The 406,545-nt window shown below is 36.4% G+C and overlaps 28 protein-coding genes, 2 long non-coding RNA genes and 2 other non-coding genes across 58 annotated transcripts; 15 read left to right on the top strand and 17 right to left on the bottom strand.

Moving 5' to 3' along the window:
- Positions 1 to 43,533: 43,533 nt before the first annotated feature.
- Positions 43,534 to 174,370, bottom strand: LOC122573587. Its single transcript, XR_006318784.1, has 5 exons — positions 174,126 to 174,370; positions 172,615 to 172,951; positions 172,236 to 172,327; positions 43,985 to 44,213; positions 43,534 to 43,846 (listed from the first exon to the last, which is right to left on the bottom strand). It is a non-coding gene; the product is annotated as an uncharacterized LOC122573587 (long non-coding RNA).
- Positions 58,886 to 170,349, top strand: LOC122573576 (storkhead-box protein 2). 5 transcript variants are annotated; one of them, XM_043740127.1, is made up of 9 exons: positions 58,886 to 59,872; positions 66,172 to 66,276; positions 115,075 to 115,332; positions 130,260 to 130,455; positions 161,694 to 162,149; positions 164,871 to 165,077; positions 165,624 to 165,808; positions 165,992 to 166,465; positions 166,994 to 170,349. In XM_043740127.1, exons 3-9 carry the CDS (start codon positions 115,132 to 115,134, stop codon positions 168,233 to 168,235), a joined length of 2,961 nt encoding a protein of 986 aa, XP_043596062.1. In that variant the 5' UTR covers positions 58,886 to 59,872; positions 66,172 to 66,276; positions 115,075 to 115,131; the 3' UTR covers positions 168,236 to 170,349. The 5 variants fall into 5 exon arrangements, with proteins under 5 accessions (XP_043596062.1, XP_043596065.1, XP_043596061.1 ...); XM_043740130.1 differs by lacking the exon at positions 66,172 to 66,276 and having other exon boundaries at positions 165,645 to 165,808; XM_043740126.1 differs by lacking the exon at positions 66,172 to 66,276.
- On the top strand, positions 69,448 to 69,549 carry LOC122573995. Its single transcript, XR_006318856.1, has one exon. It is a non-coding gene; the product is annotated as a U6 spliceosomal RNA (small nuclear RNA).
- Positions 174,371 to 176,192: 1,822 nt separating the features above from the next.
- Positions 176,193 to 177,624, bottom strand: LOC122573313. The gene is made up of 3 exons (XR_006318704.1): positions 177,514 to 177,624; positions 176,847 to 177,208; positions 176,193 to 176,771 (listed from the first exon to the last, which is right to left on the bottom strand). It is a non-coding gene; the product is annotated as an uncharacterized LOC122573313 (long non-coding RNA).
- A 232-nt stretch (positions 177,625 to 177,856) lies between these two features.
- LOC122573321 (follistatin-related protein 5-like) lies at positions 177,857 to 224,751 on the top strand. Of its 2 annotated transcripts, XM_043739497.1 has the most exons (17): positions 177,857 to 178,311; positions 211,029 to 211,115; positions 216,966 to 217,101; positions 218,989 to 219,228; positions 219,725 to 219,909; positions 219,990 to 220,124; positions 220,211 to 220,343; positions 220,517 to 220,677; positions 220,839 to 220,962; positions 221,031 to 221,324; positions 221,675 to 221,796; positions 222,029 to 222,166; positions 222,255 to 222,470; positions 222,554 to 222,704; positions 222,795 to 222,995; positions 223,076 to 223,222; positions 223,290 to 224,751. In XM_043739497.1, exons 2-17 carry the CDS (start codon positions 211,029 to 211,031, stop codon positions 223,517 to 223,519), a joined length of 2,700 nt encoding a protein of 899 aa, XP_043595432.1. In that variant the 5' UTR covers positions 177,857 to 178,311; the 3' UTR covers positions 223,520 to 224,751. The 2 variants fall into 2 exon arrangements, with proteins under 2 accessions (XP_043595432.1, XP_043595433.1); XM_043739498.1 differs by lacking the exons at positions 177,857 to 178,311; positions 211,029 to 211,115 and adding an exon at positions 212,119 to 212,249.
- Positions 184,262 to 194,023, bottom strand: LOC122573323 (acyl-CoA Delta-9 desaturase-like). Its single transcript, XM_043739501.1, has 6 exons — positions 193,933 to 194,023; positions 186,595 to 186,809; positions 185,941 to 186,071; positions 185,649 to 185,854; positions 185,079 to 185,261; positions 184,262 to 184,957 (listed from the first exon to the last, which is right to left on the bottom strand). The coding sequence occupies exons 2-6, from the start codon at positions 186,806 to 186,808 to the stop codon at positions 184,693 to 184,695; spliced, it is 999 nt and encodes a 332-aa protein (XP_043595436.1). The 5' UTR covers position 186,809; positions 193,933 to 194,023; the 3' UTR covers positions 184,262 to 184,692.
- On the bottom strand, positions 197,520 to 200,387 carry LOC122573322. Its single transcript, XM_043739499.1, has 3 exons — positions 200,325 to 200,387; positions 198,637 to 199,037; positions 197,520 to 198,096 (listed from the first exon to the last, which is right to left on the bottom strand). Exons 1-3 carry the CDS (start codon positions 200,385 to 200,387, stop codon positions 197,520 to 197,522), a joined length of 1,041 nt encoding a protein of 346 aa, XP_043595434.1.
- Positions 216,330 to 231,667, bottom strand: LOC122573319. 6 transcript variants are annotated; one of them, XR_006318708.1, is made up of 16 exons: positions 231,445 to 231,666; positions 231,117 to 231,334; positions 230,405 to 230,639; positions 230,111 to 230,313; positions 229,716 to 229,996; positions 229,367 to 229,637; positions 228,551 to 229,278; positions 228,026 to 228,298; positions 227,146 to 227,403; positions 226,258 to 226,566; positions 225,940 to 226,157; positions 225,747 to 225,863; positions 225,546 to 225,664; positions 225,193 to 225,466; positions 222,241 to 222,325; positions 221,598 to 221,785 (listed from the first exon to the last, which is right to left on the bottom strand). XR_006318708.1 is itself a non-coding variant. In XM_043739496.1 (15 exons), the coding sequence occupies exons 3-15, from the start codon at positions 230,611 to 230,613 to the stop codon at positions 225,294 to 225,296; spliced, it is 3,099 nt and encodes a 1,032-aa protein (XP_043595431.1). In that variant the 5' UTR covers positions 230,614 to 230,639; positions 231,117 to 231,334; positions 231,445 to 231,667; the 3' UTR covers positions 224,531 to 225,293. The 6 variants fall into 6 exon arrangements, 3 of the variants coding, with proteins under 3 accessions (XP_043595431.1, XP_043595429.1, XP_043595430.1); XR_006318707.1 differs by lacking the exons at positions 221,598 to 221,785; positions 222,241 to 222,325 and adding an exon at positions 216,330 to 217,095; XR_006318709.1 differs by lacking the exon at positions 222,241 to 222,325.
- A 332-nt stretch (positions 231,668 to 231,999) lies between these two features.
- On the top strand, positions 232,000 to 237,193 carry LOC122573479 (type II inositol 1,4,5-trisphosphate 5-phosphatase). Its single transcript, XM_043739877.1, has 19 exons — positions 232,000 to 232,203; positions 232,444 to 232,579; positions 232,674 to 232,854; positions 232,972 to 233,106; positions 233,192 to 233,307; positions 233,386 to 233,528; positions 233,601 to 233,774; positions 233,882 to 234,044; positions 234,127 to 234,305; positions 234,385 to 234,606; positions 234,683 to 234,818; positions 234,896 to 235,075; positions 235,136 to 235,232; positions 235,302 to 235,439; positions 235,510 to 235,607; positions 235,880 to 236,057; positions 236,171 to 236,298; positions 236,377 to 236,488; positions 236,558 to 237,193. The coding sequence occupies exons 2-19, from the start codon at positions 232,514 to 232,516 to the stop codon at positions 236,722 to 236,724; spliced, it is 2,613 nt and encodes an 870-aa protein (XP_043595812.1). The 5' UTR covers positions 232,000 to 232,203; positions 232,444 to 232,513; the 3' UTR covers positions 236,725 to 237,193.
- Positions 237,194 to 237,660: 467 nt separating this feature from the next.
- On the bottom strand, positions 237,661 to 240,447 carry LOC122573477 (importin subunit alpha). 2 transcript variants are annotated; one of them, XM_043739876.1, is made up of 9 exons: positions 240,288 to 240,443; positions 240,040 to 240,107; positions 239,822 to 239,923; positions 239,354 to 239,664; positions 239,018 to 239,273; positions 238,811 to 238,949; positions 238,360 to 238,718; positions 237,944 to 238,276; positions 237,661 to 237,862 (listed from the first exon to the last, which is right to left on the bottom strand). In XM_043739876.1, the coding sequence occupies exons 3-9, from the start codon at positions 239,885 to 239,887 to the stop codon at positions 237,767 to 237,769; spliced, it is 1,560 nt and encodes a 519-aa protein (XP_043595811.1). In that variant the 5' UTR covers positions 239,888 to 239,923; positions 240,040 to 240,107; positions 240,288 to 240,443; the 3' UTR covers positions 237,661 to 237,766. The 2 variants fall into 2 exon arrangements, with proteins under 2 accessions (XP_043595811.1, XP_043595810.1); XM_043739875.1 differs by lacking the exon at positions 240,040 to 240,107 and having other exon boundaries at positions 240,288 to 240,447.
- Positions 240,448 to 241,233: 786 nt separating this feature from the next.
- LOC122573402 (vesicle transport protein SFT2B) lies at positions 241,234 to 242,790 on the bottom strand. Its single transcript, XM_043739704.1, has 4 exons — positions 242,415 to 242,790; positions 241,989 to 242,158; positions 241,570 to 241,687; positions 241,234 to 241,481 (listed from the first exon to the last, which is right to left on the bottom strand). Exons 1-4 carry the CDS (start codon positions 242,481 to 242,483, stop codon positions 241,353 to 241,355), a joined length of 486 nt encoding a protein of 161 aa, XP_043595639.1. The 5' UTR covers positions 242,484 to 242,790; the 3' UTR covers positions 241,234 to 241,352.
- A 426-nt stretch (positions 242,791 to 243,216) lies between these two features.
- Positions 243,217 to 248,145, bottom strand: LOC122573398 (nuclear factor NF-kappa-B p110 subunit). The gene is made up of 18 exons (XM_043739699.1): positions 247,866 to 248,145; positions 247,588 to 247,725; positions 247,364 to 247,509; positions 247,080 to 247,246; positions 246,809 to 246,947; positions 246,548 to 246,689; positions 246,364 to 246,468; positions 246,159 to 246,270; positions 245,946 to 246,073; positions 245,490 to 245,693; positions 245,351 to 245,418; positions 245,018 to 245,263; positions 244,768 to 244,891; positions 244,276 to 244,520; positions 244,033 to 244,188; positions 243,827 to 243,943; positions 243,463 to 243,717; positions 243,217 to 243,391 (listed from the first exon to the last, which is right to left on the bottom strand). Exons 1-18 carry the CDS (start codon positions 247,933 to 247,935, stop codon positions 243,287 to 243,289), a joined length of 2,667 nt encoding a protein of 888 aa, XP_043595634.1. The 5' UTR covers positions 247,936 to 248,145; the 3' UTR covers positions 243,217 to 243,286.
- Positions 248,146 to 248,504: 359 nt separating this feature from the next.
- Positions 248,505 to 252,499, top strand: LOC122573401 (lambda-crystallin homolog). Its single transcript, XM_043739703.1, has 6 exons — positions 248,505 to 248,659; positions 250,371 to 250,558; positions 251,193 to 251,401; positions 251,512 to 251,669; positions 251,740 to 251,882; positions 252,191 to 252,499. The coding sequence occupies exons 1-6, from the start codon at positions 248,622 to 248,624 to the stop codon at positions 252,406 to 252,408; spliced, it is 954 nt and encodes a 317-aa protein (XP_043595638.1). The 5' UTR covers positions 248,505 to 248,621; the 3' UTR covers positions 252,409 to 252,499.
- A 132-nt stretch (positions 252,500 to 252,631) lies between these two features.
- Positions 252,632 to 255,559, top strand: LOC122573399 (serine/threonine-protein kinase pelle). 3 transcript variants are annotated; one of them, XM_043739702.1, is made up of 5 exons: positions 252,632 to 252,944; positions 253,365 to 253,534; positions 253,646 to 254,272; positions 254,351 to 254,790; positions 254,889 to 255,559. In XM_043739702.1, the coding sequence occupies exons 2-5, from the start codon at positions 253,402 to 253,404 to the stop codon at positions 255,228 to 255,230; spliced, it is 1,542 nt and encodes a 513-aa protein (XP_043595637.1). In that variant the 5' UTR covers positions 252,632 to 252,944; positions 253,365 to 253,401; the 3' UTR covers positions 255,231 to 255,559. The 3 variants fall into 3 exon arrangements, with proteins under 3 accessions (XP_043595637.1, XP_043595636.1, XP_043595635.1); XM_043739701.1 differs by having other exon boundaries at positions 253,316 to 253,534; XM_043739700.1 differs by having other exon boundaries at positions 252,633 to 252,944; positions 253,015 to 253,534; positions 254,889 to 255,558.
- A 797-nt stretch (positions 255,560 to 256,356) lies between these two features.
- Positions 256,357 to 278,203, bottom strand: LOC122573324 (scavenger receptor class B member 1-like). 4 transcript variants are annotated; one of them, XM_043739504.1, is made up of 11 exons: positions 278,049 to 278,203; positions 271,351 to 271,449; positions 265,596 to 265,687; positions 265,286 to 265,446; positions 265,042 to 265,186; positions 263,797 to 263,997; positions 259,393 to 259,553; positions 259,019 to 259,305; positions 258,397 to 258,515; positions 257,816 to 257,941; positions 256,357 to 257,298 (listed from the first exon to the last, which is right to left on the bottom strand). In XM_043739504.1, exons 2-11 carry the CDS (start codon positions 271,382 to 271,384, stop codon positions 257,038 to 257,040), a joined length of 1,587 nt encoding a protein of 528 aa, XP_043595439.1. In that variant the 5' UTR covers positions 271,385 to 271,449; positions 278,049 to 278,203; the 3' UTR covers positions 256,357 to 257,037. The 4 variants fall into 4 exon arrangements, with proteins under 4 accessions (XP_043595439.1, XP_043595437.1, XP_043595438.1 ...); XM_043739502.1 differs by lacking the exon at positions 278,049 to 278,203 and adding an exon at positions 274,643 to 274,985; XM_043739503.1 differs by lacking the exon at positions 278,049 to 278,203 and adding an exon at positions 274,730 to 274,985.
- A 3,442-nt stretch (positions 278,204 to 281,645) lies between these two features.
- LOC122573437 (HEAT repeat-containing protein 5B) lies at positions 281,646 to 292,451 on the top strand. 3 transcript variants are annotated; one of them, XM_043739791.1, is made up of 35 exons: positions 281,646 to 281,949; positions 282,160 to 282,328; positions 282,458 to 282,669; positions 282,749 to 282,896; positions 282,960 to 283,070; positions 283,142 to 283,325; positions 283,399 to 283,559; positions 283,639 to 283,888; positions 283,981 to 284,124; positions 284,200 to 284,450; positions 284,538 to 284,649; positions 284,741 to 284,993; positions 285,090 to 285,199; positions 285,279 to 285,442; positions 285,655 to 285,687; positions 286,006 to 286,080; positions 286,153 to 286,428; positions 286,513 to 286,794; positions 286,928 to 287,117; positions 287,193 to 287,362; positions 287,451 to 287,772; positions 287,861 to 288,127; positions 288,204 to 288,385; positions 288,461 to 288,706; positions 288,767 to 288,986; positions 289,069 to 289,335; positions 289,412 to 289,574; positions 289,642 to 289,757; positions 289,826 to 290,110; positions 290,173 to 290,409; positions 290,492 to 290,643; positions 290,714 to 290,927; positions 291,036 to 291,050; positions 291,171 to 291,316; positions 291,415 to 292,451. In XM_043739791.1, exons 2-35 carry the CDS (start codon positions 282,197 to 282,199, stop codon positions 291,589 to 291,591), a joined length of 6,267 nt encoding a protein of 2,088 aa, XP_043595726.1. In that variant the 5' UTR covers positions 281,646 to 281,949; positions 282,160 to 282,196; the 3' UTR covers positions 291,592 to 292,451. The 3 variants fall into 3 exon arrangements, with proteins under 3 accessions (XP_043595726.1, XP_043595729.1, XP_043595727.1); XM_043739794.1 differs by lacking the exon at positions 285,655 to 285,687 and having other exon boundaries at positions 281,647 to 281,949; positions 291,415 to 292,450; XM_043739792.1 differs by lacking the exon at positions 291,036 to 291,050 and having other exon boundaries at positions 281,647 to 281,949; positions 291,415 to 292,449.
- A 1,236-nt stretch (positions 292,452 to 293,687) lies between these two features.
- Positions 293,688 to 296,524, top strand: LOC122573285 (prostaglandin reductase 1-like). The gene is made up of 4 exons (XM_043739400.1): positions 293,688 to 294,001; positions 295,324 to 295,618; positions 295,752 to 296,028; positions 296,106 to 296,524. Exons 1-4 carry the CDS (start codon positions 293,896 to 293,898, stop codon positions 296,445 to 296,447), a joined length of 1,020 nt encoding a protein of 339 aa, XP_043595335.1. The 5' UTR covers positions 293,688 to 293,895; the 3' UTR covers positions 296,448 to 296,524.
- A 69-nt stretch (positions 296,525 to 296,593) lies between these two features.
- Positions 296,594 to 337,125, bottom strand: LOC122573282. The gene is made up of 5 exons (XM_043739397.1): positions 337,052 to 337,125; positions 320,662 to 321,623; positions 316,208 to 316,417; positions 314,580 to 314,860; positions 296,594 to 298,376 (listed from the first exon to the last, which is right to left on the bottom strand). Exons 2-5 carry the CDS (start codon positions 321,536 to 321,538, stop codon positions 298,134 to 298,136), a joined length of 1,611 nt encoding a protein of 536 aa, XP_043595332.1. The 5' UTR covers positions 321,539 to 321,623; positions 337,052 to 337,125; the 3' UTR covers positions 296,594 to 298,133.
- A 12,563-nt stretch (positions 337,126 to 349,688) lies between these two features.
- On the bottom strand, positions 349,689 to 354,995 carry LOC122573287. The gene is made up of 8 exons (XM_043739404.1): positions 354,538 to 354,995; positions 353,979 to 354,411; positions 353,740 to 353,880; positions 352,721 to 353,409; positions 352,050 to 352,431; positions 351,810 to 351,975; positions 351,625 to 351,733; positions 349,689 to 351,538 (listed from the first exon to the last, which is right to left on the bottom strand). Exons 1-8 carry the CDS (start codon positions 354,632 to 354,634, stop codon positions 351,462 to 351,464), a joined length of 2,094 nt encoding a protein of 697 aa, XP_043595339.1. The 5' UTR covers positions 354,635 to 354,995; the 3' UTR covers positions 349,689 to 351,461.
- A 174-nt stretch (positions 354,996 to 355,169) lies between these two features.
- LOC122573283 (transmembrane protein 115) lies at positions 355,170 to 358,905 on the top strand. Of its 2 annotated transcripts, XM_043739398.1 has the most exons (5): positions 355,170 to 355,747; positions 355,976 to 356,231; positions 356,309 to 356,485; positions 356,623 to 356,785; positions 358,482 to 358,905. In XM_043739398.1, the coding sequence occupies exons 1-5, from the start codon at positions 355,297 to 355,299 to the stop codon at positions 358,530 to 358,532; spliced, it is 1,098 nt and encodes a 365-aa protein (XP_043595333.1). In that variant the 5' UTR covers positions 355,170 to 355,296; the 3' UTR covers positions 358,533 to 358,905. The 2 variants fall into 2 exon arrangements, with proteins under 2 accessions (XP_043595333.1, XP_043595334.1); XM_043739399.1 differs by having other exon boundaries at positions 356,623 to 358,905.
- Positions 358,906 to 359,189: 284 nt separating this feature from the next.
- Positions 359,190 to 361,713, bottom strand: LOC122573281 (E3 ubiquitin-protein ligase Hakai). 2 transcript variants are annotated; one of them, XM_043739395.1, is made up of 6 exons: positions 361,450 to 361,713; positions 361,348 to 361,374; positions 361,021 to 361,124; positions 360,581 to 360,892; positions 360,159 to 360,347; positions 359,190 to 360,080 (listed from the first exon to the last, which is right to left on the bottom strand). In XM_043739395.1, exons 3-6 carry the CDS (start codon positions 361,120 to 361,122, stop codon positions 359,397 to 359,399), a joined length of 1,287 nt encoding a protein of 428 aa, XP_043595330.1. In that variant the 5' UTR covers positions 361,123 to 361,124; positions 361,348 to 361,374; positions 361,450 to 361,713; the 3' UTR covers positions 359,190 to 359,396. The 2 variants fall into 2 exon arrangements, with proteins under 2 accessions (XP_043595330.1, XP_043595331.1); XM_043739396.1 differs by lacking the exon at positions 361,348 to 361,374.
- Positions 361,714 to 361,837: 124 nt separating this feature from the next.
- On the top strand, positions 361,838 to 366,410 carry LOC122573280 (choline transporter-like 1). The gene is made up of 12 exons (XM_043739394.1): positions 361,838 to 362,081; positions 362,222 to 362,367; positions 362,452 to 362,843; positions 362,913 to 363,002; positions 363,093 to 363,232; positions 363,311 to 363,497; positions 363,574 to 363,705; positions 363,780 to 363,924; positions 364,009 to 364,149; positions 364,227 to 364,386; positions 364,475 to 364,696; positions 364,773 to 366,410. The coding sequence occupies exons 1-12, from the start codon at positions 361,968 to 361,970 to the stop codon at positions 364,923 to 364,925; spliced, it is 2,022 nt and encodes a 673-aa protein (XP_043595329.1). The 5' UTR covers positions 361,838 to 361,967; the 3' UTR covers positions 364,926 to 366,410.
- A 303-nt stretch (positions 366,411 to 366,713) lies between these two features.
- On the bottom strand, positions 366,714 to 368,413 carry LOC122573286 (ribosome biogenesis protein BRX1 homolog). Of its 2 annotated transcripts, XM_043739402.1 has the most exons (5): positions 368,118 to 368,413; positions 367,723 to 367,999; positions 367,263 to 367,618; positions 366,873 to 367,171; positions 366,714 to 366,836 (listed from the first exon to the last, which is right to left on the bottom strand). In XM_043739402.1, exons 1-4 carry the CDS (start codon positions 368,229 to 368,231, stop codon positions 366,899 to 366,901), a joined length of 1,020 nt encoding a protein of 339 aa, XP_043595337.1. In that variant the 5' UTR covers positions 368,232 to 368,413; the 3' UTR covers positions 366,714 to 366,836; positions 366,873 to 366,898. The 2 variants fall into 2 exon arrangements, with proteins under 2 accessions (XP_043595337.1, XP_043595336.1); XM_043739401.1 differs by having other exon boundaries at positions 366,714 to 367,171.
- Positions 368,414 to 368,620: 207 nt separating this feature from the next.
- On the top strand, positions 368,621 to 370,877 carry LOC122573885 (prenylcysteine oxidase-like). The gene is made up of 7 exons (XM_043740826.1): positions 368,621 to 368,835; positions 369,019 to 369,225; positions 369,302 to 369,443; positions 369,537 to 369,840; positions 369,913 to 370,036; positions 370,098 to 370,447; positions 370,525 to 370,877. Exons 1-7 carry the CDS (start codon positions 368,736 to 368,738, stop codon positions 370,777 to 370,779), a joined length of 1,482 nt encoding a protein of 493 aa, XP_043596761.1. The 5' UTR covers positions 368,621 to 368,735; the 3' UTR covers positions 370,780 to 370,877.
- Positions 370,878 to 371,038: 161 nt separating this feature from the next.
- LOC122573889 (solute carrier family 35 member E2A-like) lies at positions 371,039 to 373,000 on the top strand. The gene is made up of 5 exons (XM_043740833.1): positions 371,039 to 371,643; positions 371,759 to 372,010; positions 372,148 to 372,334; positions 372,442 to 372,645; positions 372,730 to 373,000. Exons 1-5 carry the CDS (start codon positions 371,382 to 371,384, stop codon positions 372,920 to 372,922), a joined length of 1,098 nt encoding a protein of 365 aa, XP_043596768.1. The 5' UTR covers positions 371,039 to 371,381; the 3' UTR covers positions 372,923 to 373,000.
- A 1,276-nt stretch (positions 373,001 to 374,276) lies between these two features.
- On the bottom strand, positions 374,277 to 375,109 carry LOC122573891 (piggyBac transposable element-derived protein 4-like). The gene is made up of 2 exons (XM_043740835.1): positions 374,912 to 375,109; positions 374,277 to 374,831 (listed from the first exon to the last, which is right to left on the bottom strand). Exons 1-2 carry the CDS (start codon positions 374,990 to 374,992, stop codon positions 374,562 to 374,564), a joined length of 351 nt encoding a protein of 116 aa, XP_043596770.1. The 5' UTR covers positions 374,993 to 375,109; the 3' UTR covers positions 374,277 to 374,561.
- Positions 375,110 to 375,201: 92 nt separating this feature from the next.
- LOC122573887 (cystathionine gamma-lyase) lies at positions 375,202 to 378,011 on the bottom strand. 5 transcript variants are annotated; one of them, XM_043740828.1, is made up of 8 exons: positions 377,892 to 378,011; positions 377,301 to 377,435; positions 376,738 to 377,025; positions 376,502 to 376,636; positions 376,300 to 376,435; positions 376,066 to 376,218; positions 375,751 to 375,916; positions 375,202 to 375,676 (listed from the first exon to the last, which is right to left on the bottom strand). In XM_043740828.1, exons 2-8 carry the CDS (start codon positions 377,433 to 377,435, stop codon positions 375,532 to 375,534), a joined length of 1,158 nt encoding a protein of 385 aa, XP_043596763.1. In that variant the 5' UTR covers positions 377,892 to 378,011; the 3' UTR covers positions 375,202 to 375,531. The 5 variants fall into 5 exon arrangements, with proteins under 5 accessions (XP_043596763.1, XP_043596766.1, XP_043596764.1 ...); XM_043740831.1 differs by having other exon boundaries at positions 377,301 to 377,425; positions 377,892 to 377,926; XM_043740829.1 differs by having other exon boundaries at positions 377,823 to 377,906.
- Positions 378,012 to 378,691: 680 nt separating this feature from the next.
- On the top strand, positions 378,692 to 382,026 carry LOC122573890 (transmembrane protein 59-like). Its single transcript, XM_043740834.1, has 4 exons — positions 378,692 to 378,956; positions 379,043 to 379,157; positions 379,388 to 379,671; positions 379,951 to 382,026. The coding sequence occupies exons 1-4, from the start codon at positions 378,816 to 378,818 to the stop codon at positions 380,278 to 380,280; spliced, it is 870 nt and encodes a 289-aa protein (XP_043596769.1). The 5' UTR covers positions 378,692 to 378,815; the 3' UTR covers positions 380,281 to 382,026.
- On the bottom strand, positions 381,937 to 386,943 carry LOC122573883. Its single transcript, XM_043740823.1, has 5 exons — positions 383,632 to 386,943; positions 383,322 to 383,532; positions 383,142 to 383,251; positions 382,702 to 383,076; positions 381,937 to 382,620 (listed from the first exon to the last, which is right to left on the bottom strand). The coding sequence occupies exons 1-5, from the start codon at positions 384,766 to 384,768 to the stop codon at positions 382,474 to 382,476; spliced, it is 1,980 nt and encodes a 659-aa protein (XP_043596758.1). The 5' UTR covers positions 384,769 to 386,943; the 3' UTR covers positions 381,937 to 382,473.
- Positions 386,944 to 387,907: 964 nt separating this feature from the next.
- On the bottom strand, positions 387,908 to 392,502 carry LOC122573882 (uncharacterized protein PF11_0213-like). Its single transcript, XM_043740822.1, has 8 exons — positions 390,802 to 392,502; positions 390,641 to 390,731; positions 389,262 to 390,304; positions 388,967 to 389,180; positions 388,737 to 388,898; positions 388,370 to 388,658; positions 388,113 to 388,308; positions 387,908 to 388,035 (listed from the first exon to the last, which is right to left on the bottom strand). Exons 1-8 carry the CDS (start codon positions 392,143 to 392,145, stop codon positions 387,967 to 387,969), a joined length of 3,408 nt encoding a protein of 1,135 aa, XP_043596757.1. The 5' UTR covers positions 392,146 to 392,502; the 3' UTR covers positions 387,908 to 387,966.
- Positions 392,503 to 393,497: 995 nt separating this feature from the next.
- On the top strand, positions 393,498 to 401,257 carry LOC122573884 (lamin Dm0-like). Of its 2 annotated transcripts, XM_043740825.1 has the most exons (9): positions 393,499 to 394,109; positions 396,946 to 397,258; positions 397,364 to 397,656; positions 397,786 to 397,980; positions 398,099 to 398,327; positions 398,422 to 398,643; positions 398,725 to 398,829; positions 399,373 to 399,431; positions 400,451 to 401,257. In XM_043740825.1, the coding sequence occupies exons 1-8, from the start codon at positions 393,706 to 393,708 to the stop codon at positions 399,394 to 399,396; spliced, it is 1,785 nt and encodes a 594-aa protein (XP_043596760.1). In that variant the 5' UTR covers positions 393,499 to 393,705; the 3' UTR covers positions 399,397 to 399,431; positions 400,451 to 401,257. The 2 variants fall into 2 exon arrangements, with proteins under 2 accessions (XP_043596759.1, XP_043596760.1); XM_043740824.1 differs by lacking the exon at positions 399,373 to 399,431 and having other exon boundaries at positions 393,498 to 394,109.
- Positions 401,258 to 402,030: 773 nt separating this feature from the next.
- Trnav-uac lies at positions 402,031 to 402,103 on the top strand. The gene has a single exon. It is a non-coding gene; the product is annotated as a tRNA-Val (tRNA).
- The last annotated feature ends 4,442 nt before the right edge of the window (positions 402,104 to 406,545 follow it).

Here is a 406,545-nt window from a genome sequence, read left to right as displayed (position 1 = left end):
TAATCTTTGTGCTTCATACGGAAACGCTCAACCAGAAAACCTTTCATATGGAACGACATATCGTCGTCGGTTTGTTGAAAGACTAACATATATAAAGTAACACTTCATACAACATTCTCTTCGTATTTTTCCCTGTCGATATTATACCTCTGTAACTTGCCCGAAAAAGCTAGAAATATCCTACAAAGATAAAGAATCGATGGATTTGTGAAGCGAAATCGATGATCTACACCGCAAGAACATCTCAAACATTTCTTCTCTTCGTCTCTTAATAGCTAGTCTCCTTTCAGACGAAGGTTTGCGTTTATGTAACGTGTTCCATTCGTGGTGAAGTCACGAGGGCGGTAAAGGGTGATAAAGAGACGACCGTTCGTTAAGCAATGTTCGAGGGCAAGTGCGCAACCATATTTACGCGGCCATATTTATTTGGTTCGTAAAAGTTTCTTTACGAGGCAAGGCGCTTTACGACGGCCAACGCGCGACATTCCTTTCTTGGCTGTCTTGTACTCGAAATCGACGATTTCGTTGAAGGTCTCAGAACGTATCATTCGCATAAATTCTTCGCAAAAATCGTCACCTATGCTTTGCTGTATTTTCCTATGGTAGACTAACTCCTATGCTGCAGTTCGTAGAACAGGTCGTCTTTGAGATCGTTTTCGGCCGTGCAACATTTTTATTTCGCCTTTATTTTCGTCGAGACTCGTAAAAGAATTTCGCGATGATCGTTCGGGCGAAAGAATTCTCGTAAAATCGTTTGGCCTGTCAAAGGTTAGCGGTAACGATCGATTTTCGGTAATGATTAAGTGTCGTACTTATACTGCGATTCTTTTTAGCTTAAAATTGTAAATTATTATCCCGAAGCAATAAAGTAATACAGATATACGTATAACCTGAAACACGAATTAATTTATAAGTTTCATTGATTTTCAGCCATACTTTGTAATACTTTAATGCGGGTTTTTAATTAAAACTCAGATATATCCGAACTTTTTTATATGTTTCAAAATAATGCCTTTATTAAGGTTCTGAACTGAACGTATCAATTAAATTTTTTATTACTACGAACCTGTTTTCCAAAAGGACTTGGAGACTAATATGAACAATAACTGAGGAACTACAAAGTAAAATTAGGTATTTACCTCGCAATCATTCTTTTGGAAGTACGATACGCATATTAAATTCCATTGTTATGTTTAAACTAATGTCGTCTTTCCACCATTTCAGGTCGTTAACTAATTTATTTTTAACTCGGAAACGTTTGTTAAATTTTTGTATCGTTAACTATTTCCTTCATTCCAAGGGATAATCGGTAACGCGATCAGGATCGTACAAATTATGAAACTCCTACGATACGTACATTTGTCAGTTGATAAAAGAAGTTGAAAAGAAAGTTCCTAAAAATCTAAACAACGCTGAGGTATAGTGAATAATCACCAAAGAACAATATATATAAATTAACGCGATTAAAATAATTAGATGGAAAAAAGTACTTGTCTTATTTTCTATTAGTTGTTGACTTAAGAAAGTTCAAGGTTGAGATTTTTCTTCACCAGAATCCACGGAGTGAGGTATTCGCCGAATCGGCGTTCCAGGATGGGCCGGTTGCGTCTCGGGTAGTCAGACAAGTTTTAAAAATACTTTACCAAACCTGTGCCGTCCTGTCGGAGACTTTTTGCATGATTTGGCGCTGGTTACCGATTCACACTGGCGAATCTCGACTCACTCCCTGCGTTCGACTAGGTGTAACGAACTTTGCTTTAACAAACTACATCGCTAATGCGCGACCAGTTTCAGGTATAATTTAAGCAAACAAATTACAGTTATTTCAATTTTTTGTTATATTTGTACATCGGAATAAAGAAAGTACTAATAATTAAAAATTGAAATATTTCCATAGCTTTATTGCATAAGGAATGTTAGCTTTTTAACGTTATACTTTTTTTATCTTGTTATAGCTCATAATATTTTAAAGGCAGTCACTGAAAAATAATTTGTAATTATTTTGAGCAAAATGCAGAAAAATCTACTTTGCTCGAAATCGGCTTTACAAGTCAAGAACTTTGCTTACTCAAAATAATAATTTTTGCTGATTCGTCAATGGCTGGTGTTTTTAATTGTTTTGTAAATCGTTCAATTTATTAAAACCTTTCCTTTTAATGAAAGTCTTCGCTCTCCATATTATTCTTCTTCATTTTTACATAAAAAAACTGATAAAAGTAAATCATTGAACACAAGTTTTCCAAGCGACGATTTTTTCTTTTTTAACAAGGTTGTAAATCAGATGAACAGCATGATCTGAATTAGATAATGATATTCAAGGCTACCATCCAAGTGACATAATGCCATGAAATCATAGAAACACGTAATAACAAGACATTCTCAAAGGATTAAAAATAAACTAGATCTTGGTATCTAAGTTGAAGGACAGCATCTTTAGATCTATGATTCCAGTAATCTATAAAGATTCTTCACTCACCATTATTCCGTAAATACGATAAAACAATTATAAAACAGCCATCGAGCAGAAACTTTTCACAGAAAGAAAAATATTGTCTCATAAAAAATATGCAGCGGACGATATACGGGCTATTTTTCTCAACGTTTTGAAATCGATTCAACAAAGCTTTCGACGAAGTGAAAAGAGTGCATTTTAAACGCGAAACACGCGTTCGCCGGAAAGGGCGCCAGCTACATTTCAATCCCCGAATATATTAATACGAAACTACAAAGTTCTCCCTGTGACCCTGCTAGATGCGTTGTTCGCGGTTCTCTGGTATGCGGACAACGTGTCGCGCAGTCTTTTCTCATTCGTTCGCGCGAGCCGCCGATAGTACGACATCCAGCGATTCAAGAAACTATTTGAATCTAACATAGAATTTAAGAATATACAAGGTGTTCCAAGGAGTTATAGTCAAATTTCAAAAATGTGGATGCAGGATGACAAATGTATTCGAACACTAAATACCTTTTATGAATATATCATTAAATATTTTGTAAACTTGTTATAGATTTTTAAATTCGTTTCAAATTTCACCAGTATAATTATGACTAAATATTTAGCAATATAATAAACAATTGACAGTTCAAATGTCTTGGTAATCCTGCAAAGTGTATGGTTGCAGGGAATATCTTGTAACTTCTGTATACATCTTCAGATCTGAAAGTTCATATTTTATCAACGTAATCATAATAATCGTGTTTTATTATATTTCTAGTGAAATTTTTAAACGTTCTACGTGACGCGCAAAATATATTCGTAAATGTTTTCTACGATAAACGTTTGAATATTTGCATGAGCCTTATATATTTGTATGCCGACGTGGTGAACTTCTGCACCACGGCTCGTCGTCATGAAGAGAACGCGCCATCGTTCAACCTTGCCCCCTTTGACGTCTCGCCGACTCGAAAAGGAGGAACGCCAGCTTCGCCGCCCCCATCCCACCCGCCGTGTTATTATTTAACGCAACTTACATAAGTAATAAGTTAGCCGCGTGGACGTCTCCTCCTTCTTCGAGAAGGAAAGTCGATCGTAGGTGGTCATGGAGGACCTGTGGTTTAGCAAATCATCCGAAGAAAAAGAAGTAGAATGCATAAATGGTGATTCGAGAGAGACGGAATGAAAATCATGGTGAGATAATTCAAGAGTTTCAGAATTTGAATTTAATCACATATTTTAATTTTTGAACGTACCATTTTTTTAGGTTCATAGATAACTAAATTATAAATTTAATCGGTGAAAAATATAAGGAATTTTCTATATAATGACAAATAAGCGCAAAGTGCTACTTAATAAAAGATAGCAGTTGACTGACTTACAACGCTATGATTCACAGCTCTTCGACCGAGGAGCTTACTGGCACAACGAACTACGAAAAGAACAGTATTTTCTTTATATTCAGAAAATGAAGAAACATTTCATAATAATTCAATTATTCGACGACCGATTGAGAAACTACACTCGGCACATGTATGTGCATAAATTTACCACAGATGTATAGACTCCCTTTTAGAAAACTTTTCAGTTATGGAGGAATTTGACGTAAGAGGTGATATTTTATTCTTGCATAAAATGTTGCGGTATGAACAGAACGAAGTGAAAATGCACTTTGTCTTGACTTTATATATGGATTTTGCATTGAGGCTACCTAAGACAGCCGTGGCGTTCGAGTGGGCGGTGGTATACGGTGTTAGGACAGGCTATTTGTTCAAATAAATCGATGGAAACTGGAGGGAAACAGGAATTTCGTGACGATAGTTGAAAAGAGGTGTGTAAAATGTCGCCGGCAGGAAGTGTAATAGCTAACGATTTAAGAACAAACACTGTAAATAGGGAGTGAGACTTCAAATATTTTAGCAAAAATATTTTAGAAAAATGGAAAAATGCTAGGTAAGCCGGATACTACATGCAATAAAAACACTAACTCACCGCGACTCTGTCACAATATATATTTCACTGATCGTTAAACACGTTATACAACGTTAAAGAAACATTTCTCGCTTACTCGGCGGACAAGCCGAGAAACTTCGTTGTTGTCCAAAAATCGCCAGCAACAAAACCTCTCTCGGAGCAAAGTCGCGCGCACGAGTCGGCTACACGATGGCCAGCAGACACAGCCGCAAAAGTTGTTCGCCAGAATGGCGGCGGTGTCTGGCGGGTCCGCGAGGCGACACTCTTTATTTTCGCTGTCGCGATACCATGCACGAAAACACGGGAACGAGGTCCGATAAAAGAGGGCCGCGGAATTTCGCGGCAAGTGACAAATTAGCTTGCCACGCGGCTTCGTAGCAGAACGTAGCAACATATTTATAGAGCGTCTGGCCGCTAATGGTAATCCAGGTGTTTCCTCGGCGACTCCATTTTCGTCCAGCCGTTTATCTACCTAGCGGCCCACGGGATCGCCAGTTGATCTTTTCTTTTCTCCTTTCTTTTTCTTTTCTCTATCGTTGCGTTCCCTTATCCCTTCCACCAAACTGTCTCGTTCTCTCGAACAAGTTGAATAAATACAAGCGTGGACATTACCAGATAATGGCGTGATTGTTAACCGCAATTCATTTCACTACCTACGTTATACGGCGCGCCGCGTGACGTCCAGACGCGGCGTGGATTTATCGCTATCTAAACGCTCTTTGGAAAGAACGTGCCACGATGTTCCGCGTTAATCCGCTTCGAGCACGCTCGCCATTTACTCGGTAACCGCGTGTACACGAGCTTCTTCATTCTACGGGCTTGTTAGCCGCCGACTAAGGTTAAAATGAGCGCGAATAATTGAAACGTCTCAGCTCCTGCTCCCGTTTTCAACAAATGTCCCATGTGTGTTTTAGAGATAGCACGTGGGGAAACTAATTGTGCAATTTGTTCCTGTTTCCGGAACGATACGCGTGATCGTATATTTATTCTTTCCACGAGGATATATCGATGTTCGTTTTTTCATAATTAAGCAACTCTCTGAAAAGATACTAACAATGCAGATAACAACAGCAGAGACAGGTATTGACAGTGAACACTCCGATAATTCGCAATTCCGCACATGTAGCTCGATGAAATAAAATAAGAAACAGGGATTTTTCTGTATTTGTGCACGGCGCTCAAGTCGAGCGAATGGTGTCCAGACATGGCCGGGTTCACCGAACTCGATGCTCAGAAATGGTCCTTGGCATGTTCGGGAAGCGACTCGAAAAGGGTGCTTGCTCGTTCACAGTGTGAGTCATCGCGGGAATTAACACGGGAGGAGTGAGGTCCACGAGCGTAATTCAGCGGTGAATGTGTCGCTAGTCTTATGAGTGCACGAACGCGTCGTGCCACGGTGCGTAATATCATGTAGGTGGCATTAAAATGGGTGAAGGTGGCCCCAGGGTATAATGGCTGCTGGTACAACGATACCCTGCGACGCAACAAGTGTTAACCCACGCGCTCCACCACATGAAACGATACGTTGACACAGGTACGGTCGGATGAGTAAAACAACGTTTATATTAGGCTACAGTTATATCAAATGCGTGGTATTTCTTACGAGTATGTTAATCCTGTTGCGTTCTTCGAGTTATTTTTGTTCTGGCTAACCAATGTTGTCTATTGTAAACGCGATTTCGTGTAAAAATGGTTATGACAGACCAGTTGGATGTTCTTCTCGAAAGAAACATAATAGACGTGCCTATGTGTCTCTGCTGTTTCGTGTGGAGCTTAAGAAAATAAAATGCATAAATGATAAATGGATGAAAGTCTGTGTTGGTCGATCTGCATGGAGAACACGCGCTGGCATCTCACCTTGAAGCTGTTTCTCGGATTTCTACGCGCTGCCAAGGTGATTTCGACGAGCTCCTGTTCTCCTTTACCTTCCGGATGGTTTGCGATCGGGGACCACAGCGTGAGAAACCCAAACGACAACGCGGCTTCTCCGACGTTTTAGATTTAGACGGCTGGGATGTTGGATTTTCTGCTCTTCTGCACTTTCTCGAGTTTCTTCCTCTTTCTATCGCTTTTCTTTTATATTCAAAATGTTAAGCTAAAATACTTGAAAGACTGATCTATAATCAACAAAGTAAGTATAATTTATTCTTACAATAATTAATTTATCATCCATTTATATCTTGTAACTACTTGACTGTTTCTCCCAAATAAAAATGATTCTATTGTCCTACGATGCTATTGGCAATTCAGGAACGTTTGTGACGTATTTGAAGGTTGACGATTAATTTATGCTTTAAGTAATTGACGGGTTGGAAAGATCAACGACAAAGATCAGACAAACCCGGGTCCCGGATAATTATATACAAACTTTCTTCGTTGCTTGCATTTTATACGATCGTAACCTATTGCATAACGCTATTTACTTAATTTTCTGCTTATTTTCTATCAACTTTCAAATTCATCAAACATCTAATTCAAATTGAGCAATGCTGTCGGCGATTGCAATTTTCATAGCGAGGAGGGAAACGAACCCTCATCATGGTAATTGCCGTCATCGCTTAGTCTTCAAATCGAGGTTACACAGTCGCCTGATGTCGGCAATTAAATAATTTCCGTGCGTTACACGGATAATTTCTCGCAGGAATCCAACGTCAGATCATTGGAGAAGTCACTTCGTTTTCGCGGGCCCGAGAGAATTAATGGCTTGCCCCACCCTGTTCCTGGATGTCGTAGCCTGTATCATTTTCGCGACCCGCAGACTTTCACTCGAGACACCGTGAGGTTCCTTTTGTTATGAGACCGCGTGCCTCTTGTCGCACCTCGCTCGATTCCCACGTATTTTTCTGACGACTACGCATCGTTTGAAAGTGATCCCTTGTGGCCCTTTTCACTTTGGTTACTTTCACGTTTTCGTGGTATGCTTCAAGCACTAAAAATCACTGCAAACTGATGATTTCTTACAATCAATAAAATTTAATTGAAGCGATAAAATTTCCTACTTTAATTACTTTCATATTTCTATGGCACGTTTCGAGCGCTAAAGATCGTTTTCACGATCAATCGATAACATGTAATTAAATAAAATACAAAATTTAATTAGATTTAATTAAAAGGAACGGGTTTTGGAAGGAAACTAGAAAAGTATAGTTCCCTGTGGCATTTCCTAAATTGATTACTTTACTTGTAGTGTGCGCCAAGCATTGGAAATTTCTATAAATTTCTTATCATTTTTTATAGTTGGTACAATTTCATCGAAAGAAAGAAATTTTAGAACGAATTACATAGTTTTCAAAGTAAAGGATTACGTTAAGATTATAGAGTTACGTTTCTCTCCCTCTTTTTATTATTATATTGTATTCAAACATCTAGTAGAGCAGAAGATTGCAATAAAAAAGTACTTTGTCATAAGCTATTTCTATTCACCAATAACAGAAAAAATTATAAAACAAATGTCTTCTTAAAATGATATATAACTATTTCTATGGTCAGGGAAAAGCAGAAGAGGCCGACTAATTAAAATTATTTCTTAATTAAGGATCGTTGCTAGCGTTAGAGGTATTCCAGCAGCGTTAAACGTACAAAAACGGCATTTCGAGAGATTAGAAGGTGCAGTCACGTTGTGGTCGCCCTTCGAAGCGAAAATAGCGTCGGAGCAGCCGTCTAAACCGGTAAAATTAACCGCAACAGGTGTAATTTATACTGGTAAATTGCTGTCTCTATGTACTCGCTATCGCGTACACGCGTATAATTACACAGGCACGTTTGTGTGAAGTGTTCGTTCGTCTGCAAAAGCGCTTTCAACACGTGCATCCCGGCGATGGATCTTTAACGCGGCCGCTTCCGCCCGATTAACATTTTAATATCTTATTTATAACTTGACCATTGATCTTTGGCGAATGAAACGGAGAAAGATGGGAGGAGTGGAATAAAAACGAGCAAGAATTTAGGTTTCATTTCAAAGTCATTAACGTTCGGGTAACTCAATATTTGAATTAAGCAGCTTACTTATCTGTAAGTACCAAAGTGTAATTAAGGAAAATTGAAGTAATATTCATAAATAAACGTACAAGGTTGAACTACGTTTCACCACTTTTACTCAAATTATTCCAAGTCTGATATTGGAGTAAACCACGAAGTCGCAGGCTATCGTGTTACGATCAAACGTACGATATTTTTCATTACATTTTAATAAAATTCTGAGGCATATATTCTAGGAATAAATGTGAAAATCCTGCGTGTGATACTAACTTCATGTCTAGGAACTAGGAACTGTATAAAATTTCGAATGTTCACGATCCAATCTCAAATAAGAATACTTTCAACGTTCGAAGAAAAACTGTAACGAAATTGAAACAACAAATCACACATATTAAGACATTCGCTGCTATTTAGATATGTATATGTATATGTACACTTGTGTATGTATATACCTTATTGTACCTCTCACCTATGTTTTCTTTTTCGGTAAACCTGAGAAATTTCTTAACAATAGAAATTCCACGATTGAGTTAAAAACAGTTCGAAGGACATAGAGGGGTCAATTACCTCACCAAATCCAATTAAACACAATTAAATGCAATTAAATACAATTAAATGCAATTAAATAGAAAAACACCATCTAAATTCGTCATCTACAACTATGGATCGACTCGACCAACGTCAAATACGTCCAACATAATCGAACCTCGGGCAAAACAGCGAAGTAGGACATGCAATCCCCCGCACAATGGGGTCGCCGAAGATGCGGTCGTTGCATTTCCGTTTCGCGGTGAACAGCAAAAGGCGAGTACAATTCACGGGACGCGGGCTGATGTTGTATGTCATCGCGCATCGCTGTCGTTGTCGTCGCATGAGAGACCGGCATTGTTTCATTAAAAGAACGTTGCAATTCACGACGATGGATAAAGACTGGTGGGGGATTCTGGTCGAGGTCTGCCAGAGAGGATCTTCGCAGCCTCTTCTGCTTTCGCAACGACCGATTCTTCCTCTCGCGACGTCCGCCCACCTCGATCTCTCGATCGTGACCTTATATACGAGCTCGAAACTTGCGGACGTCGTAGACGCTGTCCCGAATAGATCGTGGCCACGAACCGTGAGGAACAAAGAGAGAAAGAGAGGAGACTATCACGGAAAGTCAAGTTCAAGGAGAACCTCCGGTTACTCTCTCGATTACATATCAGCCGGAGATCTGGCCGGTTCCCATGAAACTGACGAGAGAAAGGCGCGAAATTGTGTTGTTGTCGATGGAATAGTTTTTCAACGGCGAACTTTTGTTTGTTTGATCGATCATCGTAATTAACAGAACATCTACACCGATATATTATGGCAAAGGATAGTATATGTCGAAGAATCAATTCGTGGCAAATAGATATACACTTTTGTAGCTTTAGTCATGAATATCATATCGAATGAATGATCATATTCGAAAATTACAGGAGAAGAATGTGAGATACAATGGCTACAAAGAATATATGTACACCATCTTACTTATACACTAATTAATTAAGTCCAAGTGTATTGAGTTTCATGTCATTTGGCAATACCTGGGTATGGCTATAAAGATTCAATATATTGCTCTGGTACCCAATGAGAAAAATGCTTCATTGGAAAATAAGAATATAGGTCAACACTTTTTCCAGCCATTATATAATATACTCATAAAATTCATAAAATGTTGCTACAAATTATCCATATTAAATACAATTTAATCCGAGGCTTAAATATCGAATGTACAAAAATGCGGTGTCAAAGACAATTTAACCTTAATATCAAATATAAGTTTGCTGAACACGCAGGATATCATCAAACCATGCCAACTTTCGACCATATTGTAAATTTCAACGCGCGAATCTCGAGTGTTACGATAACCATATATAAAATCAAAAAACATTAAGTAACGTTACGCAACCATGGCGCGTCCCGTCACGCAATATTTGCATACCAATCGTACTTCCTCCTTGATCGTTCTGTTTGCTATGACATAACGCTCTCTCCTTCTCGCGTTTTCTCGTGTACGCACCAAGCCGTCGAGAAAATTCTACGTGCTCGTCGATGCATCGTAAAAAAAAAAAGAAATATTATAGCGCAACCGATCATTCCTCAACTTTTTTAATCATTACAACATATTGTGAATTATTTTTTCAAATATTCCGCATTAATGTTATTCTATTCTCCTTTCACTTGGTTTAACGTTTCTTTAAGCCTTATTGCAGTTTCTCTTACTCGTCGATCTAATTTATAAAATTAAATTCTTGAATTCGTAATTCGTAAATTTTTTGCGGTATTTAAATTGGAGAATACGAGCTGCCATTAAACGAACGCAAATTATAAGTAATGAAGGTAATGAATTAGGTAATTGAACTTTTATTATACGGATCTGCTTATCTTTTGATAGCTTCATATAAATTTCGTTTTTCTGCACTCGTTCTTTACGTAATCGGTCGACAAATATTATTGCGAATGCCCGATTTCCTCGTCCGGTTCGTCTCCGTTTCGCCAGGAGATTTCTCAGATAAAAAAATGTAATTACACGGTGTCGATATTGGTTTCCTGGTGCTCGCCTCTTCGCCCGTTGCTTTTTTCAGGAAAGGGACGCCTTATAACTCCACGGTTATATCTAACCGCACCGTTAAATTGTCTATTAACGCGTTACGCGCCGCGTGGATCATCGTCGACCCCGTTCACAGGAAGATGCGTTACACGATACCCTAAGAATGAAATGAGAAAGAGTGGAGATCGGTTATTTTTTAATTTTTTACATTTCGTGTAGATTTTCTATATTAATCGTGTTGAGGAGTTTCGTATATAAATTATAATTAAACTATGAACATCTATGCAAATTCAGATTCGTATGAATATAATTAAAGAAACAGAGTCTAACTAGAGGTATGTTTCAGTATATAAATACTATAACAATTAATATATACAATTAATATAAATTCTACAAATTGTTGAGAAACTTTTAGTCCATGAAACTTCTCTTACTTTAATCATTCTGAAAATTTAGTAACGTGGGTCAACGATAATCACCATGGCCGTCAATATGTTAAATAACGCGAAACATTAACAATATCCTCAACATTTTTCAAACGTTTAGCTTTTTTGTTCAATTTAGCGCACTTTCTCAGACATCTATTTATGGATCGAAGTAGGACAGTAGGTATTTTATTCTAAAAACTGTAGGGTCTCCGGTATAGTGCTGTAAAGCTCGTCTTCGATATTCATGACTGAAGCACCGATGCGTCGTATTATGATGTCGAAATGTTAAATAAAGTGGGACGCTTAACCATGTCGAAAAATTACGACGCGAGACGAAACGATTACACGAAGAGAATTGCGAACGTCGCTTATTTGCATACAGCCGCTTAGATGAAATATCCCCTGCCGGAGGACATAAAAACCGAAGAAAAATTAATGACGCTTTTCGCGGCGAGCTTCGATAAAGACAGGACTGGCCTTACGTAAAATTAGCGCAAACGCCGTAGGTGGGTAGCTAAAGAAAACGTGCAGAGCGAAAAATTGTGAAATTTAAGCCGCTGCTTCATAACTTAATCCAATGATAATTCTTTTACGATCCAGGCAAACACGCAATTACATGAATTTTTATTTGGAATTTCGTCCGCCTTCGCAGCTATAAAAGATGCTATATACAAATAAAGATTACGTTTTAAAGTTGCAGCGTTGGAACATTTATTAGTGGAGAAATTCGTTGCAATCGACAGGCGACTAAAATTCTCAAGCCATCAGAAACTGTAAGCTCAAAAATTGCTAAAGACGCCAGGAGTTACCAAAGCGTTAAAATTACCGAGATTCAAAGATAGATTAGTTTGGTGGATCGCTCAGTTTCTAAGATTGTCAAAGTCCCAAGATCGATAAGATGCGAAATTAATAGAACGGAAAGTCTGCGTTCTCGAGATCTTAGGGTTGTTGGAGTGACAAGATCATGGAGATTCGCTAAGAAGTCGCTGCTGAAGTTGATAATTGAGACGTCTTAATATAAATACATCTATCTTATAATCGTGAACATAAGAATATCTATATCGAGTTGCTTGGATCAAAAACAATATTTATTGAATCTACTAAGTTTTCGAATAATCGATATTGGATCTGCCAGTTTTGAAAAGTTTATCATTTTATTTCAGGTGGCTACAGCTGGATCCTATTGATCAATGATGTTTAAGTACAGTCATAAAGTGATACATATTTATTATTTGATCATTTTTCCAGTGTACAATTTAACGCAAGGTATACGGATAATTTTTAGAAATGAAAATGATCGTTCGTTTCTTAATCGCGTAGTAGTTTCAACAATCGATTCAAGGCCACTCAAGTGATTCAACGATGAAATTATATTTGAACCGCGTTACGCGTAGCTCACCACAGGTGCAATGATATTTAATTTTAGCACGGTAGGCGTTATCCTTGACTAGCTATGCCAGTTGAAAGGTGTGTCTACACAGGTTTCGCGCCCGATCGCTAAACGTATTGCACACATTCCAGCGTGCCTCATTAAATCATTTGACAAGAATAATGGAAGATGTCCCGGCGGGTAAGATGGAGAAATTTATGCAATACTATCCTTGTACACGATGATACCACGTTAAATCACTCGACAAATTCATCAATGAAAAATACAGGTAGAAATGAAGTATCATTGAATCTAATCGTTAACACGCTATTATATCAAGTAGGTGAAATTTATCTACAATTTATTAAACCTGGAAAAGGAAATCGCGAAGCTGATGTGGTTGGTAAGCTATTAAGAAAATTTTTGTTTCGCATCTGAGTAGATTCTTTCATTCGAGAAGTCATTCACTCCTTCGATTACATCACCAATCGCTTTTCAGCGTTCAGCTGTTTGAAGATCCCTGAAAAGATTGAAACAGGTGGCGGCTGAAAGGCGCAATTTGTAGAGAAAACGACAAATCATTCGGCAGATTCGAAGCCAGGTCTATTAATTATTCCAACAACACCAATAATAGATAGTAATTTAGTGCTATCGAAGACTGACAGACGATAATCTTGGTTTTAACTTTTACACTCATCATCGTGTCGCTACACGCTGTAGCGTCGAATTTATTTTCTTCGAACACGAAGACAAATTCACTTACCAAGACCTATAGCCCAAACCTAATACAGCAGAGCTCTCCGTCTTCAAAGCTCCATTATCTGAATATCCGAAATTTATTTATGTGGATTCATCGTCAACGTGATTAAATTACGCGAGCGCGGGACACGGCTTATCGCGGCGGCATCGCGATTTCTACAATGACCGGCACCCTTGTATTAGGAAAGCTGGTCGAGCGTCGATCTTTTCTGTTTTACGCGTACCTCGCAAGCAAGAAAGACGAAAGCAGGGTAACAACGCGACGTGAACGTAACTTGTCTGTTGTAAACGGTGCATTAGTGAAAGTGGCGCGGCCGATTACACCGATAACACGGCAAGAACCGACGTATCCGATGCTTTATTGGTGCGATTCCTTTACCGATACTTTCCTCCTGTTCTCCGGTGACCTTCCACCGGCCATACTTCTTTTCTCCACAGACTTCACGTTCCATCGTCGATCACACGTGTTCTCGCGTGGGAGACGCGTGAGCCATTGTTTCGTCGCGTTTCGATGAAACCAATGGTACCAAGCCAACGGTACGGAGATAGGGTGCTGTCTGACCGATTGAAATCAACTTGTGGATTGATCTATGGTGGTTCAAATTGGATTGATCTTTTGAATGGTACGACGGATCATAAAAGCATTCAAACACTTGCCACAGAATATTTGTTATTCAAGTTAATAATTATGAACTCTTGCGAAAGTACTTGAGACGTTGCCGGCTGTCCCAGTTCTTTCCGGCCAAACGTTGTCGATGTATTCTATAGGCCAAGATAAGGAAAAAATGTCATATAGACATATGTCATTGGAAGCATTGTTAAATGGTTATAACAAATGAGCGGGTATGAATAGATCAGGAATATTTGCATCTAGTAGTAGTCAGTAGAGATATTATAATACTTACCATTCCAACTTCAACGACTAATAAATGAGAACTTCAACAAGTAACAAACGAGAACTTCAACAAGTAACAAACGAGAACTTCAAAGAGTAATAAATTCAATTGTTCATGTCTTGACAGCAGTGGTGAACATTCTGAAGTGGAGTTATCGTTGGTGTTGTAGAAATATTATGACACCTTCTGACTACTACTAGATGTAAATTTCCTGATCTATTCATTTGCACCCCGTAGTAACGTTCGTTATCTCTCAATTTCGTATGTCGAAATTTTTGTTACAACTTCTTAACAATGCTCCCAATGACAATGACGTTAACATGGCATTTTTTCTTATCTTGATCTATACAATATAATCACAACGTCTTGTCAGAAAAGCTAGGACACTCTGTATGTTTTAAAATAACTTTTAGAAGCACTATAGAGATGACGCCATTCACGTCTACTATGAATCTCCTTTTAAGAATTTGTGTTTGATTTATTTCTTCAGATTTGAAATATGCTATATTTTATTAAGTATATATCATTCCAATTATATTATACATAATGGAACCTATTATATTTTATCATATACAGCCGTTATCGCTATATCATCGTATGAATCGTTAAAAGAAAACTTTGTATCGGGAAAGATAATGGATTCGTTGTACGAAACTCGGTCAAAACCTGAGCAGCTTACGACAAAAGGAAAATGGCCAGTGTGCGCGATTCGTTAGAAGAAGCGGAGGCAAACGACGCTACGCGGTGAAAGTAATTACGTAAATACAGCGGGGGCAGCCTCGCTGTCGACCACGGAAATCGAAAAATGCGTGTTAATCAACGTCAGCCTTGTTCGCTCGACTCGCCGAACTACATTCATTGTCGACTGGCTGAGTATCGACGAAATCCATGTATTGCAAATACAATATGAACACGAAGAGCTTTCGACGGAAAATCAACCGACTTCACCTTGTTTCCAGTTCGTGGCGAGTTGCCTATTAGCAACGCCAGACCTTTCACCGCAGACGCGTGCACGAGTACGAGCACATGGTCGATCGTTTTTCTCTTTCGCATGAAATTGTTACATCGCGTCGTTTATCTGGGTCTCAGGCGGTTGCCGGTTTCACCGCCTTGGAAAGGTCGCATCGTTGCACGATAAGCCAAACAGCCGTGGTAATTGCTCGTTCATAGGGAGAAAGAGAGAAGGGAAAGAGAGAGAAATTGAACATAGCCTCGATCAAGGGAAGTTTTCGCGACGAGACGAATTTTAAAGTCGACTCGAGCTTAGAAAGCGCCGCTCTCAACGTGGAACGCGTCCGATCGGCGCGAGCTGGACGTTAATAATTCGTCGACGACTTTCGCGCTCGACAGTAGAAGAGTTACACTCGGCAGAGACCACGCGGTTTGCTTTCTGCGAATTTCACGGTTATTCGTTCGCCGCGTTGAGAAATTCTCGCATCGTAGCGATTAATAGATGTCGAACGTCTGTAGAGATGAATTCAGGCTCTTGGTTTCGTCTGTAGTAAAGATTCGTAGAAAGGTATTACACGTAGTACAGCTCGTAATTATTCAAACGATACACCTTTGATATTTTATTTTACTTTTAGAATATTAGGTTGTCCGAAAAGTTTCTTTCGTTTTATGAGGAAATAATGGACGTACAACGTTTTTTGTTTTATATTATTTTGTCGAAGTACGTACGATCCATTTTGTTCTGTTGGGATAAACACCGTGACATTTCACAGACTTGGTTTCACCTTTGTGTGAAGGTGCACTGTTGTAAAAAACACGTTTGCGAAAGAAAGACACTTCCCGGACAACCTAATCCAAATTAAATAGGGATTTCTTACTATTTTAAATACATATGGTTCTTTATGAGAAGAACGAACGTTGTTTTGATTGTATTATTACCTATACTTGCTCGAGTAGGTAAGTACGAGTGATAGTGTGCATCAAGTTGTGCTCTAATTGACAGAATAAAGTAACATGTCTGTTTTAATATGGAATTTAAATGCTACAATATTTCTGATGCTTTATAAAGATTTGAATAACTTTATGAGGATTTTCTCTTGAAAGTTCAAGTAAAGATTAATTTTCTTCGATTAAAGATTTCGTATTTCCAACCCCGTCGATCATATATCTCGCTTTTGAGTGATTCTTTACATCGGCTAATCGTTGCAGGTTGATTTCTAAGAAGCGCAGGACAATTCTTGGAAGAGAAAGTAACACTTTCAGCCACGCAGATACACCCACAACAACATAAATCTACCGATCATCTGTAACGCATTTATATGCAGCATACGAAAAATCTAGCAGTCAAAACTGATTTGTATTAACCAGTAAACGTGTCAATGGATTGATCGATCAATCGACGGTCAGACTTAGAATGCGTTCTCGAATATTATCTGGAGATAGTCAGTCTGTTGTGACTTTCGTGCTAGACCTCATCTAGAGAATACGTTTCACCATTTAGTCGTTATATCACTTTGTCGCTTTCGAGTAGCCCTTACGATACTAATTCATCGCTGTCGCAATGGCGGAGCATCGCGAGAAAGGATCGACCAGCATCTACTCGCGACTTTCTGCGCAGCAGAAACACGCTGTTCATTGAATACGAAGCGCGATTCTTGCTAAGAAAGTTCCACTAAACGTCACTTCCGGAATAATTCCTCAGAAAGTTATTGTCGACGTTCTCGAATGCTATTACATCTTGCGAATTGCTTCATTATGAATCGTGGTTCATTTCCAGTGTAGCAATTTGAGATGAGGAAGATTCATCGACATCGTAAAATTAGTTGAATCGTTAACTCCAGCGAAATAAATAATCTAGTTTGTACAACTGGACAGAATTGTAAATTAGTCAAGAATATACACCCTATAGGGACATAATATGAAGTCTAACGTTGTAGCTTGATTCAATAATCCATTTAATAAATTTTGTTCCTTTTTGAAATAATTCACATAAATATACTGCGGATGTTTATGCAATTTCATGCATTTTTATGAGTGACACTAAAGAAATAGAATTTACGTAAAGATTTGCTTCGCTCGTTAAGATAACAAGTGTCTTATTTTGGACATTTTATGTATTTTTGTATATTACGTGAAAAACCAAGCTCTATGAAAATTCCAAATTTATGTCTTCAATAAGACCATCATAAACCTATCAAACATATCTGCGGCCTAAAGTTGCAAAGATAGCTGAACGATTACATCGCGGATTACACAAGACAAAGTGTGGAAAGTCAGTTGGCCTAGGTACGAAAAAAGAAACGTACTCTCGTGACACTGGTATCCATTCCGGAAGACAGGCTGGCCAGGTCGCGTCCGAGATTAATCGCCGGCATTAGCGGGATTTATCGGACGTGCATCGTTTACTTCGCGGCCTGTACGGCACTCGCGGTGTATCGTCTCGTTACTCAAAACGACGTTTCGACCGTTTCCACGGTTCTTGGCTCGCGATGAAATCCGGCCCATTCTTCGGCCACACGAAATCTCACGGTCTCGGACGTCTCTTGATGTGACATCCCGATGAACCCTCGCGCCACATGGGAACGCCGCCGTGGAAATTTCATGTCGCGCGTTCTATAGTACGGCGAAACCTACAGGCCGATTCAAAAATGTATTTTGTATGATTCGAAGCTTCGTGGGGATTTAAGAACGAGCAACAGATCGAAGCTGAAATGAACAGAGTTCCTAATGAGTATTAAAGAGCTCTAACATTGTTTTCTTCGAGATCGGAGACTTCTTAATGAAAATGGTAATGCCAACGTGGATTGAATGCTTCGATGATGGTCTTAAGAATTAAGGTATTTTTTGAAGAAACTTAGAAGAAGAAGAAAGTTATTGGAAAGAAAGATTCTTGGATTGTATTACCTACTTCCATTATTGAATGTATAGAATTGGAAAAATATTGGAAAATTGTTTTCCTATGTATTTATGTATTTATTTAAAAGCCAGTATTCGTTATGATACTAACGACCATGATATTTATGTGTATTACATAATTAATAAATGACACAGAGTTATATAATATGTCAATTTGTTTTAAAAAAAGTTTCTTAAAGAAAAGAACTGAACTGGATTGTAACAATTTCTGTTATGTCATATCAAAGAAGTCTGAAATCGGATGCGTATACTAACAAACAATTCCTTTACGAAATACATAAAAATCCATTGTTCCACGTTGCTGTTATTAAATGGTATAATTATAAGCCACATTTATATAACCATTTATTATATGTTCATACATTGCAAATATTATCAAGAATTTTCATGATATTCCTCAAAATGTAACATCAAAGGACGAATTCATTACATGTTCTACACCAACGGTCAAAGAAGAAATCGGCAGGTACGCAAAAAAATACAAGGAAAGAACGGCAATACATCCAAACCTGATAAAGCGAGAAAAACTCTCATAAAAAGAAGACCAAAGAGAAAACATCCCACCGGCCTCACTAAAAAAATAAAATAGACAAACTCGAAGATGGTATCTCGCTGAGGGTAGCCATCCACATGTTATTTAGCAATAAAGCTAGAAAAATTTACCAAATGTCCAGCTGGACAAATTGTAAAGTACAAATTAAATAATAAAAAAAAATTACATGTCCTGGTATTGTTCATTATTACGTCGGAAATTTGTATAAAGAACATATACGCGAGACCTCTGATACTTTCTTTGAGCATTAGCTGTGTGACTTATAAGAGATAAGCGTCAATGAACTCCTTCTGCTTACTTAATTGCAGATGCAATCTTCCTTGGGATTAGCAGGTTGCTTTTGTATCGTTCTGTAGAAACGCATGCATCTAGTACGTATATCCTGTCCCGTATACAAGTAGAATTTCATTAAACGTATCCTGACTCTGGTTGAATGCTACATTGTTTTGAAGATGCCCCCTTACATTCTGAATTAAACGAAGAACTCGTGACTCAGTCTGAGAAAGAACAGATTTATCTACGTGCCGGAGAATGCACCACTCACTGTGCGACTGCGGCAATCTCGCCATCATCCCCCATTCACGATTTCCCTCGATAAGAACATTCACAAGCGCGTGTACGCGTGTACCGGGTCGTTCAAGAATCCTGTCCCGCGATACGTGCACATCACACAAACTTTAAAAGAAACGATACGTAAATGTACTTGCTGTTGGTATATACAGCTGCAAAGCATTGTCATTTTTGTTTCATGCACCAGTTTGAGACGAATCGAAAGGTACGATCAAGATTTAGGAATCAGAAGTTTGAACGTTTGAAAATGCGAATGCTTGAAAATTTGAGAAATATTTTGAGAATGTATTTAAATTTGAGAATTTGAGAATTCAAAGTTCGAAAGTTTGGAAAGTTAAAATTTTGAACCCTTAGGGATTGAAATTATCAAGAGTCTGAAAATTAAAAGTTTGAGAATATTTCAATTTTTTATTTGAAAATTGATGTGTATAAAAATTTGAAAATTTAGGTGTTTGAAAGTTCACACGTTTAGATTATACAAAATTTGTAAATTTCAAATTATCAAGATTCGAAGAATTGAAAGTATTAAAGCATAGGAATTCATGAACTTGAAAGTTGAAAAATTAGAAAATTGGAATTTTGTAAGCTTGGAAATTTAGATTATTAACATTTTACTTTTAGTTCGAAGATTTCAAATATTTAGACATTTAAGACATATTTCGTCATGCCTCTGGCTTAATTTCCAATCGACTTCGCTCCACTTAATTTTCCATGGGAAAACTAGTTTCGCACGGTTCTAAATATTCGAACCACCTTGGATTCCAGATCCAAGATCCATGCCAACGAACAGCTCGAACGACTTTTAATCTCTTTACGCATCAACGCGAGGGAGGAAGATTTCACGGTTCGTAAGGGCGGAACTTCGGCTCACCGTCCATTTCCTGCGACGAATTAATGAACTACGTTTCGCACGAAGCCACAGACCGAGGTGTAAAGTTTTAGGTAATCCGTAGTCTGAGCATTTGCGTGAAAAGCAGGTAAACGAACCACCTGTAGAACATAGAGACTGGATAAGGTAGCGACAAGTCGCTGTCGTTCCTTCGTAATAAGGGTTGTAATAATACATGGTACGTTGAATATGCAGCTTCCGGCCTGTCTATTTCTCACACAGAATATTATCTATAATTTTCGATTAAAGATTAAGAAGAAGACCGACACTCCACTGTCTGAAAAGATCAATTTTAAACATTTCTATCAGATCAAATAATGAGAAAAATCCTAAGCTATTATGGAACAGACTATACAGAATATTCTTTCAAATGTTCATGCAAATATATGCACTTTGCGAAGCTGAACCTGAGGTCGGAACTAGTCTCGAGAAATATGTCAAAGAATTTGTTCGGAATTTAGTTGGCCGTCCGTTTCTCTGGGAAACCTTTCCTGGGTTTTCCTAGAGAAACATGTAATTCGGAATTTCCTAACGAGAGGAATGGGCCTGTCCGTGCCATAAACGGACGACCAACTAAATTCCGAACAGAATTTCTAATAAATTTCTCGCGAATTCATCATCTCTATAATTTCGTCGAGGGTTTTAATTTTGATAAATCCATTTAATACGATATCGTACGCACCGCGTCTCTACGGAATTTCAAAAAGTTAAAAGGAAAAATCAATTTGTTGAAACTGACAGAATAGTGTAACCGTAACCCATTAATTATCCTACGAGTAATCGGTTGGAGTCAAGGTCGTTCGGGTTGCGACGTGAGCTTGCTTCCGGTGCAGTGGTATAGAGAAAGCGGTGACGACGAATTAATTTGACAAGCAACGTATAATTGCGAAAATAATGTTGATTTATGGCTAGCTGGTAGAAAAAACCCGCTCTTCCGAAGCTGATCGCCTTTCTCTCTTCTCGTTCAACGACTGTATGCTAATGATATCAAGCGTGAAAAAGCAACCGTTAATGACGCTAAACGCGGCTCTTGATTTATCAGACGATAATTGGAATCGGCTTTACTACCTGGCTAGAATTCACCTTCGTCCTATTAAACAGTACGAAGGATTCTGAGGCCAAAGAATCCTTCGCCAATCTCGGCCTTTTCAACTATCTTGCAATTAGATAAAAGGATGCATAGAAAGCGGTGTGGAACGCGGATATATCGCGACAAACACACGATTATTAATTTCTGCCACAGCGTGCATTTCTGACCTACTGCCGATTAAAAACCGTGGCGAACCACTGAAATGGAATTTCTCGAGCGAACCAACTCCGGTGTCTCTCCTTTTTTCCTTAAGATGTTATCGCGAATATTTCCACTACTTTTATTGCTTGTTGCAAGATATATGTCTTCCGCGATCTTTAGTGGCGCGATCGTGAACTGATTAATCGTTTTTCAACATTCTTCCAAGTGATATTCGTTTTAGCGAATATCAAGCTCGGGGAGAGTCTATTGCCTAACGTATAGAATGTTTCCTGGTGACTTTTTTATATCGGTACATCGTTTCCATTAGCAGTAAATACAGGATAGATCTAAGTGGAACTCGTGTTTAGTTGGAGGTGAAAAAATGTTAAGTGGTGTCGGTGAATCTATTTTCTAACGTCACCTTTTTCTAGTATAAGTGAAAGGGTATAATTATAAAATTTAAATGCACCTTCTCTTAAGTGGCACTGATTAAGATAGTCGTTTGGAAAAGGAGCGTTTAATTACGAAATTCGTACTGCAATGATTTTATTCTTCGTAATCGTCATAGTTACGTATAATATTACAGGATATCATGGGACGATTCGATTGATTTTTAAAAATCGATATGTAGTAATAAAACTGACGTTTTTATTTGCCGAACCTTGTGGAAGTTTTATGTTACTTGACAAGCCCTTCATCTTCAGGTTCTTCCATTCTTGACTTATAAAGTCAGATTAACCGACCGATCAGATAGAAGGATTTAATTTCTGATTTTAATGCAATTTGATTTAATTCTGACTTTAATGCGAGCAATGATATTTTCAAATTATAAATAAATTATATATATTTAAAGAGTAAATGTATCTAGTAATATATATGCAATGTATTAATGCTATGCATATTAATTCACAGTAAGTACTGCCTTCAATTATTACTTCGTCATTAATATATTTTTTATTCTAATATAACATTATTCGCACTGAATCAAACGCTCGGAAACTTATGAACAGTAGAATACACACACACATCGTAAAATAACGAACAAACAAAGAGATATATATATAACAATACATATGTATATATCTGCATTGCAAAAAGAAGAGACAAAGAAAAAAGTACGCAAAACTGTAAACATACAAACACGTATCCTTGCTAAAAAGAAATCAAGAAAATCCAAAAAAGAACATTTTAAGCTAAATCTTCATCTCGTTGGTTTCCATATCGTTTCAATCTTCGCAACCACCAATCAATCGATCCACGGGGGCAACATCTCGCGTAAACGAAGATCCCAAAGATAAGGAAAACACGGTGATCAGAGTTCGAGACGCGTGATTTCAGTTGCGTGAACGTAATTACAAGCAACCTTGGCATTGGTATCTTTCCTCCTCGTTCTCCGGCCTCTCTTCCTCCTTCTGTGTGAACGGGTTCCATTCATTTACGTGGCCGGCGTTCGTCGAGCGTTACGAAGCCGTACGTTCGCCGCAGCGCGTGTTAAACCTCGCGTAAAGATCCCAGACCAGCCGCTGAGATTCCATGGGGACGGAAGAGGAAGGCGGAGACGACGGGACGATGCCCCGGGAGCACGGTTGACAAAGTCACTTTACGAGCGCCGCTTTTACGACGTGCTTTAGCGACCTCCGCGTTCGAGACAACTTCCAGTTCCACCTTGAACTTCCTGCATGGGGTAACCGGCTCGTTCGTATCGTCGCGACGATCGTCTCGTTCAACAACCACCGACGTTTTCGTTACGCGATCGCAATTGCGTGGGAACGATCGTGATCGTTTCGACGGAACGACTGTGTTTTCGTTCGATAAAAAATTCGAGTACCGAGCCTGAATTCGCTTTCATTTCCGCAGATTTGAACTTCGAACGTGGATCGATGTCGTAATAGATCGTAGCACAGCAGTACATATATTATACAAGGTAGGATAAATAAAATATTACAAGCTGTTTTCTCAAAAATTAACGAAGATATCGATTTCATTTTTTCTTTCTTTCTTGGAAACCATTTTTTGATGGATTTTTAGAGGGAAACAGCGGGGCCTTCTGGATTTTTCAAACGAAAAGGGGTATTAATTGTTCGTTATTCGGATAGCTTTTATCAAACTGAATAATATGTTTGAACCATTTTTTTTCATTCCTTTGTATTATATATTATTCAAAATTACTATCAAGGAATAAAATATAATACTTATAGCAATAGTAAAATGTATGATATACAAAAACGTATAACAAATATAAAAAGTCGTTGAAATCTTCAAAAAGTGAAGCATTATAAACCTATAACATTTTTGATCTAATATTAGATTTCAAGTTTTTGTGAATTATGTATTACTTATTTTGATCACTTCGCTATACCGGCTCCAACGTTAAAAGAATCAATGTTAATGTGGAAAGTAATAGTGTGTTGTATAACTCGATCGAGATAATTCTATTAGCGATAATTCCTCTGTATAATTTCTACGAGTTAACATTTCCTTAAAGATTGGAGAAGGTGTTTCTGGAGGGCGAATTATAAGAATCATTCGCGATCTATCAAAAAATGTATTTTTAACGTACTTCAAAAACACAGCAGTAAGGCGTAGAGATGGTTATAAAAAGGGAATACCAGATACGTCGAGTAACATGTTACGCGCAATTTCATTAGAAAGACGTCCAATCAATTATTCGTAACGATATTAAATTACCGAAAGTGCAACAAGTTTATGACAAATCGTGTTACATTCACGAGCATCTGTTCTTACCACGATTTCACCTTTCAGACTATCCATTCTACACAACTATATTCGCCTGTGACTTGTCCCATCCGATCGAATATATTCATCTACTATTAACTTAATGTTCCATGTCCATGTACTATTTGACAGAGATACGATACTCACCACGATTCATTATATAACTAACGTTGATCCATAAGGGCACTGTAGAAAGGAAAAAACGAGATATATTCGTTCGATGGTTTCTCAAACTCGGGCCTGATTAATTGATACACGCAGGTTCGCGCAGAATCTGACGGAACGCTTCGAATTGTTCGGCTCAAAGGTTAATAAGATTATATTTGCAAATAACTGTGACTACGTTTTGCGAGCGAAGCTGTTGATGATTAATCGTATCCTCGCTGGTGTCTGCGATCCACGATGACTGAATGATATATTCCCGCTGACGTTTCACTCTATTCTGATCCTTATGATATTCGAACGCGTCTTTGACGTTGACTCTTTCCTTTCTTCCTGCTATCGTGCTTTTTTTCACTTCGAGTGAAGGTAGATACGCTACAGTTGTCTATACTCCACATGTTGCCGATGAGGCTAATATTTCATCGATAATCATACCTCCGGACGAGAAGAAAGTCTCGATTTTTACTACCGTCGATTGTTTTAAAATTCTCGAAAGGGAAATGCGTAAATGTACCGCAAGACGATTGGCTTTTTTTCCTCTTTCTTTCATGATCATTCTCATCCTGCTTATTAAGAAAAATGTCTGAACAGTGTATAGGCGTTTCGTGACGGTGAAACTTCGCCGTTTCGTTGTTTAGAAAATGATTCCAACTGCGAGGAAACATTGGCTCTGTAGCGATTATATTAACGGAAAGTCGTTGGTCGATCGTTTGGAAAGCCCACTCGACTGTGTGAAAATAATGCCACGTTGCGCCGATGTTATTGTACGGCTATTGATGTTGGTCGTGTCTTCGACATTCAATTATTAGGAAAATTAGTTTCATTGTGTGTAAGTGTTAACTGTCGCTTCTTGACAACTATATTGATGGAATGCCACCGTTTGATCAGTTTTAGAAAGTTGCTGCTATGGAAAGGGTAGCTATTTGATTGAACAGGAAAATTTTCCAATTATTTAACAATAACAATAAAGACGGTGGGAATAAATTATTGTCCTTTTCACAGACGAATTTATGAAAACTGAAAGAATATTGTTTTCTTACTATTTTTTTTAAGATAAATGACCATCCTTTTCTAGATCGTGTTTTATCAATTATTGATAATAGAGACATGCATCTCTTATGTGTTCACAAAGAAGACATAGTGTAATTAACCTACTATTAAAGAAAAGAGGTGAAACAGTTTTCAAATTGCTTTTCATAGTTATTTCTAGATCGACGATCTTTTAAATATATCACTTCTCTATTAAACTTAATTAGCAATTAACTTTCACAAATTCTTCCATTTTAATGATCTTGATTCGATTTTATATAGAAGAAGGTCGCATTAAATCCTGAGTTTATAAATTATTAAGATGTTATACCTTCCCAGCGTCGTTCCATATTATCTGATACGAATTGCATGATTAAATTCAACTTACCTTCATGTATCCCATGTATCCCATTTCTCAAGGTGTCGCGCATTCTCGTGTGCAAGGAAACGGATGCAAAAAGCAGTCACGAACGCACACGCTCATAGATATGCAATACGAAAGAGAAAGTGGTCGTCTAACAATAAGTGGCACCATTCAGGCAAATTAGTCTGGTCGAATAATAGACTAATGTGCCAGTTCTTTTCGCGTTCAAACAGCTAATTATCGTTGGCACGCAGGAAGGTCGTGCCATTTTACATACTCGGTCATTGCCATAATATTCGGTTCGCCTTTTCACGCGTTGAGAAAGTGTAAAAGCGCGACTTACAGGATAATAGAGTACGCGCGAATGTAAAAGCAAACGGTAAATTCACAAGAGGCATTCAATTCAAGAAGCATTCGCAGAGGAATTCGGGAACATCGTCGTCTCCATTCTGACAGAAACAACAGTAGTGCTCTGTGATAAATAGGTTCATACAACGAAATAATGAATCGAGTAATTTATGCTTAGTTTTCATTATGAGACACGACGATTATGACAGCCATTTTTTTAACGTTAACTAAGTTTGAATTGATAATCAATTTTTTCTTTTCATATTTACAAGATGAAGAAGAATTTCATAATATAGTTCAACCATTCGATTGGAAAATACGCTGAGCATTTATACAGCTTACATTTATCTTTCAAAGTTCCCTTTTTAGAAAGCTCCTCAATTTATAAATTATAAAATCGTATAAACGTACGTATAGAAAGTTTGGTAGTAAAGTTTTAATATGAATGACTAGACTGACTATTCTTTATTTTGTTGGTTCGTAGATTACGTGTTGTACGAGTTACTGACATGTATCAAAGATATTCAGAAACCTTGAGCGAAGACCTTGTACTCGAAAAATATAATGTTACGCAACGAGAAAAATATGGAACACGACAACACGACGATTATGAAGGGCAGTTTTATGTCAGACAAAGATGATTTCACAGAAAATCGTTTCTAAATCGATCCTGTCTGGATTGACGGGTATTCAAATGCTCGATCTCACAATCGACAGTAAGAAACATTTGAATATTCTAATACAGGCACAAGGATACTCTTTATCGTCGTTTAATAGATCCGCATACTCTTTGAATAACATAAACGCACTCGACAATCTAGGAAAGGAAGAAGAATGAGAAATTAAGGACAAGTATGTCGCGCAAATGGATTGTGTTTATGCAAATTTATGTCGTTGTGAATACAACTAAAGAGATGAATTCTAAGTAGAGATTTGTTTCAGTCATTAAATTTTATAACAAGCATGTACTACATTTTGTATATTTTGTAATCAAACGAGGAGATATTATATCAATATAGGGTGTCTACATTTTTATTAAAGAGTTATAGTCATAATAATAATAATAATACCATAACTTTGTTATTGTTTCCTAGCTTTTCCTGTACCATATTTTTATTATTACTTTTTTAATAAAGCTTGAAACGACCTAATATTTTTATATAATATCGTTTGTATAATAAATATCTTCAATACTAGATTTGTTTATATAACAAACTGCTTAATTATATCCATAGAACATACTGACCAAGTTTGTTTATCAAATTCTAAGATATCCTGTACATCTCCGCATATTAGTGTGCGCACTTTTCATCTTCGAACTTGTAAAATATAAATACATAAACTTCTCTTTGTTGGACCCAGCAATCTTACGTAAACCCATAAACGGCGTTCGCAAAAAGCGTCAGAAGCAGCTTCGAGAAACGACACGATTTCCCAAACAGTGACCGAGATTATGGAGGGATAGCATCCATAAATTACGGTCGAAGACGATGCAACAAGAAGAAATAATTTGAGTACGAACAGTTTTTCAACGACGATACCAGGAGTCAAGGTGTTGCGCCACGCCACGTCGTAAGAAAATCGTCACGATGCATCCATCGACTGGGAGAGAGATCGGTAGAGACAGGCAAAAAGTTGCCTGTTACGTTAACAGACAAGTCGAGCTGGGGATAGGTTTTTTTCATGCGTGTAATTATCGGATACGATCGATGGATTGTAGAAGATATCGTGCGTCGCAACATGCGCCAACGGCATCAACAGCTATACAAACCGGAAGTAGATGACTCCTATGTTAACGAATTGTATTGGAACACTTAATGAAAGTAAGATAAATCTAACAAATGACTTATTAAAATCTTTGGAGTTATTACTTTATTTGAAATCTTGAAATATAAGGGACCTACATATTGTAGGTGATAATATAAAAATCCCATTAATTGTAAATAATACAATGAAATTGCTTTTCTTATTATTATAAATTCATCAATGATGAATTTTGATATTTGTATTCTCAGATTTCTCATTGTACCTGTCGTTCCTTAGCCTTTCGCGTTTCATAAATGATTTCAGACTCCTGTGAATTTTTGCTCAATAAAATATCTTTGAGAATCATGACACGGTGAACCGGAACTGCAACGTCAACGAGGTCCCGTCACGTTAATTACCAACAGTTGAACCAAAATCGAACCACGTATTTAGGATTGGAGATCGCGCGAAAGCGATGCAGCGGCTAATTGGATTTTACTAATTAGCTTTCACCTTTGTACAATTAAGCCAGCTTTTTCAACTCGTGAAGACGGAAGTCGAGTACTGTTTCTCCGTCGCGTTGAACCCGCGAACAGCGGTGGCGACGCTCGCCTCGATCTTCTCTAGCACGAGGCGATCGTTCGCGTGCGACTCGTTCGACGAGCGATTAGGCCAGCCGACTCCCGGGATTTCTACGGGGTTCAACGGCTCGTATTGTTCGTCTCTTGATTGGCGAACACACGAAGGCCGACGAGACGTTTTGCCTGCATTGCTGGTGAAAGTGGAATTAGGGAATCAGCGAGGAAATTCGAAAGATTCGTGCCACGAAACAGGAGACTTTTAAATGTCAACTTTTTTTAGAACATGTTAATATCTCGAACAGAAAGGGTTATATAAAGGGAAAAAAAAGGAACAAAAAGATAAAAGATAGGGAAGATTACGGCCGTTGATTACTGAGAAAATTAAATCGGATGACCCGAAGCGCGTCGTAAAAGTCGGAGTGGAATTGCTTGCATGACTGCAATAAATGCGGTGCGTGAACACGAACAACGCCGAGGGACAACTTCAGCGAAACCTTCAACCCGGTCGTTCCATTCTCGTCGGGAATGTATTGGATCGTTTACAGAAGAAACGATTTTTTTATCGAGATGAATAGGTAGTGGAAGAGCGCGGAGCGATTAAACCTACCCTTAAGGTGCGTAATCTAACCGCGAGTTCGAGTTGCCTTAATTTATGCTCGTCGCTTAAATTGCCAATCTCGAACGCCCTTCGCCTTCGTAATTCATAAACGATAAATAATCACGATTATCTGTACAATAGGTGGTCTAGATTTACTTAACGCATTGGCTGCTACTAAAATATGGCTACCGCTCATATTTTTGGAGCCAGAAAAATATTTGTTTTAAATAACAATTGTTACGTCCGGTGACGCTTTGTTTGAGACGTTCACCAGCTGCGCACATAGAATTATGCTGGTCGCAATATTCCTAAAGAACGGTTATAAAACAAGGCTTTTTAATTTACCGTTAAGTCCGGGAAGTGGCATAAAACATCTTCGATTCAAGGGGTTCCTTATGGTTATTGCTCCATCAGGTGAAAATTGGGCAAACGTGGGTTTTCTCATGTTTCCCGGGATTCCACCCGCAAGCGATCAGTAGTGGGGCGATCACGAGCGAACAAGAGTTTTCCTTTGCGACAGTATCGTCACCGGAGTTTACTGGATCTACGACTACAGATCAGTCAACATCTCTAGACTGGTTCATCATCTTTAGAACAGTCAACATCTCTTTATCGGCTTTACATCCTTAGATCATTCACCTACTTAATTTATGCCTTACGCAGCAGCGTAACTATCTTTTCTACAAAGTTGTTGGGAATATACACTATCTTTGAACTGTTAATCAAGCGTTATACTAATTAAACCACCTCTATTATCCTAATCGAAATAGGGGATCGATCAGTTCGTGACGTCGATCATCTAATCGTAACGGGGATTTACGACTTCCGTTGACGCGCCACCTCGCAATCGCGTCTCTCCGCGACTGGTCGAAAAGACAATAGCGTTATTTTAATATAGTGTTCACTGTCTTGTTCCTCTTCTGAAATCTTTATATCGAAATTCATAGATATAAAGACGCAACAGATACGCTAACAATATTACTTGGAATTAGGATCTAATATATTAATATGTATAATAATGTCTAATATATAACAAATATGTACAATAATTCAATCGGTGCAACAGATATTCCAGTAACAGCGAAAATGTCAATCGTAAATTATAGAATGAAACATAAGTTAAATCTTATTGGTTATTTCCTACGTTGTTAAAAAGTAATGACAGAGGAATTCTTTTCCAGTCATTTAATAGTCTCGTTAATCGTCACGATCATGTGCTGCTTCTAATAGCCGACAACTAACTATTTCTCGATTTGCATCGCATTAGCGGCGCATACAAAGAAGTATTGTCAGGTGTTACGTCAGGTAACAACGTGACGAGAACGATAATTAAACCGACCGCTTCCTTCTACGGGAAATCGGTGCTCGTTACGCGTGCGGTGTATCCGACGTGCAAATTGTCCATTTTCTGACGACGTTAAAAACAGAAGTGTCGATTAACACGATTGAATTCTAAAACCGTCACGATTAAAATGAAACTGAATGGCATTGACGTATATATGGAATTTGTAACGACGAATGGGAATGGAGTAAAGGCGAAAACCTGTGCATTGCAGAGATTCCATGGTCCTCCAGGGAAAACCGGAAGAGTCTCTGTCACGTGGAAACTGTATCCAAGAATGATATTCCAAGAATAACAAATATTCAATACCAATACTCCTTCGCCATGATACGTATGTAAGATAAATTCCACGAAGTTTAAGATGCGTAGAATTTCAAATAGAAAACTAAAAATCCGTCATACGATACGACAAGAACCTCAATTTTTTAATAACAGAATATCCTTAAACGTAAGATAGAGAGATGTAAAAAGAAATGTTAAAATAAGAAGAATCACAGATATGACAATTCTGATATTCTTAAATGTTTTTAAAATCCACAAAAAAATCTAAACTCCAGGCACAAATTTTTGACTAGATTTCTTTTTCAAAATATACTATCGGCCGATGTTCCATGCGAGATAGATAGTTTTGCGAGGCACGAGCACTGGCACGGCCGCGTTCCTCGATCCTGTGCACACGCCCTTCCCGTATTTTTTCCGACTCTCCGCTGACGTATACGCGGCTGGAACCCGACGTCCTCGGTGGAATGCATTTCAGGTACCAGCGGCGTTGTACCAAGAATTGGGCCCGTCGCCCTCTGTGGAATGCGGCGCTGGTTAATGTCGTTTTGCGATTATGCTCTAGCATATTTTCCACCAGACAAGTACTATTCCTCGTTTAGAAGATGGTATCTGAGACGACGACACAGAGTCGAGAGGAATACTTTTCTCCTTCACCCATTACGATAATACGCAATGCTATACGATCTTGTTTGTATAGTTCTCAATCACCGAATTAGCATCATTCAAAATTTCCGATATTATTCTTCTGATAAAATTGAAGAACCCGTGCAAATTGTAATAATCAACTATATTAATCACTAAGGCGATATGTCCACAAGAAAGTAATTTAATTAGTTGTGGTTGTCTTTTCTTTGCCTTCATTGCTGGTCGTGTGACTGACTGTAGATGCGAATCTTTTGAGCAATACACGTGTCTATTTTTACGATTGCGTTGGACCTATGAGAAATAACCAATCAGATCAACATTCCTTGCAAGTGCCTTCTTCTGAACGACGAACAGTACATGCCTGCTCGTATAGGCCCCCGTGGCATCCCACACGTGTGTAACTTCATCGCCGCGCCGCCGTCGCCAGGCTCTTCGGCCGCTACGCAGATCGTGCATCCAGATACGAAATGGCATACGTGCCCGGTTGCCCGTTTCCACACAGGCGGATCTCCAGTTTCGCTGCTGGTCGACGCTAACGTCGAACCTGCAAACCGTGAACTCGTCTGCCTCCTCTTTGCACGCTGTTTCACGCTCGCTGGAATCTTCTTCGAGATCAAACGATGCGTTGGTGGCTCGATGGACTTCTTTCCAGATTTTTATCCGATTACTTCTTTTTGCTGGGCAAGAGATAAACGATATAGAGCGTGGTTCGATGGTTGAATCTTGTTTTCCTCAGTGTGAATTTTAGTTTCCTTTTGAGAATATTAGTGGGAATTGAAATATAGGGCAGAGAGTGTATAAATAGGGAAACGTTTGTTCATAAATTGAAATAATTGTATTGTTACTTTATTTCTAAAATGAAGATACTAAAACTTTATTAATGTCTTTTTCTGTAATGTATATAATAAGAGTTTTTCATATTCTTATATATACAAATATTTATAAATATTTTTAACGTATAAGGTTGGATGTATGTAATTCATAGCAAATATCTTGTCTTTTAGTACCGCCCACTTAATGAGTAGTGTTAACCCCATTAATAACTAGTTAGTTGTTCGAGAAACGACATTTTGTATGCACCGATCTAACAACATGTGACTTGTAAAATACCTCTAACGATATTAATCTAATTACACAATAGGGTAGTCATTTAAATGACACCAATTCCATTGAACCTAAACTTTTTCAAGTACCCAAGGTTTTCAACTAATTACCTTTTCGTCAAAGCGGGAATCGTAATGGAACCACGGTAAAACACGCCTGCAGGTACTGGTTACCGATCTGAATTAACAGGCGGCTGTACCTACTTCTTATGATGTACGCAGGAATCTCGATTAACTGATACATAACGATGCTGTCTCGATTGACGTTCAGTCGGCTCACGTATAACAATCGGAATCCCGCTGGCAAATAAATGAGCTCGCTGAAACGGGAGGAATTTCAAAGCGGCGACCTCGCATCAGGAAAAGAGAGTCTCGAAGCTAACCAATAAGTCACGTCAAAATAGAAAAAGAAAGGAAGAAAGAAAGAAGAAGTTGCATAAAATCTTTCATGGTTTTTGCCGCGTGAAACGTTTAACAAGGAAGAAATCCGCTTATAAATTAAACAGCTTGGTTGGCAATTTGGTTTGCACAATCCAACGGCGGTGCAGCCGTTTCTTCGAGGTGTCGAAGCGGCTGTAAGTTCCGTAAGGTAGCTCTTTTTGCCCGGATGTAATAGCGTACGGCTCGTTGGCTCGCGTAGATCGGTCAATCGGGGTCTAACAGTTGGGCATTTCTTTGCCAGCGTCTTTGCAGCAATTGAGATAGAATCTCGTTTTCTTAGCCTCCTCTCCGTACTTTTAGCCAGCAACTACGGTTAAGTCATAGTCCGGCATGTGCACAACGGCCATTCATACAGTCGATTTCATTGACCATTTAAATGCCAGCAGAGAACATACATGTTGGTGCTAGGTTGTCCAGAAAGTGTCTTTCTTTCACAAACGTGTTTTTTACAACAATATACTTTCATATAAACGTGAAACCAAGTCTGTGAAATGTCACGGTGTTTATGTCAACAGAACAAAATGGATCGTACGTAATTCGACAAAATAATATAAAACAAAAAACATTGGACGTCTACTATTTCCTCATAAAACGAAAGAAACTTTTCGGACAACCTAATACTTGTATGTTCGAACCTTGGAACAGAAATCTCAAACGTTATGGAAAATTTTAGATTTTAAACTTTCACGATGTTTACTGGATGATGTATTCGTGGGTCTTCCGGCTCCTATTGTTCTTTTTTAGCGTAGTTTTCAAGTTTCAAGTTTCAAGTAATTTTTCAAGTTTCCCAATCTATCCTAAAGAATTAAAATGGAATGATCACGAAATTAGAAGAAATAATATTTTAATATTTAATTTAATATCAATGTTTCAATATTTTTCTCTTTCGTCGAGCGATATTTTTAGTTATAAGGAAAGTGGAGAAAATGAAATAACAGGACTCTTGGAATTATAACAGGAATTTTCATAACATGACTCGCGTTACTATAACTGACAACCTATCGAATTTAAAAACTGCTCCGTAAAAAGTGCGAGACGTGGCTCCTCCCCTTCTTCCTCCGTAGTCTCCAAATACAATAAACGATTCACGTATCATCGACGATTTTATTCAACTCTAATCACGAAGATATGCGGCTGACTATCACGAAAGCGACGAAGAATGACAGAGGATCGCGCGCTAACGATATCGACCAATCGATAAAGGTAGAAGCGTCGAGCTTTCGTCCAGGTGACAGCGGCGGTTTGCGGAGCACGGCCCGTTTAACTGAGAAAATAATAAACGAGGGGAAAGTCCGGGCAAGTTATCCCTCGCACGATTATGTCCTGACTTACGTTCTGACTCCCACGTTATGTAGCGGTGAGGATTCGCCTCGGCCGTAATTTACGGCCGTTTGACATTATCCCGTGGCCCTTGCAGGCGTGACCCGTGTGTTCACCGTCGGCTACACTGTCACCGTGCCAACGACGTCCGTTAGATCGGCCTAGGGACCCTAGCCTGGGTGGGAAGATCGAGCGAATGCTTGGCAAACCTTCCAACTATCCGTTCAAACCGAACTTACCTGCTTTCGGTAGAGAACGATCGAGACGCGACTGCTGGTAGACTGGTTTGACTGTGGGAATATTCGCTGCTTTTGTCTCAGCTTGGTAGCATGAGATGTTTATGAAAGCGTACTTGCAACTTGGAGTTTCCATGAGAATCTTTGAGCGAGTCGATAGCACTGTCGGGTGTCTGAGTAATATGGACTTCTTAGAAGATAAATTGGTCACGTGGCACCTTTTATAAAGTTCTAGGTTCTATTCAATTCAGGTTCATAAGTACCTGATAACTCAATGTCTTAGAAGATATATATTACTTATCTCCATGAATTTTGTAGTTACAGAGTTTGCAGCGGTAAGAAGGCGACCCTTGTATCTATATCGTATTTATTGGGAAAATATAGGTTTCACATTAAAAAAAAAAAAAAAAAAAAGACGAGGTTTATTGTAAACTTGTGCCCCTTTCGCGTAAATGGATCATCCGTTCGTAAACTCATTACCTCTTACGATAATCGAACCTTTTTGCATCATTCTCAGAGCATTCGATTTTTGATTCGGCAAGCAATCGTCAAAAGTCAAAAGAATGTTCGTTTACATTTCAATTTTACTAAAGTGAGGGAAGAGCGAGCATTCGCTTGCCTGATCTAAATGCGCCTTTAGGAATATTCAGCGTGACATAACACAACGAGTTTCTTCACCGTGAAAATACGTGATTCCTCCAACAATACAGAGCGAACGAAGAGGACAGACGAGAGGAAACCGCGCGACTCAGCCCCAGGTCACGCAGGATAGCCAGAAGAGGTTCCTGTCGCCGGAGTGCGATGCCCTCTGACGATAAAATACACATTCGTCTGTCGCTGGTCCCTCGGCGATTAACAACGAAACTCTCTCGCGCGTAATTAAGACGTAACTCGCGAGCACTGCGTTGGCCAGGAAATACGTAATCTTAGGTGTTCCTTTTATGTCTCCTCTTTTTCTCTTTTTCTTTTTTTCACAATGTAAACGTAACGACTTCTCGAAACGACGAAACGATAAGGTCGGATTATATCACTACTCGAACTCTCACTTTTACGCGAACACGCGATTTTCGTAATCGCATTTTGAAAATGGGACCTCTGTGCCGCGTTTCACTGTATCGTACCGAAAACGTAATGATCGTTCTGGCTAATATATCCGGCGTAATTGAACGATAAAATATCGCTGGACTCTCGTTTGCGATAGTAGAATCGCGCCATCGTACGAAAAATTTATTTATTTACTCGATCGAATTCGAGATGAAGCAATTCTCGGGACAATTATTAAACGTGCCTTGGATCGAACTCGGATCGAGGTGTGTTGTAAAATCCTGCGATACGTTTGATTTATATTTACTGCGGCGGAAAGGTGCGTTCCACGGCATAGAGAGAAAAAAGTAGATACATATGTAACAGACGGCTGCTCCATATAAATTTATATCCGACAGGCCGTTGCGTAAGAGGGAACTTTAATTCTCGATAACCGAAGATTGCAGATGTGAAGTCACGAACGTGCAAGTTACGATTAATATCGACATGCTACGACAGTTTATCCAACTTCTAAACGTTTCTCAGTCAAAATTTACAAACTAACAAACTATGGAAAGGTCTTGATATAAGAAAAATAGGACAAGTTTAACCGATTTCGCAAGCTTTTCGAGTAAGTCTACAGAAGTTATGGAAAAATTTTGATGTGGCAAAAGTAAAGCAAATGCGTATTCACCCCGCGTCTAAAAAAAATCGTAACTCTAGAAATACGAAAACGTCTCAATGTGCAAAAAGAAGAGATGCCAACGTATTCCATCTCTAAAGGTACCATTTCCAGATTTCATAAAATTTATAACGCAAAGAACCTTACAGAACTCCCATTATGGAAAATAAAATGGAAGAGGCGCTCGTTTATGGACTTGTTGCAACAGTTTCCATACAAAACTTACAAGGTAGAGAAACGTATAAACGTCTGGACGTTGGAATATATAAATATAATAATATAAATAGTTTGATCCCCAACGCAGCGCGATGAAATTCAAATTAGAAAGTCCTCCTCTTGTTTCCGCATCGTCGATAGAAAACAGTGACGGACATTTACTCGTGCAAACTTCCCTGGCACCGGCAAAACGTCAAGAATCCCTGTTGGAAGAAGAAAAAGGACATGAAGGCACGAAGAGATGCAGCGAGGTCGGGTCCACACCGGCCGGGAAGCGGAAAGCAAACGTCTGCCCGACATTTCTCCGGCACGGGCGTCTCACTGTCAATGTAGGTGACCTCGTCTCTTAATTAACATGGCTTCACTCGACGTAAGAGCGAGTTTAACTAACTTTTACATCGACGCCGCTCGTTCGGCGAGATAGCTTCATTAGCGCCGCTTCATCCGCGTGCACTTTAGAAAGTGGCTGATGAACGTGCAATATGTTGTGGAATCGCTTACATTGAGCTTTCCTGCATGAACAGGAAAATCTGATCGGAAGACCAACGCCTCCTGCCAGGGCTACTCCTGCAGAGAAGTGCTTCGCTCGAGGCTGATAGAAAAACGGCCTATTGCCGAGGTGATTTTACAGAGGACGATAATAGGACATACGATACTGACGATTGTGGCAGAGTATTCTGATCTAGCTGTATATACATTCTCATTCAGAAGTATTAGAACGCCTGTAAATTCTCTATACTACACGTGATAACTCATCTGATGTTTAAGACTGTCAGAGGAATAATTAGGTGGAATTTTATATTTGTGTAAACGAATAATTCAAAATATACGCAGTAAAATATTGTGATAACCATTCGTGATCTTAGGGGGAAATATTAATAATTAATTCGTCGATCATACAACTTTTTCGATCTATAGCACGTTAAAAGAATTTGAGACAAATTAATAGCTTAAAGTTAAATCTGATTTGTAGGATTGTTTGTAACATATATGACAATAGAATACCTAATGTAGAAGATACGAATATTACATAATGTCACAGAAGTGTAAACATACTTCTGAATGATGGTTTATATCATTTAGAATATCTATGAGAAATAAACCTGTGCAAAATTAATGGTACAAGTTTCTTTACATAAACTTTTACAAAAAATTTCGCTTAATTTTAGCAACGATTTTTAACCATTTAATTTATCTGTTGATTTAATTTACCTAAACATGTTTCATTACACGAATGAAAAATAATAGCCAACGGAGTAAAATCAATAAATTTCTATCGGAAATGAAATCCAATTATCGTGTGCAGAGTAGAAAATTGAATTTTAAGATGTTAAAGCCTAACTGAACCAAAATGACGCTAAAATCACCTGCTGATTTTTAAAGTATATCACATTTTCTATCAAATCGGCGATATCGTTTAACGATTGTTTCGACGTACATTATATTGGAAAAATGGAGAAGGCAGAGAAGCAAACAATTTCTCGGATTCCCTCGAAAGCTTCGATAGATCCTGCTGTCGAAGCGAAATTGCAATCGATCGTTTGGCGAAGAAGGCGCTCACGCTCGAGTTCATTTTTCCCGTTTGGAAATGCTCACGCGGAGAGTCCGCTACGCAGATGGGTATACACGACGACCTTATTCGGCTTATTTGGCATGGACAGACGCAGGTGCTGCAGGAAATCGACGGGAAAGGGGTCGACCGGAAAGAGAAACTGTGAGCTAATCACATCGAGAAAAGGGGCCCCGGTCGAGAGCCGTATACGCTCGTTAAACAATTATAGGTGTTTCAATGGTACTTAAGATTTACTCTACCACTTTAGCTTCAAACGTCGTATTGTTGCAAACGTTTCTTCCAAAAATGCGTTAATCTCTGTCGACGATTAATATTTTCATGTGTTCCTGCAAGATTCTTCTATTTCAATGAAACAAAGTTTAGATTTCTACGTTTAAGATGAAAAAGCTTAAGTATTTTTTCGAAAATTAATAATCGATACCTTTTTCTTCCGTTGTCTTGAAATATTTTATTATGCTTTATAAAATAATTGTATACTTAATTTTTATGAGAAATGAGTTTTTCTGTTAATAAACTAATTCTGGTAGTTGACTCTATTCAGGTTTTATTCTATGAAAGTGACGAATAATTTATAGTTGGAGTTTTAATCACGGTATCATTAACTTAAAAATCAATACATCAGTTTCACAATTTTCAGATAACGATTTATGGCTTTGGACGTTAAATGAATAAATCGTGCATCGATAAAAAGTTCTTCGCATGTAAAACGTAATTCTCTACGTTTCATGATATTTGGATGTTCGTAACGTCCAATTAGCCTTCCACAAATTATCGCGGTCTGTAATTAAGAGAAATCTTTGCATAATGAAGCGACTTTCTTATAGATATAGATGGTGTACGTTGGTTAAATCGGCTACGTTTTCGACAATGAGTTTCAGCTTTTGTTTCCTTCGTTTCATCGCCGTACATTCGTACATTTGGTTTCCATTTATGGAGCTCCTGATTTGTTAAGTACACGCGTGGCTTATCGTCACGCGTCGTCTACTCCTTTGTGTTCCATTCCTGTATCCTGGTAGATTCAAGGTCTTACATGCCATGACGATCGGTGCATTGCTTTTGTGGAAACGATAGAACAACCGTACTGTAAGTGGTACGCGTTGATTTGTTTGTAAAAGTGATCTTTCAATACTTTTGGAACAATGTACATCTGATTAGAAAGTACTCGCGTTTCCCAGAATTTCACAAGTAGCTCCACGATCGAATATCTTCCTGAAAACATACTTTCCAAACAAACAGGGTAATTGCTTCAAAAGCCTTGAGAAACCGAAGCAGGAAGCCATTCCATTCTAATCAAGGACGTACTCGAATCACTTTTAACCTGATGTTTTAATTCGATATGTATCTAATTGTTTAATAGAGATTTTGTGTTTTACTGAGGAAATGATGACGCTATACTTTTGTGTTACTACTAAAATTTTGATTATAGTTTATCACGGTTTTGCACTTTTAAATGAATTTAAAAAACACTACGGAACATCCAAAGCAACTGTAAAAATGCACATTAGTATTTGCGTTACGTACAATAGATATTTTACGGTATTTTTACTTTCAAATACTGATCATTAGACTGTGAATTTTTGCGATATCTGTGGGAAATTTGAAGGTGCGACAATAACAGGACTAACGTAATACACAAATACATATAAAAAAAGGCAAACTATAGTACTCGTTATAATATTTAATTAGTAAAAAAATTGCCTACTCAAGTCCCAGTTTTTTAATTATTGGATCAGTGCAAAAATTCATGCCCGATTTCAATGGATGTCGCCAAATTATTTGTCTGCAAGTCACGTCTGTTGTTGCATATACAAATTTCATAGCGGATGAAAAAGTTTCGGATACGTGCAACAGTGGAAACTGCTGTAAAAAATATTCAGGACGTTTACCAAGATGATGCACCAGTTCTTCGTACAGTGAAGAAGAATAGTTTGCAAAATTCGGGCAATTTCCAACTAAATGACAAGCCACGCTCTGACCGGTCTTCTTTGATAGTTGACAACGTTATGTTTAATTCGTTGCAAAATGGTCATCGAATTTCAACTGAAGGAGTTTCAGAGAAACTTTTTTTATTGTACGAAGAGCTAGCTGGTGCACGGTCTTGGTAAACGTCCTGAATGTGTCTTACAACAGTTCCCACCCATTACATCAGTTCTCATTCTTAAAGAATGACATGACGCAAATGAACCCTTTCTCCGTTCATTTTCGAAATCTTTTCCACAATGTAGAAACTGTCAGAACACAGATGCCTGCTGAAAGTTGAAGTAACAATTGAATTTTGCTATGAAATTTGCACATGCAACAACAGATGTGGTTTGCAGAGAAATAATTTAGTGACACACATTAGATTCGGACACGAATCTTTGCAGTGACCCAATATATGCACAAAAGTCTGAATTTGCATGAACAGCCACGGTCTACCAATCACGTATCCTGATATTAAAATTAGCAAACTTTCCAAAAGTTGATCAATTTATCTTCTGTGTGTCACAATTATTAATCTTCGTATCATGGATGACGCATTGATCTAAATTTACCTATATATGCATATGATACCATGAGAGTTTTTTCATTCTGTTTTTCAACAACTCGAGCTATCCTGTTGCTCGATCCATATGCAAACACATGGAAATCGTGTCAAGAGCACGACATAGAAAAAGAACAAATGTCGATAGCTTGATGACGCTATAGTTAATCTTTTTGCAAAATTCGCGCAATATTCATCCTACATACACGAAGCAATTACGTTTCACGACGATCGCGTCAGCAATTTTCTGGGAGCTTCGAACCGTGGACTTGTGATCGTATCACGTTAATTATCTCGATCCATCGTCCACTATCAAATCCGTGAAGAACCATAAATTCGAGAATCTTCGTCGTCTTCCTTCTAGGTAGAAAATCCTGTTACGTAACTCAACTTGTCTGTACGGGCAAAGAACCAGGATGTCAAACGACGGTAATCACGGAACAAAATAACAGCCACGCCACGAAAATTCCAGCTTTTATAATCGCACGAGAAAACGATCACCGGTGGCATAGCAATTACAGAAGTCTCGTATAAAATTAATATCTCGACCGGAAATGGATCGTATTTCTACAATAATGTTGCATAAACGCTTTTACGAATTGATCTGAATGCCACACGTTTTTTCAACATTTGTTAAAAATCCTCCGATGCAATGCGAGCTGGGAAATGAGAGAACATTGACAAAGTAGCATGTAACTTCCGTCAGACGAACAGTCAGTCTCTAACGCGTGAAAGTGGCTATTAACCTTATAATATTAACACTTGTACTCGTATTAACCTTGTGCCGCACATACTAAATTATCGTTTTTCTTTAAACTCTCTTCAAACGTTCCATTTTCGTCTGCGTTTTATTCTCCACGAACACTTTCATAGAGATTCAACATGGCACGTGGCCGATTCGCACGAGGGACTATTAAACTGCGCTACGGTTTACCTTTTAGCGAAAACGGTTCGCTCTACATTACATATGCATATGTTATAGTGTATGTGTATTACACATACCCAGATATATTACGTATACATATTATAGCGAATATCTTAAAACTTAGCACAGCATAGTCTAACTTAGTTTAACTTTCGGTTGTATTTCCGGCTCAAGTCGTTACAATTAAAACACGAACTACCTTGAATTGCTAGATGCACGACTACCATATGAAAATCGAGCTCTGCTCGCGACATACCTATTACTTGATCTTAAATCTCATTGTCAACGATACTCGTGCGCCGTTTCTTTTCCAGCTGTACGGTGGAACGAGTTAGAAGATAGCGAAACACAACATAGCATGACATTACAGCCTAGGTACACGTGGAACGTAGAAGAAAACACTTGTTCCCCATTGTTCGCCGATGGCACCTCGCTGAGGTAAGATCACCTACCGTCTCCCTCTACTTTCCTTCCGCCTATCTTTTACCTTACAACCTTACTAGGAGCCATCGAAGGTCGACGTAAAGCGACGCTGGCGCTTCGTTCGTGGAATGCAAAAGAACGAGCGATTCTGCTCGCTCAGCCGTTTTGTCATTGGTCAAAATAGAACGGATGAAAAACGCGTGAATGAGGGGAAAGAAAAGACGGAAGCAGCCTGTCCGCTTTTGAAAACAACGACAGCCAGAATAGATTTGTTCTTAGGTTCGTGTCTGTTTGTACGCAGGCGGCCTGTTGTTTGTCCGGAACGCGCGGCCATTCAAAGAAAGCGAAGATTATGAATCTTAAGTAGTGGTGTGGTTTCTCGCAAAAAGGTGACGCCGTTGTTTTCCTTCATTTCTCCGTTCCTTTTTCCAAGTTAGGGATAGTTACGACTGGGATAACGTGTTGACTTAAAATGTGCGAAACGTCTACCAGCGAGATAACTTGGTATAACATTTGTCTATGAGTTTAGTAGCGCCCATAGCTGCTGCTGCTTTTCTCTGCACGTTAACCGTGACGATAATAGAGACAAAACTGGTTCGTACATAGGTTGCCTCGTTTTTCGAAACCGATGCTTGCGAAGTTAATTATAGACCAATAATCCTGGTCGATTTAAAAACTGCCTCGTGTGTAAGTTTACCACTGCATAGCGGGCCGCTCGTAACAGAAATAGCACGATGTTTTCAACGACAATGATCGCTTACATGTCTCGGATGGAAATCGGAGAAAAATGTTTCCGCTCTGGTCCATTCGCTACATAATTTATTCGTTATCTGCCACGAACGCAACCACGGATCGATCGTGCTCATGCGTGCAACGGACAGAGAGATAATGGGTAAAAACGACGACTAACAAATTCCAGGCAATAAGCCGGATAATTTAAGGCCGGAACCTTTTCGACCGGTTTCTCTATCTCTCGCTCTCTCTCCCTCTTTTCTCTTTCTCTCTCTCTCTCTCTCTCTCTCTGCTTTAATACGGCCAAACGTAGAACCGAAAAAGAACCCACCAGTAACGCTCGATGTCGTTGAGTGATTCTTTCATTTTCCAGCGAATTGACACCTCGGTAACGTTGTTGGCGTATGGATACAACGAGTCGAAAGTTTCCTAAGCGGACGTTAAAGTATGACGAGAGTAACCGAACGCGACGTTTCGCGATTTATACGCGGCCGTTGATAATAATCGATCGCCAAAAATGGAGTCGTTTGCGTAAATATCGGCAGCGTTCTTACGCTCCAGGCCGGCCAATTAGCTGATCGACCGCCACGCGTCCGTTTTTTCACGCTGTTTCGTCACACTTCACCGTCCACCGTCGATAACGGCCTTTAATTCGCATCAATAGCAATTCCTGCGAAAAATGAAAACCAGTTTCCAGCTAGCATATCCGTTACGCTAAATCGCGTTTTAAAAGAATCGTTACACCGAATCATCTTCCCAACTAATCGATAAAAACGACATGTTAATTGCACGTGCGCTATTGTCCACAGGCATTCGAAGACTTGGTGCAATTCGGTCAAAAGATTAATATCCTTGTCATCCGTGTTTTTATGAATGTAATTGAACAGATGGTATCCTAGAGGAAAAATTATTTCATTTATTCGATATCATAGAGACTACTCTACGACATTTTATGTACATTTGCTTATTACTATACATTCTATGTATTTTTCTAACTTAATTGCTTTACAATACATTTGCTATATGTTTTTGCTAGATATTAATTTGCAAGTGCCTAAATACTTATGTATGATCGTGTATACGAGGAATATGATAATAAAAAAATAAAACTATGTCATTTATAAAACGTAGAACTCGTGCTGTACCATTTTTCGCTTAACGGTTCGAGCGATCACGCTTTTTGCCGCTTTTAACACATTACTTTGAAGTGGTACATGATGTTGCGAGTTTCTTTGAACTTTGCGTGTGGCGTGTGGATGGCGTTGAATGCGATTCGTTGTACGCTTGTTGGACAACTGTAAAAACAGTGGATTCGAGAGCGATAGATACGAAATGAAATGCGAAAGATAATCGATAAAGCTGTTAAGTAAGTTTACAGTTCTGCAGAACGGTTAATGCGCGTCTTAATAACTGTTATTTAAACCAAGGCCTACCTTTTTGTCCTCTGGTTAAGGTGTCGTTAAAACAGTCACGAATACTGGCGGCGGTACTGTCACAAAAGCTCCGTACGAATATCCATGATTCGAGTCGAAGGTTCATTCCAGAGGTCGCGGACCTTAACGGTCACCCGCCTTTTTGGGAACGATTCTTCTTACCGCATATCGCTGTTTGATTGCCACTCTATTCCCATTTTCCATTTTCTACATTTACTATCCTGCATTGCTGGGAAAAGTATGAAGAATGTTCTTTGATCTGTAAGTCGGTCGTAAATCAATAGCAAAGTAACTTCGAATTGTGTGAGAAAAATGTAAATGAAAAAATTTTAATATTTATACCTGTACAGGTTGACTGATAGGAAGAGGAGTGGTTGAATAAATCAATAAAGGCATAACTATAATTAAAATACAACCATAAGTATAACATATATGTGTACGCTGATCTGGACCCTTATTCTCAGTGTTACAATACAATAAAATCGATAGAGAGCACGTTCATATATTTATAGCAAAAGGAGATTACCAAAAGTAAGTTGCAGCTCTAGCGAAAGACTACAAGGGACATAAATAGAAACCTATTTATTAGTTCCTTTGTTCCTAGACCAAAACATAATTTATATTCAAGGGCACAATAATATGGGCCCCTCCTTATTTAGAATATTTTTGTTTCGCTAAATTCTATTTTTTTTCGTAATTGCGGTTTCCAGGTCACGGATATACATAAGTAAAGATGTAGAATTTTTCTTCAAGTAATTACTTCTACAATACCTATACATGTAAATAGGTATTAGATCATTCGATAATTTCATGCCAATTTAGAAGTACACATTTCCAATAATAATTGGAATCCGATAATTTCTGCACTCCAGCCTCCCATAATTCTGTCGATTATTCATACGTTCTATCAGGATGTTTTTTAGGGGCATTCAAGGGACTAAATTTCCGTTTTGAGGAGGAATTCAGGTAGCTCTTTTTTTTTGATAGTAGATACGTTGCGCTATGTTTCGACGTTTCGTGCACGTTTCTATCGATTTGAACAAAATTTCAATTTGAATATTTCCTCGTCTACTCGTTTCTGGAAACTTTCCAGAGGAAAAGGAAGGACACTTGCGAGGAAACCGACGAGATCTCGCTCTTACGTTAGGCATGGCCCCGCGGAATAATTACAGCGTTACTAATCGTAGAGAGGATCCTGGGCGTCGCGCAACGGCCGCTCGACTTTCTTCTTACGGGCGAAATTGTTGTGACGTTCGAGCGACGGCCGATATTAATTTTAAACGTCAATCCGCGCATCATCCATAAATGGAGTGTCGTGATTCAGCCGGTCTGGTTTCGAGCCAACGCACGCAGAGAACTTGACCTGCTCGTCTTTCCGTCACAACTTCTTTCCTTGTATCCAATGGACTTTCTCGCCAGAGCGATCGCCTAACGTTTTTTTACCCGTTGCTGCTCGGCTCTGCTCGAAAATTAACGAAAGCGTGGAAATCGTTACAACGATCGTAGCTAATGACCGCCTGCCACGGACGTCATTATTGTTGTACCGATCTCGCCGAACCGTCCTCACCGAACGGTTCGGTCGAGAAGAGATCGAGGATGATTGAGAATCGCTTGACATCGGCTCTAACGCGGAATTATATACTCGAGGTCGTTGTTAAGAAATCGTTAGAAACGTTTAGGAACCGTTAAGATTCGCTACGAACCAATCCGACCCTGCTATGTTTCTTGGCTCAGTTTCGGGCCATTAGAAGTTTCTTTAGGTGTTTTCTTAGAACATTAAAAATCCTTCTGTTTGTCGAGGACTGCAACAGGATTAAGGCAAATTATGATATATCCACTATTCGTAAGTGTTAGAACAAAGAATGATAATTGATCCGACCGATCGATTGAGATCCAAATTATCAAGGGAGAAAAAGAATCGAGCCAAATCTTGTATTTATGCAGAACAACGATCTAAGAATTTGTAAAAGTTATTTGTAAGACGTAGAAGAGAGCAGATAGAATTTGCAGTTATCTATGCTACTTCCTTATGGTAAATGAATCCATGAATATACATTCTTTATTTTTCAAATATTTAATATTATTTATATACCTAGATAACGAATTTGGAAACTTCCTACAACATGGAATTGATCGATGTAACCACTGAGAAGTTCACATACCAGGAAAAACAATGTGCAATTAAGTATTTACCCCTGATATTGGATACGTTTTTATAGTAAGAGCAGAATTAAGGAACGAACAGGTATTCTTCTTGACAAGTGCAATATATATTTTCTCAATAAAAAATCAAAGCTAGGGATCTTTGCAAATTGCACGTTCTATGAACCGTGTAAGATTCTCTTCCCACGAAATCGTCATGGTATCAAGGACTCATTAATTCCGTCAGACGTAACAGCGACACTGTTACTCGATTATTCAGTAGAACTGTTACAGCAACCCGAGTCGTATATTACGTAAATGTCCGCCGCTTTCAACCGAACTCGTGGCACTGAGTTCACGGTTAATCCTAAAAAAATGGACAAGAAATCGCAACACCGGAATGCAACGTTTGATTTACACTCTTTATCGCGTCTAACGGGCGCTGTGTGCATCCACTATGCAACTGGTCACGTTATTAACAACAATTAATTACCTGTTTAACACGGCGATTGCAACGTTCAGCTTCTTCTTTTCTTGATTTTCTGTACGTGTGCGTGCACAGAGAATATTCAATCGCGTTGAATTTGCATACGAGTCCGTTTCATTTCTAGAATGAAACGGGTTAGTCGTTTGTAAAACGGTGTTTTGTTGTTTCTACGCATACTTGTTCCGGTGGAAACGAGTTTAAATGTCTTTCGAAGAAACTAACGTTTACGTCATATTCGCTTTGTGCAAACTTCCTCAAAATATATACGTAGACGGTATTTTTAGAGATTTTAGAGAAATGTTTAGAAGAGGTAACACATTTCACAGGAATTTTTCTGTTCCCTAACTCGCACGTTCCCACAATCGATAGATGGTTAAACGTTTAGAATTATAAGCACAATGTTACTTTCGTCGAAATGAAATTATAGATACTTTTCATTTCATTCATGAACTGCTTTACCTATTTCTTAATATCAAAATATTTGTACGAATTGCTTGCTTATCATATAAGGCAAACGCAACTAACATAATTTGTTAAGCTTCATATTCTTTCTCGGTCGAAATGAATTGGCATTTTTGTATGTAACATCTCCAAGGAAAAAGTTGTGCTGCAAAATATCTTGATAGTACAGGTAGAAAATTCTGCTCATGAATAAAGGCGTACAATGTGAATACATAACTAATAAATCAGGAATTCAGTCTGCCATTCGATGCCCTATCCTTAACGTATAAACTTCACCAAGCAAAAGTAAAAACCAAAGCGTGGTAGGAAATATAATGAATAGACTGGCGTCTCACGAACCACCCTATCACCCGTACACATCTGCACATCCATCAGTCGTTATCTTGGCGCGTAAAATTCGCATGTGTCAAAAATCGCTACGTCAACGAAAATTCCCATCGTCATTCGAAAGTTCAGCACAATCGCTGTAGCTATACCAACGTATACAAATATAGTCGTCTCTTCCATTACACCGGAGCACTATCGACCTCTGATAATAAATCGTACGCGCACAGTGTTATCTCCGTGGTGTAATTGCCGACACTGCCCTTGAATTAAATTTCAAAAAATTCACCATTTGCGAGTTCTCCCTTTACGGGCTCGACGGAATCAGATAAATGGAATTTTGGTGTACTCGAGATGCAAGGAAATTCACGAGGCGATTGAAACCACGGCCGAAAACTGAACGCGCAGAAAAAGCGAGAAACGAGGTGGGAAGCTCGCTCGAGCGTGGAGACACGAGCCTGGGGCCAAGTCAACGCACTCCGATCGAATGAACGCAACGTGTGCTGACCGGATCTATGCACACACGTTGCGTGTATCAAACAATCCGTCGGTTGCGCAAGATACGACGATCGATTCAGAACTCTGCGTCTAATACGCTCGCTTACGTTGACAAGTTATTGTGAAATCCGCGCGCGTTCGCACGAGGCTCGCGCGCCTTTCCACTCGCCGCACTCCTTTTCATTGTTAATTGATCGAGCCTCTCCTCTTAGCGTTCGCTTCTTGTCGCTTTGCTAACGCTGAAGCCGTGCCAGTTTGACGTTTAACAAATGTCCGTTGAACGTGGTGATAATCGTAATGGAAAATAGGATTCTCCCTACGGAAGCAGTATCCCATTCTCCGCGTGAAAGTTTCCTACTGTGCCTTATTTGATTTTCAGACTTTTGAGGCTCTACTTTTAAATAATGGTGTATACGTATTACACTGTCGACATCAGCGTACCGGAACCTTCTTCTGCGGTTTCGAACAGCTGCCAACACATCGACGCTGGTCCATTTACCTCAATTTAATTAAGGAAACTTGCAAACGAGTCGCTGCATCTACAAGACGTTTTCATTTTCACGGAAACGCTGTGATACCGTTCGTGAAGGAGATTAGCCGCTTCGCTGGGTTACTAGGTCGAGAATAATTTTAGTCGTGTTTTTTACTGCGTCAAAACTTCCGAAATATTCTTTCCCTTGAAAAACCGTGAAACGAGAACCGAAAAATACTTCGGTTTAATATAAGAGAACTCTGTATGTAATGTTGATGCGATTTTAATGCGGCGTTATTTGAAACTTAATTATATTCCCAATAATGATATCGTACACTTAGGCGTGCTGCGTCATTAGTAACATGGATCTGTGAGATCGCAAAACGCCACTTCAAATTTCCTGCCCGATACAAATATTTACGCGAGCGTAATTTTATACACATGAAGAATAAAATATCCGCGATGATAGTGAATTTTTTGCATTCGTTCGCTGAAATGCAAAACTTTTGTTAGCGCTACGAATATTTCGCGTTGGAATAATTTCCACTAACAAAATGCGGTACGCAGCAATCTGTATTTCAGCCTTTCCTGTTTATTAGCTTGCTTTAACCACTGCGAAATGGAGTTGTTCGCGAGTAAACAATTAAATCAAAGAGACAGCGCTTATGTTAATGTTTAACGCTTTCTCCAAAAACGATAAAACATTTTCAAGCAGTTTCATATCTATCTCTATTCTATCGATCGAACATCGTTTAGAGACATTTCACAAGGAAATTTGAACAAAGCCATCACGTCGCGTCGTCTCGCGATACATAGTCGCTAGAAGTAAGAACTACACGAGGCACGAGAGACATAGATGCATATAGGCCTCGTTTCGTGCGATCGCTCGACCTCTGTGCATAAGTCGGTGATAAGTGGCCGACTGTATCAAGATAGAAAGCAATCTGGCCACGAGCGTCGCCGGTCTGTCCCAGATGAAATGGAAAAAATATCCTATTAGGAAAGCGCAGGAGGCTGCCGTTCAAATACGCCGCAGTTTGCGCAAGAGACTCGGGTTAAGTTAACAGAGGCAACGGTATCTCGTTTGACCCCATAACAACGCCGGCCACTTTACGTATCCGTGTATTAGGAGCGCGTTTGAAGATTCCATCGATGCCATTGGAACGCAAATGCTCGAGGAATGACGCTGTGATCGGGCAGGGGTAACACGTACTCCACGAGACGATCGTGCAGGCGTTTGCAGGATGGCATTGTCTCGCGGTTAGCGAGTATACGATCGAGACACGTACGAATTAAAAGGCAAACAAAAATTATCCACGTTCTTATATAAATATCTTGCGATACATTGTTATATATTAGGTTGACCGAAAAGTTTCTTTCGTTTTGCAAGGAAATAATAGACACACAATATTTTTTGTTTTATATTAGTTTATTGAATTATGCACGAACATAATAATAGAAATAGGACGGAATGGATCATACCTAATTCAATAAAATAATATAAAACAAAAATTGTTGTTCATCTATTATCACCTTATTAAACGAAAGAAACTTTTCGGACAACCTAATAGATACGTTGAGCTAATTAAACGACGATCTTTTTTACGGTTCTCAATGACGGTTGGAATTTGGTGTCTTTAAATCAAAGTTGTAATTCCGATCGATTAACTCGGGAATAATTTACAGAAAGTTCTTTTTAACTTACCAGGAACGCTTTAAACAAAGGAACTCTTTGGTTTTAGAACTTCGATTCCATAATTTCTACCATGTTAGTTAGTGTCATTTTCTAAATTCATTTGGCAAGACGCACGTCAAAGAACACAACGATTCGATTATTTAGAATAATTCAAGACGTCCAGTATCTGTTAGTGCCACGAAACTCATTATCAAGAAGAGAAAGTGATAAATACTCGAAGGCGCCATAAATTTGACCTTCTTCGGTACTGCGTCATAAGCCAGATGGATCAACCGTTTTGCGACTGCGACGCAAGAAACTGGCGTTCACTTCTTTAACTCTGACGAAAGCCTTGAAGAGGTATATATCTTATCGAAGCTTTCTCTGCTCTAATTATTAACACGTATATCCTACAAAAATTTGCAGATATCTGCATAAGCAATTATTCTATTTTGTTACATTATCAAAGTCTGGCCCTGAAATCGCTTCTTCGTTACTCCGATTTTATTAAGAACCGAACCTACGTATATTCCCTCAAGGCGTGCAAATCAATGCACGTAGTAACGTCAACCGAATATCCAACGACGTCCCATCCGTGATATCCTAACATGACTGATACAACCAGAGGAAATAGTAAAATAATTGATAAATCGGTAGGCGAAGAAATACAGTTTACCTGTATGTACACACTCGTGTATAGGGTGGAAATAATGGTTTTAGCAACCGGTGATTAATGTTACGATGGCAAAAGCCGGAGGAGGAATTAGCGCGTCTGAATGTGACGAGCGGATAAATTTCCATTTTCAACGTTGCGTCGCGAGCTTGCACGCTAGTTTAATTATCGACGCAAACGCACGAAGAGAGGAGACGACAGCTTTCTTAACCAGATGGTAATACAAGGTCTCGCCGTAGCCCCTACAGCTCCCCTGCAAGGCTAACTGGAATATTTGCATAATTATTATAATAATACAGCATCGCGTTTAATAAACCATTTACCGATGGAAGAGGAAGAGGGGAGGGGCGTTCGATCATGCGTAGGGAAATAAGGGGGAGATCATTTAGAGAGGCGAGGATAAAATCACTTGGCACTTCGTAGGCAACGATATCGGCTATGTTTAACGAAACCGAAGCAGCTAAAACACTCGCTCTAGGCAGGAATATTAAAATAATTATTAGACGAGAAGCGCGAGGGAAGTAGCTGTATCTCGACAAGTTGGTAACGAACGCGATTGAAGTGTAATTCGCGTATGAAAGGATGCGTCAAATGTATATTTATCGCCACGTATATAATGATTGGATAGTGCGTAAGATGTTATCATCGCAGGTTGATTATAATTATTCGAATATAGATTTTCATTAAAGAATGCACGTACTGTGAATATGGAATTCCCAGACGTGAGTACATACAGTGGCGAATGAAAGAATGTTTGAAAGATAAATAGTACGAAGGAGTGTTATAATTCAAAAACAGTTATAATTGATAATAGTAATAAATTCCGATAAGTAAAAAACTGTTTATGAAATTTCCGAAACAAAAGCTACCAATATTTAAACACGCAAGCAAGTACTGATTTTTAACCTTCTGCTAGTGTATGTAATTTTAATTAAGTGCGAATAACCTTGCAGTTAATTGCGATCTGATAAGCTGCACTTTTATCGGAATAACAAAAATAGACATCTATTATTTAACTTCAGCACGTTAACTTCAGCATACGAATACCGTAACAACGGTTACAGGAACGTTAGTCAGAGGCACGAGGATGTATACTAGTGTTTTCCCACTGTCCTACACAGGCATAACAACGTTACGCGTTCCCGGCGTTTATGCTAATTTTTTCCGACAAGCCTGGCTATTTCAGAAGAAAACAGGGCCGCATACGTAATATAGTCGTGTATAACGTCGGCTTGGTCGAGACGAAGAAATGAGATTTTCCATGTTTACGGGGCATTCCACGTGGAATTTCCTGTAAAGTCGCGTTAAAGGAGTTTGGAAAAGGTTCCCCGCAGAATTATACGTCGTTTCACTCGAATATGGTCTTGTTTTCACGTCCCTTTTTCTGGAATCCACCGCATGACAATCGACATCGCGAAAACAGTCACACAGGAAAAAGTGTACGCCACGTGTTCCTGGTGATTTCTATTTTGACGTAGGATCGAAACAGGAGGCGAGAGAGTTGCAATTAAACGGCAAATGAAACGAGCGCGGGTGTTCCAATATGGCGAACAAGGGAAACTGTGTGAAATCGTGATCGCGGGAATTTAAATCGATACGCATCAGACAGTAAGAGCGCGGTTTCTAGGTTTTCTCGATTCTCTTTTATTTTAATTCATGGACATTGTTACATAGCGGGTTGATGAAGTATCGTGTAAATATAATTTTTGTTTGCTAATTGATTTCGTTAATACAATTCTTTAGTAATTGAATATTGCTCTGCAATTGACGTAGAAAAAATTAAAGTCTTTTTTAACGTAATATTATACCAAGATTTTTGGTGAGTTAAATGTTTCAATTTTTTCAAACTGCTTTAAAAATATATTTACATCTTGCTGTCAGCATGAATTTTCTAGCAACTTTAACCAATAGCCGGCGTCATTTTGGTAAAAAATTTTAAGTTCGTAAACTTTACGTAAAGGGTCAACATACGCGTGACACCAACGTGACCTCACTGGGCACTAGCATTTGGCTTGATAATACGTTCCTGCCACCGGATGTGCAAATGTTAACACTTTGACTGCCACGCCGAAATCACATGTTTCGCTCAGGACGTCACGGGAGTATTTTTATTATTCAAAGCATATAATGGCAAAATAATAATAAATTGATGATGCAAGACAACATTCTTTCCCAATGGACCGTTTATCTTATTAGTAATCACGGCTGACCACCGTGGCGCCTTGGTAACAGTTAATAGCGACATATTATAACAAGGCTTCGTTTATTTCAACAAATCATTCGCATTCGAAATTTCATCGTAAGCAAAACGTCCAGAATATATTGTTGAAACGTGTAGTAGATATTAGTAAACAGTATTTGCTCATTCTATATATAATGACAAGGTATGTGCACACTTCTAACTTCAATTATATGATTATAAAGCAGCATTTACGATTATTTTCTGAGGTGTGTTTATAATAATATTCGTAGGTTATCCTTCAAAGATATGGATGCAAACACAGTGCACCGTTAGATGCAAGATTTGTTCTTATTTTTTTTTTTATTCTAATAAAGATGTTTAATTGTTCAATGGGGCACTTTTTATTTCAAAGTATCTTCTATTTGTCGATTATATTCAAAATGCCCAAATTGTCAATTTTCATACAATTTTTTACAATTGTAAGAAGTTCAAGCGCTCCAGACACCAATGACCACCGTGGTGTCACAGGAGAAACTGTGGCCGGTCATATATGACTAACGTGACAGTCAAAGTGTTAATGATAATTGTATCGTTATGTGAATACCAATAATTTTGTGACAAAGTACGTCTGTAGGTTCTTTGACTTTGATGGTTCGCGATTGATTAATAACGTTGGATAAATAAGTTGATAGGCATAATATGGGGAATAGTGGAGCACTGCGCCCCATTTTTCACGTGTTTTTGAAACAATGTTTAATTATAGCGTATAATGTATTATTTACCGGAGTCAGTCGTATCGCAACAGATTCCTCAAATATTTGAAAGCGGCTCGCCGTTCGCGTTTCCCTGTCGAGGTATCGTCGATTAATAGGGCGCTCGTGTTTGTTCAGCTGTCGCCATCGCCTCCCAAATTTTTCAACGGCAAACAAACGATCTGTATGGGCCGATATCACAAGGCGAGGAAAATTTGTTGACGTTCCATGGCAGTGTTTACAGAATCCGTGGAAAGGCTTCTGCGGAGAAACTCCGAGAACAAACAGTCCGAATAAGAGATCTATACGCGTGTCGAGGAAAAATACGGTTATGATACGTTCTCCATTGATTATTATTCTTTGTGATCTTTTGTGAATCGTACAATGCTCCAATGATTCACGGCAATGATTTAAATGGTCTAAGCTTAAAAATATTTGAATAACATTGGCTGAGTACCAAAAGGTTGAAGATTCCAGAGATCGATAATTCGAAGGTCGAAGATCAAGGACTGAAGCTTGGAAAGAAGACTTAAAATTGAAAAATCTAAGGATCTAATATCTAAATTTAACGTCCTAAGCGTTGAAGGATGGAAAGGACGAAATGTTAGAGGTACAAAGATAAAAAGTTCCAAATTATCGTAACTTGAAGTTTCCAAAGGCCACAAAGTGAAAAAAATCAAAGATCTGGTACTTCTGGAATCTAAAGATCCGAAAAAGGAGATCCAAAATGTTCAACCTTGGTAATATAACAAACTTGTTGCCGCATCAAACCATCGATCTTTCCGCTAAGCCTTTAAGTACCATACACGTAACAGAAGATCGCAATGTTATAAATGTGTGTTAAGCCGATCGACGGCAATACCGCGAAACTGTATCCTTCTCGTTTTACCTGTGCAATTATCCTCAGCATCGTTTCCGGTTTACAGCGCATTACGATTCGTCTGTAGGCAGGAAGTCGAGTGGTTCACATATTAATCTCGGCGAATTAAAATGCACGACGCGCACGCAGCTTCTGTTTTAGTGGCGCAATGAAACGCATTGAGTCACGCTCGCGTGCCAGCCAAACGGCAGAAAATACCGTGCGGTTTTAAACGCTGCTCAAAGTTTTCTGGCGGTCAGCGATTTTCATCGCATAATCGACTGATACCTATGGTAAACAAAGCTATTCTGAAAAAGTTCGAGAAACCAGTTTCCTAGATAACGTAAGAACACTGAACCATTGCTCAGATAAAGTTCATCAAAATCAAAGGGGACTACGTTAAAAAATAACAGTAATTCAAATTCCAACCAAACATACAGAGGATTCATAAATATTGAAACAAATTAACGATTTCCCTGGACTCTGTTTGAATATTATTATTATTAAAAGCTTTACTGTACTTCCACTGTTAAATCATACATTTTTCAATCTGCCATGTATTAATAACCATCCGCTATCCAATTTCATATATTGATATATAAAAAACTATAAATCAACTGTTACACGTTAGTACGAATTAAACGGAATCGTCGTTTCATGACACAGACAAAATTCAAATTTTACTAAAATCGTAATCAAAGTCGACAAACTTTCATCGCGATAGAAGGCGCCAGATACCGTTGCGGTGGTGTCTAGAAGAATGTCCTTGCGCCGCTATCGGTCCGAGAAGTGCCTCGAAATGTAACCGTTGAAAACACGACAGGGCCGATTAAATCGCGAGAGAGGTAAGAAGCAAGAGAGCAAACTTCTCCGAGCTACGTGGACACCGACGTTGGATAGAGCCGGTGGTGTGGCGATTCGCGGACGGACACGGTCGCTCGCGGATTCGTAGCGGGCCAAAGCAGGAACACGGGTTCGAAACAGGTTCTGGCGACGGCAGAAACCGTAGATCCCCGAGATGTCATTGAGGCAAATGGTAGGCGACCGGCTACGGCCGAGATTTCACTGTAAATGTCAAGCGTCGGCACATAAAACGTCCCGGCGATTTGAAGGAAAGTCGTTCGTGGCACAGGCGGAGGCTCGCTGTGTGCTTTTTTCGCGTTTTGTTTTAACTCTGTGTCGCCTTCCGACTCGTGTTTAGACACGAGACTCGGTAACCGGCAAATATTCGACGAGTCGTGAGATTGCCAACGACGCAAGACATTTTCGATCTTTACACCCGATAAATGTAAGAAAACAAGTGCAACTTTGTGGCGATAACCCAAGCAACCAAGAGCGACTCGATATCGGCAAAAGTGGAAAAGTTATAAATTCCTCCGACCACGCTGGGATCATTTTGTTCTACTCTGAAAGATCTCCTTTTCTGTCTTGTCCTTTCTTCTCGTATCTTTCTCTCTTCTTTCTTCTTTCTTGGATCGAACCTCTTTTTCCGTCTGCACCGACTGCTCCACCCATTTTCCTTGTCACTCCCATTCGTCCTCCTCGTCCTCTTCGTCCTGTAGCTTTCTCTCTCTTGGCGAATACCTTCGCCAGACGGTAATGCCTTGAATGAAGTACGGTTACTCCACGCTCTAGTGTTTGGTATTTTATCAGTGACATTATTATTCCCGCGTCGGCGACGCTAGTTCGAATTTATAGACCGGCAGAAATGTCTCCGTTGTTTCGCAATCGCTGTATTTTCGCGTCGTAGCACGAGGGACCACGTTCCACCGAGCCTCGTCGTTCGACTTCAAGCGTACACTGCTGCTCATAAGTACACGAACACTAAGAGTCCATTTCAATGGTGTCTTTCCTTTTTAATTTACTGTAGTTACAAAAGGTATTTGCCATTGTATTTGTTATAGTATTTAATCATAATGATTAATTCCACCTCAGTATATTAAATTTTACATTATTTAATAATGCTTTCGTATAATTACAAAAATCTGATATTATGAAAATGAAATGTATTTAAAACCTGATAAAGGAATTCTTCGTTAGAAAATAAGGGTATGTAACCATTGTATGTTTATAAAAATATGAATTTGCGTGAACATTCGCGGTCTAGTTCTACGTCAGATCTAATGAAGCATAAAATCATGCTGAATCTTTCCAACTGTATTTCTCCAACTAAACTCGATTCCATCAAAAATAAACAAATGACTGTATTCGATCGCTTCGCGGGGAGACGCTTTCACAGCATAACGCGCCAACGAGAGTCGTAAATTCTCGTTACGATACGATGACCGACGTCACGAATCAGCCAATCCCCTATTTCGATTAAGATAATAGGGGTGGTTGAATAATTATAACATTGATTTAACAGCTTAAATATACCCGCTATTTCCAACAACTTTCCCTCGAAGAATATAAGATGTAGAATGACTAACAAGTTGAGATGTATTCTGTTGCTATCCCTTCTGTTGAAAGGTTGCTAGCAAGTAAGGTGTTTTCTGTGAAGGCGATATTTACACGGAACTAATGATGACTTGCCCGCCCTTCATCAACAGTCGCTGGCAGGTGCAAGTGGCCGTTGAATATTGTACATGAGAAAATCCGCTTTTCCCATTTTTTCCCTTAATGAGTAATAATAATAATAATAAGTAATAATGATCGTTTCGACTTGGATGATGTTTGTAACAATTAAGGGCCTTTGACAGAAAGGTAAAGTATTGAATTTTATGGAGGGTCGTTAGTATTATTACTAATGTGAGTTAATATGTTTGTACAGGTGATAGCCATCTTGATCAAGGGGTGGATTATGGTTTATGGAAAGGTCACAGGACGAGACAGGTCGCATACTATTGAGCTAGTATGTACGTCAAGTACGATATATATAATGGGTAGGAGCACGAACACACTCGAGGGACCAGGTTTCGCAAAGGTGCTACGCCTTGAATTTCGGAGGACAGCTTTGATTTAACGACGTTCATCAGGCTGAACGTTACGAGGGTTCTTCTCCCCTTGTCAAAACCGTTCCCCTCGTAGAAATCTCACCCACACAACTAACACTCGCATATACATAGAGAAAAATCGTCGGTTTACGGGGTCTAACCGTGCGTTCGGCTCGCGCTGCTCGGTGCAGCTGTTTGCGAGCTTTTTATATTCCACTTTCCATCTCGACGGCAGGAAGATTCTTTCGAGACTCATTTACAGGTTTTTTTACAGGTTTACTACTTAAAGTTTAAATCTTGAAACGGGGATTGGTTACACTGATATCCATTATTAAAATTCTTCGCCATCGACAATGATTATCGGTAACAAAAATAAAATTCAGATCACTTATACTAGTCAGTGGTAACCAAAATTAAATTTCCCTCGTCGATAATGATCAGCGAAAATCGAAAAACGTTTAATCATTTATAAAGGTTATTCGTAACTAAAATTTTTTAATTACAGATATCAGCTCTTATATCATAACTTTTAAGATTTATCTTACAATAGTTATGATATCTGGATTAATCCGAACCAGAATGGCTGAAAAATAATCTTATTGGTGTAGCATGGCGGGGAACTCTTAGGCAGAACGTTCGTTTTATCTCCACGGAGATCCAACGCCTTATTTCTTCAAAACAGATAATACTAAAAGGGAACGTTCCAAATTCTAGTGCTTCCTACCTAATTACAAGAATCGGGGGTCATATCTAAACGATTGTGCAATTGTATCAGTAAAAAAACCCGACATTTATCTATTCGGTTGTAACTCAATCGTGGCCCCAGCCAACGGTTATAAACAACGAACTGGAAGAAAAAATCGTCGATAACTGTGGAACATGTTCGAAGGGGTCCAACGAATCTACCGGACACGACGCGAAACGCTTTTCCAGGCTGAGCGCCCGTGCCATCGGCGAGAGCCCAGAGCGTTCCCCTCGTCTCAAAACGCAATCGTTTTTGCTGCCGGTCCGGTTCTCCTCTGGCACCGACCTACCGGAACGCGTGGAACTCGCCCAACATCCATCGAGGACCGGCTACGAAGTGCTGGAATATCAGCGATTCTCGGTGTGCCCGTGAGCAACCTAGAACTCACGACTCACGACTCACGGCGACCAACGGAATGAATCGAGATGAGGAGGGGGGATGTTCGAAGCGCGGTTGTTGGGGTAGCTGTAGGGAGGTTCCTCGAGGGTAGGGGGAGGGAGGCTGTCCACGACAAGAGAAGGTGGAGAAGGCGAAAAACTGGGGCGAGGAGTCGAGGGGAGGCACGAGTACGTTGCACGAGCCGTGTATTCCCACTCTTGGACCAACGATGTGAAAAGGAGTGGGGGAAGGAGCCGGAGAACAGCGGCGGAGAGCAAGCGTGGAACTAGCGTAGAGTCTGCGCTAGCTCCGACTTTTCAGTGCCGTCGCCAGTGGCAGAGCCAGTTTCTCGTAGCATCGGTGAGCCGGCGGCATCGAGGCGCCCCTTCAGTATGAAGCCGACGACCGTGCCAGCTGCAGCTGCTGCACCTGTCGTCCCGTCTACCGCGACAACTACGCTCGTCATACGCTCGGGTGATCTGCTCGCCGGACGCTCCTGATCGTGGATCCATACAACCGCTCAACACCGATACTACATGGATACCGTGCTCCAGGCTCCGATTTCGTTCATCGAGAAGGTCTGAGCGGAAGAGATACGTCGCGCGGCCGACACACAAGTATACATACCGTGCCTCTGGATAAGCCGTTCCCGTGGATCGTTCAGTGGAATAATACAGAGGAGGTAGGAGGATCGATCCGAGCGATTCCTCGACAAAGATCCTCGGGACGCCGCGAAAGAGGATCTCGTGAAATCTCCCGTCTGCCTTTATTTCTCTAGCCCTGTTCCTCTTCGTATTTTCTCCTTCGCCTTTAATACGGCCGGTTCTTCCTGGACGTGATCGGACGGCGATCGGCTCCTCCAGTGTTTCTTATTCCCTTACCCTTCGCTGGGTAAGCCATTTCTTTCTTCGTCGTTATCATCGTCGTTATCATCGTCGTTGTTGTCGACGTTGCTCCAGTTCATCCTCCTCCACCTCCTCTTTACGTTCACTTCGTCGCGTCTTCTATAATATATAGCGGCGCGACGAGGTCGACCGGTCGCGAAGAAACTGTGATACGTAACGCGGTGAAGAAAGAGGAGACGCGTGCGGGACTCCATATAATAAAAGTGAAAACTCGTTCCTCCGGTGTCGTGGTTCGGCTACTCGAACGAGAATTCGTGGAGCCTGTATCCCATCACCCCTTCGTTTGGATATTTCGGACTACTGCAAGGAACTCGTGGTTGGAACTCGAAGGACCGTGTGGCATCGAACCAACCGCTCGTCGTTGGATCGAACGGGCAACCAGCGTGTGCATCAGTGGCGAGGTGAGTCCTTCGAACGATAAATTCCAGCACCCTGGCACGAGGGTCAAGAGCGGTCAGACCTCTCGCGCGTCGCGACGTGTGTAGACTGGTTTTCGAGTTCTAGGACTCTCTGTCTCTTTCTCTTCTTCTTGGTCTCGCATCTTCCTTTCCCTTCGTCGTTCTCTGTCTCGCGCATTGTCGTCATATCGTTTCCCTTTCTCCCGTCCTGTCTTTTTCTCTCTGTCCATCGAACATACCGGTGATAAATCTTCGCGAACTCGCCGACCGTTGACTGAGCAAATTACCACCGTGATCCTTCATCTTCCTATTACCACGCACACGCTACGTCGAAGGGTGATTGTTCTGACGGCGCGACCGTGGGACCATGGGGTTGCGTCGACGTGATCAGCTCGTGGAAAGTGAACGTACGTCGCGGACGGTCCACGACCGTGAAACGAGCTCCGCTCCGAAATTGGGATGGTGAAATTAGCCAGGATCAACAATGGCGATCGGTCGATTATCCCGTTCGACGCAGCTGAGCAAATAACTGGGCTAAAATGCGTGTCCCGTATCGTCTTCTCTCCCTGCGCTTTTACTCTTTTTGCAAAAACAGGCTTTAATTATTTTCATACCTCGTCGCTCCCTGATTAACTTTCTCGATAATTCGACAACTTTCTCGGAAGTATACGACCGTTGAAATATACGATCGATCCGTTTCGAATGGGAATTTCAGCTGGACGAAAATTTCAAAGCAGCTGTTAGAGGATCCTCGGATACGACATTGATACGATAAAGTGGAAAACGTGCTCGTCGTTGGATCGATAGTAATAAGTCATACTAGGTACATTACGAAGCAGAGAAAATTACCGGCATGATCTTTCATCTTCCCATTATCGTTCGGGTAGCACGGTCAGGATCACGCTGATCCCTGTCCCGCGAGCAGCTCCGATTCAATCGACTTGAGGGACTAGTCAACATTACCGGAATCTCCGTGCTATGTCCTATGATCAACAGAGACACATAACGAGACCTTCAGTCATTCAGAGGATCGTATTAAGCCGGACGATTATGTTAATTCCCGTGATCTTAATCTCTGAGAAGATACTGAACTTTCTTAGGTGACGAGCGCGTGACACGCAAACGAGCTTAATACGACTTGCTTCAAGATATCAGAAGATCTAGAGAATCGAAATCTTCTTAGTTACGATGTAGACAGTCAGAATGTTATGTAATAAATGTATTTGTAAGTTCGAAGCTTCAGCACTATGACGTCACTCGGACTATGTGAGTGTTAATTGTTACTATATAATTATTATTAGTAAACTTTCAATAGCCCTGTAGATTTGCAAAAATTTACCGAATCCTGTAACATGGAAAAAAAATATTTTGAATTATTCAACTTTTCTATAAACGCGACAAATTTGGAATTTCCGTAAAAATATTTCAAGGATGGACATCCAGAGCGGTTTAGTAATATTTTTACTAAAAAATAAGAAGACTGCCAGAAGAAATACTGTAATATATATATACATAGTTGCACTAATTAAACGGCAACGTTCATACAAAGATCAATCGAAATTTTCTATGAAGGTTAACGTTATCGATAAATTACATAGAAATCGGACTATCGAAGGTTCGCATAAAATTTACACCACATTTGTCAACGATTACACGTTCGACTTAACGATTCCCCGAGTGACCTACATAAACGTTCTCGGAACCGGTGGATTCCACCTGAATTCTCTGTGCGTCGCGTCGTGTCCGAGCAAGAGTAGAAAAGTTTCCTCCAGGCGAAACTCAACACCTTCACCGTCCCATCAATGACGAGAATAACGAATCATTTTGCTCGTTCACGTTCTCGTTTACCGATTGTTCAAACAGACCGTTTCGACGCAGGTCGATGACCTCCTTACACGAATCCCAGGGTTCTTACGACCTCGACCTCGAGGTATAACCGCGGAATAATTCCACGATGAGATAGTTAAAAGAGTGGACGCAACGTGACGGAAGATCTCGAGGCCAGAGGTGAGATCGCCTCTCGTTTCGAGACTCTTGAATCTGCATCGTTCGTCAGATATCCAGCTCGATTACTCGAACGAAGGTTAACCCTTTCCATCGACGCTTCTTCCGTTTCATTTAAACCGTAAACCAGGAACTGTTCGGCTATTAGCAAACGTGTATTGCATTGAACGAGACAATGTAAAAAAAATCACACGATAAAAGAGCCAGGATTTCCATAGAAAAGTTCTGTTTCCACGTTGATGAGAGAGATCGAAGTTGCGTTCCCCGCGGAATTCTTCGTTTTGAACCTATGTACATTGTTTCATGTTGGCAGACGTCATAACAGTAATTAAACGTAATCTAGCTTCGGAGAGCCGCGCTGGGAACGAAGAAAATAGGGGACGTTATTAAGTTCGAATTCGCGCAGACAATAATCAAGCTGGATTGCGTCCCTTCTTAGAGGAAAGTGGCCTAATCCACTTTTCGTCTATTCAATTATGCCAGATTACCATGGGAGATTCTTCTGCGTTCCGCTAACGCGAAACTTCATTAAACTTTATCTTGGGACGTCAACAATTTCTCGCTATATCTTTTTCCAGATCCCTATATTTTCTAATAGCAAATACTCGACAAGAATGTTAGCTTTTACATTAAAGAGTTCCAGTTTGCAAATTATTTCTATTAGTCTCCATGTGTCACAGCATTTAGTTTATACAGTAAGCGAGATTAGGTTTGAATCGGGATTAGATTAGGTGAGACTTGGCTTAAGGTTTAAATTCAATTATATTTAGATTTGAATTCAGCTTAAATTTCTCTGATTCTGCTCGTCGAATACTTATAATTTGAATAGATAATGATTTTTAATTAAACAAAACAATATATGATAATTGTAAAAATTTTTTCTAGGAAAAAGCAGGAATTAGTTAAAAAATTTGCATGTTAAAGCAGCCTAAAACTCATTACAAATGTTTTCCAATTATCGATAACAAGTTTAGCAAGGAGTCTTTAAATTTTCAAGAAAATGTCGGTATACAATAAAGCAAAGGGGCTAAAGATAATAACTTCGACAGACGGAGAGTTGATGAAGCTAATCGAGAAGTCGTTTGCTTCACGAGGCAAGTTCGCGAAGAGACGATGGCTTAATGTTTCACTGATCGAACAACTCAGGAAGAACGTGGCCGTTTTCATCCGGCAACACGGAGCACCAAACACTGTCTATACTGTAATCTTGGCCTAATCGGCGATTCATCCAACAGGCGGAAGAGGAATGCAAATGATAGATCACGTCGGGAGTGACGTAACGTTTGTCCAGGTTTGCGCAACGCCACCGTTTCACGGTCAAAACGTGCGACACGTAGCTGAAACCAGCTGGTCGAACTCACGGCTAAGAAGACGATTTATGGTCCTCGGTGCAGGGAAAGCAGAAATATTATCGTTTAGAATACATTAACCTTGCGAAAATGAGATTTATGTATTCACGATTTGATCGAAGGATTTGCGGGATCGCGTACTATGCACGCGAATACATGAGATCTGGGTCGAGATATTATTGAATTCTATTATCACGTTCGTCTTTGTATCACTTGAAACGTTGATTGTGTATCTACAATACTACTTGAAGTAGTGTGTTAGTGAAAAGACTACTACTCTCGAAATAAGCGAAACATTTCGACCATAATCTTAACATATTTATAAATTCATTATTAAATCGTATTAAATCGTGTCATACATTCAAAAACTTCGTCGATAAACAAGAATCACTTTTTCAAAATACCTCATTCTTTAAAATTATCAGCACATATTGCAAGCCACTGTAAAACATTGTTTGTCGTACTTTGCAAAAATCATCTCTGCTATGTACAGACAAGACTTTATCTGCCTTGTCAAATTAAAAGGTAAAATTCCTAAGTTATACTTATACACGCAACCTTGATCTTTCATGCAAAACCATTGCGTCACACATAACTATGTGAATGACATCATTAAACAAAAACATTATTAAACATCATTAATCATTAATCTGAAAATACACAGTTCTATCCAGTAGATATAACAACGAACGTTTTACTTCGAATGTTTTCTACGTTTTACATTTAAATTTCTATATCTGAAGTGTATCCTGAAGGCATGAACATCCTCGATTTAGATACCACGCGTGCTAACAACGTGCTAAAAAACGCAAAGACTATACTTTCTAATCTTAAACGTGTCACGCCAAACTACTATACAAATTCCATATAAATCTTCAAACAAATGCCGCTACCGTCGAAGACACGATAATTAACGACAATTCGAGCCGGCGTTCTTCGTGCCACGCCACGTAATATTTGCATCCAAAGAGGCTAGTTGTTTCATTGTACAAGTGAGCCGCCGTTCTTTCTCCAGGCACCGATCGTTAGCAATAGATGAAACGTCGTAAAAAATTAGCGTTGTTCAAGCGACTGCGCTGTTCGCTGGTAGCGAGGAAAATTACGGTTTACGCCGAGAGCACGCCGTTTATGCTTTTTACGCTTTGGACGCGGATCGCCGTTTAGGCGCTGTTTACAACGATCCTTAGGGCGATCCGCGAAGAGTACGCTAGGCTACTTGTAATTCAGCGGCTGGATCGGCTGAAAGTAAGTTAGTCCAGGGTTACCGGTTCCCGTGGTACCCGTTGTCGTTCAGTCGACACGACAAAAACCGCGTGAACTCGGGCGTGAACGCGAGATCTGTCTGCGAACCTGTCGCGAACTCTAACGTTCCGTTCGGATAGGCCTTCCTCGTTCATCGACGTCGCTTCTTTCGCGCTTACGAAGCTGCACCGTGCGGTTTTCCCACTTTTTACCAATGATAACGAGTAATGGGTAAATTGAGGGAGAATTGTTAGAAAATGATGGAATTTTTTGATTAAAATAAAAGTGATTGAATTTCAACATGATGTCTGTGTTGTTTCTATAGCCAAAATTTGGATACTAGACGATAGTAGACGAATAAATAGATACAAGTACTACTGATAGTACTTAACAAGTATGTACCATCGATACTATTGGTGGAAAGTAATTTCTGTTTCACGTATATTTTTGACAAAAACGTAGCGCGTTGTCTTTTTATTTCAAATATATTCCTGTCTAAAATATTGTCTGTTTTTTGAATGTCCATTGCATGTTTGCGAATATTTCAATTAGTGTCATGATATATTTCTTCGATTCGTAAACTCCTTACGACATGGAGCTATTTATTACATTGCGGATGCTCTGTTCCGTATGAAAAGATTTATTCTACATATAAAAAGCGAGCACCGAAATATCCTGGAAATTTCCAGGAAAACTTCAATACGCGATATCTTAGAGACCAAAATGCAATCAAATTATAATCACAAAACTAGATTAATTTGATTACTAGAAGAAATGTTGCCAATGAAAGCAACAGACAGAGAGTTTCTTTGATTATTTTTCCGCGCTATGGATCACCAAAAAATGTATCGTTTTTCTCTCTATAAAAACAGGCAAAAAGAAGACGTCATTGAAATCAACGCGTAACGAAGTTCTTGCCCATTCCCATGGGCAAGCGAGTAGAACGTAAAACCAGGGAAAAGCTTGAAATCGCGGGGAATTGGTTGGGTCGCGCCGGTGAAAGAGACTTTAATGCCCGCTAACAAGAAAGTCAGCGGCACGAAGGTCGTGGTAAAACGAGGGACGAATTTTAAGGGTTCGAGAAGAGAAAGGCAGAATGGAAGATCGGCGATGTTAGAGAACAATAAACGCAAAGTAACGCGGCAATATCGCCGGCAATTAATTCAATTACACAGTGAAAGGAAGTTCAATGCCGACTAACAAGGCTCTTCGCGGACGTCACTGTCGCGGCGTACGATCCTGTCTGCATGCATGGGTTTCTTTCTCTTTCCTTTACGATTCGCCGTTTCCATATTCCTCGGCTATGAATGGGACACGCGATAAATCTGTCAGGAAAAAGCGAGTTGCCAAGAAAACCGCGTGGCATCCGCGTCTGACCTGGATTCGACCAAATGTTACTTCTTGCCAGATTAAAACCTCTATGCACATATTTCGATTTCATCCGATATTCGATGCATAGGTGAATTAATCTTTTCATTCCTACGATTAGGTTACGCGTCATCAATTTAATCCTGCAATCGCCGTAAGCATAAGTGCTACCTTTCTGGTTTCGTTCTTTCTCCAAACGTGATTAACAGCTGTTCTGTAGAAGAAAGCGCGTTTCGTGTGGCTCGATTGGCTTTGTTATTCCACTGTCATCACAAAAGAACATATAAATTTTATTTCGACTTTTTATTATTACATGAGGATTCTTTATTATTATTTCAGATTCATGGAAAATTTGCTACAAGTTTCCAACACGTACAAAATAAGTCCGTATTGCACCTAACTTGGCAGCAACTTGTCTCCAAAATTGGAATCTAACATACGAAGGTAATAATCGAAGCCAAGGCTGTTCAGGTTCTGCGAACTGCATGATTTCTGCACGAATAACCCAGTCGTTTCGCAATAGGATTTCAGACAAATGAAGATAAATATAGTAACTATTGATGAAGCGACGCATGCAACGACCTTGCTGAACAAATGCTACGATCACCGGTACAATCACACGTCATGTCACTCTTCTATTCATCCTTTGATTCGATTTCCCATACGATTCGCACCGTGCGTTATCTGCAATCACCACGTTCCAGCGTTTCAACGTATCCAACGGACAAATGAAGAATAATTACCACGTAGATAAGTTTAGAAGGAACGACAGCGTTAATTTTTATCGATATACGCGGGTCGGTAATCGATGAAGTAAGGGGGATAATTGATAGAATTCGTGGAGGGGACAAACGATCGCGTCGATTACCCGGGGATAAGTTATTTTCTCCGACGACGACGTTGGTCTCTCGATCGATCCGCGGGATGGCCGTTAATAAATCGTCACGGCGATAAAAAGACATTGCGAATGGTGCATTTCCAGCCCGCGGGGCAGCTGTCGCCGCAATTACTTCTAATCGGTTTAGAAAATCCCGCGTGCCGAAACATAGCGACGACGTCCAATTAAGGAACATCCTCGACGATCGATCGCGATCGCCGAGTTCTTTCCGCACTCGGCCACTCGACCGCGCGTTGCTGATTCGGCCCTTGATTTCACCACGCGCTCGATAACGAGCATTGCCAGCGAACCTATTAAATCTCTATGGTATCACTACGTTATGCTGCCTTTTGCTATTTGCTACAGCTTCCTGTAAATTGGATTGTGTAAACTGTCTTTTTTTTTGTAAATGAAGCGGAAATAGATATAGGAAAATTTGGAAGAGTCTGATCATTTAACGAGAATCACTCAAACCTTTCGATATTTTTCGTCGTTAGGAACGAGAGGCACGAATGAATTCTGATGGCAGAGATTATTCATTTCTAACGTTATACGCATACTATGGCGCTGGTAAATTACAGGATTTTTTGTATTTTATTTCGCTTCTACTATAAACGCTATCTACTATAAGCAGCGTATCATTAGTCAGACATTTTCGTGTATTAAATTTAGATTATTCAAGCAATGTACATCAACTTTTCAAATGATTCGAATAATTATGAGCGGTAGTGCAAGTGGTTCTAATTCAATGATCAAAGACCGTATGACGAGGAAGATAAACGTGCTTTAATTACTTGTTATATAATTTCCAGATAAAATAACAAATGAAAAACAACATTTCTAACAAAGATTGAAGAAGCATACTAAATTCTGCGCAAACTTCAACATAGTAAACTATCTTATTACGTGCTACAGAAAAATATTAATGCAATCGATTGATAAATTAATTCATAAATTCGTTTATTTTACTTTTACCCAGCCATAAAGTAGAAAAATGTACTTATCCCTTCGAGAAACTCGTCGAGTTTCCGGTAAACGTGAGCAATAACCAACCCAACCTCGTGGACATTAATAAATCGGTCATTTTCTTTACTTTTTGGGCGGGACACGCTACACACGATTTCTACTCGCATGTAATTTCCAAGCGATTGCACTATTTGCAGACAGAAAGCTGCTGTCAATTACTCTTCCTGTAACATCAATAATCACGGTGTCTTGGAAGTGATTCAGGGGAGCAGCTAGAGGAACATTTGTCAATCAGGGAGCACGAAAAGAACCGTTTCTGATAGTTTCGAAATGTAAACTCTAAAACTGGACCGACGTCGTCGATCCTAATTTGCTTCTTGCTCCAATAATAAATGAATAATGAACTCGAGTGAAAAAAAGATCCATCCGTTGCCTGCTTCTTACTTATTCTAACGGATGTGATCTGTCGTGGTGCTCGAGGATTTCAGTTTAATCTAAATTACCAGCAAAGTTACGATTAATTATACGCGCGAGAAAAACGAATACCAGATACGAATTGTCTTTTATCGTCCACGAATGCCAATTTTACTGCTGAACCATCGAGAAACGGAAGGCAGTCAGAAGCGTTGAACGCTAAGCTATCCGCGACGACGAATTCAATGTATCGTCACCGCGAAAGGATCGACATTGTTCGACAAAACTACCGAAAGAATATTACAAGGGACCGATAGAAAGCTACGTATCTCGATTCCGTCGCGTTTCATTTCTCCAACAAGCTAATATATGCCACGTCCATTTTAACGCGTATAATTACGATTGCAGCAAAAAAGCCAAGTAGCCATTGGATCGTTAATAAGAGGCAACTTCGCGCCAGGAAAAGTTCCTAACGGGCGTGTCAACCATACCGACACCATGGGCGAGTTGCCTGGTCGAGATAACTAGCCGTCCTCGATAGTCGATTAATAAAGAAATTATACGACGTAAACAGTGATCAACGGTGCTTGCGTGCCCCGTGACGACTTGCAGAAGATTTCCAGTTGCTTTTCTAGAACCGCATTAACTATAGCGGAAGCTCGCGCGAACGCAATTACTTCTAATCGTTTTAGAAAATCCACGATGTCGCTGGTTGATCCAGTCGAGACCAGACGCGAGTTGTGTGACTAAGCCGTCCTTCTGGTTTCTGTACGCCGGCTTTTCAAACCTCGTCCAGGTTTCCCCGACGCGTCTGCTTTAACCGTATCTGGCCGATAATGCCTCTTACCCGGTTGTGCATACAAGTCGCGAAGGAAGAGAGGAACGTAGCCGAGAAGCACGTTGATCGTTCCTCTTCCTGCAGCCGGTCTTGTTTTTCCCGCGGAATCGAGCGTAGGAGAAATTACCCGGTCGTCGGCTCGAAAAGCCGACCGACGATCGTTCTCCCATTAGCCTCGTTACGTTCGAGAATGGGTCGAGGAACTCTCTCCCTCTTCTCTCTTGTGTAAGAACGTACGTGGCTTGTCGCGTCTCTTCATCCTGTTCGACCGCCTCGATCGATCGCCACACAACCATATGATAACGACCGGTGACGAGATGGTTTCTAGGTGACGTCGTAGGTGGACTGGACAACATGAAAGTTGCGTTGCGCCTGATGGAGGATTCGATAGTGGTTTTCGAAACGAGACAATGATTGGAGATGAAAGGAAAGGAGACGGAATATCGTTGCTGATAATGGATCAAGAGATACCTATAGTGTTCTTACTTAATAGACGCGTTTTCACCTTGGTACTTATTTGCTTCGATAGTGGGAACGTTTTAAAATTAGAACTATATAGGCAAGATTAGCGTGATCCTCGTATAAGGATAACACGCAAAATCCTGAAACGTTCCATTTTTTCTTTGTACTTCTGAAGGATTTGTCAGTGGGTAATATCAATGTATAGCTTGTTCAAATAAACCAAGTATCTCGTACTTGATCCTTGGTGATATTGGTATTTTGGTGATGATGGTATTTCTTTATTCGTCAAATTTGCAGGTTTTAAAAAACACTTTAGAAGTGAAATATTCCAAAAGGAATTTTATCGAGTAGCTGCCAAGTTTCATTCCAGCAATGCTCTGGTATCGTGAAACTCTTGAGATCTATCACGTTGGCAGATAAAAGTTTGTTTGCCCATAACTATGCGTTGGCGTGGAACTTTCGTGGAACAGTTGTACAGAGGTACGGAGCAATCTCTGTATCCCACCGGGACAAGAAACGAATTCTACGAGTTGGCAAACCCGGCTAGTTTTCTACTAGCTTGACGAGTTCATTGAACGTCATGCTTTCAAATCCAATTGTTCCAAAAACGACCCCAAAGTTTCCTCCAACTATGATCAGCATCGAGCCAGACGGAAAATTGCTCGCCTTCGGGCGAACAAAAGTTTTTCAAGCAACTTCTCTCCTCGAGGACAATGACCGATCTTATTCGGAGCAAACACGAGTACTTCGTTGAAAAAAGTTTGCCAGAGAAGTTTCCAACTAACGAGTGCACGAGATAGTTAAACGATCTATCAAGTTAGTTTCATCTATGTAGAATTTTCTAAAGACATAAAGAATTATTGAATTTTATTGACTTTTATTATCAGATTCGTCTTTGTTGAAACGTTAATTGTGTATATGTTAATTTATCGATAAAAAGGACGCTGTATTTGTCAGAAACAAAAGATTTTAGTCGAAATCTTAACACCATCATCTAACCGATTAAGTTAGACCGTATATGCACGTATGTTGTGACTAAAGTTAATGAAATTTGGGGATCGTAATATTTCAACGATTAAATTAACTTTTATACTATCACGACACATTTTATCATAGCACTAAACAAAGTTTGATAAAGTATGATTTTGCTAAGGATCTTCAAAAAGTAGGAGAGTCTCTAATCTCATTCCTTAGAAGAAATAGTTAAAAGTTTAATCGGAGAAGTTTGAAACTCATCAGAGCACACGGGATGGCTGTACAATTTGTAAAGTTAGCTTCGCCGATAGACGATCTTTTCGAAAGAAAAGTAAAGTGAAAGAGCAAAGAATCACACGTTTATCGAGATGCGTATCTATACGAGATTCGTTATTTATCGTTGGTACCGTAAGCACCTTCACCTCGGTGCGGTAACGAATTTTTCCGCTATAGATCGGCAGTGTTGCTGATATTTAGTTAGCCTGGTACACGTGGAAATTGGCGGCGAAAAATGATCGACTACGTGATTCGATGGATTTGAAAGTTTCAATTAAAAGCGGCCCGGATATGAGTGGCGGGCACCGTTTCTCAAGTTTCACTGGGATCGATCACGTATTTCATTAGAATTTACGTACTCTGGAACATGCCAGGGCGGCTCGTTACCTTCGAAATCGTTGCCTTGCAGCTTTTCGATTCGCCTATACACGCTTCGTACGATTTAATGGCTTAATCGTCCTCCATTTTTCGCTTCGATAAACACTTCGATCCTGCGTAGTAATAGCCGCAACGACTTGCTAAATAAGATATCAAGATACGGAGATTTGAACATTTACAAGATTTGCCACTCAGAGATTGGAAGATTTGAACAATTGATAGATTTGAACGTTTAAATATTTGAGAATTGAGATATATTTAAGTATTTGAAGAGTTGAAAATTGAAAGATTTGAAGTTCGGAAATTTGGATAGTGGAAAACTACAAAATTTGAAAATTTGGATACTCGGAGGTAAATATTAAAAGATTTAAGCGATCGAAAGTTTAAATACTCGAAAGTTTGAGCTTTCTAGAATTTTTATATTCGCAAATTCAAGTAACCCAAGAATTAAAAAAATTTGGAAATTTGAAAATATATTCTTTTTCAACTTCGCGCTTCGTCGAAACTTGATTTTCTACGTATGTAAATTTCAACAATCTATCAATGTGTCAATTCTAAATGCAACACGCCAGACCTTGAAAATCACATATCAGGTGGGTAGTAATCAGTTCAAAAGTACAATGCTTAGTTCGTAGGGGGCTCGTAACAAAGTTGTAAATCAGCGGTTCGCTAACTTTCTCGAGACGTCGTTACTATCGATCATGCGTACAGCTGGATGGAGCTGTTCGCGTGCCATTTCGCAAGGGGCCACGTTCGTTCTATTCTTAATGTCCGCGTGACTCCGTATATGGAAAGTGCGTGAAACGCACAGCATTTCATATAACGAGGCGCACGTCAGAAACGGAGAAACGAATTTTCGCGCGTTTTCACAATTTGACTGTGTATCGTCTTTAACCCCGAAACGTGCAATTAGCCTCGCTAAATAAAAAGGAAAACGGTCGATCTCGCGACTCGTTTCTCACGCCGTTCGCGAGACCAGACCGCCATCGGTAAATTGTTGGCTCGCGCTGTTCGCCAAACGTCCATTAATCAGAAGCAATAACGCCGCGACGTCGGTGCATCCTGTTTTTACGGTTATTGAAAGTTATTACCTTGTGCAGACTGTTTCGGAATTATAGGCTAACAGAACTGGATGAGAGGAGTCGAAAGCTAGCAAAAAATTCTCGATAAACTTGTGTCCATAAACTAATGTTACATGGAATATTCAAGTTTCCACTTTGCGTGAATGTACATTAGTTCTCTTTTCACATTATTTACCTTATAGAAACGCGACTTTGTTGAAAATAATTCTCCAATGCATTCATAAGCTGTTTCAAGAAAGATTATTTTCTATCTACTTCTTTGGAATATCCTATGAACGAATTAAAAAATTAGCAAGAAACAAGTCATGTTAGTAGTGAAACGTAGAAAGAGAACTTATATACATTCCACGTTCTACTTTACATTCGGTATTTACCTGAACATTAACATACATTCGTGTAAAGTGGAAAACCGAAAAGTGTCCGAATAATTATTCTGTTATTTCTTTTTTTCTTGACATCACGTAATATTTTTTAAACATCGTATTCTACAGTAATGTCTAGTTAAAAATCAGCCTCTTCATACCGTGTCACAGAATTCCACTTTCCATCTCGTTCGACTTAACCGACTTAATCTCGGATAAACGAGGACCTCAGAACGACCAAATTTCAAGGCGAATTTTCAAGAGACCGCGAACCGGACTCAAGCCGACCTCACCAACAAAGCTGACACGTGAAAGGCGATTTTCGCCTGGAATCGCTCAGTAGCGTTCGAAGAGTCCGTTAAACCCGTTTCCGTGCAAAAGGAAGCCATCGCGTGGCACGCGTTCGCGGGAAGCTTTCAGGACGTCGACACGCAGGCAAATCGACTACCCGCTTCCTTTACTTTCTATGAGAACCGCGCTTAACCGGTAAATTATGCGCCGTTGCGGCAAGAAATCGCCACGCGAACCGTTTCCGAACGATCACGCCCGATCGAACGCTATCTAGTTCCTAAACTCGTGATTTCCCACCGAACGAGTCGGCAACAAGAAATTTACCCGTTTCATCGGATGTAAAACGCGTTTACTTTCTTCTCTCGGTGGATACTTTTCATCGTGGCCATGGAATAAACGGATGAGAAAGGATGATTTACGTAATTCCACGGGCACATTTCCATCGAACGATCGACCAGTGGGGAAACGACTGTTACAGCCGAGTCGTAAATTTGCCAGCTCGATCTCTCGATTGTCGCGTTAACCTCCTAGCGGTTATTTATACGTAATTCCTGGCGATTTACAGCGACCTCCGTTTGCGTCCATCGCGATCGCGCCGGAAGTCGAGGATACGCGACCCTTGACAGGCCAATGTGAACGTGCACGCGCGCCTTCCTGTCGCGCGTGAAACGCAAACCGCTGCGATCGACGCGGATCGCAAACGCGAAACGAAAACTCTTGCGAAATAAACGTCCACGTGACTTTTCTATCCCGAGCGGTTACAAATAGTACCGGTGACTTTCTACGCAAATCGCGTCTTAAGAAGCGTCACAAATCATACGCTGCATCCCCGACCGATAGTCTCGCAGGCAGTTTCACGAGATTTACGTTTGCTATTTTTCTCATTCGACTAGGCGAATCTCCTGTAACTCATTCGTGTCCTCGATTAATAGTAGTTGTCGACCGAAATCTCCAGATACTTACAAACATACATACCTGCATCGTAGAAATCTTTCTGTTTGTGGATTCATGATGTTTGCGGATTATCTTAATCCTTTGCACTGGATCGTTTGTTTATTCAAACCTAGTACTTTATAATATTCTAGGCTTTCATACTTTCTGAAAAAGTTCTTTGATACTAGAAACTCTCTACTACTGTTACGTTCGGTGACTCTCTACGAGGCGTCTACCAGCTGTGTACATAGAATTAAACAGGTCGCAATAATCCTAAAGTACGGTCATAAAACGAGGTTTTTTGATTTACCGTTAAGGTCGGCGTCAAACATCTTCGATTCAAGAAGTTCCTTATGGTTGTTGTTCCATTACGTAAAAATTTGGGAAACGTGGGTGTTTCCCGGCATTCCACCCGCAAGCGATCAGTGGTGGGGCGATCACGAGCGAACAAGAATTTTCCTTTGCGACAGCATTATCACCGGACTTTACTGGAACTACGACTACAGATCAGTCGACATCTCTATACCTTCAATCATTCACCTACTTCTCTTATACCTTACGCAACAGCGTAACTATCTTCTCTACAAAGTTGTTGGAAATATATATTATAACCTGTTAATACTAATGCAACCATCCCTATTATCCTAATCGAAATAGGGGATCGATCTGTTCGTGGTGACGATTATTCTAATCGTAACGGGAATTTACGACTTTCGTTGACGCACTTCCTCGCGATCGCGTCTCTCCGCACCTGGTCGAATAAACAACTACGTTATCTCCATAGTACATTATCATCAACCATCTGTTAACTCGAATGTTCCGAAGATTTTCAAGAGAAATGAATGTTCGGAGGAAAGAAACTCAAGGGTAAAATACCACTGAAGTCACCAACGATCCAACTCACCTATAAAGGTGTTATTATCTTCCGAACTTTCTCCAGTTTCGTGCTTTCCGTCAATAACGAATTTCCATTTGCGAAAGAAAAAGAAGAAAATCCAGCCAATATATGGTAATAATAAAAATTGCTTCCCGTAAATTTGAAGAGTGGCTTTCGCTTCGAACGCACAATTTGCTGAAATCAGTCCGTTGAAATTGATCTTGGTCGTGCACACGGAACCATATTCCTTTGCCAGTTCGTCCAACGAAGCTCGCCGTATTTACAAAAATCGACGTCCGCTCCGAAAAGAAAGTTTCGTTCCGTTGGTTTCCGATGCGACTTCCTGTGTAGTCGCGATTTCTAACTTCGCGCAGCACCTCCAGCTCGGGAAGCCGGTTTTCCGATGAAAAGTAAGAGCGTTTCACGGTAAGAGACGTGGATGAGATTCACAGTGTTGGCCCTCGTGATTTGTTTTGACGTGTAACGCGTGTGAAACACCCACGTTCCGCCAGAGTTTCGTGGCGGTCTCTCGAATTTCATGCTTTCTCCGTGGCAAAACGGAATTCGAGATCTTGTGCCGGCCGAGGCGCGTGAATAGGCCATCCGAAGACCTGCGCCGCTTTTTTTCAACTGTTCGTACCTCGTCACTCTTCGGGTCAGTGGCGAACAATTGGCCTTCGTGAAAGCCTGACAACGTGTCAGTAAGTCACGCCTTTCAGTTGAAAACAAGGGATGAAGAGTAAGGGTTGGCTGACGTACTGGCAGAAGAAGATTCAAGCTTCGTATGTGTCGTAGAAAGCTGAAAGGATGATTAAACAAAGGAGTGCAGGTCTGATTAGTTGTTTCTGACAGAGCTTTTACAGTCAGAAAGACAGACGCGCGTATTGGCGAAATGCTTTTAGCATTTAGTAAGCTCATTGACGAAAGTGTTGTATAGAATCTGGGATAAAAATAGTTGTATAGGTAATGCACTAGTTTTATTTATTATACTGTACTCTTACAGTAGATAGATCATTTATCGAATAATTGAAATTAACGTTTACATTTTCGTGTAGTAAAAGCGTCGTAATTTGTCGTATCATTTGAATCGATTTGTAACAAGCCATATTCGACAAAATCTTATCGATATTTTCTCTTTTCGACTACCTGTTCATTTATTTTTGTCTTCGACCGCATACAAATACTGTAAATAAAATAATTTTAGAATGACGCTAACGTATAATACTTCTCTTGTCCCTGTGCAGTCCCGTTAATCATCTTTCTAGTTCTGCACGGCACTTATTGTTAGTTAGAAGAGATCAATCATTTAAGGTGTAAGAATCGAACGTTTTGACTGATCAATAGATTGACAGATTACTTTGGAGGATAATGTGAAGCTTTAGGAGTACAAAATGATTGTTTAATTTTTGTCTGTGTTACAGGACTCATTGTCAGCAAGAGAAAACGATAAAGTCTCGAAAGTGTCATAAATTAGATTCTAAGTACTTTGTACTGTGTCATGGGTCAAGTTTTTGCCACTACGACATAGAGAAATGGTATTCTTTGTAAGAATCGCCGGCTCCGAAGAACATTCAGACAATATACGTGCAACAGATGTACCACGGTGTGTACACCTTTCATAATGTTTAATTTTTTAATTTTCTGGCATTTCTCTTTCGGAAAGATTCAAACGTGAAAGTCGTCGGATTACTCTTTGAAGCTTATAAATGACGAAATAATTCAAAGGTCTAACGTCGTCATCGTCATATTATTATTAAAACGTTACTAACTGATTAAGCAAACATTGCATTTATTTCCGACGAAACTCGTGCTAATTTTAATACATTAGATAATTTTTTTACATCAGAAAAATGTATTTCTATCGTCAATAATTGTCAAGACAATTTTCCATATATATCTGCAGAAATATTCAGTCGTGAAAAGGTTAAAGCTGTATATTTCACATGCCCTATCCGTTGATCCCAAGTATTATTTGCGAAGTATCACATTCAAGCGATTATTCCACGATAAAATCCTGAAGAAATGGTTAAAGTTCCTTCCTCTGCCATCGGCCGTTTCAGAAAACTCGTGACTAAGGGGCATTACTAGATAAGCATCACTTAATCAGTTCGTGCCCCGGGGCAACGAATAAAAAGCGAAGCAATAATATCAGGAACGAGAACCATATCCCAGGACGCAGCTCTTTTCAGCAGTGACGTCATGGCGCATTGCGGCTTTTCTGCTTGACATGGTTGCGTATCGGAACTAGTTTTTCCATCGTTGCAGTGCCTAGCGCTAGTTAACTCGGCATAACCGAGAGAAGGTGAAAGAGCAAGCGTGCGTTCGCAAAGGTCAAAAGTATAACTCGTGACACGCGAAATGCTCATATTAACCACTGTAATAAAAATGTTCGTGCCGAATCTGGCAATAATTAGCAGTAATAAAGCCCGCAGATCGACTGCAATGCCTGCTCATTTTGCGAACCAGAACAAGCGGAAGTTGGCTAACCACAGCGAAATATATCGCCTGGCGATAAGTTCAAAATAATTTCGTAATTGTCGTTTGCATTGTACAAGGATTTCGAAAAAGAAACATGTCAAATTTGCTTATCCTTTTGATCTTTGTTGAAGCGAACAGTTCTGAGAAGGCATATTGATGTACGGTGTCATGTGGAGATTTAACTGCACGTGGTAAGAATATGTGCTGCGTATGTGAAACCTGTAAGAGTGTAATGTGCTTGTGAGCGAGAGAGTTTTTTTACGACAGGTCAGAAAATACAAGTCATTCTAACCTGGTACAGAAGTGTAATTGAAACATATTATCACATATTTAACTCAAGTGTTTCGTTCATTAGCCGAACACGCGATTCTTACACAGAGATAGATTTAAAGCATAATTTAACTACGATTGCCGATTCGGAATATTTGAATAATAATATTGAAAAATAGAAGCGATTCCGAATTTTCCACTGTCATAAGATGAAGGATGCTTTGAAATTGTCTTATTTAAAAAATATAGGGAAAGAAGTAGAAATTGCTATTCTATGTTTAGCTGTTTAATGGAATAGAAAATCCTCGATTAAATTATATTATATTTTCATCGTTCACATTAAACGGTAAACCGCGGTCATAATGATCGCACCGTAATTAGTGATTCGTCGAAAAATCAACAGTATCTAATCACATGCAAATAGTAGCTGACATTATCGTGCATATGATCTAATCTTTGAATTGGATTTCATCAAAACTTCGTTTGAATAAATTTTACACTGCTTCTTATGTAGGTCGAAAAATATAACACCTCGCGTACCCTGTTCACCTTCTCGAACTATGCCAAACTATCTGCGATCCGACACACCACGCCCTTCTTAAATAAAGATATCTAAACTTTTTCGAATTCCAACGCGAGATTTACTCACAAACCATTACCCTATCTCGACACTCCATCTCGATGCTAAATAACTCGGCGAAAGATTAAAACATTCTGTCCTTCGTTGTTCGATCACACCGGTATCAATTGTACAATCACTCGTACATTGTACAATCGACCAGCCATAAATACGAATAATATGTAGGTATCTCGTTAATCGTGTCAAAACCATAAACTAGAATTTTTCTAAACTTTATTTATTGAAACAATTCATATCCTGTCCTTGTTGACCAAATCGACTTGCCGGAACCTGAACTTCTATTACGATGTTTAAATGTAATTTAACATCTTCTTCAAGTAGTCTTCAAGTAGCGTGATATTTGTATCTTATCGATAAACTAACGGTCGCAATAGACAATTATAAATAATACAAGTATAGATAAATATACAGTGGCTACGAAATGAGGCAGTTCTTCGTTAGCTTTTACAAAAAATCAAATTCTTTATAGTTATCACATTTTCAAAAAATTAATTCTTTATAGTTATATGCGAGTACTGCTAAACAAAATTTAATATAATATTTTACAAAATTTAATATATTTCTATATAACTAATTAATATGTAAATGTGATAATAAATACAGTGCCAATAGTTTCCGCTAACTGTTCACTTACTTTTGAAGTTCTACCGTAATTCTTGATAAGCACTGTGCCATTCTCAACAAAAAGCATCCATAATTCAATAAATTCACCGTCAGGAATCGGACGATTTTCTCAAACAGCAGCGCACGGAAGGCTTGGAAACCGGTCGACAAAAACAGCGTCGGCCATTGACTACCGGTAATCCTTGACGATCCTTTCTCGTCCTGTGCATCGAATAAGCTCCGTAAGGTAATTCACGCGGCTTGCTTGCACGCGACACAGGATATCCTTGAAGCCTGCTAACGGTGCTGCTGGGATCGGCCCGCGTCTGCTCGCGATGCCACAGGAACCTCGACTGAATTTTCCCATAGACCGCTCATCGCTCGTGTGCACACACGACTAGATAATGCCGAAGCTCGCGAGCTTGTCAACGGCATGCTCGTCGTGCACGTGTACACCTGACCAGGCCGATCATTCGAGGTAACGGAGCCTGGTTTCGATGGCATTGCGGTTTCACGGAACAAGATTTTCACCGGTCGTGTGTTGCTTCTAACCACGCGATACTTTCGTTCGAATTTGGCTCTTTACGCTTGCTAAGTCTTTGTACTTGGAATACTAGTACAAGGCTGGTACAATTTTGGTGTCATGAGTCATGAGTCTTATAAGTATATCAAGTTTAGAGAATTATTAGGTTGTCCTAAAAGTTTCTTTCGCTTTAGAAGAAAATAATGGATGCGCAACATTTTTTGTTTTAATGCAAACGAAACGTGTCCTACGACAGCTAGAGGACAATAGAAGATAAAGACCACAACATTTGACAGATTAGGTTTCACGTTTGTATCAACATAGCCTGATAAAGCAGCTGCGTACAAATAGCAAAAGACATTTTTAGGACAACCTAATACTAGATGCGATCGTCTGATTCGAATGTGACCCACTGTAATTCCTTTTTGCAGCTGCGTGTTTAAAGTTACGTACAGCTTTTAAGCTTATTAGCGATTACATTAAGAAATTGTAATCGTTAAGTTTTCGTGCTCTAAGTATTGGTTATTCTGATACGATTACTGTGATATCACGACTCACGAGTCTTCTGAAGTGATTTGATTGGCAGAATGATTTGGTTTTTAGGTAGCTGTGTTTTTTGACTGTTCTAAATTTTAAAAGATATAACAAAGCATCGAATTATTCATAAATTGTCTCGTTCGCGATCATATTCGTGAAACAGAGTTCCTTGCAACGTTTACGAAATAGCACTATTCGTTGAGTATCCACTTTCGAATTTCGCTTGGGTCATTAACGATTCGATCAAAGTCTCTGACTCTAGTGAAATATCGTAATCTCTTGTAATCCATTGCAAAATTAATAGCGAGTTATCAAATTATTGTACGAATAGCAATCCCATAGTTCTGTTCTAACGTGCGTGGTAAAGAGACAAAAACCACAACGAATTATCCGTTATTGTATCAGGCAGGAAAAAACACGCAACCTTAGCGGTAAAGTAATTTTCATTAGAGACATCATCGATGTTATCCGTCAAGCTACAAAGGAGCCCGTAACATTTACAAACAATCGCATGCAGGATAATTAATGAGCAAGGTGTACCAAAGGTTTTCAAAGCCTCAAGGCCGGCGTTTCTATTTATACCATGGACTTCCGGATGCGAGACGCAACCACGTGGAAAGCAATATATGTTTAGGTGTACACAGTGTATTTATAGAGGAAAGCTTCGAAATGCTTTCTCGACGTATCTTGTCGTTTATTTTCGTACGAGAACGTCCCTGCCGCCACGATGGAACGTGGAATACGTAAATGTTTGCATTCCAAAAGCCCAGCAAACTTTGGCTGTGAGATATCTACGACGTACAACGTATTAACATTTCCAATGATCGAATTATAAATTCCGGCTCGAGCTAAAATCCGACGCAGGATGATTTAGAACGTGGATGGCCGTTCTAAGCCGGTGCGATAAACGAATCGATTAAAAATGCATCGTAAAGTTTCGCAGCGGGCAATATGCGTTCGCAGGGAGGAAATCCCTGGTGTACATGTTGCTGAACGCGTGCAGTGTATGCACGAGTCCCTTGCAATATGAAAGGGTCCCTTTAAGCCTTGGAGATTCATAGCGTGGAATCAAATGTAGACGCAGACGCGCAGAGCAAAGCGTACGCTCTGGCAGGGCCGCGATCCCATACGATTCGTGCCGTTACTCTCATTTTTCTTCCCACACACGTGCCGTTGTTACCATACTCGCAGTTCATTTGGTTGTCCTGCTCGTGGGGAGCTTTGTATACTTCTATAGAGAAACGAAAGGGTTAGCGGAACTGCGCGTTTCTGCAACGTTTGCACGTTTGCCTATAGGCGAATGATATTCCCAATTGCAAGGAAAATTTATTATCGGTATTATTTATCTTATTGCAATGATCTAGTGTACTCTTTGATTTTTAACGTTTCATACGTATTCTATTTGTTTTATAATTTATATTATTATATAAGTTATTAAGTAAATTTGATTTGATCATATTTGCGACGTTCGCATAGTGTTTTATTAATCTTTATGTTGTGTAATTAATTCCGTTAACTCTTTAAGACAGACTTTATCGTGTAATGTACCACCGTACGATTACATAATATCGAAAAGTATCGCAGGAGATTCGTTTCCGACATTTTCAACCGATAGTCAAAGCGAATGAATAAACAGCGATTAAATAAGCGGCATTCTTCGACAGCAGTCGAACGTTGCAGCGTAAATGTTAAAGACACGCGTTTAATAGCGTTTAGTTGAAAAGAGAAATCGCGGATTATTCTTTTAATATCGTATTTAAAGTCATCATTTTTAATGATACAAGTACAGTCTTAGTACGATATAAGGAAATAGGCTATTCAAACAAGACCAAGAAACGAGATATCGAAATAACGAACCATAAAGGAGCCGCTATATCCGCGAGAAAAAAGAACGGTTAATAAAATTGACACACGTCAAGCGAGGATCATCGCACGCGATTGAAGTCGTTGTTCTCGTCTTCTTTCGATCCTGGCTCTCGTCTCCGGTATCGTGCAATTAAGTAATTATATCGCGTATTCCTTGTCGTGGGAACGCAGCCACACACTTGTATCAAAAAGTCATTACGATTTTCGCTTTAGATAGGCGGCACAAAGTAGCTTCCACACGTGGATGCTCTATTATTTCCTGTTCGGTCATCGATTTCACGAAACATCGTGTTTGCAATTTGCAACGCAACCTATCCATTACGAACTCTCGAAACGCGAATTTCCAACGATTCATTGCCTCCCCCTGAATATATCCGGAGACTCGGATCGCGAGCCGATGTTTATTCGAGCTATCCGTTTTCGCGTATGAAAACCGGCTCGTCGTAAGAGTCACGCTCGAACCGATCACAATGAGAGAATTCTCGGACGGTCGAGTCACAGAGAGGCGACGCGTCGCTTTTTTCTGGTTAAGACGGGATTTCCTATAAACGTCAGATGCACCTACAATACAGATACAATGGAGAAGCATATCTCCGTTTTCCTATAAGCGAGTTTTATACGTTTCGTACGCGTCGGACGATCGACCGCCTGCTGCAATAGCAATCTACACGCGAACGATCAATTTCTGTCGTGTTTGAAAAGTTTCAACAAGATCTCCTTTTCCTTGCGAAGCGAATGAAAGCTTGGAATACGTTGCAAATTAACCTATTCTACAAAAGTATTTTCAGATATCTATATCTCTCTTATCTATAATGAATAGGTTTTTAGTCAGATCCTACATTTCATTGTCGTAGTGTCAAATTCTTATAGTCGTATAAGAATGCTACTAAATAATACGAGATTTAATGTACCTGGACCTAATCAACTGGTATGTAAATGCTATAATAAATACAATGGTATGCAAATACTTTTCGTAGCCACTGTATATGATAGTAGCGACAAAGATTAGAGTTTCAGTTCACTCTAAACACATATTTCACTTTCTCTGTACGTAACTCTCTCTTTTGGTAGACAACAATATACTAAATAATGAATACATAAAGAAACGAACGCGTTATGCTCGTACAAACCGTTCAGAAGTCACATAGATCAACTGTGTACATTACAAAGCAGAAAAAAATCATGTTGCAGATATTACTTTTTAATCTTATCTGTGAATTTGCTATTATTTGTCATCGCCTCGTGACAAATGAACTCGTGGAAATAATTTGTTTTTTTATGGATTGAACGTTACTCGTGTACTTACGTAATAAAATTGAGAAATTGCTTAAAAGTGAAGTTGACCGGAGAAATTGATTAAAAGTGACTCAGTCGGACCATTTTACGTTTATGAGAAATCTCATCCGCACATGGATGCTGCGTTCAGCTGACAGCAGAGAACGTATACGTTTAAATGTTCGTGTCTGACGCTTACAGGAAATCCTGCCTTTGCTCAAGGAATATTTCCTACCGTTTCATCGCGAGTTTCCTTTTCCTTCACGCAACGACAGCCTCCCATATAAACTTAATCGCGAGAACTGTTCGTTACGGGCGGCCATTACAGACTCTCAATGGCGAGAGACAAACGTCACTTTGTTTCCCTCATGTCGTTCCTCTCGTGCGTGTACGTATACGCATACCTCGTTGCCATTGTGTCCATTAAAGGATCCAGTTCGTGATTTCATCTGGATCTCCGAAAGCCAACCGGCTTTCCAACTATTGCTTAATCAATTTCCAACTAGTAGCTTCTGGATTGTAATCGGTAGTAGAGAAGAGAGTTGATAGTGGTGGGGTATGAATACTCCATTACCAAGTACATTGCTCTGATTGAAACTAGTCAGCGAGTTAACGAGGACCAGGTACTAAGAAGCTCGTCCTGTTCAAGATAAGTCGTCGATTAAAACTTTGGTATAGTGACTGCACGTCACTTGGAAACGCTGTAACTCTCGGACGACGAAGAATAGACCAATTCTTATTATCCAGACATTTCACGTTTATTGCATTTTAAGTTACGTTCATGTGTTATTGCTTGATATTTTTATTATTTATGGACTAACGGAACCTAGAAAGTGATTTTTGCCACCAACTAAATATCATAATGAGTGGATTGTCTGGGATATTTCATATATTTTTTATACCATATATAATTTATATTTCTCATAAATGCGTAAGTAAATATACGCTAGATTAGTTATCATTGTACCGAACTATATAAAATATTGCATTTCCTATGTAAATTTAGTTATCATATAGGGACAAAACAGCTTGTCTTTGCTTTGTTACTCTAAAGTAAAATATTCGACGTTGATGACAACAACGAGCGAATTAGGTCTGCCTGTACCGTAGGATTAACTTCAGGAATAAAACGAAGAGAGGACAAGAAACAAGCATAAAGAAACCGTCCACTGTCTAACTTCCGGGGAAATTCCTAACAACGTCACTTCTGGTTGTGGTTTCGTGTCCAATCTCGTTTACCGTGAAATTAATCGAATAAACCTCGTGCCCCTAAACGAAGCGGCATTCTGAATAGAAAATTTAATTCCCTCCTCTGCAATGCGTCTTTCATAACCTTTCCAACACGATGCGGGTGCATTATTCGTTCAAATACTGGCATGGATCCAACTGGAGAACGCGCAACATTTATACTCTAAATAGTTGCTTTCCATGTTCATCGGTGAAACGTTTGGAAAGGGACGTAGAACGTTGACAGGCAGGCGCAAGGCGTTTTTTCTCCGTGATCGTTTCAACGAGCTGACGTGCCAATTTCGATGATCGAAAGCGGATCTGTTTCAGAGGCCGAACCATGGCCCCGAATTCGATGGAATCCAGTTCAGGACTGGTTTCATACCAAGTGCCGTGGTATCCGCGCGTTGCACCGTGCCATCGGTTTACCACGCGAATCTCGGTCGCATGCAAATTGCATTTCATAACTTGTTACCCGTGCCGTGTTCACTAAGAGTTTATCGGCCTGATCTTCGCCTCGAAAACCATGCTCTTCCTCCTGTATTTTTCCGCCAAGATCGATCTGTCCGCTGTATACACCTTGCGACTCCGATCAATTGTCTCTTCACATTGGAATACTTGTTCTTTAACATTCCTCTTTTCTTCCTTTCTTTTTCCTTTTACTCTTCTTCAAAGATTTGTTAAAGACTATATAAAAGTGAAAAATATTGGACTTGAAATTATCGAAAATTTTTTAAGTATGGGGTCGTTCAGAAAGCTTTTGTGGAATTTGAACCACATTAGTTTGTATGTGCATCTTTTCATTACGTGGATGTTTACCAGTCACTGGGTAGCTTCCACGAATACATCTTTCTGAAGTAGTTTGCGCAAATCACATTTCTTGAGGTAAAAACAACTTTCTAAATTGCAGAATAAATGATAGGTGGGCGATGTTTATTGGTAAATGAAATATATGGAGTTGAATATCTCCATATATTAATAAATAAAATCTATATTTCTTACTCTTGTTCTTCGATATACGATCTGATCGTTGCAGCCAATTGTGTAACACTAGTTTCACAAATAGCTCTTTTCTAATCTCGTCGAATGTACAGAAAATTAACATCGATTATAAAAAATGTTATGAATCTTCTCGAAGAAAATATAGTATTATTCGTTGCTTTCAAGAAGAATCTTCAATCTTGAAAGAAAATTTGATTGATCGTCAAACAAAGGAAGAATTAAGTGGCTGATCCCTTCGAAGATAATTCGCTGTTTGTTTTAGCACAACCATTAAATTACCATTCACCTGCACATCTCGTAATTAGAATCTAACTTCTGCATCGTCACACTCGGAGGGCCGAGTGAACTTACAACCAGCGAAAGATATTTGAATGATAATACGCCGCGGAGACGTTCAGTTGCATCCGGTTCCCTCAATTATTGCCGCAGCTGACCCGCATACCATTAATTAGGTCGGTGGATCGTGCAAGATCAAAGATCTGGCTGGAGGAGTTTCATCGTGAATCTATAGGCCGTGTACTGCCTGTGTTCCCTTCTCGCTTCTTATCTCTCGCGAAACTCTGTACTCTCACGATTGTCCTAGGCTTCACCTTTGCCCTCTCGTCTCGCCGCGAACGATACCGTTGAAAATCGATTAATCGGCGAATCGATTTTTCACGCAACACCACCACGACCGATCGGCTACAGCAAGAAACAATAAACAACAGAATCTGATGCTTCGGAACCATTGAAAAAGAAACCGCGTTGGCAATTGGTTGCGCCTAGCAAGGTGACGGAACGTTCATAAAACTGCACAATATCCAGCGTCCCACTGAGAATTGTTCCTTCTTCGAAGATCTTTGTTCCAAGAAAACGCCTTAAATCTTGGTTCGCCAAGTAGTAAGCAACTGTCCCAACCATAATTCAGCTCCGACCGAATGAAACGCGGCTCCTATTGATGCGCTCGGAGGACCATGAGAATCCAAGGTCACCGGAAAACGAAACTCCTTCGGAAAGAACGAGGATCGCACGCAACAAATCTTGACCCAAAGGAACCGACCATTAGCCACTAAAAATAGACGCGCCTGAAAACCTACGATTCTTTCCGACAAATCGCTGTTACCAGGAACCCTAGCCAAACCGAACCTATCCTAACTTCTGTAAATTAAAGCAGATATATGTAGAAGAAGACCGACGAAGCTCGTGAGAATCGAGGTTAGGCCGGTAAGTAGCCACGGGTGTACGTGAGTTGGCTCGATCCAACTCCTCTATGTATGTGCCACGATCTTATGGAAACAAGTCCAACCGATGTGGTTTCGAGCGGTGAGAATCTAGCCAAGAAAGATCTTGGGCTATGTTAGGTTGGGTTAGCATAGGGCGCGACCACCGCACTCTCATGCCACCCAAGACTCTCCGTGCTCTGTCGGGTCGCACCAGGTAGAACCTGAATCTCGAAGGTTCTCAACCGGCTCTCTCCTGCGTCTCGTCTCTCGTCAAACAACCTGATCTCTCTCGCGTGAGGCTCGCCAAGAGATGTTCTTTCTTTCGTTCTGTTAACCGACAAGGGAGCCGCGGAACGGCCCAGGTGAATGGAAAGCAAGTTTCGGCTACCATTTTCGAAGGAGCCGAGTTGCTCCGGAAAGAGGATGACCGATGAAAAGAGCACGGTTCTTTTTGTCAATGGAAATGAATGATAGTTTTCTATGTGCGTAACGTTGTTTCTGTACTGTTGTTCGTATCGTGTTATGAAAATATTCTCTATTTCGTAGCTATTTACGAGTTAAAAATTCTATAGAATTCGAAATTAGAATATTATATGGTAGAGCACGTTCGAATTCCAACAAATCGGAGTTCCGTATTGTAATTCTCGCGCAGCAGTAATAATTTTATTCCGGGACTATTCTCCAGCTCTTTAACAAGGGAAAAGAATAGATCTGGCAAGAACAAGGGAGAGGAGCATAATACTTCTCACCTGCTCTCGCTACTTCTATTCATTGTGTTTAAAAATAGGTTTAGATTTTGCTAACAATGAGCTCGAGTCAGCCACGGTCAATAGCGAGGAATAATGGATCGCTTGAATTTAGGAGAAACAACTCCGTAGAAATTAAAGTTTGCTACTAATTTTAATACGCAGATTACGTACAATTGACTAATAAGACAATGACACGATCGTAATTCACGTAAATTCTCTGGACGCTTCGATGATCGTTACGCGGCATTACGTGTTCGTGAGCAGGCAGCAAAAAATGTATATAGAAAAGGCCATTCTATCTTATCGTTCGTGGGTTGGTGGGCAAGGAAATTTGTCGTGCAGCGGTGCCGAATTTTTATGGGGCGGTAAGTTTTCGTTAAGTGGAACGCCGTCCGATTTTATTTGGTGATTCGGTTGCCGCCACACCTCGGCTCGCTTGCGCCGAGGCGAAAAAGAAACACTGCAGCAAAAAGAAGGATAATTAACGGCGGCTGTGCAATTCCTTGCCAAAAATGGCCGCGTGGTGTAACGCGTCCGCGGGTTACATAAAACGACCACGTGCCATAAAAGGAGCGTGTCAATTTGAATGGGAAGGATTCACGGGGAGGGGCGGGGAACGTTGCAAAGTCGAGAATGTATTACATTTTCAGCAACGTAATAATAAAGCAATACCGTAACTACGTAGCCGATGCGCAAACACAAGCGAAATAGGTGTAGAGAGCCAAAAGAAAGGTGTGAACGCGCCTCAAAGCCAGATACAGAAATTAAAGTGCGCGAAGTTTACCAGTTCACGGTCGTTGCGCGCTACGATTCGTTGCGACGATGATTTATTAAACCTCGTGTGCCTAGTGTACCCTGCTAAACGACCACGTTTCTTGCAGTGTTGCAAAATAGACGAAGATTAGAATGATACAGCTGGATTTATATCTACCTGTGTGGCATTCCTCCCTTCTTCGTCTATTTACGGCGTAATAAAGAGACGAGTAGTAACGCGGAAAGAACGCTTTGATCATTTCTAACTGAATTTTAGCTTGCCTATGTGACAAATGTTACGGCTAAATACCATAGATAGTTTGTTGTTTTATGTACAACACCTTAGTAATGAATAAACTCTGCTACTAGAGTTGGATAAATGAAAAATATTAAAAATTTCGACTGGTCCTAATTCAATACTATTTTTTAATCACGGCGAATGCAATTTGAATAAAAACATAATTTGAATGTAATTTAGGTTATAAAGCGTAGTATTTAAACTTAAGTAGAGTATACACGACACGTTAAAAGAATATTAAATTCAGCGTGCCTATTAAATTCTTCCAGCTCGACCACAGTCGCATTCGTATCAAAGATTAAACGTAAGCGCGTTCTGCCTGATCGTTCTGAGAATATTTTAATGTTCAACCTACCGAAGAGTCCTACATAATCATCGAGTGAAGAGAACTAACGACCGCTACCTTCATCGTAGTTCCAAGTGATTAATGAGTTCCCCTAATTTTTATCTCGGCTGTTCAGTTTCGTTCATCGACGACAACCATATTCGGCGCCACGTATAGCGTCTGTCTCTGATTGGACTTTCAATATCATCCCGTTACGAACGAGATTTCACGTTTCATTAGGATACTCCATGGAAGAATCACGGCGAACGTATCGCTGCAATTAACGAAACGGGATCAAAGGATGCGCCGCTTTCAACCTCGACCCCTGACTTCCTATCGTGCAGATCGACCTTGCGCTTATTAGACCGATTCACCGAGCGGCATTTAATTAAAACTCAGAGCAAAACAAACATCGATAATCGTAAGACAGGAATGACTATCGTGGACTCTTATTCTCGAAACTACCGTTCGTTATACGCCCATTCTTGCGAGTTATGCTCTAGTAGTTGGCTCGAGAACCAGCCTCGTCATCTAACTGCCATAACCGCAAGCGCTGCAAACCCAGTGACAAATCCCTCAGACATGTGGAAGAATAGGTCAACTACTCGTAAGGCGATCTGAATTTTCAACATTCAGCTACCGTGTCATACAAATGAAATTATTCGCTGTATGCGACATGGAATTACGTTAGAATTTAAATATTTCGTTATATTTAACATTTTCTAAACGAACCCTTCTTAGTGTGCCTTTTTAAATGGAAACATTGGAATATCTGGCAAACCATTGGAGATACGAATTAAAACGTTTAAGTAACTAGAGGATCGTTGAAGATGTGAAAATATCAATCGTCCTGACTCCGTAATATTTCGCAGTCCAAACAGTGTTTAATATTTGATTTCAATTACTTCGTAGACAATAAGTTATGTTGATATGACTTGTCTAACGTTATTTAATAGTGAAACATTTTATACCACTAAGTAACTCTACATGACGCACCGTAGAAAAAAATACTATTGTATTTGTATAATAAATAATATCGTAAAACATTCCATTGGAAATATGAATATAATTTTGAAATTTGCCCAATAATTTCATCCTTTACAATTCATATACGATTTACGCCATACGAAACAACTCGCGCAATATCAATTTCCGCATATCTCTGATATCCTAGATATTTCCGCATTTCTCAACTAAAACAAAAGATACTTACTTAAATACCTAAATTGTAGAAAATACTATTCGGAGGATACTATTAAACACGTAACGCAACGTAGAAAGGTTTGATTGTAAGTTAATTTCCAATTGAGCGGCTCGCTAGGAGAGAAGGTTTGCCTTTTGCTCGACTGGTACTTTCCTTCCTGCATTTAGGCACGCGTCGTCCGGCAGCTGGACACACCAGCATGTTACACGGTCGCGTGTCCACCGAGACGGATAGAAAGTATACGTCTCGCCGCGGAAACGAACCTCGAAGACTACCTGCCACGACATTGTCGAGAACAATGCAGCCCGGCCTCGGACAATGTGGTCTGATGTTAAAGGAAATATACCCGGTTGCGCCGCGCTTGCAGTGTCGCTTTTCACTGAATTTCGTCCGAGAAATTTAAGCGTGCCCTTTGGGTATTAATGGCAGAAGGCTGTGAATGAAGTTCAGGTCACGCGACCGCTCTTTTGTTCGAGTAATCCGACGGTTTGTGACAGACCATTATCAGTGATTCTATGGAAGGTGAGATCGTTCTTTACACCGCTGGAGATTTATTTCTGAAGCTATTGTCTCACAAATTCTACGAAGAATAGAATTATTCGTTACTCTGTGGATAGATCTATCCACCTGAGATCTAATTATAATTTCTTATTATAATATAATCCTGTTAACGGTATAATCAGGGACTGAATATCTTGGATATCTCAATTATGAAACTAAGTAAAAGTTAAGTTTAGGGAGTTGAGAAATAGAGTTTTATGAATATAATGAAGTCAAAGTTAAATTAGTTTATACTTGTTATCGTATAGTTTTCGTCTTACTAGAAACTTGCCAGAAATAACAGAGGCCTTCCATCTCTTAGAAATAATGGAGAATACAATACTTCGCTATAATTTTCCAGGGTTAAAGTAAATTTCTATGGACGATCTGAACAAATTTCCAACGACCAAAATTTTCGTCGATTAATATTCTTTCTACCGTGCTCAAGTCTATATGACCTGATCGTAATTACCTTTACAGATTAATGTAACTTTCTTGTATTGAACTTTATTGAAAACAATAATTTTTCGTCTTATGAATGTATCATTAGATTCGTTGAAAAGATATGCGATCATAATTTACGCGAATAATAGGACAGTTGACTCGATGTTCAACGAAAATTGTCCTAACACTTAACGTTGTAACACTAAATTTCAACCGAGGCTAAGCGCATCGCATCCCAAGGGAGGATCGAATAGTTTCCAAGTATCCTTCCCTTTGCTCCACCTTAGAAGGATTCCTTCTACTACAAGGCTTTCCTTGATCGGCTTATATGGCATAAATGTTCGACGCCAGCATGAAACATCCGGATATACTTGTGCGCTGCTTTTAAAACGCATCGTCTCGGAAACACGTGGCTTTGATGTTACGACGTAAAAAGCTGTTGGGAGCTTCTTTGACTCCGGTGCCCGTGAGTAGCACAATGATTGACACTAAGAGGTGACTGTCTGAACGATGCGCTCGACAGCTCGACGCACGTGTTTTCTCTTCGCGCGATATATGTTCATCGCTTTTACCTGTTCTTACGCTCGTATTTTGTTTAATCATCGAACGTTTCTCACGAAACAAACGGAGATTCTCTCGTTCTCACCAGAAACAAATTTTCCAACCAACTTTCCACCTATGTCTTCTCACGATATTTCTTCTCTCTGTTTCTTTTATTTCATTGATATCGATCTTTCATTCCCCTCGATTGGTTTAAACACTTAAGAAGACGAGATGCGGCGGTGGCGTGCAAAAACTTTCACGAATTCAATTCGCAGCCAACAGCTTCCTGCTTTCTCGATAACGACCCTAATCCTCGGGATAAAGACGGCATTGTTCGTTCGACGTCGGCCGCTTTAATTGTTATTTAATTAGTCATTGTTACGGACGGCCGAACCAACGGATTCACGCTATCGAGATCAAGGCGTTCGACCTCGGTTGAGCCTTGCAGATTACCCTCGCATCCATATCGATTTTATCCTCATGTACGAATCGATCGATCGCGAGTTGAATCAATTGTTTACTCGTACTACTTTTGTCTTGTTCGCGATACCTTCTCATCCTTTCATTAGGACAATTTCAATCTCCATGAAGAGATTATTTTGCAGTATATTTGCGATATATTTTCATCGCTGTTTTCTGTTATTCGTTCCAAGACATTATTATCTATCGATTAGATAATATTCTAGTTTTCGATTTTACTTTTCAATTTATGCGCCGAATTCGAATAAAAAATTACTTCCAATCATCGTCGCGGTCGTTATTACCGTAAATCGAGGGAAACCAATCATCGGTTAACAGGAACTAACCAGAGTCTATAAATTGAAACTTGTCTTGCCAGTGGTTCAAGGATAGTCGCCAGAGAAGAAGAAATGTTCTTCCGGGAAGAGGTGGTCGGAAAGACGCGCCGCTTGGAAGAGAATCCCGAAGGTGGATACGCGTGCGTGGATATTGCACCACCGCCGGGCTTGGATGCGGCTGATCATAGGATATCTAATAGTCGTGAGAAGTTGAGCAAAAAAGACGAACGAGGAAGATGCTTTCCTTCGGGCTCCGCGTACACACAAGCCATCACGCGAGCCCGTAGGAAGATCGCGAGCTACGAAACGGAACGTTACCAGGCAAGGCATTGAAATAAAGGGATAACGGTAGCTGGCCTATTACATTGCCACGTCTCTGTTTAATGTTCCGACGTTGACTCGTGCATAGAATTCGCATGGAAAACGAACTTCCAACGAAAGACGTCGTTGATGGAAAAAGGTGCTTCGTTGCGACTGTTAATTACTTTCTCTGGTTCGTGATAAGAAAACACAATTGCTTGGTTTATGATGTATTGTCTGACAGTTATGGTCTTCTATTATATAGCCGGGCTTATTATTATTCTTCCGACAATAAGCGTGGCGAAGAAAAAACACGTGGAACGTTCATTTGTTTGAACTCTTTTAAGGATTATTTTAATAGCGTTACGAAGGCGATATGGATCAAACTGTAGAGAGTACGTCAAGTTCTAAATACATCTAATTGTCACTTTTATTAACCATTCTATTGTATTCTTCGTCAAAGCTTACGCTCATTGTATTCGTGTCGTGTAAATTCTCTCAAGACGTGCATCCCTCTATGATTATACCAGCTGAAGCAACTATCGGAATGCCCGATAAATCTTCTCAACAGACCTGAAAAAATGGCACGGCAAATAGGAAAAGGGCACGACCGATACCGCTTCGCATTTTTCCATCAGATTTTTTCAATAACCCGTGGCATCCGACTACTTACAACGAGTCTTCGTGGTAAATGCGACTCGTGTTTGTGGTAATTGGACCATAATCCCTGTCGTTGGTATTCTTCTTGTGCGGCCTGTCGATGTTCGCCATAATCATGAAAAACATCGTATAACAGAAATACCGTGCTCGATCGTTCGACCAGCGAAAAGGAATCTCTAGCATTCTGCGACTTTTACCAAGTCAGAGAAAGGGAAAAAAGACAGGAAAAGAATGCCGCGAAAGAAATTTATACCGAGATATCTGGCACTTGATGCAAGGCTATCGCAGTATCGAAGGTGAACTCGTCTCGCCTTTGGGCATCGATCTCGGGAAGAACCGAGCTTCCCTCTCGTATCTCCTCTTTCGTCTCCGCGCGAGCATTATCCAACGATCGACCACACCCGAACCCTCCAGCGAAATCCGTCGTGGAATCGCAAACGCGTACATCTTCCTCCGGAATTCCTCTTTCGGCCTGGCATCGCCACCTTCCTCTTTCCATTCCCCCTCGACGTTCGCTGGCCCTAAGATCATCGAACACAAGCCGATCCTCGTTTCCGTGCGCTTTATTTCAAGCTGTGTCCATGAGAAGCCGCCTTCTTCGTCTCGAGATTTGCTTGCCGGAAACTCTTGTCGACAAAATTTACTTCGTGAGAAAAGTCGGCCCTTGCTCGTACGCGAAGAAGACTCGTAATAATTAAGTGCTGATAATGTACTAGATTAAAACATCAATTTCAGCGAAAGTAGTTTTATCCTTCAGTCAGTTACAAATTTGTCGAAGTACAAAATCGCGTATATACAACGTCAACTATGAAAGATGTAGAAATGAAGAAACAAATTTCTTACGTATTTGAAAGACGGGTATTTAAATAATACAAAAGATTCATAGCTACATTGGAAAAATTCCTGTAAGCAGAATGGCGAAGTCTATCAATAGGCAAAATCTCAACTAAATGAAAAATGCAAAGATCTTGCGTTCTTCTTGCAAACTGCAACGTCGAATGTATAAATAAGGAAATATAAATTCAATTTAAAAATAAATCTCTTGTAAGCACCATAAACATAAAACAGCTTTCAAATCTTCGTTTCGAGCAATAATTACGACTTAAATTAAGTCGTATTCGGTATAAGGACTTTCCCTGTTTATATGCCACAGTATCTCTGCGATCCTTCGAAAGTCAACCTGCTTGTTCCGAATATTCCGTACAAGTCAAATTCCCAGAAGCGACACGCGTCGTCGTGCTTCGATCCTCGAGAGCTTTCTCTCGCGGGCGTCTATTCGGAAGCGTCGTGCAGCAAAAACGCGCACGATTGCCGCGTAAAACGATTATCGATCCCCTAAAGGACAATTCAACCGTTCCACCCGCTTAGGGACGAGCCGCGTAGACGAATGGATACAGAGAGAGGGAGTAGAGAGAGAGTACGAAGCTGTCGGACAAAAAGCCGTTTCATGGCGAAAAATCCGTGAAGCGGCGCACTCTGGAGTCGGCGGCGCCTATAACTGGCCGGCAGAAGCCGAGGGAAAAGAGAGCTCGTTATCTTTTCTTTGAACGGCTGCGCTAAACAGCGCCTCTACATAATTGAATGGCTGAGGCTATTCAGGACCAAGGATCGGATCATTGGTGAACACTGACCGTGCTTTTTGTCCCGTTTTCTGCCCCGGAGACTGCGCTCGAAGAGAGAATCTTTCCCTGGTGGCAACGAAACGTATCGCCACGACGTATCGCCAAGAGGAAATATTTATATAATACCGCGTCTGTATACTCGCTTGATTTGACGTGGGTGGATCTGCCGAATGGATATGTTGAATTTGTAAACATTTGACAAGCAGTCGACTGTTTCGACCGACGAACGAATCGATCCATGTCACTGGACGAGGAAACACTTTGGAGTTACATCGAAACAAGTTTAATTCTTCGGCTGTTCTATTTGCTTAACTTGATAAATTTGTAATAAATGATAACAATATTGCTACATACACTTTACAGTGCTCTAATCGCATTAGCGATTTCGTTTGCAACTTGTGGAATTGTGTCGTGTGATATATGCCTATAATGAATATTGTAAAATAAATTGTTATTATTATAGATGAATAATAATTGTAGAAGAAGATCAACACCGTGCGTGCAGAAATATTCCAACGACAAAATCGTGCTCGGTTTTGAAGAATTAATTTGAGAATGAAAGAAACATCCACGCTGAAGAGACCGATGAAAAACAAACGGTAGGAAAGCAAAATAAATACCGTGGACTTGGAGCGATTAACGCCCGCCGTGTAATATTCATCGGCGAGATTTCTACTAGTTGACTCTCGTCTGACGTGCGGTTGGCCTCTCCTGTAACCTTATAACCGTGCCAGCAGCGTGTACACGCACAGACAGGAAACTGGCAAGGAAACTGGCCAACTAGACGACGAAGAACGATAAAGATTAGCTGGGAACAGGCTGTGTGTACCAGGGATCAGGAGAAAAGATCCGGTGAAAACAGCCTGCGATCTCCGTCGCCCTCCATCGTGATCGATCTCTGCAGAGTCCAAAATTGAGAGCGATCGTCCCGAAATCATCAACCTTACAAGTATCAGAGTGCTGAAAATGAACGATTCGTAGCTTTGGTCAACTTACACATAAGGCTCGTGGCTATATCACTGATGTTGAATGAAACTAAGGCATTTAAACCAAAGAGTAAATAACTCTAACATTCAGGAAACTGCAATATAATTGGAAATGTAAAACACGTTTAGTCTGGTAGAGGATTATTGCTGTTAGTCGAGTATGAAATATTTTCTTCTCGAACAAACATTTGGTAAAGCTTTCTCTTCCTTAGTGGATTCTATGTTATTTCAGCTCGCAAACTTTGTAGCACGTGTTGAAGAAACAATTCTTCAAAGTCCAACTTATATTACTCGCACCCTCGTTCGAAAAGTGTTGACCTTAGGGAAAGCCCGCAGATGGAGCGTTCGAGTTACAGTACCGAACATAACTCCTATTCAGACACTTTGTAAGTCACAAATAAAATTTTCTCCTTTTCTAACTGTTCAACTTTTACGGGACAAGCGTGACAAACGTCATGCGGGACATCGATCATACTGACTAATGGCCGAAACCGACTGTGTTGTCTAAAGCCGATTCACGGTTATCGTTCACGGTGTTCGCGTTCGTTTCTCGCGTCCGAAAATTTCCAGTTCGTTGTTCCGTTGCTTTTCTTGTTGAAATCCGCTGTCTCGAACGATTGACCTTTACGAGCCCGTTTCTCCTAAATCGAAATATGAAAACGAGGCAGCCGACGTAAGCGTGGAATGCGGTCAACCAATACCATCGCTCGAAAATGCAATCACATTATATCATCCAGGAAGATAGCCGATATTTTAGAGAAACTTCACCAATCTCTACGGAATGGATCATAAAATTTTATCCACGTCATTTTTTTCTTCTTATGACATCATTATCATCTTCTTATGAAAGGCGCAGTCCTTCGATCCATCAGCTATATTTTTTCGCTCCTTCAACGTCTTGAAAGTACCTTTCCATTAAAATTTTATGTTCAATTATGAATCAAGTATGCTTAGAATCCTAAAATATAACGTACGCGAAGATGGCACCCCGCTGGGGGTAACCATCCACATGCTATTCAATCATATGTTATAACATTTTACCTAATGTCCCACTGGACAAATTGTAAAATTAAAAATAAAAGATATAATAAAAAAAAAAATATAACGTCAAATTCAGAAACGCATTTGGTAAAGAATTTAGAACCATCGTTTAATCCCTCTATGTTCCCACGGTGCTATTTCATTTATTAAGATGCTGTCCTGAACCAAGTATAATTAGAAGAATGATAATATATAACGTATATATAATTGATGATGTGTAAAGATATAACTTGCATAGAGTTCTATATATGCATTTATGCTCTAGTAAATGCAAAAAAGTTGTACAGTTACAATGCTTAACGTATATGTATATTATTAGAACGGTGTTGAAGTATTTAAAATAGCAATAACATATAAGAATAGCATAATTCAGCTCATGAAAGGTTAACGAAGACGGGTTGAAGGTAAGAGAAGAGTATATAAAAAAATAATTCAGCGAGTCATCCGGACGCTGGTCTTTGTCCAGTGAGTGAAAGAGACCGGTTCAACCGCCGGAGAAAGGCTTCTTGTCTGTCCTTGCGCGTGCAAAGAACGAACGGAAAGAAAAAACCAAAAAGCAAGAGTGATTTTAACCGAGAAACTTGCGTGTTCCGTGTCTATCAAGGTCTCCGGCGAGTTCGTTCGTTACTTTGAGTCCTATGGAACGATATTCTGATGCTAACTCGATATAACCGTCTCGGGAATCGAATCTCTAATCAAGAAGACGAAGTAGTAAGACCAAACGAACGATAAACGAACAATGGGAATTCTTTAAATAGAATTTATGCCAGCATCCATCGGATGTTAGAACTAGATCGTTCAACGCGTTTAACTAACCTCGTATTCCTTCCTATTGACCGTATTGGTAATGTAATTACAGGTCAATTTACGTTCAGCCGGTGTTACGTTTCGTAAAGCAACTTTTTCCCCTCAAGCTACACCGATTCGTCTCACTTGCCGTACCATGGAACACGTATCGCTTTCTCGCAGAATTTTAAACAGTAAATTCTCTGCGGCCGAGAATTGCTATCGCGCCGTGACGAAAACACTTGGACTCGATCGAGCGTCGCTGCCAACCACGGACTCGCTCCACGATATTTTCGAAATCGATTTTTATCAAGATTCAACATTGAAAAGATATTACGGCTTTCGAGAGTTTTAAATATATTTGTAGCAACATCGAGCAGGTAGCTCTCGGCAGGAATACAGGAAACAGTTAAACGACACCGCTACTCTATTACATCTACTGTCTATCACCGAGACACCCTTTCAATTTCTCAATATTCTTGCTCCTATTTTCTTGTACGAAACTACAATGTCGAATTTATTTCGTCTTTTAACACTAGAACTACATTTGCATTTGAGACGTAGCCATCTCTACCAAAGCCAGTCAAAATGATTGATCTTTAAAAAATACGTAATAGTATAAATATTATATTAATTGATCTATTATTATCTTATAAAAGGTACCAAAAGGAACATAAAAAATATATAATAACAACTTTAATAATAACAATAAGTACAATAATGAGGAATATTCAGTACCAAAATCTTTGGTAACAAGAATATTAAAATAAATTTCCATTGGTATATATAAGAAGTATAATATAATAAGATAACCCCGATCTTCGTAATACCGGAAAACTTCAAATTCTTCTCTTTCGCCTCGTAATTGCGATTCATACGCTCTTGACGATACGCGACTAGGCGAACACACGATCCTAGCGAGTGCTGATAGTCCAGAACCACGTTGGCAATTGACTACGTGTTTAATAACGAACGCGGAGCACGCGCTTCGATCGAGGTCCGATTATTTTCTGCGGGCTCGCGGAGAGAGAGAGAGAGAGAGAGAGAGAGAGAGAGAGAGACTCGCTCTATAAATTTCGTACGCGAGGACAATCCACGATAAATCATTTTCCAGCGGCAGCGAACAACTAACGGTAATTGGTCTAGTCGATGCATAAGCACTACCTGGTTCGGAAGGTAGTGATATTAATGATCGCGAGCCGACGTGTATAACAAAGACCCGTTGTTCGTTTTGTGGTATCGCGAGGATAGTCGGTGCGGGTACACCCGGCCCGTTTCCCTCCCACGAACACTTTCTTCCGTGAAAAGTATCCGCACAGAGAAGAAAATACCTTTCTGCCTTCGCTCTTACGTGACGTTATTACGATCCTGAGGAAACAATGCTGTGTGTGCACGAATGTGTGCGGTCGATAGGCTTCGATTTTCTCGATGAAGGATAAATTTAATAATTACGGCTACTAATTTCAACCGGCAATCCATCCACGCGATTAATTATCTTCGTTGGCGGTGGTCGCATAATTTCGTGACTAGCATTCGAAGGGAATATACAAGCACCGTAACGTCGAATATCTTGCAAAATGTAAAAGCGTTAAAATATCTTAAGCAAATCCTCCTTTACGGACCCATGTTTTCATTTATAAACCTTGTGAGATGTAAAAATGCCAAAAGAGTCGACATAAATCTTGCCCGGTATTTACCGTATTCGCAATTGCGTCCGTTGCGAAATATAAACATTCCGCAAGATTTTAAATCTATCTTTCTCGGACCTGTACGTTTGTATAGGTACATTACCTACAGATCCTACGAAACGTAAGAGTTAAATTAATCTTCCTCGTACTTCTACGTCTCTATATCTACATCTACAGCGATGATCATCTATGAACAGCCGAAACTACTAACAACTACTTACAGACATCCAATATGCTAACAAGCAGAGATAAACTAATGTTGGGATACGAATTCACGGTAAAGAGTCAAGGGAAAATTGTAGTAATAAAATATGATCCGAGAGAGGCAGGTCTAGAAGCGGTATGGAAACGTCGAATGAATTGCGAATCGACCGGGCAAATGTATCTCGGGTCCGGTTACGATAATCAAGTAAATGATTTAACGAGCGCGCACCTATTCGCGAACCGCAGGATATTAATGATCGTGGACCGTGGAGAGGAACTCGTCTCGCTGTTCCCTTTACAGCCTGGAGAACATACGCGGCCAGCAGCCAGATTGTTTTCCTCCTACAGCCGTCACTTTCCTCTCGTACGTAGCAGGTCGCCGCGAAAAAATCCCGCTTTCAAGACTTCAGCTCGTGTTCCCCACCTTCGTACTGCGACAACCTGGCATCGGGAATGATAATTCGCTTCTACGAATGCCTCTGTAAATGTTACATGCCTCTTCTAGTGCGTGAATGTAGAAGATAAAGTGGCGAGATGGGTTATATAATGAAAGACAAGCATATTCTGTGCTATGAATGATGGAACAGTTCAGTGTTTTAGGATTAAGATCGATCGGTCGTGCAAGTATAGTTAAACAAGACTGGATGCGTTCTAAACTCGTGAAATGGAGTTGAGAAAGGAAAACAGAAGCATATCGTGGTGTGCGCATCGAGAGTGGGTCTCTTAATGGATCCCCAAGTGGTAGTGAAATCAAATTTCGAGAAACCAACGAGGTCGTGCTGCTTTCAGGCAATAATTATCTCTAGACAAGTTATTTGCATACCTCGCAGTTCGGATCAACTTCCGCGGATGCGTCGAGTCATAAATTGAACCATATACCGTAACAAATCTATCGGTGAAACCTGCTCGTGTTTAAAATAGATTCTTATGTAAATTTCACCTAAGAGAGACATTAACGATCTCGATACGTCCTCTATTCATCCAACTATCAATTTTTCACCGGTAGAATATCTTTTACGCCTCCGCTCGATCTTCACGATTCAACGCATTTTCCACGGTACGGTCGTTTATAGACGAACCTGTCGACGCCGATCTGCATATTTTTTCAACCACATGACGTCAACAGCAGATACGTATCTACGCAAGTGTTCCGTCGTTTTTCTACGGGGTTCAGATGGTTAGCGACAATTAAATCTGTATAGCTCTGCGAACGAAGCCTTGTCGCGAATATTTATCGTATAATTACGATCTGCGTGTTCATTTTCCTCTTCGATAACGTCAAACACGTGATCTAATTTACGCAACTACGATACGAGGAAAATCATGGTGTCACGGTGTCAAGTATTCCTTGTAACGCGCTATCGTCTCGTGTTTGCACAGCCTTTTAACGGTTCGTCGATTCGTATCCATCTTAATCCGCGTTCTAGAACATCGTATATTTTTCGAAAGGCGAAAACGTATCGCGAAACCGAACAGCCATCGAGTAATTACTTGGCACACGATTCTCTGATGGTAATCGAACCCATTGATCATTCTCCTACACGATCTCTAAATCACGTTTGTACGTATACACGTCAGTTTCTGGACAAGTTCCCGGGGTCGGTGGAAAGTGAAAATGGCTGACTCCCGTTTCCAAGCGATGGCATGTCATAGTCATAGGACCATGACGGGTACGACACATCGATAATGATCCACGCGACTATAATTAGCCCCGGTGGCTGCGCGGATCGTCGATTAATCGCTTGGCGAAGAAAACTGAGGAGGAAACGCATGGTTGTGGATGATGCCGCCGCGTAATGATCTTCGTGCACGCGCTCGATCCGCGCTCCCGCAATTAATAATGCCACTCGGATCGGTGTTCGTTCACGATCCTTCGACGTTTTAAAAAATTTCCCGCTGATGAACTCTGACCTCGACGCGCCGAGCTTTCTTATTCCCCCACAACCACGTGACACTTATTATTTCGCCGTGTGTACGATAATCAGCTAACGATTCTTTTAATCATACTTTTAAAGAATCTCTCGTTTCCGCGTTCAAACTACCGGTTTCCTGGAAGCCTCGCGGGAAAAATCATTAAGTCACCGTCATTGTCCAGGATGCTAACTGTTTTTACGACGCTTGTAAATTTCCATCCTGGAGACACTTTCGTGCAATCGAGTTTCCATTGGATACACTTTCATCCAAGGTTTAATTTGTCTGCGGGCGTCGCGACTAATCTGTCCGTGTCATTCGAGATTTCTACTACAGCCATTCTCCTATCTGTCTTCGATATTTACTAACGCGTCGTGTTAAAGTGCATGAGAAGTTCGTAATTGTTTCGAGACCGGAGTATTTTCACGAGACTGTTCCCTGAGGGCTGACGTCCCTGCAAGTTTAATTTGTATTTTGGTAAAATGATGGATGGTTGATGGATGGCGTGGTTCTGGGATACCCATTTTTTACTTAATCCGATAGTGTATCCTTTAGACAGCTTATTATATAATTCACCTCTTTAGTAGGACAATTCCCTTGACTGCAATCTGATAATTGATCGATAATTCAACTTCATACAGATGACCCATACGTTGTTGTCGACCATTAGAAGGCGGTATAGTGAGGCTCGATGTTGTTATGTACCGTGAGCAAATATACACGATGCCAACTTCTAGTAAACATAAGAAAATACTAATCTTCCTAAATGTACAATTCATTGCTACATAGAATAATACAACTACTGATACACGCGGTAAAATCGTATGAACTACCATCAGCCACAGAGCAACTAATGATTCAAGAGTGAAAGATGTTTCTGCTTCCTGTGGTGTGTCTTTTATACATTTTCTTCTCTAATTACCCTGCTGATTAGTTAGTCAGGAAACAACCTTTGCCATATCATCTTTAAAGATCGATGATTCAAAAACTGTTTAGCTCAATAATATACATATGTCTTAATAATGTGTATCTCACTATATATGTCACTATATATCAACCCAATCCAAACGTACGACAAAGGACGACTGAATTTTTGATATCAAATTGAAGCTAGTTGAGACGATAACAGGCGAGAATAACAAAAATCTGAAATCGAAATATTCGATTCTAACGGAAAATTATTAAAATAATTCGAAGTCGAAGTTATGGAGCCCAGTGTACGTTGCACCATCGTCGTCAAGAATCACTCGTTCAACTCGTTATGTCCGATGCAATTTATCCTGCCGGCTAGTGTTACTCTCCTGACAACCGGTAGTCACACTCGACTGCAGTTGACATCCTTTGCCTGGATACCGAGAGGCGACTGCTTCATATTCCTCGATTTACGTTTGTTCGTTAGCGACTCGTAGAACCTGATCTCCGGCACGATGACATTTTCTACCCTGGAAGCGGCCATATAAAACCGCCTCGTTGGAACGGCATCGTCGAGAGTCCGAGTTTCCTTCGCGCACCATTTACCTCGCTAACGACACGCGACCCGCGCGAATTCCTTCGTTTTCTAATCGGTCCTTTCCTCTCCATACACGATCCTCGATCTCGCGTCTCGTACACGTAACTGAATTTCGAAATTGCCTCGCTTCGTAACGCTGACAACGTCGTGTTCTTTACCTGAGACAACCACGGAAAGTTTAGTTTTGTAGAAAACTCTTTCGCGTACACAGTATCGATAGAAGCTAATTTCATGGTGGTACCCAGGTAATTAGTGCTTAACATCGTAGCGTGTATTAACGGCAATTTATAATACGCCACGGCAGTACCGCTACGTTTGCCTATCGCCGATCGAGACCCAGTTCCATAAGTCGACGCCATTAACAACCAAATTCATCCTGCTAAACGCGATCTTCGTAATTTTCACGCTGAACAGTGCTAACCTATTATTATAGCTACTGGTTATTGAATTAGGCTCGCTGTAAATTTCCATTTTTCACTCTTTTGAAAGAATTAAGCGGAAGAATTGTGAGCGTTTATTGATTACTGTGCTACTATTTATACGTACACACGTACATCAGATAATTTATATTTCCACCTTTATCTTCGTTAAAGCTTCATGCATATTCTTATATGTTAACCACGTGACCTATGAATACTAATTTTTCACGATCTTCGTCAAACATCTCAGATCACAACAACTGTGTTTGGTTGAATCAGCAATAATAGCGCGATATTGAAATTAAAGTATCTCCTAAAGTAATAGCTCATTAATGTAAATAGAGTAATACTTTCTTTATAAATAATAATGAGTGGCATCGAACATTGTACTATAGTAAAAAAAAATGTATGTTTTCATTTAAAACAACAGACTTGACATGCTCTCCGTACATCCATTTACAATAAGGTAGCTACTAATACTGAACTTTGAACTTTGGTCTGCGATATTTTAACCGAAGATAATAATAATTTGATTGTTTACATTTTTAATAAATAATAATCTGAGCAACCAGAGATAATAACACGTCTGCTTAGATACGATCGTTTTTTGACAAATAAAACTGAGATTCGCTGGGATGGTGAAGCTCGTCCCAGGCCAACCGAACCTTTCCCTCTATCGTTATTTCAATAATGTTCATGTACGGTGCAATTTATACTGTTTGAGCCGCATTATCCTCGCGGTGACCCATGCGCTAACGGCCTCGACGCAATTGACATCCTTTAGTTGAGAATGCATCAGCTCCTCACGGCGTCATCCTCGTCATCCGCCGTTTTACCGTTGCTTGTCATTATGGAGATACGAAGCCTCGGTTATCCCTCGTGACCCTGCTCGCTAGTTGCTTTTCTGTATTTTCCCCTTCTTTTATTTTTTCACACGACGCCCAACAGATTTGACGCGAATGACTCTATGGAAATCGTCTCGAGCGATCCTTGAAAAGTTCTCTGGATTTATCATGGACGATGCTTGTCTACGAAATGTGCTACGATCCTCGAATTTTGTTACTCCTCAGTCTCGTTTTATTATCGTCTCGACCGAGCAAAAGTTTCTTAATGTTTTAAGAAAATCTTTGAGATACGAGAGAAATCATGAATATCGGTAATTTTTTAAAGAAATATTTTAAGGATGGAAAAATACAATGTGATCGAAAGTGAACCAAAGAGCGCAGTAGAATTATACTTTGCGCGCGAAATAAACGCCAACTATATGTATAGAAAGATAATGAATTTCAAATACATACTGTGATATTTGTGCGATATTGAATAATGGAGCATGATGTGGATAGTATAACATCTGAAAAGTCATAGTGGAAGTGTAAATGAAAAATCAAGAGTATACTGTTAAAAATTTGCGGCTATATCATCTTCATTACTTCATAAGGTGGATATTGCATAAGGTGCAAAATAGTTGAATTGATAAAGACAGTAATTGGTATCGACTTTTTACTGACAGCTTTTTATACTCCTGTTGCAAGTGAGTTTCATAACAAGCTAGATAGTCTAGCGATATTCTAATCACATATTCGATTACATGAAACGCACGTTTCAAGCGCTTTTTTTTGTACTCATAAGAATTACATAATATATATACTGTCATTTCAGGTGAGTATCAAAGTCGCCTTTACGCTACTTAGCAACTTAATAAACCAAAACGTTTACACATAGAATTAGTCTTATTAGCTTCTACCTTATAAGCATATACTTATTTTCGACCTAATTGTGTTTTTCTAACGCTAAAATAATATCTTCAAAGCTCGTAAACTTGCTACGAATGCTTCTCCGTTCCAAATTTCGTGTTAAATATCTCCTTAAAACATAAGAAATCTTTCTTATTTGCTAAAGTATGAACAAAATCAAGATACAAAGATTCGCAAAAGAGTCAAAAAATCCAAAATTCGTTGCATTCTAATACGAAAGAAAATAACGTAATAATCCATTAATCTTAATTGTACGACCGTTTTCCAAAACGCATTGCATGATTGTCGCGTAAAAAATCGCGAAATTAACTCAACTCATTAGCGAAGCAGTGCGAACACGTTCGAACGAGTGATTTGCGCTAATCGTTGGCGAGACCGTGCAAATTACGGACAATTTGAGGCTTTCCGTTAGCATATCGTGGCCATGTGTACATAAATCTTGATACGAGACGCTCGTTGGCCGTCTACTGAAATACGGTTAAAAGCGGAAATCAAGTATCCGCGGAATCGATAGACGATTTAAATGATAATCTATCCCGGCAGGAATACTCGAGTTTTATAATTATTGACTTCACGAGCTTTAATAGGCTGCTGGTCAGCTTTCCCATGTGGATATACTATATCGTTAACAAGGACCCAACAGCGGTGGCACTGTTGCGCGCAAAAGCGTTAAGGATAAATAAAACAACAAATGAAATGAAAGTAAATGCATAATGCATGTAGTAAGAGTAACGATAACTCCGTGCTCTATTTCACGTACGAGGACGATCATTTTAACAGACAATCAGAAGCAATTTCGCAAGAACGAAATTATGCTGGACATTTACAACGTCCGCGGGAAACACACTTGATACTGGCAATTTTAGTATCTACGTGTTCCACTGCAAATACAGCTTAACGATTCGAAAGATCGCCGAGGCAATTAAAATGAAACGAGGAAGGTACCTAAAGTATAAAAGTGACGCAAAAACGGTAACGGTAGGCATTTTTCGCGTTTATAATGTGTATTATATAAAAGATTATACAAAACATGCTCATCGTATCACGTAGCTTTGTTATAATAGGTTGATATTGAAATAGAATTTAGACCTGCATTTAATTAAAAAGTTCCTGTGAGTACCGCATCGATAGCGCAGACAGGTGCAAATTAGTCCGTGAGGAGGCGCGTAATAAATAGGAATTCCTACGCATTCTCTCGCGGCGATACTAAACGACGCCGATAGGTGCAAAATTATTTTCATACGCGAGTGCGAAACACGTAGTTTGTTGTTTGGTTTATTCCATCCGGATATCTCACATACATCAAATGCCCGTTAAGAAATAAAATAAGAGGATCTAGAAGTTAATACGAATTAATTACCACTTCTGCGAATACACGCAATTAGACTTTTATTAATCTTATACTAACGGAAAATCATATCATTTGCAATTATGAAATATTTTTTCCATTCGCTTGCTACGATGCATTCTTCACATCCTTTGTATCAAAGATAAAAGATGCCTATCGTATCTCAAAAGAAACACAGTATTCACGTAAGAAAGGAAGAACTTCGTCAGAAAATTTGTCTATCGTTTTCCACCTTCAAAATTGATAAAAAGTAAGAAACTTCAAACAATCGTAAACTCTGTAACTACGAACCAATCCTAATCTAAAGATCCTGATCAAACCACTGGACAACCGAATCACGCAAATCGTAAACTCTAAAACATCAAGATAAAGCTCTGAACTTTCGCTATATCCATTAAAACAAAATAAAACCTCTTTAACAGAAAACACAGCAACCTCGTAGATTCCAGCGTGGAACGTTGCCATAGAATGGTACACCTGCCCGTCGCATTGTCAGCGAGTAAAGAAAGAGAAGCGGAGCGTAGGATCGAAGACTGGGAGATCGAAGTACCGGAGGTTGTCCATAAGGAAACGGAGAACGAGGCGGCTGAGCCGCGTGTGTTCTCCAGGACTCCTCTTCTCCTTCTCTCACCGACCGCGACTATGGTATACGAGCGTAATGGACGAATGGGCAGCTGCTGGCAAGGATTTAACGCGCGGACCTGGGTGGTCCCGGATAGATACGTACTCACGAGAGTTATACGTGCTCGCGGCGCTACGTATTCATAACCTTATCCACGCTCCGCAGAAAATAATACCGCGCGCCATTCATTATGTATACGTTTGCGAGCCGCGCCGCGGCATGTGTCCGCGCGGCTTGTGCATCCGAGCGGAGACCGCATGCGGCGAAAACTTTTCCCGCGAGCCGTCCCGTCGAAAGGGAGCGCGCGTACTTCGTGTCTTCGACCCCCGTTGACGGGACAACGCGACGATCACGATCCAGTTGCCTCGCCGGAATCGATGAATGCCAGATAGACGCGATCCAACGTTCTCCTCGATTTAATAAATTACGAACGTGTGGAGTGCGCGGGTATACGCGAGAAGGAGGAAATGTAGCCGGTTGCAGAAGTCTGTTTACGTTCACTCAATTTATTCGTCTGTGTTGTCGAGGAATCTTTTACGCTTGCTTGTGTTGAGTATTTTTGTTATTTTATAGCGGTAAAGCGAAGTGCCGAATGAAAAGCATTTTAATGATGTGATGGTAAAATTTGTTCGAAAAATGTAATTGTTATTATGATTATATAATAACACGTAAATATAGTTTGAAAAATAATATATGTGAAATATGTCATATATATACATGTACATAAAGATACGCATGCGTCAAAATTAGCTTTAGCCATACAGGTCATAAAATTGTTTGGACTCGATTTTGGCAGAAATGACGAAGCTTTTAATTTTATGGGTGCTAAGAATATTTCTTGTTATTAATCCTTATGGAGAACTTACAAAATGCCTGTTACTATGATTATATACAGACAGAGCAAGTACACGCTTTTGAGATATATTATTTCCTCCTCTTTGTTGGAAAATCGTCGATCTGAATAAAGTTTTGTCTCCATTTATGCGCAATTACAGAACATGGTTGATAAGCAGCATTTACTTTTGTCCATGTAATAATACGTTTTTCCCCTGCATAGCGCGAAGAAATCTTCACAGTGAAGTAGAAAGAGTATAATAACTTGCTTACAATGACCCTCTGTTCGCAGGTCTTTGCACCGATCTGGAATCTTTCCCATGACTCGAGAAAAAAAGATTCATTTCATCTAAAACAATAAAAAGTCACGCTATCTCGTAGGCTTCTTCTATGAAGAAATCATCCCGCTACTTTCACGGTTTCACAAATATCATCGATATTTTATTACACGCGATTTGATTTATCTTTCACTCTGCTCCTTTGTTCGTTTCTCTGTTCTTGCGTTCCTTCGATCGTACGTCATCTGTTTCTTCGGGCCGACGCGCGACGTTGTATATCTGGTATATTTGTCAAGTATCGCTGCAGGGTGAATTCAAACATAATTATACACCGCACTGGTCATCGTTATATAATTACACCGTGGTAGATACGAATATAAAACCGTGCGTTCAACAGTTGGCTCGTTATCTGCATGTATCGAGGCTGCACGAGCCGCAACTCTTTTCCGTGATTCAGCGGTAGGTGGATACATCGTCTGTTCGCCGTGTGTGCTTATAGTCGAAAGACAGAACGACCAAGACTTCCACTTCATTGTTGCCCTTGCTGGTGCTTACAATGAAGTCACGTTGAATCGTTGAATGCAACATAAACCGTCGCTTTGCTGTATCGTGCTGCTTGATTTAATAAATCACGAAAGCGCCGCGTTTAATACGCGCATCTCTTCCATCAATAACGTAGATACGTAGCAAACCCTCGGGGATCGTTCTTTCGGGATGGAACATTGTTCGTAGAACTCATCCCTCCTATGACTTTAGAGGATCGTAAATTCGAAAATTACACGCCTCGTTCAGTTTAGCAACGGAGCCAGAAACGGAGGGTAGGCTCCTCAATTATATGGCGGATAATCGAAAGGGAAACGGAACAGGTATGAATAATCGTATAACTGTTGGAATCTGAGCGTGAAATGCTACGACGAAGTTTAGCTTCTAGGTCGTCACGATGTTTATTAGACGACATACTTGTGGTTCTTCAGGCTAAGATCGTACTTTCGATGATATACCAGTGGCATCGGTGATAGCGATGGAAAATCCATTACGACTCAAAGTCCAAGAGCCCGTTGTTCCTTGACAGAAGTTGGATCTCCAACGAAAGAACCCCTGTACGTAATTTTTAAGAATTTTCTATACTCTCGGTAGTTTAATAGGGAAAGGATTGCTGCAGCTGAACGATTACGCTTTCTCTAGATTCTGAATTTCAAAGAACGAGAATGAGTAATTTATTTGGGCACATATGATGAATAAGTCAGCGACTTGATCATCTGATACAACCATCCAATCGACCAACGTTAAAAATATTCTTCAACGTTCGATCACTCGAGTAGTAGTTTCTCTTTTCTTATACATATTTTCGATAATCGACATTCGCTTTTAATCGTGTTCGGTGGTAAATCAGATTGGTCATGGTGCTCACGGAATGTACGAAGTAACCTTCGGCAAAAATTACAGCGCGACTGCATCTGCCGGCGCGTCAACTTGCTTTTAATTACCTAATTTCTCTTTAGGGACGTCTGCCTTTATTTGGCCTATCATTAGGGGCGACGATGCTCGTTCGATCGTACCCGTTATACGGTTTACGAGGAATGGTCCGACGATGTGCTTTCTAGACACTCGACGAAGCTCGTTCCGTTCGCTGGAAGAGCCGGTGCTACATCAAAAGGTCCGTGGCAACGGTTAATATATGCAAGCCTCTTCTACTCGCCTCGCGTCTGCATTCTACGTATATACCCGATTCGACACCGTACCAACAGATGGATGAATAACGACAGAGTGGCAAATTGATGTTACAACGGATCGAAAGCGCGCTGGGTGATTTATTCGCTCGTAAAAATGGTACCTGTGCAAATATTCCGTGGTAGCCATCGTTCTCGGCGATTCTACCTTCTCGCCGATGAGCAGAGAAGGGGGAACACTGAAATCCTGACAAATATTTATGTACGCGAACGGCCACGTATTTATCGACAAGTTAAAAAGTATTATAGTTGAGCACGATTCTCTCTAGGCACGATTCAACTTCTCAGTCTTGCTATAGCTCGCGCTATTATTCATCTTTCATAAACACCGGTGTGTGTACGCGCTCGTGTGTGCACCGATATGTCCATATACAGGTCCGTGCAAGGCTAAACAGATTTTCTTACGGGCAATGGCATGCTCATCCGCGTCTAGCGTCGACTAATTGTGAAATGAAACGACGAGACTATGATAAACTCGCGGTCTTCTTGCCTACCTCCTGGGAAAACAGTCTTAACTCGACTGTTATTTTAAGCTTTCTCAACCAACGTTTTACATTTTCCATTTGGAAATCACTGGCAAACACTTTCCAGCAGTAGTCCGTTTCGAATATTTCGAATTGATTTGCTTGTATAAGATATTCTGCGCGACCTTGAGCGGCAATTATGAACAACAACTACTACTAAAACACCGTGACTGTGCTTCGTGTCGTGGCGTTACAGGTGCGTATTAAAAAGACACGGAGGATTGCGTTGATGTGCTGGCAATTAAGGGTGTAATTATCGTGTTCAATTTTGAACGTGTAACAGGCAAGAAAGAAATTGCAGCGGGCTTATCGGACCAGCGATCAATCCTCGCCTTTCTCAAGCCACGATAGTCTTCACTGTGGAAGATGAACCGTGCGACCTACTTTTTCATTCTACCATGGAACACTAGAAGCAATCCACCCACAATATTCGAATGTAGAGCCTGCGAGATCTTGATCGTCATTGTAGGTCAAGAATCGCGGAATCTGTTCGTTCAGATGTGAGGACGTTGCACGAGTGGAACGAGGAAGACAAACGACAAGAAAGTGGTTTTTTGGACATTAGTTTTTCGAGAAGAAAAAAATAAAATAAAGAAGATATAAGTAGAAAAGAATAAAAGAAATAAACAAGAAAGGGGCACGTGAATATCGACAAGCAAAGATATTGGGTAAATTCCGTTGGAATCGTTTCACAGAATGAAGCAATCAGTTTCTTTGATAAGACGAGACATCCTTTGGAAAAGACACATAACTGACGCAAGGAATGCATTTAAATGGCTCCATTGTGAGCAAAGTCCTGTGTATGGAATGGGACTCCGCTGGAACGGTTCTATCCCCGGTCCTATCTAACTTTGGGAAAGTGAGGGTAATCGATGAAAAATTATGTCGATAAAGTTGTTAAAGGACGATGTAAAGGACAATCATATTTGAATCTGCCTTCCCTTAGGATATGGTTCATTCTTTGTAACTTCCATACATTTCGATTTTTGAAAATTTTTGAAAATTGTATATACGTCGTATTTTTTTATATTGCAAACGAATCAGAAATCTATAAAATCATTCTAGTTTGCGTTCGATCGAATTCAGAGATAAGTTAATAAAACGGTCCAGATCTGAATGAAAAATAAAGCGTCTGTCGAATGACTTTCTCTCGACACGCGCGCCAATGAACGAAATTGGTACGAGCTGAAAAGGATCATTGAACGATCTTGGAATCAATCTATCGACATATCTGGATGACCAGTTTCGGGAAACGCGCGGTTAACAACAGAGCCGGCATAACTGATGGCGACTTAATGAGATTCGTCACAATGCAAAGACACGCTGATGACTCATACTGCAGGAAGTCTACCCCGAGCGAAGCGAGACCGGATGTCTTCCGTTCTTTAAATTGGCACGAGGTGAAACGAAGTCAGTGACACTGCCGGTGACAGAACAATCTTAACCGTTTCAAATTTTCAGGTTTCTACATATTTAAATATTCAAACGTGCAAACTTCCAAACTTTTGAATTTTCAAATATTGGAATATTCCAATTTTTATATTTTTAGATGCTTTGAAGATATTCAAATATTCGAAATGTCAAAAATTTAGAAATCTCCGAGTTATCGAATCTTAATATTCGAACTTCACAAATCTAACACCAAACTTCGATCGAAAACTGCAAATATTCTATTCAGAAGATTGTTTCAGAAATAGAAACCTGCTAGTCTTTAGAGATTCGTTGGACTTTCGAAGCCGAATGATAATTTATACACCTTTTAAGCTGTGAATGACAACTGTTCACGATCAACTTTCGCCGACGCGGTTAATTTGTCTCATAAGACAAATTTACTCGGTCATACTTCCCAAGATTCATTGATGAATCACTCCGAGACAAATTAATTTTCTCTGCCGCGTCATTGCGACCTTCACTCGCAGACTTAGTATATAAATTCATCGCGATTTTATCGAACGTACATATCTTGTTTAACGTTACCTTGTAAATATGGTTGATTTTATTTCCTGTCTTATCCTTATCCATAAAAAGCATGAACGTATTACGCGATTCAAGAAAGTGCATGTGTCGGTGAGTCACGCCAGAGGAAGTTCTCTTTTTTTTCTCCCTTTCCGTTTTCCTGATTTTTAGTCGAGTACGATCTAGGCAAACTAGCACAAGGTGAAACGAAGGAAATTAAGCGACCATACGAACAAAAAGCATTAACGGAACAATTTTACCTGGTACGGATCGCGTGTCTATGCGCCATTTTATATCTACATTTCTAGTATTCAATCGCCGCAATACAGGAGAAGTTTCGCCTGTTCTCAAGATCGGCACGATAATAAAATATGATGAACGGTCTGCTAATTGAATACTGAGAAAGTTACATTATTGTTCCATTAACAACACCGATCTATTCTCTCTATGTTCCTCGACTCGTTCCACGTTTTACAGAAAATTCTCCATTTGATATGTAATGAGATATAAAAGATGTCTCACGGAGCTGTAATTCTTTACAAAACGACCAATAAAATCTCCGCAATTTCCTCTTTACGACTATTACTTCTCCTGAGAATATTTAATTTTCTGATTCGTAATAACATTTAACAAAATCCAATTTACGTCTAATTTCACTTTACTCTCTATGGAATGACGAGTTAGAAAATATTTCTACTAACGAAAATATGCAAATATTAAAACATCAAATATCTTGGTTGTTATTTGTCAACGCGAAGAAAGTATTCAAAGACTGTCGACGTTTCCCTCGTTGTTCCCATATTTCAGCGAGGGACGTCAAAAAGTTTATAGGACCAATGAATTTCGTCTGACCCCAGGGGACAAGGGACCAAAGAGAGAAAAATATTCGCGGACGAATTTCATGGTCGGTGCAATTTCTTCAGGGTAGCGCAAACTGCAACACTATATTAGAGGAATTGTCTGGATCGGCTGCGCCTTGGAGCGTTGCCAAAGGCGCGAGATTACTTCGTTGATTCCTTCCGGGCCCCACAATTCGATGCGGCCGTAATTGCCAGGCTTCCGTGCCAAATTTACGACCGTTCTGTTTTACCAAAAAGATCTAGACGTTTTAGAGCGTGTATCTTGGCACGTTGTACAGCGATATAATATTCATCCATCCTGCTATCAGTGATAGCTGCAAAAGCCATTTTTTCTTCGCTCTGTACCATTATCGAATCTAGATCGCGAAGTGGATTTTTCCACTCTGCTATAAAGCAGAGACAAGTTTTAGAATAGAATAATACAATAAACTTTATCTCCAGATGGCCAACCAACTTAAAAAGATTATAAAGTGGCGAGTAAAATTATGACGAACTCGATTTAATTTACGAAATAAAAATGTGCAAACTTATATTTCTCCAGTGCCTCGAGTTAAGATAGATTCGGGAAAAGATCACGCCACATTTTTATATGAAATATTTTCGATAGAAAACGAAAATGTACCGAGAAAAAGAATTCTTCGTCTTCTACTACATTTTGCTCATAATGAAATTTCCAAAAAGGAAGCATCCACGAGAAAACAATTTCTTCCGACGGTGTTTCACGTCAGAGCCTTCGCGTTGATGCAATCATGTCCCCTTCGCACATAATTCTTCTCCGAAACGGCTCTTCCCTCTGTAGCACCCCTTTTTGCAACCTCTAGTCCTAGCGACCACGTGGATTTTTGCGGATGAGATTCATTCAGCTTGCTGATGACCAAAGGGACTGGGCGTAAATCAATTAGGAGGCCGGCGTGGTAGTTGTTGATACAATAAAGAGAAACGTGACGTTGCTTTATAGCCAGCAGGAAACGAGGCGAAGGGCGAATCGAACGTGTCGAGATGAAAATGAACGTTTCATCTGTTACATTTCATCGAGTTTCTTCGCTAATTATCCTACTTAATTCTTTCCAGTTTTCTGGGTTGAAACTCTTCTGTCATTTAAAAATCTTGCAAATTCGAAGAAAATGCGAAAGAATCATTGTTGGCACGTATGTCCAAATTTTTGTTTCAATTTGGTAATGGTATCAGTTTTTCTGCCTGTTGAGATAAAACTGAGGTTGAAATACGAACCGTTCGGACGCCACAGTGATCAACTCCGTAAATTGGAAAGTACAGATAAACGATGCCACAAATATTATTCTTTTAAATTCCAACAGGAATTTACTGTCAGTTGCGCCATTCACTTGTAATTAGCGAAATTATAAAAGCAAATTATCTGTTTCTTGAAAATTGAACATCGCATATATTGCCTAACATAACGAAATTAAGAAATTTATAAAAAAAATAAGGTTAATCAACTTGACTTTTGTGAGGCACATATGTACAGATTCGAAGAATAAACATCCTTCCACCGTGTCAAAGATTTTCTACAGAGAAATTAAATACACATATATATATACACACACCTATACGATTATTCCAAAAGTTTACGATCGTGCTAATGGAAGGAAACCTTAAACATATTGAGAAACGCAGCAGCTCGAAACCTTTTACAAATCGATTCGCGCGTTAAGTATTATCCAGCTGCGTTTAATTACTTTTAAGAGGTACTAATTGCCGAACGTCGATTCGAGGTGAACGCGCAGCTGCAGAATTCCTCGAAGCAGCCTCGTGGAATAATGCAACTAATGCAAGGTGCTGCTTCAACGTCCCATCCACCCGTGTAGCTTGATAGTATGCGCAGCACTCGAGTTTGCGCGAAAGTTTCACAAACGAGGATAACGGTACCGCGAACTCCACAAGTGTTATCGTTCCTCTACGTAATCGTAGATAAGAATTATCAGAGGAAAGCTTGTATACACAAACTAATTCAACGCTTGCCTACCTGTCGGTTGAAAGTAAACGAATAAAAACCATTAAGAAAGAAAGAAAACACTCTTACGAGTTCATCAAACTTCTTCGTTCGCGGATTTACGATCGAGAGATAGTGGCAAAAAGTAAATCGATCTTCGATCTAATTCAAACTCTAACTTATGTCTTTTTCTCTCGACGCGAAATTACTACATCAGAAGTACGTTAACGGGTTCGTTTCCTGTTTTTCAGATTCCGTGATGCCACCACCGCCGAGTCTTTGGAATCGTTAAGAACGGGCCTCGAAAAATGGGCTCGATCTTGGGAGACGGGACGAGCCCCGGAGGCTCGGGACCCTCCCGATGCCTCTTGCTTTTACAAAGGTCCCTGGCGATTCAGCTGACTAGGGGTCCGCCTCCTCAGGTTCTGAACGCCAGCCCACGGGAGAGTCCCAAGGAGCATCCAGCCGACGAGATGTGGATGTACGATAAAGGTTACAATTTGTTTCAGGTGAGTCGACGTACACGCCGCATTATCCTGAATTATCTGTGTACTTCTCTATGCGTGTTATAGCCCGCGGAACGCATTCCTCTCGGCAGAGTTAGCCTTCCAACATTTTTCCATGTAACGATCTGTTACAACCGTACCGTGTGGCTACCGACTGTCCGTCCATTATACTCAACATACTTTTCTTTTATTCAGAAGCGAACAAAACTAGTTACATGCTTTATGCCTCGTCGAAGAGGCTAGCTATTCCGTATAATCTGGCTCGATGATGGCGACATTTCGTTACGCTATTATAAATCCTCGTACGAACCCTCTTTTTGTTCCTTTCGCCCGAGGTACGAATCGAATACAAACATCATGAGACGTGACGGTCGAAATTGTTTTTGGGAAACGGCCAGATTAGACGTTAATGACGTATATGATACACGTGTACGTATAATAAAACGATACGGTATATCTCTTCCGAACTGCTGAGCCGTTTTTACAACTCAGCGTTTCCGAAGCGAAGATTGGCGTTGATTGGATGCACCGTTACGCCGGAATGAGACAATATGAATTACGAGCAATTTTGCGAGGCAACTTTAACGGCAGGGGAGGATGAGACGAGGCAACGAGTTAAGTGGCGGATGTTCTATGGTCTTGTCGACTCTTCGATATCTGTCGTAATCCTTGTCCACGAGGCTTCTTCTACCCTGTCGGTTACGAATTTACGCGACACGCAGCGAACGTGACAAAGCCGCTCAAACACCACAAACACCTAGATTCCATGCAAACGTGTTTCATCCATGGGTCTCTATCTGCTCATAAACAAGTTCCAGAACGGCTGATCGCTAATTTAACCGAATCAACGCTTATTCGTGAAGACAGGTCGTTTATTGACCACACCTAGATTTCTTTTCTCTTCGGGAGAGAACGATCTGTTCAATGGTTGCTCATCGAAGCTTACGCTGCCAGGCAGAGGAAATCAAATTGGGATCCGCCTTTCGACAAGGAAGAGCACCTCTTCAGTTTCAATGAGCACTGGCCGGGGGTGGAGCACTCTCCGGGGGAACGTTAACCACGGCTGCTCCTTCTCGCAACGCAGGAAATACGATGATAATAGTTTAGCTAGCAGGGCTCACTGATTCGTTCGATCTACGACGATGCCACCTTCGTGCCAGCATCCTCAGCAACCTTTGACTTTTCCTTTAACTTTATACCTGCACCTCGCTGAAGCTTGACTTTACAATCTCTGTCTGGGTCTGTTTTAACACCTGTCCTCGCACATAAATTCAGTAGTCGGATTGCGAAGCATCTTTTTGGACGCGTAGTGTGTGCAACACAGATATAGCGAGGTTATAAATTTAACAAATGAATTCTTCCCATCTCCGCAAATTTGATGCCGCAAAGGTGTTAATCTTGAAGAGAAATCTTAAAGGACCTTAAGACGACGGGGAAGACAAGAAACTTCTATTAGAAAGTCAAAGTTTTGAGTATTGAATGGAGGAGGCGAGGGACTTTGTAAAAGTTTATGAGAGTTTAAAAGGTTTCATGCCCTTTTTACGAGATCAGAGTCAAAGTCGTTGACTACTTTGGAGGCTGTATTAAAGATCAAAGAAGACGACGAATCTCCAAGGTCTTTCTTCTTTGAAAGGACGTGAAAACGTCAAATTGATAAATTGGTGCCAGACAGATGCTTTCGTCACGCTTAGCAAGCAAAGGCAGTCGGGGAAGAATCGATCGTTGAAGGGCAAACGATAATAGCACGAGCCACCCTCTTCTTGTTTTGCATATCGTCACACGATCACATCCCATGAATGCTTACTTCCCTTGCGCTTACGACCTTTTTTAGGCTTCGAGCCAGAAAATATCGTACGAATAAGTATGCATATACGTACTACTTGTATTATATCTTGTAATTTTTGTTGAGGTTGACTGATAGAGGAACGAGTAGATGAATTTGTAATAGAAAAATATATTGAGATAAGTATAAATATAGTATATGCTGATCCAGATCCTCACTCTTACAGTGTTACAATACAATAGGAAGAAAGAATGATAGGGAGCACGTTGATATATTTATAGCAAAGGACATTAACAAAAAGTTAACCTTGGTGTGTAGCTCTAGCTGAAGGCTACAAGAAACAGCAATAGAAATCTACCTATAGCTCTTTTGTTTCTAGATCTTGTAATCCAAAACAAAACTTATATTCAAAGGCACAATAATATGGACCTCTCTTTATTTTGAATTTTTTCACTAAATTCTATTCTCTTCATAACAGCGGTCTCTCCAGGTCACGGATATAGAAAAGAAAAGGTGTAGAGTTTTTCTTCAAGTAATTACTTCAACAATTTTAATAATTTTTATCTTCATTGTTGCTCGAGTCACATGTTTTGATTTGTCTCAAGTCGCATTCTCCGCGATTATTTACGAGCCTGTTACGTCATTTTTATCTAGCAGAACGGTTTATTGGTCATTTTGTACTCGGTAAATAACAAAACGTAAATGATTCGAGTAGATCGGTTCGATCGTTAAGAAAGGGTGTGAAACGATCTCTTGTTCGCTTGATAAGGAATCATAATCTTACGGTGAATTGGATCAACGCACTATAATTGTCAGACTAATTAGAGCCGCGGCAGAAACTGCTGCATTTACAGCCGGCGTTGTCGTTTCACAATACGGAGACCAGCTTATTTATTGCCACCGTTAATTATTGTTCGCCGGGACTGACTTCGAGAGAGATATTATCGATGTTGCACGGAACTATCGAGTTGGTACTGCTGCTACAGATTCCATCTCGTTTAAGTCTGCCTTATGTTCGACGTTCTCTTTAGAATATTATACGGTGCTACGATCCTCGATGAACGCTGGTATAGATAAATATCAATCGAATCTCATTGTACTTGTGGTCGTAAATTGCACTTAATTGCAGGGACTTAAACTCTGGGACAATTAACAGGTAATTGTTCGATCGAGTGGTCGCTGTCGCTCTTCACTTAGAATGAATTCGCCTATTATTGAGACATTAAATTAAAATCGTTTAGACCGTTCGAAATCAAGGACGTATTGTAATTAGTAATATCTGTGAAATGATCGGATATAAAATTAAACCTGTCCCGCGGAGTGAAAGCGCGACACGCTAACGGTAACTGACACGGTGCAGTGTTGATTTTGCTATAGTCCAACGAGAGCTACTTGAAAAGAATGATTATTCGAGAAAACATAGAGAAAATTGAGTTCTCAGTTCGAAGATCCCGTGTATCCGGATATTATAAATAAACGAGCTTTCGCGTATCAAAGGAAAATGTTTCGAATCTGTTATTATAAGGTTGGAACGCTGTTCCATCCATCGCGAAATAACCATATTGTATAGCGACGGAAAAGTCAGATACTTGAGCGTTTCACGACTATAATCTATAGATTACACAAGGGGTGAGCAGTTTACTTAGGGTCGCCGTAATCAAGCCAACTTCGCCGATCGATATCAAGGCAAACTTTATTTTGTGCCTCTGGAAAACATCGTTCTCCACGAAATAACCGATATTTAGGTAGATCAGTAATTCTTTCGTATTAAAGAAATCGCTTTATCATTCTTTGTGCGACGAGAATATTGTCGTAACACGTTAGAAACGTTAGAAACACACGAGAAACAACATTTTTAGAAACAATGTCGTGCGGATTGTAAACAACTTGAATCTCGAGTGCATAAACAACGTATGTACTCGATTACACACCGGAGGAAGGAGTGAAACCATAGTTCGTTTTATTGCGGATATTATGCCAGGAACACACATATTTGCGATACATTTTCCTTTTGAACGTGAAACACGATCTTAGAACAGACACCACTACACGACAGCAACGGTAACATACATCTCGAGCTGGATGTACCGAGGAATCGTGTTACCCCTGGTGCCGCCGTAAGCGGAAATGGATTGTAAATAGGAGTAAAACCGCCGGATTAATATAAATATCACGACGCAGAAGATCTAGGAAGTATACATCCTGGAAAAATTTTCCTCTAGATAATCGGATGAGATATGGCCTTTAGATAAATATAGAAGCTTCGATTAAATTTATGATTCCCATCAAAAGTGTGATTAACATAATTTATCGTTTTATAACAAATTTTAACAACGTTAATTCATTGACGGTATGAAATACAAAATGCATATAACGTTCAACATTTTATAGAAAGTAATTCTGAACAGTTCGCCAAAGGATCGATCCAGGCTCATGCCTTTTATCAATTTGTTACGTCGCAATAAGAGTAAAACGCAATATGCACATCGTTTCATTATTTATGAGCGATCTTATCTTCGTAATTTCTAATAAAAGAATTTGCAAGAATTAACAATTTATTTTTCATTATATCGTTGTGTCCACCTGACACCAGGAAATCAATTAAACTGAGATAATTTAGAAAAATGTAGGTTAATACATTTAAGAATTCAGGAAGTTGAATATCTTCATGAATCTTCTGCTAAAAGCATTAACGAGGCACTCGTTGTCGATTTATGCAAATTTATATTAATAATGGCACGCTTTCTCCACGAAAATATCGAGCTAACGTTATTTGGCGATAAAAGCCCGGATATTTAAACAGCGTCAAGCCGATGTTGTTTATGTATTCGCATAGTAACCGGTTAACGGTAACTCGGTCAAATTAAGCTGATCTTAGATTGGAGTAACGCTGAAATCTTGACGCATGATAGATGTTCGGTGCTATCACTGATACCGGCTAGAAACAAGATAATATACATAAGCATTGCGCAATAGTACCGCATGCCGTATTATACATGCAAGACGCGCGTAGATCACATTCCATATGTGCCTTGCATCTGAAATACGTAATTCCGCCTATAACGGATGCTACGTAGACGATTCCAGAGAAACTTCCAAACTAAGCATCCAAACAGTCATGAAAATTATTCCATTAACAGCCCATATAGGGAAGTCTCAAATTCGAAATTGGCAGTCACTCTGTACGAGTGAAGGTATATGTATTCGCGATCTGAGTTGGCAGTACACGAAGAAATTGGATTCTTCGAAGTGTTGCGACAGGTGGGCCTTGATGGTTGAATTACTCCTATGAAAGGCATTTTCGCAATTACTCTCGCGCTGTGATGGCCAGCATGTTCATCCTTCTATATTTGGAACGTACCGAATCTTCAACGTGCAAAACTTTCAGATTCTTAATTTCGGATTCGGGTATTTGAAATTTGAAATTCTCAATTCCTCGGTTTTAACAATTCTAGCTATCGAAAAATTTAGAAAAATTTTGAGTACGTTTCCAGTACGATACAATCGTGCGTCACGTCAAAGATATTTCGCGATAGAAATATTCAGAGGAAAGAAACTGAAAAGTGAAATTTCCCCTATTTACCTGATGGCAGTTAAAACCAAAGATTAGAATAACATTACGATAGAACCCATACATCGGTTACGAATAATAATCACCGACATACTACCCTTCCGTGATACAAGAACAAACCCGAATGCATCACAACCGCTAAAATCATTGAAACTGTACGATCCACCTGATCGCGAGTAAAACGATAAGATGATAATTTCCTCAGGAACAGATCTCGTTAGACCGCCAACAGTTCCTGCTCAATCTTGGAAATAGTATTCTTGGTAACTGGTAGAGCAAGTATCGCCGGTTGAAACGCGTGTATGACTGGCCATGTTGGAGCTTGAGCATGGGCGCACGCGCACGTGCACGTTGCATCTCGCCGGAAAGGGTTTCAATGGCGGGTAAGTCGTAAAGATGCAATACACACGCGGCCGAGTTCCTCGTTTCCGCACGAGCATTCGCCCGACGCAAAACGCCGTGAAATATGCATAAAGATAAGCGACGCCCTCTTCAAGCCGTAGGAACTCCTTTGGTCGCTTACGCTGCATTACCGCCGAGCTGAGGCCAGCTCGCAGCCCTACGGCGATTTAGGATCCGTTCATACTGATACGTCGTGAATCCCGTACCCTCTCTTCCGTCCTAGTGTCAGTTTGAGCAATAATGCCTCTCTCCGCTGGCGAACAATACAATGGGCAGCATATATCTGAGCGAGCTTTGCGCAAGCTGTGTCAGAAGAACCAAACGAAGAAGAAGAAGGAACACGATGGTTCCATAGATTTCGATGTGCAGAGATCGCCTGTTTAATTCGTTTCGAAAAAGTATAGCGCGAATATCGCAAGAGAAATGTGTCAGACAGTCGAAAATAACGAACACGTACGTTTTCTAAATTCCGTAACGGATTTCAAAGAAATGCAAATTGCTGTGTTCCTTCCGAATTACCGTTATTACGTCTGGTATATATGTATTGCTTGAGAGACCAGCACTAACGCAGCCAGTCGGCGTAGACGTCGAGCATACGGGTACATCCACGAGGATTTTGGTTCCGGAGGCCGCGTAGAACGAGACCGGCCCACGTTTGAACGAACTGATTTGCATAAATACCGAGCAACAATGTGCATGGACCATAAAAAGGACATTTTCGAACCAAGTCTATTTAAGTGGCAGTTCTGTTTACGCGACGATGCGTAGTTTGTAATTAGGATTTTATTTCCTTCCTAGATCCGGTACATCTTTGTTGGCAAAAGATATATGGTGGACGATATTTACCTTACCTCTATTTCCTCCGTAGATCCGAGTTGAGTTTCGCTACGAGGCTGTACGAATAGCAGCGATCTGTCCTTAAATGACCGTTATTACGATACATTGATCACGTTACCTTGAGGATGGTCGATGCAGCAATCGAGCGGACACTTTCCATCCGCATGGCGATTTCTGCCACGAGCACCGCCGCAAAAACACCGTGCTTTGTGCCGGCCTTCTCCGCCCATAACCGCAGTGTAACCAAGGATACCGGTTTGTTATATTCACCTTTTTACAATCTCAACAGCCGAGACTTCGATATTTGATTACAAACATTTTCTATCGACTGGAATGATCGTCAAAATATTTGGATCGCGGTACGCGTGTTTTCAATATTTCTGACTGTGAGATTTTTAAATCGACAGATTGATCTTTGACTTCTCTACGAGAGCAGCTGCAGTGAAAAATAATCGAGGAGGAAGCTATATCGCACGGAAAATCGTTCCGTTTTATTGCATTTCACTTCGCTTCAGTTTTTTTCTTTTTTTTTTTTTTTTGAGTACTCTCGATTAACCGCGAAGACCGACGTTTTTAACTCGGCACAAGAAAGCAAAATAAACCGGGTAAACAGACGGGACCGTTTAAGAGAACTTTCAAATGTTCCCTCGGCCGGTAACGCGCGTCTGTCTCCTTCTATCGTCGATGGAACACAGCCGCAGGATTAAAAAGTAGCGGGTAATTGCCAGCAAATTTCTTCATCAAACATACAATTTCCAAGTGCATTAATCAAATCGCGCGACTGCAACGCGCTTCTTAATATGCCGTTCAGGCTTCTAGCTTCCGATCGAGTACGCTCAACGAGTCACACGTACATCCACTTCGTCTAATCCGACCGTTACACGTACAACGATAAACGATCAACAGAACCAAGGGCAAGAAACGAAAATGAAGAAATGATAGATGGGAGAGAAGGCGCTTATGCAGCTACCATTGCCTCAAAGATATTAATTAAGAAAAAAGAACCATTCTCGATACACCCTTGAACAACGTTCAAGTACCACATTGACTATGATACGTCTAGGTTTGCTCGATGATTAAGATTACACGCCCGTGCCGGCGCAATGCATCACTCCATCGGACGATTTATTCAAAAGTTGAAACGTGACTATTCCATAACAGTCATACAGAAAAAAATTCTACGAAGTTGTTTATTTCGATAATACAAGGGTACGATTGGACGTTTTTCCAAATATGATATCAAAACGATCCTTGGCTTACTTCGTCGTCTCGATCGTCGCCTATGTCGTTGACTTCGTAAATCAGCATGTCGTGCAGCCGTGCACCGTGAACAGACGCGGAGACTTTTATCCGCAGCGCGAGAACTCGTTTATCCGCAGGATGCCCATTCACCTCGCAGGCGCGTCTTCCTTTATTTGTTTGCCAATTTAATTGCAAAAAAATGAACGAGACCTATCCCCTGTTTTCCCTTCGTCCGCCTCGCGGCGTGCTCCCTTCCCGTTCCCTGGCATCTGGCCCCCCAGCCCCAGTTTCAAGTTTACGATGACATAGAACGACGACATTGCCGGCAACCCTGGCTCACCATTGGCGTCCATCAAGAAATATTTCCCGATGATGCGCTATTATATCGTAAATCCACGTGAGAAATTAACATACTCGCTACCAGCATCGTATTAATATTTTCGCCTGATACTTTTTCAATAAGTTCAGATTAAACCGTGTACAATTTCTAACCGATGATATAAGCAAAATAGTGTTCCTTGCTGTAAACCTATGTGTTAAAAACAGCAAGGAACTCTTACTTGATTCTCATAGTACAAGTCAAGTGAAGTATAAAATGTTCGAAAAATTATAAACGGCGCTGTACGTGTAACGTTTCAAAGTTAATTTGGGTTAATCTTAAATATCTACGAAATAAATCAACATGAATAGATTTGTTCAATTAAAAAGAAATACACCTCGGACATTTATTATTTACAGATGGAGAATTTAATACACGTTTAGAGTGATTAATATCTATTTATGAAAAGGGAATGATTAAATATGATTAAACGATAGAAATAATAGATATGAAGATTTAAGTTAAGCGTTTGTCAGAGTTTGTCGATAAATGGACAACACAGTCGACGAAAGTCGACGCCTATGTAGTAGCCGGATACGTAGTTATACCCAGTTAAACCCTTCGCTCTGCATTGCGTCCGCGCAAACGCGCACGCTGCACTCGCGGTATTAGCATATAAATTATGTTATCGTGATTTATGTTCGCGGGCCGCGTGCCCACACAGGCACTGTGGGGCTACTGATTAAAATTCGACGGCAACCAGATCCGAAGGCCTATCAAGCGATTGCGAGCCGACAAAATGCTTCGATCTTCCGTCGATATCGACTTTCCATATTTCAATGGAAAGACAGGCTCTCCTTGATCGAATCAAACGGGGAAAAAATGTTTCCAACGCACTACCTTTATGAAATTTTATGTAAATTGATTTTTCATCAATATTTAAATGTAAATCTCGGTTTCCAATGACTTTGCATAATTTCAAACGTACCATGAATGAAGTGTACATTTTTACTTTTCTTACATAGTTAGATCTGTTTAAAACACTGTATGTTCTTGATTTCGCTTATTTTTCAACTTAATCGTATCTTTCCATCGTTGAAAGACTTGGTAAATTTCGATGTAACTTTGAGTGCATTCTAGTTTCAATCTGATGTTTGTGTTACACCACTGAAAAAGGGTAAAAGTGGAACACAAACTCGACCATAAAATTCGATGATCGTAATAGGGATAAACCTACTTTCTTCCAGCTCTGCCGTCCATCACCATTACCCTCGATTACCGAAATCACACGAACCGTTGTTAATTTTCCATTTTCTCCTATTCATCCTTTTGACCTTCTATCATCTATCTTCTTTGAAGCTCTCCGTCATTCTACTAACAATCTATTGGTTGTAGGTTTCGGTAGTTTCGATCGTTTAATCCGAGGTCGACTTCCTCGAAACATTTGTTTCTTCGACTCGTCGCGAGTTCTTATTCGGCCTCGCGTAGCCGAGCCTCTAAAAGGATAAGCATGCTCGCGAGAGCATGGCTAGCATATTGCATAATAATTAGTGGGCAGCCAACGACCGTATACCCTGTAGAGTGAATTGCCGCAAGTTCATTGTCGGCAAAGAAATAGCAATATAAACGTAACGTGCACCAGGAACAGCGAGCCGATTAGCAACGCTATTACAAGAGTTCTCTCAGTTCCTCCTCTCTCCCGCTTATCCCTTTATTTCTTTCTCTCTTCTCTATGCACTGTGCACAGATAATTCTCATATAACGTGTCAGTCAGTGTTTAAAAAAATGTCATGTTAGAAAAATCACATTCCGTCAAACTCATATTACATACAGAGAACTTCATATAAAATCAGAATTATTAAAGTTATTAAAATTAAAAAATACACACAAAAAATCACCTTTAATCATAATTACGAGACTGCGGGTATTTATGTAGTTAAATGCACATTTTTGTAAGCATTATGAAAGAACTGGTATCTGAGTAGAAATTTGTTTTATCTACGAAATATTATAGCGAATCTATTTTGAGTATTTTACATATTTTGCACATTATATATCAACACTCTCTACATTTTCGTACCTTTAACTTTCCCAACAATGTATTTCGTTGATATTTCTTTCATGGTATAGGTATCACATTATACAATGGTTAGCAGTATTTTCAAGCATACCGCGGTTCCCTTTCATAGCTCTTTTCATTCTTCCTGGTGTTATCGTAAGTAATGGTCGCTCAAGAAGAAGAACGATCAAGTTTATGTACTGTTTACACGGTCTTCGACCGCTTTCTTCATGCATCGTTCCCAGACGCACGTTTTTCCATCGCGGTGAATTTATGCGACGCAAATACTGCCCTTGAAAATTCCTTTCCGCATTCTGTGCGCATAGAACGATTTGTCGGAAGAATCTTGTAATTATATTGCACCAATTAATTGTTAAAAGCGATTTCAAAGTGCCTTGGTACTTGCTTTATGGTAATATTTTTTATTTAAACTTTTATTGGAAGGAATTTGGCTATTCCCGTGATATTAAAGAATTTTGTAACGAATTTTGTAGCACCCAAATTAATGCGAAACATTCCCAATGATGGTGATAATGAAATTCGCGTATGTTTGTATCTGTTGGAATATTGAAGAATGAAAATAACAAACTTAAAACTGAGAAACCGCTTTCTTTCTTGTACGCAATGGACCAAGAAGACTGAAGTTGCAAGCCGTAGGAAGAGGTCTCGTTTCGAGAAAAAGATTTCGTGGAAGAAACGATCTCGTGAAATCGATGTGGTCGACGTTATGCGTCCGCGTGAGATACGAATCAACGACCGTCGACAAAAGAAAGTTTGACGTAATCGAGGGAGTTTCACCTGCCGAAACACAAAAGCGATCAAACGATAGCAATTCCCCGAGATTGGTCAAAATTGCATCGAAGAATTGCGAGATCCGTCGACATCCTTGAGGGCGCCTTGACACGAATAAATCTGTTAAATCACCGCGTTAAGTAACGTCTTAATAAAAGCTGAAATGTTACTACCTACGATTCTCTCACGCGGCTTGTATTGCCATTATGTCCATATACCTTTCAATTTAATTCTTTTTACGACAAGTTTTATACTTCGGTCGTTGGTAATCTTACTGTTAAATGATTAATATCCAAATGATTATTTCTTTACTCAATCGTAACTTTAACTATTTAAACTTGTAAACAATGACTTGCAATAAACATCACCTCATAGTTTGCTGTTATTACAATTATTCCTTAAATGGACCATTATCTCGTCTTATACTAGCGGAAAATCATCCAAAAGAATTCACAGATAATGCGTAACTATTTTCACCGATCGGAAATCGAACGGAGCTGTTATTGGCCAATCTTTACTTCCGAACGACGGAACCTTCCTGCTGCGACGAATTATATGTAGTAAATCGAATCGAGAACAGCACGAAACTCTCTCGTTTTGTGGCTGTGCAGTCGAGCAATGCGAAATTCCCATCGCGGGGATCGTACTGCGCATTTCGAATTGGGACGATCAGAGTACTAAGGAACTCGAGTATGCTTTAAGGGATGTTATAAAGGATAACTACTTTCCTGTTTACGTGTGTATACTTGAAAAGTATTCTCGTTGCGTTTTGAGACTCGCTCGCAAGAATATCTTTCGTTTCCGCAATTCGAGCACCGATATCTTGCTGAAAGTTTCTAGAGCTTGACATCCACCGAATTATTTATTCCAATTTCCATTTTAATAATGCAAATGCAGAAGAAGTTTTTAATTAATTAAGTCTTCATACAAGATGGATTTTTTCTGTTTGAAATTCTAATGAAAATTAAAGAAATTAATTGTACAAAATGTCTTCGTTATAAGCTAGAATTTCGATAGTAACGACCATAATCGTATACCATCATATATCGTCGATAATATTCAAACAATGGACATAAATTAAGAAAGTTAAAATACGTATTTATATCTTTTATATTTGATAATCTAATAATATAATATATAATATAACATTGTAGGATCTTTACTACAATTAGTTTATTTACAATAAATGGATTAAACAGATGTTGGTTAAACAGGAAACGATGATTGTTTAACGTGAACTAATCGCAATAACGTATTATAATTAAGACAACTAGATAATTTGTAACTCTCGTCACCACGGATCCAACGCTCTCTCTCACGCGAACCACACTAGCAACACTATCGACAACGGTAGCAACACTATCTCTACAACGCGACTCGCACTCCCTGACTTCTCGATTCGTATTATCTGGTTTCTCAAGTAACACTGACTGTTAATTTGTCTTTGTCCCTTAGCAACCCCTTGTCTTTTGTCTTAGCCTCACGTCTTTTGTCTTAGCCCCACCACGCACATGTTCCGCAACCGCTTGTTTATAATTCGCCCGATATCTCTTAGGCCTTTCGTCCACGATACTACAATATATAATATATAATATAGTATAATATAGTATAATAAATATAGTATAGTATAATAATATAATTAGATTATTAAACGTCTTTACGGTATCGCAGATATAGTTCAATAATTCAGCCAATTTTATAACTCAACATTACCAAAGTATCGAGCACACTGGATTATTAGAATTCTACGATAGCTTAATTTTTGAAAGTATCAGCCATTTCATTCAGAAATATCTTATTTTCGACGCACGGAGAATGGTTTTTAGTCCGAATTGGATATCGTTAGCGAAAAGTCACGCTCCGAGAGCACAAGTGCCATTACGGTCGATACACGGTCGGATTATTCGCGACGTTTCGGGGAGAAGCTCGTTGAACGCTTTCAATCGGGGCTCCAAGTGAAAAATGTCCTGTCAGGTGCAGCGAGTCAGACCCTATCGAAGGTCCTCCAACATAGAAGCTGCGTTGAATGCGCAAAACGAAAACGGGAATACAAAAAAATTGCACGGCACTAAATTGGTAGTGAGATCGTTGGCATCGGATATAGTGAAAAGTATAATTAAAAATGACTGGCTTTAAAGAACAAGAAACCGAAAGACCAGATTTAAATCGACGATCGCGTAAGGTAAGTTGAATATATAGGATAACACTTTTTCATATAATCCTTCCTTTTTGGAGAAAATCGAATATTAAATACGTACTTATAATAAAACTCAGCCAGTTTCTGACTTGACAGAATTGGCGATCGATAGGAGTTATTAGTTATAAATTATCCTATAAATGAAAATAAGTCGAATATTGACAATAAAGTCTTTTCGTTTGAAACCTCGTCTTCAAGAAAATCAAGTTTGAAGATTTATTGACATATTCAAACATCATTTTAAGGCATGTGCATTGTACTGCGAAGTTAATCAAGGATATGTGTTTGCACAATAAATATATTTCATACTCAAGCAAGCTGTCTTTAGTTTCTACGACTTCCCGTAGTTATAAATTTCTCAAACATAATAAAAATTAAAAATTCGAATTATAGCTTCATGCACGGTATGACAGTCCTGCAATTAAACTAGTTGCAAATAGAATTTGAGCAAGGTTACAACGCGAGAAAGTACACTAAAATCAAAAGAAGCGCGTGATTAATGCCGAAGAAAGTAAGTAGAGAGAGGAAGTAGCAATGGATAAGCGACGAGAAAAATATCGCAATTTGCGATAACCACGAGAAACGTATTCTTGCGATATATTAAGTCGTGAACAGAGCAATAACCGTGGTCACGAAACGAAAACAGCTATGTTTCCTTATCTCAACCTTTCTGAAGAAAGAAACGAATCTTTTAACAACGATCCTCTCTTACCTCTAAACGAGTCTTTCTAATCTCGGCATAATACATTGCATAAGAAAAGACTTAACTTTCTAACTCATTATATAAACATAAACGCGTGCAACATTATGCTCATTCAACGTGACTAATTACCGATTTATCATTTATTTACTTGCACTTACTATTACTATCTATTATCATTATTTAAGAAAAGTCGTAGTCGTAGAAAACTTTCGTTCCAAACATCTAACTATCATCCTTTGGAACATCTTGACGACAAGAGCAACATAAAAGCTGCATGATTTACGGATCACGTGTGACTCCTCCTTCCATCTCGAATAGAGAGACGAACATCATGAAATGAACAAAAGCATAATGCGTTGTATTCCATCCGCACAAAGGCCGCAATGAATCATAGTAACTCGTGAATCGACCAATCGATTCGTCCACTTCTCTCTAATTTCATGGTTTATCGTGAAGCACAGAGGGAGGACAAAGTTCATTGATCACGTAGCGAGACAGAGAAGGAAAAGAAGGAAAAGGGCAATCGTCGATGAAAATCCTGCGGGGCCATTCGTTTATGAGTACGTACTGTCTGGCTTATTCAACCCCCATCATGGCTTACGCCTATATATACGGACCGTAACTACATGGGGAACCGGGGAAAACTACGAGGGTGGCACAGTTTCGGAGTTTGTGAGAAGGGTGAACGCCAGCCAGCCCCGTGGCACTAAACACTTAACTGCCCGATCGTATTTTACAGGATGAATCCTAAGATTCTATCTTTCGTACGACTACCATCTCGGTAATGGAGAATTCACCTTTATGGCACTGTAGTCGACAATTTGGCGAAATTTACATTTGCGCACCATCTGTTACGCAACGTCAAAGAGAATTATGATTATCAGATTGCCGATAGATTTATTTTATTTTTATTTTATATTATAGATTGTAGATTTATTTTTATATTATTTTTATATTAGAATTATTTTTCTGAACACGGCTAAAGAAATGAAATACACATGTGATTGTGATTCAAATTGTTTCAGAGCTTTTTGGAGGCGAACTCCAAATGCTGGTGGAACGCAGCCTTGGTGGACGCAACCCGACAACTCAGGTACAAGGGTCACGTGTCACCTGGGGTGCTGATGGTCGGTGGACCACCCTGTGCCCTCGAGGTCTTGAGGGCAGCCTGGGCTCGGAATGTCCTACGACCGCCGGCCGATCACGCGATAACTTGCCTTGGTAAGTACTTTCTCAAGCTTCTAACCACGATTACCCTCAACTTTTACGTACTCCTTCGTCCATTTCAAACCAAGTTGTTACGTACAACGACCGAGACCTGTTCTAATCGTACCGATTAATTACAGAACGATTTATTTCGAATGCTAATGAAACTTGAATCGGACGCATCAGCGACATGCGTCGATTATATCGCTGATCGAGAGAACGTCCGATGCCCATAGCTGGAATGGACGCGCGTACACCGTTGCAAATAAACAGAACTGCTTTGCCACGCGGTTGTATCTCGTGTCGTTAGCGGAAGCGGATGATAATGCAAATTGGATGTGGCGTTAACGTTTGGTTGTGCATCGCGCTAGTATACGTTTAAATCGAGGAGAGCAACGTATCTCACCGGCTTTATCTTTACGCAACTATGGTTCTTGCATTATCGGCACCGCTTTACCGCGTTCCTTTGTGCAAGTATTCGAGTTCCAAGGAAGTCAAGCGGCGTATTCCATGCTCTTACGCGCTACCATGTGCTACCTAAGTATCGTTCGCTGTTGTCGTTCCGTGTGTCTCTAAATGCCTCTACGAAATTCATTTCCAGCAGCGGCAAATAGGAACGCGAACGATATCGACGATAGCATGCGATGTTTTTCTGTTTTTTTCTTCTCGTGTACCTTTTTCACCAGCACGTTATTCATCGACGTGCCCTCAATCTTCTTTTTTCATTCCACGCCACCACTATTGCCATTTTTGCGCATCGTGTTCCTCTATCTATATACACCTACGCACCACTACCTCGCATACCAAACGTATGCTAATGCGTGTAAGTTCCAAGGTACATTGGCGTAACAGCGCAATTAATAACGCCGTGACTACAACGTTCGGTTGCAGAGGTAGCTGGATCACCTGCATGGTTTGTTGGATTTTCGAGTCGATCACATTTTACTGGTCCCGTCGTAGCTATCTCCACAGCTACGATCGGAATAATTCCGATACAAACGAGACATTGCTCCCTTATGCCGTGTCCTCGTTGAAGCAACAATGCTTGTCGTCGTTGCTGCATATTCTAAACAAAGCGCCCAACGAACGTATAAACTCGTAGAAACATTTTACTGCAGCAACGTAATCGAAAGAATTCACGCGTCCATCATCACGTAGAAATACCACGACACGAAATTTCCACTCGAAAAACTTCGACCTGGAACTTGATTACATAATGCGGCAGTTGCATAACGTGTAGCAGACAGTTATCGAAACATCCGTAAAATACACTTTTGGCATTTCACCATAAAACTCGAGAGCCAATCGTAACGCTAACGCAACGAGTCACGATGTCAGCCGATTCCTCGCATTATCCAACACCACGGTTGGCTAAAATTTCCGCTTTATCAGGAGGATTTTGTCAGCCGCCGCGCCGGCTGATAAACGCGTTCAAACACACAGCAGGATACATGCGCCTATGCGACTCGCTGCTCCGGCGGTGTCTCCTTGTAAAAAGCAAACGATAGCCTGCTACGTTCTACGTCGTTTATCTGCTTGGATTATAGAGCATCCGTGGTATCTAGGAGCCGCTTTCCTTATATGCTCGCTTTTCTTCTTCCTTCCCCTCCTTTTTCGCGTGTCTCTTTTCTATTGCCTCGGTATCTCCTTCTTCATTTTCCTTATTTTTTCCTTCTTCCTTTCCCGCAGGCCGGCTCTCATATGCCTTAGACACTTGGATACACCTACACTCGGCTATCTCGCGTATCGGTTTTATGCTAATGTATATGCATTCCAACATGCCCGGACACAGTCATATAATTAATGATACCTTGTTCTCGCGGTTACTTTTTTCTACAAACGGATTTAGAAAACTTACATTGTTCACGGCCTCGTTCGTTACCGCGTTCCCGCGACGAATATTTACGAATACCAACGACCCGGAGCTTTAACGCGAGATACACCCTTAATGGGGTTATTAACAAATGTTGTTAATTTTGTATTGAACGTGGTAATTGATCTAGATAGCTAGAGAAACAATTAACATACGATGGAAAATTATGGAAGCTGTTTGCAGCAGTTTTAGAAAATAATTGCGAATTGATAATTATACGTAGACATAACTGTACAGTGTTTTCTATAAATTTAGTTGAAAGAATTTTGAGACAACTCAAATGGTCCAAAATTTAAATCTGCTTTATGAAATCGTTTGTATTGTAGGAAATGATCAAGTAACGCCATATAAAACATAGCAGTATATCAGAAAAGAATTATATAAATATCAAAATTAACTGAAACAGTAATCGTGAAATAGAATGAGTATAAACGAAAGAAACATTTAACGTTTATTACATACATAATTGTTGATGCTGAGCATACGTGATCTTCACAATCTAAAGTTTCAAACGAAGTTCGATGATTTCCAAATGAATTAACAGGTTCTACTTCGCTTTTCTGTAAGTGCCCGGACAACGGCGTAATGTAGATCGTTCGGTTATACTCGTGCTAAAACCGAAATTGATCACGTGTCGCAGCTCAAAATCAACCCTGCCATGTAATAAAATGCTACCCTTCAACGAGTATCGACACGAAATCTACCTTGATCTCCCATATAAATATCTTCTACTATGCTCGGAGCGTCTTTGTAAAATCAGTGAAAACTTAACACCGTGAAATCTCGACTCTCTAAGAGTATTACGCAAGCAAGAATAGCCGCGAATCTTCGAATGGTTTTCGACGAGTTTATCGAAAAAAGTAATCTGAAAAAAGGGGACTGTTGAGCAAGGCGGCTTTATCGTCGATCATTAAAGAGGCACCGATGGTAATGTAAATGAATCGTGGCGTAAAGTTCTTCGCCTTTCTCGCCGAGAAGATCCGTGCCAACGGCAGCAGGAGTGCTTAAATCGCGAAGTTGCCTTATCTCGAGTACCTTATCTTTACGCGGCTACGGTTCTCGCTTTATCGATACCAGTTTACCCGCGTAGCGTTTAGATGAGTTTGCCCTTACAACCAGAGACACGCGACGCGTTTGCACGAGCGTGCAAACAGCAACAGCAGTCTTTCATTTATTAACAACGATCGTTCCAAACACGAGCGACAGAAAATCGTTCGTTCATATTCCAGTTTAACGATTGTGACATACCGATGATCCTATGTTTCCACTTCTAAACTACAGGGTGTCGTTCATACACCGTGCACCGGTCATTTTCTTCGTCGTCTAACGTTTCTTTCCTCTTTCCTATCGCCTCGTTTGCATACGTTCTGCTCCAAATTCAACATTCCTATTTACGTCGCAGGCGCGCGTATCTCGGCGACTAGCACGCGCTGACACCTATGTGATTTCGTTCCTCGTCATTTTTTTCCCTCTTTACCATCGTCTTTGCGTTCCTTAGCTTCTTTTCTCTCTTTCTCTTCTTCGAACCACCGTGCTTCCCTTCCCACCCTGTCGGCATTCTTTTTACTCTCTTTCCACTTTTTTACACATCGTCCGCTCGTATCTACACACGCCTACGCGTGACTATCTCGCATACCAGGCTTATGCTAATGCACGCGCATATCAACGCTCACTGGCGTAGGAGCTCGTTTAATATTATCCCCGCGTCGTGTGACCTTATTTTTACGAGGTTGTTGCACGAAATTACGACGCTACGCTTCCTTCTTCTGCCGTCTACTCTTCCAAGCTCGTTGGAAATTTTTCTTCTTCCTAACTCGGGAACTGAGAGAATTCGTTTGGAAGGTCGCCAACGGCGCAACCGAGCCGATCTTCCGGACGATCAAGCGCGTATCTGGAGGGCACTGGTCGTTCGTGTCAGAAATTTGAGAGGGAAGGGGCCTCGAGGATGCGGCTGTATGTAAAAGACACAACAATTCCCTTCGACTCGTTGCAACATTCTCCATTCTCTTCTCGCGTATAAGTTGAAATGGACGAGAAATATCATGTTAATGTCCCGATAAATTCCCGATTTCTCCGTAGTTGCGAGCAACGCACACGTTCGTGCGTGAACATAACGCGCGAGGTGAAGCGAGTTTCACGCCGGCAACATAATTGGTCTGTCGTCTACCTCGTGGACGCCGGACGGCTTATCCGATCTCTCTATTTCCCTTCTTTCATCGTTTCGTTGGCTGTGTGTCATGAGAATGGCAAGTGAGATCCATAAAAGCGGCTGTAGTCCCATGCCTTCTCTGCTCGATCCCTATCGATTTCGCGAAGCTACCTCAAAACGTACGCATCAAGGATACGCATTACGCGCCGATGCTAACTACGAAGATTCCTCCCTCGACGCGATAGTAAAACGAGATCCGTAATTTGCGACTTCTAAGCTCGTTATAGAAATTGCGTTTTATAGAAATGAGGACACTGGTCGTTGCTCGTGGTTAAGATTTATCTTGCCGAACTATCTTTGCACGAAGTGAATGTACCGTTCGTATCTTCCGAAGGGATGATTCAGTGCATTTTCTATGGGAACCGACTAATGGAAGGCGATATCTATCCATCGAAATTTCCAGATTTAATTCAGTACTAGATAGTGTAAGAATGTAATATAAGAATCGAATAGAAAATTTGAAACTTTGAAACATATAGTACAATCTTCCTCGCATCCTACAAGCTTTTCCGTGCATTAAAAGTTACCTTCTTTCCGTCGTAATATTTTCATCCGCACAAAGGATGATATGAAACTTGTAAATTTTATCTAAGTGAATTTATTTTAACCGAATGAAGTATTGTATCGTATATCTTTTATAATATAAAACTACGTTTTATGTGATTTCCTTATAAGCAGAAAAACTGAGAATGGCCAAACAACAGCCATACGCTCATGGCAGAAATATCCGTAACTTCCACGGGAAGGAGTTAAGATTGCATCGCTTTTATGTTACTCTGTACATGATAACCACGCGAAGTTTACAGATTTAATCGATTAAGGGGTAGCACAAGCATAGTAATATTACAAATTTAAAATTCATAATGGAGATCTTCATGAACAATTACAAGTAAATGATCCTTACATCATGCTACTATGTTATGTACCATACAATTCTTTCAGTGTCCCTACAAGCTCCTCCATAAATTGAGAGTTAAGATAGCTACTTCATACAGTATTTACATAAAACGTACAGATTTCATGGAATACCAGGTAGTACAAGAATAACACAAAAGAATAGTAAATTCGTAATTCGTACTTGATGCGCAATTATAAATGCACGATCCTTGCATTATACCACATATTATCCCAATATACAGGGATACCGTACAATTCTTTCGTCGTTGCTACAACCGTTTCCCACGAATTTAAAATTAAGATCGGATCGCTTTTGTGTAACTCCGTACATGGTGCATTCACGCGAAATTTGCATCTTAAATAAAGAAGAAACCTCTCTGCGAGTTAGCCATCGATTCGGTTCGTTCAACCAGACACGCGAGCCAACCTAGCACAAGGCTAACTTCTTCCCTGGCACGTAACTTTACAAGTTGCGCTGCCTCCGCAAAAGATCATTCAAAGATCATTCAATCATAAGAGCGTCAACATTATCCGACTTGTTCATTGCGACTCACACCGATAACCGGCCGATAAATATCCCCGTGTCGCCTGATCAGGACCAAGTTGTACGAACCTGTCCTGTTAAAGCCATACGAGAACAAGACAATTGTAGCCCACGTGCCAGCCTGTGCATCAACCCTCCTATCATTTTCTAGTCAGAGAAAGGGACGTCGTTGGGTCATGCCAGCTATAGAAACGCTATCCTCGTCCCTTCCCTCTGTTTCCGCCACTTCGTCGCGCCCCTAAATGAAATCTATACGCCGGACACGGCAGCACCGGGTGTCGATAAATCAGGCTCTACGAGTCCATGCGCGGTTGCCTGCATTCCGGGGCAATTGATTAAGCCGCCATGCAGTATCGGATAAATGTACCCGACAAGCGGTGCGTTTCCGTACATAATTTTCTAACGAACGATATATCGGCCGTTTAGGTGGCCTACCGATAATCCGACTTTGAAGCGACGACACATTAGAAGGAACGCGAGCTATTAAAGGTCGCCAGCGAATAGCCATTATTCATTGATAAGGCGTGGAAAGATCGCCGCTTGATTTACGAGGACGTTTCACTTCGTTGAACTACTTCGACCGCCAATTAGGACATCTACATTGATCGAGCCTGGTACATGCTTACTTTTATGTAACACTTTTACATAATCTACGGTGTCTAGGTTTCTTCTTTCTTCTTCGTTCCTCGTTTTTTATTCACGTAATTCGACGAAGATCCGTCTCAACGAAACCTATCGCGTTCTTGGGAATCTAATTCCTGGTGTTCCATTATCGACACCAAACAAACATGGGTATCGTGGCTCAGTAACCGATGCGCTGTATCAGCGTTACAGACAGCCATCCGTATCCGTATGTATAGGACGACGCAACGATCGCCGACTTGTGAAAGTCGTAATTTTAATAATTCGTCGTTATCTTTAGATAGAAAGACTGAAAGGAAGCAAAAGAATGTCTCGATAAGGTTGATCGAGTTAAGTCGGAAAGACCATGAGAACCGAGATCGGTGAATCGATCGAGATTAACCTATTATCTGCGCATGTCTTTCCGTTCCTTTTTTCTTCCTTGCGGCGTAAACGATCGCGATCAAGGTTGTTATTTCGATATCGAAACGATCAATTATCACTTTTATCGGGTGAAAAGCGTGGCGGGCTGTAATGGACGGTTGCAACACAGTTTTCATTCCACGCGTATCTCACTCATACGTGTATGCGACAATGAAACACGGCGCGACAGACGCACTTGTACTTTCACGCCCGGCGACCTGGCTGCAGGTATCCCACTGCTTCCGGAAAGACCAACGTTGGGGAAAACGTCTAATTCGCTATAAATTTATCTCGGTATGCCGGGTATTAGCATACACGACGCTTGTTGGACAACCTGGAAAGAAGGTCTCCGTTATCGTGAATAACAATAAGCGGCAGAGCACGACTTGGAAAGTGGTTTATGAGTTGTTCCCCGCGATATCCCGCAGATCGCACTCGCAGGATCGCCGAGGCGATTCGCTTCGCTTCACCACACGCCAGAATTGGCGCATTCCTCCCCGAGATATATCGATAGCCACACGCTTCTTGCTACAGCGGCGCATGCATTATGCCGATAGATACTTGTTTCGAGGTCCCGGCCACGTGGATCGTTCAAATGAGAATTCCAGATGCTAATGCGGACAAGTTAATACCTCGGCTAGATAAGGGGGCTCGTTAGAACAGAGATAATTCATATGTCGTGCCGGAAAGAACAACCGTCGCCGTTGGTTACGCTGTGTACGCACGCTTCGTTTTCGATTCGAATTAACAGACACGTCGATACAATGTACAATTACGTCGGACCGGCAAATGGAGAGAAAAATACGATCGGAAATCGTCTGAGTGATGTCGATCGTTTGATCGATTCTGGAAATCCAAGTGTATCATCTTAGCTTTGCGCAATTGAGAATGTTCGTGAGGGTAATTGCTGTAGGTCTTTATATTTCGATGAAAGAATTTTAAATATAGAGAAACCAGAAATCTTGGGAAATTAACCATCGTAAATGCTTAGAAGGATACTTCGAAAATTTCCAGGTATAAAATACCTGGATGAAGTAGAGTAGGAAATACTTCGAAGAAGTAAAGTTGAAGACTATCTCCTCAGATCGTATCAATTCGTTGTTATAAACGCGTGAAATAGACATTTTTTAAATTGCACTCTAAACAAACTTCCTCTTACATACTTCATATCTTCCGACAGTTTTAAATCACATCCAATAATGGAGCAAGTACTAGTCGCTTTATCTCAACCCTAATATCATCTCGTCGAAATTCTTGATGCGTCTAACGCGAAATATGAGATACATGTCGGCTGAGATCACAGTCCCTTATCCCTTATGCGTATGTAATTACGTATCGACCCAACTATGATCGGCTACGATCGTTCTACTGCCCCAGAAAACTGATTCTCTCTATTATGACCATTCGCGATTCGTTAGTAAATTTTACACTAAAGTCATAACTTTCCAAAAATATTTTAATATTAATCATCTAAGAAAATCCTCGCTATATATTCCACATTAAAGCTCCAAACATATTTATATGTTTCTGATATATCTGAAATATATGTATAGATATGATAAAATAAGCTGCGTCAGATATCTCGAGTATCCAATTGCTCAAAAACTGTGAAAATTTTCGTTGCCTACACAAGAATTAACAGCAGATTAACGCTCTCTACCAATGTAATTTCTAAACGCAAGGCTCAACTTACTCCCAACGCACGCAACGATCACATAACGATCCTATAAAGGCGTAATTCCTCGTCAATAAACGTACATAAAACCTGTTAAACACTTTGCACGCGAGCAACGTGTTCTCAAAATTTAAAGCCGATACGAAAGTGTATCGCGTTCCAGTGTTAGGCCTGGGGAGCGATTAATCGATTACATCTCGAAAACAGCTTGAACAAATAAATAAACCGTAGGAAAACGTTTTGCGTGCAACGTGGCCGTGTTTGATGCACATTCTCGAGCGCATTAGACGCGCATACGTCAACGTTGCATGAACGTGCGTTCGAACACGAACCGTTCACAATGCCGACAAGTTATGCGTACTACAGGCCGTGGATCACTCGCGATCAGCGTGTATCAAATCGTTTCTAGCCGCGTATTTATTTGTTCTGCCACTCTCGAGCGCAGCCCCGTGGGACGTTCATGTAAATTGCCATTAGTACGAGCAACGGTTGCTCACCCATAAGACTTCGGACTCGTTCGTATCCACGCAGCTAGATAGAGAGTGGAAACAGGTCCCACGGTTCCCCTCTGTTTGATTCTTCCGCCGGCAGCGGCGGTACACGAATAAAATAACAGAGAGTCACAAGTAGCTATCTATTTGCCGCGGTGTAAATGTTTATGGGCCCATCAGGCTGGCCCATGGCGTTTTCGAGTGACAACTTCCTGTCGAGTGGCAGCTGCTTTCTCACCATCTCCTAAGAGTGACAATTGAACTGATGACGGTGGGATGGAAACGCGTACACCACTGTCGTCTTACTATCAGCTTTCCTCCGTGGATCGTCTTTACGATAATGCCCGTTACCGATCATTACGATAATGGATTGTAACGTTACTGACATATCTTGCGCTCTATCCGCGCATCGATGTCTCCGCTTATATATTTACGCTATATACACTGTCTATAAAAGCTTCGTTTGGTAGGAACGTGGTTACAGTTACAAAGAAATAGGGTGAACGGTCATTTTCGTGAAATAATTTCATTTACTCTTCGTTTAACATCTATCATATTTTTTGTAGGCATAATTATATCAAAAGCAAAGATATTGTATTAAAGGATTTTTTTTTATCTGTTTGCACGTACAAATCTTTAATGCACTATGTGTTCGTTTCGAATCTGTCGACTCTCAACGGTACTTGAAAAAGTAGCTCCACAACTGTGGACGCGTCTGTATGTAATTATAATCACAAGACGGTTATTCGTATCATTTACCACGGTGAAACTTGAATTTACTTTACCGCGGTTTCCGTGCAATCTTCGTTGCATCAACAACAATAAGCGTAGCAACCGCTCGCCCGATGGAGAGATCAGAAGTTGAGGACGAGCCTAGCATAGTTCCGCGTAATAAACTCGCAATTAAATGATCATTCAAGACCGGTAGCAAGACATTTCGTCTTTGCAGCGTAACGAATTCACCTGCCTTAAATCAACATCGATTTTACCATTGATGCGAGACGCTGAGAGGTATGTGCAATTTGTAGTTGCAAGGAGGCTGCACCGAGCAACAGATAATTGCGTCGGCTAATAAATTAATCCCAGATCTCCTTAGGGCACGCCCACCACAGGCGTATAGTATCGTCTAATAGTCTAATAAGTACCTTGCGCCGTTGCGATTGATCGGCTTGGGTCAAGGTGTCAGTGTTCGAGTAAAAACCACGCTCGGCGACTGATCAGCTCGACGACGTGAGAAAATGCGAACTTTAATTGTATCGCCCTAATTGTATCGATATTAATTAAACGACTGCCGCGTGCTTTCAATAACAGAGATTCCAGGGACCTGTTACAGACCAACGAGTTTTCTATTCTCTCGCTCTAATAATATCAAGCAAATTAATTCGATCTAATTGCTCGAGCCGATGCGTTACGACTCACGTAATTTATTAAACGTAATAGTCAGGCTTCTTTGGTTCGACAAGAAAACCGAAGCCATCGCGAAGATAGAAAAACGGCGCGTTCTTTATATAAAATTTTATTTTCATCGACGACGATTTATATGCGCTGTGCGACTCGTCTCGCGAAACGAGTCTCGCCGCTTATACACGTTCAAGTTACACGGCTCGCAACGAAGGGTAACTTTTATTGCCACAATCTAATTTAAGGACCAGCCGAGTTTCTCACCCCGCAATTTGGATTAATAACAAATGTAAATCAGCACTCCCTTCCACCGTCCCTTTTAAACACGCTTGCCAGAGCCTGGCATTCTTTCACACGTTGTTTGTCCGCCAGCGATGACGCCAGTTGCGGCCGTAACTTTATTCGATTATTCTCGACGAGGGGTTAATGCTTTTATCGCAGCGGACGACGCGTTCCAGAAACAAACGTATCTTTTATACGATTTATTCACTTGCCTTTTTGTCCACGGTGGCGACTTTGAAAAAGCGACGCGAACAAACGACGAGTTTTGTATATTTTAAGCGTGTCGAGAATGCATGAAACTCATAGTTCATGGCCTGTTCTTTCAAACAACGCTATACATAAAGGAGCTATGTACGAACAACGACTTATTTGTTTGTCAGCCGCGATATTTATTTCCCTGTTGGAATACATCGGAGATACTATACACGTAGGTATATTCGTTCGCCTACTCTATCGCTAGATCCGAATATAGCTCGGCTAGAACGAAGATGACACCTAATCAACCGAGTTCAGGATCAAACGACATGAAATACAATCCCCTATTCGACATAAATCGCAATCAACGTTCTTCGAACGTCGCGAAACTCGCCCCTCAGACGCGATTTAAAGTTACCACGAGTCAAGGTACGCGCATAGGAGAATCGCCGAGCAAGAGATCTACCTCGATTCACGACGCTTGAAAATCCGGATTCGAGAGAATCTTGAGGATCTAAGATCGATCGGATCCGATCTTCGATGCGCGGAGAAAACGGCTGGGAAATTACAGTGCAGAGGAGCGGTGGTTCGGACAAGAAAATGGAAGATCGTAGCATTCTATCTGCGAAAGGGAAACTCTTGCTTCTCGTGGAATATCATGTGACGTTGGACAAAACTCAGTTCCAATGAATTATCTATCGTGCTCTTCCAACCATGGTGTTGCGGCGCGATGTCGCAGTAAAAACTTGTTTCTTACCGCCGAAAAAAAGGTACAAAAGGAGAAATGACTCTTCGACGATCGGAAGGAGAAACCACGATACCGGATCTTTATATCAGACGTGCCAGAGACCAAATGTACGATGAAAAACGATCGAGAAAAGACGAAGAGTTTCGTCGAATGGCGAGAAGAGCACGCGCTCAATTATTTCCCTCCTTGCTGAGTTTTCACCTGATTGTTTATCGTTCGAGTCGTAACAGATTCGTAATAAATGGGCCTTTTACTTTTACCGCTTTGGACCAATAAATAGCAACGGGCTGGACAGAAATCTGGGCACGTCGTCGCCGGAGCGCGCTTAATAAGAAGAGAAGGATAAGGTCTCGTTTGTCTAGAGGAACATGATGCAAAGAGTGCTGGTTTATCTCGTACGAGTATAACAACGTCCGTTTACTTTCGAGAACCACGTTGACTGTTATCGCTGCATCTTAACGAGAATCGGCAATCTTCACAGAGTGTCGTGCATAGACGGCCTTGCGCACTTCGCGTACCACCGTACTGGGTGTCTGGGAATTTCCTGCGTTTTAGATGAATTCTAGAAAACCTGTCCGACATTTTCTGTTCGTAAGATCAAGATCGACGTTAATCTAAGATGCAAATCCTTTGAAATATTTAATATATTTCTTTTCTTTTCTCGAATAAGCATATCATGTCTCCTGTACAAAACGTTTTGAAATATCACGAGACACACTGTGTATATTTTCTGCTTTACTTTAAACATTATCTATACATCTCATCAGGCCATTAATGAAATTCTAAAATATTTCATACATCGCGCGTAATACGCAATATTCGTAAAAGGATTGTGTCAGTGATCAAATACTTTCGTGAGCCAATGCATGCAATGTGTTTCCTCCGTATCGATACCTTTATCACGAAGTTATAGATTTTCTAAATCTACTATTAACTCGAAAAATATCACGATGATATTCGTTCGTGTTCGACGCTGCTGTTCGATTATTTTTATAAGACTATTTAAAATTATAATTTATGCAAACATTCGATAAATGTTGTAAATGTTTCGAAGGCATAATCGACTGCCAGTTTAACATGAATTATAGTAGAAAGCCGAACGATGTTTCGAACCGAGCAAACGAAACGAACCACTTCATTCTACGTCAGAAACGACACCCAGTATACGGGATAGCGGACTAACAGTACGTAAACGTTTGTGTATTTAAACGAAATACAGTGGATGAAAAGCGTAGGAAGATCTATGCACCGATTCAGGTTTCCAGTGGATTCGTAATTGGAGAGAGTGAAAGTGCACTTTCAAAAGGTACGACCCGATATTCATACAAATTTTCCAAAACAGTACCCTCGTTAACAGTGCCTTGATTGTCGGCAATCACGTCCACGTATCGAGCGAGCACTGCTGAACGAACAGGAACAATACGAGTTATACGAATCCCACCTATATACTCTGGCGAAAACACAGCTTTCCACCCAAGTCAAGTCGAACCAATTACTCGTGACGCAACTTCTGGGATCTCCTTGGTCATCTGTTAAAACTGTTCGATTCGAGCATGCTATTTTTACAGACTCTTTTCGGAACGGACACTGTACTCGATGAGTTTCAACGAGCGAAACGTTTTCAGCAAAATGCTGTATCAGAATGTAGGTTAATATAGATAGTTGCAAAAATTGAAAGACGAACGTCACGTTAGAACGCCAAGCGAATCTGTCATGCGTAGCAAGAAGCGAAACATTTTTATAGCAACAACACGGAAAAACAATTTTAAGGATGTCGGTAGATTGTAGACAAGTAACTTGTATAAATATAATAATAAATTCCGTTGTTTTTGCTTAAAATCGAACATAGACTGATGGAATATTTCCAAGGATCGTCGAATTCGAAAGACACGAACAAAGAATCCGCGAGCACGTATAGTTCACAAAGGAATTTCGCTGAGGCAGATATTAAGGGTTGGCACGTTAAAGTACCGTGGCCTGTTCCAGCAGGAAACATATTTCTCGTTCGAGGAGGTATACGTACGCGAGGAGAAAGACGCGTAGCCGGAACGATCCAGTTCCCATGGATACTCGAACCTGTATACACATAGGCAGCAGAATTCTGCACGACTTTGCGCCGCAATGGATATTTGTTATTCATAAGCCTGCCAGTATAACTTCTGGCCGGCTTCTCGTTTGCCGATACTGACCTGCACCACCCGAGGCGTTACTCGCGTACTTCCCATTTAGATCGTGAATTCGCGATTCGTATCTTCGTCGTACCGTCGTGCGACGAGTTTCTAAATTTGACGCGTCACGCGCGCGCTTGAAACGTTAGTTAGCCTCGTTATTGGCGAAAAAGAAGCAACAAAGAAATTGGGAGAAAGAGAACGTTGGCGATATAAATGGCTTGAAATGGTGTGGCATCCTTTTTGCGTGATTTTGCGCCGAAACACGTGCGCGATTCGCGCGAATGTAGGCTAACAGTTTGGCGTAATTCCAGCGCGAAAATTGTCGAGAACGCGTTTAATTTTCGTCCTCGTGATTCGCATCGAATAGCGTTTTCATGTGACTGGACGGATTAATTGCGTCCCTTTTGGAACGCTTTTGTAGTTGCTCCGTCACTGGGATTGCGAATCCAACCAACAGGATCGAGTATCGCGATTCATCGTTGACCTGGTGGAAATTTGATTGAACCTCGTTTCACCGATTCGGTCTCCACAATCAAAACGTTGCGCTACTCCTGGTCTACGTAGAATGGAGTTTTCGATGAATACGCGGATTCCAACGGGATTAAATCTGAGCAAAGCAAATGTTTCAATCGAAACGTATACATATACTATATATACGGGGTGTCTCGTTTAATTGAAAACGATAGAATATCTCGCAAGAGGCTATAGTTATGAAGAAAATGTTTTAACAAAAGTTGTTTGATTCGAAGCAGGGCACTATATAGTGGAAATTACTCTTTTTTTCAGATCAAATAGCGGGAGAGATTCTCAAGTGTATTTCTTTAAACGGAATTATATGTTTTTTTACTACGTTACTCGACGAAGTTATCTTGAAAATTTCTCCCACTACCCGATCCGCAAAATGACTTTAATTCCTCGTGAGACGTTCTACCGTTCTTAGTTAAACAAAGCACCCCCTATACGAGGGAAACTTTTGGGCAACATTTTAATCTTGACCGTCAATCACGCTTGTAAAACAATATTCCGTTTCTCTAATGTATTTCATTGTTCCGTAAGAGTACAATACGTTTTCGAGCTGGCATCTCAACAGTTACTTGTCACCAACCCATGAAACAATGTCCGATCGCGTATAAAGATTTAATCGCGAATTCACAATTGCCTTCGACTCGTCTTCGTGCCATCGATTCGTGGCTGCTCATAGATCACCGGCAAATCTGCTTCGTGCATCTTTCACATCTTTGCTCGTCTTCGTGGGATTTTATCATTTTAAACGCCTGTACGATATTGTCGATAAAATATCTGCATTTCACTCGTAGCCCCCGATATACGATAATTTAACAATTTCTCCTCGCATTGCGTTACGTTGCTTTCATCGCTCCGACTACGCGTATCAAACCGCGATCTATCGTAATTTAATCAAATTGCAGATCGAAGTAATAAAATCCTTCGTTCATTATGATATTAACGTATATTAAGTATAGCGCAATGACGGTAGAACAGTGTTATTGATGATGAGTTTTCTGAAAAAAGAGGCCAAGAGGACATACAATGAATCGTGTAAATTGCATTGAACATTTCAATCCTAGTTTTTTAAATATTGACTATATTTCAATCGATAATAAGAAAATATTTTAAGTTACATTCAAAATCAAAAAGGACCATATAAAATAGAATTTTAAAGCATTTTTAACTTTTGAATATTAAAATTATTTGTATAACGGTTCTAAAAGAACTTTGTTCTTTTCGTATCCGGAAAATCAAACAAAATATCGTTCAACAGTCCAACTATTTGGCTAGAAAATATTCCTATATGTTTACTATAGATCCTTGCAACCGTCTTTTTCAGAAAACCTCTCAATTGCAAATAGAACAATCGTCCTCCTTATTTCTAGCGCAATTTATGCTACAGTCTCATAACATATTTTCTCTCTGAAATCTTACTTCCAAGAGTCTCTCGATGTTGTTTCGAGATATCTTCTCGTTTTGCTATATTCACTTTCCTTAGGAATACATTTACTCTTACCGACTCATAGTTCAAACTCGTATTTCGAGCAGTTGAATAACACCCACGTGAAAATGCGAGAAGAAATTCTGAAAAAGCTTGCGCAATTTTGTCAGCTATTCGTTGCTTTTGACTTTTACCACATTCATGACGCAAGATCATGCAATGTACAGTATACGTAGCATTAGGAACCTCACCTAATCTGGACGCGACAATGGACAATAAAATTCTTTCTACAATATCTTTCGTTTGTTCCGATATACGAAATTAGAGAGAAAATTGGAAAGTTAAGACGTCGATAGAAACTTTCGTCGATCGAACTTCAAATCGAGGAAAACTTAAGCGATACTTCGCAAGGTCGCGAATAAACTTTCCTTACACCAGTGGCGAACACCTGTTTGCATAGTTGCGTCCTTGAATGTCTGAAGATCGGACAGAAGTATTCTTGGCGGCACTCGTAGTGCACAGAAGGCAGCTCCAAGTGGATTTCCATGTCTTGCTTTCACCGGTGCGATGTCCTTTAAATCGAGTGGCTTGTTTCAAAGTAAGAAGGGAACGAGCAAAAGAGAAATAGAGAAAGAGGGAGAAAATAAGAATATCACGCGTCACGACAAAAAGTATTTTTAACGTTGTTACGCGAAGCACACGTTCGTGCGGTTTCGTAATTGCGAAATCACACATAAAATTCGCGCTTCCAACAAATCCGGTCTAAATTCCCGCAAGAAATTCAAAAGTATCTTTCGCAAGTGCCTCGTAAAAACGTCGCACGAGACGTCGCAGCCGTGTCATAAATTAACACGAACCGCCAATCCGTTTTTTGCAACCCGTGAACTGGATTTAAAAAACTGAAATTCTAAGAACGGAGCGGCTGAAAATCGACCGGTATACGTGTCACTGAGGATATACGGTAAACGTTGATATTTCATGGTTTTTAGTGATTTTAATGCTCCTGCGTGGGAGATATTAGCATTTTTTTAGAATTCAGCAAAATACGTAAATCTATCGATACAAAGGTTGTTTCGACAAAATACGAAAGTAGAATATAAAGTCACGGAAGGTTTCACGGATACACACGGCTTGGCGCCTTGTTACGAAACATAATCACTGGTCTGCCGATTTACGAAACCACGGAAACAACTGTAAACAATTCCGAGTATTGACACCGATAACGTTGGTCCTATCCCTCCTACCTAAACGAAATACCACGACGTGGATAATTCTATAAGTGGCGACCACGACAAGAAGCACAATTACTTCGAGCGTGCGCTAACCTGTCGGTAGAGGTGAGAGGCGTGGCAAAAGGTTGGTAAAACGGGTCGTTCGGCATCACACGGACCAGTAAGACACATTAATGTTGTATGTAGGCTAATGTCAAGAAAGCATGACAAGCCGCGCGAATGTGCGCGATGTGATTGATGACGCGCATCATCGCCCACTCTATAATGTCCAATTTACTACGTGAGACCAATTCACGGCTAGAATTGCTTGTTAAGGTGTAATAATCCAGTGGTTCGATCTCGCGCAATTTTCATTTACCCGGCACGTCGCGATTGTTATTCCATTAAACCACTAATATATATTTGATACAGAGAAAGCTTGCAAAAATTCTGCCGGGGCTGAAATTACCCTTTAAAACAGCTAACGAGACAACCTTCTTCCTTCTTTTTTTTTTTTTTTTTTTTAATCGACGCTTTCTACTTGTTCTAGCGTAATAACGGTGACACGAACGATCATCGCGTGGTTGACTCGTTGCACGACAAGAGTATGAGCGGCCCGTCAAACGTCGGACAGAAACTTGAACCTGCCCCGACAACGTCGATTTCACTTTCCGCGATCGGACGATTGCATTCTATATAATGGGAAAAATTATTTCTCCCTTGGGACGCCATCAGTTTCTAGTTAATGGTCGTCGCGACGCGAACAAGGGTCAATAATTTCAGTGTAACTTCGCAAGTTGCGACGTTTAAATATCATTAAATATGTACGAGAAATGTTCCGTTCGACGGCCTGTCGATGCTCGTTAATACGAGTAAATTGCATAAATCGATTGCAACACACACACGAGCTGGATCTCCTCTCGCGTGCCATACTCGCTACATGGAAATCGAGAAGCTCTTAAATTTCCTTGATATTTCACGTGTCCGTGGTGCGAACGTACGTATAGAACGTGGAGCGATTTTCTAATTAAAGCGCGTGTCTACGCGATTCGATCATTCACGCTGGCGCCGTTTAACGTGTTCGTAACAAAGTTGGGAAAACGCAGGTTACACGGGCGAAGATATATCGTCAGCATGCGTTTACACACGAAATACGAAGCCGGTTATTAATATCGCCCACGATTCTGTCGTTACTTGCGCTATCCTTGATGCATTAACGGCAATAACCGGAGCATAAATTTAACAACTATCGGCGAACATGTTTCGCGAAGTTCGCAGGAAACACTACGGCTCGCGATTGCAAATGAGAAATTCAGCGCGTCTGGCCTGAAAATACCGGGTCTACGTATAACGTCCCTAACTCCGAATGCACATAATTTACCTTATATAATGTACGGAGCGTGTTTGACCTTTTCCATCGTAATTTACGGAAATACTTTAAGAAACATTTCCCTACCGAACGATAATCTGTGACGTGGAAAGTGAAAATCATTCGCCATGTCTCACGAGGACCTACTTGTCCGAATTTGATAAATTATCACGAGTATCGTGCATTGTACGCTGTTGTTTCTCTGCCAGACAACTATCGTTTCACAAACTTTCTTCTATGAAACGAATATATTGAAAACAATGACGATAAGAAATATCGCAGTTGTCCCGAGAAGAATCAAAGTTAAAATCGCGATATATTTTTGCGATACACATTTTATGGAACAAGCCACATTGCAGATAGATAAACCGCTATTTTCCATCAGCCACTAATGTCTCTCTTCACTTTGACACGTCGTAAAAGACATTTGATGTGGATATGACGAAACAGGTCCAGCAATGGAAAAACCGAAGAAAATCGCTCGATAACGATAAGAATTTCAATTTACTTACATATTATTTACTGGTGTCGAACGTATCCCGTAATGGTATACGGAAATCGATCGCAACGTTCCCATCCTGTTACCAGACAGCTCGAACTCGTTCTATAAATCATACAATAGTCGAGCCACGTATTCTATCGCTTGCTGTTTGCAAACTTACGAAAACAGTCGAACTATCGTTCGATTAATAATTGCAGAGCAGATAGAGCTACGGCGCGAGGCAAACGTTGCAAACGTCGAATCGCCGGATAATTCCGAATTCAATAACTCAAAGCTGACGCGCGCGGTTAAAGTGTAACGCGCTAAAAACGGCAACGATCCTTTCGAGATTGCACAACTGGTTGCCTAAGAAACAATAGCAGGCGAAGCAATAAAACCATCTTAATGACGGGCAACTCGCTCAAGAATCGTGCCGTATGGTACGATTCGATGTTTCATCGTGGCGAAAAAGCTGGATAATTATCGCTAGAATCGCGTTACCCAGTGAATTTATTGGTATTTATCTCGAAGGTAAAACGAGAGACGAATCCCTTGGTGTCGGCTTCCCATTATCGAAAATGAGCGATTGCGATTGGTTAACCACCGATAGATTAACAAAGAAACTAAACTTGTTCATTTTTTTTTTTTTTCAATATTTACATATATCGAAGGGAAATTGAAATTCTGGTATTTTCTTCATATGTCACAAAAATGGATGAGATTGCGTATAATTGCTTCCGTGATAACACAAGCACAGTATTTCGTGTTTCTTTTTTTTATAAAGACTATACTATAATAATTGAAATACACTTCGAGCATCTTTATCGTTGACTGATTTATTAATTACTTATTATTAATTGATATAATTCATTTATTAATTGTAGTTGTAATATTAACGACTCTAGATGGTGCAACGTTTACAGTGATTGATGAACATTACATGTACAAATCGAGATCAAGAATCAATAAGAAATGTATTACTATGTACAGATATATACGTATGTACTTACATCGTTAAAGAATAGTTTATTCGAGTATGACGGTACCACGATAGAACCAGGTGCTATTCCAGATTGGTTAACCATCGCTCGTCGTCGTTTTATTTTCAAAATGGGTAGTCGCTTAGCATCTTTCACGGAGATTAAATACCTTCTTCTGTTTTATACTACAAATATCGAAAATATCGGGAAATGATCTGAAGATAGGAATTTAGTTCCTGACCATTTATCGTGCAAAGTTGGAAAAGAAAGTCCGCCGAGAACACAGCGCAGAAGCAAGTGGAATACTCCCTCTATACGATCTTATTTGTAGATATGAAACTCTCGATCAATCTTACGACTACATTAGATATATCAGAAATAACCTATCAACCCTGTATCCCTCGCAGTAATTAAAAAGAAAAGCTTAAAGATACGAAAACATCAATTCATTCCAGGGATTGAAGAGAAGCAATACGAGAATATCAAACAGAAAATTGTAGAAAGAAAGAAAATATTACAAGAGCGTATCAAAAATCTAAATAACGAACGATAAGTCATAAGAAGGAGAGACGTTGCAAAATGGAATCGGACGAAAGTGCCAACTATGAAACATTGATATACGACAAAAAAAGGGAACTTATTTTTAAGCAACATATATGTGTAACGTGTGTTAACTGATTCACTTGGTGTTCTCTCTTCTTCGGGTGAAATTCCTGTCTGGAATATTTTCTGGGCCATTAAACTCGCTGGAAGAATGTGTTGAATATTCACAAGCGAACGAAGAAGGTATCTCGTCACTGTTAATAAACGTATTTGGCGAACGGGCGAAGACGCCATTTCCAGCAACGGACTACATCAGATATACATAGGAACCGGCGGCTACGCCCTTATCGGAAAGAGCTAATGGTACCGGTACACGCGGCGCGACCTCAGACGGCGGAATCCAGGCTAGCAGTCGATTCTCATGGCCTCTCTCGTATCTTCGTTCCGGTCGACGAAAAATCGCGAACATTGAGAGATTCGTTTTAATTAAATGACGGCTGCTCTCTACCTTCCTATCCGAGTTGCACTCACTCTATAATTTTCAACCAAGAACATATACTATTTCTTAACGAAAATTATATATCTTTCGAGAGCTTTGATTTCTTTTAGCTAAAAAGTATCTTTCCTGTACCTTTTTAATTCATAACTAGGAACTTAGAAAATTGATAATACCATATATTCGGCAGCTTAGCCAAATTGCCGTGATATAGTATGAAAGGGCAAATATCAGCGTTAGCTTTCTCGATGCGTGATCTCCGTGTGTATCGGCGAGAAATCGATCTCTTTTTTCCCCGACCTAACCCATTATTCTTCCGTGTGAAAAGATTAGAACGGGAACGATTACTAGGAGAAAAACTGGATAGAACTTTTAACAAATAAGAACTCGTTAGCTCTCGACTATAGGCAAATTACCGCCATCACTCTGAAAGATCTTTCGAAACACTTTCAATCTCTCGTAGCTGATTTATGCGGGCAATGGATCGAGTTCAACGAACGAAAAAAGAAACAGCCACTCTGTGAAATTCTAATTTCTCCGTTTGATATCGAAAGAGAGAGGACGTCGCGCCAAACGATCTAAACTGCGAAGAACTCTTTGTCGACGCCTGGAGATACGTTAAACACGTACGAATAGTCTGAAGCCTGAACCAGAGTGGGACTTTACGAGGCCTTAACCGACGATCATTAGGAACGCGAAGATCGTCCTCGCCGTGCGCCAACCACATTGTCGCGACCCGGATCCGATCGCAGAATTCTCGAGGAAGATCACGACTCCCATCACGACTCCCATCACTCCTCGTGACTGTCGTTACTCAAAGGTTACCTACCTACGATACTGGCCTGCAACCCATTTGCATCGGGTTCCAACGATGTCGGTCAGTAGTTCCTTCCGAATGTTCCATCAGCACGTGCAGCATTCGAGGCTGAGCCCTGGTTACGCGAATATGTAGACTGTTTCGAATAGTTTAAATATTTCTCTACTCGTGTGACATAAAAGGTACGGGTTAAGATGGTTAGATTTTCACGAGTAGAAGAAAATCTATGTCTCTGTAAAAAATGATTAACAAGGAATAAAATAGCGTATTGTCAGACGTAGATCGTTTCAAAATTATTCTTAAATTGGCGAATTACAAATCGCAAATAACTGATAGCTTGACTCAGACATCCTATTATCTCAAATAACTCTACTTTACGCTAATTGGAATGTCACTGTACTCATATGAGCCTGTTGCAATTCATACGACCCTTGATGGAAGATATATTCGACGTTTCAACGATTAAAATTTATTGAATAGAAATTGCGAGAGTTTCCTTTAAGGAATATACACTTATCTTTTAAATTGTATAATATAATACGCAAGGTTTTGCTGTACCGTTAACAAGGAATTTGAGCCAAATGGTTTTGCAATTGATCCAAGAAGCGTAGAAAAATGATTAACTAACGGTATCGGTGACGAAGTGGTGATTATAATCTCGTGGCACGATTTGATGAACTATTTACTACATAAGAGGCACGTAGTGGTGAATAAATAACAGGAAATACGTACGGACATTGGGTATAGGATTTCATAAAAGCCCGCAGGGCAAGCTGCGTGTATCCCCATTGTGTCCTGTGTTGCGACTCAGCCTCACGGTGAAAGCTGACGAATTCACGGAAAGCCAAGATTTGCATGAAATTTACAACGACAGGCCTTTTTGTCTCGCGGCCTCTTCCATCGCGCGATTTTATTCTTCAAAGGTCGTGGGTACCTCGATATGTTTCGCTCGAGATATCATCTTTCGTGACTGTCCATGGAGGAAGAGGCGAAACTCGGTGCGGGCACAAAGACGCATAGACTCGACCAACTTCATGAGAAGTGCCAATCATCTTTACAGAACCGGCTACGATGAACGAGCCATTGTTCTCGAATCAATATCTATTTACGCGGGACTACTTGTGTGTATACGCACCTCTGGTGGCGGACGAATTTTAAAAGCCACGAGGAAATCACCGTAGAACATCCCGATTGTTATTACAAGATTTCGATAGTCCTATGTGTCCACGAAGCTTTTCGTTCGAATATGCATAATCAATCACGAAAGTATTCGAGCATTTGCCAACAACTTTTACGAATATGTTACGCACGTACGTTACACGAAACATTTTGAAGTTTCATTAACGCTGCAATGACACCCAACTATCAAGATCATATTGGCAAGATTTTTAATGATTCTGAAACTGTATATCAAAAATGTTTTATATGTATAATATGAACAGTAAAAGATTTATGTGGTAAATGTACGAATACTTTTTCAGCCATTGTACATTTTCTAACGCTACTCCAGCAGCTGGCTTCCTTCGCATAATTTTCAATAAGCTATCGCTGTTTCCGGCTCGATACGATACCAAACGATTAAGTCGAGCAACCGTTTCATACAACACGTTTATTACACGAGCCGGACAAACACGTGCTTCTATCGACGATTGACTTGTGCCTTAACGTTACGCAATATATTTGCATTCCGCTGCTCGGATAACAAAACGGTCGGCTGTTAACTCGGTAGTGTATCGATTGCCGACAGTAATACATAAATCCGATAGCAATGAACGAGCAACCTGGCCAGCATCTGACCAAAGTGCCAGCAACCACACCTTTCCCAAGAGAAATATAAAGATTCCTTTTGAGAAGGAATACAGATTTGAATCCAACGTTAATTTTTCGTCTCTCTTTACTTTCTCTGATCTCACCCCATTTCAACAAATCGTATTTTACCGGTATCCATAATTGGTAAGATAAAGTTTATCAGACAATAATTTTCACTTTTATGGTAATTTGGAAAATGCTCATCGCGAGGTATTAGGATAGAAATGGTAAAATGTTAAATTAGGGACAAGAAAGGCAGAGGTTTACCATCGTCGCGATATCTTTGATCAAGTTTATGGCTAATTGCGCTTGTTATAGGTACTCTAAACACGGAACTATTCCCTGGTCAGACTACCGTACACCATAAAGACACTATTTGCTCGCGACTAAGAAGTGAAAGGTAAAGCGTTTTCCTAATGAATACAGCAGACTGCCGACCACGCACATACGCGTCTAATATAATCTATCAACCTCGGTGGTAAAACTCATTACTACGCAGCCGTAACCGGGGAGAACGCGACATTCGATGCGTTCCTCGCCGAGAACATCAATTTGCTTACGAGTCTCTCTCCGTATATGGTAAAACGTGCAATAGAGACGACACACACAGGTCAATGACGAAATTAAGAAAATCGAAATTTAGAAAATACATTACGACGTGTATCGAAGAGGAAAAATTAGACAAAGGGAGAAAGATGGGAAAAGAAAGGAAAAACGGAACCAATAGCATCCTTCGTGTTTCCAGTGAAATTTGAGAAGCAAATTACAAGACAGGATAGCAAAAATTAAAAATGCAAATGAAAGAAAGATAGATGGTCGACAAAAGGGAAACAGAGAAGGGAACGAAGAGAATCGTATGGGTCTGGATCAATGAGAGTCCAAATTCGGAAGGTAGATGACGAAGAATTTATAAATAAAAAATAGATGAAAGAAAACTGCTCGCTAAAGCGAAGAGAACACGTAACGAATACCGTTCTCCGGATTTGAATCAAAAAGAGTCGAAATTCGAAAGGCAAATCACGACGGACATCAAAGAGAAAAAAAATAGATAAAAGAAAGAAGGAGAAAGAAAGCAGGTCTCCAGGTGGATAGAGAAGGGGGACGAATAGCAATCTATAGATTTGCATAGAACAGCGTCGCCGGCTGGTAGAGGATAGGCGGAGGACTCAAAGGTCGTCTTGTTACGAGGTGATTCCTTGCAAGTGGTCTTTGCCATTTCCCATGGGCAGACCCATAAAGCGGCGGAGGTCGGCCAACCGACACGATGGATCACGGCGATAAGGATATATGCATCGTGTTCTGCACCGTGTACCAGTACACCGGAAGTGATCCGACCGTGTGTCTCGAAGTTCGAAATGCGCGCTCGTTCGCGTCCAGCATCCTTCTTGCACCCCTCCGGGGTGTCTCTTTTCTGCCTACATGATACCTCAACGATATTCGCGTGGGCGAATCGACCGAATACCAAGTCTGCCTCTTACTTCGTGCGCTATCTACGTGGGCCGTTTGGATATTATAATAAAGGCCTCGCGGAATGATAGAAAGGTACAAGGGAAGCTGGTAATAATAGCAGCTCGCGGAACTCGCCTGGTTGGCAGGTGTTCATCCATATTTACCGAAAGGCCGCCTCGAAGATTCAACTTTATCGTTACGACAAAATGGTAAACTGTATTTTATAATACGTTACATAGACAGATGCCGATAATTTCTGGAAAATTATGAGATCCTGGATTGTTGTGTGTGCAAACGTATCGAAACTCGATGATAGAAGTTTTCCACGAAGGTAGGATTTTTTATGAAAAAGGACAGTATTTATTAAAGAGGCAATTCCTGACAAATTGACGTAGAATTTTACAGCTTCGATCCTTAACATTTTAAACGTTAATACTTTAGAGTATTGTTATCGTTTGTCTCATTTGCATTTACTACGTTTTGTCTAAATGCGATAGCTAGGTGATTTTTCTAGGAGAACGTTATGTTTTATTGCAAATTAAAGCGTAAGATGCTCACAATTATTCAAAGCTACAAAAAATTCGTTTTACACATTTTTACAGTTACTGTCTCTTTACTTGAATAGTGTAAGCGTCAAAAGCGTTCAATTAAACCATACCACGCCATTCACATGCAAAGATTACCCGTCTTAGCGTGAGATGCTTGTATTAGATTGTCCGAAAAGTCTCTTTCTTTTACAAACACGTCTTTTGCAACGACGCATCTTTATACAAACATGAAACCTAATCTGTCGAACGTTGTAATCTTTATCTTGATAGAACAAAATGGATCATACGTAATTCGATAAAATAAAATAAAACGGATAATGTTGTGTATCCATTATTTCCTTATAAAACGAAAGAAACTTTTCCGACGACCCAATATTACAATACATCGAAGAAACGTACTTCTAAACGATTTTCAACTGTCCTATTTGCATCTGAGTTAATCTCTTGCCTTATGATTTGTTTGACTGCATTTGTTAAACTTTGCTGTTACGATACCGTATCTAATACAGAACGCTACATGCAACCTAGCTGCAAATAGTTTTAATTTCTTAATTGGAAACGAAATGTATGACTCGATAATGTAAGACGAGAAGTTAACGGTGATCCTTTTGAAATAAAAGAAAAGATCGTTCGTGATCTTCTCTAATTGAGTTAAACGTATATCTTCCAAGACAGTTTTTGTTGCGTCACAAACGAAACGTACCGCTTTTCCACGGTTCCCGTGTCTCTTGCTCTCGTCTTTTCTCATTCTTGACCGTAGCCTGTGTGTAATCCTAACGCAGACACAGAGGCGAGAAGCACGAGGCTACTTGCCTGCATTAGATACCTAGTCCGATATGTATGTAGTGGAAAGCATTCAAAACGCGCCCGGGACAAGATTCTCACGAGGAACACGATGTTCCACGCCCCAGAAACTGACGTATCGAGTTCCACGATCCAACTAGCCTCTCCCTGACTCTTGCCTGTCTGCGCCCCTCGTTCCGTCTTCGTCGACAGCCCCACGAAAATTGTGCAACCGAAACGTTTCTCGGTTTCTTCGTGATCCCCGTTGTTGGCAGCTTACGGGTGTAACGACGCGGGGTATTATCCTGCCACTTTTTCCGACCGTGCTCTCGCGCCGGATAAGATCTCGTAAACGAGATCGAAACTGGCCTCTCCCACGCAGACATTATGCCGTCTTAGTTGGGCCATTTACTGCCCATACACCTTGTGTATACATGCTTCCACATGCGAAACAGTCAACGGTCGCGAATAAATTTCAAGCCCCGGAGACTCGCGTGGGGGACCTCATACGCGTCCACCTCGGCCATTCAGAATGAAAAAATTGAAATAAAATTTGCTATCCGTACTTTACACCAGAGACTTTATAACTTTCTTCGGCGCTGATATCAGCGAATAAAACATTTGCGGAGCTTATCGCTGCGATTCCATCGAACCATATACCATGGAAAATGTCTCAACGATTTTTCATCTCGCGAGAAACTACATTGTTATCGATAAATTGAATTATGCTAACGCTACGAGGGAGGCGTACGAAATTACATTATCACCGACACTCTCTCTCTTTCTCTCTCTCTCTCTCTCTCTCTCTCTCTCTCTCTCTCGAAATTTCTAGAGAGATCGTGTATACGAATGATTTCATTCGTTCAATTTCATTCGCGTGTCTGGTAACACGAGAGACGATAAATAACGTCAATGTAACCGAAGCCCACTTATTTCTATACGCTGTTCTAATGTCTTTTGGCGAGGGCGTTGGGTAGTAAGCTGTCGTTTCTGCGAAAGAACCACGAAAACCGGACGAGTTTCGAACCTGTAAAGGTCTCGCACCTGTCTGTAAACCGTTCTCAGCTCTCCCCATCCGTTCTCGACTCGTCGTCGTCGGCGGCTCGTTCCTTAAAAGGAACGCGTGGGTGGGCTACCTCCTTGCATAATTACGTGCGTGCAACTCCCTCCTCGTGGGCCGTGGAGAAATTCCAGGCAAGTGGGCAACTGGACCTCGTGCGACGACCGTTTCCAACTTTTCCATTGAAATAACCACGTGATGAATATTCCATGAGAAAGTCGCGAAAGAATCGCAATCATCGTCGATCGGACTTCTCTAGCGCCATACGCAACAGTGATTTCTCGATGGCGTATTCCAACCATCAGTTCTCGGTTTTATCTCGCGTTCGACACGGATGCCGGTAGAAATTGAAAATCTGATATTACCCGATACATTACAAAGACAACTCTCCAATGCAAACTGGTTTCTCGCGATAATATCCAAAGAGGACGGACAGCTGGCGATACTCGTCAAGGAACAAACGAGAAAACTCGCGGTAGCGCATGAAGTACAACGAGATCTCACCGGTAATTTCTATACGAAGATTGTCCGGCCTATTTACAACAACCCTTTAACAAGAGCGTACCAGATAACAGACGCTTTCTGGCATAGTTGAACACGCAATTACAGCTCCGTTTCTTCCTGCCTATCCGCGAACAGGGACTCAAAAGCAACTAGGGGACTAGAACAGCGAGCGTCATCGAGCGGTGCACGGAAATGGCAGTGATCCGTGATCGCGACCTGTTCCAGAGGGTAGATTCATTGTACGCCCAGGATTTAGTGGAATTAAAAAATACGAAAGATAAAACCTTGAGAAAATTACATGCCACGCGATTTCACGCGATAAACGTTGGATACGGACCATTTATGTACAGAACGATTTTCTTATCTTAGATGGTACGTAGGAGCTTGGAATAACTATACAATTGCTTGTTGGACATTGAAAAAGCCATTCGGAGTATTTTCATCCAACGAATTAGCTAAAAGTATTATTTTCGTTAACGTTTTAATTATTCGCAAGGTAATTGCTAAAGGATAAGTCTTTTACTATATTTTGTTTAAAATCTCATCAGGTTATTGTTGAGGTATAAAAAAGAATACTTAAGAGAAATAAATATCAGAGGTACCGTCGTTAAGAGGGTGCATGTGTGTATATAGAATAAAAATTAAACTTTTCTTCTTAAACGCTGATACTCGCGAAATTGCTTCGTGCAACGTTCATCGAATATTTTTCAATGTGGAAGCGGGCGATCGATATCTGTCAAGGGTCAACGCAATATCGCGTACAGAAGGCCGAGCTACCCTTCGAAATTGGCATATGGCACGCGGCGATGAGGGAAATATGTATATTAAAATGCATTACGAAGACCCATGGTGGTCCAAAGTGACGGCGAACGAATAAAAGTATTCAACTCAGTTTTATTGTGTCACAGGGTCCATCGTGCGGTGTATACAAATCAGAGATGAGGATTAACTTTCAAACAGGCGAATTCGCGTACCATCTGTTTCGTTCGTCGGTCTACCGACGTAACAAACCAGCAGCTACAATATATCGCTGAACTCGATATTTTTTAATTGTACAATATTCCAATAAAGTATAATCGTCGGACAAAATTGAACACGCTAACAGAAGAGCTTTCCACGTATTAATTTAAAAATATATGTTTGAATGACTAGGAACATTGCACGCCTATCGAAGCACATCTCTCATGTACGATTCGCAACTTTTAATCGTCCATCCATTATCCTCGGATGCCTACCTGACTCAATCTCATAAATTATCTAGCTTCCAGGTAACAACGGAATTAACTGTAATATTTCACACTATTATAGGCAATTTAGCTGATATTTAACTTTTAAACCTGATCTTATTGATTTAGCTAGCTCGTTTGCTTGAATTACCTCAGAACGTCATCAACTCTGCTTGATGTCTAGTCTGCGATCTAAATACATAAAAAATCCAAAATAGAGTACTCGTTATAGTTTTTGATGGATAAAAAGAGGTCTTATTTACTTAAAAGCGTGAGAGCTTTTATTCTGTTTGAATAAAAACTAATTCTAATTCTGCCGCTGCGACCATAAAAATATACAAATATTTGCATAAAAATCCGTAGTCTATCGATGGCTAGCGCAATCTGAACTGTTAAATTAGACGTTGTATGTCAAAAATCAGCGCACAGTAGAAAGAAAAAGAACAGGAGGATTAAATGTGACAATCTCCCTACGTGTTCGGAAAAATTTCACATGGTGCAAAGGTGATACGGTTACTCATACATTGCAACACAACGTCTCTGATGACAAGCTGTTTCCTACACGTTGTGCTCTTGACAGCATTGAATATTCTTGGCACGAGCGTGCGGATACCACTGGAATTTCGGAGTCCTTCAGAGTCGCGAGCTTAGAATAATCCATAGTCTTTTCGTGGGCGTGGACCAAAATGTATGAGAACAGGAGGCCCTCAGGGGCTTGAAAGTCACCTTAAAACGTGACCGGAAGAACAAAGGCTTCAATTTCGCCACGAACGTCTCTCTCTTTTTCTCTCAATCTCCTTACGGCGTCGAAAATTTTCAGTTTCCATTTAGCCTTAATTACCTTTCCTGTGTATCGCATTTATGGTACGCCGTTTGACTGACGTTTAAAACGCTAATTAAGTATTGTTAGCCCGGAGCAGATTTGTTCTGGCATACTAGTTTTCTCCGCTCCTAGAAATTGACCGTTTTAGTTCTGACTCTCTGTGATCTTGCACGTGAGAATGCATCTGGTCGGTGTGGCGTTTCACGAAAATCGAGACTACGAACCGAGATACGCGTGTATACAACGTTTCTGTTGTTTAGTGCCTAATTTAGAAATTACAGATGTTGCACCGTCAACGATATTATAAATAGATGGAAAAGCCGTTTATCACGAATGGGAAAGTGTACCGTGGTATTATCGGTATCTGCTCGCCCGGTTATGACTGCGATTTAACGAAAATTGTTCTCTTTCTCTCTTTCTCCGCGTATCGAAAGGTTGAGATACATTCGCATGACCAGTCACGGAACGTTATATTACGTCGTTAAGCATTCAATAAACGTATATTAATAATACAACCGATAAATCTACGTTTACCCGTGTTACTGTACGAATGACCGAATCGATACCGATAAACTGCGATTTACCAACTATCCGTGCGGTCGTTTAAATTTTCCGCTTTCACGAAAGCATGGCTACGCGCTCATCGCGCCATGCTATGCACGACAAATTCACGAGAATATTCCGTAAGTGGATTTATAGGCGTACGTCGCTCGCATGCGAATGCACCCGCAGATCTGCCGCGATGTACTTGTCACGAACTTAATACAGCCGCCCCTGTCTGCTGGAAATGAAATTCGATATGTTTCGCCTTGTTAAACCTTCGTCCCATGAATACGTGAATTCAGTGGTAGAATTATCTTGGGATTATATGGAATAATCTGGCGCGAAGAGCCAGCTGAATTTCGTCGACCTCCGAACAGTATCGGGAATAGAATCGAAAGATATTTGAAATCGAAGCGTACTATACGTAATATCGAGACTGTGGATTTTTGCGAATTTATGGAAAACTTAAAAGTGTAGAAACGTTTAAATATCACGTTGAACGAGCAGAAAGTTACATACGTTTCTTAATGAAACACTTTGTAACTGGTACGCGCATGGAAACTCGAACCGTCTCGGTTGAAACTAGAAAGGCAGTTACCTGAATGTTGCTAGTTCTTAGCAGACAACCTGACTGTTACGATTTCATTCTGTCCAGCGAATATACATGGAGAATTTTAATGAACGCGAGAACTTTAAAAATCCGATAGCCACATCTCCTGACGTCTGATCTTATCGTTCGTACTTCCACGAAGCTCTACATCCGCCGCTTGTTTCGCCTTGTAATCAACCCTGATCTCCCTTAGTAGGCGACAACTGTTAAACTTGGGGAATGCAAAAGTATGCGACAGTATATATTAATAAACATAAATTTGCAAATACCGTGGAAGTACTTAAAGTTTAAAAGTATTTAAACGTCAAGGACAGAGAATTAACATTTTCAAAAATAAACTATGCTTCTTAACTATTTAACTATTGGCCGAAATACCGTAACAAAGTATAATTATTTTTTAATAAAGGAAAGAGAAATAATCGACGATTAAATCAATTTCAAAATAATCAGAATCACGGATAAAATTCATTTCACATCATGCGCAACGACCTGACGTGTAATTGGCATTTTCCTTCCTGTGCAGGCGACATCGACGATTGCCTGGTTGCCCCAGTGGCTCAAGGACAATTCACACCTCTACCGGAAGCTCTTTGTTGGGCCATTTTGGAGTTGACTTCTCAGAGGCAAGCTGCCACGCTCGACACGCTCAGGTCCGCCCTTAGGAACGCATTTCCGGCGATGCAGAGACCGAGCCGCGAATTAGTTTACGACGCCCTCGCGAAACTCATGCAAGAACGAAAAATTTATCACACGTCACAAGGTTACTTTGTCGTTACGCCCGAGACCAGGAGGCTGAGGCGCGATTCCAGCAACTCTAGGAGATGTTCCAGAGAGGTGAGCGGATCGAGAGGTCAGGGTAGCATGCTCATGTCCAACGACGAAGCTATGGCGCTCGTACACGGTGAGATGCTAACCCTGAGGGACGGCGACGTGACGCATCAAGCTGTGCAGACGAATCTCGCAGACGTTATTTGCGGAGGTAAGAAATCCCTGAGCTCACAGAAGGTTCTCTTACTTTTCTATTAGATTTCTTCGCGAAACTTCGTCGACAAGAAAGATTGCAAATCGTGTGGAATTTGTTTTTCAATTTCTTTTATAATACACAAAGGCTAAAGAACGCAAGGTACTACTAATATTACTAATTGCAAGAGAATTATTGTTGGTGCATATGAAATTTCAAATGAAATAGATTTACGTAAACTGCACGTAGTTTATTCGAAATATTGTACATGTATTTAATGAAAAGTAATATCCACGTGATTCGATGCGCTTTCCCAAAGACTAACACAGTTACGTTATTCGATTTTCATTATCAGTCCTCGAATTGAAGAACTCTTGAATTGAAGTTTTTTCTTCATTTATAGCTTCATTTAAAATAATTTTGTATATTAAAACATCATCCGGGTCGAGTAGAGGATGTCTTTAACCTTCCCCAAATGCTATGTCTTCGGTAACTTTCATCTTATTTCTTGCAAGTTCTTTAAGTTCGTATAAAGAAACTTAAATATTCTGATTATTCACGGTGGTCGATAGAAAAATCTCAATAATTCTTTGCGTATCCTTTTTGCGATAATCATACGTAATATTTAGCAATTTTCTTCTTCAACCTGATTCATAATTATTGACAATGGGAAAACACGTATTTAATGACTGACATCTGTTCATCGTTCGTTTAAAGTTTGGCGAAACGTTTCATAAAAATTGCTACATTGAATTCAAAATTTAGAGGACCTTTACACATACGCATCGACTTTTAATGAAACGTACGTATGTACGAGCGAAAATATTTAACAAAATCGCGCGTTTTCGTGTAAAAGATTAGCCAGGAAACAAAGCCTCTCGCGTCGCGAAGGAACTTAATCGCGGAAAGACTGGTCGATCGTGGCAAACTCGTTCGGCACGTGTTCGGGGATCGTTCCGAGTGTCCAGGAGTAGTATTCGTTGGCTCGGCTTGCACCGGCAGATCTTTTTCTCTAAACTCGATGGACGAGTCCAGTGCGTTTATGTTGTCGTCGTCCTTGGCAGCCACGCAGTCCCGCAGCGGAAGACGTTGCATTCCTACGCCGGATCGGATCGAAAAATTGTCGCGATTCGATTTAAATTGCGCCACCCTTATCTTGGTATTTAGAGTGGCTGTCGTCTCGGTGGCGAATTTATACCTAGTGGTACGCTTTGAAATTAGAAATTCAAATGGAAACGCATATTACCAGAGAACTATATAAAAAAAAGTCTTCTTTATCGAGTATCGTGCGTGCTCTCTCGCTATGGTCAACGCGATTTCAGCATTGTACGATAATACTCTTTCCATATATTGCCCTGTACTATCAGCGTTTCTCCATTGCCATCCGGTAATAGCTAAAATATCGCGTGCAGCGATGTTACATTGTTACCCGCGCCATTGATCGCCGCCAGACACCATGAATCCTTGCATGCGATCGTATTTGCTAGCTTGAAAGCACGCTTACGTTTCGTCCACGTCCAAGTCTCGCAGTTGTAGTTGTGATCGTCGTTGTTGCTGGTCGTGGTCGTGGTCGGTCAAAGTTTTGGAGCCGCGCAAACTGGAATTTTCTGGCGCATTGACACGGAAACACCTTCAGCACCTTGCATGTTTCGCCTCTTACATACATCAGCACGTGTATGGAGGACGTACACGCGAGCATCGGTACACACAACAAGAAGAGAATAGCGTCCGTGCCAAGTCGACGATCCCTGGAAAGCGTTTAGCACAGCCGATATATTAGCTATTGGTCACGACAATGTCTACCGTTACACACGCTGTCGAGATCACGTGGGGGGGGGGGGGGGCCACGTATATAATCTTCCTACTTTTCTCTGACTCGTTTCTCGAGTGATTCTCACGCTGCTAACCCACACTCGGTCGTCGCCACCGCCTCTGGCTGTGTACCACGATGAAAATCAGGGACGAGGGTGTTCCACTTTTTGAGAACGCGATTCGAGATTCGCGGCTTCGAGCTCAAACAGTGCTTGGAATGGAAGCCTTCAACGTCATTTGGAAATCGAACGATCAAATTTCTTTGTTTTTTTTTTTTTTTTTTTTATTAATTACAATGGATTTTCACCCGGAATAAGTAATCGATATTTGATGATTGTAATGTTGATTCAATTGATGTTTGATTGGTATAGAACAGTTGCATGGGATGTAATAACTTCAATCGTTTGTGATTTATATAAAAGAATTGTTATATCGAGTACGATATAGTAGATAAGAATAAAGAAATTGTACGAAGAGTATCAAATACTAAATAGATTATAAGCTGTTCTTCCTTTATCTGATTTATGACGACAAAAAGCGATAAGGTCGGTGAGTGCAGTTACTGAGAATTTAAACAATTCTAAGCGATACGATTGTTGAATATATATGTAATATCGTAAATCCTTGGGGTAAATAAGACGATCGATTCTGGAAACTCGAGTTCATTTGGGGGAATAAATTAAATTATATACAATAACAATTAATAACAAATCTACTAAAAATTTTATCTAGAAAATTAAGAATCGATTTTCTAAGTCCTAAATTACCGTTCTTCTCTTGTGATCTAATCTATTCAGTAAAATGACTGCCGGTAAAACAAAGCAAAAGTAAAAATGTCGGTTGGCGGATAGTTTGAATACTATAGAATTTACATATAAATATATGTAAAAGAAGACACGGAAAATATGTAACTGTTGGTGTTTACAGGTAACCCCAACGACAAGGTTCTGTTCGCAAGATGTCGATCGATGCCGGGTCGCCTCGAGAGGCGACATTCTCTGCGACTTTGGGGATCCGCCAGACGTTTACCCAGAAGCGGAAGTTCACGGTCTTTGCCGCGAAGGCCAGAAAGAAGCGATACTTCGTCGAGCGCGGAATATGCGAGCACCGACAGCGCACCCCATAGTCCAACCAGTGAGTCGAATCGGGGAAGGGATTGTTTTGGTGATGGATGATCATTTAATCGAAACGTATTGGCTTTCCACTTGAGGCTATTACTTCGATCTGGATCACGTTCTTTATAAAAGAAAGCATCTCGTTTCGAATTTTATACACGGAGAATTTTCCTCCTTGCTATATTTCACGAAACAAGATATAAAAAAATATGTTGGAAGATACAAGTACCGAAAGCTCATCGCACTAGCACAAACATTCAGCGTTATAGCTTTTACTTAAAAAATATTATCATTCGAACGCTGAATAATTTTTACTTTCAACGAAATCAACTACCCAACCACGCTTTGCAGCTCTTCCATCTATCTCTGAAAACCTTAAGACGAAATAGAACGAAAATCCTGACTGAAGAGCATCTGCAGTTCCCCAAGTTCCTAAACCCGCGAACCACAGCTGAGCATCGACCAAAGAACGAAGCTTCTTAGTCACCTTTAGCTGGCAAGCCCTTCCTCGATCCCCGATCTTTCATTATGAAATGCAACATCGGTTCCTCTCTTTTTCCTCAAGGTTTTTCCGGTATTTTTTCAGAGAAAATAGGTCTACTCTCGAGGCTATTCCGACGAAGTACACGAAGAAAGGGTGCACCGTTAATGGGCACGTTCAGTGCTCAGTATCCTCCTACCGAGTGGTTTAATCCACGTGTCGTTCATCTACACAGCGTAGCCACGCAAACGAGAGCCGCTAGCCCTTCGGTGAGTTTTAAATCGGGACGATGCTCTCTACTAACGAAAAAAGAAAAAAAGAAAATGAAAGAAAGAAAGCATCCATGTTTTTGCTCTCGACAGACGGAAATTGAACGCGAACGTCGAGAATATATCGCGCGAGAACTCGAGTGGAGCGAGCCGGTCAGCTTAACAACGGAGTAACGTTTTCAGATGATGGAGGGTCTAGCTCAGTCACAGGCCAGTTTCCAAGTATGGGATGATTCGAGCTCGGTGCGATCCGCCACGCTGCCCAGGCGACATCGACGCCAAGCCAGCGGTGATTCCTCTAGTTTATTGGCGAACTCGACGCCCAGAAGTTCCAGACGACATCGATCACCGTGTTCGACAATGCCCAGATCAAAGTGCTCTAGTTTAAGCAGATGTACGTCCAGAGCTTCTGTCCTGCCGCCAAGTACCAATCAGGAACCGTATCAGAGTCGTAATCAAACGCAAAATGGTAAAAATTCGGCGAACTCGTCGCCTAGTAGAAGCGGAGGAAGTTCCGGATCAGTTAGAACTACGAATGCTAGCCCCGCGAAAACGGCCACGCTGGGCAGATCCAGCACGAGACAATCTAATTCTAGACGTCCCAGTCACGATTCCACTGGTAGTGGTACCAAATCAAACGGATCGCCTCAACATAAGGTAATAAGTAGCTTCGATTTAGACACGTGGTGATCGTGCTTTATCTACGGAATCTGTACTTATCGTTATCCTTGGCTCTACGTATCGATACAGTTTAATTCCTGGATTTCCAAAATTTCTATTTTATGTGTATTTGAAAATCTGTTTAGTATTGCACAAGTTAAAATCATATTTTATATAACAGCCTAGATCATTTACGAAATTTCACTTGCGAATTTTTTCGAAATGACTTCTTATTTGCTCTGAGAAAGTTTTTAAACGTTCGACTTAAAAGCTTAGATTCGTAGACTGCGATGAGTTCTAGGACTTTCTCAGATTTCTAGAAAGTTTAAAATAGAAAAAAAAAAAAAAGAAATGACGCGGACATAGATGGCTTTACCTACAGAAATGTAGATACACATACATATAATAATATACGTGATTGTTTGATAAACGTTCAAAGTTATAAACGTATGACTATAAATTTCAAATTCATAAACTCTCAAACACAGATTAAACGAAAGATCGAATAGCACGTTATCTTTGCAGGTTCTACAAAAGACATCATCCGGTCACTCGTCCCACTCCAGTGGAAAGTCAATTTCGAGCGGTAAACTCTCATCGTCGCCGTTGAAAACATCCACGTTACCAGCAAAATCCTCGCCGCTCAAAGTGGTGCAACAAGGATCTTTGACCCCGCTTCAAGAGGCACAAAATTCGATAACTCTACAGGTGTCGACGAATTTAAGTCCGGTCAGTCCATCGCAGGAACAACGTACGATACAGAATAGCGTGACGCTAGCCTCGAATGCGACCAGTACGACAACCATCTCCGGGTCCCCTGGCACAAAGATCTACGTGCAACAGAACAACTCGCCCATGAGATCCGTCATCACGTTTGAAAATGGCACGGTGAAGACCAAAGTGGCTGACAAGGAAACGATGGACTGCAAGGAGAAACAGGATCGGGAATTGATCGGTGAGAAACTCTATAAGACCAAGATAGACGAGGAGAAGCTATTCAAGTCGAAGCTCGACGAAGAGAAGTTGAACAAGTCGAAGCTGGACGAAGAGAAGTTGATCAAGTCGAAGCTCGACGAAGAGAAATTGAACAAGTCGAGCAAGCTCGAACGTCCATCCTCCCTTTACGCTTCCAAAGAGTCGAAACCGAGCCATCTCTTGTCAGAGTCCGATAAAGAGAACAAGCCGAAAGCCGACGAGGAAATGCCTAACAAATTGAAACTGACGAATCGTTTAAACAACAGCCAAGCTCATTTAATAGACGGATCGACCAATAACATAGACAAGAATTCTTTGGTCAACGAGCATCCTCCATCTGCGTTAACCAGCATGAAGAATACCAACGATGCCATGAACAATTCAAGGAAATTGAGTTTATCGTTATCGAAGGATGCTTTAAGCTATAGGAACCTTCTTCGTCCGGATTCGAAAAGCAACATTGCGTCGAATCCACCATCGCCTACCAAGTCGTTCGATGGCTTCGGCGGATCCTTTAACAACGTCTACATAGAGAATCTGGAAAGCTCGAAGCAGCAAAAAGCGCCGCAAGGTTCGGAACCGAATTTGGAGAAAACGGTCAGTCGAGGTGATCTTTGTTCGTATCCAAGCCTAAGCGACATGCAGGTTCAATTCACCAGCCTAGCAGCGCAAAAGATTCTCAAAGGTTGCCCGATTAACAGCGTGGACACGTTGGTTGAAGTCAACATGGCAGCTGCGGAGAAGCCGAACAACTGCGACGTTACCGTTCACACCGACTTTGGTCTCGTTTAAAGTTTTCTTCTTCGTCGATCATCAGGAAACCGGGCGTGGGTTTTTCACACGTTTTTCGTACAGTGAAAGGTTGAACTTTAGCACGATGAACTTCTCGGTATCTCGTATGCTTGCGTCGTGGTAGAAATGTTAAATAGCAAACGGAAGAACGCTGTACTGCTTAAGCATATAGAGAGAGCATTGTAACAGTTACCAATAAATAAACGTTTGTTATGTTCATCAAATATAGTATATGTATCGTACGATCGCACGTTATCTCTTTCCCCGACAGTTTTCACGATCTGATTATAATATTCACGTTAAACGAATCCCATGCGATTCTCATTGAACATTGTGCTTCCACTTGATCATCTATATGCTTACGCGGCTGAACGTTCTATTATATTGTGTAAAATAAAAGCCAGCCATTCCATAGAGAATATTCGTTAGCTTATTTCTAGTTGCTCAGAGCTCAACACTCAACCAATCCGGCGAATTCTATTAATTATCAAGCGTTGATTTAATACCACTTAATTTTATCCGCGTGATATTTAAGTTACAAAGCGATATTTGAATGCTGCTTGCATTGTCGTTTCACCTTATCCATCGTTATTGGCCACTCTCGTTTGAAAATATCGCATTTTTCGAATTATCACACCTTTCATAAAGATGTTTATTAAGAAAACAAACAAGTAAATATTCCTTTGTTAAAAATTATTTTCCATTGTTGCTCTTATATTCAGCTTAAAAATTATTCAGAAAACAATGCATTGCGCGCATCAAATTTCATCGTGCCTCCATTGCCCTTTCATATTCTTTTCTTTTTTGATTCTTGGTTTAGTTTCATATATTACGCAAAATGAACTATAAACGGGTACCACAGCGTCGTAACGTTAGCAGTTTTGCATCGCTTTACCGAGCTAAAGCGATTTGCTAAAGCAATACTTCACGTACGATAGCCTGACAATTTGCCTTACTCGAACGGAAGAAAAAAAAAAGATAATATTTTATGCAAATTCCAAATACTGCCAATTTCGTAGCGTCGATTTAGGATAGCGATCAATCTCGAGTCTTCGTGGAAGGTGTAAAAAAAAAAAAAGAAAGAACCGGTAACGTAACGTGCACCATTCGTTCATCTCGAATTAGTTGTCACAATGAACGAGCGTCTATATGCGTTAGACGATATTTTATTTCGGTTAATATGCCAAAGTAGAGAGGAAGCGTAGTGCAGTCAACTTTTTGTAGAGTTTAGAACATAGTTATTGACTACACGAACTATAATCAACGGCTATAATTAAAAAGTTACGGCTATAGATCGTCGCTACAATTATCATATTCATAATGAAATTCAATTAGAATGGGTCAAATTTTTTCAAAAGGAAATTCTCACGGATAACAGCTATACGTATAAATTTAATATCTAAATTATGCCCTTTATATATATATATATATATACCTCTGATAAAACTGCAGTGAAATAATTGGAAAGAATATTTCAATCGGAATCGTCGTTTATAAGAGAAGAGAAAAATGTAAATTTAGATTGAAGTTTGCAGATGTGTAAAACGTTTATACCGAATGAAATAATCGTGACGCGAGAGACAAAAGTCAACTGCCTACAATATCACGAAATTCTAGTGATATTACACGTATAACGAAAAGGAGGTGCATTATTTCCCCATTGAGAAAATAAGCGGTACCATTTTATTCATTAGAGCAATGGTAAATCTAAGTGCCAAAACCGTTAATAGTACTTAAAATCGCCTTAAAACACTTGCAGCGCGACCTCATGACGTGATATGACAACGAAGTCGCGATGTAAACGAGTTGTCCGTGTAACGTTCGAATTACATTATTCATCTTAAAAACGTCAAACACGTAGTCGTAAGATGGTAAACGAAACTGGGCCCTCATGAATGGCCCCTGCTTTGTACATTTCGTACGTTGTATTACCGATTAACCGATGGTAATTTCGATAAACCTCTGAGTCTTCCAGTTTTTGTGGAAAATGGAACGACAGCGACCGTGTTACGTCCTTATTTCTTATCAAAACTAACTTGTAGAGTACTTGTGTAATCTTGTTCTTAATAATTATAACAACGAAAGCGTATGATAATAAAGAAAATAAAAAAATACATACTCCTGTTATTTTTTCAAGCCGACAGTTAACAGATTAATAGATTTAATATAATTAATGCATTAATAGCTATTGATCTTTCTTTTATGATCTCTGATATAAAAATCAAGTCATCGAAAAGTAAACATTAAGAATGCACGAGAAAATAGAAATGTAAATGAAAACTAAATGATATACCGAATACAGCGCAAAATGGATTGAAAGATTTGGCTACATAGATTTGATTATGTTATATACGCAATAATCCTTACACAAAGCTATAGAACTGCTAACACTAGATGTTTTTTAAATCTTAGTAGTAAAGGCGAGAGCACTCATAAACCGATATACTTTTTCTCATTTTAGTACTTGATGCTGTTTCCAACATCTCCAATTTAATAGAGAACAACAGCTGGTTTAAACGATACGATTTTTTGATCGATTCGGTAATTCTTCTAAATCAGTAACAGCCGAGAGCAGTGTCCACACATTTTTGTATCTTCGCCGCACGTTCAACTCTTAAAACATATAAATTAATGGATTCAATAAAGCGTGTAATAAATGTTACTATAATAGCTCATTCATAACAACGACAAATCGTTCACTTATCGATTCAACTGTTCGTTTGCTAGTAGCACATACATACATTTCATAAATGTATTTATCGTGAAATTACCGATTTGGTCACTTTCTAGCTAATCTATCTTTTACAATATCCAATATCTTCTGTTGATTCTTATTCTACGACGGTCGGTAATACCAAAACATAATGAAAAATGTGTTTACATCCATCTTGTATGGCAAATAAAGTATAAGCATATGCTGTAAAATTATCGAATCAGTCAAAAACCGTATCATCTAAACGAGTTATAAACTGATAATGCTGGTAATGACAGGAATTAAAACTAAGTGCCATCATTGACTAATCGTTGATCATAGATGTATATACATACTTTACCTATCACAATATATTCTACCGTACCAACCACCAACCTTACCATTTTAATGTCATTCCCGACATTACCGATTTAGTGTAGAATAGAATTATTGACCTCGTCTATAATACCATTGACGAAGAATTCTATATATTCGTATACGGTATACTGTAGACTCATCTGTGATAATATTAAAATTTTAGACAGCATTTATAATTGTCATATGTAATTGAAACTAAATTCTAATAAGAAGTTAGCAACAAACTACGCCTAATAATATATATAAATTATAGATAAGATAAATTATACATATCCTTGTATAACATAAAAATCAACGATTCTTTAAATTGTTTAAGATATTACCATAAGAGAGTTATAACAAAGTCAAACGAGATCCAATCAAGGAGATACAGGACCTCTCTATAAAATAGTGAACTATTATTCAGATAGGTAATTTTAACATTAACATATGTCTTACTCAGAATAATACTGATGTATCTCCAATCTTATCATAAACGAAACCATATTACATGTTGAAGACAATTTTAAAGTATCGATATAACAAGGAAATATCTCCATTTATACTACTTTAATTATTTAATTAGGTCAATAATTTTAAAAAAGATGATATAGTTTTGCGTTGAATATTCGGCAATATTCAATATTTCACAAAAGCTTGTTTTTCAATATCAATACTGAATATATTTCGATTCTACTAAGCTTATATTAATATCAGACATCAGACATAAAATTAGTATTACTAGAGAACGCGATATGAACAACAGAATCCCATCCTAAGCTGATAAAACACAAAGAGGAAATGTTACTACTCACGGGTATAACAAATACCCGTGACCACTATGCTGGTTGAAAGAATCTACGTAATGCAACCAGACGGCGGTCTCGATTCAGACCCTTTACCCTAAGACATGATTGATTAACCAGAGGAACAAAAATGCATGCAACTTACGATTAGATGCGGAGAACGTTGTTATCAATGTTGGTGTGGCCCAAAAGAAACCGTCATCAAACTTTATCGTAGATGTGGAGGTTGTGAAAAGTCTTTAGTAAAAAAGAACGAGACTCTATTAAATTCGTTTTAGTGATAACAAACATTAAAATTGTAATAACGATAAAAATTGTAATTCTAATCTAAAAGCTTGAATCTAACTAAAAATGCAGATTCTAATGATTTCTAAAATATACTAAACGTTCTTATTTTACAGCTTAATATTGAGATTTTAAAATTACATCAAGGTTTTATTACAATAAAAAAAATAAAGATTTAAAGCTTCCATAATTATCTTTTTTCATCAGATCGCAGAGGGTAAAATAAATTAAAAACTTACCATTTTTGAGTTATGTAGAGGATGGATCCTTTTGAGAGAGGTTTTGAGTTTCTGAGAGAACGAATACTTAAAAAGCTATATATTATGAATTATTTAAAAAAAAATTATTTTAAAAAAAATTATTTAGAAAAATAAAAGACTACTATTAACGCGGCCATTTGAATTATAATCGACGAACAAACATTGACTGTAATTTCGCGAATGAATTGTATTTTTCATACAATATACTGTAGATACAATTAACTGTGACCCTAATTGTATTTACAATACAATTAATTAGAGCTAATGTGTAAACGCTGACTCCACTGATCGCATCGCGCACGATCACAAACAGTCTCTGAAATAAAAATAAAGCCATATTAGTAGGAAATTCTACCAAATGTCCAAATTGGACAAATTGTGAATGTAAAGAATTAAATAATAATAAAATAAAAAAAAATATTAGTAGGAAAGCAGAGGCAAGCACGAAATCAAGTAAAAAAAATAAAATCAAATAAAATATATTGTTCTTACATTCATTTAAGAAAATACAGCTAAATGTGCCAATTAATTATTAGTCACTTTTCATTAATATAAAATATAATGTATAAAATTTATTTTTTATTCAATTCATTGTTTAAGGATTCTAAAATATTTCTTACTTATATTTAATATAAGTAGAAATAGAAAATATATATAGTATATATATAGAAATAGAAAATATAATAGTAGAAGTAGAAAATATTTCTACTTCCGAATATTTATAAATATTTTCAAGAATTCAATTGTGAATATTTAGTATGAAAATTCAAAACATACCTGCTATTAATAAATTTTGTCACGTTTGATAAATACCTGATAATGCTTGCAATGAAAAAAGGTTATGAAATAAAATTCTACAACACTTCACAAATATTGGATCTAACATTAAGATCGAAACTTGTCCATAGTCATCTATCATTGCAACTCTTTGGTAAAAATAATAAATATTATTAACAAAAATTAGAAATAGCAAAATATACGTATGTATATCTTAAATATGAAAGAATGATTTCTTTATTCTTCTCTATTTTCACTTTGGTATTCTTAAAATGAAACTACTTATCACTTAATTGTAGTATATGCGAGTTAATTACACAATATCAGTTTTATATTATTACATACTGATTACTATGAAATAGTACACACATTCATAAATTACAAATATAGTTACAAAAAGTTGCTATAAATTCACATATATAGGTTTGCCTCTATCATAATAACTCAACATTACCAAATCTGCATTGAAAATATTTTTATTCCTTTAGTTATTCACGTAATCATATTATCATAATCATTATAATCACAAATCTATACTAAACAAAATTAATGATAATAAGATAAAGCTCCATGAAGTAATAATATCCATCCTGTGTCACAAATTCGTAATACAAGGATGATTCGATCAATCAGAAAACAAAAATGATAAACTATTAAATAAACATATAATAAGTAATTAAATAAAGCTGATGAAAGTTTATAAATATACTTACAAAGCGGTTAACGACGCATGTTAGATGAGGTTAAACATCTCAACTACTGTTTACAACGACGCACTAATACTGCACGCCAAACGTACGCGCGGGAATTGTTGGGGAAGTGGTACGAGCTTGTACGAAATACACACACATGTATTTTTCTATATATATGTGCACACAAATTTAATTTGATATGACCAATAAGAAAGAAGCAAATTGATCTCGAAAAAACTATGTGATTTTACTTATTTTCAATTTTATACAAATATTAAATGAAATATATAGTAAATGTTTAAATAAACACGTTGTAACTAAATGAAGTTGATAGAATAATATAAATGTTTACAAAATTCCAAATCATCGAATTGACTCAATTTTTTAACATTCTGCTTACATACGTGGTTATTATAATTATATTTTCGATTATATCAATTTTTTTATTTCTATTTTAATTACTACGAAAAATAAACGAATTCACACCATAATTTTTTTTCTTTCGTAACATCACTACATTTAAGTATAGCAGATGTAATGTTCCACTTTAATTAAATAAAACAACGTAAGTGCTTAAATTAATAATAATTGATATTGTCTTCCAAATATTAGTACCTCTAAATATTACTGTAAGTATTAGAGAACTAATATAATATTAATTTTAATATTAGGAATATATTACTATTTGAAAAACGATATTAAGATAAGAACTATTTTAATACAGTCCGGTTTAGATCATTCAAAATTATTTACGAAGTCCTTTGATAATCTAGACTGGACTGACATACCTCTCGGAGACGTCATGGGAAATCGTGTGATATCTCGGGAACATCACAGGATGCGTGTGTTTTAGTTTTATTTAATTATAAGATAGATACATATGTTAAGTTCATTGTGAGTCCATTGCGCACAATGGTACGCTTATTTAATTTGGAACAAAACATAAAAATCTCTTCTGTCTTGCCCCATGCGTTTATCACATAAGTCGATCTTACGATTTATCGGTTCGCAATCGCTCAATTCCTTCGAATTATTACGTGGCGTACTCGTTCGTGCGTATTTCGGATACGCACGGATCAGCGTGCACTTGACAACCTCTTGTATTCATAAATCGCTCGAAGGATCCCCTTATCTAGATGACTGCTCAATGACTACTTGCGGTTTGCATCGAGTCGCGGGAGTTCTCGTCACGACCATGGTGCTTACAGAGTCCAATTGAGGATCCTACCCGATTGGTGCTTCGGTACTCGGACAGGGTTAAGACCAGTAATTTGATGTCCTTCGTAATCCTGTTCAGTAGTTCATCCCACCGGGAGTGAACCCCACTTGTTCAGTCTAGGACTAATGCTTCGTAATCCTATTTGGTGGTTCCTCCTATCGGAAGTTCCACTTGTTTAGTTGGAGTGTGTCATACTTCTATGTGTACACGAAGGCAAAATCAAAATTTTGCCATATTTAATAGATACCTGAAAATTTTTAATGCTTGCTCTTCTTTACATTATCTCAATCCTTGACTAATCTATCGCAGTATCATCAGTCAGCAGCTCCGACGGTGGATCGTGTAAGTTTCGAATGACGAGACAAGAATCGTGTGATGGTCAATCCTGGAGTCTCCCGTTGAAACTTTGAGGTCTCTTGTGATACCGAATGCTGTCAGCGAATTATTGTACAATGTTTTTATAACGTAGCGTGGGAGATAGATGTTGCGTAATGTATGCGTCCTTTTAAGTTTTAGGTTTAAGTATTAGTTTTGACTCTCAGCTTAAAAGCCTACAACGTGCAATGCGTGCGTCATAGCTTTAATTAATCATACAATAGATATTCGTTAATAAATTATTAGCGCCAGTTGTAGGACACCGTGAGATATTACAGGGACATCGTGGGGTACCTGTGTTATATAGTTTAATTTCTTAAATTTTGTTCTAAATTAAGGTCTTTGATATGAAAAGCAAGTATGACCACGTCCTAGTGTACATTAGGTTGATATCTATCTAATATCTATTTTTAGTTTAGTTTTACATTTAAATAGGTTTTAGTTCTAAGATCTAAATTACGTTAATTTTAAACCTGATTGTTTGACGGCGTGAGGCAACGGCGAAGTTACTCTTTGTTTTAAGTATAAATTTTAACCTTAGTCTTAAATCTTACTTTCAAATCTTTACTTTTAAGTTGCTTTGTTAGTTTTAAGTATAGTTTTAGTATATTTATGAAGATTGAAGTACTTGATCGATACCTTTATCCACACAAGCAAGTTGTTGATGATTCTTTTGCTCTTTTCGTTTGTGCGCAATTTATCTATTTGAGTTATCCATAAATTGTGTTGCGAGTTTCTTAGATAGAAGTATGTAGAAGTGTAAAACTCCATACTTCGTTTACAATTCTATTTGTAATTTCATAGAAAACTTTACTCTTAATTCAAATCACTATACTATATCGAATTGCTAACGACGCATGTAACACAAAAATAGTAGAGGGTACGAGTGAGACCTACGAAAAGCATTGCATATCACATTTATTTTGTTCTTAGCACAGAGATATAGAGATAGAGTATGCGAGTCATACGTTACCGTGTAAGTGGGTGCGATATGGGAATAGAAAAAGAACGCTGCGCAGAGACCCTTTCTGTTCTTGTTTAATCAAATATGTACACTGACGCCAGTCGTTGTTCTAGGTTCGGTGCAGATGAGAAAAAGAAAGAATAAGAAATAAAATTCTTCTGTTTCACAAAAGAAAGGTACGTACATATGCATTTTTTTGTTCTTCCAACCCGCTGTCACTGCGGCAATTTGCCGTAAATCACTCTTGTCCGCTCGATATCGTTGCTATCATATGTCTTTCTTCGTTTTCCTATTAAGAACAACAATGGTAGATATAACAGATCGCAAAGGGATTGCGCGGTAAAATGCCGCTCATCTGCACGGAGACTTAGTCAATGATGTCACGTATATTCTGTTCTTTGTCAATGCTTTAGCCACAGACGGTTAGCACCCTCGCAATTTGTTTTGATCGATCGGTATTTCAGTACATGCGACACAGAGTCCCGTAAGATGCCAGGTTGATTTTGTGCCTCATCTGTAATGCTACTGCTAATAGAAGAACCAAATCTGAAATACCGATAGTAGCAAAGTTTATCAATATACAAAAATAAAACATATAGTTAGATAAAAATACATAATATAACCTTATATTCAAATTTTAAATTATATTATTGTTCACAATCGATTAAGTGCACTTGCTTCTTTTAGTCCATTCCAAACATCTATTAAATATATATATATATATATAGTTCCTAAATTAAAATAGCCTTAGTTCTATGACAAATTTTCCCTTTGTTATTCTTAACTTGGCAAATTGAGTAAAGTAACGGGATCTACTTTATTTCATTCAAACTTTAATAAATTGTACTTACAATTATCCCGGTAAAACCAAGAAAGTTCAAATTCATTGACCGTAGAACCGTTTAACTTTATCCCATCGACAAATCCCGTAAGAAAGCTTGCACGTGAGATTCTTTCGGCGGCTGGAGCACTTTCGCACAAAAGTAATGGCTATACAATAAGAATCGAACGCATTAGTTAATCCCGTTCCCGCTTTCCTTCCTAATTGCTTAAATTGCCGGAAAAGTTTAAGCGAAGCTGAGGCCACGCAAGCGCACTGAAGCGCGCACGCTGCGCCACTACCACTCTGTTAGGTAAGGTTAGATTAGATTCTACATCGTTTTCCAACCCTCTCCTCATGTTCAGTACACCCCAAGCTATCACTGCGGTCGGTAGGTTTCACCTGTATAATCACATCGACGAATGCACGCGCACACATTCACACACGCGCACGTTCGTGTATTTGTTTATACGCTTGCACGATCGCGTATTCGTTTTGTTGAACATCGATCTACGCGTCAATGCGATCATCTAGGTTATCAATTAGATCGGTGGTGGGTAACTAAATGAAAAGATGAAACCATAACTTTTGAATACAGTTTGAACGATTCGAATTTTGTCCAAACCGCTGTCAAAAAATTCCGGAATTTCTTTGATATACGATCGTCTTTTTCATAAATCGAGAAACGTATTATTAGACCAATGCGAAAATGCCTAAGAAACTTTGGTTGGACTAAACAAACTCGCATAGTGTTGTCGCGGCGGTGGTTGTGAAAGTGGCCGTGAAGATTGTTACTATAAAGCAGTCTCGACGGAACTAATCACACAGGGTGAGTAAAATAATTTGTAGTTCACAAGATTAATGTTTACTCTCGAACTATCTAAAACTTTTTCGTGTGGGAGCACGAGGATACTAAACTCGTGCTCCCTTAATGCAACTGATTTAAAGGTCTATGACTCAAGTACTTCGGAAGTTTCGCACAAACTAGCTCCCATAATAAATTTTTACTTAAATCAAGCTATACACCGGTTTTTTAAGGATTATACAGTCCTTTAATTTAGCGGAAGGTTCGCGTACAATTCACCGTAGGCTTGTACCTACACGTGAAACTATCGTCACGATTGTATCAAGTCCACCGTGTAATCATGTTTCAATCATGCATCAGCTAACTCAACAACAACATTGCGAGCACAACAGGGAAACCTTGAGCAAATACGAAACGAAAACTTGTCGGTTTAAATGTAACTGTGCACTGGTGGTTATAAATGTCGTAAAAGAAAAATAAACCGACAACTTTCGTTCACAGTACAGCCGTACCTATTAGTAGACCACGTAATCAAAAAATGCGTAAATGAAAGCACGAACGTCAGAAACGTGGTAGTGACCAGAAAAACCATGTGAAGAAGAGAAATGTAGGGTAGTGGAAAATAAAATGAGATATCATGGTCCAGGATGAATTGATATAGAATAATTCCTCAATCCTGGCTGCGAGTACCTGGCCGCGTGGAATGAACACGTAGAGGCAGCTGCATATCTGTAATCACGCAAGTGTGAGTGACATCTACGAATATCTGAGCATGACGCGCAGGCGCCTCCACCTGTAGATACGCGAGGCTAAATACTAGATTTATCCGTCGGTGGAACAGACCGCTCGACGGAGTATGCGGATCAATAGAATTATCTTTTTTTTCCTTTTCTCGCAAAAGAACGGATCCTTTTACCCTGCACTTTTTACCATTTGGTCCCAACGTTCGGGGTCACGGAATCATACAGCGCACCGTCGTACGTTGTAGCTTGCAGAGAACTAACTAACGACGAGAAGATCGATAAAATTACGTATCTCATTGAAAGAGTTCGCATTCGTGTCGCTCCTACTCTTTTCTTTTACTCGCCATAAGGAAACTCGATCCCTCGATCGTAGACATCGTGGAATTGTTCTTCTTTGAACGACTCATCCTTTTGCTTTCTACTACTTCAACGATACACATCAAGGGAGAAGTATCTTGGAGGTAGAGAGATGCTTCTTCACGATTTTCATTTGTGTCGAATGAAAGAAAGGAATACACGATCTCTTGGCGTATCGAAGTATGTGACGAAAAAATGAAGCAACTCGCTATATATGATATATTTCTGGATTTTGACAAACGATCTTTAAGAAAATAGACTTTGCAAGCTAGGACTGTGGCTTAAAAGGCAATTTAAGTCTCTTTCGAGAAATATTTTTTTAAATTAAAATTGTTCACCTTTCGCTAGAACGAAAATTAATTTGGATACGGAAGAAAATATAGGCAAAATACGTGGTATCATCGTCGTTTAGTTGTTCTTACGATAGAGGCTTGTTTAATCAAAACCGCTGATGTTTTTATTTATTCAACTCCATACAATATATGCCTGTGTATCGAGTAGCTATACACTAAGAGAGAAATAATCGATCTGCTGCAAAACTGTTGATAGTTGCCACAAAATGTTCTCTTGTAAATAAACAAATAGTCGAGCGTTTTATTTTCAAGGCATATAAAGGATGAAAAATCCGAGTGATCTCGTTAAACAATTTCACAGGGTCTAGCTTGGGCGACAGTTACAACTACAATACTGTTCGTTTCACCCTCGCATTTCCCTCGTATTATCTCGTGCTCATTGCTGTCGTGGCCGTTTTCATTGTTCTTATTATTGTTTCCCATGCACTACGACGATCCCTCCATTAATATCACGGCCACCGCCAACTCCCACCCACATCCCCCAACGTCATTAACATTAGCATTTTTATGATTATTAAGGTCCATAAGCATTATTATTTTCGCCGGTGGTTTCTGGAGACGGGAAAACACGAGCGGAACGCATCACAGTATTCCGTTATGAATTGCATTACCTTTTCAAAACAGCCATGCATTATACATACGTACGCAGGAGCCACATGCAAAACGATAATGCCACCCCCGTGGTCCAGCTGTGCCGGTCCTGGACGCGTGAAATGTGCAACACGGAATAGAAGAAAATAGGGAAACGCGATGGAATAGACGTCTGTCGGCCGTACAATGGTCGCCGTCGGGTCAAAAGTTCAGAACTTTTGTCATGTAACTACATATGTAGCTGAACTAGGAGTCGTATTGATCTCGAGCGAGAGCTGGACGAACAAAGTTCTTGGAGATTTAACGAGAGGCTCTTGGCGATGAGCTGCTTTCCAAACAATACTTCGTATGCGCTACTAGGAAGTCCGAACGAGCGCGCTTATGCTCGAAAGTAACTCCGTGCACCGCACACCACCGGTTCGCACATCGCATCGCTCGCCAACTTGCAACCTCTCCTCTTTCCTTCCCTTTCTTCCTCTTTTTTTCTTTTTTTTTTTTTTCGAGCCGAGTCGGCTTTGAGTCGCCACTGCTCTCTACGCCATTATCACCGGCTTTTTGGTCGCCTTCGGAGCTCGATCCACATAATGCCTACGCTTTTACCTCTCTTTACGACCTACGAAACGAGCCGGAAATGTCACAGCCGCGGTTTGTCGTTCCCTTCTATTCTGGTTGCGCTTTAGCGCACGGTGTAATGTCTCCTTTGATCGTCTCTCGGTGGATCTCGTGTTCTTCCTTCCCTTTTGCTAGATTAAACCTCGAACTGTTGCTTCGAAAGTCGATCATTTACCGTGATGATGCTTTTCCTTCTTTGATTCCATCGCAATATTCTATTTCCATGATGCAGTTTCAAGGGGCAAGCGTGTATTTTACGGATAACAGTTGGTCTTTCACCTCTGTTTTACCTCGTATATATGGGATCAGTAAGTAATAATGAAACCTGGACAGCTGCTGGTAAACTTTATTGGTGTATAAGTGTAATTAGAATTTTAGTAAATGTGAGCATGAAATTGAGCGATCTAGTGTAATACTACTATATAATACTACGTAATTATACCCGTAAATATACGTAAATTATACCCGTGCGTATAAATTCTTTTTTTAAAGACATATTTCGAAATAAGACCCGCTAATGCATAACTTGGGCACACGCTATCGCCTAATAACTAGTCTGATGTATCACCGTCAAGGCGTTAAGCTGTGCAAGACTGTGACCATATTTATAGTTATTGTAAGCCCGTACCGCGCTGCACAATCATAATTCTCTTCTAATTAAATCGTTAATTCCGCTGCAACGCGCTTCTTTTCAGTGACTCAAATTTTCTTGGCAGTAGGTAATTCAAGAATAATTAGTAGCATATATGAAGGAAGCTTACAAATTAGAAACGTGTATGCATATGGTCAAGAAAAGAACAGTGAAACAAAGTAAATCTGATTTTTCCAGTCGTATCGGATCAACGAACGACCTTTGTCTGTACATATATGCGATTCAAATTTATTCCATCGCCTCGAGGCGACGGTAAAAGACACATCAGAGGCGCGCACAGACAGAATGTGTCTTATCGATCCGTTCTATTGCGATGGTCATAACAAATTCATAGAGGAAAATACTCGACGATGCCGAGGGAATGGCAGAAATACACGGCGCATAGTGTGAGGACGCAGACACTGATTTCATCTCTTATCGTTAATCAATACACGAGAGACTTACCGGAGAAACGTAGAAAAGTGATTCTCCGCGAAATCGTTTCCGACTAAGGTATAACCATAATTGAAGGTAATCAGAATCAATAAATATCATATCCGAATAGGATCGTAAAAAAAACGTTAATTTTCCATGACATCCTTGTTTGAATATAAATACCCTTAGCTCGATATGAGAGCAATGATTCATCCCTCTGTTTGAGCTACTTTGCATTTTAATTTAGACGACAAATTTTACCTAACGAATTATTGCGTGATTTTTTAGAAATACATTTTTAGTTCTCTGAAATATAACATTCATCGATTACCATTTTCCATTTTTAGCGCATTCTTCTTCCAAAACGATGATACTGCGTAGCTAATAAAAAACTAGTCTCTACGCTGTTATTATCGGCTACCTATCATCCGAGAATAACTGTCGAAGATAAAAATACTATAGGCCAGTAGCCGTACATACGGTGAAACAATGTCCTGTCCAGCTATAAATATGAAAAGTCGCTATAACTGCGCTGCCTTCGTGTCATACTTATGGAAACTCGTAGTGTATTTTTGCCCGACTTTACGATAGCCTGTAGTTTCGTGCAATGTTTTCTTTCTTTCTTTTTTTCCTTTCCTCTCTGTCTGCCTAAAAATAAATGGGGGTGGTACCAACGGTAATCTAGAACATAGATGAACAATATCGTAGAACGAACACGTGGAGAGCAGAAATGCCGCCGGTATTTATAAAGCGTGTAATCTATGCGCGATATCTATCGCGTAGCTAATACAAATCTGCGAAATATTACACGATTACAAACACGACCGGTTACGTGTTTTCTCAGTACGGCGAGCAGCCAGCATGTAATTACTACATCGTTAAAGCTTCAGTAACCGTTGTTGCGCCGATAATTAATTTCCGCCGTTTCGTTGAATAATTCGCGCGATATGCAAGCGCCGCGTGTCGGAACGCGACGAGTGAAAGTGGCTGCCGCGCGTACGCAAAATACGCGCGACCATCATTACCGAACACGGACCAATAATGATCATCTGATGAAAATTTACACGAGCCTCATGCATACCGAACGCGGAACGTGCCGAAATTATCTGAAATCGTTTCGTTTTCGACGATTGCATGCTCGTTAATTAACATTGGTTTAGGCTCGATTAGAAGCGTTTTGCCTCCGATTAATCGATATTAAAGTCTATTTATTGCCGAGAAATTGACGCTTATTCCTTGATAATTACGTTTCTACGAAAGAAGTTACATTTTAAGGGACAAAGAGATGGACAACACAGAGTACCAACCGGAAATAACCGTGCTGTATATAGGTGTACGCCCGAATACATAGGCTAAACACGGTTCATTACTGCAGCATTCATTACGTACCTTCCGAAACGACGACCCTTCGTTGATGCTTTCACCGTTAAAGCAAGGTAGAACAAGGTCGCTTTTCTACAACTCTTACAGACTCCTTGAATAAATGAACAACGCGATGCGTAACAAGCCCCGCTATCGTATTTTCGAAAATGCTCTTGAAACGTTACTTTTCACGTTCAGAAATATAGTAGTACATGGTATCGAATAAATAATTTTCACGTCCTATATAACACTGTGGCAGAATTTGGAGCTTGCAAACGGTGAACCGTGTTTAAAGTTTGTTGTCAGCTCAGCGCTGACGGTTGTGTATGCTACAACGGGAAATTCGTAAAGTTCCTTGGTAAAGTAAGCCTTATTTCGTTTCATTTGCAAATGCTATTTGCATTTCGAGACGAACTTCCGTGAAGGTATTCTGTTCGTTTTCGTTTCATTCGTTGTACTCTGTAGCACGCTACAGTATATAGTATACCATCGTAAATATTCAATATCCTCGCTAATTAACGCGAATCTATCTCGATTACGTTCTACGACCAACAAACGAATGTTTTTTCAGCGCCATTTAATATTTGAACAGATTGTCCGATTTTGCTGTGATCGGTTTCGTTATAAAAACACTTGCGGTGGCTTTAATTCGAGAGAAACATAAGTACGGTAGATACACGTAGAGGAAACTATTTGCTTCTACATAAACATCGGCCTAGCATTATACGCGTACGTGTTCACCCATATACCTGACCTGGTCTGATACGCGATGCGAAAACGCGCTAAATAAACCTGGAATGATAACAGCAAAAGGATTCGCGTGACGTCCGAAGCATATAAATCCCTCTACAAATACGAAAATATACAAAAGCATTTAAATAAAAAGAACATTTCCATCCCACATTTTTGCTTTATAAAAATAATATTTGGTATTCGAGGCTGCTGTTTTTTCTTCTGCAGTCATATAAAAAAAATTAATATGTATAGTAAATGGACGCGATATAGTGAGATCGCAAAATCGGTCAGTAAAATATATAACACAATTGAAATACGTAATTTGAAGGACATAGGCAATTACCCAGAGTTTCGTCCAGGATTATACTATGTCGACTCAGGATCAGTTCGAATTTTACAAAATTCTGACTTCTATCAATTTTATGACTTATCATTGTACTGTCAGAAATTTCAGAAAGCTGATGTACGTAAGTGCCAGCGTGCATACAAAATGCACATAACCCTAGCTGCAATTAGATCAACTAGTGACCTTATTTTAACGCTTCGTTTTACGACCTGGCTATATCGCTCCCGATACGAAATCCTCTCAGTGTCTCCGATGTCCCCAAAGGCTGTCCGTTCCATCGCCCTTCTTCAGTGTCGTTCGATCGACCAGCTCTTTCTTCGGTGTTTTTAAATTGTACGCCAAGCCTAAGCGCGCCATCAGCTCTATAAAACCGGTGGTAGGATTCAGGCCATATGCGCCCAGTTCCGCAGCCTTGTAATCCCACGGGAAAGAATGATGGTAATTATGCCAACCTTCACCCAGCGCGAAGAAAGAAACGGTTGGATTTTCCGTTGGCTTGACCCTCCTGCAGCCGAGTAGAAACGAGGTTAAATCGCGTTTGAAAAACGACTCCGTCGTCGTTCGCAAGTTTTAATTAACTTGGCCCCGTGATCAGGTAGCGCGGCGTGAGTCGCGCCAAAACTTGCCTGTTATACGGTCGATTTCCCCACATGTGGGCGAAACTGTTCACGATAAAAGTGGCGTGCAACGACCAGACGTAGCGAATGAGCATCGCATGAACACTTATGAACCACGTTTCGCTCCACGCGAACACCGGCAACAATATCGGCAGTACGAAGCACAGCGAAACCATGATGACCTCGTAATACCTGCAATGAGATAGCAAAATGCCCAAATGGCCGCGTTTCACGGTTTGACTAGTCGCGACGAAATGTAATTCACGTTGTTTTAACGCAAACGAGATCTTGGAAGCTTCCATGGCTCGGCCTCCAGTAACGTGAACACATATTCGCCGGCTCTCATTTGCGAGTTACGTGTCTTTTCAGTGGAATATTTCGATGCTTTGATACGGTGTAGCTTTATCAAAATTCCTAAGGAACGCGAAGCTAATCATGAGCTCGTAAAGGGACCAGGAAATTCATGAATCCATTAGAACAGGACTGATATCTTTGAATTACCACTGTAAACATGAAGATGAGCGAACACGTTCCGACAGCCGTACGTGTAGGCAAACTAGCTTAGAGGAAATATCTTACTTGTCGAAGAATTTTATTACAGGATCCGCAGTGATGTCGCTCATATCGATTTTACTGCCGTATTCTTTCACGGCTGGATGCCTTTTAACCATCAGCCAGCCGATATGAGAGAAGAAAAATCCACGGGTCGCGTCGTGTGGGTCTGCATTTGTTTCTGTGTATCTGTGATGCGTCCTGTGATCTCGTATCCATTTATAAAAATGCGTCTAATCGAACAAGAAACATCTATGAAATTATTGCTCGAGACACTTCCTCGAGCGTGAACACAGAAAGTTAGAAGAGATTAACCTACCTGACCAGCCATGCAATATAAGTAAGCAAGAAATATTCGCAGAGGAATCTTGGCGGAATAACTTTTATGCGCCCACAGGCGATGAGCTCCTGCCGTTATTCCCAAACCAGCCACGACACCGTACGCAAAACCTTCAGGATGATGTAAGATAAAAAGCATGAAAAATTCGTCGCAAGTCGATGATACGTTAACGTCTATGTTACGATCCTTGAATATTTATATCTCAGTTTCGTTTTCGTTTCAGCCAATAGGGCTTTTGATATTTAAAAGGTATATACGTCTAACATGAAATCGAAATGGAGAGTCACGCATATCGATACTTAATTTCTTAATTGATCTTCCATTTAATAAATTTCTTAACTTCTTACTTTCTTCAAGCTTAAAAGATTTTCTAGGGGATAAAGGAATATTTGGGCGAGAAGAGCGCAGGATGCTTAAATATCAAGCTTGCAGATTGAAAGAAAAGGATAGAATCGAGAGAAAAATGGGATAAAAATCGATTTTCCAGCAAACTCAAATATTTGATGCGTCAATAAATGGTTTGTTTGAAATTCTGAATGGATAAAAATAAAAGAGGTAGAATGAAGGAAATTTGAAAAAGGAGAAAAGCGAATTTCCGGTACGAAGTAGAAACGAGTCACGATATGTACTTACTCCAAATCCACGTCCAAAGCTTGGCATCTCGATAACCGCTCACGAAACCGTAAACGGCGAGGAAATGAAGCACAATGATACCAATCACATTTCGCCATATTATCCGTTGGCTGGCCGAGGTTCGTACTGGCAGTGGAAGCGGTTCCACGTCCTTCTCCATCGTCTGATTCGCCTCCTTCTTTTCTTCGTACCATGTTACCGTGGTGGTACACATTCTTGGAACGAGATGCTACTCGATTTTCGCTCCTAATTTGAAAATTGATAGATACGCGTGCTAAAACGCCGATAGAAATGATCCTCTCCCCGGTCTCCGATCAAATTTTACGACCAGCCTTCGTGTAAAATTTCTGTTCGTTAAATATATTACCGATACTCTAATTATCTTACTATGGCCGCATTAATTAATTAACGTGATTAACCATTAAGCCAGCGATATGACTATAAATTACACGTACAATATAAAGGCAGTAATTGCATCCACTTTGGTTACATCATCGATTCTCGCTTCTCTGCATAAAGGATAGAAACATGCATTGCTATATAGCTGTACATATGCTACTAAGCTTCACGGGCGCGTAACCCGTTCGATAGGCATAATTTGTCAGATATAAGGAAGTTAACCATCTCTTTTACGAGGCATTTTGCATTCGCAGTGGAAGAAAGTGCAAGGTCTGGGACGAATCGCGCGAGCCGACGCTGCTTCATAGACTTATATAAATTTTGTAGAAATACACTCGCGAGCCTGTGAAATAAATCACGACTGAAGTTTTCAAGAAGCGATAAGCACTCTTAATAATCTCCGTTTAATTGAACGCTCGTTTAATGCCAGAACTAAAATAAACTCCGAAGTCGTTCCAGGAGCCATTTTTCATTCACGGCAATTGCTGTTCGCTAAACAATCGAATCGAATTGCTGCGTAAACGAGATAAAATAAATAATGTTTTCTACGTTACAATTGGCTCTGTCTATTAGATTACTCGCGAAATTTGTACGATTTGTTCCGGGACGAATATCGTAAGTAACTGAATCGATCTGAAATGGCGTGGAAAGATCTTGAATAGCGCTGGCGATTTTATATATAAATGCTGTCGCCCGTACACCAAGAAAGTATCTGTTAATCTCTGGTAATCTTTATTACCACTTGCACGACAGAAGCTAGTATTTCCAGACGGCGAACAAATCAACCGCTTATCGTTACAATTACGAGTAGATTTTCAACGATTTTACAACACGATCCAATTATTTACAGAGAATGTTTATTTTCAGGATTGTGATTTCTTGAGTTGTGAAACAAATTTCTTTTTTTCTTTTTATAAATTACTAGAGAAATTTTACAACTTAAGTCAACGAGATCTTTTGCGTATGAAATAGTTCTTTTCTTTGAACATAGTGTGTAAGATACAAATAAAAAAGCCACGTCTTCGTCTCAGCTATAAATCCCCATCCACTTGAAAAACAATCAATTCCATATTTTTATATTCCATATTCGTTTGTTTCAAGTTTAAATTGCAAACTAATTGGCACTGTCACTCAAAGTGAAAGAAAGAACGAGCATTTAGTGACGTTGCACGAATTTTACGTCGAGCACCCGGATTCAATCAAAAGTTTAATGCATTCTAAAACAATTTCGTACAACCTGAATTATTCCAGAGTGAAATTAGAAGACAAAGAGAGCGGTGACAAGATTCTCAAGATTCTTTATCATTTCTATTATCACCTCTATTATCGCTTTAAAATGAAATTGCCTCGTGAGGGCGGGAATTTTATTAACCGTTTTTGTTGTTGGAACGTGGTCGAAACGCATTTGGGCAAATGTCCGGCTTTATATTAATAATTCAATAACACCGATGACACATATACGATTCTGTGTCCGCTGCATGTGATCGGAGCATAAAGCTACATGGCGGACATCTGCGACTTCCGGGAGCACGCTGCGCGGAAAAGATATTCAACGATATATGGAAAGTTTCCTGTTCCTTAACCGATACGTATGTTCGTAACAGTTTGACGTCGAACCAGTTACGATTCCAGGCATTCTATACCATCGTCCTATAGATTTATAGATTATGGAAGGTCTGTCGACCCTCCTTAGTTAAAATCTAGCATTTCTTCGATCTTGGTTATCTAGCATTTGGCATATTTGTGGTTCTTTGCGGGTTTCAATCGCGTTTTTGTTAGTACGCCGCGCTTTGTTCCAACGTTTTATCGACATTCCGCTTCATTTCTTCAGAGCAAAGCGGAAAACTTTATTTCCCTTGAATCGCGTTTTAAAGCCATTTTATGGTGATACGTAAGTGTAAACGATTTTATGAGAAATTTTCTGCCGGATTTTTATCGAAGTCCGTTATTACGTTCTTTTGATAAATCAGTTACACAAGGACGAACGAATTACATAGATCTTTGCGTACTGTATATCGATCACTGTATATTGTGACATAAACAGACATTTTACATTTATCTCTACCTTAAATATATGTCTGTCGACCGATCGAAATGATTGCCGATGTTTCATCATTTTTTCGTGTTTTTCGTACTTTTCAATGCATTTCTGACATACATACACACACACACACAATTGCGATTAATTCGGTTGGTCTTAATGTACATTTCACAAATCTGTATGCAACAAAATTCATATATTCAACCTGCTAATCACTTTGGTCATTAAATGATTACGCGTGTTACTCCACATGGTGTTCTATTCCAATCCAGCATCTTTCGAAATTCGGGGAACCGTGATTTACGGTACGCCGCGCATAGCGAGCATCAAACCGAGCCTGCCCCGCTTTCGCTCGTAAAATTGCGTCTTTCGACATCGACGGCAATTTCCTTTTCGTTTTCTATGCCAGTTCATAAAAATCGGTGCGTCGATCCGTGGTCGTGTACCCATGTAACGACGACCACGTATGATGGACCGTCGAACGACACTATCGTCGAAACTGACACGAGTGCACGTTCGTTGAAATTATCGTCCGTTTTCGCGTTGTTCGTTCACGATGCAACGAAACCCTGCCTGTAGCAACGATGTCACCCATGATAACGTCCCTGACAAATTCAATTGAATTTTCAACGTTAATGCGAGGGAGGTCGCGAACAGGTTTAAAATTGATATTGTTGCGGAAATAGAATATTGCAACACTTAGGCCTTTTTATTAACTTTTAGAAGGAATTGGATATATTCTTGCACGTATCATTTTCATGCCAATTTATAGAAGATTCAACAAAATTAAAATTCTCGTCAAAAATCCTGAGAATCTACTTTGAAAACTGAAAGTCTAAATATATTTAAAATCCTAAAGTTTACCAGGTCACCCTTTAATCAAGATCTTTTATAATTAAAGAATTAAAAGTTGATGAAGACGAATCAATTTTAGTTAGGATGATTATAGTTTTTGCTAGTGTAACAATTTTTATAGGTAACGAATATGGAACGAAATGACATATTTAAAAATAGGCCATTTATGAATAAAGAAATGATCATGGACAAGTCGTTGGGAATCGGGCGACGAGATAATTTTAAGTTAACCTTTCGAGGCGAATTTATTTTTTGCGCTATTTAGTTGATGAAACAAATGCCTGCGTGATTCCCATTTCCTAATTGTTATATCAAAAGTTATAAAGACCGTGAATGTTTATACAAATTTCAATTGTTCTGAACACGATTAAAATGGAAATTAAGCGGATATTTATTTTACTCGTTAAATTTCAGATCGCTACGCGTCTAATATTTTTATTGTATTTCTATATATTGTTTGCGTTACGTATATTTTTGCATCTTTTAACTTTATGGGTAGTAAATAAATGCATAAACATCAGCAGTCTAAATAGAATAAATTAGCAACTTCCTAACAGTTATCTCGGGACGTCTTGTCCCGTTAGTCTCGAAATGCTTAGACTCTAAATCCACTCATTCGATTAACGTTTCGCAAACAAATTATTGCAAAAGTTTATCTAATCGAGAACGTCCTGTCGAAATATCGTACTGTCGAAATCTCTCGAGTTTTTGCATTCTCTTCCAATCGCTTCGCTTCATATCCCGACTTCCGGTATCAACGTAGCACGAACACGCGGTGATACCACCGTGACTATTCGCAGATATTAAATCCATGCTCGATTGCCTCAAGCCAGTGGATAACACTACGCTACAACGCTACGGGTAACGCTTTGTAATTATCTTCATCTGTTAATGATGCCTTTGCGATTTGTGTAACCAGCAGGGTTATAATGGGAGTAACAGAGGAAATTGCAGCTTGAGAAACGCGCCACGAATTTCCGGGGACGTTCGTTCGTTAGCGAAGAAGAAGAATCGGAGGAACGGCGTGGATGAGCGCGAAAGTAAGTTTCCGGAGAACGCGTTTAACGTTTGTTAATGTCTTGCGTCTTTTTACGAGCAGGGTTGAAGAGTTGATAATGAGTGAAAGCTACAAATTGGTGACGGCGAATCTATTTGTCTTTCTTACACGGCTGAATCCGAAATTGCGATCCAACTAGACGTTATTCGTCACGTAAAAGTACATCAAAGTATAAGATAACATTTTTTCATACAACGCTTTGTTTTCGGAAAAATCAAATATGAAAATTGAGCGGATAATGACATAGTATGCTATAACTCACAAAAATATATCATATATGATGTATACATATGTCGCAGACCAATTATACCTAATGAAATCACGAAGTTGTGGACTTCGTAACGACAGGTTTCATTAGAACCGGTTCATTTTTTCCAACAGTAATTTAAGACTGCATTTTCTCAAAAAGAAAACGCGCTATGAAAAAGTGTTATTCTACATTTTAACTTATTTTTACGCGAAAAGTTACGTCCTTCTCCGATTACTCTGTATCATCCATTCTTCTCATTTCTCTATTCGGAAGTAAGAATCGCTTTCTCGCTGGGAAAATGTTTGACAATCCATTAAATCGATCGAGTCATAAAGAAATGGCGTTATTAGTCACACCGTCTAAGCTAAGTACTTTAAAAGAAACGAATGCTTGGGCAAGCGTTACAAGTCATTTGACCGGCATAACGCGTGTAATTTCGACTATGCACGTTAAGTAAGAGATACTTTCGATTTTTCTATATATCTACATTCCCTGACCATCACTCAAAACTTTCGATATTTTTCATATTTCTAATAATATTGAGGGACGTGAGCAAACCTTAGTAGCAAAGACTATTATTTATTAAAGTGAAACATAGTGGATTATCTCGCTACATTCTATGCAATAAGAGCAATAAACCATTAAAATACATAGATCGAGTTTAGAGTGGATGAAAGATTGGTACCCGAAAGCGTGATAGTGCTGAAAGATTTGTGCAGGATATTGCGTTCTATTGTAGCTGGAATATTTGTCGCCCCGCAGGAAATGGATTCTCCGAATAAAAGATAACGCGCTGTATGCGCGCAAATACAAAAATGAAACCATAGCGCAGCGAAAATTTCATTTCCTAGTATTCTACTCATGGAACGCGATGAAGGAAGTTACAATAGAAACTACCCAATCCATTAATGAAATTGATTGAATTTTATCGATTTTCTCTAAAGTACCTGTATAGATGGTAATTAATCGAGGTTAAATTACTGTAAAAACTTTCCATCCCATGTTGCATGTTGCTGCCAAAACGAGCTTCCCCGTTTTCGCATGCGGCGTTCTAGTGGTAACGAAACAACGTGGTATAAACTCTGGGTTTGTAAACGCTTCCGTTCGAGTTATAATCTTTCAAAGTTCCAGCATCACGGAAAATGTTCGTAGTGGCTTGTTCCAGGGTAGATACAAGCTTCGTAACATCGCTTCGTCTCCTATATTGCTGAACGCTCCGAACATTCGAAAATTCTCTGGCTGCTTCGGATCGTTTGACAAACATCCACAATATGCTGGCGCGGATATAGTAAATTAATAACCGATATTCCATAAATCTAATGTTTGAGATATTCTCAAAGCAACTGGTCCGCTAATGCAGTGTTTAATAACTCGTACTATGGATTTCAACGACGAAAAATATTATTTATGCACGTATAGGCAAAAACACATAATTGCAAACGCGTTGATTGTAGAAGTAAAGAGAATACAAATTTAGGATTAAATACCTCATTAGGGAATTGCTTGCATAACCATCAGCAATTCTGTACGATCATTATAGAACCGATCAAAATACATACACAAATATACATATTGCTTCGGTATCGCGTACCGACTTTGATGAGCAAATTAGGATTCTAACTGGTTTGTCGGAGTACAGACTCGTCTATGTACCTAACTACCTGGAATACCAAGCAACCGTATCTATAAAACGAGATTGATGTCTCGTACTGTCATTATCAGTTGACCGAATTATCATGATTTTAAATGCAATGGAATTGTTTTCTATTTCCAAGCGTTTCAACTTACTTCGTTTATCCGGGCTAGCGGTTCTTGTTTCAAGCTGTTTCGTGACACGAAATTTCGCCATTTCATTCATAGTATTGTATACCCTGCTAAAGCAATATTGAATGATTCAGTACATACTTGTGTCACGGATACGTACAATGGTCTAATTTACTTGATATTTATTCATCAATGGTCATCAACGTTTAAACTAGCGGCTAGCTAATCCTTTAATAGCGCATCATTTATCAAATGTTAATGACTGTACACTAGCTTATCAAACACTCGGTCGAAACCACTGTATTAGCTGTTACGAATTATCAAGCTATACACACGTGTTCTTCGTTAAATATATCGCAATGGAGCATCATCTATCGATTATCGATAATTGCCAAAGACGTTACCCTGTTTTCAACGCGCCGAACACGGCATACCTTATAGCACGGGTGGTTTAAACGTAACGATTACACGTAACGGCACCACATGGTTAAATAATCGTTTCAAAGGAAGATCCACAAAGTTATTACATCTATCTATCACGCGTATATTTACATGCTGACTGTACGCACGTATATCCTTGATTTGTCGCAATTAGTTCACTCTGCGAGAAACTCTCGAAATGAGTATTCTCGATATTCGATCCTCTTCCTACTTTTTTTATTCCCTGTTTTGCCTCCTAGTCTAATTGCGTGTCAATCGTAGCGGCTAATTGCTAGCGCTGGAAAACCGGGTAGCTGACGTTATTCTGGCTCGTAATCAGAGAGGAACATTTTCGTGGAACGGCGAAGTCTCGACAGTCTCGTCTGCTGGCTAAACGACGGTAGCCGTCCAACTCATCGTACACACCGGTGTGCTTAAGTATCAGTAATCGATACATCTTGTCTGCGCCGATGTCACCGCGAACACCGGAGACCGGAGTAACATCGAGGACCGTCAAGCTACTCGGTGTACCTCGGGGTTCTCTCTACTCACCCACCGTGTCGGCCGACTACCAGCCACTTAGAAAGCCAGTTAAACACCACAGCACTAGCACTACCGGTGCGACGCGTGTCATCGAACTTGTCGATAACGTTTCACAGCGATTCCCTTGGTGGCCAGCCGTTTATAAAGTGCCCCCTAATCTCCTGACGTGTTCGTTCATTGTTAGATGCCTGTCCAACTATCAATGCCTCTCGAGCTGCTTGGAGGGGAGAGTGCCAACTATACCCGATAATCCATAGTTTCTGAGACGCGTGGTGGTAGGCCCCGTCTGGAAAACAGGGAGGAAAACGAGTCACTCCGGCCGTTTCAACTCCTACTCCTTCTTCCCCCTCGATCTCCTGTAATCTCGTTCCCCCGTGTCTTCCACATCCTGCTGCGCACAGGGGGTTATGTATCGTCGTATACACGGTATATATACGTATACTGGCTCGCGTCTAGACGAGCGTCTACGCGAAACACACGTACCGACGTTTCGTATTTTTCCTGTTATGGCGAAGCCATTTCGCATCTCGCTTATCTTCGCCGAACTATTGCCCTCGTATACGCGCCCCTCTTTTTGGATTCCCCGCTATTTATCTAAACGTCGGCGTGGTCGCGGGTGGAAGGAGCTGTCTGCATTTCCGACTATGATCGAACGAGATTTTGTCGAGATTGTCGGAGTCAAATTCAAGAGACACGCGCCGCAGGAAGTGTATTAATCTTTCAGCTGCATTTTGTTGCCTCCGGAGATTTATCCCTCGGAAGTTCTCAGTGTCTATCATCTTCAAATTTGACAAGCTAACATCTTTCATTCAAAAGCTGGTGGAAGTTTGATTTTGGAAATTCGTCTGGAGAATTCTTTTAATATACATAGCTGAAATCTAATTTTATAGAAGAACACACATATGGAGCATCCTCGTTTTCTTTCTTTTTAAAGGGATATATTTGCGAAATCGTGTTTTGGTGTCTAGAAGCGTTTCACGGTAATCGACCTAATATGTTACCGTTGAATTCTCCCCAGAACTGGGTTCTATTGGACTTTGGAGTTTTCCAGATCGATCCATCTTGCATCTGCTTTTACTTCGCGATAAATTGAAGGTGAATGTACGAGAAAATCGGGCAAATTCGAAAATCCGGGTAAAATCCACTCTTGGAGGGAATTCAAGAGTAACGTATCACGTCGAGCGTGGTGAACACCGAATGTACAGAGCTTTTGCTGAAACGTGTTTCTTTTTTTTCTCAGCATTTGTTTCACGGGTATCAATACTGCTATAAGAATAACGTATAAAGAAATAAATATTTGTATTCCGCTATATTCATACATTATCGAAACTTTCACGAAATATACCTAGTCTTATACATTTCGACCCTTGTACTTTATTTAACTTTCAACTATGAATCAATATCTTACTTTCTAAATTCGTGTTTCTTATAAAATTCTAAATCGACCAATCAGGAAAACGTCGATTCATCGTTGAATAATTCATCATTTCTCGTTGAATGAAATGCAATACTCGAGATTGTTACGGCAAATATAGTAGTTGTCTTAGACTTCGGTGTTTGATAATTCTGGGTATTTGTTTAAGGATTACACAATCTCTCCGATATTCCGAGCTTCCATCCTAGGAAGATTCTCCAATACACTTAACCTTGCATTAGAGTTCGTGGAATTATGCTTTCGAATTGAAGTCTGGCATTGTCAAAGAATGTTGCGCTATACATAGAAATTCGTTAGTGCCGTGTAATAGCCATTCAGTAGCATGCATACAAGGTGCCAGTCACTTTTATGATTTATTGCGATCGCATTTTGAGGGACTCGTGAACGTAAAAATGCACACTTTCACTCGCCGGCTGTTTTTTATCGCGTTCGAGTGTATTACGAGATCATTTTGATCTTATATTACTGTGCCATAGACGCATACTCTTTCAGTAAAAGATCATCGTTCTTTCGACACCACACGAGCGACAAAGGATTTTTAATTTTACAATGTCACAAACTCCATATTTAGGATATAACGTTAAAAAATATTTCAAAATTGCATAAATCGTCGGTGTCTGAAAGTCGATTAAGTTGATAACGTATGTTGGAAGATTTTATCCATTTCAACCAAGTAACAGGAGCTCGTATTTGCGTAGAATTATAAAATGCTCAATATGTACATTTAAATTAAGCGTGACAACAAATAGTGCACTCAGTGAGCTAAGACTCATGTAAAACGTGGCGAACTCTTTATCGAGAAACGTGGGATATTCTAAGGAATTTTTTAGATGCAATCACGCGCATCGCTGCACACAATTGCGGCACGTAGGAAAGAAAGCGAGGTTACGAAACACAATCATATCCTACAATTAATTTTGAATGTGGCAACTTTGAAATTGTTTGGTTTTTGCTTTTCGTACAGTCATTAAGGTTTCCAGGCTCCCTTTTACATAAAAAAAGTGCGTCGTCATTAGCCTCGTAAACTTTCACCGCAACTAAACCGCTTCTTCGTCATATGGCAGCTAATGAATACTACTCGTAAAATAAAATTGTACGCCCACTCGTTTATTTCTTAGACAGCAATCACGTATTTAGATTTAACGTTTGACAAACATCGCCGTGCAATTTCAACGGATTGATAATATGTACACATATATATCAAAAGATGCGAAAACGTTGAAAAAGTGCTTCCTACGTATTGAGTCCTCTTAGAAATTGTCCAAATAGAGCAGTGGTTTCTCAACAAAAATTTACGAACCGTTGAAAAGAAGCGTTCGCCCTATTTTCACAAACCCGTTCCTGGATTCCGCGTGCCTCACGATCGAAGATTTTTCGCCCTCTCCAGATTCGAATCTTTGCATAATGCCACCGATGATAAAATACTCCCCTGCCTGCAAATCGAAATCCCGGCGTGGCCGTATACGTACGTAGGTATATATACACATACGTGTACGCGGCGATCTTCTTCGCTGGTATAGGAGAGAGGGTGTCTGTAATCAAAATGCAAAACTCTTCGGCTTTCAATTGCATGGAATATCGGAATATCCGGGGCGCGAAGTGGATATCGAGTTACCCCGGACACGGTGAAAAACTGCACGTCCCGGTGCATGAAATTCCTCCGAAGACGGCTCGGTTCGCTTTGCAATTTACAATCGCCCGGCCTCGGGACCAGATTATCCTACGTTCCATGCACATCGATGATACACAAAGGGAGAAACGTACGCGGATGAAGAGAATTCTTTCTTGCTTCCCATCCTTGCGTCTATTCCTGTGAACGGAATAAGTAATTCGAGAAAGTCGAGGAAAACACACCCTCGACCCTCGACCCTCGACCAAGTCACCGACGATTCGACTGCACTCGTACAGACCGCTCCCCCAAACCTCATCTGGCCCATAAAATTTCACCCGGCAATTTGGGAAATAGTCCAATCGCGAGGGATGAATGAATCATAAAACACGATAGGACACGTTCCCTGTGATTACCTCGGGAAAGATTTGGCTGGAACAATGGTAAAACTTGAAGCTCGTCTCGCGGACGTAACGCCTCTGGATCTTCTAGGACGACTTCACGATTTCGGCTTCCTATGCAAATTCTCTGTGACTCGTAGACGTCGTTCGTTCATGGTAGACAGTAAACGGCCGTCTGCTGACAGGGATTGGGACAAACGGAGGGCATAGTGTAAACGCAGACAGGTGGACACACCGTGGGGCAGATACACGGTGACGGTGACGGTGGGCAAACCTTCTTCGTTTCCGCGGGCGGCATTACGTCTGGACGATTTTTTCTCATCTCTTTCATCAAGGCCAATAGTTTCTGTACATTAGCCATTCTGAGCATTAAATCGAATTTGTCGCGTTTGCGTTTTCTCGCCTTTTTCGTCTGCGTCGCCACTCCCACTAATTTGTCCATGAGATCTTTGCATCGACAGATCAAATTGTCAGGATGAAGGGGCGGGATGATCGTCAAGCTGCCCCAACAAAAGGATTCCAGATCCATGGTATTTAATTCCCGGAATTGATATCGGTAATGGTTGTCGGTTTCCTCGCGTGCGTAGAATGCTGTTTGTATGCTCGCAGGGGAGTGTACTTCGGTTATGATGCATTTGCCCAAGTAACTGATGCGTATGTAGAGCTCGATGGTGGCGTCGGTTGCTTGTAAATCCTCATCCAGCAGAACGAACGTGCCGCGTGTCGACCTGGACGATTAACATAATTTTGTTCTGTTTTTACTTTTTTCTTAATTCAACCGCACAAAAAAGCGGATTCACAAGCACCTGTCAGACGTCTCAACAAGCGTTTCTGCATACTTAGAGAACGACGAAACATTAGGTATCTCTTAATTCGTGTCTCGTTAATTCATGTATTATACTCGAGAAGAAATTGTAGCGCAGGAAATTTCACTAAAACCAGTTTAACGTTTACACCACTTGTACGTTTATCTTAACGAGTAAAACGTTTCGAACTAATCCGAACGAGATAACAAGGTTAACAAAGACCAAACAGACACGCGAGATTACTATCTCCTTTTTTCAGCAGGGAAGAAAGATTTTGCCCGATACGATTCAAACGGTTTTCGATACAAACAAACCGGCTGCTGTTCAAACCAATTCAGTATTACTTGGTATAGCAGTTTTTTAAATTACATTAGCCCGGCCGACGTAACATTTACCGTCCGGTAATCCGTTTTGCCGGCGAATTTGCATAAACGCCAGGTCCGCGTATTTAAATGCGTTTACCTTGATATAGGTTCCCGCTCCAATGCGGCAGAAAAATAACCCTCCAGCTCCTTCCGTTCGCAGAGGTCCTTGATAATACCGTTAAACAGATCGTCCATCCTGACGAGGGCGAATCCGAAATTCCGTCGTGGCTCCAGCTCGAAATACTTGGACACTCCTTTGTACACATACAGCTGCAGATCTACTCCGGACATTTTCTCCTCGAACGTAGTTTCCGGCACGGAGAACAGCACGGATCTGCCGCCGTAAAATTGTTCGTTCTCGTAATTAGAGCCACGATACGAACGATAGTCTCGTCGATTCGGCGATAACGTTGTCCATTCGTCATCCAGCATTCGAAACATTATGACGGTCTTCTTCATAAGCGCAGAGTCGAACACGTCGGACCATGGCATGTACAGCTGTTCAATCGTGTCAATATAACGGAATTTAGTGGACGCTGTGCCAAAAATATAGGTTACGTGGATTGGTTTCGTCGAGTAATTTTTACATCGATGGAGATACGTTGTTTTATTGTAAATATGTCATGTTGGTGAAATATTTATTTGTGAAAAGGTTTTGCAGCTTTTTTTACAAGTGACTTCGCGCAGTGAAGCACACATCTTGGTCATTCCATGCTCTAAAAATACAGATTTTAAAAGAGGAAGAGGAAACGGTGGTATGATACTTTTTAATACTATATGACGTATCCTTACGCTCTTACGTGACTGCTAGCCCATATACTCGCCATTACGTGACCGGCACAGAACGTGTTAGATTTAAAAATTTCAGGAAGATTGCGATGTCGGTTAACCTTATGTACAAGAAGCTAAGCAACCACATTTATATGCGGTTATAGAATTTTACTATAAAAGCTCTTACATCTTCGATCATCCAAATCGTTAAAATCGTATTTTTGGTCGTTATTATGTAAAAGCTTGCAATTTTATAAACAAAAAAGAATATGAAAAAAGATGTGGTAATACATATCAATCAATAAGTTACTTCCCCACTCTCTAACTCGTGTTCTAAAAGAGACATATAATTGCCACTAAGTGATAGATGCAACACCGTTGTCGATGTATAGTAAGCGTCAACTCGATTGTATCAATCAATCTAATATTACCTTGTGTTAAACATAGAATGTCGTCTAACAAACTCGTCCAAGTTCGAGATATCTGCCGTTGTACCATCCTCGGACAAAATTCTGTTACGTAAAAATGGAGACAATAGGAATATTTCCTTTACAATCCACGCCTATCGCTATGACTTTTATGTTCGAGTGAAAAAACATATAGATGGGAATCGTTTCAACACGAATGACGAAGTAGAGGATGCAACATCACAATCTTCTCGAAATATGGGACACAAATTCTTTGAAAACGTAATTTATGAGTTAATTTCCCGTTACGAAAGACGTTTCCGAATGCATAAAGCCGCTATTTTCCTTAGTTAAAATGTTCTATCTGGTATTTTTTCACTTTACAATTACGAAATAATGACTAAAGATGGCATACAAAGATAAAAACACTTCGGTTTTCTCGGCTCAACTATGGTCAGAAGTAATAACTGAACGTAAATATACGTTAACAATGAGAAATATTTTTCTATTCGTTCATATCCTTCTTAAAGGGACGGAGTAACTTACCGATTGACTACGTAGCTACATAAACGTCGCGATGATATACAACTTATCTATAATTACTCACATTTTTCACAGCTACCTCCAACAGCATAATTCGCGAGTCGTGCATTACGATCAGGGACGACATGGTATAATGTATTATACGTGTTGCCCGTTTTACGCTTCCTTCAACGAGTTCGCGTGAACTTCTCTCGGGCAGTTTGATTTATCGTCGATAAAGCGTCAAGAGCGTAGGGAAGATTCTGAAATTTTTGCTTGTTACAAACTATTTCTTTATGTGCTTCGCGGAGTTTGAGGTTGGAGCGTGTCGCGCTTTCCAATTCTGCGACATCGCTACCCTCCTCCTCCTTCGCCGTTTCCACCGAGATATTGGTGCTTCTTTCGAGAAATAAATTTTATCCAGTAGCGACTGTCCGCTAACTTCATTTCCCTGTTCTCCCAGAACAATATACCGAACAAAGTTCCGCTGCAACCTAGTCTAATCGCGTTCGGATACACATAAATGGTTAACAGACAGCTTCAAGGAACTTTTATCGGACATGGGATCCGACGAGATATCGACCGAAGGATAAATGGATTTTGCCAAAGGATCCGATCGGGGGACTTTGAAATTCACTTCATCGATCTTTCAATCTCTGCTATCTGGTTTTTCGTCTTTATCCTTCGTTCCATTCGCTTCCCCTGCTCGCGTTAGGTTAAACGAACGTAAATTTATGGTATTATCGATAATGTCTGGATGGAAACAACGGCTCCATGTCGATCTCTCGCCGACCGTACCGCTTTTTGTGCCCGTTGCATCCGTGAGTTGTTTGCAGCACACTGAAAGTACTCGAGAAACAAATCCCGGTCTCTGGTTCGGTAGGTGGGAACGCCATTAAAAATATTTGGTCGAAGGATGCGGAACATCAGGGCGTGGCGTGGCAGAAAACAAAACAACGGGAACAACAATGGGGGGGAGGGGAAGAGCACGAGGTAGAAGGAAGGGGCACCGCTCGAGGGCGGAGAAATCGTATTAACGACGGAAATAGATAGCGAACAGCCGAGGTAAAAATCGGCGAAACACGAGCAATTTATAGATACAGCGAATGCGCGAAAACACGGACGCAATTTATTGGCCATGTCGGGAACGATCTTACCCTAAGAGTAATATCGTAAATCGCACATCAGTTCAGTCGTTCGGACTACATTCGACGTGGGGAAAAAAATGTCGTAATCACGCCCTTCCAACGAAGAAAGTCTAGTAAGCCGAAACGCAATAAGCGTGGCGGCACGACGCGGATGAATATGACGTAACACGCGTGAAAAGAAAAAGCTAAATGTCGTTTAGCGCGTCCTTTTTACCGTTAATCCGTCCGCGATGCAACGAGGCGCATCGCAGAGAAAAATTTCACAGCGTTTCGTAACATTTTCGCATCGGCTTTTCAAAGAACTGTTTGTTACTATGACACAAAAGAAGAGAAATTAACAATTGTTAGAATATTAACGCTATTCTTACACAAAAATAAGAATGACGTGCCGCGTGTATCTCCTTTTTCCTTTAAAAAAACATTCCCTCTTTTGCCTGACTTTATCCCATCGTAGTTACATTTTTACGTTTCATTTAAAATATCCACTCACCCTTTTCCGATAAAAATAATGCACGCCGATAAGGAATTCAACCGGCACCCTTCATCTGATCGATTAAATAGATCCACTAATACCCGGAAAAAAGCGAAAAGTTCAACTTGTGAGTGACGCTATCTGACGCTTTTAATCGAGCTACCATAAATCGCTCTTTCAGCGGGCCGCCGTTTTCGCGATCGCTAATGGTGGCCGACGATAGGTCGAGGAGCGAAATATAAATTGCTGACACGGTTAATTCAGCCTTGACGCGGCGATTGCGAAATAAAACGCGTTCCCTCGGTCTGATTGAATTTGAATTGAATAGGAGCGTCCTGATTACGTAAATTCGAGGTGCACGGTACTCAGAGATAAGACCTATTTAACGTTGATTCTTTGAGAACTGGAACACCCAAAGCATGTGAAAGAACGTGATTAAACGACGAATTGAATTAATTACAGAACACGGATCGTCGAATCGTCGAACTTTACCTTAGTTTCGACAGCACCGGCGATGAAAGGATCAACCAGCCCGTTGCAAACCTTCCGCGCGATAGTCAAGCTTAACGATTATACCGTGGTATTCGCGTGCTAATCGTCTCATGTCGACATTTCGGCAGATTGCACCCGCAAATCATACCGTGCAACATCGCGATGCAAGTATGAGGCGGCTGCTGCTGATCATTCGGTCGAACTAGCTACGTCAGTGGGCATTTGGAACGAACGGGCACTATTGAAACGGACAAATTGCTCAAATTTCAGTGGCACGGCAAGAAGCTTTCGAGAGGCAATGGACAGGATCATACGATTAATATATAGAAATATTAATATGTGGAAATTTATATTTCTGATATTTTTTCGGCGCATCGTATATGCATAAGGTGCTTTCGAATTGATATTTTACGAAGCTGATACGTGAAGCAATAAATAAAAGTTATTCCTGAATAAATCGATGCTGGAAATCATTGAGTACATCTAGTTTTTGGTACACATACATGTATTATGTTTATAACACAGTTGCTCGCACGCAGCTTTGCCTGCACGGTATTTGTTTTTATAGCAATTTATGCTTATTACCCCCTGTTTGAACATCATTTAGGATTTGAATATCGAAAAATGCTTAAACACGGGTTTGTTTATTTTTAATGACAAGTTTATTTCCTGTATAATATATAATCCCAAATCCCCAGCTGTTGGATATACGGTTATTTTTTCAGAAAACAACTTACCCCTTTTTCATTCCTATAAGGGTTCAACTTCGAAAAACGTTCACATACGTGCTTGTTTATTTTTAATAAGGATTTTTTTACCGAATCCCAAATCTCCAGCTTCAGTGAACATAAAAGTAGTTACAGTTATCATTCGAGAAAAGAACATATATGTACCCCTTTTATCATATATGTGCATCATATATGAACAATATATACAATCATACATGTGTCTAATACAGATTAAGTTTCGAAAAATGCTCACACGCGTATTTGCCCATTTTTAATGAGAAGTTCACATGCTGAACTTTACGTTACCAATTTTAGCAACTCGTGGAATATGACATTCTTTTAAAAAAATTTTACCTCATTTCTACTCCGTTGGGATTAGTATTTCCAAAATTCTTATCACATGCCTACGTCGTATAAGCAGTGTGCTGTCCAAATTTTACGTTTCTAGATACAACGGTTTGAGTTGGGCGTTGATCAATGAATCAGTCATGTGACATATATTATAATGTGTTTTATACAATATTCTGGTTATTAAATACTAAAACTGCATGTCGTAAGAATACTATAACTTTAATAAGAGTAGAAATGAAGCATTAAATAAAGATTTCAACTTGATTCACTATTCAATTCACAAGCGAACTTTGTTTCGATTGAATACTACTAATTGATTTGCTGGAATCATGCAGTGAGAATGCCTCATGCAGGGGCTCCATTGATGCATAGCTCCATTTCAGTTTTGATTCATAAATGCATTTCAAGTGCTTCAATATTGGCACTCTGCGCCTTTTTTTCTTCTCACAAATAAAAAACGTTTCAATGGATATCGACTTTAATTCTTCGCAGTGAAAGAAAACTATGGACCTGCTGAGCATCTTGACAAAAGATCAATTGTCACACTGCTTTGAAAAATGGGAAACGCATATACAACATGAAGATATAGGAATGGAGAGTACTTTGAGAAGAAGCACAAAGACTATTTTTATCACACCAGTCCAATTTAATACTAGAACAACCAGCTTTTATCGTATACTGAAATATATTACAGATATAATTTAGATAGATATATTACAGATAATTATAGTTGAGATAGTATGAAGAAAGTACATTGACTATATATAATCAAGTTCTGATCTCAAAATTCTATAGTCATTAATTTTTCCTTTAAATCGTATATGTTATTAATATATAAAAAAAGCGTGGCACACCACCTGTCTAACAAACTTAGTAGTTCTAATATTAACAGCCAAAATAGTATCTATAATATACAATAAAACTTTCTCTTGATATATCTCTACAAAATCCTCCAAAGCCCAGTTCTAAATAATCTCCCAATCGAATCAAACGTACCATTGATTGTTCGAAGTTCGAATACCTTTATTGCTCTCGATCCTATGCGTATTCCGAAGCATTTTCTAGTGAAAGAATGAAATGTCAGAACACTCGTCATCCCGGCCGTCATTTCCGATCGACCAGGACTAGAGCGATTGCAAATTCGACTGGTGCTTGACCTATCTTCGGCAATTAATGCAGTCCAAATATTCGGCAGTCGGTGCTTTCATAGGCTTATGGACTCGTGAATAATGGTAATCGCGGTCGCGTAATGCGATAACAGAGAAATTCCGCCGATGTTTCTTAAACGACGCCAAATTCCAAGCTGCTTCCGGCTTAATGAGCGGCACTCGAGCAACAGCTGCTGCTGCTTCAAAATATTTGCGCTCACGAGTTTCACCGTTGCAGACTGTATCGATATATTCACATAGTCCAACGACGCACTTCAATTATGGTAACTACAAGTTTTGCACGTTCAGACATTCGATGTTTCGTTCAAAATTAATACAACTTAAAAGTGCACCCAAATAGCTAGCATACATGGTACGTAGTATAGCTCTCGTGCACGATAATTACGAGAAATATATCGTAATGTGCTAACACGGAGGCTTAGAAGGATGATAATAGTTTATACGTATATAGCGATATTCGTTTAACCCTACTTTCAATCGTTGCCCTTTCTAAAATAGTAGGTTAATGAGAAAGTAATGTGAATATAGAAATTACTTAACTTACTAACGTTTCTCTTTATATTTCTTCTATTTAAAGAAAATGCCATATTTGAAGAATAAGAGATTTTTAAACTCAGAAAAGGATCGAGAGTTTTTTAGGTACGGAACATCCTTCTTATAAAGCGATTTTATCGTAAAGCGTCACGTATAAACTATTTGAATGGTTTTTTTTAGTATAATCAAAAATCTACATTATTTTACTTCCAACCAAAACCTAGTATTTCAGTTAGAACAAAAATCGAACCATGTTTATTCACAGCATCGATGTAATAAATAAAAAACGAAGAGTGAAACGCGCTGTCGTAAATAATTGATAAGCAAATATCGAGTAAATCGCTTAAAAAACGCTGGCCAAGTTAATCCCGTAGAACATCGATCGAGGGAGTCGCAGGTGTACGAGAGATCGAGCAACAACGGACCAACGTCCACAGTCCATGGAATATTTTTTCGGACGCGATTAATAGAAGGACCCGTTGGCCGAGCAGCAATTTAAAACCACAAGAATAAAGCTCAGTTGGCCTCACTGCTCGTAGCTACAGTCTAGGCAGAAATAAACAGTGCAGCCTGCCTTGTGTATTCAAATAACACATAACTGCTTTTTATGTTTGGGTCCCTAGTAAAACGTTAAATTGTTCTGCCAAGTGGAACTTCAATGGAAGAGAACTGTGTTTGTTCGTACTCGTTATCGAAGACAGACATGCAATGAATCAAATTGAACCTATTGTAACGTTTCCCAACCTTTTTTCAGAGTCCGCTTTCCCAGCCATAAAGGAAACATCTTTTGCCCCTTAACGTTCCATTAAATTTGACAAAATCTACTTGAGATATTTTTCTATTAGTGCGTTGAAAATACTCAATTAAAAATGTTAAACTACAACGAACATCAAGAAAACACTTCACGGCCCCCAAGGAATCTATCTTTTCTTTTCAACACTTATTGCGACGATATTAAAACGATTGTATTAATAAACTGCCAGACAATGTATCGTAGGACAATATAGCTGGATTCTTAGGACGATATTGAAGACAGAAACTGAGGCAAAACCCCGCATCGTCCCATTATCTCCACACGCAATAAACCATTCCAGCCAGCTCCTCCGTCTCCGGTCGTCGGGCTTCTCCACCCCTTAGCATTTCCTCTTCTACATTCGTCTCTTGAAAAAATATCAACCGTTCTCTCGCTACACTCTGACTTCTACCGTCCACAGTTTCTCTTTCTTCGAATAATTACAGAGCCATGCAATTCGTCTTCCCGTGGCCGAGCTTTTTTAAACGGGACAAAGATACGGGATGTAAATTAGAGACACCGTGAGCTTTCGTGATTAAGCCGCTGCGCCGCGCAAGGATGGAAAAGGATACTTCGATCTACGAAGGCGAAGCAACTCTGTGAAAACGAAGAAGAACGTGAGAACTTCGTTCGAGTACGTATTGGTGACGCATTTGAATCCGTTTCTCATTGACGAGGAGATATGCTTCATCGGAAAGAATCCTACAAATGATTATTCGTATTCAATTCATGGTTCATCTTGACGAACGAATCTAACCTAGTTTCTTCGTTCTCTAATTTAGTAAGGACGAAAAATCAATTATACAGGTTTCGGAATTCATTCCTAGTTTATCGTGCCGTGTTCTCGCGTTGGAATTTCAAACTTCTTGGTATCTGCCTGATGTGTTTTTATTCGCGAAAACTTCACTTTTCCCTATGGTCTGATGTTATTCCTTTTCGTTTTTAAAGAATTGCTGGTTGCTCCTGCAGTTACTATTGCTTCTGCCGTCATTGCGTTACTTTTTTAACGTTTTAACCGTTCTTCGTGTCCTTGTGTTGCTACTTCTTCGTTAATCCAACTTGTTATTACAGTATCTTTTATAATGTCCTTCTTTTTATTGCAAGAATTCCATTTCTTAGTTTCACACTTTTCTATGGTTCTTCTGTTGTTACGATTTCCTTTAGAATTTCAAACCCTTGCTTTTGTAAATATAGAAGATTCCTTTAAATTACAATTTCATCGCGATGAAGTGAACTTCAATAAAAATATTTACTGGGTGGGGAACTATAGGAGATGATAGATTATTTTCCATCATTGATCGCAGACGGATACGGACCATGGAACTAGTTGCAATCAGAAGAGAATCCTTAGAAATGTGGACACAATAGCCAACTATACATGGTGAATGTTGGAATCGATTTTGGAGAAAGTGACTATCTACTGACCAGTAGTGACCACTGATTGACCACAGAATGGATGTTGTCCATGGCCAGTAGTTGCGATGAAGGAGTAGTAGTGATAGTACTAGTAGTAGAGGAGGAAGCTCCAGGCACTCATAGAAATTGAAGGCACAAGAATTATTTAGAAGCCCGTGTGAAAAATGTGCTTTTACTCATCCATTCTTCCGTGAACTCCCGACGAGTGACGCTTAACCTGGAATGCACCACCACCCTGCCATCGTCTAATGTTTCACTGTATCTTCGAATTTGAGTCGATTATTCTTTAATGAGGTACACGAGGACATGTACAGCTGTAAAATTATCGATTTCAAATCTTGATTCTCACACATACAATGATGGTTGCAAATGCTGCATTACTTGCTCCCTTACGTTAAATTAATGTTATCTATTCGTTCAGTACTCTTACATAATTGTATTATTATATATAATAGTATTATTAATGAAATTCTTCAACCATCAGACACACGTTATCACAATTGTAATGAATTCGTTTACATGATAATAGCAAATATGGTGATAAAGGAAATGGAACTTTACAAACAAATTTTTCAAGCTATATAAGTCATCTGAGTACGGTGTTTGACGTAAAGTTGTAAAATTATAAAGGAGAAGTTCATTTGCCAATAGCCAATATAAAGTGAAACGGTTAAACCTATTACTCTCAATACCAAGGAAACAATAAATTAATAAATACTGTACAAACATTACAATGACTGATAAAGTCACAAATCAAAATTTATATTACGTTGAATCGATAAAAAGACAAAGTTCCTTAGATAATGCTTCAAGACCTTATTTAAGACTACTACATAAAGCACACTTTAGTTGTGGTTGGCTCCTTATCGAGAAAAGTAGGATGCTGTATACGACCCCGGGGAACCGTGCCTCAATCGGTATCTCTACTTGCTACTTTAATTCGAACTTGGCCATATCATAAAAGCTAATGTTGGTACATCGATTCATCCTACTAATTTTCTCACCAAAATCAATCCCCATCAAGCGTTCAATTAGGAAATAAAAATACGGGGGAGGTGGGGGAGGGGAGGAGGAGGGAGAGGGGGAGGGAGAGAGGAGGTGGGGAGGTAAAATTCGGTAGCGTAAGCAAGCCTGGAACTTTTTCAATTGCGTTTCAATTTCCCCGCGGTAAAACGGAGTTTAAGGTTGGAGGGGGTTTATAAAACTCGTCGGAAATCAGAATGCTAAACGGACCGAAAAGGACTTACTTAAGCGATTCGAAAGCGAGGATTCGCCGTGGCTTTAAAGATAAGACCCCGGAACATCGAAACGATCCGACCCTCGTCGTTCCGGCGCGTAACTTTGAAAATCGTCCCGACGTGAAAGAACCGCGACACGGAGTGGGAAACGCGAAAGCAACGCGCGTGCAACTCTCGAAGCCCGCCGGAATCGATCGAGCTCGTTCTTATTCGTTAGAATGGCTTCTGCTCTTACCCGTCTAGAGAAAGTAATAAGAATCTCCGCTGAGGAGGATCGACGCGAGGATTTACAGCGAGCCAATCGTTTGCCCGTATAAACGTTTTTCAAATATACTGCCGAACAGGGAACGTGCTGGGCCTCCTCTTGGCCAATAACAATATATACTTCCGCCTTTATCAAAGCTATTTGTCTTCGAATTGAAAAGCCGGGAATGAATTCAGAAAGGGCGGAGAACCTATGCCGGGAGCGATCCCGAACGACAACGGAACGATCTCTCTTTTCTGGCCAGCGTCGAGACGCTCGATTTACGACTTCTGGCTGTGAGACGTCGCCGGATTTATCTTCCGCTTCACGCGCGCGGATTAAACAGGCTAAATAAAGCATCCCGTATACCAGGGAATACGGTTAAGGAAAATTCATTTTTCACCTGAAACGTTATATGGCGCGTACGTGAGAAAAATTTAGTATCTAACCGCGAAAGGCTCAATCTTCACATCCTCCAACCACCGAGGATCGCAATTCGTCTTGGGGACACATTAGCTCGTGATACATCCGAATAAATAGTTTCTGATCGATTCCGTTAGAATGAAATTTCATTTTAATCATCGGGCTCGAAGCGGTTTTAATTCGTTTTAATCGATAAACGTGATACGTTTCGAGTGGTAGACTGTAGGAAAAAAGATAAAAGATAATCGAACGATGGAACGATTCGAGGAGTTCGCAAAGATAATTGAGTTAAATTATCGAGGTGAAGGATCGAAGAGAGTAGGTGGAAATGTTAAAATCATTTGCCTATTTTCTCTTAAAGGCTGCTAAATATTAAATCTGAAAAATAAGTTAGCGAAAAGAATTGTTCATTTAATACCAACTCGTTTTACTCTCATTAGCGAATTGAAATACTACTCGTGTAAACGATTTCTTCAAACGCTTAAGACGTTCCGTTTAAAGTGAACGTATCCTTATACGTACCTTTATACGTGTCTTCTATAATTTTATATACGTATTCAATGTTTCCTCAATGATTATACCGTACGATACTAATAATCCGCGCAACATATTTCGCTGAAAATGTTCTTGACTTTTCGACGACGGATCAAGCGATCGGAGGAGAAAACAGTTTCCGACAAAAAATCGCATACTCGCCCCGAAGCAGCCTTTTGCTTCGAATGAAGCCGACTAGTTCAAAGCAAAAACAGGTAGCGGCACTTTTAATTAATACACCCGATACTCGGCTGACGTCTTCATTTTCCGTGCGTGATATTTGCCTTGCAAACGGTAAGCAGGTCACGCGAATGCGAACAGTTCGCGAATCGCCTTTGCGTTAAGTCGATTAGAAACGTGTACGGGTATGTATGTTCTCCTTTGCCATAACCGTGTCACCAGTTTATCGAATATATGCCGCGGTGGCAATTCATCCGCAAACGACTCGTTTCAGTTTCAGCCAATATTTCAACGTCCCTCGTGTAAAGGACACTCTAAAACGTTCCCAAGGTTGCAATAGTCTCGACGCTCGTTCCCGCAATTTATGAAAACGACGTTCAACCGAAAAAAAAAGATCGAGCAGAAGAGGACGAAACGAACGATTAAATATCGCACGAACAATTAAGTTTCAACAAAGGAAATGGAAGGGCGGAAAAGATCTCGATGGTAGATTGTTGGTTGGCAAGGAAGCGTTTAAATTCTAGGACACGCTTCGTCCCGAGAATCGTAAGGGATTCTAATCAAAGAGGATCTTGTTCGCCAGCTAATTGAAAATCAGCCACCGCAGACTAGATAAACATTTATTACGCAAACCTCTGACCGCCGAATAAATTCAACGAATCCTCGATCGTTACTGCGTTTTACAAACAGACTGACACGCAGAGTTGACCGATGATTTATCGCGGAGATAAAGTGGATTAAATTAATAAACGTAAACGCGAATCTCCCCTTCCTACAGTCAATAAATAATAAACCTTTCACTTCCTGGCTGCAGCTATTAAATCGTATAATACAAACTTGCCAACGAACGAAACGCCCGCGTTTGTTGGTCGTTGCAATATGTCGCCACGTAAATGTTGCGATTCTTATATCACTGTATCTACACCTCTATACATATAGAGAATCGTTTAAACTAGTTTCGCTCGATAAACGTTGGTACTATAATTCAGATTGATCGACTTCATCGTTGCAACGAGAATCGTGAAAAAAGCGACATTTCTATTAACGCATACGCGCGTTTGTTCCAGATGAGACGGAAATTTGAAATCGCAGCCCTTTACTTCCTCTTGCTGTCGATCACCTCCACTTACGTCGTCTCTGTCGCCGGTTACAAGGTGAGTATCGAAGCCTCTGTGCGTTACGTGTATATCGTTTAACATAATTATCGTGACCTCGACGTTCGGCACGAAATCGCTTACCCGGGGAAAGAATAGCATGGAAACGACGGAATCACGTAAAATCGTTCCGTTTCACGCTAAGCCGTCAGCCAGGATAGCCTAGCTATTCGTCTGCCACGAAAACGCACAATATTCTACCGAGCAGATTTATGGTTCAACCTCGTGCACCCTTCGAAATTCTTTTTCCCGCATCGTCGCCTTTTTGCTCTTCGCAGTGCACGAAGTTATCGACGTTGAAGGCGAGAGCTGAACGCAGGTAGACAGGACGAAGAAGCAAGAAATTACCAACAGCTCGAATACTCGAAGGAATAAAAAGCGAGTGGGTTCGTTTCGTGAAATTCGACCAACAACGGAATAACGGTGATTCATCGTTTCCTCCGTTTAATCCTACGTTTAGTTGGCCCCTCGCAAAGGAAAAAAATGAATCGAGGAGATCTCTGGAAAATGTGCCCATAAGTTTATGGTAAATATACATACGTATATACATTTCGTTCGTTGAAACATCTACTAAAACGAGACATAAGTCTCAAATATTATTAGAAAATTATTAAAACATCTAAGAACTATTATCTCGTTTAAAATCTTACATTAACATAGATAACACGTTATAGAATTTTAAGTTCTTTATAAGATCATTAAATACTTGAATTCTTGTTAAATTCTTATTTATTTTGTAAGTATAAAAAGAACAAAGTTAGGAAACTAAAACTAAAATTTCTCACGCAATTTATCTTATTCGCCATTTTATCTTATGCAGCCTTTTTCTACGAATCTCCTCGATTGTTGTAAAGGAAAATATTGATATAAAGTATATTTAGCCTATACCTCTTACACGTGTCCTTCCGACTGTTCCGACTGTACCGAATGTGGTCAATTACAATGGGATTCTACTGCAGAACTTCCACAAAGGATAGGCAAAGAATCGTCAGGACATTGTCAAAGGTATCCCGCGACCCAATGCACCAGCGCATTTCAGCATTATTCACCTGACGACCCACTCTTCGAGCAAGAAATGGCATAACCGGTTCCTTCCAATAGATTCTAGCGCACAGTGACCTATTTACAGTAACGGTAATAATCGATCAAACTCAAATATGATTCACTAAAATAGCGTGCATTCTCTATGGCAGCAAGTTATTTGGAATAATGACCCGAAAGTCAAAATAAACGCGACATATGAAACGCGTGTTGATATCAATCGTTACTAATTTGAAATTATTTATGCTTATATATATCAATGAAAACTGTGGTTACATTCATGTAATATATACACTAGGTCATAATAATTTTCGGAAATATACGGTTTTATCGTTGTCGTTTAGATAAATTTAGAAGGAGTAAATTTACCTCTCAGAGACATACAGAATTAACAAGATACTTTTAGACAATCTTTTAAACATTTTACTTCCACTTAATTTTCACATTTTCCTAAAGTTAATAAAATACGCTCGTACATAGCTGATGTAACGTAAAATTGAATGTTAAAGATATTCGATTATGTAGAATCTAGGATTGCCAAATTACTGAGCTCAATTCAAATCCCACTAAAATGGTGCAATCCAAATGGGATATCATTCAATTCCAATCCTGGGCTACTTAATATGTAATATCGAAATCCTTCATAAACTGTATCAAGACAGATTACCTTAAAATAAGACCTCGAATCGAGCAATTTCGAAATTGAAGAATTCATCATGAATTATCTCGGAACGAGAGACGTATACTATGTAGAAACGATATAGCGCGGTCGTAAATTAAAGCTGGGGTTAAATTAGGGAGGATTAAAACGCCTATTGATGTAATCACAGGATAGTACGCGTTTTGTAGATGGAATTTAATTCTTCGTCTGCGAAAGTTATTTGCAAATTAATATTCTACTCTGCTCATGTTCCTATTTTAAACCTATACTGTAATTGTGGTATTAGTAAAAATTAATTTATATTTGTTAAAAAAAGCTTTTGCAGAAGATAGAAAGAAACAGTTCCAAGTTAACATTGCACAATACTGAATGAAACTCAAAATCTCTCCAAAAATATCTCCAATTACATGCTTCGTCACTCGAAACTGTAATTCCCCATAAATTTCGCAACCATGCTATATCGTTTTCACAATATTTTAAATCCCTCTAAAATCGTAAAACCGCAAATCGACCTTGGGACCGAAGAATTCCCAGAGAATCTCGAAGTTAAGAAGATGATTACAGACTATCTTAAAGTCCAAAGATCCGTCATGAGATCAAAGTATATCGGCTCATCTTACAGTATCATGAGATGGACCCTCTAAACCATCTCATGATTGGAGGCCAGGTATTGTTTGGGTTTAGGAACCTTGAATTCGGAATGACCGAAACACAACCCTGGGGGTAGATTAAGATGAATCTCTCGACCACTAGATAGTCCATGACAAGTTCTTAACCCTGAGGCAGTCCAAGAAAGGTTCTTTCAACACCGAGATTGTCCTTGGCAGTCCCCTCAAGCCTGAGATACTTTCTGGCAAATCTCTCGACTCTGGATTCGCCACGAAGCACTCGATCTTAAAGCGATCTGTGGTAGGTCTCTCAACTCTAAATTTATCCAATTCGAATCCTTTGACTCTGAGATAATCTCGGTGTTATCAATTCATATCGCGTTACATCATCAAATCCATGCATTAGAATGACATACGTTGTCCTTCTTCTTTCATCGTCAGAATAGAACAGCGGGATAGCAGAATAGAATTTCTTTGCTATTTTTGATTCCCTGGAGAATCTAGTCCAAGTTGTATCACATAGCCCGTTTCTCAAGTTCTCTCCTTCTATCGGAACCTACGGAATCACAGCATGGACATCTGACTTGCCGTCATTGCTGCACGAGCGGCTGTGCTGACCATTCCGCTAATGTTGACCGGAAGTGTTTGTTCTGATGCATGTGCACTAGTATGCTGGACACCACTTGTCTCATGGATCGTGTACCGTTGTAGTCCAACATAATTGTTGGCGTGCCAGAATTTACCCAACGCATAGGTGGTTGGATCGGTGCCGGCATTTGTCCCGTGTACGTCCTCCAACATGCGAGGATAATTCGCTTCACGGCCTGAAGCGGATTTGATTGCACGACACCCATGATAAATGTAAATGCAAACAACGTCTGACAACTGAATTCGAGCGCTGCAAACTGGCTAATTTCCATAGCTGGTTGTTCTTCTGATTTCGATCCTAACGATCTTCTCAGACAACTTTCGCTCGACTGCGTTCCATCCGCAAATAATTTTCTCCCACTGCTATTACTCGTGGTTCGTCCGAGTGATATAGTATTATCAATTAATTATCGTCCTCGTTCAAAAAATGTCAAGCCCACGGTAAACACGAAACGTTCGTACGCGACATTTCATTATCTCGGGCGAAAATAATGGCACGGTAATTTCGTATAAGGAGCGTACTTACGAGCGTTTTTCGTGGCAAGGAACATTCTGCTGTTACTTCTAATACCCGAACTAGTTCCCTCCAACTTACCTCTTAATGAACGTCCAAACGTGTACCTGTAACACCTTTTCGTTACATTCGCTTCAAGTTCGCCTCTTATACCGATTACTTCTTTGACAAAGAGCTGAAAATTTCCTCCAACGAACGTTCGAACGAAATGGAAGGGTCCTCCACTTTCGCGCGATAAAATTGCACCGATTTTCACGAACGTGGAACGTATTGTTAAAATCCCGATACGCCGTCGGCTGCACTGTAATCAATGGCATCGACCACGCTGACAGCGTTAATCGATAATCCAAAATAACACGCGTTAATACGGCAAGTCGTGGAACCAACGAAATAGCTGGTCGTAATTGGATCGGACACAGTGTCGGACGTATCTACCGAACGTGTGAATGTATCCTTGCCTCGAGCGAAATCGTAATTTTTCCAAAACGAATTGGCTGTTTGAGTTCAAGTGATCGATTTGATAAAACTTCGTAGGAAAGTGTATGAAATACGGCTCGAAAGCTGAATGGTACGAGAAACCGAAATCAGAAATAGCTAGTCAGATCTCTAATTTGTGTGATAAATAAAATGTACTAAGAGGCACATCACTCGATGAACTCAAGTAGTGGTACAGGATTTATTAGATGTCGTTACAACCAAGATCTTTCTTCGGTGGTTTGTTTTTAGATAATTACATTGTGAAAGTCTAACTTTCTGCGGTTAGACGCGCTTAATATTATCTAGCATACAATCGATCAGACGTCGTGTAAAAAATGTTTCAAATATTAATTCTTAATAGGTAAAATAGAACGTATAGTTGAATAAAATTTAGCCATTTAATCGATCTTTACGTTGTCGTTAACGGACACGATCTTTTTGTATCATGATCGATATCGAAATGGTCACAATATCGCACGAGTTACATTATCTGTATTTTTCTCACGATGAAGATAAAATATTAAAATTGAAAAAAAAATTGAAAATATAAAATCTGCGAGCCGGTGGCACGAGGAAGAGACGAGTATGTTTAGAAAATATGTTTAATGAAAAAAGCAACGGATCCAACGTCAACCACAAGAATGAGAGAAGCTGCTTGAAGTTTAATGATTCTTAAAGACGAGTTCTCAGACTATCTAAATTAATTCTTAAAGTTCCCTTCCAAAAAGTTATTCTCCCTAGCGGCCGGTAATTTCAGGGAGTAATTGAAAACACCCGTTCCGTGAATGAACAATTTTAGGCGACGCTAATGGAGATACGGAATGCCGCGGTGTCCTCGTAAATTTCCTCGTGAAATAACGCGGTCGCGAGAATGAATGAATCCTAAAACTACTCATATATTTCGATGTCGTTCTGATATTTCAGCTTCGTATATTAACCCCTTGCTGAACTTCCGAGTATCCGGCGAGCTTGACCGATCGCTTTGAGATCTCCGCCAACCAATTCCTGTTTTCTTTTTTGTCTTTCTCTGAACGATGCGACAACCAACCAAACTATATCCTATGGCGTTCCGCTGTATGAAAAATCGAACAGATAGAAACCTGGATGCTCGATCCCTCCTTCCAACGTGTTTGTCTCTCGATATTGATACTTTATCATCTTTCATTCCAGGCAAGAATTTAACGTCGGATGAACGTCAAAGACCGAGGATCTCTTTATTTTTCGTCGAAATAATCATGGATGGAAGTAATACAGATCAGAAACAAAAGGATTTCATCGTGTCTCGAAACAATTTATTTGTTTTCTTTTTCTTTTCTTCTTATTTTCAATCAATTAAATAAAAGGCACAATTAACAAGAATAAGAAATAAAAGTCTTCTGGTAGCAAAGAACGAAGCAATCTCCTTTACGAAACATCTTCCCAGCGGTTTTTTTTAACAAGATTAATTTTCGTAGCGGATGATGTATTGTATCAACAACGACTCGAGCACAAAAGAAATTACTTGGTAACAAAGTTTACTAATAACGATTCGTTCCATCTCTTCTCGCCGAGTTCGACTTTTTAATAAAAATGGAAAGTAATAGCGGCTCGTGGCAAGTCGGTCCGGCCTGGTCAAACTCGAACGAAATTCCGTATGTTCTTAGAAAAAGCATGATACCGTGACACAATGCACATGTATGTATACTAGCCAGCTGCATCATCGACAATGGATAAAGTGCTTTGCTCTAATTTTCGTTAACGATGCACTTTTTCCAAACTCGATCGTGCCTAATCTGAACTGTCGATCGTGCCTTCCATCGATTCGCCCTGCCAACCGTACACCAGCCTGTTTCTTGACCCTCTCGCGTCTTTAACCCAGTTTTCTCTGCGGTTCTTACGTATGCATTTTTCATTCCTTTCAGCACTCAAGGCGACACCGAGACTTTACTGTGGCCGAGAGCTACGATGCGTCATCCTCCAACAGTGACAGCCTTTCGATGACGATACCACCATCGATCGATCGGTCCTCGCTTCCTGAAGAATCATATCTTCCTGAAAGTAAGAAACGAAGGTTAATCTAATAGGTCGAAATTTCCACGTGAAACTTTATTCCGCTTTTTGTTCGTTAATATCCGTTTCGTTCGCTGTGTCTTATAAGAGGAAAAAAGAAGATCTATTAAAAAATGTTGTACGTCACGGATTCAGTAAAAAGGCAGCAAAGATACGTGTACAAAGTAGAGCCTTTGCAAAATTAACGTACAGCCGTCGTTTCTTCTTCCACGCGAGAGAAACGAAAATTGAAAAGCCAACAAACTGGCCGGCATGCCGGAAGAAATTAATGAACGCGTTTACACACAGCGTGCATTTGATACAGCTGACAAGAATAAAAAAAGAAAAAAAGCGAAAAAGAAGCTGGTCATTCCCGTCATCTGTACTGTGAACGCTTTATTCGTGGTTACGAAATTTCTAAAGCAAACTTTCGCGTTATTCTTTCGTCGGCGCAACTGCTTTTCCCGCGAGTCTCGTTCAACATTTCTTAATTAAGTGATTATTCCGATGAATGTATAATTTTCAGCGCACAATGACGCTATTCGAAGACCAGATTCTCGCGTTCTCGCCCTCGAACGGTAGTCGTTTAAAATGGAAAACGAAGAAGCGTCGTCGGCAACGGAAACGAGGCCCATTTGTTTATGCTGTTTTAACCAAACGTCGTCCGTCATTCGAGAAAAGGGATTTATAAGTACTGTATTTTCACGATAAAGAACACCACAAAGAACACCGCGCTGATGATAGTCAGCGCACCGAAAATTTGAACGCCTATCAAGACCTTCGTGGTCATTCTCTTTTCCTGTTACTTCCGTTATCTTGACTCTTCCTCGAAAGATCTCTCTTTTAGTTTTTCGTTCTTTCAAACTAAACGATACGCCGCGAGAATCGCGTAAAGAACAAACCCAAGGATTAATATTAACGCGACTATGTAAAATAACGCGCACATTGCATATCAACTTTATCCGGTTAAAAAGTAAATTTAATTGTACGCACCGACTTGCACTCAACTTCGCATCGCAGGAATAAATAAATAATATTGAAATACGTGTACATATATCGATATTGCCTGTGATTACTTTGAACATATCAATTGAAATCAAAACGCAGCTCGACACAACAGCGACAACCGGTTCAATTATCGACGATATCGCGATATTAAATATCAGAAAACGATTGAATTTGTATAAACACAAAGACAGTCGATATGTTATTATAATCACCGATATAATAACTCGAAGCTTTGTCGTGAATTTTACAAATTCGAGTGCTAATTAGCGTCAGTCATGACTGGTACCCGTATTAATTACGGCAAACACGCGTATGAAATATTTATCCTGCATTGTTGACCAGAACAAGTTTCAGGCAGAATTTATCTGTCGACGTTTACCAATAATTCAACGCTACGTCTCTGTCAAACGAGTGTAACATATAAAACTCGAAATAACTCGAAACAGGGAAAAAAATACTCGTCCAGTTTCAAGCCGCGATTCTTTGTTTAATACGCGTCCCCTTCTCTGTCAAAGCCGTAACAAGAGGGCTCGAAATCTGGACAAGACCACGGTAATAAAATATTCGAGAGAGTCTCTTTGATGAACGAACTCGGGCCAAAGACAAGGAGATCGCAGATTCCGTAACGCGAAGCCACTAAAAGGAAAAAGGAAAAGGGACGAACTACCTCGTAGCCAAAAGATTTAAATAACTTTAACCGCGAGAAGATTTTCGAGGATCTCAAAGCCTCGAATTCAATTCAGGACAACTTGAAATCATGTACCAGCACGCAACGTTCGGAAAAAGCAAATCGCACGTGTATTTGCGGAATCAATCGCTCGGGGATAGCTTTCGATGTTGTTCGAAGCCCATGGCGAAATCGTGATGTCTCCCTTATTTTTCTCACAGGCCCACATCCGATCGATCCTTGCGTGGCAAAATATTGCGGGATCGGCAAAGAATGCGAACTGTTGCCAAAAAACAACACCATCGCCGTGTGCGTTTGCATACGAAAATGCCCGCGAAGGCATCGACCAGTTTGCGCCAGTAATGGAAAGATCTACGCGAATCACTGTGAGCTACACAAAGCTGCCTGCCACTCTGAATCGCCGTTAACCAGAAGCAGGCTGATGCGATGTCTACACCATGGTAAAAATCTTATGTTATTTCACTACAAATTATTATCGAAGTTCTTTGACTATTCTCGAACTCTTTGTGCTAATTAGCTTTGACACATCTATCAGACTGCTTAGATTCTTTCAATTGTTTCTTCTACATCGTTATTATTAGACTATGGATGTTAGTGGTAATTTTGATTGAAGTGGAGCTTACGCAAAGATCGAAACCTACTAAATATTTTAATAAATACTATATTATGGATATTTTATATATCTTCGCGTATCATGTGCATTCCGTGTAAGTATCTCTACACTTTTTAATTTCTTTATAAATGTCTGCAGCCTGGCTCAAACCCTATGAATCGTTTGTATAATGTTGCAAATAGTAAAACAAATTACAGTACAGATCGTCGATCAAATTTTAGAAGAAAATATTCCACTCGCATTTCAACTAGGTAAAATGTTAGAGCTAATGTGATTAAAATCGAGCCACATTTTAATCCAAAATCTCGCCTTTCTGAATCCAGACATCGAAAACGCTCATATCCGAAGAACCTTACACATGAATAGAACGTCCCCTAAAACGGGCAGGATCGTTTCTTATCCAAGATCCAGAAGCCGAAAGAAGGGTGGTTTGAAGGATAACTTGATACCAGAGAAGAACGACTCGGATTCGAAGGAGTGCTCGAATCAAGAATACGAAATAATGAAGGTAAGAGGAGATATGTAGTGAAACGTCGCTTATAGTATTCGATCATTGAACGTTGTGCGATTATATTACTTCCATTCCAGGATAATTTGCTGCTCTACAATCACGCGAGATTAATGTCCCAAGATAATCACAGCAAAGAATATCTTGTCAGTATAATGTTTTCTCACTACGATCGGAATAATAATGGCAATTTGGAACGCGAAGAATTAGAACAGGTAACTTTCTTCTATTTTACTTTCTCCATGATAATCAATTTAATCGATGATCGTATGTATTTTATGTGACAAATGGTAATTTGTAGTTTGCGGAGAACGAAGACTTGGAAGAATTATGCAGAGGCTGCAATCTCGGTCACATGATCAGCTATGACGATACGGATGGCGATGGAAAACTGAACGTGAATGAATTTTACATGGCGTTCAGCAAACTTTACAGTAAGTATTCTTTTAAACTACTCGATCTAACCATTGTAGCCACAAGTTTTCATCTTTTTAAAGGTTCAGCGATATTTTTCGTTTAATAACGAAAGCCAAGATACGTGCATTTGTATAGAATTAAAATCTTTACATACGTATAGTATCTTTTAAACTAGCGCAATCGTTCATAGGTGTCTCGGTGGTATCTCTGGACAAGTCCCTCGAGATAAACCACATATCCGCGAGGGTAAGCGATAATGTGGAAATCAAATGCGATGTCACGGGAACACCGCCACCTCCGTTAGTGTGGCGACGCAATGGGGCTGATTTAGAAACGCTAAACGAACCTGAGGTACAATGAACAAGTAACAATTTCTTTAAAAAGACGACCACTCTCCTTTTACATATTTTTTTTGTAATAAATAGTTCGATAATAATTTAATAATTGTCATAGACAAATGAACTTTCATACTTCAACGATAATAAATCTGTAATTACTTTTTTCTTCGGTAGATTCGAGTGTTCAATGATGGCAGTCTTTATCTAACGAAAGTGCAACTGATACACGCTGGAAATTACACTTGTCACGCAGTTAGAAATCAAGACGTTGTTCAAACTCATATCCTAAGTATTCGCAGTAAGTATTACGAATATTGCAAAATTCGTTAACGCAAGAACGATCATTTTTACGAAATTACTTTTTAGCTATTCCCGAAGTAAAGGTAACACCGCGATTCCAAGCGAAACGTTTGAAAGAAGAAGCAAACGTAAGATGTCACGTGGCTGGTGAACCTCTTCCACGAGTGCAGTGGTTGAAAAACGACGAGGCGCTGAACCATGATCAACCGGATAAGTACGATATCATTGGGAACGGTACTAAACTCATCATTAAAAACGTTGACTACGCCGATACTGGAGCCTACATGTGTCAAGCTAGTAGTATCGGCGGTGTTACCAGAGATATCAGTAGCTTGGTGGTTCAGGAACAACCTACTCCAAGTAAGTCACTTGTTATGTGTATGTATAAACCTGTTCTCCTTCTATACGTTAATATAAAGCAAAAAATAAATAGTCTCTCTGTATGGGATATATAATTATATTCGCAAATATAAATAAATAAATATATATATATCATTTATCAGTTATGTGATAAATTAGTTACTTACTATGCATATGTATAAACCTGTTCTTCTTCTACATGTTGGATAAGGTAATATAATACGTATAACGCAGTATCAGTTAATGAAAAATAAAAAAGGAAAAGTAATTGTATTTGCAAATATAAAATATAGATCATTTATTGATCACGAATTTCGATAAATTAAAATAACAATTATGTTCTTATCTAGCGACTGAGAACGAAGAGCGGAGATTCTTCTCTTTCCACGAATGGGGCATTTTGGTATACGAACCGTCTGCTTGCCGACCACGACATGAAATTCGCTCTACGGATGTGATACCTGGTACACAGGTAAAATTAAACATGTTATTAAATAATTGTCTGTTGTATAAACGATTCTAAGCTTTCATAGTCGAGATTGCTATTGTTCAATAAGTTTCCAAGTGTAAGTTGCATTTTTATTCGAATATTACTGTTGTTATATCGACGTTGTGAATACTTTCAAATATTTAATAATTATAAACGGTAGCCTGGACTAACAAATTCATTTTCATGTTTTCATGTATTAAACTTCGTAACTTAGGAATACGTGTGTGGAATTAAGGGTGTCCCTTGTTCATGGGGACGCGCGATTAATGTAGCAAATCGATATGTGTACGTCAGTCAACCAGATAAAGATCGCGTACTTGTCATCAGTGAAATACAAATGGTTATAGTCGATGTGAGTAAATTTTAATTTGTCGATATTGCTTCTATTCGTTAAATACAACTACTACGATTAAAAATAAATCTTACTCTTTATATATTAGGTGGTACCGACCGACAAAAACCCTGTTCAGCTCTGGTATGTTTCCTCTCTCGACCAAGTATGGATATTGAACTGGCGAAACGAGAAAGACATCGATGTAAAAACGGTGCAAGTAATAGAAGATGCTGCTCAGAAGAAAAAGCACCGAGCGATTCGACCAGAACCTATCGATGCGCAATTTGATATAATCCAAAATATTTATATTCCTGAATCACAAGTAAGTCTCTTAATCATTGAAAATTATAATCTACTCTGAAACTACGTAAACGTAAGTATTACCGTATACTTTTCATCTTTTAGGATATTGAGAACGTGTTCAAGTACGGTTATGTGAGTCATGCGAATCAACGTAACATGTATAAACTTGATTTAAAGAATATGAAATATACACGTAGCGCTGATTTAAGTTCTTATAATTGTGTTCCAGTGAATGTCCAATTTTCAGTCCTATGTGAGTAATTTATTTTAGTTATGTATTAAATTGATAAATGTTTGATACATAACTGAAACAATCTATAAATATACCTTATAATTTTTTCAGATGGATTTGTAGTAATCGAATGTCAAGAACCGGTTACCAACCGACCAACAGGCCAATTGCTGTTAGATTATTTAACTGACACCGTTCTTGCATACAAACCAAATCTTTTAGGGAAACCAACTATTTCACCCGACTCTCGGCACCTTGTCACGTTAGACAAACAAGACACAGGCGTAACTCTAGTCGTACAAGAAGTATCATGTAACTAGAATTTATTTTTTCTTTATAAGATTATTAACGGTATTACTCATAACAATTAACCAATCCTTTTTTTTTTTTAGCCGATGGTTTAAAATTCGCATTTGACGTAAAAACGACATTAAATATCAGCGATATCGCGCTCTATCCATCACAAACGACGCACGGTTATGATATTTACGCATCATCTATTGACAAAGAAAACATTCTCTTCCTTGATCTGTCCACTGGTACAATGAAAATTTTAAAATAATATAATACTGTATCAAAAGTTAAAACATTAATTTTTAACTATAGGTAAAGTGGAAATGATAACAGGCGTGGGCAAAGCAACGTCGCCTAATTTAACAAAATGGGGAAACCCGAATAGACCAATTGTACAAAGTGGCATATTTGGTAAATATATGGTCAGCCCATCTAGTGATGCACTATTCGTTTTAAATGGTGAAACCCGAACAATAAATTGCGAGATTGGAGGGCTGGAACATCCTGGAGCAGTGGTATGGTTTACAGTGTCTTTACATTAAACAATCGAAATTTTGACAACGATATACGGCGCGTATAGATAAAGAAAAGTAGCCAAGCACAGAAGAAACAGTGATATGTACATCACCATTTGAACAAAAGGGTAGAATAATTGTAGTTTTGTTAGGTTAGAGAAAGGAACGGTTGAAACAAATTTTGAGAAATATATTCTAACACCAACATACCATTATTCATGGTTATCGTTAAAATATCTAAAAAGTTTCCCAATACTGCTCTTCAATAATTAATGGCGTATTTTTGACACCATCGAGCAAATAAACGTTTTTGATCGTTATAATACAAATATTTATCGCGAAACATTTAACGATAAGATTTTTTAATGTACATACCAAAGATCGTCTTTTACATACATATTTAACGTACCTAATCATTACCCTATCGGTGGCCTTAGTTTCCCTCGATTTTGCATATCTCAATCTTTGTACTAATATATTTCTCTTTCGAATAAATTTTCGATGGCTATAAGAATACAATTACAATTCTTCCAAATAGCAATTAGAATAATGTTATTTCTTACCCAACATGTACTATAAATTATTAAAACCTAATATTATTAAGCTCAATATAACAAAACAATTTAGAAATTTAGCGATTTTTATCTCTAACGATATATTAAAAGTTTTTCGTTAAATGATATCAAGAGGTATTAATGTTATAGCCAAAGATTTGTCAATAACTTGTATATCGTAGCTAAACCAGTTGATTAGAAAACAAGAAACAATCACGAAATTACATAAATCGAATGAACACAAATATAATACAGTATAATCACTCCATAGTTGGCAGGTTTTAACCGAAAAATTAGAATCATTTCTTTTACGATAATTTTTACAATAACCTATCCGACAAAGACGTATAATACAGTCATCGGGCCACAAATAGTATATTAACAACGGGTATGATGATTATGTATTATAACGCATGCGTGTGTCCATTGTACGCGTGAAAATACGAGAGCATATAACAAGTAAAATGAATACCTTGTAATAAAATTACAACAAAAGTAATTTAATAAATAATCTGCAAATACAAATCCTTTTTTCTACAATGTACATGCAGATTACGAACATCTTAGCAGTCTTGTATCCATTCAGATAAAAAGTAAATAGTGATACAGTGAATGGTTACGCTCCATCGTTAAGAATCGTACTTTTAAGTGTGTCTAGCCGTAACGTTCGCCTTTATTCACTAATAAATTACGTCTGTTCAAAACCTCAAAGTCTACTTTAATCACCTACTGTACAAATTCGACGTACGTTTACGCACTAATCCGGTATAAATACGCTTAATTCTTTCCAAATTATCAACTCTTCCTTGCACAACTGCTGTTTTTCACGATTAATGTCATTAACAATCTGGTAATTACACTATACCTTCCAATTCAGTAAACAATCACCGATAAAATGCATGAATTTACCTCTAGTGATAGATACAATTGACAGTCAATGAATTTCCACGTGTATAATATCCCGCACGCTATACCGTCTGTAAAATATTTACTGCGAATTGAACAGCATCAAATTGAATAATATAAGGAAGGAAAAGAGACACAGAGGCAGACCATGAACGAATTATTAGGAAAAATAGATCGAAAGATTTGTAAGCAGTTTTCCATTCAATATGACGTAGTTCGATTAACATATAAACGCAGCACCTTGTAAACTCTTCTCTTGATTTCCCAGTTACTCTTCTGTTTCTCACACTTTGTATATCACTGGCACTATCTATTTGCCAGTTTCTTTGTTCCAGCACTGGTTATATATTGCACGATTTTAAATTGGTCCCTTGCCGACTGTAAAAAAGTATATATGCGTTGCTAAAATCTTCCTCTTGAGGTTTTTGTCTGCTTGTAATTTCATCATTGTAGTAGTACCACATATCAGTGCGAGGATTTTTTGCGTATGCTGTATAGTGTCCAGCTGAGACCCCTTATAATACATTAACAATACATAAGAACATCTCTTACATCATTTTTAACTAAGAATGAAATAAAATGAAGATATATACCTCCAAAATGACAAACGCATGCATAAAGATCGTATAAGTGTTGTCCAACGCTCAAACCAACCAAGGGAAATGTAACTTTATCGTCTAACTTCATACTAGTACACTCATAAAATACAAATCTATAATAAACAAAATACAATTATCGTATTTTGAAGAACAAATTTTATCTTTATGTTGTCATACAGTCAAAAGTAAACATACCGTTTCAAATATACTATAAGGAACTTGGGATATCTATGAACTGTGAGAGTTTTCGTAGCGCACCGATTTCGTTCGCATTTTGGGCAAAACCAAGGATTATATTCGTCTAATGTTTCACTATAAAATATTATTTATTAGTTATTTGAAAAATTTGTGGAACTAGAAAATTTTAATCATCAATGATAAATTTTACCTTTGACTAAATGCTTGAAGACAATCATATAAAGACAAAGGATGATGAGGCCTTTGTTTGCTGACGCTAACATGATCAATGGGCGATGCGGTCTTAGGAACCTGTTCCGTATAACGTACAGCTAGAGTATCACCATTACACAAGATTACCATACCCGTTTCGGGTACACTGCACCCTGTACAATGTGTAGTATACATACAACGAGAACAATGATGTCCCTATTAAGAAAGGTACATTCGTTAATATATTTAATTTTATATCAAAAACTATTTATATTCAGATTAATATCCACAAAAAATAATAGATAGAGATTCTAACCTGTCCTGTAACAAAATGAAGTGTATAATTTCCTTCTTGTGGTACATTTTTTCTTACAATATCATACAAGTCCTTAGCGTTTACTCTTGAAGGTAATCTTACTAAATGCGGATATCCAAAAAGTTTTGTTCCTTTACGATTGTTTGTGGTTTCATTTGTTGTATCATGTCGCAAGACCAATGGTACATTTAAGATCCTAATTGCAGGTCTTGGTCTGCCTGTTTGATCTATTTTAATAAAGGATGATGCAGTCATATAGGTTGAACACATTGGACACATTTGCGGTTCCGTTTGATTTTTGAAGTAATTCTGTTAAATTAAATATAAAACAATAACTTAGAAAGTTTACATTGTAACATGTGAGATTGAAATATGTACTTAAAGTTCAATTTTTGCAATGTGATATGACTGTTAAAGGATAATATAATACCCTCAGTATACAGCAGCTTCAGATTAGTCTGAATTGAGTTCCAAAGTATAAGTCCTTTGGCTTGCGGATTGTACTCAAATAGCGAACCATACGGGTTTCCATCTTTTCGTTTCCAAGTACCTCTACTTCGAGCGAAGTTTCCTGGGCTAATTGGCAACAAAAAGCTATTTCTGGTTCCCGTACGTACCCTTATGATACCGTCCGGCTAGAACGTTTATTGACTGAATCTCAGACCTTCCCGAGGTGAAAATGTGGTAACTATGTACCTTGCCTGTACACCCCTTCCGCTAGATTGAAGCTGCCGTTTTCATCATCGGGTTTACGTATTATACCAATTACGATTATGCGAATAAAGTATCAATAATAATGTAAAAAATAAATTAATAGGAAATTTTGATCGTTTAACGCTGTTCATTCTTGCGAACATATTAGAAAAATTAAACTACAGAGTAGCCTACCTCAATACAAGTATCGCACATAACAAAGTTGCAACTATTTCCGCTATGCTTTTTCAAATCTCCGTCCAATTCTTCGAGACAAATTGTACATGGAATTTCTTCTCCCATAACTGTACATTTTTGACAGGAATCAGCCTCCGTTATACGATCTCCACCACCGTCTGATACTGAAGTGTACGCATCAGGAGGTTCCGTGAGTTCAAAGGCATATATAGATCGATTTGTATCATTGATGTGTCTCAAGAGTGTATTGTCATCCTTAAATGTAAAACCTTGATGTACAATCCAACAATGACAATTCCGTCTAGTGTGATAAGTTACAGCAAACAAGATACATAATTCCCGATACCTACGGTGCAAGGGTAAAATAATATAATCGAGGAACGATGGCCATAGTTGGCCAATAACAAGAAAGTATATAACGAAAACCAAATTAAACATATATAAAAGAGTACAGAAACAAAGAAATTGAATCTGTGTGATGGAATGTAGCCTCGTAACTAAACTTTATGCTACGAGAATGTTCTTCCACAACATTTACTCTTGGAGAGCAGTATCAACGATTATCGAGACTACTCGATAAGCCGCCTTCTTCACCCTCCATAATTATTCTTGCATTAACATATAGACCCACGCACCGTTTTTCATGATATGGAATAAAATTGAACTTTATTCCTAATTAAAACAAATAACTTGATATATCCTTAAAAAACATATTGGATTAAAGGATTATTCTAGTAACCTCATTATCCAAATATCTACTAAATCTGCAGACTTCTTTGAAATACCATAAACCCACAATGGACTGACTAAACGAATAAAAATTTCTTAATATATACATACATGCAATAGGAATTAGTTAAGGAGGAGTTACGCTTACCAGAATCTTCGATATATGATTTTCTAAAACTTCGGCAAGTGCAATATTTCTTACTGCGATGTTTTCTTTGCCAAGTGTTTTTAGTAGCTCCTTCTTCAATTTTCCAATGCGTGATTGCTTATTTAATGAAACAACACACTTTATAGGTTGATCACCATTTGCGGGAACATATGTAACGTTTAATTGTCTTTCCATTGCGTGGGGCAGCGGTACTGATAAATACATAAAAGGTTCATATGTAACAGAAACATGATTACATACTGCACAAACAACCTATAAAGGAAATATAACAATGATAGTTATTTCAATCTTATACATAAATAACATGTATATTTGTAATTTAAATATTATCATATATCAGCAAAATGAGACCTGCTTTTTATGCTTCGCAAAGCAAGAAGGTATAACTGCTGAAGTTTAATATAGGAAACATTTTACGGTAAAAATCAATTATGTGTGTAAATTACCCCAACGCAGTCTCCATAGTATGAACATAAAGTATTATATATGATATGATAGATTTACCTTGCTTTTAAACTGTCCCTGGAAAGTATCAACGATAATACTTCTATTAGATTTTAAATGCTTTGCCCAATGTTTGTCTGCTTCAAGCTCATCTTGTGTCTCTATAGCACCATTTCCATAGCTTTGTGACATTCGTGTACATTGAGAACTAATGCTTCCTTGACCATCACGTTTATGATTCTTCTCTTGATCATCCAGTCTCATACGTTTTACATTACATTTTTCTAAGCCATTATCATATTCTATATCAGAACCACTTGATGCATAATCTACACCACAATTGACTTTTTGAACATTGACTTCCTTTATTCTTTTGATACTGACACTTTTATTGTCAAAATCATGATTTTCCATTAGATTTGAATTGTCTAAAGGCATTCTGCGAACATTTTCCTTTGGAAATTTTTGAGAATCATAATGAATCTCATTATTACATTCTTGTTGTGTTACTAAAAAGTTTGCATTGCTAGTTTTCGCTTCTTTATGAATATCATAAAGACCATGATATTTTGGTACATTTTTCGAAAGTTCGATTAATGTTTCCAGCCGTAACGAAGGCGTAACTTCACTTTTTTTTTCATCAACTTCATTGTGAATAAACGTACTTGACTTTGCTTCAACAGTTTCATCAGAATCAAGTGTTTCTTCATCATCTTCACCATCGTTCAAAGGCGATCCTCGTGGCGAATTTGCGATACTATCTAATTCACCTATTGGTGAACCTAAATCTAAAATCAGTTAATTTTTATAATTTCTGTGTATGTATCATGTATATAATTTTTACTTATTATAAATCTATATTAAGTATATTTTTACCTCTTGGTGAACCTGCCATAGTAACATTAGGGCTATTTGGACATTCTGGTGATGGTAAGCAATCATACATTTCCAATATATCCGTATTACAATTGGAATTACTAGTGGCAGTGACTGGGGACATCATTTTCCCATTTGAATTCTCAATTGAATTAATAGAGTTGGCAGTGGTTGTAGATGAAGGAGTTTGACAATTTTTTGTACACTTTGCTGTATTCATTTGTTCATGTAAAGAATCCAGTAAAAGTGCAAGAAATTCTTGACAATCATGCTGTTAATTATTATTCATAATAATTATTTAAATTATTCAATAATAATTAAACAATCTATAAAAATATCTTATAATTACCTGTCTATTGTCTTTAAATTGTGAATGATACGCGCCTAATGTCTGTTTAAATTCAGTAGGCCTAAGGACACTATATTTCCCAGACCACATTTTGCCAAGAAGTACGCTAAAATGTGCCATCAATGATCCTGGAGGAGGTAGTTTTTCCCCCCCCTGCTGTAAATCCAAAAAATGTCGCAGGACGGGTGGTGTTGCAGTCAAACATTGCAAACCAGCAGCCATAAAGCAAGTATTACCAAGATTACGAAGACCACATACTCCAGCACGTAAAACTACGTCTTCTATAACATGGAAACACACAAAAATATTACTATTCAATAAACTTAATAAAGAAAATCATTTCAAAATGAAACTATTAGAAGTGTATACATAAATACATAAGAATTTATACACACCCATGGGAGAATCATCTTGAGAATCTCCACCTTCTGAAAACAAATTATTTAGAGCTGGAGTACCGGGAGGTAAAAATGGGCCATACTCTATACCAGTTCCGCTATCACCAATAGGATCTGCACCAACATCTGTGAAATCATTTAAACCAGGTGGTGGTGGAAGTGGAATAGCATAATCTGATGTAGAACTATTTGCTTCAGTCCTATAACAAAAATGTTGATGTAGACCAATATGATTTGTTATATATATATATATATATTGCTAACTATTTGAACAAGTAATATTAATGATACCATGTATCTTCTATGCCCATATTAACTTCTGATGAAAGCAGCTTATCCTCTTGAAGAGTTAAAGTATGATCTAAAGAAGACGTCAGTGGACTGAGACCAGTAGAATCTAACACCTCTGATATCTCTGCTACTTCAGGCAGATAAAAGATTTCAGACGATCCAATCATTGAAATATTTTCTACTTCTGAGACATCCACCTTATTGTCCATTCAGATAGTAAAATAGCAAGTGTTACCTAAAAGTATAATTATTACAAAAGAAAGAATCAATGTACATTTGTTAAAATCAACATTATATCTTCTTCTAACATAAATACATTTTTTTTAAGTTTTCCCATATTAATACTTTTTAAAATAATAAAACCTTACATTTGTCTTAACAAAAATTCATGAAATTAATAATTTATATGTATAACGAATACAAACCTAATATATACGAAGGTATAAATATCTAATACTATGAAATATTATAATACAGAGTACATTTACTAGAAACAAAAAGGTTTTATAAGATTTATTTGTTGTTTTGTTTTTCTTCTATTTTTTTGTTAATATAACATGCATTATTTAAGTATGTTTTATTTACTATAAAATTAACGATAAATAAACATGAAAGAACATTACATGAAAACATAAATGCCATTTCAAACTAGACTTTTGCAAATTATATTAGGTTACATAAAATCATCAAACAATACTTAAATCATCCTAACCTAAGACGTCGGGAACGATTACCGCGAATTCTTTGGCGTCCTATTCTTGTAAGCCGGAAAACTCCTTGAGGAACAATTATTATCGGTAACTGGATTTTTTTGTTTTTTATAAGTAAGATTATGTTATATTGGCTAGTACACTGATCAATATGGAAGAAACTGAATTCTATAGTCTATAAAAGTACAACTAGACCTTGCCCACTCAAATCGTAATCATCCTGTAATGTTGTAATACCATAAATTCGATATAAATTTACACAGAAAAACCATACAATTTCATATTTAATATGAGTGCATAAAAGAAAAAACAAAAACAATATTCACTTACATTGCAGAAAATCCACTTTCTTCTTCATGAAGTATCTATACCGCCATTGCAGTAAACGGCATGGTCAATGGAAGCGTTAGAAAAGGAAGATTTACCTACGGCGCTTCAGGAAGTTGGCATATTTTGTAATTTATAATATAGGTACTTCCTGCTTCCTAGGGAAATTTCATTTGCGCGCCTAAAATTGTATTTTACATTTGATAAAAGTTTTCGTTTCTACAAAAAATTATTTTATGAAAGACGATGTGGATATATCGAAAAACAATACATATTCCTTTTACTTCAGAAGAATTATATCTGATTATATATATAAGTAAACAAATTATAGAAATACATATGTAAAATGTAAATATTTTAATAATGTTTTATTTTATATAAATGAATCAGAAGATCTAACTAGATCTAACTGATTTTAACGAGTTTAATAAGAAATTCCTTTATTTTCCTTTTATCTCATGGAAACACTCCATCTGTGTATACACATTTTCATTGACGAATATATGTATATACAACACCCATACATGTATTGAAACTTACAAAGCTATATATCTACTGATTTCTTTGACACACACGAGGGAAACAAATTTAATCATGTCTAATGTCAATTATCGTACTTTGTCACTCCTTTCTCTTCAGTGATAAATTAAACTATATAGTATAAATTAATTAGTAATTGTACTGGAACATATTTTAAAAAAATATAGCAGTCTATATGAAAAAAATGCAATGATAGCTGAGTTTTATTACAAATAAGATAAGGTAATGTTTGATCTGGAAAGAAAATAACATTTTATGACGAAAATTCGTTAATAAAAAATTATTTTATTTAGTTTTAAGAAAATTATATTATTAACGCTACTAAGATTATTTTGATTCATTACTATTAGTATAAACAAGCATGTACATTATTCTTATTGCCACTCTTATTAGACATAATAATAAATAAATCTTTGATAGAATTAAATTATAATTTTATTAATATTTTACACTTATATGAAGAGTATTCATCCACCACACAAGGATTTTCTATTAAGTCTTTCAAGGAATAGATAATACTTTATTGATAAAAATGTCATCATCAGAACAATCAATGATTGTTCAATCGAAATTTGTCTCAGGGGAGACTGTAATAATTGTATCCTTTTATTAAAAAGCAGGATTATTGCCTCTTGCATTTTTAAAGAATATATATAAGATATATATTTATAAAACCTTAATTATTTATAAAGGCAATGGATGCATCATTGATACAAGGTTGGGTTAAAGCTGCACGAATTATAGCACTTCTTAACAAGGGAACCACTCATGCATTGGTTATTTTAATTACTTCAAGAACACCTCCTCAAGTTTATAGTGATCTTACCATAGAAAGAGTATTGCCTATTGATCAAGATTTTAAATGTAATATAAGTATGTAATTTTATTTAATTATTTACATGTTTAATAATCAATTTATATGTAATTACAATAGTTGAACTACAACTATTATAATATTTTATCTACAATTTATCAAATTTCATTTATTAGATACTGATGAAAAGCAACAAGATGGTCTAGATGTTTATCTGAATGTTACATCAAGAAAATTACACCTTGTATTTGAAATGAGGCCTGGAGTAGCAACTAGCTCCTTAGTGTCTGAGATATTTAGGGCTATAGAAGGTAATTATGTTATTTATCATTTAATTTTATATTATCAACAATATTTTTCTATTAATAGTTAATATATGTTTTTTAATCATTATAGTATATCAAAAAACCAAGAATTCAGCATCAGAATTTTTATGGGTTCAAAAATTGACAGGAAATACACGTAATTTAAGTTCTAATACCAATGAAGAAATACAAGATAATACCGATCCTGTTAGTAGTTATACTAATTTTTATTATAATGATATTTTTTAGAAATTAATAATGAAAATTTTAAAATATTCTTTATAGTTGGTAGATTTAGAAAGTCCAGTTTTAGTTGTAACAAGACGCAGCATTGCTTCTGGCAAATCACCAGTAGCTGCCAGAGAATCAGCAGTACGATATCAAATGGCATGCAAAGAAGATGATTATACATACAGTAAAACATTTCGGTTTGTTTTATTTTTCTTATATATTAAATATGAAATATTTCTATTTGTCAGTCTATAACCAATTTATTATAGTATATTTATTGGTACATGGAATGTAAATGGCCAACCGCCAAATGGTATTAAATTGCATGAGTGGTTGAGTTATGATAAAACACCTCCTGATGTATATGCAATTGGATTTCAAGAATTAGATTTAACTAAAGAAGCATTTCTTTTTAATGACACTCCAAGAGAAGAAGAGTGGAGGTATAAAATTTATAAGGAAATATTTACGTTTTTATAATTATTTAAAAATATTATTGAACAGTACATCAATGTTATTATTGCTATCCGTGTTATCAATATGGTTATAGGCAAGTTGTAGCAAAATCTCTTCATCCAGATGGTGTGTATGAACAAGTAGCTATTGTGAGATTAGTCGGTATGATGTTACTTATATATGCTTTACATGGTCATATACCTTATATAAAAGATGTATCAGTTGATACAGTAGGTACTGGTATCATGGGTAAAATGGTAATATTTATCACGTCTTGTAAATGATTAAACATCTCAAAATTCAATATGTGCGGTATTATAGCAATTTAAATTTTATCAGGGTAACAAAGGAGGCGTAGCAGTAAGCTGCTCTATTCACAATACATCGATTTGTTTTGTTAATGCTCATTTAGCAGCACATTGCGAAGAATATGAAAGACGAAATCAAGATTATGCAGATATATGTGCGCGATTATCTTTTGCAAAATATGTTCCACCTAAAAGTTTTAAAGATCATGAGTAAGTGTTTTATTCAAATATTTTTTCAGAGTATATATCAATAGAAGTATATTTAAAAACACAAAAATTTTTTATATAGCCAGATCTATTGGTTAGGAGACCTGAATTATCGAATAACAGAAATGGATGTTCTAGCTGCTAAACAACATATAGATGCAGAAAACTATGCTCCTATCTTAGCTTTAGATCAATTAGGTCAACAACGACGATTAGGCCGTGTTTTACAAGGATTTCAAGAAGCAGAAATTACATTTAAACCAACATATAAATATGACCCAGGCACCGATAATTGGGACTCAAGGTTTCACAATTACATTTACAATTTTTCTCTCTGTATTTAAAAACTTCTCATTGAGCATAAATGTATATAATCACAGTGAGAAAGGTAGAGCACCAGCATGGTGTGATCGTATACTATGGAAAGGAGAAGCGATTACATCAATAGATTATAAAAGTCATCCTGAATTAAAAATTTCGGATCATAAACCCGTTAGTGCAATTTTTGATTCTCAGGTAAATATAAATATTTTTTAATAATATATAAATCATATATTCTTGAGCTTTATATTTTTATATATAAAAATTTATAGATCAGGATCATAGATATGACAAAATATCGTAAAATTCATGAAGAAGTTATGAAAAAACTTGATAAGTTAGAAAACGAATTTTTACCACAAGTGATGGTTGATACAACAGAAATCATATTTGATACTTTGAAATTTCTTGAACCTAGCAGCAAAGAACTTATTATTGCTAATACTGGCCAGGTAAATAAATTTTTTAAACTTATACACTTATTGTGTATATGATAATTATACTGTTCATAGGTACCAGTTCAATTCGAATTCATAAAAAAATTAGGCGATGCTAGTTATTGTAAAGATTGGCTGGATATAGAACCATTTAAAGGTTTTATAAAACCAGGTATGATTTCTTCCCCTTTTCCTTAGCCTGATTAGATATTTTATAATCCTATTTATACATCATATTTAGGAGAGAAATGTGATACTAGATTCGAAATATATGTCGACAAAAGATCGGCATGTAAATTAAATTCTGGAGAAGATAAATTATATGATATTTTAATTTTACATCTTGAGGGAGGAAAGGATATATTCATAACTGTTACAGGTAGCAATACTTTTAGTCGCTACTACATTGCTTTTAAGAAACAAAAAGGCAGATTATATAATTTTCTTAGGTACTTATGAAAGAAGCTGTTTCGGATCTTCAATGGAAGCTTTAGTTCACATTCCAGTACCAATTAGAGAAATTCCTATCGGTAGATTAATGGAACTCGTAAGCGTGTTACATATATATATAAATTATATACATAGGGTATCCTATTTAAATTAATTCAGTTGATGCTGCTGTTCATTTGCGAAAATTTTTTTACATCAAATTATGTGTCCTTTCAAATCGTTCAAATTTGATCTGAAATATCTTTTAATATCATCAACATTTTCCAAGATATTTGAATGGTACAATTTAAATGGGGCATCCTGTATATAAAAGAATAAAACTAAAATACTACAGTTAAGTTAATATTACTTTAGTTCATCAAATTGTAGGAAAATAATAAAAATCTTTCTCAAGAACCATATGCTATACCTAAAGAAATATGGCTATTAGTTGACAGATTGTATCGACATGGTATAAAAACGACGGGGCTTTTTGAGACACCCGGACTTCCCAGTGAAATTATAGCAATAAGAGATTGGCTAGACAATTGGAGTCAAGATCCAATGCGTATCCTAATCTATAGATTAGATTAGATTAAATTAGATTATAAGATTGTAAATATTTAATTTACAATCTTATACATTATTATAAATAATTCTGATTCCTTAACTTCTATAAAGCTGGTAGCGTACATTCAGTTGCAGAAGCATTACTTTTACTTTTAGAATCTACAGCAGAACCTTTAATCCCGTATAATCTTCATAGTGTATGCTTATCCGCAGCAACAAATTATTTACAGTGCAAACAGGTGTGTAAATTTATAATTGTTTAAGAAAAGATAATACTATATGTTATGTTCCTTATTATTTAAAATATTTTTTCATAGATTGTAATGCAACTTCCAGAAATAAGGAGAACAGTTTTCGTTTATATTTGTTATTTTTTGCAAGAATTATTAAATCATACTCAAGATAATGAATTGGATGCTAAAACACTCGGTAAGGCTCTACACTATACTATTTATTGCTATAATTAATAAACTTATTTGTTATTCATTTATATTGTAGCAACAATATTTGGATCAATTTTTTTAAGAGATCCACCAAGAAGTAGATGTGATAGAAATCAAAGTAGTCGTACTCAGATCGTCCAAGCAACAATTGACCGAAAAAAAGCTGCATTTGTTTATCACTTTTTAGTAAATGATCAAAGCGACTTTATTCTTGGCCGATAGTAATTAGTATTTAAAACTTAAAAACAAGTATTTATTAAATGCAGTGCAGCTAATGCAAGTTTTAAACGAAATAAAATGTTTTGTTTAGGAGAAAATTATTTTATAGGTAGCAGCATGTTAAATAAATATTTTATGACATTAATATTTCTATAATAGTACTTAACAATTATGCGAACAAAATTTTTATAATAAAATAATGCACGTATATAAACAACTTGCCAATCCATAAACGTTTTAGATGAATACATCGTGTGCTTACATGACATACTCCTATAATCAGATAAGTAAGAAATTCATATTATAATTTCATCTAGTCTTTGTAGCCTAAAACGGTTAAGTATGTATTATACATGACTTTATTTATAGCAAGAAATTGTATTAACTTAAGTTAATTTTATATCAGCTTGTAATTATTATTGAATATTTAGAACTATGATACTGAATATATAAACTACTTGTTCAACGCTTATGACTGTATTATATAAGATTATTTAGAACTACACTATCAATACATGTTAACTTTTGTATCAAAGTTTTATTAAAAAATACATATAAATTGTAATGTATATAAGTAATGTAGTTCATAATATTTTATAGACACATAATTTAATAAATCACAATTACATATATAATAAAAAAACATGAAAATAATCCATACATAAAATTTAAACAATGATTAAATACAAAAATTTATGTTTCAACACGTGTGTATTGTAAATTTGAAAAAAAGACACAAAACATTAAAATGATTTTAGAATACCGCAAAATACATAATTCATACATTAGAGAATATTCTGAAATTAATACCAGGAATGATAAATAGCGAACTTCTTTACTAAAAGGAAAAGTAAAAACAAATAACTTGAAAGCTATATATAGAGAGGAACATTAATTGGAAATTGATGTCCAATAAAGCATTGTGAAAGAGACAGAAAATTCGTTTTTAATGTTCATTTTCAACGACAAAAGGATGTAAATCTATTTACAAAATGAACTGAAACACACACTAGTATATTAAATGACGTAAAACTGATTAAGGGTTTTAAAAATTGAATCCGCTCTGTGCAGCTTCAGTTGTTTTAAATTCCAACTGACCATCAGCTACTGTAGGTGTTGCCAATGTTGATTCCTGTGCCTCCTATAAAAAGAAATCTTTTTATGTGATATACAAGTACAGTTATTGGTAATTAAATACTAAATTTTTTTTAAATTTTCTTACAGGTTCTGAGAAGAAAGTATCTATCATTGCAGTAGCTTTTTGATATACTTGTTCTACTTCATGATGCTGTAAAGCTTCTAATTTATCCAAACCTCCAACTTCTTCTATCATAATGGCTACTCTATCAACTTCTCCCATTTTTTCTGCTGCACTGCAGATGTTACTTAAACCGTCAAGAACAACAATTATTGTTTTCCAATCTTTAGCTTCCAAAAGATTGCAAAATGGCCCAAGCACTCCCAACTGTACTAATTGGGCTAATTGTTGTACCGATCCACCTGATGTCAAATTTGTTACTGCCCACGCTGCCTCCTTCTGAGATTTAAAATCTCCCTACAAAATAAAATATATAATTATAATTAAATACATTATAATACTCCTAATAATTAATTAGTTAAAAAACATAATTTACTTACACACTCTAAAACATGTATCAAAGGTGGTAACAATGCAGCATTTATAACTTCTTGAATTTGTTCCATGTTTCCAGCAGTAATATTACTGATAGTCCATGCTGCCTCTTTAACAATATTGAGACGATGATGTTGTAGCAATAAACCCAAATATTGTAAACCACCTGCTTGTATTATTGCATCTGTTTGCGCATCATTGCCTGTAACTATATTTCCAACAGACCGAAGTGCTGGTGTTAAGACTGTCACTTCAGTTGAACCAAGTAATTGTACAAGTTTTGGAATAACCCCACAATCAACGACTGCTTGTATTTTATCATTAGGACCATCAGTAAGATATGAAAGAGCCCAGCAAGCATCAGCTATAGTGAAAAACTTGTTTATAGTTACAAGATTTAGATTTATATTTATAATTAAAAATGCAGTAAATGTTAAATAAAAATAATCAATTTACCAAGTATGTCTTTGTCACTATTGCTAAGTAAACGATTTAGCACTGGAAGAGCGGTTCTCACAACATCAAATGGAGGTGGAGGATTTTTATTACGACACAAATTTGATAATGTCCAAACAATGTTACGTGTAAATGTTATCTATAATGATAACAAACTTAATAATACTATTATACCTTCATTAAAATAAATATGTATATTGTACATACAGAAGTGTCAGGCTTAATTAACTCTAATAAAAGTGGCATAGCATCGGTTCCAAGAACAAGATCTCGAGCCACTGCTCCATCTCCAGCAATGTTTCCAAGTGCCCACACTGCTTGTTCAGCAACATTAGGTGATGCAGATTTAAGTAATGTAACCAATTTTGGTATAGCACCATGTTTAACAACAACAAGAGTTTGTTCTGATGTACCAGATGCTACATTCGTTAAAGCCCATGCTGCTTCAAATTGCAATGCAGTGCTACAAATATTTAATATAAATAATACTTTACACATACATTGAATAAGATTAAAACAAAATTATTATATATATATATATACTTGTGATGATAATCCAAAAATTCAACACATAGTGGAACAATTCCACGCTGTATCATATTATCTATAGGTGGACTTTTTTCCCGGCTTAACATTTTTCTACATGTTTGCGTTGCTTGAAGTCGAATTGTTTCATCCAAAGATTTCATGCCATTAACAATTTCATCTATAGATGAAAGAAGTGAATGATCACTTTCACTCACAGAGCTTTGTGATTCTTTTCCTATATTTAAATTTCGTCGTTTTAATAACTGTTCATCTTTCCTAGCTTTACGTAATTCCACTGATATTTCATTCCTTCTTCTACGTGCTTCCTATAATAGTAATTTGTACAACATTGCATAAAACAATAATTCAAAAATTCATTTTTACATATATGGAATATATTTGTTCATTAAAGAATGTAACATAATATTTTATATATTTTTATAAATTATATGTTTTATAAATATATAATTGACTTTAACTTACCTCATGTTTATAATTGAATTTAAAATTAGCTTTACGACTATGGCAATCAGCTTCTGGCGCAGGCATTTTCGTATCTTAAGCAAATTAGATCTAAATTTTCTTCTGTAAAAATATAAGTAGTATAAATCACTAATGTATGCAATTAAAAAATAGGATGTAACTTTTAATAAAATTCTACAATCTATAATTAAAAGAATATGAAGTTTGTTCTTTCCCACCTACTAATTACATACGTAATGACTTCGACGTAATTGCATGTAATGATTGTGATATCCTGTCAGATAGCCTAGTATAAATGCGAACACTGTATTATATTGCAAATCGCATTAAAATATTACGCTAAATATTTTAAATCTACGTTTCCTAACGGTTATTTACTATCTTTTTTCAGTTCTTCTCTACGTTATATGACATCTATCTATAGTGTAATTTTAAGTATATATTAAAGTTGAAAAATTTCACTTACTGAAAGTATGTCAATAAATATTAAGGTATGCAGAATAAAAGATGGTTTATCGAACACTTCATGAACCGATCGCGACCCGCGCGTTAAAGGTACAATGGCTGCTAAAGAATTTTCTTTGTACTTAGAACCTGTTGCTGTTAATCGAAGGACGTAAAAGAAGTTGTTTATACCTTCAACCAACTAGAACTTCCATCCGTGTATGACGAAATATCGTATTGAATCATGATTGGTGGTTGCAATTATGATGAAATGTGATTGGTTGTTCAATATTCAACGTTTAATTTTTAAATGAAAACAAACTAATCAAAATACCATTTACCTTCATGAATTTCATACTAATCTATATTATTAAAATAAAATAATCTATTTAACTTTTATAATCTTTTACTAATCTTTATGATACTTTTAAAAAATGAAGATGTAAATCGTACTTGAAAAATTAATCGTAACGGAACATTTTAGTAATATTTTAAATTTATGTTTTTTCATTGCCTTCTATTGTTTACTATTAAAATTAGAAAACGAGTTTTTTAAAATTACATTATTAGTATAATTTTAGTTTAATTATAATAATAGTTAAAGCAAGATTAAGTCAGTATTACACAAAATATACATTTACAGCATACATACTTATACGTAGATGATGATAGATAGATAAAAAGATAAAGAAATTCATATTACGAGCAATAAATAATTTGATTTCCATTTAATATATAAAGTTATTAATACACTGTACAAAGATTAATAAATATAAGACGTAATAAACATTACAAAAGAAATAACATTATAATATTACATATCTTACATAAACTTAGTAGATTCCTTTACTTTCCTTTATTTACAATATTATAAAATATTAAAATATTAAATATATATGCAAAAACATCTTATCACATGAGGTATATGTATATTTTAATTGTAAAAATTTCTATTTGGTTAATACTACATTGTGCCTTAAGTTAATTTTTTATTTCAGTTTATATTTTATATAATATAAAATAACAATATATAAGTTTGAACATTTTTGTTAAGTTAGAGATATTATTGTACGTTTTGCAAGCTTTTTCATGTGATACATGACTCCAGAGTTTTTCTGACAGCATCACGTGCATAGGGGATATAAGATAAGGAATACCAAGTCATTGCCAATGATTGAATAATTATAAACATAAGAGCCAACCCAGGATTCTTCAGCTAAAAATATGCATATTAATTGAGTTAAATGTTATTTTATATAGGGAATAATATTCATGTATAACAAACTTTATTATATTATACTTACATGCAAAGCTGCAAATAATGTCATTACAATTGCGATAAATACTAAAACAGTTGCCACGACTCTTGTTGGTGCAAACATCTTCTTAAACTGATTGAATGGACCCATCAAAAAGCATGTACTATGAATAAAATAAAAAATATTTTTCTTTTATCATAATTATATGATTATATTCAACTATAAATTTCATTGAAAACAAATATTATATGTAATTATAATAAAATAAAAGATTATTAGGAAAATGATTACACTGAATCTATGCTAATATAATTTTTGTAATTCTTGTTATACTATATTAACGAATTCACTGAATTATTTATTGTTGAGACCCTTTAAGTAAAGAAGCAGATTATAAAGAAAATGTATCATGTAAATACTTAGATAAAAATTTAATAATATTCGATTTTAATATATTATTCTACCTTGCTAATGAGATGATATTGCCTAATGTATAAAATACAGCAAATACTGTGAGTCCTTTGTGTAAAAATAAGGCGAAGGATCCAAGGAAGGAGCAGAGGATACCAACAATAAAGCAAATAGCAAAACCTTTTATTCGAGTAGACCAACTTAACGTAGATTGATCCATAACCTAAAAATAAAAATTTACACAATTTATCTTAAATTTAAAAATTCTTCAAGTGTTGATATATACAGTTATGTTGAAAAATATACACAACTTTGCATCCTGTTTTAATCTACAAGCTTACCAAAAAATCCGCATCTGTATTCCATTAAAAATTGTATGCATTCATAACAATAATTCCATATGAATAAAATAAAATTATATGTATACCAAAAAACTAATATTATTAATAATTATATAACTTTAATATGATATTAATTACCTGAGTAATAATACCACTTTCTTCATCGCATTGATCATTACCACTTAAAGCTCTTCTTAACTTATCCATCTTCTGTTTCAAATTAATTAACTATTATTTTTAAAAAATAACGCTTTTACTTTAATATTTTTAAATCAATACACTATCCTTTCATAAAATTAAAAACGATCTGTCTTTCGTAAATATGATTCATTTCAACATTCAACTATGATTATTATAACATAAATATTATTAAAATTAAAGAAATGATAATCTTGTACAAAATGTTGCAAAATTTTTCACGCGGGAATGAATAGTATACTATGCGCAACAGCTGTTCCCTATAAGCTCCACAATTGAATACATGCTTTATTTATCATAAAAATGCTCCTTCTATCTTGAATGTAAATACGTAGATATACAGGATGTCTTTAAAAGGTATTCAGTGATGCAACATAATAAATTTTTCAAGACCTATAAAATCGAAATTTTTTAACTATATAAACAATTAATTATTTTATTTATAGGTTGGGATGATAAGAAGTACATGATACATAAGTTTGGTTCGACTATGTATCAATCTTATTTGTATTGTGATACAATAAAGTAAATCACGAATTACATTTAACAGACTTGTACAATAAATTATTTTAATACAAAAAAATTCGATATACATAATACTTTTATATGTTTAAACTGTTAGTGTAAAATATAATTAAATCTTCAAATACTTAACATTCGTTTATATATATATACATATACATGTATAGTAAATATTTTTATCACATTTTAATAAATGTAACTGTTATAAAATTAAAAAGTATATAATAGTGATGTACAATTAGTATATGTACATTTTATTATGTAAATATTTTTTGGAACAAATGGATATTTTATGAACATGTAGATGAAATTCCATTTATGTAATTTGCTGCTTCTTCCTCTTCAATTTCTCTTAACACTGTTTGTATATCTGTGAGCGATAGGGATGCCTCTACCTAAAAAATTTTGTATATTTCTTATCATTCAAGATTTCAGTAGTCCCATAATAATAAAATATATAACTTACGTCAATGTAATTTAAAAGAATCAATGATGGACTTGTTGAACTATATTGAAATGGTTGTAATAAGTATTCAACACCTAAATGTTTAGCAAGTTTTTGCCATCCTTGTGTTTTGTCTAAAAGGGTAGATAATTCTTTTTTATGTTCATCATTTAACCAACTTGTTTGTAAATTTTCATCTTTTAATTCTAACTTTGTAGCAACTGAACACATTTTGCTTGTAGTTTCCCCAGGTTCATCATTAAAAAGCTGTAAAATCTTTATAAAAAATATATTTTTTATTAAAAACCTTACTATAACTGCGCATGATAATAAATTTTTAAATCAATATTTTCGCATATATATATATATATAAAATAATAATTACGTCTGGTTTATTCATAGCTAAATCAAATGATGACTGCCCTATAGTTCCTTCTATATTTTCGTCTTCTGAATCTACTTCGACTTTCACATTAATATGTGATTCGTTTTTTTCGTCCACCTATTGAAGAAATCAAATAAAGAATATTATATATCATCTGAAGCATCCGAAATTAGAATAAAATATTTTTACAGAAAAAAATAATATACATCATCTGACTTCCGATTATGATTTTGAATATGCGGATCTGCACCATGTTGTATTAGTAATGTACACAGTTCTTTTGCTCGTGTACCTGTATGTACAACTGCAGTATGCAAAGCAGTATTTCCACTAAAGTTTCTTTTATTCACAAGTATATTTGTCTATAATAGTAAAAATATTTAAATCAAAAATATATTATAATCATAATTAATAATTGTGTATTTATACTAAAATAATAAGTAACATGCCTTTTTGAGTAAATATTCAACTACATTTTTATGTCCACCTTCAACAGCTATATGTAATGCTGTTCGACCATAAGACATATCAGTATTATTTACATTTGCTCCGGCACGAATAAGTGAACATACTGCATCGTATGATCCTGCTTCAGCTGCAAGATGTAATGGCGTCCATCCAGCATCATTGTGTGCTTCAATGTCTATTCCTTTTTCAACTAGTAATACATCAACACACAACCCAGCATCGGGGACTAAAATATATAGCTGCATTAAAATGACTATTAATTGTAGGTATCTTAACATTTTGTTTTAAATCTCCTTTTCTAGAATTTTTTAAGCACTAGATTCTATTTTTATCTATCTTAAATAAATTATAGCAATTATGAAATACAAGACAAAAAATTATGATATAAAGAAATAGGAATTAATTTAGTTTACATATATTTCATATATGTATGTAATTGTATGTCAGTTTTACTTCTTAATAATTTAACATACTTTTTACTGCTGCATGTAGTGGAGAGAATCCATGCTCATCTGTTCGATTTGGATCAGCTCCAAGCATAAGTAATGCTTTTGCAGTTTCAGGTTGGTTTTGCAAAACAGCATAATGCAATGGGGTCTAAAAACAAGATATTATATCTATTAAATTATATTCAGTACATTTATAAATATCCTAATTTGCAATGTTAAAATCAATTTAAAATGAATGTAAATATTTTATAAATATTTTAAAAAGTATATTTACTTTTCCAGAACTATTTTGGCTATTAACCAGCGTCTTACAATCCTTATTAGTACATAATAACATTAACAGGTATTTGATAATATCACGTTGTCCATATCGAAGTGCTGCATGTAACGGCGAATCCCCATATGTTGATCGGTCTCTGAGTAGCTTTTGGACATGTTCTTTCACATTTTTTACATCCATTTTCATACATTGCATAATTTCAATAAGTATATTTTTAGCGAACATTACATCATCCTGGCACTAATAAAAGAATATTCACATTATTTATCAATCCAAAAATATCTTACAGATGACTATATATAGATTGAAAATAGAAGAAATATATACTTGTACAGTTGATAGGCCATCAGTGGTTAACATATTCTCTTCACTATTAACAAGGAATTTTAAATAATCTACAAAATGATGCAATTAAAATTTTTCAATAAATTCTATCTTAAGAAAGAAAAAGAGATTGCTTACTTACTGTCAAGATCCATATCTTTCAGAAAATCTTTGCACACTGGTGTTGGAGGACCTTCAGATAATAATTTTATTATTTCTTTAGATAATTCTCGACTGCTATTACTTAAGAGTTCTGATGTATTTTCATTTCCAATACAATTGGGACTTGATAGTATATGTGATAATTCTGAACTTCCAGAATGAGATATTCGTTGACGTTTCCTACCTAAATATTTATTACTGCCATTTTGAATGTACGATTAGAGTTGTGTCGGTTTATGTCAAAATCTTGTAAGTTTGTAACCACATATGTATGTTCAAGTACTTGCTATCCGACTTGATTACCTCCCAACCTGAATTTAACCCAAAGATACCTTTAGGTGTCTGACATAATTATGTGATTTTCAACTTCCAGGATCTTGACTCAACACGAACCTATCTTCAAGTGTCTGCACATCTCTTAATATTTATTTATTACCTATAATTCTATCACTTGGTTTGTAATAAAATTTTTTTGGTTCAGAACAACCTCCATCAGACGGCCGTTCTAACTGTATGAAAACTTCTTTTGTTGTTGTGATATTCTGATCTTTATATGGTGGTGTCCTATAAATAAATATATATATAAGCTATTATATATTTTATTTGTATGTCAAAAATTGAAGTAGCCTGTTCCTAATACACAACTTACCGAAATACAATAGCATATTGATGATGCACATCCAATTCTGAAAAACGTCCATATGCACTCCAAATTTCACAATCATCCTCATTTAATTCAAAAAATTTTATTTTAATATTTTCTACAACAAAAAATATTGTATTAAAAGTATTTGTATAAAATTATGTTACTGCTTTTTATATTTTGTAAATAAATAAACTAATTTAATAATTACTTTTTCCTACTTTTTCTACCAGTATGAATACTTCTTCTGCTCCCTCAACACTACTAGTGTGTTTATCAATTCTGCATATTTTAAGTTCTCCAGTTAATGCACTCTCTATCAAATTATAGATATTTTTTCAATTATTTTGCTTCTATAAGATGTATTTTTAAATATTCTATTATTTTTCACTTACTAAGATTATTAATAGCATGTGAATATACAGGTTCTGTTATTGGCCTCATAATTCCATGATCATCTAAGATGAATGCTTGAAAGCACAGTGCAACACTATTCAAATTCATACATTTTTGATAATTTTCAGCATCAACTTTAATCTTTAAAGTAAAATGTACGCTTAATTAAAAGCTTAGAAAAAATATGGGAGAGTATACTATATAGTATACATATATATTAATATAGTTAATATAAATGATAAGGTATTAAAATAATATACTTGTGCTTCCTCTCTAGTAGTAAGAACTGCCTTCATATTTTCAAGTTTCTTTTTCTCTAAAGCTTCGGCTTGCATCTTTTTTATAAGTTCATCTCTAATATGCCTTTTTCCTGTGTGTATAATTGCCATTCCATGGAATCTAGATATCATATAATGCTTGTGATATATAATACGAAATAGTAATAACATATCAGATTTTAATATATAATATAAAATTTACAAAAGATATAGTATGTAACACATGCAATATATAATACACTATATAACATACATTGCAGTATATCCAATTTCAGAAGATACTGTGATATGATGTGGATCATCATAATCATGACCACCATCTCTACGAATTAATTTATGAGCATGAGGAATTCTGTGACTTCCTTCATCAGATGTAACAAGTGTACACCGTATTATTGCAGACTCCAGGAAATTATTTAACTAAATGAAGTATTAGTGTTATTTATTTATTATTTAAATAATTTAAAAACTCAGAATGTCTGATCTTTTTTATCAATATCAGATAAACATTATAAGAATAGAATGACAGATATATACTTGTACTGTTGGTGCATTTTTGTGACGATTAATAGCACTATTTGATCCCACTAAACTTCCATGTGTTCCTACCATTTCTGATTTGTATCGAAATCTAAATTTTTCTATAGGTTGTTCCAAGATTGTTATAGATGGCTCTCCAATAACTTAAACAAAGCAATGATATATTTTCCAGTACCTTTGTGCAAAAAAAATAAAATCATATATCATAAAAAATATTGTACCTGTTGTATCATTTAATGTTAAAAATTCATTGCCCTGTAATGGTGATGATGTAGTAGACATAGGTGAATTGATGCTCGCTGTCGCTTGAGATCCACTAAGTGGACTATAAACACCTTGATTATTCATTGCTTGTAAATCTTAAAGAGAATAATATATGTATATGTAAATGAATATTTCTATGACATATGTACATATATATATTTCAAATAATCTATTATGTGAATTCACATTGAACATTTGTTTAAAGTACTGAAATTAAAAGTAAATTAACAATTACCACATTCATAAGAATAAAAGTCCAGATTTTCAGAAACTGGAACTGCGTAATTTTCGTAAACTTCAGGCATTATGCGTTATTAGAAAATTATCACACAACTAAATAAATATTCACTACTTCAAATATAATATTTATAAATATGACGATATTTATATTGGACAATACACAACTATATAAAAAAGTTTAAAAAAATAACAGAAGATTTAACAGTTCGGTACACCTCTCTAGATACTCACGTACTCACCAAACGTGAATATTTCTTATCTCAATTGTATATACCAATATAACCTTGATGTTAATGTAGGTTTTTCCCCGTTAAACAACCAATCATTCTTTAGAAATGGATTTTCCGTAAGAAAGGGCTGTAACAAGCAGTTAATAAACCTCACCTTATATTATGGTTTTATACGAATTTTATAAGTAATATTAGAAATTTTTAATATTTTGTATTTATTTACTAATTATGGAAAATGATTGTGTTTTTTTCTTCTTTATTCAATTTCATATATATACACATACAAAATTCTCACATGATATTAGCCGCTCCTGTAAAAACGTAATCAAATGTACTCGAAACTATATTTCATAAAATTGTCAAATGTCAATGGTGGGGATACCTTGTAAATACATGCGTATGTATGTATACGTATGAATTAGGAAGGCATGTTCATATAGTGTCAGACAAGGCATTAGTACACTTCAAGCACGTGTTTCATAGAGTAAAGTTTATAAATACTTTAAAGTAATTCAGAAACGATGTCTCTCAAGAGTGAAAAAATTGGTATAATTGGCAGGTAATAAAGACAAATAGATAAATAAAATGTAATTAATAATATTAATTATTTGTTACATATAGTTAGCTTTATTAATAACAAATGAATAATATAGTAATTTATATACAATTATATTCCATATAACTTGGTTTTAATATAATAAAATAATTTGCAACTAGTAATTATTTAAATACAAATTTCATCAGAATATTTCATGGAAAATATATTATCCTAATCCGTTTTATAATATTATATATTTAATATTTTTTGTATTTAATATGGTGTATACAGAGTGGATCAGGTAAATGGGAGCACCTAAATATATGTCTTATTTGTTGTCATATAAAAAAACATCTCAGAAAAAAGTTGCATTTTTTTGAAAAGCGCTTGTAATTACTAGAAATAGTTTTTTTAGTGATTATCTTTTACGTGATCTTAAAGTCACTGATATTATTTTGTTGATAATCCTATACTTATTTCTGGATATTTTTGTAGAATGTGAAAAAACAAATTTAATTTCAAACAATAATTTAAACAAATTTATAGAATCATAGCATTCCGATAATTTAGTTTTGAAATATTTGCGTTTAAATCTATTAAAATTTTACGCAATATCTCGGGTTACGCAATACGCTTTTATCTGTGGAGTAAAAACATTTAGTCTATCGCGATAAACGAACATCAGAGAACATGAAGGAAAGAATTATAACTGCAGGTACATCCATAATCCACAAGAATTAGAAAATATGCACGAAGAAATGCTTAAAAAATTCCAGTTACCATAGCAGCAAATCATGAATTGATGGTTATTTTTCAATTTACTCATTTCGGAACATTTATAGCCGAAATATCAATGAATTATGAAAGTATTTTCTAGTGATAATTAATGCTTACGTTTTGATGCGAATGTGTGACAAATATGTGCTGTGCAAATTGAAATGCCACATAATCAGAAACAAATATCTCAAAAATACATAATCCGAAGGATATGATTCTGTAGGTCGTGAACTTATTTTTTACGGTTTGTAAGAATATTCAAAAGTAAATATATTGTTAAAAGAATAATTACAAAAAAAACTATTTTCAGTATTACATGCGCTCCTTGAAACAGCACAACTTTCTTCTGAAAAGTTTTTTTATACGACAACAAATAATGCAGATATTTATAGTCTGTCCAACAAGACGAGGCAATAAAATTTGATTGCTGCGACGGTAGATGATCCCATTTAACTGGTTCATCATCTACAACTTATGAATTAAAAATATATATATATATATATTAATTAAAAATATATTAATTAAAAATATATAAAATCTTTTTAACGAATATACAAAACTATATTGTTAATAATAGTTGTTTACGTAAGAAACTAGAAGATTGCATTTATCTACAAAATATTTTTAAATTATAGTTCATAAACAATTTAGAAATCATAGTGCTGATTCTCTGAATTAAATCTTCTTTGATAAGATAATATTATAAGAATTTAATGATAAACAGTAAAGGATTACATACGCTTCTTGATATAACAATATGTAGCTACATATATATAATTTATCATTATGTAAATATCAAATATAATATAATATTTTATAATATAATATTATATAATATTTCATAGAATATAATAGAATATAATATTTCACTAACACAATGAAAAATAACAAATTATAAGATTAGAAAATATATTAATATTGGGAATACCGAATTTTCTTAAACTATTTATTTTAGTGGTCTAATCGGTCGCAGTTGGGCGATGCTTTTTGCTAGTGTAGGGTACGAAGTAATTATTTATGACATTGTAAAAGAACAAATCAATCGTGCTCTCGAAGATATTCACCAGCAATTGAAGCGTCTTGAAAGTAGCAGTCTTTTGAGAGGTTCACTTACTGCGGATCAGCAAATTAAATTAATTAAAGGTTCGCACTTATGTTTGTGGGTAATATATATGTCGAATTATTATTAGAGTTTTGTGTCGAATCATCATTTGAATTGTGGGCGCGTATCAATTTTTCATTTGGATTTACCATTGTTTAACTTAAGCTTTTAACAATATTCTTGGGTTCAAACGAATCCACGGTCAACGGGAAACTCTTTGTACAATAGTTTATATTTTCTCTGTATCGCAAATTACGTTAGCTGTATCGCGTGGTATCTTCTAAACTGACTCCCCGATATCCGTAAACTCTCCAAGGAGATCACAATAAAAGACTGCCTGGATCTCATTTGTCAATTACATATTGATTAGGAATATCAACAAAATTCCAGGCGCCGTTGCTAGGCAGTCCTGCATAGAGCCGACATTGCTCCTGGCCGGGGCTTGTCCGTTAATACAGCGTGTCCCTCAATATCGGTACTTCTTCTGTCAGGTTAAACGTTCATCCCGTTACCGTGGCTACGTTCAGCGACCAGTTGCGTCACCTCGAGCCCAAGTATTCCAAAAGAAATGCTCGATGTCTCTACATCTCCGACATATATATATTCATAGAATTGATATTCGAATAAATATAACTGTAACGTATTATTGAGATCAATTTAATTAATTATTGACAGGATCGTCTAACTTAACGGAAGTTGTAGAAGGAGCTAAATTTATACAAGAATGCGTTCCCGAAAATTTACCATTAAAACTTAAGATTTACAACGAGCTTGACAACTTAGTTGATAATAAAGTAATTTTATCTTCTTCAACGTCTACTTTCCGTCCATCTTTATTTAGCGAAAAGTTAAAACATCGTGAACAAATTATTGTATCACATCCAGTATGTATGCTTTTCTATTATATATGTATATAAAATAAAATAAATATGTATTATATTTATCTTAAAACATTTCCTGCAATAACTAAAGATATATATTGTTCCAAATATAGGTAAATCCTCCATACTATGTGCCACTTGTAGAAATTGTGCCAGCTCCTTGGACGCGTGCTGAGATACCAGTACAAACAAAAGCTATTATGACTGAAATAGGCCAAACGCCTGTTGTATTTTCTAGAGAAATTGATGGTTTTGCACTTAACCGAATACAGTATGTACTTTTTTTATAATATATTAACTTATTATTAATCTTTATATATTTATCAAAAAAATTCGGTTAGATATGCAATTTTGAATGAAGCGTGGAGACTAGTAGCCGATGGAATTTTAAGTGCAAAAGATATGGACGCAGTCATGAGCGAAGGGCTTGGAATGCGATATGCATTTCTCGGTGCTTTTGAAGCAGCACATTTAAATGCTGAAGGTAAAATTTTTTATTATTCAGCAAACAAAATTAATTTTGTAATTAATTTTTGTAAAACAAATTTAGCAGCAAAGCTATTCCTCGATTTAGTTCCTCATGTAATGTTTTTTCGTGGATAAAAATCGTGTAAATGAAATGTACGATAAAAGTACGATAAAAATAGATACCTCGTAAAGTGACAAGGAGATTGTATGAAAGTACCATGTAAACAAAGACATAATTTAGTGCGTGCAAGAAGTGCTGCATAAATTGAGAGCTGGTTGTAATTTTAATGGCAATAAGTAATGCAGTAAATCACTTCATTTCAGGCATGAAAAAGTACTGTGAAACGTACAAAAATTCAATTTATGATGTAAGTATGACATTCGGTCCAGTTCCAAAATTTGAAGGTGAGATGGCAGAAAAGATTAGCAATGAATTAAATGAGATGTGTCCGCTAAAAAAGCTTCAAGAAAGACGTGCATGGAGAGATGAAGCTTTGACCAAGTTATCTTTATTAAAGAAAGAATTGAATAATAACAAATAAAAATATTCCTAGCATAGCAACATATGTTAAAACTGAGCTTGTTGTTTATTAACTAATAAAGTAAAATGAGTACTGTGTGTTTAAAAGCTAATTCGTGTTATTCGTTTTTTATTAATACCTGTTAATATATAAATACATATTAAAATAATAGAATGTGTATAATATATAATACTATATAAAATAACAGTATAAAATAGTAAAATAGTAGAATAAATAAAAGAATTTATAGTTTTCAACTCTAATACTATAATAATAATTGATATGTATTTATCCGGTAGATATGTATTTATCATACTATGCATAGCATGTATGCGTAGCATATGCTAGCATGGAACCAAACAGAGCAGATCCCTAACTTTATAGGTTCTTGTATATGCTAGCGCAGAAGTTCAGTATTTGTCCGTATGATGGAGCACCTGTATTGTAGCACATTTAGAACATGGGCGCAAGTACTCTCATTTCCTTTTTTGTCATATAAACAGGTCTCGTCGGATTAGATCATAATTAGGCACAGATCTGGAAATTCCAGTGGAGTGGTAAGGACTTAAGATAATCTTACGCATCGGAAAATATTTCTGAAATAAGGCCCTTCAATCGATTTGTTAGGTTTTGTTATGCAGCGTCACTTGTGTCTGCAACTTGCAATATGATCGATTTTTCAGCTGAACTTTATCCTATTATATAAATCAACACACAAGTGAAATTTATTCCAAATACACTGAAAAAATTTATGAGCAGTAGTTTGATTTACATTCTTTGCTTTCGGTGGTAAGGATAGCGAAGGTGGCGTTAAATGCAAAAGTCTAAGAAATCCTTTGCAGCGCTATGACCAGCGGCCAATTTCTAAAGCACTTACGACCGTACGCAGAATGATGTCCGGTGTTGTCGCCATATTGATCTTTTTTAGCTTCATTCGACAGATGCTTACTTTATGTTTTTGACAATTTTTGGTATAGAAGTGTCCAGACTGATAACTCTGGTTTAGATTAGTATATGTATGTGACCCTAACTATGGCTACTTCAAACTGTATGGATGATATCAAATATATTTATCAATTGCCATTTTTTACACGATCGGAGATTTGTAAAATACTTAATCAAAATGATAAGTGGGAAGAACTTGCTGGTAAGTTCCAATAATATAATTCTAATAATTAAAATTGTATTTAGTATAATTTAGCAATACTTCATAAAAGATTCTAGTAAAAAGTTTAACATTAAATGGAAATTAATTTAGGTACATGGATGAAATATGATGTATTGACAATACAGAGTTTGCGAAAAGAAAAAAATCCAACAGATGAATTACTAACAATGTGGGGTCACTATAATCATACAATATTGGAATTGTTTGTGCTATTATCTAGAATGCAGCATTATCAATCTATGGTACCACTGAAATCATTTGTCGAAGAGAAATTTCATAAATTACTTTATGACGGAGAAGGAAATCTCCATAGAATACTTAGCAAACGCTCAAATAAAAACACAAAAGATTTAAAGATTGGAACACAGAATTTTAATCAAATTGCACCACCAGAACCAAATGTGCCAAAGATTATTGTAGAGAAAAATACTAGGGAGGAATCCCATAAAATTTTAAATCGACCTATGCAAGCCTTGCATATTGGAGTTGTTCCAAGTAATTCTAATAACTTACTTGTTGCTTCTCTAGCAGCAGCAAATCCTGCACTAGGTTCTTTACAACGTACTCCAACTAGTGGAAGAAAAGATAATGATGCTATCATTTTCTCAGCAGAAGCAGCTATACCCCATGTTCCTTATAATGAACTAAGTATAGCTACCAATGAATGGAACTTATATAATATATTAGGGAGAGGTGGCTTTGGGACTGTGTATAGAGGTAATCAGGATAGAAGCAATAAATTTCTTAATATATATTAATTTCATCTAAATAAACTATTATATCTTTGTTATATAGGCACATGGAAAAATACAGCTGTAGCTATTAAGAAAATAGAAAAAAGAGGGGCAGATTCTGATGAAAGTCATCTACTTCAACTTCAACAGTCCTTTAGAGAAATTAAAATTTTAAATGCTTGTAGGCATGAAAATATATTACCACTGTATGCTTATAGTTTAGATGGCAAACTACCTTGTATTGTTTATCAGCTTATGAAAAATGGATCTTTAGAAGACCGGTTATTGTTAAAACAGAAAAGTCAACCATTATCTTGGATCCAGCGTCATGAAATAGCTAAAGGAGCTGCATGTGGTTTACAATATTTACACACAGTCGGAGAAAAGCCCTTGATACATGGTGATATAAAAAGTGCTAATATTTTGCTTGATAAAAATTTGGAACCTAGAATTGGTGATTTTGGTTTAGCGAGAGAGGGTCCTGAAAGAGATTCTATGGAAGTAAGTTCTGTTCTAATGATAATATTATTGAAAAAATGTATGAAATATCTTGTTATTTATTATCATTATTATTTGTTTTATTATTATTTTCATTTTAGGTAAGCAAAATTCACGGCACTAGACCATATCTCCCAGAAGAATTTTTACATGGACGAAAATTATCTACCAAAGTCGATACATACAGCTATGGTATAGTTTTGTTTGAACTAGCTACTGGTTTACCAGCTTATGATAAATCTAGGTTGGGCAATAGGTTTTTAAAAGATTTTATTGACAATTGGGAAGACAAAGATCTTCCTTTGCTAATAGATAAAAAAGCAGGTGAGAAAGACAAACAGGTTTACAACAACCTAATGATTTTGGGAAAGTGGTGTACTAATCGTATGGCACAAAATAGACCTGAAATGAATTATGTATTCAAGAAACTAAATGATTTATAATTCGATCAGGTTTTTATTTTTTATGTAAATATTATGAGAATTTTACATGTTTCGATGTGAATATCTCGTAAATTGTATATATTTAACATTATAGTATAGAAATTGGCAATATATAATGTTTAAGATATGTAACTTTCTCATAGAATTGTAATATACAATTTATAATTTTGTTACAATATAAACATGTGCATGTAACAGATTATTACCAATTCCTAAGGAATTTTTGTAATTGTATGCTGTGTAATACTTTTGTTATAATTATATTAATATTTTTATTCTGTTATGAAAATATATATATATTTTTATATAGATTTTATATGTAATAATATTTTTAAAGGAAATAAAATTTTGCAAATAATAAATATACAAAAGACATCTTATTTCAATTAGCTATACTATATAATAAAATAATAGAAAATTTATCGCAGGAACTGAGTAAATAAATTTTACGTTATACGTTTTCAATAAAAAGTTCATTACAAAAGATGAAGGAAAATTAAAAGTGAAATTAAAGAGAGTAATCATATAACGAAATGATTGTAATATTTATGTTTCCTCATAAACAGGCATATTTAGTAATACATGTTTTAAGGAATATAACAAATATAACTTCATTTTTACAAAGAGAGTTTACACGCCATATATATGTTAAGATATTTTACTTAAAAAGTAAACAATACATATAACATATCTTAACAAATCTGAATACCTATCTAAATTATTGCTATTATCGAATGTGATTTTATTTTTCAAATTATAAAAATAAAAGTTAAAATTATCTTAAGTGTATAGTATGATAAACTGAATTCCAATTTCAGTTTGGAAATATCATTAAATAGATGAAATCGCGAAAAATATAAAAAAATTTGAGAATTAATACGTTAGACAAAATTATAACTGATAAATGTAGTCAAGTAGTATAATACATAATTCATTTTTTACAATAATTAAAAATTATAGTTAGCATAATATTTTCTACGAGAAAAGAATGTTGTATTGAAATACACATTAAATTCGTTTTACACAAGTAGTAAAGCTAGGTACTTCCGATGGTGTAAATCGAAACGGAACAAAGTGATAGTTCTCGTAGTGATTAATGTTTCAATTAAAATACTGAATACAGGAATAATAATATGTAAGTGATTTATTATATTTGAATGTTTCCTTATTGACATTAAGTATGAAAGAATATTATATATAACAATTTTTTTGCGAACGAATTCCATCAATCGAACCTTTTTCACACGTATACGAATGTCATACGTCATATTCTTGTCTTTATACATTATCAGAATATATTCATTATTTTATATTCGGCAGGTTTACATTATTAATTATGTTACATATTGGTAACATATATATACATAAGTATATAAATCCAATATGTAACAAATAAAATACTGTAATAAAGTTTCTATATGTATACATGTGATAGAAGAAATATTATTACAATATTATTTATAACGTACGTTTAATTATGTATAACGAAATATCAAATGCATTCCGCGGCACATCAAAAGAGAGCGTAAATTACTAAATGAATAAAAGCATGCAATGATAATATTCTGTTAGAATAATATCGATCCATATCGAGAATATTTTTAGCGCAAAACCCTGAATGTGTACTGTAACGTAGAATACCTTTTGCCGTATTCTGAGTCAATCAAAGTATGTAATAGAGAGCGTTGGTGCATTTTCCACTCATAGGAAAAAAAAACGAATATTATCATCTAATGTTAAAGTATATTTAGTTATATTAAAATAAATTTGAGCATCGTACACGAGTACTTTTATAATGTTTTGTTAGTCAGTTTTTAATAGCCGATAAAATTTTTATCGTTGTGTATTGACCATAGTGTAATGGTACTCGTAAATCGTAGCTATCTCTCCTGTCTACCGGAAGTGATTGTTGTTGCTGTTTGGTGGTCCACAATGTGGTTATCAATAATACGAACATCGTCACCCCTGCTATAGCCAATAACCATATTAATACCTCCTGCATTATTGGTCCTACTTGAAGCAGCAATTTCACGAGGAACAACAAGTCACTGGGTACTTGAGGTATTACCTGCAAATAAATTTATGAAAATATAAGTTTAAGACATTATGGTTGCTTGTAATTGGAATTGTTATAACTTTCCAATTTTAAGTATGTATTTTTCGAAAAATAATTATGACTAGCGTAATATATATTTGTAGCGTAATTAACATATTAAACATTATATATTCGTATTGGATAGACCTCGAAGCACTTGAAACCTGAATGAACAATGATATTTAGGGTTACATCTCACAATACTCATACATATCCTACTCTCACTTTATTATCACGCTTAAGTATATATAGAGAAAATATTATCGGACAATGTGTTGAACAGGTTTATAAAAGAGGCGATTATTTGTGATAGTATGAAGAATGTTGATCTGTCGACTGTAAAGGTAGATTACAGTAGATTAGGTAGAGCTTCATTTTACATGACCATTGTTAATTACGAACGGTTTTACAAGCATGTTAGATGTGAAAAATCTATGAATAATAAATAAATGAATAATAAATCTATAAAAAATAAATGAAGAATACTCACCAGGTCACTCCAGAATAATGGTATTACTAAGTTATTAAAAAGTTTAATCTGTGAATTGTACTGAACAGGATGCATAACAAGATTGATCTGTATTTTTGAGTTTACTTTCATCGGGAAGCCGATTGTCTACGAAGAAAAAAGAGAAAAATATGGTCTGTTAATCATCGATTCTCAATAATAAAATTCGACTTCGGTTTTTCTATACAATTTCCATATTATTGAAAACTATTCAATGGATTTAATTGCTTTGTTGATTTTTAATGGTTATTAGTACTAATCTCACGAGCACATTAAACATTGTCGTTGTTCGATTAGGTAACTAATAGATCGCTTTCGAATATCTACGTTATTCTCGCATATTATGGCTTCACTTGTGAAACACGGCGTAACACTTTCGTTAAGGAGAATGTGCTTTTGATAAAAGTTGCTCAAGCAGTAGCCAGCCTCGCAATACTTACATAAATTACGAAGCAAATAATAAAATCAAAGAAAGAAGCTACATTACGTATCTTAAAACGATCATGGTTACCGAATAATTCCTCGCAAATGTTCATAAGCTAGTTGTTTAGTATTGTATTTACCGGTTCTAGAATGATCTTCGTGGTGTGTTTTTCTGGATCTGGATTAATACCTTCGATATTCTCCTGTAAACTGGGATCGGCGTGAAGAAAATGCGGTAAAGACATCGCTGCAGGGATACCTTAAATAAGTAAGATACCTTAATAACAAGTACTTTTATATATCTGTATTAGTTATTACGTTTCAATCAACGTTATAAAGAAAAAGCACTATAAAATATCTTGATATCGATGGAAATTTCGAAGTCTTCTAACCTTTTAAATTTGTTAAGAAAGGGTATAAAAATTGTATTTAAGGAAGTTGGTTATCAGTTTCAAAAACAGTATAACACATTTAGCTATGTTCAAGAAACGATTAGTCTAATATTGTTTTATAGAAATGTTTGGTAGACACGTGGTCTAACACTCTGCATTATATTCGCAAAGTTCAGCTTTTGACATTTAATGTTAGAGTCTGGCCGATGATGTTACGCTCACAGGTAAAAACTTTGCTATTCTGATATTTAGTCGGCGAGTCTGATTCGTGCAAGAACTTATATCATCCAACAAGCCAACGTATGGTGAGCTAGAATTGGTAAGAAATCTAATATCGCTAAGTATTCATCAGTTAATAAGAGATACGTACTGTAGTAACACGGCGTTATGTCAGCTAGTCCTTTCTTTAAACATTTTCCTTTTTTCTTGCAATAACACGTATTATCCGGATTTTCATCAGGAGTATCTAAGAAATTGTCTGACATGCTGTAAAGATAACCATCTAAACCGTTTTCTGCTACCACTTCCTCTTTGAAAACAATTGGTATCGTTCTACAGAACGCTTTCCTGAATATTCTGAATGCAGCATGTTTGTCTAGATATGCTGGGAATAATTCTCCTTCAGTGCTTCCTCTAATGAGATTACAAATAGTCTTCCTGTAATGTGAAGTGTTTGCGATAATAATCAATTCTTCCACTTAACTTTTTATTAATTAATTTTTGTTGTTTTTCCTCTGCACTTACTCTGGATATGTTTCGTTTCCATTATCTTCTCGATATCCCCATTGTGACATTCCTGGACTGCCGTTGTACAATTGAATACTTAAATAACGTCCTTCTTCCTCGGTCATATTCTCATTGTGTCCGATATTCATGAGCACGACATTGTTTCCTTCGTCATACATCTAAAAAAGTTGTCAATAAATGCTTTTCGTGAATGCACTTCGATCATCGATCATGCATTATCGATATAAATGATATAATTTCACAGTTAATATAAATTTCAAACGCAAAAGCATAAAAAATTTGCGATTAAAGGTATAATAAAATGTTTAATCGCTTCTTAAAATATTGATAAACGTAATTCAAAAGAAGAAAAATGGATATAATTAAGGAATAGTATTCATTTTCTAGCGTTCCCATTGCGAATTGACAATAAACGATTAAGTTACTGATGGAAATATTAATATCGAAGTAAGCGGAAACATCATAGATCATAGAATTATTTCTAATTATATCTTGGTGGCGGGTTGACATTTCTCACATATTTTCTAACGACAAGGAAAACACACGCGAATAACTGTTTGTATGCAAGTGAGAAATCATGCCAACGTGAATAAGAGGTATACGAAGTCAATTATTATAAAATGTCCATTGAACTTGATATGATATATGATTTGCGCTTGTTACTATATATTATGCAATTATATCGACTTATTTGAAGAAAAGCGAGATTCTTGAAATGTATTGTGCACCACCATATGACGAAAAAAGAATGGGACAAGATACATATATTATAAACATAACTTTTTATTGCTGAATTCTCATATGCTATTTAAACTGTTCTACAATTTGAAATGATATATTTCTATATTATTTAAAACTTAATATTTTTAATTGATCAAATAAAATCATTTTAAAAATTTTATTCTATTAAAAATAGAATTTTATGCTTAATAAGATGGGATTTTAATCATTTATGAGATATTTTTATAATTGAATATAAAAATATCCATGATACAAATTACGTGGTTTTAAAAGTCAACGAGATTAGCGATAAAGAATAACTTCCGATCAAATTCCGCTAACATACACTGGGATAACCTGTTCATGTTGTTTTTTGTGCAGTTAAAAGTTGTTGACACTAACCTCGTGAACCATAAAATGCATGTTTGCACAAACAGTGAAAGGAGCAACGGCTAGAAATAATTGCGTAAACCTTCGGTAATTTGGCATATTATACTTGCAATATGGTGCACATGTGTATATCTGATATCGCATTTGACTTATGTATTTATGTATATATATATAACATTTATGTATATATATTATGTTATATTTTTCACATAATCGTTAATTCGCGTGGAGCTTGTATGTGTAATTGACGGTTGCAAGGTGTTGATGTGATCGTGCATATGAGAGTTCTGCAACAAAAAGCTTGAAATGATTCGATCGATTCATATATAGACAAAGTTAGTTGCTTGTGTCAATAACCGATATATTATTCATTTAATTTTTTTCGTCGCTAATTTATCTCATACGCAATACGATACTGGAATTGACGCATTTGCGTCAAGTTAATCTACTCATGTCGATGGTGTTTGCAACTAATTATTGCAATCTTGTTTACAAAATTACTACTCTTAAATTGTTTACAGTTTAAATAGCTTATATTCCAGATAATAATAATTGCCGGACGTTGCTTTTAGTATTTTCGTTACAGCCTTTAGAACGTTATTAGCATTTGAAGTTTAGGAAAAAAGGGAATGCCGATTTTAACGAATTTTGACATTTTTAAGTTTTACATTTACAAAATTTTTTCATATGCTTTTCATTTCCGTGTGCTCTTTATCACTGGCTATATCGCATTATGAATTAAAATTTACTGATTATTGTAATCATAACAAATTAAAATGTACAACGAAAAATGAATACTTCTCATTCTTTAGAGGTTAATGTGTTATACATATGTTATTTAAAATTATAAGTGAAAGTTGAAAATGACGCAGAATAAAATGGTGTTTTATTTTGATATATGAGAAGATATGAAGCTACGACATTATAATATCTAAAAATAAATTTTTGTTTCCAGAGAAATGCTAAAACTTGACATTCTCTCTTTCTCTTGCCGAACCTTCATTCAAGATTTCGATAAATTGAGAACTTTCTATTGTTTAGTGTTTGGTAGTAAAAGTTTTTCTCTTAGCAATGCTGTAAAAATATGTACTGATATTTGTTCTATATATAGGGTGTATGTATGCTAAAACTGTCGCCACGATTTTTCAGTGACAATTTCATTCATCGCATTTTACTTCCAATAATGTTTCAAACAAAAGTTAATCAGTTTTCAAAGAATTGTTTCTTTAATGAAAGGTTAAAATCGCATTGCTTACATTGCAACGTTACTTACATTTTCTTCGCAAATCGTTTTTTCCTAGAATTCACAGTTTCCAAAAAAATCAATTTGAAAAGAAATTACAAATTTTCAACTTTTGAGATGTTTTGTGCTATTACACTAGAAGCTTGCTGTTTATCGGTTCCGTTATGCCAAATGGCAGGCAAGGCAACCGGCAACATTGAATACCACTATCGCCGCCGCGTGTTTTGTTAAACTGTTTCGCTTTTATATTATAAACGAAACATGGTTTTCTAGTTTTTCTTGATACTTTGCTTAGCAAAAATGTCTGCTATATGGCGTGTTAGGCTTTTTCTCGTAGATCATCATTCGGTTTTGAAATAAACCGAAAAATGTAAGCAAATAATGATGCGTTTGAGGTGTTCTTTTCACATTGATCACCATTTAAATACGTTTAACCCTTTGCACTCGACGGCCTTTTCGGTCGGGTATAGCAGCAACTTGAGGTGATTTTGCGCGTATGTGACGAGTGTCTTGTAGGTAATATAAAATGATTTTATACAAAAATTAACTTAAAAAAACATTATATTTTAATAATCTATATATATTTACATCTTTGAATATATCATTTTTTAATATTTTTCTGTATTTTGTTTTTTTATGATAATTTGTAAAACATCTGCCAAGATGTATGCTTGGCTTGTCGGGACAAGTATCGCAATAATAAGTTTCGTGTCTTTCTCCTGCTTTGTTTCGGTAAGAACACACCTTACAATCCCTTTTTGTTACTGTTAAAATTACATGGAGCTTTCCATTTAACTGAATTTCATCACAATTAGCACGTCGAAGTTCGATTTCGCGGTTGACGAATATCTCCTCTCAACTGGCTGACTAAAGTTTTTATAAATCGCAGGTAGTTAAGTGGCCTTTTGTTTTTTTTTTTTTGCTTCTTTACAGAATATATGAATTAATTAAACAAATTTCTAAATCCATTTTTTTAGAGCTTCTAAATTATAATACTTCTGTCACGATCGTCGAATCTGAATTAACGTCGGAGACGTTGCCAGAACCATAGTTTCAGAAGAATTTGAGTATAAATATTTCATTTCCATTTTAAAATGTAACACTTCACACTTCATAACAAACAATATAAAGAGCTAAGGAATCTATTTACGAATCAATACTTCGTTCTCATTAATTGGAGAGATCGAAATCTAGCATATACAGGGATTATCGCCTCTTATTCTCCTCTCAAGTTGCCACACGGAACGCCGTGGCGACGGAAAATCGCCTCTCGAGTGCAAGGGGTTAAAAGTTTATAACGCAGTAACAATACATATCATTTTCTTCGGCAGAATCCACAGAATCTTTTTATCTCAACCACAACTCGATAGCTACTACTGCAAAAGCGCAAAACATCTCCAAAGTTAAAAACGTAGAATTCTTTTCAAATTTAATTTTTTTAGTTCTAAGAAAGGACAGTTTGCAGATTCGTGTTTAGCTCACAAAGGTCTACAAGAATCGCTTATTGAAGGATGCAAAATTAAATACGCGTTCAACAGTGTTAACGGAAGTCCCTGAAGAATCGTGACGACAGTTATACCATTCACCTAGTATAGAGCAATGGTTCATGAAAAGCAAAGATCAATGACAAAACGTGACGCGTAATTGTTCGTTACAAGTGTTTTTGCGAAAGAGTTTCTTATGCATTTGATTATTCCGTTTACGAAAGCATTGGCAAAGCAATTTATAATAATGATATGTATATTGTATGATTCCTTCTGTATTTATTGCGTGTGTTTGTCTTGAATAACTAATCTTACATTTTATTAGCTTTTGTATGATAACTCTTGGAAGACTTTTCTTAGAACAGAATAATGTATGTAAGTACTATGTGATAAATATCGCACCTTAGAGTTTACTTATCATATGTATAAGCAGATTTGTTAATGTGCTTAGGTTTTCTTGGAAGTAAATCATCATTTATTCTTCCTATATTTATTTGTTTTATTAATTTTAATTTTAATTTTAACATTAATTGTTTTTATTTACAATTAGAGGAAATAACTTACCCTGTCAAGCAGCCCGAATTTGCCGAAGTTTATGAAACTTGGCATGATATTGCTTGCAAGATGAATCAAAGTATCTTCATAGCCCCACAGATAATCGTGAATGGTTAAATGTAATATTGGTTTACTGTTTAACAAGTTTATCAGGCTATTCAAAGGGTAGTTCACAAAAAACCCAGCATCGTGCAGCGTCGAAAAGGCTCCCTGTGAGTGTTAATGTATAACAATACATACAAGAAAAATTATAATCATTAATACAAACAATACAACAAATAAGAATATAGTACGTACTAAAACTATTCAGATACAAGAATCATGGATATATATGGAATAATGATATTAACTTATTTTATTGATCATTGATTTATTGCATCGCGTGAGATAGTTTTGCATAGATTTAGTGCGCACTTTAAATATCGTTTCAGAATAAATAATCGTGGATATGTAATGTAAAGAAAACAATTTTTTAATGGAATGACATTTCGAAATCCTATTTGTAGTATTGTGTATTAATTGTCGTAACTGACAACAAACAAAATACTATAATTAAAGTAGTAAATCTACTATGATGATTTATTACTGATTTATTACTGATTTATTACTGATGATTGTTTCTTTCATTAGCGAAAGCTGGATAATTATATCATGGATAACGACTTTGAAAATGTAAAATATCGTTGAACTGTTATCATAGGAATTGTTATAAATCACTGCGACTAATGATTAATTAACATTTGCTCACATAATTATAATAGGATCATAAATTGATAATTGTAAGATTACTTCAATTAAACAGTTTTGTACTTATTCAGTATTTTGCATACTCTTAACATTAAATCAATCTCACGTTAAAGAATATGGTATCGTAAAACTATCAAAGCATTTTCAAAGTTGATTGTTTCATGTCAATGCTTAAGCATTATTGAAATGTGACCATCAATAAAAAAAAATGAATATATAATGTTCCCATAAAAACTTTACTATCGGTAAGCTTCTCATCCTATATATTTTTATTAGTATCTTTCTTTGTAGTTGTACACAACCATATCAATTAATTGAACTGTTCTCTCTGAAAAAACTTTTAGGCTCTCTTACTGGAATTTTTGAACGCTTATCGTCAGAACATTAGAATGATTGAAATGTTGTATGCGAAACCATATTATGACGATCATAATTAATTGATTAATTACTCATACATTTGTAAATAATAACATTAGCCATCGATTTATGAATTTAGTATTTACTTACCAACATGGGTATGTTTGGAGCAAACACCGTATCTACTTCCGGATTGCCAATCGACAGTTCTGGTACATACACTATCTTCCTCTTTGGAACGTACGAAATCGTGCTGTTCTCGTGCCAAGTGACATTTGTGTTTTCTAAAATTTCCCTAAGAGTGAAAAGAAAAAATCAATTATGAATAGTTTGTCAAAATGATGAATAATCTATCTAACATATAAAATGAAATAGAAAAGATCATATTAATTACTGGTAGACGTAGGGGCCAACTTCTTCAACTTTCAACTTTACTCCGCCTTCGAGAAATTCTTCCGCATTTGTGATATTGAATATGTATATTTTTATATAAACATCAACGATAGGCTTCCTCCATAGTTCAAAAATCAATGAATTCGGTGTCATTTGAAGTTCCTGAAACAAGTTTTTGCAATTAGCACGATGCCTTGTTTTCAAACAAGCCGAGTAATATTGTTTTAATGTCTCGAGAATTGTCACAGAAACTTATTTATGAATTTTAAATTACAATTTCTACGAAAATGGTATAATTTAGGTACACTTACTTGATTTAATATTAATTTCATTGGATTGATAGTACGTAGAAGGCAAGCCAAAATGCTGCAACTGATGCCTACTGAGAAGAATATTATGCATTCTGTAATAGAAAAGAAAAATGATTAATAAGATTTTCTTAACTTTTTTGTTAAACAATCTTTTTTATAGGAAAACAAATATAAAATTAGTATCTTATGTCTTTCTCTATCTTTCATATGATACGTTTTACAAAATAAAAGTTAAAACATCTATTAAATTAATAGTTTTCCGACATAAGTAGGTTACTAATATTTTATACAAAATCTTGAGCTGCATCGATTAATGTATTAAGAAATATATGATCCCATTAAAAAGAAAACAAAGTTCAGCTCCACATGGTCTTTACGCGCCTACCTACAGAAAAACTAATTGTAATATTAAAACATGCCCGTCTTGAAGCCATTTATCCTTTATCTGAAACATTTTTCAGTATAATTAATGGTGTCGAAAATATTTCAGCTCAAGGGGGATTCTCGTGCAGCAACAGTAAATGCGAGTGATTTTTATAAATTTTTTTTAAATCAACTATTGGTTATATGGGGCTAAACGTTTTTGGGATGTAAATAGGGAGTTTTAAATGTAATTTGTTTATTCCAGTTCCTTTTATCGTTTATTATATATTAAACAAGTCTCGTGATCATCTTTAACAATAGTTATGTTGTTGGCGTGCAGAATAGCATGCGTCACTATCATCAGAATGCAAAAGTTAAGAAATTTTCTTAAAATTAGATAGCTTATGTGATTGAATCTATTTTTGGAAGATAAACGAAAAATTTGGAAGTTCTAGAGTTTTAAAAAAAATTGACTTTATTTAGCAGATAAATGAAGTTTATATTGTTCGAAAAAATATTATAAATAAATAATCAAGTAAAAATTTGAGGTTCAATTCCTGGATTATAACAAAAATTTGTAACAAAGTGAACGAGTTTTGTCCAAAATTGACTAATCAATAAGTTTTTTAGTTATCGTATACGCCAGTTTAAAAAGTTATTAAACATAACAGTTTAAAAAGTCAATGAACAATAAGAAGAATTGAAAGGAAAAACATAACATTTTTATTTCAAGACTATATTTACATCCCAAGAACGTCTAGTCCATATAACTAGTAGCTAGTCTAAAAAAAATTCATAAAAATCACTTGCTTTTATTATTGTTACACGGAAATAGTCCCTCAGATAGGTAACTCAGCCTGCATATTACATAAATTTTATAATTCATTGCGAATTACAAATTTATTGTTGAATGCCAGAAATGACGATTGGTCCAAGTTCTAAAATTCCGGATTATTTATATATATCTGTCAATGCACTGATTATGAAAATCATACTTATAAACATAATTCATTAAATTGGAAGATAGACTAACAAGTACATATATTTACATCACATATAGATTGAATTAAAACATATGATAATTCGTTCAATGATTGCGTTTGAGATATGTAAATAATATATTTCACATATGTAGATAAAAGTGTTGATCGGAGTGCGAGGAGTACAATATACATATCTTCTTTTTGCATTTGTATTTTATTACTCTATAAATATTAATAACAATTCTATCCATTGGATAGTTAATCGTAAATAAATCTTGCGTCAAAAAACTGAACAAGACACTGAACAATATCAGATAATTTCCAGCTTTTTGTTGCATTATAACGTAAATACAATGTCAAGTAGTTGTCATTTATATTTCTTAATTGAACCTTGAATTTTTTAAACGTCTTTTTTTTACTATAGTACCACCGATGATCAACATAATAACATGCTAGAGCAATTTTGATCTTTTGAATTAACTAAATCTTAAGATGATTATGAATGATACATGAATTTATTATGCAAGTTATAACGCGTGTATTTACGTATATGTAATTTCTCCTTCTAGTATTTGAACTCGATTATGAATTTGATTTTCAATGAATTCTTCGTATTGGAGGGCGATTTATAGGATACGTATTTTGGGCGAAGTGATTAACGTTGTAAATTTTTTTTGGGGCAGATTTGAAATGTCAAGATATAAACATTATTGATAAGCGTCAATCATGTTCTTACTGTGCGTTTTGTGATTCGCACTATCCTGCTTACCTTGACTTAAATTCAACATTAAGTAACATATAAACCTAAGAAAAAGGACCAGTTTAAAAACGATTTCTTCGGTTAGGTGGTTGGTAAAAGTATTGGTTCGCGAATTGCCTTATTCTGTCGTTCATTATGGTTCACTTACTCATCGGTATTGTACCTTAATTTGGAAGGTATTATTTTTACTTGAAGGTATTATTTTACGTAAATTGCTGATAATTCATGGTTTGCTAAAAATTAGGTTGTCGGCGAAGTTTCGTATCGTTTTATTTTTACACTGACAAAAAGTTGGACAAATTAGGTTGACCATTGATCCTGGGGGGTTTTATGACATTGTATGAATATGCAGAAATACGTGAATCACGCACAATACGTTTTATGAGCGATTACAGCAAATTAATTTCCACTTATGAATAAATGACGCATGTAAGCATCGAAAGCATCTCGTCTCGGTATTTAATTTTTGAATATATGTATTATAGATTACAATATTATTTCCTAGGAGAAATTATTTCATTTTGGAGATTTTGAACATTTATAGTGGTGTAATAAAATACTTTATTTACATAATTTATGAAATTTGAAGGATAAGTATTTTTTTTTGATCACTTATAGTAATTTACAACAACTTGATAATTGTAGAAGGTTGTTTGCTGTTTGTTTATTGTAAAAGATAATAAGATGCACTAAACGTTAAAAAATTTATAGATTCGCTCAATTTATGATTTATTGCTTTTTAAAGAGAAGAGAAACAAAATAAAAATAATTGATTCCGTTCCAACGAACTCGTCAATATATCTATCCTTTTTACTACGATAGTGTAATTTTTTTTATTACAGACAAATACGACAGCCGAGTAAACAAGACAAAAGTTATTTTTATCTAGCCATGGTAACGTAATACTAAATTATTCTAGATAATGAAGTACTGACTTACTACCAATGCGCTTTTAATATTCCTAAACAAATAAAAACTTTTTCTCTCGATCCATCAATTTAATTGGTTATTTTCTTAAAAGTATGCAAATTTATAGCTTGCATAATATAGATAATTAAAAATATATTCCTTGGTAGAATAGATATTCATAGTTATTTATTTTAAAATAAGTAAAATTATTATTACTACTGTGTTAGTATTAGCTTCCTAAAGCTATATAAAACAATATGAGGCACTGTCATGTTTGTACATAGCTGGAGTTGCGAGGTCTCGCGGGTCTGCCTCGTACTGTCTGTACTCTGTACTCTGTAACTACATAGCTTAGCAAAACGTAATTGTAACACGTGCCATTGGGAGCTACTGTGTGTATACGAAAATGGTGTGTGTGTTTATTTACAGCGTCATAGCGAAAGTAATGTATGCAAATATCATTATGTATGAGCTAATAATTGCCACGGTGGACAGATGTCATTTACTTTTTTAGTTTAGCGGCGTGATTTGAATGAAGAACAATTAAAACGATAATCGGTGACAACATACGTTATTACATATGTAATCTCGATATGTAAATCTATCATGAACAGAGAAATGATATATTATATATGTATATCATTACATATTCAATGTACTAATGGAATCAGGATGTTGTGTTTGTTATTGCTATTGTTTTTCACTAAACGCATAAAATTTTAATTTACAAACTAGGAAAATGTAAATGAATACAAGAATACAAGACGAATACAAGAGATAAAGTTTGTCAATTTCAATAGAATTCAGTATTTTCTGTACGGAGTCCTTATTCTACTAAACATAACCAATTCCCAATACAGTAAGAATTAATCCTTGACCTAAAGACTCTGGCCATTCACAAATCAAAACAGTTTGTCGGAAATATGCCAGCCATTAGTTATGACTATTCACGTATATCTATATAAGAATATTATGAGAACCGAAAATTGTTTAGTTGCATTGACATTCATATTGAATCATTTTATTTTGAATGATAAAAAAGCGATAAATGAACACGTAACTTTTTTATTCGATATTATAATTCGATATTTTTAATGTGGTGCGTTTCACTGTTTATTTCTGACCAAAGATTGTTTCGTTTATCGTAAAACAAGAGGAAATTAATGGAATATAAAGTATTCGAATAAAACAATAAAGACAGAATTATGATGTAGAACTATTTTAGTTAGAATTTAACGAAGTATTAACAATTGAACTAGAATCACGAAATTCATTATCTCGGGTTCTTCCGATCGAAGTCTACTAATTGATAAGTTTGGATTATTTATAAAAGTCTCTGATATGTCGTGTAACATTATGGCGATAAATGTCTCATTAATAAAAAATAAAAGGTTCTTCTTATCTCAAATATCATACAAGATCTCAGATACCATAGATTTTTTATTCAGTAAAAAATTCAGTGTGACCTACCGATCATTCAAGACAAAGCAGAAAGGTATTCGTGTTGAGGTCAAAATCATGCTATCATATTAACATTCCTTGACTTTCTTTAGGAATGAAATTCAGCATGTACATTTTTCGAAAGTCCCTTACGAAACTTCGGTATTTTGTTACCGGTTATACACGTTTGAGTAGTTTTTCAATGGTCGAGACCTTTAAACGGTTACCAAAGTTGATACTAGTTAATATATGTTAATATATGCCATCCCAAATCATCGAAATCTCAAACCATTTTCAATAAAGGAACTTTTTTGACGGACAATTTATTAACATTCTACCCGTTAAATGCTTGTTACACATAACAGACAGTTAAAGTGAAATACATACGTATATGTCTCAAAGTTTTTTTGTCTACTTTTCGACTTCGTTCAACTCGGTTCTCTTTGATTCATTAAAAATTATTTTCAAAACTTTGGTAACTTAATATTCTCGAAAAGTGATATGTTTATATCCTAATACTTATGAAGTATGCGATAAAAATTAATGATGTATCTAATAATCATAAATGATTATATAATTATATAATCAATTTAAATCAGGATTACGGAATTAACATCTAGAAATCAGAAATGAAATCTAAACCGTATTTCATTTTTGTCTGACGCGTTGAAACATCAACTATGGAACGCCTGACTGAAAATAATTATTTATACTCTATAAGATAAAAAGAAGAAATAGAGGCTGACAAAAACAACGTCGAAGGAAAACAGGAAAATAAGGAAGAGGTATGATCATTTCGTGCAACACTTCTGATGTTTTTTTTTCCATATTATTGTTTTTATATAATTCATATGTTTAGATAATGAAAACATATTGTTAAAACTTGATCGAGGTTGCGTTTCTACTTAGTTATCGAGCATTTGCAGCGAGTAACAAGTTTTTCTACGTTATATATCGCTGCCTGGCATTAATAGTAATAGAATTATTAGTAATAAAAATTTCAAATTTGGTTTTATTAAATAGAACGTCTATATTATATTTCTACTTTTATCGTGTAATACGGTATATTTATAATTTCATCAGATTTGTGTCCTCGTCAGAGGGTAAAATTATTACTTGTGCCGAAGCTTGCATTGCTTTCGCAAATAGTGACGTATCATGTGTTAAGCAAGCTTTATATGGCCTTTAAGATTCTTACGAAAATTTCTTTGTAAATATTAAAAAACCACTCTCAATGCCGATTATTAATGATACTTATTGATTGACGTATGCATATATGCACGTACATACGATTACTCACTTTTAAATTGCGGCAGCGGGTTTGTGAATTTCATGGTTGCGACCTGGTTTTCGCGTGTCTCGTTGCCTTACTTTTTTCTGTCTCCTTGATCGTAAAGTTCTGAAACAGAGGTATTGCTTTATTATAGCACCTTATAGATCAACTCTGTAACCCTAATTCAATAATACGATCATTTGTTTTCATTCAGGTACGAAGTAGGGAAGATTTTCTTTTTCTCATAAGAATTGGAAAATTTTTTGTTATTATTACCTCATTTTCGAGGTAATAATATTTAAGCATGTAGCATATGTTTTATTAGTCTTACTATCATATCTTGTTCCTACTGTCATAATTACTAATTTAGTATTTTATAAGATAGGCGGAATGTACAAATATACTTATTTGAAGAAGTTTTCGTTTCGAACATACTGTTCTACTAGGAATAATGTGATTGTATAATACGGGAAGTTTAGAAAGACATGTGCAAACACGGTACATATATCTATTTGACAAAGTCTGGCTGGAAAAATAGATCTAGAAACATGTTAAAATTACGTTCAAACTATACAAATACATATTCCAAGTTTGTAGCGGATTTTCGTCTTAATTTATCAAGGTCATTGACACGTGCATGTTATTTGTACAGTTATTCATACAGCTATGAACAAAATAACCTTTTTTTTGGCGGTAGAATTTTTCATTCTCGAATTTTTATTCCTTTCCTGTTTTTCTTATACATATTCAATATATCTAATGATTTATGCATTTAAATATAACTCGGAGGTATATCTATCTACATGGTAGATCGTAAATTTTTATTGGTAATATACATCAAGAATTTGCAATGATAATAATACGACAGCAGCAACATTATGAACAAAATATTCTTCGGGACTTCTATTACTAATAAGAATAATTAATTATTTTATATCTAACGAACAGCAAAAACAGTTGATAAATTAATTGAACGAATTTTGAATTCATAAGTTAATAGCTAGTGTGACTTGCAATTTTTAAATGTGAGAGCCGAATCATTGAGGTGTCATAGATAGATGGTCATCAAAATCAACGAATCGATGAAGATTAAAAAAGAAATTATATAGGCGTTGTTTTGTGATTTAATTAATGCATTGATCTAGCCAAAATCTTTGGTTAAAAACTTGGGGGAAATTCATCTACAATTTATGATTCATTCATAAATCTTTTTCGGTTCACCTTTTTTTCTTAAGTTATTTGATAAATTGGATGTTTTCTCACTATATATTTCCTTCAATATTCGCATAAAAGACTTTCTTTTTATTTTCTAGATATGATAAAATATATCATACAGAAAATGTTATTTCTTTCTGATTTTAAATATTACTTTTTATGTAATACAATCGGAAGATCGTTGAATATGTTTGCATCTTGCTTCTTTTATAACTTTTTTCCGACTCTGTGATTAGAATTATATTATAAAACAATCAATATTTATAATTATTTTATTGTTGTTAATCATAAATATCTGTGGTTCGAAAATACTATAAATATCACATTTGACGTCATTTGAAATATTTTTTAAAACAACTCCAAAAACGTAACTAAAAAAAATTTATGAATGGATGATAAATATTTCTTTATCGCTGTAAATAGCCGAGTAACTCTGAAAATAAAATCTGCCTGGGATATAAAAATATTTGTTAATATCTCAGATAATGGTATGGCATGACATTCTCAAATCTTGTCAGTTTCTTAAATCATATTTACCTTTTTATATTCTCCGACGTCGTTAAAAAATGTAAAGTTTTTTTTTACCTTCGATATGAAATAAGGTAGTTGTTAAATTATTATGTCTAAAATATTCGCACGTAAGAATATAAATTATGCTTGTTAACTCGTGAACATTTGGCAATCAAAATACGGTAATAATAGAGTAGGTATTAGTAGAGTAGAGTGATTTGTATTTCGTGTACACAAATATACTGTGTTTAATTCAGACGAACTAATAAAATTAAATTTAAGTGTTGGGAACTCTGTTAAACGTTACTGTGATCTAATTCGTCTAGTGATTTCAATGCCTGGTTAAGGAATCTTTATGTTGAGAAGCATGTACACCAACGTTTGTGATCTGGAAACTTGACAGAAGGTTATCTTTCCTTAAACATTTACTATCGAAGTTTCACATTTAGACAAAGCGAGTATTCTAAAAGGATTCAATTAACACCTTTATCCATAGTTTTGAATGTAAAATGAGGTACATATTCAGTAAAGATATTTTCCAAACCTTTCTTAACTAAGGATTTATTCCATTTTTCCCGGTGGAATATACCAAATTTCTGACTGAATGAAACGCTAGTAAATTGAATGTTAAAAATTTCAACGGTATTTAAAACATTATTCTTATTTAGAAAGCAATAAGAAAACAAGATAGCGCAAGTATTATAAACTTACGTAAATGAAATAATAACTGAGCACTAAACATGTCTATTGACCACATATTCAATTACATTTATATAAGGGAATTTTTGGTTTTGAACACGCAATTTCAAATTAACAGTTTAAATACTTTCCATTTTTTAACAGTTAAATAAATTCATATAATTTTCGAGTTCTGTATTTATAATGATTAATTATAAAATATAACTTATAACGTAGGCGCTATTCACTCATATTTGTTTATATTCCTTTTAATTTCACAAATGTAAGCATAATTTTCTAATATCGCGCACAGTTATTAACATGATGACATAATAAACAAGGTAATCCGAGTAGATGATCTGTCATCTTTCAAGTACGCATCTTGCATTAATATCGAAGTATAAAGCGAAAGAGAGTGCATATGCAGAATGAAACGTGTCGTGAGTACCTATGAAGCCTCTCTTGGTGGAATCAGAGCTACCAAGCTGTTCGAAGAAAATATATTCTGCATACTTAATAACGCCAGCATACCTTGATGTTAACAATTTTTATGATCTTTACCCGCTATTTCTTAGCAATAGAAGTTCGTAGTTTCTCGCCTTGATACGAGTGTTCTTAGAAAAAGATTCATAGAAAAATATATGAAATATATATCTTCATACTTGGAAGAAAATAATTATTCATTATATTGTAAACAATTAGTGGCTTCATGTGAATTTCAATATAATTCTAATTTATTATGTTATCTATCTACACAATGGATCTCTACGAAATTAGAATACACATTACGTTACGGAAATATTTGATTGTTAATTAGCCTCATCATTTTTGATTCTTAATTTATTGTATATTTCGGGTGCCGCATTGTTTTAGCCAGTCAGGCAAAACTTTTCACATAATACGACGAACATCTTACCACATGCAAATTTTGTTATTTGTTGCGGACCAACTAAAATTTGGAGAGAATAAAATCGTAGCACATCACTCAAACTACTTTACTTACTGAGTTAGAACTTTAGTTCTAACAGGTCGTACTAATTCGAAGATATAACGCACAGAGTAACAGAAACAACATGTATCACAGTCCCATCTTTCCTGTGCGATTCAGAATTTCGTTGTCAATAAAAAATAAAACTACACGTAGTTTGTTTAATGATCAAATTCGCGGCACGAACACGACATGAAAATTCGTAACTACTCCAGCAAGACACTTTATATCGTTTGCCACTTTACATTCCCTCCCTATCTTGCCATTAGTGAGCACGAGTCTTGTGTTCACTCTGCTTTATACTGTCTCCTGATCACTAACCCCCATACGACGCCAATGAAGACAACGTCTACAATTTCTCTCGTTCCTCGGACATCAATATACTGATAGGGCGTAATGTCTGGCATATAAAAAGTGATATATTCAAGACATCCTGTTAAATAGGAAAATATTCGTAATATGAGCTCAATTTCTAATTTTATTAAAATATCGAATTAATTTCTAGAAATAATTTGCTTTGGATTAAATTTAGAAGACTAGATTCTGTACATGTAAGAATCTGTACATGTTAAAGTTTGGTATTTTGTGATCAAGTTATTTTTCTTTCTGCATTGTATTTTAAATCAAATATGACTTTCATCGGTTTTTCTGTTCTTTAAGTAAAAATAAATGATCTTTATACGCTGCTGGAAAAAAGTTGCGGACTTGGTTCCAACTTTTGCAAACAAAGCTTGCAAAAAATTTAGAGAAGTAATAAATATTTAGATTTTCTGGAAGAAAATTCTTTGATGTCCCCCTTAATACTGAGCATTATGTAGCATTGGAAATATGGTCAACTTATGTTTTAAAGTGAAAATTGAATAACATCTCTCGTACTAAAAGCAGACTCACTGCTCGATTCAAAAATCGGGAGGTATTTATCACTATATTAGGAAGTGTATGTAATTAGTAAAATATTTGTGGTAAACAATTAGTAAAGAAGTGTAATTAGTAAAACATTTAGTTTTATAATATCAAAATAAATATTTTAAATAAGAATATTTAAACAAACACAATTATACATTTATTAAAATAGATATTTTACTATATCAAATATTATTATTATTAATGTAGGCAAACAAAATATTTTAAATACTAAGAAATGCATTTTTAGTAAAACTAGAAATACAGAGTGTATCAAAACTATATGTCGTGTCATTGCAATAACATTCTACATCTCTGGTTTGATGGAGATTAGATAATAAAAAAGGAACTGCAAAATTAAACACCTTGACCTAGAAATTCAAAGCCGAATCTCTTTGGTCTCTATTATGTCCTATTGATGGGGAGGATAAAACTTGTCAAAAGAACCATTATTCACAGTCGAATCTCTTGAAAAATCCTCTAAATTCTCTTGAAAAATAATATTGAGATTCCAGTTCTTATTGTTGGACTAACTTTTTTGACTCCTTTATATTTTTACACATTCTTTTGAACTAATTTGTTTCAGACGTATAAACATCTAAAGATTAAATAGGTAATCTTTAATAAATTCTCTTAAAAAAATTAAAATATTTTTACATGTATCCATGTATCCACGTTCAGTATCCCAGAATATAGATCCTTCTTAAAAGTATACTTTCAATGCCATTCTTTAATTGGTGCATTGAACCTATCAGTAATTTAGAAGGAAACGTGTTCAAAATTATTGACAGGCCGGTGGATTAAATAATTTGAGAAGACACATAAAGGTAAACACAAAATCAAGGTTGAAAGTCACTAGAATTCATTCTAATCAAATTAACAGTATCAAAATCAAAGAATTAGATTTAATCGCAATACTCAATTAGATATAGTGACATAATATTCTAATTTTTACCTAGATATATACATATAGGGCAAGTCAATGAGCTGTTAAAATATCTTATTGCTTAATAAATTGAAAATAGAAAGCTTTCTATATAAAATGAATTGCATTCAAAAAGATTGTCTTTAATGAATGCGTTTTTATCTATTCCTTCAGATTCTTTGAAACATTGCATAAATTATTTCTACCTCTTTCTTTCAAATTCTAGAGAACCTTAAATTTTCTGGGATAAAACTGCATATTCTTATTACTGATACGTTGAATAAGAGAATGAATTTACTTGTATCAAGGTGATGCTCTGTTAACCTTGAACCTCAAGACGAAAGTACATTACAAGTTACAATATTACCTGCTGCAGAAGTGATACATTTTACTGATTTTATTTGATTTTGATTGTATCTGCTTAAGCTAATTCTACACTGATAGACAATTGCCCGTAAACACATATCGTAGACAATCATCATAAAAAATCCGCAAAAAGACAGATACTGATTGGCTGCGTCACGTTTCTACGGACAATTGTCTGACAATGTAGACAGCTTCACTTGTGAATACAAACCGAACTGTGACTTACTGGAAATCTATATTAATTTTTTGACTCATAATGTGCCACCCATATGTATGTAGTGTCTACATTATCATGACTTGCCGAATTGGACAGTTCAACATTAATACTGGTACTATTAAATAACTAGTCTCAAATTTTTTCTCTTTCTAATTATTAAATACATAAAGAGATATCTGTCTAAATTAATAATGAACTTTTAAATTCATTAATTTCAACAATGAAATTCGATAGAAAGCAATACACGATCGTTTCACGACAATCGAAAAGTTTTTATGATATGTATATATGAAAAGAAATCCTAAGGACTCTTTTTAGAGACAATCAATAATATTGCCAATATTTCAAGATTCTTAACGGAAATGTAGTTTGTCAATAAATATTGACAATATTATATTGACAGTACATATTGATCCTTTTAGTTGAGAACCTTGAAATGCTGACAACATGTATTGATAGCCTGAGGATACCCTTAATGATATAATGATAATCTTACGTGCAGTTCGCTTCTATTGATACGTAATTACAACAGATCTACGATAAACATATGTATGTGTTTTCGGCATACCATTCGATGACGTATATTATTTTTTACGACTGCATACGTCAAACTTTTTTCAAGGTGTCTGATGATGAACCTGTAAAGGATATAATACTAATATGTACATGCACATGTGTTCTGTAAGAATCGCTTTAAAATTTCATGTCGTATAGAAAATGTCTAGCTTTAGATTTAAATGTTAATTTCTCTTAAACTTGGTTTGAGAACTTGGTTTGGTCTGTATTATCATCAAGAATAACTATTCAACGAAATCAGGTTTTGCTAATATGAGGATTAAAAACTGACACTAAGATGGAAAAAGTTCATAAATATTTAATGACCAATGTGAATCGATACGATTTTGGTGAAATATTCCACTTACTTGTCAGACAAAGCATAACTTACTGGAAAATATCAATACTAAATAGTATTATATAATAATAGTACACCACTTATTTTATTACAATTTATTCGCAATTATGACCCACTTTAATTCAATTAACGAAATCCAAAGTATTCTGACTACTTATTGCCATCGATGATCATAATAGCACATGTTTTACCGTCTTTAACAGCAAAGATAGTTTATCACTGCACTCTCGATCATAAAGCTAACGAGTCTCTTGACAATGTTGCTAGTTATTGCCGTGAACCATAATAATCAGTGTCATCATTTCCTTTTATTTTCTTGGAGTTTCCCGATAACTTTCGTAGACCACGAGCAACACGAATGCTACTTTCATTTCAATATTTATACAGTGACATTGTATGTATGCCGGGTTAACGTGTTTTAAAAAATAATTTGTAAGTTAAGCCATGCCTGTAACAACAATATACAGTGTGTTCCATTTATTTGTAAACATGTGTAAATATGTAAATATTTCGAAAACTATGCGATACAAAGGAATGTTTGAAACAAATGCTGGACGATGGTAAAGAAGACATGTCATACCGCTATTTATCTTACTGCGCGACGACCTTGAAAATCTCTGTACATGTCACATTTATGTTTTTAAACGGCAACTATATTCTTTTATTACATATTCTTGTAGCAGATATCGAAGCGTTTTCAAAGCGCTATTTATTTGTAACTTTCTCATAAATTACTATCGAGATACTAATTCTTAAGAAGGATAAAAAATTGTATACCTCTTAATGGTAAACGCGTAGGAGGAAAAGCGACTAATTGCGCTAAGGATAAAATTTGGCATACATTTATTTTCTAGAGCCACTATAATGTACAAAGTCCGATCGAGTAACCACCCCGTTGTTTACAATGGATAACGCTAAGACCCTGACGATACATCATATTTGAAATTTAATATCTCGATAGTAATTTATACGAAAGATGGAAGTAAGTAGTGTTCTGAAAACGTTTCGATATCGGCTGCAAGAATATGAAATAAAAAATATAATTGCCATTTAAAAATAAAAATCTTCATAAATCTTTTCAAGATCATTGCAAGATAAATATCGGTATGAAATGTCTCCCTTGATATTATATAACATTCGCTTCAAACATTTTTTCGTATCGCCTATAGTTTTCGAGATATTAAGATGTTTATTTAGGCATTTCCAGGTATTACATTTCCAATTAAATGACACACACTATATGATAAAAGGGACAAGTAATGGCGGGAAAGTTATTTAAATTGTTGCATAAATCTCAATCGATAAAACTGGCAAAAACTATTAAAATATGTATCATGGAAATAGGATATGATGTAATAATTTCTAGGTTCGTATAACATGATTAGTGATATTGTATGCATTTAGGAGTGAGAGTTTTCTGCTCCATTTCATTCAGTTTCGTAATAAATAATGTAATTGATTTTCGTAATTTCCAAGATTCGGAGCAGACGAGTAGCGTCACAGTTGCCGCAGCAAATTACTGCCGCGTTTGCGTATTCAATTTTTGTTGAAGTCTATAAGAGCGTTTTGCATTAATTTTCCGCCTAAGATTTGCATCCCGCGTGAACTGATTCGTATGAATTTATGCTATCCTCAAACGGCAAATTGTCGCGGCGGTGACGCTCGTCTTTACAGAATCTAACTCTTTCTGGTTCTCCACATATCGTCGCATCATAACAAGGGGTAATAGCTATTATTAGTCTGCGAATGTTTATTGCAATTTGATAGTTTTACGATAATTAAAGGAATAAAATTTTGATCAAGATTTGTTCTTATTATTATTAGAGTACTTTTTAAAAATAATTTATACAGCTTTGCATCATATGCGTTTCAAATTTCCCATAAATGCATAAACACTCACAGTTTAATTATTATGTTTGCTCGAGTGTCGAGACACTAGATGAACGCAAAAAAGTAATGTACTGGTGACGTGAAATCCGTTGATATATTACTTACTGATACATGCAACTATGATAATTACGTATCTGTGGTTTAACGATCTTAGGACATTCAAATAAAAATCTAGAGGAGAGACAATCTTTACTCTTTTTTTTTAGAACCTCTTAGTATCCGGAAAAATATGCAAAAAGTTATAATTAATAAAAAGTAGCAGAAGAGAACGCTACCTTCTACGATTGCAAGTACGTCGTTTATATAATAACCGTTTATAAATCTGAGTATTTGCGAACGGTGCATTATGAATTATGGAGACTAATGAAAAAAGTGTAACTTCATCACGATTCATATTTATAAAGTAGCTTACACACATACGTATATTACATATATTAATCCTCAATTATCATGTATCTACGTAGATGTGTGACTAACAGCTTTGTTTCGCAGAATTGACTTTCCTGTTATGAAATTAATTTTAACACGCGTTTCCAAAGAAAAGATGAATACCTTGTTTACTTCTATACATATTCCCAAAAAACTCTATATATAAAAAATCTTACGAATATCCAAAATGAAATATTATGGTGATATGGGCTCACCGTGGTAAAGAAATAAAGAATCCTTTTCTTTTTGAAATAAATTAGTTTGACTGGCGAAATGCTAAAAAAATATGTTTATACATTTTTCTGCATAAATTAAAGATAGAAGGAGTGATGTAATTTTTCTTGAATAATTTATCAGCGCTAGGAGACCAAAAAAAAGAAAAAGGTAGTAGTGATACGATTATTAATGTTTACCATTATCAGTGGACGTATCATTAACTGTGAAATTACTCTGACAAAGCATTAATTCAAAACATACATACATAGTATATATCGTACATTTCTTTACTGGAGGATATTAATGTTATAATTATCCATGAGATGCATTATGTCGAAGTCATTATGACTGAATGTTGATAATGTTATGTTTGAGTTCTTTCATGAAAAGCGTACATCCCGTGACTTACAAAGACGAATTTATAGCGCATATACGTGTTCTAATTGATTTTTAAACGTCATGCAGTAAATACAAAATTGCATTCAGAAAATTTTTAATCAATATGTATACCTTATAGATATGTATGCAACACAAAAATATGTATACATCTGACATAATGATTTGTAATAAAAAGCACAAGTGCGAATTTATTTACGTCAATATCCTTTAAAATAGTTTTCAGCAAATTAAATTTTGTACTACTAGGAATCATATAAGAAAAAATTATTTTTATTATTAAAAATACATACTACATCTGAATATAGACGTAAACTATAAACAGTATGATAAGCTGCATGTGACATAAAGTAATAAATTAATTTGTTTATAAATTCAATATTAGTTGTACATATAGATTGAGTATGTTATAAATAATAATTAAATAATATATAAGAAGTATCTATATATTGGCTTCCATACATAGAAAAAAATTATTAACATTTTATATTTGTTATAATAAAAAATTTTTTGATAATATGTTTCATAATTACCTTTTTTCAATTTAACATGATTTGTTATTTAATTAATTTTATGGTAATAGTTGAAAAAGATGAATAATCAATCTAACATGGATGATATACGAACATAATAAAAATACGTCAAGTAAGCAATCTTAATAATTCGTTGTCAATGTTTCTCATCCAGATGATTACGATCTACCCTAACCTAAATCAGGTTAAGATTTGTCAATTACGTGGAAAAATTGTATCTTGTTCTACCCGTTTATATAAATTGTTGAAAGGTGTTAAATACCGAATAAAATGCCGTTTATAAAGTGATTTACTTTGCATCGTTTTATTTTTTAATGTGAAACGTAAATAAATACGAATACTAACAGTTTTACGTTGATGATATGGAGTGATTACAAATATATTATATAAAAAGAAATAAAAAATTATGTTATTTCCTATATACTGGTGATATCGGCAGTATTTCTGGTATTTAATTATATATTTTTATCAAATTTTAGTATTAATATTTATGTACTGATAAATAATCTGTTTGTTTCTAATACGTGATAAAAATACATATGTATATTTTATGAAAGAGAGATATCAGATTGTTACGATTTTTTAAAATACATATTTAGTTCTCTAATTACAAATAATAACATTAAAAGTTTGTTAATAATATATAATTAATTGCAGGAAGAAAGTGGTTAACATTAGAAACTAATTTATTGAAATGATGATGGAGTTGAGTCATAGTTTGACTCTCAATGAGGATGCCCTTAATCAAATCCCAGAAGCTAAGAGGCCAGTTTTTATATTTGAATGGTTACGTTTCTTGGATAAGGTTTTAATAGCTGCACAAAAGGTATTGATTTAAATGATATATTTCCTTGTTACAACGTATTTTTGTTAGGCAATATATATATATATATATTGTATATATATGTATATATATTTGTTGTTGTGAACTTTTATAATAATATATAACTTTCAGAGTGATATCAAGGGATGTCAGCAAAAGCTAGTAGAACAATTAACCAAACACATGCAAGGAGCTCCTGGGCCTCCTACACGAAGACTTATTGCAAGATGTCTTGCAACTTTATTTAGTGTTGGTGATACATTTTTGCTTTTTGATACTGTTAATAAGTGTAATGATATTCTTAGAAATAAAGATGATTCTCCAAGCTTCCTCCCAACAAAATTGTAAGTAAAATTCTTGTATATTTAGTTAGTAATAAATTTTACACATTCTGTAAGTTCTAAAATTTGTTACTGTTTATAGAGCTGCTATATGTTGTGTGGGATGCATGTATGAAAAATTAGGAAGAATGATGGGCAGGTCATATGAAGAAACTGTACAAATATTAATAAAGTCTTTACGTTCTGCAGAGTCACAAACTCGAATAGAAATTATGCATACTCTAGAAAAGGTATTTGGTATCATACAGAGATTAAAATTATTTTGAAAATCTTACATATATTTAAATTACTAGGTTTGTGCTGGCATGGGGTCTGCAATTACAAATGTTCATAAAGAAATATATAAAGTTTCTAGACATTATCTTACAGATAGGGTAATGGCTGTAAGATGTGCTGCTGCAAAGGTATTTTATTATGCTTTATTTGATATTTTGTAAATATATTGCTTAAAATATATTTGATGCAATATTTCCAGTGTTTATTAGAAATGTTAAATCATGCATCATTTTTATATACTACTGAAATAGAAAGTGTTGCTACACTTTGCTTCCGAGCATTTGAAGGTTCAAATTATGAAGTACGATGTGCTGTTGCAAAATTACTTGGTACATTGGTAGCAATGACTCAGCTTCCAGCTCCAAAAGGAAAAAGTCCTTCAGGTATTTTGAATCTACGCGTTCAATTATTCTTTATGCATTATGCAAGAACTATTAGTTATTATTATTATTTTAGTTACACAAAATAAAAATTGTAAACAAATTTCACTTGACGAAGTCTTGAATATTTTAATGTCCGGATTTTTAAGAGGTGGAGTGGGTTTTTTGAAGGGTACTGGAGAAATAATAAAAGGAAATTCTAGTGTTAACAGAGAAGTTCGAGTTGGAGTCACACATGTAAGAAAAAATACAAAAGATAACATCTCATATTCATTTTATAAAACAATCTAATTAATTATTCATTGATATTTTACAGGCATATGTTGTATTTGTTCAAATGCTAGGAGGATCATGGCTTGAACGCAATGTTGGTACATTAGTTGCACATGTACTTGATCTTGTAACGAATCCAAAAGCAGCAAGCTCACATGTTGATGCTGTCTATTCTAGAAAATGTGTTAACTTTATATTACATGGTACTGTAGGGAAATTATTAGGAGAAGGGGCTCAAGCTGCTGCATGTAAAGAAATAGCCTACATTATTTTGAAACAGATGAATTCTATTGGTAAAATAATTTTTTTTTTTTAGTTTTTATTGTTATAGTAATTTAATAGAATATACGTATATATTTTTTATCTTTTTATTCTAAATTCTTAGATTTTAGTCCAGAAAACGCAAAGGACTGTAACCAAGAAACATTATTTAGTCAACATTTATTAGTTTGTGCACTACAAGAAATGGGAAATTTGATCTTAGGATTGGGTACAACAGCTTGTAATTTATTGTCTGATCAATCTTTGAGTATGTATCCTACATATATACGATATATACTTACTAATTTTTTTTATATTTATATTAATTTGAATGTTTTTCCAGACTTAATTGACACCATTATGGCTGTTTTGATTCATCCATGTCAAGCAGCTAGACTTGCAGCTTCGTGGTGTTTACGTTGCATTTGTGTAGCAGTACCAAGTCAGATAACACCTCTAATTGATCGTTGTGTAGATGGAATAGAAAATATGCGTAGTTCACCAGAAGCAATAGCTGGATATAGTAGTGCATTAGCTGCAGTTCTCGGTAGCGTTCGTTTATCGCCGCTTGGAGTTCCACATACAAAAGGAAAAGTAATTATTTTTAAATAACATTTATGTCCCTTCATGTGATTTTATGATGGCATAGAATTTTGTAAAACAAAAATAATTTCATTTTAGATTATATTTAATACTGCAGAAGAACTTTTGAGAAGCGCAAGTCAAAACAGTCGTTTATCGTTAAACAGAACACATGCTGGATGGCTTCTAATTGGAGCTATAATGACTCTGGGTATAGTAAACTTAAATCAATGTGTTGTAGAACAATTAAATAGTATTCGCATCCTTAAGATATTATATCTAATAAAAAATCATGGGTTTAGGAACGGCGGTGGTAAAAGGATTATTACCTAGAATGTTGTTATTATGGAGAAATTCTTTTCCTCGTTCAAATAAAGAACTCGAAAGCGAAAAGGCTAGAGGTGATGCTTTTACATGGCAAGTGACTTTAGAAGGTCGAGCTGGTGCATTATCTGCGATGCATAGTTTCTTGTTACATTGCCCCGAACTTTTAAACGACGATATTACAAGACGGCTTCTAACACCAATTGAATCTGCATTGGCAATGTTAACAAAGTATGTTATATTTATATATATTTCTGAAATATTTCTAGTCGTTGTTTCTAAAATATTCTTAATAATAATAACGTTATATCCAAAATAATATTTCAGTTTATCACCTGTATTGAAAAATTACGGTCAACAATTAAAGGCTCCAGCTGCTATGGTTCGTTTGCGTTTATATGAGACACTATTATTATTACCACCTCAAACTTTTGAAGGTAATGATAAATATCTGTAATTATAAGAAATAAATGGAGGTATTACTTAAAGAAGCGAATAATTGCAAATATCAAACAGGTTCTTATACACATCTCTTAAGGATGTTGGTATCAGAGTTTACATTAACTGAAAATCCTGGAAATACTACAACTTCATTATTGCGTGCAGTTTGTCATGCCAATGATTCTGTAATCCTTGGTACATGGTTACAAGAAACTGATCATCGTACAATTGAAGATCAAGTATGTGTTTTAAAATGCTACTTTATAACATTGTTCTACATACATTTTTCATGTGCTCTATGTGTAGATGCTGTTAACATATCTTTCATATACCATTATTAACTTTTATTAATGTAGAAATTTAATGTAACAACCAAGCGGTCAAACTATAAGGAAATTTAACATATATAATATTAATTAAAATTAACATTCATATTTCCACTCATATCCAGATGGAACCAAACAGAAGGGCAGATTTGGAACATGTGAGTAATGTTCTGTGAAGCCTTTCATTATCTGCTGTTCATCTGCACAATTTTCCTTTTACACTTTTTTTATTTTTTATGAATATTGTAAATTAATTTATAAAATAATGATAAATATTAAGATTGGTAGTCTCAATTTATACTTTGTTTTAAAAACTGTTAATTGTAATTAATTTCACGTTCATGGGTTCTATTAAGATAAATGTGTTACACTTGTTTTTATTTTTTACTTTGTATTGTTCATACTATTGATAGTAAAAACAATAAAAGATAAAAATGGAATTTACTCAATCTACATATATATCGTATTTGTTTCAGCTGCAACCAAATAGCGCTGCAGGGTCCGGAGCTTTGGAACACAATCCATGTTGTCTTTATAGACCTGTACCACAAGTAATGTCTTTTAGATTTTATTAAAAATATAGATTTTTTGTAATGATTTCAATTCCATTGTTACTGTTTTAGGACGATATAATTCCTGGACCTTTACCTTTGGGAGTTGCAGTCATTGATCTCTCTGTATCCCTGTTCGGTCAGATCTTCCCACGTGTAGCAAATAAACATAGATTGCAAATGTTAGATCATTTCAGTGAATGTATAAAACATACAAAATCTGGTAGACAAGAAGCAATACAGATGAACGTTTTTACGGCTGTGCTAAGTGGATTAAAGGGACTGAATGAAGCAAAAACTGGCTTTGGTCAAGAAGATGTTAAGAAATCTGCAACTAATCTCATTATTGTAAACATTGTCTTATAATAACATTATAGTATATTTTCATTTTATTCGTTATAGAGAACTTAATTGATATTGTTTATATTATAGAGTGCTTTGGTAAGTAGTAATTCGATACTAAGATGGGCAGCTGGAGAAGCTGTTGGAAGAATGGCTCAAGTTATTTCTGATCCCAAATTTACGGCGGAATTAGCACAAACAAGTTTTGACCGCTTAAAATCTGCTCGCGATGTTGCTAGTAGAACTGGTCATTCTTTAGCGTTAGGGTGTCTTCATAAATACGTGGGTGGGATGGGATCTAGTCAACATCTGAATACAAGTGTCAGTATTTTACTCGCACTTGCTCAAGATAATTCATCTCCAGTAGTACAAGTGAGTCTATATTGATATATGTATAGCTAGTTTTAATTAGGTACTTTTTAGGCTACTCTTACATAGTCTTTTATGTATAGTTAGTTTCAGTTAGGCACTAGTTAAAAAAATTTAATTTTATCCTTTTATTCAGGTATGGGCATTGCATGCTCTTGCACTTATAGCTGATTCTGGTGGACCAATGTTTCGAGGCTATGTTGAACCTACATTATCTTTAGCATTGACTCTTCTTCTTAATGTTCCTCATTCTTATATTGATGTACATCAGTGTATAGGAAAAGTATTATCAGCTCTTATCACAACAATAGGACCAGAATTACAAGGTCCATAGCTTTTACCGTACTTCAATTACAAAAGTTTAAATACACATAATGTATATTGACTGTTTGTATCTTTAGGTAATACATCAACGATTTGTATGGCACGTTCATCGTTTTTGTGTGCTTGTGCAATTATGCAAGATCATCAAGACCCTCTTGTACAGGCAGAAGCTACAGGATGTCTTCAGCAACTACATTTATTTGCACCAAGACATGTTAACTTATCTTCTCTGGTTCCTACATTATGTGTAAGGTTTACACTACATTTATATTTCATTTGTCCCATATAAATGATATAAAAATATTTCTTTACATTGAAATTTATTTTATTTATAGCGAACTTTATCAAGCAATCATTTGCTTCTACGTAAAGCTGCAATCTCTTGCCTTCGACAATTGGCTCAACGTGAAGCGAAAGAAGTATGCGAACATGCAATGACATTAGCTAACGAAAGTCGAGATACCAATATAGTAGAAGGTCTTGTTATAACAGAAACTGGTCTACCGGGGGTCTTGTTTAGTATGTTAGACACAGAAACTGATAGCAAATTAATTAAAGACATTCATGACACGCTAACGAGTATGCTGCAAATTTTAGCAGCAGATCATCTATCTCAATGGTTGTCCTTATGTAAAGATGTTCTTACAATAGCTTCAGGTATTATAATATACTGTGATATGTCAACAAAGATAACCATTGCTAAATTGAATAAGATTAATACGATATTCATGTTTATGACGTATAGAAACATGTAATAATGAAGAAGGAAATACTATTGACGTCGAAGATAGTACTACGGATACTGATAATGCAGATACAGAAGGAGATGATGATCAAGCTGAATTTCATGCAGACGAATCTACAAAACAACGGCCAACTATTACACCAAGGTGGCCAACTAGAGTATTTGCAGCACAGTGTGTTAGAAAAATTGTCGCTGCTTGTGTAAATAATAAACAAGCGCACTTTGATCTTACCTTAGCAAAAGAGATGCAAACATCTAAGGGAAAAAGTATTAATTCTTCAAATTGTAATATTTTTAAATATAACTACCAACTTATAACTTTATTAATATTTCCTAATTACAGGCGACTTTCTAGTATTACATCTTTCCGATTTAGTACGGATGGCATTTATGGCCGCGACAAGTGATTGTGATCCTCTTCGGCTTGAAGGATTGAAAACGTTACAAGAAATCATAGATAAATTTGCCAAAGTTCCTGAACCAGAATTTCCTGGCCATTTGTTACTTGAACAGTTCCAAGCACAAGTAATTAATTATAAATATGGAATTTTGAGGTATATTTCATAAATATATCACATCATTATTTAATAATTATCACAGGTTGGAGCTGCTTTGAGACCTGCATTTTCAGCAGAAACAGCATCGCATGTTACAGCTGCAGCATGCGAGGCATGTAGTGCTTGGATTGGAAGTGGAGTTGCTAGGGATCTCAATGATCTTCGTAGAGTACATCAGCTACTAGTATCTTCTTTAGAAAAATTAAGGGAAGGACATACACGACCACAACTTTATAACGAAAGTTTGTTAACACTTGAAAGATTAGCGATTTTGAAAGCTTGGGCAGAGGTAAGAAACAAATTATAATACTATCCTTTCTTTCTTTATACTTATTACTTTCTTCATCAGGTGTATGTAGTTGCTATGGTAAAAGATGGTTCTGCATTAAACAGTAAAGACACATTCAGTCAAAATGCGAATCAAATTGATGATGATAATTGTGAAGATTTTGGGAAATTTGAATTTCAAACTGAAAGTTTATTAAGCTTAGTGCAACCAGAGTTATTAAGTTTAAGTCAATATTGGTTAGCTGCCTTGAGAGATCATGCATTACTTTCCTTACCTCCAGGTATAAATAGTTTCTGTGCTATATATAATTTTTTAAATTATTTATACAAAGTACTTATAACAATAAGTCAATATTTTATTAGAATTTTCCAGCCAATTACCTCATGATGGTGGAGCTTTTTACACAACAGATACAATGGAATCTGCTCGACCTCATTATGCTGAATCATGGGCACCAATTTTACATGCTGCAACACTTTGGCTTAATGCAAAAGGATTTGGATTAGAAGAGAGTAAAAATGAAGTGGAAGCATCAAACGCAACTAATAATAATAATAATAACAATAATAATAACAGTGATGTCTCTACTAATAATACTACAAATGTTGAACGTTTCCATTTATTATTTGGTAAACATCCTTCGATAATATTAAATTAATCATTATATCTTATTTATTAGATAGTTATATTTATTAATTATTTTAGGTATATGTATGGAAGCATTATGCAGCCCTCGTGCTTCGGAGTCTACTCAAAATACAGAAACATGTTTAAATGCATTGTACACTTTATTAGATTCTATTTGGGCTCGTAAAGTTTTAATTACGGACCGTTCATTACCGATTGAATTATGTAATGTTCTTCACAGGCAAGTCCTTTATTTATATAAATATAAATATACATATTATGATATCTTATTGTATATTTTATTGTAGGATGCTTTTAACAAGAGAAAGTTTCGTAATACAAATGATAGTAATGGAAGTTTTGAAACAAATAATGAAAGCAGCACAGGAAGATTTGACAGAGAGAAAGAAATCTAAATTGGAAGGTAAAAAAATTTTGTCTTACATATTCAGGAAAATTAAATATACAAATATGTATATTATTTTATAACAGAAATAGCACCAGCACATGAAGAAAGCAATGAAACTCAACATGTAGATTTACTAGGGGAAGGAGAAGAAAGTGGTGAACTTAATCCTGGAAAGTCATTGGTATTTGCTATTCTAGAAGTATGTTTGTGTCTTTTAGTCCGACAAATCCCAGCACTAAATCCCAATCCTGATGGAACAACAGCGATTTTATCCCAAAGGGGATATATGCCATCTGAAGAAAGTGGGAAACTCATAGCTGCTGCTCTTAATATAATGGAGTCTCTTCCTACTCTTTGTTCTCCTCAAGGTAAATATATGCTTTCAAACAAAGTAAATGTTTATTTTTAATACATACTCTTTTAATATTAGGAGCTGTAGCAATTTTACCAACACTCCTGTATTTATCAACTGGAGTAATCAGAGAAACTGCAGTGCGTACGGATAGTGAATGCAATAAAACAACATCAGATACACCAGTTCATGCAGCTTTACATTGTATAAAAAGTCTTACCACAAATAAATATGCAAAAGATCATAGAAGTCAGGAACAATGGACAAGTCTTTTACAAAGTGCTCTTGCTAAAATCATCGATCTGGCTAAAACCGGTATTTGAAGTTAAAATCACAGAAAATTTGTTTTGATACTAAAACATATTTAGCTAATAATTTTTTTTAAATATATTTGTAGGAAATGATGAAACGAAAATGGACGAAGTGGCGATGATGTTAGGTATTGCGGTATTTGTTCTTCATGCATCGTCTGAAGTTGTGAGTGCACCGAATTTACAATTTCCGTGTATAAATCATTTTAGACACGCTTTCCAGTCAGAAAACATAATGGTAATAATGTTTCAATATTACGTTATACATTGTTTATAATTTGAAATATTTATCCTTTGAAATTTTATAGGTCAAATTAAAATGCGTTCAAACGTTGAGAACGATATTTTTACATCCAGATCGTGTAATAAGCACTCCTTATATTCATGCATTAGCTCCAAGATTAGTAGAATATCTATACAGTGATAAGAGTAAACAGATTACAACTGATTTAGAATTATCTTTCACTTTGGAATGTATTAGCACAGTTGAAGCTCTTATAGGACTTGCCGATCTTTCACATCGTACGTATTAATCTGTATTATTTGTATTTTATTTATTACATAACATTTACAATAGAATATCAATATTAAAATAGTGTTATGACAAAAAGTATGTTACATGCTATTCAGGAGACCTTTTACAAGGTTTGTAAAAAGAGAGTAATATATTTACTTTGTATTTTATATGATAAAATGCAGTTTATTTGACTAATTGTAAATTATTTTAAATTTGTTGTAATTTTAACATATTTTGTAATTAACTAGGCATACAGATGTTGACTTTACTTGTGCCAATCCTAATTAATTATTTATTGGAGGGAGATCAACTACAACATGCTTCCAAATACCAATTAAGTCTTCATCAACAAGGTTTTCAATGGCTTAATAAGATAGGACCAAAATATCCTCAGGTACTTAGTTCATGTTCTTTAAATAAATTCGTCTTTAAATACAAAATACAAAATAAACATAAATTACTAGTATCTAAGTATTCAATGTTTTATTTTAGGAATTTAAGATGTTAATGTCTCAATCTACGGAACTAAAAACTAAATTAGAAAATGCAGTGAGATCCACTCACCAGCAAGCACAAAGACATACTAGACCAGTAGATCTTGTAAAGCCACAGATAAAAATTTCTACACCATCCATCAAACTGAAAACAGATTTCTCAAATTTTAATTGAAACTTCCTATAGTCGTATTTGACATGTTGTATATTTATTAGGGAAAGAAATGTAGTTTATTTATTATAATTAAAACTTTTATAGCTTTAACAATTAAATATATGTTACAGGAACAATACAAACAACATCTAGGTTTTTATTTTTTAAACAAACATTATACTTTTATAACATGAAGAGTAAAAAAAAAAGATAATGTAAAAAATAGGACATAATGTAGTGTAACATAGTGTTTCTAAATAATATACAACATGTTAAAAATAGTGCATCTAATCCTACTAATGAATAATAATATATCATCATTGTATTAGTTCATTAGTTAAATTCCATGCGTGACGTGTGGAACAGATATAAGATATAACTTGATATTATGTGTAAGACAAAATATTTTAATTATGAAATTTTCATAAAAATTTCATTAATTAAGTACTTGTTTCATAGTACTTATTCCTTAGCACTTAGTATTATTTACAATAAAATAATGATTTGATTTAAATATAAAAACATTTAAGAAGATAACATTGGCATAATTATGCAATATGTAAGTTCAAAAACTCTTTTTTTTCATCATACGGATTTATGTTTCTTAAATAAAGAAAATTATTGCTTTCGCCTCTTTTAGTAAGTTTTATATATAAAAAATTTAACTTAATTTTGAAAATGTATATTAAAATTGTACAATTATATTTATTTAAAATTGTAAATTGTATTTTGTAGAAAATTTTAATAATTCTCTTAATTTTATTTATATCTTCATAAAAAATTGAGATAGTAGGGATTACATCAAGGCACAATAAAAATTATGTAAAGTAGTAGAAAAGTGTAAGTATTTTATATTCCATAACTGAAACAATAAATTTTCGTAAATTATTTTTCATACAGTTAATTTTCATATCATATAAAACTATAATATTTTGTATTATTAAGTAAAGTTTATTTAACAAGTATTTTATATTTTTTTAAGTATAATTTTGATACCTTAAAATTTATTTAGATTATTTACAATAATAATTATATTTAACAAACTTTAATTTCATACAGTGATACATAATAAATATAACAAATAGTTCAATTTTTTAAATGAGTAGTATAAATTTTCATTGTCTAATAATCTGTAGTATTAAGACAGATATATTAAACTATGTATACTGTCAAATAAATTAATTACATAACAAAGAGCAACATTATATGTGTATGAAATAATATAATTTATACAAAATTATGCTAATGAAATACAAAAATATTAGAATAAAATATAATTATTATATAAATGTAATATGAAATACCCCTTTATAGCATAAATTAGGTAATAAAATATGAAAAATATGTTATATTATTATTATTATTACTATTATCGTAATATTAACTTTAATATCCGTTAAAATAGTCAGATAGAAATGTATTAGATATGATATCAGAAATTATCAGATATAAGCAAACAGACAAACTTAAAAATATATTAAAAAACTCTGTATTGCTTTACTATAAATATTTTCAAAATATTACAATAATAATTAAAATTTTAAACATACAAACTACTTATTTAATAAAAGACATATGTTGAAATTAAAATAATATTTATGTTCATTTAAATGTCTATTTTTCTATATTATTTCTATGTATATGTGTATATTTATCACACTAAATTTTGATGTAAATCTTACAAATATTATGCTCATTTTGTTTCTAAAACCAATTATAACTTATATTGAAATTTTATTTATAATGAAATATTCAATAGAACATTATGCATTTGACATGTATTATAATAATAATAAAATGTATTGATATTGTATTAGATGTTAGATAATACAAAGTATTAAGTTAAAATTTGATCCTTTATAGATATATACATATGTAAACTATGAAAATAAAATATTAATTGTGTACAGTTACATCTTACATTAACTTCTGATATAATTTCGATATTTTTAAACTTAGTATAAACCTTTATTAATTAGATAAATTAATAGAGTTCGATTTAGTATCTTTAATAAGTTAAACGTATTGTTGCAGAAATATCAAATGAATTAAAAAATCCTGTTATTTCATCAAGTCGTATAATTACTTATCGCGTAGGAATAGAGGGGAGTTCCAGAAGAAAATAATCATCGCGATGAGAATAGTCTGTTAGTCAGTTCACATAAAGTGATCTGTCGATTATATACCATTTATTTTATTGATTTAGGTAGTTTATGTTCGAGTGGTTATTTTAACGACTATAATTCCAAACAATATTGTGCAAATTATTAAAAGTTAAAACTATTGCGAAGTCATTGTTCTACTGCCTGTGAATATTTATGAAAAATGGTAAAGACAAGAAGATTCATTGTAGCAAAACATTTTCAAAAGAATCCAGAGCCATCAGATTTGCAATTGATCGAAGAAGAATTACCTTCTCTTCATAATGGAGGTAAAGATTTTAATAATAGAGTTGTATATGTATCGATTAAACAAATGCAAGTAGATGTCACATGATTTGTCATTAATCAACATTTGACATCGATAACTATGTATTTTTTAAAATAGAAAACTAGTTATATTGATATTCTTACTCATTATACTCATAAATTCATTATATTCATAGATCCATTATATTCATTGTTTGTGATTACATTTTTTCCCCTTTAACATTGTGCAACAACTTCAATATCAAATGATATAAGATGTAATTACGTATTTATTTAACCTGTGACTCGTGACTTAACTCAATGGAGGTCACGATTAATACCTACGCGGCATTTATAAAATATTGTAGACATAATATTCATTATCTTGTCTTAAAATAGAAAACTACAGAATATTGTGCTCAGATATGATTTTCTAATACACATTTTTCTGATGATCAAAATGGAAGATATAAAACATCACTCAAAAATAAAAACAAAAACATACAAAATATACTCATTACTTTGAATTTACAGAGAAAAGTGAAGAAGATTATATTTAGAAATATTCGTTTATTATTGATATGATTTTTAATATATGTACATTTCGTTGATATAATAGAAAAAGGAAAATATTATAAAACATTATTCAAAAATAAAGAAAAGAACACAATAAAAATTTATCTATGAATTTTAAAAAACAGATAAACATTTTTTATATAAGATAAGAAAAACTGTAGTGAAACTTGAAAAAACGATTTAGAAAATAACGTTGCATCGACGGGATGAAATTATACAACTTATATAAAAAATACATGCATTGTACATGTTTCCAACGTCTACGCTGTATATTGAATAATTTAGCAATCTATAAATGTCATAAATAGAGAAGAGTGTCATGCAATAATGGATGTTTTAGCTTCTAAATGACATCATTATTCAATATACTTCATTCTTACGAGAAGAATATTTTTAACGTGTTTGTATGTATTTCGTAGCTATCGCGATTCCGTAGGGTCAAATGAGACAATTATGATATCATTATCAACCTACAGACAATATCCCTTGTCATATTATTGCATAACAAATTTAAAATAAATCTTGCATTAGATGATTTAATATCTTTAACATTATGATTATCATACTATTAATAAGTACTAATTGTATGCAAAAATATTGACATTAAAAAATAAAAGATAATAAGAAATAAAAATATATTCTGTTTTTATTTAGTATTTAATAATATTGTTAAAAAATTAAATATTGAAATAATTGTAATGTTGTGGAATAAATACATATATACGTATAATGTCCTAAAAACTGAATAATATATAATTTATGTTTTCAGAGTACCTTGTCGAAGCAGAGTATCTCTCTGTGGATCCTTACATGCGAGTTTATATTCAGAGATATCCAGTGGGTGCAACAATGATTGGTGCACAAGTAGCTAAAATCATTGAATCAAAGAATCCAGATTTCCCAGTAGGAAGACGAATTGTTGGTTATTTGGGATGGAGAACACATACAATTATAAATCCACATCGTTCATCTGAATATGAACTCTTAAATCAAAGACCAACACTGGTACCTGATATTGGAGATTTATCACCATCACTGCATCTAGGAATTTTAGGAATGCCAGGGTAATAATTACTATATCAAATGTGTATTTTGTAATCTGATCTGTTTTTATATAATTTTTTATAAATTTGACCAATATGATATATTTATCTGTTCTAAACAATTTATTCAAAAGTTTCATATTCTCTATGTCAGAGCCACAGCATATTTTGGTCTTCTAGAAATTTGTAAGCCAAAACAAGGCGAGGTTCTTGTTGTGAGTGGAGCAGCAGGAGCTGTTGGTTCCCATGTTGGTCAAATAGGAAAACATGTTTTTGGACTTACTGTCATTGGTATTGCTGGTTCAGATGAGAAGTGTAAATGGCTTGTAGAAGAACTTGGTTTTGATCATGCTATTAATTACAAAAAAGGAGATGTTGAAGTTGCTTTAAGGAAAGCTGTGCCAAAAGGAATCGACTGCTATTTTGATAATGTACAGTTCTCTAGCATTATAAAATAATATCAAAATTTTGTCACAACATATTTATTATGGTTATGTTATAACAACAGGTGGGAGGAGATATTTCCAGTATTGTTATATACCAAATGAAACCCTTTGGTCGCGTAGCTGTATGTGGATCTATATCTTCGTACAACGCAGATTCATCATCGCTACCAAAATCGACGATTCTTCAACCGTCGTTTGTGTTCAATCAATTAAAGATGGAAGGTTTCGTAGTGACTCGTTGGAATAATCGTTTTTCAGAAGCCACACAAAAGAATCTTCAATGGATACACGAAGGGAAGCTTCGCTATCGTGAAACAATTACAAAAGGTTTTGATAACATGTTTGATGCATTTGTTGGCATGTTACAAGGAAAGAGCGTTGGCAAAGCTGTTGTTCAAGTTTGAAGGCATAGAAAAGAATATTGTAATTTGTTTAAAACTACTTGTATAGCTCTTTAAAATACATATATTTTTTGTCCTAATTTCATAATTTTGATTATAAACTCTCGATGTTCATATAGTAATTAGTATAAACAAAAGATACAAAGTAATTAGCATAGACAGTTTTATTGCAATATATTACACAGATCATAATGCATCACAATGAATAATTACATTTGGTTTTTTTGATGCCCGAGAGCATGATCCTTAAACCTTAGGTACATATCTTAGTAATCGTAACGTTATGTCTAGTACAACCTTATACGATACCTTACTGAAAATTACGCAAACTTACATCCATTTCTACTTACAATATAATACATTTCTCGATTTAGTGGAAATTCCGAAACTTCCTCGAGAGATAAAAATTTACACAGAAATTTCAATAATTTAAACAGAAATGTATTTGAATTCGATTTACATATACGTTATTACGGCAAATATTTTTGGTAATACAAATTAATTTTTATAATTACATTATCAAGACATCGTTGATGTTATGCCATAAAGTAAAAAGTTATTCACAAAATATTTTGAATGTCTCATAGGACAGTACCTTTTATACAACTCAATTTCTTATCTTCAAGCTTTTCTTCGTAGATTTAATTTATATATGCTATAAGATCCACTTTCGCGAATCGAACATAGTACAATAGAACATGTATACAATGCTGTCGCAAAATTGTCGATGAATTAACTTTGTTCGTTCACTTTGTCTTTTAAAAATTATTTAGACTTGAAAAATTCGAGGCGCGATAAAAATTGGGCATTCATTTTATGCAATTTTAATAAACAATGTAAGGCATAATTTAAGGAAACTTTGCTTATTTGTTTAAATACATTTTTCTTTAATTATAAAACTTCTCTAAATTTAAATTGTTTGTTCTAGGAAATTATTTTGTCACAATTCTGTTACGATTTTCATCGTGTCATATATTTCTGATTGTTTTACATCATCTAGTTATTGGAAGATGGGGTCACAGATCGCAAAAAGTAAAATTACATCTACACAAAGATGAGCTCCACCATTAAAAAAGATAATGTTGCAATTGCTAAATACAAAGATTGTATTACGGTTAAAAGATTTGAAATCATTTGAAAGCTTTAAATCTCAGGATACGCACAGGAGAATCTATCACTCTCACGAACGTTTTTTTCAAGTTCCATAAGAATTTCACGGATAAATTATAGAATGCTTTCATACATTCAAGGTCACTTTAACTGCAAGTTACATCTACCAAACATGACTCAATATTGCTTTTTATTCCTTTTTCTTATATAATGTATTGGTATATTGAATATTCATAGTCAATTGAAACGCAATCTTTTACATTTCTCAACATATAAAATAATTAGATATCATAAATAACTTAGTGACCGATTAAAACTTTTATCCTCAATCGTAGTCTAAATTGTCGAATTTTCTCCTGTGAGTCCCGAATCCGTAATGAACCATTATTATTTCATCGAACAGACACATTTTGATTATGATTTAAGCGGTAGTGAAACTTCCTTTGAAATTCACCAGATGTGTTTTTCATACACTTTCACTGCCTGATAATTGTTCGTCGTTTTTAATCCTGAATCATGAGTCACGATCGTGTCTCATCAAACGAACACGTTTATATCAGGATGTTCACTGGAATTTCATCACGTGACATTGATCTCCTCGTCTTCTTCGTTCTCTGTTTGTTCTTCCGGCCGTTGAGGACTCGTTAAAGGACTCACGTCGCTCAAGTCCATCCTCGGCCTGTCTCCATCCGCGTCGCTTAAGTCGGGATTCGGATTGTTCTTGTTTGGCAACGTTTGTTCTCGAGAACCTCCGGTTGCTAGCAACTCTCTCTCTTTGCTATTCCTCCATTTCATTCGCCGATTTTGGAACCAAATCTTCACCTGCAAATTATATTCGTAATTCGAAACATGTTCATTTTGGATGATGATGTGCAACTTGTAGGTGTGTTAAAATTATATTGATAGACAGTTTGTCTAGAATTAATTGTCTATTTTATCTTTACCGCAGCAAAAGTGAAAAAAAGCGATTTTATATTAAACAGGGTCATCACGAATTTTCCCCTAATGACGTCGAGAAGATGAGTTCTTCGTGTTCTTTGCCTTCTTCCCGATGAACATTAGATAAAAATTGGGGGAGAAATCGGTAGTTTCTCTTTCTATTAACGTATCGATGATGTCAATCCTACATTTACATCAAATTATTCAAATTCTATCGACTCGATAACGATGGACGATTATGAAACATTACCTTTTAAAATATGCCTTAAACTTTGTAATCACTTACGTGGAAAAGAAAATAGAAATAACTAGTTCCTCGTGTTGTTTTTTTTTTTTTTTTTTTTTGAGATACTAATTATTATTAGACGCTAATTATTAGATTGCGGACTTTTATACATGCTAAATTTGAAGCAGTAGAAGTGTATATAATACGCAAAGATATATAAAATATGCGTAGTAGAGAACAAGATATAATTTTTAGTAGCTGAAACAAATCTGTACTGAGGTTCCTTTTTTTCACTTCGTTCATAAAAAATGGGAATCTGTCTAAAAACCTACAGTCTATTAATTACGTACTTGGTTAATGAAAAATTCATAAAGAGTGGCGTTGATCGGCTTGCCCTTTCAGAGACTCACATGTTAATACATTAAGTATTCACATATACATATTTCTCTCCAGCTCTCCTATAAACGTGGTAACCTGCGAAATGGAGATGGGAAGAGGGTGCGGCGTGATTTTCGTAATATTAAAGACCATGCATTACCGAACCGTTGAACGGGCCAACGTCAAACGCACATGAACTCTGAAAATTTTCCACCCTTCCCATCCCTTTTCCGCCGAGTTTCGCCTTCGTACCACCCTTCCTTTTCTCCAGCCTGATTCTGTTCGCCACTTTATTATAGCCTTAAGCTACGTCGAAGCGTTGACCCTGGGGCCGTGGATTGATTTACCTAAACCGCTTTTCGAATTTTCATTGGTCGCCACTCCGTGCAAGAGTGCCTGTGAGCCTAGTACGTGAATGCATTTGACATCTTTGCTAGATCTTAAAAGTTCTTTTCAATTTGCCTTTGGGGCTTGCCAACAAGGCGTTAGACCTTATGTAGAATCGACTTTATATTGTATTTCTCGTCCTTGCTTCTACTTGGAGAGAGGGAATCCGAGATTTTCAGCTTACTTTGGATTTTCATTTCGTGAAGCAAAGAAATCTATCGAATTTGGGATGAGTTATTTGAAAGGGACTGTATTAAAACTCTTTCAGAATGAATTTTTCTTTTAATAGTGAACACGATTGTATAATACTGTGGACTATGTTTCATTCGAACTTGAAAAAGTTATAGGTTCAGCGTAATATTTAAAATAGAATATATAGTTGCATTTGTGATGGAATCGTATATCCCTGTGAGGAGGTCTCAATGTAACGATATCACAATGATTAGAATGATCTAGTAGTTTTTCTAAAAGCGACCAGCTTTAATTATCTAACATCGTACAACGTACAAAGATCTTGTTCCGTGACATAAAAAAATACGAATTTAAAAAAGACACACATAGAAACACTAATTGATTTCATCGTTAGCAATTATGTAATAGGAAATAATTGGAGACGCGAAATCGATGGAAAAAATCATTATCGTCATTGTTCATACGTTTTATAATCGGTTGTAATTTAGGATGATATTACGAACGATTTTGCACAAAGTATCAACTTTTGAAATCCGTTCAACAACATTATCTGCACTTGACGTTCGCCCCGTCGTTATTAATATTGCTTGGCTTCGGTGGTAGGGAGGGTGAGAAATTGATAAAAAAGTTTATTATTCTTTAATATCTCGTCGAATATTTTATGAAACTTCGTTCACGGACGTGTTGCATGCATCTGACATACTGAAATGTGAACGATTTGGATGCATCATGTTACCTTTCATCCTTTGAACTTTCATTCGTTGAATTTTTTTATTTTTACTTTTTTTTTATTTGTTTCGATTCCTTCTTTTTTTTTAATAGGAATGAGAATGAATTTTAATAGAAATTTTTAAATAGAATGAAGTTTGCGTTATTGATAGACTCTATATTGGTAACGAGCTCATTCCGATGGTTTCGCTGATGGCAATCGATCATTTTCTAGATTGGGTATTGAACATGTGTCTAGATAAGGATTTTTGCATCGAAATTTTACATGCAGTTAATTTAACTTAACGTGGATATTAATGAGAATCTATATACGTATAATACGCAGTCGGATGTTTCAAGTTGGTGATTAGATAAGTTCTTATAGTTTATCGAAAGTACTTTTATTTATAGAATTCAGAGTTCGTTATTGCCAATCAGTTTTAATTAGATTGATTTCAGTTTTTTTATAAATATAGATATGATAAAGTATATTCTGAACACAACTATCAGTCCACTTAACAGTTAATAGTCATTGAAAGAATAAGTTTTAAATAGGACTTCGAACTTGTTTTTAGAAACTTGTTTTAGAAAAATATTTTATTTTCAAATATAAAACTGTGCTTCCTTTCATATTAAAAATTCAACTTAAATTAATTATGTTATATATAATTTATACAATACATAATATATAGATATATTATAATTATATTTAATATAAAATAGTAATATATAATTTGATCAATAATTAACTATATATGTATATATTATACACATATTATATTAACACAATTAGAGCAACGATGAATTGAAACTTTCACCATGCATATAAAAGTGTGAAATTGAACTTATAGAACGTTAAAGGGACAAAAGAAAGAAACGCGAGTTAGATATGACGGATTAAACGAAATGGGAGAGGCGAGAAAATTACATGGATCTGCCAGGGATTAATTTACACAAATTGTTTTCGTATTTTCATTCGGCAGGGTGTGTGCGCTTGACAGGATGCAGAACCCTAACGATTCGACGCGATAATACGCTCTTTAGCAATAGGGTAAACGCGCGTTGTATTCTCAATACCGCGGCTGGTCCATCTTCGTCGCGAAAACACCATTGCACGATCGCCATGTAATTGCGTTGTCGACGTAGTTCATTGAAATTGAATGAAAAAAATGTTTGAAAAAATATTGAAAATTTTAGACGAAAATATTTGAAGAAAACAAATTTTTATTCCGTTTAAAGCAATTATAGTAAATGATTTGGTAACAATAATTTTTATACTGTTTAAAATAATCAAGGAGTTACTCTTGGGATTATTTAATAACATTTTGATAATTTCGTATATTACATGCATTTACCAATTTAACAGAAATTTTTAAGTACCTAATAATTATTCAAAGATCTTATACATTTCTATATTTTAATAACTGATGGAAATGAAATTTTGTGGCATTTAAAATAGCCAAAAGATTAATCTGAATCGTTCGATAGTATTTTAATAATTTTCTATTATATATTATACATTTTTACATTCTAATAATTGCTGCAAATTGTTCTTTATTGATTCTGTCATTTATTGCTTGATAATCCATTCGTTTAAGTACGATCTACAATTTCGCGCGAAATTTCGCAACGTTTAACTTGACAGCGACGTTTCAACGTAGTGCGTAAAAATTCTGTTTAAAAGCTTTTGTTTTTTGCTTGGTTAATTAAATGATTTGTAATTAATAATTTGCTGCTCGTTTAAATGAAAACTTCGGATAGATATATTCAGGAAATACACGCGTCGGCGAAATTGCCTCTTTTTTTTCACGAGGGAAGTGTAAATCCGGGAAATCGGACGAGCGGATGAAATAAACGCTCGAGTGTTCGCTCGTTTAAAAGGCAAAAATCCCTCGAAATCCGATGCTTCCTGCGAACGAAAGAGATTAAAGAGGGAGGTTAATATCGAGCTCAAGACGTTGCTCGCTTGGGGTTGAACACTCCATCCGAGGATCCTCGAAAATCAAAAAGAGGGGATCGTTTCACCCGGATATAAATATTAAAAAAAAAGTAGAAAGTCATTCTCATTAATTGCTTTAACTTTTATTCTTCGTTATTTCATGTTTAATGAGATTCCTTTTAATTAAATAATCGTAATGGAATTTTGAGGATGAATAGGAAAGAAGATTAATCACGTGTAGGTGTAATAACAGAAGCAAAGAAACATACATATATTCCAGAATATTTCAAATAATCTCTAAACATTTTACTCTATCTTTGAATAAATGTTACATCTATTCGTTGCTATTTGATATTTAACGAGGCTTTCTTTTTAATTAAATAATTGTAAAAACGAATCAACAAGAAAATCTTGGGAAAGATAGATTATTTATCTAACACTAATTGCGCGTATATAATATTAAAAGCAAAGGGAATTTTGGGGCCGATATTTGTACGAGTTTCGAGAGAACGGAAATTGCGGGATGCATTCCAGGGAAATCAAGGGATTCGGTACTTCCGCACTCCCCTTTCGGCATGATCCTTCTTCTTTTCGTTTTACATTTTGCAAGTGGCGACGGTGATTGATTGTCCCGTCAGCGGCAGACAGGTTCGGAACTGTATAACAAAAGTAACAAAGCGGTTCTCCGTTCGGAGTGAAAGACGCGAGGCTTTTCGGAGAAGTTGAATCATTTCGTTGTTCACGCTTTTCGTTCGTTTTGTCCGCGTATCGCGCTACTCCTCGCTGCCGTCGATCATTTTTATAAATTGTTCGAATTGTTTCTGTCAGCCATGTTGAAAAATATTTCTTATTCTCTTTCTTCTCTACATCTATCTTCCCTTCATCACTGACACCGATCGTCCCATTTTATTTCAACTACTTTGACACTCGGTTTATCGGCTCGTGAGGATTGGAGTTGTCATTAATAACCGTAACGCGTTATTTCGACAATAAAACTATGTAAAAGTGATTTAAATTATAACGAACGATTGCTCGACCAATCACGTTCGATGAGATATAATCACTTCAATCGTTGGACTGCAATCTTCGATTAACCCTCTCCACCCTCTTCACCGTTTAATCGTTAACTTATTGGTCGTAGCCACACAGTCGCGCGTTCCTTTCATCCACTCTAAATCCTCGTCTCGATTAAACACGTCGATAGCAAAAGCCCGCTATATAAGGTGACACGCTATTCGAAGTGCTAAAATCGTCATAACTCTCTCCCTCTCCTACCGTTTAACTCACCTTCTGCCACTTCTGAATCATTCTGGCGAACCCAAGACCATCTCGAGGATCTATATAAGAAATACATAATTCTGCTGTAATATAACTGCAGCCCTTTGGGATGGCTATTAAAAAAGGAGCCAGGAACGTTTCACGCGGGCCGCGCTAAGGATCGGTCCATACGAAAGGATCGGGCATAACGACGACATCCGAAACGCGTTCTATAGAGTGGGTAATCGTTAAACGATTGGCTGCAGCCAGCCTACCGGTCTCTCCTTTCGCGAGCCACCCTCTAACTCTCTCCCTCCGCCGTAGCCTGAAAGTTCTCCTCTATTCTGCTCCCTTCCTCGCGCCCACACGCGACCGCCCTTACTTCCGCCTCTGCCCACCCCAATTTTCTACCCCTACCTCCAGGACTATGGCTACCACCCCCTAGTTCTGGCACCCTCTTTATCTCCCTACGACTCACCACGTCCCTCCTTCGTCCTCTCGTATATACACATACACAGTCACACACATACGTATATTATATATACAAATACAAATTCGCTTGTATGTATGTGCGTATGTATATAGGAGGTACGATAGGTATTTCTGTGCGCGGTGGTGGCGCCATCTGGCGCAGTTTAATAAAAGACGATCGATTATGACGTCGGCCTCAGAACTACCCCTCAGTCTCGCTCTCTCCACGATCCTCTTCCTCTCCAGCCTGTCTTCCTTCCCCTCCTTTCTTCCCCTCTTTCTCGGTACTCCTTCTGTACATAATACTTCTCCAACCCCTCTTTTGTCTCTCTACCCCTCTCGATAGTCTCACCCTATCGCGTCGTTCTTTCCTTCCTGTCTCTCATCTTCGTTCCTCTTTCGACTCGTAGCGCTGATCGTCTTTCTCTTCGTTTTCCTCCCCCGATTCGATTCGAGCGGCTCGCCACCGCGTGCACCGAGAGAGGAAGGGTACAGCGAGGGTAGAAGGACGCATGGAGAGAAGAGAGAAAGGGTGCACCGAGAGAGGAAAGAGTGCACCGAGGGAAGAAGGGTGCACCGAGGGAAGAAGGGTGCACCGACACCCTCCGCCAACCTGGTCACGGTACCGGGTCGTTTCGTGGCGGTGCGGTGGGGCGAAGAGATCGAAGGGCACAGAGGCGGAGAAAAGGGGCGAGAAGAGGGCACGAACAGGGTGCTAGAGAGCCAGAGAGGGATTCTCTCTCTTTTCTTTTTTTTTTTTTGAAGGGGGTATGGTGCGGTCAACGGAGGGGCGAGTGGATGAAGCAGGAGAAAAAAGGAGGAGAAGAGGAGGAAGAGGTACGGCACAAAGCTACCACGGCGCGATTCTGCGGCCGAAGGGTTGGCTGATGTATGGAAAGGAAGTCGGCTCTTAATGGTTGGGGGTGGGGAGGGAATCCAACCCTCCGGATTTATATCGGCGGACCGCGTTTCATCGGTGATGCTTTAATCGAGCCAGCCACTCGCTGATAAACGATAGTGTTAATCCGTTTATCCTTGAATCTATGCCACGTTTAATTAGTCCCCCTTTTACGGGACGCAATCGTGATAGTAATTAGTTTCAAAGACCGATGTCGATGAAGTTGAAGCATAACGCGTAAATTATTTGCCACGTCGAATTTTTACTCTCGTTCGATATCACCGTGACATTAATAACAACAATAGTTTAGATTGGATTATTAATTCCTCGAGTATTTTATCTCATTTTATATTTTGCATTTTACACCTTAAAAATCGTCAATCATTTTTACCACGTAAGATGCAAAGTATAGATTAAAGTTGGAAATATGTAAATTATTGCGATCGTCTGTTACCGAACGATAACAATGAGGGTTAACCCTTTCGATATGATAGTATAGCAAAGTTGTATAAAACGTGTACTAAATGTAGTTACACTTTTATGTATTTAGAAAGAAAGTAACTTTTCCAGTTGCTTTACTAAAAAGTAAATTCCATCCTTCATAAGATTTGGAGAAATTTACTCGACAAAAAAGTCGGGTTCTCCTATTTATAAGACTGTCTGATTTTATAGACACAAGCAGAGCAATTTTCACGAAGGGTGGGCGCAAAAGGGGAGCGTAACCGGAAATCAACGTCGACCGCGGCTGCTTTTACTTGGGACACGAGCTGCGAATTTGGAATTCGTCTGCGTGCCAGTGGTATAACGCGGTACAGCTGTGAATGGCTACGACCTGGCACGAATGGGAAGCGATATTTCCGGGCGAAATGTCGCGCCAGCGATACCAAACGCATTCGATTGCGACATGTGAAGATGTTTGAAGCCCGTTTTGAAAGTTATATGACAGGGAGAGTGAAACGGTCGTCCTGTTCTCTTCCTAAAGAATTTTAACACAACGGAGAATTATTTTAATTAATTATACGTTCGGAAGAGTGTTGCTAAATAAGCAAAGCTAAATTAGCTATTATCAGCTAAACGAATATAGGTAGTTCCATAAAATTTTTGTCCTACGTAAAATGCCTTTCTCAAAACAGAGCAAGTTCAATTTGAGACATTTTGTCGGACGATAATTGTATTCCAATGTTCAAACACAATACCCGATCTACTAAAGAATGTACTAAAATATACTAAGGAATCGTAAAAAATTGTACAATGTAAACAAATTGAAGCGTACAAAAAATCAAAGGAACTGTTCAAATTTAAACTACTTTAAACTACATTATTAAATTAGTTGAGTCAACTACCCTCCTTCAGAATTCCTATCAATTATCCGGATAATGCTCGAAAGTCGTCACAAATAAAAGGTTCTCAAACTTCCCATGAATGTGCAGCATCGAAACCAAGATTAACAAATTTCAATACCATCACGAACAAAGTACTCATTCTGAAAAAATCTTGTGATAAATAATCAAGTGACACACGAAGCGATTAAAAAACGTGCAAACCGCTTTTATCGAAATCGACAGAGAAAATAATGGTGAAGACGAACCTAATGATTCCATGAAACTTAATGGCAAGCAAGAGGGATGAAGAAAAAACAAGAATCTATCGAGACCCTATTCGATCTTCGGCGATCTTATCGGTCGCGAGGCGGACACTGCGGTTTCGTGGAAAGTGATTAAAGTTGATTCACAAAAGGATGAATCTATATGCATACCGCGGTATTGTATATTCATGGTTTCTTAGTTCGTCTGGCGTCGGGGGTAGCCGGCGCTTTCTCAAAGTAAAATCCATAATGCATGAAGGTCCGCGGGCTAAGCCGAACAGCTTAAGCCGTAAGATATTGCGCGACGTTATATTCATGTTATGCCCTGTAAGAGGCGGCCTTTGTTTTTAATATCCATCGCAGACTGTACCGCGGCAAGTTTAGGGTACCGTTATGACCAACTTCCATGATCTCTCGCTCAATTTTTGATCCTCTCTGAAATCTCCCGGAGAAGAGATCAACGGCGCGGCATCTTACAAAATATGAGAAACAAGATGAAGTAGAATCTTTACTCTTTAATCGTCCTTCGGCTCGTCTTTGCTCGACTCGCATTTTTCCCTTAGATTTTAGATTTTACATTAGATTTTATACTTTAGAAAATTTCATAGATTTGAAGCAAGAATGTGAAAGAATTGATACACAGTATTCTCGTGACTCGATCTTAAGATTGTCTTGAAACGTTAGAATTGTTTTTCTTAGTTGGAATTACAATGAAATTGGGGCATGAAAAATTCAAGAGTCACAGCAGTATCCGAGAGATTAGAAATTCCACGTTTGAAAGAAATCAAATGAATTAATTTGTTTTTGCTACTGAGTTTTCCTAGAGGGATTTTATGACCGAAGAATGGTCTGATTAAAAAGATTAAAAGCGTAACATGATGCATTTTTATTATTTTATTTTAATACACTGAAAAGGAATTGATTTCATAGCTGTTGTCTATTCACTTGTTTCTAAAATTCATTTACTTCTAAAGACGCTGTAGATCATGCAAAAAATGCGTGGGAAGAAATGAAAAGAACACGATTTCACGAAATTCAGGGGTACGAAAATGAAGGATATGCGTTCGGGGATATTTTTTTGAATACTTTCGTAAGAACTTTAATTCATCGACATTCTTGAAAATGTGAAATTAATTGCAAGGGATATATCGTATATTTTTCCAATAATGAACTACATGAAATATCTGTAGTAGCATTCTTCATCAAACGAGACAAACGATCAAGATTGTACGTTTACTGATCGGGGTAAAAGATCGACTACTGTGTAAATAGTAGGATGGTCCTTCGACAGAGAACAGTGACCGATTGTTCTAGGAAAAGGTTGTTCAAAGTAAACTCGATCCAAGAGCAGTCCTAATGGCTACAAATTGATTTAACCGACGGAATTCAGGAAACTCTATATTTGGGTGAAATGCAAGCCTAATGGTCGATCTATCTAACGTGTCAGTGTCAGTTTCATGGGAAAGGGCAAGCTGCTTCTATTTTCCGCGTGAACCCACCCAAACGTCGAGATATAAACATGGAAGAATAAATTAATTCAAACAACTCTCTCTTCTATTCTTTCAATTTTTTTTTCTTCTTTTTTTTGTAATTCTGTTTTAAAAATGATATTAAGTTTGTTATCTATCTAGAAAAATAAAAATATTTCTGAGTGAGATATAATATCGACAAGGGGCTATTGTTTTGGATCAAATTAAAAATCGAAGACTAAATGTACAGTGAGAAGGAGAAACTCGTTTTTTCCGTGAGGATTAAATAGGCTGTCAGTAGCACCGAATGCGAGCTATTCTTCGCGCGACCTTTATAATTCGTTAAATCTTCAAGACGTCTCAATCATCAGAAGAATAGTAGCCTCCTTATTTTGGAGATAAAGAAATGGAAAAGATGAAGGGTGCGTTTTAATTTAGCATTTTGCGTTGTGAGATCTTCAACTAACATCGTGTCCTCTGCTTTCCCTCATCCCTCCACATTCTCATAATTACTTTATTAAAATAAATTAATAATCCGAATGCTTTAATAAATATTTTCAGCTGCTTCTTACGTTTCAATTAATCTTGCAAATAGTATAATAATTTTCATTAAATAATAACGGGAAGAACCAACAATAATGATTAATTATCTGGTACTGAAGTATGATAAATTTTTAGAAAAGATATGTAACTATAAAATAAGCAAAAAATAGTAAATGCAGCGTATAGAAATAAATAGAGGTTCATTCTTAATTTGATTTTCGACGAGATTAAAAATTACTCTTTACATCATGAATTAATATTGGCGACGTGACTCTGACATGTCTGGTATCTTGTAAGAAAGAAGAACCGACGCGATGCCGTCGGTTTTGATTATTAAAAAGATAACAAGCCCTCCGGACCCTCTCTTTACTTTTTCCTACGCTTCCGCTTGCCCGACGGAAACGTCTTAAGCACAAAAGTGCCTGCTGCTCTTAATTCCGCTTAATTTAAGGTCGACGCGTTGATGAATCTTGCCCGGAGGCGATACGGACGGTTTTGACATGATGCTGTACCTACAATGTTACTTCGTGACAGGACTCAAACTCTTTCATTCGTTGTTTATCGTCTGATCAATCCTACTAAACTTTTCGAAATTTTATATCTTCACGGACAAACAATAAAATTAAAAGGGAAGTATGATACCTTTTAAACGCTACGATGACGAAAAAAATGTTGAGCAGAATTCTGGAATTTTTTTTCATAGCGACGATGTTGAAAGACAAAATTCGATAATGTAAATCGACCGGAAAGAGTCGTAAATTAAATATCGTCGCTGTAGCCACAGCCAACCAATATGGAAACGGGAAGAAAAAGAAGAAGTACTAGGTAAGTTCTTAAGTATTTAATTTTTCTATAAAAAGGCCGGCGATAGATGAACATTTTCCTGTCATTAAACGAATCGAGAGGAACAAAGACGTGGATAAGGTCGGAGAAGGGTGAGTTCACTCACCATCACTAATTACTTTAGTCAACCCCCTTTAACCCTCGACGTCCCTCTTAAACCCACCCTCGTCATAAACTGTAGTGAAGACTCGAACCTGAGTGAAACGGCACCTTGCCTTCTCTTCTCTCTATCCCCAACCCTCTCTGCTCCGCGCCACTTCTCAAAGTACAAACCTACCCCTTGGAAAAGCTTTATTATTATCATCCACCCGTACACCGCAAGTCTTTAATTAAATCTCACGAAAGATTCATAAAACCGGTATGATTACAGATACGACAAAGGACGGAACTTAATCCAAAAAGATGCCTCCACGATACAACGTGGAGATTCATTTCTTTTAAATATCGTTTTTATTTATTTACAGGTACAATTTTTATGGAAAAATTTGGAACGAATTTAACTATTCCCTTTTATAACCTTGATACACGGATTGATTCATTTTGTGTTTCAATTTTCAATGAATACTTATTATATTCGAATTCTTATATTTCAATCTTGCTCTCATTTCAACAAGAGAAAATAATTGGATTTGTAATGCTTTAAGAAGGTGCTTAACATAACATTCAAACATCCGGAATACCAATAAGGATTTTTTCATATTTTCTTCAAATTTAAAATATTTTTTAACATCGGACAAATATAATAGAATCGAAAATGACCCAAAGAGTATAGTAAAATCAATTCAAATTCCCATCTGAATGTTTTACAGAGATCTTTGCAGATTCAAACGAAAATAGATTTAATTAATAATTGGTAAATTAAGTTGAAAAGTAGTGATTAGAAAAGAACTCGTTGCAAGAGATCAGGAAATCCAGCATCTGCTGCTTATAGTCGAACATTATTAAGAGAAACAGAAAAGAGGAACTCGAGAGGGAAGAGAAAGCCATCATCGGACAATAATCGCTTTTATGGGTGTTCGTGTGGTGAACCGTGATATTAGATAGCAGCCAAGTGCGCAAAGCCCATGCTCCTCAAATCGCACAACACTCAACATACCCTCCAACAACTTGGAGATTGTTCTTTTCTTTCTCCTGTTTCCTACGTAACGATAGAAACATCTATGATCGAGTTACGTTTTATTGTTCCAAAAATAACATTGTCACTTTCAATATCTCGAAATTCAATGTCACAAAACTCAAATCCTCCGCGCAACTAAAATCCCATCAGCTACTTCTTATTAAGATAGCTCTTTTTACTCACCAACTGACGTAAGTCCGAAAATGAACAAAAATTTGCTCTCCGGACACAAAAATGTCAATGAAAAACACAAAATGGAAGCTCCAAAGATATATCGCTACAATTAGGTAACGTCACTTCCAACGAATTTCCTTCGCTAAACAGGATCGTCGACGATTCTGCTGACCGATGATATTTCAACCCTTTAACAATTTTATTGGGACAGCTCGATATGCGGGAGCCTTTGCTCGTAAAAGAAGAGAGATCCTTGTATCTTCACGCTGGTACTATCAGTTGTTCCAACTAAAGCGGAAGAAGAAGAAGAAGAACCTGAAGAAAGCGACGAAAGAGAGAGAGAGAGAGAGAGGACTCTTTGTATATGCGAAGTCGCAAGAACCGTCAATTTACTGCAACTCCAAAGTATATGTATATATCTACATATATACGTATACGTATATCTTTGTGTGTGTGTGCAGGTTTCTGTGCAGGAGTATACGTGGTCTTTAGATTTTCTCGTAAAACCACAGGCAGAGTGGGCTTCAACCAATGGCAGTGGAGGCATGGCGCTCGAGGTGTGAATTATACATGAGAATATATCCTTCCGTGCCCTTTCTCTCCTTCTACGTTCTCTTTCTCTTACTGCCAACTTCATCTCCGTCTATTCAACCCGTTGCTAACCAATGGTTATCTCTTACCGTTATTTGCGCTTCATCTACATACTGCCATATGCTCGTAGCTATGCAAAATGTATCATCCTAGCCTGGCTATATGTGGCGAATACAAACGGAACACCTTTTATCCGAGAAAGATCACGTGGTTGAATTTGCTCATAGCTATCTCTTCAACTAATCGAATCAGACGGGTTTGAATAGAGAAGCTTAATTACAACTAGACGATTGAACTAATTAGAATATCTGAAGATAGGTGAAACAGAGGTTTCTCCGAAATAATATCTTTCCTGATTTTTGCAAAGTTATAGATGGCTATTTATTCGCTCCATTTCTTCGATATAGCGTGAGAACTCTATGTACACAAATTGTAATTGTTCGATTTAGCTGAGACTTTTACGGTATACTGTTTGAAATTGGAACGAGCGATTTTGATAAGGGACGAATACCGATGTAAGAATTCGAGCGTCATGACTATCGCAGATTTGCTTCAGAGACGAGATGTATCGAGAAAGGTAACTTCTAAATTATACTTATTGTCGTATTACAACACGATAACGAATCAATCCATCTTCTAACATTGTCCAACCTGAAATCCAATTCGACACAGTTCCATCGTGCTTACATAAATTTCATTGAATCACCCAAAGAACGATAAACTATACCACTCTATAACAAACTTTCACTCACAGAGAACAAATGAACGGTTCGAAAATGACTAACAACGCTAATTGTGCAAAAACAAGTTGCATTTATAGAACAAAGTAACTGACACGTATCAGGTATAATAACTTTCCACGATGAAGCGACGATCGAGTAAATGCATGTTATAATTATCCGACATGATAGAAGGAAGCACGATGACGGCGGAATTCATTGGCCGAGTAGAAAACAAAATTAGCGGGAACATTGCCTCACGCATCCCCCGGTTATCCGAGCGGATCGGCAAACTATGCTCATGAAATCAAATGAAACTAACTTACTGCGCCATTTTCTGGGCATCGTTTAGTTTCATTTGCGTCGCCACAGCGAAGCTCTGGCTTGCTAGCGACGGCGAAGCTACGTTGGTGTGTTGCACACGACCCCACGCGTCGATATACGTGTGCAGCTAATGAACTGGCATCGCCCGATTAACCCCAAACCTGGGGCATTATATGCTTCTAGCACCATGTGCAGTCGCGGCTCTTTCTCCTATGTACACTACCGACGCGAGGTGATGATATCTCGCGTGATCACCTCCGCGTGATCACCGCTCACAACTTTAAACTTCACGATTTCGACGTTAGAATAGGACAGGAAATATTACGCGCCTTTAGATACTTCGTTTCTAATTGCGTTTAACCATTGAGTCGGTAATAAATTTAGTTCGCCTGTTTCGTTGGTTCGCTAGTTGGTTTCACTATGGCGATAGTTACACATTCATTTCGTAGAATATTATGAAAGTTACTTAAGGAATTTAGACGTGTTTGGATTTTTTTATGAAAGATACGTAAGATTTTTGATACAGATATAAGATATACAGAGAGATAGAATATATAAATTACTCTTTGATTACAAGTAGATGTTATATGAAAGTAATAGCACTTGATGTGAATGAATTTGTTATTCTTATTTGATTGTAATATATATAACTTATTAATATAATTTATGCGTCGGTTTGTAGAAAGCAGAAAAAGTGTGTTAGAGGAGTAGATACTGTTAAAAACTCGATGCACAAATTCGATATATGAGAAAGATCGCCATAGTTTAGAACAAAATAGTTGTACAGAAAAATGTATCGTGCTGGTTTGCTCACTTTGTCCTTCAATGAAACGATGCATAAAAATTGTGTAAATGCAAAGTTATTAAAAAATATGCGAATGAAGTAAGTATACATACTGTTTTATCAAAGTACAAAGTGTGTATTGAAAAAATAAATTCCTTACGACAGCTCGATTTACGACTCTAAATTGAATGTTTTGTTAGAAATAATTCTAGTATTAGTAGGTAAGTTAATAACCCCTATAAGAGGAAGAATCGGGCTTTCGATGCTTGTACAATGGTGACGCTATAAACGTGCTACGATTGTTAGAATCGCTTTTTGATTACTTTGCCGCTAATGACTCAGAAATGTATTAAATCGGTTTAATGGGATAACCGTTACGATCGAAATGTTTGCAAGGAGTTCAAATAGCCCGTAAAGTTGTTAGTACACGGGACTAGTAATGCTCTTTCTTTCGTTCTAGACTTGTGTTATGCGCATGTTGTATATCTTTTATGTAAAATAGATGCATATGGTAAAGTTTGAAGGCCGATGTATGTAGATACCACGTGAGAGTTGGCTCGGCGAAACCTGAGCATTAGTCTCTATCAATTCAGTGAATGGAATCGCTGGGGAGTGAGAGTAGTGGCTTCGTCGCTGAATTAAATGCTCCGTTGGGACCAGGTTTCGTACTTCGTTAAAGCGACAATTAGTGCCCTAATAAGGTCATTAAGCACCTTATATTCTACGACAACCTGGTCCCCTTACGTCTTCGTACGGATTAATTTCTTAATTATGCGCTCGACTATCAGCGAATATCGAATGCAATCATTTATGACGTTAATTAAATAAAAAATGTAATAAGACTGATCGTATTACAGCATTAATAGATATATCGTGATCTTTTAATTACTGTTATTAAAGAAAATTCCAAGCAAGGTAATTAGATTTTACCTTGCAAACAGTGTTATCAAATAAAATAAATTTACAAATAAACTAACCATTTAATTCTTAATAATAGTACAGCGTGAATCCGAATAACAAAGAAATATTCGCTTCGCTAGCTGGATCAGCAAATTAGTACGCTATTAAGATCATTAAACGCGGTATTAAGCATCACGTTGTTCATTCATGCGGCTGCGAAGGCAACCGCTTGATCATGACAAGCCTGTGTACATTATAATACACGCAAGTTTACCTGAATATGGCATATTTGATGCTATTATCTCGTATAATCATTATTACCCACGAAACTATTTGAGCTTTGACTTATTAACGAATCTGTTGCCTCTAATATTATAATCGATCATTCACACATTTTTTTTTTATTTAATAATTTACATTCACAATTTGTCCAATTTGGACATTTGGTGGAATTTTTTAGCTGTTTGATTATCGTGTGGGTGGCTACTCCCAGCGGGGTACCATCTTCGTGTTTGTTAGGTTATATCCTTTGTGAATTCACACATGTATTGTAATAAGTATTTCAACAGATATTTCCTTACCTGAGAATCCTTCAAGCCGAGCTTCTCAGCCAATTTCTTACGATCCGGCTTGCTGATGTACTTTTGTATCTGAAACCTCTTCTCAAGGCCACGTCTTTGAAGGTCCGAGAAAACCGCTCTTCTCATCATTCCTCGACGAGGTTTTCCACGTGCGTTTGTTGCCCATGGAAATACCAGGCCAGTGCTCGTGAAGTCACCCAGTCCACCTTGAATTGCACCTGGAAACGCTGTCCCACCACCTGGAGCACCCGGATGATGACCTCCAGTTCCAGAACCCGCAACTACCGATTACATACGTTTTACCTTCAGGAATATCGCCTTGAGACATAATTTTTATTTTAAATGTTGAGATTGAAGTTATAAGTTATAGAAAAGAATATATAGAAATATCTAACACATAAGAAGTTATAAAAATTACAAATATATTAAAATCACTCTCTATAGATTTTAGTTAAAAGTACTAAAAGTAAGTAAAATGCACAGTAATATAAAAGTGGAAATAGTGGCTCGTTATAGACACTTCTCATGAATATATTATACATGTTATATAAAACATTATGCAATTTCATTAACACTTTAAATGAGACACGACTGTCACGATTATAATATTATATGCACACGAAAGTTTTCCATGGGTATTGACATTCAAATTTTGGAATTAGTAATAATAGTATCAATTCCATATCGTGCTGATAAAATGACGTTTTACCCCAAAAGTATTAGGTGGTGCGAAAAGTTTCTTTCGTTTTATAAGGAAATAATAGATGCACAATTTTATTCTATTTAAAAAAGAAATGGGCCATACGTAATTCAATAAAATAATATAAAACAAAAAATGTTGTGTATCTGTTATTTCCTTATAAAATGAAAGAAACTTTTGAGACAACCTAACATTATATTTTTATCACCAGTACAAAATTGCACTGCACAAGGAACAACCACATATTTACAGACACGAGTCAATTAGTATTGAAGCAACGTGTTTTCTTTTTTAATTTTTTCGTTAAAACGTGGAACCATTCTATCAGCATTTGGAAAAATGTCAATAGGCAAAATTTATTGCTCGTACGTTAAAGGCCCGGCCTCAATAGTAATTGAATCAAAGTCATCTAATAACGAACGGGCAATTGAATCTCCAGATCGTATCTGTACAATATTGCCAAGCTGAGCATGACAGTATTATCTGCGCCGATGATATTTGCACGCACTTGTTGCATGCGTGCATTTTGCTTGTGGCGGTGCATGTACATAATATGGTAGTGCTTTCACTGCACTTCATATGCACTCCATGTCCCATACGAGCCTACCTATAACAAGATATTCGATAAACCCGTGCCCGTGCACGTGCCCGCGTTTATACGCTTTGGCGCCATGTGCGGAAGTTTCGGTTTTAAATGTTCATCGAGATTGTGTTTCCGCCTCGCGTCTAGCTTGTTTATTAACTTTTCCTCTCTCGAGTATCCCAAAATAAATATATAATGACCAATATTTTTTTGTGAATAATTTAACACCGTCCTTCATCGCCCGTTGCGGCTCTTTTTTAACCAGTATTTGCAATGGATTTAACGACTGGAATTAATTAATCATTAAAATATAAATCTACGAGTTGTAAAAAGAGAAGTATTTACCTGTTAAGTAGGGTCCCCTGTAGAACAATTGTTGCAACGTATGGTGCGCATTCGGGGGTAAATGACGCTGAGGTGGCTGATGACTTGGCCTGTGATAAGGATGATAAGCCGCTGGTCTGGCGATTGGTTTCGCGATACTGTAACTTGCAGAATTTTGTAAATTCTGCAAGAACGCCGGTATCGCTTCCGGCGGAAGTCCTTGAAAATTCTCTGCACAAGTACAAGACACATTTTATCGATCAATAAGAAATTCATTGAGCCAAGTAAATCGATGAAGATGTTGCCGATAAAATCGTGTGTAAAGTACGTCAAATTTCCCGTTAATAAGTTGAATGATATTAATTCGAAACACTCGAACTAAGGTGAAAGCGCGTTTTTTACGGACCAGTTCCCCGCGAAACGCCCAAGGTTTCGGATCTTCGCACGACGGATTGCTCAAGTCGTCGTATTCCTTGCGATACATAATTCGAGCTGACACCCCCGACTAAAACCCTCCTCAACAGCTCCAGGCGGAGCCCAACCTCTTGTTGACGCACGCTTCAACACCTCTGATATAAATATACGGATATTTGGTACGTGTGAATCGCTTAGATATATATTTTACCTTCCATTGCTCAAAGAATAGATATATTCCTGCTATATAATTGTTTCATTTAAAAGAAACCCTCTCTTTTTCTAAGCCAAAGTTCTATCCAGAGAATCTGCTTAAAAAGTTTTCGAAGAATATAACAGTTGCCAATTGTACGGACCATGAAATTCCATTAAAAATGAACAAGCACTTGATAAACCGCAGCTTACTCTCGAATGAATAAAAGAGAAAGGAAAGGTGTACACCAATCATTTACAGGCGTCTAAGAGGATCGATAGTCCGACGTGTGTTTGCAACATGCATTTTTTCAGTCACATCGCCACGCCCAATTTAACCGAGCCAAAAAGGATAGCAAGAGAGTGGAAGCGAAGGCGACGTATTTGAAAATAATAAAATAATAGAGCGGCACGGTTCCCGCGTACGTTTCACGACGACCAAGAAACTAGAATCGAACGGAGAAAGAGAGGTTTGCCTTGCGTTCCAACCAGACAATGCTTTAACAATGGCCCATACACGACGTCCTATTGTGCCGATGTACCCCATAAAATACTCATCGCCTTTTATCGTTGTTTTCCTAGCCAGCCAATAAGAGGAGCTGCCTGCCAGGATCGCGAGCCCTGGCCAACTAATAACGGCTTAACCTCCAACGGAAACATTGAATGGGAATCGTTTTTTAAGCTGCTCCACCTCCTTCGAGCCTACTCCCTTCGCGAATACTATTTCCATCCCTTTTTCAATTCTGTCTTCGTTCTTATACGACCATTCGAATCGAGCAGATTAAACGTCGAAAGCCTGTTGAGGATACAAGGATATCCAGGGCACAACGTTCTGTTGTTACAGTTGTAGAACTGTGCTTTTTTCGTCTTTCTTTTTTTAATGCCCGGGCTTAAAGACCCTCCCTTCGCTTTTACCCCCGGATACACTACACGACCGAGATACAACATATCGGTGGTTATTCTTTGGGATTAGGGTATTTGATGCATTATTAAGTAGACACCGCTGCAGGTTTCCCGATGAATGGGGGTACTACGATTTATGCACGGTAGGAAACGATGTTGTTCGATAATAGAGGAACGATGTTTGCCTTAGCGCATGGTTAGCGGGCTGACGTCCCATGCCGGCTTATTACGTCTGACGTGCCAATTCGATCGAGAATATAAGACGGGATAGTATTTCATGCGATACCGGGAATTCGAGTCTTCAATTTTCAATTTCAGTTTCTAATTTTAGTTCCTTCGTGGGTCTATATAGCTCATCAAATTCGTTGGAGTGGAATTAAAAATTTACGTGTAATTAATGTTTAGCGACTGGAAGGAGGTCTGGAGCAATAAGGACAGGTCTGATACTTAAATTACATTTATTGAAGGAAGAAAGAAGGCATATGTTTCACGTTCTAAAGTGCAAATGTTCGATTGATTTTCATTTTGAGTTAGTTTTCGATGATTTACTGAAATATTTGAAAATTGGACTACCTGCTTATCGCAGTTGCCTCTCCAATTTGTTTTTAAACCCACGCAACTTACGATCCAAAGGTGTTTCTAATTAAATTTCTAGCAACGTAGACGAGTTACATCCAAAGAGTGATCGAAAAAGCGAGGACGGAAAAAGAAAGAAAATAATAAAACGGCACGGGGTACACGCATTTCGCCATCCATCTACACGAGTCTCCGGTCGTGTCACGCTCGATATCGAAAAATATCAATAATAGCGACAAACAACAACGAGAAACAGGCGGCAACGGGGCGGTGGGAAAGGGGGGTTGGCGAAAGAGAAGAGCAAGGGGGGACGAATAAAAGCGTGGCACCGGGGAGAGAGACGGAAACAGCACGCGCCACGCACAGCAAAAGAGAGGAAGACGAGAACGGAGAGCGAAAGAGTGCGAGGATCTGGTAAATCGCACAACGATTGGCGAAAATGCTATTCGAAATTTAACGTCGCTCTCTCGTCAAACGCCCATCCACTCCAGACCGTGCGCCGCGCCAACCCCTTCCATACCTAACTCCACGTTGCCACGGCGTTCGTTCGCGTCCGTCGATGAATTTCGAGTTTGTTGCCAATCACTTTTTCGCGCAATTATTTCACAACATTTCGACATGACGTACAAACCAAGCGGACCGAACGATAGTACCCGTGGTCACGAAGGGAGGAAGGGGGTGGATTGTTGGGATGAGTTGCATCAAGAGGGAGTCAGGGGGAGGAGACAGCTCATGGACGCTGGAGGGTCTATCGGAGGCGATGGATTCACGCAAGAGGAGAGGGTGGGTTGGGGGTGGCAGAGGAAGGGATGTAACACATGCACGTGGCACGGTCAATGCATCCGCTATCCGACAAATGCATGAAACCCCACCCCCCTATTTCAAGTGCACCAAATTTCCCCGACTACTCTTCTCTATCTCCCCAACGTTACCTTCTCCTCTTCCACCGGCGCATGGATGCAATCCGCCAATGTTAAATGCAACATTTGCCTCTCCACCTATCTACATTCGTCCACACGTATCCCTCCCCTCCCCCTACTGATGAACCATCTCTCGGTTCTCTCTTTCCTCGTTCGTCTCGTTCCCACTTTTCGGTTTCCTATCTGCTTTCTATCCCACTAACATGGTCGGCACCCGTTTATGTATTTATCGTATGTGCACGAACTTTATCGACTCGTGTCAATCACTCGTTAGTAGTAGGGTGGGGTGGATGAAACAGAGGAAGGGAGGGAAAAAAACGACGGGGATGCAAGAGATTGTACGGTTGATGTACACTGAAGTGGTTCGGATACGTGATGTGTTTTTCGTTTTCTCTTCTGTTTCTTTCTTTCTATTTTTTCCTTTTTTTCTTTTTTTAAAGAATGAAAGAAACGAATTTTCGATTGATTTCATCGCTTGTTTCGACTCGGTGGTCAATGATGAAACGATTCAAGAGAATAATGGAACGTTCGTTGTAAGCTACGTTGAAGAAGTATTTTACGTTAATAAAATAACCGAAAATATAATAGGATGATATAAGGATATTTTCATGGTACAGTTATGTCACCGGTTTGGTCATAAATCGGAAGGTTCGGTAATAGGACGGGCAATTTCGTGACGACGTCGCCGGAATTACTGTGAATAAGGAAACGCGATAAGAGGCACGGTAATACATCATTTGATCCTGCCGCTTGTCTAATATTATAGGCACCAATCGTAAGGGCTTAATATTGGGGTGAAGGTAAGTGGCGGACCAGCTGACGTCCTGCTCCACCCTGCACGCACGCTGCGACTCGTCTTGAGGGTGTGCGGATGAGATTTAGGGACCGACGACAGAAGTCTGCCGGCGACACTGATTTGTGGTGAGCTTTGTTTCAACACTCTAAATGCTCAGAGATGACTAAGATTCTTCTGACGTGCTCGTTAATCCGAAACTTATCTTCCTAACTGATAACTCTGCGAAATTTAATTAGAGATGACGATATTATAACCGACTACTTACTATACCTTATTCGAAGATTCTATTAAAATTCTATTAAAGCAGCCTTTAATAAGGATCGCTAACAGGTTATAAGGATCATTAACGACAAGGATCGTTATGTAAACAACGATTGACGATCTTGTAACTACTTTTTCAAGTATTATTATTCCTGGAAAATAATTATATTCAACAAGACGACGTTTTAAGATACTACTCCTGTTGTTCCTACGTATATCCTTTATCTAACATTTAATATAAAAAATTGCACATCACTGTTTAACATAAGCGTATAAAAGATTCGCTATACCGTCTTTTTCAAAGAATCTATTCTCCAATCGCATCTACGGATCGAAAGATACCAAAGCTACGTATCTTAAATCTAAAATCACAGGCGATAAACGCGTGCCATGTCTCAAGTTAGAACAGTTACCCGAATGCGGTCGCCTGTCATGATTGCCGCCAAGTATAGCGTTGACGCTGAACTTGAGCTGCGGCTTCTCCTTCTCCTGGATGGTCCTGCATGCGGGTCCTAAGCACTGCTCGTCGCCGCAGGAACAGGCGGTCGTTCTCTCACCTATCCTGTCGACGACACGCTCGACCGCCACGTCTCTCTCCCCTTGAATCGTCATCTCATCGGACGTGTGCATGACGTTTCTGCATCCAAGGTCGTACCGCCTGTCCGGCTGTAATGCCGTCACGCGTTCACCTCCTAGAATTCCATCATCCTTTTCCCTCTCGCCTTGAAGTCCTCCGTCCATCTCGATACTTGTCGGATCCTCGTCGATGTTCGAGTTGCACGAATCCACCGCGGAACTCGATCGGTTCTCGATCCTCTCGTTACAGAGCCTCTCCATCGCGCATAAACGATCCACGATTACGTGTCCGTCGATTCTCTCGTTGTCCACGTCCACGTACGTGATCTGACTCCTCTCCATACCATCCTTCTCCCGTAGAATGTGCATGCGATCGTTCTGTCGATCGATCCTCCCGGAAGATCCTCGTTGATGGTCCCTGCAGTCGATCATCGAACTTCCACGATCCGAGCTACGTGCACCGGTGGAGGACCGTTGATCCAGCTGATCCTGATTCGCGCTCGATGGCGAGACCTTCTCCCTGGAAATCCTCAGGTTCGCCTCGCATTCTCGTTCCCGCTGTCTCGCTACCAGACTCGCCGCCCAGTTCAAGGTCAAGCTGGTTAAATCGGCACCGGGCGACGCCTTGCTCTGGAGCAAGTTCTCCATCAAAAACGGCGAGGTCATTGCACTTTGTTGCAGATTCTTCAGCATCGCCGCTGACGAAGGAAACATACCACGGCTGTCCGTCCCCTCTTCCCCCCAAACTTCGTTTCCACCGATTGGTCTTCTGTTTCGATCGCAGAATCGTGTTGTTCTCCTTGCAATAATGGTATTGTCTTTGACAATCGACAATAATATTTGAGCTGATATGGATCACAAATACATTTCCTTTCGTTCACTCAATCTGATACTTGTATCAAATGTACTATACATTAAAGTCGTAGTTTCTATAGCTACTATCTACTCAAGAGCTTTATACACAATTAAACACTCGTTGCTTTCTATCTAGGTCAATGAAATCCTCGAGTTCTCCGGCTCCAGCCAGCGTAAACAGCATCGATAGCTCCAACGATATTCGAAATCTACATTACACGCGTATCTTCGTCATCTTTGCAAAACCAGCAGTGACTAAACGAACATCACTATATCGTCCCTCGATCCATTCGCGCGTATGTCCGAGTTCTCGCCTCGAATCGATGCGTTAATCGAAGCACGCGACCGCGGAGCATGGCATGGTCTCACTCAAAAATCACAGAAACGTTCGATAGAACCGTAGACGCGTGTCATATCACTTCGCAGGTAATCAACCGCCACGGAACTGTCACGAAGGTGGTTACGTCGTGGAAGAACGTGCGATTTCGGCAGCGGAATGTCAACTGACGTGCATGCGAGCGCAGAGAGAGGGATAGAGAGAGAGACAGAGAGAGAGAGAAAGAAGGGGTGCCCAGAGTGTGGCAGCGCAACGTGAGAGCGTGCAACCCTCGAATGAAAGCCGACAAAGGCATATAGCTAGCTGTGTTGCCCCTTCCCCGTGAAGCGGGATTCACGAAACAGCCCCCTTTAACGTATAGCCAGTGGCTTGTGGGTAATAGGTAGAAGAGGGTGTAGAAGGGAGGAGGGAGTGTGTAACTCTGTACCCTTGCCCCTTCTCGATGCCGTTCCACCTCTTGGAGAAAACCGGCGTGCAAACCGCCCCTTCTCTTCCCTCTTAGGTGAGATAATACAGACTATAAGCCGAGCAATTCGGGGTTTGGCTCGCTCGGTAATGCCGTAATAAAATCATACTCCCATCAAACGGCGCTGCGCGCACCCCCTTTAAAGGTAACGAAAGGGAGACGGAGAAGGCGGAAAAGGGACGGAGCTCCGGAGAAGAAGGAATGGAGTGGGAAGGCCACGGTGCACAGTACAGAGGCAGGGGTGGCTTGCCAAGTGGCAAGGGAGGAAAAAAGCTAGGAGACTCGCATTCCTTTGGTCCTAACGATTGGATTTTATTTGACGAAGCAGACCAACGGTCCGCCCAATCGGCTGCTTCGAGGGTAGTCCATAGCCACGCCTACTCACCCCTCTGACTACCGCGCGTGTTTTCTCTCTCTCTCCCTCTCTCTTTCTTTCACCCCGTTCTTACTCCCTCTTGCTTGCTCTCACCCTCTGTATCCTTCTTCTTCTCGCCCCTTCCAGATACACATACATACGCGCTACACAACTGCGCGCACAGTTTTGCTATGTCCTTTTCGCTCTTATATTCGTTCGGTTTAGCCACCGGAGCCAGTAGGGGTTGCCGAGCGGTTCTCTCTACACCCTTATCAACATTATTATCTCTCACTACTATCGACGCCGCGGATGTACGTGTGCCGTTTTATCGGCGTGGTTAGGTACCGTGGCCCGTCTATTGCTGGTAACACACTGACGCTGTACACACGCGGCAGCGTGCGCGCGCGTGAACGTACGTGTTGTACGAGATCGTTTCGCCCAATGTGATTTTCTTGTAGGTATAATTGCTTCGCCGGCCACTTTTCTCCTGCTTTAAACCGCTGCTATAACGATTATAACGATTACGCTGCCTGGGTGTATGATTATAACCGCTATAATAATAATAATAATAATAATAATAATAATAGTAATAATAATAGTATTAATAATAATCAACCGACTTGGCGATTGTCCACGATTGATCTGCCGACCGAACCAACTCGGCTGCTTATCTTCATTAATATTTTTCTTTCACCTTTCTTTGCAAATCTTAAATAGAAATCGCAAAACATTAAACGGGAATTTAATTTTTCGTAGGAATTGAGTTTTTTTGTTCAATAGCCTTGATATGAAATCACGTAGGTATCGGCATTCGATTGTCCGAAATCTGATTTTCGTCCGTATACGCATCCAGGCACGCGACACACACACAGAAGTCGTCGCGTTTGTCCGGCGGAAATGTCGGCAGGGTTAATCAAATTAATGAACACAACGATCCCCGGAATCGGACGTTGTCCGTGTACGTTGACCGCTTCCGCGTCGAAGAAACAGAGACAGCGTACGCGAACTACACTAAATCTTGATCGATCGTGTCGGAGTCGGGCACGCGAACTACCCCGTGCGATATCCCGTTGGCACACGTACTCCTTCTCCAACGAATCATCGAAACACACGAAAATAACAATAGTCGGGTAGAAAAGAAGTAAACGAGCTACGCTGGCGTAGAGAGAGAAGGTAACAAGGGTGGGTGGTTTAGAAAGGTTGGTAGTCGGGAACATATTTGGGAGCTTAAGTAGAATCGTCGTCGCGTAGAAAGGTCCTAAAAACAGGAGGGGTGGTTCCATCGGCGATGGTTCTCCGGCTTTTTCTTACACGATTTTCCAGCCTCTATAGTGGCGTCCACCAGCGGCGTTGCCCGCGCCACGTGGTGGTGGAGGGTAGTACAGCCAACGAGAGCGTACCGCGAGCCACCCTTTCCTCTCGATTCGACCCCTCGCACCCCTTTGCGGAGGGTGGGATGCCACGGCCACGCCTACCCTTCGGAATCACCTCTACCTCGTCGACGTCACGACTTATCACCCTCTCAGCGTAGATGGTGGTGGGTCGCCTCGTGTGCAAAAGGGGCTCACGGGGGTGGTAGATGAGGGAAAGAGAGGGGCTGCGGCAGTGACGAGACGCGACGAAAGGTATACGACGTTGGCGATGCTCGAGGAAGAGGGACCAAAGGCGGTGAAGAAGGAAAAAAAATAATGAAATGAACATCGCGCGCGCGGCTTTCTTAAGGGTGGGGAATCGTGGAATTATTATAAGAGTTCCGGGGTTGAGGTTGCCACGGCTTATATAAATTGGAGGTGGATTCGGCGAGTTGTGTGCAACCTCTCTGCAAAGTGTCTCCGGGGAAAGAGGGATATTCCCGGGAAAAAGATTCGTTTTGTACCAGCGGCAGATAATTATTCATTCAACCAACCACCTTGGAATGGGATATCAAAGTTTCAAAATGGGCGAATAATACGGTTTTTGGGCGCGAATTGTTCACCCCTTTCTCTCTTTCCTTGCCTTTTTTTCATCACGTCCCTCTTTTTACGATTCTTTGGAGATAATAACTTCCTCCGTCCGTACATTTTGATCGTTGAGCTCTTACGTTTATGATGGTAGGCGAATTCCAACCGTTTTTAACGAATTTAAAAACAGGTAGTATTTTTTTACTAGCTTCTTAAGTAGTTCATACGTATAATAGTACGAGTCGATGAACCTTACAGTTAACGTAGTCGTAGACGCAAAAGTACAAAATATTCCTTCTTTCTTCTCTCTCATAATACCAATTAGTTCGTTAATAGCGCGACTTAATGAATCCTGCAATTAATATACCAAGGATATGAAGGGGGCGGGTGTCAACGAGACGGAAACTACGAATCCCCTACACTTGCCGGTACCGCGATATTACCCCAATTTGCATCTTTGAACTTTCCTGCTGCCGTGCCCGAAACTTCTTTACGCTCCTCTCGCCCACGCTAATGCTAATCAGGCAACCGCCTCGTACAAATTGATATTTAAGCGGTAAGTTCTACAACCGATGAGTTGTCCGACCAAGATCAAAATTCTTCCCGTTAACATGTAAAGTGGCGGCGATAAGCCGACGATTTGCCCGCGATGCGGAAACTTGCGCGTTTTCCTATTCACGAAGGACGAAAGCTTCAAAATCCAGTTGAACGAAAAAAAGGGATGATGGCGTAAAGAAACGGAAACTTCGGGAACAGGATACAAAATAAAGTAGCCTTCGATTCGACACGTTTCTCGCGTAACATAACAATTTTGCAGAATATCAGAAAAGGGACAAAGCGAGGAGCGAACGTCTCGCGTCGTAAGGATAATCGTGGGGTGGCCCGAGTAATAATATTATTCTGATAGGGGGCAGTTATGAGCATATGACGCCATGGACTTATGTCTCTTATCCCATAACAACTTTGCCTATGTGTACGTGTATATTTTCCATCGCTGTCGATACTATTCCAAGCGAACAGTCATATGCGTATGTGACGCAGTTATTGTTGAGCGCGTCCGATACGAAGAATCGCGCGTGAAATCGGCTTTATTGAATACGTTCACCCCCTCCTCGATAACGTGGCATTAAGTACAGGTATCGACTTCTATACGTCGTTCTAATGACTTGTTATTACTGTACCATTTCATATATGACTAGGGATCTCTAAAAAGAAGAATCGATTTTTTAAGATTCAATAGCGGTATCAGTAATTTGTTTCTTGAATTATATTTTTATCGATGTATATTTGCCATGAATCAGTTGTTGTGTAACATTAAACGTAAGAATTATAAAAATAAGAAATATACGGAATAACTGAAGTTCATATTACTACTGATATAACTGAAAAAGCAATCACATAGCTCATAATTGATCATTTACGTAGCGATTACGTAATATCTCTGCCGACAGATCATCTTGAATATTTATCAGCATAAACAGTATGTTCAAACAGCACTCTCTCATATCGTTGAATTTTGATCATCTGTTTGATATTCAAGTCGTAATTCAAATAGATTTGAATGTGATACAAGGAAGATATACATATATTTTATACAGATAAACATACTGATCATCTTAAAAAATTCAAGGAAAAATATATTACTAGAAGAAATGTGTTTTTATCATACTTCTCTTTTTTAAATTACATATTCAACATTCCCAATATCGTTAAAAAACATCATATATGCATTGCATTTAGATCTTTGAATCCTGGAGGGACACTTTGTAGGTGTTCTTTTTTTTTAATCTATTTGAATTGTCAGGCATTGAATCGTATCGAAGCCGATATTTTTTGATAATAAACGACGAAGCATGGAACTGTGAAAGCGTCCGTAGCCTCGCGCGAGAAAGACGTATCGAGTAAGTTGTTATATAGGTGGGCGGGTATATAAATTGTCACCTAGCAGTCGCACGTAGGGGCTGCTGCTACGGGTTCGAGATTGCTTTGTTTGGGATAAAGAACGGTAGGAGAGGAAGTCGGTATAGAAGGATAATAAAGAAGAAAGCGGTGGAGGGAAAGTAGAGTGGCCGGGGAAAATCCGATATCTTGGTGAAATGAGAACTTCGCTGCTATATCGATGTACATCGTACGTACCCCCGTGTACACATCCTACAGAGAATCGAGACTTTCTCTTACTTTGTGATTTTTCTTTCTCTTTCTTCCAAGAGAAGAAAAAAACGTGTTTCCAACGATCGATCATGAACCAAATTGAAAGAATTATTCAAATGTAATGGAACTTATTTCGTTCCTTTCTGAATTATTCATACAATAGATACGTTTATGAAGACGATTTATCGCGATAAAACAAACAATTGTTGGAAAAGGAAGGCTTCGAAATTTACATTTATTACTTGTGTAAAAGATATTGCTAAAGAATTTATCGGCGCCATAAAACAGCTGTTAAACCGTTACTCTATCACAAAGCAGGCATAAATCCTAATTATAACCATCAACTCGTAATATTCTAAAATTCACCGCCGACACGTAGTTTCATTTCAAACTTCCATACTGTTATTCCATAAAATTAAACAAAAAAAAAAGAGAGAGATCAACGGTAAACGGTTGTACGATTTATTTGCGAAAATTTGTTTCCAACAAACATAACAGCCATACATATAGCCCGCGTAAGCTTGAGGGACTAATTTGTCAAAATTTTAATTAAATTCAAAAGCCTGGCCGCGTTACTTCACCGAAGCAACAGCTCGAAAATTAATTCGTCCTGCTTCCCCGCGTCGCAACACGTATTCTACGATACACTTAAATAGGATCTAAAAAGGAATAAACATAAAAAAGACAAAGTGGAAAGAGAAAGAACAGAAATACAAAAAAGATAGAAACAGGAATAGAATTTCGCTCGTCGATTCTCGTACGCACTGTCGTGTACACGGCGGTCACGTATGTCGTTCGAAGGAAAATGTGATGGAAAGAAAAGGAAAAAAGGCGACATTTCGCTGTTTTACCCGGCCATACTGAAAGGATCGACAGAGAAAGGGTGAGAAAACAATTTCCAGCCCGCTCGTGCTCGGCCTTCAAAACGGCGCTCGCCGCCATGCTCATAGACACGTTCGCGCCGTTTTTGCCTGGCGTCCGGCAGCTCGAAAGCTGCTTTTAAAAAAGCTCCGCGCGTTCACGGTCATGATTCACGCTACGAATCGGTACCACGAAAGCTTCCACCACCAACCTCTTGCGTGTATTCATCTCCCCGACATCGTCCAACCCGTGGAACGTGTATCTCGCGCAAAACGGTCTCATATGAAACCTTCCTTCACGGATTAACTCTCATGTTTCTTTTGTCTGTTAAATTGTTTTACAATATATCGTGTATACGCGTGTGCTTTAAGAAATATTTACGATGATAAAAGAGATGAAATTCTTGAAGTTTTCATTGAGAATGTTTCTTACGATGAAAAGTACCTTTATGGTAGTTCAGGTAAATTTATAACATAGCAAAGCTAAAATCGAGTCGTTGAAGCGATCAGAGAGAACGAGTAGACCATCCTCTTCGACATGAATGTCAACCATAAAGCCCGAACTTGTCGGTCCCTATGAATAGTCAAGAACTTGCACGATTAATCGAAATACGGATCCTAAATCCCAAAACGTGTACATCGAGGACACGTTCGAGCAGTACCCGATTTCGTATTAATCTAGTCGAAAATCACGGGGGCACCGGTGCGCGGCGACACCGAAATGAACGATGAAATTACACAAGCTGTCCACTATCCAAGGGCAGGTATCAAGGCGCGTTGCAAATTGTTTCGGCTGCTAGCAACCTTCCCAGTTTCCGCTCGTTGTGGGATATGTGCGCCTTGCGTGACACTTCAAACTCGAACTCTCTCTTTCTCTTTGTCACCTTCGAGGGTAAGCAATAGCGAGCATATGGGACAGAAAGGGAGAAAAGTGACAGAGATCAAAGAGGAACAGAGAAAGACAGAAAGAGAGAAAAAGGGGAGGAGAAGGAGGAGACAGAGGACTCGAAGGGTTCGTGTTAATTAATATCACGTCACACGCGTTGCCCGGTTAAAATCTGTCTCCGCCTCCGCTTTGCCGGAATACTTCTCTCTCTCTCTCTCTCTCTCAACCGCGCGCGTGAGCGCTTTCAATCCTTTCTGTCGTTTCTATCGCGTTCCTTCGCCGTTTCTCGTTCCTCCACGGCCTCGACAGTTTGCATAGGGAACGCGTGTGCGTATACAGGACCGTTTGACACCATATACATACACGTATAGTGTATGCACGTATACAGCGAAGCCGAATAAGCGGTAATCGCGGGTTCGCTTCCTCCAGCGGCATTGTTCTTGCCGTTTCGGCATCGTTTGACACACGCGGGAGGGATTATACGCGTACCCCACTTTGCGCGTTTCATTATGCAACTTTCTGCACGTGAAATTAATTACGCTGTCACCGGTCGCGCCTGGTTACTCCACTACTTACGACGTTACAAAGGGGAAACACGCTGTAAACGTTCAGGAGTTTAATCGATGATGTGCCCCTTTTTGCGGCGCGCCTTACGCGTTCCTATAATTAATCCCTGATTTATAAACGTTCGCTAGGGCTTTGAAACTTTAGAATTGACGAATATACGATTCTATAATATCGTTTCACGTATCTTCCATGTAAAACCATCTTTAAATAAATATAGTAATTCACGGTAGTATTCGAATACTTGGCATAGAAAACTGTTTCGTATAACGCACGTGATATATTCATAAAGGAACAAATGCTACAAATGCTCGACTGCTCCCATGAGACACTCTATTCTATGTATAACAAATACTCGACCACATTCGTGAATCACTCTACTCTATTCATAACAAATTGAAGTGACTCAAAAAATAAATACTCTCTTTCAAGGAAATCTTGCACTCTCGTGTAATCTAATTATTACAGACCCCTTAAATTATAGAGTCTCTTTTCCCCAATCAATAGCCGTATTTTTATTTCCGGCGGCTTTATAAATTCGCGCGGCCCTTTTCTATCGGCTGCCCTCGGTCGCTTGATAAATTAATAAAAACTATAACCGAACGATATCGTATTATGCCACGGCTTAATTAACCCCGATACCTCACTCGTTCGTTCAACATTTTCTGTTTGAAAATCCCGATTGGAGGACCGAGAGAGAGAAATATCGAATAAGAGAGAGAGAGATGATGAGAAGGGAATTAATTAAACATACCGAGAGAACGAGCAACACCCAGGACCGAGCTCACCGTCCGCACTAATCAGTATCGTGGGAGGATTTAAAATGTGGTTTTTATGCCAATTACACGCGAATCGAATGGAAGCCGACCGCGATGGATACAGGGACGGGGCCAAGTGCTAGAATGATGCGGTCCAGGCCTTTATCGGGCAGGACACGAACGGGGATATTCTGTGGTCCATTCACAGCATCCGCGTTGACGCTTTGATCATTTGTTTCATGGCGGGCGATGAAAGCGTCGGATGAAGGCGATGACAGCTAATGCGCCGTGAGGGCCACTGCCGTCGCTGTTTTCACGGCGGTAAAATCCAAATTCTCTCCCATCGTCTATTTCGCTCCTCTTTCTCTCTTTCTTCCTTTCGTTCCATCCCTGACGCGTGCATACTTTGCCCCGTTCGAGGCCTGTGACCTTTCCCTCCAGCAAGAACATGTCTACTGGTTAGCCTCGGACACCTTTTGCGAAAATAACGTCGCGACCCCGCGAATTTGTCCAACGAATCGTCAAATTGTTATTCTTCGGTGATTTGTATCGTTGCGAATGGATAGAAGAATTGACGATATTTTACAAGTTTGCCTATTGATGTTTTAAAATTTTGGTATATTAGAATATATTTCTGTCGGGAGCTACGAGAGAAAATGCGATACAGCGAGAAGAGATAGAACTTTTAATTGGGGGAAACTGAATAAAATTAGATATTAATTAATATTAATTAATTAATAAAGAAGACTACACATACAAAGATGAAAACACGTTATTGTGCTTTACTTATTAAGCTTTAAAAATTCATGACATCATTCTGTAAGTGTTATTTTCTGTGTTATTTTTAGCGAATAGTTTTTAGAGAAGCTCATCGCCCATAATATAAACATAGAACAATCTCATAAGAAAAAGTATGATTCAGCTTCTTTCCTCCTTACTAGATCTATCCGCGAATCAAATAAATTGATCGCGATTATCGAGGAGCTGTTATATCCAGCGGGGAGGAAATCGGTTGCAGAGAGCCCGTGGCAAATCGGGCCGGGTTGGCCGGCACCGAGTGGGCTAGGAGAAAATCGTAGGATCAAATATCCGGCGTGCTTTCACGGTACGCTTCCCTAATTTGTATTGCGTATGGCAGCGGTGCCGAGATATTAGGGGCAGTTATCGCAACGTATTGCTCCTAATCGTTCTGCCCTGACGGTAGCTGGCGAGGGCGGCGAGAGCGTGGAGGAGAGAACGAGCGTGAAACAGAGAGACCGAAGAGAGCCGGTGTAAAGAAAGAAGGAGAGAAAGGAGGGCCGTACGCGTCGATGGGGTGAGCCAGGGAAAAGAGGAAAAGAGCGAAAGGGAGAGCACCAGCGGGGGTGATAAAGGGGGAAGAGAGAGGAAGGAAAAGTGGGAGAAAGAAAGGAGGAGGCAAAAGAGGCAGAGAGCGTGGAGAGAGAAAGAGAGAACGATCGGGGAACACAGCGTGCACTGGTGCTTTTGACAGGCCGATGAATTGAATAATCGCAAGTCGAGTCGAGGGGGTCCGCCAAATCTCAGTGCCCAATACGTCGACAGATTATAGATATAGGTAGCCGCGTACGTACGTGTCGCGTGTATCTGTATGACCAGGGTCCGGATTCTTGTGTCGGTGCGTGCGTGTGCCTGAATAGGCGAAGCTGATCACGGATTATCAGGTTTGTGGAAACAAGTCTGCCAAGTCGAGGGTTAACGATATTATCGTGTACCGCGTGCGTACAGACACTTTGACGTTTCTCGTTGATCGGTTTCAACTTGTCGATGGTTGCTATTTTCTCAATGGTAAGCAGCCCGGTTACGTAGCGATACCGCAATAATAAGAACGATAGAGAGGGGAAAAGAGAAGCTGAACAACGATACGCCAGCTTTGAAATTCGATTCCGTAAAAGCGAATGACGTTTCGACGACGAATGTTTTATCGGGTGCACCTTTGTCTCGATCGGTGTTGATAGCGTTAATCGTGAAATGTTGAATTAGAAAAGTTACAACGCGACCGATTACGTATGTGTAATTTCGTATATGTGACTATAATGGTAGAATAATTTATGCATTACACAGTGGGATGAAATTAAATTGGATTTACTTATAGCATTAATTCGTTCAACACGAAAATTCACGAATTACGCGGTTCGACAGTTCGCAAGCTACGAACGACGTCTGGCTAGCACGTGGCCTCTTCACTTTTACTGCTTCTGTTTTGAACGTGTAGCCAGCGGGAGGTAGCGCGATCCCATAATACGTAGGGTTTGATTTCTTATTGTAGGCATACGCGTAGGGGATCTGACCGAGGAAACGAATACGTTTGCTTTGAAGTTCATAGCATGCAAAACGGAAATACTATTGGAAGATAAGGAGAGAATGGGAAGCATTAACCCTTGAGGCAACATCTTTTACGTTTACTTACCCCTAAATCTTACTATCACGCATTTACATGAAAGCATTCAGTTGAAAAATCAATTATGTTCTTTCAAACAAATATAATTTTCTTTGACAATTTATATACCCTGAAATTCATCGCCTTCAAGCGACATACACGCGTTAACTCGTGGTAAAGCCATTTGAAGAAAAACGATAAAACACGCAGACCAAAAGCTGAAATTTCTGACCATCCCCCTGGAAGCTAAATCGAAACTGCATCAGGGTTCGTGTATACACATACATGGTGAGAGGCGATACGTTACAAGCAGTCAGGCCACGGCTTAGGTTTAGGTACTGACTTCTGGCTCGGCCTGGATACGTACGGAGAATGAGAATGGGTGGAAACCAGTCAGAGAGCGAGCCGAGTCGAGTCGAGTCGAGCGTCTGGTGCGTTTGACGTTGATACCACGATAAGATGAAAGAGCCTCGAAGCTTATATCCGACCTATATGACTGTATTGTTGCGCACGTCTAAGCATAACGTAATGCGGTGCCGATACACGGCTGATATATATTTCAGACGTGGTATTTGCTCTTTATCGAGAGGGAGAAATACGAATCCCTCCGAGGGATTGCTGGGAGATGTTCTCCTCGAATAACTTTGGAAACTGATCTGATTGTGTCCCATTTCGGGCTGAATCTAGCAATTAAGATATTCCCTATCGGGAAATCGAGACGTCCGACAGCAAACGTCGCTTGTGGCTGTAAGAATCTTAAGAGTGGTTATATTCGAAATAAAAATATCTATACTCTCATATCTCATATAATATCTAACTTTCATCCGCTCGAAGTAAAGTGTATACGCGAAGTTCAAAGTGTAAAATAATTGAAATATCAAGAATGAATTGAAGGAAACAGGAGTTAAAAACTTAACCCTGTGAAAGTTACGCAGTTGTACAAGTGACTTTTCTCCTTTTCTAACCAAATGTATCCTTCATCGGAAATCACTTTTAACTTTAACAAACCTTAATTTTTCGAACAATTTTCTTAATGAATTATTATCTACTCTATAAATGTTAAATCCTTCTTTACACGAATTCTAACGTAACCAAGATACGACGATACCAGGAAAGAACATTTGCCCGGTGAAAACAAAAATCGTCGAGGCGTAATGCACATGGATGAAGCGATACCAAAAAATAGCAGGGCACGCGAACACATGTATGATACGTGTACCTGAAACACGGGCTGCAGAATTACGCGTATACCTAACATCCGATTCACCTGTTTTCCGGCGTTTCGCCGATTGGCTGCCGTAGCGGTGTCGTTTCGTTCCTTCGTTTTTCATTCGACCAGTCGAAGAGAAAGCGAGATAGAACATGGGCGGTTCGTTTATTTAAACTGCAGGTGCCAGTGGAAAAATGCGGCCTCTACCCTCCGAACCGACCACACGAACACACTCTCCTACACGCGACTTGCACACGATATCACGTGTGTGTACGTGTACAGAAACGTAGAAAAGAGAGACATACACATCGATGCGGCCTGCGGCTGACGAGCGACCGAACAACAAACGCCAACCAGGAAAACGTGGAACCGCGGCTGATTGCGGCTTGAAAATCAAGCCAAACCCATTGTCGGGACGTCCTATTAGTTTTCCATTTACCCGTGACTCTGTCTCGCTCTTCTTCTCTTTCCCTCGCTCGCTCAACCTTCCGTTTCTTCTGCCTTCTTTTTGGGAGCGTCTTAATTCTGTCGCTTGATGCACCATGAAACGAACAGAGAAGACATTTCGAGATCTATGGTGACAAAGAATCGGTATAATGAATTCCTGATGAATTTCTAATAATGGTTATAACCTCGAAATTCATAATTTCTGAATGAAAATTTAACGTTGAATCGGATTTTTCTGTCTAATAGAATCTCTACCTATCGTATGTAATAATAAACAAATCAAACTTTGAAAGAATTATTGTTTAGGTGACGGTATTAATCGTCGTATGAGCTATTTGATTAAATTTATCAATTTGCTATTATTTATGCTATATGATGGCGATACGACGGCGTGTCATTTGTTTCTTAAAAATTAGATATCAACCGCGTATCTGTGTGATAATATTGACAAATTTATAAAAAATCGAGTTGATCAGTTTGGCTCACGTGTTAAAGGAAATCTATGAAAGAAAATGTCCTAGGAAAGGAACACAATGTCGCGATATCCAGAAGAATCATTGGTAGAATGTTACAAGTAACACGCGACGATAATGGGCCGATCGGAGTGGCCCTTGGAGTATCTTCTTAAAGGGCCTACAGACGAGATGTTTCATGGGAAGGTCAAACGTACGGATAGTTGCTATCTGTCTTCGCGTATGTATGTCGCCGGGCAGTCAGAAACACTCGTCCAGAAATGTCACCCGCACGCCGCCTCTATAAAGGATTTCTATGGATCGGTCGCGTGCCACCAAGTATATGGTTCGACGAGTTGTATGCAAGTAGAAATCGTTGTCTGCATTTAATCTGTCGGCGATTACATATTGGTCCGTTGTAAGTAGCTCCCTTTACGATCTACCGCACGATCATTCCGATATCAAATCGTGATCCCCGAAAAATGGATAAACAGATGGTGGAAACGTGTCCATAGATGGTACCATTGACCTTGATTGATCGAACGAGGAAATGATCGAATATGGAGAAATATTGTGTACAAGTTTAAATAAATCGGATGTTACGAGTGTTCTATTTGAAAAGTTCCAGGCAAACTGAAATACAACAAGAATCAAGATGTAACAATACTTGACGTTCGTAGATACGAAGTACGACAAGTTTGTTTCAACTGAATACTAGAGTTATCCGGTTCTTTGTATCCGGCAATAAAAAGTTTCCGCAACATTAGCTACCTTGTCTCTATTTCGTTCGACTACCTGGCGCATCGGAGCAGGTTATGCAAATTTCAAGAGACTGGAAATACGACCGCTCCAAATTCGTCCCGTTTCCAGTTTTAATTATCGAATTATGCCGAAAGGGAGAGAAACGAAAGGTACGGACTGTTTATTGCGACTACCCTGAAGAACACCGGGACCTTAATCGTTCAATCGAGCGGATCATGGACAAAGAGATATCATTCTTCGCGACGAATGACGTCTCTTTTATTGTGGATAATTAATGTAACTGGGAACGACGTAATTGCCTGTTAATACGAGCTGCACATCTGCGTTATGATATTGTGATCTAGTGTCTAGTAACGCTATACATAATATTAAACGAACTGAATAACACGTACCTACATATTCTAAATATTCACACTGTCGGATAACTCTTAAATTGATAAATGTTAAAATGTAAAATGAAAATTTCGTTCTAGCGAGGAAGAAAACAAAATTCCTGCATAAATTTCGTTGGTTCATATAAAGATGACCGACCGTCTTGAGAGTTTGTTCAATTCCATCGTCTGTTGCACCTTCAGTATATTGTACACGTATACACGAATAGTATCGTTACAAGCGCATACAGACTGGAAAGGTACGGACACAGTAGCAGCTTTAGACCTTATACAGCAAAGCTATGCCGTGCAACGCGAGTTGGTTGGTTCCATTTGAGTCAGGGTATCGAGGTGTCAATAGCAGCTGCTATGCTACACACAAGACCCCTGACTACGGCACCCCCTTGTTGTATTCACTTCACTTCTTCACCCTTATCTACAACTTGGACCTGGATACTAGAGGCATATTCATGTCCAGACGGTAAACGAACTTCAACAATGTCCGCAATTTTTCTGACCGATTTGTACTTCCCTTTTCTTTGCCTACCCTATCATTTTCCTCTTTATATTTCTTACCACATAAAAGGATTTAATGTATCAAACGCGAAATGGAGAAATGAATTTGATTTAATCGTATCACTTCTTAATAATGTTTTCAAGTAGCATAATCACTTGAGATTCGACTTTCCGATACGAATTCTTTATATTTTAAATATACATAATAATCGTATTTGTATCTTAGTTTGTGATCTATACGAATAAAGAAGCTACCGCAATAAGGAGAAAACTTAATTTTAAAGAATTTGAGTGACATGTAATCAATCAAAACCAAATTGGTTTTCCAAACGTATTACAAATCCATAGTCAACTAATATTACTAATAATAAACTTTCACGCTTTTAAATATGAGATCCATGCCTTTCTTTTTCTTCCAATAAGTGCGATATAGATATTGGATCTGCTCGAAACCCTTCGGATTCTATTTATTACAATCTGCAACAGTGATATATTCACGAATAAAGTATCACAACATTGAAATAGATCCTAAAATCCATCCCAATTTATACATGATTAAACCGATGATGATTATACATGATTATTATACCGGATTAAAGTGAATCGGGCCAATAAGATCCAATTAGACGATATCCCCGGTCGTATACCTACGAGAGTTGATTAGCTACTCCGATAAAGAAACAAAAGAGAAGCGGCAGGCGGATGCACACGGTCGATATGCAAGTAAGTCAGCCGATTCGGTCGCGATAAAATGCGCTTCCTCGCGGATGCAGTCTCGCAAGCTTGCAAGGTAGGTGGAGCGCCCCCGCTGTTTTTAAGCGTCGGTGACTAATTGGTGATGTCGCGGCCAGGCGTTGAGACACACCCCTCTCTCACTCTCGTCCTCTTTTGGTACTCACCCTCTCGACCGTACACCGACGACCCTCTTCTCGTCGCCTCTTCTCCGAACAGACGCCACCACCTTCCCTTTCTCCTACCTTCTAGCGCTCTTCGCACAACAGTGGTGTATTAATGGCTGCGTTCTGTCGGCACACCTACGACAGAAAATTTGAAGGTTTGTTTGCTTTTCGAGCAGCGCATTCAGTGTTCCTGCTAGTAGATTTAAATGAAAGGTATCTTGGAGTATAGGCAAATATTCGAAAAATACTAATAGGCCTTAATAGGGGATGCTAAGTATTATTTTTTTACAATACAGAAATCTTTATCACGTATGATAAAGGTGTGATTTGATTCAGACAATGTTTTATTACGTGCTTATATACAGGGAATATACCTATAGATATTATTACCTTTAAAGTTTCTACGGTTTAATAGAATGATAATAATGAGAGAACATTTATTTTTTAGCTTTATTAAATAAGTACTTGAATTGAATTGGTGTAGAAGTCTGGAACACCTTTGTAAAATACGCTACTGCCGCCTCTTATCCCCTAACCTCGCTCCTCCGACTGTTCCTCCTCAATAGGGGAGGTACAAAAGGGAGCTTTAGTTGGCTCGTTATTATTACTATACACGCCCACATGAAATAATTATACTCCGCATTAGTACGTACGTGCACCACGGAGAACGAACGTTTTCTCAATTATTAAAGTGAAAAAGAGGAGTGAATGTTTCCAATAGAAAGCATCGATTAATACGTCTTTTGAGTCTAAATCAGTATTGAAACAAAATCAATCATTATTCAATTATATACATCGATACATTTATTCGTATAGCCATTGCAATTGATTTCCACCCCTTTCATATGTTTCATATTAAACTACTTGCAATCCAATAAATAAAATTCATAACGTTAATCTCCTATCCTATATTAATCTTGCCAAAAGAGCAATTAAAAGAAGTTATAAAAATCACAAACCTATTAAAATTATAATGATACACAGTTTGATGTATTTCTATGAACTTACTTTCGATAGTCGTTAGACCATTTGTAAGAGAACTCGGTTAGTCCGGTTAGATTTGCGGGATATCCTGCGTTCGTAGATAGAACGGCTAATAATGGCGGTGGAGTCAGGTCAACGACAATGAGCTTGACTGGGTGTGAGCAACGTTTACCCCATTTTTCCTGAAAAGGAGAGGAGAGAAAAAAAAGAAATGAAAAAAATGGATGAAAAAATCGACCTCGCGCATGCCTGCCGCTTGTAACCCCTGCGTTTTTTCCACATTTTTGGAAAACGATCGAATTATGCCGCCTACTTCTGCTTTTTCCCTTTTCAATTCTCCTTTCACACCGGTAGAAACGATTTCTCTTCTTTTTTTTTCTTCTTCCCTTCTCTGTCTCTGTCGTCTGATGATTCCCGTATACGAAAGAGCAACACACGGTTGCCAACGTCCATTCGGCTTTGTACGAAAAGTTTCTCTGTCATCAGTCATTTTCTTCGGGCCGACCGACAATAATATGGTATATAATAGAATCGGCATAATGCCAGTCGCCTTACGTCCTGACACGAAGTCGAGGATTTTATTATGACACATCGCTCGTTGTTACGTCTGTCGCGCACGTTTTCGCGCTTTATGATATATAAATTGATGTATAAATTAGCGCCTAATATTTCCCATATTTTCGATTTTAGCCGGAATAAAGGGAGGTACATTATACATAGATTTGCCTGTGACAAAGTGTTTTTCGATAAGCAACCCCAAATGTTGCCAATAGTTTGCTTTTCTGTGTTATACATAAATCTATTTACTGGTAGCTTGTACGATAATTTGACTGTACTACAATTTTATTTTTGAAAATTATTCGGAACTCTGTTAAGGACTATCTTCGTTTCTATCATCGTGTTTCTTCGTCGTAAAGTTTTTATGCGATAAAATTTGTAATTAGGAAATAATAATTGTACTATATCATAATTTCATCGTATTACACTATTCTTAACATTATTAATAATTATCTCTGTTTATACTGCAGTGCTTCTCAGTTATAAATGTGTGCGAGAAAATTTATAATTAGACGATAAATTCACAGAATTGGAAAGTTCAGATGTTATCAAAATTACGAATATAGATTTCATTGAAAGTTGTTAGCGATCAGAAAAGTTCTTGATTACAATAGATTCCATCGAATGCACGTTTAGTATAATCCCCATAACGGTGTGCCCTCTTTTTGCCAGAGGCGTCGGGGTTACTAAAAGGCACACTCCAATGTTTGACCAAGCTGTGCAAATATAAACGAACATCGTGTAGATCGGTATAAGAGGAGCACAATTCAAATGTGCTTCCAAACCTCCCTGTTGGCAAACATTTTAACAGGATTAGAACACACTTACCGGGTCTAATCTGACCAAATAGTCCTATGGGAAACCGCAAGCTTTAAGTAGTTGTCATAGAGTTGTCGGCTCCACGTGATTTACGTTCTTCCATGATGTATTTCAAACGAGGAAAACTGATACTTTCTTTAGAAAAATTATCTGTAATAGGAGATAGGTAATTAACGAAGAAAATACACAATTATTCTTATATCTTATGCGTATTCTCTAATAAATACCTCGATTAAAATAGTAAAGTTATTAGAAACTAAATGTCTTCAATAAATCTGCGATGTAGCGTTTCGACGATCGTAACGCGTTATACTGCGAATTTCCCATTATTATCTCTAATTTATTTCATAATATCTTTCGCCTCTTGCTGATTTTATACTTCACTTTCGCTGGTATAGAATTAATTGCTATTCTACTACGAAGAGTCAGAGGAACACGCACGTAAAAAGCAATTTTCTGTTTATACAATTCTCCGGAAGAATTTCATCCTAACGCGTCTACAATTGAGAATATTATAAGCGGAAAAATATTGTTCGATATTATTACTCGACGGAGCGACATTACAGCCTATCTGTTATTCGAAATTCTGCTCCAACTTTCTTCTTCGTTCCCATCCTAAATAGTATAATTTACTTAAATAATTTAACATTTCGTTACTTGTTACGCGCAACAAAGCCTTCCTTTCATTGTTAAAGTTAATTTATTTCTCATCAGAAAGGCACATTTTAGAGGAGAGGGAAATCAGAAACAGAGAAATATACCTGTACTTGTGCTGCATGAAACCAACTGAATCTTCGCGCAAATATCATTCTTGCTTGATTTTTTGCAGGGTTTCCGTGCCAGCTCACGATGCGCTCCGCCGTTCATTATACATTCAAAATATTATCCTTACATGTGTGTTTGCTGTGTAAATGCAAGAGAGCTGCAACGATAGAAAAAAAAGAAAAGGTAAAAGACTGTTCAGTACGTGTTTGCTTAGAATAGCAATAGTGTCAGAGCTCATGACGTGCTCTTTGTAATCGTGACGGTCCGGATGACTGGTTGGTTAGTCTGCTCGTCTCGTGCATATGCATGCAATTGTAGACGCGTATTTGCCTTTCCACCGATTCCCACTTGTCTCCAAAGTTATACAACAAATTGCTACAAAAGGGCCACGACGAATGTAGTTTGTTATCGAAACGTTTTCGATATGACCATCTGGTACAAGAGAATTTTATTACGATTCTTCGATAAACAAATTTTGCCAATTTCTCTTTTAACTAGAAGTAAAACTTAACTTTAACCAAACCTTAACTAAAAGAGAAAAAAAAGAGAAAATTTTTCAAAGAAATATATAGCTATAAAAGGGGTATACATTTGCGCAAGAAGCATACGCATGAAGTCCCGTGATGAATATAATAGCATCTAATGGTATATTATCATTATTCGCAACTAACTCTATCGCTCTTCCTCTTTCTCAATTCTCTCATCTCTATCTCTCTTCATCTCTTCTTCATCCGCTATTGGAACACGCCTGCTGCACTCGTAGATGTCCATTAATCACGGACATAAGCAGGCGACTAATTGTTGGGTTTCAGGGAGAGAGGTATAGACAGAGTGGAATGGATAGAGAGGCATAAAATAACGTCCCTTTATCGAAGGCATGCACCCCTTACACACGATGGGCCCTTCGATTCATCCGGAGATCGGGAGGATCACGCTGTGAAAGTGATCGTGGATCGTGCGACGGGACGTGACTTGTCGATTTCACAATCGTTTATTATTTCTTCCCGGTCGTCGACTATTCTACCCGACTGTGTCTCGTGTTCGTGTGACGACGCTCTTAACATCTCAGAAAGTACATATTTCACGAATAACTTGCGTTAAGCGTTTATTTAAAGTTTTCTAAAATTGTCCAATTATTTCGTTAAAAATTATTGAACTTGGAATAAAATTTAATTTTATAAATAAGAAAAAAGAAAAATGCATGTTAGCGGAAGTATGACAGATCGTGCCGCGAATAGAGAGAAAAGCTTCCCATAAAATTGGGCGATCATTTGCGAAGCATTTAAAGGCGGAGCCATGAAAAAACAGACTACCCCATTGAGGACAATTGCAGGAATGTCAGCAGAGAGAACGAACGTAAAGGTGCGATGTGCCTATAGGTACAAATCAACGGCGTACGTCGCTTCTCCATAATCCATCATCGCATGCCTATTCGCGGAACAGAGAGACGATCTGTCATCCACTTTCGTTTCGTTGCGTCAGTCCATTCTACCCGAAACATTTCGGTCCTTGCCTCAGCCATTTAGCTGAACTCAGCCACAGCTTCTTTTTTTAATATATATCTCTGATTTTTTTAATTCGTCCCTTCTTTCTACCTTCTTCTTTCCATCTGCACTCGACTGTCGAAGCGTCTCTTTTTTACTTCTTCTTCAATTTCGTTGCATTTTATTCTCCTTCTTCGTTTACAAGAATAGTTATCAAGATTACAGAAATTGTAATTATCTTCATAGCCTTTGTGCATAATTGAATTCATAATATTAATTAATAAATTATTGTGCAAAAGGATCTTGTACCTTTATTACAATTTCATTATAAATTTTGATCTATAGATACTAGAAACATTTAACATTTGCATTCCAAAAGTAATATGATATAAATAGCGATACATTCTACGTATGCGAAACAATCCTACAGACGTCTAAAAGGCAGGATCTATTTGTCATTAGGTCTGAAATAAATGTGCAACTGGCGCGGCTTGTTGTACCTCGATGCGCATCCATCCTACAGAAATCGGTCGTCACTAATGACGTTGATTCGTTCTACTTCGTCGCCGCTGCGCCGCTAGTATTCTTTGAGATCCTTGCACCGTTCAATCAACAGTTCTGCAAATGATTTGGCAGCCTGCACGCACCTGGTTTATCGAAATTTTCCGACAACCTTTACCAAGGAAAGCGATCGTTAGTTTGGCCTCAAAATTCATTATTTGTTCGTAATCTAATCTTCTAACTAAAAAATATTCGCGTCTTCCATTTTGTGATTAATAAATCTATTTGTCTTCTATGTGACCACAAAATTCATTCTAAATTCAGTAACTCGATTCGTTTAAATCGTCGAATACTAAATTCATCGTTTGTTGTTTCTTAAACCGTCGCTGCGTAACGTCATGATGCTACAGCTTGGTGAAAGATAAATGGCGTAATGGTCGATAACGAAAAAATAAAAGGAATAATAGGGTGGTGGGTCTCGGTTCGTTACAACGATCGCCGTGCAGACCGGAATTCGGGGGAGAGGGTGTCCACCCGTCCTACGTTTCCAACCCCTCGCAGGAAAGTTCGCGCTTAATATTATTAAATTGAAGGACAATGGCGGTGGCCCATGACACGCGACGTTTAAACGATTTTAATAACATTTCACGGAGATTTTTTTAATAATATGATAATAAAGGGAAATGAAAGAAAACGCTCAAGGGATTATTATCATTCTGTCACGGAGGCTCCAACCACACTTCGCTCTGCCTCCATCTGCCTCGTCCCGTCCCTTTTCATCCGTTACCCAACCTGCCGCTTCGATTCTCATCGCCAGATATGCCGGAACTTCTGTTTCGCTTTCGTTTTAATATTCGTCGAAAAAGAATTCAGTATCTTCGCCTCGTTGCTCCCACGCGTTCCACCACTACCTTTCAGCCCTTTTAATTTCTCATTCCCCTTCTCGCCATACCTTATTCTCGATACCGATCCTTTTATTGAGAGGCAGAAGTTAATATTGGCCACGTTCATGTTCATGTTCACCCCTGTGTTTCGTGTTTCAATTAAAACCGTCTTTACCGGTTTCACGTACTTGCGGTCAAGAACGTGTCTGTTCCGGTCACCTTGGCATTCTTTTCATCCATAGATTGATTTATAGGTATTATCTTATCCTTCTTATTATTACGTTATGATCACGGACGATATGTGTTCTGACAAATACATCATACAAGAAATATAATGAACATTTTTGTTGATCTAATTCCCATGTTACTTATTGTTAAAAAAACTATGATAAATAGAAAAGTGTCTTAATTTCAGTGGTTTTTCTGAATAAATACAGTTTTATAATTTTACATTTCAAAGATAAAGCCAAAAAACGTGAAACGCGAAACGTGAATCTTCAATCCTTATGATAATCCATCTTAAGCACGATATGTCCCTCATTTCGACTTCGAATCAACTATAGCTCACCTTTCATGGTTTTTTACTTTGTATAGAATAAAGGAGTGATGCGCGGAAAACGCGACAAGCATTACGGGTTAAAGAATGGGGATATTTTACGCTCAGTAAAGCACAGTCCATCGGGCAAGTCCACCCCTATCCATGCACAATAGACGGGGTGGTTAGGTGCCCTAGGTGTCAACCCGGCCTCGTTTTCGTACGGGTGGTCTCCTTTCGATACTGTTCTCTATTTTCGTCGAGTAGAGCTCGAGCACCTAAAAGAGTTCCCTTTCGGAACGTTCAACATGTTTCATAATACAGGACGTGTTGCATATTCTTTTAACCTATTTGTTGCATTTCTCTACGAGCTAAAGACAAATGCAAAATTTTTTGACTTAGAAACGAAATATTAAATGTGCCATTTTTTTATCTCAAAGATTAGATATAATAGACAGTTGGAATGTTATCAAATGCGAAAATTCCAAAAATTCGTAGCGAAATATTACATATAGGGTAGTTACTTAAGTATGTACATAATCGATTTTAATATTTAAAAGAAACTGATTTTATTATGGTATTATTAATAACATAAGTGGTAACTGATAATTAAATTAAATTTAAGTCACTTCGATAAGAATTATTCAATTGACCAGTCAATTTTAAACTATTGAACGTATCAAAACACGATCACAAGGCACAATTATCGTAGTTCACTCTAGTCCAAGAACTTCCTTCGTTTCTTGTTGTTCGCCACAATTAGGTTGTTTTCCCCGGCGGAAATTTCGGGTGCTCGAGAGAAGGACGAGAAAAACGTTGGATGGATGCCCGCGATCATTATCATTAACGCGGCCGACACGGGCGTAGAACTCGGCCCAACGAAGCATAGATAAAGCTACAAAATATTAATCTCTTGTCGGGGCGAATGTATTTTTCAAAATTTCAACGTGCCGTTCTATAATGCTCCAATAGTTAATGCGGGACCATTAGTCAAACGTCGGGGCTCGTGCACACGAAAAGAGAAATTTCGATTTTAAATCGCTACATTTATCATGCAAGCAGGCGCATATGACACCGTTCTGATTTTATTTTGTTTCTCTTTCTTCCCTCTCCCCGATTCCATCTCTACGCTCCAAACCCTTTTTTTCTCTCTCCCCCCTCGTGTTTCTCTTCCTCTATTTCGAGAACCGCTACAACGTATGGGCTACTGGTTGCGAGTTGTTCCCTATTTTTTGAAAACCGATCCGCTAATAACTTGTAGCCATATTTTTTCCTTGGCCCGCGCTTCAAAGCGCGAGACCCAGATTCAAAAACGGATTGCTGAAAAAGAATCGCACGTTGATTGATATAGGAATTTTCAATCGAGCGATGAATATTTTGGTAACTGAAGCTATCGAACGACTATACTTAATTGATTCGATTATTTTCATTCTTGTATCATGCTAGGGTAACTTTTAAACTTTCTCGTTCTTAACTTGATAGACATATCAGTTTAATTATACATAGGTACCTATTAACGATAGTACCATAAATATAGTAAACATTGAAATTAGGTTCAAGAGTTGTAATACCCCAAACGATTTAATTTGTTGCTACCATTTTTGTTAAATTTATTAATTTGCTATTGAATATGTTAAGGAAAAAACATTTTGTGGAATAATAAATTAACAAAAGATTTGATCTTTTTACGATATTTTCAGATAGTTCAAGAAAATGCGATCGGTCGCCACAAATTGGCAATTAATGCGTACGAATGATTCCTGGGCCCTGTAAACAGTAACATATATTTTGCAAAAGCGTCACCTATACCTAATCTAAAACCCATACTTGTCTCATAAAGTACGCTTCCATTCATCCTTCCTCATAAACATGCTATCAGAAAATAATAAAAACGCTAAGGGAAATCGGCCTGATTCCGCACCGGGAGCCATAACACACCGGGCCAGCTCGTAAATTTTGGACCGCCGTTTTACTCTCCTATTTATTTCTCCTTTCCGAGAAATCGATCAGAGTATAACTCAGGTATCAAAATCGAATCGGTCTTAAGCGAACCACGTCGCGTGAAATGTAGCAGAAATTTTTATTAACGGCGGTATTACTTTTTGGGGACCAAAGAAGTTACCTATGGGTTAATTTCAATCAAATCGAATCTTCATTTTAATACCGTACACATATTAATTATTGTTCGCGTCTCTCAATGTATAAATTTCTCCTTGGTTTATTAGTGAAAATGATTAAACTTTTATAGTAAAGAGCAACTTACTTGCAAATGGATATGCAATATATTTTTATAAGATAAATCGTTAGATATCTTAATACAGATATAAGACATCGGACCTCTTGAATTCGTCAAGATTAATAACTAAATTAAATATAATTTATAGCCACGTATCATAGACATGTTCATTAAATAGTTAATCTAAAAAAAAAAGAGAATTATTCTCAATTATTTCAAACATTAAAAATGTATTTCATTTATTCAACTGAATACTTAGAAATATGCCAATAGAACGATAAATCGATTATTTTAGTTTGTTAGGAGCTTCAACATGTTTATATCTGCACGATATTAATTACTGAAGGTAATTCGGTATATGTCTGCCGCTTTAGAAATTAACCTTCGAATACATCGTCGACTAAATTTTCATTAAACGAAGATTAAGCGTTCTCATGTGAGAGAAACCCGCGAGACGCGCGCCTTTGATCGCTTCTTCGCCACAATTGCCTGTCAGTGCAAGCATACGCACGATATTCTAGCTGATCAATTAATTACGTACCTCTAGCATATTAATAAAATTCCAAGCTATCAAAGTATAAACGTTATTTTCGTCTTTTCCAATCGATTTCAGAGAGCAACGAGCGAAAATGTTTTTCAAATAACATTTTGGCACGCGCTGATGACTATAAAATGAATATGTTTTGTTAATATTTGCATACATCACGGTGTACCAACGCATAGGGCAATAAACAAATGCATAATAGTATGAATATTCATGATCGGTTAACGATGGACAATCATGAAACATACAAGAGCAGCACAACTATTCCACATTTTGCATATACACATAAAATATATCTAAAAATTTACCATACTGCTTGAAAGTTAATCTTACAAATTTTTATATTATTAGCGTTTCATTTGTCAATTTCATACAATTTGCTCTCATGCTCCAGCTATTTCACTATTTTACAAAACCTCATTACTGAAGTGTACATAAGAATATTATATATCACAAACCTTCTAAACTTCTTTAAACTATTTATAAATCATTCAAAATCATAAAAAGTTAGAATCAGACCTTTGAGTTAACTTGGAATTATATTTTGACTTCTAGTCGAAAGAAGCAACTATGTTGCGATAAAACCAAAGGTAGATCCACTAGTTCACAGATCGTCGCAGGTACAACGCGACCATTGAAATGTTTGAGGTACAAACGAGGGAAAAAAGGGGGTTGCTTCTCCCAGGAAGGTCTGCGAATGGTAAACTGGGCGTAACCCCCAATATCATCTTACAAGTGTGCGCAGGAATCGGCGCCAGGGATCGAAAGGGAGAGAAAGAGAAACAGAGAGGATAAAACGTGGCTGATTTATTTATCGAATCATAAATTACCGGGGTTACAATACGTGGCAGCATGCAAAAGCCCGCGCGTCTCTACGGTGTTCCTTTTCTCTCTGTTCCTCCCAAATGGTGGATCGAAAATGCGGTGAGGGACCGAGGGCGTAAACGTAACGCATGTTTGCATTGCGTGCCCAACCGGAAACACGATTTATACGATGCAAATTAAATGTGTACGCTACACACACGCGCCTGGCTAACATTCGTTCATAACAAAAATCCCCTGCCGAATCTATCGTTGTTATTCTTAACGTTTTCATTACTGTGTCTCGTGCTTGCGACTTGTTCCTTAACTACTTGTGCGTGCTATCTAATTTGACTCCAATTCTCATGAAAAGACTTTCATTTATTCTAAGAAAATTTAAGAAGAATTGTAAACAAGAGGTGGTAACGACTTGTGTAAAACTTGTGTAGGTTTATTTACCTATTAGCACGTTCTTCTCCATTTTTATGTAGTTTAAAGTCGATTACGAATCTTGTGATAAGTACCTTCGATAGCTTACGTGTATTACTTCTACTTGTTTTATTCACATTTTATTTCAAATATTTTAATTGCAACATATACATACATAAAATCCTGTAGAAATATGTAATGAAATTTCTTGTCATTCCGTTCTTAATATTTTATAGACGTAACATGTGAATTTTATTCTAATTCTCATGTTTTGTTCAAACCACTGAATAGAATATGAAGATTGATAATTATGGCATTCGTTTGAATACAAAGTTTCAGCAATTGTCAAATGGATCTATGATGGTCTAGTATTTGTGAGCGATTATTATTATAGGAACTAAAACACTTACGTGGTTGGAAGTACGGTTTGGAACCCTTTCTAAATCAGAATATTGAATAAACTGTGATCCATTTGAAACGCGTGCGGGGGATTTTTCACGGTCGCGTCCACATGTCTACCAATTAGATACGCAAGATACAATCACTATTACCCTCCGTGGCCTGCAAGCAATTATTCATTTCTCGCAGCAATAAAACGTCTTTTTATTATAATTTTTATTCATTATCACCTTTCGATGAACAAGAGATTTCATTAAAGAATTTTCAAGATAAATACAATTTCGAATCAAAATTATTACACTTCCGCTGTATTATTATTAGATCGCAAATTTATGGTTGGTTCGACAGAGCAAAAGATTGTTTCTACCTACTTGCTTCGCGTTAAATAACCAATTTATAACACGTTACAAGTAGAATTCATTTTAATGTGATTCGAATGAATACCCTTACCAGTTACCTAGCCGTGTTGTGACAATGTTTAGGGAACATTTTGGGGTCTAACATTTGTGTACGCTCCCCTTTTTAGCCAGTTTTCATTGTACAACGAAAACGTATCGGCCATTGACAAATGGGAGATATTAATTTTAACGTACCAGAATTTCGCGTGACATCCACGTCATGGGATACTACCCTCGATTGTCGCGTTCATTCTCCCGTGCTCCTCTCAAAATTCGCTAGATACATCCAGATACCATAAATGTAAAATCTAAAATATCAGATTTATAAAATTCATAAACTATCATAGATTTATTCTGGACTTTCTGCAATAAATGCAATTGAAATATCATCTAATTAAATAGCTTTATCTTTACTACATAATAATGATGTATCTGATATTTCAACACAATAAAAAAAATCTAGCAACAACTAAAATTTGTAGTATATTAGATATTCAATCATTTTCTATTTCTAAAAATTAATTCGTTCATTCATTCAGAGCAGTGTATTAAAAGATACTTATCGAATGTTTCAATAGTTCTATCGATGTTGGACGATTTCATCGTAATGGTTGTACTTGATCATACGTGTAGTATTCATTCTTATAATATAAAACATACCTACTACTTATCCCGGACACGGAGTTAAGGCCGTAAAATGACGCGAACGTATCAGACGGAAATACGTTCGAAAAGGTAGGGCGACATTGGGAATTGAAAAATAGTGCCTTGGGCCGCTGTCGTTCACAGTGATGGTTCCGTGACAGCCAATGTAACGCACGAATTAACGAAATAATTGATTTTCATACCGTTCGGAGTCAGCGGCGCGCGCAAAAGACTGAGCGAGCCGATCGCCGAACCGAGGAGATATTTTCTCGATTTCCTGACCACAGGTGCATCCACGTTACTGCATCGTGTATGAAAAAGCTTCAGCCTTAGGCGAATTTTCCTTTACAACGCGAAAATACTTGGCTCGTTTTTCATATAATTCTATACGCTCCTTTCCCGATTTAACATGAATACTACTGTGATCTTTACCATTATAAGCAAACAATATTTTAACAATTTTGAAAGATATCTAAAATCTCTCGTTTCTTATTATCGTATACATTGTCTTATTACATTGCTTTATTACATTATTATTATCTCCGTATATATTACTGAAATTAATCATTTAGAATATATATCATTAATAAAAAGTTCATTTTTAATATTTAACAATTTCTGCTTGAACATCATATATTTACAACATTAATAAATTCTCGATGAAATGAAACTAAAACTTAAAGAAGACTAAAATGTTTGTTAATACATCTATTAGTTTTCACATTAAGTAAAACTAAATATTTTAATAAATTGCATATGTGCTTATCGCGACAGACGAGGCGTGTTCCACTTTCTGGCTAATAATTCACCAAAGTCGAGTAAATCGGCGTGTCTCGTAACGTTAATAGGTAAAGCGAAAGAGATTATTCGTAGCCAGCTGGATAATATAAGCCGGCGAGCACGCTGCTATATGGATGGGGGGTCGGTCGAAGGAAGGAAACGAAGGCGGAAAGAGAAAGAGAAGGAAAACGGGGAGAGAGAACAGATTTATATTTGAAATTAGATTAAGCTCCTGCGCTTGAAAGCTATATAAACGCCCCTCTAGCCAGCAGTGCCGCGTACGTTCCGCGTTCTGCAATCCACTAAGAGGAGAGACTCAATAAACCAACCACTCACTCTCTTTCTTCCTTCATCTTTTTCTCTTTCCCATTCTCTTTTTCCCTTTCTCCCTCGTATCTTTTCTTTTCCTTCGTTCACTGCATTTTTACAGAATCCAACTCTGTTCCTTGCTTTCTTGCTACATATCTCTTTTTTATTTTTATCAATAAAACTACCCGTCAAATCGTCTTATTTCTCTTTCTTCCCAGTTTTGCGAAGTGTATGATCTTCCTTGTGTGTTTCTATTTTTCACGAAGAAGTAACCATTCTGCTTATCCTGCTTTATACTTTCGCCAATCCGTAGATACACTCGTATTATTCTTGAAATAGCTGCGTGGAACTCGAGATATTATTCGTGCTTTCTCTGACGCCTTTTGTTCTAGCGGAAGACATCGACTTTGCCACAGTACTCTTACGATTAACTTTCTTTTCTTCTGATTTTCCTTTCTGGTCGCAATTTCCATATTCTTTATTTTATACTAACTTAAATCCTTTTATTATTGTTACAAACTTACTGGTTATGACAAGTTTCCTAATGTTTTTCAGGATCCTTGTACAACATAGCAATCCATTTTGACTTGTAATTTAGATCAATATTAAAGAAGTAAAGTAGTGTAAATTGTTTTGTAAATTATAATTATAATTATATTTATAAATAAATATATATATATTTATTTATCTGTTTATTTATTTATTTATTATTTATTATATATTAGAGATCTTGATTTCACGTGTACCTAAAATATACGTGTACACATATAGTTAATATCTCCGTGTTTTAATCTGTGTACTTCTCAATACACGGGTATATGGGTATTGAAATATACAGATCGTAATATCTGTACATGCATCCGTGTACTGACTTTCACGGATACACGTGTATAGAAATTATATAATTTCACATGTATTAATCCATATTTCATTTTTAATTAAATATCAGAATGTTTAGATATGCAAATAAGTAAATAATTTGTGATAGTCCAGTAACATTTTCATTATTGCATGAATTTTCTGACGATATTCGTTTGAAGTACTAAGGTATATTTTTAAAAAAACTATAATTTCGGAAAATTCGGGACGTTTCAAACTTGAATGGAACGAAAGTGATACTCTTTCATTAAACCATATATCCTGTTTTTTTTATCTAAGTACACGTGTACACGTGTATTTTCAATATACGCTCAAAATCAGGAACTATAATATATATATACGTATATATGTTTATAAGAAAACACACTCTTTATAAACTATTAACTAAAAATTATCATTTTTAAATTATCTATAGCTAAAGTTTTCAATCAATGAGGTTTATTAATCTTGTATAATAACTCTACATGGGAGTCTGTAATGTACCTGGACCCACACCATATCCGTATCCTTGAGGTCCGAAATTTCGAACGTAACATTCTAAATAGCAGCATAAAATCGATCGTTTCGCTAACTAATAACTATAAAGAAGAATAAACAAGATTATAAAGATCAAAATAACTAACGTTTGCAATAAATTTCCCCACAATTCTCCTGATACGTTAAGGGTTCCAAGGGTTTTCTGCAGCAATAGCAGCTGAAGCATGTATTATGGAACGGTATACCAGACACAATCTTGAACGGGCAACGTTCACGCGTTTCAATGTTAATTAATAGAAAACTATTAATTGATCAAATAATTCAAAATTACCTGCATTTCAGCTTGATACACTTTTCGGCCACAGCGCTGACAATCAAGGCCTCCGCCAAAACAATCGCATGCAGTTTTCGGTCGGCAACATCCTAGGTCAATGGGATCTGCTCTGTCGGTACTACAACACCTTCTGGTTCTTACTCGACATATTGGACTTTTTGACCTTCATAGGTAAAGAAATGTCACTAGTAAGGCACCATCAAATAATATAAAGTGACAATATTGAAATGTTCTTACCGGCAGCAGCATGTGCTACCTCCATTTCCACAACAATTTCCACTTTTTGGACCACAACAACAAATTACTTGAGGAGGACACGATCGTGGTGGAGAACAAGGTGAACACGGTCGACAAGGTGGTACCACGCAAGATTTCGCAGGTAAACACGTTTGTCCAGGTTTTCCACAACCACCACGACATCCTCCTCCACAACATCCACCTCCACCACAACTTTGAGATTCTACAGTGCACGGTTGACGGCATCTAAAAATCGGTTTCTTGCAAATTGGCCGTTCAAGCGATGATAAACAACAACAACGTCTCTCAATAACTGGTTGAACATTGGATGAACAGGTTGTACAGGACGTTACAGCTGTGCGACATTGTTCTGATGGGTCTCCTGAAACATAAAAATTACAATTCTGTCTAGTTTTCTTTATAAATAAATTGTTTTTATGTACTATAGTAGATTCCCGGTTATCAAGTCCCGTTTTAATCAGATTGTTACTAAAATGAAAATAATTGACATATTCCGTTGTCCACATTATCTAGAAATACCTTTTATAAATAATAGACAGTGTAGATAATTGATAGTGATAATTGGTATATATTTTCGGATTAACTAACTATTCAGTCCTATAAGGGCAGTTAAGCGGGAGTCTACCATGCTTGGAACTCAGTATATTTACTTCTGCAAAGACAAGTAGTTTCAACTTTTGTTGTTCCACACGAAGGTCTAAGACGAGGTCCGCACGGTCCACCGCATCCTCCCCGCATTCGTTCGTTTTCATCAAGTGATGAGTTCGGGCCACTTTGATGAGCGTACGTCATCATGTCTTCTTTCGACGATGCATCGTCTTTTTCGTTCATTATTCTGTACGTGCGCGACTCTGAATTGCCTTTGACGCAACGATCTTGCCCACGATTCTTCTCGATGTCATTGCATTTGCTTATCGTATCTTCTTCACCGCACTCTGACGCGCTTTTTTCAAAATGCATTCTGCCACTATCTTCGGTATGATTTACGTTAACATTTTCGTATCCGCCGTCATTTTTACCAACCGAATCGTCCGCTTGCCAAATATCGTAAGTATCATTATATTCCTGCCTATTATCGTTATTGTAACGGAGCCTATGATGAGCATCCTGCATTTTCGTGATACAATTCTGGTGATTTTCGCGCATATTTCCGAAGACGACGTCATGGAACGAAACTCGTCGTCGGGAAGGCAGCGGACTGCGAGGCGGTGGTACCGGCGGATACGCAAATTTTCGTCTTGACGGAATAACGACGCTAATGTCACTAAATTCATACACGGGGTCGTATTTATTAATTTTATTATTCCGGTTGATAGTTGTCACTTGAGATTTGTCTATGCTGGAAATATCTACGCTTAGAAAGCCTTATTTTGACAAGTTGTCACTGCACTGATGTTTTTAGATAAAAATACAGAAATAAAAATAGAAATTTGAAATCAATGACGCAACGTGGCAACTAAACTGTTAAGCAACCATTAAAGGATTTGAAACTACCGATATCTTACCAACGGATGCTATTTCCGGTGAAAAGTTGTAAATACAAATTCAACGTAAATGCTAGTCTAATATATCCAATTATTTTTGCACTTAGGGCTAAACATTTCTTCAGAAATAGCTTACAAAAATCTGGAAGAATAGGAATAAGGAAAATTCAGAAAATTTGATATACCTTAATTGAGCCTCTGTAATGTTGACTTCATTATTACTAAACAAAATCTTTGGCTCAGATTGATCTGGTTCTTGTTTCTGCGCTTCAAATCGACAATCTTTCGCGATATCGTTATTCTTCTGCGACTCCAGAGACAACGTACTGTTTTAATAAGAGCATCATTAACAAGGCATTTTTGGTTGAAACTAGGTGTGACCAGAAAAAGCAGAAATATGTATGTATTGAGAATAAATTTAAACCTGCGGAACTTAGAATGTTGACGATTATACCACGTAGTAATTGCGTTAGGACTGGGTGAGGGGTCGCAAATTGTTGTCATTGAATGGACAACACTTAGATTTGCACACTCGTTTTCTAAGAAATGCTTTTTCTCCTTGTCAAAGTAAACGTTTGTCTCCTCGACTTCGCTACCTCCACCGCGAAGTCTATGCTTGTCAGATTGATAATGTTGATTTCTATTTAGTGACGCATTACCGATTGAATTTTCTGTGCCATAACACTGGCAATTTAATGATTCTTGTGCCGAAATTGTTAAAGTTACAGGCGAGTGCTGTACTTTTTTGATTTCATGATTCGCAGTTGACAAAGACAAGCGAACGTAACAATTCTTGCAAAATAATTCACCGAAATGCGTCACGACGTTACAACTATTCAATAATTTTCGACAATTACCTATGGAGCATTGAAAGTCAAATTTAAATAATCTTGGATTTATAATCGTATAATGAAAGAAAACATTACAAGAGGAAGTCTAATTGACTTAGACTAAATTCTTTAATAGAAATTTACGATACTAACGACAAGAAAAACAAAATGTATGCCAAACTTTTCCAAGAGCTAATTTCTCTTCTGCGAAGTAAACCTCGCGATTACAACGTGGACAAACTCCAGGCATTTATTAATCAACGTTATTTACTTCTTGTTAGTATTTGAAAACACATGTTGCAATGATTTTTACATATTACTATCCTCAATTATACTATACACAATTTACATATTAAAATCCTCTTCTATTAAAATTCCTTCGATTACTTGTACGATGTGCGTTCTAACATTTATGGACGTTTACAGAATAATCATTTAGAACACAATAAATTTCACACATAGTTATTTTTTAATTTTGTAATAATCAATTTTTGTTATATAAAAACAATCTATACAAATTTCCCAAAATATGTTAAAAAATGTCGAACATCAATTACAGATCGATGTAAAACAAAACACAAGCATAAATATTATAAAATAATATTAGAGACTGTTAATATGCAAGATTATATACAATTATCTTTTACAAGTAATAATGCCAAGTATATTTCATTTATTGTAGTATATATCATTATTATTATAAAGAAATACACAATTACTCTTATTAGCAACGTTTGAAATATATATTTGCTCTTTTACATTTACCAAATAAAGAAATTATAATTCATACATATTACATTGGTAAACGTGTGAAGGAGGAAGTCAATGTGTTTAATCCACATGCAACAAACGTCAGGTCATAGTGCAAGTGGCTCCGTGATTCAAAGAGGTTAAGAGGGCTGCCTAATAGAAATGGCAGCAATAAAGGGCCTGGGTAGAAATATCCCCTATCTGAGGCAACAATTTGCTGCCCTTTTAGGAAACACCAGTACTAGTGTTAAATTCATATGCATAGTGGTTCTGTTTTCCTATTGCCTTTCTTTCTCCACGGAAACGGTACGTGTATTGAGCGTAACACCAGGTTACCTACTGCCTCCAGTTTTTTGGATTTGGACTGCATTCACCTTCTGTTTCCTTGAGATACATTTCTGGGAAGTATGCGTGGATATTGTGACAGTAGGTCTTTGTGGCAAATTGATCGAACCACTATGGGGCGCGATGGAAATGATGACTTTCTTTGCTATCGTTAATTTTGGCGTCGCTGTATTATCTGCATTATTTTATTTATTCCTTTATATGTGCACCAACGATCCGGATCTGCTATTTGATATACACATTCATGGACTAACTGGATATATCGCAGGTATATTCTTTATGAATAGTCTTTTATTGTCATCGAACACATGTCATGTAATATGTGTATATATACACATATATATGTATAGATGTATAATATATTTTGTTATATTTTTTTCAGTATAGTATTATAGTTTTAGATAATATTAAATACATGAAATATATAGAAATTAATTAAAGAAAATTACTTGCATTAACTTGAGACATAATTAATGTTATTTACCTTTGTTTATAGGTGTTGCAGTAGCTGTAAAACAAATAATGCCAGATCATATTTTAGTTAAAACACCAATTGGAAAGATTACGAATAGGAATATACCATTAATGGTATGGGTTATGGGAGTGATATTATGGCTTTTTGGATTATTAGAAGGCACTCATCCAACTATGTTTCTTAGTGGTTTATTAATATCATGGATATATCTTAGATTCTATCAAAAACATAACAATGGCACACGTGGTGATATGGCAGATAATTTCACATTTGCAAGGTAAATTTTATTTTAATGTTATTGAAAAACATGAAATTAGAATATTCTTAATCTTATGCATATGAATTTGATTATAGTTTCTTTCCGAATGTCTTACAACCACCAATAGCAGTTGTGAGTAACACGGTACATGGCTTTTTTGTACGAGTTGGAATTTGTAGAAAAGTAGTTAGAAGATTTGACATGTCCAATGCCCCACCTGGTCTCATTATAAATCTTCCTGGTATCGATCCACATGATAGTGAAAGAAGAAGGTTTGACATTCTTTGGCGTTTATTAAAAAATATGCATATAATAAAGTAAAAAAAAAGAGCAATTAGTTCAGTAACAATCTTAAAGTTAATTTTGAAACAATAATATTTGTAGGTTTATAACTGATAATAATTTTCAGGCAAATAGCATTAAAAGCCTTGAGTGAGAGATTGAGCAAGGATCATGCAAAACCATGGCAACAAGAAAGAGCTAAGAAACATTCTCCAGTACCTCCTGCAGTTTCAATCCCAATTCCTGAAACTGCTACACCCAAGCCACTTGCGTCTCCTCTCATTCCTCAAGTTAGTGTTAACATACATAATCATACTTCTACTAATACGTGATCACATCAAATAGACTGATTTCAAATACATGTATAAATATTTTAAGAAACTTCTAAAGAAAATATTAATAATATGCAACAATATTGATAATATGGCAATGTTTCGTGAGATAGTAATTTTTAGTAATATACATATGTAAGCAAAGCGCGATTATAAAAAAGAGAAGAACAGCAAAGAAAGTACTTTTAGATCTTTCTAATTTGTAATTATACAGCCACATCGAGAAAGCATTTATTTCTTAATGGCTATTGGTAAATTCAAAGAACAATATGTAATATTCAAGCTGTGCCTTGGCGTTTATAACTTTTAATTAATTTGTGTATCCAACCTTAAATTTGTTTTTAAACATATAAACGCCGAGTTGATTTATTCTTTGATATTACCACATACAAAATGGCATTTTATATGGTAAATAAATTTATATATATTAACCATAATGCCATATTGCAGATTGTACATTATATAGTCTTTAGAAGATTCTTAACAAGAAATATAGGAAAGCTGATCTTTCTAGTTTGTGATGGTATTTTCCAAGAAAATCGCGTTCTTTGTTACTAAGAAACTATGAACTCTATTTATGTAACTGAGTATTGTCGGTAAAAGATAAATAATTAAAATTTTTTTAACAAACATGTTGAAGGTCCTGAAATACTGTATAAGTGCAGCAATGTTCCGTCGTTAATATTATTCAATAATAGCTGGAAGATAAAGATACATTACTAATAATAGTGAATGAAAATGGACTGGTTTCCAGTCTAATGTAAAATAATTTTACTAGGGACAGATTTAAATTTGGAAAAGGTTATTACTTTACCAACATGTTTTAGAAAATATTTTATACAATCAGGATTACAATTAAATATTCTGTATAGTGTAAAATGTTAATGTACAATACATATACATGTTGAAATGAGATGACGATTATAAAACACAAACATTTTCAGCTTATTTTAAAGTCATACTTTAACAAAAATTGTAGGACAAAATGCTAACTTTTTACATCATGAAAAATGATTCTTTTACAAGAGGAATATCAAATGCATTATTTCTGTAGATTTTAAGGCAATTATTTTAGAACACAGAGAACAAGTTTAACTTCAACAAATTATTTTCATATTACTTCAGGCAATAATTATATTTATATCTGTACCTAAATACCTAATATAGGTATATTAAAGATTTTATCTAAATTATAAAATACATGTATATTTTAATTAATACGCATGTATTGCTTGTATACACATAAATTTATATTATTTATGTTCATTATGTATTTTATTAATTTATTCTACTAATCTTGTCCTATATAGCTGAAATATAGTTAACATAATTCTTACTGCTTATTAGGTACAGGTATTTAAAATGTATTCATTTAATTACATTGTAACACACACATTATTTTCATTTTATATCTGATTCATATTTTCACATGTAACATTCTTTCTTTACTTAAAACAATGCAACAATCAACTATTGTGCCACAAACACATGTTGCAATTTTGTTCGCCATCTATTGATATTTTTAAACAATTGTTAAATATTGATTATTATAGTTTAAAAGTAATTGTTTAAAAATATATATGTATGAAAAGGTGAATGGAAAGTAGTTCGTATAAATGTATAGCAATGTGGATAATATTTGATATATCAATAGGTTGTAAATACAAGGAGCGATGTAAAACGTGAAGGGATCAAGACACTATAATGATGCAGTAATTATACATAGATAGATACGTTAATACATGTGTGACGGAGTAAAATTAAAAACTATTTTCATGTATGGTTCAAAACTATCCCTTAAGAATGTATGTTATTCATGTTTTGGCCTCCCACTTAAAGATTACTGATAAAAAAATTTTTAAGTACTTTTATTATAAGATTTTTAGTCAATTAATATTTATTATAAATATTACTAGAGTTAAAAAGCGAAAGGCCAGAATGGAGTGTATGAACAAATGAATATTTGTTAATTTCATTAAATACATTATAAGAGTCTAATATAATAATTACACATTATATATATGTACATGTTATATATAATGAGTTTTGTACATATGTTAAAATCGTTACAGTCTGTACAATATTAAATTTTACTAAAAAAATACATATTTCCTATTTTCCTATACTGCTTGTAGGATGAAATTATAACAATTAACACTAGGTGTTCAATACATAATAGAAATACTTGTTTGAAATATTAATATCTTATTATTTAATTTACATTACTCTTAATTTGTCAATTATATATAAGTAATAAGTATAAAATGTTTTCATATTACATAAAAAAAGTATCTTATTCTTTGTTACAAATCCTCTTTCTCGAACTATAAGTTTAGAAGTGGGTAATAAATAAATATATCTATAGGATGAAAAGATCTTTATTGCTATTATAATATATAATCTTTGTCATTGAATGTTGCAATTATAGTTCTTGAAAAGTATAAAATATTCCGAATATTTTCTAATGGTGGCAGCACATTTTCAATATTTAGAACTAATTTTAATTGTCACAATAATTTTATCACAATTTATATCATACAATTCTTTACAACAAAGACATATACTTTCTTTACCTATAAAATTGTTGTTGATGCTGTGACCATTGTGTTTGTGGTGGTGGAGCTTGTTGTTGTGGAGGTGGTGGACCATATGATGGATCTTGTATATACCCTGTTGGAGATGGCCTTATTGAAGTTGGTGTAGAAGATACATATTGCTGTTGTTGTTGTGGTGGTGGTGGCACATAAGATACTTGAGCAGGATGCTGTGGTTGTGGATAATATTGTGTTTGAGAAACGGGTGGTGGCACATTATATCCTCCATAATTAACTTGTGGAGGTGGAGGAGGATAATAATGATGACTTTGTTGCGTGTGTATGTCATGTGTTGTCATAGCTGTATCTTGAATAGGTACAGTTATAAGATTTGTTCTTAATGGAGCATTATTTGGCGGTGGAGGTGCAGGATTTTGAGAATAATTCTGCATTGATATCAATGCCTGTGGTCTATGTTGTTGTCTATGCTCCACTGGAGTTTGGTTGACCATTGAATTCACTCTAGGATCGTTTCCCATTATGGGTTGAACCATATGTGATTGCACTGATTTTATTCGGGTATTCTGCATAGCAACCGACGAAACTTTTGTTAACTGGGATTCTATCTCTGATTTAGAATGCACATATTGAGGAGGATCAACTTGCATTCCTTGAACTTGCTGTGGTGGAGCTGATATATGTCGATGATTTATATGAGCCTATGTACAAATTGATATATCTATATGATCAAAATAAATTAATAAAAATTGGAAAATTGAAAAATAAAGAGAAATTACCTGCAAATCTCTTTGACTAAGGTATGTTCTTCTACAACCTGCATTCCCATATCTAGTTCCTCCATGTGTACACATAAACACAGTACCCAAGCCAGTTTGTTCCACTCTAGAAACCTTTTCCATACAACGAGGACAAACTTTATCTTCCCTTTTGGCACAAGATAAGCAAAATACATGTTTGCAAGGTATCTGAAACAAAAATATAAGCATAAAGATTTATGAATATTAAATTAAGAAATATAACTATGACACTTAAGTCAGTTGATTTTATAATGGTTTAGTCTATTCTAAAGATATACTATGCTTATTTTTTAAGCTTTTATGACTTAGATATTAACTATTAAAAATTTATTAGGTTTGATTTATATGTATATAAATATATATTTGTTTTAATATCTTTTCCTCATAAAAGAAACTCTCACCATGCGTCCATAAATAAGAATTGGTTTCAAACACTTGTCACAACAATGTATCATAGGATTTAACACTTTTTCTCCAATGAGATTTACTCTGTGATCCCATCTTAAACGTAACATTGGTTCAGGCGGTCCTCTATTGATAGTTGTAAAAGTTGGAGCTTCCAATTGTGATATATCAGCTTCCAAGTCAAACTGTTGCTCCAAAGGAAGTTGCTGTGTTGGTGGAGCTTCATGTTCTTCTAATTCTGTTCCAACAACTTCTGTTGGAGGTTCTTCTACTTGTTGAGGAGTATCTTCTTCATCACTTTCAATGACCTATTTGAAATATATATACAATGAAATAATAACATCAGCTAAGTAGGATAGACATTTAAAAAATAAAGAGATGAATTAAAGAAATAAATTAATCGAAAATTTGAAACTAAAAGAATATTCAGATTTACCTTTACTTGTTTCTTAGACCTTCCTCTAGCTCTCCCTCGTGTTCTACCACGTGCTCTACCACGAGTTCTACCTCTCATTCTTTTACCACCATCTTCCTCCATCACTATAATTATAAAAATTTAGAAACCTAATTATCTACTATACAATCATTAATTTTTGGAAACATAAGATCAAAGAAATAGTACATTAGTTATTATCTCAAAAATTAAACAAACAAATAATCAGTAACAAAAGTATGGTTTAATTTGATTGATTCGACGTTTTATATATTTTATTGTAAGGTATATTTTAATTTCAAAATTGTATGTCGGTAAGGCGGTACTTACCTAATTATGTAGGTTATATTTCTAATTCTAGGTAATAGATTATAATATCGATTATCATATTTATTGATAAATGCTTTAATTTACTGAGAATAAAATGCTTACACCTAACAATTAAAAAGTTGAATTTTTTTATTATTGGACTATGTAACGTTTCGCACTGAATCTAGTTAGTCCATATACATATATGTATGAATGAAGAAATAAGCTGTTGCTACAATCTCCATTGTAGTAATCCATGTGACGTAGTATTTTGTTGTTACCTTGGAGACGACAATCTACTTCACACAAAATGCAAAGTCGTATATTGAAACAAAGTACCCTGCATCTTTATGTTTATCATTGCATTTTGGCTAATGTTAGTCAATATAAACTTGATTGATTTAATAATTTTACTCTTTTTTGAAATTATTCTAAATAATGTAAAATTATGTAAAAAATATGATTGAATAAAATTGTTACTTTACATTATAATATGTTCATAACTGAAGACAACTTCAAGGTAATCCAATGGAGGGAGTAGTTCTGAAATCGAAGACAACTGAAGTGTTTTTAACACAGTATTTAAGTACCTTATTTAGTAATTTGTAACAATTTATTTGTAACAATAAGTTTTATAAAAGATGTCTTGCTGTTCTGGAGATGAGGATGATGAACAACGGCCTGAGCCGACACGTGTGCGAGGATGCACAGATATTTTCTGGCTTTGTTGCTTTATAGTATTTTGGTTTCTTATGGTATGTAAATGAATTTATCATTAAATTTTATCTTAAAAAGTATATGGAGTTAAAAATGTTATTAAACATCTCTTACATAACAATATGTATAATTTTTGTATACAAATGTACTATTTGTTAATGGTGATATTATATTACAGATCTTAATAGCAGCTTTTGCTCTTGTTTATGGTAACCCTTTACGACTTATTAATGGATATGATAGCTTTGGAAACACTTGTGGTATGAAAAATAACCCAAAATTTGGTAGTATGGAATTATCTGGACAAGATACTAGTGATAAACCGTTAGTATTAATATAAAAATTATCATTTTTACAAATAAAATATAGGCAAAAGAATATAAAGTCTCATGAAATTGATTATTTTAGATTCCTATTTTTTTTGGATATATATAATGTTACACAATCCTTAAAAATTTGTGTAAAGAAGTGTCCAGATCGAACTATGACAACAATGAATGATATATGTAAATTTTATGATGAAACAGGATCTCAACTTTGTCATGACAAGCCAGGAAATGAACTAAGTGCTTGTAATAATGGAAATAGAAAAAATAAAACTGGTTCTTGTCCTGGGTTACCAGTGTATAATAGTATACCAGTTCTTAATCGTTGTATTCCTAAAGCTATTAAAGATGTGGGAGAAACTATAATTGCAAATTTATATGGCCTTATTAATTCTTGGGATATTATTGAACAAATTTTAGGAGATTTGTATAAAACATGGAGAGAGATTTTGTCTTTATCCTTCTTAGCTTTTGGTATGAAATTTATTATATTCATTGTTAATTTTATATATTCTATAAAAATAATTAAGTGTTTCATTTCAGTTTTATCTCTCTTTATGATTGCCATATTTCATTTATTAGCAAGTATTGTAACATGGATTGTGATGATTCTTGTCAGTGTAACTACTATAGGTAAATTATTGAAATACAAAAAAGTGTTAAAAAATATGATTATCTAAACTGTTATTCAATAGAATATAATTCATATATTTGATTGTATAGCTGGAAGTGTATTATTATGGTGGACATATATAGAGATTAAAAGAACTTTGGATAAAACTAATCCAAATCAGCTTTTAGAAGAATCTGTTAGAAATGAAAGAGCGTTTCTAGCCTTTTCTATTATTGCAACAATAATAACTGTAAGTAACTATCATTAACTATTACTTTTTTGATTGATTAAAACATTTGTTTCTCTTATAAATTTTCATATATTTTAGGTCATTTTATTATTACTTTTAAGCATATTAAGTAAACGTATTGGATTTATGACAGCATTATTCAAAGAAAGTGCTAAATGTTTAGCAGAATTACCAGGTTTATTTTTTCAACCCTTATTAACATTTACTGCTCTGATATTATTTTTTGCATTTTGGGTAACTGTAATTCTTTGCCTTGCAACAGCCAGTAAGTATTTTAATTTATCTGTGTTGCATAATCTCAAAATAGAAGTAATATTTATATAACAATGCAAAAATTATAGATTATCCTGGAACAAAATCTGTACAGATGTATAAAAATCATATATTTGATCCTCTAAATTTTAGTCTAGTTAGAGAAAAAAGTGCATATGTTGAAGAAAGGAAATTTGACTTTTCTCTTGACTCATTTAAAAGTAAGTCTGTACTAACATATCTAATATGTCCCTTTTTTAATTTAGCACTTGTTATTACCATTGAAGTGTTTTAGCTTTCACACTTGTGGAATATGTAGACCCAACTTGGGTAAAATATATGTGGTGGGTGTATATCATAGGATTAATATGGACGTCTGAATTCATTATTTCTTGCCAAGATATGGTGATATCAGGAGCTGTAGCTCACTGGTATTTCAGGTAATATTATAAGAACAATTGTCTTGTGCGTATAAATAAAGTAGAATATACATATTTATATGATATATATATTTATTATTTCAGAGGCAAAGACGCTAGTGCATCCCCAGTATGCTCTGCTATGGGAAATTTAGTTAGTTATCACTTAGGTTCTGTAGCTTGTGGTTCATTTTTAATAACACTTTTTAAGTTACCTCGTTTGATCTTGACATATCTTTATGCTAAGTATGTTTTACTAATAAACATAGATGAGTCTATAAGATGTATAAAATATAAAAATTTGTAATATAAATATTCCACAGATTCGAGAAAAGCAAAGAAACATCTCCATGTGCACAGTGTGGTTTAAAATGCTGCATATGCTGTTTTTATTGCTTAGAAAAATTTATTCGATATATGAATCATAACGCATATACTGTAGTTGCCATTGAAGGAACGCACTTTTGCAATGCAGCTAAAATCGTATGTTATAATTTATTTTCATCTGCTAGAAATTTATAAAAGCAATGCTATAGAAAATACAATAATTTACATTCTTCTACTTTTGTAGGCATTTACAGCTCTTGTTAGTAATGCTTTACAAATTGCGGTAATTAATGGAATAGGAGATTTTATTCTATTTTTGGGTAAATGTTTTGTCACTGCTGCAACGGGGAGTGTTGGATTGCTATTTATGAAACAGGATCCCAGATTACATTTTTATGCAGCGCCAATTTTCGTTATCTGTGTTTTTGCATTTTTTATTGCTCATTGTATTATTTCTCTTTATGAGGTATATTATAAAGATTGTTTATATGAATAGATTACATGAATCATATATATATTTATCATTTCATGTTTTATTACAGACTGTAATAGATACACTGTTTCTTTGTATCTGTGAGGACAAGAATTTAAATGGAGAGAATGGAAAGTGGCGTCAGTCAGCATTAGCTCAAATTGGATCTAATACTAGTTCAAATGGACAACAATCACATGAATTAGTACCAATGAACACATAAGTATTATGCTAAAGCACAAACTTCCTTCCCAATATTCCTTCACTTTTATAGATGCTTTTATGCAACATTATATCGTCCATAAAATTAAGATCATCATATACATACATATATACTGTTATACATACACTATATAATATTATATAATAATAGTGTAATAGCAATTATATAATATATATATATATATGTATGTACATATGATTACGAATATGTACCTTACATTGAAGTTATAAGCTATATTTAGATAACAGCTTAAACTTATCAATTAACAAATCTTTTTATACATCTAAAACTACTGCCATATATGTACAAAATATCTTTGATTTGTAACACAGGATTTCTAATCAGTTTTTAATCAGTTTAGCATATCCTTAAAAAATGCATAAAAATAATATTATTAATTAAAAGCTATTATACAAAAACCATGAGAAATATGTATTTTAATTATAAAAAAAATCATATATTTTTAAAACATTGAATTATTATGATATACTTTTAAAATCTGTTTTATAAAAATATTAAATTAAGAAAAGGTCAACGGCCGTTTATATTTTATGTACGATTTTGTAAAATTTATTAGTAAAAGTACTGTTTACTATTTTTATAGTACTTAATGTATGTGGAGAATACAGATTTTAATTATGCTTTTTTTAAAGTCCTTAGATACATATATTTTCATAAAAACATCAACAAAAAGAATTGGTTTTTGCTATCTTGGAGAGAACACGTGTTTTCTTTTCCTTTTAGAATTGTTATCAGTATTTATAAATGTAACATAAATATATAATTTTCTATATAATGAAAATAATGAATGACACAACTGAAGATGTGAATAATGATATGAAAGATCTACAAGTGCTATTATTCACTAAAATCGAAAGAACTAAGTATATATACTACGGAATCGTGACGTCGAGACTGAATTATTTTGGATTTGTAAAATCTAAATTGAACTACCCCAATGTTATTGCAACCTCAATTTCTATACTTATGTGATTCCGTAATACATTTTCGTTGGTTCTAAGGTCTTTAATATCTTATCTTCTAGTTTTGAAATACATTATTATCATGTGGTATATGCAAATAAGTAGATAAAATATTTTTTTATGTTTTATTTTAGGTGTTTTTTTAATATTAAATGAAAAAAGCAAAGTATAATGTGTAACTATAATAACCATCTCGCTATTTTTAAATTTTGAATTTATACCTGAATTTTCATACCTGAATGATTGTTATTGTTTAAATAATTCTTAATTAACATCTTAAGTCAATTTAAATTTGAGCTTAGAGTTTATACATGAAAACATTCAAGCATCTGCATTAATATGCAATGTATAAGGTATCCTATAAAGTGTGCTTTAATATAACTAAATCAAGTACAAATATGTGCCAGCGCAATTTATAATGCGATAAGGATCTATGAATAACTTTATATAGTATTATCAAATGACATATACTAGATATATAATAAATTTACTTTTATTTCAAGCTTATATAATACATTATAATATATTATATATATACATTATAACGTAGAATATTATCTTATTATCAATGGAATCAAATATTTGTTTTCTGTCTATATCTTTGTTTATGAATTATATTAAGTGCAATAATGTAATTTTTTTCTTCAATGATGTGTAATTATACAAAGTAATTATACATGTTTATTCAATCGTGTTTAACATTATGCATTTTATATAAAACAGTTTTAAATAAATCACGTTGCTATGTAGTTCTATGAAAATGTATGCGTAGTATACAAATTATATAAAATTTAAACAAGATATGTATAAAGTTCATATACGTGTATTTTATATTTATATTTTGTATTTTAGATTGCTAATTCTTCTAGGCTTGTCTTTATAAAGTATATATATTACACTGTATGAAGAATAAAAATATATTGTTTATGAAATAGTTAAAAAAAATTTATTAACGTAATATTATTACAATATAATAGAAACTTTTGAGTATTAATCCCTTTTTTTCTTTTTAGAATTAGTCTTTTTTATCTTCTTCCCTAATCGCATCTTAATTTTTTTTTTCTTTCCACTATCATTAGCCTGTACTTCTTTTGCTTCTCTCTGTTGTAATTCTATTGCTTTCTCTAATGGATCACCTTTAAATATTTCATCCATGGGATTCAATGAATATGATTCCTTTGGTTTACTACTCTCTTGTGCCACTTTCTGTTCTACCTTATTTATGTATTTACCAGCAATATTCTTTTTCAAAGACTGTCGAAACTATAATATTTAAAATGTTATAATTATTAAATTTAGTACTTTTAATTTTGTCACATGTTAAATTTATCATAAAAATTTGATTGATTTATACCTTAGCAGGAGATATATAAGAAGGATTATCCCAAAGTACTTCCCCACTAAAGCTATTAGCAAATATTTTTATTGGATTTAATACAAATCTTGGACCTATTTCAGCTAAACCTCCATCTTCTGTTAAAATTTGGAAATTTCGAAACCATATTCTATTGTCTAATATAGTGAATGTATATATATGGTCAAAAAATGGTTGACTCTTAGGATGATGATTGGGAACACCAAAGATTTGAACAAACAATTCTTTCAACAAACCATAATGTGGTTTTGTGTTAAAATTCTCATCAAATGATAACAATGGTCTAGAACCTCTTAAACAATTTCCAGTCATTTTTAATTCTGCCATAGTATAAACTACGACATAGAAATCATTAATCTATTTGTGACATTAAGATTATTTATAATATGATATAGTTTATAGAATTTAACATTCTATAATTAAGTATTATAATACGTACTGTTTTCAACAAGAAATTTTGCACATGGTCCTACCGAAATGTTAGAAAACCATAAATATAAATCCCTTTTTCTTCTGCCTTCAAATAATATTGATTTATTGCAATTTTTCATTTCACATATTTCATTAATCACTTGTAAATTTTTAGTACGTTCTATTTTAGATTCAGGGCGATGGTGAGGCATAAGAGTTTTTAAATCATCCATGAGATGACGATGTCTATAGCTAATTCCCCTAGTAGCAAATACTAATACTCTTTGCTTATTAATCCATTTTATCTATAACATAAAATGAAAATGTATTACCAAATTTATTACCAATTGAAATATGTTTTATATGTATTTATATCTTTACATGCTAGAAGTTGAATAAAACAGAAAAAAGATATTTTTAAACCTTTTTTGGTGGTGGTTCATCGGATATTCTTTTTGCTGGTAAAACTTCGGGTTGTGGTATATTTTCTTTATTAAGATTATCGATTCGTTTACGTTTTAATTCCTTTTTCGCCATTATTAATTCGAAGGACTCACATAAATAAATATAAAAATGTTTCCAAGAGTAAGGTTAACTATACAGGAATAAATTACACGTGCATCCTATCATGGAGGCAATAAAACTACACAGACTACATATGGATATTCTGTTCAATATAAAATTTGATTATTGCGGCTGCGACTATTGGCTGCTGACTAGTGAAACTCAAATGTCACTATATGTATGTATTTAACGTAGGTACATAGTTTATTGTATATAAAATACAATGCCTGGATTTATGTAAAATAATTTAATTAATTTTGTAATTTATATTATGTTTTATTAGATATCAATCACATTGTAAGATATAATAAATCATATTTATATGTAGTATATAGTATAAGCTCTATAATTTTATAAACTATATAAGTATTAAATTATAAAATATACTAGTCGTTAAAAAAAAATAATGTAACATAACGTTAATCGTTAATATACATATATATGTAGATAATTAAATTTCTATGAAAACAGTACGACATGAACATAATAATTGAGATCATGAATTGGCGTATAATTTTGTTAGGTATACTGATTTTTAAAAGAGGAATTTGTTATGAAAAGTGTAAGCCAAATATAGGTGAGTAAAAGAATATACTAATGATATAAAATAATTTTATGTAATATTTTTACGTTTAAAACATAAGAAAATTGAGACAAAGCAACTGATTTCAACTGTATCTCAATTGATTTCAAGCAATGAAGCATATTATTTTCATGTTTAATAAGATATATAACAATAAAAAAAACTTTGTTTTTTTAGCAATTATTGGAGGTGGTATTGGTGGCGCAGCAAGTTCTCATTTTCTTACAGAACTATTTAATAATAATCTTAATATCGATTTATACGAAGCAAAAATTATCGGTGGGCGTTTGGCCACTATAAAAGTTGACGGTAATGAATTCGAAGCTGGAGGTTCAGTCATACATCCTCAAAATAAATATATGCGAGATTTTGTTGAATTACTCGGTACTTTGTTTTCTTATTTTTACATTTCTACAGATATAGTTTCATAAATATCTAAAATGTACGTCTGTTAATTTAGGTTTAGAACACAGACCATCTAAAGGTAAAAGAACAAGTATTTGGAATGGCAATGAAATTATATTTGAAGAGAGTAACTGGAAGATATTATCATTTATTAAATTAATTTACAGATATGGTGTTCAGCCATTCAGTCTCAGCAGGTATCCCATATGTATTCTTAAAAGAGTATATCAAACATCCCACCACATATATTTGATATTGCAGTAATAGTTGACTTTATTAATTTTAAACAGATATGTAACTTCTATAATAAATAACTTTGAAAAAATATATCATCTACAGGATGATGGAGAAGTTTTCACAAATATCAGTAGTCTTTTGTTATCTATGAATCCTGAATTTCCAAAGTTGTTAGAGAAGTCTATTAAAAGTGAGATTTTGGATCTGGGTTATTCAGAAAAATTAATTAATGAACTTGTGAAGACAACATTAGTAGTAAATTATGGGCAAGACACAGATGTTCATAGTTTTGTTGGCTTTGTGTCTTTAGCTGGAGCAGGTTTTAATTTGTGGTCTGTAAAAGGGGGAAATAAAAAGGTTGCTTTTTTTTGTTAATTTTGTAGAAAAGATATTTTCATTTCATAGTCAATCATTGTACTAATATTTTAGGTACCTGAACATTTAATATATAGAAATAAACATGTAAATGTTGTGCCTTCACATGTGATTAAAATTATTAACATATTAAATAATGGTACTCAAAATTTATATGAAGTGCATTATCATAATCAAGGTATGATATAAAAATAATAAATGATATCTTTATAATGATTAAGGAATGATTTCTATTTCAGACAGTACAAATATAATGAAAGCAACATATGATATTGTAATACTGGCAATTCCACTTATCCATAATCAAGAATTTCCTATAACTTTTGAAGGGTTTCCAAACAATGATTTTTTCAGTTCTGCGAAGTACCATGAAACTATAGCTACATTTGTGAAAGCAGATTTAAAACCACACTATTTTGGCTTAGAGGCAGAATTAGATAATATTTTAAGTTGTGATCCTAACAGAACGATAATTAGTTCTTTGGGAAGATTAAATTCTGTGGAAGGTTCAATGAAAAATAGTAATGTTTGGAAAATATTTAGCAATAAACCTTTAAAGTCAAATATTATAAATGAAATGTTTTCAAATGTAAGACTACTTTATAATATTTATATAAGCTGTGATATATATGACATGCAACATAAAATTAATTTATTATGTTTAAGATTCAAGAAATAAAACAGATTACTTGGAAGGCATATCCTGAATATTCAACAAAAATTCATGAAGCAAAATTTAAATTGCATAATGCACTCTATCATGTTAATGCTATTGAATGGATAGCTAGTGCAATGGAAATGAGTGCAATAGGTGGAAGAAATGTTGCATTATTAGCACATAAAGATTTTTTTAGAAGGTTTTGTTTTAAAAAAATTATACAGACAAGTTCACTTAAAAAAAAATTATCCACTGAATTGTAATATAAGATTAGTACAAAACAGTTAATATTAGTTTTAATTTAAAAAATTGTAAAATGTGTATAATTTTTGTAATAAAGCTATCATTTAAATTACTGTAATATTATTTTTTATTACAAACATGAACAGTTTTTAGCTTATAATTTCACACAGTATATAATTTTAATTATGTTATGCTTATTTCATGTTATTTATGTTAATTTATATTAAAACTAAATAAGTAGAAATTTTTATTTCAACTGCAATTAGTTTCTGATGTGTTAAGTAGAAATGATCGTATGATAAACATACGAATTTGGTATAACTACAAATATATACTATTTTATAATAATGCAATGATTATAAAATAACTATTATTACTCAAGTGTACTCAAGTAAAAATTGTGTATCAATGTTAATATCAAAAGCTTTTCATGTTGCATAATACATTAAAATTAAGATTTTTGTTATAAATTTAAAAGTCTCTAAGAATATAACCTCTTTAATCCTTGAATGAAACATATGAATGTCAATATCATACGAATGTGACATGTGAAAAATGTGATCTCAGAAGCAAAGTTGTATGTAATGTTATAAACATTTCACTTGAAAAGAAACTGTATGTAATGGAAAATCATTCTGTTCGTATAAATTACGCGTTAACACCTCGTGACACAGAACAACAATTAATACATGATGGTGAAACTAAATCATATGAAGAAAATATTAAGAAACACGAAGAAACGATTGTAACAAGTGAAACTATGGGTGGTTCATTCTATCCCAGAGCTATGTTATTTCTAGTATTATGGTATCTCATTAGTGGATGTACTTTATTCTTGAATAAATACATATTATCATATATGGAAGGCAATCCTACAATTTTGGGTAAATTAATATCTAAACTGATATAAACTTTCTTTTCTATTTCATGTTTAAAATTATAGACTTGAGATGTTAACGATTTTTGCCTTTAATATTAAGTGTTAATTTATTTGAATAGGTGCTTGTCAAATGTTAATGACCACGGTTTGTGGATTTATTCAAATGTATTTTCCATGTGGAATGTACAAAACACGTCCCAGATTAATGAGACCAGCAGGTTTTTATAAGCATATGATATTGGTTGGATGTACAAGGTTTACAACTGTAGTACTAGGGCTAATATCACTTAATTATGTAGCAGTGAGTTTCACAGAAACTATTAAAAGTAGTGCGCCACTATTTACCGTCCTTATTAGCAGATATTTATTAGGTAAGAATCAATATATAGTTACATTTTATTTTCTATTATTAATATACAATCTTCTAATATACATTTCTACTTACAAATATTTTTAAGTTATATAAATATTTGTTATTCGAAATATTAAATTAATATATTATTTACAGGGGAACATACAGGGTTATATGTAAATTTATCTTTAATTCCTTTAATGTGTGGTCTAGCTCTATGTTCGATAAACGAAATTAGTTTTGACCTCAGAGGATTTATTGCAGCTATGGCTACAAATGTAACAGAATGTTTACAAAATGTTTATTCCAAAATGTTAATCAGTGGTGATAATTTTAGGTATACGTAAGTATTATATATATATATTAATATTAGATCTTTTATTTACTGTCATTTATACCTTAAACTATTCAACTAAATTTTTTACATTCATTAATAATATGAAATTACAGGCCTGCAGAACTGCAATTTTATACTAGTTTAGCATCAATTGTGGTACAAATACCTGTATTGATCTTATTTGTAGATTTACCAACACTTGAACATTCTTTGAGTTTTAAATTATTCACAGCATTTTTACTTAATGGAGTGTTCTTCCATTTTCAAAGTATTACAGCATATGTACTTATGAATTACATCAGTCCTGTGACACATAGGTATGATTTTTTTGCTATTTTAAAATAAAATATTTATAAGATATTTTGAAATTTGATTACTAACAGTATTTTGTATCATTGCAGTGTCGTTAATACAGCAAAGAGAGCATCTTTAATCTGGCTCTCTGTTTTACTATTTAATAACCCTGTAACTGGTTTATCTGCTATGGGAACATCTTTAGTAATAATAGGAGTGTTATTGTATAATCGAGCACAAGAATATGATAAACTACACAAAGCAAAGTTACGATACAATTCTAAAGTTAATTTACAATGATATTAATTATTCAAATTATAAAAATTTGATATTTAATAAAAATAATTAACGCGTTTATGTTAATTACGTAATGAAAAATGAAAACAAATGTAGTAATAATTTTTATAATAGAGCATTTTATTTACTGCAATGATAAATTATTTATAATTTCAATTCTCTTTATAAAGTAAAAGTATATTTTACAGTAAAACAACTTTAACTGAATACATGTAATAATTCAGATATACATGATCATAAAAGTTTTGTCGTATACAATGAGTATATCGTAAGAAAAGAATAATTTATTTTTTGACAGATTAACATATATATATGTAAAATATTACTGATTTAATACAAGATTAAAAAAATCTTAAGAATAATTTTTTATCTTATTAAAAAATGTAAAAAACGGTAAATTCCTTAATTTATAATTGTATTTAAGTTTCTTTGATCACTATTAATTTTGTATCATTATTTTTATACACAGTTTAAAAATACTAATATACAATTGTCTAAAATCCTCTAAATTCAATGGTTATTGTACAACGTTGTACAATTTTTTCATACAAAGAATAGATTATATAAAAATATGTACAGGATACGGCACTATTAGAATAAATGGTGTACATATAATAATGTACATTATGAAACATGCGAACATCAGTGTAGTGTGGAATGTTAGAATATGAATGGCAATATATCCTTCCCAAAAAATTAATTAATTTCAAAAGATAAAATGTATAGTATCATAATTTTCTATCATAGTAAATTAAGTTGGCTCCTACTATATTAACCCTTAGAGTGCTGAATACTCGGGGCCTATGCGGTCCGTACGGACGGCGCACGGCCAGCGCTGACGATCGCTGTGGACTGAATACTTTTTCGCTAGACTGAACTCTGTTGATTGACTATTCAAAGCGCAGGTCGTAATAAGTTATAGTAATTCTTTTGCACGAGATTAAATGATTCAAGAGCGTTATTTTTTAGTATTAATTATTTATTATAAACATTGAAATTTGCAATAAACTAGAATTTGGGTAGTAAACTAGAAAACTAAATTTAGTAAATATAACACAAGTTAATAATTCAGTTGTGTGTGAAAAATTTCAAAACAATTATCGATACATAATCCGACATCGCATTTTCTGCATTCGTATCGCGTGTCGTATCTTCTCTTATTTTTCACACAAACAACACATTTTCTTCTTGATAATTGTATTGTGCCGGCACGATTAAGGCATTTTGATGGAAAATGCCTATCACTTAAACGAAACGGTAAATCCTCAGACTTTCTCTTTCCTCCTTCTGCCATGCTTCTACGTTGGAAATATTTTCATAAAATGTCTCTTATCAACGCTAAATGAAATTCACTAAATTTTTGTTTCAAAGCAGTAGATTTTTGATATAAAATATATGCATTATATATAGTTAAATGTAACAAGTGGAAAAATAATTTTTTGTACCACTTTATAGTCTTCCTTAGGGAATTAAGTGTACTCAAAATCATATCAACTCTATCTACAGCACCCATGTTGGAATTATAGTCGGCAATACATGATGGTTTTTTCTTATATAATCCTGTACGATAATCCCTTTTCTCAGATTCAATCAATGCAGCAGCATGTGCGGAAGACAACATCCAAACCCCCTTTTTATCATGTCATTTCATTGCCAATAAAATGCCAGTCGATCGGTAGCACATTTCTCCTCTCTTCAACTTTTCTTCCATGTGGGGCATATCTCTCCTATTTTTACGAACGGTTCCAAATGCGTTGGTTTTGTTTTCGTGTAATAAGGTATATAAACGTAGACTCGTGTACCAATTATCCGTAATTAGTGTATGGCCCTTTCCAAGATATGGCTGAAGCAGCGTCATCACAACATCTCCAGAGATTCCAATGGCTGTGTTACTTCTACTAATGTTTGTTTTCTGTCCAGTATAAATTATGAAGTCCAATACATAATTAGTTTTACAGTCACTAAGGAGAAATAATTTAATGCCGAACCTACTTCTCTTGGATGGTATAAACTGTTTAAAATAACATCTGCCCTTGTACAACAAAAGACTTTCGTCGACGCATAGATTTTCATAATGTGCAAATGACTGCAAAAAGGAAATCTTTAATTTATCGATTACTGGTCGTATTTTTGCTAAAGGATCGTCACTTGCTGTATTATTATCGTTAAAGTGCAACATTTGTAATAATACCATGTATCGATCTCGTGCCATTATTTTGCGGAAAATATTGCTTTTCGACAGTTTGTCCGTAGACCAATATTCTCTCAAAGACAGTTTCTTCGAACGCGGCATTAACATTGAAATGCATTTATATTTATCTCACACAAACGTAATAGTATTACTTCTGCGTATGTGCTCGGAAAAATTGACAAACGCATATATGCGTCCATAGCACTCTAAGGGTTAACACATTGATTGCTATGATGACTAGCATTATGTTGATATCAGAATTAATTACATGTAAATTAAATAAAAAATTATTCATAAAATTTTTACTATTTCTAATAGTTATAGTTTAAAATATTAAATGCACCATAAAGTGCTTGAACAACTTTTCTTTTTAGTAAAGTATTATGTAGAAAATCATCCGGCAATCAACATATTAATATGTTTACAAACTAGCTTTAAGAGCTTGATCAAGGTCATTTAAGAGGTCTAGTTCTGTTTCAAGACCAATAGATAAACGAATTAACTTATCAGTAATGCCTAATGTTGCTCTAGCTTCTTCAGGTACCGAAGCATGAGTCATCGTGCACCTACACAAGAAATTAAAACAATAAAAATGGTGGAAAGACTTATATGTATTGATGATAAACTACCATTTACTCACGGTAATTCAGCAAGAGATTCATAACCACCAAGTGATTCTGCTAATGTAAATACTTTTAAGGCCTTTAAAAATTTGCTGGCATCACCTTTTAGATAAAATGAAACCATACCACTATGACCAGAAGTTTGTTTAAGAGCAATTTCATGTTGTGGATGTGAGGGAAGGTCTACAATTAAATTTTACATTTTACAAGATGAAAGATATCAGTTACATACTATCTAATTGTAGGGAATATTGTATTACATTTTTCTAAAATTGTATGAGATGTTAAAACATATAAAAGTTATAAATTTAATACTTCATAAAGATACATACATGGATGGATTACTTTTTCTACACAAGGATGCGCTTCTAAAAATTGTGCAACTGCCAATCCATTTTTCATATGTTGCTGCATTCTAATTTCCAGAGTTTTCAAACTCCGATTAACCAAAGAACAATCTACAGGAGATGGAACAACACCCATAGCTAACATAAAAATTGGAAATTATATAGAAAACTAGCTAAAAGTAAAATTAAAGAAATATTAGGGATGTAATTCAAAAGTACCATTTTGAAGAAATGCAAGTCTTTGTGCTAGATCATCTCTATTTGTAATTATTGCACCCATAATAACATCTGAATGTCCATTCATATACTTTGTTAGAGAATATATTACAATATCTGCTCCAAAATTTAATGGTTTCTATAAAAAATATATAACATGAATTATGTAATCATGTTATAGTGGTAAATAAAATGTACTACTCACCTGGAAATAACATGTTAGGAAAGTATTATCTACTACTACAATAATTTCAGCATCTTTTTGTTTGACTGCTTGAACAACAGCCTGAATATCAACTAACTTTAATAGAGGATTAGTTGGTGTTTCTAACCAAACCATCTAAAAAATATAAATGTATAATTCATATGTTTTAAACAATATCAAAATTTGTTTATTATAATTAATATTATAAAAAATAAAATTTCAAAATTTCTCCACACCTTTGTATTAGGTTTTATATTGGTTATAACATTATTAATATCTGACATATCTACAAATGTAACTGTATTATTTTGCCTGCATAAACATTTTTGGAAAAAACGATTAGTTCCACCATAAATATCATCTGCAGATATAATATGATCTCCTGCATTTAATAATGAAGTTACTACTGTTGTAGCACCTAAACCTGATGCAAAAGTTAATGCATATTTTCCATTTTCTAGAGCAGCTAAACAAGTTTGTAAAACATTTCTTGTGGGATTGTTACTTCTTCCATATTCATAACCCTAGAATTTAATATAACATATAACATTAATAAATGATAAAATAATGACCCAAATAGTAAGTATATAAAATTTAACTATTTATGATTTTTATCAACTATGATTAATAGTTACTTAATAATACAATTGGTATTAATTTTACAAATTAAACAATGTTGAATTTATGTATAGCTTATATAAGTACTCACATTTTCGTTATATTATAATACTATAAGATACATTAATAATTTATGAAATATCACTGAAACTATTTTAGTTTTAAAATAAAAAGCATTTACCTTAGTTTGCCCAGGTCCATCCTGACGAAAAGTAGTGGACATTACAATAGGAGGTACTACTTCCCAATGATTCCATTGTAATGGATCTTGTCCGGCATGAATAGCTTTTGTGGCAAAACCCATTTCTGTTGACATCTTGTTAAGTGCATTTATTACATAATTAACAGTAATTTTTATTGAATGAAATGAATTTTAGATAACAGGATATTATTGACAATGAGATTTGGCACATTGCCATTAATCATATATAATTTGATTTCAATTACATCATGTTCATGTTATGATAAATGCCATTTTTTCTTTTTTTAATAGTTTCATCAAAAGATTAAGATTTGAATTTTTTGATATATATATATTGTCATTATCGAGCAAAAAGAAATTCATCCATTATATCTAAGATAAAAATGTATTACTTACTTCAGTTATTTTTAAAGATTTTTAAAAGTAACACAAAAATGATAGGTTAAAAACTTATATAAATTAGAATTTACATTAATGTTCGAAGAATTTTGGCACACGTACTTTTATTCAATATATTTTACTTATATTCAATATAAAATGATGACCTCGCATACGACAGTGTCTACTTACGATCAGTTAGCTAGACACTCCACGTGTCACCAATCAGAAAATTACTACTAAGTGCCACTGATAAAAGGCTGATGAAACACGAAGCTCCTCGTGATTGCTTCAAATCCTACAAATTTTACATACGTCATAAGATCACGATATGTATCGAATTATATTGTATTATCGAGATATCGCTATCGCAATTCAAATATTATAAAATAGAAATTTTACTTGAATCTATATTAAATAAAGAATAATAGCATTTAGTTTTCTTCTTAAGATCTTTGTTATATGTTATATGTTAATATTTCTAATATGTTAATATTTCTAGTGAATTTTTGATAGATAAATAAGATAATTATAAAATAATCGAAAATAATTTATTATTAATTATTTCAACATTTTATCTCAACAATCAAATCAACATTGACAAACATTGCAGCGTTTGTCTTTTCCCACAGTATTTGTATTTCCTATACGTAGTTTACACTACTTTTTATCTTTAGTAATTTTTTTCAGTACTACTGTTAATTTAGAACTTAAAAATAAAATTTGTAAAAAAGAAATCATAATGTATCTTTGTAATATAATATAACTCCAAATTTCAAAGAAAGATTTTGGTTTAATAAAAAGTTACTAACATAGGATAATATTTTATGAAGCTCGTATAAAGCTTTTATTCACAATTTTACTAATACATAGAAAATGTTACAGATTAGCGGATGACATGCATTTATAATTCCGAAAAATAATATTGGTCGATTCTTATAGACGACAAACATGTCGACCAATGCGACGCATTCCCACCATAATTAAATCGATATTTATTCGATTATTCGAGGAGCTATCAACCTTCTCTCAGTGAAGTCTCTTCGTCTAACGAATTATTTTGATTGATACGCTAAATACTCTTTTATAGAATACAGAACACAACAGTTCTCTGAGATGAGAAAAGAAAAGGGAATTATTTCGTTGCTGTTATTATTTATTATAAGTCTTGTACGTGGTGATATGTTTTGTAGTCTTGTAAATCGAGAAGATCCGTGCATTAACTTGTGCGAAAAAACACCATTATCTTTTACAAATGTACGCGTTATCAGCAAATATATGTTTATAAGTTACATATTATGAACTGATATATTAATGATGACGATGACGTTCATTAATTCTAGAGTAAATATGTCAAATCATGCTGTCAACGAGGATGTAGATTCTTCAATTTAGTGGATTTACATTACGGATTAGAACCAAACAGCTTAAATGGTACTAGGGATGCCTGTGAAGCTTGTATGTAAAGCATATAATGATTATAATAGCATTTAAATTAAAACTAAATCTAATTTTAATTATAGAATAAAATATATAGTATAATATTTCATATAATTATTAATTTAAAAAATTATTTTTGCATGCCGATTAAAAATATTTTTTATAATATAAATTACTTTCTAAAAAATTACATAGGATTATTGTAACTAATAAATTTCTAAATAAAATATTTCTTTATTTTGTTGTAGCATGTACAGAAGCATATACAGCTCCTCAAGATCGCTATGCATGTAGCACTGGTTGTGATTTCATGGCCAAACAACGTGTTTCAGATTTGTTATCACTATTTTCTGTTGCTGTCTATATAGAGGAAGGTGTAGATTCCAACTTACTTGTAATGTCACCTGATATACCTGAAAATGATATTTTGAGTGATCCAGGTTTGCGGAAGGAACTTTTTCCAGGATGGTGGGATTTTAATGGATTTAAATTGCCGCAAACATATATTAAGACTGTTCCATTAGATGCTGGGGTAAGTTTTTAACTGTGTATTTTATAATAAAAATTTAAATTATACAATTTTAATCATTTATTGAATATATCAATGAAACTAAATATATATATATATATATATAATTCAATGAAACAAAAGTTTCTTGTTAATTTAATATTTCTATTTTTTAAATTTATTTTATTTTAATCATAATATATATCCTGTTTTTTATATTTATCCTGTTTGGAAATTTGACTTTATGTAGAATATATTTATTTATTATAAGTCATATAAATCTGATTGATCATGATATGATAGACAGTGGATTATGGTGTACCATCAGACTACTCTGGAGAAAATGACCAATCAGCTTCAGTACCTGGATCTGATTGGCTTCAGTGTGCCTCGAAACACATTGGACTACCACATTGGCTTTTAGCCTCTGCTATTGCAGCAGCAGCATTGTCTGCATTTTGGTTATGTTTATATCCAGAAAAACCTACTGATCCTTTTAAAGAAATACTTATTGAAAAATCTGATATTTCTCCAACAGCTACATTATATGTACACGAAGCACCATTTCATAAACAGCCTCCACCAAAATATTTTGATAGCGTAGATCCTGCAGAAATTAATATCAAAGTTTAGCTAGAACCTTTAACTTTATAATTTTTTCAATAAATTGTTTATATTATGTATCATAGATTGTTGTGAATACTACAATTATTAAGAAGTATCTGCACTTTCAATTTTCAAAGAAATTATTCATAGATGAAAGATAATCTTCTAAGAATATATGTGTATAAAAATAAGACTTTAAAAAGTTAATTGAGATTTTGAAACATACATATGAAAATTAAAATCAAAATAAATGATAAAATAGGTAATAAAATATTTTGTGGGAAAAATTTATGGTTGAATAAATGGTGATATATGATAAAATTATTTTGTACAGAATAACATTGTTTTTTATAATAACAGATCTTATTATTCTTCTTTTCCCAATAGATAAAGTAACTGAAATCAGTATTGAAATAAAACTTGCAAAGTAAAAAGGTATATGCACATGTATAAGACTGCAAATTATGTACTTTATTAGTAATTGAGTAAGGATTAAAAACTTTTGTATTTGTATCAATATATTATTTTGTTAAATATAATGTATAAATATAAGAAAATTTATGTATGATCATTGAAAGCAATTACTTTTGGGATGTTTTGTTTTATTGTTCTTACATTGGTTATTCATTTTAATAATGATAAATTTTATTTTACATTTAAGTACAGTCAACTTGTTTCAAGATGTTTGTATATTTAATACGTGCATGAATTCTTTTGTATCTTTTATATCCTATATTTTAATATAGAGAAGTTTAAAATCATAAAGATGAATTTTGGAGTAAAAGGGTATGTATTTGTAAAAATTATAGTTAGAAATTTATTTTATCAACTTATTTCAACTTTTATTTTACATGTGGAAATGTGAAATATTGCAATTATAAAAACAAATATGATACAATGTATAGTTAAGGAAGCTCTAAAACATTATGTATGATATTATGTTGTATCATTTAAATACATGATATCTTCTGTCATTGTAATTATTGAAATATGGTTTGAGGCTTTTCAATAGTACATGTCAACTACATTTTGCAGTAATATATAAATTTCATATTTTTTCTCAACAAACTAAAATTAACATATAATTATGTAACCAATGTAAGACATTACTTAAAAATAATTAAAAAAGTCACAATGTCTTTACCCTTTAGTAGAATATTATGAATTATTGAATATGCAATGTTTAACAATTTAATGTAATTTAAAATAAAGGGTCAATGAAATAATTACACAATTATTAGTGTATTTATGTTTCAAAGAGTGATCTTTTTTTTGTATTACTGTAACGTTAAAATGATAAAATATATCATGGTCTTATTCAGAATAAATATTGATATATAGTGGTGTAAATGTTACAAATACGATGCTACGATGATACATTAATGTTATAAATTTTTTGATGAACTAGTTTATAAACAAGTTTTATGTGTCTTGTATATTATTATAGGAATTGATTTCAAAATTTGCTCTATAAAAAATAAGGAAGCTTTTTTTAATGTTTAATATCGATACTGAAAACTAAAGGTCTTTGAAAAATTGTTAGAAATATTCGAAACTTTAATATGTTAAGAAAATTGTAACGGAAATTGAAGTTAAATGTTTCTTTTAATTACATAAGATGCAATATGTAAATATTAATATAATTAAAGGATAAGAAAGTATATTTCAAACCAAAGTATCATGTTCCTTACATGGGATAGTGCTAATTTATTGTATTAATACTTATTATCTCATTATACACTGCAAAAATAAAAAAAAGATAAGGTATGCAAATAGTACTTTTTATTATACTCCATACTCGCACTATTTTATTCAAACAGAACAATTTTTAGAATTTTTATTATGAGACAGGAAGTTAACTTCAACACGTAACAAGTGACAAGATTAGCACCTTTAAAATGTTGATTACAATCATCGAACATAAGTATATTCTACTGTAATAAGGAAGACTTACATTAATAGTAAGTCATTTAATCTATTTAATGCAAAAAGTTGTGTACAAAAAACAAATAACTATTCTGAAATTCTTTTATTATTTTTTACGTTAGTTTGAAGTTTTCTATGATAAAGAATTATTTTTTTAATTCAAGATAACCACAATATGTACAGTATAAAAAAGTATCCTGAATCAAAAAAATATTTAATTCTTAAATATAAAAGGAATCAATTTGTACAGTATAATTAACTTCGTTTAAATATTATCCTAAGTAATTAAAGTATTTACAGCCAATAAAGTTTTGGATCATCTCTTCGCACTTGTAATTTTAATACATGCCTATATATTTTTAATGCTGGACCTAGAAGTAAATCAAGTCCACTTAACACATCAGACCGTTTCATTAATAATAAAGAATTGCCATCAATGTCCTGAAATACACATCAATATATGAAATATTTAATAATAAATACCAGATAACACAAGTTTTTTTGGAAACAGAAGAAAAGTACCTGTTGTCTGAATACTTCTGCTTCTTTTGGAAAAAGTCTTGCAAAATATTGATACACTTGTTCAGATGTCCAATCAGAAGCATCAGGTATATTTGGATCAATTCCATCTCTTGGACCATCATCTTCCATTTGGTCGGAAGATCCTCTGGCAGGGGAAACTTGAGGACTTAGAACTGGGGGTAACACAGGAGGATTCGATGGCGTATCAGGCCTGCTAGTAACCAGATTAATATTCTGGTTTATATTTGTTTTATATTGTTTTTGAACACAATCATTGCATTGCCACTTTGAATTTGATTTAGGAATTATTATACGTGGTGTGTGGCAATAATAATGGTAAGCATCATCACAAGTAAAACATGTTGCAAGTGGTCCCTGTAAAATCAAGCTATATTACAATAGGGAAAAAGTTGTTAATATATTTTTTATAATCTACTTACAGCGTCTGAGGTTTCACAACATATTGTACAACTCTTGCAACGTTCACATTGCCAATTGCTACCTGCTTTTTGAATCATTTCTTCTGGGCTATAAATACAACTTGGATGTGCTATAAATAAATGGAAATATATTAAATTATTAATTTAAAACATTTATCATATTTTCAAATATGGTAATACCTCGTACAGTACAATCACGACAAGCAACTAAAGTTTCTTGTTTTTCTTTGGCACAAAGACTACACTGTCTACAAGGTCCATCCTTAACAGTTGTTTTAGAAGAATCTTGTGATTCTTGAGGTATAGAAGATTTATTTTGTGAACCTGGTTGTCTCCCACGTTTTCTTTTTACAAGATTATTGTCAGAAGGATCAAATACTTTTTTTGCTCTCTGGAACGAAATTGTATTTTCAATTTTTTCAACATATACAAATCGAATTAAGAACCTTAGGCAATCAATTATATTTAAAAAATAGAAAAAGATACATACCTTTCTACGAGCACTACGAAAACCTCCAACATTAGTGTTGGATGGCGTAGGCGAAGGATTAGTGGAACTTCTCCCCGCATCCTCGTCCTCTCGTTCTTCGCTCAGATGTCCAGTCTCTTCTCTCTTTTCTTTTTGCGAATTTATTTCTTCTTTATTATCTTTTCGATAGTCCTCAAATTTGATCTCTATGTCCATAGGATCGTCTGTTCGAACTAGTAGGCGCTGTTTACGCTCAGCTTTCGACGACCTTTTAAGGTTATGAGTCTGATTATCCGTATTTTTTGAGTCTTCTTTCACATCTTCAACAGAGGTTTGCGATGGCTCCTGCGGTTCTCGTTCTTTCAAAGAATCTTGTTCTATTGATGATTCGGTATTTTCGTTTCTTCCAACGATTATCTCGAAACATTCTTCTTTTCTGATCTGTGGATCAGATTTGGGGCTTGCCTGACGCGAGGACCTCGGTGTATTCGACCTAGAGTCCGTAATCGTCAGGTTTTCTGTTTCGTCAAAATCATAAAGACCACCTGTGGTTGATGAAACAGTTTGTAATTCCTTACGTCGCACGTTTCCATTCTCAAGGGTAAAAGATTCTCGATGTGTTGGCTCAACGGTGGTTGTCATGTCAGACGTCGCCACCAACGAGTAATTGCCGTTAGAAAGACGCGTCAAATTACCACTTGCTACTTCTTTTCCAAGAAAATCTTCTACCATACGTCTAGAAGTAGGATTTGAGACACCATCAAGCAACTGTTCGATCAATCTGTAAGCTGGTACACCTTGATCAAGGTAATCTGGCTCCTCGACAACGAGTTCTGCCACGGCACCCGCTACCATCCCGGAGTTTAATTTCTCTTTGACGAAACCCTCCGGTCGATTTTTGTAAAGCTGTAACCGTGACCATTTCGAAGCATTTCGGTAACTAGTGTTACCCTTATAATCGACCTGTATCACTTTTTCTGCTTCAATTAACCGATGAAGATCGGCTATGGTGTCCCGTGCATCCACCGAAAACTTCCTTAGTAAGTAGTTGCAGATACGATCAGCGTCGGGTCGCGCCTTTCGTCGACGCAACTGATCTATTGCCTCCAGGATTTGCTCCTCATGGAGTATTTGCGTTTCTACTCGGTGTTGCTGCATTATTATGCGTCGATAAAACCTTCTCTGCCACAATAGTATATCTGACAATTTCTATTCGCACGATCGTTAAAAAGAACGTAGGACCGATGTAAATTCGTTTCACGGTGATCTCTGCACGTTTTCACGGTGATCGATGCATTCGCGCGTGATGTCATAACGACCGGCAAAATTCTATATATTGCGCGTATACATCCGCTCTTACTTTATCATTTAGTTGACTTTCGCATAAATGTCCGCTATATTTTCGAAATGATTCTTCTTAGAACGTAACATGAAAGCGAAACTCTTGCAACCGTATACCTATCTCAATTTATTATCTCGTAAATATCGAAAGTTCTTGATTACCATTCGAAACAATGGGTAGATAAAATGTCGATCATTCTTGCGGTGGAAACAGTCCGCTCCGTTTCGTATCAAGCGCAGAATCGTTCTTACACATATAAACAAGTTGAAGCAATACGTTATAATAAAAACGTGTATCTCAATATATTTCTACGTATACGGATTGTCTAGTCGCTTTTTTTCAACTGTACAAGCATATCGGATTGAAATGAGAAAAATAACACGACCGATGAAACTCGTTAACGTGATGCAATATTATCGATTGCACGGATCGACCATGTCAATAACGTGCAAAATCTATGGCGCATTCGGAACGCGCGAAATGTCCGTTGACTGTTTGGCATTAATCAGCCGAGTAAAGCGATTAAACGCGGCTCGGAAAACGGAGCTCACGAATTATCACTTTCTACCGTCTTATGTCCGCTATCGGGAGAGAATTTCGAATCGCGTACCACAACTGCGCTGATCCATTGTTGGACTGAAGCCGAGAGAGGTGTACACGACGGCGACGAAGAAGCAATCTGACAAAGTCAGGTCGTCCGCCGCTGCTGGATCGAACATCGAACTGCAGCGCGACGCATTTCACACCCTTTACACGCACTTTTAACGACGTCAGGATACTTTCGTGTCCACGTACGTAACTTCCTTCCGGTAATCGTCCTCACTGACGATTTAAAATTCGAACAAATCGTTATCGAGGTATCGCAGTCCGAACAAAGAGAACTGTCTTCGTATTGGTTCGAAATTGCTTGCTATCTTTCTCTTTTGTTTCGCTCGTGAAAATCCACCGATCCATGCACCCATAAATAATGCCTTCTTCACGAGGACGAAACGGTATAACCGGAGAATAATCGCACTACATACGTGCCAAGTGACCGTCGAACGTTTTCGCCACGCGCCAATCGTCCAACAAAACGGATACCTCTCCTCTTTCGCTGATCTCTCTCCCTCACCGTCTGTCCAACAACTTTTCCACAGTATTGGATCTCTCTCTGTAAGCGCGCTTCGCGACAGGCCACTTCGATACACGCGACCAAACGACACACCACGATTTCATGAGTCCACAGTCCTTATGTGCATGCCACACCAACGCGTATTCGCGCTTACGTGTATATATGTTATACGCGTATATGCGTATACGTACCACGCGGGATATATCGTCGCCGGTTGCGTTCCCTGTACGATACCTTTGTACGTGTTGACACTGTGTACAAACCGTTCGCTAAATCTTTCCACGCTCTATCACCTCGATCGTATGCGATGACAAGTACTGCAATTTTAAGAATATCGATAAGCTTAGACAATCGTATCGCACAATAACTACCGCAGCACACGGCAAACCTGCGAGACGCGGTCTTTTACCGAGGTAGACTCGGCGCGCGCCAGCCTCTTTTCTTACTCCCGGTTCGACGAGACAAAAATCATTGCGAATCCACGCACACCTACAACATCGATTCGCTTATTACAAACCGCTTTCACTTCGATCAGTTACGAATTTTTTTCATCATTTTCTATGTCGTTCCGCGATAGTTTCACGAACATCGCATAACTCCAATATAGTGCAACGCGTGAGACGCGCTCTTTTCCTAGAGGCGGCCTCTTGTGCGCGCCGCGCTACCTCTGCTCGTTTCTACAGAACGCCCAAAAAGATCGAACTCGGAGAAACTGTGACGCACTTCACCTCACTGCCACTGTCACTTCCAAGAATTCTCAAAAAATCGTTTGCATCGCCGATTAACTTTCCAAACGAGCTGCTTTCACAAATTATTTCGACAAAAGTGAAGAGCGCGAAGCCGGGTGCGGCTACACGCGAGTGTGGACGGACCGCCGCTGGAGTACGGAACACGCGGAGCGCACTTTTTGCGGGGACGGGTCCGTGCAGGTACGGCGATGTCTTTCTTAACACCCTGTAGGAATCGGCTTCTGCGCATTGCTTTATCAATTTAACAATTATTCTAATAACACCTTTTCTTTTTCCTTTCCTACCCATTGTCATTTAACTACATAATTTTGTCACCTTCTTATTTAAGTAATTCAATTAATAAAACATATTTTTTTGAAAAATATTGATAGATATTCACGGAAAAAAGATTTTAGGAATTTTACTCTTAATAACTACTTTTTTTTCATATTTTGCTAAATATTTAGTACGGTATGATATATTACGCGGAATTAAGAGATAGTTTATTATATATGAGTTTAAAGCATAATGTATTTTTTGTAAATTTCAATTGAAATAAAAGTATGTCTTGGAAGAAAATTTTTCTATGATTTACGTGTGGTACGTTACTGTTTCTGTGATTTTAGAAACGACCGTGACGTATCGGCCATTCCCGAGCGCTGCTATCCTCGTTCCCGGCCGAGTAGCTCCCTTTTGAGCCTGCTTTCAGATCGACGGATCTGACGCAACAGATCACAAGCAAATTTTAAGATATGTTGCACGTGGCACAATTTAAATACGCTTATTTTTGTAGAAGCTTTTGATACCAGGCTCCGTTTGAAATGCATAGAATTGGATTTTTCGAAGGCACCAAGAGTATCGAGAAAAGTATATAAACTGTTGATTATGAAAATACAAATGCTTAATGCTTAATGCACAAAATAACGCACGATACAATATTAAATATATTTTTTAGAAGAAAATATAGATTATAACTTCTTACGTTAGATTAACAAATATGCCCTATAATAGTGAATGGAGAAATAAGAAAAGGAAAATGGTAATTATTTCGTGTTTCAAATATTTTATTGTAAAACACTGTAAAAAAATGTAAATGTAAAAAATACACACGTTGTAAAAAGCTTTATGTATGTTTAATAATACAACCATTATCAATTATAAAGGAATTTTATAAATTAAATATAGCTGTTTTCTTTGTCCATGACATTTGTACTTGTAAAACTGTGCCGCTGAAGTTTTGAAATCTGTTAAAAAAATATTATAATTTAATTACTATTTACAAATATGGATGATTATTATTAAGATACGATTTTGTACATACCAAATTGATCGGCTTTACTTTATGGATAAGTTTGTTACTATCCCTTAACGGACTTCGCTGGATATTGTTTCCATTTTTGACCTCAAATGAAGAATGTAATCGTTTGCTTATAGGAGGTGTTTGTGCTTTTGGAATACCAGATTCTGTTGGTCGTCGTTTAGGTGTCGTTTTTTTTGGAGATGGTAATTTATTACTTCTAAAAAATAAATTACTTTTTATTGTTCTAAGTTTTTAGATATAATATAAGTTCAACATACCTTCTTGGACTATTATTTAGACCACTGTTATTACTGACATTTACACGTGTAGTTACTGGTGAAATGTCACAAGAAAAGTTACGTTTTTTTGGGCTGTTAGCTACGTACGATTGTACTTTTCGCGCTTTAGAATGTTCAGTATCTGGAGTTGATGAAGCTACCGGTTTTGAAGATCGCGATTTTTTTACTGGTTGAAGTCCGTTGGTTGTGGAATTAGGTGTACTACTAATTATCTTATGAGGTGGTGTTGTATTTCCAATAGATGAAGTCGTTTTTTTATTAATATTTTCTGCAAAAAAGGCAAATAAAATATTATTATAATAAGGAAAAATAGAAATTAATTTTTTTTGTTCATTTAATAATATACCTCTTTTTTGCATATTTCCTATAGGAAGAATAGCTTTCATTGGCCCCTTTTTATTTATTATATCAATGTCTGTCTTCTTCTTCAATCTATTTTTAACTGTACATATCATCGAAGTTTTTTCTTTCTGTAGATCTAAGGTTGCTCCCGTTTTAGTTTGTGTATCTAAAAGGAGATATAAATTAATTATTTTAAATATTTTTCTTGTCAATGTTACAAAAACAAAAAATTACCTCTTGGTAATTGATTTTTATTGTTATTTATAATGACTTTTTTATTCAATACTGGGCTAACAAAACCAGGATCACTAGGAAAACGTTTTGTTACTTCCTTCAATTGAGATGTATCTTTATTGGTAGATATTAATGAACCTGATTGAGTTTTAACTGGTGGTGTTTGAGATACAGATACGCTTCTTCTAATAAAATTTTTACTAATTGTTTGCTTCTAAAATAGACATCATTATCTATATTAATTTATTAGGCAATTTATTAAAATTTTGCAATTTTTTTATAGTATTATGCTTACTTTTGATCCTAAGTTTAAACTTAATCTATTAACCGATTTCGATAGAAACGATGACTGCTTCTCGTTTTCAGATTTTAGTTTTGATTTTTTTGGAGTTTGTTGAATTTCTATATAATCATTCTTACTTTTTGAATCTGTATCAACATTACAATTATTGGAAGCAACATTCAATACCTTTTCTAAATTTTTAAGTATATCCAAAGTTGGATGTTCTTCAGTTTGTCTACATATTAATTTTCCTATGTTTGCAAGCAGTTCGATTACCACTTTTTCGTTCAATGGACTGTTATTTTTCTGTTTACAAGAAGAATCGTTTTCAGATATTTTTTGAGCACTAAACTCATTTTTATCTTTTTCTTTGTTTATGTTTTCAATATTTATTTCGATTCCTGAAGTTTCACATTTTAGTTTATTATTTATATTATTTAAGTACTTTTGTTTATCAATACATTTACTCGTATTTACATCATTCAAATTTATGTCTTCAAAGAATACTGATTCTTTAATACTTTCTGTTGAATCACCAGTCAAATTACCTTCTTTACTATATTCCATATTATTTTCTGCCACATTTTTAATTACTTCCAAATTACTACTTAATTTTGGTGGACTCTTTGATAAATTATTGGTTGTGTTAAAATAAGTAGTTAATAATTCGGTATTGTTCTCACAATTAATGCCTAAAACTTTTTCCAAATTTTCCAATAATTTATTTGCTTCTATATTCTTTTCTGTTTTGATTAATTTTTTAAGGTCTAGTAAAAGTGTTACTGCTGTAGTACGTTTTTCCATTGATATTGGTTCAACGAGTTCCATTTCTAAATCTTCCACATCCTTTTTCATTTTATTACTAAATTCGTCTTTTCTATCTTTATATGACTCATTATCTTTATTCTCTGTAACTTTTATATTTTTTGATTTTGAACCAGCTCCATCAGGAGATACAGGCAATTCAATTAAATTTTCTGAAGTTTCATCATCAAATGCTGGCAACAACTCTAATGTCCATGAAGGATTGCTTGTAATGAGATCATCAATGCTTGCTAAACAATAAAATGCAAAATACATATCATTTTAAATTATTGTTACAAATGGATATTTAAACTATGTATAGATTTAAGTACCAATTTTGCTTATCTTAAAAGTATATTCTAGTACCGACCATTTCTATATTTTCTTTTATATTTTTTTGTTTTAGTTATTTAAGGTTTAATTATCGATCTCTTTTATCATATACTCTTGCTACATTTTCCGGTATTAAAATTTTATTAGATCAACATTATCCAAACAAGTTAATGAGAATTAGATTTTTGATAAGCAACATCGATGTGGTACTTATTATATGTATTTAAAAAATATTGAATATAATAAGGACTTACAGCCTGAACTGGTTTTTATGGCCATTTCTTCAAAAGTTTTTGCAAGAAGTTTTGCTTCCTGAAGTATTGATTTATTAATCTTATTTCCTTCCTGTAAAGTAAAAATGAACTAAGAAATGTTTTTGACAAATAATTTTTTATGTATAAATTAGGAAACTTACAAGGAATACAGAATCTGACGATGTATCTGAAATAGTACTTTTATAGTGTTCATTGCTACAATTACTGTCTGGTGTGAAAACATCAACATCTATTAACTTATTATTTATATCACACATTTCATTCTTTTCAGTTACAGTTGTACATTCTTTTATATCACTGGGAGAATTATATGTGAGTTCATCTTTATTACTGGTACAATTTTGAGGAATGTGAATCCCTGATAATCTTGCTTTAAGTTTATTAAATCGGTCTGTTAAATCAGACAATGAGGATCTTGTTGATATATTTGCTACAGAAATCTCTAAATTCTTTGTTGGTGATAAGGCAGATTCTCTTTCCTTATTATGATCTTCACCTTCAGTTAATTTTGTATTTCCTGATCTTTCTGACGAACAACTTTCTAGGAATGTTCGATTCATAGTTCCATTTGATAACATTAGTGATGAACTAATAGTTGAGGAAACAGAATTTAATTTAGGTATAGAAGAAATATTTGACAAATTTGAAGATATGGAACTTCCACTATCACTTTTTAAAAATCCTTCATTTAGCATGTCAAGCGAATTTAGGGAAGAGATGTTACTTGCACTATTAGAATTAGTTCTTAATGATGCAGATAATGATATTTGATGTGGACATTCTGATTTCTTTGGAGACGTTCCTCCTTGTGAAAAAGAACGCCTAGATTTTGCAATTTTCAAAGTTGCATTAGGAACTAACATTTCTTTTTGTAAAATAGATTTTATTTCATTTTTATTTGATTCACTGTTTTCTTCAAATAACGTATCATTCATCACAGATTGATTCAAGATGGATAAATCAAGATCTTGAACATTAATGGTAGGTATAACATTATCTGATTTAAAATTATTGCTTAATATATTAGTATTACCTGAATTAACAATTATACTTTTACTAGTTATTTTATTAGCTTTTGCATTGTCTAGATTTAATTTGTCATTAATTAAAAACTCATCTAATGTTTTATTCAGTTTTAACTTTTGTCTATTTTTCTTCTTAGAAACACGACTATCCGGTAAATCAAAGGAACCTGATCTTAAATAAGTATTCTTTTTGCATTTTACTTTCAATGCTTTTTCTAAAGTTATTTCAAAAGGATCATCCTTTTTCTGAATATATTCCGTAGTTTTATGTAGCACCATATCAAAAGGATTATTTTCTAAACTATCACGTTTTCCTATCATTAGAGAACTTGTTTCGTTCATTCGAATATTATAGTTATTACATATAATATCTGTAGGAGCTGGTATTAAAGGCGATGCAAGTCTTGAACTTAATGAACCCTTTCTGTCAGGGCTATCTAAATCTATAAGATCACACATATTCACGTTTTTCTGTTTACGACGTTTGAGATCTTCGCTTCCAATAATAGTATTACAATGTTGTCATACCAATTAAATGTTCCTAAAATCGTAACGAAATTTTATGATACATATTATTATTATTATTTGCAAACACCGTTGTCACAATCTGTAAATATGTGAGTTGTTTCTCAACAAATACATAATTTCTTGATGTATATTAAATTTCACTTTGATCATTGATATTTAAAGATCATTTATGTTATATGAATACCACCTTAAATATAAATTGTTTATTTTTTGTATAATATTCACGTATTCGAAGATACTAACGTCTAAATCTAGATACAGTTACTATTACAGACAATTTAAAAGTTTCTACTCTACTGCCCCCTAGTAGATATTTAAAAACTAAATGCTGAACGGAAGTTATTTATAACGTATTTCAAGATAATTTAAGAAACAAAAATAAATATATGCATAAACTATTAACAAGTTAAAAAATTATTCTGGCATAGAAACTTAATTTCTAGATCATAAAAATTATAGAAGAAGCACATGCTTAAAAGTTATATTGTTACATTTTCATACATGTATTACCATTCCCTACTACTACTACAAGCATATTCACATTTTAATCACCGTTATACGTCACAAATCTTACTATCAGAAATCAGAAGTTGTGTGGAAACTCGTTAGCGTTCTTGATTACCTTCAGTATTAAATCATATGAGTAAAATAGATTATTATTATCACATTAAAGTATGCAGAATATTTTAATATAGATATATGATATCTTTTCTTTAAATTAACATTGAATTCTAAATATATGAGTATAAATGCATGAAATTTATAAGCATTGTGAACTGTTTATAGAAACTATTTATTTATATTATCTCTACTTATGTAATTCAAGATTACCGGATAATAAACAACTCGTTATGGTATCCTTGAAATATTTAATCAGATATAAGAAAATCTACATTGTAAAACAACAAAAATGATTTAGCAATAAGATCTAATGTATAAAATTATAATAAGAACTCTTAATTTATATCACTATTTTTATATATATTTAAATTTTACATAACCTCTGTATAAAAAAACTAAATTTAAAATCTGGCAATTTATTTAAATACCAGCAAGTTTTATTATACATATATATAAAATCAAAACTTTCATATTTCCCTTCTTTTTATACAGGTTTTCTAGTAAAAGTCAAAGATGTCGACGCGTTTCACTAGTGGTTAAACGTTCCGCTATTGGCGGGGACTTAGAAGGAAATGACACGCTATTGGTCAGCGAGCGTTGTGTATACTCGGACGTAACCTATCGCTTTGCCTCGTTGCGTTTACTAACGCAATATAAAGATGCACATAAGGAGGTTGCTTCGTTAACGTTGGCGTCACCGCTAAACAGTTCTTCCGTTGACCGAGGCAAGAGGATTTGGGCTTCGGTAGATTTTTAAATTCGCTGAAAGCGTCTTTCACGGACACGGTGTTACTGTGCATCAAATTGATGATTTGATAGTGCCAGGGCGAGTGATAGTGCAATAAAAAAATTGATTTATTGTGAAACAAAATGTCAACGAAGGCAACGAAGAAGAGCACAGCGGCGAGTTCGAGTGGCAACGTGCAGTCGTCACAATTCAGCACGTCAACGCCGATCGGCCAGCGACCAGGGAGTCCTTTGAGTCCGACCCGTTATTCACGTCTTCAGGAAAAGCAAGATTTACAGAATCTAAATGACCGGTTGGCTTGCTACATTGACAAAGTACGACATTTGGAAACCGAGAATTCGAGACTTACGCGGGAGGTACAGACGACCCAGGAGACTATCACCCGCGAAGTATCTAATATAAAATCTATGTACGAGCATGAATTGTCCGATGCAAGGAAACTATTGGATGACACTGCGAGAGAGCGAGCGAAGCTAGAGATTGATACCAAACGGTTATGGGATAATAATGAGGAGCTCAAGTCCACGTAAGTCACATTTAGTTTTATTCTGGTCGAGTGATAATGCGTCTCGGAAATACGTATGAATCGATGCAAGCCTGATTTCAAAGGGACGAGGCCGAGGCGATTGTGAAATTTACGATTTCTTGTAACCAGCATGTCTCATGTTTTAGCGTTGATTCCGGCTATGTTTACGAGCTCGAAACCGTTTGATTTGTATTTATATTTTATGTATATATTGTATATAATTTGCATTTTATTACGTGTTATTTAAAAATATTGGAAAATTAGGGGTATAGATGGAGGTGATCATTCGGAAAGTTATGATAGAGGTATACTTATATTTATAGTTGATAATATATTTTTGCAAATAGTATTATTGTTTCGCAATAAATATTTCCGAAATTTATAAAAATAAATGGTTGATTCTGTAAGGGTTATTTACACACGGCTCATTAGATATATTTTCTATCTGATTTCAACGTTATTTATAAATTTCATATCACCAATTAAAATGTAACGATATTTGAATGAGTTTGCCGAAGAAAATGATAAAATTAATGTTGATACTTAAGAAAAAAATTTTGTTCTCTAATAACAAAGTAAAGTATATTTGTAAATAAAATATATGGAATTGAAAGAAGATAATACATGTTTAAGAAATTATTAGAATTAAATACAAGGATATCAGGAAGTAATGTATTTTATAATTGTCTATTTTTATATTTACAAAATGTATTTCGATATATAGACGTACATTATACTTCAACATTTGCATGTTAGAATTATTATTACTCCTACATTTGCTTGTATACATTAATGAATGGTAAACATGTGTAATGATATGCAAATGCTTTATACATTGGTTCAATGTTAATTTAATGACTCTTAACTTAATTCAGAGTTAAGCCATTGTATATATTTATTGATACAAATTGTTTAGTTACATTTTTTTATTACATGTATTATGCACTTCACTTAAGTGTGCTTCACTATAAGTCAAATGACACTATAAATATTGATTGCTATAACTAGGGTAGATATCTAAGAAACATCAAACATAAATGGGATTTTTATAGTATGTTAATGCAATAGAAATTCATTTATAGCATTTATATAGTTTTATCAAAATATGAGTATAGATATATATTTGTGAAAAGAATTTGTACGTTCGTTTACTTCTCTCTTTTTTTAATTTGTTACATTCTAATCTAAAGAAAATACACCACGAAGTTTGTCTGTAGTAGTTATCTATAGTATTCTTTATAACCGAATATCAATTCCTTATGTTTATTTTTCCGAAATATATATTGCCAGAACGTAGTTGAAAGAAATTTTCAAGAGTATGATGTTCCATTGATAAAATTCGTTATAAAATTTTCGGAATATTTGGGTGTGCCTAACTAACTTGAAACGTGACGTTACTACGAGCGATTGTGTCACGTTTACTATGCGGCGGTGATGTCATCTTCAACCGCATGTATAACCTCGACTAAAAACATTGACCTCCTTTCGAGCAAGCGTTTGAGCAATCGATAAAAATACGAGTAAAACGAGAAACGAGAAGCGGGAAATACATATTACTTTGTTTAACAGGCTGAAAGACAGAAACGAATAAAAATATGTATATATATACATATAGTATGTAGAAATGTCTTTAGATTTATTGTAAACATATATTTAATATTATGAAATATTGAAAATTTAATAGTTTATATTTTTATGAATAAACACAAGTAATAAAATGAAAAACTAATGTTTCGGTTGGACTGAAACTTTGACTCTTTGTAGTTTACATACATAGTATATTTTGAGGAATATCAATATAGTACATATGTATATATTTGCTTGTGTTTTGTTTAACGGAATATCTCCACTATGTTTTTGAACGCGACTGCTGAGGGTTTTAGCGTCCGGATTTATATTCAGCTTTTGTTTATCACAAAGTGTAAGCCAGTCGTTAAAAAATTCGAAATATGTAATATTTTTAATTTTCCCAATCTTTTTTTTATCGAACTTCAAAATTTACTGCAGTTATCATTATGATGAAACTATATGTAACATATATGTATACATACATTGTCAATGTTGGCTATATAGCAGTCATAAAAAAAAATGCTTCTTGGTGAAGGAAGTGACATTGATAGAGTTGTAAAATACTTGTTTTCGTATGATGATCCAAACCTAGCGTTTTTGTGGTAAAATCGTGTCATGGGTAAAATTTATATATGTAGCTTGTAAATTTTAATTCATTCCAGGGAATCGTTTTCAATTTTATATACTTATTTTTTAATTGAATATTTGAATTAGTTTTTTATTTACTACATTTTATTTTATTTATCACATTTTTATATCATATTGATAAATATTATATTTTACGAGTCTAATATACTGTACATTTTAAAATAACGAAATATTAAAACTTTTCGAAACATCGTTGTACAAAATAAAATTCTCGATGTGGGTCGTTGCCTGAAATAGAAACACCAAAGCTCTCTCGTTTTCGACTACCAATGTCTTAAACGATTAAAATTTTTTCATGGAATTTATTATATATATACATACTTAGAAAAGAAATATGAAAAGATTTTTTGTATTATACAATGTCAAATTTAATATTTTTAATACATAAATGGAGAACAATGCATGAGATTGCCCTGTTGAGTTATGAAAGTTTTAGATATTATATTTAAATATAATATGATATTATACATTTTATTATATATAGATTATAATATTTTAATATATTATATTATGATATTAAATATTAATATTATAATATTAAAATATCTAAAATCTATAACTGTATTTTAAATATTTTTTAACTAATAAATTTTGTAAATATTTTCTATGGTTTTCTCAGATTAGATAAAAAGTTAGTGGAGTTACAAGTTGCAGAAAGAAATTCATTATTATATGAAACACGCTATAATGATTTACAATCACAATATAATCAGTGTCAAGCAGAACGTAAAAAGGATACTGAAAGGAGAAATGAACTAGAACAAGAAGTAGAGAAATTGAAGGCATTATTAGAAGATTCCCGTAAACATCTGGGAGAAGAAACTCTACAACGTATTGTTCTTGAAAATAATATTCAAAGTTTAAAGGAAGATATTAGCTTCAAAGACCAAATGTATCAACAAGAATTAACGGAAACACGAACAAAGAGACAGGTTTGTATTTGAGGGTATTTAGTTAGAAAATAACCACATAGTTATAGGTATATTTAGTATAAATGTTTCTGTATGATTGTCCATTTTTACTATATTTTATTCTAGCTTGAAATCTCTGAAATAGATGGTCGTCTTGCTGAGGAATATGAAGCTAAAATGCAAAAGTCTTTGCACGAATTACGAGATCAATATGAAGCTCAAATGCGAGCTAACAGAGAAGAAATTGAATTGTTATATGAAAATAAAATTAAAAATTTGGCAGCCCATGCCCAACGTAACAGTGGAGCAGCAAGTTTAGCTGTTGAGGAATTAAGGCAAACAAGAACAAGGATTGATACACTTAATCAAAGAATCAATGAATTGGAAGCATCAAATAATGCTTTTAGTGCACGAATAAGGTAATTTATTATGAATTAATTGAATTTATATTTTTATGTAATAAATTTTAAGTATTTTAAGCTATTGTACAAGTTGTAATAATTTAAATATAGGATAAATTTAAATTTATTGTACAAATATAAATATAGGGATTTAGAAAATTTACGTGAAAATGAGAAGGCCCGTCACGCAGAAAATGTAGCATCTTTGGAAGCAGAGTTAGCACGTATACGTGATGAAATGGCTCAACAAATACAAGAATATCAAGATCTTATGGATATCAAGGTTGCTCTTGATTTGGAAATTGCAGCATATCGAAAACTTTTAGAATCTGAAGAAGCCAGGTAATACAGTTAATGTTCTATAAAAATATTTATAAATTTTATATATTGTAATACAATGTAGTTACAAGCATTAAATGAAAAAGAATTTTGTAAATATTTCTTATTTATTTATTTACAGATTAAACATCATGCCTGTACAGTCAAGTTCAACAGCGTCTAGTGGTAGGACTACTCCTTCAAGACATACGCCGTTAAGAGGTGGAAAACGAAAACGCACTTTGTTAGAGGAAAGTGAAGAACGTAGTAGTACTGATTATAGTGTATCTGGAACATCTAGAGGGGACATAGAAATTACAGAAGCTGATCCTCAAGGACGATTTGTCAAACTCACCAATAAAGGCAATAAAGTAAGATGTTTAGCACTGAATAAAGTATTTCAGCATGTTCAATAATTCTATCATACTATATTTAACGTTTTCAATTTATTTTTATTTTTTATAGGAAATAGGACTTAGTGGTTGGCAAATTATTCGTAAAGCTGGTTCTCTGGAAACAGTATTTAAGTTCCATCGTACTGCAAAATTAGAAGCAGGTGCAACTGTAATGGTGTGGTCTGCTGATATTGGTGCCACTCATGAACCACCATCAAATATTGTTATGAAAGGCCAAAAATGGTTTACATCAGATATTATGACAACTACACTTCTTAACAACGACGGCGAAGTGAGTATTTCTTACATTTTGTTACTACTGTGTTATTTAATGAATGTAAAGAATATCTTTAATATTTTATTGTTCAAATAGGAAATAGCTACTTCAGAGTGTAAAAGACAACAATTATCTACATCTCTATCCCGACATAGGGAAAACTTGGGTTTTCGACCTTCGGAAGAACTTCACCATCAACAGGTATGTATAGATATGCAGATATAATATTAAGATAGAGATTATAGAATTATACACATTATGATAGTCGATCTTAATTCGGCTTATTCTTTTTTTTATCCAGCTAAACCAAATCTTAAGAGGTTTATTTTCTTGTTTAGGAATAAGTATTAGCGTTATATGTTTTTAAAAATATTTTAATATTATTTTAATCAGTAATGATATCAATAAGAACATTGAAAATATAAGTGAGAAATATCATAAATACGACCTTTAAAAATTGTTACTGTATCAATGTCCATAGTTGCAATGAAAACTTAAAAATCAATTACAAAATAATTAATGATCTTATTATTTTGAAAAATTGTTTCTTTTTTGTAATTGTATTTAGTTAATGAAGACAATGTGGCTATAAAACATTTTGATTTTCTTATCATTTATTTTTATAAAATTCTTATACAAAATTTCTTTAAGTTTTCTTTAAATTGATTTTATTGTTAGATTTAATATTTTAAATATAAAATAAAATCGGGATATGTATCATCAACGAATCTTCTTATTCCATAGAGAAGATATCTCTACCCATATTAAGTGGGCGAGCGAACGGTTCTGATGGGTCAATTTATGTAAGTTTTCTACTTATCGAACGTTAAAATAGTCGTCGATGATCAATGTCATTCGCGCTTTAAGTAAAAGAAATTATTTGCTTTGTGTTTTCTTCTTCACAGCACTTTATTTTCATGCTCACGCTTAACTAAAACATCATGAGTGTTAAGAATATAATGTAATTTTTGGTTAAAATATAAACATCTCATTAGTTAACCACATTGTCTTTAAGATATATATTTAAACAAACTCATCATACATATAAATATACCGTTATTGTTCAACATTTTTCATTATCATCGATATTGTTATTAACACAATACTATTGGTATTCTTACTTATTTATACTTATATCAACTAAAACGTTAAAATACTAAAAAGTTATTAACATATAGTCCATCATTTTATTGCTGTTATATTCACTTATTGAATTGGTTGAAATTTATACGAATCAACATCTTTTTTTATATATAAAAATAAAAAAAATTATTTTTCATTTGTATTTATAGAGGCTTATTAGAAAATTTCGCCGATGTGATGCATGCATAAACATTATTTTAACATTTTTCCAGAAAAGTTTGGTATTAACTAAATGAAATCAGTTGATAGAAATATTCATCAAACGATTTCATCGTTTCAAAAGTACATATATATCATTCGTTAAATTTAATTTACAGAATAAAAGGTTCCATTAAAATATACGAATTGCCTGCGTCAGTAATAAAATAGTTATATATTTCTTACCAATAAAGTAAATATTATGTGCGTGTATATTTTTAATATATGCACGTGTGTATATCTTTATACGCATGTAAGAATAAACGTACAATATTTATTTCTCTCATAAATTTCTTCATAAAAAAATTAACATTCATTAATATTGGCTTAAGATTCTGTAACTAATAATTGTCGAATAATATATATAATGACATAATATAATCACATCATGCCAGTTGGATTCATTGAGCAATCCAATTTTAATTTAGGTATCCATCTTGATATTTTTGTCTACATAAATATGGTCCTTTTTTTGTTTCAGGGTGATCCTCAAGGAGAAGAATTTTGTCGCCTTATGTGAAAATAAGTCCACAAAATAATCTCAAGAATTCTAACAGCACGTTTTTAAAAATGCTTAAAAAAAGGTACACAGAAAAAGCACTTGAGAGAATTTGGTTTAGAAACCAAATCTCAGAAGTTTCATTAATATAAAGAATTCATATAAAGTTTCGAATGATATATTTTGCTTAAGAAAACAATAAAGAAGAGATTAAAAACAGAATTCACGACACATGTTAGTACTTTATATTTATAGAGATATGTACTACATATGAGAAAATATTCTGTAATATAATGTTTAAATCAAACTTAATGAAGAGTTTCACGAAGATTGAAACGATTATTGCATTTACATATTTGCACTTCGTACAAAACTTATTTGTCTGTTATATCAGAGTTGCTGCTTTATTGGATAAGAAGCACGAACAATCTTTTCAGCGAATAACTATTTTTGGCGTACCATTTATTTCTACCTAGTCGTTATCGTGCCTTTTTAAATGTAAAAGAAAGAGATCTTTTTTCTTAGTAGGTAGTAGTATTTATTTTTAAGTACAAACCCGGATGCAATAGGAGCGTGGTGCCCGCCGTATATAATATTCAGATTGATTCGTTTGACAGGAAAATATTTTCTGATATGTATACTGAGTTTTCTATTAATTAATAAGACAAAAAAAAATAGAACTATGTTTATTGCAAAATGTATCAGCTCCGCCATCCGGAACATCATTTTGTTAATTGTATTCGACTTTATACCATTTATACAAGTAATAAAAATCTATAATTAACCATATCCCTATTATCTTTTCTTATAGTCCTTATCTGTCATTAAATTCTATGTAATTTAATCAATACATAATTTATATTTTTCTCTTATATAATAAATTTCAATTTTGCTTTTTGTGTTAAAAATTTAGTAAAAATAATGTGATATCCATTTTTTCAATTTATTCAATGATTTTACTAAGATTTTAATTATTTTATGGTGCATAGTTCTGAACGATCTGTATTACAGAATGTCACGCGATAATTCCTATATTCCCTGTAGCAAATCACAAAGGATCTATAGGAGCGTTCAGACTATCAACATTATTGTCAATATTTAAGGTTCTCAACATTCTATTGACAGTATATATTGATCGCCCAGACTTTAGATGGTCTCTTAATATATATAATAATGTTGAGAATCTTAAATATTGACAATAATATTAACAATAAAATATTGTTCGTTTCAAGATATGTGATTCTTCCCGAGATCGATAGTTCAAAATGTGAGACATGAAGTCCCATTTAATATCAGGCTATTCTATACTTAGTCAATCCCACGGCGTTACAATTATAGAATTTTATCTTTTATCAGCGATGTGCTGCCATCTGGTGGTAACTGGGGTAAGTAATTTTGAATTAAAAATTCCTTAGTTGATTGTTATAATTTCTAATGTTGTATAATTTTTATATTAGATGTTATTTGTAAATAAAAATCTTGTACAATATAATATAAATATATTGGTAAAATAATGGTGGAGTAGATTCATGTTAACAAAAAACTGCATTTCACTACCAGCGGGTTCCGTGGTGTAGCGGTTATCACATCTGCTTTACACGCAGAAGGTCGCCGGTTCGATCCCGGTCGGAACCACATTTACCCTATTTTTTTTTTTAATATCTTCGTTTTACAATTAATAAATATACTTAAAAAACGCCAATCAATAATAGTTGTAGACAGCAAAGGGTAGAAAACACATTATCTTCTTTTGTACCTACTTTATTCTAATACAACCCTTATCACAATTCCAAAATACTGTCCATTAAAGAGAGAAATATATATATATATATAATCTTCACAAATATAGACATAAATCATATTAATCATTATTGAACAACAATTATAAATAAGGGTGTCGTAGCCCTCCTTAACACGTACAACATAATATATTACATTATAATGCAATATAATATAATGAAATGTATTCACTCGTCTTATGGCTTGGAACGAATGAAGAGTTCGTCACAAAATATATAAAGAAAGAAATATAACATTTTCTTCCAATGATAGCAAACAGGAATGAAGACTAAATGACGTTTTTTATACTGTATATAGAAAGTATGGGCAAAACCAGGTTACCTGGTTTCAGTTAACACATCAAAACACCGTGTAAAGACTCTGGAATATAATTCAGTTCTTACCGTAATAGGTTCTTTAAATCCAAGAGTTATAAAAAGCTCAATTCATCAATGCAACACTGAAACTTTTTAACTCGAAATTCTTAAACTTCTATGGATGAAAAATTACGACGTTCTCTGTTCTGCGATTGATTTCTTACTATTGCGAGGTCCAGCCGTGAACGTAACATCATCCGTTGGCCACATATTGCAGCTCTTATCTTAGAAAGATATTAATATGCACCATGACCCGCGTATCCGAGTTTGCCCCATATTTCCTATCATTAAGCTGTCATCGTACTCCTTTTGTTCGGCTTATCTTTACTGTTTCCGTTCTAGCCATCTGGTAACCCACCTGCACCGCATCGCAGCCAACTGCTTCGTTTCTTTAGCATCGTGTAACGAGAGTAAGTCCAGTTTTTAGTCAGGCATCGGCTATTCAGCGCTCCTTTTTCAGCCGGTGTTTTATACTGCGATGACAGGACGGAGAGTAGCGTGGACATCGATGCGTCTTTGAACGATCACGTTTCTTCTTCCTTCTTCTTTTGTTCTTTCTCCTCTCGTTCTACAGAGAATCGCGAAATCGACGTGATCATCAAAGATTCAACTGCGCGTGACGATATGGATCGTCGATACTCATGCGATGTCCACGTTCCATCAAATTTCTCATTTCATGCATCGTGTGTATATAACGCGATTGATATCGCATCGACTCTTTCTGTCAGTGACATTTAAGCGATGACATCCCAAAAAGTACAAAATTACGACGAATTATAATTAGCGACAGGTATTCGACTCTCAGTTTCGAAACGATACCATGTTCTCTGAGACTATCAGAATTCCAGCAACCTGGAATATGATTCGAAACTCTAGAACTCCTGAAAGACTTGGAAGTGTTGAAAGTCGTTTACGATAACACGCGTTTGTTTTCGCGCCTATAGAAGCGGAGACGTGGAATTGGTGCTCGGTCGTTTGTCTTCGAAGCAGACGACTACATGGTAACTTGATTATTCGCTTGGTAATTACACGACGAAGTAGGAAATTGGGTCGAGTGGCGCGAGAATACTTTGGGCCACCTTCGATCTCTAGTTCTGTTCTTCAGTAACTCCTATCCTTGTGCGAGGCGTACTTTGATTAACGTAGCTATCGCTTCCGTGCTTCACGTCTTTTCACACGTCAATCCGCGCGATGAAACAGTACATTGTTTCCACGCTAACGAGAACAAAGAGCTTGTGAAAAATTCCGTCCGGAAGAGAACGCTATTCGACGCAGACAATTTTACTATTATATTGTTTGATCCGTCCGAATGCTACTGTGTGTGAGTTTGATCGAAATCTCACAGGCTAATCATTTGTTTGAATGCTTGTAAGAATTCACGTTATCGACGAATGTCGTCTAACGTTTCTTATCTCGGTCAAGTAGCTTTATTATTAAACAAAACCTGATCGAAAGATATCGCTTTTGGAAGCGGACAGCGAAATTACTTTGATCTTTGTCTACATTGGTGTTTGCCTGCTTGTGCTGCTGCTAATAAGTACTAACGATATTTATCTGATCTAATGAGTCTAGCTCCTAAATATTAGTATAACATTATATGGTACTACGTTATAACGTATAACGTTATGTAGTACTACGATAAACGGTATAACGTTATATAGTATTACGTTATAACGTATAATGTTATATGGTAATTCATTATAACGTATAACGATATGTAGTATTACAATATAGCGTATAACGTTATATAGTATTACGTTATAACGCATAACGTCATGTAGTATTACGATATCACGTATAACGTTGTATAGTATTAAGTTAATACGTATAACGTTATATGGTAATTTGTTATACTGTATAACAATATGTAGTATTACGATATAACGTATAACGTTATGCAGTATTACGATATAACGTATGACGTTATGTACTATTACGATATAGCGTATAACGTTATATAGTATTACGTTATAACGCATAACGTCATGTAGTATTACGATATCACGTATAACGTTGTATAGTATTACGTTAAAACGTATAACGTTATATGGTAATTTGTTATAACGTATAACAATATGTAGTATTACGATATAACGAATAACGTTATATAGTATTATAATATATCAAATAACGTTATATAGTATTACGATATATCGTATAACGTTATGTACTATTACGTTATAGCGTATAACGATATGTCGTATTACCGTATAACACATAACGCTATGCAGTATTACCTTATAACGTATAACGATATGTAGTATTACGTTATAAGGTATAACGTTATATAGTATTACGATATAACGTATAACGTTATGTAGCATTACGATATAACGCATAACGATATGTAGTATTACGGTATAACGTTTAACATTATATGCTATTACGATATAACGTATAACATTACCTACTATTACGTTATAACGCATAACGCTATGTAGTATTACCTTATAACGTAAAACGTTATATAGTATTACGATATAAAGTATAACGTTATGTAGCAATACGACACAACGTATAACGTGATTTAGTATTACGTTATAACGTATAACGTTATGTAGTATTAGATTATAACCTGTAGCGTTATGTAGTACTACGATATAACGTATAACGTTATATGGTGATACGATATAACTTATAACGATATGTAGTATGACGATATAACGTATAACGATATGTAGTATTAAGATATAACGTATAACGGTATGTGCTATTACGTTGTAACGTATAACGTTATGCAGTATTACATTATACCGTATAACGTTATATAGTAATACGATATAACGTATAACGCTATGTAGCATTACGATACAACGTATAACACTATGTAGTATTACGATATAACGTATAACGTTATGTACTGTTACGTTATAACGTAAAGCGTTATGTAGTATTACGTTATAACGTATGACAATATATAGTTTTACATTATAAGGTATAACGCTATGTAGTATTACCTTATAACGTATAACATTATATAGTATTACGATATAACGTATAACGTTATGGAGCATTACGATATAACGTATAACGATATGTAGTATTACGGTATAACGTATAACGTTATGTAATATTACGTCATAACGTATAACGTTATGTAGCCTTACGATATAACTTATAACGTTGTATGGTATTGCGATATAACGTATAACGCTATGTAGCATTACGATACAACGTATAACGTTATGCAGTATAACCTTAGAACGTATAACGTCATATGGTAATACGATATAACGCATAACGATATTTAGTATTACCTTATAACGAATATCGTTGTGTAGTAATACGATATAACGTATAACCATATCTAGTCTTACGTTATAACGTATAAGGTTATGTAGCATTACGATATAACGTGTAACGTTATGTAGCATTACGATTTAACGTTTAACGATTTGTAGTATTAAGATAGAACGTATATTGTTATGTAGTATTACGTTATAACGTATAACAATATATAGTATTACATTATAACGTATAACGCTATGCAGTATTACCTGATAACGTATAACGATATGTAGTATTACGATATGACGTATAACGTTATATAGTATTACGATATAACGTATAACGGTATGTAGCATTACGATATAACGTATAACGTTATGTAGTATTACGTTTTAACGTATAAGGTTATGTAGTATTACGATATAACGTATAACGTTATATGGTAATACGATATAACGTATAACGTTATGTACCATTACGATATAACGTATAAAGTTATGTAACATTACGTTACAGCGTATAACGTTATGTAGCATTACGATATAACGTATAACGTTATGTAGTATTACGATATGTAATATTACGTTATAACGTTTAACGTTATATAGTATTACGTCACAACGTATAGCGTTATATAGTATTACGATATAACGTATAACGTTATATAGTATTACGTCACAACGTATAGCGTTA

The sequence above is a fragment of the Bombus pyrosoma genome, linkage group LG12 (genome assembly GCF_014825855.1).
Source record: "Bombus pyrosoma isolate SC7728 linkage group LG12, ASM1482585v1, whole genome shotgun sequence".
Taxonomy (NCBI): Eukaryota; Metazoa; Arthropoda; class Insecta; order Hymenoptera; family Apidae; genus Bombus; species Bombus pyrosoma.
The sequence above is the reverse complement of the archived record's forward strand: the minus strand, read 5'-3'. Positions and strand labels throughout refer to the sequence as shown.

Coding starts and splice junctions, on each gene's coding strand:
- LOC122573576 (XM_043740126.1), top strand. CDS start 115,132: ATGGGCTCGATCTTGGGAGACGGGACGAGCCCCGGAGGCTCGGGACCC. Junction 115,333..130,259: donor AAGGTTACAATTTGTTTCAG/GTGAGTCGACGT, acceptor AAATTGTTTCAG/AGCTTTTTGGAGGCGAACTC. Junction 130,456..161,693: donor TCACGCGATAACTTGCCTTG/GTAAGTACTTTC, acceptor CTTCCTGTGCAG/GCGACATCGACGATTGCCTG.
- LOC122573323 (XM_043739501.1), bottom strand. CDS start 186,808: ATGTGTACCACCACGGTAACATGGTACGAAGAAAAGAAGGAGGCGAAT. Junction 186,072..186,594: donor GCTTTGGACGTGGATTTGGA/GTAAGTACATAT, acceptor ATCATCCTGAAG/GTTTTGCGTACGGTGTCGTG. Junction 185,262..185,648: donor GTAATAAAATTCTTCGACAA/GTAAGATATTTC, acceptor ATCTCATTGCAG/GTATTACGAGGTCATCATGG.
- LOC122573322 (XM_043739499.1), bottom strand. CDS start 200,387: ATGTCGTCCCTGATCGTAATGCACGACTCGCGAATTATGCTGTTGGAG. Junction 199,038..200,324: donor TGGAGGTAGCTGTGAAAAAT/GTGAGTAATTAT, acceptor ACGATTGAACAG/CTGTACATGCCATGGTCCGA. Junction 198,097..198,636: donor GAGCGGGAACCTATATCAAG/GTAAACGCATTT, acceptor TTAATCGTCCAG/GTCGACACGCGGCACGTTCG.
- LOC122573321 (XM_043739497.1), top strand. CDS start 211,029: ATGAGACGGAAATTTGAAATCGCAGCCCTTTACTTCCTCTTGCTGTCG. Junction 221,797..222,028: donor ATGTGATACCTGGTACACAG/GTAAAATTAAAC, acceptor TTCGTAACTTAG/GAATACGTGTGTGGAATTAA. Junction 222,471..222,553: donor TTTATATTCCTGAATCACAA/GTAAGTCTCTTA, acceptor TTCATCTTTTAG/GATATTGAGAACGTGTTCAA.
- LOC122573319 (XM_043739495.1), bottom strand. CDS start 230,613: ATGGACAATAAGGTGGATGTCTCAGAAGTAGAAAATATTTCAATGATT. Junction 229,638..229,715: donor AATTTAAAGACAATAGACAG/GTAATTATAAGA, acceptor AATAATTAACAG/CATGATTGTCAAGAATTTCT. Junction 226,158..226,257: donor TTCATTTTGTTACAGGACAG/GTTAGAATCTCT, acceptor CTTTCTTAATAG/GGACATCATTGTTCTCGTTG.
- LOC122573479 (XM_043739877.1), top strand. CDS start 232,514: ATGTCATCATCAGAACAATCAATGATTGTTCAATCGAAATTTGTCTCA. Junction 234,045..234,126: donor CTGGTATCATGGGTAAAATG/GTAATATTTATC, acceptor AAATTTTATCAG/GGTAACAAAGGAGGCGTAGC. Junction 234,819..234,895: donor GTGCAATTTTTGATTCTCAG/GTAAATATAAAT, acceptor AAAAATTTATAG/ATCAGGATCATAGATATGAC.
- LOC122573477 (XM_043739875.1), bottom strand. CDS start 239,887: ATGCCTGCGCCAGAAGCTGATTGCCATAGTCGTAAAGCTAATTTTAAA. Junction 238,950..239,017: donor TAATTAAGCCTGACACTTCT/GTATGTACAATA, acceptor TTATCATTATAG/ATAACATTTACACGTAACAT. Junction 238,277..238,359: donor TGATACATGTTTTAGAGTGT/GTAAGTAAATTA, acceptor TTTATTTTGTAG/GGAGATTTTAAATCTCAGAA.
- LOC122573402 (XM_043739704.1), bottom strand. CDS start 242,483: ATGGATAAGTTAAGAAGAGCTTTAAGTGGTAATGATCAATGCGATGAA. Junction 242,159..242,414: donor AAAGTGGTATTATTACTCAG/GTAATTAATATC, acceptor TTTTATTTTTAG/GTTATGGATCAATCTACGTT. Junction 241,688..241,988: donor AATATCATCTCATTAGCAAG/GTAGAATAATAT, acceptor TTTTATTCATAG/TACATGCTTTTTGATGGGTC.
- LOC122573398 (XM_043739699.1), bottom strand. CDS start 247,935: ATGCCTGAAGTTTACGAAAATTACGCAGTTCCAGTTTCTGAAAATCTG. Junction 245,694..245,945: donor ACCAAGTGATAGAATTATAG/GTAATAAATAAA, acceptor ATAAATATTTAG/GTAGGAAACGTCAACGAATA. Junction 245,264..245,350: donor ATGGCCTATCAACTGTACAA/GTATATATTTCT, acceptor TTCTTTTATTAG/TGCCAGGATGATGTAATGTT.
- LOC122573401 (XM_043739703.1), top strand. CDS start 248,622: ATGTCTCTCAAGAGTGAAAAAATTGGTATAATTGGCAG. Junction 248,660..250,370: donor AAAATTGGTATAATTGGCAG/GTAATAAAGACA, acceptor TATTTATTTTAG/TGGTCTAATCGGTCGCAGTT. Junction 251,402..251,511: donor AAATTATTGTATCACATCCA/GTATGTATGCTT, acceptor TTCCAAATATAG/GTAAATCCTCCATACTATGT.
- LOC122573399 (XM_043739702.1), top strand. CDS start 253,402: ATGTATGTGACCCTAACTATGGCTACTTCAAACTGTATGGATGATATC. Junction 254,273..254,350: donor CTTTGGGACTGTGTATAGAG/GTAATCAGGATA, acceptor TTTGTTATATAG/GCACATGGAAAAATACAGCT. Junction 254,791..254,888: donor CTGAAAGAGATTCTATGGAA/GTAAGTTCTGTT, acceptor TTTTCATTTTAG/GTAAGCAAAATTCACGGCAC.
- LOC122573324 (XM_043739504.1), bottom strand. CDS start 271,384: ATGAAATTCACAAACCCGCTGCCGCAATTTAAAA. Junction 265,187..265,285: donor GTTGGCCCCTACGTCTACCA/GTAATTAATATG, acceptor TTTCACTCTTAG/GGAAATTTTAGAAAACACAA. Junction 257,299..257,815: donor CATTATTCTGGAGTGACCTG/GTGAGTATTCTT, acceptor ATTTATTTGCAG/GTAATACCTCAAGTACCCAG.
- LOC122573437 (XM_043739791.1), top strand. CDS start 282,197: ATGATGATGGAGTTGAGTCATAGTTTGACTCTCAATGAGGATGCCCTT. Junction 288,707..288,766: donor TTTTGAAAGCTTGGGCAGAG/GTAAGAAACAAA, acceptor TTTCTTCATCAG/GTGTATGTAGTTGCTATGGT. Junction 289,575..289,641: donor TTATGTAATGTTCTTCACAG/GCAAGTCCTTTA, acceptor ATTTTATTGTAG/GATGCTTTTAACAAGAGAAA.
- LOC122573285 (XM_043739400.1), top strand. CDS start 293,896: ATGGTAAAGACAAGAAGATTCATTGTAGCAAAACATTTTCAAAAGAAT. Junction 294,002..295,323: donor ACCTTCTCTTCATAATGGAG/GTAAAGATTTTA, acceptor TTATGTTTTCAG/AGTACCTTGTCGAAGCAGAG. Junction 296,029..296,105: donor TCGACTGCTATTTTGATAAT/GTACAGTTCTCT, acceptor TTATAACAACAG/GTGGGAGGAGATATTTCCAG.
- LOC122573282 (XM_043739397.1), bottom strand. CDS start 321,538: ATGTTTCCTTCGTCAGCGGCGATGCTGAAGAATCTGCAACAAAGTGCA. Junction 316,418..320,661: donor TGACAGGCGACCGCATTCGG/GTAACTGTTCTA, acceptor GTACTTGTGCAG/AGAATTTTCAAGGACTTCCG. Junction 314,861..316,207: donor CAGGGGACCCTACTTAACAG/GTAAATACTTCT, acceptor TGTAATCGGTAG/TTGCGGGTTCTGGAACTGGA.
- LOC122573287 (XM_043739404.1), bottom strand. CDS start 354,634: ATGCCTGGAGTTTGTCCACGTTGTAATCGCGAGGTTTACTTCGCAGAA. Junction 353,881..353,978: donor CAACATTCTAAGTTCCGCAG/GTTTAAATTTAT, acceptor TTATTAAAACAG/TACGTTGTCTCTGGAGTCGC. Junction 353,410..353,739: donor ATTACAGAGGCTCAATTAAG/GTATATCAAATT, acceptor AGATATTTCCAG/CATAGACAAATCTCAAGTGA.
- LOC122573283 (XM_043739398.1), top strand. CDS start 355,297: ATGGCAGCAATAAAGGGCCTGGGTAGAAATATCCCCTATCTGAGGCAA. Junction 355,748..355,975: donor ACTAACTGGATATATCGCAG/GTATATTCTTTA, acceptor CTTTGTTTATAG/GTGTTGCAGTAGCTGTAAAA. Junction 356,486..356,622: donor CATGATAGTGAAAGAAGAAG/GTTTGACATTCT, acceptor AATAATTTTCAG/GCAAATAGCATTAAAAGCCT.
- LOC122573281 (XM_043739395.1), bottom strand. CDS start 361,122: ATGGAGGAAGATGGTGGTAAAAGAATGAGAGGTAGAACTCGTGGTAGA. Junction 360,893..361,020: donor GGTCTAAGAAACAAGTAAAG/GTAAATCTGAAT, acceptor TATTTCAAATAG/GTCATTGAAAGTGATGAAGA. Junction 360,081..360,158: donor TTAGTCAAAGAGATTTGCAG/GTAATTTCTCTT, acceptor ATTTGTACATAG/GCTCATATAAATCATCGACA.
- LOC122573280 (XM_043739394.1), top strand. CDS start 361,968: ATGTCTTGCTGTTCTGGAGATGAGGATGATGAACAACGGCCTGAGCCG. Junction 362,368..362,451: donor CAAGATACTAGTGATAAACC/GTTAGTATTAAT, acceptor TGATTATTTTAG/ATTCCTATTTTTTTTGGATA. Junction 364,387..364,474: donor TTTGCAATGCAGCTAAAATC/GTATGTTATAAT, acceptor CTACTTTTGTAG/GCATTTACAGCTCTTGTTAG.
- LOC122573286 (XM_043739401.1), bottom strand. CDS start 368,231: ATGGCGAAAAAGGAATTAAAACGTAAACGAATCGATAATCTTAATAAA. Junction 368,000..368,117: donor ATGAACCACCACCAAAAAAG/GTTTAAAAATAT, acceptor TTTATGTTATAG/ATAAAATGGATTAATAAGCA. Junction 367,172..367,262: donor CTTATATATCTCCTGCTAAG/GTATAAATCAAT, acceptor TAAATATTATAG/TTTCGACAGTCTTTGAAAAA.
- LOC122573885 (XM_043740826.1), top strand. CDS start 368,736: ATGAACATAATAATTGAGATCATGAATTGGCGTATAATTTTGTTAGGT. Junction 369,226..369,301: donor AGATTTTGTTGAATTACTCG/GTACTTTGTTTT, acceptor CTGTTAATTTAG/GTTTAGAACACAGACCATCT. Junction 369,841..369,912: donor TAAAAGGGGGAAATAAAAAG/GTTGCTTTTTTT, acceptor CTAATATTTTAG/GTACCTGAACATTTAATATA.
- LOC122573889 (XM_043740833.1), top strand. CDS start 371,382: ATGGAAAATCATTCTGTTCGTATAAATTACGCGTTAACACCTCGTGAC. Junction 372,335..372,441: donor GGTGATAATTTTAGGTATAC/GTAAGTATTATA, acceptor ATGAAATTACAG/GCCTGCAGAACTGCAATTTT. Junction 372,646..372,729: donor ATCAGTCCTGTGACACATAG/GTATGATTTTTT, acceptor GTATCATTGCAG/TGTCGTTAATACAGCAAAGA.
- LOC122573891 (XM_043740835.1), bottom strand. CDS start 374,992: ATGAAAATCTATGCGTCGACGAAAGTCTTTTGTTGTACAAGGGCAGAT. Junction 374,832..374,911: donor GTTTATACCATCCAAGAGAA/GTAGGTTCGGCA, acceptor TATACTGGACAG/AAAACAAACATTAGTAGAAG.
- LOC122573887 (XM_043740828.1), bottom strand. CDS start 377,435: ATGTCAACAGAAATGGGTTTTGCCACAAAAGCTATTCATGCCGGACAA. Junction 377,026..377,300: donor ATGGACCTGGGCAAACTAAG/GTAAATGCTTTT, acceptor ATTAAATTCTAG/GGTTATGAATATGGAAGAAG. Junction 376,219..376,299: donor ACTTGCATTTCTTCAAAATG/GTACTTTTGAAT, acceptor TTTTTATGTTAG/CTATGGGTGTTGTTCCATCT.
- LOC122573890 (XM_043740834.1), top strand. CDS start 378,816: ATGAGAAAAGAAAAGGGAATTATTTCGTTGCTGTTATTATTTATTATA. Junction 379,158..379,387: donor TAGGGATGCCTGTGAAGCTT/GTATGTAAAGCA, acceptor ATTTTGTTGTAG/CATGTACAGAAGCATATACA. Junction 379,672..379,950: donor CTGTTCCATTAGATGCTGGG/GTAAGTTTTTAA, acceptor ATGATATGATAG/ACAGTGGATTATGGTGTACC.
- LOC122573883 (XM_043740823.1), bottom strand. CDS start 384,768: ATGCAGCAACACCGAGTAGAAACGCAAATACTCCATGAGGAGCAAATC. Junction 383,533..383,631: donor TTCGTAGTGCTCGTAGAAAG/GTATGTATCTTT, acceptor ATTTCGTTCCAG/AGAGCAAAAAAAGTATTTGA. Junction 383,077..383,141: donor GTTGTGAAACCTCAGACGCT/GTAAGTAGATTA, acceptor TTGATTTTACAG/GGACCACTTGCAACATGTTT.
- LOC122573882 (XM_043740822.1), bottom strand. CDS start 392,145: ATGTGTGATCTTATAGATTTAGATAGCCCTGACAGAAAGGGTTCATTA. Junction 388,659..388,736: donor AGGAAATATGCAAAAAAGAG/GTATATTATTAA, acceptor CCTTTTTTGCAG/AAAATATTAATAAAAAAACG. Junction 388,036..388,112: donor AAGTAAAGCCGATCAATTTG/GTATGTACAAAA, acceptor TTTTTTTAACAG/ATTTCAAAACTTCAGCGGCA.
- LOC122573884 (XM_043740824.1), top strand. CDS start 393,706: ATGTCAACGAAGGCAACGAAGAAGAGCACAGCGGCGAGTTCGAGTGGC. Junction 394,110..396,945: donor AATGAGGAGCTCAAGTCCAC/GTAAGTCACATT, acceptor TGGTTTTCTCAG/ATTAGATAAAAAGTTAGTGG. Junction 398,830..400,450: donor AAGAACTTCACCATCAACAG/GTATGTATAGAT, acceptor TTTTTGTTTCAG/GGTGATCCTCAAGGAGAAGA.